This window comes from Prionailurus bengalensis, chromosome D1, assembly GCF_016509475.1.
Source record: "Prionailurus bengalensis isolate Pbe53 chromosome D1, Fcat_Pben_1.1_paternal_pri, whole genome shotgun sequence".
NCBI classification, from domain to species: domain Eukaryota; kingdom Metazoa; phylum Chordata; class Mammalia; order Carnivora; family Felidae; genus Prionailurus; species Prionailurus bengalensis.
In genome coordinates this window covers 17,385,931-17,873,517 of record NC_057346.1, presented here as the reverse complement: position 1 = coordinate 17,873,517, position 487,587 = coordinate 17,385,931, and the positions used below count along the sequence as shown (strand labels likewise).

At 48.2% G+C, this 487,587-nt stretch overlaps 5 protein-coding genes and 3 long non-coding RNA genes across 10 annotated transcripts; 3 read left to right on the top strand and 5 right to left on the bottom strand.

Annotated features, from left to right (window-relative positions):
- Positions 1-2,133: 2,133 nt before the first annotated feature.
- ARHGEF12 (Rho guanine nucleotide exchange factor 12) lies at positions 2,134-152,629 on the bottom strand. Its single transcript, XM_043579638.1, is given in 42 exon segments — positions 2,134-6,126; positions 6,741-6,810; positions 8,083-8,399; positions 9,196-9,663; positions 11,262-11,495; positions 11,795-11,874; positions 12,008-12,094; positions 12,591-12,678; positions 13,517-13,684; positions 14,428-14,503; positions 15,616-15,693; positions 18,941-19,041; positions 20,436-20,550; positions 22,175-22,300; positions 25,807-25,892; positions 27,184-27,330; positions 28,320-28,474; positions 28,802-28,837; positions 29,885-30,017; positions 34,956-35,168; positions 37,034-37,139; positions 37,835-37,949; positions 38,269-38,301; positions 38,991-39,128; positions 39,561-39,666; positions 39,970-40,012; positions 45,874-45,972; positions 46,250-46,293; positions 46,296-46,359; positions 48,411-48,503; positions 50,780-50,854; positions 56,326-56,466; positions 58,049-58,168; positions 58,361-58,438; positions 59,630-59,808; positions 62,336-62,393; positions 64,760-64,809; positions 65,437-65,535; positions 77,844-77,900; positions 79,475-79,560; positions 80,814-80,837; positions 151,479-152,629. Coding segments are annotated over 42 exon segments (4,629 nt in total). The 5' UTR covers positions 151,511-152,629; the 3' UTR covers positions 2,134-6,115.
- Positions 152,630-156,314: 3,685 nt separating this feature from the next.
- Positions 156,315-162,891, bottom strand: TLCD5 (TLC domain containing 5). 2 transcript variants are annotated; one of them, XM_043579640.1, is made up of 3 exons: positions 162,620-162,891; positions 159,993-160,167; positions 156,315-158,343 (listed from the first exon to the last, which is right to left on the bottom strand). In XM_043579640.1, exon 3 carries the CDS (start codon positions 158,237-158,239, stop codon positions 157,805-157,807), a length of 435 nt encoding a protein of 144 aa, XP_043435575.1. In that variant the 5' UTR covers positions 158,240-158,343; positions 159,993-160,167; positions 162,620-162,891; the 3' UTR covers positions 156,315-157,804. The 2 variants fall into 2 exon arrangements, with proteins under 2 accessions (XP_043435575.1, XP_043435574.1); XM_043579639.1 differs by having other exon boundaries at positions 159,993-160,192; positions 162,620-162,750.
- A 7,339-nt stretch (positions 162,892-170,230) lies between these two features.
- Positions 170,231-249,575, bottom strand: POU2F3 (POU class 2 homeobox 3). 2 transcript variants are annotated; one of them, XM_043579636.1, is made up of 13 exons: positions 249,444-249,575; positions 242,849-242,917; positions 219,048-219,082; positions 190,751-190,855; positions 189,445-189,547; positions 186,357-186,439; positions 183,581-183,763; positions 183,012-183,153; positions 181,210-181,346; positions 178,900-179,061; positions 173,671-173,737; positions 172,514-172,646; positions 170,231-171,538 (listed from the first exon to the last, which is right to left on the bottom strand). In XM_043579636.1, the coding sequence occupies exons 1-13, from the start codon at positions 249,469-249,471 to the stop codon at positions 171,499-171,501; spliced, it is 1,287 nt and encodes a 428-aa protein (XP_043435571.1). In that variant the 5' UTR covers positions 249,472-249,575; the 3' UTR covers positions 170,231-171,498. The 2 variants fall into 2 exon arrangements, with proteins under 2 accessions (XP_043435571.1, XP_043435572.1); XM_043579637.1 differs by lacking the exon at positions 249,444-249,575 and adding an exon at positions 229,374-229,536.
- Positions 249,576-259,618: 10,043 nt separating this feature from the next.
- On the bottom strand, positions 259,619-277,230 carry OAF (out at first homolog). The gene is made up of 4 exons (XM_043579635.1): positions 276,461-277,230; positions 263,306-263,440; positions 262,227-262,407; positions 259,619-260,695 (listed from the first exon to the last, which is right to left on the bottom strand). The coding sequence occupies exons 1-4, from the start codon at positions 276,737-276,739 to the stop codon at positions 260,430-260,432; spliced, it is 861 nt and encodes a 286-aa protein (XP_043435570.1). The 5' UTR covers positions 276,740-277,230; the 3' UTR covers positions 259,619-260,429.
- A 13,113-nt stretch (positions 277,231-290,343) lies between these two features.
- LOC122482485 lies at positions 290,344-292,895 on the top strand. Its single transcript, XR_006297193.1, has 3 exons — positions 290,344-290,565; positions 290,822-291,044; positions 292,594-292,895. It is a non-coding gene; the product is annotated as an uncharacterized LOC122482485 (long non-coding RNA).
- Positions 292,896-339,152: 46,257 nt separating this feature from the next.
- On the top strand, positions 339,153-364,934 carry TRIM29 (tripartite motif containing 29). The gene is made up of 9 exons (XM_043579633.1): positions 339,153-340,135; positions 347,698-347,793; positions 348,560-348,793; positions 349,997-350,195; positions 352,775-352,876; positions 355,221-355,313; positions 357,445-357,540; positions 360,533-360,609; positions 363,774-364,934. Exons 1-9 carry the CDS (start codon positions 339,332-339,334, stop codon positions 363,834-363,836), a joined length of 1,764 nt encoding a protein of 587 aa, XP_043435568.1. The 5' UTR covers positions 339,153-339,331; the 3' UTR covers positions 363,837-364,934.
- Positions 364,935-388,661: 23,727 nt separating this feature from the next.
- LOC122483072 lies at positions 388,662-391,904 on the bottom strand. The gene is made up of 2 exons (XR_006297294.1): positions 389,484-391,904; positions 388,662-389,254 (listed from the first exon to the last, which is right to left on the bottom strand). It is a non-coding gene; the product is annotated as an uncharacterized LOC122483072 (long non-coding RNA).
- An 18,381-nt stretch (positions 391,905-410,285) lies between these two features.
- Positions 410,286-415,819, top strand: LOC122482484. The gene is made up of 3 exons (XR_006297192.1): positions 410,286-410,393; positions 410,744-410,941; positions 415,299-415,819. It is a non-coding gene; the product is annotated as an uncharacterized LOC122482484 (long non-coding RNA).
- The last annotated feature ends 71,768 nt before the right edge of the window (positions 415,820-487,587 follow it).

Here is a 487,587-nt window from a genome sequence, read left to right as displayed (position 1 = left end):
AGTGTATCAAAGGAGAAAAATGTTACTGATGGGGCTTCAGATTCCACACTGCAGCTCTTTTAAGAAACTACTACTTGTCAGAAGTTTCAGTGTGGTATCCAAGAAGAAGATCCACAATCATCTGAAGAAAGCTATTAAAATACTTTTCCCCTTTTTAAAATAGATGTGTGAAGCCGGATTGTCTTCATAGACTTCAACCAAAACAACATGGCACACCAGACTGCATGCAAGAACAGAAATGGGGATCTGGTTGTTTTCCACCAGGACAGGCTGAAGGCATTTGAAAAACTAGGGAGGCCTGGGTGGCTCAGTCGGTTGAGGGTCTGACTTGGCTCAGGTCATGATCTCACGGTTCGTGAGTCTGAGTCCCGCATCAGGCTAGCTGCTGTCAGCATGGAGCCCGCTTCAGATCCTCCGGGAGCCCTGCATCAGGCTCTGTGCTGACAGACAGCTCAGAGTCTGGAGCCTGCTTTGGATTCTGTGTCTCCCTCTCTGCCCCTCCCCTGCTCACGCTCTGTCTCTCTCTCTCAAAAAATAAACATTTAAAAAATTTAAATTAAGATTCTCTCTCTCTCTCTTTTTGCCCCTCTCCCCTGTTCACTCTCCCCCTGCCCAAAAAAAAGATTGAGAATGGCTGCCCCTTATTACTTAAAATAATAGAGGGCAGAAAAAAATTTCTGTACAGATGCTCCTCCAAAAACTTTAAAAAATTACCAAGATACACCTTCATTATTGTTACTGATCAGAATGTTGACTGGGTGGCCCCAACCCCATGGTCACATGTACAAAGAAAGAGATCCCCTGGAATAAAATGCTATAAAGGAAGCCTTAAGTTATAGGTAGGTACCAAAGCACCCTAAGCAAATGAGGGGGAAAGACTGGGACAGAAAGAGAGCTCTACCTACCTTAAATGATCTCACATCAAGGCCTCGGCTGACGCTCAGGGAATGATGGTGTCTCCCTAATAACAGGTGGCAGAACCAACCCACTCCCTGACGGCTAAGATCAGGCAAGGGCTTGCAGTTCGTAATACGAATTACACTTGACATTAGAGAAAGAGATGGGAAACACCTACATCTAGCTATTTACCTGTAATATTTTAGGACATTCGTCATAGTAGGAAGCCATCAAGTCCAACTGAAAAGCAACTATTCATCCGGATAGACCCTCTTATCTTTCAAAGTGGTATTCAACTTTCGGTGAGCCAGCCATTTAGCTTGGAAGAAGACAGCAAAAAGTGAAAGCAACTGCTCATATGCAACGACAGTATTTTATTTTTGCCACTCTTCTTAGAAGATGGCCATCCAGGAGTGGGGATGGAACAGGCATGCGTTTCCCTAGCGGTTATGCTCATAAACACAGCCACAAGCACAAACAGGTTCATTTCTGCAAAGTACATTTGCGTATTCTTCAGTTTTAGAGAGCTTAACTAAAAAATCCTACAAAATACTGAGCATTTTTTGTCACGCTTATTAGATCTATCAGCCAAATGTGCCCCCGAATGACTGAAAACTAAAATATCATCCCAAGAATAAGTCGAATGATACCTCTGTGTCAAAACCAACGTACCCAAAAGCCCAAAAGTTGAAACGGGGTCCATAAAAGCATAGAAATATTGCTACTTTAGGAAGTCCAGCACTGGGGATAAGAATGGTGATAAAGACATCATATTTTCATTTAGGGTGGCATTAAACCAAAGTCATTTTCAAGTGAACCATAAAAGCTGCCCCATTAATCCCACTGATTTATACACTTAAAAGATGGTTAAGATGACAAATTTTATGTTACATATGTTTTACAATTTAAAAAATACATACCAAAAATCATCGAACTGTACACATTAAATGAGTGAACCGTGCGAAATGTGAATTATGTCTCAATGAAGCTGTTAGAGAGCAAAAGCACCGCCCCGGACGCTGCGGCCACACCCGCCGTCGGTGTCCTCCCGGACGCTGGCCCATCACAGAGACGAGCTGGCTCGTCTGGCTAGTAAAGATGCTCTAACAAGCAGGAAGCTGCTCGACAGTCACTTGCCAGTAAGATGAATGAAGGCCTCCTTGGGGCCTCAACTTTTCTAACGCAACTCGGAGAAGACAAACCAAGAAGAACATAAATAAAAAGCCACATACTTGGTTCCTTTAAGCATATTTAATATTTGAACTCTCATTTTCTATTTTCCCAGACCCCAGAAAACAGAAAGTTTTTAGATGACCAATATTTTGTTCCAGAAACATACAGCCTTATCAGCTAATTCATAAAAGAGCTATTTTACAAAGGTACATCTGGATAATTAGAACAATAAAGTCTTTTAGGCATTTCAAAATGTGATCAGTAAAAATACATGATTATTAATAAAGTTCTTTTAAAGATAGTTCCAGATTTTTTTAAAAGTAATTTCTGTTAAAGAGTACATGATTGTATGGTGAACAAGGAAAATGAAACGTTCTAGTAGGAAGAGGCTTATTAAAAATAACCAATAGTGTGCACATTACAGTTACCACTTTTGCAGTACATCTGCTTAGCCATTGGCACCTGGAAATGGCAGACAGGGCTTCCTTCTACGAGGTACGTTGTTCTTCCACCAATTTATTATCAAAACCATCAGTACCAGTGGGGAAGGCATACGGAACGAGGCAAAAGAAACTCTTTTCTCGAAGAAGGAACTATTTTGCAGAGCAACGAAAGGGGTGGGTCAGAAAACAAACAAACAAAACAAACAAAAACGAAAAAACCCCCATGATTTAAAACAAAAATTGTAACAGGAGGGGGAAGAAACCAGCCAGCAGAGGGATGACTACACGGTCCTGACCATTTTGTATTCTGAGGTCCTCTGTACACAATTCTCAATGGTGCCCTCTGTGACGTATACAGAAGGAAATATTGACCAAAGCTCTAGCAGTTCAAAATAACATCATACACCACCTTCAGAGAAGACAGTTTCCAGTTTGAAATAGAGAAGCTCCATGTAATACACCAAATTTACCAACATCAAAAGAAAAAAAAAAGTATGCAAGTAAAAGACAACTCACAGGAAGCCTTAATTATCTTCTCTAGCTTCTAAAAAGAAGAAAAAATAAGCTTTTCTCCTTTACTCTCACATTAGGTTCCCCCTCTTGCCTCCAAAAAAAACAAATAAAAACTGTCTTAAACAGTGGTTAGAAGTTGTTTTGGGGAATGGGAAGCCAGAAAACTATTGAAATGCGCCTTCTTACGGTACGATAGAATAGTTACAGTTTAGGTTCTAAAAGCCAAGATAACTCAAGCAGTCCAAGTTGGCTGATTTTAAAGTATGTAATCATGATTTTAAATTATAGCACTTTGGGGGCTTGCTGATTTGCCTTGATTAACTCTGTTCTCTGAAAAGGAAGGAGACACTCCAAATGTAATTTGCCACTTAATAGCAAAGGAGCCATCAGGCCCACAAGAGAGAGCACAGGGTCACAGCAGGTCATTTGGATGGCTAAAGCCCAGCCCTCCTGCTCTGGGAAGGTTGCTGTGTTCACCACCCTTGATTCCAGCTTCTAGTCAGGTAACCTGGGAGAAAACAGCTTCGCTGGGGACCACTGTCGCTCAAAGACACTAGGAATATCTAATTCCATTGTCCCGAAAGGCAGATATGGTATCAAAGTAAAATGGCTGTGATTATAACGGCCAAAAAAAATGGAAGGTGTAGGAGGCAATGCTGGGAAGGAGGCGGGAGGAAGGTAGGCTGGGAGGCTAAAAAGAACACACTCAAAATTGTGGAATCTTTTCAGACTCAGACTTTGTCTTGGGGCTTCATTTAAAAATCCAGATATGAGTTTATTTGGAAGTACTAGAGCTACGGTCAAAGTATTTTTCCAGTTAGCCCTGTTCCAAGGAGAGCTTCAACGGCAGGAAAAGCAAAGCCAATAGTTGTTAAGGGCGAGATACACTGGCTGAGCTAGAAGAGAAACCCAAACGCTGTTGACCTACAAAGCTTCTTGAGTGCTAGGGAATTATGGGATTACCCTGTACTGTCTGAATTTAAGATAAAAGTTCCATTTACGGTTCCCTTTCTCCAGATTAAATGCCAGCTGATGACCCCGGTGTCAGGTGGCCACGGGCGTGTTGCCCTTTTGGTGGCGAGTGACTACGTCATCTCCAGCAGCACTACACGATCATTTGGCTTTCCCACTCGCTTCTCTTAAGAGATACAGAAAGTTCAAGTCCCAAGCTTCACTTACTAGCTTCTGCCTCTAAAATTTTTAAGCCCACTCAGATTTAATTGATACTTGGTCTACGACTCAGAATAGAATTCTAATTTATAGATGAGGTCCAACAGTCCAAATTGGTCTACTTCAAAACATAGGTCAGGTTTGAAAAAGGCAGGAAATAGGAATCCGGACTTAGATGAGCTTGTTAAACTGTCGTGGTGTTTACAAAAGCAGTAGGGAATCCTTACCGCTTGCGATGAGAGTGCGGGGGAAGAGTAAAATTACTTCCTGATTACCCACAGAGTTCAGAGGGCACTACTGAAATGAGCAGTGGAGGTACTCTTTATGTAGTAACAGATTTTGAAGACTTGACCCATGATTTAGCTTTAGTTGGCAAAAATACTCCAAAACACATATACCCGATGCACAAAGAAAACCACAGAAAGCCAGTATCACTGAAGGAGTTCTCAAGTTACAATTCTGAAACATTTACCCTCTGCAGGGGGCAGCCAATACTACAATTCATTCTAGAGCAGGCAGTTAGCAACCCCTTGCCCACAGTATCCAGTGTATGCTCTGGTCTGCAACTTTTAAGGTCGGTCATGCACCAGTGTGGAAAAAGCTCCGGCAGTGAAGTCAGAGGAAGTGCTTCGGGAGCTGGTTTGAGCGGCTCTGCCTTCTCCACCTCATCTCTCTCCACTCCACTCGCGGCTCTCCTCTGAACTCAGAGAGCCCTTTGGCACCCATCAGTGCAAAATTAATATTAAGAGTCAAACCTCCAGGTACTAAAATTTTACTGGCCTTATATTCAGCAGTACCCGTGGCTAATGAGAGCCATGGTTCAACTCAGTAGTGATTCAGTTAGATAACCTTCCCAAACTCTTTTCCCCGCTCCCATCCCCCCCTTCCTCAGCACCCCCACCCCTGCCACCATCTGAAGCATCTCCATTTGTTTGTTTTTACTTCCCGCTCAACCTGCAGGGATAATTTACACAAGTGCCGAAGTCTAATGTATAATTATAAAAATGAAACAATACCAAGAATAGCAAATTTATAGCCAAGAAAATAAAATTTGCTTTCCTCTCCCTCCCAAATCCCAACCCTCGATAGAAAGAAGACAAGAAGAACACACCCATTTTCAAGTGCCTGCTCTTTAGTACACTGAGGATTTCTGTTAATTGGGGGTTGATCCCGCTACAGAGAAGAGGTGCTCGCCTCACGTGGGAGGAAGCCCACCTAGCTCTCTGCCCATCTGGGTAGCACACGGCTCAAGTCCTCCGCACACAGGAGCGGAGCCACGGGCATACTATGCCTTTGAGGTGACCCTCAAAGACGACGCCCACTGGGCAGCAGAGGGCATGGAATACAGTTTAGTGGAAGCTAGATGCTCCTTGCTCCCCCTGCTTACTTCCCCCTCTCCTTCACCTCTCTACCCAACCTCCTAACACCTTATCCTGAACTCTTGGCTTCAGGAGAAACTGACCCTTGGGTGTACTAAATACAAAGGGCTAAAACTCTCACTACTCAAAACAAAACATGGCAAAATAAAAATTAAAATGTGCTTTCAAATACGGAATGAAGTCAAATAAATACATCTGATTTTCTCTTTTTCTTAAGTCTAAGTAAAATTTCATATCCTACACCCAAAGCTCTATACATTTGGTTTCTGTTGTGAATCAAAATGAATTTCCGATAGTGAGGAGAGCAGAGTGAGAGAACGAATACTCCCTCACTGACAGACCAGTGCAGCTGCCAGACTGTGAAGAACTAGTCCCGCTCTGGGCGCCCGGGCACATGGCTGCCCCGGGGGGGGGGGGGTGGTTCACAGGCAGACCCTCTGGGACACACTCTTCTCTGCACCCACGGTGGAGCCAGGATGGGTGATACAAGGCCGACGCTCAAAATCCAACAACCTTCAGTCACCTCCAGGACACGCGGCTCTAACTTTTATCTGGGAAGAATAAAGACATGCGGAGATCCAATTAAGAAGAACAAATGAACACTCAGAGAATACCGAGAGGTGAGGTCTGAGGGCATGGCTGGGTCTTTTGTTCACTGGATCCGAACAGCCTCATTCAAAAGCACGTAAGCAGATGGGTACAAATCGCGTCACTGAGCACAGATCCATTTGCGGTCGCGGGGAGGCACCGCTCTGGCTGTCGGGACAGACACCGGAGTACAGCCAGGCCCGAGGAGCACCAAGCCCCCTCGCAGCAGCACTGGCAGATCTCTAAGGAACCTAGGACTGCCCAGGCTTCCCACCGCCCTGCTTTCTGCTTCTGTAAAGGTGAAGAAAGACGGGGGCAGAGGAACGGGGGAGTGTGCGGTGGGGAGGGACCGCACAGGACAACTGATGGCCGCGGCTCCTCTCACAAGAGGAAGAGCACAGTCAGCAAATGGCAGCCTCTGCCTGATAGACGATGTTTGGAAACAAGCAGTTTTTTAAAGACAGGAGAGAAATGGAATCTCAGAAGGCTTCCACTTTAAAGAATAATAAATCATTTCATCCGATGTACTGTTCAGGCAGAATGAGTCTAGAGTCCGGAGTCCACAATTTTCACATACCTGAGTGCTTGTCTGTGAGGGCTGATCCAGCCAGCCTTTGGCAAAGAATGCTGTAACTTTCCTCCACCTTCTGTAAAATAAAACCCATAGGTTTTCATTTGAACATCCTAATCTTTCTTTATGAAAACAGGAAAGAAAGCTTTTGCATATTACTGGTACATGCCTCTAAATGTCCACATTAATGTCGTTAACAATTTTGTTAGTGGGGAAGAAGAGGAAACTTCATTCCTGTAAAAAGATTCTCCCTTGAGTGAATAACTTAAAACCTTCTCGTGTAAAGGTGATTCTCCCACCCCTAGAGTCACCCTGAAAATGGTCCCATAGGTGACATGAACGGTGGCAGAGCCAATCTGCCCACAATGGCCTAGGAGATATCTCATCAGCTCTGGGATGAGGGGAACACCGACCAAGTGAGGTTAAAAGAAAAACTAAGACGGGTGGCTCAGTCGGTTAAGCGTCTGACTTCAGCTCAGGTCATGATCTTGCGGTTCGTGGGTTCAAGCCCCGCATCAGGCTGTGTGCTGACCGCTCAGAGCCTGGAGCCTGCTTCGGATTCCGTGTCTCCTCCCTCCGCCCCTCCCCAACTCACACTCTGTGTCTCTTTCTCTCTCTCTAGAATAAATAAACACAAAAAAATTTTGTGTGTGTAAATAAAGAAAAGAAAAAAGGAAGACCAGTCTTGAGCTAAAAGGCTAAGATCACTTTTAATATTGTCTGCAAAGTAATGAAAAAATGTTTGGGCTCTAGCAGTTGTATCTACTGATGACAAACTTTAAGATAAAGTCCTTTTCTCAGAAATTACCACCTAAGTCAGTTCCGAAATAGTGGCCCATACGGTGACAGTTTCAACTACCAACTCACAAAAATCCATTCATGTCCAGGTTTTCAGATTACGGGGGCCATTGGAGCCAATGTCTATGTGTCAAAGCGGCTGGGAAACTACTGACATCACCTAACGATTTGCAGATAATTAATAAGTGAAAGCATTCTCTAGCCTAGATTCATAACGACACAAACCCCACCTCCGTCAGCTTGCTATTCACATTTTCTCATGGAGGCCAGCCAGTCATCCCAAATATATTTGGGTTCTTAAACTTAGAAACCCAAACAAACACGCTGTCTACGGTGCTACAACCTTTTCCTGTTTTTGTGATCTGCAACCAGATAAACAGTGCTGATTTCGGCTTTTTATCCAGGTCTGTTCATGGATACTGGTCAAAGAAAACAGCAAATCTAGAACCTGAACAAGCTTACTGACATCAGCATGTCAGTTGTTCTGTACGTCCTCTCTGTTAGGTATGTTTCTTTACCCCAGCCACGAGGACACGGACATCTGAGGTACCTTTAAGTGTTCAAGGTCAGCCTCGATCTTACGAATGTACTCCATGATCTGGCTTTGTGAGTCTGCACAAGAGGGGGGACTCTGGATCTCAAAACAGGAATCCTCCATAGCTCCCCAGCGCTGCTGGACCAGGAATTCCGGGGTGAACGGTGAGAGCGCCCCATCGGAATGGGCGTTCTGGGGAGAATGCTGCTGCTGGCCGGCAGAGTCCGTGGGGGGGGCGCCTGTCGTGGGCGGTGGGGGGAGTGAGGAAGCAACCTCCTCATCCGTGGAGCTCTCCTGCACCGCATCGTAGCCGTCAAGGATCAAATAGTTTCCTATTGACAGAGACGGAAGAGCTCGATGAGCTTGGTGCCGCCATCCTCGCATCAAAAAAGAGACGAGGGGATATGCTGACAACTTTCAAAGCCACTAAAGATGGAGAAAAGCCATTAATTCTCCGATCCTCAAGTTCAGTTTTAAGTACATCAGGGTCTTCGCACTTTGGCTTGAAGCTAAACTTAGCACACTTTCATGGTAAATCTCCAAAAAACTTCGTGTTAGTGTCTTAAAAGTCAAAAGCTGCAAACTGCAAAGTCCCCATATGATCCTGCCACAAGTGCCCTAGCCAAACAGTCCTCGTACCTCACGGTGCACCACCTTCTCCCTCACCCTGCACCTAGCCACCGCCAGACGCTTGCTCTTGCCCAGCGGCCTGCGCGCCCCCGCTCTCTCCTAGAGTCCTCTGCACCCCGACCCTGATTGCCGACTGCCCTATCAATCTCTGCCGCCTCTGACTTATTTTTCCTCCTAATTCTTCTTACTGTCTGACATCTGTTTACTCAGTTACCATTATTCTTTCCTCTCCTAGTACTTAAGCTTCCCAAGAATAGTGGATTTTTCTGTGTTATCAATGCCGTATCTCCCAGCACCTACGATGGGGTCTGGCATAGGGCAGATTCAGTCATCATTTACTGCATGAAAGATAAATGCTACACACACACACACACACACACACACACACACACACACACACACGAGAGAATGCGTAGATACCCAAACATCCATCTCAGCACAGCACACAGCACAGTTAATGACCATCAAAATCAAAGTTTAAATGTGAAAGAAACTTGCCTGAGATGCGCAAATTAACATCCTCTTCCTTCTTAACCACTCCATCACCTTCTGATGGATTATCATCACTATGTGCTTCCCGGGCATCAAAAAAGTGCTCTCCACTCTCATCAAGACTCCCTTCTGGCTCTGCAGGAGGCATCTCTGGGGTCATAATCATGTGGTCCATTACTAAAATGTTACTTGCCTGGCTATCTTGGAATGCCAGTACCACTGAATCTCGTGGAGCAGAAGATTCAGTTGAAGTCCGTGGACTGTAACAAGTGGAAATGTCACCACTTTCAGTTCTAAAGGACACCTGTCCTTCACCAGGAGGACAGGCCTTACTATTTTCAGAGTTCTGGGTTACACTGTCTGTCTGCACCCCGGAAGACGCTGTTCCGTATCTCAGGAAATGTGACCAGTCTTCCTGAGTGCTCTTCTCAGCCAAACCCAGCTGTTGTACAAGCAACTGCTTCAACAAGCCCACTGAAAGATTTAGGAGGGAGGAGAAAACACACATTCACAACAATAGCCTCAGACTGCCAGAATTAAATTCGTCTGCGGAACTACCAATTATTTCAAAAAGTATCTTTTTAGTAGAGTCAAAATATTAATTTCATACCATCATTTTTTTTGTTTTGTATTGAAAAATGAGATAAAGCACCATCTAGAAAAGATTTAATATCAAACGAGACTTGAAAAGATGTAAGTAAGCCTTCTGAATGAGGAGATACTCCTGTTCAGAACAGCTAACTAATACGATGCCTTTGTCTATTTTTGATTCCATGTAACCTGAATAATACCCCGAAAGTACTTTTTAAAAAGATGTTAAAAAGCTGTGTTATGCTAGAAAAGAAGCCCTGAAAGTTTTGCTTTTTCCAGAAGCCGACACTGTATACACAGGTGTTATTTTTTCTAATTTTATTAGACACACAGAACATTTATTTTATCATTTTATAATAATCCAAAGAATCTCCTTACATGGTGAAGAAAATAAAGTTGCCTTATAATAAAATTTAATTTCAATGATTTGGTAGCATGTATAGTTTCAAAGGATAAGAACATATTTATTAGTTATTTAAAAATGACCTTACTAGTGGGACAGTGTTAGTCAAACCATCAGAAATCATTCTGACTGTCAGAATCAGGAGACTCTAGAATGAATTAGATTTTAAAGAACTTGACCAATTCCGTACTTTTCACTCTGGCTTAATTTCTATCGTGTTTCTTTAGGGAAACTGTCTCCATATAGGTCTGAGTCTTTGGCCCTCTGTCCTGCTCTACCTTCATTTCCCGAGAGATATGATGAATTCCTATGGCTCTGACATTCAAACCCATCTCTTTCTCTATCCTCTCCCCAAAGCTCCAGGCTTAAAACTCCCAACTTCCTGCTTGTCACTTCCTCTTAAATAGCTTGCCAGTTTTCAAATTGAGCCCGTAATCTCTGGTAAATAAAAAAAGGAAACGATAGGGTGCCTGGGTGGCTCAGTGGGTTGAGCATCTGACTCTTGATTTTGACTTCACGTCATGATCACAAGGTTGTGGGATCGAGCCCTGTGTCGATCAGATCACACTGCGCCCCCCCTGCGCTGTGCCACCCTTCAAATTCGGAGGACTCAATCTGGTATTCAAGGTTCACAACAGCGGGCCTCAGGGTCCCACCTTCCACCTTTCCCACCTAATCTCCCCTGCCTCCTTGAGCTCACAGGGTCTACCTGCGGCTCTCTGAACACACTCAAGAGTTTTCTGCCTCTGTGCTTCTGGCCCTATCACTATTCTGATCTGCATGTTTTCTACCATGCCTATCTGAATCCTGCCCATTCTTCAAGGTGATAATCACATCCCCCTTGTTTCCTGATGCATCTCTCTCTGGTCACCACCACCAGATCAACTGTAACAACCTGTACCGGTTACTTTACAAGGTGGGAGGAAGTGTTCTATCATCTTCCCAACGAGATAGTACAATTCTTTAAGGGAAAAGTCAGAGTTTAAACTTCCTTGGGTTCTCCCTAAATGGCTGCGTGGTACACGACACAACTCTGGCACTTCACAAACATCTGTGTTAACTTATGAACAGCACTTACAATTCCTTAGTGCGTCCAAGGCCCACCGTTCTTCCGAGGCAGGCAAGTGCGGGTCTGGGATTGGGATTTGGTAACTTGCTCCAGCTTCCTGCAGAGTCCCATCTGCATGCCGCTCCTTAGCAAACTGTCTCTCAGCCACAAACAGATCATCTACCTCGGACTTCCCAGAGGCACCCAGTGAATGAGACTGAGGTTTTGACGATATTAAGGGAGACTCTAATCCCAAATCTCTGTCTGTTCAATGGAACAGAAAAAGTAGAATAGATCTTAAGCAAAACTTTTAACTTTCAATGTGAAGCATTCAGGAAATACTTGAAAAAATAACCACAAGAGTACAGAGATCATCTGCTGTTAAGTGAAAGACACGGCACTTGGAGCAGTGTTAAAATGGCACACGAAAGGCTCATAAGTGAAGTTTGTTAAAAGAAACAGCTTATGCGAGAATCTGCAAAGTCCAAAAGACGTAAAGGCTCTTTGCGTCTTAGTAATATTTACACTCCACTCTTCCAGGCAAACCTAACAGATCAGTTTACCTGGACTCTGCAGACCAGGGACTGAAATGCTATGATGCTCCACTTTTAATTTTGGAGGTTCTTCTTCATCGTTGTCTCCTCTATGGAAGAAAGAAAACCATCCTTCAGCTTCACGAGTTGCCAAAACATCATTGTGACATGATGTAAGAATTAGCTATTCCCTTCCTGACAAAACGCGAAGTCAGTCCTACTACAATGCAAATGCACACTCACTCGCAAGGTGGTGACTGGGGCAGTGGGATTGGCTTCGCCGACTGTTCCTTCACTGATGCGGCCATCCGGCAGATAAGGTCCTGCCAGCTGCAGAAGTTTGAACAGGTTCCAAAATCCAAAAGTGAAAGGAAAAACAAGCGCCCTTTAAATACATGCAGAAAGAAGTAACAACAAAAACAAACAAACCAGAAATCAAGCCAAGCCAATCCAACAAAAAACCCTACTTCTGCCAGAGAGTTACTTTTCTTTCGGCAATGTAAGCAGACTATAAAAAATGCTATACCTTCATGGAAAACCTAACAAACAGCGTTATGCACACACTGCCCATTAAAAACTTCACATGACACTTGTGAGAAATTTTCTTCAGAAAAGATACTTTCAAAAGAAGAGAATCAAAATAGGAGACGTCAATCTAAAAAAAGAACAGGTTCTTAGAAAAACACCTCTAAAAGAATACAGAGGAAGAGCTTCTTTCCATATAGTTTTCGGTTGTCGAACTACGATTACAAAAATGAAGTTTACAGAATATTATGTTCAGGACAATAAAAACCATTAGGGTAAGGTAGCTATATCTAATACATACACAGTCTTTTCAGAAACTGTCTGTGCCACCAGTTCATAAATTTGGGCCCCATTGTCCGACATGGAGATGACAAACAAAGCTTTGTTATCTGGAAGAAACAAGACAAAAATCACTCTGACGACATGAACGTGACCTATAGGGGCCATGAAGGATGCTTCTAGTGTCCTGATTTATTCTGCATCTTAATCTAGGTAAAGGTTAATGTGTTCACTTTTAAACACGTTCACTCTGTAAAAAATTGTTAAGCTACACGTTACAATTTTGTGCGACTTACCGTAGACGATGCTGTATATATCATATGTCAATAAAACAAAGACTATAAAAACCAGCACTGATTCCACAGTCACTTATTAGAAACAAGAGGTGTCAATATATCTAAATTACTGAACTGACTTTTTTGCACTTATTTTGAATTGCCCTTTTGCTAAACAGCTAGATGTTGGTGAAAAGAGGTCACCAATTTTTCTTGTCATTGCGGAACGAACAAGTTTTAAAAGGGATCTCATTGTCGGTACAGTTAACATATAACTTGCTGACTTAAATGGATTTCAAGTACCCCAAACTAAACCCATCTCTTCATTTTTGTTTGTTTGCGCTTTTTTCACAAATCAAAAAATACACCACTCTCATGAAAGCCTTTTCTTTGGGATTACCTCTCAATTCTCCATCTTCACTGGTGTCAATCAATGATTTGAACACAGAATAAAGATCAAAGTAGTGTGCAGAAAATTGCTCAGAGAATCTAGGCATCCCAAATAATTTGGGGGCACAAACTCTTACTTTCTCCCTAGTAAATAAATTTCATTTGTCTAAAAACATTAAAAAACCAAAACTCTATACCAGTTGGGCTACTTAAACAATACCGAACATCTCCTGTAACTGTATCATGAACCCGAAGCTTCCTGTCACTCTGCAGACATACTTGCCTGTTGCCACTTGTCGAACCAACACTGTATTCAACTTAATGACAGGGCTAAACGTGTGTTTGCTATCAGCTGTAGATGCCAGAATCTTACTATGACATCGTAACACCAGTCTGTCATCCTGTTTTTGTAACAATACAAGAATGTCTTCCAGCAGCAACGTGTACAGATCTAGAAACAAAAACACAGAGAAGGTGATGCGTGCAGATACTGAGATGTGGTTTATAAACTTTTTAACAATTTGACACAGAAAATTTATTTCTGTTAAATGTAATACAGTCTAATACATGTTAAAAATTAACTTGCTATTGCCTTTTTTAGTTTTATTTTTAGGGGTGCCTGAGTGGCTCAGTCGGTTAAGCATCCGATTCTTGACTTTGGCTCAGGTCACAGTCTCACGGTTTCATGAGTTCGAGCCCCACATCGGGCTCTGTGCTAATGGCCCAGAGCCCACTTCAGATTCTCTCTCTTCCTCTGCTCCTCCCCTGCTTGTACTCTCTCTGTCTCTCTCAAGATAAATAAACTTTAAAATAATAATAATATTAATTTTTATATTGTATTGACACACATGCCAATCTGTGACTGATGAGGAAAAAAAAAACACTATGGTTTCTCACCACAGACAGTTTGAACTGGAGCAGTTTAAAGAAAGCTTATTGGAAAGCTCATTAGAATACAAGAATGATGGAGACAGGGCAGAATCATGACAAACCTCTGCTTCACCCCAAATGAATATGTAATGCACTTCACATATAACAACACAGCATAAGCAGATCTGCAAAAATACGAGAGCAGCACTGCTCACTGCTGCAGCTGAAAACTGTGAACGGTCATCTCTTCTCTCGGGCATAAGGAAACTTTACTATTTTCTTCTTTCTTCCACTCTCCCCCATACTGACAGACATTACACCTACCAATAGTTTTATCCCGATTCACCTTCCAGACCAGTGGCCCTTCATGAATCATCTTCCTTTTTGTTAAATCCAAATTCTGCCAAAACAAAGACGATTATACACAAATTATTTCCAAACACTTAGGGAGATCATATTCCATACAGTCGCTTTTCAAAAAATTCTTCACATAAAAGACGCCATTTACCTTCAGTATCATTATCGAGATCTATCAACTATTGACCATGGAATAAAGATCAAGTTAAAGTAAGCTGCATAGAATCTCCTAAAAAGGGAAGAAGCATCTTGCAGGAAAATATTCAGGAGTGCTGTCTTATAAATCTCACACTAAACACATGACAGCAGCTTATGAAAATGATCAGCACTGGATTCGCAGCCCATCCCCTCATTTTTCTATGAATAACTGGGTAAGGGGGGTGCCTAGCTTATCTGCAGGAGGCCTGCGAGTGCCAGACTCTAGTTCCAAACCAAGTTAAGGAAGAAGAGTACTCATAAAAAAGTCGAGGCGGTGATCAGCCTTGCTCTAAATATTAATAATTTAGTAAGAGAATCATCTTTTAGTCTAGGTAGCCCTAGAAAAATCCCACTGTCTGGAAGAGATGGGGCTAAGCATATTAAGCCTGCTTTTTGATAAGCTGTTATATAGGACATAAAAGTCTGATTAACCAGCCACCAAATACATCTGCCAAAAACCACCACCAAGTAAAACAGACCAAGAAAGATTAAAAATCCTAAGCAGTTACTTAACACAAAAGCCCCATGTAACAGAAATGGCAATTACTAAATATTTTACTACCATTCCTGTAATGGTTTCAACATTTATGCTTCTGAAGAGGTTCATGAAAAAATTATTATCTTGTTTTACTCAATAATCTAGAAAGTTCCCAGAGTAAACAGCCCTACTCCCATTCAGACTGTAAGAACAAAATAAAACTAAATTACTAATGTTCCCTTAGTCTCCTGCAAATTTCTCTTACAAAGAGTTCGTTTTACACAAAAGATTCCTCTAATGAAAGACTAAGCTTCACGCAGACCAGATGTTGCAAACGAAGAACAGAATCATAAATACAGACAATCTGTGATACAAGAACTCCTTCAGGTGATGGATGTTCCCACAGAGATGTTAATTACCTGCAAGGTCTTTAGTAAACTGTATTTCATTTTTTAAATTATGATTAGACAATCTCTCACCCTGAGCTCTTCCACATTTGGGTACTCTGACAACTTCAGATTGGAGGTATCGAGGCGACGCTGATAGTCTTCTAAGCGCTGCGAGTACGACAAGATGGAGCCAAGGTTACTGCTTTGGGTATCAATGACCTCCCTGTTCCTAAACCAAATGGACATCTTTTTACCTGTATTTTACAGAGCTCTCTGCAGCACCGGACATAACCGACAGCTCACTCGTTCTTAAAACAACCCCCTCCTTCCGCTGGCTCTGGAGACATCACACCCTCCTAGTTTTCCTCTTGCCTCTTTGGTTGTTCTTGTTCAATCTGCTTTCCAAACTCACTGACCTCTAGCTAGCTTGTGGCTATTTTCTGAATACGTAAATCATGTACGTGGTACAAAATCCGAAAAGTAATATAAGACACACAATGAAAACGAAGCCTCACTCCAATCCTGTCCTCTTGCCTCCTCAATCTTGATACCCATTCTTGGGTAGCCTATGAGAAACATTCTAAGCAAACGGAATATATGCATATGTAAGTATGCTTCTCTCTGTGCATGCTGTGTGTGTGTATATATCCTTTTTAAAAAGATATGGTAGCGTATTAATATAGTAATTACTCAAATGGTAACATATTCACATACACATGTGTACGTGTACATGTGTGTGTGTGTGTGTGTGTGTGTGTGTGTGTGTGTGTGTATTACTCATCACTGTATCTTGGAGACTGTTCCACATGAGCACATATAGAGAGAACTCACTTTTCAAATGGCCGTATGGTATTAAGCTCTATGAACGTACTATAGTTTACCCAACGACACTGACTGAAGGACATGTAAGTTACTTCCAATCATCTCCTATAACAAACAATATTGTGATATAAAGGCCTTAAAACATATATTTTTATGGACATGTGTAGATATATCTGTAAGATAAATTTCTAAAGGAACAACTGTTAGGTCAAAGCGTATGTGCATTTTCCCCCAAGATTACAAAATGTCCAAGTGAACAGAAAAGTCTGAATGTGTATTGTGAGCACCTATACACTCATTACTTACGTCCACAGTTAATATTTGCTGTATTTCTTTTATTATATGTCTGTTCATCCCTCTAGCTATCCATCAAGGCACAACACATTTTGAATGCATTCCAAAATAACTTAGAGATGTAAGCACACTTTACCTTTAAACATTTTAGTGTGCGTATCATTAACAAGAGTCAATATTTATTTATAGTTACTTTTTAAACATTTTTTTAAGTTCATTTATTTATTTTGAGAGAAGAGAGAGAGCATAAGCAAGGAAGGAGAGGGGGAGAGAGAGAATCCCAAGCAAGCTCCACGCTGTCAGCACAGAGCCCGATGCAGGGCTCGATGCCATCATGAGATCCTGACCTGAGCCAACATCAAGAGTTGGACGCTCAACCGAATGAGCCGCCCAGGCGCCCCTACGGTTACTTTTTTGAAGTAAAATGTACCTGTGAGATGCACACACTTTAAGCGTACCTTTCCACAAGTTTTTACACACCTATGCCCCTGTGCAATCAAACTCCTATATGAAACACTGCCATCACCTCATGTGATGTTCAGAATGTTCCCTCGTCCTTCTTCCTGGTTAGTATCTGGCCCCGCATCGCCAATAACAACCACTTTTTTGACCTTTTTTTCCCACCACAGATTAGTTGAGCCTGTTCTAGAAGTTCACATAAATAAAACTATATATATATGCGCTCTTATCTGCTCTCTTTCACTTGGCATCATGCTGGTGAGGTTCATCCACGTTGTATCAGCAGGTTCCTTTCTTTTTATGCTGGTATTTATTATTCTAGTTTATGACTACACCACATTGGCTTTATGCTATAAACACTCCTGTACAAATCTGTGGGCACATATCTTCACTTTCCCTGGGTAAATCACTAGGAACAAAATTGCTGGGTCAAAGGGTAGATGTATGAACATATGCATTGTTAATTTAGGTACATATTGCCAAACTGCCCTCTGGAGTTTTATCATTTTACACTCCAAACAACACATTTGAAAGTTCCCGTTTTCCTATAGCCTCACCAACAGAGCCGTCATCATAATTCAGTTCCTAAGAAATTACATCCAGGTCCACGGATTCAATTAACCTCTATATATACTCACAATCTTACATTTTTATCTTCAGCGCAGTCCTCTTAGAGGTGGGTCCAGACAGCCAACGGCACACTATCCATCTTCACCTGATATTCCAAACTGAACTCATCTTCCCTACAAATCTGGGGCCTTCTTCACTCGTCCTGTCCACCCAAATGTGCAAACCAGAGACCTGGGATTTATTCCTACCATCGCACCTCCCTTCAAATCCTTCTCTAAATCAGTCACCGAATCCTGTTAGTTTTACTTTCCACTTCTCCAACTCTTGTACCTCTCGAGCCGCCGCTACCTGTCCCGAACTGCTGCAACAGACTGAGCTCCTTCATCTCCTCCCTGCCCCCTTCCACCCCTCTGCCACGGACCAGTCCAAGTGATACTCACAAAGTGTAAAATCTGAACACGCCACTCTTCTTATAAATGTCTGTAATGAATTCCTACTGCTCTCAAAATCGGGATCTAAACATGGTCTACAGGGCCCCGTGTGACTTGGTCCTGGCCCACTGTGCGTTCTTCTGTTAGCACTCCGGCTTCACTTTTTAGGCATGGTCCACACGAACCTAATCTTTCAGTTCCTCAGACAGACCATGCTTCCTCTTTACCCCAGGACTTTTGCACATGCTGCTCCCTCTACTTGTAAGGATGCCCCCTTCCATATTCTTTTGGTTGATTTCCACTCATTCTTCAGGGCTTGGCTTAAATGTCACCTCCTCAAAGAAGCCTTCTCTGATGGCTACCACCCAACACCCTCAAACCAGGCTCTCCCTGTACCCCAGCACTAAGCTATACACTCCTAGCACTCCAAAGTCTCCTTCATAGCAGCTATTACATAAAATACTTGCACCACTATCTGCTCGGTACCTTCTTCTCCTGCCAGAAACTACGCTCAATGTGGGCACTTACTTGACTTATTTACTTAAGCACTCTATACCCTATACTCAGCATACACTCAGGATACCGGTGCTCTAGAAATATTTGTTGAATGAACACATAAATGAAAGACCGAACAACTACAGATGCTCAAGAAAGCCAAATACAAAACTGATGCTCTAACACAGACTGAACCAGACCCACCTACTACATGAATAGCCAACAAATGCTCCACCTGTCAATTATGTCATGATAATTTCAATTATTATTTCACAGATCCCAGGTAACACTAATTTAATACTCTCCCTATGTCATCCTATATCTTCTTGTTTTTCCCTTCTTACCTGCTTATTTTCTGCCTCCTTGACAGCCTGATTTACATAGTTTAAGATCTGACGACAGTGATCTGCAGCTTTCTTCACCTTCTCCCTTTCCATTGGCCATTCTAAGTATAGAAGAAAAATCCAAAATGTAAGATAAAGGAAGTCAGAAAAGAACATACATTTTACATATATATATATATATATGTGTATATATATATATACATACATATATATATACATATATATATACGTACATACATATATATACATATATATGTATACACACACACACACACACGTATATATGTATGTATGAAGAGTTTGAATATTTTTATATCAGGCCAAAATCTACAGCAGAATCTCAATTCAGATAGCCTTTGGGCAGGTGAGATGTCTTAGGACAAATAAGCCCAAATTAAGCCCAAATTCAAGGAGCTGTGCATTAGTGTCAGCCCCACCATGTTACATACCTCCAGGGGGTGGGTCTCATTCATGCTGTAAGCTATACATGTGGGACCCCTTCTCCCCCTGGAATCTCCCCTGAGGGCACAGCCTATGTGATTATGTCCAGGGAACCTGTTCAGCAATAACTGTTTAACGGTAACACTGAATTCAAAATAACTGCAGAAGACGTTTCTTTGAATTTGAGAATATATTTAAGGAAAGAAAACAGATTACAACATTTTATCATTAAAAGAAGATAAAATTCACCAAAATGTGTTGAGATTACATTGAGGCCTACAATGTAAAGAATGACAAAACCAGAATATTTAAGACAACAACCCTCAGAACAACGGCCCACCTATCTGGAACAGGTGTGTTCACAAATGAACGTGCATGAGTATTTCCAAGTTTTCAGGTACAGGAAATAGTTTGCATAAAATTATTAATGAGAACTACGTGTAAGAGCCTAAAAGCTCAACTCAGAAACTCACACTAACCTCCTGTTTTTAAACAGGAGAGCTGGGGTTACAGCGCACTGCTGGGGCTTCATGGAGGTACGTGTTAGATACACAGAATTTCTTTGCCCAGGATACGCCTTCTTCAAAGCAAATACGATGTATGCTAGAGGAAGGGCTGGTGCTCTCTGTAAAGCGCCAGATGTACGTTTTGTCTGTAAAGCACTGGATGACAAATATTTTACACTTTGAGGGGCTAAGTGGCCTTTGTCACAACCACTCAATTCTGTTTGGTGCAAAAGTAGTCGGAGACAATTTGTCAACAAATGAACACTAGTATGTTCCAATAAAACTTTTTTACAAAATATGGGATGAGCCAGATCTGGCCCACGATCCATAGTTTGCCAAATGCTGTGTTAAGAGCTACTAATGGAGCATATTAAATCAAACAGCCTAAAGAAGACTGGACTGAATCTTGTTAGGAAATGTCGCCATATTCTTTGGAAATCAAACCCTCGGACACCAGAACTCTGTGAGAGATTATTCAGCAGGACATGGGTTTTTTGTTTTGTTTTGTTGTATTCCTAGGCTTTTTGATTTCAGTGAGAATGCTGTACCTGTGTATTTGGCAATATTATCTAACAGAAGAGGGTACTTAGTAAGCCTCTGCATTTGGGTAGGAATGATATCCTTCAGCTGCAGACGACGACACAGCGGATTGCTCTCGGCATCCTAAAATTAAAGTAAAATAGGTGAATTTGTGATTCTTATTAGTTACCTAACATGTACCATATATTCATCATGTATGTGTCTACAACATCACAGTTCTGGTTATTAAACCAAGACTTAAAACATGGCAAGGTATAACACGGTCTCACTGTACTTCTGGCTTTCTCCTTTATTGACGTAATGGGGGAGGGGAGCCTTTATCACTTAAGCCAATGGCTTCTTTCTTACCTGTTTAAGCAAAAACTGAGAATATCCATAATCAACTCTAAGAACTGCTTGTTTGTGATAAAAGTTTTATCTTTACATATTCAGAAAATCTAGCTACATTTTCCTATGACTGGCATTCCTACCAAAAGTTAGTTGGCTGATTTGGTATTTGCCATTCCAAAGTGGGCACGATGGATCATCAGCCCGGATATATACCAGCTCATCTCTAACAGGGCGTCTGCAAACTTTTGAGTAAAGTGCCAGATGATAGATACTTAAGGCTTTGCATGCCATCCAGTCTTTGTCACAAGTACTCAACTCTGCTGTTTTAGCACGAAAGCAGTCATAGATAGCACGTGAATGAATGAACATGGCCGTGTGTAGTAAAGAGTTCTGAGACGGCCTTCTAGATTCCCATTCTCTGTGCACACACCTGTATAATCGCCTCCCCTTGAGGGTGGAAAGAACTTGTGAATGTGATAGGATATCACTCATATGATTAGATTACTACCAGTTAACTTTGTATTGATCAAAAAGGAGAGTGACTCCTAGGCGAGTCTGGCTTAATCAGAGGAGTCCTTAAAAGAAAGCTGTCAGAGAGACACAATCCTTCTGGCCTGCAAGAAAAGAAACAACCATCTTGTAAACTGCCTATGGGGCTGCATGGCAGAGATATGGGCATTCTCTAGGAGACAAGAGCAGTTTCTAGTCAACGACGACAAGAAGACAGGGGTCTCTGTTATACATTTACAAGGAAATGAATTCTGTGGACAACCTGGGAGTTTAGAAGAGGACCCCAAGTCTCAGATGAGACCTGCCGCTCCAGTTGATGCTCTCATTTCAGTCCGGTGAAAAAGCATGAAGAGAGGACCCAGCTAAATGACACCTGTACTCCTAAACCACAAAAACTGTGACATAATACGTTCGCATTAGGTTGCTACGTTTGTGGTAATTTGTACCACAGTAAAAATCTACTACACTGTGTTCCAATAAAACTCCATAAAAACAGGCAAGAGGCCGGATATGGCCCGTGGGCCACAGTTTACTGACCCTTGATATATACCAATATCAACACCTCTGTAAGCATGACTGTGGTTACACTCTTCCCTGGCTAGTTATGAGCCCATTCTCATGTTGTGACCGTATTATGTCACCGGCGTACATGGGACACTTCCTGACAATATCTCCGTGGCAATGTGGACTTCTCTGTCAAGTATTTTAACCCTGATAATTATTCTTTATTATTTACCATTCCAACATTATCTTTATACTCTCCAATAATTTAAGAGATCATGTAGGACTTGCAAAAATATTAACATAATCCTTTTAAAAATCTTGGTCTGAGACTCCCCCCAGTTTATTCCATATTCCATAAAAAAAGTTGCATTATTTTTTTCCTTACATGACTCACTCAACTCACTTGCACAAAAGTCTGAAATCGGGAATCTTTTTTCTGACGAGACTTGATCATTTCCAGGGCAAAAGGTTGGTTACTGCAAAAGGTGGCAGCAGCGTGTTTCAACTTCTCCTCCCCTGGTCCGCTGAACTGTGCCGGGAATGCAAAGAACACAATAGAGAACGGCATATGGAGCCCATCTCAGGCCAGGCAAAATGAGAGACAACCACGATTCTTTCCACGTCCCACTAATTATTCTCAAAAGACAAGAAACGGAAATCTACATATGTCTGTGCGCTATCAATGCTTTTCCGTTACACAGGTCCGACCCTGATACAGCCAGACCTTTTCTGACCACGTTCCAATGTTTTCTTGCTCACAGGCTACCACAGCTTATCACTTGCTCAGTCTACGCCACTTCGACATGAAACAGAAAGATTGACACTTGGGAAATGTAAGACACAAAACACTTAAAGACTGAGATTAAAACTTGATTTTCTTATAAGCGGACCCCTTCACAAAAATTGCTAACTGCTCTAGGAAGAAAAGCTGTGGGCTCTGGCTTTTTATGAAAACCCAGAACAAGTCATCAGTTTTCCGGTCACAATAAAACTGAAACGCTGCTGCTTCATCCACACAGAGGGTAGAGGTCCATGCCTTCAACCTCTCTGGGGAGGGTCCCATGAGTCTATGAACCTCTTCTGCCAAAAATTACACCTTCTACTGATATTTTTAAATTTCTAAATTTAAGTTTGTATATATACTGATTTTAGGCTCTTATAAAACACCTAAGAAGTGCTTCACTCATATAGTCTTATATAAGTACAGATTCAATTATTTTTTAACCATCTTCGTGTTCATAATAGTTGCTCTATAGTTTACAAAGAAGCTTTTCATATAATCTCCCATTTAAAGCCATTATTTCCAGGGGCACTTGGGTGGCTTGGTTGGTTAAGTGTCTGACTTCAGCTCAAGTCATGATCTCAGGGCTCGTGAGTTAGAACCCCACGTTGAGCTCTGTGCTGACAGCTCAGTGCCTGGAGCCTGCTTCAGAGTCTGTGTTTCCCTCTCTCTCTGTCCCTCCCCCACTTGTGCTCTGTCTCTCTCTCTCTCTCAAAAATGGATAAACATTAAAAAAATTTTTTTAAAAAATAAAGCCATTATTTCCAGAAGTTTGTATGTGAAGGTATTTTGTGAAAAATCCTTTTGTAGTGCATTTGTAGTTAAACTCAGGGTATCCTTTCTTCAAGTAGCATACGTACAATGTGAAAACTTTAATAGTTTGCTCCAGTGTCAATTGATATTTTATTATAAATATGACACTTAACACACTGAAAGATGAGACTGGCAGAATTTTTGGTATGTTAGTCAATCAGAGTGCCATATATATACTAACAGCAGCTGGGTTTACAAAAGAAAGTAACATCCCAACCTCAAGTAGCTTTTTTCCTCTTACAGTAGTTGTCAAGTAGCTTAGTATACATAAGGTGATCTCAAGGGACCAATACCAGAAAAATACTCTCCAGGCCTGTTTTAAAAAATAGAGCAAATCTAAAGGCCTATTTATGATTTTTGCTTGTAGTATTTCTGGCCAATGCTTTGCCCTAAGCAAACACTTTGTACCTCATAGTTACTAACCAAATTGGTTAGTCCATTCTATTTTTCCTTAGCTTTTTATAGGTACATCACAATGGTCAAGAATACAATTCTTCTGGGGCACCTGGCTGGCTCAGTCGGTGGAGCATGCGACTCTTGATCTCAGGGTCCTGAGTTTGAGTCTCATGTTGGGTGTAGAGATTACTTAAAAAAATAAAATCTTAAATTTTTTTTTCTTAAGTTTATTTATTTATCTTGAGACAGAGAGAGAGAACACAAGCAGGGGAGGGGCAGAGAGAGGGAGAGACAGAATCCCAAGCAGGCTCTGCACCATCAGTGCACTGATGGTGCAGAGCCTGACGTGGGGCTCAAACCCACGAACCGTGAGATCATGACCTAGGCCGAGATCAAGAGTTGGATGCTTAATTGACTGTGCCACCCAGGCACCCCTTAAAAAAAAATCTTAAAAAACAAAAGAATACGATTCTTCTTACATGTTTTAAAATTAATTTTCTTCTGTCCCACTCTGTTAAGGGGTTTCTCTACATTATTAGTACCATGTAGTAGGTTTATGCAGTCTAATGGACTATGGCAAAAGGACTGACTGCACCTCTGTACCTTATTAATGATAAATCTCACTTGGCACTTGGTGGCAAACACTACTTATATGAGATCCAAGTGAAACTGCATAGGAATCAAGATTGGTATCTTAGGTCCACATGACTTAAGCTTTTAAGTCCAAATTTGACATGAAAATTGATGCTTTACCATGTCATACTATGGATTTTCTGTTTCAAGTTGAGTAGTGTGCTGCCAAGCCAAGAGAACGCGGTTGCAACCTTCACTGTCACCCTAAGATCAAGGAACAAAACGAGCCACACCATCACAAAGTAGTTGTAAAGTGAGTTGGGTTTTTCAAGGACTTAAATCTCCTTAGTAACAATAATGCCAGAGCAGGCCTTGTGAGAAGATGGTTTGGAAAGTTGAGTAAATGCAAGATGAGACCGGATTGTGATTCCGCAATTTTTTCTAGGAGTCAAGTGGCTGAGAGAAGATCTACTATTGGATTAGTAGATTCTGAGCCATGATCTCACCATCAACAAAAGCAGTAAGATGGACATTGTTTTAGTCAACTTTCTAGCATTTAATTTTTTTAAAAGTTATCATTGTAGAGTTAGCAAAATCTTGTGGCATTTTCTCGAGCCCTCTGCGTATTGATGTAAAATAAGTTTCTGTGGGCATATCTAACCAGTTCCTGTTCAACTTGGGTTAACATTTTGAGAACAGGATCATATACTTTACTATTATCACAGCCTTAACTGTAGTACTTTCTTTAAAAGTTTGGATCAAATTCACTTTCCCTTATGAAAATTTTCTCTATGTCCTAGTTTGGGTCTCCCTGCTATTTCTTCCCCTAATAACCTGTCCTCTCCCTTTTTTGTAACTCTTGACACACTTGGAAGAACTAATGACTGTCTTCCCAGGGATTGTAAGCTCCACCCAGGCAGAGGCCATGTCTGCTTCGACTGCCACTGTACCCCTAGCATCTAAAACAGGGTTTGGCTCAGAAGTACATACTGTGGGGTACATACTCACAGAGTCGGACAGAAAAACAGAACAGCTATGAAACAGCTATGACAGTCTCCGAACTCTTTCCTTACACTGTAAATAACTGTCACTCCTTTACTTCTGTGATGGTAGCTCTGGATCTACAATTGTTTAATGTCTTAGAGCACGATTCTGAGACCTGGACAACGGAAGACGGCTAAAATTTTACATTAGTTAAATTATTCTTATCGAGTCACTTTGCTCTTTGTTAAAACACAAAGAATATCTTTGACGAAAAAAGAGCACTTAATTTGAATGAGCACCTTTTCTAAGATATTAACAACAACAAAAAACTGATATTACCCAAGAGAATACATACTTGGACCCCTTTCATCTTTACAGGAGCTTTGCAACGTGGATGAGTTTGCAAATTTGCAGATTAGTTACTCAACCCTGAATGTGATCTTCAAGTGTCTATAAAAACATTAAAATGAAATAGCAAATTTCCTTACCCAGGTCAGTAAATCTTCCCCAATCTGATCAATAACTGAGGTCTCATTCCTCTTGCGAACAGCCTTCATTTGCTCATTCAATCCAACTAAGGGGGGGAAAAAAAACAGCAAAAAATAATTAAGTATACAGCCTGCATTACTGGTTGTACCAAGAACCTAAATTTTCAAAAAAAAAATTTTTTTTCACAGTAGTGTGGCCGCTTCTTGCCTCCTTAAATATAAATCTGAACACAATTCTTATACGTACAGATACCTGTGAGCTCTCTCTGAAAAGCAGGTGCCAAAGCATAAAACAATGTGGAAACTAGCACATTACATACAGTATAGGTGCATCAAATATGCATCTAACTTCAAGACTCCCTCATAACCATGCTCATAAAGAAATTTAAATAGAACAGGTGATTCTGCCTACTGTTGCTCTCAAAACGTTCCCATTCACAGGCAGTGGATATAATCACACTGAACTTGTCAGTTCATGCCGGTGAAACCTAAGATCACCCACAAAGACGTAAAAGGCATCAATTTGGTAGGCAGGCGTTGGCAGGTGCTGATGGCATCCTTGATGCAAGAAAGCTTGAGAATTAAGGATCACAGAGAAGCAGTGACTTACAAAAAGAGAAAATGTCTACAAAGGTCTGAGATGACTATAACCAAGGAAAGCCAGCAAGGTAGAATTTTTTTATATATTTACTCAAACCTTTGAAGCAACAATAATTTAATTCCTGAAAATTATTCCATCATGAAATTATATACTGTATATTATATATCCAAAAAATATATACATCATTATATTGGATATATATTTTTTAAAACACATACACTGCAACTGATAAGAAACTTCCAAGGGTAATTTTAATTATTCATATTTTTTATCTTAGACATCAACTTTAGACCTTAACTCCTGGTGCTAATACTTTATATACAAAAGGCTGATGGTGTGAGTGGGTGTTTGGGGAGGGAGGTATTCAAACATCAGATCACTTCTTTTTTTTTTTTTTTTTTTTTTTTAAAGTTTTAACGTTTATTCATTTTTTGAGAGACAGAATGTCAGTGGGGGAGTGGCAGAGACAGAGGGAGACAGAATCCGATACAGGCTCCAAGCTCTGAACTGACAGCACAGAGCCTGACATGGGGCTTGAACTCACGGACATGAGATCTTGACCTGAGCTGAAGTTGGATACTTAACCCACTGAGCCACCCAGGCGCCCCTCAGATCACTTCTTTATTTAAGTTATGTGCTCACATATTATTATATAATTTCAGAAATGCTAACATGGATACATTTAGAAGATTTTACTGTTATGGCGCCTTTATGCACTCACAATCTTTCGTCTATTAAAAATGTTAACCACAAAGATCAGAGTTGATTTTTCTTACTGTGAAGTTGAAGAATATCTTCCAAGTTTGAAAAAATTTTCCGTAGTTCTGACGGTGACAGAATTCCTTCTCTGGATACTCGCTGGTAGAACACTTGATCAAGAACCTTCAGTGTTCGAACATGAGCTCTTTCAGTGTAGAACAATTCTAAGCAGAAAAAAAGGAAATATGAAATATACCTCATTTAGAATGATTCCATGAGACCAAACACAAGCTTTAACTGGAATTAAGCAGCAAATTAGCTCTATAATAATTGTTCATAGTCTTGAAAGGATGTAGTATTTCTGATGTCACTTTCTTGAATCTATGAGACCCTCCTACATACTGGCTCTAAGAGTTGAATGCCAACAAATGAAAAATATCATTCAAAGCTATTCTGTATATTAAAGGTAACAATGTACTCCCAAATCCTTCTGTCTCTTCACAGTAGTACCCACCAACAACAGTAGAAAGCTAAAGCCCAAATAGTATATAGTCTTTCAGTTGAGACCTCTTCAGAAGTCATAGTATTTTGGTTATCTCATTTGCCTACAAACCCTCATTTCTGAGGCCAGACTTGTTATTTCACTACATCTCAAAGTGATCAGACACAGGAAGGATATTTATTTAAATAGCATCCTAAAGTCAGTGGAGGGCACAGCCTCCATGTCACCCCCATTTCTGTCACATATACGCTGGGGTAAAATAAAGAATACTGCTCGAGGATAAAGGAAGGACTGGTTCCCACTTTTCTCCCTATCACTTATCAGCTAGCCGTGTGGTCTTGATTAATTCAACCAATCACCCTGAGCCTGAGCTTCCTCATAATCTATGCATAAAAATAAGTTGGCATAACAGTGAAGTGAGAGGACCCATATTGTCTTAATGACTATTCAAGTTCAAGATCTATAATGCTATGAACCTTAAATACCCTGAAAGCTAAACACCTTTGCCTTTTAAATTATCATTAAGAATCATAGAAGCGTTTGCATTTTTTGAGTTGGAAAGTTCAAGGATCAGCTATCTAGTTTAAGTTCCCTTTTATGTAAAACAAAAGGCTAGCAGAAATTTTGTAGCAAACTCCAAGACTCAGGGGCTTGTTTTAGTCTAATAAAACTCACTATGTGTGAACAACAACAAAATCTAATTACACTCACCATTAATTACTTCCTGTCTTTTGATCTCACAAGGCTTTAGTCCCAGTAACACTTCTCGACTAACGAGCTGTTGCCAGTTGGGTGGATCTGTCTCTAAGTCATTTTCAAACTGTTCATCCTCACTTTGACTTTCTCCAAAAGCTATGCTGTCGAATCTGATGGAAAAAAAAAATAACGAATTCTATTCTGAGGACATCAGGTGGACAACGGGAAATAGCACAAGTTTTTATATTACAGCAAATAAGTCATATTTCTGAAGTACTGCCTAGCGCAGGGCCTGAAACATCATCCTCTCATACAAAATGATTTACATGTGTTATATATAACTCTATAAATATCTTGTGAATAGTTTGTGTTTACTAAGAACGTTCTTGTATACTATCTAACGGATCCATGTACAGGCTTTTTCCTTTAAAATTAGAATGTTAGTTTTCTATTTCTTAAAATATGCCTCTACTGAAAGTTACTTCAGGATTACTCACTTTCGAAAGGGCTTTGGTGTCCCATGTTCAGGCACCCTAAAAATAATGGAGAATAAAGGGTCAACGTAAAAACAAAATGGAAATCAAGAAATTTATGCCAAAGACCCTGAACAGACATTTTTCCAAAGAAGACATACAGATGGCCAACAGACACATGGGAAGATATTCAGCATCACTGATCACCAGGGAAATGCAAATCAAACAACGAGATATCACCTTGCTAGAATGGCTAGTATCACAAGAAATAGCAAGTGTCAGTGAGAATGTGGAGAAAAAGGATGTGATATATATACACACATATACATATATATATATATATGTACACACACACACACACACACACACACACACACACACACACTATGGAATATTACTCAGCCATCAAAAGTATGAGATTTTTGTCATGTGTGACAATATGGATGAACCTAGAGGGTATTATGCTACGTGAAATAATACAAAGACAAATACCATACGATTTATGCATGAAATCTAAAAAACAAATGAACAAAGAAGCAAAGAAAGCAGGAACAGACCTATAAATACAGAACTGGTGGCTGCCAGAAAAAAAGTGGTGAGGGGATGGACAAAACGGGTGAAGGGGTGACAGATCCAGGCTGCCAGTTAATGGAGTGTGTAAGTCAGGGGAACGAAAGGCATAGCACAGGGAATACAGTCAATGGTGTTGTAATAGCTGTTGTGGGGGGACAGATGGCAGTTACACGTGTGGCCAGCACAACAGAACGTATAACCTTGTCAAATCCCTACGATGCACACCTGAAATTAAAGTAACATTGTGTGCCAACTATACTTTAATAAAAAGTAAAAGAGAAAGAAATTTATGCCAGAGATACTCAAAACTGGGTTAAACTACAGTGGCTAATAAACAATTTTTCTGGAAGTTATAATGATTGAATATAAAATAAATTAAAAACATTTCAGTACCTGTCTAAGATTTACCAGCTATAAGCTCTAGTTCCTTTCTTAAAAGCATATGTGGGGAGAACGCTACAAAGTGCAGGAATGCTATACAATGAAATAGGTGAAGTTGGCCTAACCGTCCTCCATAAGAAATCACTGAATTACCTTTCCACCTCCCACTCCTCCTCCTGCACTTGGTCTAACGGAGGAGGTGGGAAATCGAAGATGGTATTGGGAGTGCGAGGGGCGCCATCCATGCAGTCTCCAGATGCAGGTGTTTCTCCAACTTGCTTTGATCCTGAAAAGACGAAAAGTCAGACCCTTAGACGGTGTTAATGAAGACAACGATTCCAAAAAAAATCAGTCTCCAACGAGAGCTTCAATCCATCCGTAGCACATTCGTAATTCAATTACAGGTTAGCTAGAACCAAAACTCTGATATAAAATGCACTAAAAAATAAACAGAAATATTCTTTTTAAGCAACTTTTTAAAAACCAACATAAGACACGTAAACAACTCAGAAGAGAAACATTTGCTGACGTTATCTTTTTCTAACCCCTGTGCCAATCTTTTTCATACAAATTTTAGTTATTATGGTGGTCCAATTTGAAATAATAACCTCATACTTCTTTTTCTTGATTTACTACCTTTAGGTAATATACATTTCTTCCTCCTCTAAGGATTTTGCTCAGTTATACTTCCCACCTTCACTTTCCTCCCATTTCTTCCTGATGGATAATAATTATATTATTATTACTAGCTGAGTTACTGGTTATTATCTAAGTTTAAATGATAGAATTATATCTGTGTTTTTATTCCATCAAGAAGTTAGTACCTTAAATCTCCTCTATATCAAATTAGGTATTTGGTTTACCTATATCCTTCCCTTTAATTGTATTTCTCTCCTTCTACCCTTCATTTCTTTCAACTACATTTTTACTTGAATCAGTCGATGGAGTTTTACATTTCCCTGATCTATGGCCACACCTAAATATTCTGTGCCTTGCCTATTAGGTGGATTCTAAAAGCCTGAAAACCAACAGAGTGCTTACATTATCGTGTCAATGTACACAGTGTCATAAGCAAAATACAACACATTACATATACATATTATTCCTGCCACGTTAAGAGGGATATTAATTAGGATTATGTTTCCTTTGCTGCTGGTCCAAAGATGCACCTCATGGATCATGAGAAATAGAATGCTCATTGCATCAAGGTCAGGCACTCCCTCAGCTACTTCAAGATTATGCCACTTAACTTCGTTTCACATTTAAATCATGACTTAACTTTCTTGAACAACTGTTTCGCTTAGCATTTCTGGATGGCTTTATTTTACAACTGTCAAACACTATCATTTTATCAATTCTCAGAGTTTTTCATTTGCTACATCATACTATCAACTGCTTAGAATCTCCCTTTTTCTTATCTACTAGTTCTCGTGCTCTAGTCGGGAGCAGCTGCTCCCTTGGCCTGTGACATAACTATCGTCTAGGAACTGCCTGCCCGTCCCCACTTTTTTGGGTTGTTTCCACCATTTCCTGGATCCCGTAACATCTTCTTCTTCAGTTTTCTCTCATTTTGCCGGAGTGTGTATCTTCAAATCATGTTCAAGGAAAGGGTGCATTTCAGCTAAACTTTGAATCGTGGCATATCTGAAAATGTCTTTGTATCTTCCTTCATTTCTGATGGGTAATTTGGATGGATATCGAATTCTAAGTTCAATGATTTTCTTTCAGCAAGTTGAAAGGCATGGCTCCTTTGTATTCTAGCCCCTCGTGTTATAATGAGAAATGTGACGCAGCATAATCCCCGTGGTTTTTTTTTTTTTTTTTTTCCCTTCAAAGCTTTCAGGACTCTGTATCTCTGATGCACGGAAATTTCCAGAAACATTTTAGGTATGGCTCTTGTTATTATTACTGTTCTTGTTATTCACTGTAGGTGGTTCCCAGTGAAGACAACTATTCTTCTTTACCCTTAAGATGGTCTCTCTCATCATTTCTCTGTCTCTCCTCCATTTCCTCTGTTGATCTTTCATCAGACAGGCAGATATAGGACCTCTCGAGTCTCTCTCTCTCTATATAATTCTTGTCTCTCCAATTTCTGTCTCTTGGTATTTCTGATATACATTCTGAAATATTTTCTTGACTTTATTTTTACGGACTTCTTTTTTTTTTGTTTGTTTAATTCTTGGTAGCTCTGGTGGTTCAAAAACGTGCACAAAGTTTTGATACTCCTTCCTTCAGGGGTCGAGCCTAATTATTCTGTCCCTTGAGTGTGAGCTAGATTTAGGGGCTTGCTTCTAACTTGCTGAAGTGACGATGTGCACCCACAGAGACTAACTCATTAAAGATAGCCAGGCTCCTTTCTTGCTCTGTCTTTTGGATCACTCCGGAGAAAGTTGGCTACCGTGTCATGGAACACTCAAGCAGATCCATGGAGAAGCCCGTGTGGTGAGGAGTCAATGACTCCAGCAAGGAGCTAAGTAAGTCCCCCTGCCACCAGCCACCTCCCTGAGCATAGAAGCAGGTCTCCCGGCCCTGACTAAGCTTTCAGATGACTGACAGACACCTTGACTGCAACCACATGAGACAGAATTGCCCAGCTAAGCTGCTCTCAAGTTCCCCACCCACCAAAAATGTGACGCGATAAGTGTTTTTTTGTGTTAAGCTATAAAGTTTTGAGGTGGTTTATACAAAGCAGTTGATAACTAATATGGTAGTTATTGTATTGTAATAGTTATATTAAATCATTTCTCTTTGGTTTCGGAATGTTCCTTTTTCATAGTACTGTTATTCTTGTTTTACAGATGTAATTATTTTTAAAATTTCCCCAAGTATACTATCTAATTTAGAGGTATTTTTTCAACGTTCTTGTCTATTACCTAAATTACGGTTTTCTGCTAGGGGCGGTTTTTCTGTTTATTTCGTTTTCTTTTTTTACGCCATCAATAGGTTTGGCATTAATGTATTATCTTAGGTCTTGACTCTAGCAAGCAAATTTTTTCAACAGCGAGTAATACTGTTCGTATTTGAGTAGCTGCTGGGGCTTTCTTTTGCAGCTATACACAAGCAGATCCATTTCAGTTGGGAGCTCTCTGGACAGGGTGAGACCCTGGCATGTCTACTGTCAGGCTTCAGGCCCCCAACTGTTAGAACTAATGTCCTAATTAATGCCCTCCAGGGCACTAATGTCAAGGAGGACCTACCCAGCTCTCCCTACACAACTCACTCAACTCCTCTAAAAGAGCACACTCATGGGGCGCCTGGGTGGCGCAGTCGGTTAAGCGTCCGACTTCAGCCAGGTCACGATCTCGCGGTCCGTGAGTTCGAGCCCCGCGTCAGGCTCTGGGCTGATGGCTCGGAGCCTGGAGCCTGTTTCCGATTCTGTGTCTCCCTCTCTCTCTGCCCCTCCCCCGTTCATGCTCTGTCTCTCTCTGTCCCAAAAATAAATAAACGTTGAAAAAAAAAAATTAAAAAAAAATAAAAGAGCACACTCATGTTCTTCTGGTACATAAATGACAGACGGCTCACATTTTACAATGCAAGGATCAGAAACTGTTGACGTCATTGTTTTGATTACAGGCCTTCAATTAATTATTTTCAGCTTTATTTCTTACTCATGCACTCCATGTAACACATGCCAACTGCTGAGCCCAACATCTTTCCAGGGTTCTAATGGGCAGACTGGCTCCCCGCCTGGGACCCCTTGTACGGATTATGGACTCCAGCTTCCTCTATGTTGTTTTACTCATCAAACCACTCTTGTCTACTTTTAATCTCCCCAAACCCTGTTGAAATCTCTTACTTATTGATAACATGTTCTCTTCCTCCACTTCCTTTCTCTTCATGGTTTTTATTTATTTGTTACTGGTTACCCATCTGCCATGTTTTTATTTCAGTGAGAGCTAGGAGCCATGAATTAATGCACGTACTCAACCCAACATCTTCAGAATTCCACGTAAGATAAAACCTCCAGAGTGTTCTACAAATGTCACCCCTCCTTCTTTGTCTTAAATAAAAACCTGCCTATCCCACTGGCGATGACCTCTTCTGCTACAGTGCTCTCAAACGGAGACAGATGTTTCCATCGTACGCTGTGTACTTCAGGGCAGAGCGGAGATAGATACCCTTGTTCCTCAATACTACTGTCAGACCATTATCTTGCCTTCCTATAAAAATCTCTTGCCGCCTGAGACTCTCACTCCGAGATACTATCACATGCTCTCCCTCCTCACGACAATCATCTAGCAATACTGAACCTTTGGCTGCTGGCTCACAGCTTCCCTCTCTCTGCTGCTATCACATGAGGTGACCTCAAAACCCAGGGATATTAAGGTATTCAAACCCCTGGCTTGTTGGCCCCTTACTTTCTTCATCTCTAGTTACTTCCTTTATGCCATTTCAGTGACCACTCCCATAGCTTTATCCTCGACCCTGTCATACCAGAAATTGAACTGCTTCCAAAATCGCCAGTATAGATAGGCATTCCCTTCTCCAAATAAAACCACTGATTCACCCAGCTCACTTGCTTAAGAAACCCATTATAACAAGTATGAAGAAATATGGTAATAAGCTCTTTTCCCAGTGACCTACAATTACTTTACATCTTCCTCTACTCCTCAAGTCCCCTTGCCCTTCACACACGCTCTGCCTCTCATCTCCTCTCTCCTTCTCCAAGCTCTTCCCTATTCATTATATATAGTCTGTCCCCTGCATCTTCAACCTCCTCCTCTTTCCTGGCTTCCCTATAGTATTAAAACAACAACAACAACAACAACAACAACAACAACAACACACCTCTAGTATCTCAGGTTTTTAAAAAAGTCTTCTTCAGCCTCCCCCCAGGTCTGCTTCTAGCTACTAAATCCCCTCAACACTTCTTTTACCCTTCCATTACTGGATCAGGCACAATCTGAATTTTTTATTGGTGTGACTATCTCCCCATGGGACTAAGCAGCACAGGGCAAGAATCTAAGTGTTACTTCTGTGTGCCAGCATCGGATACAGAGCTAATGCCTGACAGAGCGCTCGATCGATATTCCTCAATTGGTGAGAATTCAAAATGATCACTTAGCACAGATTTATCACCAGCTGTAGAAGATATTAAAACGTTAAAATGAAGTTAAACTTGGATTCAGGCTTGATTAAAATAATATGCCACTCTATTGCTGACTTAGTGTGACCGTTTTAAAGTCTTGAGACTTAGTTAAGTTGCACTACAGCATTCGCTCACCCAGATCATTCTCTTTCCCTCCTTCCTGGGAAAGAGTGGCCCCTGAAGCCCCAGAGGACATGGAATTGGCTGGCAGGTACCCAACGTCTGTTCCTTCACCTGCTAACCCACTCTGGCGCAACTTGGCAGAGTCCTGAGGCTCAGGACTCACAGAAGAGGGTGTGGATAAGTGCTTAGGGTGCCGCTGCTTCTGTAGTTCCATAGCTCTGCCAACTGAACAGAAAGCAATGGTTAATAATGTATGTTTCAAAAATCTAAAAAAAAAAAGAAGAAGAAGAAGAAGATGTAAAGGATCTAAAAATTGTCTGGAACATGGGAAATATTTGTGAATTATTACTGTGTGAGAGACAGATAGATAAGACTGGAAGAAATGAAAGAAGGAAAAGAAGAAAAAAGGAAAGAGAAAAATAAAGGGAGAGAAAGAGCAAAAGAAAGGAAGGGAAGAAAGGGGGAAAGAAGAAAGGAAGAAAAAAGAAAAGGAGGGAGGGAAAGAGAGAGGACGGCAGGGGAAGGTGGAGGAAGGCAGAAGAGAAAGGGAGGAGAAGGTGGCAGTGAGAAGGAGAGACAAGAGGGAGAAAAGGAGAGGAGAGCAAAGGTGGGGAGGGAGCGTGTTGAGAGAAGAGATGGACGCACACAGAACCGTACTCACTTTTGTAAGAGGGAAGATGGAGCCTTCTGTGAGCCTTGGTAAGGCCCCGCCCGCCCCCCAACACTCACAGCTGCACCATCATAACGTGCCTCAGACACGATCAAGATTAATCTGCAGCCTGCTCACTATCCCTGTTTGCATCAGTAACCACGAGAAGCTAAAGACACTTAGGTCATCATCCCCCACAGCACTGCGCACCCTCACATAGCTCTGTACTTCCCTAATCCTAAACTTCTCCCTTCCCTAATTCCTAAAATTCTCCTTCTGTATCCCTTGGAACTCATGGACAGCACCTATGAAGGACTCCATTCTTGGAGTACCTGGTGGGTCAGCCAGGGGAGCCTCCAACTTTTGATTTCGGCTCAGGTCACGATCCCAGGATCATGGGATTGAGCCCTGTGTCAGGCTCTGTGCTCACTGAGCATGAAGCCTGCTTAAGATTCCCTCCCTTTGCCTCAGCCCCTTTACCCTGCTCACACATGCGCTCTCTCTCTCTCCAAAAAAGAAAAAAAAAAAAAAAGACATATTCCATTTTCTCCACCTCGTCTCTAAAAATTTCCTTCATCTTCTCAGTGTTTGGGGCACTACTGGTATTCGACACCACTACTGGCGTCGGACATCCAGCACCGCTGTTAGCACAATGCCACTCCCACTCCAACCTCGCCAATATTTTCCAACGCGGTGCTGCCCGGTCGAAGACCACTACATGACCTAATTTCCCGCCCGGTGGTACCACCCTCCCTATTTCTCCCGCAGAGGGCCGATCTCTCTCCGTTAGGCCTGAGGGTGGAGGGAGATCAGGAAATAAAGCACAATGGAGAGGTGGAGACATTGTATAAGTATGGAGAGAGTGAGTAATACGTGTATAAAAAGATTAAACAAAGAATGGTGGAGAAATCCATGCACTTTTTTTTTTTTTTTTTGATTTAACAGAAGTTGAATGCAAATAAAATCCGAATAGGTAAGTAAATTATGTTATGGACAACTGACAGGATACTACAATTAAAGAAGTCTTTTTAAAAATTTTTAATGTTTATTTATTTTTGAGAGAGAGAGAGAGACAGAGAGAGCACAAGCCGGGGTGGGGCAGAGAGAGAGGGAGACAGAATCCGAAGCTCCAGGCTCTGAGCTGTCAGCACAGAGCCCAACGCGGGACTCTAACTAACAAACCGCGAGATCATGACCTGAGCCGAAGTTGGACGCCTAACCGACTGAGCCACCCAGGTGCCCCTAAAGAAGGTGTTTAAGATAATTATAGAGCCACGTGGGGATAGTTAGCTCAGAAATAACCTTGAATGCCAGCACGGTACATTGGAAATTCAGTGGAATCATTTCAAGAACACCTGTCTCCAATACTTCTAGTTAACTGAGCCTCTGAAGGGAAGATGGAGGGAGCTGGTGAGAACGCGCCATTTCCGGCTTCACATACTTGCACTGTTGTCATGACGGCTTGGTCTCCTCGGGGGTCCCAGGATGCTGGGGAATCCTCTGCGCTTCCCTTTTTCTTCGCCTTCTCGATCTTTCTTCATACTTTGCTAGAGTCAAGGTACAATCAGAGAGATAAGAGACACACAACAGAGTCGAGTTCTTTTGTCGCTGTCGAACACAGAAACGCAATTCTAATGGTCAGCTGAAAGAACTGGCTAAATGCAAGTGAGACACACACACGCAGCACTTGTTAGAGGCTGGCACACGGTACCGTGTGCACGTCAAACTCAAGATGTCTTTTCAACCTATTTCGAGCTGACGATTTTGGAAAACAAAAAAGTAGTTTGACAACACATTTACCAGGAGCCAGTTCCAAGCAATTCATTCCTCTGCTGAAAAACAATAAGCCCTTCCTGCATGATGGCACAGTGCTAAAAGCTGGGGACACGACGAAGGAGGCCCTCGCCCTCACAGAGCCGCCCTGTCTGACAAAAACTAAACGAAAACATAAATAATCACACACTGTGACCGGCGCCATAAAAGGAAAGACTGAGGCCGTGACAGAGCTGGGATGGCACTCGGCATAAAGTGCTATCTGCACTCCTCACACTGTCTGATCATTAGTTTCCACGCCTGAATGTCTCACTAGATTTTTTACTTTCTTGAGAACGGGGACCACGTCTTACACACATTAGCATGCCCAGCACTAACTTGCTGAATCGGTAAATACAAAGACGAAGGAAGGCACTGCGACCCGTGTAAAGAAGCACAGGGACCTGAACACACTAGTATCCAGTCCTACCTTGATTTTTGGAAGGAATCCAATCCGACCTCGCTTGTGCTCCAAATTTCGAGGTTCTTTCACTTTTACTCCCAAATGCTTCATGTACATAAGGATAACATACTGCATTGTTGAACTGGAGGAAAAGGATTAAGTCAAAGAAGGACTCTGAGAAGGGAGGGTGGGCAGAATAAAGACATCGAATGACTTAAAAAAAACTCAATACTGGAATTCTTAGAATTCATTCATCAAGAAAAAACTAAGCAGGTATCTACTGGCTGCAAATAGAAAAGGACTCTACTCCAGACACTAGAATATTAGTCGAATAAAACAGAGGCCACCAGAGGGAGACACTCTATACTTTGAAGTTAAAAGAAAGAAATCATAATTCAGGACTTAGAAAAGACAGTTTCTTTTTTTTGTAAAATTCTTGGGAAAAAACCCAGTTATATTACCTTTTATCTTCTTCTACAGCCTGAGCAGTCATCCTAAAAGTAAAAATATTTCAAAATTAAATATTAAAGTTTAACGAAGGAGTTGCTATTAACTCAGATACCTGAAGCAACAGAACAGAGCTCAATCTGTCACCTGGCATGAAATAGCAGAGAAACCCTAACCCTCTAGGGGACTACAGGCTTTTCTCACTCCTGTCATCAACTGTAAATGTTTCCTGACCTCAAACAGTTTCAAAGCCCATGAACTAAAACCACTGGAAGTGTTTCTGATCAGTTAGACATTTTATAGTTACTCATTTTACCAATGCCCAGAAAAAGAAACACAAGAACTTTTCTAAAACATCAGCAAAATTTAAAAATTAAAACATTAGGGGTGCCTGGGTGGCACAGTTGGTTGAGCGTCTGACTTCGGCTCAGGTCACGATCTCACAGTCTGTGAGCTTGAGCCCCGCATTGGGCTCTGTGCTAACAGTTTGGAGCCTGGAGCCTGCTTCGGATTCTGTGTCTCCCTCTCTCTCTGCCCCTCCCCACTTATGCTCTGTCTCTCTCTCAAAAATAAATAAACATTTAAAAATTAAAAAAAAAAATTAAAATGTTAAAACCAAAATACATGGCTCCATATACATGGTCTGACTCCCCTTTTGAGTTTGTTCAAAGTGTGCTTTAAGCATTAAGGAGCATCTCAAGAGAGAGGTGCATTTGCACATGCTTCTGTTACTTACAACACTTCTTCGATTTTGGCAACAATCTGTTCCGCACATGCCCGTTCCTTCTCCAAAGTTACCCGGTCCTTGTCTCGCTCCGCATCGAGTTTTGTCAGTTCGCTTTCAGCCAAGGTCAGCCCCATGCTACGTTTCTGCCTAAAGGGAACAGGAGAAGCTTCCTGAGGTGGCCTAGAGAAGAACCGTCTCCCTCTGGAGATGTTTCATCAGAGTTTCCATGGCTATGAGTTTCTAGCAACAGGCAAAATGTCACAGTTTTCTATTTTGGGGCCCCTGTCACCTAGGACACCAGAGGAAAAGAATTCTAGAGGCGATCACTCAACAGAACACACATCCTGAAGGAACACACTTAGCCTAGAGGAGCCCTGAGCTCAAATCCTGAAAGCATACAGAATGGGGACTGTGGACTCAGTACCATGCCAACTCTTCGACTCTAGGTATTCCTTATATTTTAATCACAGTGATAAAGACTATATGCTAAGCCAAGGACTTAATGTGTAACCTTTTCCTACCTAAACAGAAAGTTAATTCAGAACTACCATAACAGTTTATATCTGCCACCAAGCTTACCGAAAATCTTCCAAGTGCCTCTGAACTTCTGGGTGGACTCTTTCCTGCATAGTTTGAATATAGTGGCGGTGTAGATCCTCAGGTATAAGCTCAGGTCTTCTTTTTTCTGCATAAAGAAAAGGCAAGGAGTTACCTGATGTGAAGGTATATCCTGTGCATTATAACTGGCAACATATCAATGCTATTTGGTACAAACTTGGAATAAGACAAAGAGAAGGTCTTCAGTGCATTTTGTTTTTTACCTCACAATTCCAATTTCATATACGTTTAATGTATTACAGAACCTATTTTCTGTTGTGATTCAGATGATCTGCTCATTACCACATGACAGATAAAACCTTTAGAGATGAACTGTGCTACATATCTGACAGAGACATAATTCTCCAGAATATTGATACTCCAAACTTACCTAGATCTATTGATATTTCATCAGGAACAGAAACTTTCAGGTGCTAAAACAAAAATGCAAACAAAAAGTGAAACAACACTAAATACTTATATAAGGTGTATATATAAGGACTTGTATAAAGTGAAGAGATACAACTTGGATAACTATTTTTACAATCACATTCAGGTTTAAGCTCACTTATCCCATCCAACTTTCACAGCTCTGGAATGTCCCACTGTTTCAACATGAAAATAGGCCCTTTCCCCCAATGATCATATACAGGAAATATCTATAATCACTGGTTAATATAATCAGTTATATACATCATTTGAATCAATATAGCTAACACCGAAACTGTGTATATATGGTATGAAAAATTTAGTCATATATAATCATGACTTTTTTTTTTTTTTTTTTTTTTTGCTGTACTTGAGACTCCAAACCACGTATTACCAGTAATTTCCTATGTAAAGTGAAAGAACCCTCACAACATTCATGCCCCGATGAGAAGGTACTGGATGTCAATGTCGAGCCTTTGCAGTATTAAATCTCCAATAACCATCCATAGTTTTTACTATTGACCCAACTAAGGTAACCGTGTCATAATTAACTTCTTCTTAGCTAGGATTTTCCCCATAATATCTGCAGTTTTCGGTCCTATTACCACATAGTTGTGTTTTCCCTCTCATCAATCTGGGAAGTATCTTAGAAAACAACTTATTTTGTATTTAAAGAAAGTATCTTAACCTCTTCATGCTTACTTTATAATGTATACCTACTTGTCATATACTTTGAGAATTTAAACAGTTCCTGTAAGATCTAAAGCTTTACATTAATAAGGCTGCTGCAAATTATGAGATCTCCAAATTCATCTGAAGAACAGTGAAATGGATTTCAAAGCTTTCTCTTTCACTGACGTTGTTACACAGTAGCTCCAACCAACTGTCCTAGAAGTATTGCTAGCATAAATGTAAAAAAGTATATACACGCTCATTTCTGTATTTATATGAAATAAATAAACCACCTGTGACATGAAAGAATAATCAGCAAATAAATCTATCAGGGTTATTACACTTTAATGCTGATAAATTTAATACAGATCACAAGCAGCAAAATAAAGATTTGACTTAGCTTGGAGCTCTTAAGAAATGTGACATTAACTTCCGGGGATTTACCCGAAGTAAACAAAAACACTAATTCAAAAAGATACATGCACCCCTATGTTTATAGCAGCATTATTTACAACAGCCAAGATATAGAAGGAACCTAACTATCCACCAATAGATGGATGGATAAAGAAAATGTGGTAGATATACACAGTGGAATTATTACTCGGCCATAAAAAAGAATGACACCTAGCCACTCACAACCACATGATGGACCAAGTGGGTATTATACAAGGCAACTGGTCTAGACAGAGAAGACAGATATTGTATAATTTCATTTACATGTGGAACCTAAGAATTAAAACCAATGAGCAAACACACACAAAGAACAGAATTAGGCTCATAAATACAGAGCAGACTGATGGTTGCCAGAGGGGAAACAGGGTGGGAAATAAGTTAAATGAGTGATGGGGATTAAGAGGTACCAACTTCCAATTGTAAAATAAATAAGTCACAAAGTACAACATCCATTCATGATAAAAACCCTCAACAACGTAGGTTTAGAGGGAACGTACCTCAACATAATAAAGGCCATATTTGAAAAACCCACATCTAACATCTTACTCAATAGGGAAAAACTGAGAGCTTTTCCCCTCGGGTCTGGTACAAGACAGGATGTCCACTCTCACCACTTCTATTCAACAAAGTACTGGAAGCCCAAGCCATAGCAATCAAACAACAAAAAGAAATAAAAGGCATCAAAATTGGTAAAGAAGAAGTTAAACTTTCACTATTTTCAGATGACATGTTATACGTAGAAAGCCCAAAAGATCCACCAAAAAACTGCTAGAACTGATAAACCAATTCAGTAAAGTCACAGGATACAAAATCAAGGTACAGAAATCTGATGCATTTCTATACACTAATAGTGAAGCAGCAGAAAGAGAAATTAAGAAAACAATCTCATTTACAAGTGCACCAAAAATATAAGATACCTGGGAATAAACCTAACCAACAAGGTGAAAGGCCTGCACTCTGAAAACTATAAAATGCTGATGTAAGAAACTGAGGACAACACAAAGACATGGAAAGACATTCCACGCTCAAAGATCAGAAGAACAAATATTGTTAAAATGTCTATGCCACCCAAAGCAATCTACATATTTAATGCAATCCCTACCAAAATACCAACCATATATTTCACAGAACTAGAACAAAGAATCCTAAAATTTGTATGGAACCATGGAAGACCCCAAATAGCCAAAGCAACCTTGAAAAAGAAAAGCAAAGCTGGAGGCATCACAATTCCAGACTTCAAGTTATATTACAGAGTTGTAGTCATCAAAACAATATGGCACTGACACTAAAACAGACACGTAGGTAGATCAATTAAAACAGAATAGAAAACTCAGAAATAAATCCACAACTATACGGGCAATTAATCTTCAACAAAGCAGGAAAGAATATCTAATGGGAAAAGGACAATGTCTTCAACAAACGGTGTTGGGAGAACTGGACAGCAATATGCAGAAGAATGAAACTGGACTGCTTTCTTATACCATACACAAAAATAAATTCAAAATGGATGAAAGACCTAAATGTGAGACCTGAAGCCATAAAAATACTAGATGAGAACACAAGCAGTAACCTCTTGGACATTGGCTATAGCAACTTTTTTCTAGACACGTCTCCTGAGACAAGGGAAACAAAAGCAAAAATAAACTATTGGGTCTACATCTCAATCAAAAAGCTTCTACACAGCAAAGAAAACAACCAACAAAACTAAAAGACAACCTACAAAACAGAAGAAGGTATTTGCAATGACATATCCCACAAGGGTTACTATACAAGGTATAGCAAGAACTTATAAAACTAAATACCCAAAAAGCAACGCAATTACAAAATGGGCAGAAGACATGAACAGACATTTCTCCAAAGAAGACATCCAGATGGCAAACAGACACATGGAAAGATGCTCATCATCACTTACCATCAAGGAAATGCAAATCAAAACTGCAATGAGACATCACCTCACACCTGTCAGAATGGCTAAAATCAACAACACAAGAAACAAGAGGTATTGGCAAGGATGTGGAGAAAAAGGAACACTCATGCGCTGCTGGTGGGAATGCAAAGTGGGGCAGCCACTCTGGAAAACAGGATGGAGTTTCCTCAAAAAGTTAAAAATAGAACTGCCCTACAATCCAGCAATTGCACTACTGGGTATTTACCCAAAGAATATAAAAACACCAATTCAAAGGGATACACGCAACTCTATGTTTATGGCAGCATTATTTACAATAGTCAAGATATGGAAACAGCCCAAGTGTCCAGTGACTGATGAATGGATAAAGATGATGTGGTATATATATGTACAATGGAAATCACTCAGCCTTAAAAAAGAATGAAATCTTGGCCATTTGCTGCGACACGGATGGAGCTAGAGCATATAATGCTAAGCAAAATAAGTCAGAGAAAGACAAATACCGTATGATTTCTTTCACTCATACGTAGAATTTAAGAAAACAAATGAGCGAAGGGAAAAAAAGAGAGAGACAAGCCAAGAAACAGACTCTTTAATTAGAGAAAACAAACAGGGATACCAGAGGGAAGTAGGGTGGGGGATGGGTTAAATAGGTGATGGGGATTCAAGAGTGCATTTGTGATGAGCACCAGGTGATACATGGAATTGCTGAATCACTATGCTGTACGCTTTCAGCTAAATAACACTGTCTGTTAATGAACTGGAATTAAAAACTTATAAGAAAAGTAAAAAAATAAATAAGTCACAGGGATTAGAAGTATAGCACAGGAAATACAGGTCAATAATACTAGAATAACTTTGTATAGTGACATGATAACTATAGTTATTACCATGGTGAGCATTATATATGTAATTGTCAAATCACTATGTTGTACACCTGAAACTAATATAATATTGAATGTCAACTGTACTTCGATTTTAAAAAAAAGGAAATGTTGGGGCGCCTGGGTGGCGCAGTCGGTTAAGCGTCAGACTTCAGCCAGGTCACGATCTCGCGGTCCGTGAGTTCGAGCCCCGCGTCGGGCTCTGGGCTGATGGCTCGGAGCCTGGAGCCTGTTTCCGATTCTGTGTCTCCCTCTCTCTCTGCCCCTCCCCCGTTCATGCTCTGTCTCTCTCTGTCCCAAAAATAAATTTAAAAAAATGAAAAAAAAAAAATGAAAAAAAAAAAAAAAAGGAAATGTGAAATTCAAATATACTTCAATATACTATAGTTTCCTCATGGAAGTAAATCATCTTAATGAATATATGTATAATATTTTTTTTTTAAGTCTATTGTTTTATTTTTGAGAGGGAGGGAGGGGCAGAGAGAGAGGGAGACAGAGAATCCTAAGCAGGCTCTGTGCGGCGCACAGAGCCTGACGTGAGGCTCAAACCCATGAACCATGAGATCATGACGTGAGCCAAAACCAAGAGTCAGACTGCTTAACCAACTGAGCCACCCGGGCGCCCTTATAATATTTTAAACAGTGGCAGTATAATCAAAACCCTAACTCATTCACTCAATAAATATCAAAGTGACCACTCTTCCAGGATCAATCAGTGTTGGAAAAATAGCAATGAACAAACAGAACAAAAATATCTGCCCTAATGGAGCTTTACATTCAGGGCAGAAGAGTAAGAATACAGACAAAATAAACCAACAAAATAAAAGTTCTATGGACAAAAATAACACATGACAGGTGACAGAAAGTGAAAGGGATAAAATTTCAAGTAGGTTGGTCAGGGAAGGCCTCACTGAAAAGGTAACTGTATTCTGCAATGTGTAGGTGTGCAGGCAACTTTATAAAGGAATACAAAGATAATGAGGTAAGAGTTGGAGGGAGAAGTGGAGACAAAAATGTTTCTGGGTATGTTTGTTTTAGGACTGGTAAACTCACAACGTCTGCATGCTAACGTGAACGATTCAACAGAAAACAAAAAGTTGACGATATCAGAGAAAAGGATGGCAATTGCTAGATGATGTTGTCAAGTAGGAAGAAGGAAATGCAGTCCAGGTAAACAGGGGAAGAGTCACCTTGGTATAAAACAAGACAGTCTCTCCACAACATCAGGAGAAAGGGCAGAGCATATACTATGATGAATGAAGGCAGTTGATATCTGGTAGAAGTTCACCTGCAGATACTTCAAATTTCTCAAAGAAACAGCAAGGTCATGAGCTGAGAAAGGGCAGGAGAGGAGGCGATGAGGTTTCAGGAGAGGGAAGTTGTGACACAGTCATAGAAGAGAGGAGCAAACGTGGAAGATGCCTCAGGAACCGCAGCACAATTATCCAGGGAGCATTACGGGCTGGTACTTACCCTACCACGAGGCCAAGAATAATAAAACCCATTAGTTTAAAAATCTCATAAAGACTTCTACTGGTAAAATAAAATAAAACACTATTATCATTCATGTAAGATCTTTTCCACCACTTTTTAAACTTGTGCCTCTAAACTTCAAAGAGGCCAACCAGAGTTCATTATACCAGCAATATCCTCTGGATCCCAATATATACATATATCATTTGGGTTCTCCTTTTCACTCTCTTATTATGCACATGTATAAGCCCAAATGTACATGTATACCCCCTAAGACCTACTGCGAGAATTCAGAGCCTACAACTAATTTAAAAATAATAAGAGTAACAGTCAAGAGTAATCAGCAACTGAGACACAACATAGATGTCAGAAAGTCCAAAACAATAATGTCCAAAAATATGAGGGCAGACTGGAAGTAGGAGACCAATAGCTCAACGTACGACAGTGCAGATGACATAATATTAACTTGGTAACTTACTGCAGATCGATCCAGGAAAAACTGATGAAACTCGAGGAAGACACGCCGAGTCTCCTTGGAATTGGTCTGCTTATATAGGTCTGAATAGAGATAACAGAGCTGCAGTAGAGGAAGAAATGGAAAAGAGAAAGAAAGTGAGAAATCATGAAAAATATAATCTGCTAGATCTTCACTGAGTAGCAAAGTCTCCCACAAGTAGGCCACTACAGACAATGTAATCATTACCATGCAAGGAAGTTTAAAAATAAATAACTTTTCAACTATCTTACGTATCTATCCATATATGCTTAGCAACTCATCTTGCAGAAGTGCAAAGTTTTACAGTATAAGAATCAATGTAGGAACTCTGAATTGGCTAAATCGTCAAATACATTACCAACGTTGCAGGGTCAAACTGTGAAACTACGTGGTGTAAGAAACAGCCAGGTGAGCAGGGCGAGATTTTAGCAGTTCAATGCTCTGGAAACAGCTGCACTGCCCATTGATCTAGAAAAGGAAATAATGATACATCAGTAACTCCACCACACAGATGCAAAATGTAAGGTAAGCTCAGTTAAACACAACTACCCAAATTTCACTTTGACATACCCTAAAAAAATTCAACATCTTAAAAAGTTCACTGGAACTTATGAGCACCTGGGCTTATGGAATCTCTCCCTCTGGAAATTAATAATCTCTTGGAAACAGCTTGGAAGAAAAACCATCTTAGGAGAATGCAAGTTCAATAGATAATTACCAAGGAACTCAGATGTCTACAAGTCAGTAAGTAAAAAAGCAGTGTAGCAACACTTCTAAAAAGGTAATGGGAGGTTTTTGCCTAATAATGAAATAGGTGTCTGTCTTCCTTTCCTTCTGAGCTAATCGCAGAAATGGTTGTATGAAAATGGAGATGTATAAGTTTAAGTGAGACAACTCCTAGAATAATTGTATTCCCTAACTGCACTGAACACAGAAAACTAATAGTTCAACTTCAGGTAATCTTGACTCACAATTTCCATTTAATTTCTCATGTTTAAATAAATTAAAGTTAAAATAATACCAATTCTTCACAATCTCTTTCAAAAAACACAAGAGGAGGGGACACTTCTGAAGTCATTTTAAGAGGACAGCATTACCTAAACATCAAAACCAAAGACATTCTAAAAAAAGAAAACTACAGACCAATATACCCCATAAAAAACAATGTAAACATCATCAGCAAAATAATAGCAAATTGAATCTGGTAATATATAAAAAGGAAAATACACTATACGACCAACTGTGGTTTATCCCAGGAATGCAAATCTGGTCCAACATACTAGTATCAATGTAATTTATATTAAGAGACTAAATAAAAAAAAAAAAACCTGTATGATGTCAATTATTTAACAAAGTTCAACATTCATTCGTGACAAAAAAACTCTCAGCAAGTAGAAATAGAAGTAAACTTCCATAACCTAATAAACAGTATCTACAAAATACCTATAGCTAACATCGCACTTAATGATGAAAGACTAAATATCTTTCTCCCTAAGGTCAGGAAGAAGGCAAGAATGTCCTGTCTTACCACTCCAATTCAACCTCCTAGTGGAAGTCCTAACCAGTACAATAAAGGTAACAACAAGAAATAAAAGATAAACAGATTGGAAACAAAGAAATCGATGTGGTTGTCTATGTGGAAAATCCCAAAAAGCCATTTAATTTTATGTATTTAAAAAAAAAAATTTTTTTTTAATGTTTTATTTTTGAGAGAGAGAGAGAGTGAGCAAAGGAGGGGCAGAGAGAGAGAGGGAGACACAGAATCTGAAGCAGGCTCCAGGCTCTAAGCTGTCAGCACAGAGCCTGACATGGGGCTCAAGCTCATGAACTGAGAGATCATGACCTGAGCCCAAGCCAGATGCTTAACCCACTGAGCCACCCAGGGGCCCCCAAAAAGCTATTTTAAAAAGCTCCAAGGGGCACCTGGGTGACTCATTCAGTTAATTGTCCAACTTTGGCTCAGGTCATGATCTCAAGGTTTGTGAGTTCGAACCCCACAACGGGCTGTGTGCTGACAGCTCAGAGCCTGGAGCCTGCTTCGGATTCCGTGTCTCCCTCTCTCTCTGCCCTTCCCTGCTCACGCTATCTCTCAATCTCAAACATGAAATAAACACTAAAAAAAAAATAAATAAAATAAAAAACTAAAAAAAAGTAAAAGCTCCTAGAAGTAGTGAGTTTATTAGCAAGATCATGGGATACAAAACCAAGAATCAAGCCAATCATATTTCCAAACCATTGGAATTTTAAATCAAAAAAAGATATATCTACAATTGCACCCTCCTCTCCCAAAAGGAAGTACTTTAGTGTAAATCAATCACTTCTTATCAGCTTTAAAAGCAAAGTCATTTCTATTGGTCAAAGCTAAAATAAACAACTAAGCCAAGCAATTAATCTTAGCTCTAAGATACAGCTTCAAATCTTTACAAATACAATTTCAATCTCCCAAAAGCATTCATTTTTGTAACAAAGTAAACATATCAAATAATTAATAATTTGTTTTTTAGAAAAAAAGCCATCACCTGTTCATGTTCAGTACCAAAATCATCATCCTCTGCTCCAATAATATGAGGTGCCATTCGGGGAGAGGGGCTCCCGATGAGTGACTGAGTGTCCTGGTAACATTCAGAGAGAAAAAATAGAGAAATTATCTGTTGGTCAAATTCAGAGAAAAAATGAAGCCAAATCATCAAAAAGAAATGGTTCAGTCAACCGACCAGATTTCATTTTATTGATTTTCTTTAAGTGCTTCACTTTCAAAGAAGTGGTTCTCAAATTTTCAAGGCAATGAATCATTTTAGCAAAGAAAACCACAACAGTATCAACTGTTCTTAGGGAGAAAAAAACATTTCCTCTGGAAATAATTAACACCTTTTGCTCACTACACTCTTGGATATCTGATTCTAATCTCTGTGTACTCCACTCATTTCATATAAACCTTGTTCCAGACAGAAAGTTGGCTTCTGTAAATAATTACAATTCTCAAAAGCTAGATTAGGAAAAGTGAACGAAGACAACAAGACAAAGGAAAAATGAGAATAGAAATGATAAGATGAAGTGAGTGAAGAGGTTAACACAAAGACTTCTATTAACATTGCATAATTGAAAGCTGTCACTGAACCCTGTTTTTTTCATTTTCAATTCATTTTCCTAAGTGCATAATGCAGGGTTTTTCAACCCTGGCACTGCTGACATTTGGGGCTGGATAATTCTTTGTTGTGGGGGCCGTCCTGTGCATTGTACGATGTTAAGCAGCATCCTGGGCCTCTACCCACCCACTACATGCCAGCAGCAGCCTCCCAGCCATGACAATCAAAAACGTTGCCATACACTGCCAAATGTTCCCTGAGGGACAAAATCACTCCCGGTTGCAAATCGCTGGCATAATGCAACAAAATTTTCAAGCGATCGCACAAAATTAAAATCATTTTGTATAGAAACAAAGAACCAGAGTTGCAAACACGAAAATGTAGGTTGGCAGATCTCCCTCCCGTGCCACGGCTCATCCACTTGTCAGCTCACTCACAAGGACGGACTGAGCCGGAAGAAGGCAGTGTGAGGGCACGAGCATACGATATAAAAAATATGCGATGTATGAGGTCCATAAATACTAAAATCAAAGGCCATACAGTATTAAGGAAATAAAAATTGGGGAGGAAACAAGGCAGGCATGAGTTTGGCTCAAACCTGACAGCAGCTGACATGCAGGATCTGGGGCTGAGCAAGGACAGTGGGGCGATCCTGACTCGGGGGCCACGTGCATCTCAGAGCTGAAGGTATGCACATGTAGCCGCAAGATACATGAAGTCATATGTAGCTAAGTCTTCCCTCCTTAAGTGTGCTGCAGCCCTTTGTATTTGCGTCTTCTAACCTTGATTCTGACATTTTTACTGCTTCTTTTTTAAACTCTAAGGCTTTTGTAATTTTTTAAAAAATGGTGCCAACAACAGAAATTTGTTCAGAGTGGTTGTCAAGACAACTTTTGATTTTATAGTTGTTTCCATGTTTCTGAATTTTCAATAACCCTTATGTTGCTAATAATTGACGGATCACTTGCTGTTTAATTAAATCTTTTACTATAAAACTTTATACAAATCTAATTAGAAAACAAAAGCAGAATGTTAAAAGTATTCACATAAGAATATGCAAAATCCAGCAATCTCACTTCTGATTAAATACCCAAAAGAACTAAAAGAAAGCACTTGAATAGATATTTTACGCCCATGGCCACAGCAGCATCATTCACAAAAGCCAAAAGGCAGAAACAACCCAAGTGTACACTGACAGATCAATGGATAAGCAAAACATGGTATATGCAAACAATGGACTATTATTCAGGCTTAAAAAGGAAGGAAATTCTGACATAGGCCACAACATGGATGAACCTCGAAGACACTACGCTAAGTGAAATAAGATAGTCACAAAAGGACAAACACTGTATGATGCTACTTATATAAGGTTCCGAACCTAGTCAAATTCAGAGTAAAACAATGGCTGTTAAGTGCTCTGGGGAGAGGAGAATGGGGAGTCAGTGTTTAATGGATACTGACTCTGAGCTGGGGAAGATGAAAAAGTTCTGGAGACAGATACGGTGACCGTTGTACACGAAGGTCAATACGATTTAATGACAATAAGCTGTATACTTAAAAATTACTAAAATGGTAAATTTTACGTTACGCATTTTTTACCACAATAAGCAAAGTAACACTGAACCACCTAATACTACTATCATGGAGTAGCTCTCCATTTATCAAATCTTACTGAATCAGTTTAAGCTTCTTCTCTCCCCACTCCCCCTCCATCCCCAAATACACAAATATCAGGGGTGTCTGTTACTGAAGTGGAAGGAAAGCGAAAGGAAGCCCTACCGCTTCATGGACTCCATACTCACAGTGTCCTGAATCACTTCGCTTTTCTCTGGGTTTTCCTCTAGATAAATCCTCTCTTTCAGGGCACTCTTGGGACTCTAAAAAAAGACATTCAGTTCATTTCAACAGGCTCCCCAAAAAGGGACAAGGAAAAATAGGGTGGAAAACAAGGTTCCGGATTTCACATTTGTATTTGAAACCACAAAGGATCTTGCATCATACCTCACTCTACTATTTTTTCCCCCGACTTTGGCAAGGCACTTATTCTCTTGGCCTTTTGAGTTTTATGCTGATGAACAATATCACACTAACAGAATAGTTGTACCTCATCTCCAGGACTGAGGGCTAATTTCTACCAAATAAACCTAACTGGATGCATTATGTATCTCTCAAACTAATTATGTCAAAGTCAAACTCTGTCTTTATCCACCACTTCTAACCCCCTCTGCCCCCAACTGTTTCTTTCTATGCAAGTTAAAAGCATTTTGGCCTATTTATAGGAGTGAGATTAAGTTTCTATTTTTCTGTGAGTATCGTGTAGAAGTGACGTGTGGGTTCTTCTAAAATTTACAGAGAATACACAAAGAATATGATGTGTGGAACTTCGATTCTGGAGGATGAGGAACACTCCACAGCAAGGGAGCCATTCGTCAGAGCAGCTGAAAATGAGGTGCAAGAGATTTTTGTGTGAATGCCAACGGGGAACACGCATGCTATTTATACATATACTAAGACAGCACAAGATAAAAACAGTAGCTTCAAATATAAGCTCCACCTTGGACAAATGGACGACTCTGGGTCTTGGACAAGAGACATAAAAGATAAAGATAGAATAATCTTGTCACAGCAGAAAGTGCTGCTGATAACTTGTTATCAAAATTACTGGTCATGTTAAGTAATGTTAAAAGAACACATAAGACAACTAGAAGGAGTTCCCACTGCCCCAAAAAGGGACAATTTAAGCAACAAAAAGAAATAATGAATGCAATGGACTAAAACACAATAAGCAAATATGTTAAAATCTATGAATTCAAAATATTACACACGTGTGTACACACACACACACACACACACACACACACACATCCCCACATTGGTGACCTTTAGATCCTGTGAGGGTACCAACTCCTCTGGAAACAGGTACATCATGGGATAAGAATCAAGTATTTATCCCACATTTCCTGTATCAGCTATATTTTAGGGTCACCTAAAAGCTAATAAGACAAAATTCTTTTAAAATGATTCCATCTGGGGGCGCCTGGGTGGCTCAGTCGGTTAAGCGTCCGACTTCAGCTCAGGTCACGATCTCGCGGTCCGTGAGTTCGAGCCCCGCGTCAGGCTCTGGGCGGATGGCTCAGAGCCTGGAGCCTGTTTCCGATTCTGTGTCTCCCTCTCTCTCTGCCCCTCCCCCATTCATGCTCTGTCTCTCTCGGTCCCCAAAATAAACATTAAAAAAAAATAATAAATAAATAAATAAATAAATAAATAAATAAATAAATAAAATAAAATGATTCCATCTGATAAATACAGAAGGAATGACAAAATTATATCATCCTTTTGAAACCACTAAAGAATGGATGCAGGCATTTTGATCATCAGTGACTGGTGACAACATTATATAAAAGCTTAATGGAAAATTTGATTATGAAGGAGTCATGCTGACATAGTCTGCACACTTTAAACTTACAGTCAGAGAAAGACAACCAGACATCCACCTCCTGATGTGATGTAACAGGATATACACAGTCCCACCCATGAATTGTTCTGGCCAAACAACAGCTCTTAATCTGATCAAGATTCTAGATCTCACTAATAGCTTTCAGGAAATATAGAGAGATGAACATGTTAAACAACACCATGAAAATACAATTAAAATGTGGGTTGCTTTACCAGGCATATGACCCAGTTTCTGTCACAAAAGAACAGCAAGGAAAAAAAAAAAAGGACATAACAAATTAAGAGACTTATGAACCAAAGGCTGAAGACCTTGACTAGATCCTGACTCAGATAAACCAACAGCAGAAAGATCATTATGAGACAATTAGGGTAATCAAATTACATACTTAGAAATTTGATTTGATAATGTTATTACGCCTGTATTTTTGAAAAAGTCCTCTTTTCTCTTCAAGACACATATTGATGAAATAATGTCATGGATTTACTTGAAAAGAATCCTGTATTTGGAGGGTGTGAAGAATGAGGGATACAGACAGAACAAGTTTGAGCACTTGTTGATGACTTCTGAGGCTGGGTGATCAAGTACGTAAAAGGGATCATTATGTTAGCCTCTATTTCTGAATAGGTTTAAAAGTCTCCAAAATAAGTTTTTTTTAAATATCAGCCACAGATTCACAAAAACCAGACAGATGCTCTACATTTTAGATGCTGATTTGTGATGTACTTGCTTCTGCTGTGAGAACCGGGTACAAGGGTGTTCTTCACAGCTTTCTCTGAGGTGAGCATAAGCAGGGAATTTTACAATAACAATGGTATCACAAACATTACAAGAATATTACTTTATAAAATGGGAGCAGAAAATGGGAAACAAGTAAAAGCACTGATTCAAAAGTAAGACCCATTGGTTCCTGTGGTCTTAACAGAGTACAAATGAAACAAACATGGAAATCCACAAGCTAAACAAAGCACATCTTAAGCTTCCAACAGACCTTGTAGGAATTAAACTAGTTATGTGTTCAAGTAAATATCCTAGTTTGCGATGTATTATCTCTCATCTGGATTTCCACAACACCCATTTATTTACCTGGCTTTAATTTCTTCATCTATAAGATAGTGATATTGCTTCTTTAATATTATTATGAGAGTTTAATAAAAGAATATTTGTACCGTAGGCATGACTGTGGACACAAAGTAGGAGGAAGTCAATAAATGGTAACTCTTTATTAGCCATTCAGCACACATTTGCTAGGGTCTTATTAGGCCAAGCAATCTTTTTTCCTTACAGATCTCCCTGTCTCTTTATTGCAATTCATTGCCACACTGACATGTTTCTGATCGTGCCTCTCCACTGCAAGCAAGATAGAGCCCAAACTTGCATTCATTCTGTTGTTCATTCAAATACTTATTATAGGGGCGCCTGGGTGGCTCAGTCGGTTAGGTGTCCAATTTCGGCTCAGGTCATGATCTCAAGGTTCGTGGGTTCGAGCACTGCATTGGGCTCTATGCTGACAGCTCAGAGCCTAGAGCCTACTTCAGGTTCTGTGTCTCCCTCTCTCTCCATCTCTCTCCTACTCGTGCTCTCTCTCTCTCAAAGAACATTAAAAAAAAAAATTAAAAAAAAAACAAAACAAATACTTACTAAACACCAAGTACATCTCAAATAATCTCAAGTCACTGGAATGTTTATTTCTACACTTGCCAATTCACTCTGTGTTTCATAAAGTTGTATTTCTTTTTTTCTTTTAATTTTTAGGGGGGGACAAGGGGAGAGAGAGAAAGAGAGAGAATCTTAAGCACAGGCTCCACACTCAGTGCAGAGCCTAACGTGGGGCTCGATCTCATGACTACGAGACGACGACCTGAGCCGAAATCAAGAGTCATATGCTCAACTGACTTAGCCACCCAGGTGCCTCCATCAAGTTGTATTTCTAACCCACATATTTCATTGTAACATTCCTCTAAATAAAAGGTAAAATTCAAAGTTTTCTTTTGTACCATCTGTTCTGAATTCCTGATTGTAGGATCTGCCAGACTTTGGAGACATGGAGTCAAATAAGACTGTCCCTGTCCTCTCAAGAAACTATCGAATGGTAAAGACGAGCCATGAAAACAGGAGAAGCAGCAGTGAATCTAAAAGGAGAATGTGAGAAGGACCTCCCCAAAACAGTACTTCTAGAACAACTTGAAGGCCTTTAAAACCTGAACTCAAGCCTCTGTTTCTAAGATAAACTCTAGCCATTCCATTCATCATCCCAAATACCAGTAAAATTTTCACTGCTCTCCCAAAATGTTATGCATTTTTACTCCTCAGGGCTTTTGTTTATATTTCAGGTAATGGTACTTTAGAGCTAGATGTAGGCAGATCACATACTATCGGGTTAAGTCAGCAAATTAGTTAACTCCCTTTGGCCACAGTTTTTTCTTCTGTAAAATTATGGTAACAATAGTACTACTTCATAAGGCTGTTTTGAGAATTAACTAAAATAAGTAACATAAACGAGTCATTATAGCATATGGTGTGTATGGCCAGGAAATGTTTTTTTCTTGAGTCAAAATTGAAATGTTTCATTAAAACCTTTAGCCTATTGACCAATCATAAGACTGTTATGTTAGCACTGTCTTTCCAAAAAAAAAAAAAAAACAAAAAAAATCCTCAAATTTTCCCTGAATGAAGGACTGAGTCATTGGGCCTAAGCCTCAAAAGGTGGCCTGAATGATGGCTTTAACTGGTGGCTTCCAAACTTTTTTATCACAACCTTCAATAAGAAAAAGAAATTTTAATTGTTGGGGAGCCTGGGTGGCTCAGTTGGTTGAGCGTCCGACTTTGGCTTGGGTCATGATCTTGCAGTTTGTGGGTTCGAGCCCCTCATTGGGTTCTGTGCTGACAGCTCGGAGCCTGGAGCCTGCTTCGGATTCTGTGTCTCCCTCCCTCTCTGCCCCTCCCCCGCTCATCCTCTGTCTCTCAAAAAATAAATAAAATAAACGTTAAAAAAATTTAAAAAGAGAAAGAAATTTTACATTGTTAACCAGCATACGGACGAACACACACACGCGCGCACACACATGTGTATATAGCAAAAGTCACAAGAAGTAACAGTTACCTCATCTACATTTTGCAAAGCATTATTTCCTATACTATTCTTTCTTTTTTAATGCTAGCCCTAATCCACTAAACTGACTCCATGATCTACAGTTTCCAAAAGACTGGTTTAGACTATTTTCCTCCTCACTTTTAAAGAGGGTGGTCTACTTTTTTAAGTCATTATTCTTATCACTGCATACCATTTACAAAGTATTGCTCAGTAAGCAACAGTGAACTTAGCTTTTAAGTACTCGTATGACTATGGTGCTACATCATATTCAATTTGAAATATTTTCTTATGATCTTCTTAACAAATACCCATGTTTATCTGGCAATTCTGGGGTTAATCAAGAAAGCATTACTAAACAAGGGCTATTAACTCAAGTCTATCTAACAGGACTAAGGCTTTTCCTCTTTGTAATGGCAAAGTGCCCCATGATTCAAGACTGAGTCACTCTGACCACAAATGGAATATTAACATGCACTTAAAGATATCAACAGTTGGCTTCTTGGTTCAGTAAAAAAACACTAGCATTATTAACTTCTCAACCCACAAACAAGAGGCCTGCTGGGAAATTCCACCTCCTCAAAAGAAACATTTGGCAATGTGTGTCTAAGGGAAAAAGTGAACTCTGGAATTAAAAGCTCATATACAACAGTGGCCAGGATTTCTGCTCATCAGATTGCTCTATTAAAGGCGGTGGTGATAAAAAGAAAGTATAAGAGAACACCTCTTATTCACGTAACTTAAAATCAAATATGGAAAGGAGCTGTAAAGAAGAATACAAGACCAAGACGTAGAACACTTACTTCTGCGCTGTCACTACTGGGCCGAGAAGCATCTCCGCTGCTGTAGTCGATTCTCCCTAGTCCGTCACCAGGGTCTGCTTCTACCTCACTGACTGTCGGGGGGTCACCTAAAGACCTGGAGGACGTAACTACAGCTCCATCCTAAAACAGATTAAACACACAAACACACACACACACAAACACACCAACACAATAAAAAAAAAGTCATTACTGACTGCATAAAGAAACAGACTCACGCTGCAATCTAAACGGAGACTGGTAAAAGCTGGCCAGTTTGATGCGATCAAGAAAGTTTAAACCTTTAAAAATTTAAAGCATCAGTAGTTACTAATTCTGTGGTTCTAAAATGGCATGATCTGAATTTAGCAAAGAGAATAAAAGTTCAAACTTCTGAAGAGAACACAAAGGTTAAATTGTATAATTCATATTTCCTGCCCATTACAGCAAAGATTATTACGCTATAGATTCTGGTTAACTACCTTCTAACACTTTAAAATTTAAAAAAATTGCCAATTCTGGGACACAATACTATAATATAAATTATTACAGGCTTTTAGATCAGGAACCATGTTTTTATTGTTTGAACAGAATAAGAATGTTGTCTTCACTCAGTAATTATAACAACATAAAACTGTCAACATTACTGAGGCATATGACTCAAAATTTCATAGAGATAATGGGACTAAAAGTAATGAAAAAAAAAAATACTGTGTAAATGGAAAGTAACACCAAACCAGGAAGTCAGGAGACCTGACAGCTGTGCGACCTTGTGTAAGTCACTTAACCAGTGTAGCCCCTTATTTTCTCAACCACATGATTTTTTGACTTTAAAATGAGATGAGGCTAGATGATCTCAAAGAATCTGCGGCTTTCTATGAACCAGTGTTTTTCACTTATAGACTCAGGAAGCATGATAAATCAAGAGCTTTTACTCAGTTTAAATGGTGCAGGTAATTTGTCCGTTTTGCTTTAAGATAAATTATAAGGAGCCTTTCATATTCCAAACATGAATATTACAGAATATAAATCCGGTTAAGCTATTTTTCTAATGAGACCATCATCTCCATAACTGATACCTATGTAACAAACTCTGTTTAAATCTAGTTTAAAATTCCAGTAAAAATATAGTTGTAAACAATATGAAAGTGCTTTGAACTCATCAGACTGGGTTTAAATCCAGTTCCGCTGCTTTTGAGGTACACGACCTCAGACAAGTTATTTCCTCTCTCTGAGGTTCTCTAAGTGTACACGCAGAATGGGGGGAAACAATAGTAGTATCTAATCTTGGAGGCTTGTTGTGAAGATTAAGCAAGAAAACGCTTGTCTCTGTATTTAGCATAATGCCTGTCATTTTATAAAATCTGTTCCTAAAAACTTAACTGCCATTCTGTTACAAAATGGCAGAATGAGTCTCAAAAATGTAAATATATGCGTCTGAATACATTTTGGTAGTTTGTTACATCAAAGCAAAAGCACTCAATTCTTTTTAAAGTTATTACGGAACAAAGAAACATGATATCATGAGCAAGCAGAGAATTAGAAGCCCACATTTCTTTTAGTTCATCATTATTTCTGTAACATGCTACACAGGACATCCTGTTGGCCTAGGCTAGAAAAAAAAATCACTTTTAAAAAAGGCAACTGCAACCCTCTGAACTGAACACATTCCCAGAAGAAAAATCTCCTGCAAAAAGTTGGGTAGCATTTTTAACAGCGATGCTACCTGAGCAGAGCCTGTGGCTTTGGATAACTGCTCTTGCAGCTGAGGAATGTGTTTCTTGGCCTCTTGGATCTCTTTTAGCAATCTTTGGGCAGGTGTTCGGTTGTAATCTTCCTGCAATAACTGAAAAGTTATAAAAATATTTTGAGAATTAATTACTTATGTCCAGAAAATATAGAAAAAGTCCATTCTTAATAAATTAGCAGATGGCATTGATTACAATACTGCGTGATTGTGATCATGACAAATATCAACTCAACTATGCCCACTCACATTTCCACTGGCCTGTAAACAGCCCCATTTCTAATTTAGTACCTGCAGCCGTTCTTGTTCTTTCTGTAACATTTTTCTCAGAATTTCTACTTTCTGGTTATGAACCACATTGTTTTCCTCCTAGAAAAAAGATAAAAAAAACAACAACAACAACCAAACAAAAAAGAACCAATACAGGGAAAGTGAAGCTAAAATAAATAGCAGTTATGAAGACAGGCTATTAGACATGACAAGGTTATTGAGAAATTTCAGCCCTTTTATTTCACTTTTACTAAACTAGGTTCAAGAAAACATTAAATACTGATTATTAGCTGGAGAAATGAAATTGCCTTAAGTACAAGAATAAGATCTTACACTTTCCATCCTTTGGATCTGCATTGCCAATCCCCATGCACGACTCCTAGTACCTCCTGCCTGAAATATTAAGACAGCTCCCTAACTCGTCTCTCTTTGCTTCACAACCCTATAATATTTTATCTAATTAGCCTTCCTAAAATCACTCTCTCGCTCCCCCCAAATTTTAATAGGTTCTTACTGCCCACCCAGTTACATGTAAATGAGTCTGGTAGTTGTGATTTTTCAAATAGTCTTACCTTTTTCAAGCCTCATCTCCCACTACTTCAAGCCTTCATAGGCACCGACCAAACGAGAGTCCTGGCAACTTCCCCCCAACACTTGGTGCTTTCTTGGCTCTTCGTTTCTGTTTATTCTACTTCTTTTACCTGGGCTACTTTTCTCCCACTGCCACCACTTAAGTGATACCCATTTTTCAAGGTCCAATTCAAATAATAGCCCTCCATAAAGTCCTTCCTTACTACAACTGGATGTACTTCCTCCCTTTGAATTGTCACAGAACTTAGTATTTTCCCCTTCGTAATGCCTACATTCTGCCTTTGTAATTACTCATATACCCTTGATTCTATCTCAAACAACAAAGGTTTAAGTACCTACTGTATGCCGAGCAATATTTTAAGCACTGGGGACACAACAATACACAAACAAAAATACCTCTGTCTTCTTAAACTATATATTCTAAGATAACTGGGGACCTTGAACATAGGGTATCTTAACTGTATTTTTGTGAATGACTTCCTGTTTTGTATATGGCAGGTGTTAAGTATTTGTTACTTAAATGTGTTATCCCAATACCCTATAATCATTTCAAAGTATTATGTAAATTTTTATATTAGGGAGCTGTTTTCTACTATCTTGAACTTGAATTTGTCAGCTCAACACTTCAAAAGTCTTAATATAAAGCAAAGGCACCATTATATAAACTGAGCATTTATAAAGACGTGTTCCCCCTCTTACCCCCATGAGCACAGGACTAGTAATTCTCTCCATGTTCCCAGATGCTCCAGGTGAATGAGGGGATGTCATGATGGGAGACATATGTCCAATGACTGATGACTCTACTTCAGAATCGGCAAGTGGAATCTGGGGCGACCCAGGTGGGCGTCCCTGAACAGTGAGAGCTACATAGGAACCAGCTTTGGAGGGGTAGATAGAGGAAGGGGAGGGAAGGAAAAAGAACATTGTCACCTTTTTTTACAGCATTTCACTACTTCATCTTTGACAGTTCTATAAGATCCAGTTATGTAAGCAAGCATGATCTGCTAACCATTGCTCCAGAAAAAAAGAATCCAACTTGTCATTTCTCTTTTGTTACTCCCCTAAAAATCTAAAAGAACAGTGCCATTTTCAGATAGCAAATTACCACTCAAAATATCAGATATTACATAAAAGCAAATAAAATTTCTAGTCCCAAGAATTGTTTTTAATTTAGGGAAGAGTGTGTTAGTAGCAACCATCTACTAATGGTTATGTTCAATTAATTTCTCAAATGTAAATTTAAGGAATGATCCTATTTTAAGACGCTATAATGAGGCAGGGATTAACCAATTTTCTAGAATATCATGATGCACTTTTAAATTAACTTTAAAAAATGCATATGACCAAAAAAACCCACGAAAATTGGAGAAGAAAACCCAATAAATAAATAGTGAGTTTTTATTTTAAACTGTGGAGAAGACAGAAATTCACTAAGCATATTACAGGGGGAAGAAAGCACAGAAAGCAAAATCAACCCTGACCAGAAAGACTCGACAACAGACGCTCATTTATCTAGCATTGAGAAAAAATGAGACTTTCAAATTAAGGACTTTTCTAGATAGCTGACCTTTGAATAACAAAATCTTCCTCTTAGACTTTCCAATAGAACCTTTAAATGCATTCATACTTTTCTCCCTATTTAACTGTCCATGGAACTCACTGTCAATTATTTCAGTGTCTGGGGTCCTAAAAACCATTTTTTTTTTAACACTTATTGGTCACAAATGCTATTATTTGGGGGTATTTTAGGTACATATACTTTTCAAGGTTTTCTTTTATTATATTTCTCTCTGTGAGAAAGTCATCTACTATGTCTTATTTACTTATCCATGTGCTTGCCTCTGTTAGCTTCCTATTTCTTCCCTTCCCTTCCTCAGCTATCTTTCAACTGCTTCCATTTGAAATCACTTGTATTATGTCTAGAAAATGCATTCATTACACAGTAGGACATGGGGGACCTCCAGTGTAAGTATAGTATACTTTAGTATGCTATAGTATACACAGGTTTGAGGCACTGCAAATTTATATCTGTTGGACACTCAGAGTGTTTTATGCTTTAAGTTTTTAGCTAGGCTCTCGTTATTAGATAAGTCATATTTTGCTATAGTGCTAGGATTTAATTTTTTAAGTAAAATTTACATTGGAGTGGATAAAATATATAACCTAAAAAACTAAAGAAATCATCTTTTTATACTCTGCAATAGTTAGTTATCAGGCATATATTTAGTTATTATCATAAGCCATCATATTTATGTAGCACATAAAAATGCATAAATCACAATCTCATCATATAAATAATCAAATTTATTCATAAACGCAGACCTAATTTTGATTGTCCCTTTTCTTTTTAAAACATACTGAGATTAAGAACTATGATCACAGTGACCATTTAGAGCACTGGGAGTCTGATAAACGTAAAAGAATTCAAGGGTTGTTTTAAACAGTAAGATGGCCAAGGAGGAATGCCATTTATTAAGTTTATCCAAAAGATGTCCAGTCTATGAAAAAAAAATGGATTAAATAAAACAGTAGTGTTTCTGCTCAGCTATAAATATTTATTTGTAGTCTACTTTAAAAAAAATTTTTTTAATGTTTATTTTTGAGAGAATGAGAGAAACAGAACATGGGTGGGGGAGGGGCAGAGAGAGAGGGAGACCCAGAATCCCAAGCAGGCTCCAGGCCCTGAGCTGTCAGGACAGAGCCCAACGACGGGCTTGAGCTCATGAACCGTGAGATCATGACCTGAGATGAAGTCAGATGCCTAACTGAGTGAGCCACCCAGGTGCCCCAATTGTAGTCTACTTTACTGTGGAATAGTCTGATGCAGAAGATTCTAAATTCTTAACTCTGGAGATTTCCAAGAGATCACTACCCTGCATTTTATTTAATCATTTACTCATCTGAGGAAACATGATTATGCCAGATGATTTTTAAAGTTCCATTTCAGTTCATCTGGGTCATTCCATCTCAATTCTCAATCTCTTCCCCCTCAGATGACTCATGCATTTTCCATATTACCATATGCTTTCCGTATTACCATATTACCAAGAATGACAAGGATATTATAATCAACCATGTATACGTAGTGGACCGAAGATAGTTATTAGTAAATTAAGAATTTTCGCCTCAGACTTTCCTTTAATGCAGGGTTAAAGCAAACTCCAGCCAAGAGGCTAAGTCCAGCCCAGACTGTTCTGACAAAATAAAGTTTTACTGAAACACAGCCACACCCGTTCATTTACATACTGTGTATGGCTGTTTTTGTGCTACAATGACAAAGTTGACTAGCACACTGTAAGGCCCACAAATCCTAAAATATTTACTATCTGGCCTATCACAGAAAATGTTTGCTGATCCCTACTTTAAGGAATTCAGAAACCAATTAACACTAAGAATAACACTTACATTTGATTAGCTTCACCACTTCCAAATGGTTTGAATGAGTCACCAATGTACCATTCACCTTTAAGAAAATGGAAAGTGCATGTCAGGTACATTTCACTGAGAATGGAGAAATCGACTTCAGGAATTATTATACATAGTACACATAACTACATTAAAATATGTATGTTTTGGGTGCAATACTCACTTTTCTCACTGTTCTATAACGTATACTCAGCAATCAAATGAAGTTGAATGCAAAATAAGGCCTTGATTTAAAGGACATTACAATTTACCATGAAAAATAACAAAATACACCATGCAACAGGTTTTACAAGTCCTTCACAGTGAAGGACTCTTGCAAACAAAAAGGACTTCTCTGCTTTTAATTACAAATTCTCTGATTTGTCAAAATCATACTAATTTTTTTGAAAGATAAAAAAAAAGCAATATTTCCACAATACTCAATTTACTTTGAGTTTTCCAATCGTGACCTAATCTTTACAATGAAAATTAATTTTCAGACAGGCTAACTGTGGGAAAGGTTATCCAAAGTCTCAACTAAACCAAATTAAGATATAAATATCAAACACGGATCTAACATTATTTTTGTTGATGTAAGTAATGCTAATTTTTACAAGTTCAAATATGTCGGTATCAAAAACAGCAGTAAAATACTAACCATGCGCACCAGAGATGATCACTATTAACCAAGAAATTTAATCTGTGAGACACTATTTTAGCAAACACACACCAGATACACAGGCACATATACATATACATTATATCTGCCTTTTTTTCTGCAAATACTTTTTTATTCTACTGTGGATATCTTTCGATACAGGTACACACAGACCTAATCCATTCTTTTTTTAACAGATGTAGATGAAATGGAATTTCTTTCTCTCACCCTCCATTTATGCACATTTGCCTGTTTACAAATTTTCAATATGATAAGGCTGAAATGAATTTCCCTGTATATATACCAGTTCACATTTGTAAACTTACTTTCTTAGGTTTAAGTTCCTAAAAGCAAAGTTTCTGGTCAAAGGTTATATACTTTTTGAAAGTATATAATTTTTGATGCAAATTCACAGATTTCCATCCAAATAGATTCTACCCAATTTATACTCACAAGTTTATGAAAACAGCCATTTTACCATACCTAAACTATGCCAAATGTGTATTATCAATAATCTTTAAAATTCCTCACAACCAAATATATTTGCACCTACCATTTTATTTTTAAATGTTTGTTTATTTTTGAGAGAGAGCACGCACCCAAGCTGGGGAGGTGCAGAGAAGAGGAAACAGGATCCGAAGCAGGCTCCGCACGGTCAGTGCACAGCCTGATGTAGGGCTTGAACTCACAAACTGTGAGATCATGACCTGAGCTCAAGTCAGATGCTCAACCAACTGAGCCACCCACCCAGGCGCCCCTCACTCACCATTTTAATTTCTACTTCTTTGTTACCAGTGAGGTGAGACATATTCTCTATAATATTTATTTCAGTTACTTTGGGGAACTGATAAAATTCTTTGCCTATTTTTCTATTAAGCTATTTATTTATTCTTTTCTTAGGAATTTAAAAATGCTCTTTACAAGCAAGGATATCCCACTCTATACTAAGTTTCAAATATTTTTTTTCCAGGTAGTTGTAAATACATTCATGGTGTGTTTTCCTGTACAGTAATTTGATTTTAAGTACTCAAATTACTCAACTGTCTCAAGAATAATTACTAACTGGGGCGCCTGGGTGGCTCCATCGGTTAAGCATCCAACTCTTGATTACGGCAGAGCATCAGGCTCTGCACTGACAAGTGTGGAGCCTGCTTGGAAGTGTCTCTCCCTCTCTCTGCCCCTCTCCCACTTGCGTGCGTGCTCTCTTTCCCTCTTTCTCTCTCAAAATAAATAAATAAGCTTAAAAAAAAGAGTAATTAGTAACCAATCCACTCTTTTCATGCTTGTCAGATTTCCAGGCTTGTTTCTGGATTGATAGGTCTATATCTAGACTAGAGCCACTTGCTTTGAATTAATCCTTACATCTCATCTCACACATACCCATACACATAACATGTGTTTGTTTTTTTAGCTATTCTTATACCTCTGTAAAATTCATTTGGAAGAATCATCAGTTTCACAAGTAGTGACACATCTCCTCAATCATATTAGTATATTTTGATGAGACTTTCTTGCTAACAGATTAGTCTGTAGAGAAATGATCTTTATAACTGACTTACTTTCCTATCCCAGAACAAGACTCCATTTATTCGAGTCTTTTATTAAGCCCTTCAGTAGAATAATATTAACCTTAAAATAAATAATTTTTTATAAATACATCCTATATACTGCACTGTTTTTGTAAAACTCCAAGTGAAAAATCCAACCCCAAATATGGCTAATATATGCTGTTTTTTAATCTACCATAAATTCCATCTTTTCCTTACCTTGATGATTCGATCACCTGTCTGTACTCCAGCCCGCATGGCTGCTCCATCTGTAAGAAAAATTAATTACTCAAAATGTAATTCATTTGCCACGTACTGATAATCTTCTTGAAAAAGGCAACATAACCAAATGGTTAAAAAACATGGGCTCTGCCACTCGCTAGCTGTGTGACCATAAAATCAGTCAATTTTATGTTTTCTTACTCTAAGCCTCAATATCACCTATAAAATGGGGATGAAAAATACCTATCTCCAACTATAGTACCCAAATAAAGTATTTGACATAGAGTAACAGAACATATTATTATTATCATTTTGGGAAAAGCAGAAGTTTTTGAGCATATAACCATTTCTTTAATCTGGTCTACCAAAATATCTCTGGTGCCATGAAAAAAATAAAAGTCCATAAATTTCTGTAAGTGATAATGAATAAACATGAACAAGGAGTCATACGGTTTCTAAAACTACATGAGACTGTTTTCTTCCTAGTGAGTACAAAGAAAATCACCTAGGGTAAATTTGTACCTATAAATATGACACTAAAGACTGATCTAGCCCAACAGGCCACATGACCAGCAATGCATGTGATTATTTTATTATGCGCAAGAAACATGAAGCTTTTCTGTTCTTACTCTGTTTGCTCCCAAGTGACAAGACTGTTTTAAAAAATGCCTTGCCTTCTTTGACAGACTGTACGAAGACTGGATTGTCTCCACTGACCGTCAGCCCAAATCCATTGTCATCCTTCTGGATGATCACACAACGCTGAACAAGACCTGCACAAGAACCACAGGGTAAAGAGAGAAGGAAGAGAAAATGGAGAGAAAAAGACATTATTACATATTAATAATGAACTGTAATGAACTGTATTCTATCTGGAGAAACACAAGATGACATGTGAGGCCCTTATCAAAAATCAGAGTACTAACCCCATAAACAAAACAAACACAAGAACATCACGAAGAGCCACGTATGTTGGTCTCTCACTGGACAGGTAGAGTAGAATTGCCTCAAGATTAAAAACAGCTACGGCAAAGTGGAAAAGATGAATTATTAGAGAGGAGACAGAACGGAAGCCTATTCACATCTCTGCTATTTATCTGTAACACAAAATCCTCCCCACCGCACTGTGTTTTTTGGTGCTCTAATTAGTATTTAAACCCAAGAAAATCAAGTATTTTGGGACATAAGGCTAGAAGCATCCCCTGGTAAACCCTAGAGAAATCCAATCTCACTCTCAGAAAAATCTACTCAGAAAAAACTGACTATGTAAGGGAAACTGACTATACAAAGAAGAGCACCGGCAGATCTTCTCCCAAAACGAACAAGTTCAAAGACAGACCCCGGCTCATAGAAAAAATAAACAGAAAGGAGAAAAAAGTAGAAAAGACAAAGAAAGAACCTGCGAGCTCAACCAGTTCATTCCTTTCACACACTCACCTGGATTCTACAGGAGAACTGTTTTCCTTTTAGCTAGACAGCAAACAAAAGTAGTCAAGGCAAGGCGAGAGAAAGAGGGCCACAACCAGAGGAAGAGAGATGTCCCATCACAGAACCCTGACTGACACCCAGGGCTGTTTGATCACAGATCAAGATCTAAAGATCCTGAACTCTGTGTTAGCCAGAGATTTAACACTTTCAGCTTTGCAGTATCTAAATGCTTCACCAAAAATCAATATACAAAATATGGAAAATAATGCAAGTATAGTGATGATGAGAAAATAAAAATTTCTTCAGAATAAAGATTTTTATACAAAGAGCATGACCTTTTAAATAAGTCTGATGCACAAAACAAAGGGTATGTTAAAGATTGCATGTTAATGAATACACGTATTTCTCGCTGTTGTGCAATGTCACAAGTATGTGAGCCTACTACAACCGAAAGCCTGGAATAAGTATATCACAGTACAGGAAACACAAACTATGAACCTCACTCATAACCCTACATGAGAAATTAAAGTGAATCATGGACCTAAACACAAAGGTTTCAACTTTTCATAAGAAAACACAAGAAAAAATCATCAAGACCTTAGGGTAGGCAGAGATCTTTTAGGATGCAAAATGCATCAACCATAGAAGAAAAAAAATCATACATTGGACTCAAAATTTTAAATATCTGCTCTTCCAAACACTGATAAATGAAAAGGCAAGCCACAGAGTAGGAGAAAATATTCACAACACAAATATCTGATAAAGGACTTGTGTCTTTATTATATTTAAACAACAAAAAGGACTTGTGTCTTTATTATATTTAAACAACAACTCTACAATTCAATAATAGGGGACACATTTTACTTTATTTATTTTAAATGTTAATTTATTTTTGTGAGAGAGAGACAGAGAGAGAGAGAGAGACAGAGCATGAGCAGGGGAGGGAGACACAGAGTCCGAAGCAGGCTCTAGGCTTTGAACTGTCAGCACAGAGCCTGACGCGGGCCTGAACTCTGGAACGGCGAGATCATGACCAGAGCCAGTCAGCTGCTTAACCAACTGAGCCACCCAGGCGCCCCTAGGGGGACACCTTTTAAAACAACAAACGATTTCAGGGCACCTGGCTGGATCAGTCAGTGAAGCATGTGACTCTTGAATTCGGGGTTGTGAGTTCAAGCTCCATGTTGGGTGTGGAGATTACTTAAAAATAAAATTATATTGGGGCGCCTGGGTGGCTCAGTTGGTTAAGTGGCCGACTTCGGCTCGGGTCATGATCTCGCGGTCCGTGAGTTTGAGCCCCGCGTCGCGCTCTGTGCTGACAGCTCAGAGCCTGGGGCCTGTTTCAGATTCTGTGTCTGCCTCTCTCTGACCCTCCCCTGTTCATGCTCTGTCTCTCCCTGTCTCAAAAATAAATAAAACATACTAAAAAAAATAAAAATAAAATTATATATAAAAAAGAAAAAGAATAAAAGATCTGAATAAACGCATCACAAAGAAAGATACTGAACGGCCAATAAGCACAGGTAAAGGTGCTTAACATCTGCAGTCATCAGGAAGACGCAAATTAAGACTACAATGAGATACTACTATTCGGTAACTAGAAATGGCTAAAAATAAAAAGACTGATAATATCAAATGTTAGCAAGGATGTGGAGCAACTGGAATGCTCAGGCACTGCTGATAGGAGTGTAAAATGGTACAAATGCTTTGGAAAACAGTTTAGAAATTTCTTATAAACATGAGTACTCCAATCAAAAGGTGAGTATGCATTTACACATGACAAAACAATTTCACTCCCAAGAGAAATGAAAACCCATGTCCACATAAAGACTGGTACACAAACATTCATAGCACTTTTGTTCATAAGAACCAAAAACTAGAAACAACTCTAACGTCCATCAACACGTGAATGGATAAACATACTGTCGTGTATCCGTTATAAAAAATACTACTTGGCAAGGAAAAAAAAAAAAAAAGGAATAACTCACACGTGTAGCAAACATGTAAGAATCACAAAAACATCATGCTAAGCAGAAGAAAACAGACACAAAAGAGAGTACATACTATGTGATTCCAATGGAGAACAGGCAAAACTGAAGAACAGTAACAAAAGCAGATTAGTGGTTGCCTAGGGGCAGGGTTGGGAGGAAGGGTAAGAAAGAGACACGCAGGAACAAAGAGACACGCAGGAACTTTCTGGGGTGATGGTCCTGTATCTTAATTAAGGTAATGGTTACATGAATGTATTCATTTGTCAAAACTCATCCAACGGTACACTTAAAAGGACTGCAACTTATTTTATACAAATTGTACCTCAAGAAAGTTGATTTTCAATATCAAAATCTATTAACCCTCAATTCTAGAGACTACTCAACACCAAACAGTATTTGAATTAGCAAATTCACCACTTCCACAAAACAGTACATTGAAACGGGGACAGAGGAAAGATAATCTATCAGAATTCAATGTTTGACTTAATGTTGTGTCCTTCAAGTAATTGGGAAAAGTTATAAAATCAAGGAAGAAGTGTTCTTTGTAAATTTCTAGTACATAATACAATCAATATAAGAATCAGACTAGAATAAGAGCAATGGCTTATCAGAATCTTTTAAAATCCATGCCCGGTATTAGAAAAATAAATATTTGATGATCTATTTCCTTTAAAATTATTTAAAATTTGTTTTTTTTAATTTTTTAAATGTTTATTTTTATTTTTGAGAGAGACCAAGCATGAGCAGGGGAGAGGCAGAGAAAGAGGGAGAGAGAGAATTCCAAGCAGGCTCTGAGCTGTCAGCGCAGAGCCCAACATGGGGCTCGAACTCATGAACTATGAGATCATGACCTGAGCCAAAGTCGGACGTTTAACCAACTGAGCCACCCAGGTGCCCCTGAAATTTCAAAGTAAGATATCATGACTTTAAAATAAAAATCAAGACAGCTGCAACACTGAATATAGAGATTTTTCTCATACTTATATCTATGTTCCCCAGTTCTCCTACCCCACCTCCCAAGAGCTGAAAAATCAGTGAATTAAAGGTTTCTAATGTTGGGGTTTGCTGTGCTAAGCCACTGGCCTTCTTAAACAGACTGTTTTTTTGATCCCTGTAGAGAATAGGATGCTTGTAAAAAATGAGGGAGAGGAACAATGGGCATTAAGAGTTTTGCTACGTTTGTGTATTTCACTTGAATATAATATATATTAAGTACTTAGCTTAATGCCTGACAAACATAAATAACGGCTCATAAATGTTATTATTTTATTATGATGAGGGGTAGCATGCCCTTGGATTTTCATGCTCAGAAATATAATACTCATCTCTCCATGCCATCAATAAAAAATCAATTAATAAACACTTTTAACTTATGGGCACCTGGGTGGCTCAGTCAATTAAGCGTCCAACTCTTGGTTTGGGTTTAGATCGTGATCTCATGATTCATGAGTTCAAGCCCTGTGTTGGGTTCTGTGCTGACACCGTGGAGCCTGCTTGCGATTCTCTCTCTCTCTCTCTCTCTCTCTCTCTCTCTCTCTCTCTCCCTCCCTCCCTCCCTCCCTCCCTCCCTCCCTCCCTCTCTCTCCACCCCTGCCTCCACTCTCTCTCTCTCAAATTAAAAAAAAAAAACAAAAAACATTTTTCTGTTAAACTCCTGTCATTAATGGGAATGCTCCTTAAAAGGATCAATCCTCATTTATGTCTTTGTCTAAATTTCATTTTGTTTTGTTCTAACAAAACAACCAAATTAGATTTGGGTGGGGAAGGAATAGAGAAGGGAAATATTACAGAGTAGGGCTTCTTCTTATAAGAAGGCAACGTTAGAATATGGGAGACAGCAAGAAGGCCTCGAGAAACAAATCACCTTCTCTTATAAGCTTTTCCTAAACATCCAGACTGGGTCGGGTACCCCCTTACAGACTGCACCCTCTTGTTATGTCCACACTATCATTATCATTCACAATGGATTCCTATTTCTTTTTCTCTTCTCACTAGATTATATGCTTCAAGAGTATAGGGTCTCTATCTTGTTTACAATCTTATCTCAGGAACTGGCACATGTTCAGACACAGAGAAATTTTCTTTAATTGGAAAAGTTGAGGAGTCTAGAGATGGAAGTTCAGAAAAGAAAGTCATTAATAAGAGAGAAAAAAAATCCATCACCGTCAATTTTAGCAACTATGTCTAGAGTCCTAACAGACTGCTAAAATTTGAACGATATAGTAGAATTACCACAGAATACTGCAAACCTGTTTTCTACAATTCAAAACTGTCCAGCTTGATCACTTTTCCCTCTTAATTCTACATCAAAAGGAGATGAGGACCAAAGGAGAAGAGCAAACAGAGAAAGAGCTATGTACATATCCTATTTATCTTTCTCCTCTCCTCAACCCCACTGTATTGTCCATTTATTATTATTCTATCTGCTAATCTGAGAATCTGATGTACTTTAACATAAGAACTACTAGAACAACACAAAAAGAAAACACGACTTACATACACAGCCGATTCAGAATCCACGGAATTCAAATTAATGATCCTATTTTGTCCTATGAATCTATGCCATCTGCAAAACCTTACATTGGGGGTCGTAGTTAACTAAAAACTAAGCTGTTGTTCCATTCAAAATTCAGAAATCCGGTCTTTCAAATGCTTAGATCTATTATGTCCCTTCCCATTGCAAATCAAATAAAATGCTTTTCTTTTTTCTTGGGAGAAATTATTTTTTTTATGTTTATTTATTTTTGGGAGAGAGAGTGCAAACAGGGGATGGGAAGGGAGAGAGGGAGACAAAGAATCTGAAGCAGGCTCCAGGCTCTGAGCTGTCAGCAGAGAGCCCGACGCAGGGCTTGAACTCACGAACCACAAGATCATGTTCTGAGCCAAAGTCAGGAGCTTAACCAACTAACTGAGCCACCCAGGCGCCTCATTGGGAGAAATGTTCTACTTGTTGTAGACCAGAAACTGTTTTAACCCAAATCTCACCCTTAACACCCTTAACACTGCAATCACCAATACACCAACAATGAAATCACCGAAGATTAAATCACTGAATCACTGTTAAAGATTAAATCATTAAATCACTGTTATATCACTGAAATATCCTTTTTGACAAACTAGAACCCACTTTCTTAATTTAACAAATTTGCACTGAACATCTGTCTACTAGTTATTTAATACCACAGTCTATAGGTGTTGTGAAAAGTACAAAACTACTAGAAGCCTTTGCTCTCCAAGAACTTAAAATCTTGGCAGGAAAGGACAAAAGAGAAACAAACAGACAAACAATGACAATGTTTAATAAAGAATCCAAGTATGGTACAGATAACAGGCCCTGTACGTTATAAAAGAAGGGAGAGATAACAGTGGAGTCCTAACTCCGAAACAGCCATTTTCAAATTTCATTGATTAAAAACAAACCAACCAACAAACACCGTCCACCATTTTTACTTTTTCTGGTTTTTACAAACACATGTAGTTCATAGTTTGTTTGTGGGTCTGTCTTGCTGAATCACTTATTGTCTGTGATAACTGCATACAATGTGTTGACCTCTGAGTATGAGTTTCTATACGGTCCCAAATCACTTTGGAGCTGCATCCAAGTGCCATGTGTGAAGACAGGCAGAGAGTGCTCAACAAGTAAGATAATGGTGAGGCTCAACCTCTCCTGAAACTTGGTCATGGTAATACTTCCTCATTCCCATTGTTCTTAGTGCCACATGAAGATTGTTTTCACAGCTATCCACTTGTTAAGGGCATACGGAGCACTGGGAAACAAGTGCCTATCTCTATTACAGTACTTACCAAAACGTGTTAAGATTCTTCCTTTGTGCTAGACTGTGAACTCCTAGAAAGCACGTACAGATCCTATTATCTTTGCATCTCCATCCCTTATCATAGCGCCTGGCATACAATAGGTACTCACTGTATATTCACTAAGTAAATCTGCATGTATTTTATATACGGGAAATTCTAAACCATATTCAATCACTTTTTAGGAACAAGTAAAATCATAGGCCTGAAAACCATGCAAAGTAGTGAAGTACTTTTATAAGGACACTAATCTCCTGCCTTGCCTAAATTCTAACTAAAGTAATTTGATTCCCCACCTACCCTAAAATAACTCTAGTTACAAATAAATTTTTCTTTATTTCCTGTTTGTTTTTTTTTTTCTTTTTCAACGTTTTTATTTATTTTTGGGACAGAGAGAGACAGAGCATGAATGGGGGAGGGGCAGAGAGAGAGGGAGACACAGAATGGGAAACAGGCTCCAGGCTCTGAGCCATCAGCCCAGAGCCCGACGCGGGGCTCGAACTCACGGACCGCGAGATCTGACCTGGCTGAAGTCGGACGCTTAACCGACTGCGCCACCCAGGCGCCCCTATTTCCTGTTTTTTAAAGTTTATCATATTTCACCTGGAAGCTAACAGACATCATGCTTCATATCATCAGTGAAGAGTGTTCTTTAAAATTTATATAAATACTATTCTTTTCCTAAATTTTATTTTCTGTTTATAACAAGACATTTCTTTTTCTTGTTATAACAGAATGTTATATTGGTTTGAAACCAATATAAAATGACTGTTTGTTACTTAAGAGGTAATTACCAAGGATGGTATTTTGAAAAGTGAAAAAAAATCAAGCCTTTGTAGTGCTTTGGAGTGGGGAGGGAAGAAGTCATGAAAAGGTCCCCTGAAAAAGAGGAGAAAGTTCTCTCTGATTTCACTATAAGACATATGTGGAGAAAGGCAACAACCATAGTGCCAAAGAGCAAATTACGGAAAATGGAGTGTTAAATACGCAAGGCAATATGTGAACCCTTCCATACTGCATTTATTCCAGGGAAAGCACATTAGTCTTTCTTCACCTTTGATTTTATTACATGACCAAACTTCTCGAAGTCTCACCTCTTAAGAATTAGCTTCAGGGAAGGGTGTGGAGAAAGACCATGTGCAACCTCATAAAAAACAGCTCATTTTTAAACTGCTGCCAGACATACATGTTTTATGAGTAAGACCTCAGATAATCCTTTGATTAAGAAGCTTCTGGATTCTAAATGCACAATGCTGCCAGCAAGAGGAAGCCTTAACTTCCAAGTAGGCTGATTTCATTCTTTTAGACTATTACCAGCAACGAGGCTCTTTTCTAAGTTAAATTTTCTTCTACCTTAACATTCTTCTGAAGACAAGAAAGATCCAATCAAGGTGAGCTACCATTTTATTCTGTCGATTCTCTTTACTAAAATACTTTATTCCAATATCAATAATCACTCATTCATAACTCACTTGATGTGTGCCCCCCGTGTCAGGCACTACGGGAGATGCACAGATGAAGATAAATAATAACAGGACAGTCAAAACAGTAGACACAAAGCAGGATGTCGAAGGTCAGACAACAGAGGAGTGGGGTGGACCTAGGAAAGCCCTATGTTGGAGGTAGTATTTGAATGGTGCCTTGTAGGAAGGAGAGTTAAAAGGAGGTAAACCGTTCAAGACAATGGGAATGGCATGAGCAAAAAAAGAATACCAAGCTATGTTTGGAAAGTGAAACTCTGGAGGAGGGGCTGGTATCTCTAGGTGAGTGGTAGTAGAAGTTAACAGTAGGAGATCAGGGCAGAATGATAAGCTGGAAACAAATTACAGCATATCTAAACTATCTGTACTCTCCTAGTAAGTGAGTGAATGACCAAATCCTTACTTTAGTAGTACTAACAGAAAGTAGAATGGAGAAAAGGAAGTGAATCAATGTGAAACAAAGTTACGAGTCTACGAAAATAGTCTTATGTTGTGATGGAAAACTGAACAAAGCGGTGGTAACAGAACCGAGTGAGGGCTGAAAAATAACGTGAGGGTAGAATCAATGGGACTTGGCAAACAGTGGACTACCGAGGACAGGGGAAAGAGGGAAATCAAAGGTAACTTCAAGAAAATGAGAGTAGGTGAATGGAAGAACGGCAGTACCATGAAAAGAATCAGGGAAATCATCTGATTTCTGGCCGCTGGGAACAATGATGAATCGCACACTGGCCATTCCGAATTTGAAGGATGGTTAGGGGCACCTGGGTTGTTCGGTTGGTTAAACGACTGGCTTCAGCTCAGGTCACGATCTCCCAAGTCATGGGTTCGAGCCCTACATCAGGCCCTATGCTGACATCTGAGAGCCTGGAGCCTGTTTTGGATTCTGTGTCTCCCTCTCTCTCTCTCTCTCTGCCCCTCCCCTGCTGCACTCTGTGTGTCTCTCTCAAAAATAAACGTTAAAAAAAAAAAAAATTGAAGGATGGTTAGAGTGAAAGTATTCAGGAAATGGTTAAAAATAGAAGACTGGAAACAGGAGAAAAGATCAAGGACAGAAAAGTGGACCATGCCTACATTTATAAGAGGGAAAAAGCAATCAAGTAAAGAAAAGCCAAAACAATTGCAGACAGAAAAGGACCAGATTAATGCAATACCCTGGAAATGAAAAAAAAAAGGGCATCAGCACTGCCAAATTGTTCAGAGGAAGGTGAGAACTGAGAAAAAGTACTGATTTTTAAGGATCTTCTGGTTCACCTTCCAGATAGTACGTGTTCAGAGGTCAGATTTCAAGAGGTTAAGAAGTGAATGACTTATGAGGAAATAAAAGGTTCATGTTGTAGAATGCTCTTTGTCAGGCTAAAGAAGAAAGCAGAAAGAATAATACCTTGGTAAGAGTAAGAGTCAAACCAAGGACTTTTATATTTATGAATCTGAAGAAGCTGAATTTAAAAAAATAAGAATTTTTTAAAAATACACTCTGAAGTATCCAACCAGGACAGTTCAAGTACTCATAGTCTGCCTCTGTTACAGACTGCTGCTTGTGTCCCCCCCTTCCCCCAAATTCATATGCTGAGCCCTAACCCCTAACGTAATGGTATTTACAGATGGGGCCTTTGGGAGGTAATCAGAATGAGATGAGGTCAAGAGAGTGGGGCCCTCATGATGAGACTCATGTCCTTAGAAGAAGAGACACCAGAGAGATTGTTCTCTCTCTACATGAGCTCACACCAAAGAAGGGCCATGTGAGCACAAAGCCAAAGGTGGTCATCTGCAAGCCAGGAAAGAGAGCTCACCAGAATCTGGCACCCTGATCTCATACTTCAAGCCTCCAAAACTTCAAGAAAATACATTTCTGTTATTTAAGCCAAGTCTCTAGTATTTTGTTATAGTAGTCCCAGCAGATTAAGACAGCTTCAAAAAGACATGGGTTAATTTCTTGTACATAATACTATCAGCTAGAACCTCTTCATGAAACAAGACAGAAGGTAGGAAGAAGCTGCAAACTCAAAATTCCCTTGCCCTTTTCTCATATCCCACAAAAATCCACAGAATTTTCCATTACGATAGTAGTGAGAAAAAGACCAAATTAAGTATAATTAAAATTGCAAATCAGAAACACGATCTGCTCGTGATCAACGGACTCCAAAAGGTGCAGAAGGAAAAATAAGGAGAAATGGAATAAAAGTACTGACCTACTGCACCAGGCAGAAACCTAACAAAAGAAGTCCATACAAAACAAACATTTGGTTTCCTTTTAAAATGAGCAAAGTAAATCTACCTCACAAAGTAGCTCTAAAAATAGCCAAGGGAGTTCAAAATAAGTAATTTGTAAGCAAAGAACTAGCATTCGTCTAAGTAGTGAGCTAATGAATTTTACCCCAAGACCATATATAATCTCAAAAGTTAGAAGTGGGCTTGTTAAGAGACCCTACACTAAAGCAATGTCAGCAGTTGCTACAATTCTACTCCATCATATTTCAGTATTTCCAAGCTTTTCTGGACTCCCTAGAGATTCCTTTCCAACTGTGCTAACTGCACAAAGTCTGAAGGAGTCCATTCACACAGGTGACAAAATATTTGTAATGTCAAAGAGATTTAAGTTAGTATGCTAACTCTGTTCCGATCAACTCATCCCTTTTATAAGTGCTTTTTAAAGACTCACGGCTCAGTTCCTTCCAGAAAAGGTATTTCGAGGGTTTTCAAGAAACAAACATACAAAGAAGCCACACCTTGTTTCCCCATTACCACTTAAAATGTTTCTATTACTAACAAGCGAATGGCATGCCTGAACTAGCATTGATATTCCTATCACTGAAATATTAACATCCAAATCAAACAGCAAGCTTTTGCATACATACCATAGATCTAGGAAAATGGTGGGGAGGTGAAATACAACACTGCAAAGGCTACTGGAAAAGAAGGGGGCCGTAAAGATGGTGTTCACATTCCTAAGGAGAGGATAAACCATAGGAAGCTCTTTATGTAGAACAGAAAGACAGAGTCTCGAGAAATTCGGAAGCTATTTCTTACTTATGAGAAGCCAAATACTTTGGAAGGGAGGAAAAACACAAACCTGCCATGCCATACAGCACGGTGCACACTTCATCTTGAACTACTGTAAAAGGTTTCACTGCATGAAAAAGGTACTGGTCACCAAAACCAAAGCAAAGAACCGTATTTATCCCACAGAGAAGCATTAACTGGTTTATAACCAAACACTGAAGCCTCGTAATATTAAGAAGTATGTGACACTGTGGGCTCAAGTGTCAGGAAATACAAATTACAAAATGTCTTAAAGGGGGGAGGGGCATTCTCATATATTTGTTTCCTTTCATGTATGTCAAGCTAGGAAACAGCTACATCTGGGGGAACTTCCGTTTGATAGACTTTTTGTTCTTTTAGAGAAGACCTGGTTCTCCTTTGAGGACAACTTTGGAATCTTCATAAAAAGAAGTAACTTATTAGTCTTTCAGTTATTTTAAAAGTCTTGGCTCCAAGCAGTGCTTCTCCTATTCACTTTTCTCAAAAAACGAACTGGATGCCAAAACAAGGGAAGAGGACGGCAGGTAACACTGTGCAGAGGAAAGGGAAAAACACATATGAACTTCACAAACATGGTTTATATTCTCTTTGGAAGACAGGACACAGTCTAGAAATATTAGTGTTTCAATCTTCTGTTGCAAAAAGTTAACCATTCAGATTAAACCTGCTCTGTGAAAAATACCTTTAAAAGGTACCATTTTGAAATTTTCCCATTCAGAATAAGCTTCAGGGAAACTTATAAAAGGCATAAACAAATTCTTCAAGCCACAGAAATAAAATACTTAAGGTATTTTTGCTGTTGTGGATAAATCATACACGAACAGCATTTTCAGATAATGAAGGCAATTAAAAACAAATAAAAAAATCAAATAGGAATTCCAAAGAACTGCTAACACCTCTGAATCACACCAGTGCTACACTTAGAGGGAAAGACTGGTGCCATGAAATTCTACATGATCCAATCTCTGCAAATGGGACACGGGAAGAAGATGCCAAGAATTCAAAGTCCATCCATGTTACATGGAGGAGGCTGACTCAAACATATCAGACATCATCACTTTCCCATCATCCACAAGATGGAAGAGAAGATGGGTCATGTGGCCTACCCTTACTCTACAATGTTAGTTTCTAGCAACCTTAAGCTTCCCAGTTGCAGCCACATTAAAACCCCGGCTCCCTTTCCCTGCAGTAGGTCATGCCATGCAGAGCAGACACAAGGAAGGCTGCAGTTATTTTAAAAAAAAAAAAAAAAAAAAAAAAAAAAAAAAGGAAACAGCATGAAGCAAGCTCCAAAGGTGCAAGGCTGAATCAGCTACATTAGCTTACCATATATCTCGGATCTACTCTCCTCTGAACTAGACTTTGTCTTCTTGGAGGAGCTATCTGCACAAGAGCGGGAGAAAAGGAGAGAGATATAGAAAATATGGAGACCAATGTAAGGGGAAAAATTCATGGGGGAAAAAAGAATGAATCATGATCAAGTTAAATCGTGCAAACACAAAGTATGAACATCACAGGTGATAGCACTTAGAACAGTCACGAACAGCACAGGTAATGACATATTTTAAAGATTTATCGAAGAAAAGATAGTGCAATAAAAATATGTTCAAACACAACAACACATGAATAGTCTACAAAATGTATCATCTGACAATTGTAGAGATGGCAAAAGCACCAAAAGCTGTGATAATCTCATTTTGAAGCACTGCATACCCCTCCGCTAAATCTGTCTTTGGAGACAGCACATCACAGGTGAACAATACAGAGTAAGTCATTCTAACAAGACTATACTATTTAGGTGCACTTGGGCAGAAACTCATTAGCAAGACAGTAACTAATCATATAAATAAATAAAAGCCACTGAGCCTCATGATGTCAAAGTTAGGTATCAGAGATAATTATCTTTTAATAGAAATCCAGAAGTTATACCCCACCACAAAGCCTAAATTGATGATCGGGACTTCATTTTTACCTACTACTCAAGATGCAAGTAAACTATTAGCTATTCACTTCCTATTCTTCCCTGTCTAGATAATAATATTTTTTCAAAATAACAGTTTATACTAAGAATATGAAATATTAGACACAAAAAATATACTTTTAAAAATTAAAAATCATATTTATAAACAAAAAATATCTAAAAAGATATTTTATTTGTGTATCTAAGACCTTAACATTCATTTACTTTATCTTTTGTCATAGGAACGTACAACTGAGTGAAATTGTTATGAGCACAGAGAACACAAATCAGTTTCAAATGACAAAAGCAAAATTATCAAGCATTTTTTTATAAATTAAATACTGAGAGAGTTTATAAGGAGAAAACAAAAGACCGTATTTTACAAAAGGAGTTCAATCTGTATGTATAAAATTAAGAATTTAATAATCAGAAGTCTACTAGCATGAAAACTTTAGGAAAGATCAACATTACTTAAGACTCTCTAAGCTCAGAATACTTGTCTGAAGAAAAAGGGATCTCTATTCATTTGCTTACTCTAAAATCGTACGATCATTAATTTTTGAAGTTGGATTTTATCTAATACTCCAATTTACCACAATCACACATGAATTTTTAAATAACTACAGAAATCTGTAGTTGTTACTGCTTTGATTTCATGAATTACTACTGTTCATACTTATGATTCATTTTAACACTAAGTCCTTGGTCTGCCTGGAATCTCTAATTATGATATAATAACTATTTCTCTTCTCATGATTATTTTTTTAAAAAGCACACTCTACAATGATGCTTCCATAGTGGAATCCATAGTGTTGAGTGTTAAAAATGCATGCAACTCCTCCTGAATGCACAGGTTTTATATTACATCACTGAGGAGGAAGGAGAGTCCTGAACAGACCAAACAGTAACTCCCGGTGTTTCAGGTAGTTATACAGCTTAAGCTGTATTAGTCTGAACTTCATTACTCTCAATAGTCTTTGGAAAAATGGTGTTTTACCTGTGGGATCAAAATCATGTGATGCACTGCGCTCAACTTTCTGCTTCTTGTCTGTTGGTGACTCTCGGTTCAAAATACTTCCATGCCTAAATTAAAGTAAAGCAATCAAATATTTACTACAAGCAAATCAACAGAATAAAAACTTAATTTAAAAATTGCTGATCAGTTTACCCTATACAGTCTCATAAATCTCTCTAACGTATGTTTTTCAAGAAGTTTTAAATTCAGTCTATGCTATGTGTAATAAAGAGTCTATTTATTTGGTTATATAAAGTGCTTAAAAATAATAAAAGTAGTATTTAGCATTAAGTCTATTTTATTCTTAGAAATAACTTAAATTCTTTCAGTGGTTTTCACAAGTTACTATTATTTCCACCGAACAGGTAAGAAAACAGTGCCTGAAAATAATTAAACACATTCCTCAACCAGACTCTACATATACTATGATCAGTTTCAAAATCACTGTGTAAATATAGCATGGATGAGAAAAGTTAAAAAAAAAAAATCTTAGGCGAGCCTCACTATAGCTCTAGCTACACAAGTCAGGCAGGCCCAGTTGACACTAGAATCATTATTTTTCCTATGGCCTACCCAACGACAGTGATCAAATAGTGGCTGGGCAGCAGATAAGACCCTCACCGTAACACATACACTACTAATTAACTGAAATGTCAAGATCAGCATTGGTATCCTGGACCACACTGTCACTAAAAATGACAAAAGTAGTATAATAGTTAGGAATCATACACTACGTACATTGTAAATAATATTCACAACAACCAGGATGAGAAAGAGATGTTGAAGAACAAGTACTGAGGAAAAGGCATTCAATCCCAGGGTATGAATACATATGGAGATATGGATGTGGGCACAGGCATATTTGAACATTCTGGATTTTTCCCTTTACTGGCTTAAAGTAATTAAGACTGATTCAGTTTGCCAAAGTTCATTAACTAAAGGCAGCTGTAGTTACCCAAGTGATAAAACACATCAAAAACTGGCAATCCATTCGCACTCCCCAAGCTACTCACAACTGAAAACAGTCACAATAGATTTTAAAATTAAATCTCTTCATAGGGAGTGACCTTAACTATCAATTTGAACAAACTTTTAAAATGCTTACATTAAAAACATTGAAAATGTTATCAAAACAATGCTCTCTCCAGAAAAAATATGCAACACCTGTTATATTTTAAATTTGTAAAACATTTTGATATTTTAAACTACTTAATATAAAAAATCCACATTTTCAAAAGCCACAAAAATCCACCATAATTTCGAAGGAATGCTTCTAATTAAGAGTTAACCTGAACATATGAAGGGCAACTGAACAACTTACCTTATAGGTTTTTTGAGGGGAAACCTGAAACAAAGGAAAGAAAAAAAAAAGGGTTAAATGTAGTTATCTCACTGGTAAGACTGTTATTCAATTTATTCATTCTATTAAACCAGAATAAGAGATTTAAATCTTACACTAACTTTCCCAAAGCAAGATTCAACAAACAGGCAGACAAAAAAGCTACATTCTATTTTTTTAATATCTTAACTCCTTTGTTAAATCTTAAATTTCAGGTGCTAGGAGCTGTCACTAAAATCTAAATATTCAGTGCTCAGCACCATTCTAAACTGTTAACATGTACTATCTCATTTAATCCTTATGTACTTATATATACATATTATTATTTCCATTTCACAGGTTAAAAAGACTGAGGTAAAGAGAAATATCTTACCGTTAAAATATTCTACCTCGTTTCCCTGGCAGAGAAAGTTTCCTCCCTTCCGTCACCCCCTCCCCAACCCCCACAAGATATCTGGGTGCTGATTACTGCTCTGTTGATCTGCATCTACTACCCTTTGATCATACTCAAATCACAATTCTTGTTTATTTACATTTGGCATTTGTAACAGAAATCTAGAGAAAATACCATCGCAGGATTATCAGTTATTAAGAATATGTTCCAAAAGTAGAAAACAAAGGTTACATCTTTTCTTCTTGCAGTTCTATAAGCTATAAAGAATACTGCATTTCCTCCTGGTTGTCTTTTTTAAAGAAATATTATTGGGGCTTCCTGATAAGAATTTGATGTTACATATAAACACTAAGTCTCTAAGTGTTTCCAAATTTCTTCCCATTCTCCTTTTCAGGTCTGTCCTTTCAGAAATCACCTCAACCTCTGGCATTTTATGTAAAGATTATTTAGCCTGCGTAATAAAAACAGGCTTTCTTAAGAATAGCCATAAAATGTTTCTTTAAAAAAGGTTATTAGTAAACACAGTAAGAAAAAAACCAAAACAATGACGGTGGGATGACTTTTGTCATGGAGATAGTTTAGTTAAAAAAAGAAAAAACCCTCTAACATAAAAGTTTAATTACAATTTTCTTTAACTCCTACATAAGCCAAAATTGATCCAAAGAAAAAGACAAAGAATCTAAAAACTTCCATGATAAGTGCATGTTAACTCACAACAAAGTCAGGGAAAAGGGGCTCTGGGGTAAAGAGCACATTGCTCTACTGAATGTACCAATTACAAACGATTATCAAACTTTTAGAAATAGTTCCTAAGAAGTCCATCCCTACTTGTTGGGGAAGTGGGGAGGTGGGAATGTTTTTTCATTTGGAAACAAATATAAAAGCTGGCAGGAAAGAATTCCCAGCTGAGTTTCTGCAAAGGATAATACCTGCAGTTAGCAACCTCAGCCACTCTTCCTGATAGCCGTTACAGAAACTCCTACCCCAAAACAATGGCCGCTTGCGTCAGGGGCTGACTGCAACATCCAGGGAGATTCTGGTAAAGAATCCCGGAAGTTCCCAGACTACTGATTGAAAACCAGCTTCCTGAGCGGTTTTCTCTTACGAGGGAATGGAAGAGGAGGGGAAAGAAGATAAAAATGGAATGAAAAGATGAACAAGGACTACTGTACAGGAAAATTTGCTTACCACAATCTACTTACTAAATTCTTAAAGCACAGATGAAGAACAAAAATTTTTAAATCACAATAATTTTTCTCTAATCACTAAATTGCAGTTAGCCCGACACCAGGCTGATGAAACGGTTCCGCACAAAATCCTCTATTTTCAAGTCCTTGTCCATTCTGTAACCCAAGCATAAAACTGACAATCTCCTCTAGTTCGATATTTATGTAAAAGAGCTATAGTTGAATGAAGACATTATATTAATGTACTTAATCAAACTGTACCTGGCTTTTGAAAATACCATATTGATGACTTGGGCATTTAGCCAACAATGAACATGTTTGTGCTTATTTACGTACACGTGTATGTATTCTTCCAGATGTAAGACAAAGTCCAAGTACTAATATGAAGAACCATAATTTAAAAAGGAAACTGGGGTGCCTGGGTGGCTCAGGTGGTTAAGTTTCCGACTCTTGATTTCAGCTCGGGTCATGACTCAGTTCATGAGTTTGAGCCACACATCAGGCTCTGCGCTGACAGTGCAGAGCCTCCTTAGGATTCTTTTTCTTTCTCTCTCTCTCTCTCTCTCTCTCTCTCTCTCTCTCTCTCTCTCTCTCCCCCCCCCCACCCCCACCCCCACTTGTGCATGTGCTCTCTTTCTCAAAACAAATAAACTTAAAAAATAAATAAATAAAAAGGAAAGGGTTGTCAAAATTTGAGCCACTGGGATAAGGCAACTAGATGCCCTTACTTTTGATAACCTATACAGCAAGCACACTCATACGCCACAAATCCTAACCAAGGGCCTCAAGCTTATAATTACATTGACTCACTTGACTTCGGGATGCCTTTCTTTCTTTTTTTTTTTTTTAAACGTTTATTTATTTTTGAGAGAGAGAGAGAGACAGAGAGAGACAGTCAGACAGAGCACAACTGGGGGACAGGCAGAGAGAGAGGGAGATGCAGAATCCAAAGCAGGCTCCAGGCTCCAAGCTGTCAGCACAGAGCCCAAAGTGGGGCTGGAACCAATGGACCATGAGACCATGACCTGAGCTGAAGTCGGACACTTAACCTACTGAACCACCCAGGTGCCCCAGGATGCCAGGTTTTTTAAGTTTATTCATTTATTTTGAGAGAGAGAGCATGTGCAGGAGGGGCAGAGAGAGAAGGAGAGAGAGATAATCCCAAGCAGGCTCTGCACTGTCAGTGCGAGGAGCCCAATGCAGGGCTCAAACTCACAAGCCTGTGAGATAATGACCTGAGCCAAGATCAAGAGAAGGATGGTTAACCGACTGGGTCACCCAAGTGTCCAGGATGCCTTTCTTCTTACAAGTTCTGAGCTCTAATATTAAAGCCCCAGGTAGCAACACATAGAGGCCTCCCCAAAGTTTTTATTTTCACACTCCACCCATGTGTTATTACAGTATAAAGGGAGTTATGATTTGATAATTACATAAACCCTAACTAAATAAATATTTATTCTAGTAAAACTTCTAATTATAGCCAGGTTTAACTATACATATATACATACACATATTTAAGTATATAATATATATACACACATACATAATTTTCTAACTGGGATATTCCTTTAAGTTCGTTAAACAGAATTTGTTGTAGATGAAAAAAGAATTGGAAAGGGCCGCCAAACTTTGTGTTTTCACATATTTGCTTATAATGAAGAGCCTGTAAGAAGTCATTTTTCCTTTTTTGATTTTTGTGAGAAAAGAGCTAGCCTTTGACACTGTTCCTATGAGAAATGTCCCAAAAGAAAAAATAGAGATTATCACACTCAAACCTTAATTCCTACCCTCTCTCTCCTTCAAGGTAGATATTTTTTTCTTGGGGTTAGTAATGATGAAGAATTTGGGACTCTGGATGGTTCTTAATAAGGGATGATTGAAATGAGGAGAATAAAGTTAAGGATATTTTACCTACATTGTTGGACTGTGGTCGAGTTTTCATTAGCAAGCAATGTTAGCTACTAAATTTAGAATTCCAAAAAATTCCACTGTAAGATACATCCTGACTTTAGCAATGTTAAAATGCAGGGTGAAAAGCCTGTGTACCTGGGAATCCATGACATATAGCACTAGTTTATTGGAATTCATGCCAGTGAGGAGAGTTTCTAGACAAAGAACTCTGCAAAATAGGTTACAGCTAAGATAATTCTAAGGCTCAATCCTCATAAAATGATGGCAATTATCAAGGCAAAAAATACAGTGTTCCAATACAGTTATCGGCAATGAAAATCACGTGTGATCTCAAGGCCTCAGGAACAGGGATGTCTCAGAAAACAAAGAACAAGGTTCACATTCTAGTTTGAAAAGGCGCTTGCACTTGGGCAAGTTCCTTAACCTCTCTAACAATCATCTGTAAAATAATGATAATACTACTACCTACCTTACAAATTTGTTTTGAGGATTAGATTAGAAAATGAGGAACATTAAATGAGAAGCACTGCCTAGCACAGAATAACCACTTAATGATTATTAGCTATTAGTTAAAATGCAAATAAAATCTGAACTTTAGAGACATAACTACAAATTAAGTAGAGGAGAAAAATAAACTTAAAGACTAACAATATTCAAATAGGCTTTCAGTTCAGCAAAATCCACAGAAATGCAAAATCCAAAGCCAATGATGAAACCATAGGTTTAACGTGCCAAGCCATATTATATAAAATTAACGTCAATACTCAAGTTAACAAACTTCCCAGATGCTGCAGGGTAAAAGAAAAGATCAGGTTACAACCCAAACTTTTAATTTTCATGGCAAGTAGGGTCAGTGATTTCTTTTTAAGGCTGTGAAATTGTGCTGACCATACCTGTCACTTCTTAGCAAGAGAGTGCATTATTTCCACATCTCCTTTAAAATATCAAAATGATTAAGGCATCCCGTGTCCTGGATATAAATTAGGTTTTTTACTTCCCTGTTTCTACAAAATAATTTAAATAGCCTAAAGTACAACCCTTAAATTTGAAATTACTCCAACGTGAATACGAACCAGCTAGCTCTACTATTACATCATTTTTCACAAAATAACAAACAAAACAGCTAAAAGGGCATCTGTACCCATAAGTACCCATAAGTATAGGGATTTAGAACATACTGCTGACTTTAGCTAAACTGTTAATTCGAGCTTTAGATCTCTGGACAGTCAGATTCATAGAACCAAAAGTAGTAATGACCACTACCACTCCTCCCCCTTCAAAAAAACACCAGCCGTAGGTCCTGTCACCACCTACAATTTATAACTGGCCTGGCTGAAAGTCACTAAAAGAACTAAAAATTATGGAAAAAACAAAAAAATAAAAGTCTGAAAATGACCTACCATTGTACCTTTTTATTAGGATATAGATCCAAAGCATGAAAAGTTGTTAGCTGAGCTGGCAATAAAACATTAGTTACATCAGAAAGACTCAGACAGAAGCTACAGCTGACAGGATGACTCATGGAGAATTTTTCATGGTGTTATTAGTTTTAAACCTCTGGACCTTGCAATACAAAACCACAAAATGACAAGGACCAAGGAGCTCAGTTCTGGTGTAAAATCCAAAAACAATTCACTGAAATGTAATGTAAGATCTCAAGCTAACTTCTTAAATATGGTTTGGTATACTGTCACTGTTACTGAAGAACTTGAAACACATGACGACCCTCAGTAAGTGGCTCTTCTTTCCTGGACGTACTTTGACAAATCAAACAGTAAATTCTAAATTATCTTAATTGCCTCTGTCAGATATTGTAAGCTGGACACTGGTTGTTTCGGAACTGAGAAAAGTAGTTCATAATTAATGTAACAGCTTATTTATTACAGGCTCTCATTTACTCATTGATAATCTGGAATAGTATCACTTTTGCAAATATTTCCTGTAAGGTTTCTAAATAACTTTCCTTTGAAATCATGAGTATCACCATTAACTTATACAGTGTCTTTTTAGACTTCAAATTACTCACTTCAAAAAACAAAGAGAACTGCCAGAAAAAAGTATGAGAACCTCAAACTACTTAGTTATTTGCATCCCATTCAACATCAGTCAAACCATCAAATCGATGATGATATGGATCTGGGCTTATATAAACAATAAACTGGACTCAACAGAATAATCTCATGATTTCTAAAATAATGACGATACATAATTTTCATTTGAGAGTGATTAAAATCTCAATCTTGTTCCACGATTCCCTATTTCAGAATTTGTTTGGAGAAGTGGTTCAAGACGGCAGTGCCTGAAGATCCTAAACTCACCTCCTCCCATGGACACAAAATTCAACAGCTAAAATGGAAGAATTTCCTCCGAAAAAGTTCTGTGAAAACTAGATGAACAGTGCCTCTACAACAAAAGATAAAAGGGCCACACTGAGACAGGTAAGGGAGGCAGAGACAGACATGCTCTTGCCAAAATGCCACCCCAGGGGCAATGACCCACAATTGGGAGGGATCTCAAAAAATATGGAACTTTTTCCAGAAGGGTGAGGGGTTTGTGCCCCACATCAGGCACCCCAACCTGTGGGCCCTGCACCAGGAAGACAAGCCCTCAGAACTTTGTATCAACTAAGATTACATCCAGGAGAACCATAGAAATGTAGGTAATTAAAAAAAAATTAAAACACTCTTAAAGGTCTTGCAGGCAGACTCACTCACCTTGAGACCTAGCACAAAAGCAGCAGTTTGAAAAGTTCCTAGACCACATGTAAAGGAGACCGAATTACTCATCTTAAAGGAACTTCCAGAGAAGAAGGCACCTGATGGTTCTCTCTCCAAGAACAGAGTGTTGGCAGGTGCCATTTTTGTGATCACATTCTATCGTGCTAAGGCCGGCACTGGCGGGCACCGTTTTTATAATCTCCCTCTAGCCTGCTAATGGAGGTTGGTACCCCCTCTTCAGTGCCCAACCATGCCACAGCCAGGCAAACATCTCCTTCACCACCTCCAATGCCATAGCCATAGCTCCACCACAACCAGCAGGTATGTACAGAACACACAGGGGATGCCCTTTGAGAGCCTGGCTCTGGTGACCAAGGGGAATGCACTTCTGGGCCTCCGGGTCATCTCCTACAGAAGGCCACTCCATCAATACTAGGAGATGTAGCCGTTTTGCCTAATATATAGAAACGAACTCACAAACTCAGGCAAAACAAGGAGACAGGAATGGGTTGCAAACAAAAGTACAAGACAAAAACTTCAGAAAAAGATCTTTATGAAACACAGATACATAATCTACCTGATAAACAGTTCAAAGTAATGGTCATAAAGATGGTCACGAAACTTGGGAGAAGAAAAGATGAACACAGTGAGAACATCAACAAAGAGAAAGAAAATAAAAGGAGGTACCAAAAAAAAGTCACAGAGCTGAAGAATGCAAGAACTGAACTAAAAAAATACACTGGAGGGGTTCAACAGCACCCTGGATGAAGCAGAAGAACAATCTGTGAGCTAGAACACAAAGCAACAGAACCCACCCAAACAGAGCAGCGAAGCAAAAGAAAAACAAAAGAGAAAATGAAACTTTAGGAAATGAAGATACGTGAAAGGACAGATGGGATAACATCAAGTGTAATAACACCCCCACTATAGGACTCCCAGAAGGAAAAGGGAGAGGCAAAGGAGCAGAAAACTTATTTGAAGAAATAATGGCTGAAAACTTCCTTAATCTGGGGAAGGAAACAGACATCCAGGTCCAAGAAGCCCAGAGTTCTAAACAAAACAAACCCAAAGAAATCCACACAAAGCAATATTAAAATTAAAACAACAGAAGTTAAAGATAAAGAGCCGGGTGCATGGGTGGCTCTGTCGATCAAGCATCCAACTCTTGATTTCAGCTCAGGTCATGATCTCACAGTTGGGAGATCAAGCCCCACAGCAGGCTCCACACTAGAGGGAGAGAGGCTCTCCCTCTCCCTTTGCCCTTCCCCCCTCTTTTGTTCTTCTCTCTCAAAAACATAAATAAAAATAAAGATAAAGAGAGAACCTTAAAAGCAGCAAGAGAGAAACAATTTGTTATGTACAAAGGAAACCGGTAAGGCTATCAGCAGAATTTTCAGCAGAAAATTTGCAGGCCAGAAGGGAATGACATGACATATTTAAAGTACTAAAAGAAAAAAACTTCCAACCAAGAAAACCCAACCTGCGGGGTGGGGGAGTGGGAGGAGGATACTCTACCTGGCAAGGTTATCATTCAAAACAGAAGAACTAAGAATTTTTCAGATAAACAAAAGCTAAAGGAGTTCATCACCACTAAACTGTCCTTACCAAAAAAAAAAAAAAAAAAAAAAAAAAAAAAAAAAGTTATAAGAACTTCTTTAAGGTGAAAAGCAATGACACTAATTAATGACAAGAAAACACATGAAAGTAAAAAATCTCACTGGGAAAGGTAATATATACAGTAAAGGTGGTGAATTAATCACTTATAAAGCTAGTATGAGGGTCAAAAGACAAAAGTAATAAAAATATCTATAACTTCAATAGTGAGTTAAGGGACACCTAAAATAAAAACCTATGAAATATGACATCAAAAACAAAATGTGCGGGGGATAAAAATGTAGTTTTGGAATGTGTTCAAATTTAAGTTGCCATCAACTTAAAACAGACTATTATATAAATAAAGATGCTATTTGTGAACTTCACAGTAACCACAGAGCAAAAACTTATAGTAAATACACACAAAAAAATGAAGAAAAACCTGTACATAAACGAAAGAAGGTTATCAAACCACAGGGGAGAAAGAAGAGAGGAACAGAGAGGAACTACAAAGACAGCCAGAAAACAATTAACAAAATGGCAATAAGTACATACCTACCAATAATTACTTTATAAATGTAAATGGACTAAATTCTCCAACCAAAACGTACATTATAGTTGAATGGATTAAAAAAAAGACTCATATACATGGTGCCTAAAAGAGACTAATTTCAGAAGTAACACAGAAACTGAAATTAAAGGTAGGGAAAAAGATAGTCCATGCAAGTATGAACTGAAAAGAAAGCTGATGTAGCTATGCTTTTACTAGACAAAATAAACTTTAAAACAAAGACTTTAATAAAAAGAAAGGCATTACATAATGATAAAGGGGTCAATCCAGCAAGAAGATATAACGTTTTTATTTTTTTATTTTTTTTTCAACGTTTATTTATTTTTGGGACAGAGAGAGACAGAGCATGAACGGGGGAGGGGCAGAGAGAGAGGGAGACACAGAATCAGAAACAGGCTCCAGGCTCCGAGCCATCAGCCCAGAGCCCGATGCGGGGCTCGAACTCCCGGACCACGAGATCGTGACCTGGCTGAAGTCGACGCTTAACCGACTGCCACCCAGGCGCCCCGAAGATATAACGTTTTTAAATAAATATGCACCCACCATAGGAGTACCATAATAAATAAATATTAATGGACCTAGAGGAATAAACTGATAACAATACAATAGGCATCAATAGATGAATCATCCACACAGAAAATCAATAAGAAAAAACTGAACTAAAACAACACATTAGACCAGATGTCCTTAACAGATATATATGGAACATTTTATCCAAAAGCAACAGAATACACATTCTTCTCAAGTGCACATGGAATATTTTCCAGGACAGATCACATGTTAAGCCACAAAACAGGTCTCAATAAATTAAAGAAGACTTAAATCCTATCAAGCACCTAGTCTGACCACAATGGTATGTATGAAACTAGAAATCAATTTTAAGAAGAAAACTGGAAAAACCACAAAAATGTGGAAATAAACAACATGCTACTGAACAATCACGGGGATATCAGAGAAATCTAAGAAATAAAAAAAATGCCTAAACACAACTGAAAATGGGCACCTGGGTGCCTCCAGCAGTTAAGCGTCAGACTCCCAGTGTGGTCTCAGGTCATGATCTCGCAGTTCGTGGGTTCAAGCCCTGCATTGGGCTCTGTGCTGAAGGCATGGAGCCTGCTTGGGATTCTCTCTCTCTCTCTCTCTCTCTCTCTCTCTCTCTGCCCCTCCCCTGCGCGCGCTCTCTCTCTCTCAAAATAAATAAATAAATATTAAAAATTAAAATTAAAAAAAAGACAACTGACATGCAGCAAAAGCAGTTCGAAGAGGACAGTTCATAGCAATGCAGACACACTTCAAGAATCAGAATATATTTGGGGCGCCTGGGTGGCTCAGTCGGTTAAGCGTCCGACTTCAGCTCAGGTCACGATCTCATGGTCTGTGGGTTTGAGCCTCGCGTGAGGCTCTGTGCTGACATCTCAGAGCCTGGAGCCTGCTTTGGATTCTGTGTCTCCCTCTCTCTCTGCCCCTCCCCTGCTCATGCATGCTCTGTCTCTGTCTCAAAAATAAATAAAAACATTTAAAAAAATAATTAAAAAAAAAGAATCAGAATATGTTTGTGAGCATAATAAAAATAAGAGGGAAAAAAAATGTCCTCTTAATCTAGGATAGGCATGTTTCTGAACAAGATTTTACATAAAATACATTAAGATTGAATGTTCAAATTTTGTAAACTGAAGAGAGAACTGAGCAAAATTTGTTAGGACAAACTGCTTTGTGTAGATTTGCCAAAGGTCACAATTGTACTTCTGAAAAAGCAGAAAGTCTTAGCTTTTACCTTTTATATTGAGGTGTCATTGAGACAAACTCCACCATCAATGTAAACTGGAGAATGTTATGAAAATGTAAAATTAAAATATAAAATAATATGTCAAATAACATATTGTCTAGTATATAAAAAAGTTCCACTCAAAATACAAATTCTTCTGTATCACTTTAAAGCACATATATGACATATTTGCAGTTGGCCATTTTTATTAAAGAAAAAGTCTGAAACATCCATAAAAATAGCAGTTTGTAGCAAGGAATACCAATTCAACAAAAAAGCAAATTATAACAGATTTCTCTTAAATTTTCCTAGACATTTCTTAGCAAGTGCCAACACAAGTATAATAGGAATCTTCTAGGAGAAGGAAAACCAGTCAGGATTTACACTGACACCCAAATCACAGAGTATTAGTCATGATCTCTGCGTACCTTCAGCTATTGTACTTGGTATGCACTCATTCCTTGACTACAAAGAAAGCTAATTCATATCATATCTATACCACAAAGCTGAATAAACAAGGATTTACCCCCCAAAAGTCACAGCACAAGGAAACACAGGGAATGAGAAAAGTATAAACTTAGCAGCCATATACTCTAAAAATGTGCACAATTTCTTTGAACCAAACCAACATAGACCTATTTCTTACAAAGAAATAAAAACCTCAGATACTTTGCAGGAAGAACTCTAAGAGAATAAGGATTAAGGACGTTCCATGCTTTCTACTTATAATTGTTACAATTATTTAAGAAATGCATTATGAGTAAGCATTTTGATTATATATCATTACATTTATATGTCACACTCCTTAGTTGGTGAAATATTTCCATAAATAAATAAAACTTACAGGATATATGAATATAAAATATCAGTAAAGATAAGGCTACTAAAAAAACTGATCATAGCCAATATCATTACAATTAAATCTTCTATATAACACACATCCCACCTTCATAAAAATGTCTTATTTTCTTCTAAGGAAATTTTGTTTCATTAAAAACACTTTTACCAGCTATGTATACAATGAATGTTATAATGCAATTTTTGGTTTTTAACTAGAGACTTCTCTTCATAAATGCTTTGGTTCTGGCATCAAATATTACCAATTCTTCAATTCCCCTTAGCCATCCACTTAGTCTATCAAGAAACCACATTTTCTATGACAAATCTGAATACCCAAACTTTCAAATCGGCACAAAGGAAAAAAAGACCTCTGATTCTGAGAGGGAAAGGTGAGAAAATTAGTTATATGCAGGCTATCTCACATCTTCTTCTACAAGAGTTTTTCTTGGCCCAAAACTATGGAGTTAGAGTAGAGGGTATACGGTCTTATCAGTAACATGGCTCACCACAACACTGAATTTGGAAAGTTGGAGGGAAAGTGTGTCTTAAATATTTTGACATGGTTCTTACATCGCTCCAGATCTGGGAATCATTTTTTTTTTAATTTTTTTTTTTCAACGTTTATTTATTTTTGGGACAGAGAGAGACAGAGCATGAACGGGGGAGGGGCAGAGAGAGAGGGAGACACGGAATCGGAAACAGGCTCCAGGCTCTGAGCCATCAGCCCAGAGCCCGACGCGGGGCTCGAACTCACGGACCGCGAGATCGTGACCTGGCTGAAGTCGGACGCTTAACCGACCGCGCCACCCAGGCGCCCCGAGATCTGGGAATCATTTTTAATTCACTGACATTTAGTTCTATTTTCTTCTTTAGATACTAAAAATGTGACTTATCCTAACACACTTTCAACAGGTAAGACTACTGACATTAATTTCTAAATAGATCTATGTTACCAATAGTATTTTTCTAACATTTTCAAGAGAACTCCTCTCTCTCAAGGGACTGAAGAATTAGACTGTCATCTTTCCAAAAGTGTAAATTTTCCTAGAAAGCAATAGTTTTCTACTTTTCAACATGAAGAAATATCCTCTTTATTCCCCAAAAAATATATGCACAAAAGTTTTAAAAATTAAAAAGACAAAATAGAAAATAAAAATCACCCAAGAGTTCAATACCCAGTATTTTTATGAATACTTCCCCCAACTTTACTAAAAATACAGACTTCTCTATTTGTATATAGTATAGCTACAGTGTAAAAGTTTCTTTTTGTAACAATTACAGCATATAGGACATACTGTTTGGTAGACTTTTTTTTTTTTTTTAATTTTTTTTCTCAACGTTTTTATTTATTTTTGGGACAGAGAGAGACAGAGCATGAACGGGGGAGGGGCAGAGAGAGAGGGAGACACAGAATCGGAAACAGGCTCCAGGCTCTGACCGTCAGCCCAGAGCCCGACGCGGGGCTCGAACTCCCAGGCCGCGAGATCGTGACCTGGCTGAAGTCGGACGCTTAACCGACTGCGCCACCCAGGCGCCCCGGTAGACTTTTTAACTAATGAAACATTGACATAATTTTACATCATTAAATATTTCACTACAGCACTGATTTTAAATTGTGCTGCACACAACCTTAAGGGTTCAAAAGACGTCCCTCAGAGAGCACAAGTGGGTAGATGAGAGGGAGTTTTAGGTTCCCTGCACATCAGAGCTGCTTAGCTTTTATTTATTTTATACTGAGCTTCCAAGTAAGATAAAGATTTGAGAAAGAGATCTCTAAATAAATAATTCCTGATAGCTACAGAGTGCTTTGAGATAGGCTATTCAATTTAACCAATTATCTTTTGTAAATATTTGGACTAGGCCCATTTTTTTCAGTATAACAGGCATTGTTGTAACAAATAACCTTGTAACTCAAATTAGGCACTCCCTCTTGATTTCTTCCTTAGGATGAATTTATCTATAGTAAAGAATCCGCATGGGAGTTTGGACTTGAAGAGGAGTTTGTGTGTGTGCCAGGTAAAGAGAAAAGAGAGGACACACTATTCCTTTAGCTCAATCCCGTGGACTCATGCCTAACCTTTATGGAAAGACACAGCAGCAAGAAGCTAATAAAGGAGACATTTTGGGAACAGACCTTGTAAGACAAAGGGCCAGAGTAACATTACATTGGTGTTCAAGTTGACAAAATTTTTCTAATAGACGAAGGAGATTCTTTCTGTTAAAAGTGAAAACAAAACAGAGGAACCATATAAAAGCCACAAATTGAATAACTACCAAAAAGCTGTATTTATATTTTCTAATTATAATACCAGAGTTACATTTGAAAAACAAGTAAACATAGACGAGGAAGATGCATTACTTATGCAGTGTGGGAACTGCACAGAAGTGCATACAGAGATTATCAGTTCCCCTGCATTAAACGTGAAAGCAACCCCTAAACTGGGTACTACCACACTTGTTATAGGTTGAATTGTATCTCCCCACAAAGGTACATTGAAGGCACACCTGGGTGGCTCAGTAGATTAAGTGTCCGACTTTGGCTCAGATCATCTCACAGTTCATGGGTTTGAGCCCTGTATCGGGCTCTGTGCTGACAGCTGAGCCTGGAGCCTGCTTTGGATTGTGTGTCTGTCTCCCTGTGTCTCTCTGCCCCTCCCCTGCTCACCTCCTGTCTCTCTCAAAAATGAATAAACTTTAAAAAAATTATTAAAAAACCAAAACACTGAAGTCCTGATCCCTAGTACCTGTGAATATATGACCTCATTTAGAAACAGGATCACTGCACATGCTTTGGGTGTCATATCTAAGAAGTCTTTGACTAACTCAAAGTCACAGAGATTTTCTCCTATATTTGCTTGTAGAAGTTTGAGAACTTTCCAGTTTACTTTCAGGTCTTTTGACATATTTTGCAATAATCTTGGTATAAGGTGTGAGGTATGGATAAAAATTTACTTTTTTTATATATGAATATCCCACTGTTCCAGCATCAATTGTTGAAAAGACCATCCTTTCTCCACCAAATTGCCTTTGCACTTTTGTTAAAAATCAGTTGTCCCGGGGCGCCTGGGTGGCTCAGTCGGTTAAGCGGCTGACTTCGGCTCAGGTCATGATTTTGCAGTCTATGAGTTCGAGCCCCGCATCGGGCTTCGTGCTGACAGCTCAGAGCCTGGAGCCTGTTTCAGATTCTGTGTCTCCCTCTCTCTCTGACCCTCCCCTGTTCATGCTCTGTCTCTGTCTCAAAAATAAATAAACGTTAAAAGGAAATTTTAAAAAAATAACAAAATAAAAATAAAAATCAGTTGTCCGTATAGATGTAGGTCTATTTCTGGGATACCACAGAAGTGAAGTTCCCTTCTTATCACACATCAGGGGGTGTACAACTGGACTTGTCCCTTGTAATCATGTAATCATGTTAACCGTGATCATTTGGTCAAGGTAGGGTTTACCAGACTTCTCCCTGTAAAGTTACATTTTTGCACTTTTCATACTCTATTTTTTAAAAGCAGGTCACTAGGGGCGCCTGGGTGGCGCAGTCGGTTAAGCGTCCGACTTTAGCCAGGTCACGATCTCGCGGTCCGTGAGTTCGAGCCCCGTGTCGGGCTCTGGGCTGATGGCTCAGAGCCTGGAGCCTGTTTCCGATTCTGTGTCTCCCTCTCTCTCTGCCCTTCCCCCGTTCATGCTCTGTCTCTCTCTGTCCCCAAAATAAATAAATTTTGAAAAAAAAAAATTTTTTAAAGCAGGTCACTAAATCCAACCAATACTAGGGGTTAGGAAGATTAAGCTCCATCTCCTGGATAAAGGAGAATGTACACATGCTATTTGGAATTCTTCCGTAAGGAGTATTTCTGTTTTCTTATTTATGCAATCACTTATGTCAATACTGAACTCATATGTATTATTTTATACTTGGAATTCTAATCCAATACATTACTTATTTTCCTGCTCAAACGGTTTCAACTTAAGCCATTCACAGGTATTTCAGGTCAGTACCTGTTTCCTTTTGACATGTCCCCAGCTTTTTTTTTTTTAATGTTTATTTGTTTTCGATAGAGAGACAGAGACAAGGCGAGTGGGGAAGGAGCAGAGAGAGAGAGAGGGAGACAGAATCCCAAGCAGGCTCCAAGCTGTCAGCACAGCACCCAATGTGGGGCTCAAAGTCACGAACCATGAGATCATGACCTGAGCTGAACAGACTCAACTGAGTCATCTAAGCTCAGCCTTTTGTTTTTTGGAGCATTTCCTTGCTTCTGGCACTATAAGGTGCTCTAGACTCCTCTTTTATTTTCCCTAATCCAGCCTTGGAATCAACCATTTCTCCAATGAGCTATTTACTGGGGATTGGTAGTTAGAAACCAAGATCTGGGTTCTAGGTGTGCTTCCTGTTATTTCTATGCTTCCTCAGCAGACAGAACTAGAAAATCAAAAATTGCCTCAGTATCTATCCATCTTTATGTATATATTAAGTTAAACATGAGTTCATACTGATGTCTATAATTCTAATCCAGTACAAGGTTCATTGATCTTCCCTCCTTGCTTAACTCCCTTATGTGACAAGAAAATTAGCTTCCATCTACTCTGTACTGAGGATAAACTCCACTCGGTTATAATATATTGTTCATTTTATATGTTTATATATATGTGTGTAAATGTGTACACATATGCGTGTATATACATACAACTGTGTGTATATCTGCACACATACACACATGTATTTTACATGTTCATATATATGTATGCATATATAATACATAGTTATACCTTACATATGTTTGTATCTTGGTAGACTTTTTAAAATCCCAAACCATATTTCATCTAAGTTGTTAAACTTATTGACATAAAAGTATTCATAATATTCCCTTATTATCTTTTTTTTTTTTTTTTTTAGAGAGAGAGCGAGTGAGCATGCGAGAGGGGGAGAGAGTCTTAAGGAGGCTCCACGCTCAGCACAGAGCCTGTTGAGGGGCTTGATTTCATGACTCTGGGATCATGACCTGAGCCAAAATCAAGAGTCAGACACTCAACCGACTGAGCCACCCAGGCGCCCCCCCTCCTTATTATCCTTTTAATATCTGTAGAATCTGTAGTGATGTCACCTCTTTTATTCCTGAGAATGGTAATGTTTGTCTTCCCTCTTTTATTCCTCATCAGCTTAGCTAGGGGTTTAACAATTTTATTGATATTCTCAAAAGAAACAGCTTTTGCTTTCACTGATTTTCTCTACTGTTTTTCTGTTTCTACTTCATTGACTCCTACTCTGATCTTTATTATTTCTTTCCTTCTTACTTTGGCTTGTTGTTTCTTTTGTTTTTAATTTACATCCAAATTAGTTAACATATAGTGTAATAATGATTTCAGGAATAGAATTTAGTGATTCATCACTTATATACAACACCCAGTGCTCATCTCAACCTCCCCTGTCCGTACTCTGTCTCTCTCTCTCAGGAAATGAATAAGCATGAAAAAAAATTTAAAAAAAGATTCTCTCTCTCTGCCTTCTCTTCCACTCGCGTGCTCTCTGTCTCCTCTCTCTCTCTCTCTCTCTCTCTCAAAATAAAAAAAATAAAAATAAACTATATGTAAGAGGGGAAAGTGGGTGATGGGTATTGAGAAGGGCACCTGTTGGGAAGAGCACTGGGTGTTGTATGGAAACCAATCTGACAATAAACTGTATTTAATATAAAAAATAAACTATATGTGTCTTTATGTTTATTAAGGTGTGTTTCTTGTATGTTGTATATAGGTGGGCTTTGCAGTTTTATCCAATCTGATCACCTCTGCCTTTAATTGGGGTGTTTACACAATTTGCCTTTAATGTGATTATTGATAATGTCTAGATTTAAGCCTATCCATCTTGCCATTTGCTTGTTTGTCTCATATGTTCTTTGTTTCCCCTTTTCTTTTTTTTTTTTTTTTGCTTTGTTTTGGATTAAATTACCTTCTTCAATTGATTTTTGAAATAATGTTAATAATCTGTTAACTTGTCACTCTCACTAGATCTTAAATTATCTGAAGGTGAGGACAGTATTTTATCTGATTTTGTATTCTAATTAACTAGTTCGTCACTGAGCTTATACTTGACAATTCAATGTATGTTTAATAAATGAATTCATTCATTCAAAACATGTTTATTTAGAATTATAGAGGATATAAGTGCTTCCCAATCCACACCACAGCCCTCCTTCTAACCCCAATTCTATTCAGTTATCTACCACTTTCCCCAGAATGACTCAAGGAAAGATGACCCCATTTGCAGCAACAGAGATGGGCCTTTTTGCACTGAATGGTAAATGCATTGCTGGGTAACTGGTTCAAAAAAAGGGACGATGAGAATAGAAACAAAGTTTACTACAAACATCTGTGGAAGTATTTTCTTACTCTTAAGAAAGAACATGAAACTTCTTTTCCTCTCTCCCACTGGACAGGAATGAGGAAGAATGTAGCCTTGACTGCTACTTACTTAGCATTCATCCTTAAGAACTAGTTTAAGATGATGCTGACACTAATGGCAACAGTGGAGAATTAGAAAGAACCTGGGCTCTTGACACAGGTAAGCCATGAGATCAAAAATCCCTGAGCCCTGGGGCGCCTGGGTGGCTCAGTCGGTTGAGCGGCCGACTTCGGCTTAGGCCATGATCTCGCGGTTCCTGAGTTCGAGCCCCGCGTCCGGCTCTGTGCTGACAGCTCAGAGCCTGGAGCCTGTTTCGGATTCTGCGTCTCCCTCTCTCTGACCCTTCTCCGCTCATGCTCTGTCTCTCAAAGATGAATAAACGTTAAAAAAAAAAAAAAAAATTAAAAAAAATTTTTTAAAAATCCCTGAGCCCTACCTCTAGACTTCTTTTTATGTGAGCCAGTAAATGTTCTTACTTCTTAGATTTCCTGTTAACGGGCCACCAAACACACACTAAGTTACACAAACAGCAATCTGTGCCATGCACTGTTCTAGTCACGGGAGATTTACATCTATGAACAGATAGAGCCTCTGCTCTCAAGAAGCTTGCATTCTACAGGAAGACAGACTAGACAAGCAAATAATTGTACCAAATTATTTCAGACAGTGGTAAGTGTTATGAGAAAAATAAAAGAGACGTGACTATGACTAAATGGGTTAATTCTGTTTACTCACAGAAGACTTCCAGGGCATTTGACCTGACACCTAATGAGGTGAAAGAGCCAGCGATGAGGAGATATGGGGCCAGAGAATTATAGGCACAGGAATAGTCGTACAAGGTTCACAAGGGAGAAGCAGCTGAGTGTATTTGAGAAATACAAAGTCCAGTGTGGCCTGAGCATAGAAAATGACCGAGTAGTAATGAGATGAGATTAACAGATACAGGGGACCAGATAATGTAAGAATGTGAGCCATGTCAACAAATCTAGATGTTATTCAAAGTACAATGGAAAATTAGAGGGTTTTAAGTCATGATCTGATTCATGTTTTAAAGGAGCACTCTGAAGAATGAATAAACCTTCACATGCCATAGACATGAACACCAAGAAAGTCTAATTCAGTCTTTGTTTACAGTAAGTGTATTTTGCCCCAAACATCAAATACTTATGAAGCACCTAACATGTGAAGAACACCAAAGTTTATAATGTGACATGTTCTGCCATGTATGAATGACATGTATGAATGTATGAATTCCCACCATGTATGAATTCCACATTACCTTAAAGTTAGACTTTATTAAAAAAAAAAAGAATAAAATGAGCACAGGAGAGGTGGGCTGTTAAATATTTGTCTATATAATGTCTGAAACTCATAGATGTAACTTTTTCTAATTTTAAGTGTAACATGACTGAGAGGCATCTGGTAAACTTAGAACTATAGTTCAGCCATTTAGTGTCTGCCCAGGCAAGTGTTTCAGTCCTGTTCTAACACAAGTATTTGGATTTTTCCAAGAGCTGATGTCAGGGCTTTTCAGAGAGACAGAACAGCATTTACAGGCCAGAGAAGGAAAAAGGGTTTCCCCAGCAGCTATGCTCAATGTGGCCTTTGTACTGTTCCACTGCTAACGGCAGGAAGACCCTGCTAGATAAAGCTATTTAGTTCCTGAAAAAAAATTCTACCCGGGGAGGGTGAAGGAGGATGAATGGCCAGACTCCCCATTAAGGGAACCCAGCTCGGTTTTCTATCAGTGCTCAAACCCAAATTTAAATGAGCTCATCATCAGAACAAATGTTTCTGAATTCTTATGAGGAAAAAAACATTCTACTGAACTTGTATTTAAAGAGGAGATGAACTGGCTGGAAATTGTAAGTCAGAGAGGTGAAGAATAACACAGTAAGCTGTTGCGTATTTCCTGGGGTTGGATTCCCTGAAAAATACTCATTTGGAAAGAAGGATTAGTTGAGGAACACTCCATACCTTCAAGTCCACACCTGGGAGTTAAAAATAACGCTAGACAAATTGCTCCCAATACGTGTCCTCCATTATTCAGAAGAATAACGATTAACAATTACAAGTATCATAATAATAGCTAAAACTTACCTGACTAGTTTCACTGGAGTTAACATATTTATATTACATATAATATATATGTATATTATATATTATCTTGTATACATATATATAAATTCTAACAATAATTCTAAGAGATAAATACTATTTTTAGCCTCCTTTTGTAACAAAAAAATGTGAGGTTCAAAGAGGTTAAAGTAACTTATACCAGTTACATAATCAGTAGATGGAGCACCCTTGATTCAAACCCTCATGGTCTAGAGTCCCTGCTCTCAACCTGTAGACCACTGCCTTCCCACAAAATACTATCTTCCCTTTGTATAGTTTTTTATAGTTGACCAAAAGTTTTCACATTTTCTCATTTCAGTGAGAATCAGAAAATTAGATGTGATATAACTACAAAATATTTAGCTAGAAATGTGTTCACACTCTTTGTATAGTTTCAGGCAAAGACAAGCCAATATAAACTGGTTACAAAAGAACTCCCAATCCTACGGAATCTGCGTGTCCAAATCCCAAAGCTCAGTGGAGAATTCAGTTAACATCTACTTGCCATGTAGGCAACTTGCCAGCTACGCATCATAAAGGAAACCTGTTTCCACCTGAACGTGTTTCTTCATGGCGACCATCTCACGAACCACCGGTTCCTTCAATAAATATGCATGAAATTCCAAGTAAAGATGAAAGATAATAAAAACAATTTTACTCCACCAGCCTTCCTCGACACTCAAAGCAAAAAGAGAAGGGGAAAACAAAAATCCATCTTCTATGAAAGAAGGACATGATTATAACTTTAAACCGCTAACTACAAAACATACTTGCCAAATCTATTAAATTCTGGATCTCTACCAAAACAGTCTTGGTAAACCTGAACGGGAAACTGATTTCCCTAAACATAAAGATCACAGATCTGAAATGAAGATCTAACTGTCCTTCTTTCAGGAAGTCAATATCCAGTTTGGGGATAAAACAAAGGAGAAGGGGACTCCGTAGAGACTCAGAGCAACAGGAGGAAGTAAAATTAAAAAACAAAAACATGTGACACATTCCTAGGTTTATGATACTGCTGGAGGTAAAGTGGAGATAATGAGGGAAAGACAGAGCACCTGCCATCAGAACACAACATAGAAAATCCTGTAACCAAGAACTTTGCTGTGAACCACATAGGTGGTCTTTTGAACACAGACAGAAAAGAACAGTAAGTAACAGAAAAAAGGAATAGTTAACAATAACAGCTAACATTTATTGTGCATATAGCATGTACCAGTAACTGCTGTAACTGTATTACATATATTAACTAATCCTCAGTAAATACTATTATTATCCCTGTTTGACAGATGAAGAAACTTAAGGCACAGAAAGATTAAGGAATTTGCCCAAAGTCAAATAGTAAGCAGAGAAGCTGAGACATGAACCCAGACCTTACAATTCTTGTTCTTAATCACTATGTAATCTTTTTACAGGTAAAAAGAATACTCAAAAATATACTAGAAAAAAATCCCCCCAAATACAAAATAATTGAAATCTGAACAATATACCATACTCTAAAAACAGACACAAAACAATCAACACTAACACACACACTGCTAAAGTTATGAAAATATAAGATTTTTAAATAAAGAGTTATATGACAACAGCGTTTTTCACAGAACTAGAACAAAGAATCCTAAAATTTGTGTGGAACCACAGAAGACCCCAAAGAGCCAAAGAAATCCTGAAAAAGAAAAGCAAAGCTGGAGGCATAATTCCAGACTTCAAGTTATATTACAAAGCTGCAGTCATCAAAACAGTATGGTACCGGCACAAAAACAGACACATAGATCAATGGAACAGAACAGAAAACCCGGAAATAAACACACAACTAAATGGTCAATTAATCTTTGACAAAGCAGAAGAGAATACCCAATGGGAAAAGGACACTTCAATACATGGTGGGGGGGAAACTGGACAGCAAGTATGCAAAAGAAAAACTGGACCACTTTCGTATACCATACACAAAAATAAATTCAAAATGAAGTTAAGACCTAAATATGAGACCTGAAATCATAAACATCCTAGAAGAGAACACAGGCGGTAATTTCTCTGACATTGCCCGTAGTAAAATGTTCTAGATATGTCTCCTGAGGCAAGGGAAACAAAAGCAAAAATAAACTATTGGGACAGTATGACAATAAAAAGCTTCTGCACAGCAAAGGAAACAACGAACAAAACTAAAAGACAACCTATGGAACAGGAGGAGATGTTTGCAATGACTTATCTGAAAAAGGGTTAGCATCCAAAATATATAAAGAACTTATAAAACCCAAAAAACAAATAGCCCAATTACAAAGTGGGCAGAAGACATGAACAGACATTTCTCCAAAGAAGACATCCAGATGACCAACAGATACATGAAAAGATGCTCCATATCACTCATCATCAGGGAAATGCAAATCAAAACTACAATGAGGTATCACCTCACACCTGTCAGAATGGCTAAAATCAACAACACGAGAAACAACAGGTGTTGGCAAGGATGTGGAGAAAAGGGAACTCTCTTGCATCACTGGTGGGTTGCAAACTTGTGCCACCACTATGGAAAACAGCATGGAGGTTCCTCAAAAAGTGAAAAACAGAACTACCCTATGATCCAGCAACTGCACTGCTATTTACCCAAAGAATATGAGAACACTAATTCCAAGGAGTACATGCATTATCTACAATAGCCAAGATACGGAAGTAGCCCAAGTGTCCATCAACTGATGAATGGATAAAGAAGATGTGGTATATATCTACCGCGGAATATTATTCAGCCATAAAAAGAATGAAGTCTTGCCATTTGCAGTGACATGGATGGAGCTAAAGAGTATCAGCTGTCAGTATCAGTATCAAAATAAGTCAGTCAGAGAAAGACAAATACCACATGATTTTACTCATATGTGGAATGTAAGAAAACAAACAAGCAAAGGGGGAAAAGAGAGAGAGAGAGAACCCAAGAAACAGACTCTTAATTACAGTGGTAGAAAATGATGGTTACCAGAGGGAAGAGGGTGGGGGGATGGGTGAAATAGGTGATGGGGATTAAGGAGTGCACTTGTCATGATGGGCACAGGATGATGTACAGAACTGTATTACTATACAATTACTATATTGTACACCCGGAACTAATATAACACTGCATATTAACTAACTGGAATTTAAAAAAAAAAATTTTTTTAACGTTTATTTATTTTTGAGACAGAGAGAGACAGAGCATGAACGGGGGAGGGTCAGAGACAGAGGGAGACACGGAATCCGAAGCAGGCTCCAGGCTCTGAGCTGTCAGCCCAGAGCCTGACACGGGGCTCGAACCCACGAACTGCGAGATCGTGACCTGAGCTGAAGTCGGACGCTCAGCCGACTGAGCCACCCAGGCGCCCCTGGAATTTTTTTTTAAATTATTTTTTTAAAGTTATAGGAGTACCTAGACAAAAAAATCTAAGTCTTGTGCAAGTAGGAAAGATTAAGTTAGCCTAAGATTTCTCCACAGTAAGATTCCATATGCCATAATATAGGACTCCAGTGTAAGAGATAATGACACAATGTCTAAAATTTCTTTAAAAAGTTTCTATGGAAATTAAAATAAAAGGAATCTTTAGAGAAATTAAGGATATAAAGCACCTATGAGCCCTTCTTGGAGAGGGGGAAAAAAAAAACCTACTTAAAAACAAAATCCATCCAATAAAAATATCTTCAAAATAAAGAACTCAGGAGCCATAGTAAAAGGATTGAGGGTGAGCACTGGACCAATTAACATACAGAAACTAATAAATACCTGTAACAAAAGCCATTCCTACTGCCATTCAACAAAACATTAGTATCTCCTCAATGGAGAATTTGTCTTAATTTTGTATCCTCACTATATCTTACACTTACACGTCTGCACACAGTATCAATAAATAAATACTTTTTAAAAAATGATCATCTGATAAATTAACCACCCACTCATGCCCCCTCCCTCTCTTGCAGGAATATAAGCTCCATGATGGCAGGATCTCTGGTTCACTGGTACATTCCTGGGCAGTGCTAGATACAGAGCTCAACAAATATTTGTCTGATGAAATAATGAGTATTAGACTCAGGAAATGGACTTCTTCTATCTTCTGGGCTTTAAACAACTGCTATTTGGGCATATTCATTTAGATATACCACTGACATCCCAAATTCAGTAAATTCAAAACTAAATCCTTACTCAGCCTCTCAAAACTTCTTCTCCATCTAAAATAAACAGATCTGTCCACCTACCTGATCTAGCTAGAAATCTAGAAGTCATCAATGACACATTCCTGTCCCCGCTCACATCCACTACATTCAACTCTCCATCCATCCAACATTACTTATTGAGCATTTACTGTATACCAAGCATTGTTCTAAAGGTTGAAGACACAAACTAAAAAAGTCTCCATTTTCATGGGTTAACATCCATCATTGCATTCTACTGATTGTACCCTCAACACATATCTCAGATTTGTTTATTTCTGACCTTTGCCACTGGTAGCTCAGAGCTAGCCACCTTGTCACAAGTTTATACTATTGTAATAATTTAGGGGCACCTGGGTAGCTCGGTCAGTTAAGTGTCCAACTCTTGATTTTGACTCAGGTCATGATCTCACAGTTCGTGGGTTCGAGTCCTGCATCGGGCTCTGTGCTGGCAGTGCAGAGCCTGCTTGGGATTCCCTCTCTCTGCACCTCCCCTGCTCTCTCTCAAAATAGATGAATGAACATTTAAAAAAAAGTCACTTAAAAGGTCTTGCCACTTCTACTCTTGCACCATCCCCCAATTCATTTTCCTATTCAGGAGCCATAAAATTTCAAAACACCAATCTTAGTGAATTCCTCCCCCACTTAAATTCTTTCAATAACTTCCCAGTGCACTTAAGAAAAAAAAAATTCAAACACCAAACATGACATGCAAGACCCAAATATAAAATACAGCTCTTCTTACTTTTTTTTAATGTTTATTCATTCCTTAGGGCCAGAGAGAGACAGAGGGTGAGTGGGGAAGGGGCAGAGAGGGAGACACAGAATCTGAAGCAGGCTCCAAGCTCTGAGCTGTCTGTCAGCACAGAGCCTGATGCAGGGTTCGAACTCATGAACCACGAGATCGTGACCTGAGCTGAAGTTGTATGCTTAAGCGACTGAGCCACTCAGGTGCCCCAAGCTCTTGTCACCTTTCTAATTTCAGCTCCTCCCACTCTCCTGGCTCACTATGCTCCAGCCAGTGGCCTTCCCTTAGTGCTTCAACATGCTTCCCCCCAGAAAGGGCTATCGTGCATGCTGCTCTATCTGGGAAACTCTCCCCACCAACCTAATTCCTGAATAAACTTTAGGTCTTTGCTTCAAGGTTGTTACCTCAGAAAGGCCTTTCCTAACTTCTGTTACCCAATTTAAATTGGGTTCCTCCTGCTATTGCCTCCCACCATTACCCTGTTCTCTCTTTTTTTGTTTGTTTTTACATTCTATAATTATATTGTATTTAATGTTGGTCTATATCATCAGCTCTAATTTAGGCATGGTAAATTCAGCACCTGGCACAGTTCCTCAAGGTGTTCAGTAAATATTTCTTGAATGAATTAATACTTCAACCAAGGAAAAGAGACAAATGGAGAAATTCTAAGCAAAGGAAGAAGCATATACTGATGTGTCTGGAGAAAATGCAAGTAGCTCAGTATGGCTAGAGCATGAGGGTTGGGTTGGGGGAGGGTAATAATGTCTGCAGAGGAGTCTATATATATATATATATATATATATATATATATATATATACACACACACACACACACACACACTATATATATATATATATGTGTGTGTATGTATGTATGTATGTATATACATATATATATATATGGAGGACTAGAAAGATTCTTAACCCAGACTTCAGCTTCTACAGGTATGGAACATTTTGGGGTGAGAGAATCTCTAGAGAGAATCTCAAAAGAGGTCCATTAAAACACGGGTCTTCTCCAAAGAACCACTGCTAGAGACCATGCAGGAACACTGACAGGTTTTAAGCCAGGCAGTAATATGACCCAATATGTATGTTAGAAATATCCCCTTGGAAACAGAATGAAGAATGGGCAGGGAAAGTATGAAACTGGAGGCTGAAGAACCAATTAGAAAATAGTAACAGCACAGATATTTTAAGTGATGAGGATCTAAACAATACCAAAGGCAATAAAGAAAAGGGAATAAATAGTAAACATAATATTACAGTAATAAACATTGAACCTCCAAGCAGATCTAGAAAGGAGAAGGAAAGAGACTCCCAGGATTTTGGCTTAGATGACAAAACATTTAATTGTGCCACTCACCATGGAAAGAAATGCAGAGCAAGCTTGGGTAAAAAGCAGTCTGATGTTTGCCAAGGTACCTGCTGGACGCCATGGTAGACATGTCTACCAAGGCCTTGAGTTCAGAGAGACTGGTCTGGAAATTCAGATTTGGATGACAACAGAGTTCATGAGAGTAGCGGTAATTCCCCCAGAGATCTACTTAACATCATCTGTAAAATGTTAAGGGTTACACTAAATCTGAAAGATATTTCTACAGTAACAGTAACGTGGTTTTACTCTTTATTCATAAAAATGAGTATTTCAATTTTTTTATAAAAAAAGTCTATAAATGAATGAAAAAAAGTTTATTACAGCCGATCCTCGAACAACACGAGTTTGAACTGTGCAGGTCTACTTACATGTGGATTTTTTTTTTTATAAATATAGTACAGCGCTGTAAATGTCTTTTCCTTACAATGCTCTTAGCAATATTTTCTTTTCTCTCGCTTACTTTATTGTAAGAACACAGTATATAATACACAGGACATACAAAATATGTGCTGACTGTTACCCATAAGGCTTCGGTCAACAAGAGGCCATTATTAGTTTAGTTTGGGGGGAGTCAAATATTAAACATGGATTTTTGGCAGCTCAGGGGTGTCAGCGCCTCTAAAAACCTTCATGTTGTTCAAAGGTCAATTGCATATTTAAAAAAATTTTTTTTAATGTTTATTTATTTTTGACAGAGAGAGAGACAGAGCATGAGCGGGGGAGGGGCAGAGAGAGAGGGAGACAGAATCCAAAGCAGGCTCCAGGCTCCAAGCTGTCGGCACAGAGCCCGACGCAGGGCTCGAACTCACAGACCGTGAGAGCATGACCCGAGCCGAAGTCGGATGCTCGACCGGCTGAGCCACCCAGGCGCCCCAAAGGTCAACTGTATATTAAAGTTCTTCTTATATATCTATAGTTTCTACTTCCTCCTCATCTTCTTATGATATATTTGAATTCAAATTTATGTCACAACTATTAAATACAAGGAAAATACTAAAAACTTGTTTAGCTGTAACTTCTTGCAATGCCAGAATTTTGGCAGTGGTAGAATTTTCTGTTAAAAAGAGTAATTATTATACTGGAAAACACTCTGAAAGTCTTTGTTCTTTATTTTTATTTTTTTAATGTTTACTGTTTATTTTTGCAAGAGACACACAGAGCATGAGCAGGGGAGGGGCAGAGAGAGAGGGAGACACAGAATCTGAAGCAGGCTCTGGGCTCCAACCTGTCAGCACAGAGACCAACATGGGGCTCGAACCCACCGATTGCCAGATCATGATGTGAGCCAAAGTCAGACGCTTAATCAACTGAGCCCCCCAGGCTCAGTCGAAGGTCTCTATTCTTTAAAAACATAAGTATGCTCTTTTCTATTTAAATTTGTTTTACTTAATTTGAACAACGGTATTATCGATTATATTTCTAGTTCTTATAGCAATAAACACTCACAAAAAGAGCCTAATCTGATAAATGACATCTACAAAAATCTACAGCTAACATTGTAGTTAATGGTGAAGAACAGAAGGCTCTTCCTCTAGGGACAGAGACAGGATAGGGACATCCCTCTCATCACTTTTACTCTACACTGTACTATTATTACAGCTAGTGCAGTAAGGCAAGAAAAATAAATACAAGGCATCCAGATTGGAAAGGAAAAAGTAAAACTGTATTTACACAGAGTACATGATGATCTATATGAAATCAGCAAAAAAGCTACTAGAACTGATTAATAAGTTTAGCAAGGTGGCAGGATTCAAAATCAATAATCAATTGTATTTCTATATATTGTACTAACAACAGACAATTAGAAACTGAAATCGAGGGGTGCCTGGATGGCCCAGTCGGTTAAACGTCCAACTTCAGCTCAGGTCATGATCTCATGGTTTGTGAGTTCGAGCCCTGCCGTCGGGCTCTGGGCTGACAACTCAGAGCCTGGAGGCTGCTTCAGATTCTGTGTCTCCCTATATCTGTGCCCCTCCCCCACTCTGTCTGTCTGTCTCTCTCTCTCTCTCTCAAAAATAAACATTAAAAAAAAAGGAACTGAAAAGACAATATCACTCATGGTAACGTTAAAATGTTAAACACTAAACACTTGGGGTAAATCTGACAGAAGATATATAAGACTTGTAAACTGAAAACTTACATGGCTAAGAAAAATTGACATCTAATTAAATGGAGCTATATGCCATGTTCATGGATTGGAAAGCTCAATACTGTTAAGATGTCATTTATCCACAAACTGATCTACAGATTCAAGGCAAGTCCAATCAAAATCCGAACGGGATTTTTTCCAGAAATGAATAAACTGACTCTAAAATTCATATGGAAATGCAAAGGGCCTGGAAGAGCCAACAACTTTGAAAAAGATCATAGCTGGAGGATCAACTCTACTTGATTTCAAGACTTACTACAAACCAACAGTAGTCAAGACAGTGTGGCATCGGGGTCAAGAGAAACAAAGAGATCAACAGAACAGAACACAGAACCCCATGTATATGGACAACTGATTTTTGACAAAGGTGCAAAAGTAATCCAGTCTTTTTAACAAACGGTGTTGGGCTATTTGGATATCTATATGCAAAAAAATACACTTCAATTTATACCTCATAACATATTAAAAAATTACCTCAAAATGTATCCCAGACTTAAAAGTAAAGCTAAAACTATAAAACTTCTAAAAGCAAACATAGGAGAAAATATTGATTAGGAAAATATTTCTTAGACATACCAAAAGCACAAGCCATAAAAGGCAAAACTGACAGACTGGAATTCAAAGTTAAAAACTTCTGATCTTTGAAATATGAACAACATATCAATAAAGTTGTTTTTTAAATAAGGAGAGAATACTAAAAGAATTTAAAGACAAGTCAAAGACTGGAACAAAGTATTTCCAAATCAAGTATCTAAGAAAAAGGCAGCATAATTAAAAATAAGACTTCCATTTGCAACTTGGATGGAACTAGAGTGTATTATGCTAAGTGAAATAAAGCAGAGAAAGACAAATACCGTATGATTTCATGCACATGTGGAATTTAAGAAACAAAACAGATGAACAGAGCAGAAGGAAAGGAAAAATTAGATAAAAACGGAGAGGGAGGCAAACCGTAAGAGACTCTTAAATACAGAGAACAAACTGAGGGTTGATGGAGGAGAGATGGGTAGGGGGATGGGCCAAATGGGTGATAGGCATTAAGGAGGACACTTGTTGGGATGAGCACTGGGTGTTACATGTAAGTGATGGATCACCGGGTTCTACTCCTGAAACTAATACTACACTGTATGTTAACTAACTTGAATTTAAATAAATTAATTTTTAAAAATTTAAAAAATAAGACTTGCACAGGCAAGTCATGAAAGAAAAACATATGAATGATAAACACATAGAAAGGTGCTCAACATCACTGGTTATTACATGAAATGCACATAAAACCTACAACATGATACCATTATACACCCACTAACATGGCTGAAATTAAAAAGACTGACAAGGGACGCCTGGGTGGCTCAGTCGGTTGAGCGTCCGACTTCAGCTCAGGTCACGATCTCGCGGTCCGTGAGTTCGAGCCCCGCGTCAGGCTCTGGGCTGATGGCTCAGAGCCTGGAGCCTGCTTCCAATTCTGTGTCTCCCTCTCTCTCTGCCCCTCCCCCATTCATGCTCTGTCTCTCTCTGTCTCAAAAATAAATAAGTGTTAAAAAAAAAAATTAAAAAAAAAAAGACTGACAATACCACGGGTGCCTGGGTGGCAGGGTCAGTTAAGCATCCAACTTCGACTAAGGTCATGATATGGTTCATTGAGTTTCAGCCCCATGTCGAGCTCTGCTCTGAGAGTAGGGAGCCTGTCTGGGGTTTTCGCTCCCTCTCTCTGCCCCAGCCCCATTTTCTCATACACTCTCTCCCCCTCCCTCTCAAAACAAACAAACAAACAAACAAACAAACAATGAAAAAGACTAACAATATCAAATATTGGTGAGGCTGTGTAGCAACTGGAACACTGCTGGTAAAAACATAACACAGCCACTTCAAAAAACAATTTGGCAGTTTCTTAAAAAGTTAAATACACTCTGAGAGAGAGAGAGAGAGAGAGAGAACAGAGCGTAAGCAGGGGAGTGACAGAAAGAGGGAGATACAAGAATCTGAAGCAGACTCCAGGCTCTGAGCTGTCAGCACAGAGCCTGATGTGGGGCTCGAACTTGTGAACCTCAAGATCATGACCTGAGCCAAAGTCAGATGCTTAACTGACAAAAATCAAAACCTATCATACTGTATACTTTAAACATATATAGTTTATTATACAATTATACCTCAATAAAGCTGTTCAAATCTCAAAAAGCTTAATGGTCAAATGAACCAAAACTGCCAGTAAACATTATGTCCATACCTTAAGCCACTTAAGAAATATTTTAAGTAAAAAGACTCAATGGTTTGAATATTTTCTACTCATTGTAAACTAATAGCATTTGAGAGTATATATAACTTAAAGGATAAACCAAAAAGCTATGGAGTTTTGTTTGTTTGCTTATGTGGCAGCATCCAATAATGCTTTAGTACAGTATTTTTAAATACAATATTGGGCAAGCCTACGGTCATCAAGTTCTATACTGTCAATAATTTTATATGGAGAAATTTTAGCAAACTATACTTGCCTAAACTTGATTGTAGGTTCTCTTCTTTTCAAGATTCTCACACTATTTAGTTCTTCAAAAGATCATTGTAATAACAAAATGAATAATTTTAGCCCCAACAGAATGTGTTGGTATTAAAATGCACAAAGTTACTTATCTATTTTACCAATGTACTATACAAGTTTATCATTCATTCATTCATTTATTCAATAAATGAATTTATAACTACATACTCTATAGTCAAGCCCTAGCCTAGATCCTTGCAATATAGCTGGGGTAAAGGGAAGAGGGAGAAAACAGATAATAATGATCTCAATAAATGTATACTGTAAGAAGTTAGAAGATGGTACATATTTAACAACACACATTAATGAGACTTGTTTCCATAAGCCACACGTGAAAATCTCTTACACTAAATAGAATCACATTATGTTAGAGCTCTACTTTAAGGTGACTTAGTTTAATCTCACATTTTACAGATGATGTTAAATTATTCACACAATCGCCCAGTACTTGGCAGAGATTAGGATCCCTATCTCCTGTTCACTCTATTGGCAACACTCTTTGTCATGTACAATAATTGTGATAAAATGTTTTAATCTGCTCAGTGGAAAGAGATTGGGACTTGACAGGCCTAGGCTTCATGGTTTTGTTTATATTACTTAACCTCTCAAAATATAAATTTCCTCCACTACAAAAGAGGGCCAGATGTAATTCTGTGACTGGGTTGTTATGAGAATTAAATGTAACAGTTTATGAAAAATACCTACATATTAGTACATGAGTATATAACCAGTATTCATATCTTGGCACCAAAAATAGCACATCATTTGCATGAGTTTTTTTATATCCTCTACTAGACTATAAACCCCATATATACCTAAAGTACAGAACATAATGTAAATACTCAATAAGTAATTGTTAATTTATTAATATTCTAAGGGTCAACCAGCTTTCAAAATGTGGCAAACAGTATGATAACTCAAATCACCAAGATGGGGATGATCAAATTAACTGAAAGCTTCCAAGTATACTTAAAATGGTTTCAGGCAATCTTTTCTAAACAGAGCTGTCTGTAGCGCTAAACAGTTTTTAGCGTCATAAATCATGGTCCTGGGTCTTTCTGTCCACAAGAAAATAACTTCCACTATGAAAAACACATTCAGGAGGAAACAAAAAAGCCTGCAGCATTTTATACTATTTCTTTTCACATTCATGCTTCTGCTCTGGTATGAATACAGATATGAATGCAGAAAAAAAAAAAAAGCAAAATGCAATTCCAATGCCATCACATAGTAATCCGGCAGCGTCTTCATATTTATAACCAACATTTTAGCTGACAAAGGCAAAAAACACCACAAATTGAACAAAGGATAAAATAATTCAAGTTCATAAGAGCGTTTGGCACCATGGAGATCACCTTTTCCAAATGACTGTGTGCTGCTGCATTTTAGTTTCAAATTAAAAAATAATCATGAAAATTACTCTACAAAAACATTCCCTTCCCCCCACCATAGGATTAATCCCTGTTCTCTCATACCCCATCTGAGGTCCCTTGGGTATCAAAGGGAAACCACCATCCTGGAGCTTCAGATAATTAAATCACAATTTACAGAATAATAAATCAAAGTCCCTAGCTCAGAATTAAGAGAAGTTATATCATTTCAGTTCTAAAAAAGGTAAAAAAAAAAAAAAAAGGATGCTGCTTCCTATCCTTTTGAGTGAAAATATCCCTGCAATGCTGGATGTTAAACCTTTGTTCTCAAGCTAAGCAATTAAAACACAGATTTTCAAAACTAGAAATTTTCTTCCTTTAGGCCAAATTAGGTTTTTTAAAACATGAAACAAACCTTAAAAGCTATTTTAAGAATAATGAATAATGTAAAAACATGCTTTTCCTTTTCTATCTTGCTCCTCCGTGATAGGTACATCCCTTTCACTGAAGCTATTTTTCTACCATTTTGCTACATTTCATACACCACCGAGAAAACAAAGACTGCTATAGATTACCTGGATCACCGGACAAATCAGCAGACAAGTAAAACCTCAAAAGGCTCGTTTCCATGGAGTAAAAGAGAATGAAATCCTCACCAAAACACCACTCCCTTAGCAATCTCAGGCTTTTCCTTTATATATACACTCGACATCCTTGGAAAGGCATTTGCCAGATGATTTTACTGCCCACAAGAGGGATGAGAGGAAGAAACCCCACCTCTTCTCCCACCCCCCAATCATCTACTATCATCAACCGAAGCCCACCACTACGCTGCTAATGGAAAGGCAAAGAACAGCATCCATGAACACTACTCTCAACGGTTACACCATAAAAATACTTCAAGAAAACAAAGATTTAACTGACAATTTGTTTAAGGGAGCAGGCCAAGCAACTCCCACAATATTGAAAATACTCGTAAAAGATCTAATTGTAGAGCTACAAAAAATTAATTTTCTTCAGAATTTCCTGAATAAAGTATGATTTTTATTTTTTTTAATTTTTTTAACCTTTATTTATTTTTGAGAGAGACAGAGACAGAGCATGAGTGGGGGAAGGGCAGAGAGAGAGGGAGACATAGAATCCAAAGTAGCCTCCGCTGTCGGCACAGAGCCCCGACGCAGGGGCTCGAACCCATGAATCGTGAGATTATGACCTTGGCCGAAGTCCGATGCTTAACCGACAGAGCCACCCAGGTGCCCCTAAAGTATGATTTTTGGAAAAACAGTGTGTTCTCTATGAAAAATGCAGTTTTTCAAATACCTTAAAATTTTGTTCTTGCTTACTGCTGCTCCTTTCCCTACAGGCAAATCAACCAAATAAATTAAGATTTATAAAAAAGGTCTCTTTGTTGGTAGTGTGATCTCTTCAATGATAATCTGGGACAGGAGGTGGCGATGGAGGAGAAACAGATAAAATATGGGAGGAGGAAAAATAGTTTCTGCCCCAATAAGCCTAATTAAGTTTGTAAGCAAGGCTGAGAGGATTGAAATTTCTTCATGCTACTTTGTCTGTGTTTGATTATTGTAAATCTTCCCTGGTCTCTAACCATGCCCCAGGCATTATGATGTCTGGCACTCTGTTAACTTGCATCCCTGCCACTTACAGTACAATGAGGGAGGGACACAGTCATTCAATTTAATCCCTGGAAGCCATGTAATTTTGCTAAAACAGTAATTTGCCTCAAATACCGCTCCCTAACAAATGCACTGCCACTCCAAGAGGACTCGTTAGCCTCTATTTTCCTTTTCTGAAGCATCAACCCAATTTGACAATTTGTACACACATAATTTCTGGGGTCAGTACATTAGTAATGAACAAAAAAACATATTCTTTGTTTGATAAAACATATTCCCTAAAACATCTGAATGTATCTAATTTTAAGTTAAAACCCAGTAATCATTGCACTCACTTAAATTATAGCCTAGGGTTCTGTGAATTTATAAGCAAATTCACAGAACCTCAGAATCAGTCAGTGATGTATGAGGAATCAGCTTCCATGGAACCACACCTTGGTAAATTCAGTTTGTAAAAAATAAATAAAGGAAGAACCAAAGGACAGATAGAGGAGTAGATTTTCAGATTTGCTAGACTAGACACTAATGATTTTAATGCTCTCCTTGGACAATATTAAAGAATAAATTTATTGCATTTATGACTTATAAGCACTTAGTACAGCAGCAGTGATGCAATTTACCATATGACCATACGACCCAGAAATCACAATTTGGAGGGATTTTACCCAAATGATGTGAAGATGTATGTGCACACAAAAATCTGTCTGTGGATGTTTACAGCAGCTTTACTCATCAGTGCTAAATATCAGAAGTAACCAAAATGTCCTCCAATGGGGGAATGGATAAACACACTATGATTCATTCATACACAGAATATTATTCAACAATTTTTAAAAGATGAAATACCATTTCATACAACAATACGGATAAATCTTAAATGCATTTCACTATGTTAAAGAAGTCAGATGCAAAACCCCAAGATTTTGATATCATTACATTCATAGGACACTCTGAAAAATGCAAAAGTAAAAGCAAATTAGACCAAAACAAAACAAAAAAAAACCCCACAAAACCCAAAAAAACAGATTAGCAGTTACTAGGAATTAGGGGAGGGGAGAGTGGTTGGCTACAAAGAAGATGCAGACTGAAACATTTGGGGATGCAGGATCTTTTCCATATGATACTATAGGGTCATAGATACAAGACTCTACTCTTTAGTCAGAAAACACAGAACTGCATGTTCTGAAGAGTGAACTTCTATGAATACAGACCAAACAATAGCAAAAATCCATCAGCCAAAATGTTGGAAGACTCCAAGATGAAATGCAGACCGTGATAAATGAATCTAACTGTGTTACAAATTATGACATAACTGCACTAAAGGGGTGGAGGGAAAAGGAGCTGACCTAACTAGTTAATTCCCAACTAACTTTGGAAATTGTAAGGTTAATGACAAAAATAAACACTGGACTCTAATTGGAAGGTTTGTTTCTCCACGGGTATACAGGTTAACACTTCTGAAACAGTTTTGCGTGTATACTGAAGTAGAACAAATAAGTAAATGGATAATATATGGCTGGGGCCAGGTTTCTCACTGTCAAATAGGGAAATCACATATAAACAAGAAAAGAAGACCAGAGTGAACTCTGTACTGAATTAAAATCAGATATACCAGTAAGAACTCAAGTTTAATATATATACAAATAGGTACAAAAACAATTACAGGTAGGTGTGTATATATGGCCCTATATATATATATGTGTGTGTGTGTGTGTGTATATATATATATACATATACACACACACACACACACACACACACACACACATATATATATATAAAACACACACACATATACACACATATAACATACACACACATTACCTATATATACATATATTACCTAGCTAGCTCTGTCCCTTGAGAGGGCTTAAAAGCAATGGCATCCCAATGGTCATGAGCATACCCAACAACTACATTTTGGTCTCTAAATGCCATTCTCCAATAAAAGGAATCACAGCTCCTTGGGAAAATGGCTGCAACTAGGGCAAAGAAAATGTAAGATGAACATCTCGGAGTACCAGAAAATAAGGAAGTACTCAAAAAAACAAAAGAGATACATGCAAGTGCCAACCTGAAAGTCTTTCCAGTGGTCAAAGGTGGAACAATATGAGCAACAAAATAAAAACACAGTATTGGATTAGAACTCAAAGTATAAAATAAATATACACTAGTCATACTGATAAAAGTAACTGAATAGGAAGAAAGAAGAAAGAAAGAAAGAAAGAAAGAAAGAAAGAAAGAAAGAAAGAAAGAAAGAAAGAAAGAAAGAAGACACAAAAATCTTTCTTACAGAAGAATTCTAAATCATATATGTAGATACTTCCTCCTCCCCTAAGTGTAGATTGGACATAAATGACTTGCTTCTAAAGAACAGAGTATGGAAACAGAAAAAGAGTAACTTCAGAGTGGAGAAACCTGGCAAACACTACCTTACCCAAGAGGTCAAAGTTAATACCACCAATGATGTCATATGGATGCCATACAGACATCATATACTCCCGATACGAAATGAAAGAGCACTTCACCCCTGCGGCATCTTTTCCAAAAATGCATAACCCTAATAATCAAAGACAGCAGCAAACCCAGACCATGGGAAAATCTAAAAAAAACCTGGGCCACTACTCCTCAAGTCTATTACGGTCATACAAAACAAGGTAAGCTTAAGAGACTTTCACAAGCCAGAAGAGACTTGGGAAACATGAAAACTGCAATGTGGTATCCTGAATAGGATCCTCGAACAGAAAGAGATCATTAATGAAAAGCTGGTGAGATCCGAATAAAGTCTGTAGTTTAGTTAATACCAGTATCAGTGTCTTAGTTTTGATAGATAAGCCATAGTAATGTAAGATGTTAACAATGAGGAACACTAGGTGTAAGAAATATGGGAGCTCTCTACCCTGTCTTCCATCTTTTCTGTAAATCTAAAATTAGTCCAAAACAAAAGTTATTGAATAACTAGTATATAATGCTAGAAGTCAGAACAGTAGGTGCTCTTAGGTAGTGACTTCAACTGTTGGTTAAAAACATTCCCACAAAGAAAACCCCAGGCTCAGATGACTTCATTGAGGAACCATCACAAATATTTAAAGGAAGATGTAATAACATCCTACACACACTCTTTCTGAAAACCCATGACACTTTCTAACTTAGTCTCTGAGGCCAACATTACACTCAATATCAAACCAAGGCAATGATATTACAAGAAAATGAAAATCAATATCCCTGATGAACACAGATGTAAAAATCTTCATCAAAATACTAGCCAACCAAATCTATTAATATATAGAAATAAAAATACATAGTGACCAAATGGGGTTTATCCCAGGAATGCAAGGCTGGCTTGACATTCAAAGTTCAATGCAACTCACCATATCAGCAGTCTAAAAAAAGAAAAACCATTTGATCATCTCAATAAAAGCAGAAATAACATTTTACAAACTTCAGTACCTGTTAATGATAAAACATCTCACAAACTAAGATAGAAAGTACTTCCCCAAACTGCTAAAGAGCATCTATAAAAAACAAACACATAACATCACACTTAATGGTAACCAATGAAATGCCTTCCCTCTATGAGAACAAGGCAGGGATGTCTACATGTATACTCTCACAACTTCTACTTAACATGTTAGCCAGAGAGATAAGATAATAAAGTAAATATGTAATAGGCTTACAGACTGAAAAGAAAAAAATACAGCTGTCTGTAACCACAGATGACATGATCATCTATGCAAAAAATCCAAAAGAGAGGCACCTGGGTGGCTCAGTCGGTTGAGCATCTGCTTCAGCTCAGGTCATAATCTTGCTGTTTGGAGTTTGAGCCCCACATTGGGCTCTGTGCTGACAGCTCAGAGCCTGGAACCTGTTTCAAATTCTGTGTCTCTCTCTCTCTCTCTCTCTCTCTCTCTCTCTCTCTCTCTCTCTCTCTCTCCCCCACCCCCCAGTCAAAAATAAACATTAAAAAAAAATCCAAAAGAAATCTATATTTTAAAAAATTAGATGGGGCGCCTGGGTGGCGCAGTCGGTTGAGTGTCCGACTTCAGCCAGGTCACGATCTCGCGGTCCGTGAGTTCGAGCCCCGCGTCAGGCTCTGGGCTGATGGCTCAGAGCCTGGAGCCTGCTTCCGATTCTGTGTCTCCCTCTCTCTCTGCCCCTCCCCCGTTCATGTTCTGTCTCTCTCTGTCCCAAAAATAAATAAAAAAACGTTGAAAAAAAAATTAAAAAATTAGAATGTTGAGCAAGATAACAGTACACAATATCAACATATGAAAAGCAATTATACTCTATATACTAGCAACAAATTAAAAATTAATTTTAATTACCATTTACAATAACCTCAAAATACATGAAATATATAGAGATAAAGTTAAACTATGTGCAAGACCTATATACACTGAAAACTATAGATTTTTTTAGAGAAATAAAATACTTCAATACAGGAAGAGATTATGTCCATGAATCAAAAGACTCATACTGTTAAGCTACTGATTCTCCCTCACCTGATCTAGATTCAACACAATCATCCTCAAAAAAATCACAGCATTAAAAAAAAAAAAATACAAATTGACATGCTGATTCTCAAATTCAGATCCATTCAATACAAAAGATCTAGAAGAGCCAAAATAATTTTTTCAGAAAACAACAAAACTGGAAGGCTTACACTATCTTATTTCTAAGACTTAAGATAAAGCTAAGGTAGGAGTCCCTGGGTGGCTCATTCAAGTTAAGCGTCTGACTTCGGCTCAGGTCATGATCTCATACTCCGTGAGTTTGAGCCCTGCACTGGGCTCTGTGCTGACAGCTCAGAGCCTGGAGCCTGCTTCAGATTCAGTGTCTCCCTCTCTCTCTGCTCCCCTCCCCTACTCTCTCTCTCTCACTCTCTCTCTCTCTCTCTCAAAAATAAACAGTAAAAAAATTTTAAAAAAAAGATAAAATTAAGGTACTCAAGATACAAGGACAGGCATATTGATCAGAACACAATACAGAAAGAACATAACAAGAATCATGTGTAGACGGCTGATTGAGTTTTTAACACAAATGCCAAGGTAATTGAATAAAAAAAGAACAGTCTTTTCTACAAACAGCACTGGAGCATATGCCAAGACACACACACACACACACACAGACTTCAATCCTTACATCACACCATATACAAATGTTAACTTGATATGTATCAATTGGACTAAACATAAAAGCAAAACTATTAAACTTCTAGAAAAAACTAGGAGAAAATTCTTACAACCTTGGGTTAGGTCAAGATTTTTCAGGTAGGACCCAAAAAGCAAAAGCTTTATAGTTGTTCTTTTACAGAAGTTGACAGATGGAACTTAACCAGAATTAAAAACTTCTATTTTTTGAAAGACACTTTTAAGAAAATAAAGACAAGGCAGAAACTGGGAGAAAAATTTTCAAAACACGTACCTAATAAAGGACTCATATCTTATATCTCAATAATAAGAAGAAAGGCCAATTTTTTAAGGATTTTAACACATACTTCACAAAAGAAAACAAACAGCAAAAAGCACATGAAAAATCCTCATCATTAATCATAAGAGAAATACAAATTAAAAAATACATCGAGATGGCCATCCATACCCACTAAAATGACTAAAATTAAAAAGACTGACAATACGAAGTTCTCATGAAAATATGGAGCAACTGAAACTCTCCTACCTTGCTGGTGGGAATGTAAAATGATACAGTCACTTTGGAAAACAGTTCAGCAGTTTCTTATATAGAATGCATACATTTGTCAGATAATTTATTAGCAATCCTACTTCAAGGTTCTTACCAAAGAGAAATGAACATGTAAACCACACAAAAATTCACATGCAAATGTTCAGATTTATTCAAAACAGCCCAAACAGGAAACAATTCTAATATCCATCAACAAATAACTAGATAGGGAAACTCTGATATACTCACACAACAGAATATTATGACAAGAAGCAGCAGCTACCGTAACATGCAACAACTTGGATGAATCACAAAAGCATTAAAGAAGACAGACACAAAGATTACATACACTGGATGATGCACTTACATGACATTCTAGAAAAGGCAAAACTCCTGTAACAGAAAACAGATCAATGGTTGTAGGAAACTAAATGAAAAGATGTAGGAGAGAGCTTTTGGGGGTGATGGAGATGTTCTTATCTTAACTACAGTACTGTTAGTTAAAAACTACATACACTTGTCAAAGTTCTTCAAAATACACAATTAAAATGAGTGGAGTTTATTATAGGTATCTCAAAATAAGGTTGTTTTTTTTTTTAAGATAAAATGAAGAGAGTAAGTCCAGAATTTAAAAGGCTGATAAACTAACTTCTCTCACTCCCTACCTAAAATATAAAACCCAAGTTGTTGCTTTAAACATAAGATCTTTAGAATTCCACCAAAAAACAAATGTTTATTTCAAAAATCATACTTGAAAGGCTGAGCATTTTAAAATTTAATTCTTAGCTCCAAACATATTATTTATAAGAATATTTAACATTTCAATGACTACTATATCAATATGATGACTTACTTCAATACCTAAAGCCCAAGCAATTATCAAAGCAATTCACCTAACTTGGATATTCTGGCCAGAACAGTACAACACTTACAGTAGAGAAACCTGATGAACGCTACTTCAGACAGTTGATCAAGGTCATCAATAGTCATAAATTGTGTTGATGGTACTACCCTTGATATGATGATATGATGAAAATGGCACTAGACCTCTGTGATCTTCCTTCCAACAACCCACAACTCCAGTCTAATCACAAGGAAAACAGACAAATTCCAATGTAGAGGCTATTATAAAATACCTGACCAGTACTCCTCAAAACTTTCAAGACCATTAAGTAAGTCTAAGTAAGTCTAAGTCATAGTCACATCCAAGAGGAGCCCAAGGAGACATGACAACAAAATGAAATATGGCATCCTGTACAGGATCCTAGAACAGAAAAAGAACAAGAGATAAAAGCTAAGGAAATCAGAATAAACATTGGACTTAGTGAATAATAATGTATTAAAGCTCATTAACTTTAACAGAAGTACCGTACTGATGTAATACATAATAACAGGGGAAGCTGAGTGCAAGTCTGAAGTTCCTCTCTAAACTAGCTTTCTAATTTTTATGTAAATCTAACCCCGTTTTAAAAATAAAATGTTAGAAAAAACTCCCCCTCCCCCCACTACCAAATAAAAAAGGCCATTACATCAGAACTTAGAACACTACAGGAAAAGGAAAGACACAAGGAGAAGGGAATCAAGAAAAGGATTGTACAGGTGTTAAAGAAATTCAGTACAGCTTGGGCAGAAAATTATGTTATAAAGCTTTTTTTTTTTTTTAACTATTTAGTGGAAGAGGAGAGAACATAAAAAGAAAGGTCAAAAGATGAGCTAACAGGGACGTTAAAAATACTCTTCCTACTGCTTATACAGCTGTACTGGTGTTTTGACGTCAATCTCCAGACTCCCATGGATTATAACAACAATTCATTCTTTGGTGTTTGCTGTATAAATTTCAAAGTGAAACCCAGTTGTTAATGAATGTTCACAGTTTCCATGATGAGAAGATTAACTTTGCCTAAAATCTGAGAAATACAGTGGCTAATGATGGGGGGAGGAGAAATGGAGAGGGCCATTTTGAACATGTTCATTTGAGTTTAAAGTCAGTCTTCTCTCTTCAGTCTTCAGCCTGTGAAGTCATTTATGTTCTTTCTCATTCTTAATCTTCCAGTGAAATACTAATCTCTTTCGTTTCTTTTACAAACCCGGAAAAATTTGATTGGGTAAAAGCAAATTATTAATGTGCCTTTCAACTGACAGTTGATATCCAAAAGCATTTGGAGTTTCAGTCTGGAATATCTGGAATATTTTGTATGGTAGATTTAATAGTTATATTAGTGATGTGAATCACTTATCTGTATGATTCAGTGTAATCAGTTATTCCTAAGAGCATAGTCTTCACTAAAACCATCATATAAAATCTTCACTATCCCAAGAGAAATGTTTTTTAAAAATACTTTTTTCCCTAAATTTGTAACTACATGAGGACTCTCTGTTATACCAAAATTCATGAGGTAAATTTTGCTTTCTGGAGGGTAATTTCTGCTATGTTATATGTGTCGTATACTTAGCTACATGAACCTCTGGAGCTGAGCAGAAAAATCGGCTAGAGATGGTCAGTGGTTCAACAAAGCTATTTTTATCAAGTATCACAACATTCACATACATAGTTAGCTGTACACAATAATCCAACTTTATCTCCAGAAGTACCTCCCTACTCTTTATAGGTGATTAAATCCAAAGGAGTGAATGTTTCTTCTCTACCCAAGGAAAAAATATGCCAGCAATGTCAAAATTGCAGAACTGTTAGAGACATTTTTTTTAAAAAAGTACTAACTAGGCACATCATTTTTATGAGAAAAAGCCTATCTAGACGTCAAAGCATCTCTCCTACACTGAACAAAGGTGACACTCTGAAATGATCATAGGAGAGGGACACAGGAGGCATGTAGGAGGAGATGGTTAATGACACCCACTAGATCATATTTAAAGGAAGCATAATATAGGGAAATAACCACAAAAATACATTTTCGTATTTCAATTTTGTTCACAAATTAGTTTTTTATTTCCACCATTATAAAAAAAAAATTGTTCACTGAAAAGAATATGGAAAAGAAACATAGAAAAATCACCTGAAGTCTTACCACCCATCATTATTCTACTAAATAATTATACAGCGATACAGTAAATTACTATACAACCACAGAGTATAGGCATTCACATAGAAATAAAACATATTTATGGGGTACCTGGGTGGCTCAGTCAGTTAAGCGTCTGACTTCAGCTCAGGTCATGATCTCATGGTCCGTGAGTTCGAGCCCAGCGTTGGGCTCTGTGCTGACAGCTCGGAGCTTGGAGCCTGTTTCAGATTATGTGTTTCCCTCTCTCTCTGACCCTCCCCCATTCATGCTCTGTCTCTCTCACTCTCTGTCAAAAATAAATAAACGTTAAAAAAAAAAAAAAAAGAATTATGGGGCGCCTGAGTGGCTCAGTCGGCTGAGCACCCGGCTTCAGCTCAGGTCAAGATCTCACGGTTTGTGAGTTCAAGCCCTGCGTCGGGCTCTGTGCTGACAGCTCAGAGCCCGGAGCCTGCTTCGAATTCTGTGTCTCCCTCTCTCTCTGCCTTTTCCCTGCTCACGCTCTATCTCTCTCTCAAAAATAAACATTAAAAAATAATAATAATAATAAAGAAATAAAATATATTTAAAAAGTATATTGCTAATTGAAAACTTGAAGTTAGAAAACAATACATATAGATTAACTTCATTTACATAAAGCAACTTAATGGTTGTTACGTCTGGTAAATCAGATTAAGCAAGCGAATGAAGAGAGGGAATCTAACCTTCTTCTATGGTTGAAAAAAATTAAAGTATAGTTTTAGTACTGAAGTCGGTAACAGGTATATGAAGGTTCCCTGTGTATTCTAACTTTAATGTATGTCTAAAATTTTATACAATAAAATCATGTAAAAGCGCACTTTAAAAAACTACTTCTAAGGAAAAAAAACGTTTGCAACTAGTTTCTTTCTGAATTAGCCTTTGTGTCTGCATTTATTTTTACCTCTAGAGGGAGGTATCTTAGCTAGATCCCCCTTAAACAAAAAAACTATCAACCACCTACAATTTAATAACTAAAAAATATATATATATTACTCAAAACCTCTCGAAGTAGAATTACAGTAGACTTTACCGATAAAGAGACAAAATCGAAGTTAGAGAGGCTAAGTAATTTAAAGTCACTTAGCTAACAAAAGCTAGAGACAAAATTAGAAACCCAACGTATCTGATTGCAAACCCTGTTTCTATCAAAAGGTGGAAAATTTTGTGGGGGGCAAACCCTACAAAAATTGGGCACCTGTCTTACCTCTAAGAAACAAACTTCAGATTCTCACAAATAATTCTTTCTTTTCTTTTTTTTTTTTTAATTTTTTTTAACGTTTTATTTATTTTTTTGAGACAGAGAGAGACAGAGCATGAATGGGGGAAGGGCAGAGAGAGAGGGAGACACAGAATCTGAAACAGGCTCCAGGCTCTGAGCTGTCAGCACAGAGCCCGACGCGGGGCTCGAACTCACGGACCGCGAGATCATGACCTGAGCCGAGGTCGGCCGCTTGACCGACTGAGCCACCCAGGCGCCCCACAAATAATTCTTTCAAATGTAAGGAGTTAACCACAAAAGGATTCCTATACTCTATTGCTCACTTGCCTAGGAAGATCAAGATATGTCTGAGAGCAGATTGAACCCTGCGAAGCAAACTGATTAGTAACACACTGGGAGAAAGGTCTGCCAGAAAGAACTCTGTATTACACTGGTATATGACACGGTGCGTGTACTGAGACACAAATAAATTCAGAGGCATTAAATGATATCAGGCCCATGTTAAAGATGACATCTCTGTTAGAATACATGAGAATTTTACTTCCAGAATGCAAAAAAAAAAAAAAGAAAAAAAAATTATCAGCAGATGAGAGCAGTAAACAGTTATACTAAAACCCAGATTATAGTGCTAATGGTGACTAGTAAATAATAAGGTAGTTGTAGATTCTTGCCCCGCGTCAGGCTCTGGGCTGATGGCTCAGAGCCTGGAGCCTGTTTCCGATTCTGTGTCTCCCTCTCTCTCTGCCCCTCCCCCGTTCATGCTCTGTCTCTCTCTGTCCCAAAAATAAATAAGTAAAAAAAAAAAAAAAACGTTGAAAGAAAAAAAAATTAAAAAAAATAATAATAAGGTAGTTGTAGATTCTTTTGTAATTTATAAGGCAGTTTTACTGTAGTACTAGTTACTTGGTAGTTACTACTACTTTTCAAGTGTTCTTTTATATATAGTGGCTTTAAGGTTGCCACTAAAAATTCCAATATTCAAAAGTATGAAGGTACAGTACAAGCACAATTATAAACACAAAAATGTTTAGAGTACCACTTTTCAAGATTATAATCCAAGTTCATGCTTTGTAAATTAGATTATAAAATATCCAAAGTAACAGTAGCTTAGTCCATGCAAAGGAGAGTTTTGGTGAGTTACGCTTTATTATCACTTCAGGTTTTTACCAGAGGTCATTAGAAAAGACATTTTAAAAAGCCGCTCATGACTTGTCATAAAACTGTTATTTTAGTTCTTTGCCTTCTCCCCAAAACAATGATGCCAGGTAGTAGGTGCAAAAATATCCATTACATTCTTTTCTCTTGTTTTGCCTTATGCCTGAAATATTTCACAATGAAATGAGAGGAAAAGAAAAAATTAAAATTAGGTGTTACAGCTAATTGAGACTTCTGTTTAATGACACTGAGAAAGCATATGGTTTTTCCTTTTTTAAATTTAGAATTCATTGGAAGAATAAAATGTTCTTATATTCCTCCCAAATACTACCTTTGTTAAAACTGCAACACTCCAATTAACGTCCATAAAATGATAGATGCAGTATTTAAAAGAGCTTATACCACCAGTTCGCTGACTTAAAACTCTCTAAAACGTATCAGCAAGCGCCAGTTCTGAAATCGCTCTCCCTTATCTCTGAAATTTATTGTAAGTTTTCAATTAAAAACAAAAGATATGCGTGTACACTTTGGTAGTCATCAGTCACTATATAAACTCACACTGCTATCACGGAGATAGCTAGAAACCAAGGATAAAACCAATTCTACTTTTCCAGCAGCTAAAGAATAACCACCTATATTATAAATGCTGGCAAATAAAACTAATTGAAAGGCCAGACGATATTTATTAATAGAACTTTTCTAAAAGGGATGTGCAGAGAGAAAAAAACATGGGTTCTGCTATTGGTCAGAATGAGGTCAAAATCTGGCACAGCCGTTCAATGCTTTGTGTGACCCTGAGAAGCTTACTGAACTTCGCTGAACCTCAATTTCCTCATAAATGATTAAACTGAAGGCCTGCTTTACAGGAATGCTGTGAGGAATTAAATGACATAAGGATAGAGCCCAGTACTTCAGATATAGGTAATAAACAAATGCTGATCCCCTTTAATAAAAATGCTACTCAAATAAAAGGTACTATCTTAAATTCTACATTCCACGTGGAAACTTTGGGTCTTATGTCATCAGTAAGACAAAGTATTCCAAAATACCTTTCAAAAATCATTCAAAGCATGTAAACAACAGAAATAATTGATCTTTTTGCGCTGCTCTGTGATCCCTGGGAAACTCCCACTGACATACCTTTCCCCAAAACTACAGAAAAGGTTTCAGGACTATTCACATATCTAACAGTTCTGAGATGTGAAGAGCAGAACCGCAGATCAATCGGACACTCTCTCCTTCCCATGCTGTGGGATCCCTCCCTACTTGTGTAACAGCTCAAAGAATCCATGCAGTAAGACGACTACTGGACAGCAATGAAGCTTTTTTAAAACTACCGGCTCCACTTGGCCATAGTGTAGCAGTGACTGGTTAAAAATTTTCCTTTTCTATTTATTTCTATCCACCTATGGAGTATTTATCATGTGACCTCCAAGAAGGGAAGGCGGGTAAGTTTAGAATTAGGAAACAGAAGTCAGGATTTGGGGGGCAGACTGTGGTCATAGTAATTTACCTGTTTGCTCCGTCAAAAAAGGGAAGAGATCAATACTTTTGTGGAAAATTAAGGAACCTCATATTCGATACACAAGAACAGAGCACTCACTGCGTTACTTTATTGCCCACAGCATCATGAAAAGATTTTAAAAGAAATCTAATGTAATTTCCCCAAAGCAGATATGTTTTAATTTAAATTAAATTTTGGGTCACCAAGAAATATCCCTTTGGTAGTGTTTTCTGTTTTTAATTAACTCTTTTCCCAGAGTCTTGCAGTGGAGGAAGAGTTAGTTGGCAGGATATTTTTTTTCCCAACTCTGTTGTTGTTGTTGTTGTTGTTGTTGTTGTTGTTGTTGTTGTTGGAAGTGCTACCAGAGGTACACGTAATTTTTCCAGTTTGACCTAAAAATTATCCTTCCTACTTGAGAGGTGCTCTTTTTCACTAAGATTATAACTTCAGGAGTGGTGCTCACAAATTGGTGAGCAAATCAGCTAATACCTGTCAAGAAACCCAGGTCCACTGACTGGCAATCCACAGGGTGACTGATGTCAGAAACATATCTTTACTGTCATACGTTTGTTCTTCTTAGCCTTAACAAATTACAAACAGCATCTTCAACAACATGCAGGATTTAAAGAATTCAAGGATAAAGAAAACAGAATCTGAAGTTGTTAATGACCACATTAAATTTATATGTTCTGCAAATAAGAATACATTTTTTAAGAGCCAAACTTTCGTCTCAATTTTTTTTAAGTTTATTCATTTTGAGAGAGAGAGAGAAAATGGACACACACGTGCGGAGGAGGGGCAGAGAGAGAGGGCGAGAGACAGAACTCCCTCTGGGGTTCAAACTCATGAACTGTGAGATCTCTTGAGCACAGATTAAGAGTCGGATGCTTAACCTACTGAGCAACCCGGGCACCCCGTCTCAAATTCTTTATATTTACAATGAACATGCAGAAATGAGGGTTTTCCACAGCCCTCACTTTCCTTTACCCCTCTATCTTATTGGTCACTCAGGTCCTCTACAATCCTATCACCACTGCCCCACTGTAGAACTTCTGTCTCCCACTGTAGTCTCCCAACTGCCTTCCTAGTCTCAAGAATTACCTCCCTCTCGGGGTGCCTGGCTGGCTCAGTCAGTAGAGCATGTGACTCCTTGATCTCAGGGTCATGAGTTCAAGACCTACGTTGGGCCTAGAGCTTACTTTAAAAAAAAAAAAAAAAAAAAGAATTACTTCCCTCTGGTCATCTTTCAGATTACTAAGTTTTTCATTAAAATAAAAATCAAATAAATAAATAAATAAATAAAAACTAAATAGAGTTTTCACTTCAAAACATTTCTAATTACCAAAAGCAGTATATATTCATTGCTGAAGGCCTGGAAAATACAGATAAATATAAAATATAAAATAAAAATCATCCATAATCTCATACCCCAGAAACATTTATTTAAATGTTAATTTATTTTTGAGACAGAGAGGGAAAGAGAAAAAGCATGTGCATGCGAGTGGTGGACAGAGGATCCAAGAGGGCTCTACACTGACAGCAGAGAGCCTGATGTGGGGCTCGAACCCACAAACCGCGAGATCATGACCTGAGCCGAAGTCAGATGCGCAACTGACTGAGCCACCCAGGCACCCCAACCCAGAAACATTTTAAAAATTAGTACATGACCTAGAAGTCTATATATTAAATATTTTAAGCATTATATGTGTTTTTAAAACATTGTTGTAATGTTTCATTTATTTTTGAGAGAGAGAGAGAGAGAGAGAGAGAGAGAGAGACAGAGTCTGAGTGGGGGAGGAGGAGAGAGAGAGGGACACAGAATCCGAAGAAGGCTCCGGGCTCTGAGCTGTCAGCACAGAGCCCCACGGGGGGGGGCTGGAACTCGTGAACCGCAAGATCATGACCTGAGCCGAAGTCGGACGCTTACCTGACTGAGCCACCCAGGCGCCCCAAGCACTGTATGTTTTTAAAACATAACTGGCACTATATTTGAAGTTTTATCTTCTACTTTTCACATGCCATGGACGCTTTCCCATTAAAGTTTACTTGAAAATGTCTTCAGTGCTTGAATATAAAATATTCTATCAAACGTCATACAGTAACTTAACACTGATCTGACAGCTCCTTGCCACCACAATTTCTAGGTCTACCTCTTCAGAGACACCAGACTTAGACTGATTCCTCTTTGCCCCTACTACAAATAATGGTGTGGTTGACATCTTTCCATAAAAACTGACAACGAAATCTTCATTTCCTTTTATGTCTTGAGATATATACTAAAATTGGCATTAATGGATCAAAAGGTTGAAATATTTCTTGGGCTTTTGAGCTATACTGTCCAATTATTTTCTATAAAGTTTAAAACTACTTTATATGCTCAACTGTAGAGTATAAAAACCAGTCCTTAACACAATCCTCCCTGGCATTACATATTTGCTTAAATTGAAATTGAAAAAAGAAAAAAAAAAAGCACCAAAGCATCCAAAGCAGTGTCCTATCAAACTCCCTCTGGACTAGCTACCTTCCAGATCCAGTCTGGGCTCAATTTTCTTGAGCAGAGGCTGTCCCTGTGTTGACCAACATGAAAACTGAGGCAACTGAAAGTGGTGAGGCACATCACCAGAAAAGTTAGAGGCCAAATTGTGAGTGGTCTTAAATGCATGTTAAGGAACTTGACTCTAACCCATGGGCTACTGTTTCTCACACTTAAATACTACCTTACTGATTTGCCAGTCACATAAGCCCTGAACTATTAGTTGCTTAATGGTTTCCTTTAAGTACCATGGAAACTTTATTTCACGATTATAAGTAAAAAGCCAATATTATTTGCCACAAATAGAAGATAATAGTAGACAAAAAATACAAAAAAATACAAAAAATACAAATTTTTTAATTTAAAAAAATTAAAAGTGAAATGTAAATAAAACATTCTTGGAAGTAGGAACATAATAATTAGCAGACTTGTTACATGGTCATTACAGCAGCCTAGAAAAAGAGGCATTTCTATGTTTCCTTCTCTTCAAATCTGAAGTCATGACATGCCTTTAGCCATACAGTAAAAACTTCCATTCAATTCACTGATAATAGTGATAGGTTATTTAGTGGAAAAAAGTTAAAGTAAGGAAATGTTAAAAAAAAAAAAAAAAAAACAACTCATATATACCTTAAACTTCATTTCAATTTAGAATATGTAAGCGGTGCCTGAGTGGCTCAATTGGTTGAGAATCTGGTCATGAGCTCAGGTCATGATCTCACAGTTCACGGGTTCAAGCCCCACATCGGGCTGGCTGCTCTCAGTGCAGAGCCCACTTCAGATCCTCTGTCTCCCTCTCTCTGTCCCTCCCCTGCTTGCTCTCTCTCAAAAATAAATAAAACGTTAAAAAAAAAAAACAATAAAATATGTAAGTGTACATTTCTTTACCAATTTTTAAATGTAGGATCAAGGCCTTTTCCTGAGGTAAGGATGTGTTGATTGAAGTGCCCTATTATCTTTTTTGTATCAACCATACTAAAATACCTCAGCTATGATTTATTTCCTGTTTCAGTTTCCTTACAGTAGACCAAGAAACCAAAAATACTCACTAGACTCTACTTTTTTCCCAAATAACTAATAGTTGTTTTTCAGTCACATCTAATACAAAAGCCATTTCTTTACAGACAAGCCTCTATTCACATTTCCAAAGTGAACACAACTCAGTCATAGAAATACCTCTCTTTTTATGCTCATATTTCATTGTTTTTCATAGTATTTAACTAAATTATCTAATTCTAATACAAGTACAACAGGTTAGGATTATACAGTTCAACCGGAAGCAGAAGTATTTAGACATATTACAAAGGGACCTACTGGACAGAAACATTTAACCCACTGCAGGTATAAGTCACACTCTACAGAGGAAACAGAGTGCACTAAATTGAGGTCAACCAACAGATTGATTCTCCCCTCCCTTCTTCTTCCTAGTATGTTAGTTACATCGTTCAAGACTAGAACATGTTTAGCTACCCTTGATGTTACAGGACTTTAAGGATTCCTAAGTGACCACCCATCTTTACCACATTTCCTCCAACAGTTTCTTAGCCCTAACCAGCCATCTTGAGATACTCCAAAACTGTATCTTAACATCAGGAATGATACTCTTTTTTGGCACTTTTGTAGCATCTCTAATGCTGTTATTTGCATGCTTTTTCTCGGCCATTAGAGCTTAAAAACATTCATTAAAAATCTTATGGAAGTACTCCCTATCTTAACTTCAAAATTGGAACTATGTATATAGTCTGGCAGAAACAGTGGAAAAGTCTTCACACATCCATTTGGGATGCAGGAAGAATTTCAACTATTTTGGAAGAAATCTTCAATTTGTGAGATCATATGCGTGACTGAGACAAGCTCTGCAAATAAGCACATCTTGACAAATATATCTGCTCATGTGAACAACTTAAATTTATCCTAACGAAGTATTCCATGTACAAAACAAAGTGAACAAGATAACTGCAAGACTAAAATCACAAGATATGTGAGGTGGCTTTTTTTTTTTCTGCTCTAAAAGGACCACTTGAGGACTCTTCTGAAAAACCACTGAAAATATTTCAAATGTTATAAAAGATGCTTGAAAGATTTGGTATTTTTTCAGAAGAATTTTCCCAAACCAGATGGCAGCAAAGAGTAGACGAGGAACTCCTTTTTCCATTTCATGAACATCACCTAATAAATAACTGGACACATTCAGAAGAACAGACTCTAAAAATTCCTTTACGTGATTTCTTGGAATAAAAGATCTAGTATTTATTAGTATAAACTGTTGATCAAAGTTGACCATTAACTAGCTTCTGACCTTTCCAACTAAAAATACTTGAGCGTTGAGATTCTTGGTATTTGTTAACATCAAAATTTTAACAATGCATCTGTCTTAATGACCTCAAGTCTCATCTTAGTTATACACCAAGCAGTGTCCAAACAAATATCCCCTATTGCCAACTAAAAACAGTCTTCTCACTGAGGAACTGCTATTTCAGGCAGACATTTCTGCTAATCAAAGGATGCATTACTGTACTTCATTTTTAATTTTTAAAAACTTAAGAGCAGTTGTGTAATTTTTTCTACCGTTCCCTTCTGTAAGTGGCAAGAATAGTGATTTTCTATTTATAATAAGGAAATCAAGTTACTTTTGGAAATGGATTTTCAACTTAAAAAGTAATGTTAAAAAACGTATTAACAACAACTCATGTTAAAATTACAAGCAACATAAAATATAAAATTCCAAGGGCACCTGCATGGCTCAACCAGTTAACTGTCTGACTCTTGATCTCAGCTCAGGTCATGATCTCACAGTTTCATGGGTTCAAGCCCCACAAAACCCACAGTTTTGTGGGCTGTGCACTGACTGTGCAGAGCCTGCTTGGGACTTTCTCTCTCCCTCTCTTTCTGCCCTCCCCCTGCTCACATGCATGCACTCTCTCTCTCTCTCTCTCTCTCTCTCTCTCTCTCTCAAGAATAAATAAACTAAAAAAAAAAAAAAAAGCCAGAAAATTAAAAAAAATATGTATAAAATTCCATCTAAAAAAATTAAGTAACTGACAGTTCTGTGATTATAAGACTAGGGCAAATTATGAAGGCAGTACCCAAATAATTTCAGTACAGAAAAAAATAGCCTACAAGATAAGGGCAATTCCTTACCGTGCATTCAAGAACACTCTATCTTCTCATTCTCTTTCTCACCACTTTCCTTCACCACAAATTTCACGTTCTAGCAATATCCCACACATAAAAACATATACTTTCATATACATCCACTGTATTATCCATATCACGACCACCACCACACCTCCCCCCATACACACCGAAACATCTAACTTGAATCCTTACCTGTTAAAGAAGTTCTTCGCGAAGGTATTACTTCCTCCAAGAAAACTTCCCTTAACCATGTCTCCTCAGACTGTATTACAGCCGTGTCTCATTTTATTACACTTTGCATATACTGCGTTTTGCACCAATTGAAGGTTTGTGGCAACCCTGCATTGAGCAAGTCTACCGGTGACATTTTTCCAACAGGTTTACCTCATGTCTCTGTGTCACATTTTGGTAATCCTCACAATATTTCACTTTTTCATTATTATTATATTTGTTACAGTGATCTGTAATCAGTGATTAGGACTTGCTGAAAGCTCAGATGATGGTTAACATTTTTTAGCATTAAGTATTTTTAGTTAAGGCATGTACTTTTTTTAGACATAATACAATCGCACACTTAACAGACTATATACAGCATGGTGCAAACATAACCTGTATATGCACTGAAAAACCAAAAAATTCATTTGACTTGTTTTATTAGTGGTCCGGAACCGAAGCTGCACTATCTCTGAAGTACGCCTGTATAAGTTATTAGAAACTATCTTATTCTCTATATTATCTTTCTCTGGTTCTCAGCAGTTATTCAGTAAGTAATTTTTGAAAGAATGACTCTCCTATGTTTTACTTCACTATTTTATATTACTTAACAATGTTAATTACATTTTACTTTCCGCTTTAGACCTTCATGAAGTTTCCTTTGTACATATATCTGTACCCTCCTGGTACTCCTCTACTCCTCTGTAACCCTTCCCTTGATTCTCTGTAACCATTTCTTAATAGCCTTTGAGAGCAATTCTGTCCTCCCCCAAACATGTGACCCAAGCTATTATTATGGTCAGCCTTCCCACACAATCTTATTCTTTTGAACTCACCTATTCAAATTACTTCGACTACCATAACAAACACAACAGCAGTAGCCAAGACCTCACTTCTATAGAACTCACATATATGTCACTGAGTAGCCATTTACACCCAGATATTCATAGGTACCTGTGGTGAGCAGCCTCTAAAGCATCCTCCAAAGAATCTTGCCTCCTGGAATTCGTGCTCTGTACAGTTCCCTCCCAAACAGAATTGATTTGCGTTACCAACAGACAATTATAAAAACGACAGCAGTGTGACTTCTGAGGTCAGCTCATAAAGGTTCTTATGGCTCCCACCTTGCTAAGATCATTTGCTCTGGGTGAAGTCGGCTGCCTCAAATATCCTCACAGAGAGGTCCACCTGATGAGTAACTGAGGCCTCAACGACAAGCACTCACCCAGCATGTGAGTGAGTCACCTTGGAAGTGGATCCACCAGCTCCACTGAAGCCTTTGCTTATTCAGAAGCAGCCATCTGGACTACACCCTCATTAGAGACCTCGAAGCAGAACCACCCAGCTAAGCTGCTCCCTGATTTGATCACAGCAAATTATATGAGATAATAAATGTTTAGCAGCACTGTCCAACAGAACTTTTTGCACTGATTAAAATGTTCTATGTCTAATGTCCGACACAGTACCCACTGACTACATATGGCTACTGAACACTTAAATGTGGTTAGTGTGCCTGAAGAATTACATTTTCAATTTTATCTGACTTTAACTAGTTTAAATTTGAATAGCCAGGTGTCTTATGGCCAACATAAGTAGCAAGTTTATGTATTGTTTTGGGATAATCTATCCGCAGCAACAGACAACTACTGTAGTACCTTAAACTAAATCTGCCCCTTACTGTATCTATCCTCTCCTCAATCTTTCATCTAACCAGTCAGCCAAACAAACATAATAAAACGAAACAAAACTGTGCCTCCTGTCTTTTACATTCCCCATCTTGGCAAGTGGTACCAACATCCAAACACCCAAGCCAGAAAGGTCTTCCCTTTCGCCACCTACCCTTTTCATACTGCTGGTATTCTTAACACCTTCTTAATAGCTCTATTTGTCTCTTCTCTCTTCTGTATGTTGGTACAACTTCAGTTTAGAACTTTGTCTTTTCACCTGGATTACTGAAAAATGTCCCTTCTTGGTCTCTCTGCCCCTAAAACTGCTTCTTGAGACTAATCCATTCTTCACACTGCCACCCAAATGATCACGCTATGACATAACACTGATCTTATTACCCTTCTAATGTTTATTTTTGAGAGAGAGAGAGAGTGAGTAGAGAGAGAGAGAACGAGAACATGAGTGGGGGAGGGGCAGAGAGAGAGGGAGACACAGAATCCGAAGCAGGCTCCAGGCTCTGAGCTGTCAACACACAGCCCAACACGGGGTCGAACTCACAAACCGCGAGATCATGACCTGGGTCAAAGTCGGACGCTCAACCCACTGAGCCACCCAGGTGTCCCTACCCTTCTCATTAAAGGTCTTCAGTGGCTTCCCACAATCCAGAAGATAAAACCCCATCTCCTCAGAACATAAAAATAATCTGGTGCCTCCCATCACTGCTTTATAAACTTTATAAACTGCTATGCCCATCATCAACCCCTCTGCTCTAATCACCTATATGCTTTCTTAGAAACCATGAGTAATTCACTTCTGTGCCTTTGATCATATTGCTACTTCTACCTGCTATGCTCTTTCATTCCTCACCTGTCTGGTAACTATGCCCCATCTTTCAAGATTCAACAGAAGCATTCACCTCTTCTGTGAAGCTATTTCTGATCTACCCAGAGAGTACTCATTCTTCCCAAGTCCCTACTGTACCTTGTGCACTTAGCTGCCTACATGTTTGTCTCCCTCTATTAGTCTAGAACTCCTCAAAGGCAGAAACTGCCTGATTCAATGCTAATATATCTGGTAGTATACCACAGTATTTAAGAACGTAGGTTGTAAAGTCAGACAAATTCAGACTAAAATCCTAGTTTTATCACTCACTAGGCACACCACTTAACCTTTCTGAGCTTATTTCTTCCCGTGTCAAATGGACATTTTATAACAACACCCATTACTTCACACGATCATTATGAAAATTAAGTACAATACTATGTATAAAATATTACAGCACCTATTATATAACTTTTACTCAATAAATATATTTGGGGTGGAGAGGTTAATGGTTGGGTTACTACCTCCTAGGTAGGTAAAGAAAGGGTTAGAAAGGTCAAAATAGAAGGTATCATCTTTGAAATAATTTGTTGGGTTACTCTAAAGAAAAATGAAAAGTAATCCAGGAAGCCTACTGGGTATCTACTATGTGGTTAGAAAAGTGCAGGAAATGGCAAAAGGACTCAACTAGAAATAAATAAAAGCCTGAGGAAGAGCAGAGGTTCTAGATGGTATCAGACAGGAGAAGAGAAGCCTGGTGATGACCATAAAAATAAAGAGTTCATGCAAAAGGGTATGAGGAAGAAGGAAGAGAAGAGATAGAAAAACAAAAATTTCAAAGTGGAATCCTTCCAAGCAATGACAAGATCTAAGATGTACGCATATTGATAAAGCTCCCAGGATAAATCCTATGAAACTACAAATGCTGGACTGCTTTTGACTAACAAGATGGATTGGGCCTTTTTTAAATAACAGAATAAAAGTTTGGGGATGACATATTGATTCCATTTTATATTCTACCTTTTGCCTTGTGTGCCAGAGACAATGGAAGGATCTTAAGACAATCTGGCAAAATAAAAAGTGATATTTCTACTACAGTGTCCTGATGTTCTCTGGAACACAATTTAGAAATTGCTACTGTAGGGGCAGTCTGGATGGCTCAGTCTATGGAGCATACAACTCTTGATCTCGGGGTTGTGAGTTCAAGCTCCAAGATGGGTGTAGAGATTATGTAAAAAAAAAATTTTTAATCTTTTAAAAAAAAATTTTTTTTTAAGTTTATTTATTTTTGAGACAGAGAGAGAGAGAGAGACAGAGCATGAACGGGGGAGGGGCAGAGAGAGAGGGAGACACAGAATCGGAAGCAGGCTCCAGGCTCTGAGCTCTCAGCACAGAGCCTGACGTGGGGCTCGAACTCACGGACCGCGAGATCATGACCTGAGCTGAAGTCGGATGCTTAACCGACTGAGCCACCCAGGCGCCCCAAAATTTTTAAATCTTAAAAAAAAAAAAAAAAAAAAAGGGATTGCTGCTTCAAATTATGTTAAAAGAAACTAAACAACCTTCTTTGGCTGAAAAGTCAAATAATTTTATACTTTCTATTTGTGGATTCTGACTTTACAGAAAGGATGAGTCCCCAAAATTATGTGCAGTAGCAAATACCACAAACTAAGAGTCAAAAGACCCGGATTTGAAACTTGGGTCCAAAAATGTACTACCTGGGAAATACTGGACTAGTCAATGAAGGCTATAAATCTAAGATTTTCCTCATCTGTAAAATGGGAATAACATTTGCCTTGTGGTATTGTTCTATGCATTAATTACAATGCTTATAAAGCATTTAGAATAATGCTTCATAAATGGAAGCTGTTATTGTTACTAAGTGAGAAAACAACTGTAAAAGTATAATAAATGTAAACTAGTACTAGCATCATACGAATAAACATATGAAAGGGACAATAATTTGATTTGTCACATGTGACAAGACTGAAGTGAACTACACTGTTGTGAGATAATAACCTTCCCATTTTTAATTACAAAAAATAAGCCTGGGCAAATATTTTTATAACAACCAGATTATTTATAGACTATGAGTTGGTTATTTACCTCCGTGTTATTTTTTTCCAGTCTGATTTTCACCTTCAGCAACCCTCAGAAAATAACAGAACATACTCCAGACTAGTCATATAGAGAACAGTAAACTTTTCAAGCTGGATAAGCAAAGGTTTCCTTATTGCTAACAGTGTGAGGAAGCAATGCTAGCTAAAATGAGATATGGTAAATATTTATGCAAAATTAACAGACCTTTACCCCACAGGGAGGCTGCAAGCATGGGAAAAAGCAGCTTCCCAGAACTCAGCATAGCGGATGTCTGCAGATCTCCCTAAGGGCTAGAAAAGTCTCCACATCCATAAGAATGCTTCAAAGGGCACGGCTTTTTTGCAGGCATCCTCTCTGTGGGTTTTAAACCCAGTAAAATTCCCAAATTGTAATTTCCTAGCCTTTCTCTACCTAGAAGCAGTACTTATTCAATAAAAGATTTAGTTTGTAGGCTTCTTTTTTAAATCAACTATCTGCCTACCTCTGTTCTAGACTCTCTAAGGTTACTAAGAAAACGCAAGGAAAAAAAAAACAATTTATAGCTAAAAAGGATTAGATTTAAAAATACACTTAAATATCTCTTAAGCAAATTTCCTTTCCAATGTTATGACATAAAAAGTGGCTGGACTAAAATGATTCGTGCCGCAGGATTTCAGTAACAACAACAACAAAAAATCATTTACGAGGAAAAAAACAAAGATTAAAATTAACTCTTTTATGGCTCAGAAGATAAATCTAGAGCTTTAGAGTAAAAGTGTTTACATATTTTTTAAGAGGTAGAATATATAAAATGAATGATAAAGAAGGAAAGATCACTATCATAAACAAGAAATCTTTAAAAGGAAATTATCTCCATTGCCACTTAACCAAAGACTCTTGTTTAGGAAAAACTTAAACCCAATTTACTCAAATCACTTATACTTCACAAAGGCACCTAGTATTAAAATCATTCATTTGCTGCCTTCTTTTCCTTGTACTCAGTGTAACAATTTTTAAAGTCCCTTCTTACTGCTTTGTGTGCTTACAATACCAAAACAAACAAACAAACAAACAAACAAAACCCAACAAAACAAAAAACCCCCACAAAACTTGTTTTAGGTGGGCCTTCAACTTCTTAAAAGAACTTTAGAATAGTTATAATGGAAAATGATTTATAAGCAACATATATCAGGCTTCCAAAAAGTCCAATGTTTACAGATGTGTGTATTTAAAGCAATGAATAAGAAACCAAAACACAATGTAGCCATTCTTTAGAGGAAATGAGACAAAATCCCTCATGTCAGCAATCTGGAAAAGGGAGTAAGTGAATAGGTGATTAAAAATAGAAAGACTAAAATATAGTTATAGAATTATAATGCAAGACAACACTTTAATGGTGTTGTTGAAGACAAAATCCACTTTCTGGGCTTCGTCCAACTGATTCAAAAGATCAACGGACTGATCGAGATGAGCCAATCTGACTCAGTATAAGCAGGCCTGAGATCAGAAGGCCAAAGAAAGATGAACATTGGAATCATAATCCCAACTCTCTTGCTTAGAAACTATGTGACCTTAAGCAAGTTCGTGAATGTCCTAAAGCCTCATTTTTCTGTTTTAACATGGAGACAACAATATTTAACTTACACAGCTAAGAAGATTAAAAAAGACAATGCATAAAAAGTTCCTGGGACAGTACCTAGCACTTAATATGCAGTCAATAAATACAAATATCTTTTACCACATCCCAAATTTCTTTGTAAGACTAAACTGCATCCACTTTAAAGTGTTCATTTTTACCCACACTCACCTTTTCACCTTTCTGAAGTATAAAATACTAGTATACCAAGTCATCAGGATTTAAGCAGTGTCTTGCTAAACAAACTACTGTACTTTCCAGAATCTTTCACTGATCAAATCAACATATTTACCACTGGATGTACAAAGTATAAGCTTAACAGGTTGCTAGCACCTTCAAAGAGGTAGCTAATGAGAGGGTCTCCCTCCAAGAGTGACTAAAGCAATGCCTAATCAATAAAATGTGATTTCTTCTATTCAAAAGCAATGAGCATCTAAAGCTTCTTAAATTTCACCTTAAAGCACTGCCCTTTCCACTTTAAGTAACTCACCAAAACATAATTAAACTGAAAAAAGAAAAAGGAAACATAAAAGGACAGTTTGTGATGGGAAATAATTTAATTTGGGAAATAAGGTAAGTTTCATCAGTAATCATTTTATTTCCCCAAAATACACGACTTCTCACCTTAATCTACAGCATGACTCAATGGATGTCACTCTCACAGGTAAATTTCTTACTTGTTAAATATAAATCAACAGGTAGCAAGAGCTCAAAATAACTTTGCCAACACAATGACCCAGGAAGAGCAGCCATTCATTATTTACTGAATAAATGAATAAACAAATGAAGGAATGTTGTAAAGACAGAACTCAACAAATTCTGAGGGATCCAAGGCAGATGTAAAAGTTGATTGCCAATCCTAAAAGTCTTACCGCTTCAGCAACTAGACAGGTTAGTTACTATTTCAGTCGGAATTGAAATAACTGTCTCTCCCTGTCTATTCCTCCCTTCCCAATGTATCTTAATTCTAAAGACAACCTACAGTTTGAAATATAAAGGATAAGGAATACTATCACAGCAAGGAGAAAACACCATCACAGCAGTAGCAGCAGAAAATACCTGTGAATTCAAAATCCTTTTACATGCATAGATCAAATTTTAGGAAAACCTAACAGCTACTGTAACTTACTGACCTCTTACGCGCTAGGTACTTAAATACTTTCTCACTTCACCTTCACAAGAGCTCTGCCAAGTAAGTATTGTTATCCGCATTTTCACAGATGAGAAAACTGAGCTGCTGTTCTGAGAGGTAAATCTGCCTATGGTCCCAGATAGAAGCAGAACAAGTCTGACACCCTAAACCCAGGAGGCTCTTTTCTCTGCATCATCCTCAAACAGTTCCCTTCCATTGCTCCCTTTTACAAAAGCTATACATACATATGATGTGTGACTATATATATATGCATAATATATAGATACACACACACATAAAATTAAGAACTAAAACACCTTTTCCTTTCACAGCTACTTTTAATTTCTGACAAAGAGGATAGTCTCAAAAAGAATTCTGCCAGCGGAATCAAATTAATATAATTGCTAATATTTATCCACATAATATTTCGCTTAATTCCTATTTTTAGAAACAGGACTGTACCTTGTATCCTATTAAGCAATAACTGCATGATGAGAAGCTTCTCTTTTTTTACTGGTCACATCCAGGCAACACACCCAACTTCTAAATGCTGTCTTGAGAATTCTGATCTTGCGGAGCTTCTGAGTAAATACAGTAACTAGAAATCACAAATCTTTCCCCAAAATGTGCAACTAACAAATGCAACCGAGGTACAAATATATTACTCTGACAAAGGTGCTGACAAATTATTATCTCTGAAAACGACGTTTTTCAACTGTGATACAACAAAAAAAATAACATGAACAATGGCAAGTCCAAGGGTTATTCTCCATGGGGAAAATATTACTTACATTTTAAATAGACTACATTGTTCCAAGCAACCAAAGTCAGAATCAGTTCAATGCCAAGAAAAACTCAAATTTAAATAAAAAATTTATTTACAAGCTAATGGTTTTACAAGCCAAGCATTTTCTACTGCAGTTACTACATGGATTCTGAAATGAGACTAACAACATAACTTAATTAAAGAAAACAAACCACTTGGATACCTAGAAAAAACCATTTTATCCTAAGTGTTTCTAAGCACAGGGACAGAAGCCCATTAAGAAAACAAAATTAGCTATTCGTACTATACTAAAATAACCACGTTAATCAAATTATATACAATAATTTATTCAGTAGTCTGTAAAAATCCTCTTTGATCACCTCACTGTCACCTGCCAATCTACAAACTGAAGGATTATATCTGCTTGACTGCTTCCCACTGTTGATTACATAATACCCCTTTCCCCAAATAACTTCCTTGTGAAGCTGATGATCACAGATGCATAATGTAGAAATGACAACTTATTGTATTACGCTGTATGCTAATAATATCTATAAAGTCTTGAGTCAAAATGGAGGCTTGAAGTCCCTCAGACAACTAACCTGAGCAGAGGAAAGTGGCTTTAATTATTTCTAAGCTAAAGTTAGACTCTCTTCCTTACTTTTAGATCACCTTAGGGATCTCCTTACAGATTGATCGAGCCTTTCTCTGCCCAGCAAATAGCAAAGGTGAATAGAAGATTTTTAGAAATGATTCTGATGTTCTTCCTCCAGAGTAAATAACATCACTGACTGGGAACTCCCAGAACACTTAGAGCCATTAAGGGCTGGGATTCCTTTCAACTGGCACCATGCCAACAGAGGCTCAGTGAGAAATGAAACCTCCTGCAAATCAAATCTGTTGCCATGTTATTTTTTCCAGGGGTTAATTACCTGCTTCTGCTATACACACACTCTCTCTCTCTTTCTCTTTCCCTCTCCCTCTAAAGTGGAGAAAAGGAGGTGCTGGGAAAACAGATGACATTCTGCTGGTAAGCCTCCTCCAGAAACACTCAAAATGAAATCAAAATAGGTTTCTGGCTGTCAAAATCCAGATACACTCCATGAACATCCTCTCCTACTTGACACCTGTCAGTCCCTGGTACCATTACCTCAAACTACTAGACAGTAAAACTTTACTAAAGGAAGCCACACTTTCAGACTTTATCTTTCAGAGCTAGTGAAATATTTACGGGTGAAATATTGAGAAACTGCTTCAAAATAATCTGATGGAGAAGCAGGGCAAGCAAACAGATGAACCAAGGCTGTCCATACACTGGTAATTATTGCAGCTAATGACGGGTACATGGAGGTTCATCATACTATTCTCTGTACTTCCCTGGATCTTTGAAATATTCCATTAAAAAAATAAAATTTTTACAGATTCAAAACAACCCATCTAATAAGCATTTATGGAGTACTTCCTGTGGTAGACTATGTTATTGTTCCTAATTTTTCCCTCTCCTCTCTCCTTCCTTGAGAGATTTATACACCCTCACCCATCAGTATGCGATTTGCAATGCCACCTGTAGGAGGAGTACACCTCCCTGGCACACTGCAATGAGCCTGACTGTATGACTTGCTTTGGCCAATGACACGTGAATGATTTATGTACACCAGACCGAGTAGAAGCTTTAAGAGCCACTGCATGTTTGCATGTTTCCTGCTCTCTCCCTCTGCCATGCAAATGACATATCCCAGACAGGGACTACTCCTTCAGCCAGGGCTCCAAAAATGTTACAGCCAATCCACAGCTAACAAGGTGTAATGCAAGCAAGAAATAAACCAGTGTTGTAAGCCACTGAAATTGGAAGCTGTTGTTATGGTAATACAACCTAGCAGAAACAGATATACCTACTACCGGCTAAATATAAAGAATATTAAAATGATAGGCTGCTATATTTGTAAGGATGTTTTGGTAGATAGACAAAGTTTAGCTGAGGAGAGTATGAGAAGTGGTAGGTGTGTAGGGATAGAGGTAAGATCAGAGGGAGACTTTATTATTACTGTTATATATCACTGGAATTTTCTGGTGTTTTTTTTTTTTTTTTTTTTAACCTGAACAACACTATCTGACTGGTTGACTAATTTGGACTATTTTCTTCTTATGGTTCTTTATATTAAAAAAGAATAAAAACACAGTAAAGCAAATAGTAATCACTTAAAAATGAATAAGAACTATTCTCCTACCTTTGAGGAACTCAAAACTTAGTTGGCAATGTAGCTTTAAAGAAAGCCTCTTCCCAGAAAGTATTCATTGTTAATTTTTTAAAGCAACAAAGGGCAAATGCAAGCCAAAAATAAATAAATAAATAAATAAATAAATAAAAGTATAACATCTGCAATTCGATCAGTTTTTTTAAGGTTCGAGCAAAGCCAGTACAGGGTTTTGTATACGAGTGGTACAGCCATTGATTTCAAAGGAAATTCTCTTATTTCTGTAGGCCAGTTAAACTAGTGAAGAAGCATGCTTGAACCATTAAGTTTTGTGAACAAGCCTTAACCAGTACTATAGATAAGGTATCCACTCCATTAAGTTAACCCATGTACAGTAAAATTACGGTTAGAAGAAGAAAAGAAAAAAAGGAAGAACTCCTAACCCTGACTATCACAGCGATTAAACAACACCTGAATGGCTACAGAAGTCAAGGTCCACAGAGTTAACACTTTACTGCATAAGAATGTTTTCTCCTTAAATTTGAGCAATATCTGAACAAAGCAGTAACTTGCAAATATGATTACAAGCATGTCTGCACTACTCATCTTAAGATCTCAAAGCATCTCACAGACATTAATTTAACCTTCCTATCCCCTGAAAGGTAGATGTTACATAACATTATAACCATCCATCCTGCTGTTACAAAATATTTCAATACCCCTTCAGCAGTACTCGCTCTGAGAAGGCCTTGCCCCAAAAGCCAATAAAACAGGAAATAAGCTGACAGTGCATGTGCCACCAACAATCTCTGAAAAGATCAGACCTTCACCCACAAGAACCACTTCCTCTGAGTAAACCACAGAGACAGTACAAGGCAAACCACATCATACCAGCTTGTGTCCAGAGCGCAGGCAGATAACCCATCTAAAATCAATGGAAGGATATATTTAAGCCCCTTCGTGAGATTTCTTACACGGATTTAAGTGTACAAATCTTCCTCAACTTACGATGGAGTTCTGTCCCGATAAACCCATCGTAAGTGGGAACTATCGGTAAGTCAAAAACGCATTGAACGCATAATCTTCGGGACATGACAGCCTAGCCTAGCCTACCTGAGACGTGCGCAGAACACGTACATGAGCCTACAGCTGGGCAAAATCATGTAACACGAAACCTTTTTCATAATAAAGCGTTGAGCATCCCACGTAATTTACCGAATACAATACTGAAAATGAAAAGCAGAATGATTCTCGGGGTGCCGAATGGTTGTAAGTATACTGGTTGTTTAGCCTTGTGACCATACGGCTGACTGGGAACAGCGGACGTGCTGCCTCTGCCCAGCATCGAGAGAGTACCGTGCCACACAGCCCTAGCACAGAACAATACCAACATTCCAATTCCAAAGTACAGTGTCTACTGAAGGCACATTGCTTCTGCACTGTCTTAAAGTCTTAAAAAACTATGGTAAGTTGGGAACCATCTGTACTTTGGGGACTTGTGATTCTTCTAGATAAGATACAGCCACCTTCTGCATTACATGACCAATTTTACATATAACTTCTTCAGATGCCGATGAAATCTCCGGTTTACGACAATATAATCTACATTTTCTGAATTCAAAGAAGACCCACAAAATCCTCTTTGACCTTGTCAGTATGTAAACCTAAAATCAGTATTTAAATGTAATATTTGACCAAAAGTACAGTCTCAGAGCAGTATCATTAAATGACAACAATAAGCTTTGTAACATTAAAGAAAAAGCCGTGTCCAAGTGGCAATTAACTGTAAGCATTAACTAAACCGGGTTTTCTTAGATTTCTCTGTGAATTTCTTCGTGAATTGTTACTCACAGTCCCAAGACAGGAAATCTAATTTTTCATTGGCCATTAGATTTGCTTGTCTTTCAACACTGGGAAGCCACCCAGGCCTATCATGTGACTATGATCTCAAAAACCAGGATTCAGCATTTGAATTAGTAAAAGATCCTGTTTTGGTATGAATCTAAACTGTCAGCTGCATTGGTACATGCTAATTCAATAAGGCAAACTTAGTGTAAATTTCTTCTTTTACTGAAAGTCAATAATGTATGCTTATGCAATTTAGGCAAAGCCTCTAACCTTCAGCACCATCAAGTGTTACCTCCACAGAATCAAAAAGCTAAAAATGATTCTAAAGCACTAGCTTCATAAGCTTGTCTGGGAGGTAGAAGCTGCCTTACAAAACCTTTCAAACTTGGCTATCTTGGTACTCTACATACTCTAAGTTGCAAAAGTAAAATGCCCTCACTTTGGCATATTTCCAAAATTCTAAAGTTTGAGGAAACAAAATCATGAGCAAAAGGCAAAAGAACAAAGACATCTATTTAAATAATTTTAAACTAAGTTACCATCAGTGAAAAAGGTCTACTAATAAAACATTCAAGAGCTCTACAATCTTATGTATTTTGTAATAATTTAATGCATACTTTTTCCTCCTTTTATGGTCTCTTGTCATTAGTAACAGTTCTTATAAATACAGTGACAAAAAGAGACAGTATTATTTCAATATTAACAATAGCGCATCTCACTGGAAGAATAACGCTAAGCATTGCAGGTCTATTTCTTTTTCACTAATATGTGGAAACAAAAAAAAATGCAAAAAGTGACATATAATTTAAGGTGAGACTGAAAAACTACTGCAGGGGGGAAAAAAAAAGGAACAACTTCCAGATATATCTCACCCCACTGCAACAGATATTTTACTTTAGAGCTACAATCACATCTCTTCATTTACCTACAAGTTCAGAAATGTTTTATATTCACTTCTGATTGATTTTCAAGCAAGGATTCCTCCTAATGTTTATTATTTTTGTTTGCTACCCATTTGTCACATAACTGATAACACTTGTCACATTAGGGGCACTCATATTTTAAAGAATCACTTTGTAAAGAAGCCTTTTAGAACATACATAATTGCCTCATTTAGTAATTATGCTGTTTGTATAAATTTGTTTTATTTGATTGTGATATCTCCCATATCCATTGTAAAAACTATCTAAAATAAAAGTGAGACTCTCTATAGCCCTAATTGTGGGCTATGCCTGGAAAAACTTAAGACCCTGTGAATTACATTAAACTGAAGTTGGAAATTGCTGCTCTAGAATATGGGTAAAGATAAAATACAGACATCTAAGGAACAAAATCACTTTGCACTAGGAGAGCGGCTGAGGAAAAGTTAATAAAACATTAAGAGGGGCAGGATAATTGTTAGACAACAAATCAGAAATACAAACTGGCTAAGCAAAGAATAGGGTGGGGGTAGGGAAGAGGTGCTGATTAACTGTCTAAGCCAGTTAGAGTCATATAAACACAAAATGGGAGGACAGCAAGTACATACAAGTAACAGGACAAATCAAAAGTCTGAGCTAAAGATCAGGAAAAACTTCCTGACTACAAGATCTATCAGATTGTTGTTCAGTCTCGTGAGGAAATGACGAGAGCTTTATCCTCTAGAGATACTTCAGGCAAGAATGTATAAAGGATAGAAAGCATTCTATAAGAAAAATCTAACTTGGTCAGACTGGAAGATTACTAAAGGAAAGTAAGAAAAAAAAAATAATACACATAAAAACACCATAATTTAAAGTAAAAAGTGGGGGGAGGCCTTGAGAGCCAGGAAAATCTAAGTTAAAATGGTGGCTCTGTCCTTTCCAGTTTTATAATCTTGACTTAAATTCTATGAGTTGCCTGAAGTGTAAGTGATGATCTGACCCGGGGGGGGGGGGGGGGGGGGGGGGGGGGGGGGGGGGGGGGGGGGGGGGGGGGGGGGGGGGGGGGGGGGGGGGGGGGGGGGGGGGGGGGGGGGGGGGGGGGGGGGGGGGGGGGGGGGGGGGAGTCAGAAACATTGTAAATGTTAAAGAATTACGCGACAGTAAGATATTGTTACATACACAAGAGTGTTTTACTCAAAAGAAAACAAAATGTTACTCATTTTATACTTTCAGTTCAAATGCCACCACATTTTGAAGACTCTTAATTATTAAAAGGGAAAAGAGAATATCATCAAATGAACATTTAAAACATCATCAAAACCAAGTTTTAACAAACAAGATTGAAAGAAGTTAAGCTCCAGCTCCCTGTTCCTGACAATGTGACATGGTCAATTTCTAGGAGATAAGCAATTATATGATAAGAAACATTTCTAGTAACTTTGTCAGACAACCATGATGTAAGAGTCTCTCCAATTACCTCTGGAAAACCATTAAAATATCCTGCTCTCTGTGACCCATATCAGTTTGCTTCAAATTTCATTTCCTAAACTGAAAATTCAAACTTAATTTAAAAAATCCTATGTTAACTCAATGCTATCTACATTTTAACAAGAAATCATCAATGGGTTAAGCAGCATCACCAGGTTAACATATTTTTGCAGTGATTCAACTAAAGATTCTCTTGTCACCTCACTAAATAAATGAGAACATCTTATAAATGTGCCATTAATCAGGAAGACTATAGCTCTGCACTTTTTTAAAAACTTCACACTGTACATGCTGACTCATGTAAAAGTGTGCAAGTGAATGTACTAATGCACGCCTATATGAATCAAGATTTTATACTGTGCCGGAAGAAAACAACATTAAACTGAACACAAAGCTAGCACGATGATCCTGGTCCCCAATATCAATTTTGTATTTATCAAATGACTGACTTCACAAGTAAACATTACAAACAATCTAACCTTGCATATGACTCAGGCAACCTTGAAAATAGCACTCATACAGGAGTGTTTTGTTTTCTTTTTTTAATCAAAAGCATTATGTGGCAATGAGGGCAGAAAAAGCATCATGAATGAAAACGTTAATTACTGGGTACATGCGTATAAAGTCACAGGTTTGCATACTCACTAAAAGTTTGCTGAAGTTAAACAAGCTCAAACTTGAACCCAGTACTAAGGAAATGCCAATATATCAAAACCTTTGTTTTATCAATCAAAGTAACAAAATCCACAAGTCCTAGACCAGACAAAGGTCTATTTATTTCAAGTAAGGCCCCTATAACAAAATCCTACCTGTATCGTCCCGGAAAATTCACTGTTCTAGAATCTGGCCTGAAATCATTTAGTGAGTCCACTGAAAGAGCATTCCCTCGCCTCTATCTCTCAGAAGAAATTCCAAGGGCCATAAGACCCCTAAACGCTCCAGGACAGAAGACAGGCATCTAAGAGGACTGCCAACAATTAGGGTACGTTTGGGGACTGAACACGGCAATCAACGCAAAGTGAAGAGCAGTAATCAGGTATTTCTGCCACTTTTCAAGTGCTGATTCTCAAAGTGGAAAGAAAACTATACATCTCACAGAAGTTACAAAGCAAGACACTAGACGGTATTCATAAGCTTCTTAGATTAAAAAAAAAAAACACAAAAAACAAAAAAAACCTATTCATATACCCTACATGAAAACAGTAGCTACCATGAGCATAGTTTGGATTTTAAATTGATGACTATACCTTTCAAAAAGTGGAGCATGAGGGGTCTGGAGAGTAGATGAAGAGGAAGAGAAGGGAGTAAATGAATGTGTTAATTTAACTGCAAAATAATAACAGGATATAACAGAGTTCTGAGTATCCACAGTGACCAATCAGAGCCTAAACATAGCTGAATTCCATCCCAGCCCCAGCACGTCCCTAACACAAGAATAAAACCCTTCTTATCTTGTTCAGCCATGTGTCGCCTGCCACAAACTGCAAAACAGAACAACGCCCAAAACCAGCTAGTCTGATTTCAACTGAGGACAGACAGACTCTGTAGTCAGAAGCACCACAATGAAAGAACTCTAACTCACACAGCTGGCCTGGTGGGTCTGCACACTCTACAAAACAAAGCCATACCACATACGGTACTTCAAACTTGAAAGGATCTTTAAAAAGCTACACTGGCACTGTTAATTTGCCAATAGCTCTAGAATCAGCAAAATATACCTACAGTATACTGGAAGTGGACCGTGAGAAGAGAGGATGAAGGAGGTAAAGCTGAGAAGCTAAGAACCATTCTATACTCATAACTTTGTTAAGGTACCCTAGAAAAAAAGTAACACTAACCCAGCACTTCCATATTTCACTCCAACATATATTCAGATCAGAGACAGCTACTCTTCTAATGCACAAATAGATGCTTGATATTTACGGAAGACGTAAAGAAAATGTAATAGTCACCCAAGAATAATCTTATTAAAAAAAAAAAAGAGTAAATTCCTAAGATACAGGTATCCATACTGTCTCAGCAATGCATATTAAATTAAATGGCTACTAAATGTTTTTTTTACTGTTTAAAAAAAAATCTATAGGGGCGCCTGGGTGGCGCAGTCGGTTAAGCGTCCGGCTTCAGCCAGGTCACGATCTCGAGGTCCGTGAGTTCGAGCCCCGCGTCGGGCTCTGGGCTGATGGCTCAGAGCCTGGAGCCTGTTTCAGATTCTGTGTCTCCCTCTCTCTCTGCCCCTCCCCCATTCATGCTCTGTCTCTCTCTGTCCCAAAAATAAATAAACGTTAAAAAAAATAATAATAAAATTAAAAAAAATAAAAATAAAAAAAAAATCTATAAAATCAGCCAGCCCCTGCACTAATTCAAGGATACTAATACCCAAACCAATTTGCAGATTCATCTTATAGTTAGAATACTCATCTTTTAATCCTTCGTGCCTAGCACAGTGCCTGGTAAAGGACATTCATTGACTGCATGCTTATTGTATATTTGTATCTCATCTAAGCTATGAGAAAAAAAAACCCAAATCCCAAGATTTTATTTCCAAGATAATGGAAAAAGGAAAAAAAAAAAATCTCTGAGCACAGAGAAGAAGAAAGGTTATCAGGTGGGCACTATTAGGTGATTTTCATGTGAAATGAGCTGGTGACCCTAGGTTCTGTTTCTACAAAATTAAACACGCCTAATACCACAATAAAAACTACCAACACTACACTATTTCCTAATAAGACTTCTTGTCTAAAGGCTCAACAGAGAGGGCAAGAATTGAATGAACCAGGAAAATAAAAACAATTACCCACACACCCGTTCAAGTGATGTCTCAGTACCAAAACACCCTGAAAGTTAAAGGACTGGGGATGATTCAAGGAAATTAAGATAAGAATTGTTGCTACTCAGGATACGGGTACAATCTGAAAGCTGAAAACCAAAATTCGTCTTAAAGAAAAATACGCAAAGACTACAGTTTAAATATTTGATGGAATCTTTTAGGTGAACATTCACGTGACACTGGAAAGCATCAACAGGAAGAGGAAGTTCTGTTTCTGGAGTAGCTGTTATGGTATGATAATGGAATTTGGCCCTTTTAAAATCAACAAATGAGTCTTACAATTGGGTGAAACTCTCTTATTAGGAAATTCAACTATTTTTTTTTTTTTTTTGCAAGAGCACTATGGTTGCGCTTTTCATCAAAGTGCTTTCTTTGGCCCCCTAGTTCAGTCATTTGATTTTTTTTTTTTTTGATGATGTAATGGTTTGAACAGTGACTAAAAAAAAAGGTTGACTGAAATTTGGAATCAGCATACAATGTCATCATGAAATGAGAAATAAAATATAGTAGTGGAATTTATCATTTAAAATAATATTCCAAAGAATAACCCTTAAGGGTAAAGAAGCTCCACTTACCAACCACCAGCAACATAAATAAAACCTATACAGGACCCACAGAACTCAACAAATCCACCTGCCACGCTTGTACGACCTAATTCGCTTAGGGTTTGTATCCCTTAAATGTAAATACTTCTCAAAGACAAAATACTAAAAATGCAGCAATTAAAATCAAGCCCCATGGCTTTCTCTCCCCGTTTTTTAGCTCCAACAAGAGCCTGTGATTTACCAGTAATTTCAACATTCTGTAAAATTATTAGATAATCAACGCTACGCAGGTCAACATTCAAAGATCAAGTTCAAAAACCACCATGCAGCAGTCTCAGAATGAAGTTTACAAATAGCAATTCCTAAAAATCTAACAGGGTCTGGAGAACTACAGGGCAGGAGTAAAACTGATGATGCACCAATACCCCAGCCGACTTCGGGCACTGACCTTCACCCAAAATGACCTTCCTCTGGTTCCAAGATAAGTACAGAATCCCAATGCACAGTACAGACACAAAACCACAATCATGGTTTTACCTACCCCTTCGCCGAGAATCTGGAGAAAAGTTTCTCCCCAGAAAAAAAAAAATAAATAAAAAAGCTACATTTCCAAATCCAATCAACCGGGTAACTTGGCAGCAACCCCAGACTAATTGCAGAGCTCCTAAACAACCCTCTCTCCTATGCCTGTCAACTTCACTGGTCAAAGGCAATCGGCTATCACGGACGCTCTGCTAGGTCAGGCCGAACCCAGGGAAGCTAAAGCGCAAGGGGAGCTTCATACCAACCTGTCGGTGATAGTGGACTGTGTGCCGCTCATTGGGGCCCTTGGCGAGAGGTCCTTCGTTTATCCAACTTGCATTTTACAGTAACACCTCCACCCCACCCCCAGTGCTCTGGGATCAGGCCCGACTCCGTAAGGGACACAAAAGTCCAACTCAAAACTCCATTCAGTCATCTAGAACGTCCGACTGGAAGGGGTCAAGGAAAGGGGATGTAGGTCGGAGCAAAACAGGGTATCTCCCAAAACAACCCGAGAAAGTCTGCCAGAAGGCGAGTTCTAGAGCTAGATTGCAATCCTCGGGAAGGCACAAGGAGAAAACTCCGTCACGGGGGGGAAGTCGGCGAGCCGCAGGGAAGGGGCCCGGGAGTCCCTCCGGGGCTGGGGCGGGATCAGCTCGGGGCTGGGTGTCGGCTCCTCCTCCGGAGTCTCGGGGGCTCGCGAGTCCCCGCCGCCGCGGGGCCAGCCGCTGTGGTCTCCGCTCTCTATCTGGGGCTGCCGGCCGCTCGTGGCCGCAGCCGAGGCAGCGTCTCGGGCCGTCCCGCGCCAGGCTCGCGCGGCCCCATGTCCCCGGGCCGGGGGACCCCTCTCGTCTTCCTCGCCGCCCCCACCAAGCTCCGGGCGCTGGGACGACCGCGGGCGCCGGGGGAAGGGGTCCCGCAGCCAGAGGTGACAGGAACTTGGTCTCTCAGCGCCGCGGGCTGCTCCCCATCCCTGGGAGGCCCGGACTCTTCCGCAGTCGGCACGGGCGGCGGCGGCTCCTCCCCGACGCGCCGGTAGGCGGCGGTTCCCGCGAGGGGCGGGAGGTTCCCGTCCGGCCCGGCCTCGAAGCACCGGCCCCGGAGGCCGGCGGCGCGGCGAGAGCGACCACTCGGAGCGCAGGACCGGCTCGCCGGGTCCTGGGGCCCTCGCGGGAGCGCGCGCGGCGGGCGGAGGAGGCCGCCGGCGGTGGGGGCCGCGCGACGATCGCAGGCGCGCGCACGGGTTCCGGTTCCGGTTCTGTCTTCCCGGCCCCGGCCGCGTCCAGCGCGAGCTCGCGCTTCCCCTCCCCCGTCGACTTTTTTGGCCTCCTCCCCTCTGACTTCGGGAAGCCGCCTCACCCGGGATCCCTCCGCGGCGCGCGGGGCCGCCCCGCCGCCCTCGCCGCCCGGCCTCGCTCGTCCTCCCCGCGCCCGCCCGCGCGCCAGGGCCGCGCGGACGCCTCCGCCGGAGTCCTGTTTGGGGGAGCGGAAAAGTAGTTCTGCGGGGCGGAGGGAGGTGGGAACCGGCCGTCTCCGGGAGTCCCACCCACCGACCCAGCGTCGCCCTCAAGGCCCCGGGAACGCCGGAGAGCTGTACTTTGGAGTCTAGCTTGTACTAACTCGGCTTTACCCGGAGACCGCCAAAGAGCACTCCACCAGTGCTGAGGCGTCCGGGATGAGAGAGAGGCATCACCCGCCCCCTTGCCCTGGAAACGTTTATTCCTTAATGGAATGTACTTGTTCTTATTTTCTGATAACACGTAACGACTACTTGTAAACTGCTGGCAACGAACTCCGGTCCAGGTGCCAGGACACCATCCCTCTCTTCCGCAGCAAACCCCAGCAAAGAGAGGGTTTGGCCTTGGCCGCTCACCTGGGGCACCTGCTGGCCTCCTCCCAGGACAGGGGCCGCCGCTCACAAATCCTGGCTGCCAGGGCAAAGTTAGAGGACGGTGGAGCGTAGGGCTGGGGGGAACGAGAGTATGGGAATTGGAGCCAGGATTTCTTGGTATAATATTGCTTTTAAGCTGCTTCTGCCTTGGCAAAGTGAAATGTCTGAGTTGCCAAATGGAGAAAGCATGGTGCTTTCCACAGCGACTTCACAAGCTTGCTGTGGAGAGAAATGGGAGCAGCAAATAAAGTGCATTTATCCGGTAGAAAGCATTGCAGTTCTCTCTGAAGAGTTCCCAAATATTTGGGGCGGGGGCTTATTTTTTTTCCTACCGGGTACATGTAGATATCCATCTAGTTTTATGATTGCATAATCCCGTAGTGTAGCAATTGTAAGTACCACATACAATATGGTTCAGTTCCTCGGGCCACTGCCCTAAGTGGCTGTCCCTTTACCTGTTTTCAGAGTCAATGAGTTCAAACCTGCATTGGTGGGTGAGCGTCTTCAGCCTTTCTGTGGAAGTCAGGTAATAAAGCAAATTTAAGAAAGAGTGGATGTGGAGAGGGGAAACAAGGACCTCTTCATGATGCTGGTTCTAAAAGTCAACCTGCAACAGTTCGTGAAAAGATCATTATCCCTGAATAGATGCATGAGCTAAGGCTGACGTTAGAACGGGGTAAAAAAAGGAAAAGATAAACAGAGGCCAAAGATGACTCTTTATTGCTTGATTTTTTATTTTTTTTTATATTTTTTCAGGGCACAGCCAGCTAATTTTGTAATGTTTATTTTGGGAAAGAATAGCACCCGATAAAAGTTCCAAGCCACTTTCCTAATGATCAGACCAGGACACATTGCCACCTGCTGGTGTACCCCAGGATAAGTCTACCCTGAGAACTCCTTTAATTGCATATTTTTGGCATATAACTGGAAAGAGCTCTATCCATCTGTATAAAATGACCAAAATGCAAACCTTATCTCCAAACCTGTATCTTTCTTAAACATAGTAAATATCATTTTGCCATACCCTAATAAATAGGTACGAAATTAATTGGACCCAATGACTCATCAAATCATGCATTTAAAAAAGGAGTTCTCCTCTTTCCTTCAAGAATGCCTCACTACTTGAGCTTCAGGAATAAAACAAACTGGAAAGCTTCCTAATTCACCTTCCCTTCCTTGCATACAAAACCTCTTGGCAGGCTGCTTTCAAGATCTTTCCAAACTTAAACAGACCCAAAGTTCTAGCTGTGAGCAAAGAAGGCATTTGCTGTGGGAAAGCTTCAGAAGATGGTAAGCAAAGGATTTAATTAAGCCAGTGGTTATTCATTCCAGAGCTATTTTTTTCAATGATGAAAATCTCTATGTTCACCCACAAAGCTCTAATGGTAAAAACATCCCTGAAAGCCTCTTTAGAACTGTTGGTAGCTCTAGACTGTTCTAAAGGCTCTAACTATAGAATGCCTTCAGAAGAGTCCCACCAATCTAGGTGGAACACACTCCCCATGGTCATTAGTCCCTTACCTAAAAAAATGACACCAGTGACACAATCCACCATGCATGCTCTTTGAGGTTTCCCTGGGGAGGGGGGAGGGGAGGGAGACTGGCTATCCTAAACCACATCCTTACCCATTCTTCTTTCAATGTTTATTGAGCACCTACTATGTGTCTAGCACCGCTCTAGGCATTGGAGGTACAGTTCTGAAGAGAGCCGAGGGCCCTTATCTTCATGGGGCCCACTCAACATCATTTTCAAGGCAACTGCCCAAACAAATGGCAAAAATAAAGAAAGGAAGTTCTTCCTCAGTCTTTAGCAAACTGTTTTCTGTATTCTGTAATGTAGATTGTTGCCCCGAAAAGTAAACAGCATTAGGAATGGTTGATGGTTAAGAGCAGACAAGTGGTGTTTCACAGATAATTATAAATATGGGTCAACATTTCTACACGCCATTTTTTTTTTTTTACACTTCTTGGCAAAATCACATCAAAGATACAAAGGCAGACTCTGGGTTGATAAAAATTTATTTTTATAAAATTTAGTACAAATCTTATTGAAATATAAATCTTTCTTGAGCAGTGTTAGGAATTATTACATAGTAATCCAAATGCAAATGAATAAAATACTTCATTTTGTCCGACCATACCACATGTTAATTAGCCCTTCGTTTACCCGTGATGTCAAAACTCAGCATCTTAACTGCTGAGTCACCTTCATTTCCCATTTTTCCTCTCAGGGAGGTTCCTTCAGAGCTACTAGTTAAAGCATCAAGAAAAGCTGAAGTGAGCTATTTTTTCTTCTCTTATTATTTAGTTATTCAAAACGCAAAAGAAACCTACGCACATTCCCAGGAGTACCCCTAAAACACCAAGGTCTGCAACCCCTTCACGTCTGAGGAGTAAAAAGAAAAAAAAATTGGTACCAGATTAAGTCTATTCATTTGTCTGGTATGGAACAGGTGGCACTGTGCCAAAATTCAAGAGCCAGCTTTTTCTTTTTTAAGCTCCTGCGCCAAGCCACTCTTTTTCACCAGGCTTTTGCTAGAATCAGCATTCCCCGGCATCCAACTTTGACCACAGTTTTGTTGGAAAGAAGCTCACCAGCATTCTGGGGATACTGATCACAGGGAAAAAAAGAGACGGGATGCTACTGTCAGATTGTTTCCATCTGCAGCAAAACTCATTAACCAAACGACAGTCATTTTAAAAGACCACTGTCCACATGCCTTGAAAGTTGCTTTTCCCAGAGTAATGATGACGTCATGCCATTCCAACGCTCCGTCATGCCTGGGCACTGACATCCATTTTCAAGACCACTCGTTAGGTTCGTATTACCGGTGACCGTAGAATGGGCGGAGACTTCCTACTGACCTAGGCTTAGACTTCGGTAGCCCCACACGTTTACTCACCAATTAAGCAAATCAATCCCCAGGGGTCTAAATGACATAATCCAATAAATAAATAACAAGCAAATAAATAAATAAATAAACACACAAACAAATAAATAAATCGTCCCTTTCCCCATAAAAGTCCTACATTCATTCACAACAGGGTTTAAACTGAGATAGAGAACACAAGTGACCTGCCCAAGTGATCTGGCAAGTGAGGAGCAAAATTAGTTAAAAGAACCCAGAAAGTCTTGATTCCTAATCTCTCATGTTAAGCTTACGTTCTTGCTTTTCCTGGGTGGGATGACAGACTATCGCACTGAGAAATTTTTGTTTGTTTCCTTCTAGGACTGGCCTTGCCATCCGATTTTATCCATAGAGAGTGGCACCTTGTTCAGAGAAAAGAAAACGTAGGAAGTAGGCTACAGGGAATGTGTTTGGGAAAAAATAAAATAAAATTCGCCTCATCCCCCTGAGGCCGGTACACTTTACTCTTTGGTTCTGGTTTGCAGGATGTATAGCAGGGCTGAAACCTGAACTGCCATCTCAAGCACAGTGGAATCCACATGCTAAATCCCTATGGAATTCAGTCACAGCCTCTCATGCCTAGGAGATTAATGCACAAAAGCCCTGAGAATTGGCATCATTTTCTCGGTAGGGCAGAACCCGTACAACAGGACTCGGTAAATCTGCCCACACCTCATTCATCTCTCATCCGAAGCCCTAACTCCCTGGTTTTTGTACAGAAAAGAGTTACCAGAGCAGGCCTGAACTCCTGTCCTTGGAAAGGCCTCCTTGCAAGGTTGGCCCTTGGCTGGCATCTGGAAACTTAGATTTCAGGAGGGCTCCTTTCATTAACTGATGAGAATGGCTCACCGTGCCTACACTGTGCGAACAATATGGTTTAGGCTGAACGCCTGCTCTCCTTCTGGGAGTCAGGAATTCTGGTACATGCCAGGCGATGGCTGCCTGCATGACCTCCAGTAAAAAACTGGGGGACTGAGCATCTAACGAGCTTCCTCGCTGGACATTTTACACGTATCGCCACAAATTGTTGCTAGAGGCAATCAGTGCATCCTCAGTGATCCCACTGCGAGAGGACTCTGGAAGCTCGGGCCCGGTTTCCCCTGGACTCTGCCCAAACACCTTTTCCCTTCACTGCTCTTCCCTTGAATCCTTTCACTGTAATTGATCACAGCTAGGAGTTGCACTACATTCTGAGTCATGTGAGTCCCCTCAGCAAAGCACCGAACCTGGGGGTGTCTTGGGGCCCCTCGACAGTTGGTTTAGGGTCACTTCTCTCATCCTTTCCCTTTGTTTAAGTACAGCCCCTTCCCTGATCCAAGGCTCAGAATGCCAGACATGCATCTTCCTAGAAGTCCCTCACTTTAGAGTAAATGGGGTGACTTTATTTAAATTGCTACACGGAAAGCAGGAACAAGGGTTTGTTCAAGGAGTCAATTCTCGAAGAAATTCTCAAATTCCTTCCTGAGCGGTCTAACCATCAAGCATCCCAGAGACAAGAGGACCCGGGGACACCACGAACAAAAAGGAAGGCAGCTGTGCCCACCCCCACCTCACAGCTCTGACTCATTCTCAACTACCACTGAGTAGTCTCACTTTCTACACCTGCGCCACGGTAGACGTGAGTGTTTTAATACTGGTATGGGCTCCACTCAAAGACTGACCACACTGCCTGATACGTTTAGCCCTTTCTTGAAACCTAAGTGTGTCATGAGCCTGATTCTAGAACAGCCGTTATCTCCAGCCTGGGTCCTGTGGCTGACTAACCCGATCCGGCATCTGGAGGAAGCCTTGGCTAGCGCGTTTTGAGATGTCCGTTACGTTTCAGCTGCCGCTCCTCCCTCCGCCTGCTTCTCCAGGCGTGGTACTTTTTGATGCTTTTCCTCCACGCAAAGCGCCAGATGCTAAACATGAAACACCAAGAGACAGCATACATCGCCACTCCCCCAACCTTCACAAACCCCTTGGGCTTGGGGGAGACCATTTCACAGAAAAGGAGGCGAGCTCCGACGCCAATCCTCACTCCGGTAAACAGAGCCACAAAGAGGAAGTCCACCACATCTCCAGTGAAACTGTGGTAGTGCCCTGTTTCTCGGAGAAACCAGCGCATCTGTAGCAAGGGGTTGGTAATCTCACTTCCAAAGAGGACCGCGTTGACCTCTGTGCCTGATTCTCCGAGCACCAGGGCCATGATGATGCCCAAAATACTCAGGGTGTGGTGAGCCAGCATCAGGGCCCCCTCAGACTGGAAATAGACGCACCAGCCCAAGTCGAAGATGAAGTAGCCCAAGGTGAGACACAGTACGTGCACTTGGAGAGGTGTATTGGGTGAGCCTGCAATAAACCGAGACAGAAGCAAACTGAGTGACCGGGAATTGTATAATAACAGTGACCTTGCACGAGGGTCCTATGTTGTCGTCTCCCACAACAGGGCCACGATGATCAGTTGCATCACTGAAAGCAAAAACAAAGGCAGGCACATGCATTGTAATGACAACCAAGACTAAAATCTAAAACCTTGGTCTTTATCAAACCACATAATGTGACAGGCCCAGGAAATGCTGGATTTGATGAATCAGCTCTCAATGAGTGATCTGAGCAACAGCCATTATCTCCGTGTCCACTCAGTTATTTTGTTCCTTCAACTAAAATCTTACAGTTTCTTGCTTTCTTCTTCTTTTTATTTTACGTGTTTGTTTAACCAGCTTTAAAGGTCTGTTTCCAGACTCTTTCAGTTATTCTGCCCTGGATGTCGGATTAATTTCTTAGCTTAATGGGTTAGATTGTTGGACACTGGTGGCCCTGACCCTTCTTGAAAGCGGGCCTTGGAAAGAACCCCAGAAGTTAGTGTGTTCCCAGCTTAAGAAAATCAAGTACAAGGACAGGACACGTTGAAATCTATTTGAAACCTTCATACGAGACACAAAGCTTAAGAGCTGCTTTCGTATCAGTTTGACAATTTGGGGAAAAACTCAGAAGCTCACTATAGAAATTTAAGGAAATTAAAACAAAAAAGGATCTAAGGAATTGAAAAAAAAATCACATCCTAGGCGATTTCTGGATTGAACTGTCCCTTGCAAACTCACGTGTTGAAACCCTAACCCCCAATTCCCCAGAATGTGACTGTACTCGGAGATTGGGCCTTTAAAGAGGTAATTCAGTTAAAATGAGGTTGTTAAGGTGGGCTCTAGTCCAATATGGCTGGTGTTCTAAAATAAGGAAATGAGGACACACACACACACACACACACACACACACACCAACGGAAGACCACGTGAGGACACGGCAAGAAGGAAGCCACCTGCAAGCAAGAGTGAAGCCTTAGAAGAAACCAAACCAGCCAACAATTTGATCCTGGACTTCTAGCCTGCAAAACCGGAAGTAAATAAGTTTCTATTGTCTATGCTCCCCAGTCTGTGGCATTTTGTTAGGGCAGCCCAAGCAAACTAATTCAAGGGGACACAACTTTTTTATTCTAAGGAAGTAATACTCAGACATTTAGCAGCTTAAAAATCAATATAGGTGCCCCAAATAATGAGACATGAGTTAAATAAATGACGATGTATGCATACAACACAATATTATTATCACAATTAAGACAGGTAAAAAAAATCTATATAGATGTCCTTCGAAAATACAATCGAGTGAAAATTGCAGGCTATCAAAAAGTATGTGTAATACAGTCCATTTGTGTCTGTTTGGGAGTGGTGGTGGAAGATACTGATATTAGCTTTATGTTTTTGTACATTTCGGTGGCTTACAACGTAACAGGCATTTAAAATTTGTTTCAAAAGCAGAGAGTTATGAAAAGCAGAAATAGGGACACATACAATATCAGAGTTAAAAATGAAGACTCCCGGTACAAATTATAACGGTAATTCCTCTTCAATATTGTACACATTCTGTGAAAATGTCCCATCCTTCCAAGACTGCCCCCAAATTATATAATCCGTTAGGGAAAGCCCTCTAATGTCTCCACCTACCTGGGTGGGTAAAAGGCCAGGGGCCATCAACGAAGCCAATATAAGCTGAGAGGCCTATGGAGAGGACTCCATGGGTGAAAGTAACCAACCGGCAGTTCCACTCATAGCTTCGGTGCTTATTCAGGCGGCAGAAAGAAATGTAGAGTGAGAGCCAGCCCCCCAGGCTGCACAGCACCTGCGGACACAGACCTAGTGCCATCCTATGATGAAAAGACCGAAACCAGAAAAACAAGATATACCCTAAGAAAACAGCACTGGGTCAATGCGAATATAATCTTCATTTCTTCTATAGGAGAGTACAAAAACATTGCCTTCACTGAAACTCTTCCTTATCTACACAGCTGAGAATCTTCTTCTTTTTTTAAAAAATATTTATTCATTTTTGAAAGAGAGACACAGGGCGTGAGCAGGGGAGGGGCAGAGAGAGCGGGGCACAGAATCCAAAGCAGGCTCCAGGCTCTGAGCTGTCAGCACAGAGCCCGACGGGGGGCTCGAACTCACAGACTGTGAGATCATGACCTGAGCCAAAGTCGGATGCCCAACCAATTGAGCCACCCAAGCGCCCCAACATTGAAAACATTTTTTTAAAATAAGGATGAGTACATGTCAATAATCTGTCATGATGACTGACCTTGAACAATGATACATGAGGAACATAGTACACGTCTTCGATAATGTGTTCACTCCAATGAGAAGCTCTGGTGAAAAAAACAGGACTACTGCCTGTGGTTTCTGCTAGAGGTCATATGACATGTAGGAGTTTAATGTGGTTTGAAGCTGATATTAAACTCAACTGAAATTGGGACTTAAGTCACAGTTTTACCAGTTAAAATGGAAACTTGAGGTAACCCTAAACACAGAACTAATCAGACTCCAGATATTTTGGAAGAGAAAATAATCCGAGTTCGATTCAGTTCCGAAACCCAATTCAAAGACTAACCAAGAGGGAAGCAGAGGGATGTGGAGGTGCATGTGGGAAGTTTTTGTTGATACAGAAAAATATCTTTGGGGCGCCTGGGTGGCTCAGTCGGTTAAGCGGCCGACTTCGGCTCAGGTCATGATCTCACGGTCCGTGAGTTCGAGCCCTGCGTCGGGCTCTGTGCTGACAGCTCAGAGCCTGGAGCCTGTTTCCGATTCTGTGTTTCCCTCTCTCTGACCCTCCCCGGTTCATGCTCTGTCTCTCTCTGTCTCAAAAATAAATAAACGTTAAAAAAAAGATTTAAAAAAAAAAAAAGAAAAAGAAAAATATCTTTAAGGCAATTATTTAGTTAAACATACAGTCAGAAAGCTACATTTTGAAATTTTTACTGATGACAAATATATCAGGCCAAGAATGACTGTAACTGAGTCAATCTAAGTCATACAGGACTAAAATCTTCAAGTAAGCAAGATGGTATTAATATTCGTTAGCTCCTCTATTGAAATTTCGTACAAAAAAAAAATTTCAGGTATGTCTCATCTCTGCAGGAATTTTCTGCATGGCTACACTTATTGCTTAACCCTATTCTGACAAGTGAAATAATATCTGAGGACCAACACACTTCAGTACACAAGCCGCTCCCAGGAATGCTATCCAGAGAGGGCTTTATGAAGGTCAAGTTCTGCGCTGCCTTCAGCTGAAAGCAGCTTTCTATTCAAGAAAACAGTAGGTGTCAATCACAGACCTGAGTTCCAATTCTGTCTGTGCCCCCTAACTAGCCATAAAACACTGGGCAAATCACTGTCACCTCTTGAGCCTCCCTTACAAAAAAAAGGGGGGGGGGTAGGAAAAAGAAAGAGAGAGAGAAGAAAAGAGGATTGTAAACTCTAATCCGGCCCAGTTCTGACAAGGAGTTCTGAGATAAATTTTGTAAAGCATCTAGGCCAGTTTTCGGAGCAAGGCCCAGAAATACAAAGTACCCAGAGTGAAAAGAACCGTCCTCGCTTATTTCCTTCTAAATGCCAGGGTCACCGGCCAGTAATGCGGATCAGCTCCTTTGGATCTGCTGATTAGTATTTTTAGAGTCCTCTTCCCTGAATCCTAATTCCCTGGCAGAACAGAGGAAACAGTAGTCTATTTACAAACACTTAAAAGAATAGACATTTGTAAATGGCAGATACAAGTCTGTGACCTTGGGAAAAAGTCAGTCCATCTCTGGATTTCGGTTTTTTACTCTTGGGTAAAGGAACGGAGGGGTATTGAGATGGCCGATCGGGCACAGAATTCCAAGGCCCCTGTCCTCGCTCCTCCCGTTCCCGGGCCAGATTCGGGAGGAGGAGCGCGGGGCGGACCCACCTGGCGGGCGGCCGCGGAGCAGGCGTGGCTGGGGCGAGCAGCAACCCCGGCGCCCCGCAGGCACCGCGACCGGCGCATCTCCCTCGGACGCGCCCGCGGGCCGGGCCACGCCCGGCTGCGCGCACCTACGCCGCGCCGCTGTACGGGCATCCCGCCGGTCGCCGAGCCTGGCGAAGCAAAGCCTCCCGCGCCCCGAGGCAGGAGGAGCCCCCCACCCCCATCCCTCGGCCGCCAGGCCAGACCAGACCATCTGCCCGCCTCCTTCCCCACCAGTGGGCCGGGCGGGCCGGGCCCCCAGCGTCCCGAGCCCAGCCCCGCGGCAGGAGCCGGGCGGTTCGCGCCGCGCTGTTACCTGGCCGAGCGCATCGGGAAGCCTCGGGCGCCTCGGCCCCAGAGCTCGGAGCGCGGATCGTCGGAGCAGGAAGCGGCGGAAAGAGGGAGAGAGGACGAGGATCTGGCGGCGGCGGAAGAGGAGCCGGGGGTCTGGGGGCACCTTGTGGCTGGGAGGACGGAGCGCAGAACCCGAGCTGGACGGGAAACGTCCGTGAAGGGAGCCGAAGGGTACTCCCCCTTCGCTCGGGGCCCAGGATGGGGGGGATGGATAGCGGAGGGTTACCTGGTGGTCACGTGAGACCTACAGGTTGTTGCCCTTGTTTGTGTGTTGTTGTTTGTTTCAATAATTACCCATCCCGCCTCTCCCCCCCCCCCCCCATGTGGGGACAGCCCATCCAATAACCAGTGGCTGAGCACCTACTGAGGGCTCGCACCCCTACTAGGCACCATGGGAGATGTAAGACGTAGTCGCAGCCCTCCCGCTGGAGTCTCAGTTGTGAAACAAGCACGCAATTAATTAGCCAGGAAAGTGCTCAGGCCCGGGAATTAGAAGTTATTCCTTTTCGTTACAGCCCTATCACCCTACTTGGCAGTAGAGTATAAGGCTTAAAAATAAACGTGGTTTGGGGCACCTGGGTGGTTCAGTTGGTTGGGCCTCCCACTTGGGCTCAGGTCATGATCTTGCAGTTCGTGAGTTCGAGCCCCACATTGGACTGGCTGCGGTCAGTGCAGAGCCTGCTTGGGATCCTCTACCCCCCTCTCTCCTCCCCGCTTGTGCATGCGTCTCTCTCCTAAAAATAAACGTTTAGGGGCGCCTGGGTGGCGCAGTCGGTTAAGCGTCCGACTTCAGCCAGGTCATGATCTCGCGGTCCGTGAGTTCGAGCCCCACGTCAGGCTCTGGGCTGATGGCTCAGAGCCTGGAGCCTGTTTCCGATTCTGTGTCTCCCTCTCTCTCTGCCCCTCCCCCGTTCATGCTCTGTCTCTCTCTGTCCCAAAAATAAATAAACGTTGAAAAAAAAAATTTTTTTTTAAATAAATAAATAAAAAATAAACGTTTAAACAATTTTAAACAAACAAACCCAGCCTGGCTACCGACTCTGTGTCATTGGGCAAATTAACTTTTCCGTGCCTCCATTTTCTCAAGCATAGAACGGGGATAGTAATTGCTATCTTATAAAGCCATTGTAAGACTCTTACACACTTCACCTGTGAAAAGTGCTTAGAACAATGACAGGCACAAGGAAGCCACTATGTAAATGTTAATTGTTGTTGTGACACTTTGGGTAAATCCTTTTCTCCGCTCTGAGATCTATTTTAATACCAAGGGAAGTGAAATTGGAAGAGATGACCAAACTAGCATGGAGGCACAAATGCGGTAAAGAGGGCATCTGGGGGGCGCCCGGGTGGCGCAGTCGGTTAAGCGTCCGATTTGAGCCAGGTCACGATCTCGCGGTCCGTGAGTTCGAGACCTGCGTTGGGCTCTGTGCTGACAGCTCAGAGCCTGGAGCCTGTTTCCGATTCTGCGTCTCCCTCTCTCTCTGCCCCTCCCCCGTTCATGCTCTGTCTCTCTCTGTCCCAAAAATAAATAAACGTTGAAAAAAAAATTAAAAAAAAAAAAAAAGAGGGCATCTGGTTTGGTTTATCAGGACGGGCGACAATGGGATGCTGAGGGGCCCAGACAGTAAGTAGAAGGGTGAACATTTACACCATGGCTGGGGAGTAGTTAATAATCTAGTTTTGGTGTTTATCTTGCCAATCTCTCATGAGTAAGGATCAAACTGTTTTCATCTTTGTTTTCTTTTTTTTTTTTAATTTTTTTTTTAACGTTTATTTATTTTTGAGACAGAGACAGAGCATGAACGGGGGAGGGTCAGAGAGAGAGGGAGACACAGAATTTGAAACAGGCCCCGGGTTCTGAGCTGTCAGCACAGAGCCCGACGCGGGGCTCGAACTCACAGACTGTGAGATCATGACCTGAGCTGAAGTCGGACGCTCAACCGACTGAGCCACCCAGGCGCCCCTCATCTTTGTTTTCTAATACCTGGTAGGAGGCAGGTGCACTAGATGTTTGCTGGTTGAATGAATGGGAAATGAGCCTGGAAAAGTGTATTAGAAGCATATGGTGTCTCCTAAACCTTGTTGATCTTCTGTAACGCTTGGGAAGTGTTTCCAAAATACTCTTGTAGGGTGTACCTTGAAGAGTACGATTCAGTAGCCTTAGTGTGGGGGTCTAGGAATATATATCTTTTAAAACTTGCCCCTGGATCATTCAGATATTAGTCACACTTAAGAACCACTGCTGTCGGAGGGTCTTAAATGACTCTGATGCCAGCCTGAGATGCCAGGCTGAGGCATCTTATTATGTGGGTAACAAGAAGTCTATGATGTTATTAGGCAAGGGAATCATTTTATCAAGCCCTTGCTACTCAAAGTGTGGCCCATAGCCCAGCAAAATCTGCATCTCCTGAGTTTGTTAGAAACTGAATCTCAGACCCTGACCCCAGACCTACTGAAGCAGAACTGCATGCTAACAAGGTTCCCAGTGGTTTGTTCGCACTCTTGGATATTGGTTCTCATCCTTGATGGCACAATAACATCATTTGAGGAGCTTTTAAACATCTCAGGGCCCAGGCTATGCCCCAAAGTAAATCAGAATCTGCGTGGGGATCCATCTTTTTTAAAGCTCTCCTGGTGATTCCATTGTGTAACCAAAGTTGAGAATCACTGCTATACATTCAACCAAAATCGCTGTAAGATGAACTGGAGAAGACAGTCTGCTTCAAGTAGGTTGGAACAGACCAGATAAGAGGTAATGAGAGCCTGATGAAAGAGAACAGGGAGGGATCCATTTCACTAAATGGAGAGTATGCAGATCTCAACTTTTCCCCATTTGCTTGCGATTATCGAAACGTTTTCTCCTTCTTCCTCTTCTCTCACTCCTCCTCCTCCTCCTTTCTTCTTTCTTCTTCTAAGTTTTACTTATTTAAGTAATCTCTACACCCAATGTGGGGTTCCCACTCACAACCCTGAGAACTTCCAGGGCACCTTAGTGGCTCGGTCAGTTAAGCATCTAACTCTTGATTTCAGCTCAGGTCATGAACTCACTGTTCCAAAGATCGAGCCCCTCGTCAGGTTCTGCACTCTCTACCTCTCTTTCTGCCCTTCCCCTCCCCTGCCTTCTCTCTCAAAATAAACATTAAAAAAAAAAGAGGGGGCGCCTGGGTGGCTCAGTCGGTTGAGCGTCTGACTTCCGCTCAGGTCACGATCTCACGGTCCGTGAGTTCGAGCCCCACGTCGGGCTCTGGGCTGATGGCTCAGAGCCTGGAGCCTGCTTCCGATTCTGTGTCTCCCTCTCTCTCTGCCCCTCCCCCATTCATGCTCTGTCTCTCTCTGTCTCAAAAATAAATAAATGTTAAAAAAAAAAGAAAAAAAAAAAGAGTTATATACTCTTCCGACTGAGACATCCGGCCGCCCCTCTTCTTGTTCTAGTATCTGAATTTGGAACTACGTTCTTGCTGCCACCATTTTCCGGGAAAGAACAGAGTATTAAAAGGCTTCAGGGGTCTGAAGGCTGAGGCGATAAGGAAAGGTGCCAGTTCTTTCTAGGAGCCTTTATCCTAGGGTGACTGACGGTCCAGGTTCTAGCTTCATTACCTAGGATTACATTTACTAATTTAGATATCTTTGGCCATAACACTTGTTCTACCAGATCAGATAATCGTCAACGGTGGTATCTCCCCCCACCCCGCCCGCCCCCCACAAAAGTTCTGGGCCATAAGGGAGAACAGGAACAGGAAGCTCTCCACCAATTTATTTGAATAATAATGACAATAATGATGTTTATAATCACAATAATAGCAGACAACACTTATTAATGTACCAGGCATTGTTCCAAGCACTTTGCAAATATTAACTAGTCAATTCTCACAGCCCTTTGAGACGGCTGCTATTGTCATCCCCATTTAATAGGGGAGAAACTAAAACACAGAGCAATTCAAGGAACTTGCTCAAGGTGACATGATTAGTAGGAGGTAGATCTGAGTATGAACCCAGGCAGTATGGCTCTGCACTTGACTAGAAGCCCCTACAGACCTGTACTGTATTATTCGGCATTCACAGCTCACAGCTCCTAACCTCAATGAAGGGCACTAGAAGTTATTTAGAGGTTAAAAAAAAAAAAAAAAAAAAAGGAATTTCATTTTCAAAAATCTTAATTTCCCATTAGGTACCAGGCACAGTGTTAGTCATGGGCATATAGAGAAAAAGAGACAGACTCAACTACAGGGAGCTCCCCACAGTCTAGAAGCAGAAGAGTCAGCAAATGCAGTACGTGAGATATGAGAGGCACACGGAGAGTGTGTGGGAAGGAGAGGCACGGAGCCACGAAACCTGGGGGGCTCAGGGCAGGATTCCTCATTTGAGTCCTGAAACTAAACTCATTCTCTGAGTTGCACCAAAAGGCCTTAGTATTCCAGCCCACGGTGGGGCCCACCAGTCTTGAGTCAACAAAAAATTGAAGTGTGAAAATTTGAAAAGGAGCAGGAGCAAGAGCAATTCTTCTCTTTCTTTCCCCCTGGACAACGACTGGGTTTTGCCCTTCGATTCTCTTGTGCCTAATTAGCCGCTGAAGAAGCTAACCAAGCTTTGGTTGAACTTCACTGGGATTTTAGGGCATCACGTGGCTGTGAGAGGCAAATCAGTGCCTGCTTCCAGGGTTGGCTGTGCTGAACAATTGTCCGAGACAATGGACAATGGAAGCTACTGGAGGCTGAGAAGTTAGGCTACAATTCTGTATTTCTTTCATAAAAAAGTATGGTCAAATAGAGAGCCCAGAAAGAAACCCCCATAAATGGAGTCAACTGATCTTTGACAAAGGAGCCAAGGCAATACAGTGGAGAAAAAATGGTGCCTTTAACAGACGGTACTGGAACTATTGAACATCCACATGCAAAAAAAAAAAAAAAAAGGCAACTGGACACAGACCTCACACCCTTCACAAAAATGAACTCAACATGGATCACAGACACACATGTAAAATGCAAAACTATAAAATTTCAGGAAGGTGACACTTAGATGAAGAAAACCTAAATGCCCCTGGGTATGGTGCTGCCTTTTTAGATACAACAACAAAGACACAACCCAGGACAGAAATAATGGGTAAGCTGGACTTCATTAAAATTGAAATCTTCTGCTCTGCGAAAGACAAATATCAAGAGAATTAGAAGACAAGCCACAAACTGGGAGAAAATACTTGCAAAAGACACAGCTGATAAATGGCTGCTATCCAAAATATACAAAGAGCTCCTAAAATTCAACAATAAGAAAACAAATAACCTGATGAAAAAGTCGGCCAAAGGCCTCGCTAGACCTCTCACCAAAGAAGACATACACATGGCAGTTAAGTGCATGGAAGCTGCTCCACACCCTATGTCCTCAGGAAAATGCAGATTAAGATAACTGAGATACTATTACACGCCTATCTGAATGACCAAGATCCAGAATGCTTGACAAAACCTTGCTGGCAAGGATGTGGAGCCACAGGAACTCTCGCACATTGTTTGGTGGGAATGCAAAATGGTACAGCCACGTTCTGTTGGGAGGCAGGGTGGAGGTTTCTTACAAGACTAAATGTACTTTTACCGTATGACCCAGCAATCATGTTCCCTGGCATTTACCCAAAGGAATTGAAAACTTCTGTCCACACCACGCCCCCTGCACACAGATGTTTGCAGCAGCTCTATTCATATTTAAAAATAATGTTTACTTATTTTTGAGAGAGAGAGAAAGAGTGCAAGTAGGGGAGGGGGGCAGGGAGACAGAAGATCTGAAGCAGGTTCTGAGCTGTCAGCACAGAACCCGACACAGGGCTTGAACTCATGAACCGTGAGATCATGACCTGAGCTGAAGTCGGACGCTTAACCGACGGAGCCACCCAGGCGCCCCCCAGCTCTCTTCATAATTGCCAAAACTTGGAAGCAACCAAGACGTCCTTTGGTGGAGGATAAACAAACTGTGGTGTATCCAGACAACAGAATATTATTTATTCAGTGCTAAAAGGAAATGAAGAGATGGAGGAACTTTAAATGCACACCGCTAGGTGAAAGAAGCCAATCTGGAAAGGGTATGTGCTATGATTCCAACTATATGACCTTCTGGAAAATGCAAAGCTATTAGAGACGGTAAAAAGATCGGTGGTTGCAAGGGTGTAGGGAGCAGAGAGGTGAAAAGGTAGAGCACAGAGAATCAGGGCCGTGCAAATACCCTGTATATTACAATGGTGGGTATGTATCATATTTTTGTCCAAACCTGTAGCATGTGCAACACCAAGAGTGAGCTCTAAGATGAACTGTGAACTTTGTGTGATTATTATGGGCCAATGTAGGTTCATTCTTGGTTTAAAAAAAAAAAAGGACTTCTGGTGAATGATGTTCATAATGGGGGAGGCTATGCATGTGAGGGGGCAGGGGTATATGGGAAATCTCTGTACCTAAATCTAAAACTGCTCTAAAAAAAAATAAAGTTTTTTTTAAAAGGTGAAATGGATGAAAACCATCAGTGTGGACAGCGCAGGATATCGGCTTTCAGCACTTACCTGAACAAGATGTCATGGTAGCCAGGATGGCCACAGAAAGGGTTGGCTCTGGCACCCATGAGCATACAAAGAGTACACACATGCCTGCGTGTGTATGCACACTTTTGTACACATGGGCTGGTGGGTGGCAGAATGGTCCTTTCATATACTTAAATCAGCGCCGAAGGCTCCTCTTGCTGTCTCTTTGCTGCATACGTAGCCACTTCCAACCGGATCTTTTCTTGAGACCGTAACTACTACCAATAGGCTTTCTTCTCCAGCTTCGTGTGGTGAAAGATTAGTCTTACTATAAGGCCCATTCAAACATCAGAAACAGTTAAGTCTTGATTATTCACACATAGATTCCCCACTTGGATATTATTTGCAACAAATGTTTCATCCCTATTTTGGTTTTTCCCCATCAGCCGTTAGAAGGGCTTCCCTTTCGCACAGGTCAGTTGTCAACCTCGGGCATAGTAATGATTGAAATTTTTATTAACCTCAGAAAAACCACCAGGAGAGCTTGCTTGCCCCCCAAGCCCCTCACCAAAAGTCACAGCGCATTTCCAAGGCCACCTATATTTGATTGTTGAATTATGCTTTGTTTTTCATATCTATTGCTTTCCATTGTGGATATTGAATAACTGACCTTCAGGATATCTGGGATATGAGCCTCCTCAGCCTCTGCCTCCACCTCTTAAGTCTGAATGACTTGGCCTTAAAACTCCCCCTTTCTATCCTCCCCCTTACAAAATGAGGCAACCAGCCTCCTCCTCCTCTGTCAGAAAGAGTAAGAACTCTGAACTCTTCAAAGCCCTGTATTAATGTAGATCATCTTTAGCAGCAGGTCTGGGGAGTAACAGACTTAATGCACCAATTGGCAACATTTTCCCCATCCCATTTTTTGTAAGTAATCTCTACGCCCAGCGCGGGGCTTGAACTCATGTCCCTGAGATCAAGAGTTGCCTCCTCCACTTACTGAGCCAGCCAAGTGCTCCCCCATCCCATTGCACTATACGCACTCATATCCCCCTCAACAAAAGACACAGAACAATAATCTAAACCTCTTCTTATCAGCAGTGGAATCATTTATATCATAACTATACAAATTTATTTAGGAACAGAGAGATTCCTTTGAATCTCAACATTTTCTTGGATATACAGTCTTTAAAAAAAAAAAAAAAAGGTTACCATCTCTGGAATGGCTTCATGTTACATCTCTACACACTGGCCCACAAAGAAGGAGACTAGAGATAATGTTCCCGAGAAGTCAACAAAGATTCCCAGCCCATGTGGGAACTCTTGTGGAAGCTAGCACAGTATTTCACACTTTGGCATTTTTTTTTCCTTTCTTTTTCTTTTTTTTTTTTTTAAAAAGAAGATAAAATATTACAGAGATATCTTCAAAATTCACACCTGAGTTAAACATTTTGTTGGAAAAGTCCACATTAAGGAGAGAACGTCATTGCAAAAATTGGAGAGGGCTATATACAGGTATTTTGCCAACATAACTCTTACGTGTTTGCTTTTGTGTCCTTTCTTCTGCAGCCGGGGTTGGGGGGCGGGGAGGGAGAGAGGGGACCCAGGTAAGGACGGGGAGGGAGAGAAGGAGTAAGCACTCCTGAGCTCTGGGGCAGGTATAGCAAACAAAAGAGCACCTGTGGGCAGAGAAACATGCCCCGGGGGCTGAGGGTGGCTCAGCCTTCTGTAAAGAAGAGAGAACCTGGAGAAGGCAATCACGACTGGATCTTGGTTCTAGAAAAGGGGGCTAAAGAGAAAATGGGGTGAAATGAAGATTCAGTCAGAAGAGTTTGCTGAACGGAGAAAACATCAAGTCTTTGGTGGAGACATCAGATTCAAATCTTTTCACAGATTTTAGAATCGGTTCAGAGGTTGGAGGCTGAGTTCAGAGTCAAAACCGTCATCTCTCCTTCCGGTTGTTTGGCACAGCAGGCAAACGTCTGTCCCCGAGAGGCCCACGGATGCATTGGGAAATCGTGGCAAGATGTCCTTTCTCCGAGAGACTACTGCCACAGTGAAGCCGTCTGAGATATTTAGAACTAGGAGATAGGAGCACAGGGAAGGAAGGTGAAAATGGTAAACAGCGAGGAGGGGCATATGTTTCAAGAGCACTAGGAGTCCGCACATGCTTCAATCACAGTTTAGATCTCTGGGGGCCCTCGCTCCTGAAGAAGCAAGAGTTTGGGTTGACAGTGGGGATTCTCTTTCACTCTTCCGACCGTAAGCTGTCCGTACACAGAAGGCGTGATTCCCTTCCTTCCAGTGGGGAATACAGGGCCAGGTGGATTAGGAGAAACTTTTTGGTCTCAGTGGAGGTAGGTGGGATGATTCCATCGGTACCAAGATCTGGAAGGAAGGAAAAAAAACGAGTCAATGCTAAAAGGTGCTAATGTGACTGAGGGAAGATGCAAATGGGCAGTGACTGCTAACAGGGGTAGGGTTTCTCTCCCGGGCAATGAAAACGTTCTGGAATTAGATTATGGTGATGGTTATGCCACATTGTGACTACACTAACACGCACTGGATTGTACCTTCAGGGGTAAATTGTAGGGTATGTGAATTCTAGCTCAAAACACAGTAAAACATGTACATTATATGGTTTTTTTCGCCCCTCCCCTTTTTTTTTTTTGGCAGGGGTGGCTGAGGAGCTCCGGAAGTTTGGTGTGTGCAACAGTTATCGGTCAGTAAGACCTCGCTGCCTTGTGGAATGGCCTGGGTTTGGACAAGTGGGTTCATTTCTTCCCACGAGGTACTGCCTAACTTTCAAATCTCTGCTGTGCTCTGAATCCGTGAGCCATCTCTCAAAGCACCTGCTCTGAGAATACTTTTTGGAGCAGACTCTTTGGTCCCAGGGGCGGCTTACCTCGCTGCATGCCAGGTGGGAACCCGAGATGGGGGCGGGGGCAGGGAGGCAATACTTCCCTCTGTCACTGTGTCAGCCACACTGACAGCTCCCGCTCACGTCCGAACGCCCCAAGAGCAGGGTTCCTGGCAGGGAGTGGAGAACCCCTAAGCCCACTGAAGGACCTGGCCCTTCCTTACAGGAGTGTTCAGAAATTTCCACCCTCCCAGTGAGGATGGAAATATTGGCTTTGTTGACATCAGCCTCTTGCCAGGACTGCTGGCTGGCCGAAGCTTCTCTTTTAAAGCCCACTCCCTAGGGATACGGTCCAGCCTGGCTGTCCACTCTGTCCCCGTCCTGCCACCCCAACTCTCCTCTCCGAGAAAGTGGCAGGCTTCCTGCCCCGAAGGATTGACCCAGCTTCTTGCATGGTCCCTTGATCCTGCTGGAATGTCTCGGTATTCTCTCCTCCACCTTACCCCGAAGAGTTAAAACCGGAGGCGCTCATTGCCGCTTTGGAGTTATTTTGAGATGCAGTGGGGCTGTTGGCGTGGAGTCCGGAGCCGGGAGACGAAGGCCCGCTGTTGTTCCCAGGGGAACAGGATGACGTCACTGAGGACGAAGAGAGGCCAAAACAAGGGGAAAATAATGCTGCTGGGTCCCGGGACCTCGTGACCTGGCCCTTCAGACATGTATCCCCAAAGAACTCCCGCCCTCTCCCTACCTCCCACCCATCGGCCCACCTCCTGCCTCGTCTGCATCAACACCCGGCCCCAGAGGGACTCTCATCATAAATGCTCTTTGCAGCGCAGGCCCTGGAGAGCGGCATGGCTGGTTCTGCGGGTCCAAGAATTGCCAAACGCAAAAGGACACATGCCAAAATCATCCTACCCCGGGACACACCCTGGGCTGGGCGTATGTAGCCCCAGACTGCAAGGCGGGAGGGGGAAAGGAACAAGAAGGCTCGGAAAGGAGGAGGGGAGGAAATAGAGAAAAGGGAATAGGAGAGGAAAGAGCATCTGAGGCCACAATTAAAGGTCGCCGGCCCCTCTCCTGTTTCTGTCTCCACAGAAAGACGCCCGTGTATCTCCTAGAAAGAGTACAGCCAGGGGACAGGCTTGGATCCTCATTTTTGGGTTTCCCTAACAACGTCCCGTGAATAAGGGGACAGATATCTTGCCATCCAAGCAAGCCAAGATACTTTGACGAGTGGGGAGCAGTGCTATTGATCGTGTCCGGACAAGAGGCAGACGCTGGGGCTGTCCTGGGCACATGCAGACGTATGGTCACCCCTGCTAGTTCTTTGGAAGGCTGTAGGTACTTTTTGAAAAATAGAGTTCCGCAGAAAACTGGTTTGGAAAACCCTGCCTTCTATACAGCTCCTTCAGGGATGTGAAATGCACTCTGGTGCTGAGAAAGTATGGCAGCGGAAGCAGAAAGCAAACGCTCGTTTTAAACTTGGCCTCTTCAGCACTTCCCAAACTTAGGTGGTCACAGAACCCTTCTTCTCCTGGCAGAGATTTTAATAGCCATTGAAATACATTTAAGGAAGGCTGACTTAGTTACCTTTCAGGTCTACCATCCCATCATTTAAAGGAATTCTGGAGTTCTTCAGAAACCCCATTGTAAAGCTCACCTGTTCCAGGCATGGTGCTGTGGACAGGAGGGACAGAGAGGGGGCCCAGAGACCCAGAGGGAGAGACCTGAAAGGCAACAGAGGTTTGTAAATGTCTTGTGTCTGCTCCCTTCTCCAGTCTTGACTGCTTCTCCCAGGGTGCTGGGCCCCAGACCGCAGATAGCAGGACTCAGCTTCCTGGCTGCTCGCCTAGTTCCAAACCTCCGCTCGGTCCCCCGCTTCCAGAAGAGGGCCTCTGGACCACATACAGGATCGGCTCCAGTTCTGCAGACCCCGGGGCCCTGCCCTCCCTGCTGTGCCCCCTGGCAAGGCTTCTTCGGCACTGCCAGGATGAATGAAGCTCGCGTACCGAGGGCTTGGCCCCTGTCGTGGCAGATGCTGTCAGTTGGCTACAGCGCCTCGTTCTTTTCTTCCATGAGATCCCTTTGCTCGGTGCAGCAGAGCCCGGCCCTAACAACCTGTTTCAGGCTTCCTGGCCTGGTGTCTGAGCGGACCGCCCACTCTCCAGAGAAAACTGGAGGGGCTAAACTTTCATTTTGCCCTGAAGACCTCCCAGCATTACCGACTCTGAGATTGGGAAGGGACTTAAGGTCATTTAGTTCGAACCTCCTTACTCTTCAGGACTCTCCCCCTTAAGAATCACTGCCTTAGCACGACCTAGAACAAGCTGTAATAGAAAGAATGGGCTTCGGGGCCCAACAGATTTGGGGGTGAGAACGTGGTTCCATCGTAACTATCCACGTGACTTTGGGCGAGTTACCTAACCCCGCTGAGATTTGGTTTTCTCATCCGTGAACTAGAGGTAATACCTCCCTTATATTTCCTTTTAATTAAGATTTAATAAGATAATGTCCATAAAGCTTCCAAGTCAATGCCTGGCAAAGAGTGCCAGGCTTGTTAAGCGTCCGTTCCCTTCCCCCCTGAAGGAAGCTGTCAACTGTCTCTGGACACCGGTCACCTCTTCATTCGAGCTGAAATCTGCATACCTTGCCTTCCCTTTATTCTCCTCTTGCCGACGGGGGAAGCTCCAATCGATGTTCCCAAAGGACGTTGGAAGGAAGTTCTCAGGGAGCTGTGATTTGATATCCCTCCCCTCCCCAGCTCGGATCCTCTCATCCCAACAGGATGTGGCATGTATTCATTTCCCAATTAATCAGCTACGGTTCTGCTGTCTTCATTTACTTGCCTTTTTACAATGAGCCTCCTCAGTAGGGCGGGGGGGGGGGGGGGGGGGGGGGGGGGCTCACGAAGGGTGGAGGCAGGTGTGAGGCCTCCTGGTAAGAGATGTTATCAATGATTTCTCTCCCTCTTCTCCTCCCCTCCCTACTGCCACACCCAAGACATTTGTTGTTGTTTTAAAATAAATAACGTGTTCAGTCACTGTGACCAGGTTCTTCTGTTTCCTTCTGGAGGCAGGCTATGCATATGCAAGCAGACGTATCTATGGTTCCCCCTTTTTAGTTTTTTATATAAATGCTAGCATTCAGCCCACACTGGTTTGCACCATTTTGTTTTGCTTTTTGCTTTTTTTTTTTTTTTTTTTTTTTTTTTTTTTTTTGCTTAACTGTATATCCTGCAGATCACTTCATATCAGAAGCGGAAGAAACTATGTCCTAGTCCCAAGGAGAATGTGCCAATGAGACCTGAGGAGAAGATAGGGTCAGAACATGCTCTCTCTCCGCTGCCTCTGTAACATCACAAGCATTAATGTAATTATTTATTTAACATCTTCCCCCCCCCCCCCCCCCCCCCCCCCGCCTGCTAGGCTGTAGTCTTCCCAAGGGCAGGATGATGTCTGTTCAGGTCTACCGACTACAGTGCCTAGGACTTTGTAGGTGCTCAGTAAGTAAGTGTGGAATGAATGATGAGAACGAATCAGACTCCTTCCTGGATCCTCCATGCCTCCCACTGCTTTTCTCCATGTGGGTGTCTTGGATTGGGCTGGGACCAAAGCGAGAACCTACCTCCCAAAGCCCCATGTTTAAAGATTCCGATGCTCTTATGACATGGTTCCATTTCTTTGACACGCCTGACATAATCTAGCCCCCGCCTACCCCTCCAGCCTCCTCATTCACACTATTCACTCCCTGGGTTCCAGCCCATGCCAGCTTTCTATGCTTCCTCCTTTCCACCCATCCCAGCCTCAGGGCCTTTGCATACACTCTTTCCTCTGCCTCGAATATTCTTCCCTATGCTCTGTCCTCCCTGTGCACCCTCGACCCCCATTAACATCTACTCATTCTGCTGCTGCCAGTTTGAGCATCCTTCCTCCAAGAAGCCCCTGACACCGGGACTAGGTTAGGGCCCTCTAAATCACCCTCCGTCTCTTCTAGAGATTCCATCACAAAGGGCATTTGCTTAGTGTCTATTTTCCCTGCTGGGACCATAAGCAGGGATCATACGGGTCCTGTGCGCCACCATATCCCAGTTCCAAACATATGGTGGGTGCTCAATAAATATTTAAGAAAAGAATGATGACTGACTATCCCTTGCCTCCACCTTAACGTTTTCATTGCTTTCTCACAGCCTGCAGGGTAATTTAGTACCTGTGGCCTGTCGTGAGCCAGCCCTCATCAACCTCTCTTAGTCCCTAAACCTTAGCTTCAGTCAGAGGGCAATGTTGTGATTCCCCAAACGCAGCACATCGTTTTATAATCCCATGCCTTCTCACAGATGGTTCCTCTCGCCTGGTATGGCGCTCTTGCTAATTCCTAATGTGTTTGAAGAACAAATTAGGGGGTCAGCGCTCCCAGCCTCCATTCGGATTGGAGAGTCTCTCGTCGTCGGTGTTTGTCTGTGTTCCCGGAGCACTCCTACAGGACTTCTCACATCTCCTTCACTGCAATCTCTTGCCTCTTCTGGCTCCTCCTTAGTTTCCTCCCTGGATCCTTTTCCTTTACCTGTCCCTCACCTGCTGGTGTTCCCCAGGGTTAAGACTAGACTTTTCTCTTGGCTCTGTTGTGCAAACAGCATAGCTGAGCTCCTCCTCCCCTAGGATTTCAGCCACCAATTTATGCTTATGACTCCCTGACCTACGTCTCCATCCCGGCCTTCTCTCCAGACCTCCAGACCCATCAATGCAAGTGCCCAAGGACAGCCCCACGTGGGTGTCCCACAGGCCTCACTGGACCTTAAAATAATGCAAAGAATGGAAATCGTCACCTTTTCCTGCTCCCGAATCCGCTCCTCCACCTGTGTCTGACTGTCCCATCAGTGGAGCAACCACTGGCCCCATCAGCCCAACAACCTGAATGCTGACAGTCAGCCCAGAGTATTGTCTTTCCTTCGTCATTTCCCTGCCGCCATCTGATTTCCGATTTATAACCCAAGACCCAAAAATTCCACCTTCTCATTGTCCCTTGAGTCTCTCCCTTCCCCTCGTTCTTAGTCCCTAGCTTTGCTTCAGCCCTCATTCTTTCTTTCCTGGGTAACTGCAGCCACATCCTACCTGGTTTCCCCGCAACCAGTCTCATGTCTCTCAAACCACCCTTTATACTGCACTCAGAGTGATCGTTCTGAAAAGCAAATCTGATGGTGTCAGTGGCCTGCTCAACATCCTTCGGTGACTTCTCCCAGCCGTCTCCTTAGCGTTGTACATAGTCCCCTCAGTCTGGCCCTTGCTGGTCTGTCCAGCCTCATCGTTCCACATCCCTCCGCAGGGACCACCTATAGTTCTGGGAACATGCCATACACTCTCCCTGCTCCCTGCTACTGTTCTTATACTTTCCCCCCAGGAGAACTCCACCCCACACCTATTTGCCTCTTCACTCCTTTTCCTTTTAGACTCAGCTCAGGTATTAATTATCTCCTTGGGGGAGCCTTCTCTAACCACCACCTTGGCAAGGCGTTGCTAGCCGCAACTCCTAAATTCTCCTAGAGAAATTATGATGTTGTTTATCATTTGTTTCTTTGTCTGTCTCCTCTGCTAGATGGTGAGATCCTCCGGGACAGGGGACAGATATTATTTATTTGTGTATCCCCAGCACTCTGCGTAAAGGTCACTCTATGGTAGATGGCCAAGGAATGTTTGGTGAAAGAATGAACAATGGTGTCGTTTTTATGAAACAGCTGTGTTCCACCCCAGACAAGGCTGAATAGGACGGTGGCCTTGCCCCCAATTCCCTTAACCTTCCAACCATGGCATCCCCAGGGATGGAGGAAGAGAATGTTCCTCCAGACGCTATCTTTCCCTGGATGCAGAAGATATTTCCTACTCCCCAAACGTCCACGTTATTCCCAGCCCTGACTTTTCCCCCTGACCACCAAAATCAGACACACAACTGTCCACTTGACACTTCCTCTCGGATCCTTAGGAGGCATGTGCAGCTTAATCTGACCAGCTCCGAATTCTTAGTCTTTTCCCCCCTCATACCTGTATCTCTGGCTTTCTTCATCATCTTAAAAAAAAAAAAAAATGGCAGCGCCTTCCAACAAGTCGTTCACGCCAAAACCCTTAAACTCATCTTGGCCTCATTTCTCACACTCCTTATCTGAGCTCTCAGCACATCTCGTTGGCTCCACGGTTGAAGTCTATTCAGAATCCAACCACTTCTTGTCACCGTCCTGGCTACCACCCTCCCCTAAGCTTCCTCTACTCTCAGCCTGGTTATTGTAGTTCTCCTCACTGGTGTTCCTTTGCCACGTAGATTATTCTCCACCTCAGTCAGTTTAGGCTTCTCCACTCACAGCTCTCCAGTGTCTTATTTCATACAAACCCAAAGCCAGGGTCCTTTAGTGACCTCCATGACCTTGGGTGGTCTGCTCTCTGTTATGTCTCTGATTTCCCCTCCTATTCTCGCCTCCTTCCTCACTCTGCCCCAGCCATACTGGCTTCCTTCTGTTCCTCAAACATGCCAAGACTTTTTTACTTGCTGGTCCCTCTGCCTGGGACACTCTTTCTTCTAGATACTTCATCTATTTCTAACACTTTGGGCTCCACTCAAACGTCACCTTCCCAGGGAGGTCCTCTCTGACCTCTCTATTAAAAAAGCATCTCCTCATAATTACATCCACTCCCCTTACCCTTCTTTATTCTTCTTTATGTTTATTTCACATATGGCATCTATTTGCCTATTTATTGTATGCCCCTCTCAACTCCCGACGGCCATCTTCCCCCAGGTGGAGAAGACTCTTCACCTTCCAGGCACCATTCCTGTTCCTGCCCCCTCCCCCGCCCCCCCCCCCCCCCCCCCCAATGCTTGGCGGGCAGCTTGGTTCTTGGCCACTTACCAAGCGGGAGTTGTAGATGGGAGATTTGATGGGTGTGGTCACGGGGCAGTTGATTCGCTTCTCCTTCTGACGTCGATTGCAGAACCAGACTCTCACCACCTCCTTCTCCATGGACAACTGCTCTGCAATCATGGAGATCTCTTCTGAGCTGGGTTTGGGGTTCTGCGGAGACCAAAGGGATAGAGTGTGGTCAGCAGGAAGGGGGAACAGGGTCAAGAATCAGGGGTGGGGGCCAGAGGTTCCAAGGAAACAAGATAGGCCAATGGATGGATCAAAAGCTTTAGAATCAGACCTAGGATGGAATGCTGGCTCTATCATTTACTGTGTAGCTTTAGAAGCCTTTCTTAACTTCTCTGAGCCTCAGTCTTACCATGTATGAAGTGAGAACAATAAGGTCTACTGTATAGGATTGTTGCGAGGCTAAAATGAGAAACCATGTGTAAACTGCCAAGCCCAGGGCCTGCCACAAAATACAGGATCCACAAATGTAGCTCTCTTCCCTCCCTTCTTACTTCAGGAGAAGTTCTGAAAGGAGAAGTCCTTTGACATGTGTGTGGGACGGGCAGAATCCCGAACCCCATGTTTCGCCACACAACCTGATAACCTTTTCTTGTGTTATTGCTTCCTGTCCCACCTCAAAATAGGAAAACATAAACTAAAGCATGTGGATCCAAGACTGTGGAGACATATATATTCAGCACTTTCTTGTTCCAACCCCTCCCTCCACCCAATCTTTGATCTCAGCCCCTTTCCCTCCTTCCTACACACCCCCTCCCTTGCTCAGGCTGCTCCCAGAAACCTAATCAGCAGGAAAAGCCAGCTCTTGTCATTCTGCCAGCAGGATGCAGCCATCAAATCCTTGAGCCAGATGCACCAGCGAATGCGGGCAGCAGTCTTGGAGGCCTGGGGCCCACAAGATTAAATGAGGCCAAGGGCACATCCTTTAGGGACCTGGGTCGTGTGGATAGAGGCTCTGAAGGCTGGTATCCAAGGGATCCCGATTAGAAGCTGTGTAGACCACACCTGTTTTCCTTCTTCTCTTCCCTAGCTCCCACAGGGCACAAAGCTGGTATTATTATTAGCTTCTACATACTGGCTCAGGAATATGCTTTTGCTGCAAGTTCAAACAAATGTATCATATTATATGATCACAAGTATTTAAATGCGTGTGGAGAAAGAAACAGAAGGAAATACCATTTGATGCCATTTGATGGTAGATTTTTTTTTCTTTCTACCTCTCTATATTTTCCTAATTGTTTACAGTGAGCATTTACTACATTGATAATTCTAAAACTACAAATCAATGCATAGAAAGTAAAGGATTTCAGATGGTAACTATACTTGTTATGATGAGCATTTTGTAATGGGTAAAATTGTTGAATCCCTGCCATACACCTGAAACTAATATAATATTGTATGTCAACTAAGGTAAAAGAAAGAAAGAAAGAAAGAAAGAGAGAAAGAGAGAAAGAGAGAAAGAGAGAGAGAGAGAAAGAGAGAAAGAGAGAAAGAGAGAAAGAAAGAAAGAAAGAAAGAAGAAAGAAAGAGAGAAAGAGAGAGAGAGAGAGAGAAAGAGAGAGAGAGAAAGAAGAAAGAGAGAAAGAAAGAGAGAAAGAAAGAAAGAAAGAAGAAAGAAAGAGAGAAAGAGAGAGAGAGAGAGAGAGAGAGAAAGAAGAAAGAGAGAAAGAAAGAGAGAAAGAAAGAAAGAAAGAAAGAGAGAGAGAGAGAAAGAGAGAAAGAAAGAATTTATATGGAGTGTTCTGGCTTTGCTCCCTTTACCTCCACTGGATATAGAGATCCACCCTCTTCTGGGACTCTATATCCCCCCCCCCTTTTTTTAAATGTTTATTTTTGACAGAGAGAGAGAGAGAGACAGAATGCAAGCAGGGGTAGGGCAGAGAGAAAGGGAGACACAGAATAAGAAGCAGGCTCCGGGCTCCAGCTGTCAGCACAGAGCCTGACGTGGGGCTCGAACTCATGGACTGGGAGATCATGACCTGATTCAAAGTTGGATGCTTACCCAGCTGAGGCACCCAGGCGTCCCCTATATCCCATTCGTTAAATCTCCTGGTGAGAGGGACAACGGGCCCTTAAAAAATGTCAGGGCAAGAAGAGTCAGTGGGGGAAGAAGTTCCTGAAACCCAAGACGAAGGCGCCCTCTCCCTGGGACACATGGGTGCCTGGAGAGGGTGCCTGGGCTTGCTTTCCGACCCTTTCCCAGGGCAGGTGTGGTACCGAGCGGCCTGAGTGTGTCCGCTCATCCAACTCTGCACATCAGCCCACCCGTTCCCACCCGGAGGAGCCGCTCACATCTTGAAATCTCTTCTCCAGAGTCAGGCGGATATTGGTCTCGATGCTGGTCCGTTTCTTCCTCTTCCTACCAAACACTTCACTGAGGGTGGGGAAAGAGCTGGGGGTGCTCCCCGAGGGGTCCGATGGAGAGGTTTCTGTCCGGAGGTGGAAAGACAAAGGAAGCTCAGAGAAGAGAATGCATGGCCAGTTGAGGCTCTGTGTCAATGGCCTTGAGATCCACCAATGCTGCCCAGTAGGCTCTGCAGTGGCTCTTTTGGGACCAGCCCCCTCCTCCCGGAAGGGGAACCAGAACAGGCCAAGAACCCTGCTTGTCCTCATTGCTCTGGGCAAAGGTCTTCCACGACTCCCACGCCAATGCCTTCAGTGTTTGCGGTCACGGTTCAAGGACACTCAGACATCAGCGGCATGTGTGGGTGTGAGTGGGTGCAGGCAGGGCTCCTACAAGGGACTCTCATGAGTCTGCCTTTTACAAGGATGCTTGGATATGGATGCTCAGTAAAATGGGAACTGGTGTTTTGAGCTAAAAGCAGTGGCACTTGGTGGCAGAATGTCGGTGCTGATGTCACTTTCTTTTCAGGGCAAGTGTTGGAGCTGAGGCTGTATGATCGGTGGGCAGATATACCCCACAGGAAGGATTCAGGCATCAGGTAGGGGGGACGCACTAGAAACGACCCATAAGGTCTCTTCCCAAAGATCCTAAGACCCTCTGATCATCTCTGTCACTTCAGTGCCCTGAAGAAAGCTGACGAAGGGACAAGTCGTTGCGGACAGCTTCCTTGACCTTCCATGTTTCCTCGTGGAGGGACTTCTGAGGGGGTGACTGACCCCCTTGTCTGCCCATCCCACCCTTTCCTTCCTCTGCACAGGAAGTACTCGTCAACATGTGTCTCCTGACTAGAGCCCAGCCCGGCGCCGGCTCTGCTTCCCTCTCTGCCTACACCAGTGGTTCTCAGCTGGGGCGGTTTTGCACCACGACTGCTCCCCCAGGGGACATTTGGGATATCTGGAGACATTTTTGTATGTCTCAACGGGCGGCAGGTGCTGCTGGCACCTGGGGGGTAGAGACCAAGGATGCTGCTAAATGCCCTGTAATTCACAGGACAGCCTCTTCCAACCAAGAATTCTCCGGACCAATGTGTTGATGGTGTCCTGGTAAGAACCCTGTCACCCACTGTCCCCAGACACCAACCTCCTCCATTCAGTATTCCAAACATCTTGCCCTTGGCTTGCACCCTTGACCTCCTGGAATGCCTCCCAGGTCACCCAGCTGACAGAATTCTGCGGACCCTGCTCCTGCTGTAGGACTTTCCCCACTAGTCTTGCTCACGGTGACTCCCTGCCCTCTGGAGACCTGCTCAAGGTTAGCCAGACAGAGGGCTTGTGTTGTGACTCTTGCCTTCCCGGCTCCCCCAGGAGATCCTAGAGAACCCATTCCCCTATCTTCCCAACCTAGAAGGGGTCCAGGGCGCAAGGTGAGTAAGTTTGCAGACCCAAACTTTGTCTCTGGTGAGCCGTCCCCAGGTGGCTGGGTGGCCGTAGGGTGGACAAGGGAAGGGGGCCAAGTCTTCATGGCCACAGACCTGAAGCCATTTCTTTCAAGGGGCCCTCTCAGCAACGAAGCGGACATTTCCCTCTCCCCTTGTCTGTCTCCTGTATCTTATTTCTCAGGTGGTTCCAGGCCCAGGAGGAGAAGGGGTCTTACACACTGACCGCCTAAAGCCTCAACTCAGACAAGTCACCAGCCCCTTCCCTGCAGAATCCTCTGGGGCACCGTCCACCCTTGAGTCCCGGATGCCTACCTGCATCGTGCAACCATTTCTCCAGCAGTGGCTTGAGCTTGCACATGTTCTTGAAGCTCAGATTGAGGGCCTCGAATCGCGAGATGGTGGTCTGGCTGAAGTCATTACCGTACAGTTTTCCCATCGCCAGCCCCACATCTCCCTGCATGTGGGGACCGAGAGGGAGAAGCCGGAGGGACGGGCTCCTTCTCTTCTTCGTCCACGTTCCCCACCATCCTGGCGCCCATCATGCACGGACAGAACCTTCAAGCACCCACCCGTGACCGTGACTCCTTTCCAGGTTTTTTCCCTCTAAGAGGGAGACTTTGGTTCATTTTCCTCCCCGGACTCGGAGTGGGCCGTGCCCATATGCCCAACCCCTTGTCTGGCTCTCATTCCTCCCACCCGTTTCCCAGCAGTGTCCCCCAGTTCCCTTACCAATAGAAACTGTGCCCTGTTCTCAGGGAACACAGGGACACGTGGGCTTGCCCCAAACACATTGAACGTCCGGCCGCTCCTCAAATGTACACTCGGGAAGCCCCGTCTCCGCTCGCTCAACCCGATCCCTTCTAGCTCCCCGCAAACCAAACCTGTGTGAAACCCAGCTTAATGCGCCTCTGCTTGAAGGTCTTGGCAAACTTCTCCAGCTCTTCCAGGTCACTGGGCTCATCAGCCCCTCCAGAGCTGGGTAGATGCTTCGGTGCTGGGAGATGTGGGGACGCTTCCAGATGGGGGTCTAAAGAAGATCCCGGCAGCCCGGGGCGCCCAATTGCCTAAAAGGGAACACATGCCAAACAGATCCACAATGGCACAGATCAAATGGCACTTTCTGGGGCGCCTGGGTGGCGCAGTCGGTTAAGCGTCGGACTTCAGCCAGGTCACGATCTCGCGGTCCGGGAGTTCAAGCCCCACGTCAGGCTCTGGGCTGATGGCTCAGAGCCTGGAACCTGTTTCCGATTCTGTGTCTCCCTCTCTCTCTGCCCCTCCCCTGTTCATGCTCTGTCTCTCTCTGTCCCAAAAATAAATAAACGTTGAAAAAAAATTTTTTTAAAAAATGGCACTTTCTATTGTGTGCTTAGAAGGCGACAGATGTCTGGGCGCGCTTGATTCCTATTTTTTTCAGGGGCGTGGAAGTGAAAATTTGGGTTTCTACCAAGGGATAGTAAATAGCTAGAATAGCTGGGGCAGACACAGGACTGCAGGACGGGGAGGTGGCCTTCTTGGGTTTTAGTCTATGACTCATTGTTTGACTCCGGGCAGGTAACTTCCTTCTTTCAATTTTCCGCCATAAAAGGAGCCAGCGGGGTTGTTTACTAAGATTCCAAAAGCAAATCTCAGAACGGGACAAGGAAAAGGTTGTTTGCCTTGCCTGTTCTTTTCCACAAAGCAAAGTAACTGAGGTGTTTAACAGGTATTAACTGAAGATAACAGAGGACATCCGAGACTTGTTATATTAATAGACCTTCCAGAAAAATTTAAACCCTTATGACTGCCATTTTACTTTCGAACCCATCATTTTCTTTCATGAGAGTGTTGTTTGGGTGTGTTTCGTTTTGTTTTGTTTTTGTTTTAAGTTTATTTATTTAATTTTTCAGTAATCCCTACACCCAATGTGGGGCTTGAACTCGTGACCCCCGAGATCAAGAGTCGCATGTTCCACCGACTGAGCAGGGAAAGCGTCCTGTGTTTTTTGTTTCTAAATCAAAGGTATTCCCGGGCTAGCTAAATATACGTTGATCTCATTTAATGTTGTCAGGAGATAGTCTTCCTTTAGTTCATTTTCATAGAAAAATGGGCTCTAAAACCTAGAGTTCATGTGGCGCCCTTTTGGGGTTGGATTGAATCCCCCTCCTGAAGACATCCACGATGGCACAAGCTCTGGAACCCAGACGGAGGGCTACAGGCATTGCGTCCCGTCCAGGTGCCACTGCCCACGTGGACAGCACTGCCTATACCCGCCCTTGTCTTTCTCCTTCCCAGTTTACCGTTTTCCTAGACTAAGGTGAACTTTCCTCCTTCTCTCTTCCGAGACCTGCAGATTTACAATTCAGATGGGCAGCCTCAGGATGAGGAAGGTGAGAGGACCCTGGCAAAGGATCTTTTAGGACAGAATGATTTGGAGCCTTATGGGTTTGGTCCTGTTTTGCAGGATGGGGGTGGAAATCTTCGGCTCTCTTTGAGACTTCCTTCTCATCGATTCCTTTGTTCTTTAACAAATACTTCTTGAGCTCTTTGCTAGACCTTCTTCTCCCTTCCTCTCATATCCAACGAGAGGCCAAATTGCATTCGTTCGTCTTCCCCAAACAGGTCCTCGTTTGCCCTTCCCTCTCTACCCTTATTGCCACAACCCTGAGCAAGTCCCTCATTACCACTGCCCTGGACCATCTTAATAGCCTCCTGAACAGCCTCTTGGATTCTCATGTCGTAAGATATGAGAGTTGATCTCAGGCCTCTATAAGATCTCTTCCAGATGTAAGTCTATGATGACATTCCGAGTCCCCAGGAGAGAGTGAGTTTAGGATTCCGGTGGCCCCCTTCCTATTAGCCACTAGATGGCACCCTCTCCCCTTCCTGATGTCTTCAGTGGACACTCTAGCCCTCTAGAGTCAGGACCCTTAGTGATCCGTGGGGATCTTCGCGCACAGAAGGGCCAGTGGGGCCCTGTAACCTGTCTCTGCAGAGCCATCTCCTGCAGCTGTGCACGGGGGCACCCAGATGAGGGGAGGAGAGGCACCTACCAGACAGCTCCTGCTGCTCTTAGCGAGCCACACACCTAGAATGAGGCCACGTCCAGCCAGAGGAAGAGGTGCCTCCTTGTAATTGGCAAACAGGTACCGTGTGGCAACACAGCAGTTCTGTTAACAGCCCCTCGCGCTGGTCTCGGACCTCCTGACCCACACAAGTTCACTGCAGGAGGTGGTCGAGGATAGTGGGTCTTGACAGGGACCCAGAGGTGAGAGACTGTGGCCTGGTGGGGACTCTGGTCTCTTCCTTGGGGCTTGAGAGGACCCGGGCAGGGCTGGCGGTCGCTGTGGCATCCCTGAAAGTCAGCCCTCCTTAGGACCTGCATGGTCCTAAGAGGAGTGAGCGAAACCAGGGCTGGTGTGGAGGACCCGCGCTGCTGAGCGGGACGGCCTGGGAGCTGAGATCTCTGGGCTCCAGTCCTGGGGCTGTTGGCGATGCGGGTTCGATCGTTTCTCCCGGCCGTGGCTTGGATTCCTCGTGTGTGAACAGGGATAATCCCTCGCTAGCCCCTCTTCCCAGAGGTGTAAGTGCAGCATCGAGGGGGTGGGGGAACACCGGTGAGCAGCTCTGTCCAGAGCTGAGGCATTCTCAGGGGGAGACAGGAAGAATGTGGTTGTTTACCTGGGACGCCAGGCCAGGCCCGGTCTGCGGGAGGAGGAGAGAGCTCTGTTGCTGCGGAAAGGGGAGAAGGTTTGGCTGCAGACCTGAGTGGAAGGGGAGGGACAAAGGAACAAACAAAATAAAATCCAGGCCGTCTGAAGGACACGCTCCACAGCTTCGGGACCGAGATAACCGTCCCCACCCCCTGCTACCTCGTCAGGTCCCTCAACCCACCCCGAGCCCTGTGCAAAGAGGGCCCCCACGGGACTGCCAGGCATTGCCACACGCAGGTGGAGGCGAACGAGACACGGATAAGCAGGTAAACAGCCATCCGCACACCAGTCCTCCGGCTTGCCCGCCCGCCTGCCTGGAATGGTGCTGCACGGGCTAAGGCGGTCAAGGCCAGCCTGCTCTGGGAGCTGCTAAGCAGGCTGAAGAAATCCAACAGGGAAGGAAAAGCAGCTGGAACGGAGGGGCCGGGGAGCTCCATTTTGCCTGCAGACAGCCACAAAAACCTGGGCAAATCTGCAAATATGCCAGGCCACATAGATGGGGCCAGAGAGCCCCAAAAGGCGGCACATGGCTGGCCAGAGGCTCTTGGCAGAATGAGGACATTTTCTACTTGGGAGGAAGAGCTGAGAGAGAAGGGAAGACCAGGGGCCAAGCCTCTGGAAACTCTGTCTGGTGGTATGGCCTCCACCTGCTCATTGTACTGAGGACCGCTTTCTCCTTCCCTCTCCAGGAAAACGGCCCATGAAGGGCTCTGCCTGACTGGTGGTCATGAGAGTGGCCTCCCTCTAGGAAGGTCCTCAGCCAGGAGCTCTCACTGTCGCTGCGGGAATGAAGCCACTGAGCTACCAGAACAACGGGCCGGGTCACCCCAACCACTCAGCACAGACCAGAACCTTGGGGTCTCTGGGGTCCCTAAGAGGCTCCAGGTCACTGATGTACGGCATCTGTGGAAGCTGACCTTTACACTCCTCAGTCTATAAAAGTCAGGGCTTAATTTTTCCTTATTAAAGTAAACAAAAATCTCTCATAAGGAGCTCCGAGCCAGGAGTCAGAGGCTTAAATGCTAATAGTAATCTAACATTTATACTGCGTTTTGAAATACACGAAGCCTTTTTATATGCATTATTTGGAATAGCCCTCAATAACCTCGTGAGGTAGAATTTTATTATTTTGCTATTTCTTACTGTTTTTCCATTTTATTTTATTTTGCTCCGTTTTTATTCAGAGAGGTTAGGTGAAGTTTCCCAAGGACACACAGCCAGTAAGTGATTTAAAAAAAAAAAAAAGAATTAAAAAAAAAAATTTTTTTTTTTTAACGTTTATTTATTTTTGGGACAGAGAGAGACAGAGCATGAATGGGGGAGGGGCAGAGAGAGAGGGAGACACAGAATCTGAAACAGGCTCCAGGCTCTGAGCCATCAGCCCAGAGCCCGACGCGGGGCTCGAACTCACGGACCGCGAGATCGTGACCTGGCTGAAGTCGGACGCTTAACCGACTGCGCCACCCAGGCGCCCCAAGAATTTTTTTTAACCAATGAGTTTTCTGCCCTCAGAAAATTTTTTGTTTGTTTATTTTGCCCTGCATCATACACTGACCTCACTGGTTATATGTCTACCTCTGGGCATTTTCACATCACTGTCTTTGAAATTTTTTTTCTAGGGGCGCCTGGGTGGCGCAGTCGGTCGAACGTCCGACTTCGGCTCAGGGCATGATCTCGCGGTCTGTGAGTTCGAGCCCCGCATCAGGCTCTGTGCTGACCGCTCAGAGCCTGGAGCCTGTTTCAGATTCGTGTCTTTCTCTCTCTCTGACCCTCCCCCGTTCATGCTCTGTCTCTCTCTGTCTCAAAAATAAATAAACGTTAAAAAAATAAAAAATAAAATAAAATAAATAAAAATTTTTTCTAATGTTTATATTTTTTGAGAGACAAAGCACAAGCGGGAGGGGGCAGAGAGGGAGGGAGGGAGGGAGAGAGAGAGAGAGAGAGAGCGAGAGAGAATCTGAAGCAGGCTCCAGGCTCCTAGCTGTCAGCACAGAGCTCGACGCAGGGCTTGAACTCAGGAACAAGAAGATGGTGACCTAGGCCGAAGTCGGACACTTAACCGACTGAGCCATCCAGGCGCCCCTCACGTCACTATCTTTTAAAACAGAAGGGAATTAGCTGTTACCTAGGAATGTGATATATGTTGTTTAGCTAAAACAAGTACTTAAAGGCTCAAGTATGTTCTCAGTCATCATCATAAAAATACTCTGAGATGCCTCAGAACCTAGGGGTAGGGACTGTAATTTAGGCAGGTGTTAGGGATGGAAGGCAGAGTTGCACGTTGTTTGGATTCTGGGTTTCCAAAGCCTCTACCTGGGATTTGTACACAGGTGGCAAACTCCTACTTCCTCTGTCACTTTGGCCCTCGTCAGTGGAGACCAGAGAGAGGGGGGCGGTGGGCAGGCAGTGCAGGTCAATGGCCAGGAACACAGGTTTCGGGCAAACTTCCAGACTTTTCTTATGTCACCAGAGACACACTATGACTATCTACCACACAAGGTTATTTTGAAAAATGCCAGGAAAACCACTCATCAGGGCTCCTGGCAAATCACGTTCAAGAAATACCAGCTATTATCATGAATATTCTAATCTGTTTGCTCTTGGCCCAGGAGCCAGTCTCTGGTAGTAATTTCCGTGCCAAAGAAAACCTGAAAACCCCTTCTCCCGCCTGAGGGTGGCGCTGCTGCTCTACCCAAGCAGAGTCAAGGCCGGCTTCCTGGAGGTGAAAGTCTGAATCAGTCCTGAAAGATTTCCAAGGAACTGGGACTTGTCTGCACTGCATGTCCCAGGGAACTCTTCCTTCCTGTGCTCCCCTCCGCCCCCAGCTCCTTGCCACCTTGCACCTCAGTCTCTACTGGCCGTGAAGTTGAGGAAGATGAGAGGGAAAAGCCGAGGACTCTCAGCCTGGCGGGGGCAATGCCAGGCTCCCTTCGCCGGGTCTCAATGCCAGAGGAGTGAGCCACTCACGCATGCCCCACACTTGGGCTCCTTTATCCAGCAAGCCGCAGCAGCACTTTGCTGGACTTGATCGATGTGGAAAACGCCCGAGTTCTTACCTTGTTGCCCAGATTGGGTCTGGGATAGCAGGAACTGGGATACGGACTGGAGGTGGCCAGGAACCAGCACGAGCTGCTGGAGCGGATGGAGGGAGGTCATGTCCTGCACATGGGGAGACACATACATCGCCGAATTTACACGCTGGGGGTGCCGGCTCCATCTGCCTGCTGCCCGTCTGTCCCGTGGGGCTCCAGACTCTGAGAGTTTGTTGGCAGTGACCTTGCCTTATGCCTCTGTGTAGCTCAACTGCCTGGCACGTAGTAGCGATTCCATTAATGCTGGCATTGTTACAGCTCCTGCACTCAGCCAAGCAGTGCCTCTCAGCCTAGTGTACTTAAACTTTGCCTTGTTATTTAACTTGCGTGCGTGTCAGTCTTGTCTCCCAAGTAGACGGTAAACGTCGAAGGCACAGGCTCAGTGTTACCCGGCTCTCAGAGGTTTACCCTAGAAATGACATGAAATCCCGATCGTCTGACTCTGTTTCTTTAATCTCATGCCACTCGACTGTGCTAAAAGCCACGTCTTGGCCATTTCCTGCGCCTGAGCCTTTCCTGGAAGGAGGAGCAAGTTATTATTTCTTAACACAACCGATCTGATGAAGCAGAAAGGCCACTGCCCCTGGGCTCCTCCCACCAGCCCTCAAAAGGGAGACAGCAGTTCCGATACGTGGGGGATCGAGATCCTCAGGGCTCTGTGCCCCCCGAGGGCTGTGCTTAGGTCTGTACACGAAGAGGTGGTAAACCCCTGCTGAATGAGGAAGTGAAGGAATGGGCACACGTTCCGGTCTTAAGTATTTCCAGGGAAGGGGTGGCATTTCTTCCCCAGGTGATCCAGACCAAGAGAGGGGCTCGCCGCATGGACATCCGCCCTCTCTGACGTTTGCTGTTACTGTTTCAGGGTGCCTCCTCTTCCCCGCACGACACTCTGTTCTACTTTGGCTTTGGTGCAAAACCTCGAGGGAGGAGAGTGGGCTCGCTGGAGACAGAAATGCTCTATATCTGTAGCCATGGTTGTCGCAATAGGGCCCCCTGAAATGGGGGCCAGCTCCACAGCCGCTAGGTCCATTGTTCTGGCCAGGCCGGCTCCTTTTGGTCCCAGACAGGTAGAGGCAGCCGGGCTTCCCCTATGGACTCCCACCTCCACCCCAGGCCTGAATCCCTCGGTCACACTCCCTACAGGGGGCTTTTCGGACCACGAATTCACCGAGAGCCAGGTCTAGAGGTCAAGCATTTTGGAGAAGGCTTGGCTTCAACTCCCCGGCCCACTGAGACTATCAGGGCTCCCCGGCATCAGGCTGGCATTTACCCCAGACATTTGGTTTCCAGACATCATGGCAGGTCCTTGACTCAGGTGACATGGCCGATGCGAGAGGGTCTGCTGCAAGGAGTCACTGAGGTCCTCAGTTTTAATCTGTGTAAGTGGAGGCAGGAGAGCATCAGTGCGGGGCCTCCCCAGGCGGGCAGAAACAGAAACGTCGAGAAGGTCAAGGCGGATTAGTGACGAGCCCCGAGAGTAAGGAGCTAGCTCCGTGCCTACAGTACCTACAGGGCTGGGGCTTGATGTGCCTGCCTGTGTGTGCACCTCAGCCCAGGGCAGCTGGTAAGAGACAGGGAAATGGCACTCGGGAGTCAGAGTCTGCGGGGGGGGGGGGGGGGGTTCACAGAGATCCATGGTTCCTCAGCACATTCTGTGGGCTGTGCAGGCCCACGGTGCAGTTTACGCGCTTCCTCGTTGAAACGGGAAAAAAAAGGATATTGCAGGGACTTGAACCATTTCTTTTAAATTTGGAGATGGCGTTCTTCCTTTTTTCTTGGGGGGAGAGGTTAGAATTTCTTTTGTGACATGATGCTGATTCTAAATGGTATTTTAAGGGGCACCTGGATGGCTCAGTGGGTTAAGCGACCAACTTCAACTCACCACTTGTGGTTTGACCCCCGTGTCGGGCTCTGTGCTGACAGCTCACAGCCTGGAGCCTGGTTCGGGTTCTGTGTCTCCCTCCTTCTCTGCCCCTCCCCTGCTCATGCTGTCTCTCTCTCTCTCTCTCTCAAAACTAAATAAACATAAAAAATTTTTTTCTAAATGGTATTTTAAAAACTCCCCACCTTGCAAAGTGGAAAAAAAAAAAAAAAAGGCAACCCTTTACCAGTCTTCCCCATACTGTTTGTTTATTTTCCTGGTCCACAAAATCCCAAAGTCTGGGAGCCAGCTTCCCCTCTCTCTTCCCCTTGTTTTCCACAGTTATCTATCTTCTGCGTGGTGAGCTGCCTCTGCAGTCAGCCCTCTGCACCCATGCGGCTCTGATGATAGTCTTTGCCGGTCTCCCTACAGGTGGGGACACATCTCCCTCATAGTCACTACTGCAGGGGCAGCCCGAGGGGGCTGTGATGGCTTCTGAAACCTCTCTAGCCTCTCTCCCCCACTCTTGGATGACAGCACCAATCACCCGCCTGTGGGGCTCTCGGGTGTCCAAGGGCAGGGCTGGATGGGTGCACTATTTGGGCCCATCCAGAGAACTATGCTCTTGCAGCTTTTCAGGAAGTCCACTGGGGCAGGGGAAGCCAAGTGACTCTGAATTCATATAATATGACAAAGAGCATAGGATCTAGACTATACCTTTTAAAAGACATTAGGGAGACCCTCTGATGGAAATTCTTGGCCATAGACGTCCTGGCTTAAAGCATTTTCTTGGTCTACACTGGGGATGTCACAGACATCCTGGAATCACTCCTGTATTAACTTAATCCAAGTAAAACGTTCAGACCAATGGCTACATTTATGCTTCATTGTTGTGAAATGAATCTTTAGATCACTAAAGAAAGAACTCCCTTTGGTTGGTGAGCTAGGCAGATCCTACTGAGTGATATCAGAGACCGAGGAAAGAGCTAATGTCCTAAATATGGTACCTTGCACATAATGGGAATTAATGCAAGTTAAGTACCTAAAAGACACAAACAGAACCCATTTCTCCATAGACTCCAGGGGGATACAGTCAGGAAAACGTTGAACAGGGAGCTAGACCTTGTGTCTAAGTCCTCACCCCGACTCGAACTTGCTACGTAACCCTGAGCAATCATTTAGCCTGTACGAGACTCAGTTTCTCCATCTGTTTGATGATTCTATGGGATTCTTCTCTCTCCCAGTCCTAAAATGGAATCACAAGTTCCAGTTCCATAGTGCGTTTGGCAGACTTGGCTAGCCCAGGTTGCTGCGGTGTTCTAAAGCAGACCTAAAAGGGCACCAACAAGGGCTGGTGCCACCAAAGTTGGGAAGAGGATGCTTCTTTCAGGGACAGTCTTTACAAATCATTCCTCTCTTCTCTCACCTAAGGAGACTTATTCTGGGGCACTGGAAGCAGAGAAGAGGAAGGGAGAGAGACAGGAAGTAGGACAGTGGGGGCAGAGGGTTGAGACTTTGTGAAAACTCTAAAGACACGGCCAGCCGGGAGGGATTGCCAAGACGGCCCCAATCGCTAGCCCCAGGGTCCCTCGGTTCTTCCCACCCATGCTTGGCATCTCCGTCTAAGAAGCTCTGGTGTCCTACTTTCTTCCCCTAGAAATTAAGAGTTTTCACATCCTCGATTCTGGGGAAACATTTGTTAGCAGGTTTTTAAAAAGCCAGAAATAGATGATACAACTACTTATTTAAAACCACCACCACCACCACCACCACCACCCTTAAGGTTTGTTCGAAGAGATTTTAGTTAAGCAAAGCCTTTTGGGGGCCACGTCTCCTTTGTAGATCCCCCCCTCCCCCGCTCCTGCCCCGGTGCATCCCTCTCCCAGTGCGGGGATAGGTGAGGCAGGATGGAGGAAGGGGGACAGAGGGAGAACATGGAAAACTGGAGCCAAAGCCACGCTGGGTAGAACCACCACGGGCAGCTTGGCGGGGCTCCAGCTCGGAGGCAAGTGGCAGGGTTCCTTTATAGACTCATTATGCGCAATGGAGATAAGAAGGTGCAGCTATGACAGAGCTTGAAAACATGTGCTTTGCCTCCAACCTGGGTGCTATCTGTTAGAATCCCTGCCAGGTCTTCCTGCAACACTTAATTTCAGAAACCAGCGCCATCATAAAAGAAAACTCACCCTTTCATCTGCTTCCCGGATCAATTGCCCTCCAAACTCGTTGAGGGGCACAGCTGACCTCCCAGTTCTAAAAACGAAGCGACCGATAGCAGGAAATTCCTCTGGGTGTTCGTCTGGGGCGTTCTGACAGCCCCGTGTGTCATTGTTGTGACTTTTTGCTTCGGCGGCGTTTCACCCTTTCCTTTCTCATATTTCATTAGCCTATGGGTGCGAGCTGCTGACAGTAACCCCCCAAGGAAGAGAGTCCTATACAAACCAGGTTGAAAGACAGTAAAGGAGATTTCTTTGTCGGTGACAGATTCTAGAAGTCTCTGCTTTGGTGGGTGGGTCTCAGAAAGAGAGGAAGGGAGGAAGATACGTTAGCGGCTCTTAACAGCCTCCTTCGGCAATTCTCTTAAGAGTTCACGGGTGAAGAAACTAAGAAATTAAGAAACAAAGTCCTTCCCAAATCAAAAAAATCCCTTTCACTGCTGTCGAATGGAAAAGATTGGAGCCTTTCCAGGCAACTGGGTGTTGGCTGTGGATCTGGAAGACGAGATAGAGAGACTTCTGTTGGAATCCCATTGACTTCTAATGTGAGAACCGGAGGCAAATTGGACGAAAATCCACTTTCCCCCCGTACTTGTGAAAACCCAATCAAACCCACAGCCTGCCTGGAATCATGAAGACTGTCTCCAGAGTCCCTTTGGTGGTTCTTCTCACGCAAAGGGATATCTCTGCAGGCCCTGCTTGGGATGGACTAAGCCCTGGGGACACGGGCCACCCAGAGGGCTCGGCCCTGTCATAGCCACTGACCGTCCCGTCCATCTGTTAGACAAGGTTTGTTCGCTCAGGATTTTCTCCACCCACTGTGCTGTGTACAGGTATTACACTGAGTCTTGGGCAGTGACCAGGGAGGTAAAAAGTCATCATGGGTGATTATCTTTTCTAATCCCAATGAACTCCCTGACATCACCTGCTTGAGAAAGCGGTAGCCTCATTCCGCGAGGAGAGAGCCCCCTCTGAGGGGCTGGAAGCCTTCATACGTTCCTTACTCGGCTTCACACTCCCAGCCAGGGGTGTGGGGACAACTATTTGCCTTCCCATCTCATGGAGGCCCAGAGAGTTTTAGAGATGGGGATAAAGTTACATAACAAGACACTGGCCAAGTCCCTTAAGGGAATGACCCTCTGATTTCCCCCCGGTTCCCTTTCTACAAAACAATACTACCAACTTCCCAGGGGTGGGAGACAGCATAGACCGTAGGTGATGGAAAAGGTGGCGTTCTGGCCCAGATAGACCCACGGACCTCCTTATGAACCATGTTTTGGGGTCATGTGATGGGGCACGAGGGTGCTGGGGTACTCCTCCTTAGCCCCACCCATGACATTTTCACATGGTTCTCTCTCTCGGGGAAGCAGCCCCACACTAATGAACAGATCACTGGCGATGAAAACGATCAAAGCTGTTGTCCTGGTTGCATAACTCGTTTGTGGAAAGTGTTTCATAAACATTTCACAAGAAGGAGAATTTCAAAGCATGAACATCTCCCAACCTGCCTTCAATTACAGGCAGGATTTTTTTTTTTTCTTTCTCCCCCCCCCCCCCCCCCTCTACACTTCTCCTAGCAGTAAGGAGAGTTTCTGTTTTGTAACTGATCTATAAAGGGTTGGCAGCGAACATGTTGCTCATGAAAAGATCCTAAAAATATATTTCCAGTGGTAGAATGGAGCAGGCAAGTAACTGATCTCAGGTGAACAGGGCTGAAAGTCCCCCGGGAGATGTTGGCTTGCATTTTTGCTTGGGAAACTCTCCTCTTTCTGTGGTTCTTGGTTGTTCCCTGGGAGTCCAAGACTCCTGCCTTCAGATGCCTCCGGGAAGTGCCTGGGGAGATGGCCTCACCCAGGTTTCCAGTCAGAGCAATGACAGACCGGCTTCGAGGCACTTTTGCCCAGGGACACTGGGATCTTCTCCCTGCCCGCATCAAACTTCTAGACAAAGGAAGAGAAGAGACAGGGGACCCTTGAATAAACTAGTAGCTCCTCAGGAAGCCAGGGCCACTTGGGGTTGCTACCTCCTGAAAAGGAACTTTTCAAAGAGGCATCCTTGTTTTTCTGGCTTGCACCGACTCTGGAAATGCAACAAGCTTATCAGTCATGTTATTTAATGCTTTGGCTTCAGTTCTTAAGACATAGCATTGCTAGTGCTGACACATGCGTGAAAAACCCCATCATTTTAAGCCTATAAAAGTTTTCTTCTCCCTCTGGCACATAAGTCCATGCATTCAAGTTTAAAAACTCTGGGAAGGGGCTGTGTCCCTACGGAGGATGAATCCTCACAAATGTTTCTTGGTGGCCAGGACTTGAACGACGTCATGCTCTCCCTTCCTTCAAAGCCTTCCCGAGATGCCCACCATGTTCCCTTCTGGTGGGTCGATGGAGGCTCTCTTTTTTCTGACCCTGATCCCCTTTGAATCACACCCTTCTGGCTCTCCTAGTAGGCCACCTGGTAGAGAAGAGCCCAGAGCTACTACTGTCTTGAGAGGAATTCCACACAACTCTTGATTTGCCCACACAGAGAGCTGTTCTGCCCCCAAAGAAGTGAAACGGCAGGAGGTAGGAGGTGCAGTGGGGGAAGAAATGCTGAGCACGTTCTCTGAATCAAACTCTGAAAATGGTTCCTGAGCCCAGTGGCTATTCTTGGGAAGTGTCTGGTGAGTGAATGCAGTTTGGCATCACACTGGGTTCTTCTGCATACACCTGGGCTGCCTATCATGGAAGGACTTTGCTGTCCTTTTCAGAGCAGGAGATGATTTAGAAAGAAAGAAAGAAAGAAAGAAAGAAAGAAAGAAAGAAAGAAAGAAAGAGAGAGAGAAAGAAAGAAAGAAAGGGAAAGAAAGAAAAAAGAAGGAGGAAAGAAAGAAAGAAAAGAAAAGGAAAGAAAAGAAGGGAAAAAAGAAAAGAAAAAGAAAAAGACATCCAGGAAGCAAGTGCAAGGCTCAGGAGCAACCAGGAGTTCTGACTTTCGGTCCCATCCCTGCTTCTAACTAGTGGCATGATCTTTTTTTAAAATTTATTTATTTTGAGAGAGAGAGAGAGAGAGAGAGAGCACAAGCAGGGGAGGGGCAAAGAGGGAGAGAGACAGAGAATCCCAAGCAGGCTCCTTGCTGACAGCGTGAAGCCCGATGCGGGGCTCGAACTCACGAAGGTCAAGATCGTGTCCCGAGCCGAAATCAAGAGTCAGGCACTTAGCCGACTGAGCCACCCAGGCACCCCTGGTTGCATGATCTAATATTTTAAGTTACTTCATTCGGTTCTCTAGGCCTAGACAAAAGGAGAAAAGGAGACTAGGTGGAATCTACTTAAGAAATTTATAATGCACGAAAGAGAGCGGGAGCAGACTTGGGAGCAGAAAGTATGCTGACTGTCTCACCAGCCCCATTTCACAGATGACAAAAGAGATTGAGGCTTGTAGATATTAAGAAACCTGCCTGAGGTCAGACTGCAGGTAAATAATAGAGATGAGATTCCGGTCCAGGTCTATGTGACTCCATAGTTCTACGTAAACCTAAGTCTCACCTGCGAGTGATGGATTCACAGAGTCATAGACTCTTCACGGTGCACACCGTGCCAGCTACGTGGCAGACATTCAACAAGTGTTGGTTCCCTTCCTTCCCCATCAGAACTGGAAGGAAATGCAGGCTAGCACCTGGCCCAAACCGTTCATTTCACAGCTACGACTCCTGAAGCCCAAGGAGGGGCAGACCAACTTGCTCAGGGCCACAGACCTAGAGTGGCAGGCAAGCCCGGCCCGGAGACCCAGGGCCCATGAGGACAGGTCTCCTAACTCCCCACACACTATTCCGTCCATTCCATTGCACGGCCGCATGGCTCGGTCTCGTGTTTTTATCGCTCAAAATATTGTTTCCTACATTTCCTGGTCATAACTCAGTAGCAACCCTAATCCCACTGCTCTAATGAGATTTCATCAAAAGAAAAGTCCCCGTTCAGAGTTCTTCATTACTACACAGACTAAGGTTCATGTCCAGATAGAGCACAATTGACTAGATATAACATAGTACTTGGCTTGGGACCCAGTATTCTGCATTTCCTTGACTCTCCCCTGCAGGAATTCACTCCAGGGGCTTGATATTTGCTCATTTCCCTCCCTCATTATCAGGAAGCTAAGTGGGGTAGGCGAACAAGAGCATCGGCTCCAGAAAGAGAGAACATAATATTTTTGTAGCACTTTAGAGATCCAAAAGCACTTGCAAATATATCATCATTTATCCTTCATGATAATTCCATGAGGCCAATAATCTTATCAAACGTTTTTACAGATGCAGGAACGATCAGGAGAGCCGACCGAACGCACCCACCATCATGCAGCCAGGAAGAGCGCAGCGTGACTTTCTAGTTGGGTCATTCGCCTCCAGACCCTCCCCCTCTTCTTCTGTACCATTTGGTCCAAGTGAGGCAACCCCATTGGCCTCCCCCCAGAATTTCCCATCCGAAAATGTCCCTGTGGGCCCCTACCTCCTCTAAGTTCCATGTTGTTTTCACATTGGTACGTGGTTGGTGTAAACATTTTCACAAGGGTGGCCTGGGACTTTTATGTGCATGTGGGGCTTACATAGTTATTGAACGTAAAGTTTGCAACAAGTCTGAAAGGGATTCTCCTTGGCATTTCCTGGGTGACTGCCTGTGACCTGGAAGCCTGCCCCTGAAAGTTGGAGCATGGGTTACCAGTGTAAGTAAATGGGTTTCCCTGGTAATTTTTACCTTTTATTTTTTTTTTAAGTTTGTTTGTTTATTTTGAGTGAGACAGAGAGAGCATGAGCAGGGGAGGGGCAGAGAGGGAGTGGGGGAGAGAGAGGATCCCAAGCAGGCTTTGAGGTCAGTGCCCAGGGTCCCGCGTGGGGCTAGAACTCACGAATGGTGAGATCATGACCTGAGCCAAAACCAAGAGTCAGATGCTCAACTGACTGAGCCACCCAGTCACCCCGGTGATTTTCACCTTTGAGAACAGCGTTCTAGCAAGACCGAGGGCCTCGTGTCTTGAACTGCTGTGGAACTCCAGATAAACTGAGGCACCCCTCGTGGCCTTCCAACACTGGGTCTGCTCTGACAGCATGGAGTAGCTGGTCTTCCATGTGGCATGCTTGAAACACAGAGGTTTCCTGTCCCATAAAGGTCCCCTTCCCAGGTCAGTTTAGTGCAACGAGAATTTAGTATGCACCTACTGTATACCAAGGGGGAACTAGAGGCACGAAGATGAACGGGGGCCTGCCGGGTTAATCAGGACACAGGACACGAAAAGTAAACAGCAACCACGCAATGCTTACAGCAATCACAAGCACGCATCGTGGTGGCACGGAAAGATTGTGACTCACCGTGGCAGGGCACAGCACGGCCAGAGGAAGGGGAGCGAGGTAAGGAGAGCCCCGCAGAAGAAAAGTCCTTCTGAGCAGCCCTGAACGGTGAAGGGGGCTCCCCAAGGGAAGGCACGGAAGGGCATGTCAGGAAGTGGGAATGGCTCGTCCAAAGCTGCAGAGGACGAGAGCAACCAGCAGTCCAGCGATGCTGCTGCCGCATGGGGGTGCGGAGAGGAAGGCCTGGACGAGCAGCCAGGGCCCCTGGAAGCCCCGCACACCGTGCAAGGAGTTTCGATGGACTCTGGGGGCAAAGTGTCACCAGAGGAAAGGGGAATAGCACGGAGAGACTTTTGTTCAGCTCAGTTACGCCGACGGCGGTGTGGAATACGGGTCTGAAGTGGGTAAACCGCAAGCAGGGCGCTGATTAAGAAGCTGTTGATGGCAACAGTCCAGGTAAGACCTGATAGGGATACATGCGCCCAAGGCCAGAACAGCAAGGACGAGGCAGAGGAGACAAAACGGAGAGATTTTAGGGCAGAACATATATTTCCACCCTTGAAGCTTTATCCTTTGTAACAAAGGCCTGTTTATTTCAGGAATCCCCTGGTGAATGCCTGCGGGCCTGAAAGAGCGAACCCAGACTGGTATCTGAAAGGCCACGGTCAACCCAACTGCTCACAATAGCCGGAGCGGAGAGGGTTTGGGTTTCCAGAAGGCGTGCACAGTTCGGCAATGTTTAATTTTTTAAAAGCTAATTATGAATTTTAAATGAAAAAAAAAAAAAAAAACCCAACAGATTAAGGAGCGCCCGGGTAGCTCAATCAGTTACGTGTCTGACTTCGTCTCAGGTCATGATCTCCTGGTTCATGAGTTTGAGCCCCACGTCGGGCCCTGTGATGACAGCCCTGAGCCTGGAGCCTGCTTCGGATTCTGTGTCTCCCTCTCTCTCCCTCTCCCCCACTCGCACTCTGTCGGTCTCTTTCTCTCTCTCAAAAATAAACTTAGAAAAAAAAAGAAAGGTTAAAAACAGCACTCAAAATGTCACATATCCGTATAGAACTTTTTAGCTTACGAGGTGTTAAAGTTAGTTGTAGGGTTCCTTCTTTTTCCTGGGCAGAGGGACTCTTGAGAAGTTAAGGGGCACACGATGTTAATAAACATACGTACAGATATTGCTGTATGTGCGTGTGTGCACACGTGCATGTTTAGCAATAACAATAGCTAAAAATAATAATAGCAAAAATAACCCAATCTCCTTCTCTCCCCACTTCTTGAGTCACTGTCTATACCAGCAGGCAACACCTGGGATGTGGCCTGCAGACCTTAGAACTTTCTGTGATGTTCTACAGTTTACAAAGCACTTTCAAGCATACAATTTTGGTTGAGTTTCAGAATATCCCCAGAAGATGAAGAGGCAGGTGATGGTCTTTCCACTCTACGGTTGAAGAAAACAAAGTTCATGAGAGGTAGATTTTCCCCAAGTACATAGCTGGCTAGCAGGAGGCCCAGGGTCTGAACCCGAGTCCTCTGCTTTAAAAGTCAACACATCTTGGGGCGCCTGGGTGGCTCAGTCGGTTAAGCTTCCGACTCTTGATCTTGGCTCAGGTCATGATCTCATAGTTTGTGGGCTCGAGCCCTGCATCGGGCTCTGTGCTGATAGCGTAGAGTCTGCTGGTGACTCACCTCTCTCTTCCTCTCTGTCTGCCCTTCCCCTGCTTGCACTCTCTCTCAAATTAAGTAACTAAACTTAAAAACAAAAATTCAACACATCTTTAAAATCCCTAGGATATCCTCCCTCCAGATAAGCAGATTTTCAGTCCCAAAACCTGTCCCTTGCAGCTCCAAAGACTTTTATTGCAGCTTGGGATAGAGATATATTGGTTTCATTTTGACTAGAGATCTTACTAAAAGGTAATGTATATATCTCTACTTTCCCTTAAAGAGTACTTGAAAGATAATTTAGTCAATGACTCAAGTCGTAACTGTGAACTCCTCTTAAAAGCAATCATGCCCTTGGGGGTAGCAAGTGTTTGGCCTCTGTTGGCTGCAGCACTAAATAGTCCCTAGTTGCTTTTTTCTTTTTCTTTTTCTCTTTTTCTTTTCTTTCTTTCTCTTTTTTTCTTTTCTTTTTCTTTCTTTCCCTTCCTTCCTTCCTCTTTTCTTTTCTTTTCTTTTCTTTTCTCTTCCTTTGCAGGTCTATTTTTTTCCAGGTTTTTAAACTCCTTTCTCACACCAGGTTTTTATCCGCTACTGTTGGTATGCTTGCTTTTAGCAGCCCCCTCTACCAGCTCAAATTTGCAGTTCTTATTTGCGAAGGGCTGGAAACACCAGATCATTAAACCCATTACAACTGTTTCTAAAATAAAACTTTAAGGCCCTGAGAAAGGGCTTGGTACGAGGTCTCATTTTGCTTCCTTATTCTTAGTTGGGTTCTAAATGGGTGAGGCTTCGGGCTCCCTGGATAAGTGAGGCACTACAGTAGGTCTGGGAAGCTCCCTTTTACATTGGGCTCACCCTTTGGTTCAATTTCTATTGAGTACATAGCTCTCCTATTACCCTTCTTAGCCTGGGATAGGGCTCTCAGCATGATGGTTGTTCAAACCACCGTAATTGACAGTGTAAACTCAATTGTCTAGGGCTGGGAACAGTTACCAAATTGGTTATGAAAAGGCTGTGTGAACCTGAGTCAGAGGATTCTCTAATCATGTATCTGTTTCCCTACCTATAAAAGGGAAATAATCTCTGATTCTTACCCGGATCTCAAGGGCTAGGGCTAAAATATCTATGAAACATTCCAAGGAAGGCTCTCCTTGCTCTGGTCACCAAAACAATATGAAGGTAATGACTGTTGTTCATTTATTACCTGGGAGACCTACTTGCTTGCTGCCAGAGCACGACGCCTGTCATTTCGTAGGTGCTTATTAGATCTACGGGGAATGAATGCGTGAACGCTTTCAACAATCCTAGAACACAGGACACTGGGTCTCAGAGAAGTCAAATGATTTCCCGAAGATCGTACACCTAGGAAGTGGCAGAATACCACCTGGTTCTGAGCGGATCCAGAATCAACTCTCTCTCCACTGTATCACACAGACTTGAAAAGTCACACCACACTAGGCTGATTTCCTTTCATACAGGGTTCCTAGAAATAAGGATCCGGCAAATGCTGTAATTATTGTATGCGTGCGTACAGTACATGTATGCACGCACTTTGATAACACATATATTTCAGTCTACCCATCACCCTCTTTAAGTATAATATCCACAGGTGGACAACGTTCAATTATCAGATGACATCCGGTTAGGCCAGAGCACAGTGGGATCATTTGTGCGTTCACTGATCCATTTACTCTGTCAACAGATGTGTATCGAGCAGGTACTATGGCTGTGTTGTGCCCTGATTGCAGCCATTCCCAGCACAGATGAGACATAGTAGGCCTGAGCATACACGTATGTGCGCTCGTATACGCGTATGCATGTATGTATGTATGTATTGTCTCTGGAGGTCAAGATGGGGTCACATGGGTTGAGACAGGATTAATTAACACGTCACCGTCATCCAGGTGGGAGGTCTCCGGCGACATGTCGTAGGACTCTGCGCGTGGCCAGTCTAAGAATGTTATCAGTAAATTGGATGAAGATACAGCACGCGTACTTCACAAATCTCCGTGTGAGGAACAGGACTACCTAGTACTTTGCCCAAAGATGTCAATTTTTTTTTTTGAAAGCTTGAAAATATGGAAGGAAGGAAAGAAAGGAATAAGATAAAACATAGGGAGCAAATGTCACAATCGTTTACTTAGAATATGAAACTTAAATGTACAAGTTGAGGCAACATTTAACATTTAAAAATACTCGAGAGACATTAATGAATTCTAAGAGCATGCAAGTTGACAGTGTGATAGAATTATCTTCTTAAAAAAATCTGGAGGCTCGGCGGCACGAATGGAAGTAGAACATCAAGGAAGCTTCCCCTATTTGACCATGTAAGTTCCATGAAGACAGGCCTACTACTGTCTCATCTGGGCTGGGAATGGCTACAATCAGGGCACAACACAGACACAGTACCTCCTCGATACACATCTGTTGAATGAGTAAATGGATCAGTGAACGCACAAATGATCCCACTGTGCTCTGGCCTAACCGGATGTCATCTGATAATTGAACGTTGTCCACCTGTGGATATTATACTTAAAGAGGGTGCTCGGTAGACTGAAATATATGTGTATCAAAGTATTGAGGCACAAATGAATTCAAAGAGGCCATCAGAACACCGTAAAAAGAAGTACTTGAAAACAACCTAATGTCCATCGACAGAGTGGTAAGCAAGTAAAATTACCCTGAAACCATAGAATGTTACATGGTCGTCAACAAAAGTCGTACAACTATCTGCCATGAAACAACCTATATATCCTATTTTTTTTAAAAAAAAAGTTTTCATGCTTATTTGTTTTCAAGAGAGAGAGAGACAGAGCGTGAGTGGGGGAGGGGCAGAGAGAGAGGGAGACACAGAATCCGAAGCAGGCTCCAGGCTCTGAGCTGTCAGTACAGAGCCGGACACGGGGCTTGAACCTGTGAACCAGGAGATCATGACCTGAGCCAAAGTCAGATGCTCAACCGACTGAGCCACCTAGATGCCCCTGTAAATCCTATTTTTTAATTTAAAGAGAAAGTTGCAGAAGAATACACACAGCATAATTTATACACATAGACGTACATGCGTGTGAATTTTCAAAACCCACAAACATTTGGACATTTGTATTTGTACCCATGTCCGCACATGTGCAGAAAGAAAAGTCTTCTAGACATTTACACACCACAGTGAAAACAGGATTTACCTCTGGGAGGAGGGCTGAGAGGGACAGGGATCCAAAGTCTTCCTTTTTATCTCTATTATTAATTTTTTTTTGCTACCAGAAGGTATTCATGTATTCTGCGTGTCGTTGCTTTAAGTAAAGCAGTCGAGAACCTGATGTGTGGAATCATCTGGGGAATTCCAAATATCTACATGTAAAGGGGAAGGTTTTGGGGTGATAGCTCTTCTCAAATATTGATGGGCTGTCAGGTGGAGGAGAAGGACTCAGGCCCTGGAGCTAAGGCAGGCAGAGTGACAACTCCTAGAGATGGTGACCATGGGGACATTGATCAGGGTCTAACAGGAGAAAAAGTGGCCTAACAGTACAACCGCTGACCCTGGAGTAGGCTGTATTTTGGGTAGCGCGGCCAAAATCCCTGAGCGAGCTTTGGCAGAGATGTGGGGGCAAGGGCCATCTGACAGGGGTGTGAGACCATTTCATCACATACAATTAATATTTTAACACACGCACGCACGCGCGCACAAAAGCTCAGATGGTAAAAACTGAATATATTTAGCTTTATAAAAATTTGCTCTGCTTTTTCATTTAAAATGTCACTGCAGACAGTGAAAGCTTAGTCCTAAGATGTTATATTACGAATAAGCAAGAGTATTGACACGCAAGATGGAAGGGAGGAAGAAAAAGCCTCTGTGCAGATAGCAGAGGTCTGTGGCGCCCTTCTGGGAACAGGGGACCTTTGACCTGAGGGATCTTTTCGCCCTGAGAGTCTGTATGTCTCTGACTCACTCCAGATAGAGAGATTCAACCCAAACTTGTCTCCACGGTTGATGAAAAATAGTCACAGTGACATCAGGTGTCATTGGATATTCCCAGCTCCCACTGTTTCCGTTAAACGGCCAGGAGAGGGCAGTCCCAGGAGAGCCACATAACCCACCAAGGGGCATTTGTTAAGGGGCCCGTTCTGGCTTGGGTTACTAGCTTAGCTCAAAGAGTTTAAAACGCTGGGTCGGTCAGAGTCCTCTCTGCAGACCCTGGGTCCCCGGAGGGTGGCCCCTAGCACCCCAGCAACCACTGAGCCTCAGCCAACAGCTCCCAGCGCTGGCCAGCAAACTGCGGAGTTGGGAAATATTTACCGGAGCAGACTGGATGGAGCCCATGACATACTCTATTTGCATAAACCCAACAAGCTCACCTTCCTGGGGTAAGGGGTGAGATTTTGTGGATCACTTGCTGAGAAAAAGACGCCAGGAGCAGAGCAGCACGAAGGGAAGTAGGCCCCCGAAAGCAGAGAGATGGGAGTTCATGACACCCAGGACAGAGGGACGGGTGGGTGGGCGGATGGGTTCATGCCAACTATCTTTCAATCCATTTATTTACGAAACATGTACTGAGTGTCTACTCTATTACACTCCTCTACTGTAATAAATAAACCACAGACCCTCTCCTCAATTATTTCACAGTCTGGTTGGGGAGGCAGACCCACTCCCAGTAGAAGCCTGTTGAGATACAGAAGGTGGAGGGGGTGGTCCCAGAGGGCTGCCTGCAGAAGGAGGCATGAAAGCTGATGCCAGGGCTCACTCAAAACAGACTCAAGATGCTTGTGTATACCTGTTCCTCTCTACCTTCAGGACACTTCCATCATCCCAAGGAGGATTCTCATTGATTCTTTTTTTTTTTTTTTTTAAGTTCACTTATTTATTTTGAGAGAGAGAGTAAGGGAGGGGGAGAGAGAGAGAGAGAGGGAGAGAGAGAGAATCCCAAGCAAGCTCCGCACTGTCAGCACAAAGCCCGATTCAGGGCTTGAACTCACAAACCATGAGATCATGACCTGAATCAAAATCGAGAGTCAGATGCTTAACTGACTGAGCCACCCAGGAGCCCTGGATTCTCATGGGTTCTAATAAGCCCCCAGGCAGTACTTAGAAGTCCTTAGGATCTGGGAAAGAGGGGAGCTGAAGCCCTCTGGTGAAGCTGGCCTCCCCAGATCCTCTTCCCGCAGAGCATCCTGTTCCCTGCCTGAGCATTCCCGAAGAGTCCTGGGTCCTCGCTGAGCTGCCAGGTCCTGGGCAAAGTCCGAACCCCAGGTCCTGCTGTTCCTTGCTCTGCTTTATGCCAGGAAAGTGTCTGTCTCTCCCAGGCCCCTGGGCAAGGCCAAGCTCTGGGAAGTACTCTGCGAGCCAGGAAGCTGCCCTCCGTGTTGCCAGGCTAAGTATAAGGGGAAGTACCAAGTCCTGAGAAAGGAAGTTGGTTCTGGTTCATGTCAGAGAGGAAGAGACTCCTTGCCTCTGGGCGGCTGCACTGCTCCCCCTTCCAGACAGAGCCGTGTTAACCTGTTCTGGCCCGGTGGCTCAGTGGTTCGTGCTCTAGCAACTTGATCCCTCCTCTTCGTGAGGGTCCCGGGCCAGAGCGAGGGGGACTGAAGTACTCCACCACTGCCCCCTGCAGGAATCAGCGTGTACCCCCAGCGACTGGGTGTCCAAATCTTTGCAGGCCTCAGTTTACCAGCCACACAAGGGGTCTACAAAGCCTGCTTCCGATCCTTCAGATGCACCCCTTCATAGTGATGGGGTAAAGTTTAAACAACTTTCTTGCTATGATCACACACTTTCTTTTTTTTTGAGAGACAGAGAGAAAGAGAGAGAGTATGAGCAGGGGGAGAGGGGCAGAGGGAGACAGAGAAAGAATCTTAAGCAAGTTCCATGCTCAGCATGGAGCCCGAAGCAGGGCTCAATGCTGCGACCCTGGGATCACGAACTGAGCCAAAATCAGGAGTCTGGACGCTCGACCAACTGAGCCACCCAGGTGCCCAGGATCGCACACTTTTCTTTGAAAGATGTCATCAGAGGGAAAGGCAAGATTAATCTGTAATTTACCTTAAGCAAATACTATAGATGATGTTTGGTTCTAACTGACTGTAAAAGGGCATTCCTCGTTTGCCTGAAAAGATGTGGTCTAACATTCCTTTAAAGAGCAGGCTCTCTTTTGGGAGAAAAATCAGATTTAGTTCACAAACTTTGACTTAAATGTGCATTTCAGGGGCCACCCTCTTAGGTACAGTGAGACATGCCTGTGTTTACCTGGCACAGACCAAGCCTGGCATATTTCTCTTATTATTGAGGTAGCAACGGCATGAGTCAGGTACAAGGACACGGGTAAGAACACTCAGAAGCATCTGAATGTGAGCAGAACTGCCACCTGGAAAAAGGTGAACCCCAGGCCTCCAGAGCCTTCTGAGGGCAGAGCTACGAAGAAGAGGCACACAGGAGCCAGGCTGACGCGAGATGGGACAGCTGGGACCAATGTTATTGTGACAACACCAATAACTCATGTTTATTGAGCATCTACTGTGTCCCAGACACTTTACCTTCAAAATCTCATTTCATCCTCCTCCTGACAATGCTGTAAGGTTCATGCTATCATTTCCCCCCATTTTACAGAGGCAGAAACTGAGGCTGAGAGAAGGTGGAGTGACCAGATGACACAGAGCCTATTGGTAGAGCCAAGATTTGAATCCAGGTCTGTGTGATGCCACAGCTGGACCTCTGACCACGACACTGTCACCTGTAAGCCTCGAAGCAGGGACACCCTGCAGCAGTCTATGCCAACAAAGCCTGTGCTACTTTCGCAGAAGATGCCGGTGCAGGAGAGGGGCTGCTAAGAAACAAAAGCAAAACAGGATGTGAACCAAGGATCCTTGGGGGTTGTGAGCCAAGGGGGTTTTTCGTGGCCACGCAGGGCAGAGGGAGGGGAGTCTTGACTCTGGAGAGCAGCGGGGGCAGCTGCGATTCGCAGAATAAGCTGAATTTGGAGACAACAGACCCGTACTGAACACGGCGCCGATTGGCGAGGAGGCTCAGAATAAAGGTAAACTGAACAGGCCTCAGCTCCCCACTTAGCCGCAAGCCACTTCACCATTTGAGGCGACTGACCAGGTACATTGGTGTAGCGCCTGAGCCCTGAGGGTGGCCTTCAAAGCCATTCTTGGGCTGGACCAAGCAAGAGAAGGAAGTTTGAGATGGAAAAAGTGTATTTTCAGCTGCAGCTGGGAGTCTGGGAGGAGTAATCTCCTGGTAGGGGGCAGAGAGAAATCCGGGTCCCACCCCCTGCCCTGCAGGCACATACACAGGCAAACAGTCCTCTCCCTGCGCCCTTCTCACGCACAGGCCCAGGGAGGCGCTTCTCGTGGGGCCAGGGGAGCCCTTCTCCACCCCACCCTTTACCTGGCAACCTTCCCTGGGCCTGCAGATACTATCTCTGTCACCCCAGCTGGCAAGCCGTGGCTGTAAGAGGTCTGCGGAAGCCGATATGAGTGAGAGGACTCTAGAGACGTGGAAACGTACTGTAGGGGTGTCGAATGAGGGGCTCTGGGTAACGTTAGGTCGCGTCTCACCTGCAGGAGAGTGCTTGTGCGCGCGCGCTCTCTCTCCGTCTCTCTCAGCCTAGTACAGTGTAGACTCACACAGGCCTGTTGTATATCTGAGCTCCACCTCGGGTAAGTTACTTAACCTCTCTGAGCTATCGTTTCCCCAGCTACAAAATGGGAATAATAACGCTTACCTCACCAGGATGGCGTAAGAATTAAGTAACAGCAAATAAGATATAACTCTATGTAAAGCGCCTGGCACCTTCCCCCATCCTCGGTTTGAATCCTGGCTCTAAGCAAGTCCCTTGGGCTCTCCAAGGCTCAGTTTCCTCTTCTGGAAAATGGGGATCACAAAAGCTACTGCCCTGGGTCGCTTTCGGACTTTAAACGAGATACTACTTGCTGAAGAACTCAACCCAGGGTGCTTGTTAAGCCGAGGGCTCAGCGCATGGTGTCAGCTGCTTCCGCGACCGGGGCCAGATCCAGCTTCCCTGTCAACACTGCTGCTCCGAAACGATTCCCACACGGGGGAGACCTGGCCTTGCATTTAGTCCCACCAGGGTCTCACCGGTATCCGCCAAAGGCAACTCACCGAGATCTCCAAGGAAAGTCCACCTCTGTATCCCTGCAGAATCAAGGAGACTGGATGCGTGCCTCTGCCTTGCATCCGTGCTGCTCTCCAACCCACACCTGAGCAGAGAGGAACAATCTGCACGCCCCGTCTAGAGGCATCCAGGGACTCATTGCCAGTGCCCGAGCCGGTGCCCCAGAGGGGCTCTGTGGTGGTGTTTGCGCAGCCTGGGGACCAGAGTGTGCTGGGCGCAGGCCTCCTGAGAAGCCCCAGCTGCTCCCGCTCCTCATCTGCCTCACTGCCCTGCTCTCAGCAAGGCTCGGTCCATCTAATGCTGGGGCTGCGCCCCGGGGCCGCAGACGCAAAACAGCTGACCGTCTGAGCCTCCGGCCAAAGAGCCAAGCTTGGCTGGCAAAGGAAGACGAATTCGCACCTCTCCAAAAGCGAAGACTCTTATCACCTGCTTCCCTTATCTTTCTTATCACCTGCTTCCCACCCAAGCGTGGAGGGGGGGCGGGGCTTAGACTGAGTGCTCAGGGATCTCAGCAAAAAAAGTACTCTTCTAGGAGCATCCGTAGTCCATCTAAACGGGTGCAAGCCCAGCTTAGCAGCCACACAGAGAGAAGAGAGGAAGAGAAAATGATGGGTTCTCATTCACCAGAAAATAATAAGAGCTGATGTTTATTGGTTGCTCACCGTAGGTCAGAGACTATTCTAAGTCCTATATCGTGGCTATAATTAATCCTTGCAACATGCCTAGCAAGTAGGCCCTATTAGTGGTCTCTCATCTTTGGATGAGGAATGTGAGGTCCAGGGCAGCCGATCGGCTCACCCATGGTGACTGATGCCTCCTCCAAAGAAGCAGGGCCGTGGAGGGCGCACGGCCACGCAGATCTGGAGTCCGGCGGGCTTGGCTTTCAACTTGCTTCTGGATGGCGTGATTGTGGGAAAATTCCTTAGCCTCTCGGTGCCTCAGTTTCCTCATCTACAGAACTGGAATGAGCCCGATACCTCACAGGATTGACAAAAGTATTCAATGGAACAACGGACATTTGCGTTATAATAACAGGCGATGATGCATTTCGCACTCCGTGCCCGCACACAGGCAGGATCCAATAAATACCATTATTGTAGTATCTTGGCTATGGTGGGGAAATCACTCTGGAGAAAGCACTGATACAATCTCGCCAGGTATCTCCTGCCTGAAAATTAATTCTGTTGCACGTCTACCTGGTGATTCCACGAACCCAGTTGTATTTCCTCTTCAGGCAGCAATGGCTTACGTAGCCCCTGTTCTGATATTTTTAGGGATGTTTCAGACCTGTCTGCCCCATTGCATAGCAAGTACATTCTCTGAGGGCACAGGCTGCGCGTGTTATTTCTGGGGTGCCTCTTTCTAGTGCTGGGGAGACTCTGTTTCCCACTCATATTTCTACGTGCAAGGACTACAGCCACGGGTAAATCTTGCGCTCTGCCTCCTGGTGGAAGTGACCTGTTTTCCTGGTGGGTCTAGGTCAGCTGTCCTCGCTGGGGATGACGGGCAACCTGGAAATTGTTTCCTGAAATCAATGGGGTGGTTTTTCTGGCTAATGAGGAGGCTCGATTTGCATGGACTGGGCAGAAGGCAGGCACTTCAGACCTCCTGCAATGCAGAAGACTATACCAAACAAGGGCCACTTGTGTCCATGCCCCTTTCATGCAACTTTCAAATGCCCCATGGGACATATGTGTGTCAGCCAGTAGCCGGCCTAGAGTCACGTGAGCCTAGAACCCAATTTCATTATTCATGCGAGCACAGAGTATCTTTCGCACACTTTTATTTTTTCCTTTCTTTTTAAAGTTAACTTATTGATTTTGAGAGAGAGAGAGCGAGCAAGAGTGAGCGGAGAAGGGGCAGAGAGAGAGGGAGAGAGAGAATCCCAAGCAGGCTCCACACCGCCGGGGCAGACCCCCATGCGGGACTCGAGCCCATGAACCGCGAGACCATGACCTGAGCGAAAATCAAGAGTCAGACGCTTCACCGACTGAGCCACCCAGGCGCCCTACTTTGGCACACTTTTAATACACACTGGCTTTTTCCACGGATGCCATTTTCTGTATAAATGAAGGAAAGATTTTTATCTTATTTTGCTTGGACCTGCATTGAGAGTTGTTTAACAACGTTTTGGAAAATCTTGGCTTTTGAGCTGCCGGTAGAACATACTGATATCAGTCTGTATTTGTGTCGGTCACGGGGCACAGGCATCCTACTATCTCGCTAAACATGCCAGGGGAGTATGCACAAAGACTTCCTTGCTGAAATACATATTATTTTATTTTAAATCACTTCTCATTCTTTTAAAATCAGAGCATCTTGTTGATGCTTATTTATGTCTTCTATAAATTTCATTCTAGGATATTAAAGGAGCTTTACAGAATCCTTATTACAAGGGACATTGGGTCTGGTAAAGCTGAGGACAAGTTGCGTTTTAATTTTTTTTTTTTAATGTTTATCTATTTTCAAGAGAGAGAGAGAGAGAGAGACAGAGAGCAAGCTGGGGAGGGGAAGAGAGAGAGGGAGACACAGAATCGGAAGCAGGCTCCAGGCTCCGAGCTGTGGGCACAGAGCCCGACACACGGGGCTTGACCCCACGAACCGTGAGACCGTGACCTGAGCCAAAGCCGGACGTTTCCCTGACTGAGCCACCCAAGCACCCCCGGAACAAGTTTTAGAAGGAAGTGGATGTGTGGGGGTTAGTCCCTTCTGGTCCCTCTTTTCAGACCTGCCTGTTGGCTAGAAGGGTACTATCAGGTCTGTTCTCTATCACCTCTACCTATGCCGGGGGGTTGTATTTAATTCTTTGAAAGCCCACTGTGGCCTTGCAGCAAAACCATGTCCCCAACCACAGTTCTGTCAGGCTCCAGGGTCTAGTTTTCAATTGCTTTGGTACCTCAGAGGGGAAAAAAAGGAGGGATATTACGTATCAAGACTTTCAACCCACCCTTACTGCCTGGGGTTGAGCAAAATGAGATTCGCCGGCTCCTCGGCCCCTTTTCTCTCTTAGCTTGACCATCCCCCCATCCCCCCATCCCCCCCCAAATCCTGTCTCCACTTGGAAGCACGGAACCAGAGCTGAGTGCTGCCGCAGATGGAAACAAGTGTCAGAGGACCGACAGTCTTCCCATCCTTAACGCCCATTCCCCAAGGTCTCGCAGGGAGATCTCAGAGCCTCCCTCCGGCTCCCTGGGTCCCTTACCCCTGCCTGGCTCTACGTACCTGCCCAGCTTTTTGAGACTCGCAGAACCAGCCCCATTGGCATTATTATCACGGCGCAGGGGATCTCCCTCCCCTCCACAGCCTCCTCCGCTGCGCTTTCTGTCCCACTGGCTAAGAGCTCCTATGGGCAGGGCCCGTGTTCTAGTCCCCTCTGACTCCTTACTACCCAGCTAAGTACAGGTCTGTGGTACGAGATGGTCGAACTTGGTCAATTAGCTCCTTCCCTTGCCCTCTGGTGCTCGGCTCCTATGATGCCTGTTCTCCTGAGACTGCTGCCTGAGTGTCCAGGGGAGAGGGCTCACATGCGGCCACGGCAGACCCTCACTTGCCAGCCTGAGAGCCTGGTCTGGCCTTCCCTGTGTTCCCCTCATGGGCCCCTCTGGAGAAGCCTATCATTCTGGACCCTCGCAGACCTTCCCTTAGGCTGAATTTTGTTGATTTTATAATTTTTTAAAAATGTTTATTGAGATACAGCGTGAGCAGGGGTGAGGCAGAGAGAGCGGGGGGGAGACACAGAATGGGAAGCAGGCTCCAGGCTCCGAGCTGTCCGCACAGAGCCTGATGCGGGACTCGAACTAATGAATCGTGAGATCATGACCTGAGCCGAAGTCGGACGCTTGACCGACTGAGCCACCCAGGCGCCCCTGAATTTTGCTGATTTTAGAGAAGATGCCCCATCGAGCCAACTGAACACTACAAATCAACACATACCAACCAGGAACTGCCAGACAACCATGGTAGTTCACGTTCAAGAAAACAACGAAGAAAAATCCCATCCCATTTAAAGCTAACTGCTATACGGGGGCACGCTGGGGTCACTGCTCTGGGCTGGCTGGCGTGGGAAAGTCATATATTGGCGCAGGTGGGCTGAGAAAGCCATCAAGCCTAGGGCTGAGAGAAAACCCCAGGTCACGGATTCTCCACTTTGGTGGCAGGAAGCTTAGGGACAAGGATACCTGCCAACTTGCTTCAGATATCCTTCTGGCCTCAGAGAACTTTTGGAGTCTTCCAGCAAGATGGCATTCAACAACATACATGGAAACGTCGCTCTGATCCACCTGGTGGAAACTCATGGCCCAGGGCATGGGGGATTCAGAAGTCACCAGGACAGAACAGCTTGAGGCCTCCTAGGTGTGCACCTGCCACTGTGGGCTCTCCCACCCCCGGAAGCTGGTTCTACTTCCCGACGTCCTTCTGAAGCTAGCTGTTGGTCCAAAGAGCAGGGAATGGAAACGGGGTCCTCTGGGCTTCTGAACTCAGTGACAGGGCACCTCAGTGACAGCCCCTCTACTCTCTCAGATGAGTCCTTCTCCTCTTCTGGCCACACCTTCTAGTTGGGTCTGCCCGCTGTCCATGTTCTCTCTTCTCTGTCACCTATGCTGATGGCATCTCCTATCCCTCCCCAGGCCCACACCCAAGGTCTCCATCATCCCCCAAAGCCTTCCTTTCACACCGTCTCCATTTTAAGCCAACACCCCACCCTTCTGTCGCCTCATGTCCATATTTCCTTCATCTCCTTGATTCCAACTTGTCCCCCGGCTACAGCAATCTGGCATCTGCTCTTACCACGGCCACCACAATAAGGCCATTGCTGCTCTTGTCACTGACAAACCAGAACCTGTTTTCAGGCTTTGGGCTCTACAGACACTGGGGCCTGTCCCCACTGTCATGAAAATCTCTCCTTTGTGGGTGTGGTTCTCCTCCTGTCCCCCTGACCATTCCTTCTTCTTCTTGTCCACAGGCACCCACTCTTCTGTCCCTTTACGTGTTTCTTCTGTGGGTCTTCCCAGGGTCCCCATCCCATTCTGCATACCATGTCAGGGGACCTCACTGCCTCCCACCATTTCCGTTAACATGATTCCACGGTGACTCCCTGATATGCATCCTGACCTGTGCCCCAGGCTCCGGGTCCCAACTTCTCACCCTGTATCAGTACCTGTAGCCATCATCTGCCCCTTCCTCCTCCTCCTCCCATCTGGACATACTTGCTCCAGCTCCTGGCCTCTTGATCTCTGCTTGCAGTCCCTCTAATGCTTAGCATCCCGAGCTAGAAACCTAAGAATCGTGCTGGTCTCTTCCTATGTCTTTGCTGTCTGCGTCCAACCTGTTGCCCAAATCCTCTTGATGTTCTATCAGATCTCCCTCTTGAACTTGGTTCTCTCCACGCATGCTGACATAATCATAAGAATAGCAAACACTTATACAGCACATACGTTCTAGACCCTTGTCGCAAAGGTACACACCCTCTCATTTAACCCTCACGACAACCTCGTGAGATAGGTACCGTTATTCTCCCCTTTTTCCAGAAGAGAAGGTTGATTTTTCTTAATGTTTTTATTTATTTTTGGGAAAGAGAGAGAGAGAGAACACACATGGGAGAGGGGCGGGGGTGGGGGGCAGAGGATCCGAAGCAGGCTCTGTGCTGACAGCAGAGAGCCCAACGTGGGGCTCAAGTTCACAAACCATGAGATCATGACCTGAGCCGAAGTCAGACACTTAACCAACTGAGCCACCCAGGTGCCTCTCCGGAAGAGGAGATTGAGATTCACATAGAAAGTGAAGAATTTGTTTATTTATTTATTGAGAGAGAGAGCGCGCGTGCACAGAAGGGTCAGAGAGAGAGGGAGAGAGAGAATCCCAAAGCAGGCTCTGCATTGTCAGCGCAGAGCCCTATATGGGGCTCAAACTCACGAACCCTGAGCTCACGACCTGAGCCAAAGTCTGATGCTTAACCGGCTGAGCCACCTAGGTGCCCCAAAGGTGAAGCATTTGCCCCAGGCCACACAGCCAGGATTCTAACCCAGGCAGTCTGATTCTGTGTTCGAGTGCTTGACCCCTTTGCCATAATCCCTCTCCTTACCTTTGCCTGCTTCTTCCCACAACAGCAACATTCCATCAGGCCTCTCCTTCGTCCCTACTTCCCTCCTCACCCCCCCCCCCAATGCCCTTCCATTAAATGAGACTAGTCACCCTGGAAAATGCCTAGTGGTTCCCTACTGCCCACAGGAGAAAATGCCTTGCTGGGCGTTCAAAGTTCTTCACAGCCCGGCCTGACCCACAGTCCTGCCTTCACCACCCACCATCTGGGCCCATGCTGATCTTCTCACACTTGCCCTGAAGCCAGGCCTTTTTGCGAGTGAGCCCTCGCACTCACCGTCTCCTAGGCCTAGAATATTCTTGCCGCCCTACTCTGCCAGTCAAACCCCCTGCTCTTCCCTTGGTCACCCGCTTCAGACCTCATCCCCTTGGTGCTGTGCTCAGGCGGTATCCAGGAGCTCACGGAGCCACGACATAATTCTGCAGTTTGTCTCCTTACTCATGACACCCTCTCGCTCACGCTTAGGAACGCCCAGTTCTTCAAAGAATGAACGATCGGCCGCCGATCCAGGCTGCTGGGTCCTTCTGCCTCTGCCCCTAAATTTCCAATGATTCTTTTCACCGGATCACACAAAATCGTAACGACTGGAAAGATTTCATGGGATTCAGTTCCCCCCCACCCCTCTCTACAGCTCAGGGTGAAGAGCTGGACACCCTCCTCCCTGTATCTTTTCAAAGAAAAAAGCGAAAGGAGAGTGGGAGTCAAACCAACCAGTCAGAACAGGGCATAAGAAAAATGAGGGAACGGAACAGACAGACTGCGGGAGCCTGAGAGATCACCTCGCGCAGACTTCTTTATCTTATCCGAGAGGAAACCGCGGCCCGGAAAGATGGAGAGGTTTGTATAAAGGACAAGTCCGGCTCCCTGTCTGGGGATCTGGCCTTAACCTCTTGCCTTTCCACTCGCTTGTCTTCCCTAGGGAGCGCAGAGGGAGCTCAGAGTGGCCCTGCTTCTGGGTCCCTGGATCTTCCCACAACTATCCCCCAACCCCGCCCAGGCTGCTTTCCTGGGACCAGGAAGTTAACAGATTCAGCGCAAAACTTCCTGATGAGCCAATGTCCCTTGCTCCTGCAGCTACAGGACTGCCCTCTGGCCAGTCCTGACTGCAACTCCCAGTTGCAACAGCTGGCTTGAGGCTTTCCAACCTGGGCTTCACTGAGGCCAGTGGCTCATCCTTTGCTCTCCTGTGTCTGCCAACCCCTTCTCTGTCCCATACCGGCCGCTCCTACGCAACCGCTCTTTCTTCCCTTCCCCACACCCTCCGCCAGCCATTTCCTCCCAGTTAGTCACCGTGAGGTCATGCTCAGCCTCTGGCTCCCAGGCCTCTCCCTGAGGACCGTGTGTGTGCCGGGAGAGGAGAGAGACCGTAGGGGAGGATGCAGCAAGGCATCAGGGGAATAATGGGCTCTGGAGTCAAAGGGATGGGAGTTCGAATCCTGGCTCTGCCAGCTGGTCAGTCATGTGACCTTTGGCCAATTATCTACTCTCCCAAATCCTTTGCAAAAAAAAAGGGGGGGGAGGGGGTGGCTGCCGAGGAGGCACCGTCCTCTCCTGTCTGGTGGGGATGGTAACGCTTGTAAGGAGCCCAAAGTGCCTCGCGTCGAACTTGGATGTTGGTTTACTTCCCCCTCACGGTGAAGTGTGCAGGCGGCCTGGAGACCCCGGGTGCCCACCTGGAGGCCTGCAGGCGAGCTCGTGTGAACGTGAGGCGGTGGGGCTAGGTATCTGATGGCTTCAAGGGACAGAGTGACACGTAGCAAGGAGGGGCCTTGTGGGGCCCACGGATGTGTACGCTCGTGAGCAGAGGGCTCCCGCATGAGCGTGTAAAGGAGTGTGACCAGGCTGAGCCTCTTTCTCCAAAACTGCCCCCTTCTTGAAAAGAAAGATATGTCATGTCCATTCTTATCAGTAATGAGAAATCCAAACACCCTTTCCAGGGGAGGGAGGGAGGGAACAACCCACCCCGTGGGGCTCATCTAAGCAGAGGAGACTCAAGGCCCACTCCTGCCAGAAGCCAGCACCTGTCTCCCGACTGGTGGAGAAGCCACACCCCAGAAGATGTTCAAAGGGTCAGGGGCCTCTCTGCAGGCTGCCTAGGGCCAGAGGGGCTGTCCCCCAGCCTCGTCCCAAGCACGAGGGTTTCTCAAGCTTCCAAAAGATCACACAGGCAGCCAAACCCACCAGGCCTGTGGAGCAGGCCACCTCCAAACTGGGCTGGTGTGGTCATATCTCGGTGTGGAATGGGCCCCTCCCATGCATCTTCTCCAAGGGCCTTGGACAGTGAGACGTGGGCCCCAGGCTGCCATCCTGAGTCCTCAGGGTGGAAACCACAGGGCACACGCCACATCCCAACCTCCTTAGGACTCTCCTTCGGGATCACAGAATCCTTGGGAATCTCCTCCCTCCTCCTGCCCTTAAAGCAAACCTGGCAAAACCATCCCTTAGAGAAGAATCTGTCTCCCATTTAAAGACCAGGGGTGAGAAGCTGATTCTGCTATCTTTCCCTTGGCCGTTCCGGTGTTTAATCAACCAGGTTGGCGGCAATTTCTTCCTCGAGGCTGTCTCTTTAACTGAAGGCTCTTTCTGTTTCAGGCCTCAAGTTCAGAGAGTCGTTAGCAAACTTCCCCAGCGAACAAAACGCACAAAAGTGACTGCCTACCAGGTTTTGGCCACGACTCCAGAGTATTCCTCTCTCTGACCACGAGGGATGCACCCAGAAAGTACCCAGCCCTTTAGAAAAACGTTAGTAGTGGCTTCAAATCACGCTCGAGATAAAGGAGAACATATGCCTGAGTCTGCTCTCCAGTCCCACCCCAGGCTGCCACCTAAACTTGGACGGAGTATATCAGAGCAGGAGGGAGCCCGTGATTATCCGATGCACCCCCACACTGGGATTGTCTTCCCTTCCAACCCACTCTTCTCTGCCTGACAAACTCCTACTCACCCTTTAGAGCCAGATTCAAGTATCACCTCCTCTGTGAAGCCTGCCCTGAGCTCCCAGGAAGAATGAACTCTTTGCATTTCTGGTTGACACACCTTCTACATACTTGTAGTGAAGCAGGGATGCGAGCGTATAATTATTCCCTTAGGAGTCTCTCTCTGCTCCTCCCTCCGCCTCTCCTTCTCTCTCTCTCTCTTCCACTCCCCATACTAGACTATAAATAAGCTCCTTCAGGGCAGAGACCACGTCTTAATTTTTTTTGTGTTCGGATACCCGGCATAGTACACAGGCGCCCCACACCGCCCCCCGCCCCCGGCAAATGGAATAAATTATTTTTTTTGTTTATTTATTTATTTTGAGGGAGAGAGAGAGAAAATGCATGAATGGGGGAGGGGCAGAGAGCGAGGAGAGAGCGAGAATCCCAAGCAGGCTCTTCACCGTCAGCAAGGAGCCCAACTCGACTCGGGGCTTGAACCCATGAACCATGAGATCGTGACCGGAGCCCAAGTTGGACACTTAACCAACTGAGCCACCCAGGTGCCCCGGAATAAATTCATTTTTCAGCTGACCCCACCTTAGCTTTCCTCCCCCCAACATACCCTCCCACATCTGCTCTGACATCACACCCTGTCCCGGTCCTCTCCCCTAGTCTCGCCACCAGCCCCTGATCTCAAGGGGAAAGTCATCCCCCCCACCGGCTCCATCCTTCCGTTTACACACCACAGCCTGCAGTCTGTCCAACACCACCTTCCCACCCCTGAAGCTCCTCCCCCGCCATGACTAACTCGAACCCCACCCGACTTGGTTTTCTTTAAAGGCGCCAAGCTTGTCTACATCGTCCCACTGAGCCAGGCTCGATACTCCGTCCTGGGCTCTTTTGTTCTGTTCCCCCCCTGTCCTGTTCCTTCTCTTCTCCTTTCAATCCCTGAGGAACCCAGGTACCCCATCTTTTGTGCCTCCATGAATTCCTCTCCGCACGGTTGGTCCACACCCACAGACTCGCTCGAGAGTCAACTGAGGCTAAGCTGGGACAGGAAGAGAGCTGCCATCTTGCTTCTGCACCACATCAGGCATATGCTTATTCCTCAATAATTGTCTCCACTTGTCAGCTCTCTTTTGAGGGGAGAGTGAAGAGGAGACCCCAACATTGGATTATGGATTGGGGGAGGGGGTGGACACAAAGGCTCTTTATAGGACCCGTCTAAGCCTGAAAGCTGAGTCCATAAATAAACACCCTCAAACTTGATATAATCTTTACATCTCCTGCACCTGATGAAGTATAAGTACCCCCCCCCCCCCGCTCCCAAACATTTATAAAGGTTTTCTTCTGAAAATCCTTACCTGCCTGTTGAAATCTAGGCCATTTCGATCATTTCCTGCAAGAGATAAAAACGAAAACATGAATTGCTAGCAGGACTGGAACAGATAAGAAGGTTGGGAAGGAATGGGGATGTTGGGAAGGGCTTGTCTGTATTTTGAAAAAGAACCCCCGTTTCCCCCGTGGCCAGGATCCTCCACTTATCCTGTTTCCTGGAGGCGTCTTTGGAACATCTCCTCCAGGGAGGTGAACAACCAGGAAGACTGACTTGTCAGAGGTCACAAAGAGTCAACTGGGATTGAAATTGCCATCCCGGAGACATCCACTCCCTCACACAGAGATATGGCCTACGCTTTTGTGGCTAAGCCAGGAGTGACCAGCCACGGGTCCGAATGGAGCTGCCCTAAGAGGTTCCTCCACTATCCCAGCCCTCCTGGGGTGATGGCATCTAAGTCATGCCAGGTAGACAGGTGTCTGTTCTGGTTTTCTCCCCTCCAGCTTTCCTTTCTTGTTGGCTTGCCTCTTCTCTTTTATAATAAATGTTGGGTTGAACAAGTAAAAATGTGTGCTTAATAGAGAAAAATATGTGGGACAGAAAAAGTATAAAGTAGCAGAAAAAAATCACTCTGCTGAGAGGCAGCTGTAATTAATATTTGGGTATACATGATGGTCTGTTTTTATACTTGTTTTTCCTCATTCATATTCACCACTCTGTATAAATTTTACTCTGCTTTTTCCAGTGAATATCATTAATATTTCCCCTATACTATTAAGGAGCATCACAAATCTCTTTTTCTCCTATGCTTGCAAACGTCATTTTTAATGGTTCCCTAATATTCCTTTCTGTGGACCATAATTTGCTTAAACATACACCTATTGTTAGGGGACTTGCTTCCACCGTTAGCTACAATAACAGTTTCCCTCTCCTATAACTCTATGGTAGGAACTGCCAAACAAGCTTCCTTTGTGCCCCATGGCTCTATAATAGCAAGAAAAATGACTATTTACTAAATATATACACTCAGAGCCTAGGACTGAGCCTAGTACATAACAGGAGTTCAAAATATACTGGTTGAATCAAAGAATAAATGCACAAGTGAGTGAATTCAGAACTTCCCATCAGAAAATTCTGCTTTTCGTTAGCTTAGGAATGGAGTCCCAGTTTCTTAGCACAACGTATAATTCCCCATGTGACTTTCCCTCATAATCCCACCTCACTCCCCCCTGCCCCCACCAGGTATCCTGAGCTCAGGTGCAAATACACCAAGCCTATCTTGTCTCCACGCCTCTGTGCACTGCGCCCTTTTGCAGAATCAGTCCCCCTCCGCTCTGGACTCCAGGAGCCCTAGCTACCACCACATGGCCCATCAGACCACTCCTTCTTTGTCTGTGTGCTTCTCTCTCCCGCTAGCCCATGAGTTCCTTGAAAATGGGGACATGACAAGAAAGGCGCACTGTGAGACGTGGAGTGACCTCTGGATAGCAGCCTGACCTTGAGATCAATTAAGAGGATATACAAAATCTGCAAAGGGGTGCTAAAGGTAGGAAGGGCCCACAGACTGAAAGTGGTTGTGCATAGAGAGGCGGACTTGAAGGCAAAGTTGCTTTTATCCTTTTTTTTTTTTTTTTTGATTGAGGTATAACTGACATATAACATTATGTTAGTTTCGGGTGTACCACGTGATTCACTACCTGTATACACGGTGAACCGAGCACCACAACAAGACCGAGTGATATTCATCACCGTATATAGTGACACATTTTTTTTTTCTCGTGATGAGAATTTTTAAGGTCTACTCTCTTAGCAGCTTTCAAACATGCAATGCCGTATTATTAACTATAGTCACCATGCTGTCCATTACATCCCCAGGACTTATTTGTTTTACAACGGGATGTTTTGTTTTGAATCCCTTTTACCCATTTCACCTATCCCACCCCTCACCTCTGGCAACCACGAATCTGTTCTCTGGATCTATGAGCTTGTCTTTTGGTTTTTTCGTTTGCCTGCATTTTTTTTTAAATTTTATTTTATTTTTTAATGTTTATTCATTTTTGAGACAGAGACAGAGCATGAAGGGGGGAGGGTCAGAGAGAGACGGAGACACAGAATCGGAAACAGGCTCCAGGCTCTGAGCGGTCAGCACAGAGCCCGACGCGGGGCTCGAACTCACGGACCGCGAGATCGTGACCTGAGCTGAAGTCGGCCGCTCAACCGACTGAGCCACCCAGGCGCCCCGCATTTTAGATTTCACGTATAAGTGAGATCATACGGTATTTGTCTTTCGCCGTCTGATTTATTTCACTTAGCATAGTGCCCTCAAGGTCCATCCATGTTGTCACAAATGGCAAGATTTCATTCTTTTTTATGGCCGGATAATACTCCATTATATATATATTACAACATATGTTTAGTATATATATTATATATTTATTATATATTTTATTGTTGCTTATATATTTTATTTTTATATTTATTATTATATAAAATTTAGGGGCCCCTAGATGGCTCAGTCAGTTGACTTCAGCTCAGGTCATGATCTCACAGCTTGTGGGTTTGAGCCCCACGTCGGGCTCTGTGCTGACCGCTCAGAGCCTGGAGCCTGCTTCGGATTCTGTGTCTCCCTCTCTCTTTGTCCCTCCCCTGCTCATTCTCTGTCTCTGTCTCTCTCAAAAAAAAAAATTAATTAAATACAATATAAAATATTATATATATACATATACACACATATGTTAATAGTATATTATATATTATACAGTAATATTATATATACATGTATATGTATATATATACACATGTACACATAGGTACACGTATACATACACATATATACACATATACATATGTACACATATATGTATATATATGTGTATATATAATATTTTCTCTACTTATTCATCTGCCAGCGGGCACTTGGGTTGTTTCTATCTTGGCTATTGTAAATAATACTGCATTGAACATGGGGGTGCAGATATCTTTTCGAATTAGTGTCTTCATTTTCTTTGGATAAATACCCTAAGGTGGAAATGCTAGGTAATCAAGTAGTTATGTATTTTATTTATTTTTTAATATATATATATATACATATTTTTTGATGTTTATTTATTTTTGAGAGAGACAGAGACAGAGCATGACCAGGGGAGGGGCAGAGAGAGAGGGAGACACAGAATCTGAAGCAGGCTCTAGGCTTTGAGCTGTCAGCACAGAGCCCGACTCAGGGCTCAAACTCACAAACTGTGAGATCATGACCTGAGCCGAAGTCGGATGCTCAACCAACTGAGCCACCCAGGTGCTCCTGTACTTTATTTTTTAAGGAGCTTTTATCTAAAAAAAAAAAAAAATCCTTTCATGACATTGTAAAATAGGCCTAATAAGGACTAATTTTAAAATCTGACAAAAGAACAACTTCATTCATTGAACAAGCATTTACTCAGTACCCTCGAGGCACCAGGCACTGTTTTAGGCACTCGAACTACAGCACTGGAGAAGACAGACGGAAGTCCCTGACTTCTTTTCTAGTTGAGGAGACATAAAAGGAATGGGAAAACAAATCCATAACTTCCTTCGGAGATAGTTACAGTGGAGAACAATAATACACGGTCAGGGGAAGAGTCTGTCAGAGGCTGTTCCTAGGCAGGTGGTCTGGGAAGGCCACTCAGGGGACCTCATGCTTTCACTGAATGGGGCAAAGACCCAACCTTTCAAAGGTCTCAGGACGATCATTCCAGACACGAGTGTCAGGGCCTAAGGCAAGAGCAGGCTTGCATGGGCTGAGGAATAGTAATGAAGCTGGCATGGGTGAAGAATGGGGTAACCAGGGGCAAGATGACGTGGCTCTGGCAGACAGGTCACGGTGGAAGCTTCAGCTCTCACCCAAGGACAATGGGAAGTGATGCAGGGTTTGAGCAGAGGAGTAACACTGCAGGTGTTCGAACCCACGGCGATGGGCTGGTAGGGGGTTGGAGAGCAGGGAGGAAGACCAGTTGAGTGTTATTGCAGTGGCCCAGGGGAGAGAGGGCGGCAGGGTGCGTGGGACAGTAGCAGTGGAGGTGGTGAGAAAGGCCTGGATTTAGAAAGCATTTTGAACTGATGGCTGACAGGACCGGCAGGTGGATGGGAGGTGTGCAAGGAACGGAGAAGAATCAAAGATGATTCCTAGGGTTTGGGCTTTCTTGACGGGATCAGTGGTGGTGCCATTACCTGAGATGGGGGTAATCAGGGAAGCGGAGGTCAGTGGTAGGGAATCAAAAGCTACATTTTTGAACGTGTTAAGTTTGAGATGCCTAGGTATCCCAGGAGAGGCGGGGAAGTGAGTTTGGACTCAGGAGAGGTGTGGGGTCAGAAGTATAAATTGGGTAGTTATCAGCATAAAGGTGGTACTTAATGCCATAGGACTCAGTGAGGTTACAAAGGAACTGAGTCCAGATGAAGAATAATAAAGCGGTCAAGGTTGGCATGAAGAGGGGGAGCCAGCAAAGGAGACTGAGAAAAAGTGAGCACTCGAGTAGGAGGAACCCCGGGCAAGTATGGTGTCTGGAAGACAAGAGGGGAAGATGTTTCCAGAAGGAGGTAATACCAAAATGAGAGAAACGGTGGAGGGCCAAGACAGTTGACTTGGAGGAGGTCATCAGTTTTGGGGACAATTAAAAAAGGCCTTTGGGGCGCCTAGGTGGCTCAGTCGGTTGAGCGTCTGACTTCGGCTCAGGTCACCATCTCACAGTTCATGGGTTCGAGCCCCGCATCGGGCTCTGTGCTGACAGCTCAGAGCCTGGAGCCTGTCTTTGGATTCTGTGTCTCCCTCTCTCTGCTCCTCCCCTGCTCATGCTCTGTCTCTGTCTCAAAAATAAAAAATAAATAGTAAAAAAAAAATTTTTTTTAAAGTTCTTTGCTTCCGATTTCCGCGAATGCAATTATCGTGTTGTTTATGAGATCCACAAAATGCAAAAGATGAGCAAGCAGAATTCAGAGATTAATTTTAAAACCCACCAGCCAACAAAATTAACAACTGCTCTTGCCCGGAAGGTTTGCCATGGCCTTCTCAAGAGGCCTCTTCTCATGAGGATGCCTCTGCTGCCCTTGGAGCCTGGCGAGAACATTTCTCCTTCTCATCAAATTCATTCTTACCTGCATCAGTATCTCTGCCTCATCTTCTTTGAATCCCAGGCCAACTGAGTGAGGTCCCTGGGCTGGCCAGGCCCTCCCAGGAGACGGGCCCCATGACACTCCAGCAGAGCAGAGTGTCTGAGCTGAGCCATACGTAGTAAGGGCTCAGCTCCCCAAAGAGATTCCTGCTCTGATTCTGAGCCCATTGCTAATGTTCTAGATAGAGAGATGACGGTGAGCCATTCCCAGGACTCAGTTTATTCATTTTTGACACAGTGAGGAAGCTGCTGCTCTTTCACAGATAAAGGAGGGGATGTAATTACCATATTATGTGAGAGAGTGGTCCACAGTGACCAGGAACTTATCTGATACCCCTTTGTGATGCCCTGTGAAGGAGCAGGAGGGCGTACTTGGAAAACAGTCCCGGACTTGAAGTCAGAGAACTAAGGTTCAAGCCTTGGCTACATCACTCCTGAGCTGTGTGAGTTTGGTCGAGGCAGGCAGCCCCACAGCCTCCGCCTTCTCGATGGCAAAATCAGGTCATAATCCCCTCTCCACCCGTTTTCCGGGAATATAGTAAAACTCAAGTGAGATAAAGCTGGTGACCGTGCCTGGTGACCTGGGAGGCGCTACCCAGGTGTAGACCTGGGCTCCAGACCTCCTGGGCCATTCCTCGATCAGGCTGAGCCTGGTCCTATGTTAGGGATTTGGCACATGCTGTGCCCTGCTCTCCCTAGAAAATATACTCTTGTCCTCCGAGACCACACTCCAATGTCACATCCTCCGTGAAACTTACCCGAAGCAAAATAAGGGATTTTGTCTGTATTTCTGCATCGCTTATTCATACCTCTTATTGCACATATCACATTTTTAGACCCAGTGGTTCCTGTGTCTGTTTCCCTCATGAGATCATGAGCTCCCAGAGGCCAGCATTACTACGGCTCAAGTGCCTAAAAGTGTCCAACACAAGGTAGGTGCCGAACGACCATGTGTTTGATCCAGATTGCCAAGAAACTGCTCCCAAAAGAAATCTTTGATTCTGACCTGAGAAAATCATGGGTGCCACCACCTGCTGAAACCTCAATGCATCTTATTTCCAAGCCCTGGCTCCCTCTGTGGAAGGTGGCAGCCACTTGCAAAAAAAAAAAAAAAAAACAAAAAAACAAAAACCAAAGAGGGACAGACACACAGAAGGAAGAGTTGGAAGGAAGGACACTGATGTCCAAACTCAGAGGGGAAGCACCTTGCAGAGGACACACAGCCCCGGAGAACTTGAATCAAGACCAAAGCTTGATTTCTCAACTCCTAGACTCGTACAGTGTTCCCGGTAAAGGCACTGTATGGGATGCCTGGCTGGCTCAGTCAGTACAGCATAGGACTCTTGATCTTGGGGTCATGAGTTCAGCCCCACGTTAGGTGTAGAGCTTACATCAAAAAAAAAAAATACGCTGCATCCAGTGTCCAACACAGACAAACCAAGCATTCGCCTTTGATCAACGGCTTAGGCAAATAAATAGGTTGGATGCTGATTGAGTTTGGAAGTGATTCAAGGCAGAGTGGGAGACTAAATACAGAAAACTGGATGATAGAATCAGGATTGGAACATATTTTGGCACCTTCCAAGAAGAAGCCGAAACCAAAAAGGTAAAATGTAACAGGAATACATGCAAAGCCCTGCACTTAGGTTTGAAAAAATCAAGTGTAGGGGGGCCTGCGTGGCTCAGTGGGTTAAGCGTCCAACTCTTTTTTTTTTTTTTAATTTTTTTTTAACGCTTTATTTTTGAGACAGGGAGAGACAGAGCATGAACGGGGGAGGGGCAGAGAGAGAGAGAGGGAGACACAGAATCGGAAACAGGCTCCAGGCTCTGAGCTGTCAGCACAGAGCCCGACGTGGGGCCTGAACTCACAAATTGCGAGATCATGACCTGAGCCAAAGTCAGCCGCTTAACCGACTGAGCCGCCCAGGCGCCCCTAAGCGTCCAACTCTTGGTGTCAGCTCACGGTTCTGTGAATTCGAGCCCTGCATCGGGCTCTGTTCTGACAGTGTGGAGCCTGCCTGGGATTCTCTCTCCCTCTCCCTCCACCCCCTACCCCGCTTGTACTCTCTCTCTCTCTCAAAATAAATAAACTTAAAAAATGATTAAAGAAAATCAACTGTATATATAAAAGGGGAGATTGAATTGTACTCTTAGAAATGGTTAAGATGGTACATTTTATCTTTAAATTTTAGTTTTAATTTTTATATGTTTTATTACCTCAATAAAAATGAAAAAGAAAAAACTAAAGATTTTTTTTAAATCAGGAATTCTGTTTAAAATACTTTAGCTCAGGGGTGCCTGGGTGGCTCAGTCGGTTGAGTGGCCGACTTCAGCTCAGGTCATGATCTCACGGTCCGTGAGTTCGAGCCCCGCGTCAGGCTCTGTGCTGACGGCTCGGAGCCTGGAGCCTGTTTCAGATTCTGGGTCTCCCTCTCTCTGACCCTCCCCCGTTCATGCTCTGTCTCTCTCTGTCTCAAAAATAAATAAAGGTTAAAAAAAAATTTTTAAATAAATAAATAAAATAAAATACTTTAGTCCAGAAATCTACTTTTCTACTTCACATGGGCAGTCCACTAAAGTCGTCAAATTGCACAAAATTATACCCAACTATGAGACTATTTACTACATTTGATCTAGTAATCCCACTTCTGGGTATTTATCCAAAGAAAATGAAAACATGCTATTAAGGAGATATCTGCACTCCCATGTTTACTGCAACATTATTCACAATAGCTACGGTATGGACACAACCTAAGAGTCCATCAATGGATGAATAGATAAAGATATTATTTACACACACACACACACACACATGCACACACACACAGAGGAATATTATTCAGCCATGAGAAAAGAGGAAATCCTGCCATTTGTAAAAACATGAATGGAACCTGTAGACCTTATGCTAAGTGAAAAAAGAGAAATATAAATACTGCATGGTATCACTTATCTGTGGAACCTCAAAACAATGTTTTTAAAGAGTCAAACCTACAGAAACAGAACACGAGAGAGTAGAAAAGTAGGGGGGTGGGGAGAGGTTGGTAAAAGGGTACAAACTTTCAGCTACAAGAGGATGAAGTCCAGGGGTGCCGGGAACACTTGCCTTTAGGTGAAGCCTTCTTTGTAGCATTGCCATGAGAATTAACTATGAGATTCATTTTGAGTGTAATAATGGTATTGTAATTAAGAAGGAAAATGTCCTGGTTTACAGATGCATCCTTGCCACATCTAGGGTGGAACTGCTATAATGTCTATAATTTACAAGAAAATATTCCAGCAGCAAGAAAGGCAGAAATTTGGGGCACCTGGGTGGCTCAGCAGTCGGTTAAGCATCTGACTTGGGCTCAGGTCACGATCTCATGGTTCGTAAGTTCAAGCCCCACGTCAGGCTCTGTGCTGACAGCTCAGAGCCTGGAGCCTGCTTTGGATTCTGTGTCTCCCTCTCTCTCTCCCCCTCCCCTGCTCACACTCCGTCTCTCTGTCTCAAAAAATAAACATTAAGAAAACAATTTTTAAAAGGCAGAAATGTGATGGTTGTTGAGAGTAGGCAATGACTAGACGGGGGTTCGCTGTATTCATTTCTATCGTCGTGTGTGTTTGAAAATGTCCACAATAAAAACCGTTCGAAAATGGAAAAAGAAAAAAAATGCTTCAGAAACAAGTGGATGAAACAAATATAGCAAGCAGTTAACAACGATTACATCCATGTGATGGGTGTATGGCTGTTCATTAGCTGTTTTCTCTCTTTTCTCTATGTCTGAGGTTTTTCAAAATAAAAATTTTGTAAGACAGTCCAATGAGGGAACATTGGAAAGCACTTGGCACAGGGCCTCGTGCATAGTAAGTGCTTAAATAAATATCAGCGGACTTTTCCTTCCTCTCCAAATATTGGCATGGAAGTGAACCAGGCTTAGCCTACAGCAGCAAAGAACAGAACAGGGTCAATGGCGAAGCTGCTAGGAAGCAGGCTTCATCTCAGTATGAGAAAGGATTTTGTAAAAAGTGGATTTGTTCAGCCGTGCAAACCCCAGTTTCACGTCAACAGAGCTCCCCGTCGCTGGGAATATTCAAGCAGAGCCTGCTCGTTTCAGGGATGTGACCGAAGTGGTTTTTGAATGGAGGGACAATTTGATGGCAGGAGGATTTCAGGGAACCTCTAAAATTCCTTCCACCTCGGAAGTCTTTCCCTTCAAGGCAGCTGATTGAAATGTACCCCCGACCTTTCCTCCCCTCCCAGAAGCGGGTCCCTGTCTGCAGCCCGTGCAGAGGCCCAGAGAGCTCTACTCACCATTTCCCTCTATCTGTCCTGTTTGTTCTGCACACACATAAAAGATAAGGACACAGAATGGAGAGGAAAGGCAGAAAGGGCTCAAGAAGGAAGCTTCAGAATCCCCCATTTGGAGGCGTTGGGGGGCAAACGGGTCAGATCCGTGCCAAGCTGGAAGAGCCACCACCTGGAGTCTCTCCAGGCTTCTTTGGGTTCTCGTTGTCCCCTGGCAACCTTTGGGCCATGAGGCTTCCAGCATGAAAGCAGGAAGAGAGCAAACACCCTGAAACCCTGGCTCAGGGGCCTGGGAAGAGACCTCAGGAGATCATCAGGGCGAGTTCCCTGCCTTTGGGAAGATGAAACACTACTACACACCCCATTTTACAGAGGAGGAAACTGAGACTCGCCAGGTTAAGGGATGCGTACCACCTGTGGGACAACCTCCCCCCTCCCCCCGCCCACAGTGGACAGGAGGAGCCCGCCCCAGCCCCCCTGCCTTCCCACCTCTGAGCCCGCAGAACCTGCTGATTTGCATAGCTTTGGCAAGCACTGGGATGTGAGTTTGCCTGGGGAGCAATTCTCTGGGGGAGGGAGGGAGAAGCACAGGAATGGAGAACTGTCCCAGCAGGATTTTTCACTTCTGCCCGGCAAACAAGGCAGAGTGCTCGGCAACGAGGCTGAACCTCTCCCAGTTCTGGACGGCTCCTCCGCTCTCCAGCTCCGCACCCAGTATAACCCAGTAAGACTCCCAGCGCCACTTTAGAACCACTTGACAGCTGGCTGGCACTTCCTGGGAGAGCAATTATTAAAGCCACCAGGACCTTGGAGACGCTCCTGGGCAGCCAGCCACCAGAGCCAGCCAGGAGACTTCCCATTGAAACCAGTCAAAGCAGCTTGGTTTTTTTGTTTTTTTTTTCCAGGACCCCACAGACACCATGCCTACCTTTTTTGTTACTTGAGATTCCTCCAAGGCACTGGAAGGTGTTGCCTAATGGTCAGCGTTCTGTACAGAGAACACTCGGGAACCTGAGCTCGAGGGTTACTTCAAAGGCTGTTTTACGCCGGACTTTGGGCAAGTGGCTTAATCTCCGTAGCCTTCAATTTCCCTTAAATATTAAAACAAAAAAGTTTCTGTCCGCATTCCTGCCACCTCCTTCGTAGGGGCAAAGAAATGCCCAGGAGGAACCTGAGGAGGACCCCAGAAGACCCCTGAGGAATGGGATACAGGACCTAGAAAGGGCTTTAGCTTAGGGGTCGGGGAGATCTGGCTCCCAGCTGCCCACTAGCTGAGTGTCCTCAGTCACCTTGCCTCTAAGGGTGTGGACAGCAAGCACAGGCACGCCGTGTGGGTGGGTGCAAGCCATGCCCAGGGCCGTACCACTGGTGGATCGTTGCACCCTCTTCTTTTTCCTAAAGTCCCTGCTCAGCGACCACCACTGATGGTCAGGATCAGCTGTCCTGAAGAAGCCCATTTGCTAACCCCAGGACAGGGTGACCTCTCAGCTTCCCTTGACCTCCGGCCATCTGTGCAGTTGGGAATCGTCAGGACTTAAAGCTTCTTCCTCCCTGCCCCGAGGTAGAATAGCAGAGCAGGTACCCTCAGGGATTCCTCAGGACGTGGCCTATGGGAGTGAGCCACCTGATGCCTTTTCGCCACATGCACGGCTGGGAGAAGGATCCCCGAAGCCTAGCTCTCCCGCCCCTTCGCTCAGATCAGGAGCCTGGGGCCGAGCCACAGTGGGAGCAGGGGCCCCACTGCACCCCTTTGCTGGGGGAGAAGTCCAGCATCCTCCCGGCTCCCTCCGCGATCGGTCAGGTCCAGGTCATTCTGTACAAATGAAAGGCTCCTCACGTGCACGGTCTGCGCTCTCTCTCTCTCTCTCTCTCTCTCTCTTTTTTTTTTTTTTTTTTGGTTAGGAAATGCAATCCCATTACTTCTCAGCCTGAGCCATAGATGGGACTCCCTGGGACTTCCCTCCTTTGCCCCCTCGTCTCCTGCTGGCGGGACACGGGATGCCACACACATCTCCAAGGAGGCCCAAAGTGGGCAGCACCATCAGAGGCGACGCTGAAGGAGCATCTGGGCGGATGCGCCAAGTTCCAGAAAGACAGGCCAGGGACTCAGGTCCCTGCGGGAAGGAATGTGGCCAGAAGAGCCAGGTCCCCACCAAAGTCTCCACTCCTAGTCCCCTGAGCCTGGAAAACAATACAAAAATCCAACTCCAGGGGAAGAGCTCTGTTAAATAAGCCTCGTTCTGGCTGCACTAAGGACACCTCGGAGAAGCACTTCAGCTGCTATTTTGCTACCAGAAATTTCTCCGGCTCTGGGGGACTACAGACTCCTAGTGCTGTGCCCGCCATTGACAGGTAAGGAAACTGAGTCCCAGACAGGACAAGTGATGAGCTAAAGGTCACACAGGCCACGAACGACACAGCAGGAACAAATCGCCAGAGTTCCAGGGCCCAGACTCCAGTCTGCACGACAGCCGGAGGGTTCTTTAAAGGTCAAGTCCAGACCGGCACCACTGTGCCCCTGGCCCAGCCTTAGCAGGGAAGAGGTTGAAAGAGGTTTAAGGTCAGCCAGAGACGGAGCGGCTCTATCCTAGCCCTCTTCCCCGGGGCCAGAGTGAAGGCGGGCGAGAAGCGGTGGGGGATAAGGACAGAAGGAGCTGCCCAAGCGGGCCACTCGGTGGGGCTCCGGCTCTCCCGTGGGCACAGATGTCCTTGCACAGCTCCGAGGGGCACGTGTGCAGGAAGAAAGCTGAGGCGGGAGATGCTATCTCACACTTGTAGAACAACTCACACTTCCAAAAGCTGCCAAGGACACACTCTCGTTTCATTCCTTCCTCACCAGTTGTTCTCCAGACAAGGAAACCGAGGCTGGGCCCCACTGCCAGCCCTGGGGGTCACGGAAGGCGGGAGGGGGAAGCAACTTGGACCTCAAAGCTGGCTCCAGGGCCAGTGCCCTTGCCGACACGCAGAGGCTACGGTGAGAGGCATTGGGTTTGTGCCTTGGCTGTGCTGTGCACCTTCTATATCCAGTTCGCGTTTGACCTTCACCTGCCTGTGGGGTCTATCGGGCCGGCCGGAGCTACAGGGCTCCTGTTTTACCAGTGAGTAGAGGCTCGGACAGGGTGGGGCTCGTTATAGGTCACACAGCTGGCTGCTGAGCCCAGACCCCATGACCTTTCCCTCTCCTTTCCTTCTTGCAGGGTAAGGTCTTCCTCTCTTCTCTGGGGCTGGAGGAGCCGCCTCTGAGGGAAGGGCGCTGGGGAGAGGGAGGAGGCTTAGTCCAGTGAAACGACAAAACAAAACCAAAAAAGGACAGAGGATACAGCCCCCCGGGGTGGAGAAAGCGTTCCAAAAGAAATGTCTGGTCTCAAACCCCCACTGTGACCTTGGGAAAGTCATTCCCCTTTTCTGACCCCAGTCTCCTTCCCCATAAAACAGGAGAATAGGACTGGATCAGAGAATTTTCAAACAATTTGGCATCAACACACTGTTTTCAAATAATAAGGAATAATTACTAGCTGACATTTATTGAGCATTTACTACGCACCAAGCTCGGTAATAAACGTTTTACACACATGCACCATTCAACCCTCAAAACCGCCCAGCGAGTAGGTGCTTTTATTACCCCATTGTACAGATGGGGGAACTGGGGGCTCAGAGAGGTTAATCAACTTGCCCAAGGTTCCTGATTAGTAAATCACCGAGCAGAAACTCAAACCCAAGTCCATCTACCAGGCAAAGGCTGTCCATGCTGCCTCACGCCATTCGCAAACGAAGCCTCATACGCAGTTGCCGCAGAAGCTGGCAAGAAATAAAAGACTTTTGGATTTTCCAGAACTATCCGCGTCACCTAATCGCATTGAATATGGCCTGTCTCTTGGCACTGGATCCTGGGGTGGGGGTGGGGGGGGGAGGGCGCGTCTCTCTACCAGCTCCCTTCCCTTCTGTCATTTCTGTATCTCCTGAGAAATAAAGACAGAGTTGAGAGTCAGGATCAGTCCGAGGAGCCCACATGGGTTGAGCTGGGCAGGTGCTCAGTGGGGAGGCCAACCTAGCTTCGAGAGCTGCTCCTGGGGCCCTTCCCTGAAGTGTGCTCCCCGCTCCCAAATGGAAACGGCCACAACAGTGTGTTGGCCAAAGCGGATGGATTCATGGGCAGGTCTACTCATAGTCCTCATGGAGGTTCCCTGGACTGGCTGTCGAGTCCCTGCTCCACTCTGTGGACACTTCATGCTTCTGACACTGATCCTAGCGAACAGCATGACTCCGCGGCAGGCAGTGATGTACGTGTTTCAGTTTAATGCTGACCCATTTAATCCTCACAGCACCCTCATAAGGTAGGTACAATTACTACCCCCCATTTTACAGACTAGGCAACTGAGCAGAGAACCATCAAGGAACTGGCCCAAGGTCATAAAACTAGTAAGGAGAGAAGCTAGGATTCACATATAGACTCTGGCTCCAAAGTCTACACTCTTAATGACTGTACCTTGGTGCAATTCACCTCATTCAAAGCATCTTACAAATAATAACTGGTGTGTGCAAAGGATCAGAGTGCTCTCAGATCACAGCATCTTAGAGCCAGAGGTGATTTTTAGAGACCCTCAAGTTCACACCTGTCATCCAATGCACGACCTCCAGGCCCAAACATGGGAAGTGCTTGTCTAAGAGAGCAGGTTGGTGATAGAGGCCAGAATCCATCCGTCCTCACATCTCCTCGGCCAAACAAGAGAGGGCAAATTGTTTTTTCCAATTTCACAGCTAGAAAAACCGAGGTGGCCAGTCTGCGGTCACCAGAGGGAGGTGGGCCTGAGCCCAGGACTAGAACACACGCCAGGGGTGCTCCGAGCTCAGGCATCCTCAGCACATGGAGGGGTAAGCGGAGTCCAAGGGCAGGAGGGGGACCTCGCTGGTTCTTCCAGGAGGCAGAGGCCAGTAGCACCCAGCCCAGCCTGACCACCGTCAGCTCTCCAGAGGCCTGCGGAGGCGGGGCGGGAGGGAGCCAGCCGACTGCCGCCTCCCTTTGATAACTTTGAGCCTGGGGCAGACATTTGCCAGCCAGCTTCACCCCCTTTGTCCGAGCTTCCCTCCTCAAGAAAACCTTAATCATCCTCATTTGAATTTCAAATGACCTCTCCCCTCTCCCCCTCCCCGCCCCAACAGGCTTTGAGGCAGGGATATGGAAATTCACCCTGCAGTATGGAAATCATCGCCCTATGCAAATCGGGCGCCAAGACCCCATCGTCATAGCAACCACTGGGGTTCCTCTCCTTTCGGCACCTCTCTGGGCTCTCAGGTTTAGATTTTTTGTTCCTCTTCCCAGCCCGACCAGGTTAGGGGGCGGGGGAGGGAACAAGCCCCCTGCTGGGGTCCTCGCGGGGGCCCAGGGCAGGCAGGTGGGGCACCCCTCACTAAGGTGCCCGGCGGGGCCCAGACCTGCCGGGCTGCCTGCGTTTCTCTCAAATCTGGACCCAGCTTACCCAAGCGAGGGTCAACCGCTGTGTTTTTTCCTGGGCTGGGCTAGTCCGAGGATGGGCTAGGTGTTGGTGGGGAAGTTCTGGAGTCTGGAGGACAGAGAAGGGCCCCCAAAGGGGGCGGCGGGAGAGGGGAGACCTAGCCAAGGTACCAGTGGTAGGAGATGAAAAGCCCAGCGTGGAACCTATATGTAAAATGTCATGCAAATGAACACCTATTATTTTTTGAGTCAACAGCATTGGTGCTTTTTGGGAGATGCCAGCAGCTCAGTTTCCCATGCTCCTGGCGTAGCACAAAGGCCTGCCCTCCCTGAGCCTCCCAGTGCCCTACTGTTACCCCAGAAGAGCTCCCCAGTGAGCACCAGCCCACGGAAGAGGCAGGAGGGGACTGAGAAGTCAGTGGCTGAAGTCTCCAGAAATGAAATGCCGAAGCCCGAGAGCTCAGCTCCTTCTCTGAGCCTGCCCTGCCCAGCCAGACCCTCGGGCTCCCCGTGAGGGGGACCTAGCCCTAGCTGGGGTGACCTCATCCAGCTTCCTTTTTAAGGATGCTCAGCTCCGATCCCCTCCCTCTCCTCCCAAAGCTGCTTCTCCCTCTCAGCGACTCTTCCTAAGGATGGGTGATCGCAGGCAACGCCCTTCACAGGGGAGGTGGTTCCAACACGGGGTGGTGGGGGGCACCCACTAGCAAGTGCTGGCCTGAGAGTCTGCCATCCTGTCTCCCCAGTACCTCCGGCAGGTTCACACCCCGCCCCCCCCAACCAGGAACCCCAGCTTGCCTTTGAAAGCGCAGCCTCTGCCAACAGGGAAGACTGCCAGTGGGTGCACCCCCCGTGGGCCAGAGGGCTTCGAGGGGGAGATTTTGTGAGCGCGGATGTGTAAGCGGGTCTGTCTGTGAGCCAGCGGGATGGAGGGGCGTTTCAGTTGCCTGGACCTGGGCTGCTCTTCAAGCCCCTAAAACCCATCCCAATTGGGGAGCTCATTTCTCCTTAAATTCTTTTTTCCCCATTCCGTCAGCACTTCTCCACACCCAGGTGTGCTTTGCCCTAATTGTTTCTTGAGGAAGAGGGTGGACGCGAGAGACCAAAAGCATTTACTCACACTTGGGAGGGTGAGGGTGGGCTGTAAGTTTTGGGCACTTTAATGAAGGGCTGAGGCCCAGCAAGTCGAGATGGCCCGAGTCTCCCACTGTGCGTGCGGAGGGTGGGGTGTCATCCACCCCTGCCAGCAAAGGACAGCCGGGGACCAGCCTCTCCTGCTAGATCTCCTCGTCATCGCACCCAGGACACCCACAGTGGGAGGGGAGGAGTGTGGAGAAGATCATAAGATATACCCAAGGTCGGACGTACCCACCGCTCATGGCGTGTCAGGGGGCAGGGACGTTCTGAGACGCAGTGCAAACTCCTCTAAGTCAGAGCACCCCAAAATGTGCTCCAACAGCCCGGGCCGCTCCGTGAACTGTTTGCGAAGGTCCGAGACCAGATACATACAAACATAGGGAGTGAGTTTAGAAACGTTCACAGCAACCCAAGCTTGGGATGAGTGGGTTCTTGCTGTTGATGGCAGGTGTAGACTAGTTGGGGCCCCGTCGGACGTGTGTGGTGGGTGTGATCTGTGGTCCCGCACGGTAGGACCGTGTGCCGGTCGGTGACAGACTAGAAGCAAAAACACCTGGCCCTGTACCCCCAGATCCTTTGAGAGGCCATGCTGTAAGGAATGGCCACTAATAAAACCACGGGGGTGGTAAGAGACGTCACGTGGGGGCTCCACTCTGGGCTCTCTTTCTTTGTCCCCTCTAAGGCTGAAGAGAAAGGAAGTCCACGAGCTTCCGGGGGGGGGCAAAGATGGAGGCAAGTGTGGTGGGGAGCCACTTCCTTCAAGAGACCCCCCCCCCCCCAGAATGACAAGGGCTGGTGCCAGGTAGGGCTGGCCCGGTCACCCGTGGCTCATCTGGGCAGCACGATCCTGCCTTGTTTGCCCCGGGGACTTGGGTTTGGGAAGGGAGGATGGACAACAGTGAGTGGAAAGGACAGCTGCTGTAGTTGTTTTGTTCGCTAAGGTTCTCTGACGGCTACAGGCAGACAGGCAACTCCGGATACAGACTGCTCTCCTGAGATTTCTGGCAGTCGGAGCCACAGTATGAAGTGTGGGTGGTAAGTTAGTACTTACTCCCTGTCCCAGAAGCTAGAAACACTCTGGTTTAGAAGGCTGTAACAAGAGGCAACAGGCTTACGCTGCAGTGTAGAAGGGCTCACGCAAGAGAGGAGAAAGGACTTCTAGGCGCTGAGGATTGTATCCCACAAGAACAAGTGGCCGAGAGAAATTATGGGGTTAGCTTTTCTTTGCTTCCTTTTTTTTTTTAAGATTTTTTTTTAAGTTTCTCTTTTTTGTTTTTAATTTTTTTGAATGTTTATTTTTGAGAGAGAGAGAGAGAGAGAGAGAGAGAGAGAGAGGGCATGAGCGGGGGAGGGGCAGAGAGAGAGGGAGACACAGAATCCGAAGCAGGCTCCAGGCTCTGAGCTGTCCACACAGAGCCCGACGCGGGGCTCGAACTCACGAGCCGTGAGATTATGACCTGAGCCGAAGTCGTACGCTCAACCGACTGAGCCACCCAGGTGTCCCCTTTTTTTTTTTTAAGATTTTTTTAAAGTTTGTTTAGTTTTGAGAGAGAGAGAGAGAGAGAGAGAGAGAGAGAGAGACAGAGTGTGAGCAGGGCAGGGGCAAAGGGAGACCCAGAGCCCCAAACAGACCCAAGGCTGTGAGCTGTCAGCACAGAGCCCAACGTGGGGCTTGAACTCACAAACCACGAGATCATGAGCTGAGCCGAAGTCAGACGCTTGCCTGACTGAGCCAACCAGGTGCCCGGGGGTTAGCTTTTCTTTTTTTTTTTTCTTTTTTTCTTTTTCAAAAAAATTTTTTAATGTTTTTATTTATTTTTGCGACAGAGAGAGACAGAACATGAGCAGGGGAGGGCCAGAGAGAGAGGGAGACACAGAATTGGAAGCAGGCTCCAGGCTCTGAGCTGTCAGCACAGAGCCCGATGCGGGGCTCGAACCCACAGACGGTGAGATCATGACCTGAACCGAAGTCGGACACTCAACCGACGAGCCACCCAGGCGCCCCGGGGTTAGCTTTTCTTAAGGACGGAGGGCAGATGAGGAAAGAAAACCTAACAGTAGATTCCTTCATTCTCCAAGGATGGTTTTGAAATGTCTCCAAGGGAACAGAGAGGCATGGACAAGAATCCCTACATCCCCAGAATCCTTACATCCTCAAGAATTCGTATCAGTCCCCCCTGGCCACTTGGAAGGACTGTGGGGTTTCAATTTTCTCTTCAAGAGAGGTGAAGACAGAGCAGGTGCAGACTGGGCCACAGGTCCAGTGCCACCCGGGGCAAATCCTAGAGCCCACGAATCCATTCTCTTCCTCTTCCTCTTCCAGCTCCCCCCTCCCATTACAGCGAGGAAACTCAAGTCTAGGGCACAAGTTGACTTGTCCCACATTCCTCAGTGACAGAGCTTTGTCTTGTCTCCTGAACGTTTCTGATAATTATCAACCGAAATGATGGATTGTATTGGTGCACTGGCACACACTTTGCAAAGCATGCTCATACCCACTCCCATTTAATCACGAAAAGGACGGGTGTGTGTGTGCACGTGTACCTCGTTTAGAACGGGTTGTCAATAGGAGACCATTCTTCCCCTTCCCCTCAAGTACTTCGTAGATGCCTGCTGTCCTCTCGGTCATTGAAAGGATATTTGTGTTCCGTAAATATTTGGATCGAAAGCCACAGACATCTCTAAAAGGCTTCTGCCTGTTTCTGCCTGGAACCTCGCTTCTTGGTTGTCTTGAGACAGTTTCTTTACCCTCGGCTTCTTTTCTTGGGGACTCAGTAGGCTGGAGGTGGCGAGGAATGAATTGGTTCAGAGGGACTTTGTAGTCTTGGGTCAGTTACTTATTCTTCCTGTGGGGTCTCACGAGAGCCACTAGCCTGTATGCACCCCCCCCCCCCATGTGATCATGCCCATTCCTTCCTAAAACCATGTTGGAGGTTCTCAGGGTGATGCGCAAAGGGTCCCCAAACAGCTAAGATGCCTTGGCGGTCCTTCTGGAAGGTGGGGCAGGGATTAGTCCCGCCACCTCACAGACAGGACAGCTGAGGGTGGAGAAGGGCAGCAGGAATGGACAAGTGACTCAGCTCAGCCCCTCCCTCGTCTCTAGCTCCCTGGCTTCCCCTGGCCCCCGTCACAGGATTCTTCCTTCCCATATCTCCGAGCAGGACGAGGGGGCCAAGGAATTTGCTCCCCTCTTGTTTGGGTTTGCAAGCCCGCCTCACTGCCCCCTCAAAGGGTTGGGTCGGGGGAGACTGGTGCATTGGTGAGGCCGGCTCAGGAGGAGAGAAGGGAAGGAGAAATTCTCTCTGTGGCCAGATTCTCACCCCTGCCTCCAGTTCACCAGAGTTCCTGCTCTTTCCTGGCAAGCGTGTTTTGGCCCCAGACAGGGCTTCTGCCTCTTGGACTAGACCAACCCACCTTCCAGAGGCTTGGCTTCCCTCCAGCCCCTCCGACCAGTGCCACCCTCCACAATCTTGGCATCTCTCCTGATGTTACCACTTTCTTGTGTCCTCTATCCCTGGTTCCTGTGTTGGTCCCCAGTCTTCCCACCACCATCTTGGGGTAGAAAGTCACCAGGAAGACCCAGGTTTGATTCTGTCATTTGCTAGGTGTGGGATCTTGGGAAAAGCAGCGAACATTCTTTCCCATCACCGGCCTCAGTTTCCTCTTCAAAGTGGGATGATGATATCTACCTGCACCAAATTGTTGCAAAGGCCAAATACATTAGGTGCTCGAGTGAGCTCTGTTATTTAAAAAATTTTTTAATGTTTATTTATTTTTAAGAGAGAGAGAGAGAGAGAGAGAGAGAGTCAGAGCATGAGTGGGGGAGGGGCAGAGGGCCATGGGTAGAGAGGGAGGGCTCCACACAAAGGAAGCCTTCCCACGAATACAGGACGTGGAAAGTGATGGCAGAGAATTTGGAAAAGCAGAACGTGTACACTGTTTTCAAGGTTCAGCTCTTAGACATCATCCAGCCCAAATCCCTCTTTTATGGGAGGAAAATAAAGGTCCCGGTGGGGAAATGTTTGCCCAATAATCTGCAGGGAGTTAATGGCAGAGCCAAGATAAGAATCTAATGGAGTCAGACAGGCCTGAGTTTGATTCCTGGTTAGAAGCTGTACGATCCTGGGCAAATTAGTTTTCCATTCCTTTTTTGTTTTTATTTTTTTGTTAAACTAATCTCTTTATTTTGAAAGAGAGAGAGCACGCACGCATGCGCAAGCAGGGGAGGGGCAGCGAGAGAGGGAGAGAGAGAATCCCGAGCAGTTCGGAGGCTGGCATGGGCCTCGAACTCGTGAACCCTGAGATCATGACCTGAGCCAAAGTCAAGAATCAGATGCTTAACTCACTGGACCACCCGGGTGCCCCTAGTTTCTCATTCTTCAGCCACAGTTCCCTCATTGATAAAAACAGGGATGGTAAGAGTGAAATGAGATGGTGAGTGTGAATGCACATACAGGTGCCCAGGTGTGGGGAAGAGGCTCTGTGCACGTGGCTGGGCTTTCTCTCCTTTTTTTTCCGTGCCCACCGTATTTGTCCTTGCCTGTGTTTGAGGCTACATGGTGACCAGTGTGGTCTAAAGTCCTAAGGTTAGCCGTTTGGGTGCTTAGGCGTTGTCAGTTACAGACCTGGGGGCTGGTGAAATGTGGGTAAGCCCGTGTATGTTTATCGACCACTCAATACCCAATTGAGAACAGCAAAAAAAGTGTCGTGAGTCTCAGGAATGAAGGGAAAACAACAGCCAGGGAGATAAAAGAAAGGATGGAAACGCTAATGATTCAGAAATCTAGAAACTTGGCTTCAGTCCTCTCTTGGTGGCGGGGGGAGGTGGTGTAGGAAGAGAGGGCCGAGCGGGCTAGGAAGCTTCTCTGGTCCCTAGCGCTGCCATAGAGATACTCTGAGGTCTTCGGCAGTTAGTTGATCCTCTGTCCGCGCTTCGGCTCCTCGTAAGCAGGAGGAAAGGGCAGGATGAGCTGCCTGCCAGGTCTCTGCCAGCCAGGAGGTCTGTGTCTAGACCTGAGAATGCTCTCCTTTGCAGTCCTAGCCTGTGTGGATGGGGAAATGCCTTCCCTTTTCCAGTTCCCAACCCTCGTGCCCCTTGGGGATTTCACACAACACAGAAGGTGCTCTCAGGGAGCTGGGGGTTTCTAGGTCACCTTTGTTTGTAGTTCCTTTAAAACTCAGAGACAAACCACCCCCTAATTCATGCACTGCTGGGAAGGGGAATCTGCCTTTTAAAAATCCAAAGGAAGCCATTTAACCAAGTTGGTAACCATTGTGACTCATAATAAGCTTTTCTCTGTAAAAAATGAGTCAGAATGACTTTCCAGGAAGTTTGGTTACTTTAATTAGCTGGCTCTTTTTTCTTGCCCTTAAAAACCTACAGTAATTTGATGATCACCTAAGTATGGGTGCTACCAGCCACGGCGCTGAGTCCCTAGAAGTAAAGAATCTAGGGGGTGAAGTTCCAGACAGCACAAACTTCTTGGTCTCCATGGAGTAGAAGAAGACCCACACAGAATCCTTTGCTGAATGTGAAATGAGAAAAACCAGCCTCCAGGGCTGACCCACTGGGCCTGACGAGAAGGGCACCCCAGCTACCGGGAGCCCCAAAGTGCTTAGCCCTGATGTGCCTTCTGTAAACTCCAGAATCACAGAATCTTGATGATGCCATCAGAGGTAATGATCACAGTGGCCATGTGTCAAGCACCGTGCTAAACATCATTGCAGTGAGCTCTCAACCCACGCTCTAAGTTGGGCATTAATTGCCCCCCACCCCGCCCCGTACAGAAATGACAAGGCTAACTTATCAGATCATACAGGTGGTGAGCAGCTAAGCTGTGATTTTTACCCTAGGTCTGTGTGATTCTAAATCCATACCCTTCAAAGGTCTTCTATTCCTGCCTCCTAAGGAGGCAAAGTGGCTGGTAGAAGGTCACGTACGAAACCGGAGGACAAGCAGATTCCCAAAGTCCCAGCTAATGTTCGGATTCTTTCTCCTTCAACTTAGTCTGCACCTAGCTCCCGCGGTCCCAGAGAGGAGGCTAGAAAGCGCTCGGTTTATCTCTTAACGCCTTAACCTTCCTAACCCCCACCAGGGATCTGAACTCCATTTCTCCCCTGGCTCACCTCCTAGGGTCCCACGTAGCTCCTTCCCACTCCCAACACTGTTACCCTGAACTTGGTTGCGTCACTGGTAACAGAACACCCGTGCCAGCCTGCTAAGGGTGGTCTTCCCGCACTGGCACTCTCTTAGTTGTGGCCCCACACACCGGGGGCAGTACAGCTGGCCCGGGTGAGCAGAGGTGGCTCCCGCCAGCCTGCTAACCAGGAAAGGGCCGCCCAGCTTCTCCTGAATAGTGGCTTCTGGAGTCTGATTCTTGTCCAGGGAATAGGCTGCGCCTACCACTCTCCAGCTGAACTGATTTTAAAGCCTTGCTCCAGTTCTTCAGGTTGGAGGGAATTTTCTTCTCAACCGGGGAGAAAATGTGCCCCCTTCCACAGACCCTCAGTAAAACATACTCAGCGGTTAAATCGATTGAAAATTGAGTGGAACTGGCCCGTATTCTCCTAGCCCAGCTGTCCGTGCTCACAAAGCAAAATATAAAACCTACAGCTCCAATGCATATTGCTACCCATGCGATAGGCATTGTTTCGATATTAAATAGGGCGGCAGAAAAGCTTATGGTAAACATATCCTCCAGATGCCCCCGACAAGACCCCCAATTATCTTGTCCTCGACCCAAGCTTCTAGAATGGAACTAGACTGCACCTGAAGACTTGGGAAAAGAGTTTAGCTCTGGGGGACATTGATTCTCTTCCACTTCTAATTTCTATGTCTCTAATGATCCAGATGAAAGACTAATTGAGGTCTTGTTGGAAGGCTATTAAAGTTATTTGGTGGTGTTACAATTTATACTCATGTTTCTCTAAGTTCTTTTTAATTATATGGAGCTTTCAAAGCAAAGCTTGGACGGTGGAGTTAAAAGCAGAGTGCTACGAAACTTTCTTCTCAATTCTTTCCTGTCCTCTTTCTCTTCTTCACAAAGCAAAGTCATCTCCAGGCACCAAGCCTTTCTTTCTGGGTCTATTTACCACCCACATGCACATAATTTGGCCTCTTGGCTTGTTCCTTGCCTAGGCCTATTGAGAAATCTGGGGTTAAAAGGCCTTAATCCCCATCTACTGAAGGCAGGTCATGCTTTCTATCAGTCAGCAGCAGCTAGAAACACAGCCTGGTGCTTCTAAGGGTGTTGGAATGGCATATCAAAAGGTCAGTCTCGGGGCGCCTGGGTGGCTCAGTCGGTTAAGCGCCCGACTTTGGCTCAGGTCATGATCTCGCAGTTTGTGAGTTTGAGCCCCGCGTCGGGCTCTGAGCTGTCAGCACAGAGCCTGGAGCCTGCTTCCGATTCGGTGTCTCCCTCTCTCTCTCTGCCCCCTGCCCTCCTCACGTCTGTCTCTGTCTCTCAAAAAGTGAATAAATGTTAAAAAAAAAAAAAAGTAACAATAATAAAATAAAATAAAATATGTCAGTGTCTTCCCTAACTTTTCTGTTTCCATTTTGTTTTTGAGGATCTGGCCCTTTCCTAGACTAGTCCCAGAGATTGTGTTCCACCCTAGACCAACATCTAGCGTTGAAAGACTCCAGGGGCATATCCCATGTCTCTAAGGAATTCCTTCATTTCCTAAGACTCTCAGCTTTGGGGTCTGATTGGCCGAAAGACTGAGTGAGAGAAAAATACCGCATTGTTCGATGATTTTCAACAACTCTCTCCTGCCCGGGCTTTCTTGTTGCAGTCCCCAGAAGAGAAGACCCTTACCTGTCTCCACCTGGCTGAGGGCACTTCGAGCATCCGTGGAATCCGCTACATCCCCACTCATCTTGATATCTGCAGGGAAAACACAACTGATTTTAATAACAGGCCACAATTTTTCTTGCTATGACATATGTGGCTTTAGCTAAACAGCAAAGATGAATGTGTAATTACAACAACCATCAGACTTTCAAATTCCTGATTCCCCCGAACATACAACCATTAGAATATTCATGAGCTCAGGGCACAAATCCCCTCCTCCCAGGCTTGCCTCCTTTCCCTGGCCTTTCTTCCCCCTCCCCACAGCTACTGTGGGACCTCTCACCTTTTGCATCCTTCATGGCCACTTCCTTCAATCACCAGTCTCAGTTGGTAAAAATTTAACAAGGGGAGGGGTACAGCGAGGTGGGGGGTGGGGGAGAAGGCTTCCCATTTTCAATCCTCGTTTCCTTTGGGATTGGGGGGATTTATTTTATTTTATTTTTGTAAGTAGCGGCAGAAATATGTCTCTCCCTCACCCCTGCCCTGTCATAACCCTACCCTGGGGGTTAAGAGTACCCTTGAGCGAAGGCTTGCCTTTCTCACCTTTCTTGCCCAACTCCTGCCCCTGTTCTCTATCTGGCTCTCGGAGGTCTGCCCACCGTCTGGGGATGAAATCCTAGCCCCTGTGTGGCCCCTCCGGAGATCCTCTCCTCTGGGGATCCTTACCTTCTTTCCTACTCCTTCAACGTGCTCAGTGAGAAAGGGATGGTGGGTGGGTCAGTGCCCCGCAGAGAGAGAATACCCACACCAGGCCTGATCTCAGCCCCCTAGTGCTGCTGGTCCGGCCTCTCTGCCCTGCTTCATTTCAATAAATTAAACATTTACCCTTAACAGACAGCTGCCACCACCTAAGAGGCCCCTAAGTCTCCTCCAGGATCAGCAGAGAGAAGCAAAGAGGCAACTTTGAACTAACTCACTCTTCTCAGCTCCTCTCCTTATTAAACCACCCAAATACTGAAGCCGTTAAAGACAGAAGAATATTTTATTCAAATCGTGTTGACCCCCCCCACACACACACCACCCCCACCCTCTTCTCTGGGGCAGCACTTTAACTCTTTCAAACCAGATAAAGTCTTGGTGAGGCAATTTGCATACCCGGCTCCCCAGCCAATCCCAGTGAAGCAGGCAGTCTTAATTTGCATCAGGTAATCAGGCAGTTGGCAGTGTGGACCCCGGAGGTCTGGAGATGATCAGGATGAGGAAAAAGGGCGGACCTCTGCCCCAGGAAAAGCGGGGGGAAAAAAACTACTTTTTTTTTTTTTTTTTTAGGGCAATGATGTGTGTGGCTCTGGCAGAGATTTCCACTGTGGCCCCTGGGGGTGTAGTGACTATAGTGCAGGAGGGGTGACTGCCATGCCAAGCAAGACAGAGACGGAGTCGGGTGGGGGTGGGGGGCATGTGGGGGGGGGCAGATTCAGACAGAGGCTCTCCAACCCTTAGAACAACCCAGAAGCAGAGGCTGGAATAAGCAACTTTAGGAGCCACCGTGACTTGAGGAATATTTTGAGACCCGCCAAAGCGATGACTCCCAGGTAAATGCTCGGAGCCCCACGCGGCCCTCTCTAGACAGCCATTTCTTGAGCCTAACGTAAGTCCTTCCGGCTGCAGTTTGAAACTTTCTGTACGGTCTGTCGTGCGTGAATATGCAGAATAACTAGCGTGGGTCACCTGGATGCATCTGCAAAGGGCTTCAGCTGCGGCTCACCTTCTGCTCCAATAAAGAAGTGGGCTTTGCTTCGTTCCACCCCTGGAGCTGGGCATTACCAAACACAGATCTGCTCAGCTCACACTCCCCCATAGGGGTTCTTCAGGGGTGCTGAGGAAGAGGTCTGAGACTGCCCGGAAGGTAGGGGAGGGGGGCAAGTCTTCCCTTTCAGGAGTTTTTTTTTAACCTGCTTCCGTAGCACACGGAATTCAGAGCACTGGTTTTGGTGGCAGGCAGACCTGGATTAAAATCCCAGTGCTATAGTTAACTAGCTGGGGGACCCCGGCTACCTATTTGAACCTCGGTTTTCTCAAGTAAAAAAAAAGGGGGGGGGGAATAATGCTCCTTCCTAGAGTTCTTTCAAGGAGCAAACCAAATGCTGAATGAAAACTGCCTGGCTCAGTTCCTGGTGCAAATTAAGCATGGGATAAATGAATGAACTAAACAGATACCTCAGCTTTATGTTAGCCCCCTTTTCCCATAACAAGAAATAGCTTTGGTTTTCTGTCTCGGCGCTATTGTAATTTGTCCTTTACCTGGAAAGCCTTAGGCGTCCTCCAAATGCTGACTTCACAGGGAAGGAGCTCATGGGGACAGTAAGAGTTTAAGAGGCAGTAAGGCTGGGATTGATGACCAGATTCTCAAATCAACCTGTTTCCAATTCCTGACATTTAAGCGGGGTAACTGTTGAGCTAAACCATAATTTCATGCCCGTAACCCAGACTCCCTTCTGACACCCTTTCCCTGCATCGCCTTTAAATATAGCCAAGAGTCATCTCACATATCCTTTAAATTAGCTTAAAAGGTAGTCCTAATCATGTCTAAAAATGACTTTTTTAAAAAAAATTTTTTTTCAACGTTTATTTATTTTTGGGACAGAGAGAGACAGAGCATGAACGGGGGAGGGGCAGAGAGAGAGGGAGACACAGAATCGGAAACAGGCTCCAGGCTCCGAGCCATCAGCCCAGAGCCTGACGCGGGGCTCGAACTCACGGACCGCGAGATCGTGACCTGGCTGAAGTCGGACGCTTAACCGACTGCGCCACCCAGGCGCCCCTAAAAATGACTTTTGAAGGAGGCAAAGGGCCGTACTCTGCCAGGACATCTTCTCGTTTGATGTACCCACACGGGAGCGACATGGTGACGCTTTGGGATTGGACAGGGATTGGAGCCTGAATGGAGGGGCAGACTGAGATGATCTACAGAAGCCCTTCAGAAGTCCCACAGGATGCTAAGATACTGAGAACCAGTTCTTGTGGGTAGGAGGCTGATGGGTGGGACGAGCTCTTGGGTCTCAGCCTAAAAATGGGCCAACACCGAAACTCCCCAAGCCACCATAGCCGAATGCCTGTCTGACAGCACTAGCCGGGGGTTGAGTGAGAGAGGTGTGGGGTGGGGCTAGCCTTCCCGGCTGTTCTTATCTCTGCAGGCAGGCGACTGAGTAGGCTCCTGGCCATCACTCCCTTCCCTGGGGAGGCTCGGCTGCTCTGTACGTGGATCCGTGTGGATCCCAGTTACCAGACACAAGACCCTCATCTGCCTCACCGGCACCACCACACCCTGAAGCTGGGGCAAGACGTCGGCCTTGCCCTCCCTGTGCCTTGGCATGACCTATGAGCGGCCCCTCTTCACACATCTGTGAATCGGGGTGTGCACGTGAGCCTGAAGGAGCCAAGTCCAAGGGACGGTATTTCTCCCAGGCTACAGGCCGAGTGTCCATAGTGTCCTGAACCCCCAGTTCCAGGCTATGCCGGGAAAGCAGAGAGCCCACCCTTCTGTCTTCTACTGTCCATATCCATCTCTGTGAAGGAGGTCCCTCCTGACTTCCTCACACACTCGCTGACGGGGGCACATCTACCAGAGGGAAAGCAGGGGGCCCACCCGTCCTACTTCTGAACTACTCATGGCTCGAACTCTTTTCCTGGAGTAGACTTCTCTCACTTCCTCTTCAAGAGAAAGCCACTTCCCCTCACAGTGAGATCTTCCAAATCCAAACGGTATCCCCGAGCTGTAACTGGTATCAGCCTGTGAGACTTACCCCAAACCTGACAGGAAACAGCTCACAGTGAGGAGACAGAGAAAGAGACGCCCCGGGGCCAACCCAGTGTCCCCGCTCCATTCCCACTGTTTTCCTCTGTTTCTTCTGTCCCTCCCCAGCTGTCTGCCTGACTCTTATCTACCCCTCTGCCTGTTTCTGACCCAGGAGTGGGAGGACCCCCCCTTGGCTGGGGTGTCCCCAGCTCTGGTGACCTCACGCCTGCTCAAGCGTTCATGTTCCTGGAGAGAGATGGCTCTAGAAAGTACAAAGAGCTGAGACCCAGGCCGACCCGAATCATGGCTTACACCTGGGTCACAGGAGTGGCAAGCTGGGCCGGGTTGGGGGCCACGTTGCCCGTGGACCTGAATGCGGGACCCTACTTTTTATGCTCTTCTTCTCCCTCCTTTCCCCACCCAAATCGCTCCAGTAAATCAAGTGAGGAGGAGTCTCTGAGGGCCCAGGACTGGAAATTCTCAGGGGAAGCGCTGTATGTGAAGAAGCAGCAGGACACAGAATTACTGGGAGGGAATAAAATACAACTCAGGAGAGACCAAATTTCCACCCAGAGGATCCTGAACCGAGAGACCCTAGAGAGGGACCCTCCCTCCAGACCCTGTGGCAGAGCCCACACTGAAAGACCCCACAAGGATGACCTCAGACTGAAAAGCCCAAGAAGACCCAGCAAGGAGAGCCCTCGAATGGAGACCCAGTCGGAGAGATCCGCAGGAAGTCCCAAACTGAGAGATCCCTTTGGGGTGCCACTAAAGGGGAACCAGATACCGCTGAGTGGCCAAGACTGAGAAAGCTCACAGGGCAGTGCAGACAGACTAAAGAAGTGGGCCGGGGAGGGGTAAGTGTGGACAGGTGAATCAGGTAACCCACCCATGGTAGATGGGGACCCCACCTTGGGTTTAGCTCAATCTCCCCTTTTGTGTTTGGAACCCCTGCCTCCAGGAGGTGAGTGAGGGAAGGGTCAGCCTGGAGCTTCCTCCGAGGCCAAGGTGTGAGGGGGCTTGGCCCTCTCCCGGTCGGCCACACAGCTCTCCTCTCTCCGCCAGATCCCTGCTGGGTCCTAGCTGTCCCACTTCCTCGCCCTTCCCCCAGAGCAGGAACCTCCGGGAGACAATGAGGTGGAAAACCCCTAGGAAGTCTCTGATCTTGGCCCTACAGAACTTCCGGCTGAGGGCCCACCTTTCTGAGGTCTTGCTCCCATTCCAGCCTGAGGCTTCTTGGTAGGAAGTAAAGCGGGGAGGATAGAGGATCTGCCCCCCAGGGGTCCCCAGCTCCACGTTCCGTGCGACGGGGTCTGGAAACTGACTTCCTCCAGATATTGGATGACACCCAGTTGGATGCTTCCTTTGGCCTCACCTGGCCCTTCCTGACATGTCCTAGCACCTGGGGATCCACTCGGAGTCCGTATCTCTCCGGCAGCCTGCCTTTTTCATTCAGCCCCGCCAAGACCAAGTCTGGGGAACTGCGGACCCTGGGTCTCCTCACGTACCTGCTCCTCACGTGCCTGGAAGGGCCACAAAGCCTCCCGACTGCTCTGCTCCTTGGGGGTAGGTCAGGAAATCTACCTGTCCTCACTCTTCCTCTCTACTCCTCCAGAAAGGAGGAGCGGTACAAAATCCCCATCAGCAGGCCGGAAAGCCTAAGTCAAGGTCACGTGGTGCTGCCCTCTCTGAGAGGCAAATCGGCGACTTGAAATGACCAAATCAGGTTTGGCCTTCTTCACCTTGAGTCTGGTCTTCCACTCAAACCCTCCGACCTCCAGAGAGCCCACCCCAACGCCAAGCCCAGCGGCTCAGGATGAAGCAGCTCCTGCCCTAGCCTGTCTGTGGAAGGACGGAGCAGCAGGGTGAACGGAGGGGCCCTGCCTCACGCCAACCCCCCATGCCATACACGTAGGGGAAACTGACTCCTGGAGAAGCATCTGCACCTCCTAGGTTCCCTGCCCGGAGCAAAGGGGGGCTTGGAAGCACCCATCCAACAGGTCCGTGTGGCTGGCTGCTCTTCCTCCGGGGTGCCGCAGAGCTCCTAACCAGCCCCTGCACCCAGATTCCCCAGCACCACCATGCACTGGGCCTATAGTACTGCCAAGAGCCACAGAGCGAGTGGGTGGGCACGCCTTCACACATGGGGTCTGCTCCACCTCCTGCCCCCACACCCCTGAGGACAGCAGACTCACCTCTGATACACAGGGACACAGGCTTCCACAAGCCCTAATCGATACATGTGTGGCACGGCACCCGCCCCAGGTGTGCCTCTGTAAGTGCCAGGCCCCCCTCACCTCTCCTAGCGACCCCCCTCCCCCCCCCCCAGACCTTCCAAATGCCCACTTTGCCTCCACTTCCCATAAACGCCCGAGACACAAAACACGTAACATGTGGATACAAGTACTTTCCTCACTTACGCGCTCCCGGGCCCACACCCCTGGCTGACTGAGTGAGCCACCCTTCTGCAATCAGTGAGCAGGGCAACTCCAGCCAGACTGTAACAGCTCAGCACACACAAGTCCCACACATCTGCCAGTCTCCAGACTGGAGGCCTCAGAAGCCCTCCCGGCCCTTACCTCCCCCCCCGCCCCCCCCCCCATTCCCCACCTCTCTTCTTTTCCAGGGGCTCCTCCACCCCACCCCACCTCCCCACCCCATCCAAATACCCGCACCGGCCCCTGGCTGACCCGCTATCCACACTGCCCTCTCCTGGCCGCTGGGGAGTAAGACCCCCCCCCCCCCCCCAGAACGGTGCCCCTCTCCTTCGCCCCCGCTGCCCTTCGCGGACACCTGTCAGCGCTCACTCCCTCCGCCCCTCACCTGGGTGCATGGGTTCCAGATTCACCATCCTGCCCCAGGCGGGGCCAAAGCCAGCGCCCCCCCAGGCCCCTCGCGTCTGCCCCGGCCGGGCCCACTGGGAAGCCAGGGTCTCCTTCCTCCCGCCCCCGGCCGCCGCCGCGGTGGAAGCCGCTGCCGGGGCCGTCGCCGCCGCTGTCGCGCGCTCCGCTGCTCCCGCCCGGGCAGCGCTCGACACGGCCGGGATCGCCACACGCCCCAGGTGAGCACGCGGCGCGGCGCGGGCGGGGGCCGCCGGCCACGCCCCCCCTGGCAGGGCCCCCGCGCCTGGCCCCGGGCCCATGCAAACCGGTGATTTGCATCCGAGGAGCCGGGGGGCCCGGGGGAGGCGGCCGGGGGCTGCTGGCGGGGCGGGTCCCGACCCTGCGGAACACCTGTCTGCCCTAACCCGGCCTGGCAGCCTCTCCCTACCGCGCCCGCAGAGACCCAGACTCCTGGTCCCGCTGGCCCTTTTTAGGAACCCCTGAGGGATTGTCCGGCCGGGGCCGGAGCTGGAGCTTCCGTCTGGACGCACTCCCCAAGGGTAAGCGCTGCAAGGAGTCGAGAGCCTTTAGAAAAGCCGTGGGGGACGTTCTGGAAAGAAGCTGGCTTTGGACTCCTCTCAAGCGCTCACCAGCTGTGCGACAGGAGACCGGGCTCTTTCCCTTCCTGCACTGTTTCACTCATCTGTAAACCCCCGGCGGGTGCCTATCAGAGCTCGCAGCTATCTGGTTGGAGTTTCACAGGTGGCCGAGCGCACCTCGCCCCCCAGTACATCCTCACCACATCCTGGGAGCTAGATGGGGCCCAGCTTCTTAGTCCGTTTTCCGGCGCAGACACCGCCCCTTGCCTTGCCCTCCAGGCCCGCGGTGGTCGTGAGGTTCTCGAAGAAGATGATGAGAACATTATTTACCAGCGTCAGGGGCATGGGGACAGCCACCTGCCTCATCTGCAGAGCTGGGAAGTGACTTGTCAAAGGCATACACATCCCTAGTGATGGAGCCTGGCTCAGTCAGGTCTCTGGACTCCCATTCCAATGCTCTTTGTAAGCACCCATCATGGACTTACCATCTGAGGTCCCCCCATATTTATCCTCCGTTCTTTGGGTCCCAGGAGGTGGCACCAAGGCCAAGGAACCACGTGCCTATAAACCTAGAAAGCCACGAGCACAGGACCTTGCCTTCCTTTCCAGACTGGTGTCCCTACCAACCTACCTTGACCCTAGTCTCAAGGACTATTTCCTGCTCGCAGAACACGCCCAGAGCTTTTCTGCCTCTCTGCCTTGTTTAAGGTGTTCTTTCCAGATGGTATGTTACCCACCACCAACCCCAATGATCCCTATTACAATATCCAGCATTTATTGAGCTTTGACTAGGTGCCAGGCCCTGAGCTAACCAACACTTTAAAGGCCTCCAATCTTGTCTCGTCCTCATAACAGCTCATAAATGGGGCTGTTATTATTTCCATTTGGCAGGTGGGTAAAGTGAGGCTGAGAGAATAGAACCTGCCCAGTGTTGCACAGCCAGTAGGTATCAGGGCTCCTGTTCTGAGCACCGTATGCTACTCCCTCTGCACAGTTCAAATGCCGCCTCCTTTTTTCTGATGGTGGAAGTGATCTGATCTTTTAGTAAATTAGCATAACGCTTCAATGTTCTTCATAGCCCTTGCGGCGGGTTCTGGGGGGCTTTTCCTATCCTACCTCCCGGTTGTTAACTGACCAGCTGCCCCCGCGGCACTGAGCACAGCGCCCGTTACACACAGGCTTCGGGGAGAGCCCAGTGGCTGCCACAGTGGCCCCGGAGAAACAGGAGGTCCCAATCAGTGCCTGTTGAGGTTCTCACAAACCACCCTCCCCCAGTCACATCGTCTTCTCTTCTTCCCACCCTTGGTAAGAGGGAAGAGGACCGTCTTCCTGTTTTCTCTGGCTGGGGTAAGAGATCGGGACAGGCTTCTTGGAGGCCTCCTGAGCCCAGGGACTGCCCCCTTAGGACACCTCTGACCTGTCCCTTCCTTCCCTTCTCCCTCCTTTCCCGTCCCTCCTCCACCTCAGGCGTGGCTCCTTCACCTGATGGCCACTTCTTATCTACAACAGTTTTTCACCTGCCATCATGCTAGAAAAATGCCTGCACATGGTTTATATCCCCCCCACCCCGTGTGCCTGAGATTTCCATTTGTCAGTTTGCATAGCATTTGTGTGGCTGGGCGCACGGCGGGTCTGATTCTCTGACCACCGCGTCTGGGACCTGTTTCTCTATTCCTGTGCAGTTACCTTTCTTTTCTGGGCTTTGGTGTTCCAGAAGCCAGAGGGGGCATGTGTCTAATGATTTCTGAGGGCCTTCTAGCTCCAGCAGGCCACGATTCTGGGGCCCTGGGGTTGAGATGGGGGTGGAGCTCTTGGGGACGGGGCCCACTGGGGCAGAGGCGGGACCTTGGAGGTTCGCAGTTGGAAGCACAGCTTGGGATTGCAGACCTGGAGTGGGAGGAAGGGAGGAGGAGACCTGGGGAGAGGGTGACAGACATTACCTCACCTTCATTCATTCAATAAATATTGACCGAGTGCTTCCTATCTGCCAGGAAAGGTGTGACATGCTAGGCATGTCCTTTCTTATTTACCAAGTACAGCTTCAGAAGGAAGATACGATTTTTAGGCTCCTTTTATAGATGAGGTTCAGGGAGGCTAATGCAGCTAGTAGATGGCTAGTAGAGTTAGGATTTAGAACGGATCTGCCCGGCTGCAGTGCTGGCGCTTTTAGTCCTCCCCTCCAATGTCTGCGCGCGGGTCTCCCCTCCTCTTAGATCCTGTCACTTGAGGTGGGAGGAGTCTCGATTCTCATGCATATGAGGAAGCCAGGTCCACCGGGGGAAGGACTTGCTCAAGGTCACACAGCAAGTGGGCAAGTCAGCACAGCAGAGACCCTTCCATTCTCCCTGTTCCTCCTTCATGTGGTCTTCCTGGGGCTTAGAAGGTTGGGTGGGTTTGGGGCATGAGAGGAGGGGGCAAAGGCCAGAGTTGGACAATCTCTATTCTGCCCCTCTCTGACTTGCTTGATGATCGTTTCAATTAGATGAGCTGAATGGGAATGCAGAAAGAAAACAAACAAACAAAAAACCGTGTCCCTCCCTCTTTTCCCAGAACTCAGAATCTCCTCCACGAAAGCAACTTTTTGGGTTCTGGGCAGATGGGAGATGATGGGGAAGGTGCCAACCGCCTGGGCCTAATACTCCACGGCTCTGTTTGGCCTGGGAGAGGAAAAGCTGTGGGGAAGGGAAGAGGGATTGGAGGTTGCCTGGAGGTTAGAAAGGAACAGAGGAAAGAAAGGGAAAAAGAAGCAAGGGCAGGAAATTTCATTGCCTTTGGACATCAAAAGAGTCGTATGCAAATGAGATGCAAATTAAACACAAATGAGCACTCCCGGCTTCCCTTACCTCCCCCCTCTTTCTCAATAGCTAGAGGGCTTTTTCAGCGACAGGCCAAAACCTGAGTCCAGCATACTGTAGTCCCCAAACTCTGATCAACTCTGACCCCACCCCAGATCCTCCTGGTCTTCCTGAGGTGACATCTGATCCCCTCGGCTGCACCTCTGGGAAGTCACCCCAGCTCCCTAGGCCCCATTTCTACTGGAGCATGCCCTCAGCTTCTTGCGCTTCAAGGACAGAAAGGGGAGTCCAGCCTCCCCTTTCAGACCCATTGCTGGAGGTGCCGTCACCCGTGTAGAGAAGGTGCCTGGGGGAGGGAGGTGGGCCCCCCGCCCCTGTTCTCCACCTCAGCCAAGAGAAGTGGCCTTTTTTGGCTGTGGGCCCTGTTGCTCCCTCTCATTTCCTGTCATGTCAGCTGGATTGAGTTGTCAGGGCTGGGAGAAGGGTGGAGAGCGAGGCGTCCTGGAAGGCCACCAAACAACAAGTCCCTTCTAGCTCCTTCTGTCTGCCAGATGGGCTGTAGGGCCCAGAGCGTGGGGGTGCAGGGTGGGGGTCAGCTCCCTGCCTTGGGGCAACCACAGGGAATGGATCCAAGTTCAGGCTTCCCCAAAGAGCAGATGGAAGGAGCGTAGAGGCCAGGAAGAACTTGCAGGCCTCTTAAAATCGCCCCTCCGAGGCAACCTGAGGGCACCATTGCCAAGAATGGGGGTGGAGGGGGTAAGGTGACAGAGTGAGAGAGGTGCTCCGGGAACCGGGATAAAGCAGAGTGGGCCAGAGAGGACACGGGAGTCAGGACACCGAGCTGTTCCCTGCCTCTGATATTCCTAATGCAGATTCGCCAGCCCTGGACACCCGCTTCACCCTGTACCCAGCCTTGGCTCACCTCTAGAGGGAGCACACTCAAGCCCAGGGCCCACGTTGCACTTGAAGGTTCCGAAAAACAGACAATCATAACATGGATTTGGTTTGAAAACAAAACTCGGCCTTCTTTTCGATGTTGGGGACCACACTGGGCCTGGGTCTGGCCACTCTGATCACACCTTCAAAAGAACCCTGCCTCAGTCCTTTCCTGCCTCAGTTCTTTCCTGACTCGGAGCAGGTAAGCCTCCGGGTCCACCTGCGCGCTCAGGGCAAGTCTAAGGCCAGCGCGCCCTCTTGTGGTGATGGGGGGGGGTGCGTGTGACTTTAACCTGAGCCCCGCTACCACCAAGACTGGAGAGATCTCCCCGCGGTCCCGAGGAGAGTGCCCATCCGTGGCTGGGGCAATTTCAGGTGAATTGCCCCCATTCCAGACAAGGTGGAGATACTGAATTTGGTTTCAGCGTGATGTTGGGGCTTTGGTCCGTGCTCCCCACCAAAGGCCGGACTTTCCCGTGGAACCCCGGTTGGAGTCAGCCGGCCTTAGCCCAACCGGTTGTAGTGACGGGAGTCCCTGGTCTTGTCGGGTGGCCGTCCTGTTTCTGGGCAGCTCTGCTGGCTAAGATGTCCTACCTCCCATACTGCCCTCTGGAGCTGCTGAGCTATGTGTAATCCTACGCGCCGACGCATAGAAGGTCAGTGGCCATTCGCCCATTCATCCGTTCAGAGTACGTATTGAGTACACACTGGAGCTGTGGGTTAAGCTAGGAGCTGGAAATGTAATGGAGACCAGACACTGTCCCCGTCCTCAGGAAGCTCAGCCTGGTGATGCGTGTGGAGCAGGGAACAGGCAAGTCCCTCCTACCGGGGCACATGTTCTCACAGAAAAATGGAGGGTGCGACGGGGGTCTGCTGCGGGGCATGACCTACCGGACTCTGGGGGCTGGGCACCAGGAAAAGCTTCTTGGAGGAACAGAGATCGGAGCTGGGACCTCCAGCAAAGAGGAAGGAAGTGGGACAGGAGGAAGCAGCATTCCCCAGGAGGGTGCATGGGACGTTGGAGTCCCCAGGAGGGAGCATGGGATGTTGGAGTCCCCAGGAGGGTGTATGGGACATTGGAGTCCCTCAAGCAGAACAGGCTGGCCAGATCACAGAGCACAAGAGGTAGAGAAACACAAGTGAGGGGGGCACCTGGGTGGCTCAGTTGGTTGACCGTTGGACATCTGCTCCGGTCATGATCTTGCAGGTCATGGGTTTGAGTCCCACATCGGGTTCACTGCTGTCAGCACAGAGCCCGCTTTGGATCCTCTGTCCCCACCGCTGCCCCCCCCCGACCCCCGTCCCTCTCCTGCTCATGCTTGCTCACTCTCAAAAATAAACATTAAAAAAATTAAAAAAAAAATACTCTCAGGGCTGATGGGAAGAAGGCAGGAGAGAGAAGCTGAAGAGAGCCAGGGGATAGTGTCTCCTAAGAGAAGGGGGAAGGGCTGGGATTCAGAGCCCTGGGGTTGGTCGGGCGGGGGCACCTCCTCCACCATCAAGGCAGGAGGGGATCCGGAGAGGCATGTGGGCGTGTGGGCCGGGTAGACACGTGGCATCTGTTTCTGCTTCCCCTGGTGTAGGGGAGGGGGGTGCCATGAGCGTAGTGTCACTTCATCCCGCCTGTCACTGCTGAAGAGTCAGGACGCTGCCTCAGCAGGACACACAGCCGGAACCCGGGCCCAGGCAGTGAGATGGCCACCGCAGGGGATGTGGCTACCACACCGAGGTAGCTTGTGACCCCCCTTCTTTCCCTCGCTGGACTTGAAGCCCCCTTGTGAGGTCGGGATCTTCTCCAAGGAGAAGGTGCGCACGGAGTCCCTGTCGTGCGAGCCTGTGTTTTCCAGCCCACTTTTGTCTTCTTCCTTCCCACTCTCCATTCCTCTGGGGCCCCAGCAGGGGCAGGAAGACAGAATCGACTCCACACGGAGTGCCTTTAATGAAAGTATGGCTCATTTACAGAGGCGGGAGCGGGATTAAGGGAACCAGAGGGCCAGTGACACCGAGAGGCTAGGGCGGAAGTGGCAGGAAGAGGAAATAGTGCTCTAGGGGCCCGAGGAGGTCTGGTGCTCGGAGAAAGGAAGCCAATGCAGAGGTGTGGTCTGGAAGCAGCAAGGGGTGGGGATAGATGCCTGGAATCCTCTCTCATCCTGCCCTCTGATCTCTGGTGCTCCTCACTGGCCGAGCCAGAGGGGAAGGAACCCAGGCGAGGCTGATCCACAGGTTGGTATCCTGGGGCACAGAGCAGGGCAGAGGAGGGTAGAGAGGAAATGGGGTGGGGGCAGGGGAGGGAAACAGGAACAACCAGCCGTTACCTGGCTACAGTCAACAGTTGATGTCTGAGAGTAATCCCTAGAATGCTTTACTGCTTCTCAAGGTCAAAATGGCAAACACCATATCATGATATCCAGCGACAGCAGGTGCGATGGTTAATTTTATGTGTCAGGTCGGCTAGGTGTTACGGTGCCTGGTCTAACACTAGGCCAGATGCTGCTGTGATGGTATTATTGTAGATGTGATTAACCTCTACAATCAACTGGCTTTAGAGATTACCCTTGATAATGTGGGTGGGCCTCATCCAATCAGGTGCAGGTCTTAAGAGCAAACACTGAGGTTTCCAGAAGAAGCAATTCTGCTTCAAGACTGTAACAGAAATCCCGTCTGAATTTCCGGACAGGTGACTCGCCGTACAGATTTCAGACTCGAGACTGCAACATCATCTTTTGCCTAAGCTGCCTGCCGCCAGCATTTTGGATTTTGCCAGAGCCCACAATCACATGAGCTCATTCCTTACTAGAAATCGCTCTCTCTCTCTCTCTCTCTCTCTGTATCCTATTGGCTCTCCTTCTCTGAAGAACCCCACCCAATGCAGCAGGAATGTGGGGAAAAGGGCCTTTCATACACCTGCTGGTGAGGGTGCAAATTTGGACAACTGCATCTGGAGGGCCATCTGGCAGCCTCGACCAAACCCTGGGCTTTGTGGTGCTCCATTGTTACCATTTCTCTACAGCATGGCTTGTAAGAGCAAGTCGTGGACAATTCAATTGTCCCCCAGTCGCCCAACACCTAACGATCCGAAGTGGAACGCCAGCCAGCAGTTACCCACTGACTGCCGGGTCAGGAAGCCCTTGGAGAGGGCCACCTCCTAGCAGATGAGGAGCTGGGGGCTTGCAATGGGGGTGACCCACCCCAGAATGCACAGAGCTGGGACTAGGCCGGTACCCACCTTCCTCCCAGGTAGGCGTGGTCACCCTCAACCTTCGCTTCTCGGGAGCGGTCCTGGCCCCGGCTTTTTGCCAGACTTCTCCGTGGTTCCACCCACCACATCTAAGGTTCGGCGAAGACAAGACTTCCCTTGACTAAGACTGCAGGGAGAGGAACCCGAAGTAAACCCGCAGAAAACCCAGCAAGACCCAGCCCAGGCTGGGGTCACCCTGCCAGGGGGAACCTGACACAGTGTTCATCTTCTCTGGCTTGAAGAGGCTCCACCAAGGCCTAGGCTCCTGGCCTCCCACCCAGGGCCTTGCTTACCTTGACAAAAGGGACCCATCAGGTGGCCTGTTCCCGCCAGCTCTAGTCTTAGGGGACCTGTGGGCACCGCCCCCTCCCCCCCCCACCCCCATGTATTCGGTGATTGCTGTTGCAGGACTGGCCCCGGTGGGTGCTGAGTACCTCGTGCCTCTCCCCTCCCCGCTGCCCCGAGGTTCCAGCTGGCCAATCTGATAACCCATTTAGGTTAGTAGGTATGCCTGGGGCTGTCTGACCTGGTCAAGTCACATAATTGTATTGGTGAGCCGCGTCCACAAAGTGTCACAGAACTGCTACCAGGAGCCAGTGAGCTCATTTATATGAAGTCACTTTGTAAACTCTAACGGGCCAGAGAAAGGAGGGCTCGTTGTAGGTGTGTGACGTTTTTACACGTGCACAAAGGCCTCCTGAGGAAAATAAGGCCTGACCTGCGTGTTTCTCAAATAGCTGACCCTGGTAATGGGCCGAGCTCCCAAGGGATTCTGATGCCACACAGGTGGCAGGCAGTGGATGCACCTGACAGAGCTGGGCTGGGAGGCTGGGAGGATCGTTTGGAATGAGGGGTAGCATGGACTTGGCCTGAGTCTGGGGTCAGCCCAAAGTCTCAGGGAATCTTAATTTTCATCCCCATGCCCCAAGACCAAAGAAGGGGCCCCAGGCAGAATGGAGTGTAATGAGTGTGCAGACGCCCCCTCATTGCTTGGGACAGGCAGGCTTGGAGGTGTGAGTCACTCCCAAGGAAGATCAGAAAAGCACCCTTTAGGGGCGCCTGGGTGGCTCAGCCGGTTAAGAGCCCGACTTCGGCTCAGGTCATGATCTCGCGGTTCGTGAGTTCGAGCCCCGCGTCGGGTCGGGCTCTGTGCTGACAGTTCAGAGTCTGGAGCCTGCTTCAGATTCTGTGTCTCCCTCCCTCTGCCCCTCCCCTACTTGCTCTTCTGTGTTTCCCTCCCTCTGCCCCTACACTGCTCGCTCGCGCTCTGTCTCTCAGAAAAAATAAACATTAAAAACAAACTTACATTTAAAAAAAAGCACTCTTTCAAAAAACAGCATTCTTTTGGCCACTTGCGAGTGAAAAGGCATATATGACCTGGGACCCCACCTCCAGTAAAAAAAGGCACACAGACAGGGTGGGGAAGTGGGAGGTGCCTTCTCCAAGTAATTCCCTCCCCCACCCAGAGCTAGGATTGGGGCTCAGGACTGAGGGCTGGGATTGGGCAGCAGGGGAAGGAGGAAAGGGCCTGGGGAGGAACACCTCCCTCCCTAACCGCCCCCCACCCCCCGCCAAAGGACAGCTAAAGCTGGTCCTCGAAAACAGGTTCAGAAAGAGGCATGCCTACCTCAAAAGGAGGTCTCACCACCTATCTCTGACTTGACCCTGGCCGAGCAAGCCTGGCTCCCACCACAACCCTCTGGTCTATACAGCTTCAAGGGGCGGCAGCAGCCTGTTCTGGGGAGCCTTCAAGGGGACGGGGACATCCTGAAAGCCTGTTTCCCTTTCCAAGGTGGACAAGGAAGGACTTGACTCTCCCGTCTCCTCCTTCCTAAGGATTCGGGTCCCCTGTGGGACCCCTGGAGCACTCCTGTCTCTGCCCTGTGCTCAGTCTCCTCCACCTTGCCAAACGCCTACCATCCTCCAGCTTCAAGCCGTATCCCATCTGGTCCAGGAGACCTCCCTCGATAAATTCAACCTGCACCATCCCTCCCTCCCGAAAGTTCTCCAACACCCGGCTCGGCACTTCCTATTACAGTCTCTTCAGACTGGAAGGTACTTTGGAAGCACAGAGACCTTCAGGATGTCTGGCTTAGCGGTCTCAGGTGCACAGGTGAGGAAATACCTGCTCTTCTCACTAACAATAATGATATTAATACTAGCGAATAAAATGAACACTATTGTGCCGGGCACTTCAGATGTATGAACACCCATGTAAGTCTCACAATTAAGCCCATTTTATAGCGGAGAGCGCTGAGGCACAGGAAGGTAAAGTGACTTGACCCAAGATTGCACAGGAAATAAGCCCCGCCAGGATTTGGACCCTGGCAGTTTGGTTCCGGAGTTTTTGCCTTATTGCTTGCCTTAATCTATTTATACTATTACCGTCTGACTTGCTCATCTATGTCTCTTCTTCTTAAGTGCAGAAGTTTTGTCTTATCCTTCCCTAATACGTCCCGGGTCCATCCACTCCCTGCTGGGCAGCGAATGAGCACACAGCAGGTGCCTTAGCGGTGTGTCGAGACTGGTCCCCGGCAGAGCGAACGCCCCTCCTGCCACCAGGTGGCAGCATTGGCCAAGAGTTCTTTCAGAACTCTGAGACGAGCTGTCAAATAAAAATTTAAACTTTTATTTCTGGTACAAATGATAAATACTTTGCATTAAAAATCTGGAATTCAAGTTTTCCTCATACTTCGTGCTCCCCCCCCCCCCACCCCAGAACTTTACAAAAAATATTTCTGTCTCGAGGAGGGAAGCTGGGACCTGCTCTCCTAACAGAGTCTGGGTCTGGGGAAAGGCACGTGTGGTTTGTGTCCGGGCTGGGAGGCCCTCACCTGCCCCAGTGTTGGGAGGACAGCAATGAGCAGAATGCACTGTGATCTGGTGGAGGGGCTATGGCAATGGTCCCCGACGGCCCCCTCGCTGGGACGTGGTCCCCTCCTCGTTGGGCATTTGATGGTGCAGAGGGGCCAGCTCCTTCCAGATGGGGGAGTGGGGGTGCGTGTGTGGGGGGGGGGGGGGGGGGGGGCGGGGGGGAGGTCGGTGTAACAGGCACAGACACCTTTTAGGGTCTAAACCTTCAAAGAGTTCAACAGAATCACGGGCCATCACATTTTGTTTGCTTGAAAGAGAACACTTCAGGGGAGATGAAGGGGAGGGGGACACATCTGGAGAACCCCCTTCTCTCTGTCCCCAAGGGAGGCACAGGGCGGGAGTGGGGGCTGCCTTCATGAGTTAACCCCTGCCATGCCACACCCCTTTTCACAGTCTTGAGTGATGGGGCCAGAGGCTCCGGGATCAAGGGAAGAGAAGGGAGATAAGGCTTCAGTGGGGGGCGGCCACCCCCTCCAGTGGCTGGGGGAAGGGCGGTGGACCCAGAGCAGCGAACTCAGAGACGGCCCCCTTTCACCGCAGCCCAGCTAGGGGTCCTCATCCCAGAGACACAGCTGCCGCTGGGGCACATAGAAGTCGAAGCTGTAGTTTTTCTGGCAGCTGCGGATGCCGCACTTGTAGGGGGTCGGCCGGTCACGGCTGTGGCAGTACTTGAGCATGCAGGGGTACCAGGCCAGGCTCAGGCCGTAGCGGCAGACACAGGGCTTCCCGCCATCCCCCACCTGCCCGCAGCGGGACAGGTGCACCTGCTCCGAGGCCTCCGGCAGAGCCTCAAACACGGAGCTGTCCACACCTGCGGGAGAGAGGCAGGCATCAGCAGAGGGGAAAGGGAGGCAGGAGCCCGCCCCGCATGGCCTCTTGGGGCATCCCATCAGCCCTGCGAGCCGAGCATTTCCGTTCTTGTTTTTATAGAGGAGAAACCCGGCCCAGAGAGGTTTCGTGATCTCACTGCGGTCACACAGTAAGGAGTGGGAATAGAGCCCAGGTCTTTCTGACTTCAAGGCCTTCCTTATAGGGGCACCTAGGTGGCTCCGTCAGCTGAGCGTCCGACTTTGGCTCAGGTCGTAATCTCATGGTTCGTGGGTTCTAGCCCTCTGTCGGGCTCTGTGCTGACAGCTCAGATTTGGATTCTGTGTCTCCCTCTCTCTCTGCCCCTCCCCTGCTCATGTCTGTCTGTCTCAAAAACAAGTGTTAAAAAAGAATTAAAAATAAAATACCACTATACTAGGATGTGACGGAATAGAGACGTGGGGAGAATGAATAGAAAATCGAGGAGAGCTTCTTAAAGGAGGTGGTATCTGAGGAGGGCCAGGTAGGGAAGGACCAGCACAAACATGCTGGGAAGTCAGGGTGGCCAGGGTACACGCAGGGGTGCTGGGGGAGACAGCAGTGACCTGGCCCCTGGCTTGGCTCAGTGGCCACGGGACGGACCAGCCTCTCGGGGGGACAGTACTGAGCTTGAACCTCAGTTTGGAGTGCAGCTTACTGGGAGGGGTGTGTGTGGAGGGCATGAGTACAGCTCTTGGCTATTTCTTTTTTTTTAATGTTTATTTATTTTGAGAGAGAGAGCACAAGAGAGCGAACGGGAGTGGGAGAGGGGCAGAGAGGGAGAGAGAATCCCAAGCAGGCTCCAGGATGTCAGCGCAGAGCCTGTCGTGGGGCTTGAACTCACCAACTGTGAAATCGTAACCTGAGCCGAAGTCAGCCGCTCAACTGACTGAGCCACCCAGCTCCCCCTGTTGGCCATTTCTAAATCCAGCGGTGCCCTGGGGAAGGGCAGGCACTTCTCTACTGCTCAGCTGGCTGGGCAGAGGACCAGGGGCCTGGCATCTCCCTGTCCCCTCTACACAGAGGACCTGAGGACAGTCCTGGGAACGGAATCAGGAAATGGGGCAGCAGTAAAGCCACACAGGCCAAAAGGCAGGGACCACACCAGAGACGGGAGAGAGATGCTGGCACCAGGGAAGGCATGAAGGAAAGGAGAGAGGGGGGCAGCAGGGGTGGGCAGGGAGGAGTGGGTGCCGACCCTGATACCTGTGCCCCCTCCCCCGACAGAGGTCCTGTGTTCTCGCTAATGGAAGGAATGAGGTGGGTGCTGCCTGGGTATCTCCCTCCGCACGACCTGGGAAGTCACAGGTCTGTGGGTCCCTACCTGGAAACGGTCGCTTTCATCTGGCTGACTCCTCTCCCCGAAGAGCCACACGGGCACCACCTCCTCCAGGAAGTCTGCCCTGACCGATCCCAGCCCGGTTTCGGGGTCCCTCCTCTGAACTCCCGCATCTCGTTACCGCGCTCTCGCCTGGGTGATGTGATCCCAAGCTGACCTTGCTCCAGCCAGAAGCGGACGTCCTCCCGGCGGGTGTAGATGGTATCCACGGCCTCGGCACACACGTTGCGGAGATGGGGGCTCAGCAGGCCCCCCTGGCTGAAGTTGACGGCGATGTCCATGTGCAGGTGCTCTAGGCCCCGCACCTCCTCAGCCTGCCGCACTGCCCGTGGGTTCTTCTGTGTGGAGAGGAACAGCCACTCCCACCCGGCCTCCGAATGCTCCCTGCCCTGCTTTGCCTAATCGCTGAGAGTCAGACAGGCCAAGGCTGGTTGCCTTCAGAACCTTGGGGCAGGCTGGCAGTCTAGGGGCACCCGGCCTCTCCTGCAGCTTCCGGAGACACCAATCCCCAGGGCTCAGCCGAGCCTCTGCAGCTGGCCACTGGCCGGCGTCTGGGGCTGACGGAGAATTCTGACAGTCATCAGGGCTGGTTATTGGAGGTGGCAGCCGGGCGAGCTGGCCCAGGACAGATGCCCCCGGGGTCCCACACCTTCCAACAGGCAGAGAACAGAGTCTGGGACCGGGAAGGGAGGGGAGGGCCTCGTTTAGGGAACACAGATGAGGCTGGGGGAGAGGCCCAGGGGCCAGGAAGGGACAGGGAGCAGGTCAATGGGCTGAAGGGTTCTGAACACGGCGCTGAACACTTTCCATGCATGCTCTCATTTAACTCTCAGTAGAACTCATTTCTCCATAGGAAAGCAGAGGCTTGGAAGGCAACGTGTGCAACGTCCCCGGGATACAGGGGGGTGGCGCTGGGTCTGAAGGCATATCTGACCTCGGAGTCCAAGCCCAGAATCTCCACCATAAAGGGGGAGGAGCTGAAATCTGGAGGCTGGAGGGATCTGGCAGTTGGGGGTCAGTGCAGATTAGCGATCTAGGGTGATGGGGTTAGGTCTGGCCTGGGGCGATATCAGGGGTTCAGGACTACGGGGTGAGAGTGGGGCGCCGGGGGTGAGGGTGGGTCAGGGGCTGGGTGGGAGAGTGAGGTCGGGGTGCGGTTCAGGCTCGGGGCTGGCTGCAGGGCTGGGGGCTCTGGGGCAGGAGCTGGGCCAGGGAAGGCTCGAAGTGAGCACTCACCTGTCGAAGCTTGGCCATGGCCTCGCTGGGGATGATCTCGTTGTGGTGCAGCCGGGTGACAAAGCAGAGTGCCTGGAACTGACTCTGCCCCTTCTCCAGCTCCCCCAGGATCAGGGCTCGGAAGATCTTCACGTCCTAACGGGGAAGGGCGGGAGCACGGGGACCAGCTGGAGTGGGCGGGGCCTCCCACCCAGCGCTCAGCCCAGGCCTTGGACAGGACACGTGCCTGGACACTGCCCCGCGACGGACATTTCCCTCCTGCTGGTCTAGGAATTTTTATCTTTCCCATTTAAACCCGTGACTCGAAAGGGCACACCCCAGATGTTCCAGAGCCCCCTGGAAAATTCACATGGTGAACCACTAAAAAGTCTTTTCAAACCAGAACTGTTTAAAAAGTACAGAACTTCACCTTGAAAGAAACAGCACCCTGGTTTTGGTGCCTGGCTCTTTCAAGGCTGATGCCGCCCCTCCGTGGCACCCGCGTCACCCTGATCAGGGTGGGTCACAGCCTCTAGAACTACCTGACCAGGCCATAATAGGGGAGGGGTGGAACTTTTTACAAGTACAGATCCCAGAGTCTTTCTCATATTCTTGGTCAGTAGGTTGGGTGGGGGGAGGGGGGCGGTGCCTAGAAACTGGTGCTCCTCAAAATGCCCCCCCAGTGCTTCTAATCGGCCAGGCCCCTGGCCATCCCATCTCAGATTGAGGTAGTGGGCATGGGACGGGCTTAAGGGCAGACGCAGCCCAAGCTGGCTGCAGCTGTTGCCAACTTCCGGCCTGGGGGAAGCTCAGGGATGGCTCACCTTTCCCTTCCTCCCTCCACTTCCCCTTTCCCCTCGGGGTTACTAATGGCATTACCAGCAGGCCAATGGCTCCTTCCTGTTACTCACTCATTGCGTGCGTGGGGGAGGCTGGAGGGGAGCAGAGGGAGGAGGGAGAGGGGCCACAGGGCAGGATGGGGTTCCCCTGCCAATCTGGCTGCTGGAACGCTGTGCTCTGACCCAGCTGCACCCAAGGTGTCCCCCTGCTCTCACTCAGCTCTGTGCCTTGGCTAACTGCTCCCAGTGCAAAATTAGCAGGCCCCACTCAGAAGTGGTCTGGATCTGTCATGATGCTCCCTGCCAGGGAGGTACCCTGGCCACAAGGACCATTCTCCTCTAGAACCCCAATGACCCTGCACTGGCACTGAGCATATACAGGCCTGTGTAGTTATTCGTCTTTCCACGTACGTGCCCTGGCCTCGCCCACTGAGACAGCCCGCGGTGACTCAGGGGGTATGGTACGCCCACTAGAGTATAAGTGCTCTGAAACAGGGGCCAAGGTTCCCCTTGGGCTCCTGTACAGGCAGTGAGGGGAGGTCGTACCCCAACTCTGTCTTGTATTAGCCTGCGCCCAGGCATATCTTCCAGCCTCGGTAAGCCTCACTGGCAAGATGGGGACGATAAGGCATTTCCCTGGTAGGCTTGTGTGAAAACAGTGTGGAGGCCACCCGAGAATGCCCGCCCACAGTAAGCACTCAGTAGGTGCTAGCTGTCGCGAATCTCGAGTCTCGTCCTGGCAGTGATCAGCAAATGTTACAGGTGGCCTGTGTGCTGCCATCCCATAAGCCCCGTGCACTTGTGAGGTCCCTTGACTACAGGGATGGGTCTCTTACTTTCCTCTCCTACAAATGATCTCCAGCACAGCGAGGTGTGGGCATGTGCGGGGAGATTTTCCACCAATATTGCAGAAGGAGAGACTGAGGCTCAGCTGGCGACAGAGGTTCCACGGGGCTCTTTCCGATGCCAGATCTCAAGGAAGGTGAATCAGAGCTTGGGTTAACCCAGCTTCCTCTCAACAGGAAATCCGTTCTTGGGCCCTGAGGCTGGAATCTCCTTGTCCTGCCAGGCTGGGCCATCCGATCTTCCTTCTGTTTGCTCAGGTTGGCTGAGGGGAGACCGGAGGCCGGTACGCTCGTGTATTTTCCACTGGGGGCTCACTTCCTGCCAGGTGAGACCTGATACGAAACTTCCCCTCCTAGGGCTCCGGACAGCCGGGTGTCCCCGGCAGGACCCCGAGGCAGGATCCAACATTATTTTCAGCAATGACTCTTTAAAAGAACCTTATCTGGAATATTCAGAGCATCTTCTCCAAGACCCCAGCCAAATGCCTGCGATCTGGCAGCCGTAGAGTGGTCTCTTTGCTTGGGGATATCACCTGCCCACCGTTCAGAGAAAGCATTGGAACTCTTAGACCAGACAGGAGGGTTAAAAACAAAACAAAACAAACAAACCTGCTTTGAGTTGTTGTTGTTTTTTTTTTTCTCCCCTGCCTCTATATTAAACAACAACGTTGGTGACAGCAGCAAATGGGGGCACTGAATTGGGAATCTGACTGGGGGCGAAGAGAGGGAACGAGGATTTCTCATTGAGAGAGAAGATTTACTCGTGGAGGGCAAAGATTTATTGAAGCTTATAACTGGAAGGGATAAGTCACTGTTCTTATGAGGATGTATCGTCCTGTCTAAAATCCTCACAACAACAGGAGGTAGGGAGGATGATTATTACTGAGTTTGGAACGGGTTACTTGCTCAAGGTCACGGGACAGGAGGAAACGTGGCCAGAGTTCTAACCCCCCGGCGGTCTGGCTCCAAAGCCAGTGTTCTCTCAACCACAATGCACCAGTGCCTCCCAGGTGTCCTCGACACCCAGCTCGAGAAACCGAAGCTCAGGTCCAGACAGGCAGTGTGGTCCGCCCTTGGCCACACAGCTGGCAGGTGGCAGAGCCAGGATTAGAACTCGGTTCCCTGGCCCAGCCATGCCTGGAGGTCCTGCGCCAGACCTGCCCTGGGAGTATGGCAGCTCCCACTCACGGTTCAGCGTGACTACCAAAAAGCAGCGTCTGACACAGATATGAGGGTGACGTGAGGCAGGACCACCCTCCTAGCCCGCCAGCCTGCCCTGCCCAGAACCTCCGTAGACCAGTGTCCCTCCCACCCACCCTCTATACCTCAGACTCACCGCTAAGGTCCCGGGGGCCCCTTTCCCTCCAGCACAGAGGAAAGGGCAGGGGAAGAAGTCCCCCTGCTTCAGCAAACATCTGGCCGGATGCTAGGCCCAGGCCAAGGAAGTTTCTATAGGGCTCCCAGGACCCTCCAGCCCTACGGGAGCCGGCCAGCAGGCCGATGCGGGAGCAGGTCGGTAGTGGGGCAGAGACCTGAGCCGTGCAGCCGGTGTGGTGAGCGGGCTGTGGAGACAGAGTCTGCTGAAGTCCTTCGCCTATGGCTTTGTTTGTTTAATTTAGAGAGCACGAGTGGGGAAGGGGCAGAGAGAGAGCGGGGGCAGAGGATCTGAAGAAGGCTCCGTGCTGACAGCACAGAGCCCGAGGTGGGGCTCAAACTCATGAACTGTGAGATCATGACCTGCACTGAAGTCTGATGCTTAGCGGACTGAGCCACCCAGGCCGTGCCCCCCCACCCCCCCCCCCGCCCCCGCCAGCCCCCTTGGCCTGTGGTTTTAAGTAAGCATCAGGAGTAGATAAGTTGTAGGACGGCACAGTAGTTAAGGACAAAGGCTCTGTAGCCAGAAGTACCTACGTTCAAATCCTGGCGTTGCTCATACTAGCCGTGTAGCCTTGGGCGAATTAACCTCCCTGTACCTTAGTTTCCACATCTGTTAAATGAGTTAAACTAACAATACCTACACCTCCAGGGATTATTGGGAGGGAAAAATGAGCGAAAGGTCTCAGAACACAGTGGGCTGAACTCTCTATTATTGTTGCCATCTCTGGCCTTGCTCCAACTGTGATCTATTCCAGACCTGCAGACGCAGGAGCAAAGGGTTTTCTCCTCAAGAGGCACCCGAGGCCCAGAGAGGTCGGGGGAGTCCTCTGGGAGTGGCAGGTAATCAGCAAATCCGTGGGAGAGCACTGGTTAGCATGACCTGGGGCAAGGCCTTCACAGGCACCAGGCTGGACAGGGAAGTGGCCAAAACCAAGGCAGGGGCCCTGTCTTCACGGGGCTCATGGAGAGGCTGGCCTCCTGCAACCAAAGCCAGTGCACCAATAACGGCCGAGGGGTGAGGTTTATGGTACGCGCTATGGGGCAAAGGATGGACGGAGGGGCGTTTGCTTTCCCCTTAACGATGGTGCAGGGAGGCGAGGAGGGAAGGAGGGAAGACTTCCCCGGAATGAGGGACATTTCAGTGCTCCTTAGCAGTCAAAGGATGTTGGGGGGCTTTCTAGCAGAGAGAGGCGTTTACAGAAGACAGGGAAATGTGAGGCTCTCTTAACACCCATCTATCCCTCCATGTTGTTATTGATCTGCCTGATGCCTAATGCCCTTCAAAGACCCCTCCAGAGGCTGGCATTCACTTCACCAACAGCTCCTCTTGGACTCCCTGAGCATTCAACTAAAGAGCTGGTAGTTCCCAGAAGAAGCGATGAGGCCATGTCACTTTCCATGAGCTGATTCCTCTGCTGGGGATGCCCTGTCCTCATCTGCCTACCGTGTCTCAGGACTCGGTTCCAATGCATCCCCTGCTCTGGCCCGTCCCCCCAACGCTACCCTCACCAACCCTCCAGCAGACTCAGCCGGCCCCAACTCCTAACCTCTACAGCACGAGTCCTGTTGTTTGCAACCCTGTCTTGCCGTACCTTCCAGACTCAGCTCCTTGAGCCTGGGGCAGTATCTTATTTGCAGCCATCTCCACCCCCTAGAACACAGTAGGTGCTCAGTAAGTGCCTGGCAACGAAGAAACGAAGGCAGGAGCCCACAAACGAGAGCCTGGAAGCATTCTGGGAAAACCACCAGGGGCAGGGCAGGGTGAGGGAGGGCAGAGAGAGAGGTTGAAGGAGGAGGCTGGTGAGAGGGGAGGGGCAGCGGCTCTGAGAGCCCAGCCAAGGAGTCTGGGCTTCATCTAGCAGATCCCCGAAAGCCACGGGTTTCGAGCTGGACTGGAAACTTGAGTTGTGCCGGGCCCGCGTGCACCTGATCTACATCGACAAAGGACCCCGTCCTCATGTGGCATCTTCTGCCTGGGCAGTAAGTCATCCAAGCCCTGCATGGCCTGCCCCTGGCTCAAGGGCGGAGACCAGGCCTTACCTATGCCGTAGCCTCAGGGTCTGGCGCAGAGCTGGGTCGCCACTTATCAGCTGAATGAATGAACGCACGCGTGCACGCGTGCTCCGGGGCCTCCATCAATTCCCTAGCCTCCAACAAGAAGGCTGGTAGCCCTCCAGCTGCTATTGTGGCTTTTAGAGGGTTTAGGGGATCATTGAGCTCACGATCCAGTGAGGTTCCAGCGGAGGACGTGACCTCCACAAGTCATACAGCTGCAGAGCCAGGACCAGAAGCCCGGGTCTCCCGACTCACAGTCCAGCGACCTTCACGCCCCCCACCAAGCTCCCCTGTCTGCCCTTGTCCAGATCGCCTCCTTCTCCACACTCACTCCCCGCCAGGCTGTGCTCCTGAGACCCACTGCAGCTCGCAGAGGGAAGGCTGTGCTGGCTCAGCTGTGCTGGGGCTCCGGGTGAACACCTATGAGACCGTGGAGGGCCACTCCGGGAAGCACAGGGGCGGCAGGGGGCGGGCAGCCCGCTGCACTTGAACGGCAGACATCCTGTGCCAGGCCCAGGTGCAGCCTTCCTGGGGAGAGGCCCCAGGGGAAGCTTAATGTCAAGGAAGGGGAGCGATGCTGCAGACAGAGCACACAGGAGTTCGGCTGCAATGACAGCGGAGCGGTCACACCGCCCTGGACCGCCGACCCCCAGCCTCAGATAAGAAGACGGGGGAGAGGGACACAAACTTCTCTTTTGCTTCAGCCGCTGTTACGGTTTTCTGTCTCAGCCAAGTCAGATCCTAAGTGATACGCAGGGATGCCCGCCTGCCTCCCCCGTTCACGGGCCACGCGTCTGGAGTCTTTCACGCGTACTTGCTGCTTCTAGAACAATCTCTTTCACATGCAGTGGCTCCTGTCTCTCCCCGGCTCCCATCGGCTCGGCTGCACACGGCCACCCCCCACCCCCCATCCCCCTGCCTCGCGTGCTGGTTGCTCACAGGAGCACTGCCTCCCTCCATGTCCCCCCGCCTGTGGAGTCTCCACCTCGCCCCTTTCTCTGAGTCAGTGTGATGTCTCTCAGAGTCTCTCACGCAGCCTCACGCACTCCCTCACCCACAGTCTAACAAGGTCCTCACCCCACTGTCACACTCTGCCCCCTTCTCCAGAGAGCCCGCCTGGGGAGAGGAGGGGGCCTCTGCTATTTCAGACCTCCCGCCAGCCCAGCACTCCACCATGGGGAGCCGAAAACTAAGGGGGCCAGGGTGGGGAGCTGCCCTCTCCCTCAGTGCCCTCCCAGCCACCCACCCTTCTGTCCAGGGTCCTTGCGAAGCACCTGCTCCCCCCACCCCTCCTTGCTCTTGGACAGCAGGCACGGTCTCCTGGGAGTGTCCTCGGCCATCTCTGTCTCCTTCCCATCACACCAGAGCGCATGATTCTGAGGCCCGGGCTGAGCCAATCTAAATATTTATTCCTCTGCTCCTGGCTGGGGCCGCTTTATGGCTAGAGAAGGGGCCAGTTTTGTTGGACCGTGGCGGCGAGGAGAGGCAGCCCGGAACCAGCACCTTCCTAACCCACACTGGCTGCCTAGGGCAGACACGGGAGCGCCTTGGCCCCTCTGCCCTATCTACTCGAGCAGGAACAGGGGTGGGTGGGGTCAACCCAAAGCCAGGCGGGGCACATTCCCAGGCGGGTGCCCAGGGACTTAACGCTGCCCCCATTATAGGGATGTCTGCGTACCCTCAGGGCCAGTCCTGGGACAAAAGCTTCTTGTTAAGGGGCATTAGCACCACCACCAGTCAGGCGCAGTGCCCTCTGCCCTCCTCCCAGCCCCCCGAGCCCCCAGTTCTCTGTCAGCCAAATCCCAAAGGTCACTACTGTTCCAACTGCCCCGGGGAACAATGTGAGGCTTTATGTGGATCGACTGTGCCCCGCTGTCCCGCTGACTCAGGGCTCCTAAGATGGGGCTCCATACCCCTCTCTCGCCCGGATTCCCAGCCCCAAATGCCTCTCTTGCTCCCTGCCCTTTATCGGAATCCACAGCGGCAGCCGATTAAACACTTGCCAACCTAAGGGACGGAAGAGCCTAATGACGCACTGGCCCCTAGAGCAGAAAGAAAGCGCCAGAACAATGGGCTTGCCAGCGGACAAGGAGAGCCGGGGAGGGGGGACCTGCCGGGGCCCTGGCTGGCACCGCTACCTCACTTCTCACGAGCCTACGCTGGCCTCTGCTTTGCCACAGCCTCTGATTCACTTCTCATCGGACCGTGAACATCACCCTAGTGTCTCGGCCATGCCTGTGCCGTGTCTGGGCCTGGGGCCCCGAGAGGTCAAGTGGCTCGTCAGGACGCACAACTGGCGAAGGGCAGAAAGATGTACACAGTGAATGTTCAGTGGTCTCCATAAGATCTTTTACAAACGGTCCCTGTACCCCCCACCCCCACCCCTTGCATCCCCATCTCTCTAGAGGAAGAGCCTCTTGGCACAAAGCTGCCAAGGGCCAATACTCAAATCCACCAGGGGTTATGAGCTCAGGAGGGTAGGGGTCCAGCTCAGGTCTGTAGAGAGGAGGGTTTCTCTGTAGATCTGTTCCTCTGCATGAAGGTTTTCCGTCAGCTTCCTTCTTCCCTTTCCCCTCCCCTATTCAGGTATCTTCGGCCTTCTGGAAGAAGCCTACTTACGTTATGGCGCACATAGTCAACTGCGATACAGTGGAAAGATCCCTGGGTCCTAATCCCGGGTCATTAGCCACTTGATCTTGTCACAGTCACTTCAGAGCTCGAAGCCTCAGTTTGCACATCTGCAAAATGGGGGTAACCCCTGCCTCACGAGGCAGTAGGGAGGATCAAAGGAGGCTGTGCGTGAAAGCACCCAACAGCGTGTGACCCGAGGGACCACTTGGCGCGTGAGATACGGGGACGTGCGGTTCTCATCACGAGGCTGCACCGTTCCTGTGAAACAGCCAGCCCTACCCTGCCTCTCCCCATCTTATTTCTAGCAGGCCACTCCTCCCTGGTTCCAGGTGGCAGTCTTCACTGCCTGACCCAGGATCTTTTGCTAGGACTCCACCTGGACATTGGCATTCAGGGGTGGGAGATGCTTGCCAAGCTTCAGGGAGCATATCTCAACCTTCCCTCAGGGCTCTAGATCCCCGATCCATGGAAGAATTCCTCAGACACGGCAGAGGGACTGCTGTGAGCCCCGGGGGCCCCACGGCCACAAGCCAGGTTGTTCCATCCGGTCACTGCTCATAAACTCCTATGAGGAAATGCTCTGGACTCCAGAAAAGCCTGGGCCTCTCCCGAAAGCATCTCTGCTGCCCTCCGTTCCCCAAGAAGACAGCCCGTCCATCACATCCCTGTGTTCCCAGCTGCTACACTTCAGAGGCCTAACACAGAAAGGGTAGGGGGAGACTGGTCTCCCAAAGCTTCTCCGGCCTGACATCTGTGTGACACGACATCCTGTTATAATAAACAGCCTCCGGCAGCGCGCGGTCATTTGCACATTCCACATCTTCCAGACTACATCTGACAGCATGCAGCTTCCCACGCTGCTCCCTCACCCCAAGCAGGAGCCCCCTAAGGCGGGGGCTCTGGTGCTCTTTGGACTGTTCCTTCCTGACTCCCACTCACCCATCGGCGCTCAGGCCGGGGCTCAAGTTTCAAGGACTCTTCTTGGGTCCTTCAGAGTGACCTTGAGCTGACCCACACCACCATATGGCTCCCCTTATCTTGGCTCCACGGCACAGCCCCTCAGGGTCCCTCCTGCCACGCTTCTGGAGGCTGTGGTTCCTTCCTCCCCCCTCCCATTGCACCCACTGCCCTGAAACAGTTGCACATGACTTTCTCGTATCTTTCAGGCCCACCCTACCCTTCCGGTCAGCACCAAACCACACTGCCTGCAACATGACTCATCCCTTCCCTCAGCTTTTGGACACTCAGACCAGGGAGCCAAGGGGAAAGAGAATTTGGACGGGGACACCAACCTGGGGGAGGGGGACCAAGCGGTCTGACTGACAAAAAGCCAGGTTAGAGCCTGGGGGCGGGGACGTGGCCGGTATTAGATATTGCCCGGTGAGTACGCACATACGAGTATAATTGCATCCACGGGATTTGGATTATAAAGGAGAGTACCGTCGACTGGGTGTGTATTAGGAAGGACGGTGTGCGAGCCGCGGGCAGGTGGAATTGGGCCTAACGCCTATACGCTGCTTCAAGCACATTAGGGTTCCCCTGGGTAGAATGACGGGCTGCCAAATGCTCAGTGAGTGTGGGCTCTCCCTGTATTTAACAGTCCAACCTGGGCCCCGCCTCCAAGTCCCCTCCCTTCCCTGGAACAGCTATACCAGTGGTTCCCGAACCTTCTGCCTGCTGGAAATCGTGGGGCCTCTTTAAAAATACCTTTGCCCTCAGAGATCAGATCTAATTGCTCTGGGCTGCAGCCCAGGCATCGGGATTCTCCAAAGCTACCCAGGTGATTCTAATGGACATGAAGTCTGGGAGCCACTGAGCCATGGCACTTTTTTCAAAGCCAGAGCTCAGTCTGCCTGACGGTCAGCAGCAGGGTATGCAGCGACAGAGGAGGGCCGCTTGATAGCTCCAAGCGACCTGCGGAGTCTATCGCCAATCCTTGCCTGGGCTCCGGGCTCTGTGTCCTACAGCGAGCGGATTACTCTGATTACTGTTACTGCCTCGCCGCCTTCGGGTCCAGCGTGGCAGGGTGGGGAGAGCCAGACAGTCCTAGAACCCTGCCTCTCAGTGGAGGCAAACAGAGAGGGTGGGAGGGGCTGGGGAGAGGGGGCTGGGGGTGGGGAGAGGCTGGGCCAAGGGCATCCGGCACAAGGGCAGTCCCTGCAGCCCTGGGTATTCTGGCGGGCCAAGAATGACCGCTCCGTGCTGTGCTCGGAGGGGCTGGTCGGCAATGCTGCGGTGTGACTGGGGGAAAGGGGTGCCCAGAGGGCTGGTCCAACATTACTGCCGGGTGTATCCGTGAGGGTGTTTCCAGAAGAGATGAACATTTGAATGGGCAGAAGGAGTAGCAGAGATGGCTCTTGCCAGTGTGAGTGGGCACCAGCCAATCCGGGGAGGCTGTGGATCGGACAAAAAGCAGAGGAAGGGTGAGTGCGCTCTCTCTGCTCGGGCTGGGACATCCGTCTTCTGCCCTTAGACATCGGCACTCAGGCCTTGGGACTCTGGCCGGAACCGCACTGCCAGCTTTCCTGGGCCTCCAGCTTTTGCAAATGGCAGATCGTAGGACTTCTCAGCCTCCACGATCACGAGGGCCAATCTCTTGTAATAAATCTCTTTCCGTGTATCTCACTCTACGTCCCATTGTTTCTGTTTCTCTGGAGAGCGCCCACACGCCGCGCTTCGAGGAGAAGGTGATGATGAGGGGCTCAAGGCACCTCCAGGCTCAGCACTGACTCTGGGTCCATCATTCAACCTCTCTGGGTCCAGGCTCAGCACGGAGGGCCCATGCTGCACTGTGATGTGGGCAACGATTACGAAAGCCAGCGGCTTCCATTTCTTGAGCGCTTAGCACGGGAGCCGACGCATAGTGGGCACTTCACGTGGATTACCTGTTCACTTCTCATGATAGCCACGGGATTGGTGCCTTATCACCCCCATTTTACAGATGAAGAAACGAAGGCCTGCAGAGATCAAGTCCCCTGCCCAGGGTTAAACCGTATCGATCTCATTTCAGTCTGGACTGTCTCCCTAAACATTGCCATTCCTAAGTGGACTGGGGTGTTTGGTACACAAAACAAAAGAAACACCACGTTCAAGACTTCTTCCCACGGGAAAAACTGTTACGTCTACATAGAACCTTGTGTAAATCTGCCAAAGGCTATGGGGCACAAGGCCTTGAGGACTGAGAGGGCCACAGAAGGATCCGCATAGAAAAGCTGCTCTGGCCAATGTAGACAGCGACTTGGGTGGGGGAAAGGCTATGATGCCCCGCCCCGGGCTAAAGGAGAAACCCGGAGCTGGAGAGCCCTTAGAGAGCGGGTTCCCTTTCTGCGCCTTCCGCCCCCAATTCCAGTCCTTGCTGGTGAATTAGGAGATGCCAGGGCGGGTGTGAAATGCCGGGTTCTGGGTCAGAAGCTAACCTGAAAAGCAGACTCTGGACTAGAGTCAAACCTGGGTGGAGGTTTGAACCACTGCGGGGATTAAAATGGGGCCCTTGCCATCAGCTCCAAGTGGCTTCTTCAACTGGGCAGTCAGCCCCCTACTAAACTCTCCGCTCCAGACCCCAGTTCCGCACCTCACTGCCACTGGGGCACTCCCCTCTCCTGGCCCACAGGGTAGAGTAATAAAAGAGTTTATGCTGCAGCCAGAGGCTATAAAAGCTCAGCCCTACCCGTTGTGTCTCTCACTGATGTCCTAGCCACAGCCTCAGCTGCTGGAGAGGTCCCAGGAATAGGGAAGCCTCTCCCCAGGGTTCCAGCTACCATAAAACAGTCGGCATTGGGCAGGAAGGTTAGGAGACTCTTGTCCTGGCCAGAGGGGCACTCTCAAGTACAAAGGGCTTCAGTGGAAGGTTAGAGGGGAAGATGAGACCACTGCCCCCTGAGGGGTCTGGCTACTCTGGGATTTCCCAGGAAAAGAAAGCATTTGACAAAATTTCCCCTGGAGTTTAGGTGTGGGGAGGCAGGAAGTATTCTGGCCCCGCCAGCTTCCTTCTCTCCACACACAAACGCACCTGCCTCTACCTGAATGTGAGAACCTAGCTTGGGGCCACTGAGTATGGAAGGGCCACAAAGTCTTCCCAGCTGGGATGACCGCCCACACCCCATGGTCCACCTATGTCCCATGTCAGTGACAACTCAGTAGTTTTGGGACAGGTCAGCAGTCAAGCCCTATCTCCGCTGTCCTCTGGATCCCCTCACCATGCTTATCTATGGCAGTTTTGCTGGGTCCCTAGCTGCCTCCCCAAGTTCTCCCCCTTTCCTCTCAAGCTCCCACTCTCTAAGAGGGAGGAGAGAGAGATGGCTTGGGCGAGGCTCTATAGCCCTGAACTTCTCCAGCTGCCCAGCTATCTAACTGGCCTCACCTCTCCACTTCCCCAGAGACAGGGCCTCCTTTTATCAGAAGAGGGGCTGGTGTGTGCATGTGCGTGCGTGCGTGCGTGTGTGTGTGTGTGTGTATCAGGAGACTCCTTTCAAGTACCTACTCCTCACCCACCCTCTTTCCTTCCAGAATTCCTGCTGCTGGGTCACCGTTAGTCACTCACTGCCCTTCCGGGCCCATTTACTGATAACCCCCCAGTTCCTCCAGTCTCCCCCCAACCCCAACAACCTTGGGGGCCACGTCCACCTTCTGGTTCCTTACACATACTGAATAGGGGCTGGTTTCTGCCCCCTTCCTGAAATCTGGGTCAAAACATGGAGGTTGGCCAGCCGTCCTGCCAGGCGCGGTAAGGAGTGGCAACTCTCCCAGAGTGCGGGGACCTCACGTAGGGCCTCTCCCCAGGTTCTCCTTCTGCAAGCTTCCCAGCCTTCCAGACCCAGGAGCAGAGGTAGCTTCTCCTCGGTCCCAGAGGGACAAGGGACAATCAGCTCTTACCTCCCGGCCTCCCTCCCGCCATGCCTCCGGCCTAGAACGGTGCAACACGAGAGTTGGTTCATAGACTCCAAGATGTCAGAGCTGAGGGGCCTGGAGCCACCCCACCGACCTGTGCGGAGGTGAAAAACGAGGCCCAGAGAAGGAAAGGGACTTGCCCAAGATCACACAGCAAGAACCCAGGACCTCTGATTGCCAGCCCAGGACTTTCTCCTCTAGAGCACGGGGAAATGACTCCAAGAAGGGAGTCAACTCTTTTGAAGGAGAGTCCGCACCTGGAGGGCTCTGGGAGAGCTGGAAGAGAAGTGGGCAGAAGGCTGGGAGTCAGGGAGAGAGAAGGGACCTGGGCACCCAGAGCAAAGGGGTGAAAGGCTGGAGGGCCGGCGGAGGATTTCCTCCAGCAGAATGAAGGGGCCGGATCTGGGCGCCGGGGACCCCGACGACCCCGGCTCAGTCTCTCGCCTCTCCTGGCCCGCCTTCCACCTGCAGGCCTCAGTGCGACCGGGGACCCCGGGGCGCCCGGGCTCCCGCGTCCCTCCAGGCGAGCGACGGTGCCTCACCTTCTTGAAGTCGGCGGTGAAGGAGACGAGGGTGCCGTCGGGCTTGCGCAGCTCGAGGCTGATGCTGTCGGCGTCGCTGTCCGCCTGCAGGCTCTCCTCGGTGACCTGGCCGTCGGGCAGCCGCACGCGGACCCGCAGCTCGGCCGGCGCGCCCGGCCCCGCGCCCACGCCGCGCGGCGCCCCCAGCAGCGGCACGAGCAGCGGCGGCGGCGGCAGCAGCAGCAGCAGCAGCAGCGCGGGGGGCGCCGTGGGGACCCCGCGGCGGCCGGGCGGGCGCATCCCCGGGGGCCGCCGCCGCCCTCCGCGGGCCCGGCGCGCGGCGTGCGAGCCGAGAGGGGCGCTGCCAAACTTCGCGCGAAGTTGCTGGCTAGTTCGGGGCGCGCGCGGGGCAGCGGCTCCCAGGGGGGCTCAGGCGCGGGGGGCCCGCGACGTGGCGCGGACGCACGTGGACTGCGCTCCGCCGCGCGCCCCCCCGGCGGCTCCGAGGCGGACGCGGCGCTCCCGGGGTCCCCGCCCCGCCCGCCCACCGGCCCAGCGCCGCGACTGCCGCGGCCCCCGACTCCGGCGCGGCGAGACTCTGTTTTGCACTTTTCATTCAATCCCACCCCCCGTCACTTCCTTCGGAAAACAGAAACCACCAGGACCTGCCTTAAAGAGACCGCGCACCTCTCGGCCCTTAAAGGGCTCGCGGCGGCTCCCCGCGCTCCGGCGGCGGCCCGGGGCAGGGGGCGGGGACAGGGGACCGCGGCGCAGCGGCTTTGTGGGAAAAGGGCTTTCTCAATCTCCCTCCCTCCCTGCCGCGCCCCGCGCGACCCGGCCGTGTCAGGAGTTGGCTCAACGGGCAAATCCCTTCCTCCCAGCAGGGGCGGGACGGGTGACTCTTCCCCCGTCCCGTCCACCTCCCCCCCCCCCCGCCCCCGCCCCCGCCCCTTTGGCTTGCTCTTGTGCCACGTGGACGAAATAATCGGGCTTGGTGTTTTAGGGGTTTTGTTTGGTCTTTTAGTTTCTCTGACACAGCGAATTTCTAAAAACGGTTCTGCAAAATCAGACCTCACCTCGCCTTCAGCCTTTCGACTGTCTTGGGTCAGGAGAGGTGAGCCGAGGTTCTCGCCCTCATTTGACATCCCTCCGGTGTGGTGCCTTGATAAGTCAGGGCACCTCTCTGAATACGTCCCCTCGACTTGCGCACATTTTGTGAGCCCCGGGACAGCTTTTCTTTTCAGTCCCATCGCCCTCACTTACCCCATTCATGGCCTATCCTCGGTCCTGCCCACCTCCCAAGACACCCCCCCCCCCCCTTTCTCATAGGCTGAGCAAATCCAGGGAAATTCAGGAGAATGACTAGGGACTCGGGACACCAGCAATCGACCAACAGGGGTTCTCCCACAAGTCCCAAAACGATATACGCTGCCATGCACCCCAACAGTGACCTGAGTGAGGGCAGGGAGATCCGGATGCCTGCTTCCTCTGATCAGCTGTGTGCTTTGGGAACGTTTGAAAAATTCTTTGGGCCTAAGCGTTCCCCCGTGTACAGTGGGAGTTGCCGAGACCTGCGATATCCTGCCAATTCCACGGAAGAGAAAGCCCCAGGGAGGTGCTCAGAACCTGTTTTTCCCTGAGGTCCGTTCCACTTCTGTGGATCCTAGGTCCCCCTGTTTCTTTTGAGATCTTGATCACAGATGGTGGCTACTCCCCTCGCCTCTGAAGCCTCCTTCCCTTCTAGGTTCTCCTCAGCACAGGGTTCTTATTAGGACCGGAGGAACTAATAAGTCCTAATTAGTACCGGAGGAACTAACTGACAGCAGGAACCCAGGCAGCCAAGAACTGTGAGGGCACCAACAGCAGCCCCAGACCCTGTGAACTGCAGGTTTGGGCCTGGAACCTGTCTCCTTACTACCCACCCAGGGATCTTCCTACTACACCCTGCTGCCTACATGTACAGGACTGAAAGGGGTCCAAGAGATGATCTAGCTCAGTGTTTTCCAAGTTGGCCTTACCAAAAGAATCATCTGGGTGCTTGTTAAGAAAACAAACACCCGAGTCCCTAAAGCTAGCCACGCAGACTCCCTAGAGAAAAGAACCAAGGATTTGCATTTTTCACAAAGGCCCAGGTGATGCTTGGTGTAAGGGGTCTGACAGCTGGTACTTAACAGAGGGCTCAGCATAGGGGATCTAAAACAAACAACATCTTTCCTGGGGAACTGTCCTGGCCCCTGAGGAGTTTATCTTCACATCAGGGAGATAAGGCAGGCTGTCAGAGAATGATGGATTAGTGCAAAGGCTGTTCCTGAGGCCCTCCCACCCTGAGCTGGCAGGACAGAAGAAGAGAGATGCCCAGGGTCTCGAAACTGGCCCCCTGCCTGATAGGCTACGCATCCCAATCCAGGTTAAAGCTAGATCTCGCATGAATCAGTCCACACAGTCACTGGGACCTCACCCGCATTTCCTAACTTCCCCTATTCCAGGCATCGTCAGCTCTGCCCCAAGCCGTGTTCCCAGGCCCCTTTCCGTCACCCCGGTGAGATCCCGGGAGACCTAAGCCAAGAAGCCCTGTGTGTCTGGCTTCTTTTTTAAGTCTCTGAGGCTGTCTTTATCTCCATTCAAATCCTGGGTTTGGAAACGAAGAGAGAAGACCTCGTCTCCTCTATCACTTCCTCGCCACGATCAGCTTCCTCCGTTAATTTAACCACAGATCAAATTAGATTTTTCTTTTGAGATACGGGAGCTGATGTCTCATCCCCCGCCCCCCCCCCCCAGCCCTGTCTTTGTCCCTAGTCCTGCCTTTTGGTTTCACGCGACCAAACTCTTCAAGATCCAGGACCAAGTTGGAGTTTTCCAGGAAGACTTTCTCAGCCACCGAGCTACAGCTCTGCCCAGCGCCTCTCTCTCTGGCCTCTGGACTCCCACAGTGACAATTACCGTAGCACCTACCATTCATTGTATCCTTATTACGTCAAAGTTCTGTGCCAAGCGCTTTACGTGTATCATCTTAGTTCATTTTCATGGCAACTCTCCAAAGTAGGTTCTATTCTTAGGCTCTTTTTCACTGACTAGGAAATGGAGGCTTACAGAGGTTAAGTAACATACCCAAGGTCACACAGGTAGGGGAGCCAGCGGGGACGCGGACGCAGGTCTGACCGCACAGCCCTTGCTTGGAGCCACAGGCACACAGCCTGTGCTATGTTCTCCTGTAACCTAACGGTTTCATGTGCGGTTGTCTTGTGCCCCAGTTAGTTCAAACAGGCCAGCCCCCGTGCTGGGAACACACAGTGCACACACAGTGCGTCCCTTAAACCAGCCAGGCATAGAAACATCCATTCTTCGTAAATGTAAAGGCCCTCAGAGGAAGAGCTCTAACAAGCCTAATTACCCTGACTACAACCAAACAGCCCTCATTGTCAGAACGTTCTTTATGTCAAATCTCAAGCCCTCTGCCCCACCATAAACCAATTTCCTTTCCTTTCTGATCCGGAGCCCTAGAAAAGCAGTTGCAAGTGGTGGTTCAAAGCAAGGGCGTCGGGACCTCAATCCTGGAGCTGGGCCACGCGCGAGCTCTGTGACTCAGTGAGCCTGCTTCTTCATCTGTAAAGTGGGCACGTAAATGCTTACCCCACTGGGTCGTTTTGAAAATTAAATCAAAACCCTTCACAGTATGTTTGGCATAGAGTAAAGACCAACTAAATGGTGGCTATTTTTATTTAATGCTGTTTATTCTCTCCCATGGTATCAAATACAAAGTCCCTCTGTGACCTGCACACGACTCTCTCCTCCCTTGGCTCACCTTCTCTGTACGACTACACACTCTTTCGGGAACACTTTTTCCCTGTGTTCTCTTTAGGTCTTCCATTTTATTTTTGCTCGGGACCTCTCAAACCGGGGAGTAGGCGGCCAAACATCGGGAGGAGTCTCCCCTTTGCTCTTTGGTCTTAGCGTGCCTCGATCTGGTAGGAAGAGAAATGCCGGGCCCTCTCCCCACCTGTGACTTGGAAAACAGGTGCCGACAGAGTCCCGTCGAAGGCTGAAAGGGAAACGGAACCAATGCCCTCTCTCCAGAGAGAGGACGGCTGTGATAAGGGGCTTGTCTTTGCAACAGTGGACAGATTTTTTTTTCTTTCAGTTTCTTTCTGTGGCTGGCGCTTGGCTTGGGGTGTGGTGTGGCTCTCAGTTGCTGGGCCCTGGCACACAGGGCTGGCCACCTGCGCTGTGAGTTGGAGGAGGCGCTGGGGCTGGGGCAGGAGTGCTTGCTCTCCTTTGCCTCTCCAGGCTGCGAAGCTCGTCACTTCGCTGCCCAAGCAGAAGTTCAGGTTAGTTTTACAGCATCACACAATTACTCGGTTACATAAATCCAAGGGTGTGGTGGGAAAGTGGACCGGAGAGGCAACGGACCGGGGTAGAGAGCGGGAAGGGGAGAGAAGGCCGGGACAGCCATCCTTTCCAGGGCCGAAAACCCGGCGAAGGGGAAGCTTAGATGGAATCCGGCTGAATCGATGACTTTCAGGAAAAGAAAAAGAGGCTTGAAGAATGAGAGCTTCGAGAGAAGGTACATCTCACTCATAGACTCCAAGCCCGCGACTCTTGAAGGTCCTGAACGTACCTGTCTTCTTCTCCGGGCTAGTTTTTCCAGAAGGCCTTTCCTGCTCCCCACCTTGACATTCATTCATTCATTCATTCATCTAGAGTCAGACGCCGTGCCGGGTGCTAGAGTTACAGCAGTGGGATAGGGCGGATGAAGCGGTTCCTTGTCCTGGGACGGAGCCTACAGCTGTAAGGGGAGTGGGTGTTAATAGAGGACGTGCAAAAGCAAATATTTAAGTTGCAGTTGTTGTAGCTGGTACCGTGGAGAATTAGAGGGGATGTGAGCCTAGACCAGGAGGCCTGGGAAGGCAGCAACATCGAAAGCTGACTTATAAGATGAATCAGGATCGATGAGCAGGGACGATGGTCCAGGCAGAGGGAACAGCTTGTGTGTGGAGCCTGAGTCCGGTGGGCTTCCCAGAAACTTCACCAAGTACCAGGAGTGGTGAGGGCGGAGAGCAGCTCGAAGTAATGCAGGAGAGTTTGGCAGAGGCGGGGTAACGCAGGCCAAGGTAGGACGTGGGCTTTGTTTTCCTAAGAGCAGTGGGCAGTCACCGTATTATGTAAGGCAGTGACATGATCAGACGTGTATTTTAAAAAGAGCATTCTGGAAGTGGATTGCAGCTGTCCAGATGAGCGATAATGGTCGCTGGCCCCACGGTAGCGGCAGCAGGAATGTAAAGACATGTCGAACTTCGGCTGTGGTTTGGAAGTAGAATTTGGAAATACGGTTTGATGTTTCATTGCACTTGGGGGCGAGGGAGAGGAGGAGCCAAGGACAGCTTCCTGGTTTTGCCTTGGGCACTCGGGTGGCACCGTGAGCTGAGATTGGGAGGCTGGGGGAGAAGCCCTCGGATTACTTTTTTGGCAGTTCTGCATCCTCTGGCTTTTGTTGTAATGATTTCACAGTATTTGTGTTCTAGCAAGAAGGACAGGAGCACTGGGGCCACGGACGAGTGGCACCGCTCAGATTAGAAGTCTAGCATTCCGAAGCCAGGCCTAGCCTCCTTCCGTGACCCCGCATGGGGTTTCCATTTCATTGCTGGGGACAGAGCGTCCTGGATCTGGCCCATCTTTGTATCCACCTTGAGCTCTTGTGCCTTGTACCCCGAGGATGCTCTAACCTGAGGTCTTCTGTAGCCCCGTGTACCTGGCACTGTGCTGTAGGGAAGAGAACGTGGGGCACGGGTCCCTGCCGTCAAGAATCTTATTAGTGGCACGGTCCATGGAAAATAGGGCCTGCCAGGTAGCAGGCTGGGCCACCTCATCAAAACGGAAGACCTCAGGCCATTGGCACATGCTGGTAATTCTTCCCCCTTCGGGAAAACCCAAAAGGTACAGAGTATAGTGCAGATCACAGCAGACACACGTGTGGGTCTCTGAGAGCATCCGGTCCCCTCACACCCCAACAATTCCATCACCAGGTTGCACAGCCAGAGACCTTAGAGAGGAAGGGCCCGGCCTCTGCTCTATGGAACCACACCCACAGCTCCAACGGAGACCTTAGTATGTCTGCATGCAGCAAGACGAGGGGGCCAGGCAGGGTTGCGTGCTTTGTATTTACTATATTTTTCGTGGCGAAATACGCCTTCCTTTATGCAAAGCTCCGAGGAAAATTTATTACTAAAAAAAAAAAAATCAGTTGGATTTTTAGCCCAGATTTGTTCTCGGTGCACGAACACGTTATGGCGTGGGTTGAGAAGTCCTGCCTTCTCATCAGGAAGCTGAGTATGAGCAAGTTGGGCCTGGACAGGGGCCATTTCAGCCCAGAGCCATCAGCTTTTCCTGTCACAGTTGCTGCTGGGGCCCTTTAGCATCTCCGTTTTCTGTGGCTCCCATCTGGCTGATGGCATCATCTGGGCCTCTGACAGAATCACCTAGGAAGGGCCAGCGTCTGAGGGTCAGGTCCCAGTGGAGGCCAAAATTGGGGGTCACATCTCTTCCTTATCTCATGGAAAAAAAGGACACCCTCTCTTCCAAACCGGGATCTCAGAACCACGATCACTGTCACGAGTTTTTTTAAAAAAAGATTTATTTTTATTTTTCTGAACAAATGGAAAGATACCACGGTATTGGTGGGAAAACAATATAATATGTTGAGTGTGTTATGAATTCATATCCCAACAGAGCTTTACGTATTTTTAATAGATTTTGGTTTTTTGAGCAATTTTAGGTTCACAGCAAAGTTGAGTTGAAAGTATCGCATTTCCAAATTCTCCTTCCCCCCCCCCCCCCGGATACACACAGCTTCCCACAGGGTCAACATCTTCTACCAGAGTGGTACCTTTGTTACAATCATGACAGAAGGCTGACACATCATTATCACCCAGAGTCTACAGTTGACATTAGGGTTTATGCTTGGTGTTGGACATCCCATGGGTTTTGACAAATGTATAATGACATGTATCCACCATTATGGTATTATACAGAGTATTCTCAATGCCCTAAACTCACCTATTCATCCCATTATATATATATTTAAAATGCATACGATGGCCTTGGGCTACTTGAGAGAAAATAAAACCCGATCGATATTGATTCCAAATGACCTCCTGAGCTTTGTGGCTTTTGTAAACTTAGCACTTCACGCTCTCTGTTTCTTATTGTGTGTGTGTGTGTGTGTGTGTGTGTGTGTGTGTTTTCCGGCGTTATTTTATACATGTATTCCCGTATATTGACATCGCTCACGTGTCATTTCTAATAACATGGTATCAATTTCTAATACATGGTGTAACTCATTGAAAGCTCATGCTGGTCATTTGGTATTATCTTTTCCCTATATGCTCTTGCAGAAAAGGTTTAAAAGAAGATCAGAATATGATTCCAATATGTATCAATATAGTATGAATAATGACAATGCTTTTTGCAAAGATTGGCTCTCTGCATATCGGCTTTCAGTCCTGCCTCCAGCCAGGGCCATATCTAGCAGCCCCAGAGACAGAGTGTTTCATCTATCTTTTATCAATTTATTATTTAAAAAAATTTTTTAAGTTTATTTATTTTTGAGAAAGAGAGAGAGAGAGAGAGAGTGCATGCAGGGGAGAGGCAGAGAGAGACAGAGACACAGAATCTGAAGCAGGCTCCAGGCTCCGAGCCGTCAACACAGAGCCGGATGCGAGGCTCGAACTCACGGACAGTGAGATCATGACCCAAGCTGAAGTTGAACGCTTAACCAACTGAGCCACCGAGGTGCCCCTCATCTTCCTTTTAATCTCTGTAAAGGGAGAGGACCCCATAATGTCCTGAGACTTAATTACTACTAGGCAAGTTGAAACTAGAAAGTTCTTCCCAATGTACAACACAAATCTCCTTGAATTTAAGTTTTCCACGTTGTTCTCCATGTGGACAGTTTTTTCACCTGTATATGGTGTCCCTGTGCACAGCAGGTGAGTGTGATCCATGATAGGAATCATTTACATGTGCTACTGTTCTGCTAGAGAATGTCATGGGCTTTTCGCGAATTGTCATCAAATCCCAAACAATCCTCTGAGGTAGGCAGTACTATGGTTTCCATTTTTCAGATGAGAAGAGAGTCCAATTAACCCCAGCTTTTAAAAATTATTTCTCATTACTGGGGTGCCCCGGTGGCTCAGTCGGTTAAGCGTCTGACTCTCGGTTTTGGCTCAGGTCATGATCTCGCGGTTTCATGAATTCGAGCCCCTCGTTGGGCTCTGTGCTGGGCAGTGTGGAGTCCGCTTGGGATTCTCTCTCTCTCTCTCTCTCTCTCTCTCTCTCTTATTCTATCTGCCCCTCCCTCATTCACATTGTCTCTGTCTCTCTCAAAATAAATAAATACACCTCAAAAAATAATAATAAAAATGATTTCTTATTATCTATGTTTCCTATTTGGAATTTCAAATTACTTCCCCCAGATTCCCCACTGGTAAGGGCGCCTGGGTGGCTCAGTCGGTTAAGCGTCCGACTTCGTTCAGCTCAGGTCATGATCTCACGGCTCGTGGGTTCGAGCCCCACGTTGGGCTCTGTGCTGACAGCTCGGAGCCTGGAGCCTGCTTTGCATCCTGTGTCTCCCTCTCTCTCTGCCCCTCCCCACTCATCCTCTGTCTGTCTCTCAAAAATAAATAAACATTAAAAAAAATCAAATACCCCACTGATTAAAAGTAAGTGGTAACAAGCTGTGAGGCTTTGCACAGATTGTTTACCGTGAACCTGGGATCTTCGGATTCATCTTCTAATTTAATTTTTCTAGTATCTCTGGGAGGCAGTTATTATTACTCATTTAATAGGTGATGAAATTGAAACTCAGGGAAGTGAATACACTTGCCCAAGTTCACGCCAGAAAGGAGGGGGGCTAGACCTAGGATCCACGTCTAAATCCAAGGTCTCGGGCTCTAGGCTCCACCTCCTATCCTTCCTAAATGTCCCAGTATCTGTATCAACTACACAGTGTTTGTTTGTTTGTTTGTTTTAAAAAAACCTTTTTGCTGCCTTTTGGAAGTTGGAGGCCTAAAAGCCTCTCTCTGTGTGTGTGGTTGCCCTGATGGCCTTGAACAGTCAGAGGAGACCAGAGCAGCTTTTAAACCCTAGACCTTGGGTGAGGTGGGAGTGGGGGGAACTGGTCAGGGCCATCAGGGTGAGGGCAGGGGGGCAGGAATCCGGTTCCCACAGCCCATTCAGACCCCTCATATCATTCCTGCCAAAAACAGAAGGGAGCCCATCAAAGGGCTTGTGGTGGCAACAGAGGACAGAAAGCAGGAACTGTCCCCTGGTAGTGAGTGGGTTTGCAGTTTGAGCCCATCCCAGTTTCCCAGATTGGGGGTGGGGGGATCCTGGCTTTGGTGTTTGTTGGGCCTGAATTTGAAATCTTGGCCCTCCCATCTACTGGCTGTGTGACACTGGGCTGGAGATAGCCCTGCCCGCACACAGAGTCTGCTCCCTCCCATGTCAAGTGGGGATCGTCATTGAGATGTGATGTGGTGGGCAGCTAGCCCAGTGCCTGCCCCAGATGGAGTCCAGCACAACTCCTTTTCTCTCCCCTTCCTTTGCCGCCTTGTAACATTCTCAGGTCACCTCCGCTGCTTCCTGTCCCCTTGCTGTCCCTCAGACCCCCCCAGCTCCAACACTGTGACCCTAGGTCTCCTGAGCTCTCCTGGAGAAGGAGACGGGAGCCAAGAAACCCAAGCCCAACCCTGGCTTCCTGTTCCAGGAGGCAGAGCCCTGGCCACTCCCTGCCTCTGCCAGGACCCTCCTCCTGTTCCTCCCCTCCCTTCTGTCCAGCTCCCCACCATTAGCAATGGCTCACAGATCAAAGGATACCCCAGTAGGGATCCTAAACCACAGATAGTTTCAGGGTCCAGAACTCTGGAAATTAGAAGCAAATGTGTGTGTGTATTTGTATTTTTCTGGAATTAGAATCCTCAGGGATCCCTGAACTCTCTAGATCGATTTGGGGTGGGAGAGGGACTCTGGGGCTTCTTCTGCGTGTTCTAGAACTTTTCTTAGCAACTTGCAACTTGTGTAGTAAGAGTCTGGCCCCGTCCTCACTGGGCAAGGGAGTGAACCAGAGATGAAGGGCCCACCTCTTTGAGGGAGGGAATTCCTAGGGGAAGGCAGACCTTTGGCTTTGACCCTACAGAACCATTCACAGTCTCTTCCTATTTGACTCATTGATTCATTCATTCATTCCACCACTTAGCATTTACCGTTACCTATTATATGCTTGGCTTTGCCCTAATATTGCACACATAGACATCAGACCACTGTTATTTAAAGTGTGGTCCTACAGACCCGCCTCATTAGAATCCCATGGTGCTTGTTAAAAATACAGATCCTTGCACCTCAACCACTGAGGGCATTGCCTGGGATTATGCATTTTAAACAGGCTTCCTGGGCTCATTAAACAAGTTGAGAGCCATTGCTAGAGCCTGGCATCTTTCATAGCCCTTGGCATTGGTCCCCATAAAGTCACTCAAAGAGTGTTGGTTGGCCTGAGAACATGGTCCCAACCCTCCCTCTTCCTTCATTCCCCTTGCCCTTCTTCCCCTGCTGCAGGGGAGAGAGAGGGAAGAGCGGCCGGCCCTATCCGCCCACCACAGCCGCAGAACCAGGGGTGTAGTCTTGGGCAGATTGTGAACCCCAAGGGCAGAGACCTTGTCTCAGCCTGCACGGCTCCGTCCTCACTGGGCAAAGATCTGATAGTACCAATTAACGTCAACAAGGCTTCTTCGCCGCCTGGGCCTGTCCTGAGGCTTTGCTAATTAATACCTCTATGGTCCCCTGGGTCCCTGGAATGAGAGGTTTGGGAGTCCTGGAGAAACCGACTGGTTTCATCCAGAAGGATCTTTCTTCCCCAGCGTGAATACGGAGACTGGGGCTGGCATCGGCGGTGGCATGGGAAGTGGGTTCTAGAACAATAACAGCTAACATTTACTACACTCACTACACGGCAGACACTGGCCCAGATGCTTTAAATATGGCGTCCCACTTAATACCCACTTGCACCCCAGGAGACAGGAACTTTACAGAGGGGCACCCTGAGATCGGTCCGGGGTTCTGTCCAAGGTCCACCTCTAGTGTGGCAGGATGCAGGACTGCAGCCGGGCCATCTGACTCCAAAGTCTGGGCACCTGCTCCTGCTCTCCAGGGCCGTCTGCACTTACACCCCCTGGGCCCCCACCCCAGCCACGGCCTCTTGCCCAGGGCCAGGCGTTCACTCTCTACTGGGTCCCACAGAGGGGCGGGCAGAGGGAGATGTCCATGCTGCCTCAGCGCTTAGATCCCTCTCTCCCAGCTGTGACTTTGGACCTGATCTTGGGCTCCCTGTTCCCGCAAAGGGCGGGCCACAGGGGGGTGGGGTAGGGCAGGGACAAGCCCTTCCCCTCTTCGGGGTCAAGAGCCTAGAGGAGAATCAACACCCTGTGCCCTCCTGGACAGCACTGGCCTCTCTGCTGGGGAGATGACTCCCACCTCCCAGAAGAGCACAGGGGAGGGGGGCGGGTTAAGCTGGCTGGGGCATTATCCACACGGCCAAAGTCTTGCCCTCGGGAGCCTGTCTGTCTCCGGCATGACTATGGGGCAACTTTGAGCTGACTTCAGATTTCTAGGAACTAGAGGGAGTGTCTCTGGATCGTTGGTGGTATCACTCAGCCTCCCCCCAGATTTCTGGCTCATGTAAAGGTGGGCAAATGCTGTAGCCCCGGAATGGGTACTACTGTGTGGGCTGTGGTCTACACTGGCTCGACCGCTTTCTAGCTGTGTGGCCTCGGATAAGGGACCAACCTCCAAGACTTAGAGCCTCAGTTCTTCGTCAGTAAAAGGGGCCTAATAACTCCTATGTCATCAGGTTGAGGTGAGGATTAAATGAAGTTCCGTGTGCAATAGCCCTGACTTCCACGCACACCTCTGCCTCTTGGTCAGGGCCGGGCGTTCACCTCCACAGTCGGGCTGGCAGCCGAGGTCCTGGGCAGAGGGGAAAGTCCACAGAGTGGGAGGTCCTGGCTGCACAGAGATGTCGGATAAGAGCCATGCAAGGGGTGGCAGTCTTGCTGTAGGTGCGTCAGCCGTTGGCAACCTCGCCTCATATGTATTCATTAGGGACAACGGAGGGCAATTTGGGGTGACGCTTATAGACCCCAATCAGAGGCACCGAAATCCAGAAAGAACCCCAGGGCATCTCTGGCACTCCTGCTTGCACTTCAGCTCTCCCAGTTCCCCTCCTCCTCTCCCCTCCTCCCTCAGGCCGGCTTCCAGCACCCCCTCCCTCCTCCTCCCTGCTGTCCACATCTGGATTCAACTAGGAACAACAGGCTTTCTGTGAATGCCTCCACCTTCCCCTGCCCTGCCGTCCTCTAGTTCAGAACTTTGGTTCTCACGGGGCGGGGGTGGGGGGGGGGTTGGTGGATGTGGGGAGAAGGGGTCGGGGAAAGCCCAGAGATCTCTCTTCCCAAACCTCTAGTGTTGGGGTGAAACCCGTACAAGGCCTCCACCCCTCCCCGTTGTCCTGACTCTTACCATTCCCGGTTGGTCGGGGTTCACTGAGGTGCCTGAGGCGCCTGGGGCGCTAGCTCAAAGCCGGAGCTGGCAGTCTGCAGGCACAAGAAAGGGACTTCAGTCCCCCAGCCTCCACCTTAATCCCAGGCCAGGGAGCACGGCCACCCCTCCCAGCCAGAGAAGTCCCGCTGGGCTCCTGGAGGCCAGGCAGTAAATTGGAATGCAGCAGTCAGAGTTGAAGGCAGCTGTAACTCTCATTAAAGTGACATCAACCCCACCGCAGGAGGATGCTGTAAATCCAGGGAAAGGGGGCATTCATCCAGGGAGAACCACAGAAGCAAAGAAAAAAAAAACCATAAATAGAGGAGACGTGGTGTCTGCAACTAATGACAGGGCCCTGCCCAAGGCCTCCGAACTGGGGGCGGGGAGGTACCCCAGGCTCAAGGAGTAGGGTGGAGGTCTCGAGGCAGGCCCTGAGCCTAGCGAAGTGTAAGGGCACAGCCAAAGCCCTCCCTCTGGTTGATTCTCCTCTGCCCTTTCTGCCCAGTCTCGGGCTGGGCCTGGGGCTGGGAGCAGAGTTGGCTTACGTCCCTGCGGGAACCGCGGGGGACAGATCTCACTGTTCACGGGCCTTCTCAAGGGTAAGAGGAGCAGCTGGCATAGGCCATTAGAATTATTTTATGGGGGAAATAAGCTGTGGGTCAACCTCTGGGCGTCAAGCTGGGCACCGGGTTTCAAATCCTGACTCGGCTACTTGGTGTAGATCTTGGGAGAGAGAGGGCATCTTTGGAAGCCTATGCTTTTCATCAGAAGGACGGAAACGGGGGGGGGGGGGGCGGGGAGCACCTGGGTGGCTCAGTCGGTTGAGCGTCCAACTCCAGCTCAGGTCATGATCTCGAGGTCCGTGAGTTCGAGCCCCACATAGGGCTCACTGCTGTCACTGCAGAGCCCGCTTTGGATCCTCTGTCCCCCTCTCTCCGCCCCTCCCCTGCTTGCACTCTCTCTCTCAAAAATAAACATTAAAAAAAAAAGAGAGAAAGAAAGGAAAATGGAACCGGCCACCATACCACACAGGCTTGGTGGAGGCGAGCGCGTGGCAGGGTCTGGCAGTCTGAAGGCGCTGTTTGGCCAATGACTAAATGAATCGACAAATCCCTGTAACCACGGAGGCTGGGATTTCTTTCGGATCGATTCCCTTCTGCCTGAGTCTGGTTCAGCCGGTGATTTGTTGAGACCCCTCGGGCGAGTTGCTAACTTTGGGGTTTTTTTCCCCAGGGCTTTGGGTGTTTCCCCCTAGCATATGAAGCCACTTCGAGATCAGGAGGTTGACCCTGGGGTGGGTGGTAGTGTAAACAGTAGAAGCATGACCCCTTTGTCGGGGTCTGTGGAACAGCCCAGGTCTCAAGGGCCCGATGAATAATGGGCTTCATTCCAGAACCTTCCTCTGGATTCCGTCCTCACCACCTCCACCAAGATCCTCTGCTGGGAGGCCACACTCGCCTTTGCTCCATAGACCAGCGGGCAGTGGTGCTGGCGGCCGCTCCATTCTGAGGAAGGGTCAAGGCCGCCATGCTCTCTTGAAGGTTGAATGCGGGAGAAAGAGCGGGCCGGAGAAAAGTGGGCATGTTCTTCTTTCCCGGGCATCAGAATCACCTGGAGGGCCCATTAAATGGCAGAGGGGGGTGGGGGGAGAATTCTACCACCAGAATTCTGTTTCAGCAGGTCTGAGGTGGGTCCCAACAAGTGCATGTCTAAGCAGTTCTCAGGAGGCTGATACTACTGGTATATGAGGGGTCTTGCTAGAATTCAGGCTTCCTTTCCTCTGTTATTGCAACCCAGGCAAACGGGAGGCTCAGGTCAACCCCCAGATGCCAGTGCGCACGCCTCCAAGTCATCCGGGAGCCTCGGGGACCAGCGTTCACAAGGTGCACAGAGAGCTGGGCTGAGGCCGTAGTGGAACACCAGTGCTGTGCCTTCGACGAGCTCCCCGGGCCATCGAGGGCACCGGTGTGGACGTTCAGTTTCCTTGGAGGGCCTCCCTCATTCCCTCCCACCAAAAAGGGTTAGTGGGAAAGGGGGTGAGGAGAGAAAAAAGCAGGGATCACATTGGACACGGTGGTCTGGACAACAGGCTTCCGAAATGCCCAGAAATGACACCGGGCTTGGGGAAGGAAGGATGATTCACGTCTGTGGAGGGCCAGACAGACACGGAGGGGCACAGTCTGTCCTGCCGATTTAAAGGACGCTTCTGGGGCGCATCTCCCTCCAGGGAGAGAGGCTGATGATGGATGGATGTGGCAGCTGAGGCTTCTGAAGTGTCAGGAGTGGGGGTGGGGTGGGGGAGTGGGCCAGGGGGGCCGCCTGCTTCGCCAGCAGGACACAAGGCACTCACAGGAAGCACCCCAGTGCACCACGTCTGCCATTTGCTGCCCGGGCGCCCCCACACCTGTCCTTCAACCTCTTGACAAAGCCAGGCCCGCGTCCGAACCCCCGCTCCGAGGACAGCGCCCAGGGGCTCGGGACTCGCTGTCTGCACACCAAACCCACTTCGGATCCTGTAAGCAGCTGCTTTCCCACCAGGCTTTGGAGCAGAGCCTTCCAGGCCCTCTGGGGGGCGCCACGGCGATGGCGATCGAGTTTCCTCACCTCACCAAGTGACACGTTTTGTGCCTCCAGCAGGGAGGGGGGGACTTAGGGCATCGTGTGCTCCCACAACTCCAAAAGGAGGGCAGAGAGTTTACTGGATCCTATTTAAAAATGAGAAAAATGGGGTGCCTGGGTGACTCAGTCGGTTAAGGGTCCAGCTCTCGGTTTTGGCTCAAGTCAGGATCTCACGGTTTGTGGGATCGAGCCCCACGTTGGGCTCTGTGATGACAGCACATAGCCTGCTTGGGATTCTCTCTCTCCCCCCCCCGCCACCCCCCGGCCCTCTCTCACTGCCCCTCCCTCCCTCCCACCCCCCTCAGAGAGAGAGAGAGAGAGAGGCAGAGGGAATGAGAGACAGAATCCCAACTGTGAGATCATGACCTGAGCCTAGATCAAGAGTAGGATGCTTAACTGACTGAGCCACCCAGGCACCCCAATAAATAAGCTTTTTAAAAAATGAGAAAAATGAGGGTGAAAGAAATGAAAGAACTTGTCCAAAGCAGCATATCTAAGTAAGAATTTGGGCCCAAACAGGAAGGGCAGGCCTCTCGTTCCCAGTCAGCCTCTCTGCTACAGGGAATTTAACTCCCTCTTGTCACTGGCATCAGGCTTGGGGAAGGAGGAGAGACACGAGAGGCCGTAATAGTGGGTGGTGGGGCGCAGGGCCCAGAGCCCCCTTCAGGAGGGAGGCCCTCATTGGGAGGCTCGCAGCTCTGTCCCTGAAGGACCAGCTCAGCTGGAGCGAGCTCTGTTGCCCAAGGTTGTGTCCCCTCCTGAGGTGGGCAGTGGGCTAGTTTCCATGCAACGCCAGGTAGACATGAGGTACAAGGCCAGCCCCCTTGCCCCAGGGCAGGGGCATCTCTGTGGGCCACCCAGCTCCAGAGTGCCCGCTGGCTCGGCCCAGGCTTGGGCTGCCACTGTGTCCCCCAATCTCCTTTCCACCAATCTCCTTCTGTCCCCCACAGGGGTTCATCCCAACAGCACCCCCATAAGTCATGAAAATCTCTTAGAGCGTGTTTCCTGGAAACTTCAGGCAGAAGCGGAAGGGAGCTGACATCAGCAGGATGCTTCTTTCTTTCTTTTTTCTTTTTTTTTTAAGATCGTCTCATTTAATGCAATAAATCTACGACATGAATATTTTTGCTCTTTTATTGTTGAGGAAAGGTTAAAGAAGTTGTCAAGGGCCGCCTGGGTGGCTCAGTCAGTTAAGTGTCTGACTTCGGCTCAGGGCATGATCTCGGCGTTCGTGAGTTCAAGCCCCATGTTGGGCTCTGTCTGTGCTGACAGCTCAGATCCTGGAGCCGGCTTCAGATTCTGCCTCTCTCTCTCTCTCTCTGCGCCCCTCCCCCACTCGTGCTCTGTCTCTCTCTCTCTCTCTCTCTCTCTCTCTCAAGAATAAATAAACATTAAAAAAAAAAAAAAAGTTGTCAAGACCGAATAGTATCTGGCAAAGCTGAGGCCCCTGCCTGCACTCCCGGGGCCTGATGTGGTTGTAGTCGGGGAGAAAAGGGAAGTTCAAGGTCAGTTTGCTGTCACAGCAGCAACCCTGTCTTACAGATTTTCCCTTAGGCCCCCCCCCAGCGCCCCGGGCATTCTGGAGATGACAATGGAAAGAGCTTCTGTGTCTTGAGGCCTGGAACCAGGTCTAGAGGGAGGCCTTATGCTAGACCGTCCCCCCAGGGGTGGAGCAGCGGACAGCACCCAGTTCTGATGGGTTTTCTGAGCATGACTAAGCCTCCGCATCCGTTTGGAAAGTGGCTCATTTGAGCCTGCCCTGGCCCCTGAAGATTCAGAATACATATTTACAGTTCACGTAAGTAGCAACGAAAGTGACCCTTTTATCTTTTCCTATTCATCGGGTCCTTCCACTGTGAACTCGAGCTGCAGAAGACGCGACCTTCCCCCGGAAGGTTAAGAGCCAGGTGTCTGAAAGTGACACCTGCCGCATACACCCCGGGGAATTAGAAATCTCTGTTCCGTAACACAGCCAGAAACTCCTCTGGCCTCAGTAATGAGATGGGGGCCTTGAAAGGAAATGGCAGCCCCCGGGTCAGGCGCTGCTGGGGCATGAGGTTGGCCTTTGCCCAGAAAGGAACCAGCTGCGGGCCTTGGTTTCCTCACCTGGTGGAGAATGTCCTTTCGGCCACAGGGGAGGCACGTCTGTGACTGCTGTCTTTTTCCTTTCCGTTCTGTTTTAAAAAAAGCCTTTGTGAGAAAAAGCCTGTGGTTCCGTCTGTTTTCTCTGAGTGGTTTGTTAGTTGAGGTGTTTGCGTGCTGAGCAACACGCACTCTTATTTTCCTCCTTAGCAAAACATTAATTATCTCACCCGGTAACCTTTCTCTCGGGCATTTTTTCATTACCACCCCCCCGAGCAATTTCTGGATTTCCCATCATCTCTGCAAGCTGACTGCAGTGTCTAAGGAGACAGCTGTCCCACTTGGCTGGGTGCAGGACCTCCTTCGTGCCCCAGAGCACCCGGAGATGGCCGCTCTCCCGGCGTTGCTCATGCTGGGTGGGAACCCTCTGTTTACATCTCTCGTCCCCCACGAGGCTGTGAACATACTCACTTTTTTTTTTTTAACTTAAATTCAAGTTAGTTAACTTACAGTGTAGTCTTGGTTTCAGGAGTGATGCAGATCTTACGTAGGACACCCAGGGCTCATCCTGAGAAGTGCCCTCCTTTTTTTAAATTTTTTTTATTTTTTTAAAATATTTATTTTTGAGACAGAGTGTGTGTGTGTGTGTGTGTGTGAGCAAGTGAGCAGGGCAGAGAGAGAGGGAGACACAGAGTCCAAAGCAGGCTCCAGGCTCTGAGCTGTCAGCACAGAGCCCGATGTGGGGCTCGAACTCGCAAACCGCAAGATCGTGGCCTGAGCCGAAGTTGGACGCTTAAGTGACTGAGCCACCCAGGAGCCCCAAGAGTGCCCTCCTTGATGCAACACACTCACTTCTGTATTCCCAGCCCCCCAGATCAGTGCCTGGCATGCTGTAGTGGCCCTACGAAGGTCTGCTGCAGAATCAGGTGAATGAATGAAACGCGAGACTGTACCGCATGAGTTGCTGGGGTCACAAATGAGCCTCCCTGTGGCACCCCACAGCCCGCGTCTCTTGCCTCTCTGTATAAGCAGGAGTTGGGGTCCTTTGCTGTTCCTGGCACTCGGTGAGTCCCATCCTCTGTGCCTGCCTGCGGCCATTCTCAGCTGCCAGCCAGCCGGAGCATTCACTCGGGAGCCCGAGGCCTCTTTCCCGGCCTCCCTTTGGATGGAAGACAGAATTCAGGCCCCGGAGTCTGGGGATGGAGGGACCAGGGAATAACTTCGGAGCCTGGCAATGACTTGGCATCAGCTCCTTCTCTCCCGGTTTAAAGATTAGGCACCTAAGGCCCAGAGAGCTGGCCTGTCATGTTCAAGGTTACCTAGCTGGGGGGGGGGGGGGGGGGGGGTGACAGAGCTGGCACTCAGGCCTAGCAGTTGTGAGACACAAGAGCCTCCTTATTAATCCTGAGTGTGGGGCCTTTCTGGTCCCTCCTGCTGCCGCTTCCCCTGCCGCCGGGAGGAGGGAATGGCTGGCCTCTTTCCCATGTGCGCAGCGCAAACTCCTGTTTCCAGCCTCATTTGATCCCTGAGCCTTCCCTCTGAAGCGGGCCGACTGGTGACGGTTGCCTCCATTTGCAGATGAGGAAATTGTGGGGCCCGAGTAACCGGCCCAAGAAAGCAGAGCTGGCCAGTGGCCGAGGCGGGGCTGACGTTCTGTTCTCAGAGTCTGGAGCTCGTGCCCCTACCGCCATCCTGTCCAGGAGCCCGAGGCACCTGACTCAACCTGGCTCCAGCGGAGACGTGAGACTCTGCCCTGCTCCAGCAGGGCTCCCGGGAGTTGAGACCAGAACCCAGGATCCTGCCTCCGTCCAGGGCCTCTTCCTGCTCTAGGACTGGAGTCTTCAGATGGCTCCATTTGGGATGGTGGGTCTTATCAGGGGGCTCATCGGCACATGCCATACAGCAGGCTGGGGTGCCAACAATTCTGCAGAGTGCCCACCTGTACGTCCAGGCCTTCTTGCATGGTGTTTGCTGAGATAATACCTCCCTCCAATGGAAGAAAGCCTAAAAAGGGACCCCCTGCCCCCCTCGCAGCCTCCTACTGTGGGGAAAGTGGGCGGGTAGCCAATCTCACAAAAGGACACTCTTTCAGCCCCCACCTACCCTCTGGCCTTGATCGCCTGTGAGCTATTCCTTAGCAGCAGAGACACTGGGTGCTGGCTTAGTCCACACTCAGAAGGGGGAAAAGGGGGGGGCTCCCAGGACAGGGTGACTGATAAGGCACTTCCCTTTTGGGGCATGCTGGGCCCGCACTCCTCATGTGTTCTAGATAAAGGCGCCCACGTGGCTGTTGCACATAAATGTGTTTTCTCCAAGATAATAGGACTTCCGCCTCATAACTTGCCTCCATCTAAGGTTGGTTCTTGTTGGCTGGTCTCAGGGTGAAGCTAAGGAGAGGAGACTTGCCTGAGTTTATCTTGCTTATTGACGATCTGCTTCTGTCTGTCCCACCCCTACAATGTAAACCGTAACGCTATAATAGGTTTGCGTATAAACGAATGCTAAAGGCCACGTACTTGAATCCTGTTACTATATAGTTTAGCTATCGACTGGCTACTTCTAAAACCCAGATGCCCCACAGTCAAAGGCATTTTTCACTTTCAGTAGCTGGTCCCGGGGCCTGTCGGTCTGTTCACATCAGTGGTTCCCCATTAGGGGAGTCGTCTGAGTCCACATTTGTCAGCCTGTGCCTCAGAGCTTGGCCCCAACTTCCTCCTGCCAGGCTGACCTCCATGTCGCTATGCCCTGCACTTTAGGCTCTCTCCTTCCCTTCCCCCCTTCCTCCCCTCCTTCCTCCCTTCCCCCCTTCCTCCCCTCCTTCCTCCCTTCCTTCTTTCCTCCCTTCCTCCCTTCCTCCCTTCCTTCCTTCCTCCCTTCCACTATTTAAAGAGCTCCAGACCCTAAGTGCAGTGGACCTGTTTTCACTTAGCTTACGTGACATGGGTGGAGCCAGAGAAAAACAGATATGCAAATAAGCAAGGTAGGGGCGCCTCAGTTGGTTAAGGGGTTAAGCATCCCACTCTTGATTTCGGCTCAGGTCACAATCTCACACAGTCTCACGGTTCCTGAGATAGAGCCCGCTTCGGCTCCGGGCTGACAGCAGGAAGCCTGCTTAGGATTCTCTCTCTCCCTCTCCTCTCTCTCTGCCCCTCCCCCACCCCCCGTGAAAGAAATGAATTAAAAAAAAATTTTTTTCAACGTTTATTTATTTTTGGGACAGAGAGAGACAGAGCATGAACGGGGGAGGGGCAGAGAGAGAGGGAGACACAGATTCGGAAACAGGCTCCAGGCTCTGAGCCATCAGCCCAGAGCCCGATGCGGGGCTCGAACTCCCGGACCGCGAGATCGTGACCGGGCTGAAGTCGGACGCTTAACCGACGGCGCCACCCAGGCGCCCCAAGAAATGAATTTTAAAAAATGAAAAAATAAAAAACCACGCAAGGGAAGTTCAGGTAAGTGCTGTGAATACAATGAAAAGTGTGATGTGGGGTGGGCGTGAGCCCGAATTCTCTGCCCTACCCCCAAGACCCGCACAGGTAAGTGTTGCCCGGGAAGCCTTGCCCACATTCACCTCTGGAGCGAGCAGCCTTTGGTGGGGGCAGACAGTGGCTTTCCCTACGGTCCGAGTCCCATCCCGCAGCCGAGCCCTAAGCTTCCCAAGGGTAGAGAGCGCGTCTCCTCCAGTTCTGTGCCCTTTCACTTGTCCAGCACATGCCAGGCACAGAGGAACTGCTGCATCAATGTGCAAGGGTCTCTCCTAGCTCAGAGCAAAGAGCGAACAGGGCCCAGCCCCCAGGTCACTGGCTGAGAAGAGAGCCCCTTCTATGCCCTGGAGAGGGACTGTAAGGGGCGTAGTTGAATGGGAAATTTCATCCCTGGGGGGTGGGGGATTTAAACCAATCCCAAGTAATTGTCCGACAAGAACAAGTTTGTTTAAACTTTTCAATAGTTTGCCTTGATGCACCCAAGAAGAGTATCATGCCTGTTTCTTGGCTTGGAAAGGTCTGGAACTGTGTACGGGGGCGGGGGTAAATGGACTTGGAGGCAGAGGAGGGGGTGGGCGTGTGGGATCTCTGCGTGGTGGGGTGGGTGTTCATTTTGCCAGAGTATATCGTTGGGTCTGTGTGCGGTGGGGCGTTGGTGTGGGATCTGTGACCGTGCCTGAAATACTGGCATAGGACGAGTGTGTGTCTGTGTGTGACGATGGAGGGTGTGTGGTTAGACGTGTGGGTGACAGCGTAGTGGTGGCTCGTGTCCATGTGTATGTGAGGTGTCCCCCTTGGTGTGCTGCCAGTGCTGTGGAGGGTATGGACGTGTGCTAGTGTGATCTTCCAGAAGGCAGCGAGGCACGTGCCCAGAGCCCCTTGTGTGAGGGATTCCGCACGCTCACAGAGAAAGGGCCAGGGAGAGGTGGAGCAGTGGTGGTCTGGGCTCTTGGGGGCCCTGGCAGCTGGGACTTCACCCTCCTGGGTGGTAGCTGGGGCCTTATTAAGGATTAGAAGCCACCAGAGAGAGCCCTTCCTGCTCCGCTGGCCTTTGGGGGGACACCCTGGCCTCTTCAGCTTTCCTTTGATTTATGATCCCTTCGTTTCAAAGCCCTATCCTCAAACACCATCCCCAGTTCTTACTCTCCTACCCAGAGCAGACACCAAAATATTTCTGTTTCCTCTGGAAAAATCCTGGGAGGTCTGTTTATGGCTGCCGCAGAGCAGCACACATCTGCGCGCGGTTTAGCTGGGACAGCTGGAAACTCAGGATCTGGAATTTTCTGGAATTCAGACCACACTGGCGCTTCCCCGCTTCCCCACAACTGTCACACCGCAGTGAGTTCTTGTGCCCAGAGGCAGCCCTCTGCTGGTCCCTGGACGCCCACGCCCACGTATGCGAATACACTCTTGGACCCAACATTTCAGTTAACGCACGGAGGCGGGACAGGGATGCCCAAGCACGCAGGCGTTGCTGGCACTTTCTGAGAACAACCTCAAGCACAGCTTCCCCAGGGTACAGAGACCCACTGACACACGCAGGCTGGCACCCCCTGGGACCCGTCCACACGTATAACGCCTCAGACATGCGGGACAACACATGCTGACTCACCACTCCCACGCAAGGACGTGCGAGGCACCCGGAAGGTGTGATTCACGTTCAGCCACCTACAGAATCCCACCCTGAGCCAGTCTGCTTCAGGCAGCACCTGCCCTTCCAGGTAACAGGATAGGCCTGCCCTCCCCTGGAAGGGTCAGGTACTTTCAAGCCCGGGAATGCCCAGGCTTCCCCATCCTCTGCGCCTTCCCTCACAGAGGCTGCCCCTCACCTCTTCTTTGGCTCTGGGCAGCCTGGGTCGCCTATTCCTTGGGTCTCCCTGGGCTGCCCTCGGCACCCACGTGCCCCAGGCCTCAGCCATCTCCTTGCAAAGGGCACTTGGACTTCATGTTGCTCTGACACCGGACTCTCCCGGCCTATCTCTCTAGGGCTGACCGGGCCAGGCACAGGCCACCCTCCCGGGTCCCAGTGCTCGGGCCATCTGGGCAGGCAGGGCCTCCAGGCTGTTGGGAGTCCTGGAGGCAGGACTGGGAACAGGGAAGGGGGCAGTGCTCCAGGAGCTGGCTGGGGAGGCAGAGGAAGGTCACTGTGTCCTGGGAGCTATAACGAGATGTGCCAGGCGGGGCTGAGACAGGGGGCAGCGCCCAGCCGTGCAGGGGTTGACCTGGGCTGGCGAGGAAGAGGCCAGCCGGTCCTGCTGCTGGGGCTTCAGACTGTTCTCAGACACAGGCCTCGAGGAGAGCCGGGAGCGGGGCCCGGACTGAGGGTGGCCACCATTCCTGGTGAGGGCCCGCAGAGCTGCCTGTCTCCTGCAGACTCCTCAGTCTCCTGTGACTCTGGCCCCTCTTCTCTGTTTTTGCCTCTGATGCAGCCTACCCAGGCACCCCGGTGGGCTGGCCTGGGACTGAAGCCCCTCCCCAGTGTCCCCACCCACCGCGTGCCCCCTCTGTAGGGCAGAGCAGGGGACCTGACCGGAGCTCTTGCGTTCCTGCGTCCCTAGATCTCTCCAGAAGCTCCATGGGTGCTGGGGCCACTCATTTCAGCAGCCCTCCCCCTCCCCTTCCCCCACGCCAGAAGCGTCCCCATCGCCCACCCCTCCTCCTGCCCCTTTCATTCCTTCGGGCCTGTTCTCAAATCTGCAGTTGCTTCCTCTTCTCCCTTAGCCAAACCAGGCCTCCCAGATTCCAGCAAAGCTTCCCCGGAATTTGCTCTTTAGGGCAGATGGGGGTGGGGAAGGGGGGCAGGCAGAGGAAGAAGGAGAGGGTAAGTGGGAAATAGAAAGTGGAAAGAAGCAAAAAGAACTGACTTTCACTCGGGCCCAGGAGGGGAGGAGGGGCCGGTTTAGTGCAGTGGCAGGATGCCCAGCGACTGGGTGGCCAGGGGAGCAGGTGCGGAGGGGGCAGAGAAGGAGCTATGCTCCCCGAGCCCCCCTTGCCTTGCTGGGCACCCGTTCTAAGGCCGCACCTGGCCCACATGAGGACAAGACCTATGAACTCAGCCTCTCCAGCAATGTGTCCCAAACTCTTGATTGTCTCAAGCAAGACCAGGATGCCCTAGGGCTCCCAGTGTGGGGACCCCTGGGCCTGGGGCGCTCTTTCACCCCCTCCATCTGTACACAGGGCTGTCGTGGTGCCTCCACGTCCAAAGAAACGTCCAGCCCCGTGGGCCTTCCCAGTCCCCCTTGGAGCCCTCCCTCTGCCTACAAGGGCAGGCTGTCCACAGACCCCACTCTTCGGTTCCTGCTAGCACTTCCCGGACGGCCCTTCTCAGCGTCCTGTCCGTATTCTACAGATAATCATGGAGTTCTCTAACCTAATCATGGGTTAGAAACCCCCTCAGAACTCCAGTGGAAGCCTCAAGCTATTCTCCCCCCTCCCCCTGCCCCCCTGTTGTTTCATATTTGGGAGATAGGGGACAGTTTCTTTAAGGCTTTTGCATCTCAATTTCTTAATTGCAAATGGGAGCTTGCATTTAACTCCTCCCCACCGGGAGGACACTTGTGAGGTCAGCGTCTGCTGAGCACCCAGCCCAGTGCCCGGATAACAGCAGGAAGCTAAACATTAATTCCCTTCTCCTTCTCCCCGCCTTTTATTCTTCCAACACTAAGCCCGAGGAGAGCAAGCCTACCCCATTGCCCTGGGACAAAGGAATGGTGGCCTGGATTCAAGGGCAAAGTACAGGAGTTTTTGATTAACTCAGGAACACCACGGACTTCCAGCTGCTGTAGGGGAGGGGAAGGGAGGGGGGAGGTTGCTGGTGGGGGAATGTAGGAAAGACAGTGGGAAACTCAGAAATCCACAGGGGACCGGAAGGCAGGAACTGCTGAGGCCAGGGCCTTCTCCAGCCTGGAAATGAATGTCACAGCCAGGAGCAGAGTGCTCTGAGGCCCTGCACGAGCCCACCCAGGGCCTGTCCCTGAGCCTCTTTGAGAAGGCCTTGAATACCCTCTCTCCTCTGCTCCTGTCTCCCACCCCCATTCCTGAATGCATCAGAAGACTTTCTTTCTGGAGCGAGGTCATCCTGGCTTTGGAGGGGAGGGGCTGCTCACCAGGTTAGGTCAGGGCTCCTGTGGACCAGAGACCTGAGGGCACTGGGTGGGGGTGGGGTGGGGAGGGGCCCAGAGCTCAGAGAGCCCAGCACTCCCTGAAGAACCCCAGCGTGCTTCCACCCCATCTGATCCATCAGGGAGCCCCTCCTCCGCTTCCAGGCCAAAGGACTGTCATCCAGCCCCAGGGAGAAGGCCAACTCTGTTGTGTCCTTGACACCCAATATTCCCCATGGTGGCCTTCCTTCTTCTGTCTTGAATCCTTCCCGCAAATCAGTGGGCTTCTTCTGGTTTCAAGGAGTTATTCATGATATCAAGCGAGCAGTGTGTTTTCCCCCTGAGGATCAACCAAATTTGGGGAAGATGCTAGGCGGCCGGTCTCCACCCCCTTCCACCAACTGGAGGCCCTCCCTGCCTCCTCCCCACCCGGCCACATGGGAAAATCCCCAGTGAGCCCTTCCAGCCCTGCGAACGAGGCCACGATTCAAAGGCAGTGGGCAAGAAGGAGACCACATAGAGCAGCCAGAAAGAACCAGCCCTTTGTGCTAGACCGGGGTCCGTGGGGGGATGAGTGCATTTTTGGCGTATTGAGAAAGATTTCTTTTTTATAATGAGGAGGGGAGGGGAGGGAGGGAGGGAGGGAGGGAGGGACGGAGAGGCCCAAGGCAGGACTTGGGAGAAGAGAAGTGAGGAGGGGCGGAAGGAAGGCCGGCGGGGACGGTACCAGAGCACGTGAAGCCAAGGGCCAGAAACGCAGACAGAGGGAGGAAAAGCCAGGATAGAGGTCCGCCGAAGAGAAAGGTGGCCATTTGTGTGGAGGCGGGGGAGGCGGGGCGGTGTGACATGAAATTGCCAAGAAAGGATTTGACTTCCGTTGCACACGTGGGAAACCAGACTCAAGAGGGACGCCAGGTGATACCAGCCAGGCCGACTGAGCTCTTGGAGACACTGGGCGGCTGCGCTGAGTGCTTCGCCAGCAGCCCCTCACGGAATCCTGGAGACCAGCGAAGGAGGCTGTCATTATCCCCGCCTTACGGGGGCAGAGCCGGAGGCCCGGGGAATTGGGCTGCGTGCCGATCCCTGATCCAATGTCAGCCAGCTCAGAAGCCCTGGGCGGCTGGACCCACAGAGCTGGCGGCGGCTGTTGGGGGGACACGGTATGAGCCAGGGGGAGACAGAAAACACAGGGGCGTCCCAGCCGATCGTGCCTAGAGCCCGCTCCTGGTCCCAAGACAGTACACACACGCCAGCTGTAAAGCCAAGCCTGGGTCCCTCCTTGAGGGTCAGTTCAGAAGGTCCCACACAGCGTGGATGGAACACACCGCCTTCCTCCCGCCTGCCAGCCTTTCCCTCCCACCGGACTCCTTTCGAGAAGAGACCGAGGCTGTTTTGCTGTCTTCAAATGCTCTGTGCCCCCCAGGGCCTACGAAACACCTCTCCCCCTCCGTTCTCTGGAGAGCAGACAGGAATGAGGGTCCTCGGAAGCCCCGCCCCCATGGCCCCACCGGCTCACGGCCTCTGGTTTTCCCTCTGCTCGCTTCTTGTAACTGCCAGTCCTGTTTACACATTCGTCTCACCCAGGGACCGCCTTTGCTGGCCTCTGAGAGCCGGCCACCTGGCCCTGTGCGGGACACAGCTGAACGATGGTCCAGGCAGTGTGCAAATACTCGGGTTGATGCATTCACAGACATTTTTAGAGCACACACGTGGTACTCGGAGCATGGAAGGGGTTGGAGAGCGAGGCACAGCCCCTATTGTCATAGAGCCCGGCCTAGCTCTGGAGGTGGATGAGTGAAACGGTAATTAGCTGCAGGGTCATGGGGATGATTGCAGGGGTCTTAGGGGTTGAGGAGCCTTAGGAGTGGCAAGTCCCTGCGGGCTTCCCGGAGGAGGTGGGGACAGACAGCGTCTTGACAAAAGAGAGGATCTCAACTCGATCAAATTCTGGAGGATTCTGGTTTGCTATTCCCCTTGCCTGGTCTTACCACTCATTAAGAGACACAACAGCCTATCCATTTGTTAACTTATTTGCAAAAATCCTTATTGCCTGCTAATATGTGTCAGGCACGGTGCTGTGCTGGTGTCTGGGAAGCTCCCAGACCAGGGAGGGAGCAGACAAGTGGGCAGGCCATGATGCCACAGAGACCACCGTGGAGTCCAGGCCAGGGTGGCCCTGGCATTAACCCTCCCTCCCATGGCCATTTACAGAGGACAGGGGGCAAGTAAGCATGGGATCTTCGACCCCTCCTCGGCTCTCAGCCTCCAAAGCCCTGTCCTGGCTCTGACCAGCCTGGTCCCTTCAGGAGGGAGGGGCTTACCGCCTGGGGGTGACTGCTCCGTGGGGGCTGGGCTGTCGGCTCTCCCCTAAGAAAGTGGCAACAGTGCACCTTTCCTCCCAGGCTGTGTGTGTGTGTGGAAGCTCTGGATGCTGGTTCCCTCGCTTCCCTAGCTTTCCTGCGGGCAGGTGCGCCCTTGGGAGGTAGGTAAAGGCAGTCTTGGTGCTCAGAAAGTCTCTCCTACACTTCCCTGTCTCCTTCCTCCTCCTTCCAGCTTCCTGTCTCCCCCTCCTCCTCATTCATCCATCCCTCTCCCCCTTACCTTTCCCCTGCTCCTCCACCTCCCCCCACCCTCCCCCTTTCATCTTCTCCCTCCTCCTTCTCCTCCTCCTCCTGCTTTGCTCCCAGGAGCTAATTGCTTGAGGGGTGAAGACCAGGTCGACTCGTGAAAACTCGGGTCCATCGCCATGGTGATGCTAATTCAAGCTGAGTTCAAAGGAAATTGTTCCAGTTAAAACTCACAAGCTGGAGCTGGGGCCCCAGGAAGGACCAGTGCCAGGAGGAGCAGCCCTGAGCCCAGAAAAATAGGAAAAACAAACCCTTTGCGAGCTTCTCCCCCACACTCCTTCTGGGTCCTGCACACCCGCCTGCGGCCTCCAGACCGGCCCAAGCCCCAGGAAACCCGAGAGGTCACTGCAGGGAGCGCCCTGCCTCAGGTCCAGGCCACCCCAGCTACCTGGGAAGCCCTCCCATAAAGTCCTTGCACAATCTCCCTCAGCCTGTGGTTCTGGGGCTTAACCACCCTGGCCCTCGGAGAGTTCTTTGCCCATCACACAAGCTCCTCCCACTGCTTTCTAATAAGCAGGGTTTGGAAAGTACCAGGAGTAAAGTAACCGGTCCTCCGAAGTGCATACTCCAGGCTAGAACTGTTCCAACACTCCGTGTCTATGAACGCACGACCCGCTGGCTGCGGGTGGTATTATCGCCCCTACTTTCTGGGTGTCCAGGGATGAGAAAGCTTGCAGGGGGAGAACCACTCAGAGCTCGTTCTGAACTCAGCTAGTTCTGGCTGATTTAAGGATTGCCACTGAAGGCCTTGAACTGGGGGGTGAGGCTTGCACAATAAAGAGGGGGAGGTGTTGGTTCCAAATTACCAACGAGTAACCTTCTGGGCTTTCACTCAGTCCTTCTTCCCCGGTCCCCAAACATGATGCCTGCACCTCCTTCCCTGCCAGCTCATGTCCCTCTCGGTCTGGTGGCCTTGTGCATGTTTCTTCTTTACTCTAAGGGCACGAAGCATGTCTTGTTTGCCTGTAGCACCGGACTGGGCCAGAGTGGGGTCCGGCTAGCTGTCCTCTCTCTGTCAGAATGCAGAATTGGAAACCCAGCTTCTTGGGAGAGGGGTGGTGCGTTGAGGCCCACCAGGTGAAGGGAACCCAAGCCCCCTGGGTTGAGGCCCACCAGGTGAAGGGAACCCAAACCCCCTGGGTTGAGGTCCACCAGGTGAAGGGAACCCAAGCCCTCTGGGTTGAGGCCCACCAGGTGAAGGGAACCCAAACCCCCTGGGTTGAGGTCCACCAGGTGAAGGGAACCCAAACCCCCTGGGTTGAGATCCACCAAGTGAAGGGAACCCAAGCCCCCTGGGTTGAGGCCCACCAGGTGAAGGGAACCCAAGCCCCCTGGGTTGAGGCCCACCAGGTGAAGGGAACCCAAGCCCCCTGGGTTGAGGCCCACCAGGTGAAGGGAACCCAAGCCCCCTGGGTTGAAGTCCACCAGGTGAAGGGAACCCAAGCCCCCTGGGTTGAGGTCCACCAGGTGAAGGGAACCCAAGCCCCCTGGGTTGAGGTCCACCAGGTGAAGGGAACAGAATTGAAGACCTGTTGCATTAGGAGCCTTACCTGGAGGACTCTGCAGTTCTAGTCCATTGGCAGGGGCCAACACCAGGATCCTGTCCTTGGCAATGCCCACCTCTCTACTCTGACCTTCCAGAAGACCTCCCTCCCTTGCCCAACCCTTAGGTGTTTTCCTTTACCCTAAACTATCTAGTGACCCTTCCACATATTAAAGAGATACTGGTTGACCAGAAGCAGAAATTCCTTGAAGGCAAAGCCCGTGTAAGTGCTGGTGACACCAGGCACAGGGTCAAGGAGCTTGTAGGACAGCCTCCTATTTAAAAGAATGAGTAACCTGGGGTCTGGCTGCCCTCTGGGGGAAGGATACAGGGGTTAGAAGGCTTTAGATCTGGTCTCCCTTCAGATGTGCTGGGAAACCTCGGGAAGCCTCCTTACCTCTTTGTTCCTTGGTGTCTTCAAGTGTAACAAAAAGATGCCCATCCCTGAGCCACCTCACCCTCCCACCCATGGGAAGAGGAGAGTCATGACTATAAATGTGTGGTAGCATCCCCACCAGCATCCAGACCAGCACACCCCCCCGGGGGTGGGTGTGGGGGGCTGTGGTGGCGAGTTGAGAATCATGCCTGGCCTGTGTCCCGCTTACACTCTCTGGGAAGACCTCCCCACCCCACCCCCTAACTGTCCTGAAAGGAGAGTTCAGCGCCTCTGGATCACTGAGGCAAAATCCAGGCAGGAGGGAGGAAGTGAGTCAGCATGGGGGCTGGAGAAGGCCCAGGGCCAGGCTTGCACTGGCTTTGTACTCCACTCCGGTGCCTTTCATCCCAGCATCTCAAAGCCCCTTTCAAGCTACAGCAGCCCTGGGAGTTGGGTCATTATCTCAATTAACAGGAGAAAGCTGGGGCCCAAGCCTAGTGGAGGCAACTTTCCCTTGAATGAGGCCTTGACTCAGTGCCCAGAGAACCCAGGACCTCCGAAGCCTAGGCTTCTGCCTCAGGCTCTGGGCTGCAGGGGGTGTTGTAGAAGGAAGCAAGAGCTGGGCTGATTTCCCCTTGCCTGTCCCTTCCACGAAGAGAGGACTGAAGTCCTGCATGAGGACTCACAGGCTGTTTGCAGAGCTGGACTCTCCCAGGGGACAGGGCGGTGGGCGACCCCTCCCATCTTTGTTGCGAGTGACGAATGTGCGTAGTTGTGCTTTTCCAAGTGGGAGAGATGGGGGACGGGGTGGGTGCACAGCAGTCATCAGAGAATCTGGGACTAGGCCCAGCCGCCTTGGGGGAAGATCTTTCATCCTGGGGAAAACATGACTAAAGCCCCAGGCCTTGGGGACCCCAGGCCGTTGTGGCCGGTTGACCCCACTGAGTTTCTCCAGCCTGTCGCTGTTAGAGCGTTCATTGCAGCAAACCAACCGATGCATGTCGAGGGTCTTGTGCATCTTGCCTGAGACAAACAGATCAGAGTCTCCACTCAGCTGTGCAATCCTGGGTAATTGGTTTAACCTCTCTGAACTTCAACTGCCTCACAGGTTCCTTGGCTCCGTGTCTAGGATGCAGCAGATCCCAGCCCTAGTAATATTGCAAGGAGAATTGTAGAGCACGGGGGCTGGCAGGAATCTTCCCTGCAGGAACCAAGCACAGAGAGATGATGTGGAATGCTCCAGGTCACACACCCAGGAGTAGAACCAAGGTGTCAAGGAGAAGCCTTCGAAAGGCGTCCGTTCCTGCCCTTCCAGGCTTGGAGGAGGCAGCTTGCCCGCCTGCTGACTCAGGCTGAAGAAAGGCTGAGCTGTTGATCTCGGCAGGCTAGAATAGGAGAGGGAGTGTGAGGGTGGGGTGTCGTGGGGAAGCCGGGGGCAGAGGAGAGTCCAGGATGTGTCACAAGGAAGGGGTGGGGAGGGAGGGTCCATTTTAATGAGGCAGCAGAAGAGGAGAGGGGCCGGCTCCCTGGACAGAGGCTGCCCGCCCCCATGATGCTGGGCCACGCTGCAGGGATCAAAGCTGCCCTGGGCATCATTCTCTGGGAACAGTGCAAGAATGCTGGGCCCGCTAATGCCTGAGCTTCTCACGGGCCCTGCTTGATGGCGCTGCCTTGGGTTCTCTCATACCCAGCCCATTGCCTTCTCTACGCCTCCAGCTTGGGTTGCTGACTCATCCACTGGGTGGAGGTCCAGGGGCGCCCGTGGCTGCAGACCATCCATCTCATCGACGCCAAACTTCCCTCCCTGGCCCTTGGTGTCTTCCTGGCCTCAGCACCACCACCTCCTCCCTTTGACCTTGAGCACGGCTCTGGACTCAGCCAACCTTGTTTGGCTCGGTAACCTCAGCGTCTGCCCCTCAGTTTCGCCCTTGGCCTTTGCTTAGGCCTGCGATATGAGGACAGTGGGCCCGGCCCTTCCCCTACCCTGGACCTTTTCAAATCTTCATTCCAGATTGACTCCTCCCAAGTCCCGCCATTGGCCTCCCGTGTGTGAGCCTTCTTTCTCTAGGCTTCTGTGTCTGCGGTGGGCCACAGGGAGGACAGCTGGGGCCAGGAGGCTCAGGGCTGTCTTAGGTTTGCCCATCCGGGGAGAGCTGGCTTTGGTTCTGGCCCGGGGGCCTGGGGGTGAGAGCAGGAAGAAACATGGCGGCAGAAAGGCAGCTGGGAGAGTCCTCTTGCCAAGTCTGGAGGACACATTAGGGTGGGGATGGGAGGAAAGGATTCTCAAGAGGGAGGGGAGCTGGGCTCGGTAACAAAATCGTAAGGAGAAAAGAATTTGAACTTTTTTCTGGGGTTTGTGAATTCTGGAGAATGGTTTCTTTGCTATGACTTCTTAGACTTATCTGAAGTTCTCAAACATTTTCCCATTAGGGCCTCCCAGTCTCTCTCCACTCAGATTCCCCTACTCCCCTTCTCCTCCAGCCTCTGGCTCGACATTTTTCTTGAGCCTTTTGCAGTCTTTGGATGGGCATAACATCCCACACTTTGCAGATGAAAAAAACAGAGCCTTAGAACGATCTGGTGACTTACTTACAGACTCACAGGCAGTAATGTTAGAGCTGGGTAACTGACCAGGTCCACTTGGCTCGGAAGCTGATGCTCATTCCATTACACCCTCATACAGATGTGCAGGGTGTGTGTGTGTGTGTGTGTGTGTGTGTGTGCGCACGCGCGCGTGCGTGCTTTCCATGTTGGAGTATGTGCGGTTTCCCAGAAATCCTTAGAAAATTGTTTACTGGTCTCTTCTTCCTCCTTCCCTTTCTCTCTTCCTTCCTTCCTCCTCCTTCTTCTCTCCTTCTCTTTCCTTCCTCCGTTCTCTCCCTTTAGATGGTGTAATGGGCTCTCTTTGTTCATGGCCTGGTTTCTTTCTAGGCATTAGAAGATCAGAAATGCTGGAATTTGCTTCTCTGCAGCTTCAAGACACCCAGCACCCAGCCCCCGGCACCCAGCCCAGCCTCAGGAAGTGGGAAGTGCTTTTGTAACGCTTCCCGGGCACATTAGCAGTCTTAGCACGCATGGCGGCTTCTAGGTGGAAATATAAAATTTTTGAAAAGGGTAAAGTGGAGAAAGCAGGAGGGTCAGGAGGCCTGTGTTCCGTTCTTGACTTGGTCTTTTACCAATTATATGACCTTCGGCAAGTCTCTGAATTTCTGTTGCTTTTTCCTTAACTATGCTTTAGGGATAACAATACTATCAACCTCCCAGGAGTTGAACGAGAAAAGATAATGCACATTAACACACTTGGTAAACTGTAGAGGGTCAAGTTATTCGTACATATCCACCAGGGGAATAAGGGATGCCCCGATGCATTTCCCCCCTAGCATCCCAGTGGTGATATTACGGAACAGTATATTCTCCATAGCCCAGAGATAGGATCTGGGCTATTCTCCATCCTCAGAGATAGGATCTAGCTGGATGGACCATTCTAGATGATAATTCTTATTATGGCAGAATGAACTACCCGGTGGCCATGACATCTTTCATCAAGGGGGTATTAGAAATTAGAACAAATCTAATTAGTCATTGTAGATGCTGAGAACACTTAACAACTGATGTGGTAACGCTTCGACTGTAAGCCAAGCTCAGGAATGAGTGATGCCTTCTTAGGTAAATTAATGCTGGAGTTACTGTTTTATAAGGGCAGGGTCAAAGACAAGCTAAAAGGAAAAAGAGCCCTTCGTCCTATGAGACCAGACCGTGTTGGTTCTGGGAAAAGCACAAGTGCTCATCAGGACTGGAGACATGTTTGCTTCTTGGCTAATGAGGACATTGGCCACAGCTCCCCCATGGGAGATCCACCAGCAACTGTTGCCAAGAGGAGAGTCTCCATGAGCATCTGGCTAAATTCTAGGCCATAAACACGAGGGCTTTCTGTGGGGAGGGAAGGAGTAGGTCCTTGAAGGACACTGGTCCTTGACTTGATGGAAGGGATTCTAGGGAAAGAATGGAAAACTGAGAGACAAAGAGATCTGGAGGGGAAGGGGACAGAGCTGTGTCTCGAGGCCAGTGACTGTTGCGCCGCCTTTCTTTGTTGGTGCTTGGAAACTGACAAGTTAACTTTCCCCCAATGTTGTGTTGCTGTTAAGCTCTACCCTGAGTGACACAAACAAATTAACTTCGCACATCTCCACTTTAGTTCTCTGACCTGAGACACACTCTCTGAGAAGAAGGTATTGAGAAAAGGACAGAACTCTTTCTCCATTTTCTGGCAGGGGATTTTGCTGAGAAATCTGGAGGACCACGAGCTCCTGGTGGGTCACCAAGTAGAGTCACCATGGTTACTGGCAGTGGAAGATGATTCCAAGAGCCAGTAGTATTGGAGATGACCGCCCCGCCCTACTCATTCAGTGGAGAGAGCGCATTCCCTGATGGCTGCTCACAGACTGGAAAGGAGTAACTTCTGAGAAGCCTGAGTACCATCATATGCTCAGAGTCTAGATACAAATATTCCTGAATACTCGCTCTAGCCGCAGATAGTTGGATTGGAAACAGGCCCAATAGGTCACCTTGCCCCTATATAACTTTTGATATATAATTGTCTTACTGTCTTATATAGTAAGATATCCCTATATCTCCAGGGATCATGAGACTATGTATTCTTTCACTCACCCATCCATCCATGCATCCATCCATTTCATCCATCCATCCATCCATGCATCCATCCATTCCATCCATTCATCCATTCCATCCATCCATCCATCTATCCATCTATCCATCCATCCTTTATAAAGATGACTAAGAGAAAGATCCTTTCCTTTAAGAATCATGGTATAGTCTTTTCAGAGGCCCCAATGCCTAACTAACAGGAGTAATTTCCAATCTCTAATCTAGATATCTAACATGATCTAATGTATAAATTCTAATGTCTAACTTCACGTCTTTGTGTTGTAAGTAAAGTCTTTCACTCATTCACTTCTGCACATATTTATCCTACAAATATTTTTGCCTGTGTCCTCTGCTCAGAGTGTATTTATTGGCAGGCGCCCCTCTGTTTTGGACATCCTGCCTACCTTTCAAGCTCACCAGGTACATTCCAAGACTGGGAAGTGAGCCGGCGTTAAAAATGTGGTCAAGAAAAGCTCAGTCGTGACTCTACATACATTCAGACAAAATGGAGCGCTCACAATTCCTTCTGTGTCAGGATCTCAGAATATCTGAGAACAAGATCATTTCCAAGAGGGAGCAAGTGTGTGTTGAGGGTTTCATCCAACTGGCATGGGGCAGGCATAGGACAACTAATCATTGGCCATGAAACGTTTTCCAAAGGAGCAGGTAAGCAAGGTTGGCCTTTCTGCCTCTGTCTGAACCTGCCCCCAGCCCTTCCCTTGGGTTCCTAACTCCCCTCCCCTTGGATCCTCTCAGCTTCCACACCTTCCTCTCGAAGTGTAGGGGGTGGAGAGAGGTGGGCTGAGGAGTGGGACAGGAATACCCCTGGAACCTTCAGCCTCTCTCCATTCATCAAAGGGGGGCTAGCCAGTTGCTGGAAGGAGTGGGGGGGGGTGGGGAAGAGAGGGAGAGTGCTCTTTGGGCTGGGAAAGATCCAGAACTCTCATTAATGTCTGACACCTCCAATAAAAGCTGCATATTCCCCAAAAGCGAGTTTTGAAAATCTTAGACTCTTTGAAGCTTGGTGTTTAACTGCCACTCCTTCTAGCAGTTAATAGGAAACCAAGCCCCTTGGCTTGCTCCCACGGCTCCTACCTGGGGCGACCTTGCTCCTCCAAGCATTTGAGGTCCTCACAGGCCTCTTGCAGCTGGGCACGAAAGGGAGTCCTTGGTCCTCACAGAATGAAGGGTGGCTGAGGTGGAAACACCCTTATGGGCTGGCGTGGGTCAGAGCAGGTGGAGAGGAAGCGGGGGTAAAACTGCGGGAAATTGGAAGGGGGAAGATGAGGGATGTGGCCGAGCCCAAGCAGCTATCTTTCTAGACTGGCTTTCCCTCCCTTCATTTCACTGAAAAAGTAGCACATCTCCAATTGCTAAAATAGGCATGTACTTAAGGGTAAGTCCTCTGTTACCTCACACCATCTGTCTCCCAACTGGGAAGCAACTACGATTAACGGCTGTGTTGTGCGTCATTCAGAAACGTTCTGTGCTTTATTTACATCTCCTTTTGGCGTGTGTGGGAAACAGGAACATATTATACGCGTACCTTTCCATGTATGATTTGTTCTTAACAGCGTATCTTACAGATCTTCCTGTACGTCGATTTCACTTATATATACGTATATTCATTTATATACACATATACATCTACTTCATTCTTTGCCTGGTATTATGCAGTATGCATGTGCCCTAATGCATTTACCCCGTCCCCTAGGGACAGTCTTCCGTTATTGCAAAGCTGTATGGACAGCCCTCTGCACACACGTCTGTGCAAATCTAACCGAGGGTAGATTTGTAGAAGAGGCACTGTCATGTCAGAGATATATACCTTAGGGTGATAGGCATGGCTCAGGCTGTTTTCTGGCTGGCCAAGATAATATCCAAAATGGCGGGAGAATTGGTTGTCAACCCTCCTTCCCTCCCCCTTCCCCGTCTGGGATACCAGGCGGGGATAATTCATCTCTGGCCTTGGGATGCAGGAAGAGAGAGCTGTTTCGTTTTTGTTTTTGTTTTCCAGAATGGCCCATCGCCCTAAAGATGTTTACTTGGGTTGAGCCCTACTGGCTTCCCCTGAGCAGAGCGGCACTGGAGAGGGAATCGGGCTGTCAGGTGGGGTTCCCTTCTCCTCAGAGGGGAACCACTAGCTGGCCTGCTTCCAGGGAGCTCCGTGGGTTTCCAGGCTCTGTTCACCAAACTGCAATAATGCCGAGATCTTTTGCGGGGTGGATCTAATTTTTCAAAGCCTTTTGCAGCCAACATTTCATTCCATTCCAGCTGTGAGGGAGGCCCAACAGGTATTGTTGGTTCCGTGAGGAAAGGACACCCAGAGAGGCCGTGTGAGGGAGTGTGGTCAGGAAGAGGGTTGGGGGACTAGGGTTCAGGTCCAGCACTGAGTGGTTAGCTGTGTGGTCTTGGCCTCTGTGGAAGCTTTTGGACAGGATGGTCTCCGAGCTCCTCACCATCAAGGATATGGGTGGATTACTGTCTAAGGTCTGCAGTTAGCTTGGGGGCAAGATGGCTACTCACATTTCGCTGGGCCACGTGGTGGTTCACCCATCACACAGTGGCTCCTGGCTGGTACCACATGTTGATGTGGCTTCTGTAGACAGAGCAGAGGGTCTCTTTCTCCTGTGAGTGATAGCACATCCTCTCAGATGCCTCAGGGGGTGGGTACTGTGGGGCCCGTGAAGAGGGGTCCTGTACTGCAGGCAGGAAGGCACAGCAGGGGCGGAAGCTGATGCAATCGGTCCAGGCTGCGAGGGAAGAGGCCCCACCCGGACCCTTTCAGAGGCACTGTGGGGAGAGCCCCCTTCCCCATTAAAGCCCCTATAATTCATGCCATCTGCCCCCTATAAAACCAACCAATCTCCAGAGTCTGATTCTCCAGATGGCCTTGGGACCTAATCAAAGCCAGACCCACTCTCTGGCCTCTTCCTCTCCTACTGGTCTGTTAATAGCCTTCAGCCATCCAGCTCCAGGCCCCCCTTAACCCCTTCGTCCCTGCCTTCCTCTGGCCCCCTGATCTCTGTTCTGCTGCCCTTTCAAACCACTGGACTGCGGTCACATGGGGGGAGCCATTTCGAAGCCAAATGTGATTTTTTGGGCGAGTTGGCTAGGTTGGGATCAGGAGGCCCGGGCTTCTCCCCCGTGGCCACCGGTGACATGCTGTGTGGCTTGTGGGGCCTCAGTTTCCCTATCTTTGGCAACCAACATTTAAATTGTAATAACAAGCTTACATCGTGTTTTTCACCTACTTAACCTCATTTGATCCTCCAAAAGGAGAGAACTATGCGTCTTCTAATTACCCTCCCAGGGAGAACTTCAGGAGAACACAGGTGGTGGAGACTAGAAAGCAAAACCCAGGTCACCAGTTACTCGGTCAGACTGGGCAGGGGTCGCCAAAGCAGGTGGCAGGAGCCTCTCTCCAGGCCGGTCAAGGCCCACCATGGGGAGGGTGCAGGATTTCCTGAAAAAATCTGATCCTTGAGCTGCTGACGGGAACCTGAGGAGGTCACCAACTACCCAGGGGTCCACAGGATGCAGACCCACCCAGAAAGTGACACGCCCTCCAGGCCACTCAGCTCAACCCGGCAAGGTGGGGGTGTGGGTGGCACAGACCTTGTGCTCATAACAGTCAAGACCAAACAGGGGTGGGGGGCGGCGGGGGGGATGGATATGCTAACCAGGAGCACGAAGGATTTAAGCCAGACCCATGGAGGGCAGTGTCAAAGTCAGCCAGGGCCCCGCCTGGGTGGCTGGTTGAGCAAGGGCGTGGAGACACCCTGTGGTCAGAAGGAGGAACCACAGTCCCGTTCCCTTTGGAAGGTGGCGGGGACAAAATAGGAAGGAGGCTTATTTGAGCTCACGCCTGTGCCAGGCAGGTACTTTCCAAGTGAGAGCTCATCTGCTCACCACAGCAGCTCTGGGAGGTAGATATCCCAACGCCTCCTTCAGCGTGGGACTGTCCACCTTATAGCTCTGCAACTCACCAGCTGCGTGATCTCGGCAGCTTACGCAACCCCTTGGATTTCGGTTTTCTCACCTGTGACACGGGAGACTTCGGAGGGTTGCCGCAGGGGTGAGGGCAGAGTGCTTCTCCCGGCATCTGGCACGCACGAAGGGCCAAAGCAAGGCTGGCCATTTGTAGAGGGGCTCCGTCATGCCCGCTGTCACGCAGCCAGGAAGGACTTACGCAGCAGGGGTCGAATCCAGGTTCCTGCCACTCCGCCCCACAAAAAGCAGCAGAGCTGGGACTGTGGAGTGTTTGTTCTAGGTTTATTCCTGAGATGAAGTGGGTAGGAGCTAGAGCTCATCTGGGGTGGGGGGTGGGGGGTGGGGGTGGGGGTGGTGGGCAAGAGAGCTGATTGGCCACACCTGGTTTCCTGACCAGCCCAAACTCAGGCCACTGAGGCAGAACCAGAGGTGGGAAGAGGTGGGTTACCAGCCCTCCTCTTTCCCTTCTCGGCCACTTCCCCTATATTCCCCCAGGACCAGGTGCCTGGCACAGGTGTGGGGTGTCTCCCTTGCATTTTATTATTTTATTTTAGAGAGAGCAAGAGTGAGAGAGACAGCGCGAGAACAGGGTAGACGGGTAGAGGGAAAGAGAGAGAGTCATAAGCAGGCTTCACGCTCAGTGTGGAACCCGACCCAGGGCTCGATCCCTCGACCCTGGGATCATGACCCAAGCCGAAATCAAGAGTCGGACGTTTAACTGACTGAGCCACCCAGGCGCCCCTCTCCTTTCCATTTTAAAGAGGAGATCGATCATAGGCTTGGCCAATTCAAGTGACCTGGGCAGGATGGGGCGGGCACAAGGCAGAGCTGAGACAGGGCCGTGACTACCTTTTCATCCCTGAGCTCAGGCACTGCTCCAACTGCCCTATCTCCAGGCTGGGGCTTGGGTACGCCGTGTGCTTCCTCCGAGGCCATCCTCCAGGCCCTCCCGATCCTGCCTGGACACTGGCAGCAGGCTCCTAATGGCACTCCTTCCTCACCCACCTTTCTTCCCCATTGTTCCGGGCTCTCCAAGGAGGATCACCAGGGGATCGTTCGTGCAGTGGGGTGAGCGTAGGCTTGTGCAGCTGTGAACCCTTCTGATGCCTGAGCTGTGTTCAGGAGAACCGCCCCTGCTGTCACCCCTTGTTTTCTCTTTCCCCGCAGCCAGGGGTTGTGTCCTGCTTCGATTCAGGCCCCGGGGTGTGGTCGTGGCTTGGCTGGGCTGGGATCCCGTCCCCAAGAGCCACGGTGGAACCTCACCTCGAAACATGCTAGAGCCATTCCCAGGAGCCCCAGCCCCCAGGCCAGTGTCTCAGCACACAGGTCCCAGCTGCCTCCCTGGCTCCCCACTGCTGGGACCCTTCAGTCTGACATTGGCAGGGCCGGTCCGAGTATAGGCGTGTTCCTGCGTGTCTGTAATGGATAAGGGGTTCAAGGACGTGGCCACAGCACGCCTGGCAGCTCAGCCTAATGGGTCACTCCTGGCGCTGGTCAGGCAGAAGCTGTGGGACATCAGATTGGTATCTGGTGGCCAGGCTCCTGGACCTCAAGTCTGATGTTCAAGAGCACTTTCTCTCCTCAGCTTTATGACAACCTTTCCTGGGCCCAGGGCAAGGCAAGAGCGTGAAGATCCGGTCTTCCTCACCTCTCAGATCAGAGCGTGAGGAGTGAGCTAACGCCAGCAGGAGGGATTGTAGTTGGATTCCAGGAGAGACTTCCTGGGTGGAAGATGGATCCCTGGTGGCACAGAAGCCATCATTGCCTGGGCCACATTCCGTGATAGAAGGTAAAGGAAGGGACTGTTTCCCGGGGTGCTCAGATGACCACTCAGAGGCTGGTCCCGTCGACGATGATGTCCTCATGGACACCGTGGCCACAGCGGGCAACCCAGGCTTTGCTTCATCCTCGGCTCTTAAATGTCCTGGACACATTGCAGCCGTTCTCGGTTTCAACCCGTGTAGCCAGTGGGTCTCCCCAGGTTCTTGTCTGCTCTGCCCACGTGCCCTGACCACGGACCACAGCCACGGAGAGCTGGATGTGCAGGGCGAGCTGGGTTGGGTTGGACGAGGGTGAGGTTCCTGTTCACCCTTCCAGGGGCCCAGCACACGAGATGCTGCTTCAACAGCGACCCTGAGTACGACCTCAGAGCCAGGCAAGGACAGCCATTCCCACGCTGCAGTGCTGGGGGGCTCTGTAGGGGTGGGTCTGGTCGGTCACGGTGGGTGGGCTCTTTGCCCTGAAGCTGCCTAGTTAGAGCCCATGAAGCTCAGGGAATCTCCCATGAGAAGCACATTTTATCTATCCGGGTCCCCTGCACCTGCTCACTTCTATAGCTGCAAGATCCGGGGCAGGTGGCCTCCCTGGGCTCCAGATTTCTCATCAGGAAAATGAAAATGATAAACGCACACCCCCACCCTTGCAGAGGGTACTTGCATTAAATGAGTACATCCGGTCACTCAGCAAGGCTTTCCAGTCCTGCTCTGTGCCAGGCAGTGGTTGGTGTTAGGGATGGGAAATGAATCCTTGCTCTGCGGTGCCAGCCTGCAAAGAGGGGGAGGAGACCCAGGGCAGGGACACAGACCCAGAGACAGAAACCAAGATACATTTCCCTGATGAGGCTGGGCATAGAGCCCCCGAACAAAGCACACTACCAGCAGATATTAACTAGCCGGACTGCCGTCTAGAACGAGCACCGCCTTTATCTTTCTGGTTACCTGGCCGGACGGTGGATTTCACAACAGCTCCTTTGCGTCCTTGGTCAGGTTGGTCTCCCCTCCCCCTCCTCCCATGCTGGACAGAACCTATGGAGCTCAGGCCCCTGCCACCCCCAGATGCTCACTAGACACCTAACCCAGGTCCCCCATTGGCGGGCTGCAGGTGCCCGAGGGCACACATAAAGCCCATTCCAGCGCTGGGCATGAAACAGGACTTTGTGCGGGGGGTGGGGGGGGGGGGTGGCGGGGGAGCAGCCATCAAAGCGCAGCAGGCCCGGGCAGGTCTGGGAGGCTGAGAGCCTGGGCCTCGCTGGCTTCCCATCGCTCCCACCTCCAGCCGCCTCCGCCGCCGCACTGGTTCGGTCTCGTCGCACGGGGGCGCCCGCCCGCGCACCTCTGCCCCCTCCGCTTGCGTGCTTCCCAAGTTCCACTTCACGGATGGGGATAAACACTACTTTGCAGGGCTTTACCGCTTTCGGAATCAAGTTCACTCGAGTTACTCATCTAATGTGCATCACAGACCGAGGAGGAATTAGGATGGCTCAGGGGTGCCGACCGGCCCCAGGACCGCATTCATTCAGTGAGCATCTGCTGCGTGCCAAGCTCTGAAGATGCAGGCTGTGAACCGTCTTAGGGTCTTTATCCCAGGAGAAAGGACTTGGGTCTTTTCCCCGAGAGAAATGGGAAGCCATGAAGGGATTTCGGTGGGGCAGGCATGTGAAAGAAGGAGGCGATGGCCAGCTAAAATTTATGTTTCAGAAAGGTCCCTCTGGCTGCTGCATGGAGAATGAATTGGACGGGGCATGAGTCACTGTGGGGAGTGCAGCAGGAGGCTCTTGCGAAGTCCAGGGTGGTGATGGGGACAGATGCGATGCCCAGAATGACATACGTATGTGGGATTCAGCCCTTGGTCCAGCCCCTCCTCATTTCTTGTACCCACCTTAAGCCACCGTGTGCCTGGCTGGACTACATGTCAGGCTTTCTTCAAAAGGGTACCCACAGTACTGTGTGTGTGGGGGGGGTATCACTGAAATTTGTAGTCTGTCCATTGTTTTCACATTCTGAAGCTTGAGTCTGTCAGTACACCTGGAGGCAATGTATCTCCAGGAAACTGATTCGTGATAAACAAACAGGAGATTGAAATAGAAAGCATAATAACAATGCAGTTTGTACTATTTTCACAGGTTGTAAGGCATCCTCACATCATATCTGGCAGACTCAAATATTGAGGACACACACACACACACACACACATACACAGCTGTACAAAGAAAGTTATTACTGTAATGGAGGTAAAGCAGGTGCAGTCTTGGGGTCTACCAAATAGGCTGCTTCTCTGGGATGCTGATTAAGTTTTTAGGTTTCTCTATGAGCTTGTATTCAGAACACATGCTGGTTCATCCATCGTTGTAAAGTGTCACCGGGAAGTCCTTAGTGAGGCCCAGTGAATTCCCCCTATCCTCCGACAGAACATGCTTCCCTACTGCCTGAAATATCCCTGTTCTCCCCCGGGGAGAAATATGGTAGGTCTCCTCCAGGAACTGCTGGATCTCACGGAAACATCTGTCTCTTCTTTTTCGGCCTTCCTGCCACTCCACCCCTTCTTGAGGACCACAGTGTTGAACTTGTCAAAACACACATAAAATGAAATAGAAAATCAAAGTAGTCCTATACCTATCTGGTACCTTGGATTTGTGCTATAAAACTTCATCAAGGAGACTCCAGGCCTGGATGATTTCACTGTTGGGTTTATCAAACATTTAAGGAAGAAATAATACCAACACTACACATAGTCTTTCAGAAAACAGAGTGAAGCAGGAATATTTCTCAAGTCTTGTCAGGGTCGCACATAACCTTGCGACCAAAATTTGACAAAGACAAGAAAACTATATGTCACTGTCTCTCATAAATATATATACAAAAACTTTAACAAAATACTTACAAGTTGAATCCAACTATACATATATAAGTGTATAGACAGTGTATTAACAAAATACTCACAAATTCAATCCAATAATATGTAAAACATATCTGACTATATGAGGTTTATCCATTTCATATTTGTAGATCAATTGTTATAACCCACCTCATTTACAGATCCAAGGAGAAAATTCATTTGATTATCTCAATGAATGCACAAAAAGCATTCGACAAAATCCCACCTGTTCACGATAAAGACTCTCAGTAAACGAGGAAAATAAGAGACTTTCTCAATCTGATACAGAGCATTATATGAAACCTATAGTTAATGTCATCTTTCCTGGTAAAGGACTGAATGCTTTCCCCATAACATCAGGTTGTCTATTTGCATTAGTTCTATTCAACACCGTACTGGAGATCATAGTCAATGCAACAAGGCAAGAAAAAGAAATTAAAAAAAAAAACACACACAAATTTGGGGTAGGAAGAAGTAAAACACATTGTTTTCACAGATGCCATAAGAGTTTACATGGATAAAAATCTTACTAGAACTCATAAGTGAATTTAGCAAGGTTGAAAGCTACAAGGTCAATATAAACATGTGGATTGTGATTCTACATCCTAGCAGCAGACAATTGGAAAATGAAAAATTCTACTTGCAATAGTATTATAGATAACAAAATACTTAGGAAAGTCTTTGACCAAAGGTATGCAAGAACTGTGCACTGAGAATTACAAAACGTTGCTGAGGGAAGTTAAAGAAGACCTAAAAAAATGAAGAGAAATATAGTATTTGTTAAGACCCAATATTGACAACATGTCATTTTTGCCAAGTTAATCCCTAGATTTTAATGTAATTCCCGTCATGATCCTAGAAGGCTTTGGTGGTAACATTTTATAGGCTTATGCTGAAATTTATATGGAAGTTCAAAAGAAACAAAATAATCTTGAAAAAGAAAAACAAAGCTCAAGAATTTATAGTAGATCACTGTAAAACTTACTATAAAGCTGTGGCGATCAAAGCCTTGTTGTATTGGCGTAAGGATAGACAAGTAGATCAATGGAACACAACAGAGGTTCTAGAAATAGACTTGTACTTACACAGTTAATTGATTTTGGATGGAGGTTATCAAGGCAATTCTACAGAGAAAAGAAAACCTTTCAGCAAATGGTATTGAAACAACTGGGCATCTTTGTCTAGACAAAAAAAAGTAAGCTTTGACTCCTGAACCTTATATCACATATAAAAAAATTAGAGTCTGTTGGAACATAGAGCTAAATATAGCAGTTAGAGTTATAAAGTTTTTTATTTTATTTTATTTTATTTTATTTTATTTTATTTTATTTTAGAGAGAGAGTGAGCATGAGTTGGGGAGAGGGAGAGAGAGAGAGAGAGAGAGAGAGACAGAGAGAGAGAGAGAGAGAGACAGAGACAGAGAGAGAGAATCCCAAGCAGTCTCCATGCCCAGCACATAGCCATAGGCAGGGCTCAATCCCGTGACCCTGGGATCATGACTGGAGCTAAAATCAAGAGTCAGAGGCTCAACTGACTGAGCCACCCAAGTGCCCCTAAAGTTTATTTATTTATTTAACGTTTATTTATTTTTGAGACAGAGAGAGACAGAGCATGAACGGGGGAGGGTCAGAGAGAGAGGGAGACACAGAATCTGAAGCAGGCTCCAGGCTCTGAGCTGTCAGCACAGAGCCCGACGCGGGGCTCGAACTCACGGACCGCGAGATCATGACCTGAGCTGAAGTCGGACGCTTAACTGACTGAGCCACCCAGACGCCCCCCTAAAATATTTTTAAAGCAAGCATAGGAGAGAATATTTTTGAAATCCAAAGGTAGGCAAAGAAGTCTCAAACAGGACCCAAAAGTCAATAACCATAAACAAAAAACAATAAATTAGCCTTCATTAAAAAAACAAAACAAAAAACCCACAGAAAACAACTAAACCCAAACTGTGCTCATCACGAAACACTTCCGCTTTCAGCTTGGTGATCGGCGTCCCACCTGACACCTTAGACAACCAGAGAACTGGACAAAATATATAGTAAATATTTCTCAGATATTAGACAACAGTCAGCACAGGGCCGTGATTCCTGAGAGAAAGGAGACACATGAAGTGAAGTTTCATTTCCTGGAGGCAGTTTCCAGGTCACAGAACAGAGGGAGAGAGAGGCTAAATAGAGGCCAGTGGCCTCATCGAATTGAGGGGAAAGTGACTGGAGTTCAGGGAAGCCAAGGACTTGCAGGCGACATGCCAAAGAGGACGAAGCTACACTGAGAGAGAGAGCTCTGGAGGTCTGCAGAGGGGACCCTTCCGTCTTTGGCTACTGATCCATAATGTGTGGGAGGAAAGGGCCCCAAGCTAGGGAAAGGATCACCGGAAAGGAGGGAGCCGAACAATTTCTGGAGCCCACACAGAACTTGGAACTTGTACTCTCTCCGGCCAGAGTGGAGAGACCTTACCATAATGGGACGTTGGGTAAAATGCTCAGAAGGTTATGGCCTTAGGAGTGGGGCTAAATTAACTCCGGTCTAAACGCTGCTGTGGGTCCACTTTAATGAAGCTTAAACACAAGGCTCAAAAGGCTCCAACTGATTACAAGTCATTTAACTGTGCACCGGGATAAAGTGTAGCACTACTTAAAAGCGTGCAACAAAAACCACCACCCATCACATAAAATTTACAATGCCTAGCATTTCATAAAAATTTCTAAGCATAAAATGAATTAGGAAAATGCAACCCACAAGCAGGAGATAAATCAACCAATAGAGAAACATACATAATAAAATTAGCAAACAAGGGTGTTAAAAGAGGTATCGTAAAGAGGCTGCCCAGGTTCCAGAGGGTGGAGGAAGACACGAACATAATGTGAGAGAGGTAGATAATATTTAAAAAACCCACGTGGAACTTCCAGAGATGAAAATATCTGAATATCTAGTATGTGGGAATAAAAAATAGATCAGAAGGGATGACTGACAAGTTAGATACTAAAGAGGATCAATGAACTTGAAGATTCAGCAGTATCCATGATTCAAAATGAAGCTCGGAGAGAAACACTGGGAAAATATGAACAGAGCTTCAGTATCTGTCGAACAATGTCAAGCCGTCTCATATGCGTGGAATTAGCACTCCATAAGGGGGCAGGAAGAAAACCGAGAAATTCATGACTAAAATGTTTCCAGATTTGATAAAAAGTATGAGACCACAGATCAACCGCCCCCCCCCCCACCATGAACCCAAGTAGAATAAAACTAAGAAAAATGACATCAAGGCACATGAACAAACTAGGAATAGAAGGAAATTCACACAATCTTCAACAAAGGATGTCCACAAAAAACCTACAGCTAACATCGTACTTGGTGAGAGGTTGAATGTTTTCCCTCTTAGATGGGGAACAAGGGAAGGATGGGATATCTGTCATAACTATTTCTCACCTTCCCCCGTTTTATTGAGATACAATTGACATATAACATTATATTAGTTTAAGGTGTACAAAATAATGATTTGGTAAATATAAATATTGCAAAATGATTACCACAATAAGTTTAGTTGACATCCATCACCTCATATAGTTATATTTTTTTTCCTGTGATGAGAACTATCTACTTAGCAATTTTCAAATATACAACACAGCATTATTACCTAAAATTTTTAAAATTAAAAAAAATTTTTTGTTAATGTTTATTTATTTTTGACACAAAGAGAGACAGAGCATGAGTGGGGGGAGGGCAGAGAGACAGGGAGACACAGAATCCAAAGCAGGCTCCAGGCTCTGAGCTGTCAGCACAGAGCCCGACGCGGGGCTCAAACCCACAAATCCTTGAGATCATGACATGAGCCAAAGTCGGATGCCTAACTGACTGAGCCACTCAGGTGCCCCTTTTTTAAAATTTATTTTTGAGAGAGAGACAGAGTACAGGTACAGGAGGGGCAGATGGAGAGGAAGACACAGAATCGGAAGCAGGCTCCGGGCTCTGAGCTGTCAGCACAGAGCCCGATGCAGGGCTCAAATGCACCAACCACAAGATCATGACCTGAGCTGAAGTCAGACGCTCAACCAGCGGAGCCACCCAGGCGCCCCAACAGCACGGTATTATTAACTATGGTCACCATGCTGTGCATTACATTGCCAGTGCTTACTAGTACTATAAGTGGAAGTTTTACCTTTTGACCACTTTCACCCATGTTTTTATAACTTTTTCTTTAACAGTGTGCTAGAAGTCTTAGCCACTGCAAAAGTTTAAGAAAAGGAAATAAAGTGTAGGTTGTTTTGAAGGGAGGAGTCAATATGATTATCCGTTTAGGAAAATCTTAAGGAACTCATAAAAAATTGAGGATACTAGAACTAATAAGTGAGGTTAGCAGGTTGCAGCATCTAAGTGTAATTTATAAAAATTAATGATTTTCTATTAGAAATTAACAACTAGAAATTGAAGTTAAAATAACATTTGTAACAGCATAAAAACATGAAATATTTAGGGACAAATTAGCAAAAGTTATATAGTACACTGAGAAGTACAAGATACTGCTGGCAGAAATTAAAGATCTAAATAGAGTAATTAAAGATCTAAATAACATGCATGGACAGAAGACTTGATATGGGTAACAAGTCCTTCTTCCAAGTTGATCTACAGATTTAACGTACTCCCGGTCAAAATCCCAGCAGGTATGTTGAGAAATTGACAAGCTGATTCTAAAATTCATATGGAAATGCAAAGGACTAATAACTAAAAACAAAAAACAAAAAACGTGAAAAACAAATAACAAGGTTGGAGAAATTACTACCCGGTTTCAAGACGTATAGTAAAATTTCAGTAAGACAGTGTAGTATGGTGTGGAGTAGAACATTTAGATCAGTGGAACAGAATAGAGAGTCCAGAAATATATTACACATAGATGATTAATTGATTTTTCACAAAGATGCCAACGTAATTCAATGGGAGAAATATGACAGTCTTCTCAACAAATCGTCCCAGAACAACTGAAAATCTAAAAACAAAAAGCAACAAAACAAAACAAAACCTTGTCTCATACCATAAGCAACAATTAACTTGAAATGGTGGGTCAGAGATTTAAAATCTTTTTGATCTTGGGTTAGCCAAGATTTTTTTAGATAGGACACGGAAAGCACAATCCCTACAAGAAAAAAAAAAAATCAATAGATTTGATTTATCAACATGAAATTTTTTTTGCTTTTTAAATGACACAGCTGGGGCGCCTGCATGGCTCAGTTGGTTAAACATCTAGCTTTGGCTCAGGTCATGATCTCACGGTTCGTGGGTTCGAGCCCCGCGTCAGGCTCTGTGCTGACAGCTCGGAGCCTGGAGCCTGCTTCAGATTCTGTCTCGCTCTCTGCCCCTCCCCCACTCACACTCTCTGTGTCTCTCTGTCTCTCTCTCTCTCAAAATTAAATAAACATTAAAGAAATTAAAAACATAAAGTTAAACACATTCTTACTGTATGACCCAACAAACCTGCTCCTAGGTATTTACCCAGGGGAAATAAAAATAAACACACAAAGACATTTATGTAAGTATTCATAGCAGCTTTATCTATATCAGCTGCAAATGCAAATACCTAACTGCCCATCAAGGGGTGAATGGATAAAAAAATTGTGGATTATCCATGCAATGGATACTATTCATCAATAAAAAGGAACTTAAAAAAATTTTTTTAAGATTTTATTTTATTTATTTTATGTTTTAAATGTTTATGTTTGAGAGAGCGTGAGTGGGGGAGGGGCAGAGAGGGAGGGAGACAGAGGACCCCAAGGATCTGACAGGGCAGAGCCTGATGCAGGGCTTGAACTCACAAACCCTGAGACCATGACCTAAGCTGAAGTCGGAAGCTTAACCAACTGAGCCACGTAGGTGCCCCCAGATTTTATTTCCAAGTAATCTCTATACCCAACATGGGACTCAAACCCACAACCTAAGATCAAGGGTCACATGCTCCACGACTGAGCCAGCCAGGTGCCCCAAGAGGAACTTTTATTTATTTATTTATTTATTCATTCATTCATTCATTTATGAGAGACAGCTCGAGTGGGGGAGAGAGGCAGAGGATGAGTGAGAGAGAGAGAGAGAGAGAGAGAGAGAGAGAGAGAATCTAAAGCAGGCTCCAAGCTCAGTGACAAGCTCAATGTAGGGCTCAATCCCATGACTCTAGGATCATGACCTGAACCGAAATCGAGTTGAACACTCAACCGAGTGAGCCACCAAGTGCCCCAAGAGCTTACATAGGCAACAACACGGATGAATCTCGAAGGCATTACACTGAAAGAAGCCAGACGTAAATGATTACATAATGCCAGATTCTATTCATATGAAATTCTAGAAAAGGCAGAGCTATAGTGCAAAAAAGCAGATTGGTGATTTGCAGGGGTGAGGGGTATGGGATTCACTACAAAGGAGCACAAGGGAACGTTTTGGAGTTCTACACCCTGCTTCTCATGGTGGTTACAGAACTTCACACTTTTGTCAAAAACTCAATGAATTGTTCACTGAAATTAGTGAATCTTATGTGAATTATGCCTTGATAAATCTGATAAAAGGACACCATTAAGAAAATTCACAGGCAGGCCATAGATTTGGAATAAATATTCAGAAGACATATATCTGATCAAGGACTTGTTACCAGAATATACAAAGAGCTCCTATGATTCAATAATAAAAAGACAAACAACTCCATTAAAAACAGGCAAAAGGCTCGAACAGGTGCTTCAGAAAAAAAGACATGTGAATGCCAACGAGCATATGAAACATTGCTTGACATCCTCGGGCATTACCGCGATGCACATTACACACCCACTAGCATGGCTAAATTTTTTTTTTTAATTTTTTTAACATTTATTTATTTTTGAGACAGAGAGACAGAGCATGAAGGGGGAAGGGGCAGAGAGAGAGGGAGGCACGGAATCGGAAGCAGGCTCCAGGCTCCAAGCCATCAGCCCAGAGCCTGATGCGGGGCTCAAACTCACGTACCGTGAGATCGTGACCTGAGCTGAAGTCAGACGCTTAACCAACTGAGCCACCCATGCGCCCCTAGCATGGCTAAATTTTAAAAGCCTCACAAACACCAAATATGGACAAGGCCGTGGACCAGCTGGAATGCACGCACATTGCCCGTGGGAATGCAAAAGAGTGCAATCTCTCTGGAAAAACTTTTGACAGTTTTTTCTAAAGCTCCACATACGCCTACTCTTCGGGTGATTCCCACTTTTAAGAATCCGTCGGCTTGTCTGATCCCTCTGGAGGCTGAGCAGGACGGGCTGAGTCAACGCCAGCCTCCTCCTGCCACCATCACCGGTTTAGTCAAACCAAAAGGAGAAACGAACAGTGGCTTCCAGCAGTAAGAAATGAACAAGGTTGGAGCTGAGGACCTCAAGTTGCTTGCTTTTTCCCTGTCGACCAGATGACTGGACCTGTCTCTACTCTGTATGCAGCTTGGGGTTTTTAATTACGTTTATCTCAAGGTGTCTCTTTATGTGATTACTTTAAAAATTTTTTTGTTAATGTTTATTTATTTTTGAGAGAGGGAGAGAGACAGAGGATGAGTTGGGGAGGGGGAGAGAGAGAGAGAGGGAGACACGGAATCAGAAGCAGGCTCCAGGCTCTGAGCTGTCAGCACAGAGCCCCATGCGGGGCCTGAACTCACAGACTGTGAGATCATGACCTGAGCCAAAATCGGATGCTGACTGAGCCACCCAGGCACTCTTGTGCTTACTTTCTAAAAATCTTTATTTATTTATTTTGAGAGGGAGAGAGAGCATGTGTGCACATGCGCAGGGGGAGGGCAGAGACGGAGGGAGAGGGAGAAAATCCCAAGCAGTCTCTGTGCTGCCAGGGCAGAGCCTGATGTGGGGCTCGATCTTACGAACCGTGAGCTCAGGACCTGAGCACAAATCAAGAGTTGGATGCCTAACCTACTGAGCCACCCAGGCGCCCCTGTGTGTGTGTGTGTGTGTGTGTGTGTGTGTGTGTGTGTGTATGTGCGTGTTTAAAGCCTGGGCTTTCTCAATACCTCTTTAAAGGTTTGTTTGTTTTTTTTAAATTTTTTAATGTTTATTTTTGAGAAAGAGAGACAGAGTGTGAGTGGAGGAGAGGCACAGAGAGAGGGAGACACCGAATCTGAAGTAGGCTCCAGGCTCTGACCTGTCAGCACAGAGCCTGACAGGGGGGCTCAAACTCATAGACCGTGAGATCATGACCTGAGCTGAAGTCAGAGGCTTAACGGACTGAACCACCCAGGCGCCCTGCTCTTTAAACGTTTTTAAATCATTTTATATCTGGCGAAGTTGAGATTTTTTTAAGAACCTCACTTTGAACTGGTAATAATAGTTTACAATTTGATTAAAAAAAAAAAGTCAACAAACAGCAAACACCTGTTAATAAAGACCTTAAGGAATAATAACCTAAAGAGATTAGTTTGGGGTGGAGGTGGGTGGTGGGACTGACAGGGAACGAACAGGAGAGAATTTTCCAGTGAGATATGGTAAAGTACCATATTATGACAGGGATGTGGGTGAGTTGGGTAAAAGATGTATCAACATCTTACGGTGAATATTTGTACATTTCAATGCATGCAAATTTTTCTAAAAACTAGTAATGTCAATAATAAAAGTTGAGTGGGCGAAAACATAGTGGAAATACAGAGAACGGCTCAGCTTGATAATTGTTGAAGTGGGAAGATGGGTATATAGGGATCTCAATTATACTGTTATGTTTACATTGTGTGTTTTTTTTTTAATTTTTTTTTTCAACGTTTATTTATTTTTGGGACAGAGAGAGACAGAGCATGAACAGGGGAGGGGCAGAGAGAGAGGGAGACACAGAATGGGAAACAGGCTCCAGGCTCTGAGCCATCAGCCCAGAGCCCGACGCGGGGCTCGAACTCCCGGACCGCGAGATCGTGACCTGGCTGAAGTCGGACGCTTAACCGACTGCGCCACCCAGGCGCCCCTACATTGTGTGTTTTTGAAGGTTCCCGTAATAGGAAGTGAAAGAAAAGGAAGGAAAAGGATAATTACACCTCGCAGAGCTGCTGTGCGTGCCTGGGAGACAGTGCTGGGGAAGGGGTTTTGTAGGCTGGGAAGTACGTTTTGACGTTGGCGTTCTCCGCCGGATCCGCCTCCCTCCCCTTCTGGAATCTGTGCTGGCTCGCTCGGGGCTTGCGCTCTGTGCTGCATTCTTGTTCTGCTTCGTCCTTACTGCTGCAGTTCCCCCTTGTTACCCGCCTAGCTGCCTCCTGGGTCAGGGTGTTGTCTTGACCCTGTGGCTACGCAGCAGGCAGCCTGCTCCCTGCAACAGGACGGACGGGCTGCCTTTGCCCTGACATGTCTCCTCACCGGGCCTCCCCGAAAACTGTCAGATTTGAGGGGAATCTGAGCCGCGTTCCCAGCGCTGCGCCCCAGTGCACCTCCTCTCTGGCCTCCGCCCTGCCCCACCCCGCCCTCCGTCGGGGTGACTTGCCTCATTCATGACTGTTGTCAGCATCTCAGCCCTTGTGCCCCTGATAGTTCTTGCCACAAACCAGCTGAGCGCCTGGCACCGTTCCGGAAACCTCAGGCTCCAGGGCAGGCCCCCCAAGACACCTACAGTCTGCTCTCTCTCTTTTTTCCTGCTCTAGCCATCCCTTAACTCAGCAGGTATTTACTGGGCACCCGCTGCGTGCTGGGCACCGAGTTAGACACTGGTGGCCGTAGAGACGGGCTGGCGGCGGACGTGGAGGAACAGACGGCTACCGTACGGTGTGACAAGGACAGCCACCGGGGAACCAGGAGGAGCTGGGGAGGCACAGGGAGGGGACGCCCAGCCTGGACCGGGGTAGCAGGGCTCAAGAAGCAGTTCTCAGAGGAAATGCCGACGAAGCTAAGACCCAGAGACGGCGGCATATGGCAAAGACACAGCAGGGGAAACAGCCCCAGAGTGAGACCCCACGGGCAGGGCCTTCTGGAAACTGCAGACAGTTCTGTCTGGGCAGACTCTGAGGGTGCGGGGCGGGCCCGGCCGGGAGATGAGGCCCGGAGGTCAGCACCCCTGCCAGAAGCGGCCATACCCAGTCGGCCTGCGCACCCCTTCCCCAGGGCACTGTGCTTCTGCCCGGATCTGCGGGGGGGACTCCCCTGGAACAGAGCAGGACTGGAGTAGGGTGATGCTGAGCTGGCGCCTGGGTGCTCCTCCTCCACCGTCCTCCCCTCACCAGCCCTCCCTCCAGAGAGCCCTCAGGCTGGGCAGTGACTCAGGCAGAGCCTGCCTCACCTTCTCCCCTGGGACTTACGCCTCTGCCTCTGTGGGGCCGGGCAGCCTCCTCTGCCCCCTGTGCCTTTCGGGGAGTGCTCTGGCTCTGGGTCTGGTTGTGGCCCTGCGGCTGGCTGCAGTCCCGGTCCCGGTCCTGCTTGGGGCTCTGGATTCTGGGTCTGGGTCTAGTTCTGGCTGTGGCTCCCACTAGGAGTCGGAGCGTATTCTGGGTGGGCGGTCTGGGCCCTGGTTCCAGTGAGGCCGTCCACAGGAAGGCAGATGTTGCCGGAGGGAAGGGGGTGGGGGGTGAGCAGATTCTGGCTTCCTGGCCTCCTCCTGGGGAGGGTCCTCCCCCACCCCTGAGCCAGGGGCAGCCATGCAGGGGAGCAGGCATGGAGGGAATTGACCTCACCGAGGTAGCCGTGAGACTCTAAAATCAGTTCGCGTGCTTAGCTCGGCAGGAAGAAATTAACCGTACGGTTGAAGGGGTTAGAATCCGCAGTCCGATTACGTGGAGTTCAAAACCCAGTTCTGCTGCTTATTAACCTCGTGACCTTGGGCAGGTTACTTAACCTCTCTGTGCCTCAGTTTCCTCCTCTGCAACACGGGGAGAATGAAAGTAGCCGCTTTGTAAGATTATGGGAGTATCGAGGGAGATAATCCCCCTAAGGGTTGAGCCTAGGGCCTGCGGCATGGTACATGTTTAGTGAATAATGGTAGTAATGCTATTTGTTAATATTATTCTGTCCGATTCCTCTGGTGGACAGGTGAGTGACCCTTGTTTGCCATCCGCCGGGGGGGTGTCACAGGGATTTATTGCCTCCCTCTGTGGGGATCAGAGAGCTGCAGACTGGGGGAGGGGGCAACCCCCATCATCCTCAGTTCTTTGGGGAAATGTTCAGGTTTGGCACCTGGGATGTCTTCACGAGTACTTCTCAGTCTTCATTCTCTCGTCGCTAGGATGGGGACAATGTTATCTTACGGGTTAGTAGTGAAGTTCAGCGGTGTGGCATGGATAGACTCAGCACCGGGCTGAGTCCCAGCTCTGCTGTGTGACCGTGGCAAGTTGCTTCACCCCTCTGGGCTTCTGTGTTCTGCCTCCTCATCCGAACCATGCACCACGTTCCAGGGAGAGTTGTGAAATCAGGGCTAACCTACTGTGGGCAGAGAGCCCACAGTAAAAAATAGTGGCTAGTGTTGTCTTTCTGATGACAGAGTTGGGGAAGAAGCTTAGGGGTCCAGGAGGGAAGTGGACGTACGTGCATGTTCCTTGGGAGAGAGCGTTGCCTGCTGCAGCCTCAGGGTGAGAAGTGCATTCTATTCTCCTTGAGGTCCTTCTGAGATGTTAGCACTGTCAGAACCCGAGCAGGTTCACGTTTAATCTGCGTGGGAGGGGTCGGAAGGCAGGTGCCTTCCGAGGTCCTGGGAGCAGCCTAGGGCACAGGTGTCTTTCCTTGCCGGTCCCTGGTCTGCGGGGCTTGAGCTGATTGACCCCTCCTAACCTCTGGGCCAGCCTCTCCACCCCTGTTGGGTCTGCTCTCAGGTTTTCCTCTTTCCTCCTAGTGTTCACCATTCTGGGGGAAATGACTTTCTAGAAATCGGACAGCAGGGAGGAAACTCAGGGGTCACCCAATCCCATTGCCAACCACAAGGCGGGTCTGCAAATCACCCTCCCAAACCCCAAACCCTCTACAGGAGTAGATGTTATCTCAGGTGAGACAGACACTCTGCTGGCTGACTCCCGTCCCCCCAGCTGTGCCGTGAGCCTGTCCCCTCCTGTTTGTCCTCTGGAGAAGGGGAGAGGAGCTGGCCGGTGCCTACATCCAAATAACCCTCCCTGGTTAAGAAGGGTGTTATTAAACCACCCCTTCTCCAGGCTAAATAATCCCAGCGCTCTTCACCCTTTCCTCTCCGGTTGTGTTTTCCAAGTCTTTAATTATTTTCACTGCCCTTCTCTGTGGGCTGCAGCCCTATAATCATAGAATTTCAGAGCTGGAAGCTACCTGGCAGTTGCATGGGACAGAGCCAGGTGCAAGGCCTCGCCCCACCCAGGCCGGGGGCGGGAAGGAAGCCCAGCTGTCCCCTAGATAATTCCCCCTTCCTTAGTCTTCCTCCAACAGAGGATAAGCCCTGCTCCTTTTCCCTTAAAGCGATACATTAAACAAAAACCTTGTCGAGCAGTTTTTGTGAGCTGTGCTCCTTGTGGACATTTTCACCATTGTTACCTCCTTAATCTCTCAACAGTCCTGCCAAGGAGCTATGATTAGTCTTCATTTTGTAGGCCCAGAACCGGGCTCCAAGGGATTAAGTAACTTGCCCAGATTCACACACCAAGAAAGTTCCAAGCCTCCTCCGCCCAAACTCCCTCCGGCATGTTACTGGCACCCCAACCCGGCTGCACCCGCAGGCCCTTAGGGAGGCGTCCCTCTCATGAAGAGCCTGTCAACCCCCCCCCCCCCGGGGGGACAGAGCTGGGGCACAGCAGGAATCGGCCAGGATTTCATAGAGAACCAGAACCTACAGGATATATATTTATGTAAATAGGTTCATTTCAAGGAATTGGCTCATGCCATCGTGGGGACTGGTAAATCCAAAATCCAGAGGGCGGGCTGGCAGGTTGGAGACTCAGGCTGGAGCTGAGGGTATGGTTTTGAGGCAGAATTTCCTGTTTCTCCAGGAAACTTCAGTTTTTACTCTTCAGGGCTTTCAACCGATTCAGTGAGGCCCAACCACATTATAGAGGATAATCTTCACTTAAAGTCAACTGGCTGTAGATATTAACCACGTCTACAAAATCCCTTCACAGCAGCCCCTGGATTAGTGTTTGATTAAATAACTGGGTAGTATAGCTTTGCCAAGTTGACACATGAAACTAATCATCACCCCCTCCTTTATGGGTGTTTATGGGGAGCCACGGGGAGAAGCCAGCCTGATCCAAAGGGCCTTTTCCACAGAGTCCCAGGCAAGTGCCAAGCGAGGGGACTTGGGGATGGCGGTCCCTCTGTGAACCTCTTCATTTTGAAGGTGTCCTAGGTCAGGGTTATGCCGCCAGATCCAGACCTCACCGCTTGCCCCTGGGAGGCCCCTCCTCGCTTCTGCTTACTTGAGAGCTACAGTTAAGGCCCAGTGTCTGTTCAGGGGGGCAGAAGGCCCTGGAAGGAAAAGGGGACGTTCTGGAGTAGGAGGAAGGGTAAGAACACTATTGCTTGAGCCCTGAGGACCCAGCCGGCCAAGGGCCCTTGAAGGAGGGGACAGTGTCGTATTTTCTCTGCGCCCAGGCTGAGACCATGGCTCACTGAGGGTGTGCTACAAGTGTCTGTTCCTTCCCCTTCCGTTTCCCTCCCAGGTGGAGGCCTGAAACAGCCTAGGCAGGTAGAAATCAGTCCTGGTTTTAAAGTTGTTATTGTTGCTGTCTATCTTGTTTTCCTCTTCCTTCTCCTCTTTTTTTTTTTTTTTTCAATTTGAGAGAGCGAGCGAGAGAGAGGGAGAGAGAGAGAATCCCAGTGCAGACCCTTCCTCGGGGCTCAGTGCCACGACCCTGGGATCACGACCTCAGCTGAAATCAAGAGTCAGACGCTCGATTGACTGAGCCACCCAGGGACTCCTAGAGAGTTCTTCTTTTAAAAAAAAAAATTTTTTTTAACATTTATTTTTGAGAGAGAGAGAGAGAGACAGAGCATGAGTGGGGAGGGGCAGAGAGAGAAGGAGACACAGAATCTGAAACAGGCTCCAGGCTCTGAGCTGTCAGCACAGAGCCTGACACGGGGCTCGAACTCACAAACTGTGAGATCATAACCTGAGCCGAAGTCGGACGCCCAACGGACTGAGCCACCCAGGCGCCCCTAGAGAGTTCTTCTTAGTATACAATCTAAACCCCTCCAACTTCAGGATAAACCCCCTACTATAAGGCTAGCAGACATGAGAAAGTGAGACTTGAGGAGTTTTCTATAAAGTTTTGAACCACCACAACCTTCCTGCTGTTATCTCCAGCTAGAGGCGCTCCCAGAGGACACAGATGCCGAGCGGCCAAAAGAACGACAGGACCGCCGGGGCTGGACCAGAGCTGCCCCCTCACGGATGCCATGGTCCCTCATCTTGGCCTTTGCTGAGCTGGAGGCTCAGTTCCTCATTTGCGGCTGAAACGTATAGACTAAGTTAGACTCAGAGGGAAAAACAGAGAGTATCTAAGTTAGACTGCAGTGAGCCTCCCCGGAGCTTGTCGCGGATGGCTGAAGGAGGTGGAGGCAGCTTTTCGCTCGCCAGTCTTTCGGAGGACGTTTCGAGACAGAGTCTCGCTCAGAGGCAGCGGCTCCCTCCCAACCCTGGGGTTTCAAGGAAGCCGGAGGAGTTTTAACTCCTCGTAAGGGGTTTCCTCTTTCATCTGAAGGTGACTGGTGATGGAGTCAGGTGTTACCAGGCCCCAGCTGTGGGTGGGGGAGGCTGCTCCACCCGTTGAACCCAGGGAGGCTTCTTAGGAGGGGAACGGCTTTGAGATGCCTCATGAAAGAAAGCCAGGAGGAAGCTTGGGGTTGGCTAGCAGGTGGGCGTGGGAGAAAGGGACTCGGTGGGGGCTGGCTGGGCCTGCCTCATCTGAAGAGACGGACTTCACCCCAGCTCCATAAGGATGCTTCTCTGGAGGCCACACCTGCCAGCTTTTCTTCCTCCCAAACCTGCAAGGGCTAGAGGAGGGGCTGCAGCCGAATTCCACCCTCACCTGGTGTAGGGCGAGATGTTGCAGCAGGAGGGCTTTCAGCTAGGCTGGGGGGTGAACAGGATAAGATGGGAGATGACTGACTGAGGGAGCTCCCGGGATCCCTTTCTTCCCAGGCCTTTGAAAATGAAGAGCTCCCTTTGTAGCCAGCCCCCACTCCCAAGCCGCAGGGGTGGATGCATCGGCCTTTGGGGGCTTTTTTGCCAGTTTGCACGTGACACATAGGCCCTGCAGGTTATCAGGAAATGTGTTTTCTTGGGACTTGGGCAACTGGGTTCGGAGTTGCAGAGGGGTGGGACCTCGGGCAGGTGGGGCCGGGTGTGTTTAGGCCCTTTGGTGGGCACAGAGGGCAGAGCTGGAGCGAGGGGTCTGGGGGGGGGGGGTTCTGGAGGCGATCACTCCCCATGTAGGGTCCTCAGTGTCCATCCCAGACCTCAGCACTCGAGCGGGTAGAAATCCTTGCCTCTCTGGTTCAGCCCCACCGGCCGATGGGCTTGGGGAAGTGTGTGAAGGCTGCAACCAGTCCGGGAAGGACAACTCCTTCTTTGACTTCTTCCCCTGAGAATGTCTTTTCAGCCCCTGGATTCTGGGGACCCCCGGGAGACTCTACTGTCCACCCGGCATTTGCAGGGAACAGTCCCCCAAGGAAGGGAGGGGTCTGGGACCCCTGCCCAGGGGGACCAAAAAGCCAGTCCCCCAGCATCGACTGAGAATTGAACCAAATAAATCTCCTTGGAGCCACGTCAAACGCTGCCTCGGGCTGGCCGGGGAGGGTGCCCCTGTGCACGGGGAGTGGGGAAGTGAGCCACACTCAGCCTGCTGGGAGGCACAGGCCTCTCTCAGCGCGTCCTGGGCTTCCCTCCTCCGGGAAGCCCGAGCCACTCACACAGATGTCTCTCATTCGCCGTTCACACCGGATTCCAACAATTGACTCACTGGTCTGTTTTCTTAACAGACTGGCTGTAAGCTTCCCAACAGCGAGGTCTGGGACTCTCATTCATGTCTGTGTGATCAGTCCCTGTTCAGAGCCTGGCACATGGAAGGATTTTCGAGAAATCTATGTGAATGAGTGAATAATTGGCGACATTGGGTGGTCCGAGCTAAATGCCTCTAGCAGGAGACACAGGGATGTTCCAGGAGCTCAGGGGAGGGAGCCATCCCTGAGGACCAGCAGTAGAGAGAAAGGCTCGCAGAAGAGATAAATTAGCCTTGTCTTCCATTGCCTTGAAATCCCTTGAACCTGTCTTCCTCCCCCAGGACAATTGAGAGCGGCATTCTCCAGCATACGTCTTTCTATCTTCCCTCCTGCAGTCAATTTATCTACCTCAATCACCCACCAATCTTCTGTGATATGCTGGAACTGGCTCATACTGGCTTGGGAGCCAATAGCGTGCCTCTGTTCCCAGAACACCTTGTGTTGGTAGCTTGGAATCGGTCAGGGTGGGAGAAACCAGCAAATGCCACAAATCAGTGCTTTGTCACCCTGGAGGAGCCAGGGCTAAAGTTTGTCAGTCCACTTACCTACCCACTACCTACCCTCCTCCCTTCCTTCCTTCCTTCCTTCCTTCCTTCCTATCTTCCTTCTTCCCCTTTCTTTTCAATTATTGTATCCAATGTGCCAACTATCTACTCATCCCTCCCACCTACCCATCCATCCACCGTCCGCCCATCCATCCATCCAACCACCCACCCACCCATCCACAAGCATCTACTCTGTGTTGACCTGTTCCCAAGGCTCAAAATCTTTGCCTAGACTCCTAGAAGACAGGTGCATGAGTTCTAAGGAATAGCAGACATCCACTAGCATGGCACGTCCAGTTCAGCCAACACTGATGTTGGATTCATAACCGGGACGCTTGGGTGCTCCTCTTCTCCTTGCCCTCCCTGCTCGTTCTTCTCCATAGGCCGTTCTCACAGGGTGGGGGAGTCACTATCAGGGAAAGAGGGACGGACGTGTCCCCACCCAACAGTCCTGTACTGCTCTTTCTCTACCTCTCCCTCCAAGCCTCAAGCAAAAGCCCAGGGGAACTGGGCCCGACTTTTTGAGAAACGGTTCTCCACCCCAGAAGGCCCAATGAGCTAGCTAACTTACCGGTGAGTAAAAACAAGAGGGGGTTTAGTAGGGCTTGGGAACAGAGACATCAGGTAAGAAAAAAGCCCCTCGTGAAGCCAGCCCTCTCCATCTCCAACACTACCCCCCACCTCTTCTTTTTAAAAACAATTTTTTTTAACATTTATTTATTATTGAGAGACAGAGATAGAGCATGAGCAGGGGAGGGGCCGAGAGACGGGGAGACACAGAATCCGAAGTAGGCTCTGGGCTCTGAGCTGTCAGCACAGAGCCCAACGCGGGGCTCGAACTCACAGACTGTGAGATCACGACCTGAGCCAAAGTCGGATGCCCAACCAATTGAGCCACCCAAGCGCCCCAACATTAAAAACATTTTTTTTTAAAAAAAGGATGAGTACATGTCAATAAATCTGCACCCTATTGGCTCCCAAGCCAGTATGATCTCGCACAAACCGCGAGATCATGACCCGAGCCGAGGTCGGACGCTCAACTGACGGAGCCACCCAGGCGCCCCTACCCCCCACCTCTTCTTAAAACTCTGGCTGCTTTGTGAAAAGCTTGTCTCTGCTCTTGCTCCCAGGGGCTGTTATTGCAAAGGATTAGCTGTTCAGCCTAGTGAGCCAAAGGGGCAGGGCCCCCAGAACTTGACCTGGATTATAGGGAAAGGAAGGGAAACCCACTCCCCTCCACACAGCCCAGACCCTGCCACCCCCACCACACTCACCTGCCGCTATGCCCCGTCCCGTCCAGCCTTGGCGAAGTACAGCCCTTTCCTCGATGGGGGTGTTGGCTTCCCAGGACCATGGCAATGGGTTGCAGCCAGAGGTGACCTGAGAGCATGTCTTGGCCGGAGCTGAGGGTCCCCAGCGTTCCTGCAGGTGGTCAGAGAGAGAAGGCGGTGGCAGGCATCTTTCTCAGTTTGCTCCCTGAGGTCTGTATTTATATGACGGTCATACTCAAACAGCTCCCTTCTGAGACTGAGTTTCACCCCTCACTGGCCTCTTTTCGGAGGGTATTTTCTGTGGCCTGGCCCAGAAGGGGCAGGCAGATTTTTTTTTTTTTTTTTTTTTTTTTTTCTGAGCCGTACAGCAAAACTGCTGTGGAGACAGAGGAGGGTGAAGGGTTTGGGGCCTAGGGCCTCAGCCACCCGGCCTGCCGCTGCTTGCACCCCCCTCATTACTGTTACTCTGTCTTTTAGTCCAAACAGGTTCTGACCTGCTCTGGTAGCAATAACATAAGGGCCAACAAATACCATATGATTTCGCTCCTGTGTGGAGTTTAAGAAACAAAACAAACGAGCAAAGGAGAAAAAAAAAAAAGACAGAGACCAAGAAACAGACTCTTTTTTGTTTTTTTTTCAACGTTTATTTATTTTTGGGACAGAGAGAGACAGAGCATGAACGGGGGAGGGGCAGAGAGAGAGGGAGACACAGAATCGGAAACAGGCTCCAGGCTCCGAGCCATCAGCCCAGAGCCCGATGCGGGGCTCGAACTCATGGACCGCAAGATCGTGACCTGGCTGAAGTCGGACGCTTAGCCGACTGCGCCACCCAGGCGCCCCAACGTTTGTTTATTTTTGAGACAGAGAGAGACAGCATGAACGGGGGAGGGGCAGAGAGAGAGGGAGACACAGAATCGGAAACAGGCTCCAGGTTCTGAGCCATCAGCCCAGAGCCTGACGCGGGGCTCGAACTCCCTGACCGCGAGATCGTGACCTGGCTGAAGTCGGACGCTTAACCGACTGTGCCACCCAGGCGCCCCAAGAAACAGACTCTTAAGGAAAGAACAAGCTACTGGTTAGCAGAGGGGAGGTGGGGGTGGGGATGGAAATAGGTGATGGGGACTAAGGAGTGCACTTGTTTTGATGGGCACTGGGTGATGTATGGAATTGTCAGATCACTCTGTTGTACACCTGCAGCTAACATGGCACTACATGTTAACTATGCTGTTAACTAAGAGTGGGGGGGGGCGGGTAGAAATAACGTAAGGGCCGCGTGCATCTCGTTCGGGCTGCTAGGATAGGCACGGCTTCTAGAGGTCATCTTCCATTGAGACGTTCAGGCGACCCCGTGACACCCCGGCTGAAGAAGGAACGTCGACAGCTCAGAGGCCTTGGGTTCGAATCTCGACTCTGCCGCTTGACGTAGGCCAGCGAATCATCTTCTTAGAACTTCCGTTTTCTCACCTATTAAATAGGGTCATTGGGGTGCTCCGGGTGGCTCAGTTGGTTAAGTGTCCAATTTTGGCTCCGGTCATGATTTTACGGTTCGTGAGTTCGAGCCCCGCGTCAGGCTCTGCGCTTCGGATCCTCTGTCTCCCTCTCTCTCTGCTCCTCCCTCCCCCCCACTCTTTCTCAAAAATAAATGAACAAGGATAAATAAATGAAAAAAGGATCATCGAACAGGTCATGGTGGGGTTGAAACGAGCTCATGTAAGCGATGTACCTGGGTCAATGCCTGGAAGTTGGCAAGTGGGGTTCAATAATCAGTTGCCACTTCGCTGCGCATCCTACAGTCCCTATCGAACTGCACCCACCTTTCCCCTTAAGGTGCGAAGCAAGTTCGCCATCCCAGGGTGGGGAATCTCTCCTCTGAAATCCGGCAAATTACAAGGCTATTTGGCTTGTGTGACCCAATTAATAGCCCTCTGTCTCACGGGCCTCTGCAGACACCTCACCTTTCGCCCCAGGCGCCCCTTTGGCTCAGCAAAGCCTGCCCACCTGCGAGGACAGAGGCCCCCCCCACTTCCTCAGGAGAAGACGGTGCTGTGTCGGAAGGAAGCAGGCCGTGTGCTTGCTGAGCTGTGGAAAATAATTAAACCAGGGGAGGAAAAAGAAAACAAAAACCCAGGTCCTTTAGAAATCAGGTTAGGTATGAATGTGCAGGGCGTGGCCCCCTGTATAATTAGCCGCTCTGCTGGCTCCGGGAGCTGCCTGCTCCTCCTGGGCCCGTTGTGTCAGGCTTGGGCCTGCTGCCCCTCCTCTCCCTCCGCTCCTCCTCCTCCCTCTCCTCCTCCTCCCCCTCCCCTGTTCCCTATAGGTGTTTCTCTGGGCTCTGCCGCCTGTCCCACTCCCCTCCGAGACGCCGGCCCGAGAGGTCACCCACCTGCAGCCCCAGCGAGTCCCAAACACGCCTGCCCAGTGACCCGCCATGGAAGCCGCGGATGCCTCCAGAAGCAACGGGGCCAGCCCGGAAGCCAGGGATGCCCGCAGCCCGCCGGGGCCCAACGGCGCCCTGGAGAACGGGGCCAAGGGCGAAGGCCAGGATGCCAAGACCACCAATGGGCACGGCGGGGAGGCGGCCGAGGGCAAGAGCCTGGGCGGCGCCCCGAAACCGGGGGAGGGCAAGAGCGCTCTGTTCTCGGGGAATGAGTGGCGGCGGCCCATCATCCAGTTTGTCGAGTCCGTGGACGACAAGGGCTCCAGCTACTTCAGCATGGACTCCGGGGACGGCAAGAGGTCCCCCTACGCCGGGCTCCAGCTGGGGGCCGCCAGGAAGCAGCCCGTCTCCTTCGCCGAGAAGGGGGAGCTGCGCAAGTCTATCTTCTCGGAGCCCCGAAAGCCCACGGTGTCCATCGTGGAGCCCGGGGAGGCCCGGCGCAACAGCTACCCCCGGGCCGACGGCGGCCTCCTCCTGCGCTCCAAGTCGGGCTCCGAGGAGGTCCTGTGTGACTCGTGCATCGGCAACAAGCAGAAGGCCGTCAAGTCCTGCCTGGTGTGCCAGGCGTCCTTCTGCGAGCTGCACCTCAAGCCCCACCTGGAGGGCGCCGCCTTCCGCGACCACCAGCTGCTCGAGCCCATCCGGGACTTCGAGGCCCGGAAGTGTCCCCTGCACGGCAAGACCATGGAGCTCTTCTGCCAGACCGACCAGACCTGCATCTGTTACCTCTGCATGTTCCAGGAGCACAAGAATCACAGCACGGTGACGGTGGAAGAGGCCAAGGCCGAGAAGGAGGTAATTAGCTGGGGCCTCTTCTGCGCTGGGGGCCCCCAGGGTTTGGGCCTCGAGTCTCGTCGGTCCCTGGCTCTCTCAGGATACGTTTCTTGCCCCTCTGCGCCTGCAGGCTGGGGGGGCAGAGGCAGTTCCCTCATGCTCTGAGGCCTCTGGAGACAGGGGCACTGCCTGGATGAGCAAACGGAGGGGCAGGAACGACTGGGGGCCTGACCAAGGTCATAGGATAAATTCAAGTCTGATCAGAGAATCAGTGCTCAATCCTGCGCTCTGCCTGGCTGGGGCGATTCTTTTCTTTTTCTTTTTAATTTTTTTTAAATTTGAGGGCCAAATAATTCTTACCACCTGAGCAGGACTGACCCCTGGGGCAGGGGTGATGGGGGAGGGGGAGGGCATTTGGGGGCCACTTAAACGTTCTTTTCTTCTGGCTTTAGAGTTTGCATTTGCAGTACAGAGGCTTCTTGCTGTTTATCTGATCCCCGGGCCGGTCTCTTGCCGTCCCCAGTGGCCCCCTTTGTCCTCCTCTCAGCTGGGCCGGCCCTGCGTGCTTTGTGTGGTTGCGTGTGCACGTGCCTATGCTTGTAGGTGGACACTACTTGGCGAGGGTTGGAGTTTGCGTGTGGGCGGGATGTACGTATATGTGTGTGTGTGTGATATGTGCGTGTGGGTGTTTAGTGCATATGTTTGTGTAGGTGATGCCTAAGTGTTTGCATGGGTTCTGTCGACGTGATTGCGTCTGGGCTTCCACCGGGAGGAGCAGAGGCGTGTGGAGGCTTGTGAATGTGCTACACCTGGGGAAGGTGTTCTGGGCCAAAGGCTCAGCTGTGGTTGCTGCCCCAAGCCCCGTGGATGCTGCGTCCTGCTCTCTTGTAACAGCAACACGGTGGGTGGACAGCCTCCCCCCGGCGTGAACCTCCTGGTGCTCAATGTGGGGGACTTGACCTTCCTCAACAGCTTCTGTGACCATCCAGATGGGGCAGCCCGGGACTCCTCCCTGCTCAGCCTTCCTGACCGAGAGTTGGCCGATTACTGTCTTCCTGCATCCCTGGTGCCCACAGCCCTGGGCAGAGAGAGACGGGTTACAAATGAGGAAAGACCCAAAGATCCTTTTCAGAGGCCTTGTTTAGCCCAGGGAGGTGTTTCCTGTTTCCTGACGTCCAGACCCCAGCCTGGCTTCAAGCCTCACGCTGGGAGACGGGGCTGGGGCAGAGCCGTGGAACCCGTCCTTTGGGAGCTTAGGTGGGAAACCACAACAGAGCAAGGGCCATCATCCTCATCCACTGCAACCGAAACCCTGCAGAGGGTTCTGGGAGGCCTGACCGAGGTCCAGCCCTGGGGTTTGCCTCTCGTTAGCCGTTGGACTGTGGACAAGTCCCTACCGCTCTCTCAGTCCTGGTTTTTCCATGTGTGAAACCAAGGTGTTGGACTAGACTGGCGGTTTTCAAATTCCCCCATGGAGTCCTAGGATTCTTGGAGATGTCTTTGACACCTCCCCGACAAGGAGGGGGGCAGATATTGGTGCCAAGAAGGCAGGGGCTTCCGGCTCCCACTTCTACAAGCAGAATACATTCTTATTTATCTGCTTTATACGTAGGGTTTGCCCGCAAAGTGCGTCTGAAACAAAAGTATCACCTAAGAAAAGTCCAAGTGCCCCTGGAGGACTCGAGGGTCTTGGTCAGCCCTCTGTGGAGGCACCAGAAACTCAACAGTTCACCTTCCAGTGCCTGGGGCTGCCGCAGGACTCAGAGACACAGCCCTCGCCCTTGAGGGCTCACGATGTAGGTCAGGAGGTAGAGCTCAGACGCACAAACAAGCCTGGGGAACATCCGCCCAGTTACACAGAAGCAGCCGTAGATCAACATCAACTTGTAGAGGGCGGAATGCCAGGCCAGCTGGACTGTAGCAGTCTCCTCTGTCTCCTCCTTCACCTTGCAGACGGGGACACATGCCCAGGGAGAGGAAGGGATCTGTGCCAGCATGTAGAGGAAGAAGCCCCCTAATTCTCTTCCAAGATTTGAGAGCAACTGAGAGGCAGGGCCTTGAGGGGATGGGATCCAGGATACGCGTGCTTTACAGGGGCTTTCAGAGGAAAATGTCTGATCCGCCGGAGTGACTAACGGTGGGAACTTCAGACAGCGTGTGTGTGCGCGTGTGCACGAGCGTGCACCAGCAGCCAAGGGGGTAGGCAGGGAGTGGTGCGGGCCAGCCGGGAGGCTGAGCTGGAGCACGGCTGTTTGTCTAGGCCTGGCTCTGCTGGAATGTCAGACGTGGGGGATGTTGGCACAGAGCGGGGTTAGTGGGTTGACTGATTGAAATGAATAAGCGTGTCAATCCCGGCGTCCTTTGGAGGCATCCCCTGCAGACCCAAACGTCAACCCACACACAGGTTTTTTTTGCAAGGAGCCCTGTCCAGAACCTGTTCTGCAGGCCGGCTGGTGAAGGCCCAGGTGAGGTCATCTTAGACCTACCTTGAATGGTTGCATTAGGCTGCAAAGGACACCCAGGGCTGCGGGGGTGCTCATCTCCTGGGTTTCAACTCTCCCTGGAGCCTCTCAGCGGAGGCAGTGTTGGGGAAAAGGCCACTTGATGCGGAAGCATGACAGTCCTTCCTCTGGTGGATCCAAGACCAGAATGTTCTAGTCCCGCTCCACAGATGTCCTCCGGTCTGCCCTCCTGCCTCTGGACGGGCTGGAATAGGCTGATGAGATTACATTGTACATATCCCTCCTTTTCTGTGTCTCACGGCCCGCCTCCTGTCTTATCCCAAGTCCCTCCTGCTGCATCGACTCGGGAGAGAGGACTCCTCCTGGCCCATGGCTGTCTGCTCGAGGGTGACCTGCCCGGCCTCTGCACCGCCAGCTGTGTGGCCCTGGCATGGGTCTGGCCTGGGCTCTGGGTCGGCAGCCTGGAGAGGCATGAATGGGGGAGCACTCGCCTGTGGGTGCAGAGGGGAAGCAGTTTATCCTGTGAACTATTTGGAGACAGGAAAAGAAAGGGACCGGCAGGTGGCAGGAGACGCATCCGTTTTTATGGACACATCTATGCACCAGATGTTTACATGTTACTCCTGACAACAGCCCCACAGGGTGTGTGCTTTTCACCTATTTTATAGATGAAGACGGAGGCTTGAAGGTGCTAAGAGACTTACCTGAAGTCACAGTGCAGAGCGGCAGAGCTGGGGTTCGGACTGTTCCGGTGGCTGTTTCCTCGCTACCATTTTTCAAAACGAAGTTTATTTATCTTGAGAGAGAGAGAGAGAGAGCATGGGTGTGCGAGCGACAGGATGAGAGGGAGACAGAGTATCCCAAGCAGGCTCCACGCTGCCATCACAGAGCCCGACCTGGGGCTCGAACCCACAAACCGTGAGATCAAGACCCGAACCGAAACCAAGAGTCAGGTGCTTAACCGGCTGGGCCACCCAGGTGCCCCTCTAGTATTTTAAACTTTGTTTTCAAGTGATGGCAGGCCTTCTGGGGGGCCACTGGGCCCAGTGGCTCCCAACAGCCATCCTTAGGTTGGAGTCACCTGGTGGGTGAATCATGACACTGCTTCCTGGGCCTTTCCCTGGGAGGTTCTGGTTCAGGGGTTTGAGGCCTGGGATCTTGTATTTTTAAGTCTCCCTTGGGGATTCTAACGTGGAGCCAGGTTGGGAGTCAGGGATCACGTCCAACATCACCAGGAGGAAACTGAGGCCTGGACAGGTGGGGCGATGTTCTCAAGGGCCCACCGCTAGTCTGGAGCCAGCCTGGGTGGTACTGTGTCTGCCCCCAGTCGCCCCTTCCCTGTCCTGACACCCGAGGAAGCAGAAGGGACAGTAAGCCTCAGTGAGACAGACTAATGCTGGGCTGTTTGACATCTGGGTGGAAATGGGGAAATCCATCCAGCATTTCAGATCCTTATCCAGATAATTACCATTTGTCTGAGAGTACAAATTTGGCAATTAACTGGCTCATTTGGCAAATATCAGAGCCAACGGCCCGTGCGGTCAAATCAAGCCAGAAGAGGATCACAGCCATCTCGCCCCCTTCCCTGGGGGCATGCAGGTCACATGTCCAGGTGAGCGCTCGCTCGGGTGTGTCTGAGGGCCCCATCGGATGGAGGCACCGGCTGCTGTGCCGTCAGTCTGCTCTCAGGGAGACCTCTGGTCCCCCAAGGCCAGAAGGATTTGCAGGCAGGGTGGCTTACCCAGTGCCCATCCCGGGCAACAGAGCGGGAGGCAACCAGACGAGTGTAGGAGAGGGGAACAAAGGAGGCATTTAGGGACAGGCCTGGGCAGGGTGGAGGGAATGAACCGGGAGTAGGAGGAAGTGATGAGGAAGGCGCAGACAGGGATGGAGGGGTGGGGAGCTGAGGCCCCAGCAGCAGGACTGAAGGGGAAGGACGCTGTCCGGGAAGATCCGGAGAAGAGGCTGCAGGTGAAGAGGCCACATACTACGACCTGAGTCCTTGGTTGTATCTTGGCCGCAGCCGCTTTCTAGTTGTGAGAACTCGGGCAAGGTACGTCATCTTCTTAGGCCTTCGTTTCTGAGTCTGTGAAATGGGGTGACACCAGGTTAAAGGAGACAACGCCAGACGTGTAGGTGATATTCAATAATACAGTTAAGTGTCGTTCCTCCTCCTAGTGTTGTGGGGGAACCCAGGATCGCGGAGCCTTCCTACGTTATCTTCTTTCCTATATCCCGCCTTTTCCAGCTTCGTGCAGCCCTGCTCAGCGGGCAGAAACTGCCAAGGGCCACACAGATGCTGGCTGTGTCCCCAGGGGTCTCACCCCAAACCCTCCTCTCTGAAGAGCGTAGCCCTCATCCCAGAGAGGCGAGCAAGGACCATTCTAGCCGCACAGAGCTCCCAGGCCAAGGGCCCTTCCCTGATCCCGCCGCGTCCTGCAAGTCTGGTCTTGCGAGGCCCCCTCCCAGCCTGTGTCCGACTTCCCCAGTGCCCCAAAGAGAGAAGGAGACTAGTCTCTCCTCCGCCCTGAGTCTCCCGCCCACTGCTGCAGACAGTATGGCTCCACTTGTGCCCCTGCCCTCACATGTTTCCAGATCAGCCGCCTCTCCTTCCTCCCCTCTGGCTCTCCTCGCCACACCTCTGCCAGCCCCGCTGCCCTCTTCCCTCCTCCTCTTCCGCAGGATGGGCTTCTAGGGTCGGCCCTGGCCCCGGCTCTCCATTGTGCTAACCCCTTCCTCCTTACTCCATGGTTCTTCCACTCTCTTGGCCGGCGAATCCACGCTTGTCTGGTGAGACTTCTCCTCACCTGCAGGCCCCAGCCCAGCCTCATGTCTCCCCTTACCCCCCACAGCGGCTAGCAGGTGCTGCTTGCTGCATGTGACTCCCCTGGCCTTCACCTTCTCTGGTCCTCCTGGGGGGCAGGCCTCTTGTTGTGTCCACGGAAGATAGAGCCACTGAGGCACGGAGCACTTAAGTCACCTGCCTGGGGGCGGCGGTAACTGGATTCAGATGTTTAGACTCGCAGTCCCGTGCTGTGGGTGGGCTCCCTGCTGGATCCCCCAGCCTCGTTCATGGGAGGGCTGCCCCTGCCCCCCACCAGCCACAGGCCCAGGGGTGGGAGTGAATGCACTTTCCTTCTCTGCTTTCCTGTCCATCAGACCTTGTTCTGGGGGTGCCGAGGTAGGGGAGAGAGTGCCCGGCCAATTCCCCGCCTCCAGCCAGGTCAGGAAGTGGCTTCCAGCTGTCCCCTTGACCTCGGGCCTCACCCAGCAGCAATCCCGGGATGGGAAAAGTGCCTGGCACAGACCCATTGTCCAGACTCTTGTCTCTTCCTATGACCCAGGTCCTTCCAGGCCACTGGATCTTCTCTACTCTCTGTGGCCTGGGCTCTCGGGCCCTGCATCCTCAGGGAGCGCGAAGGCTGAGTCTCCGTGTCCACAGTGGGGTTTTACTCCTTTGTTCCCCCACCGCGGTGTCTATCAGCTCCTGGCTTCTCCCCAGCCTTTTTCCAGAGACCAGGCCGGACCCCGTCCTCAACTTCCTTCATTCTTTCCTCCGGACCACCATTTTCTCTCTCTGGTGATGGCGTTTTCCACGTTACGGGATTTTCAGCCCATTGCCGGTGGGGCGGATGCTTACCGAGAACTCAGAGTCTCCTTGCCTGGAGGGCGCAGGAGCGTGGGCAGAGAGCGGGTGTGGGGTGGGATCAGGGGCCAGGGAGCTCCACACCTCCTGCCCCGGGCCTTCCCCATCTTCTCCACCAGCTCCCTGGCCCTCTGGGCACCCTTTCCAAGAAAGCCAGGGAAGCTGTCTCCACTACCAATCCACTCCCCTTGGGCATGTGCTGAGGGACCCCAGGTGGCGGCCTGTCGTCCGGGTGGAGCACTCTAAGTGTGACGTGTGGCGAAGTCTATACCCGGCTCAGGACCCCATGCCAACGGAGCTCACATTCCCAGTGGTTTGTGGCCTCCTCATCTTGACTCTTCTTGTGGGTTCCTCAAAGAGGCAGCTGGAGAAAGGCTTGGAACTCTGTGTTCAAAACCCAGGGTAGTGGGGTGACCGCAAGCACCCCAAGGCATTCTCAGATGCCTTAGTCTTCCTGCCTGTTGGGTGGAGATCACCCACCAGTCTTCTGAGCTGGAAGGTGCTTTGAGAGCACTGGCAGGGGGCCCAGCAGAACAAAGAGGTGCTTCCTGGCTTGGCCTAATCGGCTTGGCCTTGGCTTCATGCCTCCCCTTTCGTCTCTGTGGTAGCTGCTTTCCAGAGAAGGCATTTCCCCAAATGGAAGGAAAGTATTATCTATACTTTCCATATCCATTAGAGCTCCCCTCCCAAGGCACCTCTCCTTGGTCCCCTTCCCAACCCACCCCAGACCCCAGCAGCCTGTGTCCTCCCCTGAGCGGGGGTCCCTGGAATCTCTGCTTGTCTTCTCTTATCCTTCCCCCCCCCCCCCCGCCCCACATCACTGCCTCACTCACTGGTCTCCCCTTCCTCCTCCAGGGACCCTGAATAGAGGTCCCCATCCTGCCCAAACTGCAGACTGCACTCTCTTTCCTGTAAACAGGTTTATAGCTGTGCCTGTCCAGACAGGAGTCCCCGCTGGTTGCAGCCTGGGCTCCCGCTTGCAACACAGGCCCCACGTCATGGCACAGAAACGTTGCACACTGTTACTGCCACGGGATACTCCCTGGGCTGGGCTGGGCTGGGCTGAGCTTGGCTGGGTCCCTTGCTCCCCCAAGCTTGAAGGAGACAGGAGCTTTCTTCCCTCTCCCCAGTGGCCACAGGTCCATTGAAAGGAGGGGGAACCCCATAAACAAACCTCCTTCCTGCTCACTTTGGGCGGACAGACCTGGCGGAGGTTTAGTCCTTATAGAGACACAGCTGGGATGTCCAGCCCCCGAGGCCCGAGTTCATAGCAAAGTAGTGTTTGGCTTGTTGCTGGATCCCTGGTGAAGGACACAGTGCCTGGCATACCTAGGGTCCCGATGAATGTCTGCAGAATGGAGGCCACAGGGCTGGGTGGCGAACCTTGCCCAAGCCGGCCCCCTGGGTGGGTCCACTCCTGGATTCTCTGGGGCTCCTCCTCCCCGACTTCTCCAACCTTGGCTCCTTCCCTGCAGACAGAGCTGTCGCTGCAGAAGGAACAGCTGCAGCTCAAGATCATCGAGATTGAAGACGAAGCTGAGAAGTGGCAGAAAGAGAAGGACCGCATCAAGGTGGGCCGCCTCCATCCCCACCTGTCCCACCTGCGAGGAGCCAGGCTTGGCCCCCATCTCTGCTGCACGCTTCTTCTGGCTCCTCCCACCCCTCTGGCGTCCCCACCAGTTCCCCTTCTAAGTCTGGGCCAGGCATCTGGGTGGGATCTTGTCCATCACCTTGTGCTCATTTGACATCATCCTAGCAAATAAAGCCCCTCCAGGTCCTCCAGGGGTGGAGCAAATAAAGCCAACCGGTCCTCCAGGGCCCTCCATTGTCTGCTCTGTCTACCAGACCACCCGGCCACCAAATGCATGACGCTGTCCTTTGACTTGTGCCAGTATGGCTGGATGTATGCCTGCCATGGTTTGAGTAACTACCAACCACAGTCCGAAATCACTGACTCTTGACCCTGGCTGCATAAACAGCCCATCAGTTCACTTTCTGAATGATGTTTGGTTCTAGCTGAGTTTCATAGAGCACAGCCTGACTCATGGGGGAACTTCTGGGTCTCTGGAATCGCCCAAGGTTGGAATGACCCACCCAGGGAGGAGTCACAGATAGATAAGGAAGAACAGGCTGTAAAAAACCCTGGCCATCTCTGTCAATAGATGATGTCAATGGTGCCTTTGAATGAGATTCTTAACCAAACAGGCTTGCTGGGTTGGGGCAGTAGAAATACCCTGCCTGCCTCTGATTCTGGGTTGGGAACCTAAAGATACATCCCACGAGGGAGTTTCTTTTTATGGAAAGCCTTTTTCTTCTCTCCTCTCACTCTGGACCCAGAGCTTCACCACCAACGAGAAGGCTATCTTAGAGCAAAACTTCCGGGACCTGGTGAGGGACCTGGAGAAACAAAAGGAGGAAGTGAGGGCTGCCCTGGAGCAGCGGGAGCAGGATGCTGTGGACCAAGTGAAGGTGATCGTGGATGCTCTGGACGAGAGGGCCAAGGTGTTGCATGAGGACAAGCAGACCAGGGAGCAGATGCAAAGCATCAGTGACTCAGTGCTATTTCTGCAGGTAACAAGGAATTCCTCCACCATTCAATCCCTCAATTCTTCCATCTGCTTTCCCAGACCTTCATCCAGCATCCATCTGTCCATCATTCATTTATCTACTACCCATGTGTCCATCCATTCACCCACCATCCATCCATCCATCCACCATCCATCCATCCATCCATCCTCCATCGCATCTGCCCATTTACTTTTTCCATCCAAGCCATTTTCCTGTCTACTCTAAAGATGGCACACAAATATCACCTTGTACCAACTTCAGTTGATATGCACTAACGTTGCTTCAGGCTCAGTAGGAAAGAGTTCTGGGATTGATTAGCGATGCCTGCTGTGGTTATGGGGGAGTGGCATGTAAGCGCTACCCATGTGTTGTCCTTGATCTTATCTGTGTGTCTATTCATCCACCCATCCTTCCAACTGCTAGAGTGTTTTGGGTACTACAGCATGCCCAGGACTCTGCTAGGTGCTGTGGAGAATAGAAAAATACAAGATATGGTTTTTGCCCCCCAGGAGCTACAATCCAGCTGGGAAGATAAGATGTGTACAATTAGAGAGCAATATAGAAGAGTGTGTAATTAAATGATAAAGCATGTGGTTCGGGAGATAAGTTCTGTGGAAGCTCTGGGAAGGGCAAGCAGGCAGGAGTAATCTAAGACAGCTTTGTGGAGGAGATGGAATTTGAACTGGGTCTTGAAGGCCCAGAGAGGTTTGAGAAAGAGGAGGGACTCTCCAGTGAGGGGGAAGGGAGGGGAGAAGCACAAAGCATGAGGCAGGCTTGAGTATGGCACGTAAAGGTGGAGGTAGTGCCATGGCTGGCCCAGAACATTCTAGAAGTTCCTTGCATTTCCTTAGTGCTTTCACTCCCAAAGATGCTACAGCTTGTGTCACTCTCATAAACCCCTGTGAGGTAGGATGAAGTGTCCAGTTGTGGAAGTGGGAACCGTAGAGTCGCATATCTGACTACCAGCTCCATCAGAGCTGTTAGCCTCCAGTGGAGTTTGGTCAAACCCTTTCATTTCATGGAGGGAGAAATTTATGAGGACAAGTGTGGCTAGTTGGTAGCAGAGCTGTGTCTTGAATCCAGCACATTTGGCTCCGGGTACTGAGTCTTCCAGCTGGACTGAGAGCCCCCTGCAGAGGAGCCCCCCCTCCCCCCACCAGCTCCCAAAGACCTAGAAAGCTAATGGCTTCTTTCCTTCCTTGGTAGGAATTTGGTGCATTGATGAGCAATTACTCCCTCCCCCCACCTCTGCCCACCTACCACGTTCTGCTGGAGGGGGAGGGCCTGGGACAGTCGCTTGGCAACTTCAAGGATGACCTACTCAACGTGTGCATGCGCCACGTTGAGAAGATGTGCAAGGCTGACCTGAGCCGCAACTTCATTGAGAGGAATCACATGGAGAACGGTAGGTCCCTCTGTGGGCAGGTCCCATGGCCACGGGCACTTTCCTCTGAGGCCAATCCCTGCTGCCTGGGCTGGCACCTAGCCAGCCAGCCCCTCATTGTTCCAAACCACCCATCCTACCCGAGGGATTTGGGGATTGTAGGCCTCCGTTGAACTTGCTGCCAAGGTCATGCAGTGATTACAAGGGCCCTCAAGGGCAGCAAGCGTCTGGGCACTGGCTGCACAAATGCCTCCTCTCGGTGGGTCATCCATCAAACTCAGGGATTAATTTCATTCAGGTCTACATCTGATTATGGACCTCAATCCAACAGCTGTGTGGGAAAGCAGATGCTGCCATTTGTAAGGGCCAGACGCTAACCTGGTGGCTTTGCAGACTCCAGTAGACATGACCTAGAACCGCATCATGCTTGGAGGGAGAGCTTACCTGTCACCATGGCTACACTGAGTGGTGTTGAGCCCAGAGGCTAGACCTGGCCTAATGGGCTGGCTGGGGACAATGTGATACATGTGTCTCGGTGATTCACCAGCTCCCCTGAAGTCAGCTTCTCTTCTGAGTCATGCTGTCCCCCGCGGAGACCAGTTGAATCATCTCATAGAAAACCTCCTCATCTGAGAAACTAGTCCATTAAGTCTTTTCTCACCAGCCCAGCCTAGTCCTTTCAGGGCCTGAAGCCAGAGCACTTTCTCCCAAGGCCCCACCCGGTGGCCCAGGCCCAACACAGGGCCTTAAGGACACTTCTGGCTCCAAACACCCCAAAGGAAGTGAGTGGTCCCTGTCTTTTGTCTCCAGATGGAGCATGTGATTCTTTGGGGATGAGAAGGGGATAACGGCGTGCAGATGTGCTGAAGTTTAGGGGGGCATCTATATGTGTTGGTGATGGTGCCGTCACACGGTGTCCCTGTGAAATGTGAGGGACATTCAGTCACACCTGAGGATTCTTGAGCCATTGCAGCAAGACGATAATTTGGCTTCAAGAGGCATTCAGATCCTGAACTCCTCCTAATGACAACGGTGATGACACTGATGGCGATGGCTAACAGTGACTGAGTACTCCCTGTGTGCTGGCCTTGTGGGAGCTCTCCGCTTACCGCAGCTTGTTTTCCATGCTGGATGGACTGCATTTCACAGACGAGAAGGCTGAGGCTCAGAGGAGCAGCTTTCCGAAGGGCACACAGCTAAGCAGGGGATGTAGTTAGGATTCACACTCAGCTACTCAGTTTTCCACGTCTTCCCTTCCAAGAAGCTGCCGCTGCTGGTGGCTGTGCAGAGGGGTCGGGGAGTGTGACGATCATGGTCCCTGGGGTAGGACCTCGAGGGCAGAGCCCCTCATCTGAGGTCTGGCCAGACCAACGAGGGTGGCCCTGACTGGGTCAGGGTGGCCTGTGAGCCCTACCGCCCGCCCGCCGTGCCATTTCTAGGTCATGGCCGTGCTGGCCATGGCCTCTGTGCAGGTGTGGCCCCGTGCCCGGTGCACAGTGTGCAGGGAGGCGCTGCGAGGAGCAGGGTGATGGTGCTGCTGATGTCAGTGGCCCTGCACCTGTGCCCGGGGCCCTGGGCCTCCACGTCGGTTCTTGGTCGCTGCTGTGTTGTTGTTGGGAGTGTCCCTGGCTAGGGCGGGGTGGCCGGGGGGAATGGGTGGGTGGCCAGTGAGTCAGACCTCCTCTCCTCCCAGATGCCAGCCTGCCCATCAGACCAGGGACTCAGCCTTAGGCCCGGAGACTAAGAAGTACCAGATCGCCTTCATCCGGGGCTCGCCATGGTGGTGGGAGGGTGCGTGGGGGCTGGGCCAACACCTAGGAGTGCCTACTGTGTGTCGGGCCCCTGCTAGGCACAGGTGGTGGAGATACAGGATGGGGGTCTGAGCCTCCTCTCGTTCCTTCTCTTGCCCCGGGGAGAGGGAGAGGGAAGGGCAGAGGGAAAGTAGAAGATGGGGAAGTGATGAGAGGAAGGAATGGGGTGGGGAGGGCGAGCTTGGCTCCACAGATCTGTTTGGGTTTGGGGGTTTACTGGTGGGTGGGGGTGGGGTGGGAAGAGTCAGTGCCCCTCCCATTCAGCTCACTCCCCTCTGCGTGCCTCTGCTCAGCCAGCTGGATCCCTGGCTATGGGGGTCAGCGCGAGGACGTCATTCCATCACCTTGGGCCACCAACAGTGGCTGGGACAAAGTGAGGAAGCGGGGACGAGGGCTCCCACCCCAACGCTGCCCTTATGGGCCATGTGACATTGGGCAAGTGCCTTCACTTACCTCCTGAGCCGCAGTTTCCTTGTCTGTCACATGAGGATGTACACAACCAAGAAGAAACGGAGATCGGCAGCGCCTTGTCAACTGCAAGGTGCTGTCCCTGTGGCCTTACTGCCAAGGCTCAGTCCAGGGAGGCAGATGTCCCACTGTAGAGTCTCTCTCGCCTCCTGGGAGCTCAGGAGCAGAGGGCAGGGTGTTGCCTTCTCTGAGGTCGGAGACTCTTGCCTCTCCCTGGGACAGAGGGGCTATGGGCCAACTCAGCAGAGCCCAGGGATGCCCCCAAGGGCCGGCTTCTCCTCTCCACTTGCCCCTCTGGTGACTGACCCCTCTCCTTCCCAGGGGGCGACCACCGCTACATGAACAACTACGCTAACAGCTACACGAGCGAGTGGAGTGCGCCTGATGCCATGAAGAGATACTCCATGTACCTCACGCCCAAGGGTAAGGGAGAGACCCTGCCGTTGCGGGCCACGGGCCCGGAGACTCAGCCGGGTTCCGCCTTGGTCGAGTGACCGTCACTCGGTTTGCCTCGGGAAGTCCTGGAACATACCCGCTGCCCCGGTAGAACCTCGAACGGTGCCCTCTTTCACCCTCAGAAGCATCCGGATTAGAGATAAGTTGCTGGCACCCTGCCCCTCACGGCTTCCCTCCCCTCCAGAGGGTCCCTGCCTCCAGTCCGAACCCTTCCTTGCCTTTCCTCCCGGAGGGTCCCCTGGCCGCTGTTTTCACCAGCGGCCATCTGCCAGGCCTGAGCCGTGTTCCACTTCCGCTTGAGTGTTTGTGGTCCCGTGGGAGGCTGGCTCCTCCAGAGGCCAGTTTGCTCCTCAAGGGCAGGGAGACCGACGGCTGGCTCCACATTGCCTCACCTCTCCCTCCCGTGCCTGCCGCCTGGCCCTCCCTCTCTGGGCCTGGACGGTCCCAGCCGGGTGGGGGTATAGGCCAGAGCCTGTCTGTCCTCGCCCGGGGCGGTAGGTAGCCTGTCGCATTCTTTTGCATGAGCAAAAAACCACAGTAATGCCCGTTACGTAAGGGTGGGTGTGCCAGGCCTGTGGGCCCTCAGACAGAAGGTGTGTGAGTGGGGGTGGGGGGCGTTGGGAGAAGAATGGGGGTGTGGGGAAAGGTGGGAAAGGAGACCGGAGACGTGGGGAAGGCACAGGGAACTGGGGAGGGGGGGCCTCCAGGCCAGAGTGCTGGTTCACACACCTCAGCCACACACACACACACACACACACACCATGGGAAGGGCGTAGGGGATTTAGAGAGATGAGCTCAGCGGGAGAAAACTCTGTGCTCCACCCAATTTGAAAACAACACCTGGGCTCTGGCAGAGGCATGGCGAGGCAGCTGGGCACCCCGGGTGCCCCCTGCCCCACATTCCTGGTGAGGCCTGCCCCTTCCCCTCCCGGGGCTCTGTCCCAGGTCTGCCAGTGGCTGAGCTGCACTAACCAGCCTCCCCAGCGTCCCTTGCCCAAGCTGGTCCCTCTGAGGACCCCGGCGTGCATCGATCGCTCCCCTCGGCTGGCCCCTGCTGGGCTCCCCTGCTCTGTGGAAGACGGAGGAGAGTGTGGGTTCCACCATGAGTCTGGTCGTGGGGAGGGGAGCAGAGCAAGAACAGGGGTGGAGGGAGGAGCACAGAGCTGCCAAGGGGCTGTCCCAGAGCCAGGACCTGGTGACCTTGGCCTGGTCACTGCCCCCTCTGAGAGGAGACAGATTAGGCTCAGATGCTAGGAAGCCTTTCAGCTTGTCACTGAGTCAGGCTGTGACATTTGTAGGTGGAAGAAACAGGTTCATCTGGTGTCCCCGCCCCTGCACGGAGGACAGGAGGAAGGAGGAAATTTGCCCTCCGGGAGCTCCCAGGCTCGGGGTAGAGGCAAAGGAAGGGCCAGGGAGGGTCGGCAAGGGGATCGGGAAGCAAGGCCCACCGGAGGGCCACTGGCATGAGTCTGGGGGCCCCGGGGCAGTGGGCTCGGGCAGGGAGACTTCCCGGCGGAGGTCGGCTTCCAGGCCCCCCGAGACGGGCAGTGTGCTCAGTAAAGAGGCGTGGCTGTGACGGACAGAGGGCACCTGGGTGAGAGGAACCACAGGCACAGGGGTTTAGAGAAGGACCAGCAGGTGCTGGTTAGGTGGGAGGGGAGGGGCCGAAAGAAGGACCCTGGCACATATGGGGAGTGTGTTTTCTTCACCTGTGAGGTGGGGGTATGAATCCCAGTCTGCCGTTCTCTCAAGATTGTGGGAACCCGAATTTGGAGGTTGCCTTGCAGTGTAAGGTCTTGTCCCCGGATGGGGAAGCACCCGAGAGGTGTTTGCGGGCACCCGCTCACCATCTCTGGAGAGCTCTCGTTTGGCCCAGGGCCTGATGCCTGGGCCCCCTGCACGGTTGCCATGATCCTTCTTCCTCAAGGGCGCCTCATTTCCTGGCCTCTGGGGTCTCGTTCACACAGGGGACTGGCTCAGGAGGGAAGTGTTGGCTTTTCCAGCCTCTGGTGACCTTCAAAGCCCCCTGGGTAGGGTGACCATACGCCCCAGTCTGTCCAGGTTTACACCTGTGTTCTTGCACACTTAATAGCCCTCCTTCCTTCTCAAGGGTCCTGGCTGGAGGGCAGATTAAGTGACTGCCTATCCTAGACCCAGAGGAGCTTGGTGGTGAAACCCAGGTCCTGAGACAGGCAGTGGGGGCTGTTCGGGGACCAGGAGTCCCATATAACCCCCAAGTCAGGAGCCATGGGCCTGCCTTGAACCAGACCCACCTTTCTGCAATGATGGTTCCTGCTCGTCTGCTTCACAGGTGGGGCCAGGACATCGTACCAGCCAGGGTCCCCCAGCCGCCTCTCCAAGGAGACGAACCAGAAGAACTTCAACAATCTCTATGGCACCAAAGGTGAGAGAATGGCCCAGTGTGTAGATGGGCAGGGCCCGTGATGTGGGGCGAATGTGGGGGCTGAGGCGGGCTAGGGGCCCAGAGACAGGTGGGAGGGGGCCTGCTGAGCTCAGAGTGTGCGTGTGTGCGTGTGTGTGTGTGGGGGGGGCCGGGTGTGACCTCATTAGTTGGGCTACGGAGAGGCAGCCGGGCACCTGGGCATCGCTGAGTCCAAACGATCTTCCTCCCCCCGAAGGGTGAGTCAGGGAGACTGGGAGCTGGGGTTAGGTGTAGAAGCTTCCCTTAGCAAGCATGGGGACACAAGGACCTGAGGGGGACCCGGTCCTTTATGGATTTGGACACTTCTGCACGGAGAAGTCACGGTGGTTAAGACAGACTAGTGTAGCTGTAAAGGGAGAGGATGGCACCATATGAATTGGGGCCATCCCTGGAAATCCGGGAGGTATTGCCACCCTTTGAGGCGAGTGGCATGCCCCTAAGACCCAGAGAAGGTGAACTAGGGGCGGAGACGTGGCTTCCTCTGGGAGAGCTGCCAAACACAGAGACCCCTCTGCCCGGTGCACCGAGGGCACCGTCGTGCCAAGGGTAGGGCCATGCACCCCAAGAACCCAGGTTCTGGGAGGCTCTGAGGTGCGTGCCAGCCATGTGCAGGGAAGGAGGGGATTGGGGCATCTCCACCAGAACCCCCACCTCGGATGTGGCACCAGGAGGTCTGAAGAGGTGAGGAAGGGGGTGGGGGACCTCTTCGGTGAGGACATGGGCCCTCAGAGATCTGGCGGGTTGGAGGGTCAAGGGCACCCGTGGACAGGGCACTGGCCAGGCCTCTGTGTCAGGACTGGGTTCACACTGTTACTACCACATGCATGGTAGACAGTGCACTCCCAGGCAGACGCTGGGTCTGTCCGGCTCACTGCTGCAAACCTGGAGGGGGGAGCTCAGCAAACATGAGTTGAAAGAGGGGAGGAGTGGAGAGTGGACAGAAGAGTTGAAGAGTGTTAGGAGTGGATCCAAACAAGTGGATGAAAGGGTGTGGGCCTCTGGCCCCTCGGAGCTCTGGGTGGGTCTGCTCCCCAGGAGCCGTGCTGGAGAGCCCTCCTGAGGTCCCCTTGGCAGGGGCTCACGGTGGGGTGGGCAGGCGGCCCCAGCCATCTCTGACCACCAAGCCCCAACGTCAGCCCCAGGCAGGCAGCTGTGGGAGAGGACCACCAGGGAGGGGGCTGTCCGGACTGCTGAGAGGGAGGGCCCGGGACGGCTGCGTCGTCCATGGGGGGCTCTGAAGCCCCAGACTTGAGCGTCCCCATGGTGCCCTGCTGTTCTTTCCGTGCCCTCCCCGCTGCCTCTCCTCCTCTAGACTACGGGGCATACTTCCAAACGGACCCTTGCCCCCCTGTTCAACTTGGCAAGCAGAGTTTCAGGAGTAGTATCAGCCGCTTCCGTCCCCGGGTGTTCGCATGTGTTTGTATTTATTTGTTCTTTCATTCATTCCTCCATCAACCATACAAGGAAATCTTCTAGGAACCGGGCTCAGTGCCAGGTGCTGCGCATGATGCTGGGCCAGACAGGCCTGCCCCCTGGCCCCATGGAGCCCGGGGGGGGGGGGGGGACACAGACGATGAAGCTTGCCATTAGGACCCAGGGGGACGAGGGGCGCAGGGTGACGTGAAGCCTGGGGCCGAGGCACACGCAGATTTGGGGGAGTGACAGGGAAGCTGATGTCAGAAGATCCAACATATGTGTTGAGGATGGGGAGCAGGTCGAGTGTCTGTGCTGGGGCGCTGGGGGAGCTCAGGGGTAGCCTGGATGGAGGGTGGAGTGTTGGAGAGGAGGGAAGGGAGGTGAAGCCGGGAGGTGGAGGTGCCGGTGAGTGTGGGGGCGGCGGCCCAGGCAAGTGCTGTGCGCTGATTGAGGACTTGGCACCTGAATCCCGGCCTTGAGGTTGGGCAGGGATGTGCAGACACCTTGTGGTTTAGCATGAGTTTGATGGCAGGAAGGATTGGCAGGAAGCGGGACGGGGGCTGGACAGATTGGCAGAAAGGGTCTCGTCCTGCCCTCTGTGCCCTCATACGGGGCTGCACGGGGCGGGGGGGGGGGGGGGAGCACGGGTCTGACGCCTCTTCCCGTGTCCTGCCAGGTAACTACACCTCCAGGGTCTGGGAATACTCCTCCACCATTCAGAGCTCTGACGACCTGCCCGCTGTCCAAGGCAGCTCCTCCTTCTCCCTGAAAGGTGAGCGGTCCCCACCCTGCCCTGCTTTTCCCGTCACTCGCTGAGCTCTATTCTGGTCTCTGCTCCCTCCCTCACCAGCCGCCTGCCCTGTAGGGCACAGACCCCGGCTTGAGAGCCAGGGAGCTGCCTCCACCTGTGCCTCTGCTGTTAGAGAAGCGCGGGCTACACCAGCGATGGCCACTAACGATGAGCCACATCGTCAGGTCGTGACCATGCCATATGCCCACTGCCACCCCTGACATCCCCAGGGTGCTTCCCTCGGGCCTAACTTTGGAGTCCTCCCGCTGCAGAAGGTTTACTTAACTTGGTTCATCCGGCGACAGCCGGCCTCAGTTGACTCGCGAGCCCTGTGGCCACGTAGCAGCTGCCAACACGCTGCAGAGTCAGAGTCCTGTGAAGCCTTCTTTCGCAAAGGCAGGACTACACCACTTCTAAGGCCTCCCGAGTCTGACTCTGCTCCCCAGAATTCTTTGATGAAGCTGAGCGGTCAGTGACTCATGTCCCCTGAGGTTGGCCAGGGCCCTCGTGTCTCTTCTGAAAGGCCCCAGGGACAGCTCTGTGGACTCCGGTATAAGCCCGTCTGTCTTCGGACAAGCATCTGGCCCGGAAGCAAGGATAAGCAGGTTGGCCAGAGTCAGGGAGGGGGAGGAGAAAGGGGCTGTGCAGGGCAGCAGACCTCCCAGCTGTGGCCTCCGAGGGTGGCTTTATCAGTCAGCTGTCCCTTCCGGGCTGGAATCCCAGCCTGTACCCAGGGCCGGGATTCTTGGAAGGACCAGCTCCCCTTGCTTGCCTTACAAGGCAATGTGACCGGAGGGTCCCAGCCCGCAAGACCCCCACGGATGTCCTCTCCCCGAGCCAGGCCCAGGAAACCGGCACTTGCCCTGGCCTTGTCTGCCTCTTAGCACATCCCTCCCTGCTCTCTGGTCAAGCCTCTAGATCAGAGGCCACCAGTCAGGGAAGACAGTCACCCTCTGGTGTGATTTGGAGCTTTCAGGCTTCCCTGGATCCCCCCATTGGCCTGCAGTACCTCCCCTGTCAAAGGCTTGGCCCGAGGACAGCCCCTCCTCAAATATACCGAGCCCTAGAGGAACAGCCCAGGGACATCTGTGGTCGTCTTCACACAGATCAGCCCATCCCAGGCAGTAATGGCCTTGGATGGGGGTTCTGGGCAGGTGCCTGCCTGTGTGCAAGCAGAATCCGCACACCGCACCCCCCCAGCCCCCCCCCCCCCCCCCCCCCCCCGCCGAGAGGGTGGACCCCACCTGCACCTACTCCCGCGGCCCTGGAAGGAGGCAGAGATGCTCAGCGCTGCCTGGATAAGGCTGCCAGAATAACAGCGCCCCGGGGTGAGCTGTGACTCCCTCTGGCCCCTCCTGGGACCAGGCCGTGCTAATGCCTCTCTCTCTCCCAGCAGGCACTGGGAAAGTCCCCTATCAGTTCACCACCTCGGGACAGGCCACCACAGAGTTTTCCAAACCCCTGGACGGCAGTGGGCTGTTTAAAAACAATCCTGGTACCTGCCTGTTTTCCCTCCCCTTGTCTCTCCCACAGCAGGGCAGACGGGACATCCTATGGGGCTCTCTGCCAGTTCTAGGGGACCCTGGTCCCTCCTCCCCAGAGTCCCCTGGAAGAGGGATGCATCCCCGCACCCACCACCCCCTCCCTCCCCCCCCCCCCCCCCCCCCCCCCCCCCCCCCAGCACCCTCCCTAGCTCACCCTTCCCCTGGACTTCTGTCTGCTCTACACACGGCTGGTCTCCTGGACCACACCCCCCGGCCCCACCCCCATCCTCCCCTCTCTCATGGCTGGCATGGGTTTTTCTTTCTGGGAACTGAGAATTGAGATCTGAATCCCCCCCTCTCTCCATCTGCCACTCAGGACCCGTGGAACCCTCTCTTTCCATGGCTTCCCCCCACCCCCAGATGCGGGGAGAGACCTGGCTTCTCTGCTCTGTCTCCACCCTCTTGCGGAGGGCAGACCAAGAGAAGGGTCAGCCTGGCTGGCAGCCTGGCAGGGCTGCAGGTGGTTTCTGGGCCTGACCAGCTCATCCTCCTCTAGAGCAGCCCAGAACAGGGCTCCGGGCTGCCCCAGCCAAGGACAGACCCTGTTTATTTCTTGAGCTTCTCCAGTCCGGGTCATAGTCCGTTCCTCCCCAGGCCCTGCGGACTGTCCCAGCAGGCCGATGGCTGAGGCTGACAGTGCCTTCCACTGTTCTGTGGTCCAGAGGTCCTCCCAGATCCCACTGGGCTGAAGGGGAGTGGGGTAGGTGGGAGGATCAAGCCGGGGTAGCACCCATGTGCTCTGGGCTCCGTGGGCTTGCTCTCTTAAGCCCGGACCATAGCCACCAGGCAAATTACTGCCTGTCCCTGGCCCCAGCGTCCCGCCTCGCAATAGGCCAGAGGCAGAGGAACTGGGCAGGAGGAACTTGGGGATGGGTTTCGACATCCCACAAAAAACTGCCACTCCCTTGGCCGTGCAGCTGGGGCCAACCGCTGAGCTCACAGAAACGGGGTGAGGCTGAGGGAGAAGCCGTGTGCAAAGTCCCCACGGTGGTGACAGTGGAGCCCTGTCCAGGCAGCGTGGGCAGTTGGAAAGGGCGCCTCCTGGTGGAAACGCTGGCAGGTTGTGCTCATGGGAAGAGACAGAGCCAGTGGTGTGAACCTTCAGGGTAGGTGGGGGGAAATCCTTGGGGAGTAATGTGAGCCTGACCTGGATTTGGCGGCCACACTCCCCTGCGGCCTGGCCCCACCCTCCTGGCCTGTTCCTCCTCCCTCTGTCTGGGTGCCTTTTCCCTCTGGCCAGCCTCCCCAGGGTTTTCCACTGCCCCCCCCCCCCCACAGCTGCTGCATACCTCTTGAGGGGTAGCCACACTTGGTAATGGGCTGGATGGAGCTTGGTGGTCACTTTGGAGATGGCACCCTTGTTGCTGTGGTCCTGGAGGCCCTGACTGCCCAGCCCCTCTCCCTCTGACCGGCGCCTCCTGTTTCCGCAGGCTATCCCTCCCTCATCAGGAGCCAGAGCCCCAAGACCCAGCCCCAGACTTGGAAATCTGGCAAGCAGACTTTGCTGGTGAGTAAGGGACTGCCAGGAGAGCCTGCCTGGGCATAGGTGTGTCCAGAATGGGCACTGAATGGGGCTCCCCAGGGGCAACTTCCCAGGGGAGGTGATAGGGGGATGGGGACATCTCTGGGATGGAGGGGGGAGGCGACAGTGGCCTGAATACGGACACTCAGCAAAGGGTAGTAGAGACCTAGGGCTAATAGGCAGTGGGTCTGGGTAAGCACACACTTTCTGGGCCTCAATTTTCTAATCTGTAAAGTGGGCAGCCCTGGGTTTTTTTTTTTGTTTTGTTTTTTGGTTTTTTTCATTTGGCAAATGGCTGCTGGGTGCCTGTGTTTGCTGAATGATAGCTTTGTCCTCATCAGCTCTGACAGTGTGATAGTTTCCGTCCAGGGGACAGACATCCTAGTGACAGGTCCCACTTCCCTGCGGCCATTCCCCAGCTCTGACAGCACAGAGGCCGTGGGGGTTATAGTGCGGTGAGGCAGAGGCTACAGTGTTAAGAATAGAGATGTTTTGGGTCCAGTAGCTAATGACCCTGAACCAGGAACTGAAAAGCCACACAAGAGGGGAGCATGACTTTGGGGGCCAGCCAGCTCATGGGATCCCAGATTCCCTCTCTGAGACTGTTCCCCCCGTTTTATAATGTAGTACTGAGATGAAGTGACCCCTGATAACCTTTAGACCTGACCCAAGACCTAGGCAAGCAGGGGCTTCCTCGACAGGCTGTGCCCCCACCTTCTGCTGTGCATATCTCTTTCCGCTGACAGAGTCAGACAGCTGCCCTGGGGTATGGGTGGCATCAGGGGCTCTGCCGGGGACAGGGGCTCGAGTCCCTCGCTCCCTGCTGTCTTTGCATTTCGAGGTCAGAGCGTGGGGAAGTGATTTGCTCCGGGCCACGGTGACTGGGGCTGGTTTAATTGGAGAGAATCTTTTAATTTGCTGGTGAGGGGAGCTAAGTGGTCGTGTGTGTAATTTGGAGCTGGGTCCAGAGGCATTGTAGCAGCAGGACTGCAAAGAGCAGATATGGGGAGAAAGAAAGAGGGTTTTTGTTCCTGGACTCGGTCCTTCCCCTCCCAACCACATACTCTCACCTCCGAGAGCCTGGGTCCCTGCAGAGAAGGCTCATTAGCACTGCTTGGCAGGTAGGGTTCTGACGTCCGCAGTTCGCACCCAGCACTGGAAGGATGCTCGTATGTATGAGGCAGGTGATCGTATGTGAGGAAGGCTGGCCTGGGGGTCCGGAGGCCTGGGGTCTGGCCCTCACCCTCTTACCGACTTGCTGTGTGACCTCATGTGAGTCCTTCTTCCTCTGGGCCACAGTTTCCACATCTGTAACGAGAGTCAGATGGCCTGGATGATCTCACAGTCCTCCCAACTCTGATGTGCCATGACCCTGAACCAGGGAGGGGACAGGGGCAGGCTGGGAAAATGGGGCCAAGCCCAGAGGCCTTGAAGCTCTGTTCCTGCCTACCCACCACTCTGGGCTCTTCACAGGACAGCACCCTTCGCTGACCTGTGGCCCATTTGCCTGACCCAGCCTTCCAGAAAGAAAGAGTTCATCCATCTCTAGGTCTATTCATGTTGCCTTGTTGCCTACCTTCGGGTCCAGGCCTATTCTGCCACCGGGGAGCTATGTGACTTTGGCCATGCCTTCCTGGGCTTCTGTCTCTTGTGTTGCTTATTTTTAAAAACATTTTTTTTTTTTTTTACTTTTAAAGATTTTGTTTCTTAAAAGTAATCTCTGGGGGCGCCTGGGTGGCGCAGTCGGTTAAGCGTCCGACTTCAGCTCAGGTCACGATCTCGCGGTCCGCGAGTTCGAGCCCCGCGTCGGGCTCTGGGCTGACGGCTCAGAGCCTGGAGCCTGCTTCTGATTCTGTGTCTCCCTCTCTCTCTGCCCCTCCCCCGTTCATGCTTTGTCTCTCTCTGTCCCAAAAATAAATAAACGTTGAAAAAAAAATTAAAAAAAAAAAAGTAATCTCTGTACCCAACATGGGGCTCGAACTCAACAACCCTGAAATTAAGAGTCACGTGCTCTACCCACTGAGCCAGCCAGGCGCCCCTCTTGCATTGTTTAATAAGTGGTTTAACCGAGGTCTGAGCTAAGGACTCGGCCCCCACATTCCTCAGGCCCCCAGTTCTGCTCTGGACCAGACGTGGGCAAGGAGCTACCAGTAGATACAAGTTTCCGGGCAAGCAAGGTCAAGGGCAGGGGCTGGAAACATCCTCGGTGTCTCCTGTACCGGCATCAGTGGAGGGTGAGATGGGCTCGGTCCCTGACCCAGCTCAGGGACAGAGCCACTTCCAGAAGCCCACAGAGGGGCCGGGGGTGCTCACACAAGGCAAGCAGCAGCGAATCCTGGCCTCTTCGCTGCTGGAGGATTTCTCAGGGCCCTGGTGAGCTGATTGGGAGCAGAGTGGGGGGAGGAAAGTTGTTGCTGACTCTGTGCTGAGGACGCTTCCTGAATCCCGATGAGGGGCCAGGATGAGAGAGGCGAAGGGGCTGGGGTTGGGCAGCTGGGTGTTGACCTGCACCCTCTCTGTCAGTGGGAGTCATGCGGAGACGACAGAAGCAAATGCTTGAAGACCCAAGAGGTCATTCGGAGACATGGGTGGAATTGGGGGGCATGCTCTGGAGCTAAAATGCTAGGGTTCAAATCCCAGCTCCCCTACTCAGCTGCTGGGTGGCCGTGGGGAGTTGCTTAGCCTCTCTGTGCCTTGATGTGTTCATATATAAAACAAGAATGGTAATAATAACCCACTTAATTGGGTGGTGTGAAAACCTAAATGGGTCCATCTATGGAAGACCCTGGTAACAGCATAGTGCAGTTCCATAGAGGTGAAAGCGTATACAAATGGGGGCTCTGGTGGGCTGGGGGTGTTCCTGGGCCACAGAAGGTTTGATGAGGGGCTGAGGTTCTTGCTCACTTACTGACGGATGGGAACGAGCTCTCATTAGGATATGAGCCCAGAGACTCTAATAATACTGGGGCCCGACCCCGCTCACAAGGCAGGGAGAGCTTGCAGGCGAGGCCGCAGGGCCCTAGAGTTGTGGGTTCAGGTTACTGCTGCTTCCCGCGGGGACATTAGGCCAGGGGGTCTGGCCAATAGGCTCAGCTTTCATCTGCCTCCTCTAACGACTCTTGTTTCCCCCCCCCCCCCCCCCCCCGCAGTCTCATTACCGACCGTTCTACGTCAACAAAGGCAACGCGATGGGGTCCAACGAGGCCCCGTGAGTTCCAGACGGACGGAAACGAGGCACTGCCACCCCTGCCCTCCCCGGCTGATTCTTTCCTCTTGGCATCCTTCTCATCTGGGTGGATGGGAGCCTCCCCCCTCCTCCCCCATCAGCCATGCTCCATCCAGGCCCCTCTCCAGCGTTGGGACTTCTGATGGTCACCGTCTTTCCTGTGCTCAGAGGCCAGCCGTCGCAGGGGTGGGACATAGGTGGGCCTGCCTCCCCTAACCCACCACCCTCCTCCAGGGTGGATTGCTGGGGCTCCCATGGGTGCCCACGTGGTAGCAGCCTGCCTCTCCTGCCCCCCCTGCTGTCTTGAGGCCTATTGGCCATTTCTCTCCAGGGCTCCTTCCCGTGTGATGTGGTCAGTAGATGCTTGGCCAAGATAGTTGCCCATCTCCCACCCGCATGGGCCCACCTTCTTCTTCCCAGCAGCCCGGCCCCATCAGGAGACTGGCCCTAAGTGCCCTGCTCTGGTCCTGCCCACCAGTGCCCAGCCCGGAGGAGCCTGCAGGCCCTGGCCACCATGCAGGAAAAGCTCCCAGTGTCTGGCATCATCCTGGCCACTTTGGGCGTCACCATATCTACTCTGAGTCTGAAGTCCCTGGGAATGGGCTCTCCTGGCTGTTAGGATGGTCTTAGCCGAGATACTTCCCTCTTCCACCAGCTGAGATAAGCAATTTCCTCACCATGATACAATCCATCCACGAAAACAGCTACTGGCCCAGCTGCCCCAAGGGAAATGCCATTTACCTAAGGAATTTTCATGGTCTGCAATTCTGTGTCCTCTCCAGCAATGGCAAGTGAGCAGGTGGGGGGAAAGTGGGGCTGGGCTGGTAACTTGCAATTTCCACGTAACTGCCGCTGTTTCCCAGGGTGCCTTCCACACTGCTCCGCACCCGTCTCCCTCCTCCCTCTGACTACCTTCCATGTCACACGCCATCATGGGGCTCGGGGCCTGCAGAGGGGACCAAACCAGGAACGGCAAGGTGGGGCCCTTCCTCCTCTCGCTGTCCCTCCCAAGGGCCCGGAGGGTTCTGGGGAGGGGGACATTCAGCCTGGGCTTTCCCCTCCTGAATAAACCATTGATCACCCACTTCTGTACTGAACAAGCATTTCTCGAGGGTCACCAGAGGGGCCCTCTGCTGAACACTTCCCCACCGCTGGGGGCATTGGAGTCATCGTTCCTCTTTCCTCCAGAAGACGTGGCTCCTTCAGGTCTCCCTCCTCTCCTTCCCCACCTCCCATCAGAGTCCCTGGGGTGCAGTGCAGGAGACTGGACCTTTGTCAGGCGGGCCTCAGCTAACAGTGAACAGAAGGGAGGATGGTGGGGTAGGGTCCTGGGGTACATTGAATACCCAGAGGGCTTTGAGTGCTCTGACCGCCTCCCCTACCCCCCTGCCAGCCAGCCGATCCTGCAGTCCTTGGAGGGGAGCAGGACCCAGGAGTGGCTGGAGTCGAGACTGGCCAAGCGCTTCTCTGTGGTGGGGAGGGCTTTCTGGGCAGGGGGACCCCACGGCCAAGGCCTGGCAGGAGAACCAGTGGGCTCCTGAGGGCAACACCATCCTGGCTGGGGGCATGCAGGAAGGAGATGAGGCTGTCCAGGCCCTGGAAGCCCAGAGAGGCCAGGAGGGGTAGGCAGGGAAGGCTTCCTGGAAGAGGCAAGCAAGACAGGAGGAAGCATGACTTGGAAGAGAGAGGAAGAGGGTGCAAGGAAAACACACCCTTTCCCTGGTGTGGCCGGGAACCCCTCCCCGCCCCCCCAACGGCCCCACCGCAAGTCTCCTTCATTCTCACTGTCCTTCCTTGTTCTCCCTACCCAAGGCCAAGGGACACCAGGGTAGCAGCTCTCCCCTGCCACGTACTCAAAGTACCTAAATGAGCTAGCTGCTGGTGCATCATGGAGGGACAACCCCCTTCCCTCCTCCTGCCCTGCTGGGCCAGTGGCCAGACTTTCCAGAGGGGGCTCCTTAGAATCAGAAAAGGGAGGGGAGAAATGAGCCAGAAGCAGAGGACAGAGGGGAAGGGGTAAGACAGGAAAGGATGGTGAGGGGAAACGGGGCATCTCGGGAGGATGTGCAGCAGTGTGAGGGAAGCTACCTACCACGGAAGCAGTGTGCTGTGTCACCTCCGTGCCTTCCCTTGGGAGCCGTGAGGACGGTGTCCCCCAGGTTGGCCGCTGCTCCCTGCAGCCCCTGACCATGAGCAATGCTCTCTGGAGCCCCTCCCCCAGGCCAGCAGGTCCAGCCCGTGGGCACTGGGTGCCCTACAGCCTCCCAGACCTTCTTTAGGACCTGCCATCCTGTGGCTATGAGCGGGAGGAGGGTCACTCTCCTGGGCTCCAGGGATGCCCAGATTCTCTGAGAAAGGCCTTAGTCCCCCAACATTTGGGGCCCTTCCCAAAGCCGCTGGCTCCAGAAGAGAGAAGGACGGGCACCCCCTGTCTCGCTGAATCCCCCGGGCCCCCGCCTGCCCTTGGCTGGGTCCTCACCGGGAACCTCCACCTGCAGCCCGGAGGCCGGCACAGCGGGAGGACAGCCATGTCCAGAGGCCCCGGGTCCTCTGCTGGGGCCTGGGTGGGGATGTCCCCTGAGCACCATGCTCCCCGTCACTCCCCACTGGCTCCATTACCGTGAGAGCTGTGATAATACAGTGATCAGGAGAATCCTTGCTTCCATTTCTTGAGAATGCTTCCCTCAGCATGAGTGAAAACATTGGCCCCCTTGGAGGCCTCGAGACAGGGGCTCAGGGACGGGAGTGCAGGGGAAGGGAGGTGTCTCTCCCAGAAAGGGAGAGAAAGGAGAGGACCAATGCTGTTTCCACTCTTTTTCCTCTCAGCCCCAGCCAAGTCCCTGTCCCTGCTCCCCTGTGTCTGGTCCCCGAAGGCTGTGGGCTTTAGGCAATTCTAGGCCTGCTGTGGGTAGCCTACAGGCACGTGGGGGAAGGGCCACAGGGCTCTGGGCTGCGGGAGGGGGGAGGCAGAACTGGGGCTGAGCAGAGAGCCCTGGCTAGGTCGCTGGGAGTTCTCTTCCTGGCTCAGTCGCTTCTGGCTGTGTGATCTGGGACAGCTGCTTGCCCTCTCTGGGCCTGACCTTCCCCATCTACAGAAGGAGGTGGTGTTTTCACTGGATCATTCCTGAGGTCCTTTCCCAGCTGTGATAGTTTGTGAGCTAAGGATCACAGCGAGGATAGTTGGGAGGACTGGGAATCGAGCTCCGTCCCAGCGGGGGCTCCGTGACCAGGACTGGCTTGAGAACCGGGTGGATCAGATTCTCAAATCCCCGAGGCTCCCCTTACCCAGCCCAGCTTCCCCTCCTTACCTCCATGCCCTGTCAGGGCCTGGGTCCCTCCCCAACAGAAGCCTTCCCTGCTCAGAAGGGAGGGTCTGGGAGCCTCTGAGGCATCTAAGCTCTGCCCTGGGCCTGGATCTCCAGGACCCGCTGCAGTAGGAACTCCATGACGTCAGGGGTTATTCCGTTTTGTTCTAGAAGAGTGTGGCCATGTGGACAGGCCTTGGAGGCTAAGGAGCAGTTCCCTGGGTGGTGGGGGGAGGTGGGGAAGGTTAACAGAAGAGTTGGGGAGGCGCCAGGCCTGAGGGCATATCTGGGACACTTCTTGGGGGAGTTGACACTTGGGACTCTGAGTTTGGGCGACAGTTGGCCAGACTGCCTGAGTTAGAATCCCGGCTGCAGCACTCACCAGCTGTGTGACCTTGGCAAGCTACCCAGCCTACAAGAAGGAAACATCTTAAAGGATTGCCAGAACAAGAACAATGTGCAAAGCACCTGACACAGCAAGTGATCAATAACTGAGACGTGGTAATGTGGTTGTGGTCGCATTAACAACAGCAGCCAGCAGCAGCAGCGACGACAGCATCCCAACCCCATCCCTGTTAGCTTCCGCCCTTGGACAAGGGACCAGGGGCACAGAAAGGGCGGTTTCCCTCCGCTTTCCGGGCCCAGAACCAGCCCGGCGGCTCCCTGCAGTTCTGAGACATGGCCAGCAGGTGGCAGCATTTCCCTGCAGTTAAAGGGCGCTGAGCTTCCCTCCCCAGGCCGAAGGCGGCCCCCCCACAGCTCGTTCTCAAGGGGAGCCCCTTTCTGCACTCCTTCTGCATGAGCTAAGCAGATCTTGCCCTAGACTGTGGGACGTGTGATTACAGGCCAGCAGTCCCCCAGCTGGGCAGGAACGAGAGGTTGCTGCTGATCCCACCGAACTCTGCCCAGCCTGGCACGGGGGGGCTGCAGGGTGGGGCATGGGGAGGGTCCCCTCCGTGTGGGGGCTGCTGCCCTTGGGCTCTCCCTGCAGGCGGGCAGGCTGAGGGAGGGGGTCTGGTGGGCATGTCAGGTTCAGTTCTGCAGCCCCTGAAGCTTGAGGGGACTCTGTACAGGGCAGACCAACAGGTGAGGTGGTAAATAGAAAGGCAGAGTCCTCAAAATCGAAGGTGACAGCAAATTGAGGGGCAGAGCCCCTTGACTTCTGTCAGCCTCAGATTTCCTGCTTACCAGATGGGGAGATCTGTATCTCCCTTCTGACGGACTGTGCGGGGAGATCGGAAGGATAAGAGTTGGGGCCAGGAATGAATGTCCAGAGGGGGTGGGGACTGGGAGGCAGAGGTGGGGACCCAGCTCTTGTCTGGGCCTCCTCTTCCCACCAAACCTTCAAATCGCCTCCCAGGAGGGACCCAGGCAGTTTTATCTTTCTGAGGATTGACTATTAAGTTTGAAAACCGGCAAGGCTGAGGCTGGGAAGGGCCAAGGCGAGGAGGAGGAATCGGGGACAGGGGTCATGGGAACCACTAGACCCTCTTGCAAGAGGGGGGACAGTGGGGGGGGGCAGGACCCCCCCTCCCCCAGGGACTGAGAACGATGCCCTAGTCCCTGGGGGCTCTCCAGGGAGGGCAGAAGCCAGGTCAGGGAGGAAGGGAAGGTCTTTGACTAGCTGGTGGTGAAGGAATTACTCCTAAGTGGACTGATAGTTTGTTTCCCTACTGGCTTTGGGGTGGCTTTGGGGGGCAAACTGCATCTCTATCCTCGTGTGTAGACCCTCAGTGGACCGCAAGCCTTAGCGCTGACTGGCAACATGCAGAAGGTGAATCTGCCAGAGGAAGGCATGGCCTTGAGAGCCTGTCACTGAAAAGCACTCATGGTTATTCCTTGGGAGGCAAGGTTGTGGGTCTTCGATGGCTCAGGCAGGGGACCCTCCTAGAGGGCGACCTGGACCAGATGACCTGAAGCCTAGGTTTGGGTCCACCGCGCAGGCCCAGGTGACAGAGAGGGCTGGGGGTGAGGATTCCGAATGGCGGGACCCAGGGGCTTCCTCATTCATTGCCAATATTCGTGGGGCACCAAGATCTCAGCACGGGGAGACAGGATGCACTCTCTCTGTGGAAATTACAGCTGGTCGGGGAAGCTGAAGATAAAGTCACCGGTGAATGTGGGCTGACTTAGATGTGATAAGTGTCCTGCAGAGCACGACATATGACACACGGTGACGTCGGGGAGCAGGGCTGGGGGAGGCGGGCTCTCCCTCTGAGGGCATCTGGGGGTGAGGATCGCCCAGCAGGGGACCTGCCTGAAAGAGTATGTTCTGCAGGGGCCAGCCGGCTGGGGGTGCTGAGGAGGGGACCCTGGGCGGCAGTGAGGCGGGCAGGGCCCCAGGGCACAGCGCCTCGTGGGGAATTGGGGCTTCCCGTAAATGGTGGCACTGCCACGGCAGGAGGGTGATCATATTAGCGCCCTAAGAAGAGGGCTCTGGGACAGGTTGGGGTGACACTGGAGTGGAGGTCCAGGCGGACAGTGGTGGTGGCCGGAGACACGGGGGGGTGGGGCCGATCGTGGCGGGTGATGCTATTCCGGATGGTGGAAAGAAGCAACGACGAGGGGGCTAGGCGTGCAGGGGGGTGAGGCAGTTTGGGAGACTGGCCGAGAGCAGAGGGCCCGTGGGCAGGTGAGGCAGGTGGGAGGTCCCAGCTGCAGGGGGAGGAGGGCCAAGGCTCAGCTGCACAGGCTCCGGGGGGGGGGGGGGGGAGGTTGGGGTGGGGGTGTGGGGAGCGAGTCCTGCCAGGGGGCATGGAAGCAGGGAAGGCGCATTTGGCGACAGGGCCCCAGAGACGGCTCCTTGCCTGTCCGTCCTCCTGGGAGGCAGCCTGCTGTCCTGGATCTGAATCCTGACCCCGGCAGTTAGTGGCTGGGTCAGTAGAACTGGTGACTTATTCTTCCTGGTCCTCAGTTTTCTCCTCCGTGAAGTGGGGCTCTAATAATAGAGCCCCCTGGGGTTTTTGTGAGGACCAAAGGAAGGGAAACTAGGAAAGGGTCACCATGGTGACCGACACCTTGTATCACCTGGTAAATAGGTGCTCAGTGCACGGGCATCGAGGACAGGACAGAGGGAGGCCCCTCCCCACCCCCCTGCTCTTGCTGCTGGTGGAGACAGAGTCCAACCTCCCCCATCTAGGGAGGGACCTGCTTGTCCCACAAGACCACCCGACTCTGGTTCCTGGGGCCCTCCCTCCCCCGTGTCGGGCAGGCGGCCAGGGGCCCTCCCAGTCGCGTCTGGCAGGGTTGCCAAACTGTAAGAATGGAGGCTAATTCTTGTCTTCCCCGAGTGCAGGGCGGGCCACTACATGCACGGGTGGCCGAGGTAATTAATTTACACATTTCATCCTGCTTAGACTAATAAGCTTCTATATCCTCCTTCTCCACTGAGTCTGAGCCTCCGTGCCGGGCCTGCCAGAGATGTTTCACCCGGCAGTGATGGGACCAGGCTCCAAGAAAGGCGGTGAAGGGAAGCCGGTGAAGGGGGAGTGACATGGAGCGAATGCTGCTGTTTTGTCAAGAAAGGGGGAAATGCACCCACAGATCTGCTTGGAGGTTCGAGCCTGGAGGCTTGCACCCACCACGGGCTGCCCCGGGGAGGAGCCGGGCCCTGCAAAGCAGGCCGGGTCCTTCTCTACGTTTTGAGTCTCAAATGCTGCGCGTGTATCTCATCCTCAGAATTCATCGGCTGTCCACAAATCAACACGCATGTAATGCAAATAGCCCATTTGTGTAGCCCGCGTTGGTTGGCTCTCCCCTGTGCCTGAGAACGAGGGTGCAGGAGACTAAGTCCTGTCACTCTCTTCCAAGAGTGAGAGGTGGGGGTACGAGGTCATCCTTGAAGGCCATAACCGGTGGTGACTGCAACGCCCAGAAGCCCAGGCTCGTGGGGCTCAGGGAGGAACCCTAGTGGAGTTCGGGGCTTCCTGGAGGAGGAAGGCTTGAGCCATTTTGAAGGTAGGGTAGGAGTTGACCAGATGGAGAGGAGAGGAAGGGCTGGAAGGAGCCGACACGTGAGTTGCAATTCTGATTGTCAAAATGTGGGTTGCACTTGGGCCCCCGCACCCGCACCCATAACGTGGGGAGAATTTGCTGGGGGAGCCCCTAGAGTGATCACCAACCCCTCTCACCGGCCTGGAGTCTTTGGTGGGAGCTTAAGGACCCGGGTCTGAGCTGGCTGCAGAGACGCTTTCTTGTTAGCCGAGGACACAGGGCCAGCTCCTTCCGGCTGCTTCCCCCTACTTATGGATTCCATTTGTACGCTCCGATTCCAAATCCTGCAGGATTTAATATCCACTCTGTAATCTACTGGCACCAATAGGTATTATCTAACTAAACCTTAAATTGAAAATGCTAGGCTTCCATTTTCCCCACGCCGTCGGGAGAAGTCGGGGCTCGCTACGTCTGATGTAATTTACTCTTGTGCTAATTAAACTGTGTCACATTGCTGTCCTCGCAGGCACGAAGCTGGCTCCCCACCCCCCCCCCCGACACGCCTCACGATGCAGCCCCGGGGTGGACGAGGCCAGGCAGGGAATTGGGCTGGCCAATCTGGGGGCTGCAAGACTGGCCCCGCGTCTACCCCAAGTATCTCGTGCTTTAAGCCCGTTTCACTTCGTGAGAGGCTAACAGTTTACTTTCTGTAATGGGCATTCATTCATGCACGCACACACTCATTCAGTCACTTGTGCATTTATTAAGCACTCACGGAAGGCATGGAAATAAAAGATGCTAGACAGACAGTCAAGGCGCTTCTTACCCACCCAGCCCCCCCCGCCCCCCCCCGCCCCCCACCATTCGCCATGACAGTTCTATATGATGCCAATTCTCAGGCCACCCCAGCTCACAGAAGAACTCGAGGCGGGGAGGAGGAAGAACAGATAATGTCATAGATGCTTACTCTTCAGCAGACATAAAATGACGGTTTTCAAGAAATTAAGCTTATTGAGACCGTTGAAGATCCACATGCAGTGGTAATTCACATGCAGTGGATTCACGAAGGGATCCCATGTTGTCCCCCGCTAACACCATCTTGCAGAACCTACGTACGGTATCGCAACCCAGGATACTGGCACCGATGCGGTCCAGGCACAGAGCATTTCCTTGGTTTCCATCCTTTCCACGAGGATGTCTCCTGTTGCCCTTCTATAGACGTCCTCACCTCCCCTTCCTCCCCTTCCCTGAGGGGCTGCCCCTGATCTGTTCTCCCTTTCTTTCATTTTGTTATTTCACGAATGCCAAATACGTGGTGACCTTTGCAAGTCGCCCTGAGTGACTCATGTGACGCGGCAAGGTAAGCATCACTCCACGTGTTACAGAAACGCAAGTTGAGGCCGGGGCAGTGAGGTAACGGGCAGGAGCAGGATTCAAGCCAGGTTCATCCTAAGTCCCAGACCTGGCTCGCCGTGGCCACCCTGACTTGCAGGTGGCGTTGGAACCGACGACTCTCAATGCTCCCCCTGTCAGGGGGAGTCCCCTCGGCATCCAGCACATGGCCGGAGGTCCTGGCCCTGGATTGTTGGGGGGTCTCAGTCCCAGACGCGGGAGGGAGCAGTCCCCAGCCTGGGCCTCCCAGCCTGGCTTCTCAAGGGCAGACAGAAGGGGGCCCTGCCCTGGTGAAGGGTTCAGGCAGGATGATTCCTGGAAACAGACTTTCCACCTTGTCCGGAGGGGCCCCAGTGGACTCAGGTGCTGTCTCCTGCCTGACATCGTGACAGGCTGGTTGCACTCCTCAGGACGGGGGAAGGGAGGCTCACGCCCTGAAGTCACCTCCCCCCTGCGGCTCTCCGAGTGCTCTCCAAGCCTCACAGCCCAAGATTGGGTCTCACGGCCCTCTAGTCAGGTCAGACTCAGGGCCACAACTGGTCAGCTCAGAGGCGATGTCACTTGCGGAGCTAACCAAGCGTGGGATTGTTCAGATTGCTTGAAGGAGCGGCTCCCCCGCGTGCACCCCTCCCGTCTGCCAGCTGTCACCTGGGTCCTGCTCCTGCCATACCCTGACCCAGTGGCTGATGGGGGGTTACAAAGCCAGGACCCACGGCTCCCACATCACTGTAACAAGAGCTTCGTCTCTATGAGGAGGACTTAGATCCTGCTCCCTAGGGAGGGGGGTCTGGCTCTTTCTGTACCCAGCAGGGGGTGGTCATTCCCCAGACTCAGCCCTGCGGTCCCTGGGCTTGTGCCTGAGGACATGAGTTGGCCTGGGGTGGGCTGTAGACTAGGGCTGGAGATAGCAGGGGTGACCCAAGCCCCTGGGCATCAGAGTAGGGCCAGGGCCAACGGTAAGGAGGTATGATAAGAGGCAGACAATGTCTACTCAATGAAAGAATCTTGCGGTAACTAGAACTATCCAACAGTCGAGCAGACTGCTTGGTGAGGTAGTAAGTTCCCTGGCGGTGCAGGCATTCATTCATTCAGTCAACACACATTGATTGTCTACCTTGGGAAGGCCATCCGCCATTGTGGCTCTCAGCTCTGGAATCACTCACCGTTAGCAAGTTCCCTGTGCCTCGCTTGCCTCACCTGCAAAATGGGAGTAATGACAGTCCCTCACCTGTCTCAGCAGAACCCGACCCTGCTTTCCCATGATGCTCCACCACACCACCCTCCTGCCTTGTACCTGACAACACGGCAGGGGCGACTCCCGTCAAAGCGCTCTCAACAGGTACTGTCATTTCACCCTCGGGGCAAATGTCTGCGTAAGTGGGAATGGCTATCAGTCACCCCAACTCGCGGGCGAGAAAACAGAGTCAGGATGGGTCTCCGAACACTCAGAGCACCTGCCTCCTGTGGGCTTTAGAGCAGCCACGGCTACGTCCTTGGAACCTTCTGGACTCCGAGATGCAGCAGGTCAAAGGCTGTGCAGTGAAAGTGGGGCCTGGGTAGGGGCTGAGGATGGAAGAGGCGGTGCAAGCCGGTGGGTGGGTCTGGGCAAGATCGAATGTGGCTGAGGCCAGACCCCCACGCCTCTCCCTGCTCCTACGGGCAGAAGGAAACTGGAGGCTTCTCCGCCGGGGACGGTGGCTACACATCAAAAGGGAATCACACAAGCACTCTTGATAAACAGCAGGTAGCCCCGCTCCCACTAGCTAACAGGATTAATCTAAATGCACACAGACGCAGCTGGGCAAAATCAAAACACAGAACCCGGGCTAAATTACAGCACTGAACAGGGAGCCCTCGGAGCCTCGCGACACGTCACCTGACTTGCTCGCCCACCACAGGGGTGAGGACGGCAGGAGGAGGCCACGTGTGATGGCTATGTGTGGCATGGAGGTCAAGGGGACCCTGGAGGGGAGCCGGGGACCGGGGAAGTCAGGCAGCCACAGAGGGGGGTAGGGCATTCTCTGAGGGCTCAGAGTGTCAGCTGGGTGGGTGCATCCTGAAAGGTGGAGGCAGCTGGCATGCCCTGAAGAAGCGGAGAGCCCCTGAGTGCTCCTGTGACCAGCACACCCACCTGCCAAGTTCTGCCTGACGAGAGGGTCCCATCCCGGGGAACCCTACCCGAGGGCATTCACAAAAAGAGAAGCAAGGTCTTCAGGTGGCTCTGCCTGGTGATCTGGCCTCCTGAGCCTTATTCCGGCCTCCACGGTGAAGGAAGGGAGGGAAACTCGTTACCAGATAACTACATTCAAGCCTCACTATGGCTATTATAGCCCACTTTACAGAAGAGGAAACTGAGGCAGAGTTAGCTTTCAGATCAGCCAGGACCCAGAGCCTGTGCTCCTGGCACTGCTCCAAGCTTCCTCCCAAATCATCACTTTAGTCAGAAGCAGATCTTTTGTCCTGGGCATTTGCCTTGAGCTCAAATCAGCTCCAAAGCCAAGGTCAGAGCAGAAGCTTCTTAACTTCCGGGGTCTAGATCCATGCTTCCCTCTGCTTCAGCTCAGGACACCCATCACCTTGGTGATGTCCTCTGGCTCTCTGGTGATGCTGGCTGTTGTGGGCCTGGAAGCCCCTGGGATGGGACTCCAGGGGAGAGTGAGAAAGACCATGGAAATGACTTTCTGAGTCCCTCAATCTGGGAGGGAACTGGGGGAGGGTGGGTCACCACATCCATCCCTCAGCCTCTAGTTGGCAGGCAAACCAAGGACATAGCCCCCTTTCCTCAAATCTTAGGAATGAGAAAGCCAGGGTGCCTGGGTGACTCAGTTGCTTAAGCTTCTGACTTCAGCTCAGGTCATGATCTCATGGTTCGCGGGTTCAGGCCCCGTGTCGGGCTCTCTGCTGTCAGCAAAGAGCTGCTGTCTCTGCTTTCTGCTTCAGATCCTCCCTCTCTCTCCCTCTCTCTCTCTCTCTCATAAATGAACAACAACAGGGGAGGAGCCAAGGTGGCGGAACAGCATGGAAGTTTTTTAGGTGTCTCGCGTCCCCAAAATACAGCCAGACCAACACTAAACCATCCTGCACACCTAGAAAACTGGTCTGAGGATTAACACAATAATCTGCACGACCTGAGCCACAGAACTCAGCAGGTACACGGCGCGGAGAGGTGAACTTGGGAAGAGAGAAGCCGTGGAGGGCAGGGAGGTGTTTTGCATGTGGAGAGAGGATGGAGACGGGGGTGGGGATGGGGGTGGGAAGGAGAATATGGGAAAAGCACCCCCCCAAAAGCAGCTGGAGAAAAAGTGGAAAAGTGGAAACAGCCGCAGGGACTGAACTAAAAAGGGAGAAAGGAGAGGGTTTCAATTCCATTAAGACTATAAACGGGGAGCGCAGAGTCTGAAACTCCGCAGCTGGTACCTGGTGGTGCTCTGGTGGGAAGGGCGAATCCCCAGGAGCAGAGCGGGGTCCGGGGTTCAGGCCACACGGGGAGAGGTGGTTCCCCTGCTGGGAGGACACCTGGCAGAGGCTGTGTGGCTCCCCCGCCCCCAAAGGCAAGGCCCCAGTGGCCCTGGGAGAACAACCACATTCACCGGTGCTGGAACAAGGTCGTTGGGGGTGAAGCCTGGTGCCGGATGGGTGTTGTGATTTTCCATAGTCCCTGAAATGCTGCTGCTACACTGTCTCGCAAACTCCTTCTGGGACGGGCTGGCCCCCGGCCGCAGTCTCTGGGCAGCAGCAGCACGGTCCTGCCAACGTTCCTGGGTGCGGCCGGCACCCGGCCATTGCTCGGTGAGACCCTCCAGCAGACGGGCAGAACCGGTCAAAGCCGCAGCTTCTCAGAAGTAAGGAGTCGGGAAACACAGCCGCATCTGAGACAAAACTCGGGAGGGAGGTGCTGCCTGGGGCTTGGTCACGAACCGTGTAAAAGCGGGGAGTAGATGGAAGTCAAAGACAAAGGACGGGTGCGCGATTGCTGATCCGGGAGAACAGGATTCAGACACTACAGACCGGGTGGCTGGGTGACGCCATTTAACCGCTCCCGCGCATGCGCATACGCACCTACGAGCGCCACAACGATCTGCCCCAGTAAGCTAAGCAGCGCCATCTAGTGGAGAGCGGAGCTGTTACACTAAGCCCGGCCCAACTGGGCCAACCTTGTTCTTCAGGAACACAAGTCTCTCTGCCTGCTTAGTTTATGGACAATAAAGCGTTTCACAGTTTGACACCTAGGGGAAAACGAAGTCATGTTTCAGTCTGTTCACTGGTCTACCTATTCAATGTTCTGTCTTTTTTTTTCTCTTTTTTGTTTCTTTTCATTTTCTTGAATACAGAAAGAAAAAATTCATTTTTTTTTTAAATTTTTTTTTCAATGTTTATTTATTTTTGGGACAGAGAGAGACAGAGCATGAACAGGGGAGGGGCAGAGAGAGAGGGAGACACAGAATTGGAAACAGGCTCCAGGCTCTGAGCCATCAGCCCAGAGCCCGACGCGGGGCTCGAACTCACGGACCGCGAGATCGTGACCTGGCTGAAGTCGGACGCTTAACCGACTGCGCCACCCAGGCGCCCCAAAAAATTCATTTTTATTTTCAATTTCTATTAAAAACATTTTTGTTTATTTTTTCTACTATATTTTTTACTTTTTTGTATATTTTTTCAAATTCAATTTTACTTCCATCATTTCATTTTAGTCTACTTCAGTGTATTCATTTTTTCAAATTTTCAAACAATTTTCTTTTTTTTTCTTTCCCCTTTTTTCTCTAATCTGTCAAGTCCCTTTCAACACCCAGACTAAAACACACCTAGGATCTAGCATCATTTATTCAATTTGTGTGTGTGTGTTTTAATTTTTTAATTTTAATATTTTTTTAATTTTAATTTTTTAATTTTAATTTTTAATTTGTTTTACCTCATTAATTCATTTTCTCCCTTCAAAATCATGAAATGAAGGGATTAACCCCAAAAGAAAGAGCAGGAAGAAACGACAGCCAGGAATTTAACCAACACAGATACAGGCAAGATGTCTGAACCAGAATTTAGAATCACGATAATAAGAATACTAGCTGGAGTTGAAAATAGATTAGAATTCCTTTCTGCAGAGATAAAAGAAGTAAAAGCTAGTCAGGATGAACTTTAAAAAATGCTGTAACTGAGCTGCAATTTCAAATGGATTCCATGGCTACAAGGATGGATGAGGCAGAACAGAGAATCAGTGATATAGAGGACAAATTTATGGAGAATAATGAAGCAGAAAAAAATAGGGAGATTAAGGCAAAAGAGCACGATTTAAGAATTAGAGAAATCAGTGACTCATTTAAAAGGAACAGCATCAGAAACATAGGGGTCCCAGAAGAGGAAGAGAAATAGGGGTAGAAGGGTTATATGAACAAATCATAGCAGAAAACTTTCCTAACCTGGGGAAAGACGCAGACATCAAAATCCAGGAAGCACAGAGGACTCCCATTAGATTCAACAAAAACTGACCATCAACAAGGCATATCATGGTCAAATTCACAAAACACTCAGGCAAGGACAGAATTATGAAAGCAGCAAGGGAAAAAAGTCCCTAACCTACAAGGGAAGACAGATCAGGTTTGCAGCAGACCTATCCACAGAAACTTGGCAGGCCAGAAAGGAGTGGCAGGATATATTCAATGTGCTAAATCAGAAAAATATGCGGCCAAGAATTCTTTATCCAGCAAGGCTGTCATTCAAAATAGAAGGAGAGAGAAAAAGTTTCCCAGACAAACAAAAATTAAAGGAGTCTGTGACCACTAAACCAGCCCTGCAAGAAATTTTAAAGGGGACTCTCTGAGGGGAGAAAAGATGAAAAAAAAAAAAAAACCCAAACAAACAAACAAATAAATAAAGACCAAAAGCAACGAAGACTAGAAAGGACAAGCGAACACCACTAGAAACTCCAACTCTACAAGCAACATAATGGCAATAAATTCATATCTTTCAGTACTCACTCTAAATGCCAATGGACTAAATGCTCCAATCAAAAGACATAGGGTAACAGAATGGATAAAAAAAAAAAAACAAGATCCATCTATATGCTGTTTACAAGAGACCCACTTTAGACCTAAAGACACCTTCAGATTGAAAGTAAGGGTATGGAGAACCACCTATCATGCTAACGGTCAACAAAAGAAAGGCAGAGTAGCCATACTTATATCAGACAATCTAGACTTTAAAATAAAGACTGTATCAAGAGATGCAGAAGGGCATTATATCATAATCAAGGGGTCTATCCACCAGGAAGACCCAACAATTGTAAACATTAATGCGCCAAATGTGAAGCACCCAAACATATAAATCAATTAATCATAAACATAAAGAAACTCATTGATAGTAATACCATAATAGTAGGGGACTTCAACACCCCACTCACAGCAATGAACAGATCATCTAATCAAAAAATCAACAAGGAAACAATGGCTTTGAGTGACACACTGGACCAGAAGGACTTAACAGATATATTCAGAGCATTTCACCCTAAAGCAGAAGAATATACATTCTTCTCCAGTGCACATGGAACAGTCTCCAGAAGAGATCACATACTGGGACACAAATCAGCCCTCAACAAGTACAAAAAGATCAAGATCATACCGTGCATATTTTCAGACCACAACGCTATGAAACTTGAAGTCAACCACAAGAAAAAATTTGGAAAGGTAACAAATATTTGGAGACTAAAAAACACCCTATTAAAGAATGAATGGGCTAACCAAGAAGTTAAAGAGGAAATTAAAAAGTTCTTGGACACCAATGAAAATGATAATACCACAACCCAAAACCTCTGGGACACAGCAAAGGCAGTCATAAGAGGAAAGTATATAGCAATCCAGGCCTTCCTAAAGAAGGAAGAAAGATCTCAGATACACAACCTAACCTTATGCCTTAAAGAGCTGGAAAAGGAACAGCAAATAAAATCGAAAACCAGCAGAAGACAGGAAATAATAAAGATTAGAGCAGAAATTAATGTTATCGAAACCAAACCAAAACAAACAAACAAACAAACAAGAAAAAAACAGTAGAACAGATCAATGAAACCAGAAGCTGGTTCTTTGAAAGAATTAACAAAATTGATAAACCACTAGCCAGTTTGATCAAAAAGAAAAAGGAAAGGACCCAAATAAATAAAATCAAGAATGAAAGAGGAGAGATCACAACAAACATAGCAGAAATAAAAACAATAATAAGAGAATATTATGAGCAATTATATGCCAATAAAATGGGAAATCTGGAAGAAATGGACAAATTCCTAGAAACATATAAACTTCCAAAACTGAAACAGGAAGACAGAAAATTTGAACAGACCCATAACCAGTAAAGAAATCGAATTAGTAATAAAAAATCTCTCAAGAACCAAGAGTCCAGGGCCGGATGGCTTTCCAGGGGAATTCTACCAAACACTTAAGGAAGAGTTAACACCGATTCTCTTTAAGGTGTTCCAAAAAATAGAAATGGAAGGAAAACTTCCAAACACTTTCTATGAAGCCAGCATTACCTTGATTCCAAAACCAGACACAGACCCCACTAAAACGGTGAACTATAGGCCAATTGCCCTGATGAACATGGATGCAAAAATCCCCAACAAGATATTAGCCAACCAGATCCAACAATACATTAAAAAAATTATTCACCACAACCAACTGGGATTTATACCTCGGGTGCAGGGCTGGTTCAATATCCGCAAAACAATCAGTGTGATTCACCACATCAATAAAAGAAAGGACGAGAACCATATAATCCTCTCAATAGATGCAGAGAAAGCATTTGACAAAATACAGCATCCTTTCTTGATAAAAATCCTCAAGAAAGTAGGGATAGAAGGATTATACCTCAAGATCATAAAAGCCATATACGAAAGACCCAACGCTAATATCATCCTCAATGGGGAAAAACTGAGAGTTTTCCCCGTAAGGTCAGGAACAAGACAGGGATGTCCACTCTTGCCACTGTTATTCAACATAGTATTGGAAGTCTTAGCCTCTGCAATCAGACAACACAAAGAAATAAAAGGCATCCAAATCGGCCAGGAGGAGGTCAAACTTTCACTCTTCACAGATGACATGGTACTCTATATGGAAAACCCAAAAGATTCCACCAAAAAGCTGATAGGACTGATTCATGAATTCAGCAAAGTTGCAGAATATAAAATCAATGCACGGAAATCGGTTGCATTCCCATACACCAACAATGAAGCGACAGAAAGAGAAATCAAGGAATCGATCCCATTTACAGTTGCACCAAAAACCGTAAAATACCTAGGAATAAATCTAACCAAAGAGGTGAAAAATCTGTACACTGAAAACTATAGAAATCTTATGAAAGAAAATTGAAGAAGACACACAAAAATGGAAAAAGATTCCATGCTCCTGGATTGGAAGAACAAACATTGTTAAAATGTCAATACTACCCAAAGCAATCTACATATTCAATGCAATCCCTATCAAAATAACACCATCATTCTTCACAGAGCTAGAACAAACAATCTTAAAATTTGTATGGAACCAGAAAAGACCCAGAATAGCCAAAGCAATCTTGAAAAAGAAAACCAAAGCAGGAGGCATCACAATCCTAGACTTCAAGCTGTACTACAAAGCTGTAATCATCAAGACAGTATGGTACTGGCACAAGAACAGACACTCAGATCAATGGAACAGAATAGAGAATGCAGAAATGGACCCACACATGTATGGCCAACTAATCTTTGACAAAGCAGGAAAGACTATCCAATGGAATAAAGACAGTCTCTTCAGCAAGTGGTGCTGGGAAAACTGGACAGTGACATGCAGAAGAATGAACCTGGACCACTTTCTTACACTATACACAAAAATAAACTCAAAATGGATGAAACACCTCAATGTAAGACAGGAAGACATCAAAATCCTCGAGGAGAAAGCAGGCAAAAACCTCTTTGATCTTGGCCGCAGCAACTTCTTACTCAACACATCTCTGGAAGCATGGGAAACAAAAGCAAAAATGAACTATTGGCACCTCATCAAAATAAAAAGCTTCTGCACAGCGAAGGAAACAGTCAGCAAAACTAAAAGGCAACCGACAGAATGGGAGAAGATGTTTGCAAACGGCATATCAGATAAAAGGTTAGTATCCAAAATCTGTAAAGAACTTATCAAACTCAACACCCAAAAACCAAATAATCCAGTGAAGAAATGGGCAAAAGACATGAATAGACACTTCTCCCAAGAAGACATCCAGATGGCCAACCGACAGAGGAAAAAATGCTCCACATCACTCATCATCAGGGAAATACAAATCAAACCCACAATGAGATACCACCTCACACCTGTCAGAATGGCTAACATGAACAACTCAGGCAGCAACAGATGTTGGCGAGGATGCGGAGAAGGAGGGTCTCTTTTGCACTGATGGTGGGGATGCAAGCTGGTGCAGCCACTCTGGAAAACAGTATGGGGGTTCCTCAAAAAATTAAAAATAGAACTATCCTACGACCTAGCAATTGCACTACTAGATATTTATCCAAGGGATACAGCATCCATCAAAGGGACACATGCACCCCAATGTTTATAGCAGCGCTATCAACGATAGCCAAAGTATGGAAAGAGCCCAAGTGTCCATCGATGGAGGAATGGATAAAGAAAATGTGGTATATACATACAATGGAGTATTACTCGGCAATCAAAAAGAATAAAATCTTGTCATTTGCAACTACGTGGATGGAACTGGAGGGCATTACGCTAAGCGAAATTAGTCAGAGAAAGACAAATATCATATGACTTCACTCATGTGAGAACTTTAAGACACAGAACAGGTGAACATAAGGGAAGGGAAACAAAAATAATATAAAAACAGGGACGGGGACAAGACATAAGAGACTCTTAAATATGGAGAACAAACAGAGGGTTACTGAAGGGGGTGTGGGAGGGGGGATGGGCTAAATGGGTAAGGGGCATTAAGGAATCTACTCCTGAAATCATTGTTGCACTATATGCTAACTAACTTGGATGTAAATTAAAAAATAAAATTAAAAAAAAATTTTTAAAAATAAACAACAACAAAGGAATGAGAAAGCCAATTGCTGACGTCAATTGAGCACTTACTCTGTTCTGGGAATTTGCTGAGCTCTTTGATCCATTATTTCTCCTAATGCGTCCAATGACCACAGGAGCTGGGGACTGCTTGTATTACCCCCGTTATACTGGGGAAGTAGCTGAGGCCACACCACTCGTAAGCGGTGTCTTTCGGAGCCAAACCTGGACCCCCAAATCCTGTGGTGCCTTCACCTTCCGGGAATCAGCTTGTTTCCTGTTTCCCAGCGTCTTCAGTTGAGGCAGCGGAAAGGGAAAACGTGGGTTCTCATTCTTGCTCCCCCAAACTACGTGGTTCCGTGGCCTGGGGCAGCCCCTTTACCTCTATAAATGGAAAATTCCCGGTTTATAAAACCAGGGGAAAGATCTCTGCCTTACCTGCATTGCTGCCTCGTTGTGGGGATCAAATAAGAAAAATACACATGACTGGGGTTTTCATGCTGTGAGACGCTACATAAACATTAGTTATTATTCCACACCCCAGAGCAAGCGTGTTCCTGAGCTCTGTGTGACTTTTTTGGTTTTGTTTTTGATTTTACTAACACTGTCAGGAATGATAATTGCTAATAACGATCCCATTGCTTATGTACACACCTCTGCATGGGGACCTCAATGCTTCTGGGGACACTGTCTCTGCACAGGGCCTAAGAGGAGGGGCTAGTGCTCCCCATTTTGCAGTGGGGTAAACTGAGGCCCCCAGCGAGAGCAAAGAGCTGACTAAGGTCCCCAGCCCTCCAGGAGAACGTTTTAGGCTCAGAATCTGGGATTTCGAGAATCTTCTCCCTCCAGCTGTGAGGGCTCCCAGGCTGCTCCTGAGAGTGATTTATGGCAGAAATTTGCAGAGTGAGTGCTGTATCAGCGCTTCCTTCCCCCCCTAACCTTCCCACGTTGGTGTCTGCCTCCCTTTATCGGCTGCTCACCCCTGCTTCTCCCCTCTAGGAGTTGCCCAAGGCTGAGCTGGGCCTAATTTCAGCTCCTTTCTAGAGCTGAGCTGTCACTAGCGGCCAGGAAATTTGAGCGTGGGGTGGGCAGGTGGGGGAGAGCAGGATGAAGAAGCTCCCTCCCCTCGCCCCCACCCTACCGCCAGCCCCAGGCCCAGGCAGGCATGCTCCCTGTGGTCCCAGGTGATCTTCCACGAGGCAGGAAGGGGACCTGGAGGCAGAAAAGCCAAGTCACTTACTTGTGTTCAGTAACTGTTCAATAGCAGAGCCAACTCTGAGCCTTAACCCAGACCCCAAGTCCCCCTGGGGGAACGAGCTTTTGGACGGAGGCGTAGGGAACAGGGGGCTAAAAGCAGACATTGGGTCCTTCTTCCCAAGCTTTCATCAGGGCTGGTGAGGCAGGAGACCAAGGACTTCTGGGAAGGCAAACAGGACCAGCGAGTGGGTGCTCCTCAGGCAAATAGGCAGATCAGTAAATAGTGGAAAAGCAATAACAACCAAAAGCCAAATATTAAATTCACGGAAGCCAAGGGTTTATTGTATTATTAACTCATTTCTTGTAACATGAAGAAACTGGAAAGTCAGAGAAGTTTTTTAACCTGCCCACGGTCACACAGCTAATGGAATCAGAAAAAACAGCGGTGGGCTGGGGGCTCTCCTTTCTGTGCTTACAAGCCAGGGTGTAGACCACTTTCCGGCCAGACCCAGACTACACTCTCTCTGCTGCCCTCACCTGTTTCAGGGTCCAGAACCCAAGGACGCCTGCTCTGCCCTCAGCTTCTAAGCTGGGCGAAACCTGAGTGACCGCACTTTGGCCACCATTCGGCCTCCCTGGCTGTTCAGGGTGACACAGCGCTCTCCCTTCACGTCCAGGACCTGGGTGGGCCTGGGGAGGCTTGGGAGGGCCCGGCCTCACCACCAAAACTCTCATTTCTGGAGCCCCGAAGGTCATTTGGGCCTTTTGGAGGCACTGGTGCATAGAGAAGGAACTTGGGAGCTGAAACAGGGCCCTGCTTGACTTACAGGGGACAGTAGGGCTGTCCCCAGGGAAACCAGGTCCTACCCAGCAAGCAGGTGCACCTATGATCTTTGGGTTGCCAGCTCCTGCCTCTCAACTCTTCTCTTGGCCCTTCTGTAAGTTCTGGGACAGTAAAACACTAGTGCATTGGGCAGATAGAGCCAGACACTCTGCCTGACTCCCTGTGGCCTGATCCTCATACACTGACTCTGACGGGGCTGGTGCTGGCAGATCGTCCATCATGCAGACGAACTTGGTGTTTATGTTGATCGGCGAGTGATTTGCAGCTAAGCTGTTGATCAACCACGGCCTATGCAACTAGGGTGCAGCTACCTCTCCACGAAGATCCGCCAAGATCCTGTTCTAAGAGGCCAGCCCAGGCAGCTTGAGGGGAATTGGTGATGGCGACATGAGCACAGGCTTGAACTCCCTCTCATCCACAACCTTCGCTGACCTCACTGCCCTCGTGTGAAACTTCCTCTGGCCCTCTCGCATTTCTCCCACCCTCCCCGACCCCAGACCAGCTACTTTTTCCTGAGGCCACCCTTGCTCGAGGACATCAGCTGCTAGGTGCCTTGGGCATCTCACCTCACCCCCTCAGCCCCAGTGTCCCCAGTTTTTGATAGGTAGCTAGCAGATCTCTCAGTGGGAAGATGGGCGATGTCTGAGAAAGTACCGCACGGTCGACGGGGCGCTAGGGCTGCTCGAATTGGCTCACGAGGGTCGACTGTTAAACTTCCAGTGATTTTGCAAGCTGGTTGATAAACACAGCCATTATTAAAAATTAAATTACATAAACTTACAATTAAATAAGCTATATTAAACGCAAAGGTAATAAATACTCAAAACTCATTACTAGCTCCTAATTATTTTACTCCATTTTACTATTATCTTTACGCTTGAGGTTATTTACATCAACTGTATCTGTATGTTGGAAATATTATATAATGGCTCATGGCTAAGAATCCCTTTCCAAGTCCACATTCAGTAATGTCACCTTGGTAGCTTGAAATCGGCCAGGGTGGGAGTATTCACGAGATGGAAATTGGCACATGCTTTAAGTCAGGACTTCTTTTGACGGTTTGTTGTTTGTTTAGACTTAAACAGTGATGGGGAAAATCTTAATAATGCAGATTTAACTTAAAAGTGTTTTGGGTGTGTAGCTATTACATTGTAAATGGCACAAGAAATCGAGGAAATATTCTCACAGTAATTGAAGACTAGTAATCAGATGCGGCAAAGATGTCGTTCACATCATTGACGTACAGAAGGAAGTCCCAAGGAACATCTTTGCTGGTTCACTTTCTTTTTACCCATTAATGTAAATACAAATATCAACCAACATTCATGTGGGAACTACACTCATTTGTCAATTGCAACCATACATCGGTTACAGATACGAGTTCTCCAAAAATCAACAGGAGCATTTTGTGAGAACCAATTGGTTATAGAATTTACAGTAAAGGCTATTGTGTATTTTATTAGTATTTGTTTTAAAGTTTTATTTATTTTTGAGAGAGAGAGAGAGAGAGAGAGAGAGAGAGAGAGAGAGAAACACAGGCAGGGAAGGGGCAGAGAGAGAGGGAGACAGAATCAGAAGCGGGCTCCAGGCTTTGAGCTGTCAGTGCAAAGCCCAACACAGGGCTCAAACTCATGAACTGTAAGATCATGACCTGAGTTGAAGTCAGAAGTATAACCAACTGAGCCACCCAGGTGCCTAGTATTTGTAAAATATATGCAACATATTTTTTTATCAGTAAAATTACACACATATCATAAAATTACACACTTTTTTTCCTGGAGAGCCAATTGTCAAACATTCACCAGCACACCACTGACTATACTTATGGAAGAGACCACTATCCCTTTCCTTTTTGTCCCCCACCTGGCTCTAGGACTTGAACAGTATCATCAGCCCTTAATGCTGCTCCAGATGTTGGGGAAGAGAATAGAACTTGACCTTCTCATCATTCTCCCCAGCTCCATTCATAAAAAGACTCTTCCTAGTTGTGACTAGGGATATCCGGGATGGGGGTGGGGGGGTGGGTGGGAGGGGACCCTAAGGACACCTTAGGGCATGTCCCTGGGCAGAGAGCAGGACTCAAGACCAGAAAACACATACTCTCCTCTGGGGGGCATCTCCACCTGACTCCATCTGGAACCTGACCACTGACACCATGTTGGGCAGGGCCACCACCATCTCTGGTCTGGATTTTGGCAAGAGCTTCCCAACTGGTCTTCCTGCTTCTATCCTTGACCCTCCCCTCCCCCCGCCCCTGCAAAAAGGGGTCAAGAGATTGCCAAGGAGATCCCTTTAAAACCCAAAGCAGATCATGTCCTCCTTTGCCGGAAGCCCTGCCATGGCTTCCCTTTCAAATCTTTCTGATGGCCCTGCACCATCCTACCTCTGTGACATCATCCCCATTGCCTGCCCCTCTGCCCTCTTCACCTTCACTGTGCCAGCCACACTGACCTCATTCCAATACCTTGTGCCCACCAGGCATCTCCCCTCTTAGGGCCTTTGTACTGGCTGTTCCCTGCCTGGAGTGCTCTTCCTCCAAATACCTGCTTGGTTGACCCCTTTGCCTCCTTCAGTACCTCTCACATCTCACTCCCACCGCGACCCTCCTTGGTCACCTGCTCAGCACAACACCTGCCCCCCACTTCGCTACACCCGGTCCCCCTTACCCTAGTCAATCTTTAATTTTTTCCTCCTATTTCTCCCCTTGAAATATATTATCTAAGTTCCTTATTACATCTGCAATGGGAACTGTGTGTCCTGAGGGCAGGGATCTTGGTCTGTTTCATTCACTGATATACTCCAAAAACAGCACCTCTACAAGGCAGGTATCAGTGAATATTTTTGGAGAAATGCTTTAGGAGAGAAAGGGCAGGTTCTGAGGAAGAGTCTGTGCAAGAGAGCAGAAAACCCTTCCTTCCTTCCTTTCTTTTTTTTTTTTTTTTTTATTTTAATAACACTTCCTTTCTTGATGGATGCCAGGATGGGAGGTCCCCGCCTGCCTCGGCCCAGCCTGGCTTTGCCGTTCAGAGCCCATCTTCCCCTTCAGAGCCCGTCTGGGGCTCCGTGTGAGTCAGGATTCTCCAGAGAAACGACCAATAGGTGTAGATATAGATACATCGAAATGGAAAGAGAATTACACCAAGGAGCTGGCCCACGTGATTATGGAGGCTGACAAGTCCCAAGATCTGGAGTGGGCCAGCTGGTGCCGCGGGGAAGCTGGCGGCGCCTTTCGGCTAGGGCTTCGGGCCCAGGAGGAGCCGATGTTTCCATTCAGATGGTAAATCCTCTCCACACATCCTCACAGACACACCCAGGATAATGTTCCACTAACTGTCTGGGCACCGCACACATGGCCCAGTCAAGCTGGCACATAGGATTGGCTCCGCGGGCCCTTTATTCGCCCCGGCCCTCACAGAGGGGAGGGAGAGCAGGACACGGGCGCCTCAGCGACAGGCCGCCTTCTACCAAGCGGGCAGTGCTGCCAGTGGTGGAGCCCATTAGCACCACTGTTTCTCTTCTCCTGCTCTCCAGGCACCGAGAACCCGGGTGACGAGGAGACGAAAGATGGCTTAGAGCAACCTTCGTGGCCTTGGCCTCGCCTCTGTGTTCGTACCTGTAACAGGGACTGCGGGGCTGACATGAGCAAATGCTTTGCCAAATATAAAGCATTTTGTGGGCCCAAGGTATGTGTCTTGTGGACTTTCTGCTCCCACTCGGCTCTGGCAAATTCTTATCCCTGCCAAGGGAGGGGTTAAGCCTGCCTTCTTTTTTTTTTTTATTTAAAAAAAATTTTTTTTTTTCAACGTTTATTTATTTTTGGGACAGAGAGAGACAGAGCATGAACGGGGGAGGGGCAGAGAGAGAGGGAGACACAGAATCGGAAACAGGCTCCAGGCTCCGAGCCGTCAGCCCAGAGCCCGACGCGGGGCTCGAACTCCCGGACCGCGAGATCGTGACCTGGCTGAAGTCGGACGCTTAACCGACTGCGCCACCCAGGCGCCCCAAGCCTGCCTTCTTTATTTATTCAGTTCTCTTGTCCTAGGAGGAACAACGAGGAGTGGGGCGTAAATAGAGCAGGTCCTTGAAAATAGCAGCAGTAGCAACACATACATTTGAGAAGCTGGGCTGAGAACTGATGCTTGTTCATCCCGAGCCCCCGGAGAGAATCATCAGATCGTTGGATTTCCCCACCCATGTGGCGTTGCCCATGGGGAGGGACTGAACGTGGCAGATAGATATGATATCAGAGAGCTTCCTGTCTGGGGGCTGTGGAAAAACAGGTCTGTCGCAGGTGAGTTGTGCGCAGGCATACCTGGAGGCAAGGGGATGAGTGGGGGACCCTAGCTCCTATCTGTCCAAAGCAGGTATATTCCCACTGGTGTTTCCCCACGGCCATTAGCATATCTCTTTCCCCCAGCCCCGTGCGGTTGGGAATGAGAAAACAGAAGGTACTTTCCTTTCTAGGTCTCCTTTCTGACTCCTCCATCCAGGCACTGGCTGAGCCAAAGTTCAGGTAGAAACTTGTCCGGCTGGATTGCCAAGATTGCCAAGGCCATCTGCTGTCAAGGTGTGACAGCTGTTTGGCAAGATGGAGGATGGATGCCTACGCCATGATCATGGGTGCCAAGGGGCACGGGGCGTTTCGGCGCAGGGGCCTATCAAGGAGACGTGTGACCGACGGGAAGCTTGCACTGGGGTGTGATGAAGTAAATATCTAGGAGACAGTAAGGAAGGCAGTCTCTGTCGTCCAGACCATGCAGAGAGCAGAGAGCGTAGGCTCACCTCACCCTTGTCCCCTGGGAGTGTAACACCCCAGTGCCCCGTCCTTAACTACTCTGTTCTGGGGCTTCAGGTAGGGAGTGGATATGAAGCCGTTTGCTTCCGTGACATAGTCATAGTGGGGCTCGTTCATTTATTCGTGCACGTACTTAATATATATTTACCGAGAGCCTATTCTGCGCCTGGATGCTGGCACCGTTTCAGATGTGGGAATCCAAACCCTTTCGTCATGGAGCTTACGGTCTGGTTAGGAGACAGCTGCATACATGCAACTGTAAACAGGAAAACTGGATGGATATGGGTCCGGGCCTTGAATAGGTCATTAAGTGGCTGTGTGACCTTGGGCAAGCTACTCAACGGCTCTGAACCTCAGTCTTCTCGTCTTTGAAGTCCAGACGATAAAAACACTGATTGCATATCGTTGAGAAGATCACCTGAAAGAACATGGATGGAGGACACAATAGAGTATTGGCCCGTGGTGGATGTGCCCACGTATGCATTATGACATCATGGTGACCCAATCTAGGGCTGGTCACAATTTATTCCAAGGCCCTGGGTGCTGTTTCACAATGAATCTTTTGGCCTGCTTTTGTCTTTTTTTTTTTTTTAAGTTTTTATTTTAATTCCACTTAGTTAACATACAGTGCTGTGTTAGTTTCAGGTGGCCTGGTTTCATCTTAATTCTATAACCGTTAAAGCTATGCGATTAACGCATGAGGACACACACACACACACACACACACACAAGCCATGCCAGGTCATGATTATCCCCGCTGGGTTGGGACCAAGAGAACCCAAACTTCATATTTTGCCAAAAGCTTTTACCTCTTCTCAGCCAGTTCTTTTCCACAGCAGAAGCCAAAGAGCCAAATGGCACAGTCTGAGTTTGCCAGCCACTGGCCAAGGCTCTGGCTGCTGGCACCCTGCTCTGCGGCCCATTGTGAGATCGCATCGGCTCCGCCTGGCATGGAAAAGGGGAGCTGGCGCTGCCCGGCCTGTAGGTGGGAGAGGAAGCAGGGGACGCTGGTTCTTGGCAGGCAAACCTGTTGCCGCTAAAACTTGGCACGTCTGGGTGGCTTTAGCAGTCCAGACAGAGAATTAGCACACAGCAACGCCAGTCTGGCTCCTTGGTACTGCCCATGGAAAGAGATTTCTTTCTTGGCAGGGAGCTTGGTACATCGCAGAGGTAAATTTATGTGAAGGGGGATAAAGACGATCCCGGCAGTTCTATGCCCCCCATCATCTAGGGAGGTTCTATACGGTGCTTTTTGCCAAACGTGTGGGAAACCTACATTTTCTGAGGTTTTCCAGCAGGCGTAACGAATGCCACTTCTGAGTTCTTGGAAATTGATTACGCTGGTGATGTCGCGAGGATTTCTCCCGTCTGCTCTGGGAGCGGGGTCTCCTACTGTCCCTTGATGGGGTGGGCAAGGACTCTGCTTTCCTTGGCCAGGAGGCAGATTGCTTAGCTGGACTCCTTTGTCTCCACCTGCTGACAGACGGTGCTGGGAGACCAGCATTCCAGGATCAGCACCGCCTTTCACCAGCCACGGGATGTGGACAAGGCGTTTAGCTTTCTCGGGCCTCAGTTGCCATCGGCCCCATCTATCGATGTGAAGACTGAGGCAGTGATACGGGTGAAAGCAAACTGTATACAGATACACCTCGAACACACGCAAGACATGGGATCGTGCTCTCCACAAACAGCCCTCTCACCAGACTGGCCTCCTGTGATGTTTTCTCATTCCGCCTTATTAAAAAGCTGCTTACTCGGGTAAAACCCTCAAGAGAAGCAAGATACCCACCCCGAGAGATCCCCACACCCCCCTCCCCGCCGGGCCCGTCTGTCTTGATCCATAGATTTCTCTGCACACGGATGCTCTCAGCCTCCTCCAAAGCCTGTCCCTGGGCAGGCACAGACTTGAGCAGGGGAAGGGAGAGCCAGAACGACTACAGAAACCAAAGATTAGGGATTCTGTTTCTATTCCTTTCTGGGTTTCCTGTTCTGAGATGGGCGAAGCAACGTGATTTATTTTTGACAAACGTATCTGCATTATGAATTATATTGGGGATGGAATTGTTACATTAAATCAAAGTTAATTTTCGACTTCTGTTCAGGGCGCCATAAATAATCAACTCCAGGGTAAGGTTATGGACTGAAGTCACCCAAATTATGCTAACGAGGTTGATTAAACTTTTGAATTCTAAGTTTCCGTAAGAATAACAATCAGTTAGCATTTACATTTCTGCCATGCCCTAGGATTTGCAGCTTTTTCTGAAGCTGCTATTAAATATAAATAATACCATTTTTTAAAGCCAAGTTGAGCCCTATGGGGCATATTTGATTCTGTTTCCTGGTGCTCGGCTCCTGCAGATGCGGTGGGGGCTTAGGCTGGAGTCTGAGGCGAGCAGAGGCGGTGGGGAGGGTGGGACAGAGGTGCCACAGGACTGTGCATTTGCATTTGCCTTGGAAGTACAAAGGGATTTTCAAGTTCTATCAGAGACAATAATTCAATTTTGCATCGGTCCATTTGGTGAGGAATGCCGGGAAGCTCTTGCTGAAAGCAGCCTTTAGAAATGCCACTCCCAGGAAACACTGGTTTCTGAGGTTTTGCACTTAGGATGAGGTACCATTTCTTAGCCTTTACTGCTGGCATGCTGTGGGTCTGTGGGCCCATTGCATGAACTTTTTGGGCTCTGTGGTCCCTCTACAGGCTCCGGGGACCTTTAACAGGAGGCTGCTGGATTCCCTAGGGTAGCTCAAGAATGAGCAAAAGGGCCCAGTTGATTTCCAGCCTCCCGTTTGGCCACCTGTTAGGAAAGCCTGCCCCAGGGATGCTCATCTCCTGACGTCTGCTTGAGGCCCAGGCAGCTGCTGTCGTAATGACAGGTCGGCTCAGAGGTTAGGCGGCTGGCGGAGTGGCTACTGTTTATCCCAGTTTCAATTTCATTGTCATGACAACCCACACAAGTCATTGTCCCAGCCGATGCCTCTGCGTGAAGGCGCGTCTGGGCTCACCCTGCCCGAAGGCGGAGGACCCATCTCTACACTTACGGGGCTGCTGCTCCTTTCTTTGCTCCGCGTGTTCGGGGTGATCCTATTTTCTCCACCACTTACCTAGAAATCGTTTTTGAAAAGTGTCTCATTTCAACTGAATTTGGCCCAGAATGACTGCGGACGTTGCTGGGCCAGGGTTCGCTCTCCCGAGTCAGCGTTCTTGCAGGCTGTTTGGCTCCTGCGGGGTCCCCCCCCCCACAGCTGTGGCCACTGGCGGTAGAGGGGCCATGGCCGTGGCCGTGGGTGCGAAATATGCCTGCTTCACGTTCATACCATTGGAGAGAAGGCCTCCCGAAAGTTCTGCTCCCAAAACTCAGTGTGATGCGTCTCAGACTTGAAAACTGCCTTCGAGTGTCTTCCCAGCTACGGGTTGCCCCTCCTAGGAAATTTCAAGAGACAGATGGCTGGTGTTTCTGTTTTGCTCTATTGCTTTGAGAAATCCTGGAGTCTGTGTGGGGCTGTTGAGACGCAAGCTCTGGATGTTAACATCGGCGAGCCTTGAAAGAATTGCCCTGGCAAAATGGGACACGTGTCTATTGAATCTCTCTTTGGGGCCTTCCCGTACTTTATGATTCTGAAAGCATACGTTCCTTTGATTTAGGGAAGGGGCCCGAAGAGGGGCTCTTCTCCCTGTTGGCTCGCTGATGATCGGTGGGGAGGAGGCTTTGGCCGGGTTTGCCCATGGCTGAGGGTTACAAGGCAGGCAGGCTTGTACTGGGAAGGCTTGTAACTTCCCTTATAGCTAGAGGACCACCTGTTGTGACCAAATTGATGGCTATTTGCCTGAGTATAATGGTTCGGGGTATACACAACACACACACACACACACACACACACACACACACACACACACATATTTTAAAGATATTGTCAATTGCTTTGCCCGAAAGAGAGAGGCAGTGAGGGACTGGGTTGCTAATTAAAAGTCTCCCAATCAAAGAAGGTTGTTATGAGACAAGTGGATCCAGTGCTGCGGGAAACAGGGAAATGCTGAGGTTAGGCACCTCTCTCGTGGTGGGGATGGGACAGAATTGAGCTGGGTGGTGGGAGAGGGCAGAGGGCAGGCAGGGGAGTGGGGGACCAGGAGCTGAGCTAAGCAAATCTGGGGCCTGGGGAGAGGAACCCTTTTAGAAGGTGGTCGGGTATGGGGCCCAGGCCGACCTGGCTGGCCAAGCTAGGAGCGAGGAGTCTTAACCGATTTCACCTTCACGCACTCCCCGGATTTTTAGAGTACTTCCTCTGTGCCGGGCACTATTCTGGGTCCTCGTGAGTGAGTGGTGAGCGAAACAGACATAAATCCCAACCCAATGGAGCTCCATTTTCTGGTCGGGGAGCCCGATAATAAGCAGATCATCTAAGCACCAAGTGCATCAGACGGTAAATAAGGTCTACACTAGGGAAGGGGCATAGGGAGTGTGGGGTGTTGTAATTTAAAATAGGGTGGTCAGGGCAGGCCCTTCTGAGAAGATGATACTTCAGTAGAGAACTGCAGGAGAGAGCCAGAGCCCTGGGGATATCTGGGAGAGGCAGACCCAGACAGAACATCAAGCATGCACCCGCAGGCCTGGTGAGCCAGGGAAATAGGGAGAAGGCCTGCTTGGCCAGAACGGGGCCACAAAGTGGGGGGAACCATAGAGGATGCTGTCTGAGAACTAACAGGCAACCACAACACCCTGGGCTTTGCAGCCACTGCAAGGGAGGTTTGACAGAGGAGAGCTCTTACAGGATCTTTCTGGGTACTGCGTTCAGAATACATTGAATTGAGATTAGGTCCTCATTCAGTCCTTGTCCCCGGACTGGAGAAGGTCTATATGATTGCCAGATTATCTGTACCCTTCTAGGATTGGAACATTTCTAGGAAAACATTGAAAAGAACATGACCCATGTTTGTACCAATGAGGGAGGAGGCTGACTTGGCTCAATCTAGGTATGACTCCGGCCTCATCTTCTACCCTGGCTTTAGGGGCACCCGCCATGGCCAGCTCTGATACCCAGGCTCCTGCCCTGGTCAAATTCTCCCAACCCATGCAGCCTCGCTTTGTGCCGTGGGGCTCCATGGCCACCTCCTTCCCCTGGCGGTGTGTCCACTCTGCCACATGGGCACTGCTGCTGGGCACAGAGGTTTAGATCACACCTCCCTCTTCTGAACTGGAAGAATCCATGCAACACCACTGTGACTAACTCAGATCGGTTTGAGGTCCAGGGCCCCCAGCCCTCTGACCTTAGACTGACTTCCATGGCCCAGCCAAGACTGGCTTGGAGCAGCCCAACCCCAGCGGTTAACAGTACCTATCGTCTCCCCGGTTTCCTTGGGAGTTTTAAGCCAAGAATCCCCAGACTTGCCTATCAGATCTGAGTGCTCATTGTTTCTTCCATGGTCCAGAAAACCAGGAGTGTTGGTGCCATGCCCCAGGGTCATGGCCGCCTGTCCAGCCTCCTGTTCCGTGAGAGGAAGGACAGGTCAGCCACAGGAGCCGGAACCTGTCTATCCTCATGGGGGGCTCAGGAGGTTAGCCTTGCGGGTGTCAGTGCCATGAGAGGCTGGGCCCATACGACCCAGGGTCCCGCTCTAACATTTAAAGTATCTGTGTGATGTCGCTCGTTGGTATCCGGCGAAAGGGAACTCACCCTCCTGCCCGCCAAGGATGGGTCCAGAGATGTACTTGGGGACGCTTCTAACTGAATTTCTTCCACACCACTGACAACAAGGCTTTGTGAGTTCCCGACTGAAGACAGATCTGAGCTGGCAGAATCAAAGGAAGTGGGTTTAGGAAAGGATCCAAATTACATTGAGGGAGATCCCGCTGCTCTTCCGAGCAGTCCAATACCCCCTTTTGATTGAACAGGCTTGTTATTAAAAATGCATTTAAAAAAAGGAAATCGAAAGCAAATCCCTTCAAATAAGATTTCAGCCTTGTCTCAAATCCAGGGGTTTCTTTGGAGGTTCTACCTTCTCACGCTCGCTCTGTACGGAGCTGTGCTGGGAAGATCATAGCCCCCAGGCCCCCGAGGGCGATGACTCAGGAAGGTAGATATCAGTCTGGTTCCCTGAGATGGGTGTGCAGGGTCCCTTCCTTAGTTATTTTCTGGGCTACTTACATAGGGGAGGTGGTCACTTAGACTGCGTTGAAGGTTGGTCCACCAAAATTCCCATTTCCCTGAGGGCTGAACCTCCCGCTGACGCGGAGCCTGGGACTCAGTAGTAAGTTCCTATTCACCGGCCTCAGACCTCAACTCTTCTGTCGACTCCATCCCCTAACCTTGTCGCTTCCCACCCCCCTCTGGACCACTTTCACTAGGAAGCTCTTCCTTCCCATATTAGGGAAAAACCCCCACCTGCTTCCATATGGCCTGGATTCACCCTTAATCTGCTACCCTCTGCAAGAAAGAGAAGGGGCCAGGGGCCCTGGGGGGGCTCAGTCGGTTAAGCCTCTGACTCCCGATTTCTGCTCAGGTCATGATCCCAGGGTCACGGGATCAAGCCCCGCTTTGGGCACCACGCTGGGTGTGGAGGCTGCTTGGGATTCTCTCTCCCTCGCCCTCTCTTTCTGCCCCTCCCCACCCCTCAGGCGCTCTCTGTCTCTGTCTCTCACCATAAGTCAATAAACATTTATAAACAAAAAGACAACAACAACAAGAGAGAAGGAGCCCGAGAGGTGTGCCAGCCAGGACAGTGTTAACTTTAATCCTACTTAATTCCAATTCCATGATGAAAGGCTCACTTTGAGACTTGATTGAGGTGAGTTTAGGTCAAATAAGAGAAGGTTTCATTCAGCCCCACAGCCATTTATTCGTCAAGCATTCAGAGCCAGGCACAGAGCTTGGGGCTGAGGGTCAGAGGTACAATACGTGGTCCCTGCCCTTCAGGGAGACAAACAGAAACAAATCGGAAGTGGCGACAATACGTGCAACCCGTTCTGAAGTCAGTGTGTGTCCAGCACCGGAGAGAACACACGAGGGGCCGCTGTAATGCCAGCGGAGGGGACACAGGGGGCCAGGGGATCACTGAAGAAACAGACTCCCGCGTTGGGTTTCAAAGGCCTGAGTAATAAACTCAAGGAAACAGAATTATGAAACTCATTACCTCCCAGAGAGATCAGTAGCAGGAACCGTAATGGATCGCGATAGGATGGGAGGAATGCGCGTGGTTGTCACAGGAGGAAGCCTGCGCTGGACATCTGGACGGGAGGGGCCGAGCCCCCCGTTGCACCGGAAGTAATACTTGGCGAGACGCTCAGCGGCCCGGTGCCTTCACTTCCTCATCTGAAAAATGGGAAATAAAATAGCAATGCGCGTCCTGCCTGCCTCAGGGGGATGCTGGGAGCATCCGAAGTACCAGAGCATATGGACATGCCAAAAAATGGTCAAGTGCAAGGCAAACATAAGGGTATTTTTAAGCATTTTATTTGGAAAGAATTTCAAACTCACGAAAGGTGCAAAACTAAAAATAGCGCAAAGAACAGCCACACACACTTCGCCCAGATTTACCGTATTATTTACAGTTTACTTTGTTCTAAGAACAGTGTACTTTCTCTCTCTCTTTATATATATGTATATCTATCATGCACACATAATTTTATATGTATATATGTCATACATATTTTTTTTTCTGAACCATTTGTGATTTGTGGTAAGTTACATGCATTATGGCTCTATACCCCTAAACATTTCAGTATATGTTTCCTGAAACTAGGGGTACTCTCTTACATGCCACAGTGTGCTTACCAACTTGGTAGATGGGCATTATCTGGTCCATCACCCAGATTAGAATTTTTTTCTGCCTGATCTATTAATAGCATTTCCCCTCCAGGACAGGTTCCAGGGGAGGCTCAGATATTGTGTTTGGTTGTCACGTCCCTTTAACTTCCTTTGATCTGAAACCTTTCCACAGCCCTTCTTTGCCTTGTAGGATATTGACAGTTTTGAAGAATACAGTGCCCCCATTTTTGATTTTTATTTATTATCATTTGTTTTTTGAGAGAGCACACGTGGGCGAGGGGCAGAGGGGCGGGGACAGAGGATCTGAAGCCGGCTCTGCGCTGACAGGCTGACAGCAACCAACCCAACCCCATATGGGGTCCAAACTCACAACCTGCGGGATCATGACCCGAGCTGAAGTTGAACGCTCAACCGACTGAGCGGCCCAGGTGCCCCGCCCCCATTTTAAAAATAGGCTGTTTCTCATTCTGTGTTTGTGTGCCAGTCTGATTAGGCTGGGGTTGTGCATACTTGGGAACAAATCAATGCACGCGATGCTGCATGTTGCTTGGGGTATCCCATCTGGAGGCACATAACAGCCATTTGTTCCTTACAGGTGATCTTACTTTTGATCATCCAGTCATGTGTTGCCTGATTTCTCCACTATTAATTACCATCATTTCCCCCCACCTTTGCAGCTAGTAAGCAGTCTGGGAAGAGAAGACCATTTCTTGTCAGAATGTTCTCCTAGATTTAATATCTACTAATGATTCTTGACCGACTCAATCCATCTATACCAATGGTTGTAAAATGCTAATCGCCCAGCTCTAACGTTCTCTCTACATTTATGGTTTGTCCTCAACATTCCACCATAAACAAGAGCTGATCTACTATTGTCTATCTATCTATCATCTATCTATCATCATCTAAATAAATAAATATCTATTATTGATATGGACTCATAAATTTCCATTTTTTCATAATTCATTATTCTAGCGCATTATTTTGTTGTTGTCCAAATTGTCCAGATTTGGGCCAGTGGGGGCCCCAGCATGGTGGCTCCTCTGTTCTGTGACATACCCCATCATTTTTTATTGTTGTTTTTTCTTGAGCAGTTCCTTACTTTGTGGCATAAGATGTTCTAGGCTTGTCTTGTCCTAGAATCAGCCACTTCTCTGAGAAGTCCTGGCTCCTTTTAGAGGGAAAATGGTATTAGAGACCAAGATCTGGGGGCTGGGTGTGCTCATTGCTGCTGGGGTATCTTTGCCTCTTGGCCCTTTCAGTGGTTGAGCTAGGAAATATGTGCACGAATATACAAATACACACACAAATATGCACACGCATACGCACCGGCCTGGATTATGCACATGCATGTAAACATTCATACACATGCACACATTTGTAAAATCATGAGGTCACACCAATACTTGAATTATAATTCAAGTCTCTTCACACAGGGTTCTTCTTGCCTTCCCACTTTTATATTTGTATAGCTTTTTTTCCTTAGCGAGAACCCTGTAGTTCATTCCACTACAGTAAACTAATCTCTAAAGAACTTGGGATTTGTCTGTGCGTGTTCCCCTGCTCCCCTCCTCTGCCATCCCCAACACACACACATACTCTATCCTGCCCCAGGTTAAGGGTAAATAGTAAAAAACTATTTTCATAAGTCACTTGGATTAGTTCTTTCTCTCTTTCCTCCCCCTTCAGTGCGGCTATGATTCTCACTTGAAATATAATTAGGCTCACTGGTTTCGCTCTTTCCTTTCTTCCCATCTGTATGAATGTTAATTCATTTTTGGAATTTGTAGATTATTGACATGGTTACAAAAGTCAAAATTATTTTTATTTCATTATTCTCTTAATGTCTATTTATTCTTGAGAGAGAGAGAGAGTCAGAGCACAAGTGGAGGAGGGGCAGAGAGAGAGGGAGACACAGAATCCGAAGCAGGTTCCAGGCTTTAAGCCATCGGCACAGAGCCCGACGCGGGGCTCGAACTCATGTACCTGAGATCATGACCTGAGCCGAAGTCAGACGCTCAACTGACTGAGCCCCCAGGTCCCCCAAACTATTTTTTTAAAAAAGATACACTCAGGGCACCTGGGGGCCTCAGTCGGTTAAGTGTCCAACTTCGGCTCAGGTCATGATCTAGTGGTCTGTGGGTTCGAGCCCCGCATCAGGCTCTGTCAGGCTCTATGCTGACCCTCAGAACCTGGAGCCTACTTCAAAGTCTGTGTCTCTCTCTCTCTCTCTCTCTGCCCCTCCCTTGCTCTCTCTCTCCCTCTCAAAACTAAATAAACATTAAAAAAAATTTTTTTTTTAAAGATACACTCAGAGAAGTACCACTTCTTCCCATAATGCTTCCACCCGATCTGTCTCAGTCTGCTCAGGCTGCTGTAACAGAATACCATGGACCAGGGGGCTTAGAAACAATACAACTTCATTTCTCGCAGTTCTGGAGGCTGGAAGTCCAAGGTCAAGGCACCGATAGGTTTTGGGGTCTGGTGAGAGCCTGCTTCCTGGTTCATAAGCTGCGGGTCCTTCTGGCTGTGTAGTCCCCTTCATGAGGGCTCCACCCTGATTGCCTCATCACCTCCCAAAGGCCCCACCTCCCAATACCATCCCACTGGGGATTAGGTTTCAACATATGAAGTCAACCTCTGAGTAGACACAAATGTTCCATCTGTAGCCCCATTCCTTCCTACTTCTTGTAGATAACCAACCTCATTACTTTCTGGTTTATCTGCCCTGTGTTTCTTTTGTAATCCGAAGCCGGTAGATAACATACGTTTTCTTATTTTCCTTTCTTTCTCATACAAGAGATAGGATTAAGAGACAAACGTTGTTGGCTCTTGGAGCCTGGACACAAACCTGTCGGATGGATGGGGGGCTAGAGGGAGCACCGGGAGGGGTGACACCCAAAGGAAAGCAGATCACCCGAGAGAATGACAGGGGGCACTCAGAACGAACTCACCTCAGAAATCTTCGTGCCACTCAATCCGTGTGCCATCCCTCGACTGAGTGATCAGACATATTATTCTTGCTTGCAAAGTCAGAGCTGCCATTGGGGTAGGAGCAGGGGGTGATTCATTGGAGCAGCGCCTGTTCTGGCCTGGGAGAGCCCTGGCATGGCCACCAGGGATGGGGAGCCACGGTGGAGGCCTTCCCCTGACTCTGTCCAGGGGAGTGGGATCTCTGCTTGACTAACTGGATAACGTTTTAGGAACCAACTTTGTGTTACTCTTTGTGCTCTTTGTGTTACTCTCCGTGCACAGCTTCGTGCTGTGTTACTCTTTGTGTTACTCCCTTTTCACTTTGCAAGAGCGACGGTACCGAGTTTCGGCTCCCCCGGTGTTGGCAAAATCATGGGCCGCGTTCCTAGTCTCTGACTTACGTACGGCTTCACTACAGTAACAGCGGACTTGGTGGTGGCAAGATACTAACAGTAGAATGGAGTCCTAGAAGTGATGCCTCAGGGATGCTGCTGGCCCTGGGCCTTGGGTGGTAGGTGCAGAGAACAAGGCTAGAGTGGCCCTGTGCCCACCTGGGACTTCCCCGAAATGTCTCAAGACTATATATAGCCGTGACTCCCTAAAAGACCAGCCTTCCCGACACCACGCGGCTGGGGGCTTGGAGCATTGAGATCAATGGGACCACCTGTTAACTTCCTGTAACATTCTGGTTGCACTTGGAGGGAGAATCAGCACCCCGCCTAGTAACAGGTGCTCAGCTCAGGGCCTGTGGTCTTGGATTCCAGGGAGCCTAACACCCTGAGCCAGGGAGGTAGGAAATGGGGTCCAAGGCTCCTACAGCCCTCCTCACGGAGAACTTCCCGGACCCCTGTAGGAACAGCACCCCTGTCACCATCCACCTTCTGACTCTGACTTAGTTTTCTTCCTAGCAGTTTTCTCTCCCATGTTTGCCTAAGTCTCTCCCATTACGACTGAGCTCCAGGAAGGCAGGGATCTCTGTTCTGTTCACTGCTGATGGTCCATGCCTAGAATGACACTGGGCACAGAACCAATATCTTGACAGATACTTGTTGGTCGAATACAACACTGCTGCAGCCAGTGATGATGCCAATGACAAAAAAGGCCTAGATCCTTTTAGCAATGCTTTTTTTTTAAACATATGAAATATTTTGCTTAATTTAAATAATATCTTTAAAATTAAAATGTATTATTCTTTAAAAAAATTAATTGTTAATTGTTTTAAAGGTAAAGAATGATTCCGAAAGATAAAATATAACATCGTTGGTACGCTTTAGTATGGCCTAAATTGAGCCATTTGCAAATGTTTGGGTTTTATTAAAATTCACTTATTAATTACTAGAAAATTATTTACCTAAAATATTATTATTTTTTTATTGGACTGATTGTATATATATATATAGTTCAATATAAGAACATTTTTACTCTCTGTGTTTCTTTTCTGTACTTTATTATTATTTGTTTCATTTCATGATTATTACTGCAAAAAACTTTGTTGAATATAGAAAAGGTTTTTTTAAAAAAAAATCCACTCTGAGGGGCGCCTGAGTGGCTCGGTCGGTTAAGCGTCCGATTTCGGCTCAGGTCATGATCTCACGGTCCGTGAGTTCGAGCCCCGTGTCGGGCTCTGTGCTGACAGCTCAGAGCCTGGAGCCTGCTTCCGATTCTGTGTCTCCCTCTCTCTCTGCCCCTCCCCTGCTCATGCTCTGTCTCTCAAAAATAAACAAACATTAAAAAAAAATTAAAAATCCACTCTCAGTGTGGAATGTGCTAGGGATGCCACTGAATATACCCACGGGAAACAAGTCCTTCTTCTGATGTCCCATCTCTGGGAACAAGGACCTATGAACCATAGGACCTATGTCCCATCTCTGGGAACAAGGACTTATGTGATGGACAGGAGGATGTGGCGGAACCTTCTAGGGGCGGTTGAGCCCTGCCATAAAGTGGGACAGCTGGGGTGAACAGATCTCTTGGGTGAAAGTTACCCTAGGATCCTGTAGTTAAGATACAGGATCAGCTGCAGTAATGTTGTACCAAAATCCAAAATAATAGTGGCTTATACCAAATAGTTTCTTTCTCTCTCCTACCACAGGGCTGGTAGAGAAAGCCAGGCCCTTTTGATTTGGCTGCTCTGGCATCCCCAGCATTGCCCTTGGTGACAGTTAATCTTACGCGTCAACTTGACTGGGCCGCGGGGTGCCCGAATATTTGGTCAAATGTTATTCTGAGTGTTTCTGTGCTTTTAGGGGAGTTTAGCATTTACATTGCTAGAATGAGGCAAGCAGATTGCTCTTCCTATTGTGGGTGGGCCTCATCCAATCAGTTGAACGCCCAACCAGGACCAAAAGGCTGACCTTCCCTGGAAGAGGAGGCACTTCCTATACCCCTCTTCACGTGGGCCAAAGTGCCCCGCCCCCCGCCCCAGCTCTGCCTCAGAAGGAAGAAAGGGGAGGGCAGGGTATGTACCTTTTCTACCAGCCTTGATCCATAAGTTGCCTACGTTACTTTTACTCACATCCCTTTGGCCACGGTTTCGTTGTGTGGCCACGTAAAGCTGAAAGGGAGGCTGGAATTCCGGCTGTTATGTTGTTCAGCTGAAAATTCTATTACCACAGAGGCAGAGGAAAATGGATATGTAGTGACGATTGGGCTTAGAAAATTCCAGTTCCAGTTAGAATTTTCCTCTTGCCTACCCCTGAAGATGGTAACCCAGCAGCAGTTAATTCATGGTCCTGGAAGGGGCCCGGATATCACATCCATCCTCGGGGAAACTGCTCCAACTGTTAGAATCTCCTGCCTTGGGGCTAGGGAGGAAAAAAAGGGCTAAGAAATTTGTGCAGTCTCCTTTTTGGCCCGGCTGCACCCCCAGATGGGCATTTCCCCCTCTTTTTTAAGCAGTGTGGCTGTGCTCACTTAACTCAGCCGTCTTTCATGGATGAATTAAGGGGGACGAGAGTAAGCCACTGTTTCCCAAACTTGCCGTAAGACCCACTCTGGGTGTTGGTGAAAAGTGCACATACTGATCCATTCTGGAGATCCCGCTCTTTGGTCTGGGAAAGAACCCAGGAATCTGTAGGTTTAACAAACTGCCCATGTGATTTTTAATCAGGTCAAATGGGAAAACCCTGGGCCATTTCCCCCAGCTTATCTAGAGTCTGTCCAGCACATGGAGATTTACTGCAAAGATATTCAGGACAACATTCCAGGACAGGAGCTGTGGCATGAGGCTTAGGCAGGAAGACGAGGTGACGTGGGGGGGGGGGGGCGTCCGGGGTGGTTCCCCAAGGCCCCCCAAAGGCCAGCACTTCTCTTCTTTCCAGACTCTACCACCAAAAGGACTCATCTGCCCTCTCTTCTGTGGCTTCTCACTTCTCCCTCCCATGCCCATGGCTCTATTCTTTCCTTGTCCGTTGACGCTGCGATCCTGCCTCGATTCACAAGACTGGGACTAGCCCCGCTCGGGGATAGCACTGTGAAACGTGGCAAGGAGAAATCTCTGGGAGATTTCTAGCCACCTTTGCCCTTCCCCGAGAACATTTACAAATAGAACTGACACCTCCCAAGACAGGTACTTCCAACACCTCACCTTTCCATAGGACCTGGCGGTTTGCAAAGTACCTTCGTGCCCATCCTCAGCCATGGAGGCATCACCAGTGCTGGGTCTCTGCACCACTCGAGCCTGTGACATTCAACTTGCCACATTGCTTGTCCTCCTGCTTCCGTGAAACCTGCCTCACGGCTTCCTCTTCCTCGCAAGCCTATGAGTGAATTCCGAGGCCCACCGGGCGGAAGTGGAAGAGTTAATAGAAAGGATGCTTAGTCAAAGACCCGTTTACTGCACTTAGGTAGTTGACATTATGGAGTCTCCCTAGCTGTTGAGGAGGGGCTCCGAGGATCAAGGGAGGACTTTTCCTCCAGGCCTGTCAGCATCAGGCTGCCCTTCACCCTTCACATCGCCCTGGGGCAGGGGTGAGGGGTGCAGCGGGGAGCCAGGTCACAAGCCAGGGCCGCCTGGGCCCTGAGTCCCGCCCTCCCAGCCGCCGTTGAGGTTGGCAACATGTAGCAGCTGCTCCTTTCTGTAGGCGAGCAGGGTGATCCGTCCTTCCCAGCCCATTAACACAGCACATGCGGAGCAAGGTTAATGGAACCGAGATGGGGCTGGCAGGAGAGGGGGAGCCCCGTGGGGACCGTGCATCCCACCTCCTGTCGCTCAGCGTACTCTCCCGTCTTCCCCACGCTGGGCCCATTCAAGGAATGTGTCCATCTGTGCACCTCTGCTTCCAAGAGACGGAGGGGAGGAGGGGCCGAGGGATGCGGAGGCAAGGGGCCTGTCTTTCTCCTGTGCTCTTACCCACGGGCCCTGAGGGAGGGCAGCCACCAGCTCAGTTAAGGGAGTCATTAGAAGAGAAAACCCGTTTTTATGCTCACAGACAGGTTGTGTGATTGCATTGTGGGTGCAGACAGAGGCAGGCTGCAAAGCTCGGTGCACTGGGGCCTCCCTGTGTGCCAGGCAAGGTCCTAGAAGGGCACGAGAGAAAGAAGGGCCACCCCTGGGTGAGTGCCATTCCCATCAGCATGCTCCCTGGCCCCACCATTTACTCCCAAGTGGAAGGAAATGGCTCCAAAAGGTGCAGATGAGTCTGAGATCCGCCAGCAAATCAGATGCAGATTAGGTTGGAGGGAGGAGGTGAGAAGGTACCCCATCTTCGGGGAGGCTACAAGGTCAGTGGGTACAAATTGCACAGATGAAAATGACCCACTTCATAACCTGAGATCTGGGTGCGTTTTCACACCCACTGATTTGAAAACCGGCCAAAGCGGCTCAGGTGACTTTCCTTCTGAGGAAGGAAGGAGAGAGACCTCGCTCTGTGGCTCGTTAGGCAACGGAGGTGCTGCACTGCTCCCTGCGGTCCAGGCCTCAGAGGGGAGACCCTACCAGAGTCCCGCCCTCCTCCCGTCCCGGCCACGCTCACTCTCCCACCGGGGGACATGTGCACAGTTCATGCACACAGACAGTCGGGACAACTTGTCACGGGACAGCGTGCTCAGGTCCCCTGATGACGTGAGACGTGAGATGCTTCAGAAGCAACTCAAGTGGATGCTAGGAAGGACTTTCCGGGCACTTTTGACACAGTGACTGGGGCAAGTCGCCCTAGCCCTTGTCCTGAGAACATTTACAAATAGGACTGTTAACTGACACCTCCCAAGATAGGTACTTCCAACACCTCACCTTTCCATAGGACCTGGCAGTTTACAAAGTACCTTCGTGCCCATCCTTATTGGTTTCTGGAAGGTATTCAGATTATAGATGTTGCAGAGGCAGGGCAATGAGGCTCAGTGGTTCAGTGACGTGGCCACGTTCACAAAGCCAGTAACCGGGGAGCCGGGACCACAGCTGAGCTCTCCCTGGACTCCATTTGTCTTCCATTTACCTTGGAGTCTGTGTCTGGTGTTGTGGGTGAAAGGCTGCTGTGGGTGCTTCTGGAAGGTCCTGCCCAGCAGAGACAACGGGAAACCAACGGCATGGCTCAGGCCATCCCCCTCCCCTTTGGGTCTTTGTTCTTAGCCCAAGACCCTCCCACCAAACTGAAGTTGAACCCAGACGGGAGAAAGGTGGGTCTGGAGCCACCACTGTCCTTCTGACACAGGAGGCTGCAAGGGCACCGGCTTCCCAGGGCAGGAGGGCACCGTCCTCCTTTCCACCCAGTTCCTGCAAGTTCTTCCTAGACTTCTTTCTTGGGCCCTTTCTCAGCAGGTGCTGAGTGGGGGAGATGGAAAAGTGTCTCCTAACTCTTGGTTCATGGGGACATTCCAGGCTGAAGGGCCTGGAGAGGTACAGAATTTGAAACCAGTGAGGTGTGTGTATATGCGCCTTTGTGTGCGTGTGTGGTTTGGGAACAAGCAACTTCTGCTTCCTAATGAAAAAATAAACGCTTGAAAGGGATTTGTTAAATCAACTGAAAGGGGCCCCTGGGATCTCCTTCTCTCTCATGCACAAACACTTTCCCAGTGCGCAAATGAATCAGGACCCACACGGATCCGATTTCACTCAGAAACTGCACTGGTTTATAAAACCCAGAGAGGAAAATTGCCAGGGGCCAAGTTTGTTTTCGTGTCTCTGTCCACACACTCTCAGAAGTTTGTTCTGGCCTCTCTACCCTCTGGGGAGATGGGGTGTTTGCATGTTCAGGTGGGAGGAGGAGGAAGAGAAGTCCCTATCGTGAAGTCTGGACCAGGTGAGCTCCTGAAAAACTGGGATTAGATGCGTTATTTATCAAGGAATGCGCGGGTCCTGCGCCCGAGACATGGAGACTCAGCCCAGGAAACGAGGACGGATGCTCTCAGGTCCTCCAGGAAGGGGCTCAAAGGCGATGGGAGAGTATCTTTACCCTCCTTTCTGTCTCTCTGGGTCTTTCTCTTAGGGCCTGATTAACTAGACAATGTGCAGGGTGGGGCTGCCCTAGAAAACGTCCCACTGGAAAAAACCCTGGGGGTCTGCCTGGTGACCCAAAGATATGCTTTGGGGGGATGTTTGAGAAACCCAAGCTCAGCCCACACTTGGTCGTCCCGCTGAGGACTGGAGGGTAACTGCAAGTGGCTTGTGGTATAATAAAAAATACTATATGAAATAAAATAAAATAAAAACATCTGGTCCGGTCTTCGTCCGGGGTTCCTGGCAAAGAGTTCCTCCAGCCCTTGGAATCTTCCTGAGTGATAAGAGTGTCTTTTGCGTGCTGATGCCAGGACTCCAGCTGGGTTGGAATGTGTGTGTGTGTGGGAGGGGGGGGGCTACACAGCTTCAGGATGGGGGCTGGTGGCCAGAAAGCCTGAGCCTGGGTTAGAGGTTTGGAACTCTAGAGAGGGACTGGAGATTGAGTTCCAATTACCAGCAGCCATTGATTTCATCAACCATGCCTCCGTAACGGAGCCTCCATAAAACCCCCTAACCAACAGGGTTTGGAGAGCTTCCGCGCTGGTGAAAATACTGATGTGCTGGGGATATGGTGCGCAGGGAGGGCGGGGGAGTTCTGCCACCCCACCCCTCCCTCATTTCTTACCCCGAGCGTCTCTTCCATCGGTCGCGTCCTTTCTAATAAACTGGTGAACATAAATAAAGGGTTTCTCTGAGTTCTGTGAGTCGTTCTGTGGAATTATTGCACCTGAGAGGAGGCTGTGAGAACTCATGATTTACAGCCAGTCAGTCAGGACTTGTGACTGGTGTTTGGAGTGGGGGTGGTCTTGTGGGACTGAGCCCTGTGACCTGGGGGGTCTGACACTAAGTCTGGGTCGTTAGCGTCGGAATAGGATTGAATTATGGGACACAGGGTTGGTTTCAGAGAGTACAGAATTGGTCGTAGTGTGGAAAAGCCACACGTTATTTGTTGTCAGAAAGAAGACGCGGGGCACCTGGGTGGCTCAGTCGGTTAAGCGTCCGCCTTTGGCTCAGGTCACGATCTCACGGTTCGTGGGTTCGAGCCCCGCATCGGGCTCTGTGCTGACAGCTCCAAACCTGGAGCCTGCTTCGGATTCTGTGTCTCCCTCTTGTGCTCTGTTTTTGTCTTTCAAAAATAAATAAACGTTTAAAAAAATTAAAGAGAAGAAAGAAAGAAAGAAAGAAAGATGACACGGCATTGCCAGAGCCCCACAGTCCCAGGCCCCTTGTCCCCAGACGGACAGGAAACAGGACAATAATTATAGGAGATGACCAGTGAGGGTCACTGGAGACCAAAAAGGGGCCTAGACAGACCCCAGTTTCATGTGCCAGCTGCCAACGCCCCCCGTAGGGTGTCTCTCCAGGTGGCAAAGAATCTTGCTGGTGCCTGGAGCCCCCACACACGCTCTCAGTCCCACCTTCTGATGTGGGGGAGACAAGGCTTGGTGATCGTCCTCTGCCTGGAGCCTCCAGTCCTGAAAACCCTATTTCAAAGGGCTTCCAAGTTAAAGCCCAGACCATCGCGCAGCTCTCCCGGGGTCACACGGCAAATGGTGACTGTTTCTAGGCACAGATGCTGTCTCCTACTTCCCACGAAAATGCCGAAGCCACAGGCCACGCCGCCTCTCCCCTCTCTAGGGAAGCACAGGGTGGCCTGGCACCACCTCCTTTCCCCAGCTGCCTGGGTTCCCGGGTCCTCTGAAGTGAAGGCCCTCCAGAAGTGTCTGGTACCTGAAAAGAGAACCGATTGGCCCCCTGACGCCAAAGGAACACTGCAAAATCAAAATTAATAAAGGTTTGATTGCATGTCTACAAAACATGTCAACTAGTCAACTGCCACTTCACTCAACTCCCGGTTATGCTAAATTATAATTAATGTGGAGTGTGTGTGCAGCTTGAGATGATTGATACATTGTGTGGCCTCCCAAGTATCAGACTGAGTAGCGCACGGAGGTCATAAAATGACCCGGTCCCCCTCCCCATCCCTGCTTCTGCATCAGAAAGCCGACAAAGGACTGGGAGGAAAAGGAGGAGGGAAGTTTCAGCTGGGGGGTGGGGTGCAGGGAGGAGCCCAGCTCTGCTCCTGTGTGAGGCTTCTGGACCACGGAAGGCAACCTAGCTCACGGCCCGCCCTTTCCATCAAACTTCAAATAACTGCCCATTCTTCCACTAACTCAGAATGATGGCCAATCCAAATATCATTTGAGCTTGGCCGTCGGGCAGCGTCACAACCGAATGCCCCTAGGCTGGACCCCCAAGTTTGGGGGGCCCAGTCCACCTAGGAATGGCTGGGGGTGCCACTGGGGTAGTGAATGGTCCACATCTATTCAACAACCTTCAACAAACATCGGTGCCAGGCATTATATTCAATCCGGGGGGTGCAAAGGTGAGCAAAACAGCCCCCCTTCCCTTATGGAGGGCGGTGTCTTATGGAGGCCAGAGTTGGTGCCATAACCCTTTCGCATTTGGCTCTGGAAAGCTCCCTGGGAGCAGTCAGGGCAGATGTTAGTTGAGCTTTATCTCCTTTTTCAGAAAGGCCATTGAAGGCGTCCAAGGTGGCAGCTACAGAGCCCGGACTGCCTTTTCCCACGTGCTGTTTACTCCGTTAACAGGCCAGGCCTCTCGGGGACGGCCACGGGGGTGCTGTCCAGACAGCCAAGGACTTCTGTCTGAGACTGCTGGCCTTGGGACCCACGTGCAGGCTGAGCCTGCAGCCCTGCCCCCAGAGGGAGGGGAGGCTGTATCCAGCAGTGGGGGGGGGGTGGGGGGGCGCGGGGGGCTGGCTGCCAGGGCCCAAGGGCTGCTCCACTGCGCTCTGCGAGCTTCTGATGTTATCTGCAACTAATCAGCTATTTATTTCAGCCAATTCATTATGTTCTCTTTGAACTGCGCTTCCTTTTCCGGAGAAAAGCTGCCCTGGAATTGGTTTGAACGTCAAGGGTGAAATGTGCTTGCGGGCTGCATTCCGGGCCCAGCTCTGCGCGCCTCGGCCGGGCCTGCTCTGTCACCGAGCCTTCAGCCGGGGACGGATGGGCAAAGCCCACGCGGCTCTGTCCCAGGAGCAAGCGTCCTGCCAGTCCTGCCTGCCAAGGTGCTAAATCAGCCCCGGCTTCGTCCCCCCTCCCCGACTGGCTATCTCCATCATCAGCATCAAAGCGTCCCGCGCTCCATCAGGGTGCTGGGCTCCGCAGCAAATCCTTTGTCTCCTGCTTCAATCCCTCCGGAGCCAGCCGCCCGTTCAATCACCCCCCAGCGCCCGGCTTAGCTCTGCTCCAGCCCTCCCTGTGGGCTCTGTCACCCCCATCACCCAGCCTGATCCTGTCACCTGCTCCACCAGCCCCCCCCCTGGCCCGCAGCCACCCCAGATGAAAATCTACTTCCTGCCATCACTCAGGCTCCTCTCCACCCCCCCTTCCGCCACCACCCTCCCTGGCATCAGATTTTACCGCCCAGTGCGCTGGGCTGGGCCTATCCTTGCTCCTCTCTGACTCCCTGAGAGGGCAATGGGAACATGGGAGGCGGGGGAAGGGGGCTTCTCCTCCTTTTCAGCCTCCAGACTCTCCCCAGGGGCTGGCAAGGTGGGATCTCACCAAAGCAAGCTGGGAAAAGCCCCCAGAGAGGCGGGTCACCCTGGCCAGAGAGTGTGGTTTCCCTACAGGACGCTCTCTCCCTCTGAACTCCAGCAGCTTCAACTTGGGGCTGCATCACTGTCCCAAGATGGCTGCCTCCCTGGGAATCCAGTTGCTATGGCAACAAGAAGGCGCCCCCCCCCCCCGCCCGAGGCAAGGGGCAGGGAGCCAGAGAGTGCAGAGGGACATGAAATTTGACCACGGTGGCTGTGTTGTGCCCTCCTTCCCCCATCTCAAGGGACGTGGCCCTTCTGGAGCACAGGTGGGCAGGTGTCCCACGGCGGGCTTTGTGGCAGAAATGGCAAGGGAGCCGCAGGGACGGTGCCACTGCCAGGGCAGTCTGTCATTCTGGGGGATTTGGGGGACCCGTGGGCCGCGGAGCACAGAAATAGAAGAATTATCCTCTAAGTCCGAACCCGCGATACATCTGTCTGGCCAGAGCTTCCCTGTGACAGAGCTGCCAAGACCACTTTATGGGAAAGGCTTTACCCTAGAAGCTGTCAACCTCAAAGTTAGGATCGTGCCCCAACTCCTGCCACTTCCCTAACAGCCCCTTTGGAGATGGCACTCATGAGTGACCTACACCCTCCCTTAACCTATTTATATTTTCAGACTGTGACATCTCTTCGGGGAATGAGCTCCCTGAATTTATGGCCAGCTGCTCAGAGGAGCGTTCCCCTTGATCCGCTCCGTACCCATCTGATGTGCGCGTTAAAAGAATCCCCTCGTGTTCGGTGCTTTGGGATTTGGTGAACGACTCTTCATCCTGCCCTTCCAACCCTCACGGCAGCATACACTTTAATTTCAAAGGTGAGTATTTCACGATGCCCCATGTGCTCCAGGTGACTTTACAATAGTACCTCATTTATTCCTGACGACCCCGGGAGGTGGCAATTCTAATCTGCATTTCAAAGGTGAGCCAACCGACCTGCGGAGGAGAGTTGACTTGTCCACCAGCTGGCACAAGGCAGAGGTGGGATTCCAATAGGTCTGGCAATATGGTCGGTACTTGTCCCAGGAGGACCCAGCTACTCTCAGGAACCTGTTTGTCCTGGAAGGGCAAGAATTAAAATAAGACACTTAATTGTCCCGGTTGAAAATAAGGAGAAGACTTCTTCCTCCTCTCCCTTTTCTTTCGGAGTTTTTTCCTGTGTCCTTTTCAAATGTTTGGAAATCCTTAAAACGGCTAGATGAGTCTCCTGCTGGTCCCAGAGCTCAGGCATTTCCTCAAAGACCCGAGAGCCATCTTTTTGAAATGCAAACATCAAGAGAGAGAGGGCACATCACTCTCCGTTCCCGTGGGAAGGTAGGAGCCTAACTTTGGTGGGTGCCTTGCTCCCGTTTGCAAAACTACCTCCCGTTGCAAATTCTGCGTTTGTTTTTCCTCTGGATAAAGCCAATAAACTAACACACAGATGGTCGCCCAGTTACCAGGTAAAGACAGGATGTGTGACAAATGGCGCTATCAACACCTCTTATATGAGGATGAGTCGATCATGGTGTATAAACAAGGGGTATGTATGTAGATAATGGGTTGTGGCCACTTGGCTACCGAAGGGGATCAGAATAAGCCACCCCAAAGTATGCCCCTTTGGCATATGGATTGTTTTGAGCGGAAGGCCACAGAGGAACAGCAGATGCGGGAAAACCTCTAAAATCAGAGCATAAATGGCTCTTTTGTCAAGAAAATTTACATTGATAAAGGAACATTCTGTCTTTGAATTCTCGTAGGTGATAAGCAGTGACGCCCATCGCCTTCTGGTTTAATGCGTATTTGATAAGAACACTGTTCCCTCCACCTTGGTGGAGGTTTTCTGGGTTGGGAGATTTTTTTTTTTAATTTCACTTCCCCTACAGTCCCTTTGCCTTTCCAATCATAGATTCCCTGTGCTTTGAATGTGTGCCTCTCACCCCTAAGACTGGATGCTCATGGATGTTCAGGTTCCCGGTCTCAGGGGGCGTGGTCTATTCTGAATTAAGCTTTGCTGGTGTGTGAACAGGTATCTGACCCCAGCGAAGGGTGATCCCTCCCTGCCTTCTTAGGTAACTGTTAGGCCATCCCACATTTGGGGGGAGGTTTTAGCAACTACTGCTTTAGCCCGCAGAGCTGCCCCCCTCCCCAACTGACATCACCCCTGTCTTCAAAAACCTTTGAGGTCTAAGAGGTGAAGTCACAACTTAGTCATGTACCACTCCCCCCACCAGCATAACTTCTGCTGCTCTTCCAGTTTATCTCCCTATTGCTTTCTGTCCCCTGCCCCGAAGATAATCCACTCAGCCTTGCATTATTTTCAAGTGCCTTCACTCACTTCGTTCCTTCTGGCTTGGAATGTATCCTCTTCGGGTCTCCACCCAGGCAAGGTCTAGGTTTTCTTCAGGAACCAGCCCACGTGCTCCTCCTCCTGCAAATATCAAAACAAGACCCCCGCCAGCACCACGCTATGCACAGACCTCATCTCGAAGTTTTTGTCTGGTCGGTGTCCCCGGCTAGGTCTGTAACATGTCCTCTGCAACACACAGTTGTTTGAGGACGCGACCCATCTCCCTTTTGCATCACATCATCCAACTGCACCGAGCCCAGGGCCGTACCTGCCTACCCGACTCGGTGCTCAGGCAGGGCCAGCCTTGGTGACGAAGGTGGGTCCTACAGCCTCAGGTGACACGTAGATTGGTATAGGGTTTCCCAAAGGGGAGGAACTGAGAGGCTTTATGTTTGTTCCTCCTCCGCAGTTGAGGGTCACAGACTCTTTCTCAGCTAATCAGCAGGTGGAAATGTAACCATCCCGACTGGGCCACCCAGCACAAGGCCTTCCTGCTCCCCTTCTCTCTCCAGAGTAATAAACAGAGTCGTTACCAGGTGCCTCTTGCAGCCTTCCGTGCTGGCAGGTTATTTATATGCAAATTTGCCTGTCTGTGGTGGTGGAGGCTCATAAACATGATAACAGAAGCTTCTGTAGGGGCTGGGACGTGATGGAGGGTGGGGAGAGGCCCTCTAGCTTCTGCGAGGAGAGTTAATATGGGATTAGCCACAACCAATTAGATGGTATCGAACCCAAAGGGACCCAGCAGTTTAGCTAAACTGAAGATCCGGCTGAGGGAGGGGGCTGTGGCTGTCGGGGAGGGCCTCAGGCACTGGCGGAGCCATCCCCCAGGAAGCCAGGCTTCGGGGTAGAGTCCCTGACCCAGGCCCCTCGGAAAGGGGCCCTGAGAGGGAGGAAGGGCACGACCCTGACCTTCACAGCAATCCTGGCATCCGTGGATGTCAGCAGGAAGCATCCCCTGCTCTGCAGGTGCAAAGGTATGACAGCCCATGCTTTCATGCCCTGGTCCCTTCACCCCTGCTCACCATCACCTCTGCCTGATAGACTGGGACCCATCCTCTGGAACTCCCCTGGGATGGCCTCCCCGCCCCAACAAAGCCTTGCTTAGCCTGCCCTGCTCTGAGGGCCTGTAGGACATGGCACACGCCTCCATATGCCACTCACCACACTTTGTCTCCGGGTCTGTCCCCCTTCTGGACCACAGCGTCATGGCATCATTCACCTTTGGCTCTCCGGTCCACAGTACGGTGTTTGGCACAAAATAGATGCTCAGTGAACGTTTGGCGGGGGGGGGGGGACTGGGAAGGGAAATACAAAGAAAGCCAAAGACATTTGGACTTAAATGCTGACATTACTTGACTACGCTCCCCCAAAGTATGTCTCCTTAGCACATGGGTTATTTAGAGCTAAAGGCCATGGAGAGCCAGCAGGTATAGGGAAACCTCTATAACAGGGAACGAGCTTTCCTTTTGTAGAAGGAATTGACATCAATCAAGGAAGTTTCCATTTGGAAAAGTGTCTCTCCTGTACCTGGAAGAGGAGACTCTTCACAACTTATAAAAAAAATTTTTTTTAATGTTTTATTTATTTTTGAGAGAGAGAGAGAGAGAGACAGAGTACGAGCGGGGGAGGGGTAGAGAGCGAGGGTAACACAGAATCCACGAAGCCGACTCCAGGCTCCGAGCTGTCAGCACAGAGCCCGACGCGGGACTCGAACCCGTGGACCACCCGTGAACCACAGGATCATGACCTGAGCCGAAGTCGGACGCTTAACCCACTGAGCCACCCAGGTGCCCCAGACTTTTCGCAACTCTTATTAGTGGAACAGGTCCTGACTTATATCTGCATACCCAGCCCTACTAAACAACTCCCATACCCCCCATTTTTTCCGGTTACCTCTCCACAACTTGCCACCCCGGCCCCAAAGCCCCCTTTTCCTTTATGTAGTCTAAGACGGAACAGGAGTCCAAGTCTATCTGCCCCTTGGGGGATTATTCACTATTGGGAGCTCCCATGTGTACGTGGGATGAAGCACACATTAATACATTTCTGTTTTCTCTTGTTAACCTGTCTGTGGTCAGGCTAATTACAGGGCCACAGCTGGAGAACCCAAGGTGGACGGAGGAAAATATTTTTTCCCTCCCTACATGCTGCTTTTGTGATCTTGGGCAAGTGATCGTACTCTTTGGCCTCAGTTTCCTCATCTGTAAAATGGTAACAGCCCCTCAAATGACTCTCCTATGTGTAGAGCTTGTAAACCTGACCCTTAGTGTGCTCAGTAAAGTTAGCTCTGTTTCCCTTGCCATTAACGGCTTCCCTTCCCACCCTCCAGGGCATCAGGTCACTGGTCACACATTCTCTTTTCTCTCAAGGGGAGTCCGGTCCCCGGGGAAGGCAATCAGGAGAGATGAATTCAGCAATCAGGAAAGCAAAGACTTGCGGATGATAGAGCAGGAAGAGAGAGGAGAATTGGTTGGAGACAGAGAATGGAAAATGAGCCACAGCTTCTGAAAGGGCCTTTTTATTGTGAGGGTGTCCCTGACAGTAGCAGGAAGCTCGTGTGCAGCCACAGAGAAAAGGCTAGGAGTGCGGGGTGAGGAGTGGAAACCTTGGTCTGCTTTCTGGGCCGGTCAGCAAGCGGGCACCCTGTCCCTTGGACCCCTGCCCGGGGCCAGGCGGCGTCCTCCCCCCAGGGCAGGGCCTGGACGTGAGGCGGAGAAAACGGCTGCTGCTCTCGATTTTCGCGCAACCCAGGGGCTGAAACACGACTTGACGACCTCCGTTTGGACCTCGGTCTGTGCTTCTAACCGATTGAGTTCTTCTTTCCCGTTTCGCTCTTACCTCAGGCAAAAGACCCTGAGGGTGAAGCTGAAACTACCCCCCTCAAGCAATAATGACTACCCCATGGCAGCAAGACCCCAAGGCAATGATCCACCTGACCTTTATTGCCCACCTATGGAACCCACAGACCTTTGCCCCGTACTTGCCTTATATAAACCTGGAGGTCTTTTCAGCACTTTGGAGATGGTCTTTGAGACGTTGGTCCTCTGTCTTGCTGATGTCAGCCCCACTGAGAGCGGCTGCGCCTGCTCAACTTGGGACCCCTGGAGCCAGGCACTCTAGCACCCCTGCGCCCCGGCTACAGGGCCTGATGCTGGGCCCCAAAACCCCATCTCTAAGGAATCCCTCCTTGAAGACCTCCAGGGGTTCTGGCCACTTCCCCAGCTGCTCTGTGTGCCTGTCACTGTGCTGTGACAAGGCATTATGCTCCGTTTGGCCGCTCAAGGGTGTCCTTTGACCTCACGGAATGTGCAGGCCAGTAGGAGCCGTGCGCCTCGCTGAGTCCAAAGCACTTAAAAAAATTTTTTCAAAATTAAATTAATTAATTAATAAAATAAAATTTAATTTAATTAATTTAAAATTAATTTTAAAAAATTGTTTTAACGTTTATTTTTTTTCTCAACTTTTTTTTTTTTTTTTTTTTTTCATTTTGGGACAGAGAGAGACAGAGCATGAACAGGGGAGGGGCAGAGAGAGAGGGAGACACAGAATCGGAAACAGGCTCCAGGCTCCGAGCCATCAGCCCAGAGCCCGACGCGGGGCTCGAACTCCCGGACCGCGAGATCGTGACCTGGCTGAAGTCGGACGCTTAACCGACTGCGCCACCCAGGCGCCCCAACGTTTATTTATTTTTGAGAAAGAGAGAAAGAGCGTGAATGGGGGAGGGAGAGAGAGAGAGGGAGACACAGAATCCGAAACAGGCTCCAGGCTCTGAGCTGTCGGCACAGAGCCCAACGCGGGGCTCGAACTCACGAACCGCGAGATCATGGCCTGAGCCAAAGACGGACACTTCAGCAACTGAGCCACCCAGACGCCCCCCACAAAGCACCGATTTTACCAATGAGGGAGATGAAGCCTGACAGCCCTTGGGATGGGCTTCATCTCACACCATGCTTTGTGGTGGGCCTGGATCCCGAGTCCCAGGTCGGAGCTCGCTCTGGGTATTTCCCGTCAGTGCAAAGGGGTCGGCCACCTTCGGTATCAGCCCGGGGATCTTCCTGAGCGTCAGCGCCTGGGCCGAGGAGACTGACAGGCTCCTTGGCAGCAGAGTAGCCATGAGATTTTCTCCCTCCCCTGGGTTCACAGCTATTCTCAGACTGTCTGGAAGTCCCCACTCATGCCCAAACCTCTCTGGGTCTAGTGCCTCACTTCTCTGCACAGATACTCCCTGGCTGGACCCAGGCCTTCTAAAGCAAAGAGGCGGTCCAGCCTGGCAACTTCTTCCTTTGCCTTAAGATACACAAAAACATTGTCGGTTCCCCCTTTGGGTAAGGAAAGCCCAGGCCTCACAGATACAGTGGCTTGGCTCCCCTCCTGGGGAGGGAGTGAGGAGGAAGAGGGGTGGAAATACCTTTCATTCTTTACCAAGGAGCCTGCAATGGAGAAAGCAAGACACAGCTAGTCTTTCAATAGGCTATTCTGCCACCTAACATTCTTAAGCCACCCCGCCACATTTCTAGACGAATCTGATCATGTCTCCTCTCTGCTTAAAATTGTTCAATGGCTCCCCAGTGCCCTCTGGATAAAACCCAAGCTCCCACCACATAAGAACGTCATGATCTGGCTAGAGCTTACTTCTCCAGCCCTGGGATGATGGCTGTCCTTCCTCCCTCTGCTGCGGCCAGATTATTCTGGAATTTAACCATGTGTTTAACCCTGGCCGGCATAGAATGCTTCCTCTCACTTGGTCCCTTAGACAAGTAGTTCCTTCAGCCTGGAACACCTTCCACTCTTTGTTTTAACTCCTCTTCGTCCTCCTTCAAGATTCAGAGCGTGGGCCTGGCACGGAGGGGAGACTCACCAAGGCTAAGTGAATTCCACCCTTGGAGATGCTCTGGAAATCCAGGGTCGCCCCCCCACCCCCCATTTATCCAGCGAACCGTATCTGGAACTTTGAAGTTTTTAGTATTATTTAGCCCACATATCAGGATTTAACCTTTTTATGAGAGTGATAGTTTCCTGTTGCATCTTTAAAATAACTTGATGGAGGAAGTGTCAATGCAGAGGCAGCTGGGTCAGTAGCCTTTGCTCCTCACGTGGAGGTGGGTGGGCCTCCCCATCAGTGTCTTTAGTCAGAACCACCACCCAAGGCCGGGGCCTCTGTGGACCCCTGGGGAGGCCTTCTCAGCTAGAGACCGGTTGGAGGGTCTCTAGGATACTATCCAGCCACGACCACATCCTTGGCACTGAGGGGCAGGCGTTGGGGACTCTACCCATGAGAGTCTGTAGGCCTAGGTGTGCGGAAGGAGCCTAGGATAGAAGACCAGGCACCCAGGGATTGGCATTCCCACGGCACCTTCTCCAGGAAGCATCCCTGGACGACCACACCACACACGCATTTGCCCACGAGAATCTCACCCAACAATGATCGTGCTTCCACTTTCTCGGCTTCCACGGCTTCCAACCTTGGGGTCCATTTTCTCCTCCTTCTCCATAAGTCTCAATATCACGTTGGTCACTGGGCACTTTCCATTTCTCCTAAGCAATGTGCTTGAGGCCATTTCTAGGCTGGTCAGCCTGGTCTGGGTTTACATCCTCCTAGTGGGCCTCCAGACTTCAGACTCTGGCCCCTCTAACCTACTTTTCATACAAATACCCGAGTGAGTCTTCCTTACATTCTGCTGTCCTCTTGTGACTCCCTTACTCAATAATCTTCCATGGCTCCCTCTTTTCTAGTACACAGAAGCCAATGTACCATCTAATCCTCACCTGTTCATCCTATGTTTCATCTCTTCTCAGCCTGTTTACCAGTGACCTTCATTCGCATGGGCAAATCAATGGCCCCCTTTCAAGTCTTCACCATGGTTGGCTTTTTCTGAAATTCTCTTATCCCCAGATTTTTAGCGCCACCATATCTCATTTCTCCTCCTACCCCTCAATGATGCTTACTCAGTTTCTCAGATCATTCCTGTTTCTTTACTTTTTTTTTTTTTAATTTTTTTTTCAACGTTTTTTATTTATTTTTGGGACAGAGAGAGACAGAGCATGAACGGGGGAGGGGCAGAAAGAGAGGGAGACACAGAATCGGAAACAGGCTCCAGGCTCTGAGCCATCAGCCCAGAGCCCGACGCGGGGCTCGAACTCCCAGACTGCGAGATCGTGACCTGGCTGAAGTTGGATGCTTAACCGAGTGCGCCACCCAGGCGCCCCTGTTTCTTTACTTTTTGTCTGTATCTTAAACGTTGATGTTCCTTAATCTCCTGTCCTTGGGACTTTCTTCTCCCTCTACGTCCGCGCTCTCCTCGGGGGATCTCGTCCAGCTGCAGTGCTTCAGCCATATGCTACCTATTTGCTATTGTTTATAAATCTACATCTTTAGTCAAGACTAGTGGTCTCCAAGGGGGTGTGTACTAGATGATCTCTTGAGGTGTAAGAAGAAAGGACTGCTCTATACAGCTCGTAGGTTCGAGCCCCGCGTCGGGCTCTGTGCTGACAGCTCAGAGCCTGGAGCCTGCTTTGCGTTCTGTGTCTCCCTCTCTCTCTCCCTCTCTCTGCCCCTCCCCTGCTCGTGTCTGTCCCTTTCTCTCTCTCTCAAAAAATAAATAAACATTTAAAAAAATTTTAAAGATGCCTTACTCATCCTTATATTGCTGACATATGTTAGAGTATGGGTAAATGCAGGCACGTCTAAGTAATGTCAGCTGAACCGAATAGAAAGCAGGAGTGCTTGGCTGGCATGAGGTAAGGATGACAGGCAGAGAGATGAGACTGCCCCAGCTGAGCTCAGCTGCTCGAGATGCCGCAGCGTAGTGCCTGGCAAGTGCCGGGCAGTCTGAGAAGTTAGCCTGACTTCCTCGGGTCAAGTGACGGCCCGGCAAGGACAAGTGCAGGCTGTTTTCTTCCTGTGCGAGTGCTGGTTGTGGGAGAGAGAAGTAGACAGAAGAGGGTTCACCTGCGAGAGGGTGGAAAGCCGTGTGTGTGTGTGTGTGTGTGTGTGCCCTTGAATGGAGACTGTGCGCAGGGAAATCGTGCTCTCTGTCACCAGAGAGAGCCAAGAGGCGTCTGGGTGACGAGTGTTTTCCTTAGAGTGACTTCTGCCTGTTGTTGCTGAGCAATTGCTGTGAGTGTTCATGGGACACACACACCAGGCTGAGTCTTGGCTGGACACATGCACAGGTGCAGGCCCCTTGCTGGGACAAGCTTGTACTACAAGGACACTTAGCAAATCATTTGTGTTCCTGGGTTTCTCTTAGGCTTTCACACATTGTCCATTCTCTACTCTGCAGTGGGCCTGGGGTGGTGGGGCCTTGAGAAAGTCTCTCCCTGAGATGTAGTTCCATCATGTTTAGAGTAGAGGTGTGATATGCTTGCCCCCCCCCTTTTGACCCATGGGCTTTTAGAACACCTTGACATTCAGTCTCAGTGGGAGAACAGAATGGATGGGGAAGGGGGATCTCTAGGGCAGGAGGGCTGAGCCCGAGCAGACGGGAAAAATGGGAGCCTCCGGTTCCTCCCAAACTGGGCCAAGGTCACATTCTGATTCTCAGTGGAGGCCAGGACAGCATTCTCACTATGCAGTAATATCAGAAAGCTCAGGAGTAAGCAATCGGAATGGGTTTCACTAAGGCCTGTAAGCTCACTCACTGCCTTTTAGGAAGTTCAAGTCAGGGGCTGGTGTAGATTCAGGCGGAAAGAGAGAGGGCTGGGAAGTGAGCTCAGAACTCGGCTCTGTTCAGCCCACTCCAAGGGCAGAGTGGGCATGACCTGGCCACCAGGGGTCGTACGGACATCAAAGCCAGTCCTCCTCTGGGCAATGCAGATGTGCTAATTTCATCCCCTCTGGGCTAGAAATCCAGGCCTGGAGTCCCTGAGTCCTCCAGGCTTTGTGGCAAATTTCCACACTGAGGCACGGAGAAGTAGGTCCCTGGTCTCCATGACAAAGAGAAAATTGGTTAGGCCTCTAGGACCGGAACTCAGGGGTCCGGATACCTCGTTTCTACTTTTCCTAGTACACCTTATTTTCTAAATAGAATAAATGCTCTGGAACCCCCTGCCATTTGGTCTTACTATTCTTTCCTTTCGTCTTCCCCCAACCCCATCCATGGCGTCTGGCAGGGATTTCTAAGAATAGCGGGCAAACTGCTGAAGAGAGATCCCTTTGCAAACCTTTCCTTAGGGGCCTGGACTTTTAAGTCAGGCTCCTCAGCTCGGAAGGGCTTTTACTGGCAAGACCTGGGACAGTACGAGGACTGAAAAGAATTATGAGTACAAATGATTGTAAAACATTGAACAAATGGATATCCAGCAGACTGTGGTGATAAATAGATACATAAATAACTGTATGAGCTGAAAGACAGAGAAGCTCATTCACCACTGTTGGAAGCGACTTTTGAACCAGTTCTCTTTTCAGGAAATTAGTAATTAAAAGACGGAATTACGCATGTATCCCGCCTTTGTCGGAGGAATTCTGGTTAATTCCTGTTGATGAAGGGGAAACTCTTCTTTGCAAAGAACACTAGCCAAGGAGTATGGAATGAGTGGCAGAATGAGAAAAATTATGATTTTACAATCTTCAAAGAACTAGTCAACTCAGGCAAACATCAATAAATGGTCAATGCATCGGTGATCGTGTTGAAGAACAGGACATTCCAGGGGGTCGAGGTACTGTTCCACAGGCTACTCACTGATTGTAAAAAGGGAAAAGACCATCACTCAATGGCCAGATCTGGCAGAGGCCACCTTAACCAAGTGATGAGAATCAGTGGGAGCACCTGGCCTTATGTGCCTTCTCATGGGAGGAAATATGAAGTTGATAGCATCGTCTGTGAAGTTGTGTTAACTATCTATTAATTTCTGCATTAGTCCGCTGGGGCCACCATAGACCACAGACACGGGAGTGGGGGTGCTTAAACAGCAGAAACGTGTTCTTCACGGTTCTGGCCTCTGGTCCAAGAACACGGTGCCGGCTGGTTATGGCAAGAGCTCTATTCCTGGCTTGGAGAAGGCTGCCTTCTGGCTGTGTCCTCACATGGTGGGGAGAGAAAAAGAGAGAGCTTCCCTCTCCTTCTCATGAGGACACACTTCCATCAGATTAGGGCCTCGCCCAGATAGCCTCCTTTAATCTTTTTTTTTTTTTTTAATTTTTTTTTCAACATTTATTTATTTATTTTTTTGGGACAGAGAGAGACAGAGCATGAACGGGGGAGGGGCAGAGAGAGAGGGAGACACAGAATCGGAAACAGGTTCCAGGCTCCGAGCCATCAGCCCAGAGCCTGACGCGGGGCTCGAACTCACGGACCGCGAGATCGTGACCTGGCTGAAGTCGGACGCTTAACCGACTGCGCCACCCAGGCGCCCCGAGCCTCCTTTAATCTTATCTACTCCTAAGGATCCTATCTCCAGATACAGTCACATTAGGGGTTAGAGTCTCAACGTATGAATTTGGTGATGGTGCTGGGCACAATTTAGTCTATAGCAAAACACAACAAAATACCCCACACTTTGTTGGCCTAAACAAGAAATACTTATTACCGCACAGTATCTGTGGGTCAGGAATCCGCCAGGCACGGCGTAGCTGGGTGCCTCTGGCTCTCTGACGAGGTTGTTGGTCAAGCTGTTGGTGGGGGCTGCGGATTCATCTGAAGGCTTAATGGGGGATCTGCTTTCAGGCTCATGCATGTGGTGGGGGCAGACGTCAGTCACCTGGACCCCTCCACGGCCGGCCTCACAATGTGCCATCTAGCTCCCTCCAGGATGGGAACCCAGGACTAAGAGAGGACACCCGTGACAGAAGCCACAGCTTTTAGGTCATCTAATTTCAGAAGTGACAACCCATTACTTCCGCTACATTCGACGTATTAGAAGCGAGTCACAAAGTCCAGCCCACGCTCAAGGAGAGGCAACTATATGAGAGTGGGAATACCAGGAGGCGGGGATCTTAGGAGCTGCCACCACAGATGGTTTCTCACCAAAAATCTTCAGTGCTGATCTAATCAAGCTCCGGATCTAAGGCACAGTTTACAGGAAATATAGGGAATAAAGCAACGAGTTAAATAGCACCGTAAGGAAACAGCCACAAGAGCTCAAAAACTGGGCCATTCTGCCAGACCATCAGCTCAATCATTTCAAAAAGTCAGTGTCGGGACAAAAATAAGGTGTGTGTGGGGGGCGGGGGGACTATTTTTAGACAGAAGAAGACTAAACAGATATAACAACCAAATGCTGTGCTCGACCTTTGGCATCTAATATTAAAACACACCTATGAAAGACATTTCTGGAATAATTGTGGAGATTTGATTATGGGCTGGATATTAGATGATATTAGGCAATCATTAATTATTTAAGGTGTTCGGGTGACATTTTGGTTGCATAGGAGAATGTCCTTTGTAAGAGATACAGGCTGAAGTATTTAAGAGTGTACTCTTCTTGGTGTCTGCGATTTAGACTCAAATGGTCTAGAAAAATACAGAGATAAAGCCAATTTGACAAAACGTTCATTGTGGAATGTAGATTTGGGGCCAATGGGCTATTATTGTCTTATTCTTCTTTTAAAATTTTTTTTTATTTTCGGGGCACCTGGGAGGCTCAGTCGGTTAGGCGTCCAGCTTCTGTGCAGGTTGCGATCTCGCAGTTTGTGGGTTTGAGCCCCGCGTCGGGCTCTGGGCTGACGGCTCGGAGCCTGGAGCCTCCTTTGGATTCTGTGTCTCCCTCTCTCTCTGCCCCTCCCCTGCTCATGCTCTGTCTCTCTCTCTCTCTCTGTTTCTCGATAATAAATAAATGTTTAAAAAAAATTAAAAATATTTTATTTTATTTTATTTACTTCTTTTTCGAAGAGATAGAGAGTATGACTGGGGGAGGGGGATGAGGGAGAGAGAGAGAGAGAGAGAGAAAATCTTAAGCAGACTCCATGCTCAGCATGAAGCCCGACACAGGGCTTGAACCCATGATCCTGGGATCATGACCTGAGCGCTAATCAAGGGTCGGATGCTCAACTAACAGAGCCATCCAGCCACCCCATTGTCTTATTCTTTGAGCTTTCCTAGATGCATAAATTCTTTTCATAGTAAAGAGTTGAGAGTTAAAAAAAAAACAAAAACAGTCTTCTGACCAGAATTATTTAACCCACAGAGATGAACCCGAGCACATTTCTCAGGCCTCATGAAAAAATAGCTCAGTTTTTCTCACTTAGACACTTAGAGTTTGCTTGGCTCATGCCCCATCTTGTTCTGGAGGAGATTTAAGGTGACTTCTTGCCCCACCCCCAACCCTCACCTTGCTCCTGGGGCACCAGGAGCCTGGAGGAGGAAGTGGAGGGAGCTGGACCACAGCAGGCCCGTGTGTGGGTCTCTGTTCTCATGGAGGCGGGGAGGAAACTCAGACCCGGATTGGGTTCCTTGATCTGCTGCTTGCATTGACCTGGGGCAAGTTCCTTAATTACTCTGAGGCTCCGTGGCCTCAGTTGCCTCAGTTGTCTCAGTTGTCCAAGAGAAGGATAACCCACCTCAGGACTGTGGGAGGTGTTAGAAGCCACGATGTGACTCTCAGGAAATGCTGGTCGGGAAGAAGATGAAGAAGGTCCAGGGTGTGAGTTTTCCAGGTCCTGAAATCCCAGGTGTTCTGAGGAGGGAGTCGGGCGAGGCAGACCCTGGGAAGCAGAAGAAGGAGGGAGCCAGAGAGCCCATCTCCGGGACAGATGTGGGTGTGGGGAATGAGCAGGTGCCGTGGGGACTCTGGCCTCCCTTGGGGTTACATGTGTGGCCAGTGAGGCAGACTGTGGGTCCAGGAAGGGATTCTTCTTTCTCCCTTTCTCCCCAGCTCCTTTCCTTGGAACCCATCACTTGGAAAATATTTGCATGGCCTTTTCCACTTGGCGTAGCTGGGATCACAGCAGACGTCTGTCTCCTGTCCGCCTGCTCCCCTCTTTCTCACGGGTCCAGCTCCAGGGAGGAGGTGGCTTGGCGGGGTTACAGAGGATCACGCAAAGCCTTCCAACACCAGCTGCCTGCCCGCCACCGTCTCCGGAACAAAGCCTGTCTCTTGTCACAGGAAGCTCGATGGTCTGTGAGATTATCTGCGGAGAGAAGGAGCCAGCCGGAGAGAGGCACCAGTATGCTCATCCGTTGAAAGCCCCACAGAAGCGAATTTGCTTTCCTCTGCCCCGGCAGTCCCCCAGAGACCCCGGCCAGAGGTGGTTGCTGGCCTGGCCAAGGCCCGAAGAGGCCGCTGAATGAGCCTGTCAGGTTCCCACCTTCGCCCATAATCTAGAAATCGGGGCATCACGTGTGAGGGGAGCCTGGAGTTTTGCGCTCAGCTGGCAGGTGGTGGGAACTAAGGAGAGCCGGCCCTTCGGTCAAGGAGAAGCCCTCGCAAGTGAGGAGGCCCGTGAACCCCCAAAGGGAAGCGGAAAGGTCTCAGGGCCCATCTGACCTGTGTGGATACAAGGGGAGGACTGGAAGCGTGCAGAACCCTCACCAGTGGTCAAAATCCCACCCTTAACAGGGTATGCCCTGGGGTCAAGCATTGCCCCTAAACACGGCAAATATCCCCACAAGCCTCAGGAAGGAAGCCATTACCCCAGCCGCTCAATATTCACAAACGCTGAGCTCCTTCCACGTGACTGGTGCCGGGCCCTGGGGATACAGAGTCAGGGTCCCCCTCTCCCAGCGACTCAGTCTGTGGTGAGCGGTTACAAGGCAATGCACCCAGGCTGCTGTAGAGATGGGAGTCCTCATTCTGTTCTGCAGCAGCCGAGGCCAAGGCTACGTCGGGGGGAGGGTGCCCGGTGCAAAAAGGGGGAAGGAGACGGGCAAGCAGAGAAAAAAGGGAGGTCCGGGAACCAGCAGCGCGGGCCAGCATGGGCAAGCTGGTACAGAGGAGGCAGGACCTTTGCTGAGCTGCCATGGAGGAGCTAAGGGAGCACAGGGCAAGAAGCCAGGAGGCCCAGCCTCTAGGCCAGCCTCCTTCGCCATGCAGGGGGGCGGGGGGGGGGTGCAGTCACTTCTCCTCTGATTCTTGGGTCCTCATCTGTTTTCTCGATCTTTGGGCAGCCTGGCCAACTCCAGACTCCCCCAACTCTGTAGGCCTGTGGCCTGGGCATCTCATGATCCAAACGTCTCCCGGGCGGTTCTTCCGACAGCTGGGGTTGCTGATGATCCGGAAGGCGGCAGGGGATGGGCAGTGAGGGGGGAACCCCAGTGGAGACAGGAGCTTTCTTTCAACCTCCGAAATCCCACGGCTTCCTCTGTGAAACGTCTAGAATTGCGGCGGGGGGGGGGGGGGGGGGGGGGGGTGACCTGAGGGAACTCAGACTGCCGCTGCTGGGTTAAGTTGAGGTGATGCCCCCAAGCTGGTGGCATTTAGTCTGAGCTCAGTCAGAGGGCATCTTCCCTGCTCTGGCTCCACCGACTCCCTCCGAGGGTGGCTGGGGCAGAAAAGACAGTCTGAGAACTGAGAAACGCGGCAAAACACGAAATGTCCTCCAAGAAGGCAAAGGGAGGTGCGGAGGGAGTTTGCAAGAATCCCTTTGAGGTCTGAGGCTTTTTTCTTTTCCTCTCTGAGGCCAGTAGCAAGATTGGGTTGCCTGATGTTGAGTAAAGGGGACTTCCGTGGGTGAGCCCTCCACAACTGGCATCAAAGAATTCCCTAGAATGGGGCACCTGGCTGGCTCGGTCAGTGGAGTGTGCGACTCTTGATCTCAGGGTTGTGAGTTCAAGCCCCATGTTGGGTATAGCGATTACTTAAAAATAAATAAACTGGAAAAAAAAAAAAAAAAAAAGAAGACCCCAGAACGACACTGGAGGTCTCAGGAGGACCAGGCCGGGGGGAGCTGTCCAGAGGAGGACAGGACTTCCAGCTTGCCCAGGACTCGGCGGGACAAGGTGAAGAGGTGGTTTCCTAGCAGGGTTCCAGGCGAGGACAACTGTCAAGGTAAGGACAGCCAATCAATCCACGGGCTTGCTCTGGCGCTCGGAGCATCTCTTAGCATCAATCTTGCTTGCACAGGCCAGCCTGATCCACACTGGGCTTTTGGTACATCCACGGTAGGGGTCAAGCCAGGAGCCTCGGGGAGGACTCTGGGGTGGGGTAGGGGAGGCAGGCACCCGGTGACAGATGGCTGAGGTGGTAGAAGGCCCGGGGACACGACCGTCCTGTGCTCCCCCCGCCCACCTGGCCCTCGCATCCCGTCAGTGGTCTTACTATTCTAGGGCTCCCTTGCTCCATCCCATCCCCCTGCGTCTGCCCACATTGTTTCCAGGGAATGTCTTCCCGTGCCTCGTTTCCCCCAGTCCTGTCTTCCCGCTCTCAGAGCTCTCCCTCTTGAGGGAAACTTTCCCAGGCAGAGTTAGCCCTTATTCCTTATTGACTCAGCTAGTCATTTTACAAAGGTTTTTTTGTTTTGTTTTTTAGCCACCAGGGGCCAGAATCTAGCGACGACTGAGCCCCGATCCTTGCCTTCAAGGACCTCAGTTAGACTGATACGTAAATAAGCAAACAAAATGAAGACACAAAGGTCGGCCACAAAGGGGCCCCGGGGACTGAATGGCTGATGGGGGGCCAGGAAAAGCTTCCTCTGAAATAGACCTGGCAGGTTTGGGAAGGGAACGTCCGGCACGAAGCAGGCAGGAGCTCCTCTGCTGAAGGGATGGAAGGAGGATGTCGAGCAAGGACCCGAGGCCTCGCAGGGTCCTGGACTTGGGGAAGCACAGGCTATGGCGCAGGGAAGCGGTGGGAGAGAGGGAGGGAGGGAGGCACACTGGGTCCTCACTGTGGCTCTGGCGGCTCCTGGGGTGTTCACCACACGTGGGACCCTAAGTCTGTGTCTGACCCAATCCGCCTCCTCACCTGGGGGCCGGGACCATCCTTACCACCTTCCTCCTCTCCTCCGCTGCCGGGTCCGTTGGTCACGTAGCCGCGTCCTGAGCACACAGATGGGATGGGACAAATCATCGTCGATCGAGTCTTTCTAACGCTTTTCCAGTTTTACCATCATGGGAGCCTTGAGACAGAGTGAGTAAGTGTCCTTGTTTGTGCAAGGTGTGCCACTCGTGGGGCCTGTCTGGCTCACACACAGGTCCTTCCATGAGAAACTGTGCCCCACCCACCCCCACCCCCACCCCCACAGCCTCTGCTGAAGGGGCAGCCTCTTTGGCCGGGGTTGAGATCACGTGACCCCCACCATCCCTGGCCCCGGCTTTTCAGCGGCCTGTGAAGGGCAAGCTTAAACCGGAGGGCTGGGCCTTCCAGCTTCTTGTTCTTGAGAAGCCGAACCAGGAAACCCAGGAAGCATCAGCCTGTGAACCCGGCAGCAGCAGCCGAAGCCTGCATAGACCGCAAGAGGCCCCGATGCAGATCCTGGGCCAGCGCGGGTCGCACAAGTCCCCCGCCCCACCGTTATGGATGCGAAAGAGAGGCTGGGGGGTAGAGGAAAAACTGGGTAGAGGGCGGGGATGGGGGCGGGCAGCAGGGGAAGAAGCAGAGGGAGGTACAGGCGCAGGTGCGGGGAGGGTAACTTAGCCCCAAAGACGGGACACCGGAGGGAAGGAAAATGGCCAAGCCAGGCACCAATCTAAGAACTTTTATTGTATTGACTTAAGGAATCCTCACAACCACCCTATGGGTAGGTGCTGCACTCCCATTTTATGGATGAGAAAACTGAGGCACAAGGGGGCTTAATGGCTTTCCCAAGCTCACGTAGCCAATGGCAGAGCCAGGATTTGAAACCCAACCACAAAGCTCTGCTGTGTCCAGGGGCTGAATGGAGGATAGGACAGTGTCTGCTTCTGAATAGCGCTTGGATTCTCCTATTGGGAGGCTCGGCCCCACTGTTAGCATTTCCTTGGGATTCTGGTTTCCTTTCTTGTTATTTTGTTGGTCTCCTGAAATATAGTCCCCTTACCCCACCCCCCACCCCCCAACCCCCCAACATGCATTTTTGAGCTCGTCTAAGACAGTCTGCCCCTCCTGTAACTGGTTTATCGTTCAGGCTCAATTCAATTCAGCATAAACATGAAATACTTATTTAAAATGTTTTTTTCTCAAGTCACTCTTTTCAGCTGTACTCTGTTGAATCTCTCTTTTCTGTCCCTTGACAACATCCGGGGCAGATTCTGTAACTTCTTTCAGATTATTAAATAAACCAGATTTAAGAATTCAAAACTCGCCTCTGTTGGAAACTCACCTCTCCTCCCTGCCCGTGGCCCAGGGGCCTGGAGTGGGGCCGGAGGTGGTCTGCTTTTCACTCCTCCTCCTCCTGGGGTGCAGGGAGGGTGGGGATGGGACAGCTTCCTTCTGGCACGTTCCCTCTCCACGCTGGTAGCCTCCTCCCCGCTGGAGGTGAGGACAGGGAGGGGAGGACACGTGACTTGAGCCTAGTCCTGACCAGGGGCCTGGAGGTCTCTCTCCATCGGCCGGTGCCAATCACCACCACCAAGTTCTCGTTCGCCTGGTGGGCTGCTTTCTTGTGGGGGGCTACCAGCGAGGTGGCACAAGCCATTAAGTTCTGCAGTGTCTCCTGACCCATGGAGAATTTATCTATGCCAGCTACGTGGCAGGACAGGAGTGCAGGCCACTCCCTGCTGTCCCTCCCCCCACCCTGCCATCTCCAGTCTCCTTCCCCTGCCCAGCAGGTGCAGGGCAGCTCGGCATGCCTGCTGCCCGGACGGATGACCTTCTGCCCGAGCGAGGTGCCAGACTGCTCTTCTCGCAGACTCTGCCAGCCCCTGAGTCTCTTGGAGTCCTACCCCAAGCATGACATCTGCCCCTATCCCCGCTCTTTGTCCGACGGAAGAGGCCTAGGACTCACACCCCCGACGGACGGAAGGACAGGCACAGGGGGAGGAGTCAGTGGCATTGGGACAGCAGGCCTATCTCTTAGTAAGCCCCGAGAGGCGGTCTAAGCCTAACTGTTGTAGGCTATGGGAGTCTTGATGTCTCTGTTTTCAACTGTCGGTCCTGGTTTCCTCCTCCTCCGGGGTAGCAGAAAAAAAACCCCACTCAATATTCTGTATACTTGCAGCCCAAATACCCAAGACCACTGTCCTCAGACAGAGCAGGATACTTGGGGACTGGCTGACTCCTAGGACACAGATAGGACCTGGCTCACCCTCTGCCTGGACTCCCCTTTCCCTGTTCCTACTGACTGACAGAGGGGTCCCCGATTTCCCACCCTCCCTGGATGAGCGGCAGGCGTAGGGAGGGTCAGGGATTTCTGGAGAGCTAGATGCTGTATACAATGTGCCCATCACCCATGCTGCCCCGGCCCCGGGCTCCTTCTCCTCCCTGTCCCAATGCTTCTCTTCTAGATCCTTCTGTGACTTTTCTGCTAGGACCACCTTCTGTTCTTGGTCTCCCAGGACCTTTGTCCCACCCTTTAATCCTCATACCCATTACTTTCCAGAGTTCCGTGCTGTGCCCCTCCCGAGGCTGGCCTTCCTCCCCCCGCCCCACCAGCCTCCAGTTCCCTTGGGGTTGGGCTAGTCCCATCCCATTCCCCGGTCAGCCATGGCAGAGCCATTTCCCCTTCAGAGGCTCCAGTCTAAGGGACTGAGAATTGGGTGGGGGAAGGCTGCTTTGTGCAGATGTGGCTCCTGGACGTGGAGCCTGCACTCAACGCCGTCGGGGCGATGGCCCTGCCCCTGACCCTACCTGAGGTGCAGGCCCAGCCTGGCCCCTGGCCGGCACTGAGCTCATGCACGCTCTGTCTCTCTCTCTCTCTCTTTCTCACACACACACACACACACACACACACACGGCAATTCATAGGGATGTTGTAGACAGGGAAAAATTATAAGGTTCATTTAGAAAGCAGTAAAGAGAGGATTTCAATTTCCTTTGAAAAATCACAACACAATTCTTTAGTGGTGGCTTCTGCAAGGGAAGTAGCTTCTGCTCTTGGACCTGGGGCGCTGGAGCTCGGGGGAGGTTGGCAGGGAGGGCTGTGTGGGGCTTCACGCAATAGTGGGGGGGAGCCCAGGGAGGGTGGGGGTAGTCGGAGCCAGGGATGGGAGGCGCTGTGTGGCAGGGGTCGGGGAAATGGGGGTCTGGGGCAGCTACGGGGGAGATGACAGGGACAAGCCTGCACACTGTCTGACGGGCCTGGACTGGGGTGAGGCCCGAGGCTCCTGGGGGACAGAATTTAAGGGGACGGCACTCTCAGGTCTGTGCAACTGGATTCTAATTGGCACAGGGTGCTGGCTGGGTTCTGTGCCGAGGGAGCACCGTCGACTTAGGTCCTGGCTCACAATCCGCCCCCCGCCCCCCCCCACCCCCCCGCCGACAGACCCACGATACAGACAGAAGGTGGAGTGACAATGGGCAGAGAACAGGCAGGAGGGCACAACCACTGTGTTTAGGGCAACATAGCTGCGTCCCGTCCCGTCCGGGAAGGTAACGTTGAGGAGCAGACGACTCTCCTCGGTCTCTCTGGGAAGACTTCCTGGAGGAGGAGGTAGGGATGGTTTGGGGAGCTCTTTGAATTGTGGCAGAGGGGAGGGAGCATTGCATGCCTCTGTGTTTGTGACATTCTGCCCGTGGACGTATTGCATATGTTCATTATAGGACCTCGGTAGCTGCCCAAGCCGGCCAGGTCAAGCTCAGCAGACAGGGGTCCAGGCTCTTGGAAGCTGGTTCTGGAAGGACTCATGGCAATGTTTTCAAGAGCTTTCCCCACACTCCCTTTGCCACAGGCTCCTACCTCAAATATCTGTTTGTTGGGTGATGGAATGGAGTGTTAAGTGTGGCAAACGGTCCGGGCTCTGATGCCAGCTAAGTACGTGAACTTGGGCAACCTTAACCCCTTTGGGCTTCTTTCTCCTTGTGACAATAGCTTGACTCTGTGGAAATATGCCACCAGAATAGATTCCTAACTGTTCGGGCAACGTTCTTGTTTTCCTTCATGGGTTAGTTTCCTGTGAGCTGAGTTCTTTCTGGGGGCTCTGACAGGAAAACCCATTTCCTAGCCTCTTCCAGCTGCCCCAGCTTGTGGCTTCTCTCTCCAGCTTCAAAGCCAGCCATGTAGCATCTTCAAATCTCCCTCTCTGACCTCTGCTGGCATCATCACACCCCTGTTCCCTCTTCTAAGGACCCTTACGGCTCCACTGGGCCCACCCAGACGATCCAGGATAATCTTCCCATCTCAAGATCCTTAACCAGGCCACACTGGCAAAGTCCCTTTTACCCTGGAAGGGAGCAATTCCTCGTTCTGAGAACGAGGCTGTGGGCATCTGTAAGGGGTGGGGGTGACTCTGTTTCCCACACGGTCCTCTCCTCTTCTTTCCTTCCCCTCTCCTCTTCCGCCTTCCTCCAAGCGTGCTCAAACAAACATTAAAAGTGTGTCTGGAAAAGGACAGGCAGTGGGTTGGGCCAGCATCCGTCCATTAGTGAATGAAGTTTGTTATGAAGGCAAACTGTATAAAAGAGACAGAAGGTGGGTTTAAGTTACAACTAGAGGGAATTAATTCGGATATCAGAAAGCACATACAGTGAGGACTATTTGACAGGATTACAGGGGGAACCTCAGTTGAAAGGCAAAGAATATAGTGTGGTAGTTACTGGTACTGACTGTAAAACCACACAGTTTTGAGTCTGAAACCCAGGCCCTGCTGCTTTTTAGCTGCGTGGCCTTGGACGTCTCTGGGCCAATGCTATAAAATGCCAATAGGTTGGGGCATCCGGGTGGCTCAGTCGGTTCAGCGTCCGAGCTTGGCTCAGGTGACGATCTCATGGTTGGTGAGTTCAAGCCTCGCTTTGGGCTCTGTGCTGACAGCTGGGAGCCTGGAGCCTGCTTCGGATGCTGTGTCTCCTTCTCTCTCTGCCCCTCCCCTGCTTGTGTTCTCTCTCTCTCTCTCTCTCAAGAATAGACATAGAAAAAATAAAAAATAAATAAAATACCAATAAAAATATGAACTGCCTGGAGGTTTTTCTGAGGATTAGGAGATAGTGTTAGAAAGTGTGGAAAGCCTCATGATGTCAGAAAGTATGGTCCTGAGCAGAGACAGAGGTTGGAGGATATGACCTTGGAGGAACCCATGGGCTCCTTGAAGGTGTGGGGCTCTGTCTATAGAGGTTGAGGCCCTGAGTATATATTAGACCAACTTTTGCTATTGGATGGATTTAGAGAAGGGCTCCCTTTGGTAGCCCCTCCTGTCTCTGGTTTCTGAAGAGCCCTGAGCAAAGCCGTGGCCCGTGGAAGGGTCCTTACGGGGATATAGATAAATCACCATGAGCTCTGCCCACCCTGTGGGCCCAAGAAGCCAGGTGGGACGGCTGGCCTTGGGCCCTGGAGGGAGACAGGTCTCCTGACGACTGGCAACAGGGCAGAAGAGGTCCCTCCATCTCAGCAGCAGAAAAACACCCACCCCTTTGCGAGCGCACGGGCTGGCTCCTCTCTCTGTCAATACGCTTAACGATTTGTGACGTGATTGATACAGAAAGCGAACTTGCTGTAATCCATCTGTTGAGAAGGAACCCCCGGCAGAGCAGCACATTTGGGGGAAGTCAGGACTCTGTGTCCTGCTCGTCGCTGGGGGCCCTGGGCTGGGGGGCGGTGGGGGAGGAGCAGAAGGGCAGTTCCAAGCAAGCCACCTCGTGTCCGGTCGGGAGCAGTCTGGAGAGATGGAAGGAAGGGAAGACCACACGCCAGGAAGGGAGCGAGGTGGGGGAGATGGAAGGAAACACGTCAGAGTTAGGATCCCAGAGGACAAGAGGTGCCTGCTCCCGTGGGGCTTGGGGCAGGTGCACCAACACAACATCTTGTGCTTTTGCACTTGTAGTGGACACGGCTGGTGCCCTGTCTAGGGCCCCTCGTGTCCCTGTCATGCTTCTGTGTACCCAGGCCCCTGCCTAGTGCCCTGCTGCTTACAACTTGCATGGGCATCCTTCAGCGGGGGGCTCCTGGGGCTCCCGGAGCCCTCCGACACGGACGTGCGTGTGAGACGACCTCACCCTCACCCACCACCTCCCAGGCAGTGGCACAGAAGCCCAGTACCTTTGCCTTTGCCTCAACTTGGGGAAAAAAACCTCTGCAGTGTCACTTACGTAAAATTCCAGAGCTTTCTATGGGATCAGGCTGAGGTTGGGACTTCGCTTGAAATCACACCCTTCCCTGTGCTCACTAAAGGCCCCAATGCCTGATTGGTTTCCCCGGGGAGCGTGCCTCTAATAAATACCTTGCGCGTGTTTCCTTTTCTCAGGATCTGCTTCTGGGGACCCCAGCTTAGGACAGGCCCGAAGCACACTCGGAAGAGGCTTGTGGATAGCGGCAGTGAGTTCACACGCTTTCTAGTCTATATCGGGGTGGTTAGCGTGGTGGCCCCGCCAGGACGGTCAGGTCCTGAGGACCTACACCAGTGGCTGGAGACAGCGAGGCTGATAACTCGAACCGCATACGAGGTGTGCACTTCCCAGGTCTGGCTCTGGAGGATTTTTATGACCTCCCACGCCAGCCCCACTCCCTGCTTCCTGCTACCAAAACCAAGTTTGTTTTCCTATGTTTGCTTTGTGTGGACAGCCATTAAAATGAGCTTACATTCCCTGAGTACACCCTTTGCGAGGGCTGGAATGTGGCGTCTCCATCGGCTCTGGCTGCTATAACAAAATGCCATCGACCGCGTGGCTTAAACAATGGATGTTATTTCTCACGGTTCTGGAGGTGGGGGAGTCTGAGATCAAGGTGCTGGCAGGGTTCCATTCCTGGTCAGAGCCACTCTGTGGCCTGCAGATGGCTGCCTTCTTGCTCTCAGCTGACGTGGCCTTTCCTCGGTGCGTGTGCGTGAAGCGTTCTGGTCTCTCTTCCTCTTCTTATAAGAACGTGAATCCTGTTGCACTGGGGCCCTATCTCATGACTTATTTAACCCTAATTACTTCCATAAATGTCCTGTGTCCAAATATAGGCACGCTGGGGGGGGGGAGGGCTCCAGCCTATGAATTTGGGGAGGACACAGTTCAGTCCAGAGCAATGGGCAAGGCCTTGTCGACTGAAGGGAACTTCAAAGTAATTTCGTTTGGCCTCGTGGGTTCTGCTTGGAGCCCTGCAGTGCCAGAGGACCCTCACGGAGGCTTCAACACGTGACCTGGATAATCCAGAGAGAATCTGCCACTCCTGAACATTGGAAATTCACAATTAATGTATTTAATTTTTTTAATGCCTTTATTTACTTTTGAGGGGGGGTGGGTTGGAGAGGCAGAGAGACAGAGAGGAAGACACAGAATCCCAAGCAGGCTCCAGGCTCTGAGCCGTCAGCACAGAGCCCAATGGTGGGTCTCCAACTCCCGAACGGCGAGATCATGACCTGAGCCAAAGGCAGAAACTTAACCGACTGAGCCACCCAGGCGTCCCTATGAATGTAAACATGTTCTCGGGACACACTGCTTTTACTGGCTCAGACTTCCTTCGGTAAGAAGGAACAGTAAGTCATGTGTTTCCAGAATACGTTCCCACTCCCGTTCAGAGGGTGAGTCCCTTGTGTGTTCATTCATAGGGTATTTATTGGGCATCACTTGTACGGACTCCTGCTGTTTTGGTCACTAGGCCTCCACTCGCCCTGTAGGAGGCAGCTGCACGCCGGCCATTTTCGCTGCGAAGAAATCCCCTTCTTCCTCCTTCCCTTCCTTTCAGATAAGGGTGACTCCACCTCCAGAGGCAGCCATGTGACCAGGAACCGGCCAATCAGAGCACCGCATCTCCCGCGCCCTGTGATCAGTTCCACAATGGACTCTGACAAGTCTGGTCCGGGGAGAGTGGCCTCCGGTGGGTTTGTTTGGCTACTGGAGAAGAAAAGCGCTAACTTTGACCTGCTGGATGGTGATCGGTGAGGACATAGGTCTGGAACTTTGGGCTACGTATTGCTAACCACAGGGAACCTGAAGCAAAACATAACGGAGCAGAGAGACTGTGTTGTGTGTGGCCCTCAGGCCTGCTGTGCCTGGAGCCAGACCCTGGATGTTCAGATCAATGAGCCAACACCTGGCTTTTCACTTAGGATAGTTTTGTTTCTTTTTTTTTTTACTTTTTAAGAAAACTGCTACAGATGTTAGTTCCGGGAGTGGGCATGTCCAAATGGCAGACCACCCTGTGTGGAGGTAGGGTGCCGGGCAGTGCCAGGACGATGCCCCCTGGGTTGAAAGGAGGGAACCTTGTACAGAAGTGACCTTCAGGAAGGCGCGATTGGGAAATGGCAAAGGTTAGGTTGAACCTGGCCTGCTTAAAAGCAGAGGGCCCTTCCATGAGGCTTGACAAAGAGAGCCACTTCCTGCTGTGACCTGAAATCCCAAACAGCTGAGAATCCAGAAATATGGAGGCCTGCAGGGTTGGAAAGCTCAATTATCTTTCCCAAACCTAAAATTAGTGTGGGCCAGGGCAGGAAAGTGGGAAGCCGCAGAAACCGGGTTGAGACCTGGGAACGCCCTGGTCCCCTTGGCCCCTCCCAGTCACCTCCTGTGATGAACCCCTGCCCCATGAAAGGGATACAGTAGGGGTTGAGGAGCAAAATAATCCCTTCCCACCCCAAGGCCATTGTCTGCAATGACCTTAGGAAGGTGGAGTCCAGGATGCAGACTTGGGAAACTGTTGGCTAGGGGGACGGGCAGAGCACTGGCCAGGTTGCACATGGAAGGACTATGCCTCAGCGAGAGTTCTGACTGCACGTTCTAACCCACGGACCAGACCCGAAGCAAACGCCAACAGCCTACTAAAGACCCAGGAGAATTATTCTATAAGAGACACACCCAATCTGTCAAGTAATCTATATAAGGTGCCGTCATCTAAGGCGGTCCTCAGGTCCCCACTACCTCGGTAAGTGGAGCGCTCCTTTCTAGAGGTTGCATCTTCCCCACCCAGTGTCCGTCTCAAACACAGCCATGGAAGGCAGCGGCCAAGGGAGATTGGTCAGAAAACACACGGGAGGACAAAGAACTTCGCTGCCCACCAGGTGCCGGGAATGGCGTGTGCTATGGGGTCGGTACCCTCTGTGTACGTTGTTTCCCACAAGGGGGATGATACGCATATACACTTTGGATCACCGCCCCCCCCTCCCCCCCGCCATGGCCGCCATCTTACTCCCACACGGACATGGACGCTGGCTGCCATTGTATGAACCCCCGATTCAGTTATGTCGGAGTCTAACCTGATGCCTTCCTGGCCACTTAACATGGAGAATACATTTCCCGTTCACTTAAGCGAACCTGATAGATTTTCATCACTTGCAATCAGAAAAGGCTAGCTGATACACCTACTCTATGTGTTAATCACTAGATACACACCCTCTTCCCAGCTCCCAGCTGCCCCCCCCCCCGACCCCCCCAGGAGCTCTGAGTCTAGTGTCAGACAGATAAGTAATGCAGTATGGAAAGTATTGAGATGGGGAAGTCTTGGGGGGCCACCGGAGCAAACATTAAAAGAGTATCCAGTCTAGGTATGGGGGTCCGGTGAAGCTCCCTGCAGTAGGTAGCATCTCGGCTGAGTCCCGGATGAATAGTCAGAGCCAGCCGAGGGGGTAGAGGATAAAGTGATCCATCCCATGATGGAGTGGTCAGTCTCTCAGTCACTGGAGATTTTAAGAATGTGCTGGAAAACAACTTGCTGGAAATGTTGAACAGGGGATTTATGCCTTGACAGGCAGTTTACCTGCGATCTTTTCAAGGGCACATATAGCCCTTGACCCCTACATGGCGGCCTCTAGAGCAGTATCACAACCTTCTCCGTTGCTTTGGCCTGAGAACATATTTTGTTTGGCTCATACCGTGTTTAACGTTTTAAAAACTTGTTGCCAATATTTATTTATTTTTATTCAAAAAAGATTTTTTTTTTTTTTCTATTTCAGAGAGAGATTGCAAGTGAGCAGGGGAGGGGCAGAGGGAGAGGGGGAGAGAGAATCCCAAGCAGGTTCCACGCTCAGCGCTGAGCCCAGTGCAGGGCTCGATCTCACAGCCCTGAGATGGTGACCTTAGTCGAAACCAAGAGTTGGGCGCTTCACCCACCGAACCACCCAGGTGCCCCCAAAACTGGTTGCCAGTATTTAAAATGGAGACAGTTCACATACAAGTTTGGATGTTTGGCTTCTCTTGAGAAATCAGAGGGCCCAGCGACACTAGTCCTACTTCCTGCTTGCCACAACGGGTGGGTCTGCAGACTGGCACTCCATTCACGTGGCACTTGCGAATCCCCCGGTCCACTGCAGTCCCCCCACCCCCTCTTGTCTCATGGTAGTTGCCATTTCTGTACCTTTCCTGTGGACCCCTATAGGAATCTGAATTTGTGAGCCCTGTTTTGAGTAAGGATGTGCTGGTCATGGATTAGGCTGTGTGTGCTGGGGGGGTGGTACTTTAGGGAATGAAATAAACCTGAGTGGGCGAATGCCCATTTCTGGCTCCTTTCCCTCGGGCGCTGGTGGGCGTGGCTTACATGGGCGGGGCATAATCAGAGACCTGGATTTGAGCAATGGTAGCGTGATGGGGCTTAGGTGGTTTTATGCCATTCAAGGCCACCTGGCCTAGCAAATGGACACTTCCACATGGGCCAGACTAGCTTACTAGGGTTTTGCAGTGGCGTTTGGGGGCAAAGCTGTGGCTGATGAAAACTTATTTCTTTGTCTTGCTTTCCTCCTTTGTTCATATTCCGTCTCTTTAAGGACTCTCCTTAGGGGCAGCTTTTAGGTATTCCTGGGTCCCCAGGCCAGCGTCCATCAATAATAGCATGTGTGTGGGAGGTGGGGGAGGGGGGGTTGACATTTATTCTTTTATTCTAAGTTTGGGTTATATTTAAGTGTTATTAACTTCAAGGTGTTATTGAAATCCCAAATTAAGGTTGTTCATAATAATCTTGTACACAGCCTTTCCCCAGCTTTATCGAGGTATAATTTATAGATCTTGTTTGAGTGTACAGAGCTCAGAGAGTCTTGACAAATGCATACCCTCCTGGAAAGCACCATTATAGTCATGATCTGAACATTTCCGCCACCCCAGAGTTCCCCTGTGCTCCTTCCTGTCTGATCTCCTACCACTGCCAGTCCCGGGCAATCACTGATTTGCTTTCTTGTCACCATAAATTAGATTTCTGTCTTCTGGAGTTTCATACAAATGGAAGCATATACTGTGTACTCTTTTTATCTGCCTTATTTCACTCAGCATAATTTTTTTTTTTTTTTTGAGATGCAGGCACTGTGTTGCATACACGATCAGTTCCTTCCTTTCCTTTTTCCTGAGCAGTATTCCACTGATTGTATAGCTACACTATGGGTTGTTTCTCTCTTCACCTGCTGATGGCTATTTGGGCTGTTTCTAGGTTTTGGTATTACAGATCAGTCTGCTATGAATGTACATGTATGAGTCTTTGTGTAGACACATGTTTTCATTTCTCTTGGTACGTATCTTCTCTTGGGTTGTTGGGTTACAGTATGTTGGGTTCAGTGTATGTTGGGTCTAGAGTATGTTGGGTTCAGTGTATGTTGGGTCTAGAGTATGTTGGGTTCAGTGTATGTTGGGTCTAGAGTATGTTGGGTTCAGTGTAGGTTGGGTCTAGAGTATGTTGGGTTCAGTGTAGGTTGGGCCTAGAGTATGTTGGGTTCAGTGTAGGTTGGGTCTAGAGTATGTTGGGTTCAGTGTATGTTGGGTCTAGCATGTATCTTTCCCAACACAGGTGTTGTGCCATTTTACACGCCCACTGGTAATGGATGAGGGTCTACTTCATGGGGCTGTACAGAGCACATGCTGTGTCCCATGTCCTTGCGACACTCAGCATTTCATTCTTTTAGATTTTAGCCATTCTAATGGGTGTGTAGTGGTTTCTAATTGTGGTTTTCATTTGCATTTCCCTGATGACTAATGATGTTGAACATCTTTTCATGTACTTGTTGGCCATTCATATATCTATTTGTACATAATAACACCCTGATACCGACTCTCTCAACCTCTAACAGAGGCAATAGAAGATTATAAAGAAAATGAATTCACAGCACAGCGAATCAGCTCTATGAAAAGGACTGATGAAAAGGTATAGGTGTGACAGGGAGGAGAGCTCGCGTCTGGTCTGTGTCATTTTCCTGGAACCAAGCAGTTGGGACAGGGGCAAGATGTCTCAGGCCCGTTTCTGTGATGGGGATGCTTCAGTGCTTGGCTACTGGCCACCTCTCTGTTGGGCACAGACCCGTGGGGTGGTGGGGAGGTGGGTGGATTGGCTGACCCCGAGCCTCACCTCCTTTCTTTCGTTAGGTTTCCTTGTTCCTGGACATAAGTTCTGAGCCTGCCTGGACTCTCAGCCCACCAAGCCCACCAGAGCCACAGACACAAAGCCCTTGGCCACAGAGTCGACAGGGGCAAGATCCTGACCCTCGGTTTCCCCACTGCGGTGGAGGGCAGGGCTGAGGGACCCACATGCCCAGCTCTCTCTGCTGGTCCTGGCCCCAGGCAGCTGGGCAGTGGGGGAGCTGGCCGTAGCATTCTGGTGGCAGGACTCAGTCCAGTGAGGTTGTCAGTGGGGGGGTACGCAGATCTAATCCTGACATCACTCAAGGCTTTCACTTGGCCTGGATGAACCGTGGGACCTGAACTCATCAGGTCCCTTATGCTGATCAGTCTGTTCAGTCTCAAAACTGCTTTGATTGATTTTCTTTTCAGTGACCAGGACTGCTGTCTGACGATACCACTCGGCTTAAGGATGGAATGTCTTGTTCTCTTTGTCAGTTTGGCTTATCTTCTATTCCAAGAGCTCATGGATTTGTCATATGCATCAAAGTGCTCGAGTCTTCTGCCACCAATTGGCTGTGTGATCAGCATGACACAGTGAAAAAGTCACTGGTTTCAGGATGTCCTGGAACCTGGGTTTTGTCACAGCTCTGTCACTTAGAAGCGGTGTGACCTTGGGCAAGTCGGTAGGACCCCAGTTTTCTCTGTAATATGGGGATAGTAAAATTTACTTCACAGTTGTTTTTTTTTTTTTTTTTTTGATAATTAAATTTGACACTGGACGTGATATTGAGGTATTCTTGTAGTTTTTACTGGCTTGGGCTCCAAGCTTCTGCTGTGGAGAATGATGAGGCTGGACCAGGTGATCTCCCAGGGCCACCCTGCTCTGAAATATGATTCCGGGAAATACAGCAATGCTCTTGTCCAGATCAGGAAGAGACTTTTCGTCACAGCGTGCTAATAAGTCTCAGGAGGGGAGGACACAGCATGATATGTAACCCAAAAGATCCAGCTTTCTCTAAGTTGGAGAAACTTTCAACCTTGACATCAGCTAGTGGGACACCCACAAAGTACTGCCCTTGGGCCAAACTACTTTCTCCTTCCGGCTGCCTCTCCAGGCGGCGGCACCGTCCAGCAGGCCCATACGTTTGGTAAATAATTAACTGAGACAAAACCAAGTCTTAGAGTCGATGGTCACCTCTGTCACAGACTTGGAGAGGGTGCCTCCCGATGACTCAGTTTCCCTTTCGTCTCGGAAGTTCTACAGGCCTTGCCCGTTCCCCCCTTGGTGTCAAAGCTGCAAGTTATCCTCTTGCCTGGCCTCTGAGGTCCTCCAATAGGAGCTGGCAGATGAGTAGCAAGAAATGTTATTAATTAGTGAAAATATGTGTAATCACATAATTGGAGTGTATAATTGATGCTTCGCTGCTGCGGGCAGAAACGGAGATCCTGACTGCTCTACCGCACAGGCAACGTGGAGGGTTTAGCCCTCCTGGCAGCCTGCCGAACACGGAGTCACCAAAGGCCATAGGCTGGGGAGCCAAACAACTCAGAGGCAGTGGGTGAACGAGCCAGAAGTAGAGCTGCTCCCCCCAAGAGAGTGTTTCATGCCTCCATTTGGGGCCCGCTGGTGTTTGCGTGCAGCAGCATGAGCCTTCTGGCCAAAGTCCCCAGCCGATGTCCAGACATCCGTCGCGGCCAAGAGAGAGGAAGCATTTCACTTGCAGCTGGTTTCCTGGGCTCTCCCCTTGGATTCTTCTATTTTTGTTTCCATTTTTGACTCCTTGATGCCTTGACCACGCCCAGGCAGAGCTCCCACCCCTTCTCTGGTCCCAAGGGCCTGGGTTATTATAAATGAGGTGTGATGTCTGGGATCCGTTGTTTCAGGGCACATTGGTGGCAAGGGGAGGAATAAGGTGGAGGCTGAAGAGTCTCTTCTCAGTGTATTGCACTCAAAGATGCCTCCGCTCCACCAAGGGTGTGTGAAGGTGTGTGGCCCAGGGGGACGGGGAGCCGGGGCAGGGCGGGGCAGGAAGCAGGTGTGGGCGATTCTGGGAAGGGGGAAATGACAACGATGACAGCAATGATGAGAGCAGCCACTTGCGTCGAGCGCTTCTATTGTGTCAGGCGCCATCATTAGCTCATGTCATCATCATGTGCTTCCACGATGTGGGTGCCAGAATTATCCAGTCGTTGGAAAGGACCCCAAAACCAAGGCAAGATAAGCCACCTGTCCAAGGTCACCCAGCTGGGAAGTGATGGAGCCAGGACTTCAGTCCAGAGCCCGCGTCTGCTGCCACCTGCTCAGCTTCTCCCGGCGCACGTTTTCCATTCCGCTGCAGCCGCCACCGCCAGAGCCACCTCCACCTGTGCTCCTACCCCTGAGCGGGCCCCCCACCCCCAATCCCCATAGGCTTGTGGTCCGGATCAAGTGAGCTGATACTTATTAAGTCCTTAGGACAACAGTGGGTCCTTTGTAAGCATACATCAATACTCGTTATTGTTATTATTGTCCTAATATGCTCTTTCTCCCTGTATGCCGCTCTGTTGGGAGCTGTAGGGTTACAGAGGGAAAGCAGACCCGTTTCCTGCCCTCTGGGGAGCTTACATTGTGGTTGGGAGACAGGACAGACTCACACAGCTAATAAAAGGCAATGCATGATGCATGCATACATACACTATGAGCATGGCTCATGCAGTAAAGGCAGCAGAAGTCCAGAATGAGGGAGGGCTTCTTGGAGGACATGAGGTCAGACCTATGGCTGAAGGAAGGGTTGGGTTTTTAAGGTTAAAGACGGAGCGGGTGAGGCCATAGAATCCAGGTAGAAATAATAACACCAGAATGTCAGCTTTTCCCCCAGGAATGAACATGGGGATTTTTGTCTGTTTTAACAATTCTTTTTTAATGTTTTATTTATCTTTGAGAGAGAGAGAGAGAGAGACAGCACATGAGCGGGGGAGGGGCAGAGAGAGAGGGAGACACAGAATCCGAAGCTCCAGGCTCTGAGCTGTCCGCACAGAGCCCGACGCGGGGCTCGAACCCACAAACCGTGAGATCATGACCTGAGCCAAAGTCGGACGCTCAACCGACTGAGCCACCCAGGCGCCCCCACATTTTTGCCTTTTCTGTCAGCTGCTGTATCCCCAATTCCTAGGATAGTGCCAGCATGGAGAGATTCTCAGAATCTATATGTCGAGAGAATGGATGAGAGAAGGAATGTTCAGGGCAAATCGTAGGTTTGGGTGAGACCGGCAGACTGGTTTAGTGGAGTCGGAGGAGAGGGGCTGGAATGGTCTTGAAGAAGTCGGATTTTGACAGGGGGATTGAAAAGAATGAGCTGCAGTTGAGGCTCGGGCGGCTGGAGGTGGGGTGGGGGGGGGGTGGCTTCATGTGAACGCCCAGGAGAACAGGAAACGGTTCACCGAGGACGAGCCTGGGATTTTTTCCCACCCTTGGCACCTGGAGGAGAGGAGGCAAAACCACGGGCAGGGCACCTGCCTCAGAGCACAGCGGGCACCCCGGGGCTGGTCTAGGGCACGGAAATAAGCAAGAGCCGCACGCAGACGCCTGGTTCCATTACACCGCGTCTCATCCGCACGCGTGTCCCCGCCACAATCTGCCGTCCACGATGTTCGTCTGCCTGGGTTAGGGTAGCGTCCTCACCGTGCCAAAGGCTGTTCTCAGCGGATTCCTTAAACCGGCTGCTTGGCATCTCTAGTCTAAGCAACTGCTCGGTGGACTCAGTGTTCCCACTTTCCACATGCCTGCTTAGGGGCGGTGCGAGAATGGTCTGTGCACTTTCCAGTGAAGCGTAGGAACCGCTCCTATGTACGTCTGGTTCCCAGGTCAGCACTTTGGCTCTTGGAGGAGGAGGAGGAGGAGGAGGAGGAGGAGGAGGCGTTTGCTATATTTTTTCATTTTTTATTTTTTTTTTTAACGTCTATTCAGTTTTGAGAGACAGCGTGAGCGAGGGAGGAGCAGAGAGCGAGGGGAGACACAGAATCCAAGCAGGCTCCAGGCTCTGAGCTGTCAGCGCAGAGCTTGATGCGGGGCTGAGATCACGACCTAAGCCAGAGCAGGCTGCTTAACTGACCGAGCCACCCAGGCGCCCGTGGTATTTTCTTTTCTTTCAGGTGCCTGCCGTGGGAATGAAATTAGTGATACTAAGAAATTGATGGAACACTAATAAAAAAAAAAAAAAAAGTTCCTGTGGTCACAGTGGACTTAAGCTAATGCTTTCAAATTGAATATGGGTAAACTTGGAGAGTATAAGGTTCGACCCGGAGCCAAGTAATCTTTTAGTTGATCCCAGTGACACACAGAGAGGATTAAATGTTAGGGTAGGATTAAAATCCCATAATTGTCTCAGGTGAGGCCGTGTCTCGGGAGGTTGCATAGAGATAGTAAAAAGAAAGAAAAGTCTTTGAAGTTGACAGAGCTGAGTTTAGTCTCTGTCACTTAGGAGCTGAGTGATCGCTGGGAAATACCCCTAACCCAGCGGTTTTCAACGAGGGTGACTTTTGGTCCCCAAAGGACACCTGATCACATCTAGAGGCATTTCGGATCGTCACGATTGGGAGTGTGGTTTTGCTACAGGCACCAAGTGAGGTCAGGGATGCTGCTAAGTAAACATCCTAGAGCGCACAGGACAGGCCCCACGACAGAACGATCTGGCCCCAAACGTTAATAGTGCCTAGATCGCGAAACCCTGTCAACCATAGTGAGCCTGTTCCTCATGTGTAAAATGGAGTGAAAAGCAGCTACCTCATTAGTTGCCAGGAAGATTAAATTTCGTGTGTGTGCATGTGTGCACAGCCGTGGCACACAGTAGGCCCTCAATTCAGTTCCTCCTGTCACCCTCTCGAGTGCCTTCTTCATTCCGGGTGTGAAGGAGCCGGAGCGAACTCAGAAGTGTTGCCAAGCTAATTACAGGGCAGGGGCAACATTCTGAAGGAACATGAAAAGAGCTGGAATTATTTAGCCTGGAGAGGGAAAGTGGCTCAAAGGTGATTTAATAACAGTCTTAAAGCCTCAGAAGGGTTATTATTTAGGAGAAGATAATCCACCGCTTTCCATCTCCACTGAGGAATGAAAACAAACCACAAGCAGGGCGGAATTAGACTAGATGGAAGGCAGAACTTCCCGTCTCCAGAGGTCCGCTAAAGGAAGAGCCTCTGTTGTGGAAACGGCTGCGGGAGTGGAAGGGGTCGGGTGGGCAGAAAGGAAGCAGGGCAGTGAGAATGGTGGGGTCTCCGCCCCCAGGAATTCCCGGGAACGCCAGGCCTAGGGGCTGCTTCTCAGTTCAGTGGGTGCAGGGGTATGGGCAGGTGTCGCTCTGGCCAGTGCTCCCCAGTCCCAACTCAGTAGCTCGGGGTGGGGGGCGGCTGGAGTCTCTGTGGGGTCTCTTCCCCCGTGATTCCCATGCCCGCCCGCAGGCGGGGCCTGAAGCCCCCTTAGCACACCTTACAGCTTCTCACCACTGTGCTTGGGAGAGGAAACACGCGAAGCTCCGTAGTTTGGGCTGGACACAGCCTGTGGGGGGCAGGCCGGTCCACGGAGGACTGTTACCCGAGGACTTCGGGCAGGCGAGAGGTAATGAGAGTGGTGATGGCGGAGAGGGGTCGGAAAATCTTCTCCTGAGCCCCGTTTCCTGGGTGGGCCTCTGGTCTCTCCATCAGGGCAGACAGTTTGGCTCCAAGTCGGGCCACCTGCTGATCTCACCGCCTGGAATCCATCCCGAGCACCGGCTCCTTTCTTCTCTCTGGAAACGTGGAGCACGGCTGGTGCTCTGACAGCCAGGGGGCTCTGCCGCTGCTGGGGAGGCTCTGGTGGTGGGGGCTCACGAGGCCCCCCCCTCGGGCTGGCCTGGGCACCTGCGCCCCTTCGGTGGGCTCTTCTATGCATCCCGTGACCTACTCCCTGGCTGCTCCCGCTTCTCTGTGGCCATCCCCGGTGGAAAGGCTGCAAGGCCGTGAAGGCAGGGGCTAGAGGGGTGGGGCCGAGGATGCAGAACCATCCAGGCCCCGGAGTACTGCTGGCAGAACTCTGTGCTTGCGTATGGCCCAGCTGTCTGAGTCTGGGCAGAGTCCCCGCAGCGCCAGGCCCCTCCGAGGGCTGCTCCTTTGGCCTATGGCAGCGGGCAAAACAGACTGCCCACCCCCCGCCCTGGGGTCCCACCTGAGCAGCCAGGACAGCTCCAGGCAGGAAGTGCCTGCAGAAAGTCCCCGGGGAGACCCTGGGCGAGGGCGGGGAAGGCGTGTGCATCCCAAGGGCTGCAGATTAGGGCAGACCGTAGGGAGGACTTTCTGCTCAGAGGCAGTGAGGAGCTGCAAGCTGTGAAGGGGGCTTCGTGAATAACGCGGGCCTCACCTGCCGGCGGGCACGGGAGTCACCTGGGGAGCCTGGTACCCACAGAGAACCCAGGCTCCGCCGCCAGGGCTGCTGAGCCGGGACTGGCAGGCACCTGCCAGAGCAACGCTCATTCTGGTCAAGTCCAGAGGGGTTGGTCTCCATCCCCTCAGGGCTAATGGGGACCTCTAAAGCCCCAGGGACTCTCCTTCAGCGTTGTGCTTCCCTGACCCGGGGCAGCATTTGCACCCGGCTGCCGGAGGCAACCTGTGGTCTGGTGCAAAGAGCAAGGACCTCGGCATTTGGAACACTCGGGGGTCGAGCTCTGCCTCTGTACTAGTTCGGGGACCAACAGCAAGGCGCAAAGCTGTACCAAGCCTCCAGGGCTGCACGTTTCCTGTGAGGGGTCAGCCCCTGTTTCCTACAGCTGCTCTGAGTCGACGAAGTAATATGTGGTCTCTGTGTGGTCGGTGCTTAACAACTCATATTTGTTCCGCTTCTGCGCCCCAGGGCCGGGAGCTGAGTGAGCCCAGCCTGGCAGTTTAAGGTATTTCAGGGAGGCATCGGATCTCAGGTGGGCACCTGTCTTGTTCACCCTCGTCCCCGTCCTGCCCTGCCCTTGAGCAATTTATGATCTCAGGAGCAGACTCAGTCGGTTTTAACAGACCCTGCAGAGGGGCCTCAAGGATCTCAGCCTCTTCCGGGCGAGGCGGAGCAGTAAACAGAGACAGACTGTGTGCCGTGGCAAGCAGAGGTAGAGAGAAGTCTGGATGACGGGGACCAAGAGGTGGTGTCTCACCCAGGCGTGAGGCGTGGGGCCAAGGAGGTGACCGCAGGGCAGAGCCTGAAGGATCCACCAGCGGGAGGTAACCGGCAGCACAGGCTCCCGTTTGTAACCCAGGTCATCTTGCTCTTCCATCGGGGGGACGGTTTGGTCCGCGAGTGCTCTGAGGTCCCATGGTCGTGCCCACAGGACACCAACCACCCGGACGGAGTGTGAAAAGCTCACCAGATGCTTCCGGGGCTCAGCGGGTTGGCATCTCAGGGGCTGTGGCCCACGTTAGCCAGCACAAGGTAACCCCAGAGGCGTCTGGGAAATTCCCCGTCGAGAGCCACCCCGCAGCGAGGCCACCAGGGTGTGGCTCCTCGAGAAGCAAAGGTGCTGCCGTCATGAGCCACACCACTCCCCAATCGGTCTGCGAGGAAGCTTCGGTAACGAAGGAGGAGAGTTACCCGGAGTGGCAACGGCGCTGGGGAAACATTCCCGGCCTCTTTCGGCAGCTGTCACTTCCCGCTCACCCCCTTTCGCTTTGCTGGGGGTGCCTGTGTGACAGGGGTTTCCAAACAGCTTAAGCTCAGGAAATGCTGTGTGTGTGTGTGTGTGTGTGTGTGTGTGTGTGTCTCGGAGCGACTTTTATCCCCTCCGTAGGTTCAATCTGTCTGCAGACCCCTTCCTTGTCAGCAGCTGGTGAGGCAGCTCAACGATAGGAAGACACTTGTTTCACTGCTGCCAGCTGAGCGGGGCTCCCTCCGGCCCGGAGAGGACGTCTGCACACTGTTATCCATCCACGGCTGGTAGGGGAGCCCTCAGCAAGAGCCCCCCAGCCTGCTGCCCCGCCCGGAGAGCTGGCCTCCTCCCTTTCTGCCACCATGGAACCCCCCCCCCCCAACTACCCCGGCCGCAGCCCCATAGAAATTCCACCTGTGCTGGTAATAAATTCGCTGCTGGAGAGGGCCACCTAGGACAGGGAGGTTGTAGAAAATAACCTCTGGAGTTCGATCCAGACTTTATGATGCATGATTAGGACGATCGTTCCTGAAGGCCTTTGAAGTCCCTTGCTGTTCGAAGCCATTGTCCCATGTAATGGTCAGATTCTCCAGGACGGGAAAGACTTTGAATGTCATGTGGTCCCTTTCCCTCTCCCTCCCCGCTAACCACCTCCCCCTCCCCTCACTCCATGCTTAAACCTTCCCTACGAGTTGGTCATCACTGCACTTGTATCCTTCCGCCGGCAGGGAAGTCGGTATGTCTTAAGGCTCAGGGCCGCCTGGATGGTTCAATGGCGTTTCCAACCACTGAACTGAGTCTGTCCTCACTGAGTTGCTACCCACTGGCTCTGGTTCTGCTCCCCCTGAAGCACAAGGATGGAGTCAGGTCTTTGCTCCATGATGGCCTGGCTCACTCTGGAAGGTGCTAGCACATGACCTCCGCCAGGAGAACACCTTTACTTCCTTAAACTGCTCTTCTCACGCATAGTTTTTCCTTTGGATTGGAAATGAACACTGAAATTCCATCTCAGTTCAGACTTCTTCCCCGTTGGTTTATAAAAGTGACATCATAACTGCTGAATCTTGTCCGGCTGCTGACGTTCCGATCCCGGGGAGCCAGTCAGTCAGCTGGTGGGGTGTCTCCTCTGGCCTGAACCCCAGGTTCAGAGAGGGGATCACGGAAGGAAGAGACTTGGAGCCGGCTCCCAGGGCCTCTCGGGGATTAAGGCAGGTTGGAAGAAACAGGAGAGAGAAACTGAGTGACATTCCCAAGGGATCTGGAGCAGCGCTGCGAAGGAAGCGCCCAGTGACCCCGTGCCAAGGCTTTTGGAGAAAGCAGGGTCAACCTGCAGGAGGAAGGCCCTTCCTGATGGCAGGAGGCAGGAGCCAGAGATTCAGGTGCAGAGGGAGCTGGGAGGCCCTGCTGGGGGTAACGGGAGGTTAGAGGGTGAGACGGGCAATCCACAGGTGGTTCTGGAGACCTGGCAGGAAGCCTTGTGCGAGGAGCCCTGTGCCTATGAAAACCTTTTAGCAAGGATGCTCGAGTCCCAGGGGACTCACGAAGGACAGGGGACCCTTTGGATGTGGAACTTGGTGGAGCCCACGCCTGCGTTTGGGCCTCTCCGTGCACGTGGACACAATGTGTCTGGCCACCAGCACTCTCACTGAAGGGAGGTCCAGATGAGGGGTGTTTTCAAGGGCACCCAGGAGCCCCTTCACCTTCCCGGGAGACCCCCATTTGCAATAGACTCAGCCAGTCTCGTGGGGTGACCACTGACTTGACTTTGCCATAGAACAGCCAGAGGAACGCCAGACCTCTTGGCTACAGCAGCAGGTACTGGGCTCCCCCTGACTCCAGGGAAACGCGATTCAGACCTGCCGGGTCTCAGGTCCTCTCCAGAAAGACCCGCCATTTGAGGAGCTGTCTCCCCGCCTGATAGCCTCCAAATTCCTTCCCTCCACCCCTGTGCCTGATTTCCAATTTGCTGCTGTTTTCCATTTCATTTCCCTCCCGCTCACCTTCCCTCCCTGTGAGATCATCAGGGCTTTGATTTCCCTTTGTCGGAATGAGCATTTCCTGTGTGTCACCACTGTCCCTCCCTCCTGCTCCCACCCCCGTGACATTGTTTAATTCAGCTGCTTCCTGCACCTGGCTTTGCCTCAGACCAACCGGGAGGGGAGGAAGGATCGCAGTCAGCAGCAAACGGTCTTCCCTCCTTGCCTCCCTCTGTGTGAGATCGGGCCTCTCTGGTTACACCGGCTTCAAGTGAGCTTTGACTACTGACACTGCTGTGCTTCGAATGGGGGCTTGGAGAAATCCCGGCGGGCTGCCCAGCATGCTGGCAACAGAACGCCAGGCTATTCCCACAACCCTCTCTCTGCTGGTGACGATCCCAGTCTCTTCCCCTTGCCTGCAGGACTGTCCCTTGGCTTCTCTACCTGGGCTGGGGAGGGTGGCGGTGTGGGACAAATAGTAGCCTTTTCAAAGAACCGCAGAAAAGGCCATTCTATTTTCCGTCTTCCACACTTCCCCACTTCTGGGGGCTTCCCGTGGGAATGACTTGGTGTAACCTAAATCCTGCTCTCGGCAGCTTTAGAAGTCAGGTTGTGTTCGGTCTCACTCCCCTGGTCTCCAGGGTCAGGAGTCTAGCAGGTTAGGAACTGGGGGCAGGTGTCCCTTCCTCACTTGTGGCTTTTGTCCACGTCACTCCCATTCCGTCTCATCTCCATCTTTGGTTCAGGCTCCAAAAATGGCTCTTTTCCTGTTAGCATCTCCGTTTGATGGGACACCATCCCCAGTGGTGGTGGGAATTGAGACAGAATCTCAGAGAAAGCACAGCTTTGGGCGGGGGGCGGGGGGGGGGGTAACTGCTTATTGGGTGCTGAGACCCTCATAGCAGTTGAACTAGGCTGAGATTCTGACTGACGTTCTCCAACCTGTGACCCACAGCCACAGAGATTTCAGAGCGAGGCAAGGCCCTGGCCTGCTTAAGTCAGCCATTCACCTGTTCATTGAGTTCTTCATTGAACAAACGCTTCCTGACTTTCTAGCCCCACCAGTCACAGGGCAAAGCACAGGGGAGACTGAAATAAAACATGGTCCTTTTTTTTTTTTTTTAAGGTTTATTTATTTTGAGAGAGAGGGCAAACAGGGTAGGGGCAGAGAGAGAGAGAGAGAGGGGAGAGAGAAAAGCCCCCGGCAGGCTCCACACTGACAGCGCAGAGCCTGAGGTGGGGCTCGAACTCACAAACCGTGAGGTCGTGACCTGAGCTGAAATCGGGAATCAGACGCTTCACCGACTGATCCACCCAAGCACCCCAAACATGGTCCTTCTTTCCAAGGCACTCATGGTCTTGGGGAAGACAAATGTATACAAACGCGTATTACAGTCTGTGTGCTGATTGCACTCTATGTGCAAAGTGCCACAGGGACAGTGACTGTGCCTGGGGTCTCAGGGAAGGCATCACGCAAAAGATGACATTTGAGCCGTGCCTTCAAAGGAAACACAGGAGCTGGCTACGCAGTCCAGAAGGAGAAGTTACATGTTACATTCGATGTTACATTCTTTGGGCAAACAATTTAAATTGCTGTCCATGGCGTTTGTCTCAATGCAAAGAGCGCCTGAGCTGCAAAGATTCTGAAATCATGAGATATATTGGGCAGGGTACCTCGCATGTGACGTCGGCTGCTGTTCAGAAAGATGGGGGGGGACACCAGGCCACACAGAGAGCCCTGGACTCAGGACAAGCCCCTTACTGGGGCTGATGCAGAAATGTTCCAGGGAAAGGGTAGAGGGCTCCGTTTATTGTCTGAATCCTGATTTCCTGGGGATGCCAAGTGAGTCCTGGCTCAAATTTAGAGGCAGGGAGAACATAAATCCGTTCGCCCAACGGCCAGGGGAGTCCAGACTTTGGTGTCTGTCCTTTAATCAATAGCATTAGGCCTTCCGATTGAAGGGTCTTAATTTGATAGCCTCCCAGGGGAGTCATCGGTTCTGACGTGGACATACTACACGGCTCCCTGACTGCCGGGGAGGCAGGGCCAGCTTCCCAAAGGAATGGTCAATACTTGGGAGCTGTAGCTGGAGGAGGACCGGCCTGGGGGGAGGAGGGGGTGGGGTTCATTCAGCTCTCAGTGCCCATGATCTCTCTCCAGAGAGGCCTTCCCTGGCCGCCGTACGCAGAGAGCCCCTCCTCCTGACCTGTCTTATTTTCCGCATAGCACTGCCAGCTAAGTCAGCTTATCACCCATTGCTCCCCGGAACGTATGCCTCCCAGGACACAGCACTGTCTCCCTGCTGTGTCTCCTGGTATAGCTCCATTAACATGTGACCAACTAGTTGATAAAAAGAATATGAAAAGGTTTTGCTTAGACTCTGAACTGCACGCTAGGAGCACATTCTCCCGGACTCACAGTTAAAAGACCAAGCGCTCGTCATGTCTACCTTTTTTAAGTTGAACAAAACCTCACCAAACCTCATTCCTCATCTGTGAAACGCGGTCTTATTTCACTGAGTCGCTCGCTATGCGGATGGCATGCTATAATACATGGGAAAGCCTGTTCTCAAGTTTAGAACATAGACAGAAAGGGTAGTGGATATCCGAGGTTTATCCGTTGGCCGTCTCTCCCTTTGGGGACCCACCAGCCCCCATGGTTCTAATTGGTGTGCCAATCACAACAGCAGGCCACAGCGACAGGCATGTGACCCAGGCCTGGACAGTCACCTCCTCCCTTGGGACTGTGACCAGATCAAGAATTGGGCACGTGACCCAAATAGGGGCCAGTTAGAGTTCTTCCCTAAAACTTACGGATGTGGAGAGGCAGATTTCTTTTTTTTTTTTTTTCAACGTTTATTTCTTTTGGGGACAGAGAGAGACAGAGCATGAACGGGGGAGGGGCAGAGAGAGAGGGAGACACAGGATCGGAAGCAAGCTCCAGGCTCTGAGCCATCAGCCCAGAGCCCGACGCGGGGCTCGAACTCACGGACCGCGAGATCGTGACCTGGCTGAAGTCGGACGCTTAACCGACTGCGCCACCCAGGCGCCCCATGGAGAGGCAGATTTCTGACGATCCTGGTTCCTGATTCTAGCTCCTGATGGCTGGATACCTGCAGCTCTTAATTCCTTGAACACTCTTTATAGTTATTTTCCACTTTGCAAGCCAACACTTTGCTTAATTAGTTTGGGATGGTCTTCATTTGTATGCAACTAAGAAGAGCTATTCCTGGTCATTTATTTTTTTCAGGTTTCATTTATTAATTTAGTCATTAATATATTTAACAAAGATTTATTGACTATAAAACACCATTGTTATACACAAAGAATTTGACTGATCTTTATTCTTGGTTCCTGGGTGGGTGGGGGGGGGACGGGGCGGAGCTCTCACACCCTGGAAAAGAATGCGTTTGTTATTCATGACAGGGCCTGGGACCACACCTGAGTGTACCCTAAAAAGATGACTCGGATGGGGGCTGGCTCTTGTCTCTAGAGGGTTGGGCTCTGAGCTATGTGACTTGGCCTGAATGCCCTCCAGAGAGAGGACGAGGTTTGGAGAGTGAGTTCAGTCGCATGGCTGATGATTCAGTCAACCTTTTCTACCTAATGAAACCCCAATACAAATTAAGGGCACCAAATGCTCAGTGGAGCCTCCTGGTGGCTGAGCAAGCACATCCATGTGTCAGCAGGGCAAGGTGTCTGGATTCCAGGAAGAAAGGGCAAGTAAACTATGCATTCGCGACCCTCCCAGACCTCACTGACATGGCTCTTCGTTTGGCTGGTCTTGATATGTATCCTTTGTCCTAAATGGTAATTGTAAGTATTATGCTTTCTGGAGTTCTGTGAGTTGGTCTAGTGAGTTGTCAAGGCTGAGGAAGTTGTAAGGATGTCTGAATTCGCTGCCAGTCGGCCAGAAGCGCAGGTGGTCTGGGGCTCCCCGAACTTGTGGCTGGCCTCTGAAGTGGGGACAGTCCTCCTGAAGCCTCTGCCCTTAATCCGTGCCGCCCGCATTGACTCGGATGGTTTGTGCCAGAATTGGACTGCGGTCTTAGAGCCATGCATACGAGCCAGTAGTTCCACTCTTAGTATTCACGCAAGAGAAAGGGAAATACATAATTTTTCATGAGGTGAAAGATTTGTATACGAGTGTTTCTGGCCGCTCTATTTTATAATGGTTCCGAACTGGAAGCAATCCAAATGTCCATCAGTAAGTGAATAGATAAACAAATTGTGGTATAGCCAAGCAATGGAGTACTACTCAGTGATAAGAAGGAATGAATTAATGAAACATGGAGCGACATGAAGAGTCTCGAAAGAATTATGCTGAATGAAAGAAGCCACACAAAGAAAGAGTGTGCACTGTATGCTTTCATTGAGGTAAAACTCCAGAAAACACAAACTAATCTATAGCGGCAGAAAACAGTTCAGTGGTTGCCTGGGAGGGGAGGGGAGGAGGGGCAGGAAGGAGGGGGTTACAATGGGCAGGAGGAAACTTCCAGAGTGGTGGATATGTTCACGATTTGATTGTGGCGATGGCTTCGCGGGCGTAGATATGTGACGAAGCTTACCAAACTCCATTTTGAATATGGCAGCTCGTTGTATGTCAATTACACTTCAGCAAAGGGATTAAAACATCTTTTTAACGTTTATTTATTTTTGAGAGACAGAGATAGAGCATGAGCGGGGGAGGGGCAGAGAGAGAGGGAGACAGAGAATCTGAAGTAGCTCCAGGCCCCTCGAGCTGTCAGCACAGAGCCCGATGCGGGGCTTGAACCCACTCACCATGAGATCATGACCTGAGGCGAAGTCGGACGCTCAACTGACTGGCCACCCAGGTGCCCCCTGTAAGGTGGTTTCAAATAACACCACGGCCAGTCCTATAAAGTGCTAAAAGTCTCCTAACGTCTACAGAACCTCAGACTCCGTATCTCCAAGATGGTGCTCCTTTTCTGATCTGCTTCCAATGTGGCTCCTGACATATTCTCTCCTGGTTGGAGGCACTGCCATCTACCCAGAATCCAGGAACCTGAGAGCCATCCTGGACTTTTTCCTCTTCCTCCACCAACAGCCAGTCAGAAATTAAGTTCTGGTGACTCTCTTTCCTTCGTGTCTCTTAGATTCAGCCCGTCCTCTCCAGCCTGGTTTAGGCCATTATTACCTCACACGTTAGCTATTAGGATAGCCTTCTAACTGGGTTTCCAGTCCTCTAAGCCACTTCCAGCGGGAGATTTCTAGAATTTGTGTGTGATGTCTGAAAAGCCTTGATACAAGTTGTTCCTTCCAGGTAAAAAATAGAAACTAAGAGGATCTTCTCCCTTTGCCTAGATCATCCTTACCTTAAACACTGCCTCTTCTTGGAGACCACCCCCCCCCCCCAACCCCAGTCAAGTACTCTGGTTAGCACTGAGGTCCTGCTCAGGGGTGGTGACATCATCAGTGTGTCATTTACTGTCTGTCTTCCCATCACACTGTACTCTTCATAGAAGAACCGAATCTCTTCCGTTCACTGCCATTTCCCAGTGCCTTGCTCAATGTCTGGTACGGAACAGGAGCTCCGTAAATATTGGTCCCCCACTCAAGAAGGGTTCAGGCTCCTAGGACCACTGTAACAGGGACACGCACACGTATCTTAGGCACAGTATAGGTGCTGTAAAGCACGGCCCAAATAAAACACGACAGTGGAGCAGAGGAGAAGGGTGAGAGACCTGACTGTGTAATGAAGAAGGGCTTGGAGAAGGAAGGGCCATAGGAGGCAGGGTCAGGCCTTCCGTGTAGGAAGACTGAACGTAACAGAGGAAGGCACAAGAACATCCACGGTGGATCTGGGGACTAGAACAGCCCGTTTCATCCGTATTACACATTCACAGAACGACAAGAGTAGGAAGAAGGAAAGCTGGAAATGCCTTGAGGCCAGAGCTTGGAGGGTATTAAATATCCAATTATTTGGTGGCCCAGGGGGGCCACTGAGGGTTTTTGAACAGGTGAATGACTTAATTAGCTATGTTACTGCCAATTTTCTGCATCCCTCCTCCTCCTCTTCCTCCTCCCCTCCCCTCCTCCTCCTCTTCCCCTTCTGCCTTCTCTTCCCTCCTCCCCTCCATCCTCCCTTTCTGCTTCCTCTTCCTTCCTTCCCCTCCTCCTCCCCCTCCAGCCTCACTGTCCTCCCACTCAGTTAGCAATGGAGCCTAACATAGATTCGAAGGAGATAGCGACAGGAGTTGGATACCTGTGACTTGGAATACTGTCCAAGAACTCGGGTGTTAGCCTTGGAACTAAAGGCGCAGGGTCAGATATGAGGGAGGCGGTAGAAACAGACTTTGTGGGACTTGGCACCTGATGACTCAGGAGGACGCAAGAAAGAGAGAGCTCAGAGATGCATCAGCGGTCTCAACCCTGGTTTACCCGGAGGTTGATGGTATCGTCATTAACTCGCACCCAAGAGTCGGTTTGGTGGGGAGTCCGACCGGGCTGGAGAGGCAAGAGGAAAAGAATGGGAAATGGGTTTGGCCTTTCCAGCCGGATGAATACAATTCCTGGCAGTCTTTGATCAAGAAATTCCTGGGGCTTCTTCCCTCTTGTGCCCAGTCCTCCGGGAACGTCTGCCAGTCAAGTGGATGGGGGATCCGTCTTCCCTAAGAGATGTTTTTTTTTTTCCTTAATAAATAACAATGCTAAATTGCAAGCGTGTGTGGGAGTATCAGGACATCGCTCCTCAATCCTGCTATTGTGTTTGAGCTCTGAGTAATTAGCGTCTGATAGTTTTAAACAGATGGGTCTCTCCGGCAGCAGGGATTACAGCTTGAAATCAATCCTGAACAAATATTATATTAATTTCTCAACTCCCTCTCTCTGTGGACAAAACCTGTTCTTTTCCTCTGAACGCCGGGATGACGAGAACGTTAATATTAGATCATTTAGAGATGAAACGGAAGTGGTGGGGGAGAAAGAAAAGGGACTGAACCAAACAGGAGCCGAGGAGGAAGCAGGTGCTAAAAGTTTCATGTGGCTGGACGCAGAGTGGAAGGCGGAGAAGGAAATTCTGAGCACACAGGGCAGGGGGGTGGGGAGGGGGGTGCCGTCCAGGGTTCCAGCGCTCCCCAAATGTTCAGCTTTAGTTGGAAGTTGGCACCTGCTTTGACAATGGGCTGGGTGGTCTCTGATGTTTATTCAGCCCCAGAGAGGAGACCAGTTCTACATAAATAGGTCTGCAGGGGGCCTGGCTACACTTCTGACTTTCCAATCACAGCGGGCAATCTACAATTCAAAAACAAAGCGAGCTGCCTGAAGTGTGCCAGCAGCCTGCCTCCCCCAACCCCACCACCACCTGGGAAGCACAGCCCCTCTCCTGGACTGTCAAAGAACCCCCCCCCCCCCCCCCCCCCCCCCCCCCCCCCCCCCCCCCACCACCTACAACCACCTCCTTGTGATGCGGCCCATGCTTTTGTTCCCAACCTTGGGTAAAAGCTAGGTCTGGAAATGTTGAAATGTACAGGCAGCCGGCTCTCGATTATTAATGCTAATGTAATTCCTGAACCATTTCTCTTTGGCTTTGTAGAATTTTTTTTTTTTTTTTTTTTTTTTTTTTTTTTAGCTTCCATCAGACCTTACCTATCTAATCACGCTTGGCTCAGGTTGACATTGAAACAGGAAAACAACAACTGTGCTGTGGTGAAGAGTAGGGGATTTGGAGCTGGTCCTGCCCTGCTGATGATGAGTCCCCCTGTCTGGGCATCTGTTCCCTCTCTGTAGAATGGGGGCTGAATCCACACCGCCCCCCCCCCCCCCCCCCCGGCGTCGTTGGGAAGGTCCAATGCAGTGATGAACGCACAAGTGCGGAAGGATCTGTCAAAGTCCAAGCGCAAGTGGGTCTGTGACAAGGCCATGGCTGTTCCTGAGCGCTGGATTCCTGGGTGCCGGAGTTCAGCTCTAGCAGGTCCAGGGGTTCCCGAGGGATGAACGGCGTCGGCGAGAAAGTGAAAATAAAACAAAACAACAATAAAAATAAAAATAAAAAACGAAAATAGAAAGCTAAAATAAAAAAAACGAAAAGGAAAAACTACAGACAACAGCAGTGTGTTGAACTGGCCCATTTGTTGCAGTAAACATTGGATACGACGTCATCTATGTTTTGCTAACATTACCTAATTTTGAAAATGCTCCTATGCGTAAACGACCTTCAAGAAATAACACGGTGATGTTCCCCTAACTTTCCCGCATACCCTTTGATTATTGATTTCTTACATTATTCCATTAGGCATCTGCGTTTATCTACAATCTACAAAGCATTTGCTTTGCTGTTCTCGTGAAAGGCCTTCCATTTCTCAACACCTCAAGTGGAACAGTTACAGGGACGTGACCTCCTAACCACACGAGGCCAGAAGAACAACGTGTTTGCCTCGGTCCGAGGTGCCAGGAAGGAGCTGAAAAGGCCTTAGAAACCCATGCCTCATACATTTGGAGAGAGACAATGCACCTAGGAACCAATGAACCATTCTGTAGCTTAACCGACTAGGTTCAGGCATCATCTGGAATGCCTCCGGGGGGCCAGGTGGGCCTAGAGGTTGAAGTCACCTGTGCCCAGAGATACACTCCTTAGTTGCCGGAGTGAGGCTTTCAAATCCATATGTCTCTCCTTTACAGGCCCTCTTTGCTGGCAAAGGCATGAGGCTATCCTTCCTGAGAAGAGGAGTCTCCATTGGGGATGGCAAGGGCTAAACGTAAGCCCGCACAATTTCTTGCGGGACCTTATTTTCTTCCCTAATGGTTCTTTTCCCCAGGGGGCCTGCCGAGGGCCATTCCCCCGACAGACAACACCCCAGGTAGTTTTAAGGCCAAATTACCTAAAAGCGGGAGGACAAGAAGCTTCACTGCAGTCACCAATCCGTCCACAGCCCGGGCCCTGCCACTCAGGCTGGGTGGCTCGGCTTCCAGCACCTGGGGTGGGGGTGGGGGTGGGGGGGGAAGCCTTCAAGGGAAAACCCACCTGCAGATGAACACAAAGCCTCCACGCAGAAAAAAACACTGTTGCAAAGTCCTGGGGAGGAGTCTGGGACGTCTGGATATTCTAGAATCTGAATCGGAGGCTGGGTTAGTGCAGTTTTATGTGGGGGTGGAGGGGTGGGCAAGGCTGCCAGGAGAGCCCTCCAGGGGAGGCAGAGGGGTGCAGTGGGATGGGGGTTGTTGAGAGCCGTGCAGAGTCGGGAGTGTGCTACACTTAGAAGCTGACAACTTAGCCTGCCCAGCTTCCGGGATGCTGGAGGAAGACATGAGGCTTCCGGGTGAGGGACAAAGGCCGTTGCTCACAGCAATAGCAATAGCCAGAGTGTCACCGGGCATGGCTCCCCAATTCCTTCAGGGTGACTGGAGGAGGGCCCGGTGACGCCTGCACGTGCAGCCGGCTGCTCTAGAAGGAGTCCGGAGCTCAGGGAACCTGAATCTTTTATAACAGGACAGCAGCCATCCTGACCTTTGCCCCAGGAGGAGACATTCTTTTTTTTTTTTTAATTTTTTTTTTTTTAACGTTTATTTATTTTTGAGACAGAGAGAGACAGAGCATGAACGGGGGAGGGGCAGAGAGAGGGAGACACAGAATCTGAAACAGGCTCCGGGCTCCGAGCTGTCAGCCCAGAGCCCGACGCAGGGCTTGAACTGACGGACCGTGAGATCATGACCTGAGCCGAAGTCGGACGCTCAACCGACCGAGCCACCCAGGCGCCCCGGAGACATTCTTTTTATTATCCTGGACACTGAGCTAACTTTTCCTTTGCTCCACAGACGCACTCTCTCCGTCTTCCAAAGCTGTTCACTGTACAAATGTTCTTGAAAAGACAGTCAGAACAAAGTCAGTTCATCCAAAGACGTGCCGGAACGCAAGGGGCCTATGGGCAGTCGTCTTTGCACGGGGTACAGAAAGTTTTCCGAGCTGAGAGTCAACGCCTGAGTGCAGCGGGGAGCGACGGGGATGCCGGGGCCCCTGCCAGCAGGCGCCCACTCGGGCCACGGCAGTCAGTCTTTGCGGTGCAGCCGGGTGGGATCTCGGGAAGGCACATCTGACCTCTTCAGCTGAAGATGCCTCGTGGCTTTCCTTTCTCTCCAAGCCTTCACGGTTCCACCTGGCCTAGCGCAGTGCCGTGCTGGGACCGGTGGATCGGTGTCGCCTGGGAGCTTGGGAGAAGTGCAGATTCTCAGGCCCCTCCCCGGACCTGCTGAATCAGAAATGCTGGGAGGGGGCCCAGAAATCTGTGCTTAACCAGCCTTCCTGGTGCCCAGCACGTGCTCGCATTTGAGGACCACCGCATTAAAAGGTCTGTTGCTGGCTGGCTCTTGTATGCTCGTCTCTCAACAATCCATCAGATCTTCAAAAGTGCAGCGTTCTAGAACCTACCATCCTCACCCCTTATATTCGTGCTTCCCCTTCCCCAGAAGGTGATTCAGCCCCTGCCGGAAGTGCTCGTGGATAACTCCTACTATCCTTGAGTTCTCAGCGTGCTGGTCACCTCCTCCAGGAAGTTATCCTGGGCTCCTCTGAGCCAGGGTAGGTTTTCCTCGTTAGTGCTCCCAAAGCACCGTTGCTTTTCCCCCTGACAACACATACCTCCCAAGCTGAAACTGCTTGTCTAACATCTGTCTTCACCTAGAAGCTGCGTGAGAGCTACAACTGTGTCTGTCTTGTCACTCCTTTATCCCTGGCCCGGAGCAGGCACTCAGCACTTGTTGACAAATCAATTAATTATTTCCTTTAATTCCAAGTCGGTTAGGTCAGTGGCTGTGAAGGATGCCACATCTGGGGCTGGAGGGGCCAGCCAGAAACTCTCAACCTTCTGCTCAGAGGCTTGACCTCCCTGGAACATTCCTATGAATCTTGAAGGAAGTACCCTTTTCTATATAATGCAAGAGGTTGTTTTGGCGAAAGAGCAAGGTCCTCACCCTCCCATCCTATGGGTGTTTGGAGACACACACATCCTACACCGACCCAGGTCAGCATGGCTTCTAGGACCTGAGACCAGCGATCCTGCCCTGCAAGAAGCAACATCTTGGTTCTAGGAAAGAACCAGGAGGAGGGAGGGAAGGGTGGCAAGTAGCTTTTGCTAAATTCTTCATACGGCTCACATACGTTAGACACATTACCTCACTTAACCTTTACCTAACAGCTCTGTGTGATAGTTATAGCCTCCCCGTCTTATAGACGAGTAGAACAGAAGCTTAGAGAGGCTAAGAGTGGCTTCAAGGTCACAGAGCCTCTAAATGGCAGGGCCAAGTTTCAAGAACACATCTGTTCAACTTGGTGCTATGGTGACTCCTCTTTTCCTCTCTGCCTTGGGGAATGAATTCACGGACAGGTTACCAGAAGCCAAAAGGTTTTGCTGTCCCAGGCCCCCACCATTCAGTGGCAGAGCCAGAAGCCCCAAGGTAGGTGTAATCATGTAAAAGAGCCCAGGACTCAGACCTAAGTGCTCAGTGACTCTAGGAGGTCACACCCCCACTCTCCTTGGTATCCTCGCCTGTAAAAGCAGAAGGTTCATTGACCTATATGACTTCCAACATCCCATCTCTATCTGACACGATCGCAGAGCCAGTGGGCTATTTCCATACTCTGCAAATCCTGAGGTAGACCATACCAAGGTCAGGTTCACCGTGTCTGGGGGAAAGGAACAGTAGCATTCTTAACTTAACCTTCATCATTGGGCACCCCTCCAGCTTCCCTCTGCTTCGATTCTGAATTAAAGGGTGGGGATGGGGGCACCTGGGTGGCTCAGTCGGTTAAGCGTCCGACTTCGGCTCAGGTCATGATCTCAGAGTTTGTGAGTTCGAGCCCCGCGTGGAGCTCTGTGCTGACAGCTCGGAGCCTAGAGCCTGCTTCGGATTCTGTGTCTCCCCCTCTCTCTACCCCTCCCCTGCTCACGCTCTGTGTCTCTCTGTCTCTCAATAACAAATAAACGTTAAAAAAAAAAAATTAAAAAAAAAAAAGGGTGGGGTTGAAGGCAGGAATGGTATGAGTCCTGAGAAATACGGAAGCCCCTGATCCCAGCCTCCACGCGGTCATTGATAGGTCTAGCCAATTAGAACCGTGGTTTTCCACTTCGGCTGTGTGTTGAAATCATGTGGGAGCTTTGAAACTGTCGATGCCTGAGTCTTACCGCTGAAGTTCTGATTTCATTGGTCTGGGGTGTGGCCCAGATGCTGAGATTTTAAAATGCATCGTGGTTTGAGAGCCACCGAGAATAAGAGTAACACTATCCCTCTTCCCTCCACGGGGATATTTTGCGAAAGTGATGGCCTGTATTTTGGCCTCTCCATCTTCCAACATTCCAGGTTTGCCGGCTGCAGGGTAGCAGCCAAGAAAGACGGAAGTGTGTGAGGAGGTGATGTCCAGGCAGGCAAAAGCGTCTTGTTATTTGACGCGCCCGTCCTCCGACTGGGCCTAGGGAAGCGAGGGCCTGGGGCGGCAGAGGTTGCAGGTGCGGACTTGACCCACTCGTCCTAAGGAAATGCTGCATACTTGGACCTGGGTAAACACTGGGCAGATGTTGGGCTGGGGCAGGGCGGGGATTCATGCATGCAGCCGTTCAAGTGCTGAGCCCTGCCCTTGGCCGTCCCAGCAGGGCTACGGGTGGCAGTGGTGGAGAGATCAGGGGAGCAGACCCCTGAGGCTGTCTTAGCTCCATGACTCCACTCCAGGGTTGGCTCACTGGCTATTCGGATCCATGCAACAGGGACACAAAGGATTTAAAAATCTCAGACCACACCTGCCTGAATGAAGTGCGTTGGTAAGAGAGGACAAGCTAAATCCCTGTTTTCATTCCTTCCCCCAAATGGGGCTCACACAAAGCTTTTAAACCATTGGCTTTTATCTGTTTTTAGTGTCCAATTTAGGGCTTTGCAAGGGGCTCCCTCCAGGGCTTTCTCCATGGATTTATATCACAGCCAGATAGCGTCTTCGGAAGCTCATCTGAGCTGGAAAATAGAGAAACATCCTTCTCCATTGTCAAGTGACAAGTGACAGCATCTGGGCAGCCTGCTAGAGCGCACGGGGGGCCCACCGGGCTCGCTGCGGCTGGGGTAGGCCCCGTCTGGACAGGGAGAGAGTGGTGCCATCGGGGCTCTGAATTGCCTTTCCTCTTCTGGGCGCAGAGACTCTAACTCTGAAAGCCTTTCAACAAAGCTCTGGCTGTCTTCTAGGCCTGTCACCTGCGGGCACAAAGGTGTCAGCTCCCTGGCCAACCACCAGGTGCCATTCACAGAGATATGTGCGTAGGGGATGGAGGGGAGAGCCCAGAAGAAGCCTGCTCTGGCCTGCCTGGTAGGAAACAATAGCTCTCTTTATTGCTAAGCTGACTTCTCTGGGCTTCCAGCAGGAGGCTGCATTAACCCCCTACTCTCTGCCTGGTTCCCCTCTCCTAGCTGGGGCATTCATCTTTCTTTCTTGCCATACATATTTATTGAGCACATGCTGTATGTCAGGCAATGTCAGGGACAGGGATCCCATGCCTAACTTGCTCACGGTGAGTGTGAGAGGCAGGGCAACAAATAGGTGAGTCGGGGCGGCAGGTAATTGAGAAGAGAGAAGAAAGGTGGAGGGGCCAACACGGCCCCGGGAGACTTCCTGGAGCAGAGACCCAGAGTCATGAGCGGGCGGGGGCGGGGGTGGGGGGGGTAGGGTTCCTTAACCTGAGGATCGAGGCCCCGATGAGCATTCATAGGATTCCCAGGGCATTCCCGGTTTATACCTGTTGTCCTGGCAACGCTTTCATTCTAACAATGTCGCAGTTTGGTTGACAAACAGGCATAAATCAGAACTGCTCCTGAAAACCTATGAATGCTGTATTCACGGGGCACATGTAACCCAGGATTGAAGTTCTACTTTGTGACGGAGTCGGAGCGCCTGGTGGGTCCTTGTGTGTGGGTGTGGCAAAGGGCTGATCTGCAGAATGTGTGTGCTGGCTCCAGAGAGTCGCTAGGAATTGTTAAAAATGACCTGGGGGTTGGAGATGATGGTCATAGATACGATGGAAGCCATTTCAATTCACTTCTTCTACCTTTCACGGTTCGGGGAACGGAGCCCACAGAGGGGGAGGGGCAAGTAAAGAAGAAAAGGCCAATTATAAACCCCACACCTTGCTGCACACTCTAAATGTGGGTGCTTTCTTACCCTCTCGATGAATCTGAGAAAGAAATAGAGCCCGCCCATTTTCCAGATGAGCATATGGAGGCTTGGGGAGATTCCATCGCTTGAAGCTACAAAGTCACGAAGCTCCAAGCAGCAGACTCGGTCTCCTGACTCACGGCCCATGCTTCTTCCTCTGTGACATCACAACTCACGAGAGAATCACTTTGGGCAGCTCTTGGTCAGAGCTGTGGTATTTCCGGCTGGCTCTTCCGGTCTTGCCATCGGCACCGTCCGCCAAGAGGCTCCTCTACTCCTTTGCGAGGCACGTTTCTAGGAAGCATCATGTGGAGCCCTTCTGAGGCCCTGACCGCTCAGCCCTTGAGATCCCCTCCCAGGGCCCTGAGGGACGGGCGGGAGGAGGGGCCTCGAGTGGGGAGGAGGGTGGGGGCAGATGGGGCTTCCTCTGGGATCCGCTCTGTCCCTGCCAGCTGTGCACTCTGGGCACGTGTGCCCCTCTGGTCCGTGAACTGGGGGCTGTGCCATGAATAACTCTAAAGATCCTTCTAGCTCTGATGTGGCTGCGATTCCAGGGCTAACATCCTGACTCCTGCCATGGGCCCGTCCTGATTCCCGTGGTTTAAAACATGGGAAAACAGCATCTTCAAAAACCTTCCTGCCATCTCATTGCTGATTGGAAGAGCGGATTCTGTGGCTGTGGCCGTGGTCATGGAGCTCAGAAGCCCAGAGATGAGGCCGAAGACCGTTAGAGGCTGGGTGTAGGCCATGGAGGCTGCCTCCGCCGCTGAGGGACATCTGCTGCTCCCTGACCATTGCTTGGCCCGGGACCCAGGTCTCGGGGGGTGGGGGGTGGGCAGGCCTTGGCTAGGAACCCCAAGGGAGGTTTCTCCCTGGTCAGAGCTGCGGACAAGGCTGGGCTGCTTTTCTAGACTGTTGAGCAAAATTCCCTCCTGAGACTTGCCTCCAGGAAGTCCCATCGGCATCCTTCCCCGACAACCATGACATCAGACCCCTGCCCTGCCCCCTGTGAGAAAGGCTCATTGGCTCCCGGCCTCAGAACACCTGCCTCCTCCCCTCCCTCCACGGTGGGGGGAGGGGGGGGCTGTGGTTCTTGCTGTTAGAAAGGGGTCTAGAGGCTGCTGGACCGGGGAGGGAAGAGTGAAGGATGGAGATCATTGGCACACCCAGACTTGTTTGTTCTCTGGGGCTGCTTTCAGGGAGTGGAGAGCACTGTGAGTGCTCACGCTTCTCCCAAGTGTGCAAAGCGACCAGTGGGGCTCCACCTAGGTGCTCTTGACTGTGACTGTGGCAAGCGTAGAGGGTCCCCACAGACCTTAAGGAAGTCGGCACTGTTGTCTGTGAACCAGGCGAGGGGCAGGGGGACCCTGTTCTCCTCGCAACCTGCTGCCTCCCTGCATGGACAGGGCTGGGAACGCTAAGCACATCTCCCACCCCCCCTGGCTGGGGCCCCAGCCTCCAACCAAAGGTCTTGGGTGTCTGCCATCCCCGGGGGAATCACTGGGAAGATCCTCAGCATCTGTTTTCCAAGTTGGGGCCATGAAACTCTACCCTTAGAGACTGGTGGGGAGGGCGGCACAGAGCGAGTTCACGCATTTCTGTGTGTTTGTGATGTTTCCTCCTATAACTTCGCTCTGACCCCGTCCTGCCCCCCAGCCCCGCCCATGAATGTCTTCAGGGTCCGACGGTGCCTCTCGCGGAGCGTTCAGGGTCATCCTTGCCGCTGGGAAGGAGCTCCGGTCGTAGTGTGAGTGGATGAGAGGTAGGGGGCCAAGCAAAGTGTGTGCCCGTGACGTTCATCACTTTGTACACCCAGAACCATACCCAGTGTCGCCCACCTCGAGGGTTCCGTTGAGTCCTGCGAGGGAGCACGGCAAGTGTTAGCACCCTGTACCTTTTCGGTGAGCAAACCCAGGATCCGCGAGGAGCAGGGATTTGTCCGAAGTGAGGGGCCTGCCCAGGGCTACGCAGCAGTGACAGGCTTCCTCCCTGGCGTGCTCTCTGGGTCTGACCTGGGGACCAGAGGGCCGGTGAGGGCCCAGCAGCTGTGCCGAGCGCCTTGGAGTGGAGGGAGCAGGACACAGGGACCCAGTGCCTGGCGAAAGAGAGCCAGTTGGTGGTGATGCAAATGTGGGCTGAGCCTGTGCTCTGGACTTTCACGTGGGTGGGGGCCTTTGACAGTAACAACATGCATCAGCGAGGGTGGAGGGTGGCGAGCAGGCCCTGGCGGGGTGAGCGAGACAGGACCGCGTGGTGGCTTTCTGCGTCCTCCCTTCTCTCGGGGTGCGGGGAGCTGCGGCGTGGTGCTCAGATTCTTTTCCCCCAGTTGACCCCGTCAAGCTGCCTGCTGCAATCCCAGTTTCAGATTCCTCACCTGCTTCGTTGCTCCTCAGCAGGGAATCTGCCGAAGTTTCAGTGAGCTGCTGAAGGCCTGTGTCCTCCCGGCAGTCCTCCCCCCCCCCCACTGACTTCCTGCCACCAACCGGCCCCTCCCATCTTCCTGTCTTCTGCACCCCACCCCCCCTTTCCCCAGCACACCTGAAACCTCACTGCATTGACTCAGCTTCTCCCTTCTAGCATTTCTGTGCCTTCTCAGGCTGTCACTCTTCTGTCTTAACCCAGTCCGGGCCTCGCCTGGGCGCCTGAGGGCTTGACTGCTCTCTCGGCTTCCCCATCGGGGCTCGGTCTCTCCATCCCCAGCAGGTGAGCACTCCCGGGGTCACGGGGCCCATCCCCAATCTCCACATCACAACCCAGATTTTCTGCATTAATGATATCGATTTCCTCTGCTGAACCGCTGGGAACAAAGGCAGCATCGGCCGCTCGGCGGTTCGTCGAGTCTTGGCAGCCCCCGGGGGACGGGCCACGGGTGAACATGTGAGTGGGGGCCAGGCCAGGGCGCGAGGGCAGGCTGCTGCTGTGGGGGAGCAGAGTGGGGCATCGGGCCAAATGCTGGATGCGAACAGAGCAGGCAGGCAGGGGAAAGCCCCAGACAGGCCACGTCGTGGCTGCAGTGGGAGCCAGGCTTCGGGCCCCTCCCGGGGCCAGAGGGAACCCTGTCCCACCCAGGGCAGCGCCTGGCCCCGGCCCACCCTCCTGTCTGTCCTCCCAGCAGATACCGGCCAGGCCTTGTGCTGGGCACCCAAGATTAGAGCTTCCTGAGACTATCCCCGCCCCCAAGGAGTTCCCATTCCAGGAAGCAAACAGACCCCAAACCAGATGATTTTATATTAACACTGAGGAGACACCCTGAGATGGGCAGGTTGGCTTGTGTTCTTTCTGAGTGACCCCTAAGCCAGGGACTCAGACCTAGGGCCGGGGCTGGGCTGGGGCGGCTGCCGGATGGGAGTATTTGGGGGAAGGTCTTGCTACAGTGCACTGAGTTGCTTGCCTTGTTCCCAAAGTTTCATTGTTGGTTATGGTGAGCGTTTTGGCTCCTCTTCCGGAATCACTCCCTCACTCCATCATTTCCGTCAGCCTGTGTTTACTGACTACCTGCTATGGACCAGGCACCGGACTTGGCCCTGGGGACGCAGTGTGTGCGCAAGACAGACATGGCCCCTTCCTGCTAGCGGACTCTGAATCTGGAAGTGAGCACCCATGTGTCAATCCGGGAGCACACGAGAGCTCCTGGGGTGTGTGGCAGGCTGGCTCCGAGAAGAGCCTGAAGTTTGTGTTCAGACCGTGACGCCCCACATGGAATCTCCCCTCTTCTAACCAAAGTTCTATCGTGTTCCTCTACATACCCCTTCCGGAAGGTGGATTCCAGGATTGGAATCCTGGATTCGATCAGGTGGCTTCAACAACAAATGCTTATTTCTCACGTTTCCGGAAGCTGGGAAGTCCAAGGCCAAGGTGCCGGCAGGTTCAGTGTCTGGGGAGAGCCCACTTTCTAGTTCATAGACGCTAGGAAGCCGTCTCAACGTGTCCTCATATCACGGAAGGCGCTAGGGAGCTCTCTGGGGTTTCTTTTATAAAAACACGAGTCCCGTTCCTGAGAGCTCCACCCTCCTGACCTAATCACCCCCCAAAGGCCCACCTCCTAATGCCATCACCTTGGGAGCTAGGATTTCAACCTGAATTTGGGGGACATGTAGATATTCAGTCTGTAGCACGACACATCACAGTCCTCATCTTCAGCCTTGTCAGAACCCTAAACAATAAATGTCATCATCCCAATTTACAGAGCAGGAAGCTGAGGCTCAAGGGAGCAAACTATCTCATCCGAAGTTTGCATGGGTAGAACGTAAGCAGGACTGGCTCCAGAGCCACGCCTTCTCCAGCACCCTGTCGCGTCTGGGAAACACGCAAATCTCCCATCTCCCTGCTCCCGTCTCAGCACTGCAGACCCATGAACACCTTGACCTCCCAGGAGATTGCTCCCACTCAAGGCCCCGGAGAAAATTATAGGGCAAGTGCCAGCATGAATTCTCGCTTTCCTTCCTTAACTTCTGCATCTTCTTGGTCTTGGCACTCCCCGTCTCCCCTCCTTACCCCCTCTCGTCCCAGAAAAATCCCAAAAAGGCTTCACGTGACTCTATTTAAATCCCCATTTTCAGCACTCAGAACCGGTTCTGCTTTCCTGGTGTGCTTTGGGTCTCCATCTGGTTTGGAGGCTATTTTGATCTGCCGGATGCAGATTAGCTGCCGTGATCTGGGCTGAGCTGCTGGAGAGATGCCTTTATCTACAGAAGGACAATTTAAAAACTAACTCAAAGCGTAGAGAACAAGTAAATAAATTCCCCTTCCTGTCCCCAACACTCTCCACCCTTTTTCTCCAGGTAATTGCTGGAGGAGTGCTGCTACAAACAGGCTCTTGTTTGGAAGGAGTGTGGGGGTGCTGCAGAGTGGACTGAGGGCTGGTGGCTTCCGGCCAGAGATGCTAGGCGAGAGAGCTGTCGGCTCCAGAAGGGTCGGGAGAGAGCACCTCCGGGATCAGGAGCACTGGGCAGGGCAGCGTGCCCTTCCGAGGCATCGTGTCTTCGTTCACGGGCTCTGGTGTAGGTGTTCGTGGGGCAGGGATCACTGTCTCTTCCCAGTGGTTGAGGCAGGGATCTTTAGGTCTGCCATGGCTTAGCCCAGAGGAGGAATGATTAATTGCACTGTCAGTTTCCTAATGTTTCCAGAGCTCACGACACCTGAAAATATGGCTCCAGTATCACCAGGTCGGGGGTGGTGAGGGTGTCCTGGCTTGGGAGGCAGAGAGGGGCTCAGAGGTGGGAAGCAAGAGGAAGTGAAGCCCTTGCCCCTTCTGAAAAGCTGTGGGTTCAAAGGAGGAGAAAGGGGGAAAGAGCAGAAGCTGCATGTCTGAATATTTCTCCTTTACTGCTTAGAGCAGTGGTTGGAGGAGAGCTCTACCCTCCCCAACCCGGAGGAGGGACATCCAAGTTCACCTGGCAAGGAGGAACAGCATTCAAACACATGTCTTCCACAAAGAGTTCCGGGGCTCTCCTTCGCCACAGCTTCCCCTTGAAGAGTTTCGAGGAGCTGGTGAGGGTTTACATGAGCAAGAAGAGAATGGGGATGGAGAGAAGGAGAAGAGGGAGGTATTTTTCTCTTTCCTGCAGCCCTGAGCCTTGAGCTCATCTGGGGCATCCGCCCCCTCGTCTCTGGACTGCACACGCCCCTTGTCACGTGTGGTCAGTGGCAGTGCCTTGATCTGGCGGTGGAGGATGGGCCTGTCCTTTCAGTGACATGGGGCTCAGGGTGGTGATGAAAGTGGACATTGGACAAGAAACAGAACCTTAGAAGGGCCACTTGGGGCTGGGTTGGGGCAGAGTAGATGGGAATGGGGGGCATACAGGTGAATCTCGAACCTTTCGTCTAGACTTGCCCTGTGCTGACTGGGCACGGGACCTCCTCTCAGAGCAAGGTAGTCGATGGTGGCAGGTGGCATCAGGGACCTTGCATTTGTGGCCTTGCCTGAGAAGCCACTATTATATAGATATTATATAGATGTTATATACATAGCTTCTTTATAGATGAGAACACAAGGCTCAAATGTCGCCTGCAGACAAGGTATAGACCCAGCATTTGAATCCACGTCTGTCCCGTCCCGTTCCCAAACTAGAATTCCTATTGGAGAGAATGATAATAATGACAAGTAATGCTTCTGGAGGGCTGTTTCGTGCTCTCTGTTGAGCAACTTGCAGACATCACATCACATGATCTCCATAGCGTCCCTGTTTTGCAGATAAGGAAACTGAAGCTGAGAGAGGTTACTCCTTTGCCATGAGTGACACAAATCCTAAACTGAGCCAGCCCCAAAGCCTGTGCTCTTAACCCGTAGAGGAGCCACGACTCACACACGCACCCCAAATAGATAAGACGGAAGGCTCACATCGTGTGCCAGGTGGGTGTAGGCACTGTTTGGGTGGAGGAGTGCGGGGCAAGAGCTTGTGGAGGGAACGTGTGATGAGTGCCTCCTCCTTTCCTTCCCTGTGATCACCCCACTGGGGTTGGCACCTAGCACAGGACAGCATGCACCTGTGCACTTTGTTCATGTGTCTGTCCCGTGGCTGGAATGCAGCTCCAGGAGGGCAGGGCCGGGTCAGATCCTCTGGGTGCCTAGCTGAGGTTTAATAAGTGGTGAGTCTGCAGCAAGTGTTACAGGTGAGGAAACGTGGCCCAGATGGAATAGTGACTGGATGGAACGTGGCCCACCAACTGTGGTCTAAGCGGCCTCTACGCCCAGAATTCTAAGTTGCCAATTGTGGCTGGTAAGGTGTCTCCTGTGAGTTTGGAGAGGTTGCTACTTTGAAGGTCAAGGACCTTTCAAAAGGGACTCCACTCGCCACACAAGCATCTGACTTCTCTTTCCCTCCACTTGTCAGTTCCGCCCCTGCCCCTTGACAGCAAGAGCTGAGAAAGGAGGAGAAAGCAAGCTCACGCCACAATGAAGCCCGCAAGTTGTGTCTTGTGTCTCATGACGCCCATTTTGCAGGTGTCAAAACTGAGGTTCAGGGAAGGGCAACGATGCAGACTTAGAACTTAGTCCTACTGGAAGGACAAGATTCCCAAAAAGACAGTTCCGCCCTTCAAGGCTTAGACCCTCCCGTAAGGTTCTTTCCTCTATGAGTGAGCGGTGTGGGTCTGTAGTCCAACCAGCAGTGGTTAGCCATCAGGATTACGCCTGAAGACAGGAGCTTATTAGAAAGGGTGAGGAGGTTTGAGCCCGTGTGGTCTGCATAGCCCTGATGAAATGGGAAATCAGTTCTGATGGCAAAATTTTTATGGTCACCTTTGATTGGTGGCCATCGATTATGGCTTTCCGTATATAATAATGATGTAAACTTTAGTTTTTAAGAACGTTTAAGTAAAAGTGAACCCATTTATTCTATTATTTTTTAGTATTTTTTTATTTATATAATAAAATATATTTATTTTTTATTTATATAATAAAAATAAATGTTTATTTATTTCGGGAGAGAGAGAGAGAGAGAGCACGAGCGGGGAGAGGGCCAGAAAGAGGGAGGCAGAGGACCCAAAGCAGGCTCCGTGCAGAGAGCGCAGAGCCTGATGCGGGGCTCAAACTCACGAACCATGAGCTCGTGACCAGAGCAGAAATCAAGAGTTGGCTGCTTAACCGACTAAGCCACCCAGGTGGCCCAAAAGTGAATCAGCTTAAAGGCAAGTATGAAATACTGAGATTTGACTTTAGAGAAGCAGGGGCTTAAGGGGTTCTGGAAAGGTACTCCTGGCCCTGAACTATCTCCCCTACAAGCCTGTGGCAATTCATGAACTTCAGCAAAGGCGTTGCCCATTCTAGGAAACCTCTGTTCAAGTAGGAGCCTGCCAAAGCCAGCAGGCATCTTAGGGACTGCCCGGTCCAACCCTTCCTGTCAGGGAGGAGGACATTGAAGCCAGAGCTGAAGTCATAGAAGGGGAGTCATCCCATACCTTCTCAGAAGGAGCCTCATTCTGACTCACTTTCCCATTCAGACCCAGGGGGTACAGGGCTGGGCCAATGACCCAGATCTGTGTCCCCACCTGCTAGATGGAGAAGCACCTGGTGAGGTTTTAAGCACAGTGGGCTTCAAAATTACCTAAGGAGTTTTGAAAAAATATAGATGCTGGGACACCATGCCCAGAGATTCTGATTAGGTGGTTTGACGTAGGCAGCATGCACGGAACTTATTCTTCAAAAATCTCCCCGGCTGCCCACTCTACACTGGGGACAAAGGACCCAACATGAGGTGGTTGGGTGATACAGTACTTGGGTTACCTCATTCTTCTTCTGAATTTTCTAGGCTCCCCAATACCTAATGCAGTGAGAGAGAGAGAGAGAGAGAGAGAGAGATTGGAGGAATGAGCAAGCAATCGTGGGCTCTGTACCAGGGTGGCTCTGGCTCAGAGGTCTGGCCACACCGCTGATATTTACAAGATGTGCTACCCAGAGAGTCTTTTCTTCACTTTGAGACTCAGTGACCACCTAGGTGAAATGGTGACAATATTAGTCAGTACCGCAGCACACTATAGTGAGTTTTAAATGAGATAATCCACGTAAAGGGCTTAGCATGACGCCAGGCATATGTTGAGCTCTCAGTGAATGCTAATTCCTAGCATCACCATCTTTATCATTATGGACAGAAGCCAGAAAGATCCTGTTGTTAAGAGAAGGTAGGGACTTCCACGTAGTTGCAAATGGCAAGATTTCATTCTTTTGGATTGCCGAGTAATACTCCATTGTATATATATCCCACATCTTCTTTATCCATTCCTCCATCGATGGACATCTGGGCTCTTTCCATCCTTTGGCTATTGTCGATAGTGCTGCTATAAACACGGGGGTGCCTGTGTCCCCTCGAAACAGCACACCCGTATCCCTTGGATAAATGCCTAGTAGTGCAGTTGCTGTCAGAGAAAGACAAATATCATATGACTTCACTCACATGAGGACTTCAAGAGACAAAACAGACGAACGTAAGGGAAGGGAAACAAAAAGAATATAAAAACAGGGAGGGGGACAAAACACGAGACTCTTAAATATGGAGAACAAACAGAGGGTTACTGGAGGGGGTGTGGGAGAGGGGAGGGGCTAAATGGGTAGGGGGCATTAGGGAATCTACTCCTGAAATCATTGTGGCACTATGCTAACTACCTTGGATGTAAATTTAAAAAAAAAATTTTTTTTTTTTTTAACAAGGTAATAGATTTTTTTTTTTTTTTAACGTTTATTTATTTTTGGGACAGAGAGAGACAGAGCATGAACGGGGGAGGGGCAGAGAGAGAGGGAGACACAGAATCGGAAACAGGCTCCAGGCTCTGAGCCATCAGCCCAGAGCCCGACGCGGGGCTCGAACTCACAGACCGAGAGATCGTGGCCTGGCTGAAGTCGGACGCTTAACCGACTGCGCCACCCAGGCGCCCCAAATTTTTTTTTTAAAGAGAAGCTAGAACACTAACTTGGAACATTCTTCAGGGCAGAGAAGGAGTTCATTAAACGGCTCAGAATTAAGATGGACAGGAGCTAAGGAAGAGCAAGCCTTAATTCCCTAGCATACCCAGGGGAAGGGGTCTCTTTTGGAGATTTGCATTGGCTTTAGTTGATTGCAATTACGCTGTCCTTCGCCGTGCTGAAAATAAAATGAAACCCTAACAAAGTTCCAGGTTTAATTGAAATTTCCTGGGATCTGTTATTACATCGCTGTGATTGTTCTGTGCCACTAATGAGCCTGTGCTAGCTGATTATCCAAGTGTCTCTCCAGTCACTGTTCCATTATTGCATTATTAATGATCAGATATGATTGTCACAGCTGACGGCTTGAACATCAAACAGGCAGAGACAAGTCAGCAAGCCCAGCAGATGGACAGATGGCCAGGGTGGGGTGGAGAGGGGCCAGTAGGCAGGGTGTGCTGGCCGACAACCTGGTACCCAGAGTGGGAGGGGGAAGGGGCGCGGACGCTAGTGTGGTAAAGGACTCAACTGAGGGACGAGGGTCGTGCGGCAAGAGGTGAGGGGCTGGGCGCGCTGGCAGCTGAGAGGTCAGGACCTAAGTGACTGATGAGGGGAACTGTTCCCGGTAGGATGGTGACTTCTAGGAGTCAGCTCAATGGTCTGCCTACCCGGAGAAATCGTCAATGAGTCATGATCAACGTAAACAAAACTAACGTTTCTAGATCAACGAGGTTAATGGGAAAATGGGAAAATCCCAATGGAAGGGTCCGGGATGGGGAGAAGCTGGAAGTTTCTCTCTTCCTATGGGGACCTGGGTGTTCAATGTTGAGGAGGGGCCGAGCACCTCTCTCCCTCTCTGGTGTGCCCAGCCCCCCGAAGGGGGCTTGCATTGCAGTGAGACAGGGCTGGTGGCCCTGGAGGGGGCAGCCATTGGTTCCCGGGGAACTGTAGGGGAGACCAGGGCTGGATGGGATGACCTCAGCAGAAAGTCTAGAAGGGAGCCCATGTGCTGTTGCTACCAGGGAAGTTTGAGGAGTTTTCTGGAAACTGCTGGAGTTGGTTCAGGCTAATGGTCTTTCTTAGAGATGGAAATAAACTGGGCTCCAGGGGTCTGACTGAGGAGAAAAGCCCCAGACCCCCAAGCCCCTGTGTGAACAGGAGGCCCGTTTAAGCCTAGAGAGCCCACAAGCACCCCAGCTTGGTTTCTGGCCTGTCACCCTGTGCATCCCACCCCCCCGTGCTTCCCCCGCCTTTCAGGAGGCGTCCTTTCCCGAAAACACCAGACAAGATGAGGTCATATTAGGCCCTCGACTGCCGCCAGCTTTCATTCTTCTAAGATCAGCGTCGTGCTAACATGAAATGCAAGCCAGGAGCAGGAGGGAGGACAGGGATAGACTGACGAAACGGAGGGGAGAAAGCCCACGAGCAGGAGAGAAGGAATGGAGATTTGAACATGGTTTAGTAACCGGAAAATTGATCCCGAGCCCGCCCCCCTCCCCCAGCGATAGGTGTGGGGGCTGCCGTGGTTTCTCAGAGCCCACGGTGGGGGCCACCCGTTCTGCTACCCTTGTTGCCTCTGGCTCACTGTCTCCATGGCGAGGAGGGTAGTGGCTGGGGGCTCCCGCAGCCATGGTTTCCCCGGCAACCCTCAGGCAGCAGCCCCCCCCCCCCCCAGACTCCACTTACCCATTCATCCTTGCCACCGCTGAGCCGCGGAGCTATTTTGGAGCAACGGTGGCCTCTGCCCGCCCAGCCACCCACAGTCCCACCGACACACACACAGGTGCCCCATCTGAGCGCTCCTGCCTCCGCATGTGGGCTCTTGGCTGAACCTGTCCAGCCTACGGGGGTCTGGCCTGACCAGCCAATCACGGAGACGGGCTTGGAGAATGCAGGCAGAAGGCAGAGTCCCTTGGGGGTAGGCATAGCCTGGATCCCTCCTCCTCCAATCCTCAGGGAGGACTGAAGAGCTCCAATCAGGAGCTTGGCCTCCTCCTCCTCTGGTCCCCCCAGGACCCCGGGCCAGTCAGTACTACAGCGAACCATGAGAGCAATCATAACACCACCTTGCATGTGGTTTGTCCTCCTTAAGTAAGCAGCACAGCTGCTATTATCGTCTACAGTTTCCAGAAGCGGGAGCTGAGCCCCAGAGAGGTTAAGTGACCTACTCAAGGCCACATGGCTTTTGACTGGCAGGCTCAAACCCCACGTGCTGGGGAAGGCCCGGTCTGAGGGTGTCCAGGAAGATCTTTGTCCCCGGTGTGCGGGTCTTGCCATGTGTTGGCAGGGTGGGGGTTAGGGACAGGGAGGAGGGAGAAGTTGTGGTCCCGCCCTCGGGAGGCTTCTGGAGGATACGGGACAGTGCAGGCGTGTGTGCACCTGTGTTCAACGTGCTGGCCTGCACGCCGTCTGCCGGGGTCCTGTAGGCTCACAGAGAACTGGGGGTGGGCAGGCCTGCCTTGGAAGGGGATTGATTGTGGGGAGGCCTGGAGATGTGTAGGCAACTGGCCCCTGGGATTGGGTTTCACCTGCCGAGGCCCGAGGTCACCTACTACGGGCTGAATGTTTGGGTCCCTCCAAGTTGATAGGTGGAGGCCCTAATCCCCAACATGATGGTATTAGGAGGTGAGGTCTGTGGGAGGTGATTCGGTTTTAATGAGACCATGAGGGCGGGCCCCCATAATGAGATTTAGTGCCCCTTATTAGAAGAGGAAGGGAGACCAGCGCCTGTCTCTACGGCCAACATGTGCAGACATAGCAAGAAGGTGGTCCTCTGTAAGCCGGAGCGAGAGTCCTCGCCAAAAGCCAAAGTCGCCAGCATCTGAATCTCAGACTGAACGGACGAAGACACCACCCATATTCTTTGCAACTCCCACCACGATGCAGGAGCCTGGAACTCTTCCCCAGTGGGGGTCCTCGGAGCCAGGAGGGGGTAAGCAGTTCCTGTTTCGGATCTCCAAGGCCAGCGCTGAGCCGAGCCCAGAGGCGAGGTGGTGACATCTAAGAGACGAGGGGGTATCCTGGGCTGCACTGAGGCCCGCTGCAGAGGCTGGGCTGGAGGGCGGAGGCACTGGGATGGGGAAGGGGAAGAGATCAAGGCACCCGCTTCTGCAGGTGTGGACCGAGGGCCAGGACAGGGAAGCTGGGCTGGCTTTCCTTTCCCTTCTCCCAGGCAGGTTTCCTCGGCTGCCTCCCAGATAAGCAGAGAGAGACAGGCCTGGGGTTTCCCCTCCCTGCTCCCCCCCACCCCCACACCTAGTAGAGGGCCCTAGAGAGGCCACGGAAGAGGGGTAAAAATGCCAGCGGGGAGCAAGCAGCAAGCAAAGAGAAGTCCCCAACCCCATAAACACACTAGAGCCCAACACTGGCTCCAGGGCGGTGACCGTGCGGCCACCGAGGGTGGTTTCCCGTCGGGGCCAGACTTCCCTCCCCCTGCCTCTGAGAGGGACCACCCAGGACTCCCTACACCTTTCCTGGGAAAGAAGTGCCCGTCTTGTTCTTAACATTCTCCCGGGAAAGAAATTTCATTCTGGCAGCTTCTTTCCACATCTGTCTTTGTCAGGAAATTGAGATTGGAGAGATTTTTCCAGGGTGTGTTCTATGCCAGGTGAAGTCATTAACCTCATCGCAGGTGATCCTTCCCACAGCCCTGCAGGGATGGGAGGGCAGGACCGTGCCCGTCTCAGTCACGGGGAAACTGAGGCTCTGGGACTTTGGGTGAATCGATCCCCCCAAGTACTGTCTCCCAAGGGTCAGAGCTGGGATGGGAACGTTTTGATTTCAAGTCGCCCATCCTGTTTCCCTGATAACTGGCCACAGCTCCAATAATGTCGCAGTCCCTGGGGCACCTGGGTGGCTCAGTTGGTTAAGCGTCCGACTCTTGATTTGGGCTCAGGTCATGATCTCACAGTTCTTGAGTTCAAGCCCCGCATCAGGCTCTGTGCTGATAGCTTAGAGCCTTCTTGGGACTGTCTTTCCCTCTCTCTCTGCCCCTTCCCTGCTCACGCTCTCTCTCTCTCTCCCTCTCTCAAAATAAATAAACTTAAAGAAAAATCACAGTCTCTTTCTACTGTGGATGAAGCAAATTGCTCGACAACGCCCAGCAAACCCTGCAGCTACCCCACCCCCAGGCCAGGGGCTAACCAGGAGTCTGATGGCGGAGGCCTGGTGCCAGCCCATGCCCCTCCGACCCACCCACAGCCCACCCCTCAGCCAGCTGCTCGGCTCGGAATAGAGATCAGGAAGATCCCTCAGTCCTTGTCATCTCGCCTGTCCCCACCCCTTTCTGCTCTGGTCTGGAAATGTTGAGTTGATTATATTCTGTGCTCAATCACCAGAAATAATCAATCTGTAATTAAGAGCATCCCCCAGCCCTTTCCGAGCCTTCCTTAGGCTCCCGCTCCTTCAGCCCCCCTGCCTGCCACCTCCCTTTCCTCCCCCCTCCCACCTGCCTTTCCAGCATGGACTCGTCTTAATGAGATTTCTCTGTTACAAATGACCAGTTTGTAATAATTATATTCTGTGCAGCAGTCGTGGTTTAAAAATGATTTAAAGCAGGGAAGGCTCCAATTTATTAGGCGCCAAATTTTCTGTGGTGAACTTTTAACTGGAAGCCACGCTCAGACACGGAGGGGGCCATCTCTGCCACCCTGGGATGAGCAATAGTCCTGAAATGTTGATGGCTGCTGGATGGGAATGTAGTCAAGGAGAGTTCGTTTTGATCACAATGAATGAATCTCCAGACAACCGCTTGGCTTGTCCTGGGTGTCCCATCCCTCCTCCCCCACCCCACCCCCGACTGTGGCAGAGGGAATGGAAACGGGTAGAGCAGGCAGAGGGGAGTGAGAGGGGATGCCAGCCAGAGCCAGGCCGGCGAGAAGGAACAGGAGGATCGGGACCCTGTGCCGGAAGCGCTTCCGCACAGGCGTGTGGGTGTCGCGGAGAGGCATCTTCACGTGCACCTGCACACCCTCTTTAAAAAATTCTGTAAAGAGCCGTGAGGCGAGCCGGTGACTAGGTGGTGTTTGGGACTTCCGGCTTTGGGACCGACCTGAGTTCAAATCTGCGGCGTCCTGCTCTGCGTAGATCCTTCACAGCCTGTGCCCCCCGCCCCGCCCCCCACCATAACCTTCCCCATCCTCACCTTGGTGCTTTTTGTCCCTGGATGTCTAACCATGGGGCGACCCCAGGGAGGGTTTTACCAGCACAGTTTGCTCTTTGGGGGCTCTCCCCCAGGGTGGTGGAATGATGTAGCGAGAGCCTTGCCACATTTATCAGCAAAACACCCAGTTTCCGGCTGCATTCTTGCCCCAAGCGCTGTCAGGACACGTCAGAAGCTCCGAGACCCTTCTGTAGCATGGATGATAATCGTATTACTGCTCCATCAACATTCCTGGCCCGGGAGAGCCCGGTGACTGGGCGCCAAGATGTTTCCTCTTTGCTCCCCACCGTCCCTGCACAGAGCCCGGCCCCAGTGGACGAAGGATTGTCAGGAGGGGCACAGAAGCTGATGCGTCAGGGACAGACACGAGGGAATCATTGCTGTCCCCGTTTTCATCTCCTTCAATGTTCCTTCTCTTCCAGAAGCTCTGGGTGAGCAAGTCTGTCTTTCCATTTGCCTTCTGCCCCCGGACTCCACACAACCCCCCTCTTCTGGCTCCCTTCTCTTCCCGCAGACCACCTTCCACGTCTCCACAAGCATGTTCTAGAGCTGTCTCGTTCGACCCCACCCATCCCACCACGTCATTCCTCTGTGCTGGCTCCTCCTGCCCCGTGTGCCCATCACCCCAGGGACGGCAGCACCCCGCTCCTCGGGCCCCTGCACCCACCCTGTCAGCTCTGCTGTCCTGGGCGTGGGTCCCCTCCCAGCCCACCTCTCTCCCTGCTGACCAGACAGAGCTTTCTAAAGTGATCATTCACCATGTGATTCCCTAGCTTAACATGCTTCAGGGGCTTAGCGTTATCTTTTCTTCGGCAGCAATAAATGTTTATCAAGCTCCTACTGTGCACCTGGCCACTCCGGATAAAGTCCTAACCCCTGGGCATCCATACCGGGTCCTTCACGGTCTGTCCCTGCCCCGTGCCAGTGTTTGGTCTTTACCTCCTACCTGTGACACTCTCCCTTCTCCCCTGATTCCATCAGCTCCTCCTGGCTTTACTGCCTAATCTTTTTTTTTTTTTTTAATGTTTATTTATTTATTATTGAGAGAGAGAGAGAGAGACAGAGAGAGAACAAGCAGGGGAGGGGCAGAGAGAGGGAGACACAGAATCCAAAGCAGGCTGCAGGCTCTGAGCTGTCGGCACAGAGCCCGACGTGGGGCTCGAACCCACTAACTCTGAGATCATGACCCGAGACGAAGTCGGATGCTCAACCGCCTGAGCCACCCAGGTGACCCTCATTGCCTATCTTCTAAGACAATTCTGGTATCCCTTCCCCCAAGAACCCGACCCCCGCCTCCCTGCCCGTCCCATGAGCTCACGAGGCGTGGCCACACCATGCGCCACATTCTCTTTCCGTTGCCCGGAGCACAGTAGGATCTCAGACAGACATTCTGAATGAACAGCTATACTCACTGGCTCCTGTTTATGAGCTTTTTCTTTATTTTTGAGTTTCTTTTTAATGTACGTTCTGCAGCAGGGACAAGCCTACTGAATAATAATGACAGCTATAATTTATTAAGTGCTTACTATTTGTCAAGCATCCGCCAAATTCTTAGCACTCGTTATCTCATTAAATCCTCATTATGTGAGGTGGGTACTAGTAAACCTTATTATTTCCATTTTACAGATAGGGAAACTGAGGCTCGGAGAGGTTTACTGCTGAACACTTGCCCATGAACCCCGTGTCCAATTCCAATGCTTGGCCACTTGACCATGGGCTACAGGGCCCGCCATCTGCCTCCTGAATTAACCTACCTGGACCAGCCCCCTGAGGAGAAGGCTCAGGTGCCCCAGCCTCCCAGGCGAGGCTCCGTGTCTCACCTCCTGCGCCGAGCAGCAGAGGGAAGGCTTGTCATCCCGGTCTGCGCTGGCTTCTTTCTGGGAGCAGCCCAGCCGTGGCCTGGAGGACAGCGCGGGCAGGGCAGGGACGTCTGCTCCCCACTGGCTGGCTGCTGAGTGCCTGTGGGCCAGAGCGTTTGGGTGGGTGCAGGGCTTTGAGGACCACCCCCCCCACCCCCACCCCCACTCCCCACCCCCGCCCCAGGAGACTCAGTTAATTTTGGCTGGGAGTCTGCGGCAGGGCTAGACGACTGGAGAGCGCCCTTGGGGATGCGGGAGGCCAGGGCAGCTGCAGCTGGTGCAGCCCCTCGGAGTGCCCCTGAGATCAAGTCACTTTAGCAGGGCTCCTGCCAGACGGGTGGTGCGGCCAATCACCACCCGGTGGGGAGCCGGCAACGTTCAATGGGGAGGAAAGATGTTTCAAAGCCTGCCTTCCCAGCTAGAAATTCCCCTGGGCAAGCAAGTTCCAGAACCAAGGAGCAAGCAGCCTTTCTTCTGCATCACTTCCAGGAAGTGGCCCCGGGCTCAGGGTGGGGCTGAAAATGACTGGGTTGCAGAGCTGGTCCTTCAGGGCACAGCTGGGGCTTGAGAAACTGCCGTGGAAAGTAAGATTTGCTCCCAAGAAACAGGAACGAAACTTTTCCAGCAACCCTTCCGGGAGGGAGAGTTTTCCCCAGAGGTTTTTATGCTATTATTCCACAACCTACAGCATCTTATTTTGGGCTTGCATTTGAATCCTTGGGGAAAAACCCCAACCTGGCGTAGAGCAGTTAGCTGGGGATCCTGTTAAAGTTGCAGACTCTGGTTCATAGATCTACCCTGGTGCCCGAGATTCTGCATTGGGTCCAGGGCAGTGTAGTGTCACCATTTCCTGGCTGTGAGACGCGGAGCACATTATTTAATCCCTCCAAGGCTCAGTCCCTCATCTATAAAATGGCGATGGGATTAGCTACTTACCGGGCCGCCGAGGGGACCAGAGACATGACCTTGTGTCAAGTGATCAGTTAGTAAGGGAGACGCAGTAAAGTACCTGGCACGGAGCAGGGGTTCGGCGCATAAATCTTCTTCCCTCGTTCAAAGTGCCTTTGCGTTCATTTGAGCCCATGGGGCAAGCATAGCAGGTGCTATTCGCCCCACTTTGCAGATGAAGAATCACTCACACGGTCAGCTAGTGGCTGAAGTGCTCTAGACCCTGGGATTCCTGCCCCAAGTTCCATGTTCCTCCCACTGCGGCATATTCCTTCCCGGTCAGATTGGAGATTTATGTGTCTACCAGATGAGGAACAAGTTGGTACCTATGGTGAAAATCCTGACAATATTGCAGAAATCTGTGTAGGGCTCTCACTGGGCAGGCAGCCATGGCTGGCCTTCTGGAATCCTGGGGGGAGAGCTGGGAACTTGGAAGACGATGTTCCCGTCACACGGCTCCCCTCTGGGCCGGCCTGCACATTGATCCCAACAAGCATTTCAGGAAGGAACAAATGCTTGGACCAGCTTCCCCCATGGGCAAGAAAGCAAGTGGATGAGAGACATCTGCAGTTGACTCTAGAGTAAGAAGACTCCCCTTGGCCCCAGCTATCAGAGGCATCGGTAGAGGCAGTTCTGGCCAGGCCCCACAGCTGGCTGCCACAGCTCTGGGAAGGTTGGAACAATCCAGAACATTCTTCCCGTCCTTCCAGCCCACCCCGCCGCATGTTGGCAACAGCCTCTCAACTGCCTTGCTGCCCTGCTCTGGACAAGGCTCAGGCCCTGCTCTGGCCGGGGCTCCTGGGGCCTCGTGTACATCATTCCATTCGCCTTCCCAAGGCAGCCCCATCACACAGTTGTTAGTCTTGTTGGCCAGAAAAGCCAGTGGAGGCTCCAGAGATAGCAAAGGTCATGATTGATTCTAGTCCAGGGACAGGATCTTTGGACTGTGTGACATTTGGGTTGAGCCCTGCTCAAGTCAAGTCTTCTAATTCCCATTGGACTGCTTGGCATGAGGAAATTCCAGGGAGCATTCCCGGATTTGACATTTCCACTTCGGCCACGTGTGATTATCCCCAAAGGCCTTCCACGCGGACCCTTAGTCGTTTTGCTGAGGCAGGAAAGAGAATCCCATGAGCAGTGAGCTCTCAGTACTGGGGAGCCAAGTGGAGGCCTTGCATCTGTCTGTCTGGTGAGGCCTTTCTCGATGAATTGTCACAGCTTCCCCGAGAGGTTGACGTTGTCTTTACGTTCCAGATGAGAGAATGGAAGCACTGCATGGCCTGTGCCGTCAGACATTGGGAGACACAAGAGGCATTAGGGTCCCTCAAGAACGTCCAGAGTCTCCTGTGCCTTATTTGTAGGGAATCCTCAAGGCTCACGGGGGAGGAAGAAAAGGCGAAGACTGGATGTGTTGCTAAGTCCATGACATCGGTGGGGTTTCTAGAAGAAGCACTGAACTCCTGCCGGCAGGTCGGGGGCTTCTTGACTATTCCACTAGGAGGGCATGGCTTCAGTTGGGCAGCGGGCACCCCTGCGATCTTAGATCCCCAGCACCCCAGCACCAGGCTAGTTCCAACCCCACCCAGGCCAAAACCAGGTATTTCAGATCTCATCACCAGCTTCGTGATCCAGTCTGGCCTGCGTGCAGTCATCAAGCGCTGTTACAAGCGTGGTGGCTTTGGGTCCTCACGATGTCGACGTAGAGTCGGGCGGGCATGACGAAAACCTAAGGTAAAGAGTTTAAGCCATTCTGCTTCAGTCACAAGAAAGCGGGGACTGCAACCAGGGTCTTCTACATTTGCATGACAGCCTGTAGCTTCTCTGAACAGCCAACCTGTATATTCCCCAGGATAGCCAATGAAACACAAGTTTCACCTTCATTTTAGTTTAGTTTCATAACAACCCTGAGAGGCAGACAAAAGTAGGTAACGATATCCCCGTTTTCAGGTGGAGAAGCCGATGGGCTCAACCTGTGCTCTGATGGTTCTGTTGGGACAAGCGGGGAGGGTGGGTTAGATGTCAAGAAAGGCAGGGGAGTGCAGCAGCTCTGTGAACGTTCAGGCTTAGGTGCCCTATTTAGAAGCACCCTCGCTAGAGCATTCTTGCCACTTTCACAGAAGGCTGTTAATTAAATGAATAGTCCTTGTTAATAGGCTTTGGGGGGTTCCCTAGGGCAGCACAAAGATCTAGGCAAGATTCAGGACGGAGCAGCTAACTTCTGGAAAATTGCAAAGCCTCTGTCTCCCTGGAGACAGCACCCCAGCCAAGAATGCCTTTTGCCATTGTCCTTGACCCGGAGGGGGAGGCCCTCCTGTGGAGCATGGCACGGGCATGCCTGTGTCTTTTGTGTGCGCGTGTGCATAAGAATGGGCATGGCTATCATGTTCCCTGTGCATGTAGACATTGCGTGCCTCTGTGTGTGTGTGTGTGTGTGTGTGTGTGTGTGCAATACTGCACGTGTGAACCTGTGACCGGTGGGCATCACCCCCCCACCTGAGCACACAGCTGTCTCCTTCAGCCCTGGCCTGTCTTATCCCTGAGCCCTACTGTTGTGGTGAGTTGTCGAATGCAAACATCAACTCCACGGCGTCTCCTTTCCGGGGAAGCCAGGACAGGCAGGTAATTTATCAAACATTCCCTAAAATAGTCCTCCAGCCTCTTGCCCCCCTCTCTCGACGCTGTCTGATTCCCGATTGTTTCTTCTTTCTGTCTCTTGCTTTTTCTGCCTGGAGATTGACAGCCTCCTGCTAATACAGCCTTAGAAATGCCAGGTGCTGGTGGAACCTTCACTTCCCTCTGCCCCAGCCTCCGTCCCTCCACTAACGGCTCCCCGGCTGACTCAGGCGTCGCTGCGGTTGCTGCTGTCTGTGTTTCTGCTCGGCGGGCTGATGGATGAGGCCGCGTCCCCCGCACTGCAGAACACTCAGGAACCAGGGGCACATGCACTGTGATCTGCTGAGTTATGGACTCGCTAATGAGACTCCTCCTGACACCAGCAAGCCCGTCACTGCCCTAATTTTGCCCTGTTCCCAATTCTCTCGCCTTTTCGGCAGACCCATGCCTTGTGACCCGGTGAACCAGTCGGCCGTCCTCTTAAGGGGTTGAAGAGAAGGCATGAATTTGCATTCTCCATCATCTCCACTTCCAAGAGGAAGGAACCAAGGGCAGCCAAGGGAGAGAGGGGTCTGTTTCCGAGAAAGAATGGTGCTGAAGGAGCTCGTTTGCCAAGTGCTGCACTAGGTGCTTGAAGCTGTTGTCTCCTTCTGTCTCGCATTCTGTGAGGCGGATATTGTCTCCGCGGAGAGAGAAGTGAGAACAGGCGAAAGCGAGACTCAGAGGAGGCAAGGTCATACCCTAGGTCATGATTACAGGCAACAGAAACCGACTCCCGCTAACGTAAACAGAAAAGGACGTGCGGGGGGAGATACTGAAGGTTTACAGAACGCATGGGAAGCTGGGAGCACACGGTGAGCCAAGATGGCTGGGTGACGGTCAAGACCACACCGACAAGAGTCTGTTAGGGAACACTGGACGCTGGATGTCACCGTGGCCACTGCCAAAATGCGTTTCAAATTCTTTCCGTGACTTTATATCCTCATCTTAAAATCCAGAGTCCCAAGTGGCATCAACTGAGGGTTAGCAGGCCATGATGCCAGGGTCAGGACACCCGTCGTGGATCCTGACTCCTACCAAGGATCACTTGAAGGGCTCCCAAATACGGAAAAGGGGGTTCCGGAACTGAGCTGCCAACCTCTCACGAAGTAGCAAACCAGACCCTCGTCCCCTGCCCCCACCCAGCAGGGGAGAGGCCGAGCAAGGACAAAAGCCTTGTCTTCCAGGTTCCAAATCATGTGTTCTCTCTACCACCACCAGGGGCAAAGTTCCAAGCCGTTTAACAACTGGTGGGGCACCGACGCCGGCCAATCAGAATAGATGCCACCAGGAGTAAGAGTTCTGTCATGGCTGTGCCCAAAGCTGACCATCCATTCTACACACAAAGCAAAATTAGAACTCAAGGCTCCCCAGCTTTTCCATAGATAATGTAATACCTGATGGCACGCTGGGGTGAACTTGAGACAACTGGGAAAGGGAGGAGGGTGGTGAGGAGGGAGGGAAGGAGAGAGGTGGGGGAGATGTATGGCTTGGTAGGGGAAAGCTCATTGTATTTTCTTAGAATATGTTCGTTAACTAACCACCCTCACTGCTATTATTTGGCTCCAAACCGTTGTCACTTCTCCCCTGAATTCTTTTTGTTTAATACTTCTTTATTTTGAGAGAGAGAGAAAGTGAGCAAGAGAGGAGCAGAGAGAGAGGGAAGAGAAAGAGAGAGAGAGAGAGAGAGAGAGAGAGAGAATCCCAAGGAGGCTCCAAGCTCTCAGTGCAGATCCCGATGCGGGGGCTGGGTCTCACGAACCGTGAGATCTGACCTGAGCAGAAATCACGAATGGGATGCTTAACCAACTGAGCCACCCAGGCGCCCCACTTTTCCCCTGAATTCTTACAATAGCCTCCTAACTGGTCTGCCTACTCTGATCTCTATGCCTGCAGGCTTTCCTCAATGCAACGGCCAGAGTGATCCTTAGAAGTGCCAGATAATGTCACTTTTCTGCTTCAAGCCCCAGATGGCTCCCTAGTTCACTCAGAGTTAAGAGCGGTGGTCTTAAAATACCCCACCAGCCCCCTTATAATCTGTTCTCCATCACCTCTCTAACCTCCTCTTCTCCTTCTCTCTCTCCTCCACTCACTCCTCTCCAGCCACCCAGGCCCCCTTGCTGTTCTGTGAACGCACCAAACTTGCTCTGCCACAGGGCCTTTGCACTTGGTCTCTCCTTTGCCCACATTTTCTTCCGCAGATGTCTGCCTGGCTTATTTCTTCACCTCCTGCAAATCTTTGCTCAAACATCAGCTTCTCAGTAAGGTCTGCCCTGACCACCTTGTTTTCTCAATCTCTTTTACTCAGCTGGATTTTTTTTTCCTTTTTAGTACTTGCCACCTCACATGACTATGTTATGACTTATTTTTTGCCTCTCTCCGTGAAAATATAAACCCCAAAGGACAGAGGCCTTTGCCTGTTTATTGAGGGATAGGTTTTCCTGGGTTTCATGTCATATTTGTTGAAGGAATGAATCAAAATACAGACTCTTAGGGATGACATTAAAATTTTAAATTTGCATGGAATTTAGATTTCGGAAACGAGAAAACATTTTCTAACTTTAAGATGGTAACTTAATGTTGTTTCCACGAACGGAACCTTTTGTATCGGGTTTTGTGTTTGAAACGTTTCCATGTCATTCTTGTTCCAGGTTTTCAGTCCAGATCTCTTCAAATTCTTGCTCGTCTTCATTGACAAGAAACTTCATGTGCCAGAGTCAGCAGCACGTTCAAAATTTTACGGCCGTCGGAATTATATTCAAAGCCCCTTGGAGAGCTCTCCCTTTTCTTTCATTGACAAATGTAATGTTAAAATATCTTGCCATGATGCTAATGGATTTGAGTGCTCTGGAACTTTTTCATATCAAGTATTTTAAGATAATGCTGAGGCTCTAATTCGTAGCAGGTGTGTGCATTGTTAGAGCAGTCCCCCTGCAGCTTGTTTGGATGCCCCTAAAAGGGGCACAGGAGCTGGAAATGTTTAGAAGCATTTGATATTCGTGAAGATACAGGGTTGGGCCACTGCCTGGAGGCGTATCTGCCAGCCGCTCCCCCCTCCCCCCGATTCTGCGTCCATCCCCAGCCCTGTCCAGCAGCGTCTTGGGGTCTGTGCCTTGAGCTTGGCTTGTTCCAAACCAAGAGTCCCCCAGCAATAAATGGCAGCGGCCGGTTCTGAGCTGGTAATTCAAGTACACACCCAGGCACGGGAGCATCTCCTGGGCCACGTTTAGCACATCACGGTGTGGCAGAGCGTGGGGGAGTAGTTCAGGGTCATTGCTGAGGAGGACCGTAGGACTCACCATGATACCCTGCTCTGCTCCTGCTATTTTCCAAGGAACCTTGGCAAGGGCTCTCCAACAGCCCCCACCCCCACCTGCCGTTCTGCAGAGCTCTGCGACCTCACAGTTCATCAGTGCGTGGTGCCCACCCCCCTTTGGGAAGCTCTACTTCCGAACCCTGGGACTGGGGTCCCACTTGTGCGCTAACCGGCCCGGCCAGGTCGCCTCACTTCTCTGAACTTAGGTTTCCTCATCCATATAGAGGGGGAGTTTGGATAGAATGAACGCTTCTCGGATGCTTGTCAGGGATCCTAGGATTCTGGGAAATGCCTCAGGGACGATTTGCAAACAAGCAGAAACAGAAAGGGGCCAGGTGGAAGAGACTTTTCCTCATGTCCCTCTTCAAGCAGAACACCTCCGCTTTTATCCGTTTTCCATCCGGACATCCCACAGAAGATTCTGGTAAAGAGCGAGGTGCCTGTTGCTAACATGAAAGCTTGAAAGCCGCTGTATCCATTGGGAGTGATCTCTCTCTCCTAGGCCCCCTACCTCGCATTGTTCCCTTGTTCGAGGGGAAAATCATTCTAATTGAACCTTTAATCAATGTGTAATTATAAATAAATGCCATCTTTCTTTAATAAAATCCTATCCCCATCGGGTTCAAGAATTCCGTATCTCTGGATTTTCTTCCGCGGGGCGGACACCATTTTAGTGACCCTCACCTAGCAGAGCTCAGATAAAATATTTACGATGCTCAATATCCAGGCCCACGTGGCATCCACACCTCCGTCACAATTTGCAGGTTTCTTGGGGGAAGACCCTCTTTTCCTTCAATACCACTTTTTTTTTTTTTCTGGCAAGATTCCACCTTCTTAGAGGCATTCCGCACAGCTTCACTTTATGACAACCG

Excerpts from the sequence above, each read along its gene's own strand:
- OAF (XM_043579635.1), bottom strand. The coding sequence starts at position 276,739 with ATGCGCCCGCCCGGCCGCCGCGGGGTCCCCACGGCGCCCCCCGCGCTG. Across the intron at positions 263,441-276,460 it reads TCACCGCCGACTTCAAGAAG|GACGTGAAGATCTTCCGAGC; the intron begins GTGAGGCACCGT and ends CTTCCCCGTTAG. Across the intron at positions 262,408-263,305 it reads CCATGGCCAAGCTTCGACAG|AAGAACCCACGGGCAGTGCG; the intron begins GTGAGTGCTCAC and ends CTCTCCACACAG.
- TLCD5 (XM_043579639.1), bottom strand. Across the intron at positions 158,344-159,992 it reads CTGGCCTTTTACCCACCCAG|GCTCACCCAATACACCTCTC; the intron begins GTAGGTGGAGAC and ends GGTTTATTGCAG.
- TRIM29 (XM_043579633.1), top strand. The coding sequence starts at position 339,332 with ATGGAAGCCGCGGATGCCTCCAGAAGCAACGGGGCCAGCCCGGAAGCC. Across the intron at positions 347,794-348,559 it reads AAGAGAAGGACCGCATCAAG|AGCTTCACCACCAACGAGAA; the intron begins GTGGGCCGCCTC and ends CTCTGGACCCAG. Across the intron at positions 357,541-360,532 it reads CTCCTCCTTCTCCCTGAAAG|GCTATCCCTCCCTCATCAGG; the intron begins GTGAGCGGTCCC and ends CTGTTTCCGCAG.
- POU2F3 (XM_043579636.1), bottom strand. The coding sequence starts at position 249,471 with ATGGTGAATCTGGAACCCATGCACCCAG. Across the intron at positions 242,918-249,443 it reads TCTGGAACCCATGCACCCAG|ATATCAAGATGAGTGGGGAT; the intron begins GTGAGGGGCGGA and ends TTTTCCCTGCAG. Across the intron at positions 183,764-186,356 it reads GGCCTGGCCTGGCGTCCCAG|GCAATTGGGCGCCCCGGGCT; the intron begins GTAAACAACCAC and ends GTTCCCTTTTAG.